This window comes from Lissotriton vulgaris, chromosome 11 (genome assembly GCF_964263255.1).
Source record: "Lissotriton vulgaris chromosome 11, aLisVul1.2, whole genome shotgun sequence".
NCBI lineage: Eukaryota > Metazoa > Chordata > Amphibia > Caudata > Salamandridae > Lissotriton > Lissotriton vulgaris.
In genome coordinates this window covers 409,995,381-410,572,096 of record NC_141699.1, presented here as the reverse complement: position 1 = coordinate 410,572,096, position 576,716 = coordinate 409,995,381, and the positions used below count along the sequence as shown (strand labels likewise).

Here is a 576,716-nt window from a genome sequence, read left to right as displayed (position 1 = left end):
ACTTGTGCAGGTGGGTGGGTCTCAAACTACTCCCTATGTGTCTCAGCCCTATTGTGGGAAGAACTTTGATCCTTTAAAGGCATGGTGTAACAACTATAAAAAGTTGTGACACTTAACTGTAGATACATCTTGCCCCCCCTAACAAAGCCCCTAAGGCACCCAGTCCAGCTACACCTGGGATGGCAAGTATACAGATAGGATCAACAGTGTGCCCAGAGCAAATCAGGATGCACACTGAAGCAGTTCTGGTTTCAGAAGGAGAAGTTGAGTTTGCCACTGTAGCTGTGTGGCCACCCAACTTAAAGAAGTATTTGCAATACCCCTGGGTTAATGGAACTAGGATAGAAGCTCTGAGGGATACAGGTGCCAATGTCACTATGGTGAGAAATATACTGGTTTCCCCTGAGCAATACTTGATTGGGAAGACTTTTCCAGTCACCAATGCTGACAGTGTTACCACTAATCATCCTATGGCTATGGTGACATTAGGCTGGGGAGGGGTTACTTGCCTGAAACAGGTAGTGGACTCTCAGACATTACCAGCTGACTGTCTGCTTGGCAATGACCTGGAACCCTCAACCTGGGTTGAGGTTGAAATGAAAACCCATGCAGCCATGCTGGGTATCCCTGAATTGGTGTGTGTGCGAACAAGAACACAGAGAAAAAAGGAGGGTGAACAAGTAGGTTTGGAGCATGAAAATATGGCACAACCAACCAAGAGAAATGGTAAGAAGACTGGGGAACCAGTTTCTGTACAGCAATCAACTCAGGACCCCTCTCCTCAGGGAGAGGAATTGGAAACCCTAGAGGGAACTGAGCCTATGGAGCTTGAGCCTTACCAGGTTGAACTCCTGGGCCCAGGGGGACCTTCTAGGGAAGAAGTCAAGTCAAGTCAAGTCAGAGAATTTATATAGCGCACTACCTACCCAGAGGGTCTCAAGGCGCTTAGAAATGGGAGGAGGATTACTTGTCAAATATCCACGTTTTAAGTTGCTTTCTGAATGCTAGGTGGTTCTGGGTGAGGCGAAGGTAAGCGGGGAGTGAGTTCCATGTTTTAGCAGCCAGGTAAGAGAATGATCTGCCTCCCATGGTGGTCTTGTTGATGCGAGGTACAGTGGCGAGGGCTTGGCTGGAAGAGCGAAGTTGGCGGGAGGGGGTGTAGAAGGATAGTCGTGAGTTGAGGCATTCTGGTCCGATGTCGTAGAGTGATTTGTGTGCGTGGGTTAGCAGTCGGAAGGTGATTCTCTTATTGACGGGTAGCCAGTGGAGGTCTTTCAGGTGACCAGAGATGTGTTTGTTGCGCGGGATGTCTAATATGATCCTGGCTGAGGCGTTTTGGATTCGTTGGAGTTTCTTCTGGAGTTTAGCGGACGTACCTGCGTAGAGGGTGTTTCCGTAGTCCAGACGGCTCGTGACTAGAGCATGGGTGACTGTTTTCCTTGTTTCGGTGGGGATCCAGCGAAATGTTTTTCTGAGCATGCGAAGAATGTTGAAGCAGGATGAGGTAACGGCGCTGACTTGTCTGTTCATTGAGAGTGAAGAATCCAGGATGACGCCTAGGTTCCGTGCGTGGTCTGTCGGGATGGGTGCTTTTCCAAGGGCTTCCGGCCACCAAGAGTCGTCCCATGCAGAGGGGGATGTACCTAAGATGAGGACTTCTGTTTTGTCTGAGTTCAGTTTCAGACGGCTTTGTTTCATCCATTCGGCAACTTCTTTCATTCCTTCGTGTAGGTTAGTTTTGGCGGTGCTGGGGTCATTGGTGAGAGAAAGGATTAGTTGAGTGTCATCCGCGTAAGAGATGATGTTGAGGTTGTGTTGGCGGGCGATGGCCGCGAGGGGGCTCATGTAGACGTTGAAGAGGGTGGGGCTGAGTGAGGATCCTTGAGGTACACCACAGATGACTTCAGTGGCCTCGGACTTGAATGGTGGGAGGCGGACTCTCTGGGTTCTTCCGGTGAGGAACGAGGTGATCCATTCAAGTGCTTTTCCTTGTATTCCGATGTTATTGAGGCGTTGTAACAGGGTGCTGTGACAAACTGTGTCGAATGCTGCCGAGAGGTCGAGGAGGATGAGGGCGACTGTGTCTCCATTGTCCAATAGAGTTCGAATGTCGTCTGTTGCTGCGATGAGGGCGGTCTCAGTGCTGTGTTTTGCTCGGAAGCCAGATTGTGAGGGGTCGAGGGATTTGTTGGCTTCGAGGAAAGCGGCGAGCTGGTTGTTGACGGCTTTCTCGATGACTTTGGCCGGGAATGGAAGGAGCGAAATGGGGCGGTAATTTTTGAGTTCGGTGGGGTCCGCTGTGGGTTTTTTCAGAAGGGCGGTGATTTCAGCGTGTTTCCAGCTTTCCGGGAAGGTGGCGGAGTTGAAGGAGCAGTTGATGACGTCTCGTAGGTGCGGTGCTATGACGGAGTCTGCTTTGTTGAAGATGTGATGAGGACATGGGTCTGTGGGGGAGCCTGAGTGGATGGAATTCATCAGGCGGATTGTGTCTTCAGTAGAGATTGGGTTCCAGTCGTTGAGAGTGTTCAGCAAATGGTTGGGTGGGTTGGTCTCCGGGTTGGTTGTCGAAGCTGTTGTGGATGTCTGCAATTTTGTTGTGGAAGAATGAGGCTAGGGAGTCGCAGAGGGCTTGAGAGGGGGTGATGTCGTTGGAGTTGGCTGAGGGGTTGGAGAATTCCTTGACGATGTTGAAGAGTTCCTTGCTTTTGTGGGCGTTGTTGTCAAGTCGATCCTTGAATGCTGTTTTCTTGGCCTTTCGGATTAGTTGGTGGTGAGTGCGGGTGGCGTTTTTGAAGGCGTCCTTGGTGCTAGTGGTTGGGTCTTTTTTCCAGGCCTTTTCAAGGGAGCGGCAGAGTTTCTTGGACTTCTTAAGATCATCGTTGAACCATGAGGCCTTCTTGTTGTCAGGTTTGCTTTGACGTTTTTTCAGTGGTGCTAAGGTGTCGGCGGTGTTGGATAACCATAGGGTGAAGTTGGCGGCGGCTTGGTCTGGGTTAGAAGAGTGGGCTGGGGTGTTTCGAAGGAGCGATGCGGAGATCTGGTCGGTGGTGATCTTGTTCCAGTTTCTTTGCAGAGTTGGTTGGAGGTGGTTAGTGGGTTTTGGCTTGTTGTAGGTGAAGTGAACGCAGCTGTGGTCAGTCCAGAGGAGATCCGTAGTGTGGCTGAAGGAGACATGATTGCTGGAGGTGAAGATGGGGTCGAGTGTGTGACCTGTGATGTGGGTGGGGGAAGTGACTAGTTGTTTAAGTCCGAGGTTGGCGAGGTTGTCCAAGAGGGTGGTGGTGTTGCGGTCGTTGATCTTTTCGAGGTGAAAGTTGAGGTCTTCCAGAAGGATGTATTCTTTGGAGGGGAGCGCGTGTGGAGTGATGAAGTCCGTGATGTCTTCACTGAATTTAGCGCGGGGTCCTGGTGGTCTGTAGAGGAGGGTGCCTCTGAGTGTGGTCTTGGGGTCGATGTGTATTTGGAAGTGGAGGTGTTCGGAGTTGGCGAGGTTGGTGTCAGAGCTGGTTGAGATGCGGATTGATTTCTTATGGACGATAGCGATGCCTCCTCCTGTGTGGCTAGTACGGTCTTTGCGTGTGATCTTATAGTCTTCCGGGATGGCGATGGTGATGTCTGGGGCGGAGGAAGTGTTCATCCATGTTTCCGTTAGGAAGGCGACGTCTGGAGAGATGGTGTCTAGTAGGTTCCATAGGTCAATGGCGTGCCTGTGCACCGAGCGGGTGTTGAGAAGGATGCATTGTAGGTGGTTGGGGTCGGGAATCTGTGGTGTGGTCGTAGCGGAGATGTTGTCGGTGCCGCTGAATTTGCAGGAGTAGCAAGAGAATGGTCCATGGGTGTGTCCAAGAGCGGCTTGGACGCAGGTGGGGGCGCGACCGGGGTTAAGGGCTAGGAGGGTGGCGGCATCGTAGGTAATACGGGAGGGCTGGGCAGCGCGAGGGGCAGGGGGTCTGGCGCTGGGCGCGGACCAGGCGCGGACGGGCGTAGATGGGCTTACCTTTGGCGCACCTTCGGCGCGGATTGGGCGCGGTCGCTGCGCGTGAACGCTGCGCGCTGATGCATTAGTCATATATGGATGGTGGAGGGGGCGGAGCGTGGGAGGGGGAGGTGGGAGGCGGGAGCGAAGGGTGAGGGACGGGCTGCAGGCACAACAAAATGGAAGGGGAGATAAACAACAGGACCGGGAAGTGCGAGCTGGCGCTGGGACACGGGCACAGTAACAGATTGAATAAAGTGAGAGCAATGCACACCTTTCTTAAATGCTATAAGCAAATCTGGCTAAACTATGCGTAAGATCACAGTTCACATGTACAACACACTACAAGCAGAGTAATGCTGAGCGCTACGCAGATAGAGCTAGTGCAGATCCAATTAGTTAAATAACAATGATGCCAGAGGTTTGGGAGCAGCGCTACGATATAGAGCTAGTGCAGATCCAATTAGTTAAATAACAATGATGCCAGAGGTTTGGGAGCAGCGCTACGATACCACAAGCAGCGCTATGAATCCAGGAGGGAGGGTGGAGCGGCCGCCTCACACGGAGTCAGGCAAGTCACAAAGGTTCAACAGCTGAGACGTCCCTGGTATCTCGTGGGTGGGAGGGGGAGGTGGGAGGCGGGAGCGAAGGGGGAGGGACGGGCTGCAGGCACAACAAAATGGAAGGGGAGATAAACAACAGGACCGGGAAGTGCGAGCTGGCGCTGGGACACGGGCACAGTAACAGATTGAATAAAGTGAGAGCAATGCACACCTTTCTTAAATGCTATAAGCAAATCTGGCTAAACTATGCGTAAGATCACAGTTCACATGTACAACACACTACAAGCAGAGTAATGCTGAGCGCTACGCAGATAGAGCTAGTGCAGATCCAATTAGTTAAATAACAATGATGCCAGAGGTTTGGGAGCAGCGCTACGATATAGAGCTAGTGCAGATCCAATTAGTTAAATAACAATGATGCCAGAGGTTTGGGAGCAGCGCTACGATACCACAAGCAGCGCTATGAATCCAGGAGGGAGGGTGGAGCGGCCGCCTCACACGGAGTCAGGCAAGTCACAAAGGTTCAACAGCTGAGACGTCCCTGGTATCTCGTGGGTGGGAGGGGGAGGTGGGAGGCGGGAGCGAAGGGGGAGGGACGGGCTGCAGGCACAACAAAATGGAAGGGGAGATAAACAACAGGACCGGGAAGTGCGAGCTGGCGCTGGGACACGGGCACAGTAACAGATTGAATAAAGTGAGAGCAATGCACACCTTTCTTAAATGCTATAAGCAAATCTGGCTAAACTATGCGTAAGATCACAGTTCACATGTACAACACACTACAAGCAGAGTAATGCTGAGCGCTACGCAGATAGAGCTAGTGCAGATCCAATTAGTTAAATAACAATGATGCCAGAGGTTTGGGAGCAGCGCTACGATATAGAGCTAGTGCAGATCCAATTAGTTCAATAACAATGATGCCAGAGGTTTGGGAGCAGCGCTACGATACCACAAGCAGCGCTATGAATCCAGGAGGGAGGGTGGAGCGGCCGCCTCACACGGAGTCAGGGTGCCAGGGTGCCAGGGTCAGCAAGACTGTACCACTCTTGAAAGCCTGAAGCGGCAAGCTGTTCCAGGAGCACAGGGAGATGTCAGTGGTACCCACAGAGCCTATTGGGAAGAGGGATTACTGTATGCTGAGGCAAGAAACCCCACTCATGGAGCCACCAGGAGAGTGGCAGTGCCATAGAAGTACAGGGAGTTCCTCCTAACTTTGGCTCAAGACATCCCCCAAGCTGGACATCTGGGGCAAACCAAAACTTGGGAAAAGCTAGTTAGTCACTTCTATTGGCCCCAGATGAACCAAAAGGTGAAGGAGTTTGTTAGCTCCTGTGTTACCTGTCAGGCCAGTGGCAAGACAGTTGGCCACCCAAAGGTCCCCTTCATACCACTGTCAGTGGTGGGGGTTCCCTTTGAAAGGGTAAATGTGGACACTGTGGGTCCACTTGAACCTCTCACAGCCTCAGGGAACAAATTCATTCTAGTAGTAGTGGATCATGCTACTACGTACCCTGAAACAATTCCACTTAGGACTACTACAGCACCTGCAGTAGCCAAAGCCCTCATTGGTGTCTTCACCAGGGTAGGGTTTCCTAAGGAGGTGGTTTCAGACAGAGGTTCCAATTTCATGTCTGCTTTCCTGAAACACATGTGGAAGGAGTGCAGAGTGCAGTACAAGTTTGCTACACTATACCATCCACAAACCAATGGCCTTGTTGAGAGATTCAACAAGACATTGAAAGGTATGATCATGGGACTCCCCGAAAAACTCAAGAGAATATGGGATGTCCTGTTGCCATGCCTGCTTTTTGCTTACAGGGAAGTGCCACAGAAGGGAGTAGGGGTTTCCCCTTTGAACTTATGTTTGGTCATCTGTGAGGGGACCACTCTGTCTTGTGAAAGAGGGTTGGGAGAGGCCTCTCCAAGAACCCAAGCAAAACATTGTGGACTTTGTACTTGGCCTAAGGTCCAGAATGGCTGAGTACATGGAAAAGGCATCCAAGAATCTTGAGGCCAGCCAGGAGCTTCAGAAGCACTGGTATGACCAAAAAGCTGCACTGGTTGAATTTCAACCTGGGCAACAGTTGTGGATTTTGGAGCCAGTGGCATCAAGGGCTCTCCAAGATAGATGGAGTGGCCCTGTCTCTATCCTAGAAAAGAAGATTGAGGTCACTTACTTAGTTGACCTGGTCAGAAGCAGGACACCCAAAAGGGTCATCCATGTGAACCACATTAAGCTCTACAATGACAGGGCTAACATCACTGTGCTGATGGTGACTGATGAGGAACAGGAAGCAGAGAGTGAACCTCTCCCTGATCTCCACTCTTACAACCTAAAAGATGGATCCGTAGATGGCGTTGTCTTCTCAGACACCCTCTCTGCCCAACAGCAGACTGACTGCAAGCAAGCCTTGCAACAGTATGCTAGTCTCTTTTCCCTGACCCCTGGTCTGTCAAACTGGTGTACCCATGATGTGGACACTGGTGACAGTAACCCTGTCAAATATAAGATCTATCGCCAGTCAGCCAAGTTAAGGAAAGCATCAAAGCTGAAGTCAGCAAGATGTTGGAGTTAGGGGTTATTGAACCCTCTGAGAGCCCCTAGGCTAGCCCAGTGGTTCTGGTCCCCAAGCCTCATCCACAGGGTGGAAAGAGAGAAATTAGGTGTTGTGTGAACTATAGAGGGCTCAACTCTGTCACCAAGACAGATGCTCACCCTATTCCAAGGACAGATGAACTGATAGACAAATTGGGGGCAGCCAACTTTCTCAGCACCTTTGACTTTACAGGGTACTGGCAGATTGGCATGGTCCCAGGAGCAAAAGAGAAAACAGCACTTTCCACACCTGATGGGCAGTTTACTGTAAAAGCCCGTCTACGCCCGTCCGTGCCTGGACCGTGCCCAGCGCCAGAACCCCTGGACCCCGCCAGAACCGGCCAACCCGACTGAGCTACGACGCCGCCACCCTCCACGCACTCAACACCGGCCGACATCCAGCCTGCTACCAAGCCACCCCGAAACGCACCCACGGAGCCTTCACCTGCCACGCCTGCTACTTCACCTGCACTCGGTCCTGCACCGCGCCATCCAAAAAAGCCGCCAACAACAACCACCTCAAGTGCATCCTGCTCAACACCCGCTCCATCAACAGGCACACCGCCGAACTATGGGACCTCCTGGACAAAACGGCACCAGACGTCGCCTTCTTCACGGAAACCTGGATGGACGCCTCCTCAGCACCTGACATCGCCATTGCCATCCCGGACGGCTACAAGATCATCCGGAGGGACCGCGTCAACCAGACCGGAGGAGGCATCGCCATCGCCCATAGAAACACTATCAGCATCACGACCAATACCGACGACACCCTCGCCACCGCAGAGCACCTACATTTCCAGATTCACACGACCACAAGACCACCCTCAGAGGAACCCTCATCTACAGACCCCCGGGACCACACTCACACTTCATCGAGGCCATCGCAGATTTCATCAGTCCACTCGCCCTCGCCTCCCCGACTACATCCTCCTAGGAGACCTCAATTTCCACCTGGAGAACGACCAGGACAACAACACCACCGCCCTACTAGAGAACCTCGCCAACCTCGGATTCAAGCAACTGGTCAACACCCCCACCAATTACGCCAGCCACACGCTCAACCCTGTCTTCTCCTCCAGCAACCACATCTCCTTTAGCCACACCACCGAGCTCCACTGGACCGACCACAGCTGCGTACACTTCAACTTCAGGAAAACAACGACCAACCACCGCCCTCAACAAACCCCCCGAAGATACTGGAGCAAGATCACCACCGACCAACTCACCACCTCCTTGCGCCTAAACCCTCCCACCAACACCACGGACCCCAACGAAGGAGCCCGCAACCTCACACAGTGGATCACCGACTGCGCCGACACCCTTGCTCCACTGAAAAACCCTCCCAGCAACCTCAACAGCAAGAAAGCCTCGTGGTTCACCAACAATCTCAAAGACTCCAAGAAATCCTGCCGTGACCTCGAGAAAACCTGGCGCCACAACCAGTCAACGGACAACATGACAGCCCTCAAGAACCCCACCCGCAAACACCACCAGCTGATCCGAACCACCAAAAGGTCATCCTTCAGAGAACGACTGGACAACAACAACCACAACAGCAAGGAACTCTTCAATGTCGTGAAAGAGCTCTCCAACCCCAACACCAGCAACAACGACATAATGCCTTCTCAAGACCTCTGTAACTCTCTGGCCACCTTTTTTCACCGTAAGATTGTCGACATACACGACAGCTTCGGCGCTCAGAACACGTACCCCACCACCGAACCTACACCCCCCACCACCACCATGTGCGCCTGGACTCAGGTCAGCACGGATGATACCACCCACACGATGAACACCATCCACTCGGGCTCACCAGCCGATCCCTGCCGACACCACATCTTCAACAAAGCCGACTCCATCATAGCACCCAAATTTCGGGACATCATCAACAACTCCTTCATACTCGCCACCTTCCCGGAGAGCTGGAAGCACGCAGAGATCAGCGCCCTCCTGAAGAAACCCACCGCAGACCCCTCAGACCTCAAGAACGTCCGCCCCATCTCGCTCCTCCCCTTCCCTGCAAAAGTCATAGAGAACAACAAACAGCTGACAGCCTTCCTGGAGATGAACGGCTCCCTCGACCCATCGCAGTCCGGATTCCGAGCGAACCACAGCACCGAGACCACCCTCATCGCGGCCACCGACGACATCCGGACCCTGGTGGACAACCGAGAAACTGCCGCCAACATCCTGCTCGACCTTTCGGCTGCGTTCGACACGGTCTGCCACCGCACCCTGACAACCCGCCTCCGCCACGCCTCGTCACCAGCCGTCTGGACTATGGGAACGCCCTCTATGCTGGGACCACCGCCAAACTACAGAAAAGACTCCAGCGCATCCAGAACGCCTCAGCACGACTCATCTTGGACATCCCCCAACACAGCCACATCTCCGCCCACCTGAGGGACCTGCACTGGCTCCCCATCAGCAAAAGGATCACGTTCAGACTCCTCACCCACACACACAAAGCTCTTCGCGACTTGGGCCCTGAATACCTCAACAACCGCCTCACGTTCTACACGCCAACCCGCCAGCTCCGCTTCGCCAGCCTCGCCCTCGCCACCATCCCACGGATCCGCAGAACCACCACCGGAGGAAGATCCTTCACCTACCTGGCGGCCAAGACCTGGAACACCCTCCCCACCAACCTACGACTCTCCTTCAGGAAGCAACTCAAGACCTGGCTTTTCGAGCAGTAGCAGTACCGTCCCCCCCCTCCCCCCCCCCCCAGCCCCTTGAGACCCTAGAGGGTGAGTAGCGCACTTTACAAACACTCTTGATTGATGGATTGATTTTGGGTTAAATAATGCCCCTGCCACCTTCCAGAGGTTGGTGAATCACGTCTTGACTGGGTTGGAGTCCTTTAATGCAGCTGATCTTGATGCTATTGCTGTCTTTAGCTCCACCTGGCACGATCAACTGATCCACCTTGGGAAGGTTTTATAAGCCCTGCAATCATCAGGCCTAACTATCAAGGCATCCAAATGCCAGATAGGGCACTGTGGTGTACTTGGGCCACCTGGTTGGTGGAGGCCAGGTACAGCCCTTACAGTCCAAGATCCAGGCCATCCTGGACTGGGCAGCTCCAACAACCCAGACCCAAGTCAGGGCATTCCTTAGCTTGGCTGGGTACTACAGGAGGTTTGTGAAGGGATATGGGTCCATTGTGACTCCCCTCACAGAACTCAACTCCAGGAAGATGTCCAAGAAAATCAACTGGACTGTTAGTTGCCAAAAGGCTTTTGACACCCTAAAAGAAGCCATGTGCTCAGCACCAATTCTAAAAGTACCAGATTAATGCAAGCAGCTCATAGTGCAAACTGATGCCTCTGAGCTGGGGATAAGAGCAGCCCTATCCTAGACCAATGATGAAGGACAAGACCAACCTGTTGCTTTTATAAGCAGGAGGCTTCTCCCCAGAGAGCAGTGTTGGAGTGGCATTGAGAGGGAGGCCTTTGCTGGGGTTTGGTCCCTGAAGAAGTTGAGGCCCTACTTGTTTGGAACTCACTTCCTGGTTCAAACTGACCACAGACCTCTCAGATGGCTAATGCAGATGAAAGGGGAAAATCCAAAACTACTAAGATGGTCCATCTCTCTACAGGGAATGGACTTTGAAGTGGAACACAGACCTGGGACTGCCCATGCTACATGCAGATGGACTTTCCAGGTTCTTCCACTTAGACAATGAAGACTCCCTAGGGCAAGGTTAGTCTCATCACCTTTCGTTTGGGGGGGGGGGGTGTGAGAAAGGGCCATCTTTCTTGTATGGTATACCCCCACTTTTTGCTGAATTGCTGATGTGCTTTGACTGAGTGTGCCCTGGGCTCCTGGCAATCAGGTACCCAGGGCCTGTGTTCCTTCCCTAAAACTGTGTTGCAACCTAAACCCAATTGGCATCTATGGCCACATTGTCATCCCCTGGTAAATGGTACCATAAGTACTCAGGGCATTGTGACCAGAGAAGACCCCTAATGGCTACATCACTTATTGTGCCACCCTTAGGGGCCTTATACCCTGACACACACACACTGGCTTTGCAGGCTGAGTGTCTTGGTGCAGAACAAAACAAGGAATCGTCATGGCACACATCCCTGTGTACCATGCCCACAAAACACACTGCCCTGGCATACATTAGTCACCCCTCTAGCTGGGTGCCCTATGCCAGTGATGTGGGCACAGGTGCATGATCCCTGTGCCCCTACAGTACCCAGGGCCATACCTGGGCACTGTAAGTGCAGTGATGCCATTAAGAGTATATGGTGCTGGTAGGTTGTCATTACGAACTCCACAGCACCATGATGGCTACACTGAAGACTGAGAAGTTTGGTACCAAACTTCTCAGCACATTAAACCCGCACTGATGCCAGTGTGGGATTTAATGCCAAATGCACGACAGAGGACATCTTAGAGATGCCCCCTGAAACATAACCAACTCCCAGTGTCCTGACTGCGTGGCTACCGAGGCTGCCACCACCATACATGTGATGGGATATAAATACGATAAATACATGTTGTTGGCCTAGTATATACAATATAACCTTATAGCCGCACATTAGCTTTGCGTTATTCACACTGTATTATTATAGTGAGGAACGATTCACTTTAGTATTGCCTATACCTATTGGTGTGACCGGAGCCATCTTGTTTCGTTTCTCCGTGTCAAGTACTGTTTTCCCTGAAATCACGTGATTAGGCACTCTGTACGAAGCCACGATGGCAGACTTAGCTGTTTGCTCCACTTGCTAGTTTGTAGCTCAGGGAAACCCAAGGTCACACCTGCCCTTCTTGTGGGATGCGCACATTCTAGCAGAGCCCGTTCCTGTACTCCCCGAGCTGTAGATAGAAAAGGGGGCACCTTACTGGCCTGCCCCCGGAATAGCTTAGTCCTGGCTACTAGCAATCAATTGTGCCTTATATGGGTCTTCCTGCTGGCTCACTGACAAGTTGTATCTTTCCTAGTAAGGTGACATCGTGCCGTGTGTGAAACGCATATATGCTTTGCCCTGTTTGCATGTAGGCAGTCTCCTCTGCGCACCTCAGAGGGTCGTGTAGACTGAGGCTCCCCTGTCAGGGCTTGTATCTGCAGAATAAATGATTGAGCCTTCTCCATTGCCGACTGACTTATTATTTATGAATAAGGTATATGGGCTATTGGTGAGTATAGTCCATTAGTATAATATTTTGGTTCCTTCAGTTGGCGACTCCGACCGGACTCCGCAATAGGGTCGTCCCCTCCTGTAAACAGAAGTAGAAGGGACAGGAAGGAGTTCTGGTCGAGTGGGTCGACAGAGAGAGAATCCTGATTTGAAACAGCCGTTTTGTGGTACAAAAACAAGAAATTCCACTCTCGAGCCCAGTATCCCTCCCAGCTGCTGAAGACCCTACGCCGGAGTCCTACGGGCTTAACCTAGGAGAAGAACAGACTGTGCCGGTCTGTCAAGGAGTCGGCAGTGGAGAACTCGCAATCGACCGGAGTGCACCAGGTGAGTGAATTTTGATTGTATTGTATGAGAAACACTTGGAAGAAGTGTCTCCTCTGTAGCGGTTAACTGCATTCTGAAGATGGCCGGGGAAGCTGGACCACAAGGGAATCTAAGGGTCTGACGTTGCGGCGAAGTGGCTGCGCGGGTAGATGCCTCACGGACTTGTTTGGTGAAAACTTGAGACAACACCTGGTGCCTTAGCGGTGTACTGAGTTACTCGCTCGGCCCTGGGAAGCAACTGGGTAAGCTAGGGTTCTGGAGCTTCACGCCCAGACGCCCAGCCCAACCAGAACAAGTCCATGGGATGGCCTGTAAGAGGGTTCGTGGTTCGCCTACCAAGTGATCTCAGAACATTCTAGCGACTGTTCCTTTTGTTGTTGAATTTTGTTGGTCTTTAATTCTGTTGAATCGGTTCCCCGAACAGGAGTCGACGGGCTCTGTTCGTTCTGAAGACATGTCATTTGCATAGAACAAATAACCTGTACTGAAATATTATTGCCTTGCGACACTTTACAGCACTTTACTTCGAGAAAGCAGAAGAATATGAGAGCGTGAGTGGTGAGAAGGACGCATCCGAATGTGAATGATTTCTGGAGTGTATGAATAGAACTGTGTAAACATTATAATAATGTCTTGTTTTAGTAAAATATGTTTTGGGTGCTGCTGTTGGAGAAATAAACGGCTGAAAGAAAGACAGCCTGCCCCTCCCGAGGGCAGCCCCAGTTTTGATATGTATGTAAAACACGGTCTTACACCGATTTTGTTTAATACAATTTGGAATAAGTATACCAAAGATAATTCCGATTTGCAATGGCCTCTAACGAGGTCGTTTGACGAGAAAAAGATTAATTACATCCAAAACAAACTGTTTACGAAGAAAAGCCGCCAGTCGATGTTTGACTCCTTGAATCTATGGTTGAAGGAGGCAAAACGACGACGGATAAGAGAAGGAAAATTGGGAAAGCTTAAATCAGGACAGACAGTCACCCAGAAAGCTATAGCTTATGATAAATGGAAGGTGGAAGAAAATATCGCACAAATGGATAGGCAGTTCCGTTTAGAAACTGACAAAAGTTATATGACTCGACCTGAGACCGGAGATGAAATAGAGGATTTATTAGAAGCACGACCACCTCCTCCTTATGCCCCACAGGGATTGTACCCAGCCATGCCTTTGTTACGGGCGGGTCAAATTGGAGCAGCATCAGCCGCGGGAGCACCAGTAACGGCTACCACGGCCCCTGCTGACGGATCAGTTTGTTACTTCCCCCTCCCACTCTCAGACCAACTACCTCTCCTTTGATATCCCTACAGCCGGACGTGGCTGTTCCCTCCCCTTCGCCCCCAGTATTTCTCTCCCCTCCGATTCAGACCGCCATAGATCCCCGATACACGGAGTGTCTAGATACCACGCCCAAACGCCTTAGACCGGACTTGAGTGATCAGCGAGTCTATACTAGGTCGTCGTTGGATACGGAAGAAAGAAAGGCTATAGTGATTCAGGCATCCCAGTGGATGCGGAAAACCATTTACACCTTGGAGGACATTTGGAGCACCATGAAAGATTTCGAACCGGTTGCACAGCAACTGGCTTTGGAGAATATGGCAATCCGATTGATTTCACTATGGGAGCAGTGTTTCGAGGAAGGTATACCTCCTCAGATATTGCGGGATATAAGAGATCGAGCTTTTAAATTTCAATTACAGGCTGATGAAGTATATCAAAACGTAGCAACTCTGGTGCATTATCGCGAACGAATGCACCTAAAGTGCGCTGATTGGGGAGCGCAGCACCCCATGAGAGAGGTGCACCCCCTCTTCTATCCTGAACTACCTGAATTAAGGGATGGCGGTGGCCAAGTAGCTAGGGCTCGTGTGGACGCCAGGCTTCAGGAACTATGGGTTTATACCCCTTGGAAACGAAGCGAGGTCCTCACTCTAAAAGCTCAGCTCCCCGATCCCCATAAGAATCCCACTGCTTACTATAAGGAACTGACTGAGGCTGCTAATTCAGCTATCATGACAATACCCGATATCGAGTTGTTCTTTGGTCTTTTGATACCAGTAGACATTTGGAGACAAATACATGACACGGACCATGCCCCCGAGTTGGGTGGGACATGGGACCAATTAAAAACCTGGGACAGGGAACGAAAGCCTGGAGACAAACCTAGAGATGAGGTACTAGCAGTACCAGCTAAGATTATTACTTATATGCAGACTCTCCTTCCTCCTAGAAAAGTTGATTGGGACAAATTAACCGCCTGTAGACAGAAAAAGGATGAAAGCGTGTCAGATTTCTTTACTAGGTTTGAGAAAGTCTTTATAGACTTTAGTGGGCAAGACCTATCCACGGAAGGTGGGATACGGTTGTTTGTGAATAGGTTTGTTACGAACTTACTCCCTGAAGTTATGTCTCGTCTCCAAGCAGCCGAGAGCACATGGACTACGGCTGCCCCGTCAGTAATTCTCAGTATGGCCCAATATTATGAACATCGAGAGAATGAAAGCAAAGAAAAGTCAGAAAAGAAGACTAAGGACTTGAAGACTAGGGTTCTGTTACAGCAAGTTAGCAGATGACAGAGCGCAGGACGGGGAGGGCGTGCCTCATTTCAGAGGGGTGCAATGGCAGGAGGTAGAGGAGGTCCCCCGAACATTGGTATAAATCAATGTTCCTATATCAAACAGGAAGGACATTGGAAGGCCGATTGCCCTCTGTGGCTGGCGAAGTATGGAGTAAATAGAGGATGAGGTAGGGGTCGGGGGAATATAGACCGAAATAGTATGAGACGAGAAGAAATGCAACATGAGGATTTTCTGAAAAATTATTTTGACAATCCCCAACCAGACAATACTACAACGAGAACTATAGGGATGATGGGTATGACGGACAGGATTATACATGAGACAGCCAAGGACAGAGCGGGGGCCACTTTAAAGTACCAGTTGACCAGGAGGGACCTTATGTACAAGGGGAACTGTTGGGAACATCGGGAACATTTCTAGTGGATACTGGGGCAATGAATAGCTCAGTTGCCCATACACTGGTCCCAAGGGCTGCTCTGTCTGGCCAAAATAACGTATCAGTGGGATTCTCTGGAATACCGGTGGTAAGCCCCGTTTCTAAACCTTTACCCTTCACTGTAGCTCCCATTTCTATACATTCACCTTTTCTGCTAACTTTGAATTGTGGAGAAAACCTTTTGGGTCTGGACATTTTGAAAAAGTTACATGCACAAATTTATTGTTCCCCCGATGGTGTCTATTTGACAATGCAGAAACCACCCCCGAATACAGCCCAATATTTTGCCAAAAATGAAAGCTTTCCCCCAGAATTCTCTACGATTCCTCAGACACTGTGGGCTACAGGAGATACTTATGTTGGACTGTTAAGAATAGCCCCTGTGTCAATAACCTTGAAACCTAATGTCCAGCTGCCCCGCATTCCGCAGTATAAAATTTCACCAGAAGGTGAACAGGCCATGTTACACATTATTCATGACCTCATTCAGAAGGGGGTGGCGGAAGAGACAGCTGCTAATGTTTGTAACAGTCCGATTTTATCGATTTTGAAGAAAACACCAATTGACGGTGCCCCGGATTATAAAATACATATCGTTTTGTAATTGACCTCCGAGAGGTCAACAAAATTGTTGTCCCGCAATATCCGGTGGTACCTGATATAACTGCTATTCTGACAATGATTCCCCTGTGGTAAATATTTAATTACCGTCCTAATTTCTATGCAGGTAAGTACTTAAAAATAAAATAACTCAATCGGAAAAGAAAGACGCAGAGTCCGTGGTGTTAGAGTTCTTAGGGGTTTTATTCCTTAAAAAGGAATGGTTCTCGAACCGGATATCGGGTTCCTGACACCACTGGGGTTCAGGAAGGGATAGAGCGTACTTTATTGTCAATACATAACTTTTATACTTAAAGCACATAATGGAAACCAATACAGTAGGCGTAACAGCTTGAGAGAAACAAGATAAGAGCACACACATGTTAGCAATACGTAATCAGAAGGCGTGAACTAGGCGTGAACTAGAAACGTCACATGAAAGTGTCACAAGTGGGTGGGTACATAGCAGAATCTTGCAATGTCAGCAGAAATCTGAGGTCTGGATGCGCGCGCAGCTGCATGACGTGTGATTGACGTGAAGTTGGAGGGTGCAGGGGACTTGACATTTACACTAGAGGAAAGAGACAGAAGTCTGGCATGTCAGATCAACTCGTTCCTATATCATATCTGATATCTGATGTTTGGGAACCATATTATCTAGAAGGAAAGGTCTCTTGGGCAGAGGCTATCCTGTACTTGACCGTGAACACGGGTATATGTGCCTACGTGTCTGAGTGTAAAGCGAGGGGGTCATGGGCCTACCATGGTAACGGGAGTCAGGAATTTACTTGTATGGAGACAGAAAGGCCGGGCCCTTTGCTCTGCAGCTGAGGGGTTGTTTATCTATTCTGCTAGACTGGAATGTGTTTTCGGGAAGCTGAGCTTGGCTATACTGATAATGCGAAGGTAAAATACTGTCTTTGGCAGGCAAGCAGGCCGAGCCAGGCTCCGCTCGCCTCGCAGGGAGTAGGACAGAGTTCACGGGGGGGGCATCCCACGCTGCAGTTTCAGGAGGCAGAGATGACTCTGAGAAAAGGCTCGATGACAGAAAACAGGGCCTAGCTCGCACAGAGCCAGAAATACGTGAAAGTGCACCATACAAAGACGGTGGCACGGCATACTTAGGAACGGAATATCCAACCCATTCAGGGTGGATCTGAAAGAGAACATGTTAACGTTGGACGCAAATGTATTTGCGTCTTCATAGCTGGCACAGGAGGGAAGTTACATGCACTTTAAGCTCGTACATGGAGACGGTGGGGTACACGTTAGGGAACATTTCTTGACCTTAAAATTTATATTTCCTCATTCCCTCCTTGTTCCCTACGGACCCTTCATGATATATCAATCTTCATTAATCCATTTATTTGTGTAGTTAGCATCATCTGCTCATCCTTTTTCACATGGGATTTAGAACGTTGACTTGAATGGGGAGTGCAGGATGTGGCGCACAAGCCGCAAATCGCTGGCCCACATTGTAAACATAGACAGCAACTGAATACTATAAGTAGTATTGTTCCAAGGAGTGACAGTATTTTCCATCCCCAAGCTGAAATAGTAGTCCAGAGCCACCCGGACCAAGTCCAAGTGCCTGGATTCTGATGTATCTGACTAGCTATCTTATGGAGACGTGTAATAGCCTTATACACGGACGGAGCATTATCTGGAATGAAAACACAGCAAGCTGACCCGAGGACCTTACAGGCTCCTCCTCGATCGGCTAGTATGACGTCAATAACAAGACGATTTTGAAGAACGACAAGTCTCATAGCAGACTGTTCCTCAGTCAAGTTACCTAGGGCGGAAGTAGTCTCTTTCACTACTGCTTCGAGAGTTCTGGTCAAGTGACGGATAGACTTACTATTAAAAACTGCACCTAAATAGGGAAAGAAACCTTTATTGAAATCTGTGTACTTTTCCCATGCTGTCTCAGTGTAGTCGACAATTGGGAGATCTCTTTTTGGTCTGTGAACTAGACGGGAATTTCTATGATAATCAGGTGGGGCTAGGAAAACAGGTGGCAGTAAGAATCCAATGTAACAAGTCCCATCCCAATCTAGAGGCAAACGTATGTATGCTGTCTGACCACAAATGAAATAGGAATGACGTGTAGCTTTGAATGTGGACTTGCCCTTATCACTAAATTCGACCACAGTAGTACATTTACTATGACCCAGGTGTACGGAACCATTCTTCCTGACACATAATTCACCTCTGACTGGTAGTACTGACATAGTGGGCAAGTCTGGCTCGGTTTCGGATTCAACATTCAGAATCATGAGGTTAAGTGTAAAATTTCCTAATCCATATACTTCATTTTCCAGATCAGTCCCTGTCCTTTTGGGAAGTCCCTCTTTGTCAGGATAACATATTTTATGCAAAACTGTGTTCAGGTTTCCCCATACCCAGTTACCCTGATAAACTACGGAATCTGAATCTAAGGAATTAATCAAACTAAACCAGGCGCCACATGAAGCATTGTGTGTGAACGGGTACGGGAAGAGGGGCAGAACTCCCCTATATTTCTGATAGGGAGGGAGTCGGCCACATATCCAACAATTAGTAGCGTTGCTGGCCTGATGAGAGTGATGTAACATACGAATGAATGTATTGTTGCGCAGCGCAAGTCGATAAGACAACTCGTGAGGGGGTAACTCACTAAAAGAATGCTCGGCAGTGTTATTAGAAGAAGAATGTACATGTGTAGCAATAGGAAAATAGATATGTAAAATTATACTTGTGGCAATAATCGTAAGACTTAAAGAAAACATAATCCATAAGGTAACAATACAGTAACTTTTGAGAGATTTGCAATATCGTTGCTTCTTGATCTGTTTCTCTCTATCTCTCTCTCTATTGGGGTCTAGGGGATACATGTCAGAAACTATTTAACCGATTCACCTAGGGGAGGACTTAAACAATTAAACTGTCTGACTTGCTAGACCGCAATTTTAATTTATACTCCTCTTGCGGAGTTTTCTCTACCATGGGAAGTTTAGAGTCACTAGAATCTGGGCAGTCCTTTGAGGGAGTGGAAGAGTCAGTCTCTGGCAACAGTTCATTAAATTTTTTAATATGACTCGTATGGATCCACCCCTTACGGCCCTCAACCTTGATTGCAGTCCTCGTGGTCAGAAGGACGAGCTTCGGCTCCTGCCAACGGGGCTCCAGCGGACTCCTCCTATCGAAATTTCGTATCAGGACAGTATCTCCGGGACGGACATCGTGTGGCTTCACATCAGTGTTGTCAGGAAAGGCTGCGGCAACCTGTGAACGACATGATTGGAGTGTAGACATCAAGGAGGCAAGGTAATCTGTCAGCATATTACAGTCAACATCGGTTATTTTCTTAGGCATGGGCGTCCCCCACATATTTGGTGGCCGCCCAAAGACCACCTCATACGGGGATAGTCCTGATCTCGAATGTGGGACCATTCTCATATAGAATAGTGCAACTGGCAGGGCGACTATCCAGTCGACCCCTTTCTCTTTACATATTTTTGCAAGACGCGTTTTCAGTGTCTGATTGTGCCTCTCTACAAGGCCAGCTGCCTCGGGATGTCGGACGCAATGGAATTTCCACTGATATCCTAGCAGGAGTGAAACCTGCTTCATGAGCTCGGATGAGAATGGCTGTCCGTTATCTGAGTACACGATACGAGGCAAGCCGTACCGTGGGAAGAATTCTCGAACCAGCTGCTTGGCAGTGGTCGGGGCAGTATAATCTGGGACTGGATATGCTTCAGTCCAACGGGAAAGTGCACAAACAACTACGAGGACGTACTTGAATCCTCGACAACGTTCCATCTGGATATAATCCATCTGGAGGACTTCAAAAGGGTGATCGGGAGGATGAAATCCACCTTGCTCTACAGGGACGCTTTTACCTGGATTGAACTGACAACAGATCATGCAAGTACGCACTTTCTGTTTTGCTGCTGCTCGTAAATGTTTGTTGAACCAGAGATTCTGTAAACTGTCTAACATAGCTTTTTCTCCCAGGTGTGCTGGACTATGTGCTGTATTTATTATGACTTGAACCATAGAGTCGGGGAGAAACCATGTAGATTTTCCCTTCGTCATCCATCCCTGATCTGTCTGGATCCCTCCTAGTTCAGTCCATTTCTTGATTTCATCTGGAGTAGCATGTGTCTGAATATCGATTACGTCTAGTGTGGGATCCCTAACTCTCATACAATGTGTCGGTACTATTGTCTTTGTCACATCAGTTGTCTGGGTGTGAGTCAATGCTGTATGTTTTGCTGTTTGGTCTGCCAGGTCGTTACCCTGGGAAATAGAGTCTGTAACTTTAGTATGTGCTTTACACTTCATGATGGATATGCCTGAAGGCAGATGTATTGCTTCTAACAGTGCTTGAATGAGAGGACCGTGTTGGATCTTGGCACCGTGAGAGGTCAGGAAACCTCGTTCTTGCCATAACACTCCGAAGTCGTGTACGACTCCGAAAGCATAACGTGAATCTGTGTATATGTTAACATTTCTGTTCTTGGCTAGTATACAGGCTCGGGTCAGAGCAATAAGCTCTGCTGCTTGAGCAGACAGTGTATCGATACGGTGTGTTTCTTTGACTTCAGTTTCAGTGGTCACTGCATACGCGGCCACTAATTCTCCTGTGCTTGTTCTCATACATGAACCGTCCACGTAAAGTGTCAGGTCTGGATTTGTCAGTGCAACATCTGTCAAGTCTCGTCGGGGCTTTGTTGCTGCATTAATGGTCTCTATACAATCATGCGGGGCTGAGTCTGTCATAATCGAGGGTAACAATGTTGCAGGATTTAGAATGTTACAGCGTCTGATTTCTATGTGTGGCTGGAATAGCGTCAATTCATAACCTGTCAGTCGTGCTATAGTCAGGTGTTGAGTCTGTGTTCGGTTTAGAAGGACTTCTACAGAATGTGGAACTTGTACTGTCAATGGATGTCCTAATACTATTGAGTCACTTTGTCTGATTGCTAGGGCTGTCGCTGCAACTGATTTTAAGCACGCAGGCAGAGCCTGGGCCACTGGATCCAACGTACTTGAAAAATAAGCACAAGGCTTATGTGAACCTGCTTGATCTTGAGTGAGGACAGACAACGCTGTACCGTCACGTTCTGTAACAAAAACTGTAAAAGGTTTGCTGTAACATGGTGTCGCTAAAACTGGTGCTTGACATAAAGCTTTCTTTAATTCCTCAAAAGCCTGTGTATGTTCCTGAGTCCAAGGGAGGGCAGTCGAAGTCGCTGCCTCCTGTGTTGTCAACTGTATCAGTGGTTTAGCTAGAAATGCATACTGAGGAATCCATTGTCTGCAGTACGAGGTGAGGCCTATAAAGGCCAACACTTCCTTTTGTGTCTTGGGTTGTGGTAACTGTGCAATTAACTGAACTCGATCAGGTGTGAGCTGTCTTCCCCGCTTGGACAGCAAGTGCCCAAGGTACACCACTTGCTGAACACAGAATTGTAGCTTCGAAGGAGACACCTTGTGTCCCTTGTCGGCCAGAAAATGTAAAACTGTCAGTGATGCTTGTTCACATTCGGGTTCACTTCGTGCGGTGATCAGCAGATCATCGACGTACTGTAGTAAGGCAGTGTTAACTGGCATTTGGATACAGTCGAGTTGTCTTTTCAGTGCTTGGCTATAGATGCTGGGGCTTTCTGTGAATCCTTGAGGTGCGCGTGAAAATTTGAAACTTCGGCCATTTAAACTGAATCCGAAGAGATATTGGCTCTCTGGATCAATGGGTACACTGAAGAAGGCGTTCTTGAGGTCAATTACAGTAAAGAACGTCGCTTCTGAATCAATAGCAGTCAATAAGGATGAGATGTCGGGAACCACAGGATACTGTGGAACAATGCATTTATTCAGTTCTCGTAAATCAATCACCAGCCGATATACTGGCGGTGCATTGGGATCAGTACGTTTAAGAATCGGAATGATAGGGGAATTACAGATATTGGAGTCGGTTTCTACGACCACTCCTTGGGCAATGAGCTCTTCAATGATTTCCAGTAAAGCCACTACAGCATCGGGTGGTAACTTGTATTGTCTGATTCGGGGTAAAACAACTCCTGATTTGAGTGTAACACGGTATGGTGTGATGTGCATACAACCTACATCGGTTGGGCCTTGTGCCCACAGGTGTTTCGGTACATTTTTCAATCTGACATCAAACTCTCGTAATACATAGTGACCCTTAAAGTCACGTAGAAAGAGTCTAACTCCCTCCGGGGAACAACATATCACTGCTCCTAGAGCCTTCAGTGTTTTGATACCTAGCAAGTTTTCTGGACATGATTTCGTGAGTAACAAGTCTGTAACACGTGATAATGGACCTACTGCTAGGGGGACGGGTTTCGATACTTCATTTACAATAGGCTGTCCTGAAAAACCAAGGGAAACATTCTGTGAGCCTGAGAGGGGTGCCCCTGGAACTTCATCATGACTGATCGTTGTGCGGCTTGCCCCTGTGTCAATTAAAAACTTTCTGTCTTTTCCCAATACTTGACTATGTACATAAGGACCCTCTTGATCTACAGGAATCTCAATAAGAGGCAAGCCAACCTCCCTCTCTAGGCTGTTTCATGTGTATCGCTGATAATCGGGATAATCAGATTGGGCATACTGGTACATCTGCTGTGAAACTTGCTGCGTCGCAGCAATGGGCTGTGGCTGTGATACTGCTACGGTCTGTGTTGTATGTGGTGGAGCATGCATAGGCTGTATATTCTGTGAAGTCTGTGGCTGGACCTGGTCTTGTCTAGGCTGACGCGGTCTTTCTTTAGTTTTACCTGTCGATATATTGTGTTTCAGGACTGGACATTCGTTTACGTAGTGACCTGGTTGTTTACAGTAGTTGCATGTCCCTTTAACAGGAGCTGCTGAATTACCTGTCTGGGTCACACCCTTTCTCTGACCGTCGGCTGGAACCGACTGGGCCACTAACATTTTCATTTTCGTGTCTTTCATACGTCTCTGTTCGTGATCCTGTTCTTCTCTAATTCTGTTCTGGTGATATTGTAACATTTGTAACATCTGGGATGGCGTATTTGCTTGCCATGTACTTTCGACTTTATATACACGGTTCTTAACTTGTGTCAGGGAATTCTCGACTAATTTTGTTACAAAAAGATGTGGGTATGACTCGCTACCTGGTTTCAGGCCACTATTAATAATGAAACATTTCTCGAATCTTGAATAGAAGTCACTAGTATCTTCATCGTGTTTCTGTTTACAGGCTGAGATTGATTCCCAGTCTTCCTTTTTAGTTGTCAATAATCTTGGCAAAACCTGTACTATTAAACCTGGTAATGCTTTAGCTTTGTCCCCAAGGCCTAGCCCTGGAGTACGACCTTTTTTCTCGTCTTCTATTTCAGTCCAAATAATCTTTTTATCTCCCACCTCCCATTCTTTTTCCTTGAGTTTCTCGTAAATGCCGGTGGGCAGCAGTACTTTTAACAATTTCATAATATCCGTATACGTGTAATCTCCCATGAGTAACATGTCCTTAAGTTCTCGGTGAAAACCTGCAGGGTCTTTATCGTGACAGGGTACTAGTTTCTTCATTTCTAACAATTCCAACTTTGTTAAAGGTGTGTACACAAACACACGTCTCAGGGTATTATCGTCATTCATAACTGGGTGTACTTCTCGTAAAGGATTCTGCCTGTCAAAATGAAACATTTTTCTTTCTGGGGGCGGAGCTGAAACATATTGTGGGCCTAAGAAAGCGTTATATCTGTGCCGTTGTTCTAAAATTATTTGAATTAACTTGGTACTTAGGCCTCTCCATCTATTCATAAGTAGTGCTTCTAATGTATCAGGTAAGGGACCTGGATCAGAATGTTGATGTCTGTATAACGTGATGAGGTGCTGAATCATGTACATACCAGCTAATTTCTGCTCGTCTGGGGAAAGGTTCAAAAATGTCTGTGCTACTGTATCATCATTGTATGTGTTAGGATTGTCAGCCCATAGTACTGCTGACCGGGCTAGTTCTTGTTCATCCATAGAATTGAGTACATGGTACCCCATTCGTTCTTGAAGATTTTTATCGGTATCCTGAAACATATATTCAGGAGAACTCTTTCTTGATACGCCAGAGAGAAAAACTCTCTTGCTTTCTGGACGAATGCCTTTCTTAAGGTAATTTCCCTTACCCACATACGCTATCATTTCTTTAGCCGTGTCAGATTCTTCACGTTCGTCCTCCTCGGAGGAGTCATTCCTGTCGATATCTTTTTCTTTTTCTTGTTCCTTTTCATGCATTTCTATTATGGCTTTTCTGATTCTTTTGTACATGCTTGCTATACAACTCTGTTTATCATGGTTTCCATCGGCTATATTTTGACCCCACTTGTTTAGTGCTTCCATCTCGTCCTTGTCTACTCCAGGCCTGTCTCGTTCTCTTATTAAGCAATTTATGAAGAAACGTAATATACAACCTTGAGTGTCAACTTTCTGGTGAGCTAGGGCCTCTTTAATACTTTCAGGATCTTCCCCAGTCTGGATAAAATGATATATTCTATCTAGGTGTTCAGTCATTCCTGGAAATAACACTAGGTAATCTGCAACCTTTCGTAAGCGTAGTGATGCTAACAACATTCTATCGTCTTTACCGGGTACTGGATCGTATCTGCAAATTGAAAGGGGTTCTTTAAGCATGTCGTAACTTGGTGTTCGGGGTGTACGTTGCTTTAATATGTCCCTAAGGTTTAATCTGTGTGTTTGTGGCGGGGTCTGGAAACCTCCTGTCGCACCTCCTGAGGCGGAGGCTTGAGCATTGTTTGTCTGTGGAGTCTGTATGTGTACTTGAACTTGTCTCTTACTAGGATCAGGCGCAAACGGATTTAGTGTATTAATCTTAGGTGTGGGAAGTGGTGGAGGAGCAGGTGGAACAGGCTGTCGAACGGGTGAACTTTGTTGCTGTAATGGCTGGACATTGTCTTGGAGTGGGTTGCCACCTCCGTCACCGTCAGTAGGCGGTACGTGGGCACGTGGATTGGTGTAAGCGGGAGCTACATCGTCTAGATAGGAAGCAAGGAATATGTCTTTGGTGGTCCTGTGACTTACTTTAGTTGGAACCAATGGTGGCGGCAGATCTTTCGGTATTTCTGAAGTGGCCTTAGGCAAACCCTCGGCCACAAAATACATGCCATTTGCAAGAGTGTTTCGCATGCGGTCTACTTGTTCTGCTTTTACTCGGATCCCTTCAGTAACTAATTCGTTTTCTCGGACTTCATCCGACTCTTCTCTATGTTTTTCCTCTTTTCGGAGTGCTTTTTCGGCACGTTTATGTGATTCTTTACGCCACAATTCTATGGCATCTTTCTGGGATTGTCTGGCTTTCTTTTTCCATAGCGCTTCTTCTACTCTCATGATGCACTCGGCATCCCATGTTCCTGTAACGGGCCACCTGTGTCTCTCCTCTAGGTGTTTGGTATAATCGGCCCATAAATCTAGGTACAGTATGGCATCTAAGCCATGCTTATGGTACATAAAATTACCAGGAGTGTCCCTAGGTGGGACAGGAATTTCTTCCTCTAGTATCCCTTTCCTAGTTCCTATCTGTCTTAATTTATTGAAAAACGGCATCTTGTTACTTGGTACTGGATACTCGATTCTTGTTACTTACTCTGAACACAGCTAGTTACACAAAAACACAGTAATGTACATCAAACAGTCACTCATACCACGACATTAATCACATGTAACATTTTGAACACATATGGACTACCCTTGATACTAGATGTACTGCTAAACAGTACAGATACACTGTCTAAAACAGCGCAGACCGTGTTTGTGTACCCAAACCCGTCTTTACCGGATACATAATAATGCACCCGTCTAGATGCGTCCCCAGCAATGGTACTCACCGGGAAGCACGGAACAGAAGGCCTCGGAAAACTCGACTGGACTGGACCGGACTGGACTCGACTCGACTCGATACGTGAACACTTCGGAACTGGTGGGCCTCTTGACACCTCGGACCTTGCTTCTTTCGGCTAGGCTCTGGTCGGGATCCTCCGCACTCCTCACCGCCTCGTCTGGGTGCTGATCGCAGTCTCCGTCACCTCCGTAGGAGAGAGGGAAATACAGGAAATCCTGCAGGTACGCGTAGTTGTCCGTCTTGGCTTATGGCAGGGGGCAAAGGTTGCAACGCACCAACCGGCGCGTGGGGTGGGGGAGGGGTCCCTGTTCGGGCGCCACTTTAATGTGGTAAATATTTAATTACCGTCCTAATTTCTATGCAGGTAAGTACTTAAAAATAAAATAACTCAATCGGAAAAGAAAGACGCAGAGTCCGTGGTGTTAGAGTTCTTAGGGGTTTTATTCCTTAAAAAGGAATGGTTCTCGAACCGGATATCGGGTTCCTGACACCACTGGGGTTCAGGAAGGGATAGAGCGTACTTTATTGTCAATACATAACTTTTATACTTAAAGCACATAATGGAAACCAATACAGTAGGCGTAACAGCTTGAGAGAAACAAGATAAGAGCAAACACGTGTTAGCAATACGTAATCAGAAGGCGTGAACTAGGCGTGAACTAGAAACGTCACATGAAAGTGTCACAAGTGGGTGGGTACATAGCAGAATCTTGCAATGTCAGCAGAAATCTGAGGTCTGGATGCGCGCGCAGCTGCATGACGTGTGATTGACGTGAAGTTGGAGGGTGCAGGGGACTTGACATTTACACTAGAGGAAAGAGACAGAAGTCTGGCATGTCAGATCAACTCGTTCCTATATCATATCTGATATCTGATGTTTGGGAACCATATTATCTAGAAGGAAAGGTCTCTTGGGCAGAGGCTATCCTGTACTTGACCGTGAATACGGGTATATGTGCCTACGTGTCTGAGTGTAAAGCGAGGGGGTCATGGGCCTACCATGGTAACGGGAGTCAGGAATTTACTTGTATGGAGACAGAAAGGCCGGGCCCTTTGCTCTGCAGCTGAGGGGTTGTTTATCTATTCTGCTAGACTGGAATGTGTTTTCGGGAAGCTGAGCTTGGCTATACTGATAATGCGAAGGTAAAATACTGTCTTTGGCAGGCAAGCAGGCCGAGCCAGGCTCCGCTCGCCTCGCAGGGAGTAGGACAGAGTTCACGGGGGGGCATCCCACGCTGCAGTTTCAGGAGGCAGAGATGACTCTGAGAAAAGGCTTGATGACAGAAAACAGGGCCTAGCTCGCACAGAGCCAGAAATACGTGAAAGTGCACCATACAAAGACGGTGGCACGGCATACTTAGGAACGGAATATCCAACCCATTCAGGGTGGATCTGAAAGAGAACATGTTAACGTTGGACGCAAATGTATTTGCGTCTTCATAGCTGGCACAGGAGGGAAGTTACATGCACTTTAAGCTCGTACATGGAGACGGTGGGGTACACGTTAGGGAACATTTCTTGACCATAAAATTTATATTTCCTCACCCCCTACAGCTCAGTATTTTTCAGTAATCGATTTAAAGAATGCTTTCTTTAGCATTCCGATTCATCCTGATAGCAGACATATCTTCGGATTCTCATTAGCTGGCCGAAGCTTTAGATATACAAGCGCCCCTCAAGGCTATACAGAGAGTCCTAGCATTTATAGCCAAGCCTTGAAAGCAGTCCTCGATGAATTAATTTTACCAGTGGGCAACACAATCCTCAGTATGTGGATGATATCTTGGTGGCCTCCGACACACAGGAAGGCTGCAAGGAGGCCTCGGTTAAATTATTGAAACATTTGGCTGAGAAAGGTAATAAAGTATCCCTTTCTAAATTCCAGTATTGTCGACAGGAAGTGACCTACCTTGGCCACTTACTGTCGAAAGCGGGGAGACGATTGACTCCGGAGCGAATATCTGTAATAACTAACATGTCTGTACCTCGTACTCAACGTGATGTTCGTGCTTTTCTTGGCATAACCTCTTACTGTCGCCAATGGATTCCTAACTATTCACTCCTCTCTAAACCCTTGTTGCATTTGACGACCAAAGATGTGCATGAACCCTTACCCTGGACGGATGAATGTCAAGAAGCCTTTGATTCTTTAAAGTCTGCTCTGTGTTCTGCACCAGTCTTGGGTACTCCAGATTACCGGAAGCCTTATGTGCACAAGGTGGACGGTTGTTCGCTTTCAGTATTAACACAGGGTTTTGGTGGAAAGCAGAGACCCTGTGCATTCTTTTCATCAGTTTTGGATAATGTTGCACGAGCTCTCCCGAGTTGCCTGAGGGCCATGGCTGCAGTAGCGGTGGCCAGCCGGCAATCAGAGGGAATCGTTTTGAATACAGACCTCACAGTCATGGTACCGCATACTGTGGATATCCTTTTGAACAGAACTAAGACCCAGCACCTAACGAGGGTGTGATGGGAGCACGGCCTCTTCAGCACGGATATCACGTCACCCCTCTCGATCACCACCACAATCCCCTGTTGCCCGGACTACCAAAACAACCCGGACTCCACCCCTTTCTTTTTCCCTACAGGAACCAGTACCAACGCGGGACACAACGGAAGTACATCCCCGCGACCCCGGAAGTCCCTCCCCCTTTCGGGAGGCGGATCACAGAAAAGGCGGAAGAACCAACAACACAGCGTTCAAGCAGGATGACTCGTGGCAGGAGACGGCGTGCGAAGAACCCCCGGAGAAGAGAGACGATCCGGAACCAGGAGACGAGGTCTGGACGGAGGACTGGTGGAGTCCAGAGGAGGACGCTGGAGAGCGGCCGCAACTCAAGGACGGAGTTGCGGCGGGCCAAGTGAGTACCAGTTCCGTGTGTGTGTAAATATTAGGCGTTACGAGAGTGTGTAAATAAGTAGTCTGTACATATCCCCGTGTATAAAATAGTTCCCTCCTCACGATTCACCGTGCACTGTGTATAGATTGTATATACGTGTGAGAGTGGCACTATCACGACTGTAGATAAATACCCTTGCACGTCCCGACACCAACGTCACCCTATTCCCTGACCACGCTATATCTCCACCCCTCTTACCTTCCCGTCCCTTTCCTCACAGTCGTTCTAGCCCCAACACTCCGGTGAAGGAACAGGATCTTGTCCTTAGATCCTCCGACAGAGCTAACGGCCATATTTTCTCTCTCCTTTTCCCCCCCTCCGAGGAACCACCGTCCGGGAGCTGAGCCTATTGACACCTCGAGGATTGGCCCGACTACCGTCAAGACCAACGGCTGTCCCTGGAAGACCACACCCGGACGACTCCCTACCTCGGAACCGGAAACCCCAACCCTTTTGGAACTCTCTACTTCCCTGTATTATACCATTGCACCTTTGTACAGTAATAAACACCGGCTACGAAATAGCCCACTACATACGGCCTCCACGCCTGTTATTCCGGTCTGCTACCCCCACCAGCCCACAAGTGGTGTCAGAAGTGGGATATACCGGAAGCATGGAGGCCGCGGTGCAAAAGCTAGCAGATTCCCAAGAACAACTCGGGAAGATGATGGAACTCTTCTTGAAGACGGCCGAAGAAGACCGTGGGCAATTGCACGATGTCTTGAAGGGGCAGGGAACCGCTCAGGACCAGGCTCTGGGGAAGCTCACAGATGTCTTAGGCCAACAACGACCCACCGCGTCACTTCCTTCAGTGGTCCTTCAGAAATATGTACCGGGCGAAGACCCGGATTTCTTTTTTACTAATTTCGAACGGCTGGCCCTAGCCGCTGCCTGGCCAGCCGACCGCTGGGGTCATTACCTGGGTCCGTTACTGACCGGTGAACTGCAGGCAGCCTTCCAACAAGCTAATGTACAGGGACTGACCCCTTATGCCGACATCAAGACCTGTATACTTGAAAGGTTGGGTATCGATGATGAGACCTATCGGGTACGGCTCCGCCAAGCAAAGGAAGGGCCACAGGAAACACCAAGAGCCCTCTCCTTCCGAACTAAAGATCTGGCGGACCGGTGGTTGAAGTCCGCAACCGCTACTAAAGAGGAAATACTTTCAAAAATTTATTTGGAGCAGTTCCTGGCTTCCCTCCATCCTGCCACTCAAAAGTGGGTCCGTCAGCACGCCCGGCTGACCCTAGAGAATGCCATCGAAATTGCCAGCGCGTACAGTTGCGCCCAGGACTTGCAGAAACCGAAGGAAGAACATGGTCACCGAACTCAGCCCCATGGCCAACCTCGAGGACCCCGTCCATTTCTAGCCAAGAAACCTGAGCCTCCTCCGTTGTTCCCTTATCCAGTGATGTCCAGACCACCACCACCACCTGGTCCCCAGTGTTACCATTGTGGGGGTTACGGGCACATAGCTCGGGTTTGTCCCCAAAAAGAAGAGCCGATGGAGGTGGGAATGGCCCGGAACTATGTATGTCTGTCCTCTGGTCCGTCTCCTCCCACTTTCCATCGCCCTGTACGAATTGATGGACATCAGGTGTCTGCCCTTGCAGACACTGGATGTAGACAGAGTGTGCTCAGACCTCAAGAGATACCCCACGCGATCGGACCCATAACCGGTACAGTGGCCATTCAGTGTGTGCACGGAGACACAAAAGTGTACCCTACGGCCGAAGTCAAAGTACAACACTCCCTGGATCCTGGAAGTACCCTGAATGTCGGACTGGTTCCTTCCCTGCCGGAACAGGTTATCTTGGGCAGCGATTATCCTGGACTTCCTCGCCTCCTCCAGGACACCACCACTAGCCTAGAGAAGTGGTGGTCTGAAGCTCCTTTTCCAGACAGCACTCCCGTAGTCGGAACAGACCCCATTCGGATGATCAAGACTAAAACCCAAAAGAAAAAGGAGAAAAGGAACTACTCGACAGCTTTCCCAGTACGTGTAGAAGAACATCCCTGGGAAGTCGACCAAGAATTTCGGGCTGCTCAACAGGAAGACCCTATTCTACAAGAAGCCTGGGGAAGGGCCCTGGACCAAGAAGATCCACTGCATGTAGGTCCCCACTTTTATAAAAAGGATGGTCTCTTATACAGAAAAGGAGGACCTCAACAACCGTCCCAGTTAATAGTTCCAGGACCCTTCCGCGACAAAGTATTGTTTCTGGCTCATAGCCATCTACTTGGGGGTCATTTCAGTGACGAAAAGACGAGTCAGGCTATCCTAGAAAAGTTTTACTGGCCAGGCATCCACCAGCAAGTCAAACAGTACTGTAGAGCCTGCCCCATTTGCCAGAAGAACAGCCGGTATCGCCCTCCTAGAGTCCCTCTACAACCCCTTCCTTTGATAGACATCCCCTTCAGTAGAGTAGGGATGGATATTATAGGTCCTATGCTCCCATCCCGAAGCGGTTGTCGGTACGCGTTAGTACTAGTGGATTACGCCACCCGCTTCCCTGAAGCCATCCCCCTCCGCCAGCCTACCAGTCAGAATATTGCTAAAGCCCTAATATCCATCTTTTCTCGGGTAGGCTTTCCCAGAGAAATCCTGACTGACCAGGGAACTCCCTTTGTATCCTCCCTCATGAAACAGGTATGCTCCCAACTAGGTGTGAAACAAATCAGAACATCCGCATACCACCCCCAAACGGATGGTCTGGTGGAGCGGTATAACGCCACCCTGAAAACTACCCTAAAGAAACTCTTGGCTTTGGAGAGTAAGAGGTGGGAGGAAATGCTACCGCTAGCCCTCTTTGCCATCCGCTGCAAAGTCCAAAGCAGCACAGGGTTTTCCCCTTATGAACTTCTGTATGGTAGACCCCCTCGGACCCTACTAGATATGGCCAAAGAGGCGTGGGAGGCGGAACCCAACCGAACCCGACCTCTGCCGGAGTACGTGCAAAACCTCAGAACCCACCTGGGGCAAATAAGGGACATTGTACGCCAGATTCTGGTAGCAGCCCAAGCTAAACAAAAGCAACAATATGACAAGGGTACCAAACCTCGTTCCTTTCTTCCCGGCCAGTTGGTCCTCCTCTTAATGCCCTCTTCCGACCACAAACTGTTAGGGCAGTGGCAAGGTCCCTTTCCGATTCTGAGACAGGTCACTCCCGTGACCTATGAAATCGAGCTCGACCCTGTCCGTCGAACCACCCAAATCTTCCATATGAATCTATTAAAGGAATGGGTCGGACCTCGTCCGGTCCTCCTGAACAACTGTCCAGAACCGGAACTCTCCTATGAAGTCTGTATAGACTCAGAACTCGGGGATCAACGGAAACAGGAACTTAGGGCCGCCCTTCAACCCTTACAACAGGTTTTCTCCTCCTCTCCTGGCCTCACCTCAGTAGTCGAACATGCCATCATCACGGAACCAGGGAAAACGGTCCGTCAGAGGCCTTACCGGCTACCTGAGGCTCGTAGACCCGTTATCAGAGAGGAGGTAGCCCAGATGCTCCACATGGGGATCATCGAGCCTTCCAGTAGCGATTGGAACTCGCCGATAGTATTAGTCCCCAAACCAGACGGCTCGGTCCGTTTTTGTATCGATTTCCGAGAAATCAACAAGATCTCCTCCTTCGATACATACCCTCTACCCCGGGTTGATGAAATGATCGAGCGTATCGGTAAAGCCAAATTCATCAGCACGTTAGACCTTTGTAAAGGTTATTGGCAGATTCCCTTACGTCCTGCCGACAAGAAGAAGACGGCCTTCTCCACCCCCGAAGGCCTATACCAATTTACGGTGATGCCCTTTGGGCTCCACGGGGCTCCAGCCACCTTTCAGCGAGCCATGAATTTGGTATTACAGCCCCATGTTTCTTACGCTGGGGCCTATCTGGATGACATTATCATCTATAGTGATGACTGGGACCAGCACTTATGTCATCTAGCTAAAGTAATACACTCTCTGGGGTCGTATGGGTTCACGATCAATCCCTTGAAAACCACCTTGGCTGCTCAGATGGTGAAATATTTGGGTTTCCTGTTGGGGGAAGGGCTGATCCGCCCTCAAAACAACAAAATTGCTGCTATCCACGCCATTCCTTTTCCCCAGACCCAAAAAGAGCTACGAGCCTTCCTAGGCCTTTTAGGGTATTACAGGCGCTTTATCCCCCGGTTTTCTCAGATCGCAGCCCCCCTCACAGACCTGTTAAAGAAAACCGTAAAAACCGAAGAAGCGCTGAGACAACCACACCCCTCCTTGTTGGATGCCTTCCAACGATTAAAAGACATCCTATTATCCAGTCCTGTTCTCATCAGTCCAGACTATTCAAAACCCTTTATACTCCAGACTGACGCTTCCGAACAGGGACTGGGAGCAGTTCTCTCTCAGAAAGATCACAATGGTGAGGAACGGCCCATCCTTTTCTTGAGTAGAAAACTGTTTCCCCGGGAGAGAAACTATGCTGTAGTTGAGAAGGAGGCCCTCGCCATCAAATGGGCGGTAGACAGTCTCCGCTACTATCTTGAAGGTAGAGAATTTATACTATACACTGACCATGCCCCTCTGGAATGGATGGCCCGTAACAAGGGACACAACGAAAGAGCCCTTCGTTGGTTCCTTTCCCTGCAACCCTTCAGGTTCAAGACTCTCCACAGGAAGGGCGCAGATCAAGCCAACGCTGACTATCTTTCTCGATATCCTTGCCAAATTACCCGATCAAGAAAGACAGCTAGGGGAAGGGGATGTGATGGGAGCACGGCCTCTTCAGCACGGATATCACGTCACCCCTCTCGATCACCACCACAATCCCCTGTTGCCCGGTCTACCAAAACAACCCGGACTCCACCCCTTTCTTTTTCCCTACAGGAACCAGTACCAACGCGGGACACAACGGAAGTACATCCCCGCGACCCCGGAAGTCCCTCCCCCTTTCGGGAGGCGGATCACACAAAAGCCGGAAGAACCAACAACACAGCGTTCAAGCAGGAAGACTCGTGGCAGGAGACGGCGTGCGAAGAACCCCCGGAGACGAGAGACGATCCGGAACCAGGAGACGAGGTCTGGACGGAGGACTGGTGGAGTCCAGAGGAGGACGCTGGAGAGCGGCCGCAACTCAAGGACGGAGTTGCGGCGGGCCAAGTGAGTACCAGTTCCGTGTGTGTGTAAATATTAGGCGTTACGAGAGTGTGTAAATAAGTAGTCTGTACATATCCCCGTGTATAAAATAGTTCCCTCCTCACGATTCACCGTGCACTGTGTATAGATTGTATATACGTGTGAGAGTGGCACTATCACGACTGTAGATAAATACCCTTGCACGTCCCGACACCAACGTCACCCTATTCCCTGTCCACGCTATATCTCCACCCCTCTTACCTTCCCGTCCCTTTCCTCACAGTCGTTCTAGCCCCAACACTCCGGTGAAGGAACAGGATCTTGTCCTTAGATCCACCGACAGAGCTAACGGCCATATTTTCTCTCTCCTTTTCCCGCCCTCCGAGGAACCACCGTCCGGGAGCTGAGCCTATTGACACCTCGAGGATTGGCCCGACTACCGTCAAGACCAACGGCTGTCCCTGGAAGACCACACCCGGATGACTCCCTACCTCGGAACCGGAAACCCCAACCCTTTTGGAACTCTCTACTTCCCTGTATTATACCATTGCACCTTTGTACAGTAATAAACACCGGCTACGAAATAGCCCACTACATACGGCCTCCACGCCTGTTATTCCGGTCTGCTACCCCCACCAGCCCACAGAGGGCTAGATTGACAGGGTACGAGCTGACCTTGTTTGCACCCCATATCACAATCAAGAGATGTGCCACTCTGAACCCAGCCACATTACTACCTCTCCCTTCAAATGATGAAAAGGACGACGTCCATGATTGTATATTTAGAATAGAAGAGGAAACAAAGGGACGCGTAGATCTTACTGACATCCCTTTATCTGAACCTCAAGGGGAGTTGTATGTGGATGGCTCTTGTTTTAAGTTACCAGATGACACTGTGACAGCTGCTTATGCTATCACGACATTAAAAACGGTGGTGGAGACCGCAAGGATTTCCCATCACTCAGCCCAGGCAGCTGAACTAATAGCTTAGTAAGAGCATGCGAATAGAGTGAAGGGCTAAGGGTGAACATTTATACTGACAGCCAGTACGCCTTTGGCGTAGCCCATAATTTTGGGAGGCTGTGGAGGGAAAGGGGTTTCTTTACCATGCATGGCCAGAAAATTCAACATGGTCCCTTACTTGACCGATTGTTATTTGCTTTGACATTACCAGAGAAAGTGGCCATCATTAAGTGCAGTGCCCATAAAAAAGTTGTTAATTCCACTGGAAAGGGTAATGCTTTTGCTGATTCAGTAGCGAAAGAAACAGCCCAGACTAGAATGAACCCCATGTTCCCTAGCACATGAGCCCGGTGGGTAGCAGAAACATCCCTGTTTGATAATACTATTAAAAGTGTGAGAGAACTACAGAAGGAAGCAACAATAGATGAAGTACAGAGATGGGAACAGGAAGTAGGAAACTAGACAACAACGATTGTTGGATAGACCTATCTGAAAAGCAGCATTGGTTACTGCCCAATGGATTAGTATATGCTGTAGTAACAATGGCCCATGGTCCAGCCCACATAGGCGCGAAAGGTATTTGTGCCGTGTTAGATCCAGTATGGAACAACCCAAGCATTTCCAAAACTGCAGCACATATAGTGAAATATTGCCCAGTGTGTTTACGCCACAATCCTGGAGGTAGAGAATCTGTTTTGAGTGGAAATTTTGCCCCACCGTCCTTGCCTTTTGAAGTAATACAAATTGATTACATCCAGATGGAAAGAGTGAATAACTTAAAATACGTATTAGTGGTGGTATGTGCTTTTAGCAAATGGGTTGAAGCCTACCCTACTAAGGATATCACTGCAGGTGCAACTGCTAAAGCCCTGGTTAAAGAATACCTGCTCCGATATTGTTTGCCCCGAGTCATCTGGTCCGACAACGGGCCTCATTTTAATGCATAGCTAGTACAGAGTGTTTGTAAAGGATTGCAGATAAAACAGAAGTTCCATGCCGCCAGACATCCTCAGTCGGCTGGATTAGTTGAAAAATATAATGGCACCCTGAAATTAAAAATGGCTAAAATCTGTGAAAGTACTGGATTAAATTGGCCAGATGCACTCCCATTGGCATTACTATCTCTAAGAACCACCCCTCACACTAGAACTGGATTGTCTCCTTACGAAGTGATCTTTGGCAGACCTGCCTATGTGTGGGGAGTCCCCAGACCTCGATCCTTTAGGGATATTGATTACCCTTTAATGACAGACCACCTGTATGCCTTGACTAAAGATTTGCGTTCTATTCATCAACAGGTATCGGACACATTGCAGCCACTACTGGAGGGTCCTCTACATCGATTGGAACCTGGCCAGTGGGTACTGGTGAAGATCTACCAGCGGAAATCGAGTTTGGAGCCCAGGTGGTCTGAGCCCTATCAGATCCTCCTGGCCACGAGAACGGCAGTGAAAGTGCATGGACAAAAGCACTAGATCCACGTCAGTCATCTAAAACGCCTGCCGCTGCCTTTGCCGGTTGATCTACAAAATCGAAAAGGAATTCCGAGCCAGGAAGGAGAGCTGATTCAAAGCTTTGTGCCTTTTTCAGACGCCCAAGAAGTAGGGCAGCCGAGTAAGGTATTGCCCACTGTTGAAAGTGAGACAGCCCAATCAGTGGAGGCAGTCATTTCCGGGGCACCCCAAGCTCTGCATGCACCAGATGTCCTTGCAGCAGAATTGTTTTCTGACCAGGAGCAACCTGGCCATTGTAAATACAACCTGCGGCCCCGAAAACAGCGCGGTACCCCAGTTTCCAATGGTAGGATCTAGACAGAGACTTGAGTTGAGGAACGTCGGATAGAATTACTGGGGTACTGAGCGAGACACTGGACTGAACCCGTTGAGAGCTTGGAACATTGTGTTAAATAGCTTTGTTCAGAAAGAAAGACTGAGCTAAAGGCTGCAGTAGTACTACTGGAATATAAAGTTTGTTCTTTTTGATGAACGATAGGAGTCTGCCTGTGAGGCTCTAACGGACACAGGGAGAAGATCCCTCAGTGGAAAGAAGAACCCTCTGGTGGTGTGCGTGCTTTGTGGATACAAAGATTAGAATTTGGACTTTTAGAGAGGATCCGAGATAGAATTTGGACTTATAGAGAGCATGTTTCCTTTTGCCCGATTTGTCATGGAGGATGAACGACCAATTGCCCCTCGACGATATATTGATAATACGCAATCATTTTCCGGATGGACCACCAGAGTGAAGGTGGCATTTGTTGCTTTTATTGTTGTAATTACAGTAATTTTAATGTGTGTATTTGTGTATCTAGAATTTCAGCACCCTGTACAGAAACTACTAGGAACTACCCCTGCCCCAGAAGAACATCTCTTTTATTCCTTACCTCCACATAAGGCTAGACACAGAGAAATGTATGCTAAAAATGTTTTTATTGAAATGTTACATCAGACCCATAGTACTACCAACAAGACGAATTGTTGGGTCTGTGGGCTACTCCTGTCAGTAATGCATCAGCATGAATTATTCATTTCTTTGCCCTTGTCCCACTTAGCTAGCTGTGAAGCCTAGTTTCAAATATTGTCATTGATGTATTCCCACTATATAGCTGAACCTAAGATATATACTGAAAGAGACTATGAGGCCATTCTGAAATATATAGAGCGCCACCAAGGATTTGATGCTGAAGGAAATGAAGGAGAGGGATCCTTAGACCCAAATGCTTGTATGAATATATACACTGAATATGTAAATACTATCTGGTTACAAGAGGAAATGCAAGATTTTGACCTTTTCAACTCCACCATGTATTTTCAGCATTTTAAAGAACGAAATGTCACCAATGACAAAGCTATGCCCATTCCCATTATAAATAGCACTTCCCCCTTTTGCATACAGGGACGAGGTCATATTAAGGTAGGACGCAGTAGATGTAATTATACTTACACCCTGCATACATTCAGTACTCCTCCTGTGATTACTCCCCCTAATGTATATTTTGTATGCAGTGAAAATGCATATACCTGGCTTCCCCGGGGATGGGCAGGGCGGTGTTACCTCTCATTCCGCTACCCCCCAGTTTATATTGCCCCATCTGATTATCATAAGACACATCAACTAGCTAGACGAGAGATAGAATCTAATAGAAGCATTAGGAGCTTTGATACTGATATTACTGAACAGACTGACACCTCTTTGCAACAGTTTGAAGATATTTCCAAAGGTCTCACTCCCTTTTGGGGACCAATTTTTAATAGTCGTAGTATACGACGCCTGTCGACAATAGTGGAAAATGTGGTTCAGATCACAGCTGGGATTCTGACCAATATTACTGTTGAGCTTCAGGCTACGAGGCTCGTTACGCTCCAGAACCGAATGGTTCTTGACGTCATGCTAGCAGACAGGGGTGGAGCCTGCCCCGTGATCTGCAGCTCTTGTTGTGTTTTCATTCCTGATTCGGCCCCTACCATAAACCTTGCTATTCGGAAACTACACTGATTAGCAAAGTGAAGCACATGTCGACAATGGTACTTGGTCCCTTAGTGGATGGTTCTGGGGTCTTTTATCTACCTGGGGTTGGAAGATATTCATGATTCTTGCTGGAGCCTTTGGATTCATATTTACTTGCTGCCTGTGTCTCCATTGTGGCCCGGCTTGCTGTTCTTTCTGTGCAGCTAGAATAACCTCCGCTTTGAAAATCTCTCGACAGGCTAAAGCCGACAAGCAAATGATCCACAAAGAGGTTTCAGATCTTATGCAGATTGATGAGGGAGTGTTTGTAGAATAAAACTAGTTATATTGGCTATATAGGCCAAAAGGGCCGTATGATGGGATATAAATACGATAAATACATGTTGTTGGCCTAGTATATACAATATAAACTTATAGCCGCACATTAGCTTTGCATTATTCACACTGTATTATTATAGTGAGGAACGATTCACTTTAGTATTGCCTATACCTATTGGTGTGACCGGAGCCATCTTGTTTCGTTTCTCTGTGTCAAGTACTGTTTTCCCTGAAATCACGTGATTAGGCACTCTGTACGAAGCCACGATGGCAGACTTAGCTGTCTGCTCCACTTGCTAGTTTGTAGCTCAGGGAAACCCAAGGTCACACTTGCCCTTCTTGTGGGATGCCACATTCTAGCAGAGCCCGTTCCTGTACTCCCCGAGCTGTAGATAGAAAGGGAGGCACCTTACTGACCTGCCCCCGGAATAGCTTAGGCCTGGCTACTAGCAATCAATTGTGCCTTATATGGGTCTTCCTGTTGGCTCACTGACAAGTTGTATCTTTCCTAGTAAGGTGGCATTGTCCTGTGTGTGAAACGTATATATGCTTTGCCCTGTTTGTATGTAGGCAGTCTCCTCTGCGCACCTCCGAGGGTCGTGTAGACTGAGGCTCCCCTGTCAGGGCTTGTATCTGCAGAATAAACGATTGAGCATTCTCCATTGCCGACTGACTTATTATTTATGAATAAGGTATATGGGCTATTGGTGAGTATAGTCCATTAGTATAATATTTTGTCACATGTTTCTGGAGCCCTGGGTCAAAATCCTGGCACTCTCGGGGGCCTGAAACAATGCACATCCTGGGACGAGGTGCCAAGCCTCCTCCCCCAGGATGGGCAGGGGAAGCTTCAAAGGCATGCCGCCTTTGTGAGCTTCTCAGGCCACTTGCTGGCTCCCACTGGTTCTGACCCCCACTCTGGTGGTAAGATAGGCGGGAAAAATAAAGGAAGGAAAGGGGGTGTGCCAGTCTCTGCCAACCCCACCCCTTAGGTGGGAGAGGTGAGGTGAGGAACAACTCCGGGCTACCGCCATCTTTAGGCTCAATTAGAGCTAGGCTCCTGTCCCCCTCCCACAGGAGAGTGGCAGGATAGGGGCCGTACTTACCCCAGTGAGGGACCCATTGGTCCCTGCCCTTGCCCTACTTGTAATGCCCCAAAATTTTGTATTTAGGGGCACCCTGAACCTTCCTTCCTCAGATCCCGATTTAAAACAAGAAAGAAGAACAAGAAACAAGAAGACCTGCAATGCAGCTTCTAATAAGCGGACGATACCAACTGACTTGGCCCCAGCCCTACCAGCCTGTTGATCCTTGAACCTGCTCCTGCTAAAACCCTGGCGTCTCGTGCGGACAGCAACCTCAAAAACCCTGGAGGACCTCCCTGCCTTGCTCATCTAAAGACTGGGACTCCCATGAGCAATGGTTCTGCTCAAACAGCAACGACCCCTGGTGCCAGCCAGGAACTGCGAATCAGCACACCCCTCACTCGCCGAGCCCAGCCCGTGCCTGAGAGGACAAAGACCCTGAGGACGTACCCCCGACGACTGTGACCAGGAATCCAGTTTCCAAGGACCCTCTTCGACGATCCTGACAACACCTGCAGCCTCACAACAAGGGACCCTTCCAACCACGACCAGCTGAGGGGAAGATTTCCCGACATCCAAAGACACCCCGTCGCCCCATGGCCCCCTCTGCCCAACTCCTGGGTGTCTACCTATCCTCCAAGATCCCAACTTACCGCTCCAAGTGGTAGTCGCACCTGAAGAATCTCTGTTCCCGAGCCTGCAGCCTTTGTTCAACTTCCAAGTCTCCCATTGAATAACATTAGGCGCCCGAAGGCCCAAAAGCACCCTGCACCCAGCCGCCCGAGTGCCGCTGGAAGTGCAGCAACTACCATACTCTATTTCCCCACCTGCCCTCTGTTAGTGACCAGGAGCTCAGCTCCCACAGCCGCGTAGTCTGCCTGCTAGCAACCACCAACCGAAGGCCCCCTATCCTCCAGAGGATAACATTGAGCCTACTCACTCTGCACCCGGCTGCCCCTGTGCCACTGAGGGTGTAACAACTGTACTTACCAGACCCTGGGAGACCCTTGAGTCTACCTCCAGAACCTTAACTCTGCCAGCCGAGTACTTACCCAAAGACCGATAACTTCATTTTCTCCATAGGGTAACATTGTCTGGGTTTCACGCAGAACTTCTTCTAAGTGTGGAGTTTTCAACTTTAAAATATTCAATAAAAATCACCCGATCAACGAATTCTGAATTACTCACCTGTTATCAGGAGAGTTCACAGTGCTGTATCTTTCAGCCAAGCACGGAACCTGAAAAGTAATTATAACCATGATTTACTGTTAACTCAATTTTCCTCCATAGGAATACATTGTCTGGTTTATACCAGAAAATCTTGTGTCCATTTTTCAAAACTTACAAATATTCCTTAAAAATCGCATGTATAACAAAAACTATTTATTTCAACTGTTTCTAGGAAATTCACCAGTGCTGACTCCAGGATCCAGCCTTGAGTAAGAAAAACTATCGTAAAGTGATTTTATTGCATTTACTTAAAAACGTCCATTGAGCTCAATGATAAATTGTGTTTAAACGTGTGTTGCATATGGCAACAACTGTAACCATTGCATTTAAAAGTCAACTGCTATTTGAAAGTATTAAATTTCACCATCTCATTCTGAGAAAGTATTTATGATACCTACTGTGGTTCTAAAATAAAGTAACTATATATTTTTATTTATAAAACAATTGGCATAGAGTTCCCCATCCTTTTTTTTCGGGGCAGGAAAACACTACCTTGGATTGTGTAATTCCAGATGATCATTGGCTCACCCATTTTAGGGAGATTTATGGTAATGAGGGCCTTGCTTCTCTGGAAGATGACAATATTCTCAAACAGTCTTTGTCTCCCATAACTTTTGAAGTGGCTGAAGTAGAAGGAGCAATCCTGGAAATGTAAAAAAACAAAGCCCCAGGCCCGGACGGGGTCCCGGCGGACCTATATAGGAATTTTCCTAAATTCTGGGCTAAGATTCTAACTAATGTTTATAATGCCTCAAGTTCAAATGTGTTTCCTGCATCTTGGGCTGCATCCGTTATAATCCCGGTCTTTAAAAAGGGGCAGAGAGGGGACCCTTCGTGCTACAGACCAATCTCTTTGATAGACTCAGCAGTAAAAATCCTGGGTAGAGTCATCTTGCATAAACTCATGGATTGGTTAGATAGCAGAGGGGTCCTCTCTAACCTTCAATAAGCCTTCCGGGAGAAGACCAGCACCCTAGATCAGTGCCTTAATCGACAGCTCCTGATAAGTAAATATACAGTGGCCAAAGAAGGGTCTCTTCATATGAGTTTTATGGACCTTTCCTCGGCCTTCGACCTGGTTAATCGGGCAAAACTTTGGACAATTTTGTTGGATAAAGGCATTGACCCACCATTGGCTAATTTGTTTGCTGTTTAACATCAGGGTCTTTTAGCGTCAGTCAGGGTTACACTGGATGGTAGATGCACCAGTCACTTTAGCTCTAAGAGGGGCGTCAGGCAAGGATGTATCCTGGCCCCCCTCCTTTTTAATTTATATATCAATGCCCTGGAGAAGATCCTAGGGGGGGGCCACCTTGGATGTACCGCATATAGGAGATTCAGTAATCCCGGTTCTCCTATATGCGGACGACGCAGTTTAACTGGCCTGTACTGGCCTTGGTCCCCAGAGGCTGTTGGACTCCTTTGGGGATTTCATGGGGTCCTTGGGCTTGAAAGTAAATATTAAGAAGTCACATGTCATGGTGGTTGGTAAACACTGTAGGAAATCGAAGTTAAAATCCTTTTTTTGTAATGGTGCCGAGGTAACTAAGGTGCCCGTTTTTACATATCTAGGGGTCCTCTTCGATGAAAGAGGTACCTGGGGCCCTCAACAGAAGCTTAAAAGTAATGCCGTAGCCAGGTCTACCTAAGCACTCATGGGTTTTGCTAAGCGTCTGGGGGCAAGACCAATGGAGGCCCTTTTGAAAATGTATAAATCTAAATGTTTGGCTATAGCTACATATGGTGCCTCTTTATGGGGTAACACGTCGCAGGAGAAGATCCAAGTTGCAGAAAACAAGTTTTTAAGATCTCTTCTTGCAGTACCCCAGTCTACCCCAACCTTTTCATTACATACGGAATTAGGGTTAGGATATGTTATGGATCAGTTGAAAGTTGCCCCACTGATCTGCTGGGTAAAGACTTGGTTAAATCCAGAAATCACATTGAATCATCTGATCCTAAGTGATTGTGTATCATCATCATCATTTTATTCTTTATTTCGGTTGACAACCTTAAAAGAAACAGTTTAGAATAATACATTACATTTCTTACATACTCTAGTACAATATTTAACAATATTTGACCGCCCGAGGAAAATTATAATTAAGGATGAATCACTATCAGCAACATTACCTCATAGTAAGATTAACATCCATGAATCGAGGAACAGTTAATAAATAAAGTTAAATAATTTAATGAGTTAATACATAGCTCTATAAAAACAAGGCACCAGGGTTAAAAAGAAGCACAACACTAATCACTACTATCAGACCAGTTCCCCTTGTCGCTATCCTAAATTTGGACAGTACACTCTAAACACACTAAAGGTTTAAAAAAACTAATTCCATTTCACGCCCCACTAATAATTATCAATCTAGTTGTATTTATCATTACATGTAGCACACCTATTTCAGCATACATTGCAATTGTAATAATTGGTTCGAGTACAATATAAAGTGCAAATCAAAGTGCATTTCAGTAGCTGTTCTTCGTAAATACCAGCTATCTATTTACATTTGGTAGCCATTCCTCTTTCTAACTATCGCTACCGATAGGAGGAAACGGCTCAAGCTAAATAATATTGGTCGTGAAGTGTCTCCTTTAAAGACTCTTTCTCCATCTTTAATATGGCGGAGGCCCAGAAGTTGACATATTGGTTTTAGCCATTTTTTTCTTGCATGTAAGTAAGCAGGGCATATAAATAGCACATGAGCCTCATCTTCCCTCAAGCCCATTTCACATAGTTCGCATAGGTCAGAGCCAAAACTGCCGCAGGGCCTTTGTTACAGTGCCATTTCGAGGTCCTATATTTTATTTGAAGGACACTGTAACAAAATTTTAGATATAATGATTTGGCCATAGGCGGGTAGATTTCATCCATAAAGCTTTCTAATTTCATATCCATTTTTAGTTCAAAAAACTTAAGTGTCAGTGTCCCCAATTTGGAATTTTCCAATAGGTAATCTCTTTTATATTCCCAATATCTGTTCTTAAGCAGTTTTTTTGAACTATGTGTAATTGAATCCGGGTCTGACCAAAAGCTACTTAACCCCAGTTTTGTGAACCACTTTTCAATGTAAGCCAGCCATGCTAAATGCGTGGAGTTTTTTATAGACATTATCTCTTTTAACGCCTTTCTGTAGTCAATTAGCTCGTCAGTGGACCACAGACAAACCCAGTATAGCAGAGGACGTAAAAGGGCATGGTCATCAGAACGGCGAAAGTTAACGTCACATAAAAGAGGGATAAGGAAGTCCCATAAAAGAGGGATAAGTGTATCTATGGGTAAAGCTAACAGGATCCCCTGGCTTGTGTACGTAAGATCAGTGTTCACAAAATTAGGGTGCCCCGAGATATACACTTCAAGGGAGGATGTAAGCTGGACAAAGACTAGTTTTTTAAATATGCTAACATTGGAACGTGAGGAGCAGGAGCTAAAGAAACCATGTGTAAAAGCCAATTATGTGTTATTAACTACTGCCTCACTTGAGCCGTATTTAAAAATAGTAACTAGACCTTTTCACCGCCAGCTTTTGATTAGATTTTGATTTAATTTAATTAATTTAACCCTTGGCGTTTTTTCTACTTGGAGCAAACCTGAAAATTCTAACCCATGCCACTCTGATAACTTTTCTACACAAGACACTTTGCACTTTGTTATGTTTTGTGAGTACTACTCTGACATGCGGAATTTTTTTTAGTACCTATTCTAAGAGAGGCGGGTTTTTTACAAGTTAGGCCCGCTCTTACTTATTTGCAGATGTTAGGTAGCACTCACGACATTTTCTGTGTTGCTAGTTTTCTGGTGGCTGCTGAACGGAACAAATCTAAAAGATCAGCCACCCACAACAACCTTGTCTGATTTTATCTGTAATTATGGGTCTTCATTGTATATTGTATATTGATTGTTATTATTGATTGTATCTATATGAAATGTTTTTTATCTTGTCTTGTATGATTTTAAGTAATCGAATAAAGTGTTCTGACTGCCTGACTGACTGCCATAGAGTTCAGTTCTTGAGTGTGTGAGACCATTTGCTGACTGAGTGTGTACAACAAATGCTTTACACTGTCCTCGGTTACTGCCTTACTGCTCGACCAAGCTACCACTTTAGAGAGTAAGGTTATATCGAACTTTAGCCTCTGCCATACCTCTGGGGACTGTCCACTCTGTGCACACTGTACCTTACTTTGGTCCAGTATTTACAGAGCCACTTTCTTACAGTAGTATCTGCCCAGTTTCTTTCAATCCCAAAAAGTAGATCAAGCACCAATGGGTAATGCCACCCCTTTGTTCAATCTGGAGGATATTTCTGACCAATATTGCTCAATGTAGGGTCAATGTCAATCATGTGGGTAAAATCCTATTGCTTCACATTGCATTCTGCATTTGACAATGTTCACCACCACAGGCTAATACAAAGACTTCACAATATCGGAATCTGTGAAAATGTGTTAATATGGATTGTTTCTTATCTCACAGACAGACAGATTGTAGTCTACCTACCCCCTTTCACATCACCTTCTCACACACAACCCTGTGGTGTTCCTCAGGGAACCATAATATTCCCTCTTATTCAAAATCTACCTAATCCCCTTACCAAATCTGATTAAATCCTACAACCTCACCTGTTACAACTTTACAGCTGTAAACACACAACACCCTGGAGTTTCCCAGGGGAGGTAACTAGAGGCTATGGGGTATTCAGGGTGAGCTGGCCTCCAACCAATAATGCACACACAAAGAAGCTACCCTGAATGAAAGAAAGTCAATTTGGAATGTGACCCGGAGTTACAAGGTACTAAAATGGGGGTGCCAGGCATCTCAATAAATGTGAAGGACTGTCCTTACACACCACCAGGTGTCATGCTTCATCATCGGCAGTCCTCGCTCTCTAGAAATCGCGCTTGGTAGAGAGTGGGCCTACACCTGGAGACAGAGAGGCACTCGTAAATTCTAAGGGAGGGCCTGTGAAAAAAGTGATCTTAAAAACCAATGTAAAAACCGAAATACATTTATTTGCTGGGCATTTGCTTGGTATTAAAAGTAGGCGCGGGGAATGGGGGAGCTAGTACCCCATCACCACAGTGGTCACTGTCGTCAACATGTTTCTGCCAAAGTGGTCCTTAGGGTCCGTGGCATTCATCAGGATGGAAAAGACTTGGGCTCCTTGTCAGGGGACAGACGACGAATTGACTACCGTTCCGAACTCCCCTAACGAGCCACCAGCTGTGGTGTCCCGTCACATACAGTCATGGAACGAGCCCTTTAAGGAACACCTCGAATGCCAGGAGGAGGAGCCCCGAGAGGACGGGCCTGTGACGTTGCCATTACCGGACCTATCACAACCGACACCGGGAAAGAGAAGAACCCGGGAAGCCATGACAGAGGTGAAAGCTGACGCGAGGGCAGCTGGAGAGGCGCTGGAGACCGGAGGACCGCTGCAGAACTCTTATTCAGGGAAGGAGAAAAGGAACACCTGCAGAGATGCCAACACCGACGCGAAGGAGATGCCAGGAGGCCAACGCGCCGCCCAGCCACTCTCCAGGAGGGGGGTGGTTATACAAGGTACATGCCAGGTTCCACGGGTTTGCTGCGTACGGGACGGGATTAGGAACGCTGTAGCGGGGAGGTCATTCCGTGACAGGTGGTGGAGGTATTTAGGTGACAGTTACCTTCCACTCCTTTCCCTACAACTGGAAGCGGTGTCTTCCCCAATATTGATATTGGCTTTCTTTTTTTTGTTTATTTCGGAACGAGCCAAGCAAGAGGCAGTACGCGGCTATGGGATTAAAAGAAACTGGGAGGCCCTACAGGAACGGAGGACTTCTATGCGACAGCCGCAACATTTGTTTAAAGACACCAAATAAAGGAATAAAATAATGCTTCAACCCTGTCGACCTGTCGTTATTCCCCTGTTTGGCGCACTGTTAGATCCCGCTGCGCGACACTCCTATCTTACCAAAAATGGTCAGATATTACCACTATGTAGGGCAGAGGTCTTCAAACTTTTCCAGGTTGAGCCCCCCCAGCTGAGTTCCCCCAGATGTTGGGCCCCCCCACCACCCGACCGAAACCTCGGGCATCCGGCACACCACATGATCGCCTGCAACGCGCAACACAACAAGAGTGCCTAGCAAATTGCAGGCCTGTGAGTGGGTGTGGCGAAACGACAGAGGCGTACCACACAGCTCAAAACACAATCCTCCAAGGCAAAGGAAGTCATCACAACCCTCCCCATCCATCATGTACACCTTGTCATCCACCAACTCCCCCACCCTTCATTCCTTCCCTCCATCTGTGCCCCATCCACATCCAAACCCCTTCAACCACTTGCAAACCCATCCACCATCCATCCCTCCATCCATCATCTCCCCATCCATCCCTACATCCACCCCCTCACCCATCCATCCATCATCCATCCATCCCTTCACCCAATCCATCCCCTCACCAATCCATCCACTCTTTCACCCATCCATCCACCCACTCATCCACCCAACCACTCACCCCTTCACCCAAGCTATCCTCCCACTCATCCATCCACTCCTTCATTGATCCATCCACTCCTCCATTCATCCATCCACTCTTCCACCCATCCATTCACTCCTCCACCCATCCATCCACTCACTCATCCATCCAACCACCCACCCTCTCAACCATCCAGCCATCCCCCACCCACTCATCCATCCACCCAGTCACTCATCCGTCCATCCACTCAACCCCCCACTCATCCATCCACCCATCCATCCCTCCCTCCCGCTCTCCACCCTCCCCCCACTCATGCATGCACTCTCTGACCCATCCATCTCCATGCTCCTCTCCTCACGCATCTATGCACACACCTGCCCATCCACTCTGCCAATCATTCATCCTTGTCCTCACTCATCCATCCATCCTCCCCCTCTCTCTCCATTTCCCCCTCACCCAGCCACCCATCCCTCCATCCACCCTTCACCCACTCATCCACTCATGCACTCATGAATCCATCCATTGACCTCTCACCCACCCCTTCACTCCTCCATCCATCCCCCGTCCATCCACCCTCCTCAATCACCCATCCATCCCCACATCCACCCTTTCACTCATCCATCCATCCATCCCTCCACCCATCCATCTACCCTTCCAACCATACACACATCCATCCACTCCCATCCATCACTCCACTCATGCATCCATCCTCTCTCCCACCATCCATCCACCCCTTCACCCATCCATCCATCCCCTCACTCATCCATCCATCCCCCCCTGCAAGTAATTCAGAATCGCCTGCAGGAGGAGCACTCTCTTCAAGATGTAGTTTTCAAAAGTGCTGTCAAAGGTGCTTCAACAGCTCTGCCGCCAAGGGAAGACTCTTTGTTGCAACCTCCAGACGCATGCAGAATACACGGGCATCTGTATGTCAACAAAGTAGCAGGGAACGTTCACATCACAGTTGGCAAGGCAATTCCACATCCACGAGGCCATGCACACCTGGCAGCACTCGTCAGTCACGAGACATACAACTTTTCTCATCGAATTGACCATATGTCATTTGGAGAGCCGATTCCTGGCATTATTAACACCCTTGATGGAACGGAAAAAATCGCCTCAGATCATAACCAGATGTTCCAGTATTTTATCACAATTGTGCCAACAAAACTCAGAACATTCAGAATCTCATCTGACACTCATCAGTTAGCAGTGACAGAAAGAGAACCTGTGATTGATCATGCATCAGGCAGCCATGGCGTATCAGGCATTGTCATGAAATATGACATTAGTTCACTAATGGTGACTGTGACAGAGTCTCATATGCCATTTTGGCAGTTCTTAGTGAGACTGTGTGGTATTATTGGTGGAATTTTCTCAACAACGGGCATGCTGCATGGAATGGCAGAATTTATTGTAGACATCGTCTGCTGTCGTTTCAAGCTAGGAGCTTACAAGCAACCGACTGTTCCTCTGCACCATGGAGACACAAATAACCACATACTTCTACTTGAAGAAAACAGTACGCATTGAATACACCTGGAACCATGTTCCAATTGTTGTGATGAAAGCCACATTTTATTTCAATAAAATACCAAAAACATTGTGCAGTATATTTCGGAAAATGAAAAAGTACAGGCTTTCCATTAGAAGATAAAGCACAGCAAATCAACCCATAACAAAAATAATCCTGTTGTGAAACAGACCTTTTAATGAAATTAATGCAAATGGTCACACTTTGAAAAAACTTGCATTTCACCTTAAGTTTTTCGATCAGTAGCAGAGGCAGCGTTAGGTTTGGGAAATGGTATTAGTCTCCATCCCTCAACCAGAATGTGCCTTTTACATTGTTCTTTCTTTCTATGTGTCTTCGTAAGAAATCAATTGAAAACATCACACGTCTATTTGTACCAAGGCTCAAGGAAGCACTGCCAATTCAAAAGCGAGAATTAAAAGGAGCTGAATAGACCAAGATCACACAAGGCCGACTAGTATGGAACTTGAAGCTTTCACCCTATTGGGCTATATCCTCAGTGACTTTGTCCTATATTTGCTGCATACAGTTGTTTCAAAGCGATTGTTGTTATAAACTGGAAACGCACTTTTGAGTTACTGAATATACGAGGATGCACACTGCACTAGAGAACGTTGCAGTGGTCGTATGAACATGTACATTTGTATTAAACGTATTGATATGTGAGTTGTGTGGGATATACCATCGGGAAGTGAAATATTTAAAATGGTTTGAAAAGGCTTTTTAACTGGCTGTACTAGCACATCGAAACAAATGATTTTTGTACCATCTTTGGAGTAAATATGACATCGAATTAAAGAATGTTGAGACTCCCGACCCCACCCCCTCCCCCTCACTCCCACCCCCCTTGAAAAGCAGGGGCCCTGGGCCAGAGCCCACCCCGCCCGTGCCTCAAACCCTCTCTAGGGAAACCTTCTCTCCCTTCTGGGAAGAGCTAACTCTCCCAGGAGGGGGCCAATTCACGGGACAGCTTCAGCTGCAGTGGGAGGCAAGGGGTCTCCTCTGCTAAAGCTGAAAGCGTGTCTGTTTGTTTGCTTTCCTTTTTAGCAGAGGAGACTCCTTGCCTCCCACTGCAGCCGAAGCCATCAACTCCATGAATTGGCCCCCTCCTGGGAGAATCACCCAGACAAAGGAACGGGCTACAGGGGAAGATCAGAGTGGAGCGCGCCCCCCCTGGGATGGTGCCGCGCCCCCCCAGGGGGGCGCGCCCCACAGTTTGAAGAACGCTGATGTAGGGTGACCTGTGTCATCTTCTAACTGAACTGTACTCTTTAAACCTGTAAAACAAATATGAGATTGCCATAACATAACAGGTGTATTTGTAAAGCGCACTTTCTCCCCAGCAACGGGGCATCTTGGCGCTGAAATAACAGATGTATATTGTTACCCAACTCTATGGTACTCATTTTATCAACCTCAAATGGATGAAAGGCTGAGTGGACCTGCCGGGATTTGAACCTGTGACCATGAATTCGAACACAGGCCCCTACAGTGCATGCATTAGTCCACTGAGCCACCAGACCCGGACATCAGAATGATGTCTGCACGCTATCCGGTCATAAGAGAAGAAAAAAAAGTATATAACATACATACAATGCATATACAATGATTATCGCATGTGGATGTGAAACGCGTGTCACTGCAAACATGAGACAAATAGTACATTTGCAATTTCTTGTGAGACAAGCTCACAATCTTAGCCCAAGAAAGGGTCCTAAATGCCCCATGGAAAGGTAGTAGGAGAGACCTCTGTAGTCACACTCCGAAAAGGGGTTTAAAATTAAATTTAAGGAGGTAAACAATCGCAGGTGCACGTCATTTGAATCCAAGGAACTGCAAAGTGAAGTATTCAAGAATCCTCATTCACACCACCAGTCACACCCTTACTGCCTCAAGGTGCATCTCTTGCCGTCTGCCTAGATGTGTGTGCTCCACTTCCCCGATGTTAATGTAGTGGAGCGAGACCGTAATCTTTTATAGGTCATCGTAATTGGCTTAATTGGCCCATTAAGTTTACAGTGACACGTGTTTCACATCCACATGCGATAATCATTGTATATCCATGGTATGTATGTTATATAAAAAAAAATCTTCTCTTATAACCGCATATCGTGCAGACATCATTCTGATGGCAATCTCATATTTGGTTTACAGGCTTTAAGAGTACCGTTCAGTTAGAGGATGAAACAGGTCACCCTTTATAGTGGTAATATCTGACAAACTTTGATAAGAATGGAGTCAAGACTTTTCTGTCCTGATGAATGCCACGGATCCTCAGGGTCACTTTTTCAGAAACATGTGGACGACAATGACCAAGTTGGTGATGGGGTACTTGCTCCCCCATTCCCTACACCTACTTTTAATATCAAGTAAATGCCGAGCGAATAAATGTATTTCAGGGTTTACATTGGTTTTTGAAATCACTTTTTTCATGGGCCCCCACTTAGAATTTAGAATGGCCTCCCTGCCTCCGGGTGTAGGCCCGCTCTCTACCAAACGCGGTTTCTAGAAAGTGAGGACTGCCGATGATGAAGCATGACACCTGGTGGTGTGTGAGGACAGTCCTTCACATTTTCTTAGATGCCTGGCACACCCACCTAGTACCTTGTAACTCCGGTCACATTCTGAATTTACTTTCTTTCATTCAGGGTATCTGCTTTGTGTGTGCACAACTATGCAGGTGACAGACAAACCTTTTTATAAAATGTATAGCCCCGAACAACTCTACAGTTCAAAACATAAAACTAACCCAAAAGAACGCATCACTCAAGTCCTGTAATCGTTCTACTGGTCCACTATCGCTAGAAAGGAAAGGTTAAATACACTCTGCATTGTACACATGGCCTACCAAGGAAAAGGACTGCTATACCTACAAGTTAAATTCAAGTAATACAAACTAAACAGAACACTGAACTCCAGCCTTGCACCATTTATCATCATACTACCTTAGTATAAGAAATCTGTAGGCTGTAAGCACTGCTTTCTCAGTACAAGACACCTAGTTCTGGAATTCCCTACAAGCCAGTACTAGAAGCACCCAGGACCATATTTCACTGGCTGCCAGGGCATGAGCGCATTGATTTCAAAGCGCTCCTGCATTACCTGAGTCCAGTATATCTACAAAAGAAATTCATCTGGTCCCCCGCACCCCTCCCCCCCCCCTTCCCCCCCCCCCCCCGGAGCCCTATGCTCTGCATCGGCACACAGTTTGGTCATCCCTAAATTTAGGAGAGCCCACTGGGGCTGTAGAAGCTTTGTTCTTGGCACGGTTTACTATTGGAATGCCATTACATTTGAAGTCCTGCGCATCTTTGTCTTCTTTTAGGAAGAATCTTAAGGCTTGGTTTAATCTTGATTAGACTGTTTTCTTCTTTCCATTTTGTTGTTCTGGTTAGCAGCATGATGCCTCAGGGCATATGTTTGTGTTTTATGAATCCTATTTCCATTCCATTCTATATACACTTCTGAAGACAGTTGAAAATGTGGCTGTTTCCTAGGTAACTACACCACCATCATCTGCAACTAATCCCACAAAACAGTTGCACCCTCAAGCTCAATCCTCAGTTTACAACCTACGAATTGCAAACAACCCGACCAGCAAACTGCTTACATTATGCAAATAAGCAAACAAGGGCTGACCAATGGCCATATATAGGTATGTACGTCCATATATAAGAGTTATAGCCCACAATAATACTAAAACCACAAACTGCACTGGTCATCAATCAATTCTAATTTACACCCAATAAATTCTCATAAGACATATCTGGCAAGAGGGTTGTCCGTTGCCAGCACTGCATAGCAACACATCACCAAATTAACAGGCATGTAATAACGGAAGAGATCTGTCACACATTACTGGAAATGTTGGAGGTCTATAATACAGTCCAGTAACTGCAAGTCCCAAATATCGACACAAGCTGACTGCTTCTATGCCTCTCACATTGACACTCAGATATTGGATCATCATATATAACGTCCATCCCAAAAGATCTCTCCACTTATCTCTCTCTCTCCCACATTCCAGCTCATGACAGAACTGTACACAAAATCTCACATTGAACAACCCAGTACAATAACCCGATAAGCACACTGTATCATATGCAATACCATTAAGGGGCTTGCAGAGCTGTTCAAAGCTACCAGCATGCTGAAAAAAAAGAAAACTGGGTATCTGTCTCTTACACTTCATCGTCTAATACAATGCGTTCCATACCATGATACCTGCACCTCAGTGGTTATCATGCATGACATTGAACACTTCCCACAAGCAATATCCTCCCAACCACAAACTCTACGTGATGTAGTGCGCAATTCATGTAGGCAAGTGCTTCAGCACCCCAAATAGGTGTACTAAGCGCTATATAAATGCTGCAATCCAATCCAATACAATATCACGCTGTGGCACAAAGCCATTCTAATCACAATGAATCAGAGAACGCACCACCCGCCTGAATCTCATTCCCAGAATTCAGTCCAAGATTTACACCTCTGAGTTTATAAGCGAGACGGATCTGTACAAGGAGCAGTCATTGGGCCCTTTCCCCGCCTTAGAATAGTATTTATCAGAGAGTCTTGAAGGTCAGGCGGGATCAGGCCTGCATCTAAGGCTTCCCTGTATGTTAATAATAATTGAGGTGGCTAGTATGGATGAGTACTTTTTAAGGAATTCCACAGGATACCCATTGGATATAGGCGCCTTACTACTCTTCACACCTGTGACTGCTTCCTGAATTTCTTCTATTGTCAGCGGAGTATCAAGTGCCCACTTTTGATCCAAGTCACGTACTATCAGACCATGTGCGATTGGGCTCGACTGTTCAGTAGCAGGGGTGTCCACACTGCGTAAAGGGAAGTATAAAACTCCCCAAATGCCCCTGCTATTTGTTAGGAGTATCACAATGCAAGCTTTAGGGCCATATGCATCAAAACATTTCCCCATAGACACAGAATGGGCTAAACCCTTTGATACATCTGGCCCATAATTTTGTGTTTACTGCGCCATAGCGCTTGACTTAATGGCATCCTTTTAACTAATCTTCCCACGTCTCTTTGACTAGCTCTCAAGAGAGGACTCTTAAGAGAGGATTGTGCTGCAGCTGGAATCCAACATTTCATTGAAGTGCAAGTAATACTTTCAGAAGCATCCAGAAACTTCTAGAAGCACCCAAAACATTTCAGAGTTTTCTGGAAGGTCATAGATTGTTCCAGAAGTAGGCGACCATTTTTGACTTACACAAAGCTTTAGGAAGGTCACAGATTGTTCCAGAACTGGGCGACCAGTGTGACCCAGCAGCAAGTATAAATACACGCCTTTTGCTGCAAGGTTCACCTGGCTTCACTCCAGCTGTGTGCGGAAGTCTCCGTTCTTGATCTTGTCACACATCCAGTTCCCGCCCTCTCCTGAGAATTCTACAAACCCATCAGCACCTATCTGCTGCCTCGTCCACCAGGTCCTACCTTCGTCCTATGCATGCCTTCCTGATGAATCCTCCTTCCACCACCTACAGGAGATAGAAAAAATAAGGGGCCGTTAGATGCACCTATGCAAGGGAAGAAGGCCGAATCGAGGTTAGTGCACTAATTCTTGTGCCTAAAGTTCTTGTAGTACTCTCACCTAACATTACTTCCAGCACAGGGTGGCAAGGTTCGTTCATGGACATTAGACTGGAGACTGTTAAAGTCCAAGTCAAGGCAATGGCTTGCCTTCGTTGAACTTTGTGGCCCTTCAAGTTGGACGCAACTAAGTAAGCATGGGCGAATTTTGCGGATCTCGCGTTCGCGAATTTTGCGGATTTACGAACTCGCAATCCGCAAAATCCGCGAATTCCCGCGAATTTGCGGATTTTTTTTTTTGTGTGTTCGCCCGTGTTTCTGCCAGTTCGCGAGGGTTTTTACAATTTCGCAATTTGCGAACTTACCTGTCGGGTCGCAAGTTTTGCGAACTTGTTGTTTCTACGTGTCCAGCCTGTTTGGGACACTCTTCTTCATCACTGCCACTCTCTGTCACCACTGCCACTCTCTGACTACTCATGCCACCCTCTGGCCCACCCATGCCACCCTCTGTTTCATCACCACACCCTCTGGTTGTCCAGTGTACATTATTTTCGGCAAAGCAAAGCACACCTTCCCTGCCTCAAGTGACCTGAATTAATTTGGGGCTGATTAATGTGTCACAGAATATTTTTTTAGCTGGCACCTGCTTCCTTAGTGCGCCCTGATTAGTGATCTTTTGCACTTGCTAAGTGCTTTCATTGTTGCAAAATTAGTTACAACACCTGCCCTGCCCCAACTGACAATAATGAATTAGGGGCTGATTAATGGATTTTAACTTCCAGCCTGGCTCCTGCTTGTCTCCCTTAGCTGTAATTCAGGACCTTTGTGGCATATGTGTAACTATTCTGAGGTTCAGAGCAGGGTCACATAATAGTTGCAACTGGCAACTGAACTCTGGAGGGGCCCCTCAGGAAGCACTACAGGAAATGGCTACTAATGATGAGCCTGAACTTTTGAACCTGGCAAGTAGTTTCAGTTTTGCTAAGATCGTATTTCTGCAATTTAGCACTTATTCGCGGGGCGCGAAGTTGTACTGGGAAGCCGCGAACTCACGCGAACAGTGCGAGCAGTGCGAGCAAAATCCGCTGCTCGCGGATTCGCGGATTTTGCGGGAGATTCGCGAATCTCGCGGATTGCGAATTTCCCGAAAATCCGCAAAATCCGCGAGCGAAACGGATTTTCCGCCCATACCTAGACGCAACATCTTCTTGAGAAGTTATTAAGAAGCAGCAACGAGGAATGGATAACCTGTGCCTCCAGTGACTCTTGCCATTTTCCTTTTTAGGTCGAAGGCCTAAAAGGCTGCGCTTGCGCAGTCTTAGGCCGGAGATTTAATGAGTCTGAGTAGCGGTGAATGTCCCGCCTCCGTGCCCCCTCTCTCCTTCATTGGCTGGCTTCCTAAACGGAGGCCAGCCATTGGAGGAGAGATGCGTCACTCCAAACAAGCTCCGTCCTTTTCGGATTTGGGGGCGTAATTTTTGATGTTCTTTAGACAGTGACGTCGTCCGTCACTCAGAACAGCAAAATACGCCCCCAATTCCGAAAAAATTTCAAAAGCTTGTGGTCGCCATTTTAAGTCTTCTTGTGATGAGGTAGGCTGCTGTCCTCGTTTCCCGCTGTCTTTTTCCCGCCCCCCCTCCCGCTGTCCGTCTCTGTTTCCGCCCTCCTCCCGCTGAATCGGTCGGCCGTTGTATTCTTTCCCTGCCGTGGTCTTTTTCCCGCCCCCCTCCCACTGTCCGTGTTTGTTCCCACCCTCCTCCCGCTGATTAGGTCGGCCGCTGTGGGATTCGGTAGCTGTTCCCGGCCCTTTTTTTTTTTTTTGTTGCTGCGTGCGGTTTTTCTCTTTGTTGCCTCCTTCTCCTTGTTTGTTACACGCTCCATATCAAGCGCTGTTGCTGTGGGAGGCATTTGGGTTGAGGGCTTGGAGTCACCCCTCGCTCTGCTGGGTGGCGGCCGAGAGCCTGCGCTGGGCCCGAGGAGCTCTGCCCACAGCCTGGCGAGTGCACCCGGAGCTCCGGCACCGCACACGGCTGAGGAGAAAGAGGAGGACCAGAGGAGCTCAAGGCCGAGGTGCAAGCTCCCCTCGCACGGCATCGAGTGTGTGCTGACAGCCCGCGCCCCTGCCGCCCACCCCGGGCTCTGCCCCTGCTCTGCGCGGTGACCTCCAGGTAAGCAGGTACGAGTCTCTGGGGCGGCTGTGGCACTGGCGGTGCAACCAGGAAGAGCGCGGGGACTGGCAGGCACCGGGAGGGATTCCTCTGCGCACAAGCACGGTGTGACCCTCGGTGCCCCCCTGTCACCGTCCCCACCTGCCGTGCCCTGCCTCTGTAACTCACTCTCAAACCCTGCTTTTCCGTCTTGTCCAGCTACCCACCTACCCACCTAATATCCTAAGAGTCCCGAGCCCTGGTCCCGCTCTTCCCCTGAATCCCCCCGCCCTCATAGACACCCCCGTGCCACGTTAGTGCCCGTGCACACAGGCGGCAGCTAGTTCAGTGCCTCGGAAGCGCGGCCGCTCGGGAAAGGTTGCTTTGTAGGGAACCTGAGGCCGGTGGGACATTTATTCCTATGGACACATCAGCTACACCTAGTTAAGCTAGGAACCCCTCGGTCGGGGTATTTGAGACAAAATGGTAGACATGTCAGAGAGGACTGGAGGTGTGCAGGTCCCCTCACACATCCAGGTACGGTGGACATTACAGTGGTGGGGAGCGGGGGTTTGCGGCCAGTAACATTACACGTTTATAGTCTCGATTATACGGCATGTTATGTGGCGTGATGCACGGGTAGTGTGGAGAGTACCCAAACATGTCCATCATCTCTGGTCGTGGCTGATTTGCAGTTTATTGTATACACAGCACCGTTGTCCTCCCGCTGTGTCCTGTTGTACTGTACTCTACTGTATTGTATAGTTATTTATAAATATGTGTGTAGACTGTTTACTATGTTAATGTGTAAGAGGGTTGTGTTGTGTATTGTGTCGTGCTATGCGCCATGAGAGGCCAGTGTGTGTGGGGCGCTGCTATGCACGTTTAAGAAGCGCATGTGTGCAAAAGTGTCATATTTGTGTGCCTGGTCTAAGGGAGTTGTGTGTGTGATTGTGAAGGGGTTGCTATGTGTCCGAAGGTGTGTGGGCATGGAATAGGTGTGACTGTGTAAGGGATTGTGCAGGTGTGAAGGAGTGTGCAGGTACGATTATGTAATGGGGATCGAGCTGTCCTGGGGTATATTGTGTGCACGGGCACTGTAGGTCTGCACATGCGAGGGGTGCAGGTTGAGTAACAGAGGTATGTGCGCTTCTAAGAGGGGGTGCATTGTGTTTAAGCGTGTACTATGTGTGCAAGTGCTGCAGTGCGTATCAGCATTCTAGGTGTAAATGTATAAAGGTGTAGTGTGTGAAACAGCACAGGGCGTGTAATCTGTAGATGTTTTTATGCATATGGTGCAGTGTGGGCTAATGGAAGTGTAGATATTCGTATTCACTGACACAACGTTTACTTCAAGTACGCTGCAAAGGTGGAACATGCTCACATGTATATGTCTGAGTGGATTGCGGTGTTAAGTGACTACATGGATGGCGTGGAGGTAAAAGGCTGTACTCCGTCAGACGTGTACCGTGTTCAGTGAATTAACGGATGTTGTATGAAAGAGGCCGCGGTCCCATCACACCTGTGCAGTGCTCGGTGAATGATTGATGTTGAGTGACAGGCCGGGGTCCCATTTCCAGCCCCTGGAGGGCTGAACTATGCACACACCGACATACGTGTATGCATTTCCTTTCACCATGTACAGCGTCGACGACTCCTCAGCAGACTCCTCGCGCCCCTATTCTGCCCGTTTGTTTGAAGCCCCCGATATAAGGAATCGCATACACAAGCAGGCGTGATTCTATCCCTGTTTGTATATTTTCTGCTGCACAGCTTTTCCCGCCCCCTCCCCCCGCCCCAACAACCAATAAGACAATGTCTCTTCAGAATACATTGTCATTAGTTTGCTGACTTTCAGTTTGAATTTGTATTTGTTGAACCTGTACTCGGTGTTTGTAGTACTTTGTGACAGGGGAATCGGGTTCAGGTCTTGGCGTCGGCTCAACATTCTGTGATTCTGAGCAAATCACTTAATCTCCTCGTGCCTACCAAAAAGCTGAATGTGTCCTTCTGTAATTTAACTGGTGCTCGTGTAAAGCGCTCCAATAATTTCGTGTCGAGTTCGCGTTATATAAAACTGCAAAAACCAAAAACAAAGTGTTGTGAGATAGGATAGGCGTGTTGGGGATAGATAACATGAAGAGTGAGTGTGTGTAATGGCGTATGTGCCCCATGAAGTCACTGGTGAGAGGTTGCCCCTCATAGACCCCTGGTTATGTGGGCATGCTGGTTCCCTGTTCCTCTGCCCTGGCATTTGGCACTGATCTCCCTCTGCCCAACCTGTTTGATGTCTACCCATATGAAGCATGACTGGGCAGAAATTGCATCGTTTATCAATGAAGAATTCACGGAAAGTGGTGCTAGAGGTGATAAATGACCCACCCAGTGCCCATCAGTCGTTGTGCCAACCAGAATATCCAGCTGCCACTCCATGTGCCCAGTGGCTCTAGTAGGGTGCACCTAGAACCTCTTTTCTGTGGTAGCGGGCCATGGCTGTTTTACAGTTAGTAATAATGCACATGACCTTTGTTGTCTTCCCTGTTTTCTTGCCCACACCTAAAACACTGATGCCCAGCTACACCCGCAGACATCTCTGGAGAAGACATCACTCAGTGCCAAACTTACCCCTAGATGTGGGCAACCTGATGCAGGCTGAACAGCAGAAAGCAAGCTGTGCTGAGCCCACAAAGGAAGGCAAACTGCAAGGAGAGCTGCTCTCCATTCCAACTTTAGATGTTGCCTTGCTGGCCATCTCTGCGCTCAAACTTGTGTCTTGAAAAAAAGAACAAAAACAATTTTTGTTGCGAAGCTTTTACAGCTCACCCCCCGCAGTTCCCTTCATTCCATCGAGGGGGAGTGGCAGGGCCGATACTGCCAAGCTTTCAGTGCCCGGCACTTCCGGTCAAAGGCTTCGCACCTGCACTTCTAAGCAGATCTGCTGCACTAGACCCATCACTTCTCAGCAGGTCTTGCATACTAGTACCTGCACTTCTCAGCTTCATTGGTATGCTAGCTCCTGCATTTCTCAGCAGATCTGTGTACTGTCACGAGCACTTCTCAGCAGACCTCGCATACTAGCAGCCGCACTTCTCATTGCATTTGCTTTCCCTCTTTCGCACGTAAGCACTTCTCAAAACAGGGCTGCTGCTCTTCTAATGGACGATGTAAAGTACATTCTAAGCAGGGTTGCTTCTCTTCTAATGGGACAGTGTAAACATAATTCTAAGCAGGGCTGCTACTCTTCTATCGGGACTGTGTAAACAAGCTCATAAGCAGGGCTGCTAGTCTTCTAATGGGACTGTGTAAACAAGCTTCTAAGCACGGCTGCTGCAGTAGTAGTTTATACAGGGCTTCAAGAGGTGCGGGGCTCGCCATTCGCAGACCTGTTAAAAATTAAAAACCAGCGCTGAAATACCGCCCTTCTTGACACTATGACTATAGTCATGTGACCCGAGTCTAGGCCTGGCCCAGAAGACTCTCTGAGGAGGCTGTGTGATGCTGCGGTGGCTCGAGCTCCTGCAGCTTTGAGAAGTAAGTGGGAGTCGTGGGGTGCTGCAATGAAGCCTGTGCGTGTGTGATTATGTAATTCCAAAAGAGAGCGCACTATCGGCAGATGTCACAGTGGGTGCCGGTCGGGTACAAAAATCACTGTAATTCACAGAAGTTTTGTAGTGTCCTGGCATGCCTGCATGTTGCTCTATTGCTAATTTATTATTTACCATGTTTGAAACTGTTCTTGTCTGCCTAATTGGGGTGAAAGGTGAAGTGGGCCTCTTTCGATTAGAACGTAGCATTTTCCCTTCCATTTCTGCTTTTGGCCATCTCTCTCCTCCAATCTCAACCATACCCATTCTTTTTATTATCTCTTTCCCTCTCACCTCCTTTTGTCTACCTCCTCCACTCTCCCTGCTCCCATTGTCGCTCTCCTCCTCTCTCTCCATTTTTTCTCTTCTTCCTTCGCTTTTTCCTTCTGATCCCTTTACCTCCACCTTTTTTGTGCTAAAAGAATGATAATACCTGTAATCAAGTGTGTGTATCCGTGCCTTCCTTTAAGTTCGCTGTGCTGGCTCTCCTGCCCCCTGGCTGTGCTTGCTCCCCTGCCCCCTGGCTGAGCTTGCTCCCCTGCACACTGGCTGTGCTTGCTCCCCTGCCCCCTCGCTCTGCTTGCTCTCCTGTGTGTGTGGCTCTGGGTGTTTGTGTGGGCTCTGGGTGTGTGTGTGGGCTCTGGGTGTGTGTGTGGGCTCTGGGTGTGTGTGTGGGCTCTGGGTGTGTGTGTGTGGGCTCTGGGTGTGTGTGTGTGGGCTCTGGGTGTGTGTGTGTGGGCTCTGGGTGTGTGCGGGGGGCTCTGGGTGTGTGTGTGTGGGGCTCTGGGTGTGTGTGTGTGGGGCTCTGGGTGTGTGTGTGTGGGGCTCTGGGTGTGTGTGTGGGGGGTCTCTGGGTGTGTGTGGTGGTCTCTGGGTGGGTGTGTGTGGCTCTGGGTGTGTGTCTCTGGGTGTGGGTGTGTGTCTCTGGGTGTGTGGGTGTGTGTGTCTCTGGGTGTGTGGGTGTGTGTGTCTCTGGGTGTGTGGGTGTGTGTGTGGCTCTGGGTGTGTGGGTGTGTGTGTGGGGCTCTGGGTGTGTGTGTGGGGCTCTGGGTGTGTGTGTGGTGGTCTCTGGGTGTGTGTGTGGTGGTCTCTGGGTGTGTGTGTGGTGGGCTCTGGGTGTGTGTGTGGGGCGTTGGTTGTGTGTGTGGGGCGTTGGTTGTGTGTGTGGGGCGTTGGGTGTGTGTGGGGGGGCGTTGGGTGTGTGTGGAGGCTCTGTGTGTGCGGCTCTGTATGTGTGTGTGGGTGGCTTTGTGTGTGTGGCTCTGTGTGGGTGTAAATGCAATAGGTCCTGCATTTGCGAGCGATTACGCTATTGGCATTGTAAATGACAATGCCATTTATTTAACGATTAAGCTATTGGCAATGTAAATGACAATGCCATTTATTTTTTGTAGGTGGCTCTATGTGTGGATAGCTTTTTTTGTAGGTGGCTCTATATGTGGGTGGCTCTGTTTGTGTGTGGGTGGCTCTGTGATAATGACTCTGGGTGGCTCTGTGTGGGTGGCTCTGTGTGGGTGGCTCTGTATATGTGTGGCTCTGTGTGGGTGTAAAGGCAATAGGTCATGCATTTGCGAGCGATTAAGCTATTGGCATTGTAAATGACAATGCCATTTGTTTATGATTTAAAAAAAAAGTCATGAGCAATGCCAATAGCTCTACCTTTAATAATGCCGAGACCATTGCATTGTAAATGCTTGTTTCTCTTTCGAACAAGTTACAGAAGGCTGAATTGTTGCACAAAGACTATATACGGTTGGGAACAAAGTGGAAAGGAGATACAGGTGGCGAAGGGCAATGCAAGCTATGGTGTGATTACCAATCTACTGTTTCTCATTTAGGTGCAAGCAATTAGAGATCTCTGGGTGCCTGGTCTTTTTGCAAGAGATGTAGATGATCCGCCATCTGGTCATCCCCGTTAAACCAAAGAAGACTGGAAACATAGCGACATTACCAGATGTGTCTCTTACAAGTTCTTTCTCTCTCTTATTCCAACACTCTTTCCCCCCAGAGTGACTACCAATCCTGTGGTGTCAGGTCTTGAGGTGTTGGGCCGGACCAGGGAAGAGTGGAGGACAGTTATCGCCCCTACAGAAGTTTAGAATACCAGGTGAGTCGCGAGCGCAGCACTATTGATGTGGATCAGTGACTATCCTACCATCACTCTGCCAAATCTGAGGTACCACCTAGACAGCAAGGTTGCGGGTTGCCAGCCAATAGAGCAATTTCCTCAATTTATCGCCCCATTCATAAAATCAATGCTAGGTGGCCAGTTAAGTCAGTTTCACCTCTCCCAGCCTAAGCTGTCTTTACTCTTCTATTGCAGATTTGAACAACTGAATGTCATAAACTTCACAAGAGTGAACCTCTTTATGTTTGAGTTCTTGCTTGTGCCACTTCAGTAATAGCTTTGTTTTCATTCCTCTTTTCTCCGATTAATAAGGATTTAATATGTGCACGGGTTACATTTTTAAGTGCTTCCCAAATGGTGAGCGCTGAGTCAACTGATCCTACATTGGCATCATAATTATCTGTTATCCTCTCCCTAAGCTTTTTTTTTTTTAACAATTTGGCCATTTTGCATCCACCATGTAAGTAAGTAATACTTTATTGTACAGTTAATAAAAACCATTACAAAAAGACCAACATCAATAAAAATCAAGTAAAAAAGTTAGGTTAAAAAAGATATTTGTAGCAGCCTAGGCAGTAGTTCTTGTGAAAAATTAAAAAGTGATAAAAAGATATTTAAGAGTAGATGTTTGTCCGCCACTAGATCACTTCTGCGATTCCTCCAGGGTAATTTCTAGTGGGTAAACCTTGACCCATTCCCTTTCCGGGTGCGTTGAAGACCACATTCCTGATAGGAAGCATCCTTATCGGAGGCAAGCCATTCCTTTTCCCCGGATGCCCGTGCATTTCGCTCCTCTGTCCATTTTTTATACCTATAGGTCAACTGTGCCTCTGTGTGGACCAAGTGTTGTTTTAACTGTAAGGGTGTAGAAGGTACGCTTTCATTGTCCATTCATTCTTTCTTTTTTTTGGTGATTCTGACTGCCACAGCTTTAATGTATTTTGCCAGTCGACAAGCCATTGGGGCTTTGTCAACTTAGAGGCATGCCAGGGCTGCTTACCTACATTGCCTGATCCCCTTTTTTTTGTTGAGTGGTGGTCTCATCTGGTTCCTGCATTATGTGTGGACCACATATTTATTGATTCTAGGGGTGTGGAGTGTACACTTTCTTTGCCCATTTATTCTTTCATTAAGGTGATTCTAGCTTCTAAGGCTTTGATGTATTTTACCAGTTGATAAGCCATTTGGACTTCGTCACCTGAAAAGCAAGCCAGGACTGCTTGCCTACAGGACCTGATCCCCTTTTTGTTGAATACTGGTCTCAGCAAATTCCTGCGTTCAGGCTGCAGCTCCTTGCAGGTAGTGATGAGGTGTAGGATATTTTCCTCGTCATTCCCGCACAGGAGACGCAGCCAGGGTGCCATGTGGTCTGCAGAGGGCAGTACTCCTAGCCGGTATTTTAGGAAGAGCTCTTTTGTTTTTTTTGTGAAACTGGTCAAAAGATACTATTGCGGTGCAAGTTTTCTTTAGGTGTTTACCATCAGCCATCCGTGAGCTCGCTCCGTCAGTGAGGCTTTGTCCTGTAAAAGAGATTCTTTCCTGACAACGTTATTTACTGCTTTTTTAAAGCCTGCCAGGTTTCCTTGAAGATCCCACAGTTGTTGCGTCCCCAGCTGCTTTATTGCATCCTCCAGAAAAAGCCTTGCTGGGCTGTTGTTTTTGGATTGAAGTTCTTTCCAGAGTAATGCATTAAGAGTATTCGCCTCTCCCCTGCTGATTTTGTACCAACTTTTAAGGTAGACTCCCTTGCGTGCCAGCTCTTCTTTTACTAGCCCAAATTCAAGTCGAATTTGCGCAGGTGAGGTGTACCGAGGAAGGCCAAAGATCGTGCGCATCGTTCTTGTTATTACTCCATTTACTGTTTCGGCATCCCTTCCTCTCATTGCTTCACTTCCATAGGTGATGGAAGGGATCAGCTTAGCTTGGATCAGCTTTATTAGTGGGGAGAGGTTTGGCCCAGCAATTTTGTTTCTCAGGTTTCTTAGTGTTACAGCTGCCATTAGGCCTCTCTTTTTATTTCCGCTCGTTGTGATATGAAGCTGCCCCTATGATCTATGATTACACCCAGTGTTAGACGGGGACCTGGAGGGTCGGCCGAGTACAGGGGGAGAAGCCTCCGGTGAGGGCCTTCTCCGGTAATCGTACAGACAAGTAACTCCCCCCCCCCCACAGATAGACACCACACAGAGATGAGTTCTGCACACTTTTATAGATATCTTTAGGCAAGGTGATAAACGGTACAGCAGGACCAGGATACGAGGATCCCGTCAATTCTAGTCTCTTTGGGGAAAAGGGTAGCGGGACAGTCTGAGTACCGGTCCGGTACAGGGGCAGCAGAGGTGGAGCTCACAATCCTCGAGCTGGAGGGTTCGCAAGGAGGGGCCGCGGCAGCGCCAGCAGGCCTCGTAGATGGTTCACGACGAGGAGGGCCGCGGCAGCGCCAGCAGGCCTTGAAGATGGTTCACGAAAGGATGAGCCGCGGCAGCGCCAGCAGGCCTTCAAAGGTGGTTTACGAAGAGGATGAGCAGCGGCAGCGCCAGCAGGTCTTCACGAATAGTTCACGATGAGAGTGAGCCGCGTCAGCGCCAGCAGGCCTTCAAAGGTGGTTTACGAAGAGGATGAGCCGCGGCAGCGCCAGCAGGCCTTCACGAATAGTTCACGATGAGAGTGAGCCGCGGCAGTGCCAGCAGGCCTTCACGAGGGGTCACGAAGAGGATGAGCCGCGGCAGCGCCAGCAGGCATTCAAAGGTGGTGCACGAAGAGGAGCCGCGGCAGCGCCAGCAGGCCTCCAAGGATGAGTTCGTCTAGGTGTCTCTCGACTCCAGGATACAACTGCCTTCCTGCTCTGGAGCTGCCCCAGTTATAGGTCTGGCGCCCTTTGATGTCTGGACCCTCGCACTTGGGGGTCGGGAGGTCCGGGATGAGGGAGTCCAGACACCCAGCTGGGGGGTGGAGCCAGCGCCCGGGGAGGCTGGGGGCGATCGACACCTGGCGGAGGGGAGCCATCGACACTCCTTCTCCCATTGACCTGCCAAGTGGTCTCTTCACCCCCTGGGCGGATGGTGGTTGCTCGATGTCGAGGCCTGGCTGGGCCTGAGGCCGAGGTCGACCCGAGGCCATGAGGCCTGGTCGTGTAGTGTTCAAGATGGCGGCTGGGCCGGAGACAAGGGTTCTGGAAGGGACCCGGCCAGCCGATACGGTGGTGTTCAGGAGCCAAGGTTCCGTCCAGGAAGGGCTGGGGGTTGCCCCGGCGGGTTGCAGGGGTGGTTCTTGTCCGGGGAACAGGAGGAGCAGGGGTCCGCGACCCGCCATGCGGGGAGGGGACGGCCCGGCCACGAGGCCTGTCCAACATGCGTCCCCCCCAGCTGAAGGCAGGGAGAGTCACCCTTCCTCTGGGGTACTCTCCTCGCCGAGGCGGAAGAAGCGGGACAGGCCGTCTGCGTTGGCGTGGTCTTGGCCGGGGCGGTGCTCCACAGTGAAATCCATCCCCTGCAGGGAGATGGACCAACGCAACAGCTTTGGGTTTTCTCCCCGCATCTGCATCAGCCATTGCAGGGGTCGGTGATCTGTTTGCACCCGGAAGTGGGTACCGAAGAGATAGGGCCGGAGCTTCTTGAGGGCCCACACTACGGCGAAGGCCTCCCGCTCGATGGTGCTCCAGCGCTGTTCTCGGGCCAGCAAGCGTCGGCTGATGAAGGCCACTGGCTGATTGACTCCCTCGGTGTTGAGTTGGGAGAGGACGGCCCCCACGCCATGATCGGAGGCGTCCGTCTGTTCAATGAATTCCCGGCTATAGTCGGGGGCCTGGAGCACGGGGGCGGTGCACATGGCGGATTTCAGGTTCTCAAAGGCCGCCTGACATTCAGGAGTCCAGTTGACTTTCTTGGGGTTCTTTTTGGACGTGAGTTCTGTGAGGGGCCCCACAATGCTGCCATAGTCTTTCACTCCCTCCACGGAGCCGTCTTTCTCGAGCGTTTTCAGGAGATCGGGGAGGGGCTCGGAGTCTTCTTCAGCCCCACTGTTGGTAGCCATCAGGAGGCTCAGTTCAGAGCGCACAAAGTGGGGCTTGAGTCTGTTGGCGTGGAGGACCCGTAGGGGGTTTCGGGGTGACTCCAGATCTACCAGGTAGGTGACGGGGCCCTTGCGCTCCACCACCTTGAAGGGTCCCATCCATTTGTCCTGGAGGGCGCAAGGTTCAACCGGGGACATCACTCAGACCTGTTGTCCCGGCTCGAACTCGATGGATGAGGCATTCTGATCATACCAGCGCTTCATATCCTCTTGGCTGGCTTCGAGGTTGGCCTTGGCAAGTTCCCTGAACCGCCGGGTCTGGTTACGGAGGGTCAAGAGGTACTTGTATACATCAGGGGGAGTCTTCTGAGGGGCCACCTCCCATCCTTCTTTGACCAGGCTGAGGGGGCCCCGGACGGGGTGTCCATACAAGAGTTCGAACGGACTGAAGCCCAGGGATTTCTGGGGGACCTCCCTGTAAGCGAACAGGAGGCACGGGAGCAGCACGTCCCATTGGCGACGTTGGGGTTCTTCCAGGCCCATGATCATTCCTTTGAGGGTGCGGTTAAATCGTTCTACTAGTCCGGGGGGTCGTGAATTTGTAGGTGACCCCGCACTGTTGCCATAGGGACTTCATGTACCTGGAGATAAAGTTCGTGCCCCTGTCACTGACGACTTCTCGGGGGAATCCCACCCGCGAGAAGATCCCCATCAGGGCTCGGCCCACCACGGGCGCCGTCATGGTCCGGAGAGGTATGGCCTCGGGATAGCGGGTGGCATGGTCCACCAGGACAAGGATGAACCGGTGTCCCTGTGCTGTCCGGGGCTCCAGGGGCCCCACAATGTCTATTCCCACCCGCTCAAAGGGAGTGGTGACGATGGGAAAGGGTTGCAGGGGGACTTTCAGTTTTCGGCCGCTTTTCCCGCTGGCCTGGCAGGTGGGGCAAGCCCGGCAGTGGTTCGCTACATCGTTCCGCATCTTCGGCCAATAGAAGTGGGTCACCAGGCGGCTGTACGTCTTGTCCTGCCCCAGGTGCCCGGCAAGCAGCACATCGTGTGCCAAGTTCAATAGGAAGTCTCTGAATCGGAGGGGGACCACCAGCACCCGGCTGGCTCCCAGCTCGGCAATCTTTTGCTCACTGTAGAGCAGCTCGTTGTCCCAGTAGATCCAGTGGGCCCCCGAGGCATCCCCCGTGCTCTGGGCTAGGGCTTGTTGTCGGAGTCCCTCGAGGGAGGGACACTCTCTTTGTTCCTGGCGGAACTGTTCCTGAGTGGGGCCACCTTCTTGGCGCCACTGGGCCAGCTCTGGGAGACCTTGGAGTTGATTCGGTTCCTCGTTGCCGGACCCTGGAGGACCAGGCTCAGGGGTGGCTTCTTCTGTGACGATCGGTGGAGGAGGTTCGGGCCACTCCTGTTCCTCTGGGCTGGAGATGGCGCGGGCGGCCATGGATCGGGTCGTTACACAGACCCATTCAGGGAGGCCAAGCATCCCCAGGTGCTCCCTCTGTTCAAAGGCTGACATGGGGGAGCTCTCGAGGTCGTTCCCCAGAAGGCAGTCCACCGGGGCATCGCAGCGGACAGTTACTTTTAGCATGCCGGACACCCCTCCCCACTCGAAGGGGATGCGGGCCATCTGGCACAGGCTTTCGGAGTTGTCTGCGGACCGCACTGGACTAAGTACATTGTGTAGGATCTGGTCAGGGGTCACCAGATGGCAGCGGACTGCAGTCACACTGGCCCCTGTGTCACGGAGGGCTTCAGCCCGGCGTCCATTGATGGTGACCCACTGGCTGTATTTCTGCGTGTTGGCGGGAATGGGCGCCCGCGGGACCATGTCCCTTTCTCCTAGACAGACCAAGGACATGGCGGCTGGTTCCCACTCGGGCTGGTACTGTTCGTACTCTTCGGCGTCTTCTTGGCCCGGCTCTTCTCCCAGGGCGGCGGCGGTGATCTGGCGGTTCATGGGGCTCTGATTCTTCGGGCAGTTGGGATCATTGGCGTAGTGGCCGGGTCGCTGGCATTTGTGGCAGGTAACGTTGGAGCGGAACCCTGGTCGCGTTGGAGGGCTTCCTCTTCCGGCCGGGGGTGGTGGGTTGCAAGTGGGGGCACCGTGACGGTGTCCCTGCCCCGGCCCTGGCCTCCTCCACCCCCTCGTGGCCGGTGGGGTCCTTGGGAGGCTCTGTTCTGTTCGTTGGGCCAGCTCCGAGGGACTCGGGTGCTCTCCCATCGGTCTGCTTCGATGGCGAGTTTCCGGGGTTCGGTCAGCTTACTATCAAGGAGGTGCTGTCTTAGTTCGACGAAGCAATTATTGGAGAGGTGTTCCCATACAATGAGGTTGAATAATTGCTCGTAGGTGGTGACCTGGCTGCCCTTGATCCACCCCTCGAAGGCTCCGCTAAAAAAGTTCACGTACTCCATCCAGGTTGTACCAGGGATTCGTTTGCAGTCTCGAAATCTCTGCCGGTACATCTCAGGCGTGAGCCCATAGCGAGTGAGGAGGGCGGCCTTCATGTGGTCGTAGGATGTCATCTGGTGATCGGGGAGTTGCAGCAGGGCGTCTCTTCCTTCGTTGACGAATTTTCCCCATAACCCGGCTCCCCAGTCGCTCCGCGGGATTCGGTGGGAGGTCATTGCTACCTCGTAGGCTTTAAACCATTGCTGGATATCATCGTTCCGGTAGTATTCCCTGACGACGTCCTTGGGGATGTGGACCTTAGGGTCCGTAGGGGCAGTGGGGCTCTGGTGCCCGGAGACGCCAAGGTCTTTGTTCTGCCGTCGAATTTCTAGTTCCTTCAAGTTGCGCTCGTGCTCGTACGCTAGTCTTTTTTCTCCCAGCTCCCTCTGGCTCTTTTTCTCTTCCCGTTCTTCCCTGAGCCGTAAGTGTTCGAGGGTTATTTTTTGTTCTGCCAATTTGAGTTCTCCATCTAAGCGGAGTCGAGCCAGCTCCAATTCGTGGAGCCGGCTTTTCTCCCGTTCTCGGGCCTCTTCGGACAAGAGGCCCGATCTTCTTTCGTCCACAGGGGTGGTACTTGCTTCGATGGTCTTGAGGCTTTGATTTTGGGGTGGGGATGCTTCCGTCTCCACCCAAGATTCTAAGGCGTGCTTGAAGTCATCTTTCGTGCTCAGTCCCGTGGTAGCAATGCCTAGCTCTATGCAGAATTGCTTTAGTTCTTTGTGGCTATACTCTTCCAGCTTTTCCATCTGAAATTTTTCTGTTGTTCCACTCTCCTTTGTCGTCATGGTGGCTGTGTGTCGTGGGGTGAGTTACTCTCTGTACGATTATGCGTTGGCTCGGATCGCGCCGCTGGCCACCAATGTTAGACGGGGACCTGGAGGGTCGGCCGAGTACAGGGGGAGAGGTCTCCGGTGAGGGCCTTCTCCGGTAATCGTACAGACAAGTAACTTCCCCCCCCCCCACAGATAGACACCACACAGAGATGAGTTCTGCACACTTTTATAGATATCTTTAGGCAAGGTGATAAACGGTACAGCAGGACCAGGATACGAGGATCCTGTCAATTCTAGTCTCTTTGGGGAAAAGGGTAGCGGGACAGTCTGAGTACCGGTCCGGTACAGGGGCAGCAGAGGTGGAGGTCACAATCCTCGAGCTGGAGGGTTCGCAAGGAGGGGCCGCGGCAGCGCCAGCAGGCCTCGTAGATGGTTCACGACGAGGAGGGCCGCGTCAGCAGGCCTTGAAGATGGTTCACGAAAGGATGAGCCGCGGCAGCGCCAGCAGGCCTTCAAAGGTGGTTTACTAAGAGGATGAGCCGCGGCAGCGCCAGCAGGCCTTCACAAATAGTTCACGATGAGAGTGAGCCGCGGCAGCGCCAGCAGGCCTTCAAAGGTGGTTTACGAAGAGGATGAGCCGCGGCAGCGCCAGCAGGCCTTCACGAATAGTTCACGATGAGAGTGAGCCGCGGCAACGCCAGCAGGCCTTTACGAGGGGTCACGAAGAGGATGAGCCGCGGCAGCGCCAGCAGGCCTTCAAAGGTGGTTCACAAAGAGGAGCCGCGGCAGCGCCAGTAGGCCTCCAAGGATGAGTTCGTCTAGGTGTCTCTCGACTCCAGGATACAACTGCCTTCCTGCTCTGGAGCTGCCCCAGTTATAGGTCTGGCGCCCTTTGATGTTCGGACCCTCGCACTTGGGGGTCGGGAGGTCTGGGATGAGGGAGTCCAGACACCCAGCAGGGGGGTGGAGCCAGCGCCCGGGGAGGCTGGGGGCGATCGACACCTGGCGGAGGGGAGCCATCGACACTCCTTCTCCCATTGACCTGCCAAGTGGTCTCTTCACCCCCTGGGCGGATGGTGGTGCCTCGATGTCGAGGCCTGGCTGGGCCCGAGGCCGAGGTCGACCCGAGGCCACGAGGCCTGGTCGTGTAGTGTTCAAGATGGCGGCTGGGCCGGAGACAAGGGTTCTGGAAGGGACCCGGGCCAGCCGATACGGTGGTGTTCAGGAGCCATGGTTCCATCGGGGAAGGGCTGGGGGTTGCCCCGGCGGGTTGCAGGGGTGGTTCTTGTCCGGGGAACAGGAGGAGCAGGGGTCCGCGACCCGCCATGCGGGGAGGGGACGGCCCGGCCACGAGGCCTGTCCAACACCCAGGTAGCGATATTTGTTTGTAACATCCAATTTCTTTTTGTCCATAAACCAGTTGCGTCTTGATTTGTGGTGGTTAAGGCACATGACTTTTGTTTTGTCATAGTTGATGTTGAGTTTATTTGATTTGGAATATTGCGAGGTGATGTCAAGGAGCCGCTGTAGGCCTGTCGGGGTCCGGCTAATTAGCACTAGGTCGTCCACATAGAATAGATTGGACAGCTGGAAACCCCCTAGCTTAGGAGCATGAGAGTTATTTTCATTTAGAATGGTTGATAGTTCGGCCATAAAAAGATTGAATAGGGTTGGCGCTAACACGCATCCTTGCTTTACTCCTGTGCTGGTTGGGATTTTCTTGGTTAGGAAATCTCCTGCTCCCAATTTAACCTGGACACAGGTATCACTGTGCAAAAGAATTATTTGGTTCAGCAGTGTTGATGGGATTTTCATTCCCTTTAATTTTTGCCACAGGAGTTTTCTGTTTACGCGATCGAAGGCGGAGCTGTAGTCGATATAGCACAGGTATAAAGATTGTTTTGTCTCCAGCGCTGTGTCAATCAAAAGTGATAGGCCTAATATATTGGTGGTCGTCCCCATATTTTTCCTAAAACCGGTTTGGTTGAGTGGAATTGCTAATTTTTTATCCGCCCATGATGTTAGCTCTTGGAGTAAGAGGCCAGCGTAATACTTTGCCTCGTTATCAAGCAAGGCTATGAGGCGATAGCTTCTTGGGTCACTTGGGTCTCCTTTTTTATATATTGGGGAGATAATTGCTCCTCTCCATGAGCGTGGGATTGTTGAAGTCCACCATATTTTTTCAAATGTTGGTTTAAGGACAGCGGCCCAGTATTCTGGCTCTTGTTTGAATACAATTGGCGGTATGCCATTTGGGCCAGGTGCTCCCTCTCTTCTCCCTTTTGAGATCCTATTGCATATTTGTACGTTCGTGATTAGTAGTTCATCTTCACTTACTGAGGTTTCTTTATTTGAGGGATTCTGTTCTTTGCAGCAGATTTTAGCGTTGCAAGATTCTGTCCACGGCTCTTGGGGATCGTTAAAATGTGTGCTGAAGTAAGTTGTCCAGGCCTCTTCCGTCACGTGCGATTCGATCCCCTGGCTTTGCACGTTAATCAAGCTGTTGATCTTTTGCCAGAATTGTGCGCTGCTGTTTGTTTTCGGGTCGTGTAAAAGTTTTCCCCAAAAGGCCTCGTCAGCATCTTTTTTTAGTTCCCATATTAGTTTCCTGCGCCTGCTTTTTAGCTGTCTCAACGCCTGGCAAGCAGTGGGATCTGTTTTTACCCTTCGCATAGTGTTATTAATCTGCGTCTTCAGCCTTTTTAGCCGGATATCATTCCTGAAATTGTGTTGGCTGTGGTGTTTCGCGTTGTTTCCCTTTCCATCTTTTTTTGTATATCTTTTTCCTTCTGCTTTGTCTCTCAGGTTTTTTGTGAATGCCTCCCAACATATGATTAAGTTTGGGAATGCAAGTTGTGCCTCTTCTAGTGTCTGCTTCGCTTGTATTAGGAGGTTTGTTGGGTCGTTGGTTTTGCCCTTTATTCGTCTTTCGTTTGTTGTAAACTCCGAGCCTAATTTGCTACCACCTGGGGGGCTTGGTATTACGGGTGCATCTATCGTAGTTTCCTGGGGGAGGTGATCACTATGGTCCATCGTGCAGATATGAAAATCCCTCACTCTTTCATACATGCTGCGTGTGATGAATTTGAAGTCAATTGTGGAGCTTGCCGTAGTGCTGTGGAATGTTGCTGATTGTGGTTGATCGCCTGGGAGTCTGCCATTCAGAGCTCTGAAGCCCAGCTCTTCCAACTTGGCCAACAGGCTCCTGGCTGTTTTCATGCTTCTACCTCCCGAGGTGGTGTCTTGATGGTTTTGCTCCCAGGAAAACGGGTCCTCCTCGTCGATGTTCTCAGGAGCTGCTATGCTGAGCATATTTAGGTTAAAATACCCTGTGATGATTATGCTATTTGTGTCCTCAGTTTCTATTAATTTTGCAAATTCTTCCTTCAACTGTTGTGCTCCCTTGATTTTCTCCCTGAGGTGCAAATAGAGGTTTATTAGAAATATATCCTCGTTTTTGTTCTGCTCACGGAGTGTGAGTCGCAGGGCTTGCATTGCATTTGGGGGCGCTAGTTTGTAAGCCAGTGGCACTACTTCAGCAATCAGTTGTATTGTGCTGTATGTGGCGAGTCCTCCTTTCATGTGTCCAAACGGGGAGCTCTGCGTATGAATGAATGAATGAATGAATGAATGAATGAATGAAAAAGATATTTGTACAGCGCACGCTCACCAGCAGCTTCTTGGCGCTTTGAGACTTACTGGCACAGACAACAGAGCAGAGGGAGTTTAGTCAAATGCCTGTACAAACAGCCACGTCTACAGGGCTCTCCTGAACACCTGGTAAGAGGTGATGTGGCGTAGGTAGGGCGGAAGAGAGTTCCACAATTGAGGGGCTTGTGATGCGAATCTTAGGCCCCCAGTTCTCTTGCGCTTGAACGCGCAGGGGGAGAGGAGACTGCGTAGACGGTAGGAAATTCAGATTAAATCCTGACAGTGCTTGAGGGGAGTCAGACCATGTTTCTTGCAGTGCGATGATGGTAAATTTTTTCAGGTAGTTGTTTAGATATGCATCCGAGAACTTGTCTCCTAGCCCATTGATGTTCCAAGAGCATAAGCTGACAGTGCTGAGTGTTTTTGCTGTTTTTGCATTGCTTTGTCATCGGTTTAACTCATTTGTATTTAGGGTCCTCGAGAGCCAGCTCCAGTTGTCCGCGGGGCGATTGTCGATGGCCGATGTTCTCTTGTATGGCTGTTCTCGATAGGCTAAAATCTCTGGTGTTTTGCTTCGTGCCCCTCTTAGAACTGTATTTTGATGTGGTTGTTCATTTATTCTTATCCTTTGTTGGCTGGCATATAGTAGAGGGTCGGGGCAACTTGGTTTATAAAAAGGTTGTAACTTTATTCCCCAGGAGTCGAACGTTGCTTTTTCTTTTAGTAGTCTCTCCGGGAATTCCGCTGTGGCCCATATTGTTTTAGTTGATTCTACTCCAAGTGTTCCCTCCGGTTCTGTGAATTCTACCGATTCCAAGTCGCTAGATGATATATTTTTGAGGCTATCAATGGTTTTCAATAGCCGCAGGATGTTCCCCCTGTTTAGGATATCCATTGGGCCCCTTGATTGATACTCTGGGTGGAACGTTATTGAGGTTGTGCCAGTTTGCCCCATGTCCTGTGCCCGGCTGTTATCGTCCTTGCTGGATTGATCTTTCACTTAGCCTTTATGTTCCTCTGTTCCTGCTGTGTGTCGTTTGTCTGTCGTTTTACTGCTATTCAACAGTTTTTGTCTGGGGGCACTTGGTGAAGTTATTGCACACTGTTCAGTGCTTGCACCAGGTTGTATATCTTCCTTTAGCTGGAGAGGATTTTTGAAGTGCCCTCGGTCTTTGGATGGAGTTTTTTCGATGTTTTCCTTATCAGTTAGTTTTAAGGCTTCTTGTGGGTTATACCCCCTATCAGTTGGGATTGTGACTTCTTGTATGTGTTGACCCCTTTCAATGTCATCTCTATTGGCCTTCTGCCTTACTTGTGATGACTTTGGTGCTGCTGTCTCCCTTTTGAGGGGTGGACTGGGTGTGGGACTTCTTTCTGGTTTCAGGTTTCTTTCGGGTTTTATTGCCCTTGTATGGTTTTTATTTTTGGGCGAATTGTATTCAGAGTCTGTTGCATCACTCGTCTCACTTGGCCTATCTTGTGATATATTGGCTGTCGCTTTCTCACTAGTAGAGCCCTTACACCAAGCTATTACTGCTGGTGTTTTCTTTGGTTTCTTCCCTTCCTTTTCTGTTTTCTTCCCATTTTTCCTTGTTGATGATGTTCAGTCTCTCCGTCTTTTTGGCAGATTTTTTTTTTGGTTGCACTGTACATTCTGTCAGTGGGGTTTGGAGTCCTTTATGCGTTTTTCTATTGTTGGCTGGTTCGTTTATTACGTTTACTTTTCCCCTTGGCGAGGACCGGTCTGGTGCTGTCCTTTGGTTCTCCTGGGTTGGAGGCAGGAGTCCAGCTTGCGAAATCAGTGTTGTTTCGTCTCTCATGTAAAGGGGGTTGCTGGGCCGGTTGACTTTTACTGCGTCCCTGGTTTCTGAGAGTAAGTTATCCATTGCTGTTGGTAGTGTTGCCAGTTTATCCACAATTGAGATGCACGAGCAGTTGGATTGCATTAGTTGGGTTTCGGCTTGCGCCCTTTTTACCAAGCCATTCAGCTCTGCTAGCTTGCCGTCAATATTGGCAACAAATATTGACAGGGAGTTGAAGACGGAGAGTTGTAAGTCCATCTTATCCGACTGGTATTGGATAGCGTTTACCGATAGTTGCATTGTATGCAGAAGGGAGGTCCAGATGTCTTCCTTTTCCTTTGGTGGTTCCTTAGTCAGGTTTTTGCTGGTGGCTTCTTCTAGTACATCCCTCTTGAAGGCTGCGGGATAAGATGCTGCCAGTTCTTCCCACTCTTCCGTGGTGGGGTACGTGGTTTCCATATCCGTTAGCCTGGGTGGTGTTAATGCCCTATTGTGTTGAGTATTAGATGCATATGGTTGGCTTACCAGTCCAGGTTCGGTCAGTTTAGGGGCGCGCCCTTGCTCTGCAGCTTCCTCTTGCTTCTCGAATTTGTTGTGTTTCCCGTGTTGAGGGTCATTGGGTTGGGGTGAGCGTAGACCCTGCACTCTTACTACCTGAGCAGTTGTAGTGTTTGGTTGCCCTGCTGTGCCTGCCCTTGTTATGGGTTCTCTCATCCCCTGTCCGCTAGTGTTGTCATTATGTGGTTGCAGGCAGGTATTTTTCCTTGTATTATTAGGCCAGCATACTTTGTAGGATCACTCTTCTGCATATCATCCTGCAAGGATAAGTCCAGAGCCCCCCGAATTTCAGCCATGTCTGGACCGCTCTGACCCTTGACACTTCCCGGTGGGCTTCCTGGGAGCCTTGCCTTCTCCTGTTGGTTGCTGAGCTTTCGGAGTATTCCTCCTCAGTACAATTGTGGTAGATATTGTGTCTTATTATGCCTTTTAAATTTGGGGGGGTTGTGGGGCTCCTTTCCCTGCTGGCTCGTAATGAAGTGTTGAAGATTGCAGTCAGGCTTGTGTCTTCCTCTTTGTCGGCTTGCTCGATTCCAATTATGGTTGTTTTTATTTTTATACTAGGGTCTCCCTGGTCCTGTCTGTCCTGTCTTTCCCCCTGAATGAGGGTCTGGGCCTGGGACTGCGCTGGTTGATCGCCTGACGGCCCCTTGCTCACCTCTCCTCTGTTTTTTCGAAGAGCCCACCTCTGCACTGTGCTCCGTTATTTTATGGTTCTCTTTGGTCTTCTCCTCCTCCTTCGACAATAGTTTTTCTTTGTGGGTGGAGACCTGTTGGTTCTGGTTGGTTGGAGCGGTGTGGGTAAATTGCTTGCGTTAGCTTTGTTTAAGTAGAGGGCCGTGCTGGGATCTTTGATGAAGGAAATTTTGTGTAGATTTTTGGTTGAATGCCCGGTTTGCTCCCTAATGGGCTATGTGAGCACTCACGCGCTTTGGAGCACCCGTGGCTGATGCGGAGAGGAAAGATCAGGGAGAGCTCGCCTTCGACATCTCCGTTGTTTCCCTTGTCCTTCCCGTTCCTGTTTCCTTTGTTGCTAATGTCCATTAGGTCTCCTTTGGGGTTATTCTTTGCTTTTCTTATATTTTTGGGGAGGTTCGTCTGTGCCATGTAGTTCCTTGGCTTCCCAGACCTCATTTTGCAGCTTCCCTTTCCTTTCTTTCCCCCCTTTTCTATGTCCTTTTATGTCCTTTGTCTCCTTTGTCTTCTCCCATTCAGTTGTCTTTGGTGTTGGTAGGGGATGTTTTTTCCGCTTGTTGCCCACTTGTTATCGCTTATAGATATATATCTTGTGCCTCTGTGCCTCTTGAATGTATTTTGTGGGATTAGGGAGCTCCCAGTGGTTAGGCTTTTTTCCCTTGAGCGTCCCTTGTGCGTCCCTCTCAGCCCAGCCTAGCTCACCTGCCCCTGTCTCCTGATTCCGTAGGGAGAGAAGGGAGAGAGAGGGAGAGAGGGGCTAGGGTTTTACAGTTCTGCTGTTGTGTTTAATGTTAATGTTGATGGTGGTGGTGGGAGAGGTTTTTTAGCGGGGGCAGCCACATAAGGAAGGAGTTGAGAGAGTTGAGAGACGCAGGTACGCAGAAAGCACACTCTCCCCGGCGCTCCCCGGCTCTCCTGACTCACCAGCCGGATCTGTTGCTGTGATGCAGTAAGGCAAGGTAGGGCAGTGTAGTGATCCAGAATCACGGTCAGCAGTCTAGTGCTTTGTAAGCCAGCACACTGAACACCCACCCACCACTGATGTCACTGGTCAGGTGACACAGCTTTAATAAAAGGGGCCGAGCGCACGTGCTCTGGGCCAGTTGTACCCAGTACCTGCCTGTGTCTGCGTCAGTCTCTCTAGCATGAGGGCCCAGGGCCCCCAACATTACATTGGCGACGAGGCGGTAACGCAATGCCACGCGTGCCGCAGCTGAACAATCCCCCGAAAGAAGAAGGGAAGTGCCCATGTGCAGGGCACCCCTCTGGGGAACCAGCGCCGGCCGCTGAGAGGCCTGCAGGGCGTAAGCCGAGCCCTGGGCCTGCCTGCAGACACGAAGGTGACCGGGAGCCTACCCCACACCTTTGAGCCCAGCCTGCAAGGCCCCCTGCGTGGGGTGAGGAAGAGCGGACCGACCGGAGCCCACCCGCGTCGGCCGCAACTGCGCCCCTGCCTGGGGTGAAGAGAGAGAGCCGTGCAGAGCCCACCTGCATCGGCCACCACCGCTCGGTGAAACCTCCGCGGAGCCCACCCGCGTGGAGGAGGAAGGCCCGTCGGCCAGAGGTGAGCCTGAACGTTGAAGCGACCCCCTCATGATTGAACATTTGCGGAGCCCACCCGCAATGAACTATGAACATTAACTGTGCCCCAGCAGTTGCCCGTAATTAAGCAAGGCTCGCGGAGCCCACCCGCGGCCTGCCTGCAGCGTCTGCTGTCCCCCGCCGCGTCGCGTGTGACGAGAGGCGGCTGCGGCGAGGGTGAATGACATTTAAGTGAAGCAGCGCCAGCGGAGCCCACCCGCGGCCTGCCTGGGGTGTCCCCTGTCCCCCGCCCAGCGCAGCGTGTGAGGAGTGAAGCCGCCGGGGTGGAAGTGAAAGTAAATCAAGCGGAGCCCACCCGCGATCGCAAGGAGCAGGGAAAGTGAAAGTACTGAAGCGGAGCCCACCCGCATTACCATGGCGCCTGGCCGGGCGCGATGTGGCCGAGAGTGAACAAAAAGAGAAGCAAGGCCAGCGGAGCCCACCCGCGGCCTACCTGCAGCGTCCCCCGCCACGTGTGTGAAGTGCGGCGGCGGGGGAATTAACTTGTACCAGAGAGCGCCCGCAGCATGTGAGGAGCTGCGGGGCGCCGACTAACAAAGCGGAGCCCACCCGCTGCTACAGTGAACACTGTCCCATATGTGAGCAGAGCCAGCGGAGCCCACCCGCGGCCTGCCGTCAGCGCCTCCTGTCCCCGCAGTCACCCGCACTGCCGCGCCGACTCCTGCCCCCCCCCACAGCGCATGAACTGAGAGGCGGCTGCGGGCGGGAGCAAAGAGGAAGAAACAGCGGTCAGCCGAGTGGAGCACCGGCACCCGCGCAGCCCGCTACAAAGGAAAGACTTGCTGCGGGAAAGTTGTGAAAGGCAGGAACACATGCGGCCGTTGAGAGCGGCGTTGGCACCCTGCCCCCTCAGTGAAGGGAACTGACTGCCCACAAAGAAAGGAGCCCACCTACGGAGGCCTCACACGGACCCCAGCAACACAGCACGGCCCTAGCAGGCTGCACTCACCATAAGTGGCTGGTCGTTTCTTTCTTCGTTTCCCCTCTGCCCCCAACGACGGCCGAGAGGCTGAGACAGCAAGCAGCAGGTATCAGGAAGAGGGCTCCGTCCAGGAAGATAAGTAAGCCGGCTGCAGTGAAGAAACTTCCGAGAAGGCAAAGTCAGGCAGGGAGAACAAGGAAACACTGCCATCTAGTGGGCTGCCTCCAGTATCGCAGGAGAATGACAATATATACAAGCATTGGACAAACCAAGTGCCATAGAAGACAGTGGATAAGCCACATCCACGTCTGCCAGTAGTGCTGCCGCCACCACCAGAAACCAGAAGGGCTCCACACAAAGGAACAAGCCAATGGGCCTACCAAGTACAGAACCCAATCCAAGACAAGTCTGCAGCAACGCAAGCCGAGGACGGCAACCACCACAGTCATTGTGAAATGACGGACTGCAGCGCAAGAAAGTGTTCAGGAGTCAGCACAGGAACGCGCCAGAAGCAAAGCATTGCGCAGGACTGCACAAGGACTGAAGGAACTCCACACCTCAGAATCAGAACAGCATTGCGTAGGACCGCGCAAGGAGTGAAGGAACTCCACGCCACCACGACTGAGTGACGCAGGGATCAGGTCCTCTGAGACCTGTCAGTAGGTCACAGCGAAGATGACTTGCCAAAAAGTCACCGCAAGACTGAGTGACGCAGGGATCGCGTCCTCTGAGACCTGTCAGTAGGTCACAGCGAAGATGACTTGCCAAAAAGTCACCGCCAGATGCGGACCCGTCGTCTGGTCTCCCGAAAGAAAAGGAGAAGATGACCAGTCAGTTGGTCACCCGGAGAGAAAAGGAGAAGATGACCAGTCAGTTGGTCACCCGGAGAGAAAAGGAGAAGATGACCAGTCAGTTTTACAGTTCTGCTGTTGTGTTTAATGTTAATGTTGATGGTGGTGGTGGGAGAGGTTTTTTAGCGGGGGCAGCCACATAAGGAAGGAGTTGAGAGAGTTGAGAGACGCAGGTACGCAGAAAGCACACTCTCCCCGGCGCTCCCCGGCTCTCCTGACTCACCAGCCGGATCTGTTGCTGTGATGCAGTAAGGCAAGGTAGGGCAGTGTAGTGATCCAGAATCACGGTCAGCAGTCTAGTGCTTTGTAAGCCAGCACACTGAACACCCACCCACCACTGATGTCACTGGTCAGGTGACACAGCTTTAATAAAAGGGGCCGAGCGCACGTGCTCTGGGCCAGTTGTACCCAGTACCTGCCTGTGTCTGCGTCAGTCTCTCTAGCATGAGGGCCCAGGGCCCCCAACATTACATTGGTGACGAGGCGGTAACGCAATGCCACGCGTGCCGCAGCTGAACAATCCCCCGAAAGAAGAAGGGAAGTGCCCATGTGCAGGGCACCCCTCTGGGGAACCAGCGCCGGCCGCTGAGAGGCCTGCAGGGCGTAAGCCGAGCCCTGGGCCTGCCTGCAGACACGAAGGTGACCGGGAGCCTACCCCACACCTTTGAGCCCAGCCTGCAAGGCCCCCTGCGTGGGGTGAGGAAGAGCGGACCGACCGGAGCCCACCCGCGTCGGCCGCGACTGCGCCCCTGCCTGGGGTGAAGAGAGAGAGCCGTGCAGAGCCCACCTGCATCGGCCACCACCGCTCGGTGAAACCTCCGCGGAGCCCACCCGCGTGGAGGAGGAAGGCCCGTCGGCCAGAGGTGAGCCTGAACGTTGAAGCGACCCCCTCATGATTGAACATTTGCGGAGCCCACCCGCAATGAACTATGAACATTAACTGTGCCCCAGCAGTTGCCCGTAATTAAGCAAGGCTCGCGGAGCCCACCCGCGGCCTGCCTGCAGCGTCTGCTGTCCCCCGCCGCGTCGCGTGTGACGAGAGGCGGCTGCGGCGAGGGTGAATGACATTTAAGTGAAGCAGCGCCAGCGGAGCCCACCCGCGGCCTGCCTGGGGTGTCCCCTGTCCCCCGCCCAGCGCAGCGTGTGAGGAGTGAAGCCGCCGGGGTGGAAGTGAAAGTAAATCAAGCAGAGCCCACCCGCGATCGCAAGGAGCAGGGAAAGTGAAAGTACTGAAGCGGAGCCCACCCGCATTACCATGTCGCCTGGCCGGGCGCGATGTGGCCGAGAGTGAACAAAAAGAGAAGCAAGGCCAGCGGAGCCCACCCGCGGCCTACCTGCAGCGTCCCCCGCCACGTGTGTGAAGTGCGGCGGCGGGGGAATTAACTTGTACCAGAGAGCGCCCGCAGCATGTGAGGAGCTGCGGGGCGCCGACTAACAAAGCGGAGCCCACCCGCTGCTACAGTGAACACTGTCCCATATGTGAGCAGAGCCAGCGGAGCCCACCCGCGGCCTGCCGTCAGCGCCTCCTGTCCCCGCAGTCACCCGCACTGCCGCGCCGACTCCTGCCCCCCCCCACAGCGCATGAACTGAGAGGCGGCTGCGGGCGGGAGCAAAGAGGAAGAAACAGCGGTCAGCCGAGTGGAGCACCGGCACCCGCGCAGCCCGCTACAAAGGAAAGACTTGCTGCGGGAAAGTTGTGAAAGGCAGGAACACATGCGGCCGTTGAGAGCGGCGTTGGCACCCTGCCCCCTCAGTGAAGGGAACTGACTGCCCACAAAGAAAGGAGCCCACCTACGGAGGCCTCACACGGACCCCAGCAACACAGCACGGCCCTAGCAGGCTGCACTCACCATAAGTGGCTGGTCGTTTCTTTCTTCGTTTCCCCTCTGCCCCCAACGACGGCCGAGAGGCTGAGACAGCAAGCAGCAGGTATCAGGAAGAGGGCTCCGTCCAGGAAGATAAGTAAGCCGGCTGCAGTGAAGAAACTTCCGAGAAGGCAAAGTCAGGCAGGGAGAACAAGGAAACACTGCCATCTAGTGGGCTGCCTCCAGTATCGCAGGAGAATGACAATATATACAAGCATTGGACAAACCAAGTGCCATAGAAGACAGTGGATAAGCCACATCCACGTCTGCCAGTAGTGCTGCCGCCACCACCAGAAACCAGAAGGGCTCCACACAAAGGAACAAGCCAATGGGCCTACCAAGTACAGAACCCAATCCAAGACAAGTCTGCAGCAACGCAAGCCGAGGACGGCAACCACCACAGTCATTGTGAAATGACGGACTGCAGCGCAAGAAAGTGTTCAGGAGTCAGCACAGGAACGCGCCAGAAGCAAAGCATTGCGCAGGACTGCGCAAGGACTGAAGGAACTCCACACCTCAGAATCAGAACAGCATTGCGTAGGACCGCGCAAGGAGTGAAGGAACTCCACGCCACCACGACTGAGTGACGCAGGGATCAGGTCCTCTGAGACCTGTCAGTAGGTCACAGCGAAGATGACTTGCCAAAAAGTCACCGCACGACTGAGTGACGCAGGGATCGCGTCCTCTGAGACCTGTCAGTAGGTCACAGCGAAGATGACTTGCCAAAAAGTCACCGCCAGATGCGGACCCGTCGTCTGGTCTCCCGAAAGAAAAGGAGAAGATGACCAGTCAGTTGGTCACCCGGAGAGAAAAGGAGAAGATGACCAGTCAGTTGGTCACCCGGAGAGAAAAGGAGAAGATGACCAGTCAGTTGGTCGCCCCGAAAGAAAAGGAGAAGAGGACCAGTCAGTTGGTCGCCCGGAAAGAAAAGGAGAAGATGACCAGTCAGTTGGTCACCCGGAGAGAAAAGGAGAAGATGACCAGTCAGTTGGTCGCCCCAAAAGAAAAGGAGAAGAGGACCAGTCAGTTGGTCGCCCGGAAAGAAAAGGAGAAGATGACCAGTCAGTTGGTCACCCGGAGAGAAAAGGAGAAGATGACTAGTCAGTTGGTCGCCCGGAAAGAAAAGGAGAAGATGACAGTCAGAACATCACGGTTGCGAAGACATGCCAGAAGATCAAAGGCATAGTAACTGAATAGATCAAGAAGAGGTCCATGGACGGGACCAAGAAGAGGTCTGATGATACCAACCCGAAGTAAAGAAGGAGCGACAGGAAGAAAGGTGCGATGCCTGGTTTGGCCATCGGAAGAAGGGTAGGACGCAACCAGGGAGATTCGTGTGGAGTGCACGCCACACGGAGATGGCCTGGGTGGTTGAAGAAAAGAAATGGGACAGACCACGTTGTGAAAGGAATGGAGGAGAAGAAGGGTAGTGAGTGCCACGGTGCCACTAGAAGATCACAAGAAGAGAAGAGATGTGACCAGCCAACTCACACAAACATCAGGAGAAGATGGCGACATGCACCTGAACACCGGAGTGCAGCGGAGAACAAGGCCTGGCATGAACACCGGCGGCACAAGTCAAAGATATCCACCTACAAGCCATCCATCAATGTGGCAATCGCAGAAGAGGGCAAATTTGGACTGTTGACAACAATCTACCTTTGGGGTTGAGCGGAAGATTGGATGGCGAGAGTGCTCACACATCCGGCTGAGGAACTGACCACTCCACACCAACCCGTGGCAGCCCAAGAAGCAAAGGCCTCAAGGGACTCTGGTGGCAGCAAGTCCCGCAAGAGAGACGGATCTACGACGGTGAGTCTGCAAGACCCACTGAGAGGGAAGCTTTGCGTGCAAGAAAAGAGTCAACAGCGTAACCTTCAGGTGGAACTAGGACACAACGGTGAAGATCGTGGAGCACCCCGCACACGGCCCGAAGGCTATGGTGGAGCAACATGACTGACAACACCAGTCCAGTGGAAGCCTGGCAAAGAGGTCCTCCCGGACATCTTGTGAGAGAAGAACACCGGCGAAGAGGGGCATCCTAGTGAGAGGGATGTATGCACCTACTCCTTTCATCTGCCCAGAAATACTTTGAAGCCTGCCCAGAGACATCACCAAGGACCAGGACTGAAGAGGAGAACCAAGCAGACAAACAACACTCGGATCACGTCACCCTTCTATCTAAACTACCAACTATCTCCAGTAGTGCCAAGCAAAGGCAAGACCGAGAACAATGTCCAAGCGGCGCAGATAGAAGATAGGACCCGCTGAACAACGGCAAACCATGCCACAGTGACTCATGAGTCCCGGATGCAGCAACTATACCATCTGCGACCTGCAATCCACCAAAGAGACTCACTTCAAATCATAGAGTCCAGTGCTACATTTGTATGTACATTTTCTATTCCACAGGTTGAACTTTATCGTGGGGTTTGCGAATTGTACTTTTTCTCCCACAGGTTGGACTCTCATTTGTTTTCATTTTCCCCCAAGTTTGGGAGGGATGTAGTGATCCAGAATCACGGTCAGCAGTCTAGTGCTTTGTAAGCCAGCACACTGAACACCCACCCACCCCTGATGTCACTGGTCAGCTGACACAGCTTTAATAAAAGGGGCAGAGCGCACGTGCTCTGGGCCAGTTGTACCCAGTACCTGCCTGTGTCTGCGTCAGTCTCTCTAGCATGAGGGCCCAGGGCCCCCAACATTACAGGCAGCTGGAGGCTGATGCGGGCAGAGGATGTGGGCAGCTCTCCAGCCCGAGCTCGCCGTCTACCACCTGCCGCCAGCCCCCCCAGCAGCTCCCCAGCAGCTCTGAGGCGCACGTCAAACACCGAGCGCCGGGTGTTGTAAGCTATGGCTACGGCAGAGCAGGCATGGGCAGGGGCTACGGCCACGTGGGAGGAGCCACAGGCCAAAGGCACTAGCACACACCCGCCCGTGCTCACCATCGCCGTCCTCGGCTCCTCTTGCAGATCTGATGCTCCGCAGACTCTGATCAGTGCTCGGGGCTTGGGGCTCACGCTTCAGGCTTCAGGCTGGGAGCTCGTCCTTCCTTCAGCTCCTCGCGACTCCTCACGTCCCTGCCTCGCCTCGCCTCACCTCACCGCCAGCTCCTAGCGCTCTCCCCTCCGTGCACGGCTCACGGCTCATGGCTCACTGCTCACTTCCGTACACTTCCGCCCACCACTGCTACGTAATGGCCCACCCTATAGATAAGTTCTACTGGCGAGTGGTCTGAGATACCCTGAGACATGGATGCAGGTTTCATTCACCCCCTTCGTCAAGTTGGGAGGAAGAGGAATGCAAGTGGCAAAAGGAAGCATATTGTCTGTCAGCCCAGTGCCACCTTTCTCACAAGTCAGTAAGGCAAAGGGACTGTGCCCAGGTTGCTAGAGATGTCATCCTAAGTGTCTTTCTGGCACTGAAAGAGTCAATAGCAGGGTCCATGATTACGTTGAAAGGACCACCATTAGCCAACCAGTAGGCAATGTTGTCAGATAGCTCGAGTCTAGCACATTGGGATGTATGTATACACTGACAAATGATCATAGCTGACCCTCCAAAGTGGCAGTTATTGTTATGAACCATCCCAAGCAGCGAGTATGGGAACTGGTAACGATTAGACGGAAGGACAATTAAATACTCTCCCCCTCCTGACCAAGGAATCCTTTACATCATTAATCCCCCTCGTAAAATCTGGCTCTCCCCTTGATACCTGTCCCGCTCACATACTTCGTCACATTTACACCTCTTGCCCTGATCCTCCCCTTCACTTTCTCAACAGCTCCCTATCTCAGGGGGTTGTCCCCAACCCTTTGAAATCAGCTATTATTTTACCTATTTTAAAAAAGCCTGGCGCGGACCCCTCGATCCCAGCCAACTATCGCCCCATTTCTCTCCTACCATTTTTGGCCAAGGTGCTCGAGCGCCATGTCACCAGGTCTCTGAGCACCTTTGTGGAGGAGAATGGGGTATTGGCTTCCCGTCAGGCTGGCTTTCGCCCCGCACACTCCATGGAGTCCGTAGTCCTTTCGGTCCTCGACAACCTCAGGGAGGGGAGGGATACCAATCAATCCCAGGCATTGGTCCTCCTCGATCTCTCTGCCGCCTTTGACACGGTGGATCATACCATCTTACTCTCCCGTGTCGCGGCGGCGGGGATCGGGGGCACGGCCCTGGTATGGTTATCCTCCTTCCTGAGGGACCGCACCCAGGCAGTTCGCCTGGGTGACTTCTCTGCGGACTTCCGGAAGGTTCAGTGCGGGGTCCCCCAAGGTTCCTCCCTCTCACCTCTTTTGTTCAACCTTTACATTTCCCCACTCATTTTTTCTTTAGAACAAATGGAGGTCGCCGTATATAACTATACGGATGACCTGTCTTCTTCTCCTGCCTCTATTTCTAATTTCCAGTCTACTATGATTTTTATCAGGGACTGGATGGATTTCAACCACCTGAAACTCAACCCTGATAAGACCGAGTTGGTGCTGACGGGTGGTTGTTCCAGTCCCTGGTCTTCACTTTTTTGGCCCCCTTCCCTTGGTCTCCCTCCGGTCCCCTCTACCTCTGTCAAAACCCTAGGTATTAAATTAAATTCCCATCTTACCCTTCACTCCCAGGTTAGTTCTGTGGTTTCTTCTTCCTTTCTTTCTCTTCGTACCATCCGCAAGGTCTCTCGATTTTTCACCTTTGAGGCCTTGAAACTGATCGTCCTTGCGATGGTCATCTCCCGCCTGGATTATGGCAACGCCCTATATGCAGGTATACCTGCATATAGTCTCAGGCGGTTGCAGATGATTCAAAACCAGACGGCTCGGTTGGTCTTTAACCTTCCCAAATCCTCACATGTCACTCCCCTCCTGAAAATCTTACATTGGCTCCCGGTTCGGGAACATGTCCAATTCAAGCTTGCGACTATCACCTACCAGGCTCGACTGGGCACCCCCCCCTGCCTTCATTTCCTCGGAGATTATCCCCTACTTGCCAGCCAGGGAGCTCCGATCCTCTTCTCAATTTCTGCTGACAGTCCCCCGGTTTCGCCGGAAAAAGTGGGGGGGTTCAAAATTTGCGACCCTTGCCCCAGCTCTCTGGAATTTATTACCCTTAGAGCTCAGATCCCTAACTTCATATTCCCAGTTTCGAAAGAAACTTAAAGCTTATTTTTTCAGTAAAATCTTCACTTAGTCCCTTGTCACCTGTCCCCCTCCCTCTGTCCCTTGTGGAGATCTGCCAGTTACAGCGCCATGAAACCGCTGGTGTAAGAGCGCAATATAAGAACTTTTAAACTCAAACTCAAGGAGCGTTGAATAAGGATAACTACACCTCTTACCCCACTTGCATACTAGCCGTATTTGTTAAGGAGAATTGTTTCCCCATAAAGGGTTTCCTGAAGTAGGAGGACATCTGGGCCTATTAGCTTTGTGTAATCATGGTTTGCCGCTCTTTTTCTTTTTGACACAATTTTTATTTTGTAAAGGAGAACCAGATTCAGACCCAGACAGAGTCACTTTCCCTGCTGGTCCACCAGTCATATAGATGAAATTGTGTTGGGCCGCTTTGGGTTAGATTTTTTAGAATGTTATGTCGATTTTTATGGTGCAGCTTTTCACCTTTGAGGGTATCCCAGAGTAGGAAAAGGAATGTCCTAATGTTTTGAAAAAGTTCATTCTAGTTCTTGGTGGCGATGAAGAAGGAGCACCCTCCTGACTTGCTTCTGTGGATGCGCGGGACCCGTGTGAGGGTGAGAGAGATAGAGCATAGAAGTCTGGAAGGTTGTAGAGCTAAAGTTGGTCATTGAGGTAAGCTGGCCCAGTGTTGTGTAGGACTTCATAGAAGACAATGAGCAGCATGAATTGGCAAAAGTTTTCTGGATGGGTAGCCGATGTTGTTTAGTGAGGTAGGAAGTGATGCAAACGCTTCTGGGGACGTCTAGGATGAGTCTGGTGATGGGGTTCTGGATGGTCTGGAGACTTTGTGTGAGTTGGTAGGAAATGCTGACGTACAGCCTATTGCTGTAGTTGAGTCTGCTGGTTATGAGGGCCGAGGTAACAGTGCATCTTGGGTGCATGGGGAGCCATTTGAAAACCTTGCGAAAAATTCTGAGAATGAGCCAGCAGGAAGCAGTGAGTGTGTCATCTAGGATGATGCAGAGGGGAGGGGGGATGGGAGGGGGGGGGGGGGGGGGGTTGTGGGACCTAGTTCGGATGGCCACCAAGAAGAGTCCTATGGGGAGCTTTTGTTTCGGAAGAAAAGGATCTCCATTTTGTTTGTGTTGCATTTAAGGCAATTCTCTCACATCCAGTTGGCCACGTTGGTCATGCAGGAGGTGAAGTTAGTCTTGGTGGTGTTGTTTGCATCAGTGAGAGAGATGATGAGGTGAGTGTCATGGGAGTAGGAGACACTGCTGATGCCACTGGCTCTTATGATGCGAGTGCCATTTCTATGTACACATTGAACAGGCTGGGCTAAGGGAGGCACCCTTGTGAACTCCACAGATGAGCTTCTTGTATTCGGAGGTGTAAGGGAGGGGAGGGGGATGTGAGAAGTTGGCCCGATATGCAACGTTCGCTATTCTAGCGACCGCTATGTATCGTTCCAACGACCCTTATGGTGTTTGGTTGTAAGTCAACCTATAGACCAGCTATCCTAGTAGCGTGGATACGAGCAGTCTAAGGCTAAAGACTCGAGAGGGCGCGTTAAGCCAGCTGTTTACCACACATGTACCCCTTGAACACCCAGTGAAAGGACACCACACAAGTGTTATGAAAATAAACAGTATATTTATTAAGAATCACAACAGCCCTGTACTCTTTATGAGGACAGGGTACTAAGCACAAACCAAATCTCTTTAGCAAATACTTCAAGTGCACAGTTTAAAATAAGTGTCCGGGACACGGAAAGGTTAAGGCAAGTCGGAAGCGAGGGACTCGGGACCCTAGAGTAAAGAGGCTATGCAGGCACCGAAATGCCGAGTTACCTAGCCACGAAGGCTGCGGCTGCACAAGTCTTACAGGCGTCGGGGTCTTCGCTGACGAGCCAGGAGCCGGAAGAAAAGGAGTTGCTGGCCGGCGACCAGTGATGAATAGTTCGTAGAGATCCAAGCCTGGATCAGAGATTGATGATACCTGAAAGCAGAGGGGACCAAGTTCGTACTACTAGCCAGTAGTCAGAGGGTACCAGGAAGGCACCGGTTGGCCGTCACCTCGACCAGGTGAGTGGGCGACGCTAGGCTCTGCAGTCTCACGGACCAGGAGGCGTTGTCGGCGACCACGGTGGAGGTGCGAGCTGTCCCACGAAGGATGATGCTGTCGGCGTCGCTGGGCCCAGGATGGGGCAACAAGCCTTGGCAGGTCTCAGGGCCACGTGGTGGGCCTAAGATGGCGTCTTGAGTGGACCAGGAGGGTCCGGGATGCTTCTTGCAAAGATGGAAGCAAGGGCCAGTCTGGAGCAACCAGACCAGCAGTGATGATTCTCGGATGTCGTCAAAGAAGGGCACAAGCCAGCGGCTAGTGACCAGACAACGTGCTGAGCAGCGAGCAGAAGGGCCCCACGCAGATCGTGGAGATGCTGGGAGACTGCACTTCGGTGCTGGAGCGGCTCAGGGTCGGGGCTTCTCGGACCCCAGAGCACTCACCAGAGAGTTATCTCGATGGTCGTGCTGGTTAAGAGCGTGCAGGTTCTGATGATGGCCGGTCCCTCGAGGTCTCGTCGCACCCACAGATCACAGCTGAGCTGATGACGTGGGTAGAGGTCAGAGGTGCCAGGGAAGCCGGTTCTCGTCGAGCTGGGCCGTCGGATTCCTTGAGGAAGGACTTACAGCAAACCGCAGAGTTCTTAGATGGTGCCCGCTGATGCAGGGTGACTACTCCTTAGTCACAAGGGAGAAATCTTGAGAAGAGTCTTGAAGTCCTTTCGTAGAAAGTATTCTTGATTCAAAGATGATCTAATTTGGAAGGGTCCCCGCTCCGGCCTTTATTCTAAAGAAAGGGGTGGGAACATGACTAGGTCCTGCCCTAAGGGTGGGACCAGGAAGGGGGGTAGTTACACCCCTCTCCCCTGTCGGACTTTCCCCAGGCCCGGGCTGTCGCCCCTGGAACTGGTTCTAACCGGCAGATGCGTAGTGAGCGCCGGGGTGCCACTCCGCAGTCACCTTCTCGCAAAAGCCCTACCTACCCAGAATACACAAACCCTGTCTGGGACGGTGCGAACACCGCCCTCGACAGGAAACCCTTTGTCCAAGCGCTCCTCGCTGGAAGGACTCCCAGCAGCAGGAGGTCAGACTCGTGTCTGTGGTGGCAGCATCCATTTTGTGGAGCTGAGGCTTTCGTTAACTTTAACCGGGGTTCACAGTTACGTACATGTCGTGTCCCTCTAGGAGGGCGGAATGCTAACCTCGTCGCCAGGGTTGGTGAGAGGGCAGCATCCCGATTCGTATGACACCTTACTCGACATGTCTTGATAACGCGACACCGAAGTTACCGATGTGGCACGCGTTATCATGGAACAGCCATTGGGTTCTTTGTCCGCAAGCTGCAGCCGGGCTCGGCTCGGGCCAGAGCACAGTTCACACGAGCCCACGCACTCTGCCTTCAGGATTGTCAAGGCCTGCCATAGGAGTGACTGATAGGAACTCGGGTGTCCATTGTGGTTAGATATAGGACTACTATATCTAAAGCAAAGGGTGATTACACGACTTCGCCCCAGCTGTCATGCAGCCAGTTGTGTCAAATTTAGGAGGCCAGCCAGGGGTGGCATAATATATGCTGCAGTCCCTGGCGGCCCTGGGTACACCTATGCCCTGCGTTACGGGGTCTGATAAGGTGGCCCAGTACCAATTGGTAAATGCACCTAGGGTACATCTCGTAATTTAGAAAGAGAACAGCCAGGCTGTGGGTCTGATTGGCAGGCCCACAGCCAGAGAAAGTCGTAAACCAGTGAAACAAAAGCAAAAAATCTGGGTGATCATAGGATTGCAGACCCTACTCTCCTACATGACCCCCCCCCAAACGTCGGAACAATTAGCTAACCTTGACCAGGTGAGTCTTCTTGTTCTAAGTGGAAATATCTGGAGAGCCCATCGGCATTGCCATGATCAGTACCAGGTCTATGTTCCACTGTAAAGTCCATCCCCTGTAGGGAAATGGACCACCTAAGCAGTTTGGGGTTTTCACCCTTCATCTGATTTAGCCACAAGAGGGGCTTATGGTCGGTCTGAATCTTGAAGTGAGTGCCAAACAAGCATGGCCTCAGCTTCTTCAGGGCCCAAACCACAGCAAAGGCCTCCCTCTCAATAGCTGACCAATTCTTCTCTCTAGGGGTCAGCCTTCTGCTTATAAAAGCAATGGGCTGGTCTTGACCATCAAAATTCAGTTGAGAAAGAACAGCTCCCACACCCAACTCAGAAGCATCTGTTTGGACAATGAATGGTTTGGAGTAGTCCGGACTCTTGAGGATAGGCGCCGTGCACATGGCCTGCTTTAGGTCATCGAATGCTTTTTGACAGCTCGCTGTCCACTGAACCTTTTTTGGCATTTTCTTACTTGTCAGTTCGTTTAATGGTGTCACAATTGAACCATAGTTCCTGACAAACTTCCTATAGTAACCAGTCAGGCCCAAGAAAGCTCGAACCTGAGTCTGGGTGGTTGGAGGAGCCCAGTCCCTGATTGACTGTATCTTGCTCTCCAGTGGCTGAACCTGGCCTCCACCTACAAGGTGGCCCAGGTAAGCATGGGCGAATTTTGCGGATCTCGCGTTCGCGAATTTTGCGGATTTGCGGATTCGCAATCCGCAAAATCCGCGAATTCCCGCGAATTTGCGGATTTTTTTTTTGTGTTCGCCCGTGTTTCTGCCAGTTCGCGAGGGTTTTTACAATTTCGCAATTTGCGAACTTACCTGTCGGGTCGCAAGTTTTGCGAATTTGTTGTTTCTACGTGTCCAGCCTGTTTGGGACACTCTTCTTCATCACTGCCACTCTCTGTCACCACTGCCACTCTCTGACTACTCATGCCACCCTCTGGCCCACCCATGCCACCCTCTGTTTCATCACCACACCCTCTGGTTGTCCAGTGTACATTATTTTCGGCAGAGCAAAGCACACCTTCCCTGCCTCAAGTGACCTGAATTAATTTGGGGCTGATTAATGTGTCACAGAATATTTTTTTAGCTGGCACCTGCTTCCTTAGTGCGCCCTGATTAGTGATCTTTTGCACTTGCTAAGTGCTTTCATTGTTGCAAAATTAGTTACAACACCTGCCCTGCCCCAACTGACAATAATGAATTAGGGGCTCATTAATGGATTTTAACTTCCAGCCTGGCTCCTGCTTGTTTCCCTTAGCTGTAATTCAGGACCTTTGTGGCATATGTGTAACTATTCTGAGGTTCAGAGCAGGGTCACATAATAGTTGCAACTGGCAACTGAACTCTGGAGGGGCCCCTCAGGAAGCACTACAGGAAATGGCTACTAATGATGAGCCTGAACTTTTGAACCTGGCAAGTAGTTTCAGTTTTGCTAAGATCGTATTTCTGCAATTTAGCACTTATTCGCGGGGCGCGAAGTTGTACTGGCAAGCCGCGAACTCACGCGAACAGTGCGAGCAGTGCGAGCAAAATCCGCTGCTCGCGGATTTGCGGATTTTGCGGGAGATTCGCGAATCTCGCGGATTGCGGATTTCCCGAAAATCCGCAAAATCCGCGAGCGAAACGGATTTTCCGCCCATACCTAGGCCCAGGTATACAACCTGTGTCTGCCCTATCTGGCACTTGGTGGCCTTGATAGTGAGACCTGCTGCTTGCAGCGCCTCTAACGTCTTCCGCAGGTGGACCAGGTGATCCTCCCAGGTGGAGCTAAAGACAGCAATATCTTCAAGATACGCCGCACAGAAGTCATCCAGCCCAGTAAGGACTTGATTCACCAACCGTTGGAAGGTGGCAGGTGCATTTTTCAGACCAAAGGGCATCACCACGAACTGATAATGCCCACCAGGGGTTGAAAATGCCGTTTTAGGCTTGGCGTCCTCAGCTAACCTGATTTGCCAATACCCAGCTGTCAGGTCAAACGTACTTAAGTAGTTGGCCGAAGCCAATCTATCGATAAGCTCGTCTGCCCTTGGTATTGGATGGGCGTCAGACTTAGTGACTGCATTGAGACCCCTGTAGTCTACGCAAAACCTCATCTCTCTCTTACCACCCTGGGTGTGAGGTTTCGGCACTAGAACTACGGGACTAGCCCAAGGGCTATCCGAGGGTTCAATGACTCCCAGCTCCAACATTTTCTGCACTTCATTCTTGATGCAGTCTCTAACGTGATCAGGCTGCCTGTAGATTTTACTCTTGACGGGCAGGCTGTCACCAGTGTCAACCTCATGGGTGCACCAATCGGTCCGACTGGGTGTTAGAGAAAACATATGCCTGAACGACTGAAGAACCTGTTTACAGTCGCTCTGTTGATGTTCGGAGAGGCTGCCACAAAAGACAACACCATCTACCGAGCCATCGTCAGGATTCTGAGTGAGCAGGTCGGGGAGAGGGTCACTCTCTTCTTCCTGTCCCTCATCTAGGGCCATGAGCAAACTCATGTCCTTCCTGTCGACATATGCTTTTAGCCTGTTGACATGAAGCACCCTGTGGGGGCTCCGGGGAGTTCCCAGGTCGACCAGGTAGGTGACCTCTCCCTTTTTCTCCAGGATGGTGTGGGGCCCGGACCATTTGTCCTTGAGTGCTGCTGGGGCCACTGGCTCCAACACCCACACCTTCTGTCCGGGCTGGTAAACAGTCAAGACAGCCTTTTGGTCATGCCAAGCTTTTTGGAGTTCTTGGCTGGCCTTAAGGTTTTCGGATGCCTTCTCCATGTATTCAGCCATCCGCGAGCGGAGGCCGAGCACATAGTCCACTATGTTGGTTGCAGGCTTTTTGAGAGGTCTCTCCCATCCTTCCTTCACCAAACACAGGGGTCCTCTTACAGGATGCCCGTACAAAAGTTCAAAAGGGCTGTAGCCAACCCCCTTCTGTGGGACTTCTCTGTAGGCGAACAAGAGGCAGGGGATCAGGACGTCCCATCTACGCCGAAGCTTTTCCGGTAGTCCATGAATCATCCCTTTTAGGGTCCTGTTGAATCTCTCAACAAGCCCATTGCATTGTGGATGATAGGGCGTGGTGAACTTGTAGTTGACACCACATTCCTTCCACATAGCAGTTAAGTAGCTCGACATAAAGTTTGCACCTCTGTCGGAGACGACCTCCTTAGGGAAGCCCACTCTGGAGAATACTCCAACTAGGGCTCTTGCCACAACAGGTGCTGTAGTGGTCCTAAGGGGAATAGCTTCAGGATACCTGGTGGCATGATCCACTACCACCAGTATAAACTTGTGCCCTGATGCTGTCGGTGGTTCCATGGGACCGACGATGTCGATCCCCACCCGTTCAAAGGGCACCCCCACCACAGGCATTGGTATAAGGGGGGCCTTTGTCGTGCCACCTGACTTACCACTGGCTTGGCAAGTGACACAGGAGCGGCAAAACTCCTTGGTATCTTCGTTCATGTGAGGCCAGTGAAAGTGCGAGACAAGCCTGTCCCACGTTTTCGTCTGGCCTAAGTGACCTGCTAAGGGAATCTCGTGGGCCAAGGTAAGTAGGAAACCACGCTGAGACAAGGGTACGACCAGCCTCCTGGTCATGCCAGGCTTGGGGTCTCTTGACTCAGTGTACAGGAGTCCATCTTCCCAGTATACCTTGTGGGTACCTGTGGCGTTCCCAGCAGCCTCAGCAGCAGCCTGCTGTCTGAGGGGTTCAAGAGAAGGGCAGTCTAACTGGTCCCTCCCCAGGTCTTCCCTTGAGGGTCCCCCTGAGCCCAAGAATTCAACTTGATCAAGTTCGAACTCCCGAGGCTCAGTTTCCCTCAATTCCTGGAGGTCAGCCTCCTCTGAGACTTGATCCTCGACCTGGGGCAAGGGAGAAGGCGCAGCCTTAACCCTACTGCTCTTTTTCTTGGGAGGTGTCTGGTCCGTTGTTCCAGGATCCAGCACCTGTTCAGTGGGGCATTTCCTGACCTGTGACCTAGTCACAGCGAACACATGTGCTGGCAAACCTAACATTTCCATGTGAGTCCGGTGCTCCACTTCTGACCATTGTGACGACTCCAAATCATTGCTCAACAAACAATCCACTGGGAGGTCTGGACTAACTACAACCTTCTTTTGGCCAGTTACCCCTCCCCAGGAGAAAGCTACAATTGCCATACTGTGATTGGTAGTGACATTGCTTGCATTGGTCACCAGGAATTCTGTACCTGGCATGATCTGTCCAGGGTCCACAAAGTTAGGCGTCACCATGGTGACGCTGGCACAAGTGTCCCTATAGGCCTGAGCCATCTTTCCATTTATGAAAGGCGTCTGTCGGTATTTGCCCAGCGTATTGGGGCTTACGTCAGGGGACACGTCCACGTCCCCTGTACTGACAAGGACAGCCTGAGTGAGTGTGCCAACTAAGTTGTCACGCCCCTCAGAACCCAGGGTTAACCCTACTAAACCCTTGGGAGGCGCACTACCACTGCTGACTGTACTAGGGGGCACAGGTGCCTTAGGGGCTGCAGTGGCAGGAGTCTGCCCTCCTCCTTTCTTGGTGCACTCACTAAACCAGTGAGATTTACTTTTACAGTACTGGCACCATCTTTTGGATTGGCCTTCTTTCTTCTTTTGGGGAGCCTGACCCCCACCCTCTTTGGGTTGTTGGGGACCTGTCGAAGACTTCTGGTCATTTTGTTCCCCCTTAGAATCTTTACCCTTCTGGTCTGCTTTCTTCTGACCACCTTGATTCTGGCCCTGGTTCTGTTTAACTCTCGTACGAACCCATTTGTCTGCCTTCTGTCCCAATTCTTGGGGAGAGGTCAGATCCGAGTCGACAAGATGCTGATGCAACAACTGGTTCTGACAATTGTTTAAAATTTGTTCTCTCATCATCAAATTGTACAATCCTTTGTAATCAGTAACCTTACTGCCCAGCAACCAGCCCTCAAAAGCCTTAGTGGCACAATCGACAAAATCAGACCAATCTTGAGACTGCGTTTTCTGGGTATCCCTGAATAGCACCCTGTACTGCTCAGTGGTTAGGCCGAACCCTTCAACGAGTGTATTCTTCAAGACTTGGTAATTGTTGGCATCCTCCACCCTTGTGGTGAGGAGCTTGTCTCTTCCTTTTCCTTCAAAGGAGAGCCACAAGATAGCTGCCCACTGACTCTGGGGAACACCCTGCACAGTGCAGGCCCTCTCCAAAGCAGTAATCCATTTGTGGATGTCGTCCCCTTGTTTAAAGGGGGGCACTATCTTCCCAAGGTGTTTCGTATCGAAACTCTTTTCCCTACTACTAGGTACATTGCTGCCACCAGTGGGGACTACCCCACTTAACTGTTGCTCTCTAGCAAAGGCAAGCTTCTCTTTGGCCAGGGCAAGTTCTTCCCTTTCGATCCGCAGATTAGCCGCCCTTTCCTTAGCTTCGTACACTCTCCTCTGAGGGGACGTCATCCCTCTTTGAGAAGAGTTGTGAGAGCCATTGGTTCGAAAGGATCTGTTAGAGCCTCTTGATAGAGACCTAACTCGTCCATTCCCAATGTTAAGCGCACCTGACAGTAGCGCCGGGGGTCCCCCAGTACCACTATCGTGTTTGCTTAAGTTGGACCGTGTTAGTCTGACGACTTCTACCTGTCCCTTATCTGCCTCATCCCCAGAGAGATCCTCATCCTCATCCTCCTCCCCATCTTCGTTCTCAGTTGCGAGGAGAATGAGGTCAGGATCGTCCCGGGTTCCCTCGAGGGGAGGCATGCCTCCTTCTGGATTAGAAGGGCTAAGAAGCTTCTCAGCCTTTCTGGCATCATAAGTCTCTAGGAGACCAATCAGAAAGGAGGTGGTGGGGTTAGCCCCTTGCTTAATTTTCCTAGAGGTACATACTTGTCGTAACTCATGGAAGTTAAGCGCAGTATATCTTGACGGGATGACCTGTGGAGGGTCAACTGACACAAGGGGAGACCCGGAGTTTCCACCTTTGTCCGACATACTGTTTCTAGTGTGGTGTAAGTGATGCACCTACCTACACTATGTGTTTACCTACTTTTCCCTCGCTAAGAGTTGTAGCCAAGGTGTGCTAAGCCTTGAGGAGCTACAACAGCTGGTTCAGTAGAACTCAGAGTATTCTAAGCTTTAGTTATATGTACTAACAGTACTTGTGCGATCTTTCAACAAGATATTCTTAGGATACGTGTGGTAAAACAACAGCAAGCTCAAATCCCAACCGCTGCTCACCAATGTGAGAAGTTGGCCCGATATGTAACGTTCGCTATTCTAGCGACCGCTATGTATCGTTCCAACGACCCTTATGGTGTTTGGTTGTAAGTCAACCTATAGACCAGCTATCCTAGTAGCGTGGATACGAGCAGTCTAAGGCTAAAGACTCGAGAGGGCGCGTTAAGCCAGCTGTTTACCACACATGTACCCCTTGAACACCCAGTGAAAGGACACCACACAAGTGTTATGAAAATAAACAGTATATTTATTAAGAATCACAACAGCCCTGTACTCTTTATGAGGACAGGGTACTAAGCACAAACCAAATCTCTTTAGCAAATACTTCAAGTGCACAGTTTAAAATAAGTGTCCGGGGACACGGAAAGGTTAAGGCAAGTCGGAAGCGAGGGACTCGGGACCCTAGAGTAAAGAGGCTATGCAGGCACCGAAATGCCGAGTTACCTAGCCACGAAGGCTGCGGCTGCACAAGTCTTACAGGCGTCGGGGTCTTCGCTGACGAGCCAGGAGCCGGAAGAAAAGGAGTTGCTGGCCGGCGACCAGTGATGAATAGTTCGTAGAGATCCAAGCCTGGATCAGAGATTGATGATACCTGAAAGCAGAGGGGACCAAGTTCGTACTACTAGCCAGTAGTCAGAGGGTACCAGGAAGGCACCGGTTGGCCGTCACCTCGACCAGGTGAGTGGGCGACGCTAGGCTCTGCAGTCTCACGGACCAGGAGGCGTTGTCGGCGACCACGGTGGAGGTGCGAGCTGTCCCACGAAGGATGATGCTGTCGGCGTCGCTGGGCCCAGGATGGGGCAACAAGCCTTGGCAGGTCTCAGGGCCACGTGGTGGGCCTAAGATGGCGTCTTGAGTGGACCAGGAGGGTCCGGGATGCTTCTTGCAAAGATGGAAGCAAGGGCCAGTCTGGAGCAACCAGACCAGCAGTGATGATTCTCGGATGTCGTCAAAGAAGGGCACAAGCCAGCGGCTAGTGACCAGACAACGTGCTGAGCAGCGAGCAGAAGGGCCCCACGCAGATCGTGGAGATGCTGGGAGACTGCACTTCGGTGCTGGAGCGGCTCAGGGTCGGGGCTTCTCGGACCCCAGAGCACTCACCAGAGAGTTATCTCGATGGTCGTGCTGGTTAAGAGCGTGCAGGTTCTGATGATGGCCGGTCCCTCGAGGTCTCGTCGCACCCACAGATCACAGCTGAGCTGATGACGTGGGTAGAGGTCAGAGGTGCCAGGGAAGCCGGTTCTCGTCGAGCTGGGCCGTCGGATTCCTTGAGGAAGGACTTACAGCAAACCGCAGAGTTCTTAGATGGTGCCCGCTGATGCAGGGTGACTACTCCTTAGTCACAAGGGAGAAATCTTGAGAAGAGTCTTGAAGTCCTTTCGTAGAAAGTATTCTTGATTCAAAGATGATCTAATTTGGAAGGGTCCCCGCTCCGGCCTTTATTCTAAAGAAAGGGGTGGGAACATGACTAGGTCCTGCCCTAAGGGTGGGACCAGGAAGGGGGGTAGTTACACCCCTCTCCCCTGTCGGACTTTCCCCAGGCCCGGGCTGTCGCCCCTGGAACTGGTTCTAACCGGCAGATGCGTAGTGAGCGCCGGGGTGCCACTCCGCAGTCACCTTCTCGCAAAAGCCCTACCTACCCAGAATACACAAACCCTGTCTGGGACGGTGCGAACACCGCCCTCGACAGGAAACCCTTTGTCCAAGCGCTCCTCGCTGGAAGGACTCCCAGCAGCAGGAGGTCAGACTCGTGTCTGTGGTGGCAGCATCCATTTTGTGGAGCTGAGGCTTTCGTTAACTTTAACCGGGGTTCACAGTTACGTACATGTCGTGTCCCTCTAGGAGGGCGGAATGCTAACCTCGTCGCCAGGGTTGGTGAGAGGGCAGCATCCCGATTCGTATGACACCTTACTCGACATGTCTTGATAACGCGACACCGAAGTTACCGATGTGGCACGCGTTATCATGGAACAGCCATTGGGTTCTTTGTCCGCAAGCTGCAGCCGGGCTCGGCTCGGGCCAGAGCACAGTTCACACGAGCCCACGCACTCTGCCTTCAGGATTGTCAAGGCCTGCCATAGGAGTGACTGATAGGAACTCGGGTGTCCATTGTGGTTAGATATAGGACTACTATATCTAAAGCAAAGGGTGATTACACGACTTCGCCCCAGCTGTCATGCAGCCAGTTGTGTCAAATTTAGGAGGCCAGCCAGGGGTGGCATAATATATGCTGCAGTCCCTGGCGGCCCTGGGTACACCTATGCCCTGCGTTACGGGGTCTGATAAGGTGGCCCAGTACCAATTGGTAAATGCACCTAGGGTACATCTCGTAATTTAGAAAGAGAACAGCCAGGCTGTGGGTCTGATTGGCAGGCCCACAGCCAGAGAAAGTCGTAAACCAGTGAAACAAAAGCAAAAAATCTGGGTGATCATAGGATTGCAGACCCTACTCTCCTACAGGGGAGTCTGACTTATCCAGTTCAGTTGGAGAGAAAGAAGGGAATCCATCTTAGAGCAGACCCTTGAGTCTGGTGATGAGGGTGCCATGGGAGATGGTGTTTAAGGCTGCTAAGAAGTCGAGCAGAATCAGAACAGCAGTTAAACTCTATCCATAATGGAACAAATGTTGTCTATTGCTCAGAGGTGGGCGGTTTCCATGCTGTGGTTGCTGTGGAACCCTGACTCGGTGGAGTCAAGGAGGTGGTGCTGCTCTAGATGGGTGTAGAGTTGAATGTTGCGCTCTCTCTCCAGGACTTTGGATGGAAAAGGAAGGAGCAAAATGGGTCTGTAGTTGCCGAGTTCTCTTGGGTTTTTGTAAAGTTTCTTCAGGAGAGCTGTGACTTCGGTGCATTTCCAGCTATCCGCGAATGTTCTGCTAAGGATGGAGGAGTTGATGATGGTGGTGAGGTTGGCGCTGATCAGCGTTCTTGCCAGGTTCTACATGTGGTGAGGACAGGGGTCTGTAGGGGACCCTGAATGGATGATCTGCATAATTTCAGCTGGGTCTTCTGTGGCAAGTGGGCTTCAGCTCGTTAAATGGTGGGCGTTCCTGATGGTGGTAGGAGGTTGTGTGAGGATGTCTTTTACAGTGGGTTTGGATGTGAAGTTGGTGTAGATCTTGAGTATTCTATTGTGGAAGAAACCTGAGAGGTCATCCCAGAGGTCCTGAGAGGGAGTAAAGGTGTTGATGGCTGGCGTTGGATTAATGAAATCTTTGATGATGTTGAAAAGTTCTTTGTCGGAGTTGGTACAGGATTCTATTCTTAGCACAGGGGCAGCTTTCTTGGCTTCTTTGATCTGATTTTGGTATCTTCTGAGTGCAGATCTGTAGGCCTCTCGCGAGGTGTTATCTCGGCTGGCTCTCTATCTTCTTTCGAGTTGTTTGCAATAGCACTTGGAGTCTCTTAGGTCTTCCATGTACCAGCATGCTTGAGCATGAGTTCTTGTTTGCCTGATTTTCTTCTGGGGAGCCAAGGTGTTGGCACAATCTGAGATCCAGGTGTTGAAAGTGGTTAGGCCATTCTGTAGGTCACCTTTAAAGTCAAACTGGTTGGATCTGAGGGCGTGTGTCTAGTCCACCTCCGCTATGTTGTTACAGTTGAGACTGTTGTTAATGGCTGGCTTTGGTTTACTGGTGTGGGGCGTGTTGATGTAGAAGTGTACGATGGAGTGGTCCATCTATATGAGTGGGGTGAGGTGGCTGAGGGTGATCTCGTTGATAGCCGTGAAAGATGGGTCCAGTGTGCGGCTAGCGGTGAGTCTGGCTTTGTACGAGCTGTGGGAGTCCAAAGTTGTTAATGTTCTCTAGGAGGGTGGTGGTGTTGTGGTCCGTTGCGTCATCAAGATGAATGTTGAGGTCACTGAGCAGTAAAAAGTTGTTGGATCTGAAGGGAGTGACGAAGTTGGTGAGGAGGTTAATGAAGGTGGTGCCTGGTCCTAGTGGTTGATAAGCAAGGGTGCCAGAGATGGACGTGGAGTGGCTGATATGTAGTCAGAAGTGCATGAGTTCCATGAATGCTTTGGGTTCATCCATTGCGATTGTACAGGTGATTATGAAACCTCCTCTGGGCTTGTGGTGCCTGTCTCCACAATCTTGAAGCCAAGAGGGATAACCTTGGCGATGGCTGGAGTGGATGATGGGTTGAGCCAGGTTTCGGTGAGAAAAAGAATGTCTGGGGAGTGTGTTTCGATGATCTCCCAGACCGCGTGAGCGTGATTGCAGAAAGGTCTGGTGTTGAGGAGAATGCATGTGATGCGGGGTGAGGTGTGTGTGGTGTCTGGAATTGGAGTGACGCTGCAAGAGAATCAGCAGCAAGTGCATTAGAAGGGTCCTACAGTGCGATGCGGTGTGGAGTGGAGAGAGCAGTTGTATCAGTGTCAGGTGTTGAGTGCTAGCAAGTAGGATGAAGTGTAGCGGTGGTGGTCGGATGGACCAGAGAGTACTTACAGAGTCCAGGTGTCTGTGTTCTGAGGCTGAGAATTTTCATTTATTGTTCAATGTACACTTTCTACCCGGGCGAATTAGGTCCATTCCTTTTGCTGCAGACCTTTGGCCCAGGGAAAGAGCCACCTTCCACTTCCCTGAGACCAGTGGTATTCTCTCATTTTTGAGGTGGGGTCAGGGTGATCTTCCCCCTATTTTGTTACACCACGGGCCATGGTTCAGCCTGTGACGCCTCCATCTTCATTACAGCGGGCTGTGGTCCAGCCTACAGGGCCTCCCTCCTCCTCTGGGGCATACCGCGGGTCCACGAGACAGCCCGGTGTTGCTCTCCTGGCGTCTATGGTGAGTCCTGCGACGTCTGCATATGTTCAGCCACACGCCGCAGTTCAGCCCGCGACTCCTCTATTCTCCTATTGGGTACGCCGCAGTTCCATGTGGCGGCCCATTGTTTCTCTGGCATCTCAGATATGCCGCAGTTCCAATTTTGGAGCTGCAGCTCCATGTACGACATTCTGTGGGGCCCTTAATATTGTACCTCACGCCTGGGGGCAGATGTGACAAACTCTCTAGCAGCCATTCTCATGCCTGGTGGGCATTTTTCTGCAGGTCTTTTTCCCATAATTCCGCAGCCTTGTTCCCAGAATGCTTTGGAAAGGGTTTTCTTGCACCATTCTAAGATGGTGACCTTTCTTATCTTTTCCAGTACTCCTTCCCTACGCAAGATGGTGACTGTTCACTTCCTGTCTATGAGTATATAAGATGCTGAATCTTTCATTTCCTTGCCTTGCAAAACTCCTCACTCCTGCTGGTTTGTCCTTGCTCCTGTTGGTTTATCTTCGCTCCTGTTGGAACTTCCTGTTCCTATTTGGATTTCATTTTGGGCCCTTTGTTCTAGTTGGAATTTTCCCTGTCTCCTGGTCTAATCCCTCCTTGCTGGTCATTTTTCCTTGCCTGGTTCCACTCCCTGGTTTTCTTCGGTTGTCTTCTTTTCGTCCCTGGAGTCTTCATTTCAGCTGCAGGGTTTTTTCCCTTTTGGGTCTTTCTGGAAGGCACTGTCTGCCCTGGGGGTAAATTGTTAGCAGCACTGTGCCTACTGGATATGGATCCTTGAATAGAACCATACGTATCTATGTCCAAGCTGTGAGAAAGTGCCCTCTTTCTGCATGGTATGCCCCAACGTTTTGCTGAATTGCTGAACGTCTTTGACCGAGTGTGCCCTTGGCTCCTGCTAATCAGGTACCCAGGGCCTATGTTCCTTCACTAAAATTGCATTGAAAACCCAATTGGCATCTCTGGCCACACGTCAGCCCCTGGTAAAAGGTACCACAGGTACCTAGGGCACTGTGACCAGAGAAGGCCTCTAAGGGCTGCAGCACTTAGTGTGCCACCCTTTGAGGTCCTGTACCCTGTCACTCACACACAGCCATTGCAGGCTGTGTGTCTTGGTGCATGTTAGACTTGGCATCTTTTGGCATGTTTCCCATGAGTTTTTTCTTTCTGACCTCCCGGTTTTGACTCTGTTTTTGCTGGCCTAACGTTTCTGCGCACTTTTCAGACTGCAGATCAGTGGTAAAGTATGTTATGGATTGATGTTTTTACGATTGGATATTTGATTTGCATGTGAGTCCCTAGTAAAGTGCAGTATGAGTGCCGGGGCTTGTGAATCAAATGCTACCCGTGGGCCTGCAGCATGGATTGTGGCACCCAAGCATGTGGCACAGAAAAAGGTATCTCAGACCTGCCATCGCAGAATCTGCGTGCAGTTGCGACTGCCATGTTGACGCGGCCCGTGCCCACACTGGCCCGTCACAGAACCTTCCCTTTTCTTACATGTCAGATGCCCCTAAGGTAGGCCAGAGGTACCCCTATGGGCAGGATGCATTGTATGTGAAAGGCAGGACATGCCCAAGTGTGTGTGTGGCATGTCCTGATAGTGAATACAGCCAAATTCGCTCTTCACTATTGTAAGGTCACTCCTTCCCCCGTAGGATGGATCGGGCCATTCGTTTATAACCTCTTATAAACCCAATGGGCCCGGGGAAGGAGGTAAGGGAATGAAGTTTAGTATGCCTGAACTCAGAATCTAAAGAGCAGCTTTTAGTGAGGGTGCCCTTTTCATTCTGAGTTCATAAAGGCCACTTTTAGAAAGTGGGTATTATTTTGCTCGGCCGTCCTGTGTGCCTCTGCTGGAATGTGGATTGCCTGTCTGGGTTTTGGAAGACAGAAGGCTGGGGAGCGGGTGTGGCTCCAGATAGTCTAGGTAGGTCAGGAAGGGGCTGAATAGACCTGGGCTGTGATGGGGGAAGATGGGGGAGATTTCCTTGCACCTCAAAGGGCCTGGCCTGCCTCTGAAAAATGCTGTCTCCACCTCCTGCCAAGAAATCACACCAGAGTAGGCCGGACTGGTTCTGGCCGGACACAGACACCCTCTACCTGAAAGATCAAAGGATTGTTGTGTACAAGTACTAGGGCCCAGACCGCTGAACTTTAGAACTCATCTGGACCAAGAAGACTGCCAAGAAGAAGAGCTGGAAAAGCTGCGAAAGTAAAACTGCTTTGCTGGGTGCTTTGCTGGGCTGACCTGCAGTGGCTGCTTCTGTCTTGGGCAGTGAAAGGCCTGAACTGGACTTTCTGCAACCTAATTTGTGAGTCTCTCTAAGGGCTTGAGGTAGAGTTTGCCCCCTGTTCACGAAGTCTCAGGAACCACAAAGACTTCAAGCTCTTCTGCCCGCAGCACTGGGGACTGTGTGTTTTGTGCTGCAAACAGAGGAAAAGCAAATCGACAAAGTCCATGACGCCGTTGCCGACTCCGTATCCTGAAGGCACCGCAGAGAGCACCGCCGCAATGCCGCACCGCAACCTTGGTCTCATAGACGACGCCTACCTCCACCGAGCCACTGCTTGCACCGTGACCTGTGGGCAATGCACTCGCACCACCTGGCTTCACGCCGAAGCTTTGGCACCGCAGGAGGCACCACCGCCACACCGCACCGCGACCCTGGTCTCACCAACAATGTCTGTTGATGCCGCCACCGAGCCGCTGCTCGCACCGCGACCTGTGGGCACTGCACTCTGCACCGCCGGGCTTCACGAGGGTGCCTTGGTCTCCCTGACGTTGCCGTGCCATAGTCTACGCTGCTGCTTGCACCATGGTTTTAGGGCACCGCTCGTAATTCACACGAAGCACCTGCAGCCTTGGCCTACTGACGCCGGTGCCATCGACTCCTGTTCATCAGTAGACGACAGTGCTTCAGCAACGATGACGACGCTGCTTGTACCGTTACCAGCTAGCATCGTGGCGAGCACCGCCTTCATCTCGCACCGCAACCCTGGTCTCACAGACAACACCATCTGACGGCGCCACAGATCCACTGCTCGCACTGTGACCTGAGGGCACCGCACCTCCACCCTTCGCATCTGACGCCTATCAGCGCCAGCGCTCCTGATTCCATCAGAGAGGAGTCCGACCTGCAACGTAGGTGACTTCAATGGTGTCCACGCCCTGCATTTCTCACAAGTACTGTTTGCGGGTCCTCCCGACACCGCAGCTGGACCGCGACCAGCCAGAATTGTTGGATTTGTTGTTCACGACGCCGTGATAGCCCCGGACGGAGCTATCGACATCAAGGAACTGTGTTTGAAACTTATTTTGATAACCGCAGATTTTTTAAAGTATAGTATTGTGGACTTTTATCGTATTTGGTCTTGTCTTAAAGTATATAAAAATATTGGCTATTTTTCTAAACTGGTGTGGTGTCCTTTTGTAGTACCTACATGATATCACTGTTGGTTATGTGCAAACGCTTTACACACTGCCTCTAGGATAAGCCTAGCTGCTCGCGCCAAGCTACCAAGGGTGTGAGCAGGGGTTATTTTAGGAGTGTAACTCCCTTATCCTGACTACAGTGGTGGTTTCTGCCCCACTTTGGCAAAAGTCTCAGAAATCCCATTTCTAACATTGGTTGTCAGCGGTGAGGATAGGACTTGCGTTTGCCCGTGACTCACAGTGATTGGGGTGCACTACTACCATATGGTAGACCATTACGTACCACATACTAGCCTGTTTTCTTTTTGGCCGATTTTTGCGATCTCGCCAGGTGAACTTTCTACTTCATCATGCTGGAATCAGTAGCATCATCCGTTGCACCCATGGAAATTGCCTTTAAGGAGGATAGGTTGGAGCTCTACACTGTTAGAGAATTTAAATCCGTTTGCAAACACCTAAAAGTCCAAGTCAGAGGCCTCACTAGGAAGGACGAGCTACAAAAGGTGCTGAGAGCCTGGGTAGCAGCCAGAAATGCCAGTGGGCTATATGGTGATCTTAGTGGAGCGGCGGAGGAGGCTAGTCCTAGGGTGGATGTGCTGTTGGGAGGGGGGAAACCTCCCGGCCAGGCAGCAGTGGCCTGTCCCCAGAGGAACTGGAGGACAGGCAGGAAGCAAGGAAGTTCGAGTTGAAAAAGCTCAGGATGGAAAGTGAGAGGGAAAACAAAAGAATAGCCATGGAAGAAAGGAAGATGATGTTAGACCATGAGCAAGGTCTTAAAGAGCTGGAGCTAAAGAGTAGGCCCAGCTCAGATGGTGGCAGCAACTCGTCAAGACAGGCAGACAGAATCGTGCACATCCCTAAGAATGTGGGCAAGGAATTCAATAAGGGGGATGACATACAAAGGGGGTTTCAGGGGTACGAGGCAGCATTCCACATTAATGGGGTCCCTGCGGAGAATTGGGGAGCAGGATTGTGGCCCCTCTTCCCTGAATAAGCGAGGGACACTTTAATAGCTTTGGGTAAGGGGTATCCCCTGACCTATCCAAACATGAAGGACTCCCTCCCCACTAAGTATGGTCTTACTCCTGAAAAGTACAGGGACCAGTTTAGGTCCAGTAAGAATTCTGATGCCAACACATGGTTTGGAGTGTGTGGATGTGTTTTGCCTATCATTGGATGGCTGGGTAAAAGGCAGTAATGTGACAGATTATCAGGGGCTCTACAATTTGATTGCATGGGAGCACCTGTCCAGTCTATGTTTTACAGATCTGCGCCAGCACCTAGTTGATAGTGAGCTGACTGACCCCAGGAAGCTTGCTATGGAGGCGGACCGCTGGGTGAGTAGCAGGGTCCACACGAAAGCTTTTGGGGGAGAATCAGCCAAAGGTGGGCAGGGTCCCCAGCAGAAAGGTGGGGGGGACAAGGGTAAAACACAGGAGTTCTTGAAAGGGCCCCAAAATAACACCCAGGGTAAAGGTTCCCTTCCCCCTGGAGATAGGAAGCAAGTGGTCCCAACCGGAAAGCCGGATGAGACCGGCCTCCACAGATGTTTTGCATGTGACCAGGTGGGGCACATTAAGGGGAGCCCAGGTGCTCACCGGTGGGCAGTCCAAAGTGTTGACTAGCAGAGCGCTTGGTGGGGGAGGAGGAGTACCCACAGGAGGATGGGGACCCTGCCGAAATGACCCTTGTCTTACTTGGGGACAGAGAGATGGTCCCAGGAAACCAGGTGCCCCCCAACACAAAGAAATACAGCACCTGGGTGACCATCAATGGGCAAAGGGTAGAGGCTCTCAGGGATACTGGAGCCAGTGTGACCTCAGTTGGTGTCACCTGGTCTCTGAGAAGCAGGTAGTCCCAGGAGCATTCCACCAAGGAACTGCAGTCGATAATTCAGAGCGCCAGTGTCTGGTGGCGCAGGTTCCCTTCGAGTGGGGGGGGGGGGCCTCAGGTCCTTTGAGAGTAGTTGTGAGCTCTTCTATGTCTGTCGATTGTCTGCTCGGTAACGACTTGGAAAAGTCCTTGTGGAAGGATGTTGAACTCAGGTCCCACTTGGAGATGCTTGGGTTGCAAGAGTGGGCATGTGTGTCCACTCGGTCCACGGCGGCCAGAGAGGGTGATCAGAGGGGGCGGAGCTTGAAACAGTAGCTCCGGTCCCTGCCAAGAGAAAGGGCCGGGGCACACGAAACCGGCCCCCGAAGTTCCCACGGCCCAGGAGGAGGCCGACCTTGAGGGGGACGCCCTGGTGCCTACAGGGGGACTGTAAGAAACTGGCTCTATATATACTGCACCAAAGTGAGGTACAGTGTGTATAGAGTCCAAGGGGCCCCAGAGGTTTGGCAGAGGCTAAAGTTAGATAGAACCCTACTCTCTAAAGTGGTAGCTTGGTCGAGCAGTAAGGCAGTATCAGAGGACAGTGTAAAGCATTTGATGTACACACTCAGTCAGGAAATGGTCTCACACACTCAAGAACTGAACACTAGGCCAATTGTTTTGTATAAAAAAATATACAGTTGTTTTATTTCTAGAACCAAGCAAGGCTGGTGCAGGTAAGCATAAAAATACTTTTAGTAGTAAATTACTTGTATGAACACAGTTCAAAATAGCAGTGTAATTTGTACTGGTTTTGGTTACAGTTTTAAGAAAGCAGTTTGCAGCACATTTCAGGTATAGTACATTCAATTGAATGGGCTTAAGTAAAATGCAGTTAATTACTTTTCAGATTACTTTTGCTAACACAGGACTTGCTCCTGGATTCAGTCATGGGACATTTCCTGAAAACAGGTGAGTAAATGCGTTTTGGTTAAAAGTACGATTTTTAAGGAATATTATTGTATTTCAAAAGTTGATAGAAACTGTTTCACATAGAATCACCAATGTTATCCTATGGGAGGCAATTCACTTAGCAGGTAAGTTAGGTTATCGTTACTTTTTCTTACTCAGTGCTGGATCCTGGATTCAGCACTGGGACATTTCCTGAAAACAGTTGAGAAAAGGTGTTTTGGTTATTCAGCTTATTTTTAAGGAATATTTGCAGTTTTCAAAAGTCGACACTTAGAAACTTTTTGGGAGAAAAAGTGTCAATGTTATCCTATGAGGAAAAATTAGTTATCGGTTTCAAGGTAAGTAATAGGTCTTTTGAGTTAGGGTCCTGGGGTTAGACTCAGGGGTCTTCCAGGGTCAGTGATGAACTGTTGTTGCACCCTCAGCGGCACTCGGGCAGCCAGGTGCAGAGTGATGAGGCCCAATGTTATCCAATAGGGTATAGGGGGACTCTGGTTGGTGGCGGCTGGCAAGCAGGCCACAGGGTTAGGGGAGCAAAGCTCCTAGGGTTAAGTTCAGTGCACGTTGGGGACCAAGTTAGCACCAAAGGGGCACCCTCAGCGGTGCTAAAGCAGCCGGGTGCAGGGTGCAGTTTTGAGGTTGAGTGCCCCGTTGACTTCAATGGGAATTCTCAGGGACAAAGAAACACTGCAGGCTCGGGGATGAGGATCTTCCAGGAGTGACCACCACTTCGAGGGCTAAGTTGGGATGTAGAGGGATTGTTAGGCACCGCTGGGTTGGGCACACAAGGCTGTGGGACGTCGGGTGCAGGGGTGCCTTTGGACGTCAGATTTTTTTACCCGCTCTGGTCGCGGTAGGGAGGGCCCTCTGGATTGAGGCTGCAGGCATCGTCTGGAGGTTTGAGGCAGGTCAGGGGTCGCCGTATTTTGGGTCAGGATCTTCAGGAAGAACTCCTTGTGGTGTTTGTTCACTCAAACACGGGCCGGGCTCGGCGGGTGCAGGGTGTGCTGGATTCGCGGTTCCTGGTTGGCACCAGAAGCTTCAGTTCAAACACGCCCAGTTTTCATGGGAGAAACAGCTTGAGAAGTGAATGCAGGCAGGTTCTCCAGAGTTTGTGAGGTTGCTGGCCGATGAACACGCCGGGATTTCGCAGGAGCAGGTTCGAGGGGAGACAGGCCTGTAGGGCTGGGGCCAAGTCAGTAGGCGTCGTCCTGTTGTTAGCTCTGCACGGCTTCTCGTCCTTCTTTTCTTGTTGATGCTGGATCTGAGAAAGGAAAGTTCAGGGTGCTCCTAAATACTAAATTCAGCGGCGTTACAGGTAGGTAAAAGTCAGGGACCAATGGGTCCCTTCCCTGGGGTGGGTGCACCCCCTATTCTGCCACTCTCCAGTGGGAGGGGGGAGGAGCCTGTCCCTGGTTGGCTGGGTCCCCCCATCCTCAAGATGGCGGGGACTCAAGGTTGTGCTTCACCTTACCTCCCCCACCCTAGGGGTGGACTTGGCAGGGGTGGGCACAACTCTCTTCCTCACTTCGTTTTTCCCGTCGAGTCTCCTGCCCAAAGTGGGAGGTAGAACCAGTGGGGACCAGTTGATGAGTACAGCAAGTGGTCTGGAGAGGCTCACAAAGGCAGCATGCCTTTGAAGCTTCTCTTCATAAACCCTGCCCATCCAGGGGGAGGAGGCTTGGCACCTCGTCCCAGGATGTGCATTGTTTCAGGCCCCCGAGAGCGGCAAGCTCTCTACCCAGGGGTCCAGAAACATGTCTGGGGTGGCAGCCTCTGCAGCCACTCAGTCAGGTCACTGGGAGTTGGTCCAGTTTCATGGGACATCTCTAAGATGCCCTCTGTCGTGCATTTTACTTTAAATCCCACACTGGCATCAGTGTGGGTTTAATGTGCTGAGAAGTTTGATACCAAAATTCTCAGTCTTCAGTGTAGCCATTATGGTGCTGTGAAGTTCGTAATGACAACCTCCCAGCACCATTTACTCTTAATGGCAGCATGGCCCTTGGTACTATAGGGGTACAGGGCTCATACATTGTACCCTCACCACTGGCATAGGGCACCCAGCTAGAGGGGTGACTGATATATGCCAGGGCAATGTTTTGTTGGCATGGCACACAGGAATCGTGAGGGATCTCTAAAGAGCCGGAGGGACGCGGTGACAGTGGCTTGAGCGTGACTGAGCCTCTGGGGACACATGATCATCAGACACGGGGTCCGTTTTAAATGGATGGTTGCTGGTACGCTTGACCTTAGCAACCACAAGGTATTTTGAGTGTGAAGACTTACATTTGAGAAACCCCTTGATTGCCCTGATAAAGTTGCTGGAATGTTGAGCAACGAAACATGTTGGCCCGGCATTTAAGTAAATATGGTACATAATTAACCATTTTTAACCTGCAGCACTGGAATAAAAATTGGAAAGCCAGCAAACCTTACCAACTTTCACATTTCTATTCACCTATGGACCTAATACATAGGTCCGTATATTCTTTTTGGGGGTCATAGCTGTGTGGGTGTGGTGATAAGCACACACATGAGTTATTCTTCACTATTAGCACACCTGATTTGGTTCTTTATCCAGCCTTTTAACACTGAGCTTCCCTGCTCGTTTATTCTTCACACTTCATAACAGAGGGAGAGAGTGACTGATGATGAGAAGTGGGTAAACTGGTGATTGTCAGCCAGGAACCCCCTCGGGTGTTGCTACCGTGAGGCACTCTTTCTCCACCAACAAGATTTTCATTGGTGAGGTTTTTGGCTGTTACAACGCATACATTTTATAAGTATATACACCTTGACCTAGAGGAGTAGTGTTTAGTTTACACACCCACGGGGTCCCCCATACACACCCACGGGGTCCCCCAAAATCTTTTTATATAATGAAAGCCCCGGGAGGTCATGTAGTTAGGTGTTTGATCTGGTAAGGCTCCATATTGTAGTGTGTTTCTCTGAGTGGAGGGCGGCCTTACTGTGTACCCCCTGACACTCCTTTTTGTTTGGACACAGGAATGTGTGACATGTCGACTCTTTGTTTTGTTCTGCACCAAGACACGCAGCATGCCAAGGCAGTGTGTGTGTCAGGGCACAGGGTCTCTAAGGGTGGCACAATAAGTGCTGCAGCCCTTTGGGGCCTTCTCTGGTCACAGTGCCCTGGGTACTTGACATAGATCGAGTTAAATTCATATACAGAATACCTACATAAAAGGAAAACTGACAAACTAAAAAAAGTTATTCGGTTTTTCTCCAAAGAGAATACCTACCCATATTTAACAGAACACTATTATACACAACAGGAGGGTATGATTTATGGCCAACAAGATTACAGACGATACAATAAAAAAGTGATAACATTCTCAGATACGTCTGATTCAGAAAATGAAAGTACATCTAATCAGTTTGAGAATAGAAATAGCCGATACACATCAAGACCATATCAAGCCCCTCAGCCTTTTTTAGGGAGGCGGAAGTTTAGCAGGAGCAATTGGAGGCCTCAACCTCAACCCAGATATCGAGGAAACCAGATGAATCAAAACCAGTTCCTGGTAACGCGCAATGCTCAATACTGACGAGAGTAGAAGAGATCCCAGTTTTCAACTTAAGTACTATGGAATTAACACCAGCCACTCACTCACTACTATGCAAACGAGTCATTTTTGTTCCTCATTCTGGTTTTAACAAATTTGAATTATTTAGTGATCTAACAGCATTTTTTCGTAAGATACAACTTAAATTGTTCTTTAGGGAACAATACACCGATTGCATGGAAGTGAATAAGTCAGGCCTTAAACCTAAGTCCAGCTTTACACCCACAGTAGAACAAGTACACCCAGAGGCTATCATATTTGAGCAAGTAGTCTATCAAAAAATTATTGCTGCAACCAGATATGTACCAAGAATCCCCTACAACATTGCAGTAGAAGAACATCAAGCCCTAGTGAACCTTAAAAACAACTCAGAGATCATAATTAAAAGTTGTGATAAGGGTGGAGGTATTGCAATTTTAAATACATCAGACTATGTGACGAAAATAAATGAGATGCTACAAGATCCTAATTTCTGTTTGAAAATCAATAGAAACCCTACTGAGAAAATAAAAACAAAAATTGTACGCATTACACATAGAGCACTGAGGGATGGGGATATATGTAAAAAGGAATTTGACTACCTTAATGTCCAGAACCCCAAAATGGCTTGTCTGTACGGTACCCAGAAAATCCATAAAAGTGAGACATATCCACCCTACAGACCGATTGTTTGCCCGATAGGTTCTGTCACAGAACCTTTATCCAAATATTTGGATGCCATTCTGCGCCCTCATGTTACCAAGGACCCCGGCGTATGTCCAAGATACAGGACACATAATCAACCTCATTGAAGATGCTACTTTTAATCCTCAACAGCAATGGCTTGTCACACTCGATGTAGAAAGCCTCTACAGTAATAGACCAATAGAGGGGGCAATACATGCAGTTGAATGGTTCATGGATCTCATGAACATTGATTTGTAACAAGAATTTTATCATCACATGCCTGAGGATAATACTCGAAGACAATGTGTTTGAATTTAATGGACAACTATATCAACAACCAAAGGGAATTAGTATGGGTGCATCTTGGTCACCAACTGTGGCGAATATTTACATGGCAAAATTTGAGTACACACATATCTACAATGAAATCGCACCATTTTTCGAGTTAGTGTGGAAGTGGTCGTGTTTCATTGATGATATTTTCTTTATGTGGCCAGACATCATAGAGAATCTACATGAGTTCCTTAGTTGGTTAAATCTGTGTGACTTTAATTTACACTTTACATCAGCCATGAGCATTGAGCATATTGTGATCCTGGACTTCACTATTAAACATATTGACGGAAAACTTATTGTAGACTTATTTACAAAACCCACAGCACGAAACACGCTCCTACACTACAATAGTTTTCACCCTAAATCACATATCAACAGTATCCCTTTTGGACAATTTCTATGGGTTCATAGACATTGTAGTAAAATTGCTGACTTCGACATACGAGCAAATTAAATGAGAAAAAAAGATTTGTGAAAGGATATCCACGTCGACTTGTGAGAGACTCTTACAAAAGCGCAAAGTTCTATGATTGACAGCGTCTTTTGACTGGAAATAAATAATAGGAAACTTCTTTGTTAGTATTTGTGACAAGACATTCTATGATGAATGCTAAGATCAGACAGATTATCTCTACAAGCTGGTCGATTCTGAATGCCGATAAAGATCCAGGAGAGAAAATCCCAAAACCTCTATTTGCCTATAGAAAGAATAAGAACTTGAAGGATCTAATTGTAAGATCAGGGACTCCCCTTGCCAAACAGCCAATACAGAAAAGTGTTGTAGGGAATAAGCCAATAGTAGGCAATTTTAAGTACGGTGGCTGTAAAATCTGCCCCTTGGCATTAGAACAGGAAAGCATAGAGTTAAATGGAAAAACTGTTAAAGTTAAACACATGACAAACTGCAAAACAAAAAATGCAATATACCTTTTACTCTGCCCTTGTGGTTTGGGGTATATTGGTGAGACTTCGCACAACTTCAACACTCGACTCACAGAGCATCGCTCTGCGATTCGTAGTAAAAAGATGTCAGCTCCCATGGTAGAGCATTTTGTCAGGATGAACCACACTGAAGATGACATTAAATGGTTCATCCTTGAACCAATTATACCTAGACATAATCAAAGTAGTGAACCAATAAGAAAAAAATGGGAAGTATATTGGATTTTTACACTGGATACCTTTAAAAGGGGTTTGAATCAGGAATTACTGTGGGCACAGGTACATGATAGCAACTAACAATAGGGTACTATGTTGACCAGTAAATGGTATGCAGTCCAGCTTGGATGAGGAGAGTAAAGGATCTTTAGAACTATGATGTGTAATCCAAGTAGAACTTGCATAACCCGACATCCACCTTGAGACTGTTATATATGATTTGGGCAAAAAGTAGCCCTCATGCTTAGCTAGGTGTGCCCGCTCTAGATTTTCTAGATTTTCTTTCCCTTCCTGTAGCATCCTTTTAGGTATACTATGCAATTTTTACCGCTCTAGGTAATAAAAACTTCTTTGCATTCATGTAGTTCATCCACACAGTAACTTCACATTGTGTAGATTTATTGACATGCATTTGCTGCATTGGTTTTAACATATAAGTAAAATAAAAACCCTGTATGTTGTAACATTTGGAAAATAAATGTAGATGCCATTTGTACGGTGCAGTTACGTCTTCCATCGGGGGAGTTGAGAATTTTCAGGATAGTAATACGAAATCTAGTCCCATGCTTATGCCCATACATATAAAATTCTCCTAGGCATAGGACATGTGATGCGACCCCGCGGTAACTGTGCGGCTGAACAAAATACATCCTTGAGACTATTGGTCATGTAGTCGCTATGGTAGTCAAGATTGAAATATGTTAAATGTAAAAAACTTAACTTTAAACTTTTTGCTACTCATGAGGCACAGATATGTAATATTACCATATTACGTATAACATTAGGATATTGGAGACCACCGCTAGGACTTGAAGCACGATATTCAGTCCTATATTAATGTTTATAAACACTTTTACTTCCGGGACAGGCGTATGTGACGCATTGTGTAATTTATTAAACGTTTAGATTAGGTGGGTCAAAAAGGTTTCACCCAGAGAATGAGAGTATATGTTACATTCATCTACTTGAATTTTGTTATTTTAGAAAGTATGTGCAATGAAAAGCAAAGTAGGCGCTTTAAATGATTTACTGTATAATGTTAAAGTGCTTGTCTAGTCAGTTACGACTACATCCACGAGTCGAGTGGTATTATTGTGACACATGGTATGATCATCAGAATTGTTGCTAGACTGATACTATCCTCACCCCATGAGATTGTGAGAATGAGCAATCTCTGTCTTGTAGGAGCCATAGGAATATGGCGCTTTGCCAAAATTAATGACATGAGAATGGAAGAATGAGTAATGTCTGTCTCGTAGGAGCCATAGGATTATGGCGTTCCTTGTAACTTAATTGCAGAATAGTAAATTATCCATTTTATGAAGGAGCAATATCGCCACATGTGTTGGGTAATTTGTGGCATATTAGGAATACATAGAAATCACCAAGAGCCTTCAATTCAGGTTTTAGGAATGTCATAGTATTTATCTACAGATGTCACTCTGGGCTCCCCCAAAAAGAACTTTTAGGTATATTGGGTCCGCTGAAGAGAATATATAGATATACCGCACCAGGTTTGGATTAGCTATATTAAATACCATGCCCATTGACATTAGCTACATATAGGTTAATTCTAATGTGTGGTTTTCTGAATAAAGCATAGTTATATGTGTGTTTTACTTTCAGAATTTTCATTATCACATATTTAAGAAGATTGCCAGCTGTATGGCCACACGTTCAGTTAACAGGAGGGGATGAGATCTAATCCTGATAGTACACCCTACTAACTTATTTAGAGCTCTAAAAATGTCAATCTTTGATTTTTGGATCCTTTAGATTCCTATCCTGAACCATTGTTCATCTTTTTACATCTCGGCATCGTTTTTAAATACTTCTAATTTGGATCAGACTAATATAAGGAATGATCTAAAATCGTAAATTCAAAGGAATTGGTAAGTAATGTCCTCTGTAAAAATGTATACAGGCACTAGGTAAATATAAATAAATATGTGACATACTTTTTGGAGCCTCTAATAATAGTTTTAATATTATCTTGACAGATGGCATCACTAACATAAAAAGAAGTACATCGGTTTTTCAACTCAACTAGACTTGCATCTAGCAGGTACTTGCTTTATTCCTGTATGGCAGGATAATCTTAATAGTTTTAGCACTTGACAAAAGTGGCCATTTTTGCTGTTGACTATATAAATTCCATACAATATAATATTTGTTTATACATTTTTCAGACACCACCTTTTGGTTGATTCATTTAGAACCACGGAGAATCACTTTAAAGACATTGGCCCTCATCATTATATTTGAGGTCCTGAATGGAAAATAGGTAAAAATCTGAAGGTGAAGAATCTGTAGTCTCTTTACTTTAATGACATTTTGGAGAATAAAACTGAGGCACCTGCAGGTCTCACTCTCTCTCTCTCTCACTCTTTCTTTCTTCTTCATCTTCTTTTTCATTCTTTTCTCTTTCATCGAAGTTCTTTTCAAGGTGAAGGCGATAAACACTAATGTCACTTGGCTATATCTCTCACTTTTGATTCACTGGTGATGAATTTTGATCTAAGACATTCACATCGGTTTATGTTTGTCGTGTTGGAAACTTCTTGTGGTGGTTTCAATGGTTGAAACAATGTAGATATTGTAGATATAGTGTATCATGTCCATGGACAGATATTGCATATTTAAATATTTGTATGTTAATTTTCTGTGGCTCTGTGAACTAAGAAGTTAGAAAGATAGAAGCTTAATAAGCTCATGTGTTTATCAAATAACAGAGATATAAGGCCTAGAACTGTGTTTTCATTTAGTTGGTTTTATTTATGATTTTATGTATTTTTTGTACCTTTTTAGATAAAGTTGAGACGGGTTCACCTGAAGAAGGTTTTAAAGCCGAAACGCGCGTCGTGTCCCTTTTCTTATCGACCGCCAACCTTTCAATCATACAATAAACCCTCCTTTAGGTTTTTAATATAAAAAAAGGAATTGTGTACAATATTGATTGTTATATGTTCATGACAACTAAACTGTGTGTTTTTCTGAAAAAATCACTATATATATATATATATATATATATATATATATATATATATATATATATATATATATATATATATATATATATATATATAAGAAAAGAAAAGTCAAAAGATTTAAAACAAAAATATATTTTTCTATTTCCATTTATAACTTTATTTCGATTTACATAGAAATCACAAAAGTTAAAACAACATATACATAACAATAAAAAAAGGATAGTTGGGCTACTCATTATGGTTGTCAAAAGACAGAACAGGAATTATACAATTTGTCCAGTTGAGCACCTGAAATGTCCATTATAAAAATGTTAATAAATATATATAAAACATTAAAACACAATCAAGGCAAAGACCTAAAATAGGGGCCCTGTAATACCAGAGAGAAGATAATGTCAATATAGGGTTGTACATAATAAATAATTCAAAATATAAAGAGCCTATCAAAAGTGGACCGATGCCGCTGGCTCTTCTCTTTCCAGCGGAGTACCCATACCCAACCGAGATACTTAGCTACTGCAATCACAACCGGTCCTGCTACTGACGATTTAAGGGTTCTGAGAGCCTCTATGCAGGACCTCGTGCCCAAATTGGCACAAGTGGTTTCAACCATCTAGCTCTAGGTTTGTTGTAAACGAGACAGAAGAAAAAGATGTGACCTAGTGTTTCAGTCATGTCCGGACAAAATGGGCAGTTGCTTGATTGTGAGTTACCCCACTTTGATATAAAGGTGTTAATCGGAGGTGTACCCACCCTAAACTGGTGGAATAGCTTCCTGTCATGGGTTGATAGGATTATATCCCAGTACCCATCATAATTTGGCTCCTGCTTAAAATCCAGGAAAACACCAGAGAGAGAGGAGCTAGGAGTGGCCACTATACGCTATTTTTAGATATGTGATGAAATATAGAAAGAAGAAAAAAAACAAATGAATAAAGAGAAATTATTTCATTTATAAAAACAGAAAGAGTGTCTTTAATAATTTTATCAATAGATAACTCTATCCAACACTGTTTTCATGTACCTTTAGGTCATACCTCTGTGTAAATGTCTAAATATATCTTGTGGTTAGCTTGTTGCTTACCCCCCTGGGTACCTAGGGTACCATTTACCAGGGGCTGACATGTGGCCAGAGATGCCAATTGGGTTTAGGCTTCAACACAGTTTTAGGGAAGGAACACAGGCCCTGGGTACCTGATTGGCAGGAGCCCAGGGCACACTAAGTCAAAGCACATCAGCAATTCAGCATAAAGTGGGGGCATACCATGCAAGAAAGAGGGCACTTTCTCACACAACCCTCCCGCCCCAAACGAAAGATAATGAGACTAACCTTGTCCTAGGAAGTCTTCATCGTCTAAGTGGAATAACCTGGAAAGTCCATTTGCATTGGCATGGGCAGTCCCAGGTCTGTGTTCTACTTCAAAGTCAATCAATCAATCAATCAATCAATCAGAACATTTGTAAAGCACGCTACTCACCGGTGGGGGTCTCAAGGCGCTGGGGGGGAGGGAGGGGGGGAATGCTGCTACTGCTCGAATAGCCAGGTCTTGAGTAGTCTTCTGAAGGTTAGCAGGTCCTGGGTCTGCCGTAGGAGGATCAGGAGGGTGTTCCAGGTCTTGGCGGTGAGGTGGGAGAACGATCTGCCGCCGGAGGTCGCTCTTCAGATGCGGGAGACAGTGGCTAGGGAGAGGTTGGCGGAGCAGAGCTGGCGGTTGGGGGTGTAGAAGGTGAGACGTCTGTTGAGGTATGCTGGTCCGGTGTCGTAGAGTGCCTTGTGTGCGTGGGTGAGGAGTTTGAAGGTGATCCTCTTGTTGATGGGGAGCCAGTGCAGGTCTTTCAGGTGGGGTGTGAAGTGACTGCAGCGGGGGATGTCGAGGACCAGGCGTGAAGATGCGTTCTGAATGCGTTGTAGTCGTTTCAGGAGTTTGGCCGAGGCTTCTGCGTTGAGGCTGTTTCTGTAGTCCAACCTGCTGCTGACGAGGGCCTGAGTGACCGTTCTTCTTGTTTCGGTCAACTGTAGATCTTGCGGAGCATGCGGAGGGTGAAGCAGGAGGACGAGACGGCGTTGACCTGCTTTGTCATGGAGAGAGTAGAGTCAAGGATGAACCCCAGGTTGCGTGCGTGGTCGGTGGGTGTCGGTGCTGTTCCCAGTGCGGTCGGCCACCAGGAGTTGTCCTAGGCCGAGGGGCTGGAGCAGAGGATGAGGACTTCTGTCTTGTCTGAGTTTCGCTTCAGGCGGCTGTTTTTCATCCACTCAGCGACTGCTTTCATTCCTTCGTGGAGGTTGGGTTTGGCGGTGAGGGGGTCCTTGGTGAGGGATAGGATCAGGTGGGTGTCATCGGCGTAGAGATGATGTTGAGGTCATGCAGTCGGGTGACGTGGGCGAGCAGTGCCATGTAGATGTTGAACAATGTCGGGCTAAGGGATGAGCCCTGGGATACGCCGCAGATTATCTTGGTGGCTTCGGAGCGGAAAGGAGGGAGGCAGACGTTCTGGGTTCTGCCGGAGAGGAAGGATGTGGTCCAGTCCAGAGACTTGTCTCGGATCCCTGCGTCATGGAGGCGTGTGCTTAGGGTGCGGTGGCAGACAGTGTCGAAGGCGGCTGACAGGTCCAGGAGAATGAGGGTCACAGTTTCGCCATTGTCCAGCAGGGCCCTGATGTCCTCGGTGGCAGCGATCAGGGCAGTGTCGGTGCTGTGGGTGCTGCAGAACCCGGACTGGGACGGGTCCAGGATGCTGTTCTCCTCGAGGTAAAGGGTCAGTTGTCTGTTGACAGTCTTCTTGATGACCTTTGCCGGGAACGAGAGCAGGGAGATGGGCAGGAAGTTCTTGAGGTCGTTAGGGTCAGTCTTGGGTTTTATGAGTAGGGCGTTGATCTTGGCGTGCTTCCAGCTCTCCGGGAAGGTTGCTGTTTCGAAGGAAATGTTGATGGCTTTCTGGAGCTGGGGTGCGATGGTGGTGCTGGCTTTGTTGAAGATGTGGTGTGGGTATGGGTCTGACGGAGATCCGGAGTGGATGGTATTCATGATTTTCATGGTGTCGTTGTCCCTTATGTTGGTCCAGGAGAGCAGGGGATCGGTGAGGATGGTGGCCGTGGGGATGGGGGTCTCAGTGGCTGTCGGGGTGGTCGTGACGTTGAAGCTGTTGTGGATGTCTGCGATCTTGCGATGGGAGAAGGTGGCAAGGGAGTCGCACAGGTCTTTCGAAGGTGGGATGTCGTTGATGTTGGAGCTGGGATTGGAGAGTTCCTTTACGATGTTGAAGAGCTCTTTGCTGTTGTGTGCGTTGTCGTCTAAGCGGTCTTTGAAGGAGGCCCTTTCGGCGGATCTGATGAGGTGATGGTGTTGGCGTATGGTGTTCTTGTAGGCTGAATAGTTGTCCAGTGTACGGTGCCATGTCTTCTCTAGTTTTCTGCAAGTTTGCTTGGAGGCCTGGAGGTCCTTGGCGAACCAGCTGGCTTTCTTGCTGGTGAGTCTGTTGGAGGGTTTCTTGATCGGACTGAGGGTGTTGGCGCAGTTGTCGATCCACTGTCTGAGGTTGCGGGTGGCGGTTTCAAGGTTGGTGGGGTCAGCGGATGGGCTCCGGGGCGAATGTGGTTGTTAGCTGGTCTTCAGTGACTTTGCTCCAGCAGTGGCGAGGGATCTGTTGGGTGCGGTGGTGCATTTCCGTAAGGTGAAGTGGATGCAGCGATTGCTGGGTCCAATGGCGTTCGGTGGAGTGGCTGAAGGAGACGCGGGCGCTTGCGGAGAAGATGGGGTCAAGCGTGTGGACGGCAGAGTAGGTGGGTGTTGTGACGATCTGTCTGAGTCCGAGGTTGGCGAGGATGTCGATCAAGGTGGTGGAGTTGGTGTCGTTATTGTTCTCGAGGTGGAAGTTCAGGTCCCTGAGGAGGATGTAGTCTGTGGAGGCGAGGGCGTGTGTACTGACGAAGTCGGCGATGGAGTCGCTGAACTGTGGCTGAGGTCCGGGGGTCTGTAGATGAGAGTTCCTCTGAGGGTGGTGTTGGGATTGGTGTGAATCTGGAAGTGCAGTTGTTCGGCGGTGTTGAGGGTGTCGTGGGTGTTGGTCGGGACTCTGAGGGTTTTCTTGTGGACGTTGGCGATTCCTCCTCCTGTACCTTTGGTGAGGTCCCTGCGGGTGATCTTGTAGCCGTCCGGGATGGCTATGGCGATGTCGGGTGCCGAGGAGGGGTTCATCCAGGTCTCCGTCAGGAAGGCGACGTCTGGAGAGGTGGAGTTGAGTAGGTCCCAGAGTTCAACTGTGTGTTTTCAGGCGGAGCGGGTGTTGAGAAGGATGCATCTGAGGTGGTTGCGTTCTTTCACGGTGGGTGGTTTGGCGGATCGGATGCTAGTGAAGCTGTAGTTACGGCAGGAGAAGGGTCCTTGGGTACGCTTTGGGGTGGCCAGGAAGCAGGTGTGTGATCGTCTGGTGTTGAGTGATTGGAGGGTGTTGGCATCGTAGCGGTGTCGGGTGTCGTGGTGTTCACGGGGGCCAGGGGTTCTGGCGCAGGGTGCGGTCCAGGTGCAGACGGGCGCAGACGGGCTTGCCTTAGGCACGGCCGCTGCGCGCGGCCGCCATAAGAAGGGGAGGTGGGAGGGAGGAGCAGCTGGGAGGAGGGAGTGGACGAATGGGCAAGCGGGGGCGGGACCGCATGTGACGCAGCGGCGTGAAGAACGGGGGCAGGAACGGCGAGGGAACAGAAGGCAAAAGGGGCACAGAATACAAGGGGAAAGGAGGAACAACAAAATAATTAAACAATATAAAAACAGAAGCAATAAAGTACAAAGCGGGGGCGGGGCCGCATGGGATGCAGCGGCGGGAAAAACGGGGGCAGGAATGATGAAGGAACAGAGGCAAAAAGGGGCATAGGGCACAGAGTACAAAGGGGAAAGGAGGAAAAATGAAACAATTAAACAATAAAAAACTGAAGCAATGCAGTACAAGCAAACCTACGGCCAACTACTGGCCACCAGGGAGGAGGCGCAGGTGGTAGCCTGCGGGTGGAGGAGGGCCTCGAACTCCTGGCAGTGGCAGCAGCAGGGAGCAAGGAACATGGGCACAACAGGTGGTGCTGTTGCGGCGTGGGGAGCGACCTGCCTGGAGCAGGGCCAAGGGTCGCTCTCCTCACCGCGCAGCGGCCGCAATAGGAAGGGGAGGTGGGAGGGAGGAGTAGCTGGGAGGTGGAAGTGAACGAATGGGCGAGCGGGTGCGGGCCACTGGGGACGCAGCGGCGCGAAGAACGGGGGCAGGAACGGCGAGGGAACAGAAGGCAAAAGCGGCACAGGGCACAGAATACAAGGGGAAAGGAGGAAAAACAAAATAATTAAACAATATAAAAACAGAAGCAATACAGTACAAAGCAGGGGGGCGAGGCTGCAGTGGACGCAGCAGTGAAAAAAACGGGGGCAGGAACAGCGAGGGTACTCGCGGCAGTGACAGCAGCAGCGAGCAAGGAACAAGGGCACAGCAGGTGGTGATGTTGCCGCGTGAGGAGTGACCTGCCTGGAGCAGGATCAAAGGTACCTGTAGGGAGATGGACCACCTGAGTAGTTTAGAATGTTCTCCTTTCATTTGCATTAGCCATATGAGAGGTCTAGGGTCAGTTTGAACCAGGAAGTGAGTACCAAACAGGTATGGCCTCAACTTCTTCAGGGACCAAACCACAGCAAAAGCCTCCCTCTCAATGGCACTCCAACGCTGCTCCCTGGGGAGGAGCCTTCTGCTTATAAAAGCAACAGGTTGGTTTTGGCCTTCGTCATTGGTCTGGGATAGGACCGCTCCTATCCCTAGCTCAGAGGCATAGAATAGAATAGATAGAATAGAATAGAATAGGCTCTTATATAACGCATGGCTACCCGGGGGCATCCGAGCTTCAGCAGGACTGCGATAGGGAGAGGAAAAGTGCTCAGAGGAAGAGCCAGGTTTTCAGCTGTTTCCGGAAGACCAGATGGTTGGGTTCTTTCCTGAGAGCAGGGGGGAGGGAGTTCCAAAGCTTGGAAGACTTATATGAGAAAATGCGACCCCCGATCTAGACCTTCTGATTCTAGGGACCGTTGCCAGATGGAGATCATCCGAGGGAAGACTTCTTAGGGCCTTGTAGGGTCTGACTAGATCCTTGATGAGGGGGGTAACAATTCCCTTCAAGGATTTGTGGGGGATTTGGGATTCATAGTGCAGGCATCAGTCTGCACTATGAACTGCTTGGCATAATCTGGAGTTTTTAGAATTGGTGCTGAGCACATTGCTTCTTTCTGGGTGTCAAAAGCCTTTTGGCAACTAACTGTACGGTTAACCTTCTTGGGCATTTTCTTGGAGGTGAGTTCAGCGACCACTGAGCCTGTAACCAGGCGAGGTCGCCCCCACACACTGCTGCTTCCTGCCTCGATTTCTGCCGCTCCTGCCTCGCTTTGCTGCTCCAGTCGCCGGACGCCCCAGCCACCGCTGAGCCGCCTACTTTCCTGCCGCTGCCTCCCTGCGGCCCGCCCCCCTCGAGCCCATTCGCCGCCCGCTCCCACCACCCAGATGCTTCTCCCTCCCGGCTCCTTACTTAAGGGGACCGCGGAGTGGTGCAGGGAGCGACCGCTGAGCCTGTAACCAGGCGAGGTCACCCCACACACCGCTGCATCCTGCCTCGATTTCTGCCGCTCCTGCCTCGCTTTGCTGCTCCAGTCGCTGGACGCCCCAGCCGCCGCTGAGCCACCTACTTTCCCGCCGCTGCCTCCCTGCGGCCCCGCCCCCCTCCAGCCCATTCGCCACCCCGCTCCCGCCACCCAGCTGCTCCTCCCTCCCGGCTCCTTACTTATGACGCCCACGCGTACGCGCAGCAGTCACGCGCAGCGGGCGCGCCAATTGTGCGCCGAAGGCACGCCAAAGGCAAGCCTGTCTGCGCCCGCCCGCGCCTGGACCGCCCCCAGTGCCAGAACCCCTGGCCCCCGCCGATGCAAGACCACCCGTCGGACCTACGACGCCGCCACCCTCCACGCACTCAACCCCGGCCGGAACCCCGCCTGTTACTGAGCCACCCTGAAACGCACCCACGGACCCTTCACCTGCAAAGCCTGCAAGTTCACCTGCCTCCGAACCTGCACCGCACCTGCCAAGCCGAGCACCAACAACAACCACCTCAAGTGCATCTTGCTCAACACCCGTTCCGTCCACAGACACGCCGTGGAACTCTGGAACCTCCTCCACACTACGTCACCAGACGTCGCCTTCCTCACGGAAACCTGGATAAACGCCTCCTCGGCCCCCGACATCGCCATCGCCATCCCGGACGGGTACAAAATCACCAGGAGGGACCGCGTCAACCAGACCGGAGGAGGCATCGCCATCGTACACAAGAACGCCATCCACATCACGACCAACTCCGAAGACACCCTCACCGCCGCCGAAAACCTCCACTTCCAGATACACACCGACCCCAAGACGACCCTCAGAGGCACCCTCATCAACAGACCCCCGGGACCACGCACACGATTCAGCGAAGACATCACAGACTTCATCAGCCTGCACGCCCTCCCCTCCGCTGACTACATCCTCCTAGGGGACTTCAACTTCCACCTGGTGAACAACAACGATACCAACACCACCACCCTGATGGATAACCTCGCCAACCTCGGACTCAAGCAACTGGTGAACACCCCCACCCACTACGCCGGCCACACGCTTGACCCCGTCTTCACCTCCAGCAAGCAAATCTCCTTCAGCCACTCCACCGGACTTCATTGGACGGACCACAGCTGTGTCCACTTCAGCTTCAGAAGAACCACGACCCACCACCACCCGCAACAGGTGTCCCGTAGGAGCTGGAGCAAGATCACTGCCAACCAGCTCACCACCTCCCTCAGCCAGAACCCTCCCGCCAGCACATCGGACCCCAACGAAGCAGCCAGCAACCTCACACAGTGGATCACCATCTGCGCAGACAACCTCGCACCACTGAAGATCCCCTCCCAGCAGACCCTGCAGCAAGAAAGCCTCCTGGTTCACCGACAAACTCAAGAACTCCAAGAAGAACTGCCGTACTCTCAAGAAAGCCTGGAGCAACAACCAGACCACAGACAACATGACTGCCCTCAAGCACCCCACCCACAAACACCACCAGCTGATCCGCACCACCAAGAAGACAGCATTCAAGGAACGACTAGACAACAACGCCCACAACAGCAAGGAACTCTTCAGCGTCGTCAAAGAGCTCTCCAACACCACCGCCGGAAACAACAACATCACCCCCTCGCAAGACCTCTGCGACTCACTCGCCTCGTTCTTTCATAGCAAGATCGCCGACATACACAACAGCTTCGACGCACAGACCACACACCCAACTGCCGAACCAACGCTCCCCACCACCACCCTCTGTGCCTGGACACCGGTCAGCACCAAAGACACCACCCGCGTGAAGAACACCACCCACTCCGGATCACCAACCGACCCCTGCCCCCACCACGTCCTCAACAAAGCCGACTCCATCATCGCACCCCAACTCCGGGACATCATCAACACCTCCTTCAACACCGCCACCTTCCCGGAAAGCTGGAAGCACGCCGAACTCAGCGCCCTCCTGAAAAGACCAACGGCGGACCCCACCGACCTCAAGAACTACCGTCCCATCTCGCTCCTCCCTTTTCCTGCCAAGGTCATCGAGAAGACCGTCAACAGACAGCTTGCCGCCTTCCTCGAGAGGAACGGATCCCTCGACCACTCGCAGTCCGGCTTCCGAGCCAAGCACAGCACCGAGACCGCCCTCATCGCAGCCACAGACGACATCAGATCCCTGCTCGACAACGGGGAAACAGCGGCCCTCATCCTCCTGGACCTCTCCGCAGCGTTCAACACTGTCTGCCACCGCACCCTAGTACAGCGCCTCAGCAACATCGGAATCCAAGAGAAGGCACTGGAATGGATCATCTCGTACCTCTCTGGAAGAACGCAGAGAGTCCGCCTCCCCCCGTTCAGATCCAAGGCCTCCGAAGTCATCTGCGGCGTACCACAAGGATCCTCACTCAGCCCCATTCTCTTTAATGTCTACATGAGCCCCTCGCAGCCATCGCACGCCAACACAACCTCAACATCATCTCCTATGCCGACGACACCCAGCTGATCCTCTCCCTCACAAACGACCCCGCCACCGCCAGAACCAGCCTACACGAAGGGATGAAAGACGTCACCGAGTGTATGGAGAACAGCCGCCTGAAACTGAACTCAGACAAGACGGAAGTCCTCATCCTGGGATCATCACCCTCTGCCTGGGACGACTCCTGGTGGCCCCCTGCCCTGGGCACTGCTCCCAAGCCAATGGACCACGCATGCAACCTGGGCTTCATCCTGGACTCCTCCCTCTCGATTACCAGACAAGTCAACGCCGTCTCGTCATCGTGCTTCAACACCCTGCGTATGCTACGAAAGATCTTCCGGTGGATCCCCACTGAAACCAGGAAGACAGTCACCCAGGAACTCGTCACCAGCCGACTGGACTACAGAAACACCCTCTATGCCGGAACCACAGCCAAACTTCAGAAACGACTCCAACGCATCCAGAACGCCTCCGCACGACTCATCCTGGGCATCCCCCGACACAGCCACATCTCCGGACACCTGAGAGACCTGCACTGGCTCCCCGTCAGCAAGAGGATCACGTTCAGACTCCTCACCCACGCACACAAGGCCCTCCACGACCTGGGACCCAAGTACCTCAACAACCGCCTGACCTTCTACACTCCCACCGGCCAGCTACGTTCCACCAGCCTCGCTCTCGGCGCCGTTCCACGCATCCGCAGAGCCACCACCGGAGGAAGATCCTTCTCCTACCTGGCAGCCAAGACATGGAACTCCCTCCCCATCCACCTCCGGCTGACCCGGGACCACCTTTCCTTCAGGAAGCTACTCAAGACCTGGCTCTTCGAGCAGTAGCAGACCCCCGCCCACCCCCAGCACCTTGAGACCCTCCGGGTGAGTAGCGCGCTATACAAATGCTATGATTGATTGATTGATTGTGAGGGGAGTCACAATGGACCCATATACCTTCACAAACCTCCTGTGGTACCCAGTCAAGCCAAGGAATGCCCTGACTTGGGTCTGGGTTGCTGGAGCTGCCCAGTCCAGGATGGTCTGGATCGTGGGCTGTAAGGGCTGTACCTGGCCTCCACCAACAAGGTGGCCTAAGTACACCACAGTGCCCTGCCCTAACTGGCATTTGGATGCCTTCATAGTTAGGCCTGCAGTTGTCAGGGCTTTTAAAACCTTCCCAAGGTGGATCAGGTGATCCTGCCAGGTGGAACTAAAGACAGCAATATCATCAAGATGAGCTGCACTAAAGGACTCCAACCAAACAAGGACTTGATTCACCAACCTCTGGAAGGTAGCAGAGGCAGTCTTTAAACCAAAGGGCATCACAGTGAAATGATAGTGCCCATCAGGTGTGGAGAATGCTGTTTTCTCTTTTGCTCCTGGGGCAATGTCAATCTGCCAGTACCCTGCAGTCAAGTCAAAGGTACTTATTATTATTATTATATTTCTTATATAGCGCCAGAATCGACCCCCGAAGGGGTATCTTCGCGCTTGCCTTGGGAACCCGTCCTGGTTTTTCCCTGTGAGATAGCCCCTACAGGGCATCCCCAAGGTGAAAGCCAGGCATCCCGTCGCGGGGGGGGGGGGCCGTTGTGGAGATTAAGCAAGCTTAATGCCCAGAGTTGCAGAGTGTGAACCCATGATTAGGTCAGGCACCGAAGCGAGAATTATCGAGTCCGTGGACATTTGAGCTCAACACCCCGCCGCGTCGGGAATTGAACCCTGGTCCCGGGTAGGACCTCTGCTTCAGGGTCTGCCTGCTCTAACCAGTGAGCCACACTTATGTGTCTTCCCCCAATTTGTCTATTAACTCATCTGCTCTTGGGATAGGGCGAGTACCTGTCTGGTTGACAAAGTTGAGCCCTCTATAGTCCATACAAAACCTAATTTCTCTCTTTCCACCCAGTGGACGTTGTTTGGGGACCAGAACCACTGGGCTGGCCCAGGGGTTCTCAGAGGGTTCAATAACATAACCCCTAACTGCAGCATCTTGCTGACCTCAGCTTGATGCTTTCCTTGACTCAGTCTGACTGTTGATAGATTTTGTTCTTGACAGGTGCACGGTCACCAGTGTCTACATCATGGGTACAACAGTTTGTCGGACCAGGGGCAGGGAAAAGAGACTAGCATACTGTTGCAAGACTTGCTTGCAGTCAGTCTGCTGTTGGGCAGAGAGGGCATCTGGAAAGACAATGCCATCTACTGACCCATCTTTTGGGCTGTAGGAGAGGAGATCAGGGAGAGGTTCACTCTCTGCTTCCTGTTCCTCATCAGTCACCATCAGCATGGTGATGTCAGCCCTGTCATTGTAGAGCTTGAGGTGGTTCACATGGATAACCCTTTCTGCTAACTAAGTGCCCTCACTCTTTTTCTCTAGGATAGGGTAAGGGCCACTCCATCTATCTTGGAGTGCCCTTGGTGCCACTGGCTCCAAACCCCACACCCGTTGCCCAGGTTGAAATTCAACCAGTGCAGCTTTTTGGTCATACCAGTGCTTATGAAGCTCCTGGCTGGCCTCAAGATTCTTGGATGCCTTTTCCATGTACTCAGCCATTCTGGACCTTATGCCAAGCACATAGTCCACAATGTTTTGCTTGGGTTCTCGGAGAGGCCTCTTACAACCCTCTTTCGCAAGACAGAATGGTCCCGTCACAGGATGACCAAATAGAAGTTCAAAGGGGGAAAACCTTACTCCCTTCTGTGGCACTTCTCTGTAAGCGAAAATCAGGCATGGCAACAGGACATCCCATCTCCTCTTGAGCTCTTCAGGGAGTCCCATGATCATGCCTTTCAATGTCTTGTTGAATCTCTCAACAAGGCCATTGGTTTGTGGATGATATGGTGTAGTAAACTTGTACTGCACATCACACTCCTTCCACATGTTTCAGGTAAGCAGACATGAAGTTAGAACCTCTGTCTGAAACCACCTCCTTAGGAAACCCTACCCTGGTGAAGACACCAATGAGGGCCTTGGCTACTACAGGAGCTGTAGTAGTCCTAAGTGGAATCGCTTCAGGGTACCTGGTAGCATAATCCACTACCACTAGAATGAATTTGTTCCCTGAGGCTGTGGGAGGTTCAAGGGGACCCACTATGTCCACACCTACCCTTTCAAAGGGAACCCCCACCACAGGCAGTGGTATCAGGGGAGCCTTTGGGTGGCCACCTGTCATGCCACTGGCCTGGCAGGTAACACAGGAGCGTATAAACTCAGTCACCTTTTGGTGCATCTGGGGCCAGTAAAAGTGGCTAACTAGCCTTTCCCAAGTCTTGGTTTGGCCCAGATGTTTACCTAGGGGGATGTCATGAGCTAAAGTTAGGAGGAACTCCCTGTACTTCTGCGGCACTACCATTCTCCTGGTGGCTCCAGGATTGGGGTTTCTTGCCTCAGTGTACAGTAATCCCTCTCCCCAATAAGCTCTGTGGGTACCACCGACATCTCCCTTTGCTTCTGAAACAGCTTGCTGCCTCAGGCTTTCAAGAGTGGGACAGTCGTACTGACCCTGGCACAGCTCTTCCCTAGTAGGTCCCCCTGGGCCCAAGAGTTCAACCTGGTAAGCTCCATATGCTCAGATCCCTCTGGGGTGTCCAAGTCTTCTCCCTGAGGAGAGGGGTCCTGATTTGTTTGCTATACAGAAGCTGGTCCCCCAGTTTTCTTACCTTTTCTCTTGGTGGGCTGGGCCATACTTTCAGGCTCCAGTCCTACTTTTTCACCCTGCCTTTTGCTCTGTGCTCTTGTATGCACACACCAATTCAGGGATACCCAGCATTGCTGCATGGGTGTTTAATTCAACCTCAGCCCAGGCTGAGGTTTCCAGGTCATTGCCAAGCAGACATGCAGCTGGTAGCTTTGAAGAAACCACTACCTGTTTCAGGCCATCAACCCCCCACCCCCACTCAGCCACCATAGCCATTGGATGATTAGTGGTAACACTGTCAGCATTGGTGACTGGGTAAGTATGCCCAATCAAATATTGCTCAGGGGAAACCAGTGTGTCTCTCACCATAGTGACACTGGCACATGCCGGAGGTCTTTCGTTGGATGCGGGGGACAGTGGCGAGGCTAGCGGAGCGGAGCTGGCTGGTGACGAGGGCCTGTGTCATAGTTTTTCTTCTTTCGGTCGGGATTCACTTGTAGATCCTGCGGAGCATGCAGAGGGTGTTGTAGCAGGAGGAGAAGACGGCGCTGACCTGTTTTTACATGGAGAGGGAGGAGTTGAGGATGAATCCGAGGTTGGGTGCGTGGTCGGTGGGTGTTGGTGCTGCTCCCAGCGTGTTCGGTCACCAGGATTCGTCCCAGGCTGAGGGGGTGGGTCAGAGGATGACGACCTCAGTCTTGTCCGAGTTCAGCTTCGGGCGGCTGCTCTTCATCCAGTCGGCGACGGCCTTCATTCCCTCGTGGAGGTTGGTTTTGGCAGTGTACGGGTCCTTGGTGAGGGAGAGGATGAGCTGGGTGTCGTCGGCGTAGGAGATGATGCTGATGTTGTGCCGGCGGGCCACTTGTGCGAGGGGGGCCATGTAGACGTTGAACGGGGTAGGGCTGAGGGATGAGGCCTGGGGGACGCCGCAGAGGATGTTGGTGGCTTCGGAGCAGAAGGGCGGGAGGCAGACGCTCTGGGTTCTGCCGGAGAGGAAGGACGTGGTCCAGGCAAGGGCCTTCTCTTGTATTCCAGCTTCTTTAGGGTACGTTGGCAGACTGTGTCAAAGGCTGCTGACAGGTCCAGGAGGATGAGTGCTGATGTCCATTGTCGGTCTTGCCAAACTTGCCAGGCAAGTGGCAAGAGTGGGAGGAAGGTCAAAGCTCCTCTCCAACCATTCTCTGTTGTTGGGACACCCTTCGAGAGGGTAGGGATGGACATTGTGGGGCCACTGGATCCCAAGACATCCATGGGCAACAGGTACATCCTGGTCTTGGTGGACCATGCCACCCGGTACCCACAGGCAATCCCTCTCAGGACAACGATGGTGCCAGTGGTGGGCCGGGCGTTATTGGGGATCTTTTCCTGCATGGGGTTCCCCAGAGAGGTGGTTTCTGACAAGGGGACCAATTTCATAACGAAGTATATGACCTCCCTGTGGAAGGAGTGTGGTCTTACTTACAAGTTCACCATCCCTTACCACCCCCATGGTAACGGTCTGGTAGAAAGGTTCAACCAGACCATGAATGGCAGGATCAAGGGTCTCACCGAACCCGTGAGGCGTAAGTGGGACGTCCTCTTACCATGCTTTCTCTTTGCATACCGGGAGGTACCCCAGAAGTCTCCTGGGTTCAGCCCCTTTGAGCTTCTGTACAGTCACCCAGTGCGAGGAACTCTAAGCTTGGTGAAGGAAGGCTGGGAGGCTGCACCCAGGAAGACGCTCCAGGATGTGTTTAGCTACATACTGGCCTTCTGAAACCAAACTGCCCACTCTCTCAGGCAAACCTCAAGCCTAGCCATGAAGAAATTAAGAAGTAGTATGATCAGAATGCTACTCTGGTCGAGTTTCAACCTGGGCAAAAAGTGTGGGTTATGGCCTCAGGGGGAACCTTGTGCCTTGCAGGACAAGTGGACTGGGCCCTTTGAGGTGGTGGAGCACAAAAGTGAAGTCACCTATCTGGTGGATTTACAGGATCCCCGGAACCCTTTACGGGTCCTCCACGTGAACCGCCTCAAGCCCCACTTCAAGAGGTCCGACGTGAGCATGCTCTTGGGAATGGTGAGGAAGCGGAGAGTGAGCCTCTCCCAGACCTGCGTTCTGCCCAAGAGGGGGATAGGTCGGTGGATGGACCCTAACCGCTGAGCAACAGAGCGAGTGTCGCCAGTTGCTGGGGCAGTTTGCCCTGCTGTTCTCCTTGACCCCAGGTATAACTCACTGGTCCATGATGTGGACACCAGTGACAGCCCCCCGGTGAAACATAAGATTTACCGGTTGGCTGACCGGGTCAAGGCCAGCATCAAAGAGGAGGTCCCGAAGATGTTGGCGTTAGGGGTGGTTGAGCAGTCCATGGGCCAGCCCCGTGGTCTTGGTCCCGAAGGCTACGGCACCCAGTGCCACCCCAGAACTGCAGTTCTGTGTGGACTACCGGGGGCTCAATGCCATCACTCAGACTGAGGCACACCCCATACCCCGAGCTGATGAGCTCATCGATCAGTTGGGAGCTGCCAAATTCCTTAGTATGTTTGATTTAACGTCAGTGTACTGGCAGATTGCTCTAACCAAGGGGGCCAAGGAAAGATCCGCGTTCTCAACCACGGAAGGACATTAACAGTTCCGTGTGATGCCCTTCGGGTTGAAGAATACCCCTGCCACCTTTCAGAGGTTGGTCAACCAGGTATTGGCCGGGCTGGAGAAATTCAGTGCTGCATACCTGGACGACATTGAGGTGTTCAGTTCCAGTTGGGACAAACACCCTACAGATCCTCAGGGAAGTGTTGAAGGCACTGCAGAAGGCAGGCCTCATGATTAAGGCCAGTAAGTGCCAGATCAGGCAGGGGTAGGTGGTATACTTGGGACACCAGGTAGGGCGCAGACAGGTGGCGCCCCAACAGCCCAAGATTGAAACCGTTCTGGCTTGGGAGCCCCCAAGACCCAGACGGAGGTGAGGCCCTTCTTGGGAGGTTTGTTAAGGGATATGGCACCATTGTTGCCCCCTTACCTAAGCAGTCTTCCAATAAGTAGTCAAAGAAAGTGATCTGGACTGAGTCCTGCCAGAAGGCTTTTGATGCCCTGAAGGCCGCCATGTGCATGGCACCCGTGCTCAAGGCACCTAACTTCTCCAAGGAATTTGTCGTGCAGACCGACGCCTCAGAGCATGGAGTGGGAGCGATGCTCTCACAACTAAACGAAGAGGGCCTAGACCAGCCTGTAGTCTTCCTGAACCGGAGACTACTTCCCCGGGAACAGAGGTGGAGGGCCATAGAAAGGGAAGCTTTCGCTGTGGTCTGGGTGCTGAAGAAGCTGAGACCATACCTGTTTGGGACTTACGTCTGAGTTCAGACCGACCACAGGCCCCTCAGATGGTTGATGCAAATGAGGGGTGAGAATAGAAAACTGCTGAGGTGGTCCATCTCCTAACAGGGAATGGACTTTACGGTGGAACACCGCCCTGGCACAGAACACGCCAATGCAGATGGTCTGTCCAGGTTCTTCCGCCTTAGTGAAGAGAACTCCCAGGAGGGTGGGTAGTTCTCTCTACTTTCAGCTGGAGGGGACATGTGTTAGACTTGGCATCTTTTGGCGTGTTTCCCCTGAGTTTTTGCTTTCTGACCTCCCGGTTTTGACTCAAGTTCAAATAAACTTTATTCGGTTTCACAACGGTAAACCATAAAAGTTACAGAAATAACATATACATAAAAACAGTGATACGTTAAAACAAAGTTTAAAAAAGTAAAACCCAATACACAATTTATAAATAGAACCCGATACCCAGCCTCCCAAATTAATCAGTAACCATAAAGTGCAATGTGCCAGGAGAAAATATCTCCCTATTATATTTACTTTATGGCGCAGACTGAGCCTTCACAGCTAATTGATCCTAGATAGATCATCAATTATCTAAACATCTATACAGGCCCTGGTTTTCACAGTAGATTTTAAAAACCACACAATAAAATTAGTACAGTCCTCATTCAACAGCTGGAGATACAGAAGGGCAGGACGAGCCTGAATAAAATTCATTCTTTTTAAAATGGGAACCAGGAAATGCCTTCGAGGGGTTTCATAAAACTTACATAAAAACATAAAATGCCGCAGATCTTGTGGCGATTGAACGTCGCAGCCACAGGAAACTATCACTTGACCTCTACTTCATCCCTTGGGCCTAGCTAACAGGAGGTGAAAAGGGTTCATCCGAAACCTGGTTAGTAAGAACCTCTCATGTATTGATAAAAACCCCATAAGATAAGGTTCCATTGTCGGGTTTGTTTTGAGCATTAAAAACATACGAACACTTGGTTTCAACAACTCCTGCTCATCCCTGTCCAATTTCCTTGAGGTTAAGAAGGCTACCCTAATTAATTCCACATCCTTCTTAACAATGGGTTTAGGCTTAAAAAATAAGTCAGCGCGCCCTACCCCTTCAAGGCTACTTTTAATGTAATTAAGCCAAGGAAGTCGGGATGCATTATGGAGGGACATACACTCTCTTAAAATTAGGTGGTTAAGAGATAACTCCTCATTCAGCCAGCACTTCAACTAAAAACACAAGATGGCGCAGAGCCAGGACATCACTTAAATAGGGGACCCCCAATTCCTCATGGGACGCTAGATTAGATATTCCACGCGGGACACACAACAGGCGCTTCAAAAAGTCATTCTCAGCCACCTGGAGGGAATCCGCAGCAATGTGTCCCCAAATTTCACTCACATAACTAGCTATGGCCAAGCTTTTGGCTTCATAAACTTTCAACATGGCTCCAATTGGTTTCTTCCCTATTTTTGAGGCGAAATTAAAATTTGCTGCATTCACTCAACCAGGTCCCCCCTTTTCCTCAAGATTAATTGCCCCCATTTCAAATGATCATCATAGAGAACCCCTAGATAGAAATAAACATTGGTGTGGGGGATTTTGGCTGGGCCAACACTAAATTGAAAACTTTTATTGGGTCGTTGCCCCACTTGCATTATATAAGATTTAGAAATATTTATTGTCAGGTCCCGATCCGTCAGAAATTTAGAGAGTGTCTTTAATAAGGATTGCATACCTAATGCAGTCCTAGATAAAGGATGGCATTGTCCGCATAAATCAAGAAGGGGATGCCACGCCGCCCTACACACGGGTAGTCTACCCCGGTGGCTCGTAGTGCAGTATCCAGATCGTTAATAAAGAGATTAAACAAAAATGGGGCCAAGATGCAACCTTGCAATACTCCCCTATTTGTCTCCAGGTCCATAGTGACCTGTAAATCCTGAGAAAACCTGACGTTAGCCATGGTTGACTTGTGCATATCCTCTAGAAAATTAACATACTGTTATCCGCCCCCATGGACTGCCACAGTTTAACCCTGTTTACACAGTCAAATGTGGAGGACAAGTCCATGAAGGCAAGTTAGACAGTGCCGGGCAGGCAACCGTATATTTGCTCAATAACATAACGGTTGAAATCCTGAGCAAAATCCAAACTGGACATCCGACAGGATCTTATGCTCCTCCGCCCAGATGGATAATCTCTGCAAGAGAATGCGTCCTAACGCCTTAACCACTGAGTCGAGGAGGGAGATTGGCCTATCACAGTATGTGCCATTCCTGTCACCCTTCTTAAAAACAGGGACTATGGTGGAAGTGGCCCAGGACTGAGGGCAACTGTTGTTTGTAGCTGTGTTAAACACAGCCACAAGTACCCAGCCCAGAAGGAAGGGTCGGACTTAAACAAGTCCGGAAAAATACCATCTAGACCCGGCTCTTTATTAGTGGATAGCCCTACAATGCCAGCCTCAACCTCACCTTGTTAAAAAATCATTGCAGGGACATTTATATCCCGACCTTCTTGGTGAATGTACTCCATGGGGCTCTCAAACATAGATTTTTAAATGGAGCACCAATTCCTCCTTAGTGATATGCAAATCTAAAGCCCCCCCACTTTTTGACCAAAAAGGGGGCGATTCACGATACTCCAAAACCTAGAGCTGTTCCTGAAAGTGCTTGGATCAATCAACTCCCTCCAAGCCTCCTCCTTCAAGGCACCCTTCCGTCTGACAAGGGCTGATTTATATTCTTTACGGCATACACGTACCTCGATGCGATTTCTTGGTTTGACTGACAGCTTCCCTTAACTTTTTCGCCGCCCAAGAGCAGTGAGAGTCAAACCATCTGGGGTCGGAAATAGCAGTTCTACCAGCCGTGGCATGTAGTATTTCACCAACTTTATGCGCTATGGATTTATACGCGCCAATCACTTCCCTGGGAGGAGAAACTGCAGAGGTGCATAGTGCTAGCTCAGGAGCACAAGACACATTTACTTCACTATAAAATGTATCTGGGGAGATCTGGGACCATTTAAGTCATCGTTTGCCATCAGTTGGTCTAAGTAAACCCCTGCTTGTTACCTCGCTAATTCATGCTAATAATGGGCCCTGCATATAGACACAATGTGTCACGGTCACCAGTTTATCCTCAGGATCGGGTTGAAGCTCTAAGGGGTCCACCTCTCAACAGCCCCAAGTCCAGATAGAATAAATCCTCTCGGACTAGTGGGATGGTCAAACGAGAGAAGGAAAGGTTAGGAACAGCAGGGAGGGAGACTTATGGACAAACAAACGAGAGAAAACTGTTTTACTGTAAGATCAAGATTCTTGCTATACTCCTACATCTCTTAAGGTTATACACAATGGATAATCATTATACCTGTAAATAAAATAATGCTGGTGGTGAATTGGGTGAGATATGAGGGTGATCACAAGGTACCAGGAAGTTTCTAACGTAAAGACATAACCGGTTCAGTATCCACATATATCACAGTTGACCAATTACCACACCCACCATATTGAGGCAGAGAGTCTTATTGCAATGCTCATACCTTCATAGGAACTGTGTTTGTCCCCAACCAAACTATGATAGTTGAGCCCTGGACACCCCCAACTGATCTTCCCTGTAAATGAAAGGACAATCCAGGATTAACTGTTTGGAAGAATCCGTATCCTGGTTCTCTAGAAAACAATCATAGTTGATCCATACAGTAATTTAGTAGTTCTCTTCCAACACCAATGATAAAGGGAAACACACTATCCAAAATAAGGATTCTCTTTGCGCCCCCACAGTGTTAATGCAGAATTGAGAGAAGCTTCCGCCAGCAATGAGAACACTAGAATGCCATACAATGAGCAATCGCGATATTGCCTCATAACGCGAGTGGTAGAAGTTCCAGAATGTATGCCATAGGAAAATGATAACAACACTCCCTCCCACATGAGAATTTCAGAGACCCGCGTCTCGCCAACGGGAGGAACAAGGAAACACTTTCAGGGAGACTCCGAAGCACCAAACCTCAATAGGAAACAAAAGAAGAAAAGCTGGTGCGAATCTGCACCCTTACCCGACCGTACTTCCTGGTGCAGCGGGAACAAACAGAATAATCGGCGTCTTCGTCCAGGCGCCATCCTCTCATATGCAAATCCGCCGACAGCACGTCTGAGAACGTGCTACGTCAGCGCGAGCGATTACAGTGTCCTGAATATATCGTCATTCCAAGGGAAGGGAGTTCAATGCTGTACCTGTGTTCACGGAGAGGGACTGACCTCCAAGCCGCATTCTACGGAATTTGGGAATCACCATCCGGCGTTGGGTGGCTGAGCGCAGAGACCTGCTGGGAGCATAGAAAGCAAAGAGCTTCCTAAGGTACATTGGTGCAAGACCATGCAGGGCTCTGTGGGCCATAGTGAGAGCTTTGAATTGCACTCTGTGGGCCACAGGAAGCCAGTGTAGATCTCGAAAATGCTGTCTTATGCTTGATCTTCTGGAGATGTTGAACAGAAGTCTAGCCGCGGCATTCTGTATGGTCTGCAATTTTTTTACCAGATAGCCCGGAATGCCAATGGCATATACTCCAGAATGTATGCCATAGGAAAATGATAACAACACTCCCTCCTGCATGAGACTTTCAGAGATCCGCGTCTCGCCAACGGGAGGAACAAGGAAACACTTTCCGGGAGACTCCGGAGCACCAAACCTCAATAGGAAACAAAAGAAGAAAATCTGGTGCGAATCTGCACCCTTACCTGACAGTACTTCCTGGTGCAGCGGGAACAAACAGAATAATCGGCGTCTTCCTCCAGGCGCCATATTCTCATATGCAAATCCGCCGACGGCACGTCTGAGAACGTGCTACGTCAGCGTGAGCGATTACAGTGCAAACGGAGTGACTGGAATTGTAGTTTTTTCCTCCGTCTAACTCCGTGACCATTGCCAGTGCAATCACGCTTGGTGAGCCCCGACATAAAGTGGGTTATGGTCACTATATTCACTCTCAAAAATATTAAAACCATAACATAAGGTTTGTAAGGACGAAGAAATTTAAATAAAATCTATAAATGACCCCCTACCACTCCCTTTAAAAGTTGGCACAGGAAATATAGTGTGCGGGGCAGTTAAGGACATCAGAGCCATCATATGCAATTCATTTATCAGATTATTCAGCGATTCCTCCTAGGCAAGATGTTCAAAATGAAACCCCTTCATATGGGGACAACCCAACTCAGATATTCAGGTTAACATTGGATTTCCACATGGATGGATGTTAAAATCACCAAAAACCATAAGGTTATGTAGAATAGAACCAAAAGACTGTCTAATAAATGTGCCCAGGATGGTGATGTTACAGGCACCATATGGGCAGGCCACAGAGTTGTAAAAATTAATAAGTCCTCATCTAGTGTCTCCCTTTTCGGTTATCAGTGCCAGTATTCTGGGGTTTGTGGTCGGCACAACCTGAATCTGACATTCGTTCGTCAGAGATATATATGTATATAACTAGACCTCCCTTGGGTCTTGTTATGTCATAGTAGTTTTATATCACGCCAACACTAAATTGAAAACTTTTATTGGGTCGTTGCCCCACTTGCATTATATAAGATTTAGAATTATTTATTGCCAGGTCCCGATCCATCAGAAATTTAGAGAGTGTCTTTAATAAGGATTGCATACCTAATGCAGTCCTAGATAAAGGATGGCATTGTCCGCATAAATCAAGAAGTGGATGCCACGCCGCCCTACACACGGGTAGTCTACCCCGGTGGCTCGTAGTGCAGTATCCAGATAGTTAATAAAGATATTAAACAAAAATGGGGCCAAGATGCAACCTTGCCGTACTCCCCTATTCGTCTCCAGGTCCCTAGTGACCTGTAAATCCTGAGAAAACCTGACGTTAGCCATGGTTGACTTGTGCATATCCTCTAGAAAATTAACATACTGTTATCCGCCCCCCATGGACTGCCACAGTTTGACCCTGGTTACACAGTCAAATGCGGAGGACAAGTCCATGAAGGCAAGTTAGACAGTGCCGGGCAGGCAACGGTATATTTGCTCATTAAACATAGATAAATTAAGACACTGCTCAACGGTTGAAATCCCGACCGAAATCCAAACTGGACTTCCGACAGGATTTTATGCTCCTCCGCCCAGATGGATAATCTCTGCAAGAGAATGCGTCCTAACGCCTTAACCACTGAGTCGAGGAGGGAGATTGGCCTATAACAGTAAGTGCCATTCCTGTCACCCTTCTTAAAAACAGGGACTATGGTGGAAGTGGCCCAGGACTGAGGGCAACTGTTCTTTGTAGCTGCGTTAAACACAGCCACAAGTACCCAGCCCAGAAGGAAGGGTCGGACTTAAACAAGTCCGGAAAAATACCATTTAGACCCGGCGCTTTATTAGTGGATAGCCCTACAATGCCAGCCTCAACCTCAACTTGCTCAAAAATCATTGCAGGGACATTTATATCCCGAACTTCTTGGTGAATGTGCTCCTAGGGGCTCTCAAACATAGATTTTTAAATGGAGCACCAATTCCTCCTTAGTGATATGCAAATCTATAGCCCCCCCCCCCCACTTTCTGACCAAAAAGCGGGCGATTCACGATACTCCAAAACCTAGAGCTGTTCCTGAAAGTGCTTGGATCAATCAACTCCCTCCAATCCTCCTCCGTCAAGGCACCCTTCCGTCTGACCAGGGCTGATTTATATATGATGGTATATCGGTTGCGGCAACCTTCCAAGAGGGAATGAGGGCAATAAGTTCCTGGATGTCATCAAACTGTCTTAAATTAAATTCTGAAAAAACAGAAGTGATGACATTCGGGAAACTGGAGCCGACCTGGTCCCCCCAATGGTGGCCACCGGAGATGGGAACGCCACCTCAACCGGTTGCCAAGGTCCGTAATCTGGGAGTCATATTCGACAACAAAATGACTTTCCACCAACATGCCAATTCCGTGGTTTCATCATCCTTTTACATCTTAAAGAGGATCAAAAAATTAATCCCATACTTACCTCCCCATGCGGGCAAAAATTTAATCAGTACCCTGGTCTTCTCTAGAACAGATTACTGTAACGCTCTCCTTCTGAATGCCCAGGAAAAGGTCCTCAACAGACTGCAGTTGGTCCAAAATGCCTCGGCCAGGACCTTACTAACCATCCCCAAGTTCACATCCATCTCCCCTTATATACGACAGTTGCACTGGCTCCCAGTGAGGAGCCGGACAAAATTTAAGGCTTTATGCATTGCTTATAAAGCCATCAACAACTTAGGCCCATTATTTCTAAAAAAAAGCCTTCTGCCAGCTTGAACATTCACAAACCTTACGCTCATCATCAGCTCATTTGCTGAAGGTCCCACGTACAAGAAGGGCCAACTGGGGAGACAGATGCTTTACCATCTCGACAGCCAGACTCTGGAACACGCTACCTCTCCATATCAAAACCGATCCCACACTCATCAACTTCAGGAAGAAATTCAAAACAGGGCTGTTCTCAGTATAAATTACCTTTTCCGCCACAGTGAGGATTCTGTTACGTTCAGCGCCGAGACACCCATCTGGGTATTCGCGCGCTCTAAAAATCGGATAAAATAAATAAATAAATAAATATTTTTTACGGCATACAAGTACCTCAATGCGATTTCTTGGTTTGACTGACAGAGCTTCCCTCAACTTTTTCGCCGCACAAGAGCAGTGAGAGTCAAACCATCTGGGGTCGGAAATAGCCGTTCTACCAGCCGGGGCACTTAGTATTTCACCAACTTTATGCGCTATCGATTCATACGCGCCAATCACTTCCCTGGGAGAAGAAACTGCAGAGGTGCATAGTGCTAGCTCAGGAGCACAAGACACATTTATTTCACTATAAAATGTATCTGGGGAGATCTGGGACCATTTAAGTCATCGTTTGCCATCAGTTGGTCTAAGTAAACCCCTGCTTGTTACCTCGCTAATTCATGCTAATAATGGGCCCTGCATATAGACACAATGTGTCACGGTCACAAGTTTATCCTCAGGATCGGGTTGAAGCTCTAAGGGGTCCACCTCTCAACAGCCCCAAGTCCAGATAGAATAAATCCTCTCGGACTAGTGGGATGGTCAAACGAGAGAAGGAACGTAAAGACATAACCGGTTCAGTATCCACATATATCACAGTTGACCAATTACCACACCCACCATATTGAGGCAGAGAGTCTTATTGCAATGCTCATACCTTCATAGGAACTGTGCTTGTCCCCTACCAAACTATGATAGTTGAGCCCTGGACACCCCCAACTGATCTTCCCTGAAAATGAAAGGACAATCCAGGATTAACTGTTTGGAAGAATCCGTATCCTGGTTCTCTAGAAAACAATCATAGTTGATCCATACAGTCATTTAGTAGTTCTCTTCCAACACCAATGATAAAGGGAAACACACTATTCAAAATAAGGATTCTCTTTGCGCCCCCACAGGGTTAATGCCGAATTGTGAGAAGCTTCCGCCAGCAATGAGAACACTAGAATGCCATACAATGAGCACTCACACTATTGCCTAATAACGCGAGTGGTAGAAGTTCCAGAATGTATGTCATAGGAAAATGATAACAACACTCCCGCATGAGACTTCAGAGATCCGCGTCTCGCCAACGGGAGGAACAAGGAAACACTTTCCGGGAGACTCTGAAGCACCAAACCTCAATAGGAAACAAAAGAAGAAAAGCTGGTGCGAATCTGCACCCTTACCCGACCGTACTTCCTGGTGCAGCGGGAACAAACAGAATAATCGGCGTCTTCGTCCAGGCGCAATCCTCTCATATGCAAATCCGCCGACAGCACGTCTGAGAACGTGCTACGTCAGCGCGAGCGATTACTGTGTCCTGAATATATCGTAATTCCAAGGGAAGGGAGTTCCATGCTGTAGCTGTTTTCACGGAGAGGGACTGACCTCCAAGCCGCATTCTACGGAATTTGGGAATCACCATCTGGCGTTGGGTGGCTGAGCGAAGAGACCTGCTGGGAGCATAGAAAGCAAAGCGTTTCCTAAGGTACATTGGTCCAAGACCATGCAGGGCTCTGTGGGCCAGAGTGAGGGCTTTGAATTGGACTCTGTGGGCCACAGGAAGCCAGTGTAGATCTCGAAAATGCTGTCTTACGCTTGATCTTCTGGAGATGTTGAACAGAAGTCTAGCCGCGGCATTCTGTATGGTCTGCAATTTTTTTACCAGATAGCCCGGAATGCCAATGGCATATATTCCAGAATGTATGCCATAGGAAAATGATAACAACACTCCCTCCCGCATGAGACTTTCAGAGATCCGCATCTCGCCAACGGGAGGAACAAAGAAACACTTTCCGGGAGATTCTGGAGCACCAAACCTCAATACGAAACAAAAGAAGAAAAGCTGGTGCGAATCTGCACCCTTACCTGACAGTACTTCTTGGTGCAGAGGGAACAAACAAAATAATCGGCGTCTTCCTCCAGGCGCCATCTTCTCATATGGAAATCCGGCAACGGCACGTCTGAGAACGTGCTAGGTCAGCGCGAGCGATTACAGTGCAAATGGAGTGACGGGAATTGTAGTTTTCTCCTCCATCTAACTCCGTGACCATTGCCAGTGCAATCACGCTTGGTGAGCCGCGACAGAAAGTGGGTTATGGTCACTATATTCACTCTCAACAATATTAAAACCATAAAATAAGGTTTGTAAGGAAGAAGAAATTTAAATAAAATCTATAAATGACCCCCTACCACTCCCCTTAAAAGTTGCCACAGGAAATATAGTGTGCGGGACAGTTAAGGACATCAGAGCCATCATATCCAATTCATTTAACAGATTATTCAGCGATTCCTCCTAGGCAAGCTGTTCAAAATGAAACCCCTTCATATGGGGACAATCCAACTCAGATATACAGGTTAACATTGGATTTCCACATGGATGGATGTTAAAATCATCAAAAACCATAAGGTTATGTAGAATAGAACCAAAAGACTGTCTAATAAATGTGCCCAGTGTGGTGATGTTACAGGCACCATATGGGCAGGCCACAAAGTTGTAAAAATTAATAAGTCCCCATCTAGTGTCTCCCTTTTTGGCTATCAGTGCCAGTATTCCTGGGTTTGTGGTCTGCACAACCTGAATCTGACATTCGTTCGTCAGAGATATTTAAATAACTAGACCTCCCTTGGGTCTTGTTATATTATAGTAGTTTTATATCGCGCACAATTACTCTTGAATATCCTGGTGTGCAAACGTACCGTGACCTGACGGAGCAAGGAGTTTAAACCACCTGGTTAAAGAGGAAAGTTTTAAGTTGTTTTTTAAACAGCCTAAAGTCCTGAATATATCGTAATTCCAAGGGAAGGGAGTTCAATGCTGTAGCTGTTTTCACGGAGAGGGACTGACCTCCAAGCCGCATTGTACGGAATCTGGGAATCACCATCCGGCGTTGGGTGGCTGAGCGCAGAGACCTGCTGGGAGCATAAAAAGCAAAGCGCTTCCTAAGGTACATTCTTATAGACCATGCAGGGCTCTGTGGGCCAGAGTGAGGGCTTTGAATCGCACTCTGTGGGCCACAGGAAGCCAGTGTAGATCTCGAACATGCTGTCTTATGCTTGATCTTCTGGAGATGTTGAACAGAAGTCTAGCCGCGGCATTCTGTATGGTCTGTAATTTTTTTACCAGATAGCCCGGAATGCCAATGGCATATACTCCAGAATGTATACCATAGGAAAATGATAACAACACTCCCTCCTGCATGAGACTTTCAGAGATCCGCGTCTCGCCAACGGGAGGAACAAGGAAACACTTTCCGGGAGACTCCGGAGCACCAAACCTCAATAGGAAACAAAAGAAGAAAATCTGGTGCGAATCTGCACCCTTACCTGACAGTACTTCCTGGTGCAGCGGGAACAAACAGAATAATCAGCGTCTTCCTCCAGGCGCCATCTTCTCATATGCAAATCAGCCGACGGCACGTCTGAGAACGTGCTACGTCAGCGCAAGTGATTACAGTGCAAACGGAGTGACTGGAATTGTAGTTTTTTCCTCCGTCTAACTCCGTGACCATTGCCAGTGCAATCACGCTTGGTGAGCCCCGACATTAAGTGGGTTATGGTCACTATATTCACTCTCAACAATATTAAAACCATAACATAAGGTTTGTAAGGAAGAAGAAATTTAAATAAAATCTATAAATGACCCCCTACCACTCCCTTTAAAAGTTGGCACAGGAAATATAGTGTGCGGGGCAGTTAAGGACATCAGGGCCATCATATCCAATTCATTTAACAGATTATTCAGCGATTCCTCCTGGGCAAGTCGTTCAAAATGAAACCCCTTCATACGGGGACAACCCAACTCAGATATACAGGTTAACACTGGATTTCCACATGGATGGATGTTAAAATCACCAAAAACCATAAGGTTATGTAGAATAGAACCAAAAGACTGTCTAATAAATGTGCCCAGGGTGGTGATGTTACAGGCACCATATGGGCAGGCCACAGAGTTGTAAAAATGAATAAGTCCTCATCTAGTGTCTCCCTTTTCGGTTATCAGTGCCAGTATTCCGGGGTTTGTGGTCGGCACAACCTGAATCTGACATTCGTTCGTCAGAGATATATATATATAACTAGACCTCCCTTGGGTCTTGTTATGTCATAGTAGTTTTTATATCGCGCACAATTACTTGTGAGTATCCTGGTGCGCAAAGTTACAGTGACCTGACGGAGCAAGGAGTGCAAACCAGCTGGTTAAAGAGGAAAGTTTTAAGTTGTTCTTTAAACAGCCTAGAGTCCTGAATATATCGTAATTCCAAGGGAAGGGCATGCTGTGGCTGTTTTCACGGAGAGGGACTGACCTCCAAGCTGCATTTTACGGAATCTGGAAATCACCATCTGGCATTGGGTGGCTGAGCGCAGAGACCTGCTGGGAGCATAGAAAGCAAAGCGCTTCCTAAGGTACATTGGTCCAAGACCATGCAGGGCTCTGTGGGCCGGAGTGACGGCTTTGAATTGCACTCTGTGGGCCACAGGATGCCGGTGTAGATCTCGAAGCTGCTGTCTTACGCTTGATCTTCTGGAGATGTTAAACAGAAGTCTAGCCGCGGCATTCTCTATGGTCTGCAATTTTTTTACCAAATAGCCTGGAATGCCAATGTACAGGGCACTGGCATAATCAATGTGAGAAAGAATAAGAGCCCGGGCGACCATTTCCTTAGCTGGCCTAGGAAGCAGGGGGAAGAAGAGTTTCTTGATTTGCACTGAACACCGAAGGTCTTCTCCAAACCATACCCCCAAGTTCTTTGCTGGGACACCCTCAGAGTTGGGTTGAGGGAAGTCAGGTGGCCACAGAGATTCTCTAAAAGCAGGCGGGAACTGACCATACAGAAGGACCTCCGACTTGTCCTCGTTGCACTTCAGTTGGGCAAGTGCAAGCCACTGAAACACCAACTCGAATAATTTCTGGGCAGTTTCGGTCGACAGGTCAGAGTCTTTCCAGGTAAATAGGAGCTGGGTGTCGTCAGGATAAGCTATTATTTTTGCTCCCAGCTCCTCTGCCAGAAAAATCAACGGAGTCAGGTAGATATTGAAAAGCAAAGGGCTCAAAGTAGAACCGTGTGGGACTCCCTTAGATAATTTCCTGGCAGCCGATGAGAATGGTGGCATCCAGACTTGCTTGGTGCGTTCTTCCAGAAAAGATTTCAGCCAATCCCAGGTGGGGCCAACAATGCCAATGTCTGAGAGTCGAGTAAGAAGTCATTGATGGGGCACCCTATCAAAGGCGGCAGAGAGATCAAGTAACACCAGAGCTGCTCTGCCGCCCTCGTCCAGACATTCCCTAATCGCCTCAGCCATTTCCACCAGGGCAGTCTCGGTGCTATATGACGCCCTAAAGCCGGATTGCGCCGGGTGAAGAACACCGTTTGCTTCCACATAGGCCTCAAGCTGTCGAAAAACCACCTTTTCGCAAACCTTAGACAGTGCCGGGAGGAGAGAGATGGGGCGATAGCGGGCAAGTTTAAGCGGATCCAAGGAGGGTTTTTTAAAAGTGGCAGAAGCTTACCCTGTTTCCAAGTCGGGGGTACAGTGGCAGTTTGTAGGGATAGATTAATATTCATGGTACCCTTTGGATAGACCACCTCAGCAACCCCAGCCAGAACTCTAGCTGGGCAAGGGTCAGTTGGAGAGCCCGACTTGAGAGATTTGAGAACGGCCAATGATTCAGACCCTGCTATGGGCATAAACTTCATAAATGGAGATGCTGAAGGGGTGGGGAATGAGGGGAAGAGGAAAAAGATCCCTTGACTCCTGGGTACCCATCCCAGGCTGTGTTGAATAGTCTGTATTTTTTCAATAAAGAAAGAAGACAGCTCCTCAAACCATTGCGATGAGGCTGAAAGGGCTGATTGTTCAGTGCAAGGAGTCAGAAACCTTCTAACAATGGAGAAAATCTCCTTGCTATTGTTGTTGGCCTCAGCAATCTGCTCCGCATAAAAACTACTCTTCGCCTCCCTAATGGCTGAAGAGTAGTTGCTCTGGGCTTTGCGAAGAGCAGTTTTGGTCAGGGGGCAATACTCCAGACGCCAGCGTTGTTCAAGTTTTTTACAACCCAATTTGAGCTCTCTAAGAGAGTCTGAGTACCAGGGTTTCGGTGGAAATAGTCCTGATTGTTTATTTGGCCGGAGTTTTGAGGCAGAGTCAGCCCCTTGACTGATTCAGGTGGTAAAACTCACTACCGCTCCTTCAAGACAATAGGCTGCCGGCGGGCGCGAGAGTAAAAGAGTCTAGCTGGTACAAAGAAAGCCTTGTAACCTTCCAAAAATAGATCACAATCCACCTACCATGTTTTGTGGAAACTAATTACAGGGAACTGCTTCACAAATTGCACCCATAATGGGTCTCGGAGCTTATTTGCCAACCCTGCAATGTTCCAAGATATAAAATGATTGGATATTTCACCTACACTCCTCCCAGCTACCTCTAATGGGAACTGATTGTGTGCAACAAACCCAATATCAGAGAGTGTAGGGGTCTTTAGTCAATCACACTCCTCCAACCCTGTTAAAGCAGAAAATCTGTTATTTAATTCCAGCGAAGGGCAGGTGCCATGCTGACCATCTGTTACAAATGATGAATAAATCATGGGAATAGGCTGTTGCCTAGGTGCTGGTCTGTTTGACCACCCACCTCGAGGAGCTGCCATAGGGACATTGGGATACATTTCCCTAGAAGGAACGGGTTTATAAAAGAAACCCAATGGAAAGGCCCTAATGGCAGATCCAGAATTAAAAAGAACACAGCAAGTGTCCCTATATAAGATCCTGCCCGCAGTATGGGGGTTATCAAAGTTTACAATAACACAGTCACCCGTGCCCATTTCATGCGAACTCCCAATCCAGCTCACCCTATGGGCCATAAGAAGGTTTTTTGCCATGTGGGCACCCAGAATGGTGTAATGTGTAAACCTATGGGTTAATTTATTTTTCAGCTGCCTGAAGTCCTCACTAACCCCTTGGGGGAGAGAAGGAACACTCCCAAAAAAAACTACGTAAGGATTAGATTCCGGTGGAAGATCTATCACTGGGAGACTAGTTAGCTGTATCTCACTTTTCTCCAACCTCCCAACTCTTGAGGGCACAGAAGAACCTGCTCTAGGGGGTGATTGTCCAGTACAGGCTGGGATGTCAACACAACTAAGCGTAATGTTATTGGAACTACTCTTATCTGGTGCCTGTCTGTTTGCAGTAGAGCTAACAGATAAGCCCCCCCGTACCTGTCCCCATGGTATTTGATGGACCTGCGCTAGACTTCAAGCTAGCTGCCGATACAGCGGGGTTTGCAGTTGCAGCTAACCATCTCCTCCATCTTTAATAGTTTGGCTTCTACAATACTTATTTTTTGCAGGATAGATTCCAGTAAGGTTGACATCATGGTTTCAAGCCTGCCCCAAAAGTTCCCCTCCTGTGTACTATCAGCGAGCTGCCCTGTCGCAATGTGAACCATGGGGTTAGGGGGGCCCTCATTAGGTTCACTTGCAATATTAGCGGGTAGTACTTTCTTCCCAGTTAGGTTTACTTCGTTTTAATATTACACACCTCTTCCTGTTTTTAGGGAGGGGTTCATTAATATGATCCGACCAAAGTTTGGATTTCTGCCCTCTGGTCGTAACTTTAGGTCTAACAGGACTAGATTCTAGGTCAGTAGATAATAAGGAGACAATATCTGTCACAGGGTCCAAAACAACCTGTGGAGACTGACTAATCCGGGATGGGGGTACTTAATTGTTCGTCACCACAAAAGATTCAGGGAGTGCTGGAGTCAAGGAAAGTCTACTCTGAGAGGGTAAGGGCTCAAGGGATAGCCTTTGCTCCAGTAAGCTTTATCTCGTTTATGAGGGCTGATTCTGCCCTCAATAGGAAAGCATCTAGGGTCCCTACCACACCCTTACCTGTGCTAGGTTTTCGGTTACTCATGTTCACAGTATATATATATATATATATATATATATATATACATATACACACTATTATGTTAGCCAAGCAATACAATACTGTTCCCAAAATGTCCCCGTGACCGGCCTCTTACGGTATCGGACGGGCCCGTCCTTTGCCCGGGTGCGTCCCATGCCGCGGGGGTCGAGGCATCGCTTCATAGCGCGATGGTCACGTGTCCCCCCACGACAGCTGATGGAAATTGAGACGATGCAGTGCTGTGCACCCTGGGACACTGAGTCCCACCAGGGTGTCACAGGGGCTGTGGTCCGTGCACCGGTGAGTCCCGCAGGCACAGAGTCAAAGAAATAGCCCACAGCTCAAACAGCTTCAGTTCCCGCAATGAAAGAAGCCAGAAACCGCGTCCTGCGCCGCGGGGGTCGAGGCATCGCTTTATAGCGTGATGGTCAAGCCTCCCCACGGCAGCTGATGGAAATTGGGACAATGCAGTGCTGTGCACCCTGGGACACCGAGTCCCACCAGGGTCTCGCAGGGGCTGTAGTCCGTACACCGGTAAGTCCCGCTGGTAGAGAGTCAAAGAAATAGCCCACAGCTCAAACAGCCTTAGTTCCCGCAATGAAAGAAGCCAGAAAGCGCGTCTTTTGACTGTTTATGCTGGCGTAACATGTCTGCACACTTTCGCACTGCTGATCAGTGGAAAAGTGCAGGTGCTCCTGTGGTAAAGTATGTTATGGATTGATGTTTTCACGATTGGATATTTGATTTGCATGTCAGTCCCTAGTAAAGTGCGCTACGGGTGCTGGGACTTGTGAATCAAATGCTACCCAGGGGCCTACAGCACGGATTGCGCCACCCACGCACGTAGCACGGAAAAAGTTATCTCAGACCTGCCATTGCAGAGTTGCGCGCAGTTGCGACTGCCATGTTGACGCGGCCCGTGCCCACACTGGCCCGTCGCGGATCCTTCCCTCTTCTTATATGTCAGACGCCCCTAAGGTAGGCCCAAGGTACCCCTATGGGCAGGGCACATTGTATGTGAAAGGCAGGACATGCCCAAGTGTGTGTGTGGTGTGTCCTGATAGTGAATACAGCCAAATTCGCTCTTCACTATTGTAAGGCCAACACTTCACCCGGAGGATGGATCGGGCCGTTCGTTTATAACCTCTTATAAACCCAACGGGCCCAGGTAAGGAGGTATGGAAATTAAGTTTAGTATGCCTGAACTCAGAATCTAAAGACGCAGCTTTTAGCGAGGGTGCCCTTTTCATTTTGAGTTCATAAAGGCCACTTTTAGAGAGTGGGTATTATTTTGCTCGGCCGTCCTGTGTGCCTCTGCTGGAATGTGGATTGCCTGTCTGGGTTTTGGATGGTAGAAAGCTGGGGAGCGGGTGTGGCTCCAGATAGTCTAGGTAGGCCAGGAAGGGGCTGAATAGACCTGGGCTGCCATAGGGGAAGAGGGGGGAGATTACCTTGCACCTCAAAGGGCTGGTCTGTGTCATGTTCCCCCGCTCACTGTATGGCTGGCACGCGGTGTGTCGCGTGCGCGCCCGCTTCCTTACTGCTGGAACATGTTGGGCAGGTTGGCAGTCTAGCCTTCCTGTGATGGAAGCAGCTGTTCCACCAGCTGATCGGCACTTCCGGGGAGGACCACATATCCGATGGCGGTTCTGCCCAAAACGGAGCTTCGTATTAACGTCCTGAGCTTCGTAGGAGCGCTGGAGCGCTAGCGAATGCTCTAACAGCAACTGGAGCTCTTAACCGGACCGCACAAGGGCGCCCACAGTCCCCTGACTCCGCGACTCATGCAGGTGCACGGAGCCGCTTTCCTTTTGATTTGTGAAGAGCGCTGGAGCGCATATTTTCCCAGCCTTCTGCGACTTGTGCAGGTGCACGATGCAGCTTTCCTTTGTTTTCTGCACAGCACAGGAGCGCTTGCTGCCCTAGCCTTCCGCGACTCGTGCAGATGTACGGAGCCGCTTTCCTTTGTTGTCCAAACAGCACAGGAGCGCATGCTGCCCCAGCCTTCCACGACTCGTGCAGGTGCACGGAGCTGCTGTCTTTTGTTTTTCCGCACAGTGCAGGAGCGCGTGCTGCTCCAGCCTTCCGCTACTCGTACAGGTGCACGGAGTCGCTTTCCTTTTATTTACGGACAGCGCAGGAGCGCTTACATCTTCCCCTGACTACTGTGACTCGTGCAGGTGCACAGAGTTTAATTTCCTTTGTTTCCTGGACAGCGCAGGAGCGCTGAATTTATTGGTCAGCCCTAGTACCGACAAAACTTCTCCACCTTCTGGCGCTGCACCCCAGGTGACTACATTGTTCTTGTGTCCATTGTCTGTTGTGCATGATTCCTGTCAGTAGCGTGAGTGTTATTCATCTGCTCCATCTCACAGGCGGTGTTTTCCGAGAGACGCTAAGAACACCCGAGGGCGTATCCATCAAGCCTCCTTATACGCTGTCCTCAACTCTGTTTGGCTGCATCTCCCAGTCCCCTCTTCGCCTGGTCAGTATTTAATCCTTTCTCGGGTGTGTAGAGAGCCGGTGGTGGTTGTTTCACAAGCAGAAGGTAAGCCTTGTGGGGTCACAACAGTCTGCCTCTGACAATGCCGTCTCCACTTCCTGCCAGGAAGTCACACCAGAGTAGGCCAGACTGGCTCTGGCTGAACACAGACACCCTCTGCCTGAAAGATCAAAGGATTTTGTGTACAAGTACTAGTGCCCTGATCCCTGAACTTTAGAACTCATCTGGAACAAGAAGACTGCCAAGAAGAAGAGCTGGCGAAGCTGCGAAAAGTAACGACTGCTTTGCTGGGTGCTTGGCTGGGCTGACCTGCAGTGGCTGCTTCTGTCTTGGGCAGTGAAAGGCCTGGACTGGACTTTCTGAAACCTAATTTGTGAGTCTCTCCAGGCTTGAGGTAGAGCGTGCCCCCTGTTCACGAAGTCCCAGGAACCACAAAGACTTCAAGCTCTTCTGCCCGCAGCACTGGGGACTGTGTGTTTGTGCTGCAAACAGAGGAAAAGCAACTCGCCGACGTCCACGATGCCCTTGCCGACTCTGTGTCCTGAAGGCACCGCAGAGGGCACCACCGCAATGCCACACCGCAACCTTGGTCTCACCAAGCCGCTGCTTGCATCGCGACCTGTGGGCACCGTACTCCGCAGCGCCACGCTTCACGCTGAAGCATTGGAACTGCAGAGGGCACCGCGACCCTGGTCTCACCGACGACGCCTGTTGATGCAGTCACTGAGCCGCTGTTCGCACTGCGACCTGTGGGCACCGCCAGGCTTCACGAGGACGCCTTGTCCTCCCTGCCGCCGCCACTCCACGCCGGAGTCTACACCGCTGCTTGCACCGTGGTGCGAGGGCACAACTTGTAAGTCACACGACGCACCGCCCTCATCCCGCACCGCAGCCTTGGCCTACCGACGCCGGTGCCATCGACTCCCGTTCGTCAGCCGACGACAGTGCTTCAGCAAAGACGACGACGCTGCTTGCACTGTGACCTGCTAGCACTGTGACGAGCACCGCCTTCCTCTCGCACCACAACCCTGGTCTCACCGAAGATTTCATCTGACGCCGCCACCGAGCTGCTGCTCGCACCGCGACCTGAGGGCACCGCACGCCGCCCTTCGCACCCGACGCCTTTTAGCGCTAGCGCTCCGGATTCCATCAGAGAAGAGCCCGACCTGCAACGCGAGTGACTTCAAGGGCCTCCACGCCCTGCATTTCTCACAGGTACTGTTTGCGGGTCTTCCCGACACCATAGTTGGCCCGCAACCCCACGACCAGCCAGAACTGTTGGATTTGTTGTTCACGGCACCGTGATAGCCCCGGACGGAGCTATCGACATCAAGGAACTATGTTTGAAATTTATTTTGATAACCGCAGATTTTTTTTAAGTATAGCATTATGGACTTTTATCGTATTTGGTCTTGTCTTAAAGTATATAAAAATATTGGCTATTTTACTAAACTGGTGTGGTGTCCTTTTGCAGTATATACACAATATTACTGTTGGTTATGTGCAAACGCTTTACACACTGCCTCTAGGATAAGCCTAGCTGCTGTGTCAAGCTACCATGGGGGTGAGCAGGGGTTATTTTAGTAGTGTAACTGCCTTATCCTGACTATAGAGGTGGTTTCTGCCTCGCTTTGGCGCAAGTCTCAGATAGCCAGAAATCCCATTTCTAACAGTGCAGAACAAAGTGAAGAGTCGACATGGCACACATCCCTGTGTGCCATGCCCACAAACCACTGCCCTGGCATAGATCAGTCACCCCTCTATCTGGGTGCTCTATGCCAGTAGTGAGGGTACAGGTGCATGAGCCCAGTACCCCTACAGTGCCCCAGTCCATTCCTAGGCATTGTAAGTACAGTGCTGCCATTAAGAGTATATGGTGCTGGGAGTTTGTCATTAAGAACTCCACAGCACCATAATGGCTACACTGAAAACTGAAAAGTTTGGTATCAAACTTCTCAGTACATTAAATTCACACTGATGCCAGTGCGGGGGCCTGAAACAATGTACATCCTGGGACGAGGTGCCAAGCCTCCTCCCCCAGGATTGGGAGGGTTCACGAACGGGAAGCTTCAAAGGTGTGCCGTCTTTGTGACCCTCCCCAGACCATTTGCAGCTTTCAGCAACTGGTCCCCACTGGTTCTACCCCACACTTTGGGCTAGAGAACCAGCGGGAAAAACAAATGAGGGAAAGAGGTCAGCCCCCTCTTCCAACTACACCCCTCAGGTGGGGGAGGCGAGGTGAAGCACAACTCTGAGTCCCCGCTAACTTGAGGATGGGGGACCCAACCAACCAGGCACAGGCCCCTGCCCCCCTCCCACTGGAGGTGGCACGATTGGAGGTGTACCCACCTCAGGGAAAGGACCCATTGGTCCCGGGCCTTTACCTACCTGTAACACCCCTAAATCTAGTACTTAGGGGGCACCCTAAACCTTGCTTCCTCAAATCCAGCCTGACAACAAGAAAAAAAGAAGAAGAAGGACCGAACAGCTGTGCAGCCAGCTAACAAGAAGAAGACGCCCACTGACTTGGCCCCAGCCCTACAGGCCAGGCTCCCCTGCGAAATCCCGGTCTGCCCTGCAGCCAGCAACCTCGAAAACCCCGGAGGACCTGCCTGCCTTCACTTCCAAAGACTGCTTCTCCCGTGAACACCAGATTTGTTCAACTGAAACCTCTGGCAGCACCCGGAAACCGCGAATCCATCCCACTCTGCACCCCCCGAACCCGGCCTGAGCGGAAAAACACCACAAGGCAGTCACCCCGGCGATCCTGACCAAAGACCCGGCGACCCCTGACCTGCCTCAAGCCTCCAGCCAACGCCTGCAGTCTAAATCCAAAAGGGCCTCCTAACCGCGACCAGGATCTAGTAAGATCCGACCCGAAAAGGCACCCCTGCACCCGACGCCCCACGGCCTTGTGTGCTCAAGCCAATGGTGCTTAACCAACCCTTAACTTCCCAACTTACCTCTCCAAGTGGTGGTCGTACCCAGAAGTCTTTTGTCTCCCTGCCTGCAGTGCTTTTGCAAACCGGAGGTTCTCCATTGAAAACAACAGGGCGCCCGACGTTGATGATGATCTCCAGATCACGCCTGGAAGGGTTAAGAACCGTTGAATCTTGCAGGATTTACAGGGCTTGGTGGGAGCTTCACAAAGTTGCCTCCACCCTTGAAGGTGGCTAAGCCATGCCCCCCTCCCCTCCCCTCCCCCAAGAAAAGCCCTCTGACTTAAAACATGGGTTTCGCAATCCATTCCGAATCGCAATTAGGAGGGCATGAAAGGAGCATCCTCTCCTAATTTAGTCAAAATGGTACCTGTCAACAATTGCAGTTGTAAACCATACATCAGTTACCAACACCTCAAAGGAGGTGGTAATAAATTTGCAAATGAGGTGTAGGCAGCCTCAAGGTACTCTGCGCCTGCAAACCCCTTGCCCCCTGTTGTTTCGTAGTTTCACAAATTTGAACATAAATTAAAAAATGCAACATTGGTTCCTATAAAAAAATGCATCATTGGTTCCTGGCTACTTTACAAAGTAAAGGTTGCCTGTTTGGGAATGCAAACTCAAGGTTGTTGCTTTGCTGTTACTATGAAGCTCTCACCCTGTGTTTGCAGGCAATCACAGAGTGGGGAGGGGGGCAAATAGAGAACTGCTTATTTAACATTCATTAAACAGGTAATTCTGCAGTCTTCTGCAACTAGAGATTTTATGATGCTATCTATTAGAACATAGGTTTCATTGCAACATTAAAAGATCCATCGCAAAAAGTCAGCGTGCAATTTACGACCACGATTTTGACACATTGGGCGTTAGGTTATCTGATACCGAACAAAAATGTTTCATGAATGGAATAAACGTGTGTGGGCATATTTATAAATGTGGGTGCCTGGAACAGCTAAACGACTGTCGTGAGCAAATCACAGTCAATCACTTTTCAATATATAGGGAAGTTAATACCTACGCTGGAGATAAATATTAAAATATTATACATAATACTCGATTGCCTCGTTGAAATTCGAAATGGACATTTGCGGTGGGGGGGGGCAACAGAAAAACTCCACTATTAATCACTATTCATTGACTTCGTAATTTATTTAATTTGCACGCGATCCGCACATTCAGCTGGCGTGTGCAGGGCGCCACGTCCCTTAGCCTGCCGCCTTGAGTAGGTTAATGTCTTAAAGTAGAACAGGAAAAGGAGTCCCAAACGTCGGCCAGCTTAAAGCCAGGCACAAAGTAACGATGACAACGGAGATTGGGGGTTGTTCTTATCGAAGACTCCATGTTCTGAAAATACTTAAAATCCAATCCTTAACAGTCAAACTAATTAATCTGTGTATTCCAGCACTTGTAGTAATGTTTCAGTTCATTTTCACCGATTGTCCTAACACGGCATAAAATCAATACATTGAAAGGGAAAACTGTCAAACTGTGCTTTGGTGATATCCAGAAGCTAGTAACGGTGAATCCAATAGGGGGCCTCTTTCTAGAAGCCACAACTAACTTTTCAGTAGTACGCACGTCAGAACTGGAGTTCCTTCTACGGTGGATAGAAGATTTGCAAAAGTATAGCTGCAACATCGAACGTGTCACAAGCGAAGAACTTCAGGGATTCTTATTGTGTCACCTTCGCAGAGCGGACGAGCCATCTACAGTAAGATATTACGTTTTGCCTAACTCCATGATGGCGCTAGCAGAGAAGCAATTATAAGGTGTTCTGCGCAGCCCATGACGTGACGCTCTTGGATGCCTGTTTCCGAACCACGGCGCACGCATGCGTAGTCTCCTTCCTCCCCTGCCCGCCATCTTGTGACGGTTGCCCCCCACCCCCCCCTTCTCTCTGTGTCTCGCCTGTGTGTGTGTGAGGGGAGCGCGAGCGCCGCTCATTGTCTTGGAGAAGCGCCGCGGCCTACTGAATCTGCCGCCGCCGCTTCACCTCAACGCCGCTGGGGCCGAACTCAAGGCCTGTGGGAGTTTCGGGTACACGTTACCGACTCCTCACCTCACGCCCGGGCAGTTCCCCTCAGCCACCCCGCCATGATGGACGACGAGCTGCCCAAGACCCTGTGAGTATCCTCTGCCACCCCCACCTCTCACAGTCCAGACGCCCAGGTGCGCGTCGCTATTCCCCGGGAGCAAAGAAACGTCCGCTTTTAAGTTTAGTTATAGCCTCATCCGACGACGAGTAAACCCCAACGTAAATTGAGGCAGTCAACACCACCGATGCCGACTACCGCACTCTCTCAAAAGGCCACACTGGCCCTGAAGTCAGCGGTCTGACACGTATGTTACCCATATAACTGAAAGGTAGTAACCCTGATCCGTATTTCTTACGTGTACTATTTGTTTTGCTGTACCCCTACCCCCAGGATTTGACGGCTAGCCAATTTTAAAGATCCATTCAGAACGATACATATGAAATGCTTTCCTTTAAATTGATTTGTTACATTTCGGAGGCATGCGTAGGTTGCTTTCATGTCAGCCAGTGTCGTTGCGTTTTACTTGCCTGATGCTGTAACACGAAAATTCACTGGGTCTACCACATTTATTTTATCTTGCCCCATTTTGGATACTTTGGGAGTTATCGTTCCCTTGTTTCGTATGGGGTAGTAGTACACGGCAGGCTTTTCTACACACTTTTTGACGTAAGTGACCTCGAATACGCAAAAAATACCCACAGCGTCTCCTGGGAATACTTATTAACTATCACTGTTCCATCTATAGAGTTCCATGATTTAAATCGCCAATCCCACTGTAGGTAAAGAGAACGGGAAGTGCAGCCAGATTTGTCTAGAGACGTGTTGTAGACACCTCCCGAAACAACTCCCGTGTCCACGAGACTGATTTGTGCAATGGGCGCTGTATCAAAAATAGTTGGTAGAATCCCACTTAAGTATATCAATATAGACAATTCTGCCTTTTCCAATTCACTCTGCAGCATGCATCGATTGACCTTTATCATCTGATCTTCACTAAAGAAGCCTTTATCTTATGTGTCAGGAAGGTGCTGATTGTAGAGCTAGTAGTGAACAAAGAAAATCATCTGAAGCCCCCCCCCCCCCCCCCCCCCCCCCCCCCTTAGCCATTTCTGTGCCAGAGCTGCTTGAACTTGTGCCTTGCAGTAATATGATATTGACGCAGTCTCTCTTGGGCTTCAATTTAATGTTACCTGCGCAATGCCAGTTGTTGAAGCCCTTGATGTTCCAGGTGTTTAAATATACCATAATAAGCATTCTCATCCAAACCACATATCGGATTAGCCAGTGGGAGCAAACGGATGCAATGCAGTTGTAGATCATGCCATGAGCCCGCACCATACAATCTGCCCTATCAGTGGGAAGACCATCCTGAATTGAATTGATGCACCTGATGCTGAAAATACAACAAATGGCGATTGATTGGAAGAATTCTTATTTCTTATCCACTGAAGTCTGTCAGATTCACATTCAAGTCCATGGTTTCTTGTCCACTCCAGTTGGACTCAGCACAAGCCATAACACTCCAAATGGCAAAATAAGCAACCAAAGATAGAGTTCAGCCATTTGAGCCTCATAGCTAGGCGAGGTGCAGCTTAGATTCTGTGGCAAAGTGAGTAATGGGCATGTATTGGAATAGTCTTGGCACGTGTGAATTAAGTGAGGCACCATGTGTTCTTTAAAGTAATCTTGTGTGGTAGAGTGAGATACAGCAAATATCAACACACTCTCAACTCAGTCCAACTCTGACTGATATAATGGCCTCAATTTTTAGTTGAACCAATATATATCAATTGTACATCGCTCTTACAAAAGGTGGGTGCAGCGGGCACACTGATGTCTCGCGAATATTGGATGTGTAAAAACTTGCATGTAAGGGGACATCTAGAGTGAACGTTTTTCAGCCACTCTTAGTGCGCTTATGATTATCTATTTAAGTCCCATGTTCTAGGAAAGCATTTTCCTTCTCCATGAAGCCTTTCCTAGACTCGTGCTGTCACTGGAGTTCAGAAAAATGACTGGACTCATGCTGAGACTAAACATGCAGACAAATATACACCTGGACCCCTCAATCTGCCAGTTGCCTTTCTGTCACTGCTCTATGGGCTGGATCACCTAGCACATCCATTTGGAGTTAATTAATGGATACGCCATTGGATCCATCTAAGTGAATATTATTCCAGTAATTTACATTTGCATCTTGAACGGCCTTCAAGATAAAGATGCTTCTTTTCACATTTAAAAAAATGTTTTTGCCCCATTCTATTAACTTATATGTGGATCTTTGATCTCAACTTCTTCCCCGTCATCCAGCCCCAGACATGTGTCCACATTACTGTTCAGTTTGGTGTGAGGGAGCCAGTTTTCAATGCAGTGCCCTCTTTCCTGGGATTTCGATCATAAGACATGGTTCAATAACTGCTCGACCTGCCCTAAATGGCAGTGTTCAATCAAGCCTCCCCGTTTCACAATTATTTTTTTTGTGTCTATTTGGTCCAACGAGGATGGCAACTCCAATTTCCAATAATATTGCTTACAGAAACCCAACAATAAAGTCCTTCGGTGATGGCCAGGAGACATTAGTCAGTTAATTGAAGTGAGGAAGATATTCTAACCAGAGAATTGATCAATTTCTATATTCTTGCCTCTTCTTTTAGTTTCCCAGCTTTCAAACTTTGTTACCGTAGTCAATAAACACATCAATTTCACAGCCAAAGCATGTCATCCCTGATATCGGAGCCTATAAAAATACATTAAAAACATATATTTTATTTACAATAAAACATTTAACCCATCCCTAAACATTAAAAACTAAATCATAGAGCGAGTTAACCTAATTAATTTTTTTACGTTTTTACATAGCCCATGAAAATCGCTATTTAACAATAACCTGTCATTTGTTTTTTCTTGATTCCATTGCCATATCTCTCAATATTCAAAGGCATATCCTTTTCATCATGTTCATCCAAATCCATTTTAAGCTGCTGATTAGCCAAATTTTAAATATCACCCTAATTATTTTATCGCGGATATACATTAATCTCTGTGAATCATTCATATAGCCTTTACAATACTCATTCAAATATGGCCACCATTCCCATTCTAAATCAACATGTTTGATTATTCCAACTTCCAACATTCCAAAAGTATATAGTCTCATATCACATTCTATCCACCGTATATCGATTCCCTCCTCAAAACAAATCAGACTTGTACACAACATTTTTTTATTCTCTTGCAAGTATTGTGAAGGCTTTACCAAGTACATCCATTCATTATACCAGTCTCCCATGTCCGTACCCTATCCAAATAGTCCATTCCTCATTTAACAATCACATTTAATTGTTCATATTATAAAATCATAAGATGACTGCAATCAAAGCAATCGCCCACCCAAACAATTACCGGGTCACAATGCATATTTTTTTTATCTGATTCATCTTCAGCAGTCCATCAGTAAATATTTCTCTTCCTCGTATAAAACTACCATTCCTCCCACAATCACTAACATTTGAAATTAAACCAAAATTGCTTCATTCACATAACAATTCCCCCCCCCCCCCCCCCCCCTCCATCTGGTTTCACCAAACTAGTTACAAATCACACAACACCCACATCACTCCACTTACCGATATTCATTCATTATTTGGCACTTCAGCGTACTCGCTCACTGAACCGGCAGCAACACTGTTATTTCTCCCACAGTGTAACCACAAAATCTGGGGCGAGGGAACCAGGGGCACTGGCGCTGGGAGTCTATCGTAAACTATATATCACAATGTAGCCGCTCCCAGTGGGGTGTCGCTAGTGCAGTTTGTTTGCGAGTGCAGGCATCTCACAAAAAGTGAAGGACTGGTCTCACACACTGCCTGGTGTCCAGCTTCATCATAGACGAGTCCTCGCCCTCTAAAAACTTGGTTTGATAGAGGGTGGGCATCCACCTGACGCAGGGATGCACTTCTAAACTAAGTGGGGGCCCGTGGGAAAAGATAGTGAGTTAAAAGGCCATTAAAAATGTCAGCTTAAATTTAATAGTGCTGGTATCAATATGGTAGTTTAAAACAAGGTGATCGGTGTAATGGGGATATTATTTTCCTTCCACCGCTGTCAATGAGGTCAACATGTTTCTGTCTGAAGGCCCAGTTGGGTCCGCGGCATTCTAGCTCAGTGCACTGGAGGTGCACTGAGCTAGGCATAGAGGCGGAGATCACGTCAAGTCACACATTCTCACCCAAGGGGGCCTACTGCCAGAACCTTCCTATGGGGTAAAGTTGTCCTCATTATTGGGCTTAAGAATTTAGCCATATCACGGTGGAGTGTGATCGACATCACCCCACTGAGTGGATATCCTCTCACCATAGCTTGATAAGAGTGGGGCCCGTTTTGTTTATCACGGTCCTGATGAATGCTACAGACCCAACTGGGCCTTCAGGCAGAAACATGTTGACCTCATTGACAGCGGTGGGGGGACAATAATATCCCCATCACACCGATCACCTTGTGATCACCTACCATATTGATGCCAGCACTATTCCAGCTAAGCTGACCTCTTTAATGGCCTTTTAACTCGCTACCTTTTCCCATGGGCCCCCACTTAGTTTAGAAATGCATCACAGTCGTCAGGTGTATGCCCGCCCTCTATCAAACCAAGTTTTTAGAGGGCGAGGAGTGGTCTATGATGAAGCATGACGCCAGGCGGTGTGTGAGACCAGTCCTTCACTTTTTGTGAGATGCCTGCACTCACAAACTAAAACTGCACTAGCACTAGCGACACCCCACTGGGAGCTGCTACATTGTGATACATATTTCTCCTACAGTGCCTTATATATACACACACAAGTCCTCCACGCAGGGCACAACCACCCTTTCCTCGATTCACCGGTTTAACATTCACTTCTCTTATTCAATCTTTGTGTGACTTTTCCTAAACTGCACATTACCTTGTTAACTTTCCTGGCTCCAAATCTTAGTAAAAACACACTATTTCCTATATTATTAAATACATCTTGACTATACCATATCACCGTTATAACCCATATTTTTATTTAGTCAGTTTGTTCTCAAACAAGGGTCTTCGTATTTCAAACAGCCTTTACTGCTATACCGCACGTCGTCGCCATATTGGAACACGTTAACTGTACTTGGACCACTGCTTCTCGTAATCGCTCCAGATATTCCTCCATCCAAATCCATTGCTATTTAGATAATCTCCACAGATTCCCTCATTAGCCAGGCAATGTCACCGATAATTATCTAAATTGTACTTTCCAATGAAAATCTGATTTTTACAGTGCCTTCTAATCCCTCCAAATATTCCACCATTTATCCAAATCCATTGCTATTTAGATAATCACCACTAATTTGCTCAGTAGACCGGCAGCATTGAAGAAAATTATCCAAATAGTGCTTTCAATTGAAAATCACTTACATCTATAGTCCTTTCTTAATGTTCACCGCTGTATTGGAACCGATAAATCATTCCTCACATATTATATTGTATGCCACTGACCTATTGGAACGATTAAACCCTTACATAAACCACTACATCCAAACACACACACAATATCCACACATTCGTACAACCATTCAAAATTATTGATGACTGGTTTAGTTTTGGATGTTAAAATAGGACACATTATTGGACTCTGGGGTTGCTGTCCATCTGTGACTAAATATTATTACTGTATAGGAGGTTTGATGGCAGTCGTTCCTCAGATTGTGTGCATCCCTTTTTCGAAATACACGATAGTCCTGTGCGGTGTAATGGTGCCACAACTACCAGTACGCTTGTTTGTTTTCTTGTGGTTGTTTAACTGTTGGTGATATTTATCCAGTATATATTTCTTTGAATTGGCCTGTCGCGTGTGGAAGCAACATATGTGGAGTATGGCAGGTGATGCAGGGCACTAAGGTCTGCGGCCTACTCACAAAGCACATATTGAACAGCAGACATTTGAGGCTACTCAATTGCAGCCAGACTATTGAGTGTAGTGAAAGTGATGAAAAGTATTGCTCTTGTAAGCAAGGCACTAGCCCAGTTAGGGCCCAAAAATATTTTTTTTAAAAACAGATAGTAACCGCATTGGCCTAAGCAAAATGCGTCCATATTATGAAACATATAGTAAATTACTTCCAGTATTGGGCGTGAGAATGTGGCAGGATTTCACTTTCAATCTGCCCCCAGTTTTGCAGGGTGCATTGTTGCAGACTAGTGTCTCTTAGTTGCCTGGCTCAGATGGCTACCAGACATCAATCAAGAGTGGGTCCTTGTTCATGCCACAAGGGAATCCATTGAGTTGAAGTTACTTGCTATTGTGACACCTCCAGCCAGTCATCCACCCTTTCCTGTGACCTAGAAGTATCTAACATATCGGCGTCTGCACCCACATCCATCTATATTTCGGATTGGCTTAACAAGATGCAGCAAAGGAAGGCTTAGATGGTCAGTAAGTTAAGTGCTGGGCCTATGTGCTGGATGTGTGGGTTGAGTGCAAGTATGATATTGGACCCCATATATCAGGGGATACAAATGAGTGGCACAGAAGAAACTGTAAAATCCAAGCCCAACCACTGCTGAGAATCAACCAAGCAGACAGTCGCAGCCAGAATAATCAGGAGTCTTTCAATCTGAAAATATACCCAAATAGTGTGGTCCGATCAAGGCTGTGCATCGGAAATTGACAGCTTCAGAATGTCCTGTTGCAGTAGTTTAAGAAATGAACACTTGAATCTGTTGTGCGGCGTGACAAATCACAATAATTCTCTTAAAATTTGTGCAAGTATTCCCATTTAATCAGTACAGGGATTTCGAATAAACTGTATACATACAGTGTACACTTCAATATATTCACTCAAGAGATTAAATCCTCAGCCAGTGATTATGAAGTGAGTAAAGAATTGCTGGTGAATACTAAAGCAAATATTATAAAATCATATATATATACACACGTGCAATTTTTTGAGAGGACAAATGTCTGGATACAGTGTAAATATTTTCGCCAGTCTCTTATTTCCTACTCGAAATGGATGGACCAAATATAATTCTCTGGGCCTGTAGCCTTAATTTTCAGTTTGGTTGAGAGATCATAATCATTTTGTGTGTAGGGCCATTTGGGCGTCTGTTTTCCTTGACCGAGCTGGTGATGTGTTTTGACCCTGGTGATTAGTGTTTTTTCAGGACAGAGTCCTGGAGCAGTGAATGTAGGGGGCGCATGCATGTAGTTTCTTTTTAGCTCTTCCTACCAAGAAGCATATATGACTGCTTCCCTTGGTTTCATAGAATCAAATGCACAAGTGGTTGTTCTTGGCTCAGTTCGCAAAGTAAAATGTAAATGTAGTGCTTATATAGCGGCGCACAAATCACCCCCGAAGGGGTCTCAGGGCGCTGTACACATACCTCTGTGGAACCCTTTCTGGCCTTTACCTGTGAGGAGGCCACTTGTGGGCACCCCAAGGTGAGGCCAGGCTTCCTAGCGTTGTTGGGGCCGTTGTGGAGATTAAGCAAGCTATTGCCCAGAGTTGCAGAGTGGGACCCATGATTAGAATAGGCACCGAGGTGAGAATGATCAGGTCCGGGAAATTGAGCTCAAGGCCCGCCGAGGCAGGAAGTGAACCCTGGTCCGGCCCAGACCTCTGCATCAGGGTCTTCCGCTCTAACCGTTGAGCCACACTTCTTCACGTCAAAGTCATAGGACTGGTACTAGTGGCAACTGCCACATTAGGGGGACCGTAGCCTCTGTCTCCCCTATGCCCCAATGTATATGGTCTGACATGACCGATGTGCAGATTTCAAAGTGAGAAATTTAGTTTCAAACAAATACTACCAAATCCAAGATTTTCTTATGGAGTTACGGGAGAACAACATTTACAATCTGCTCTGTACGTGAAGAGACCAACAGAAGAGGCTGTGTCCCATGGAATGAAGGTTTGTTGGCTATGGCATGTCCTTCATAACCAGTGGATTGTTGACAGCTCATATGTCCACCTACTGTTTTACACTAAGATTTTAAAAAAATGATGATCATGGTTGGTTCTTGCCTGGTGAGTCAATATATTCTTCTAGCTAGTTACGGTGGAACCATGGGAGGTTTGACACGCCACCCAACGCTGTTAAATCTGTGGTGTTTTAGCAGCTGTGTATACCTATATTGTTGCCAATAAATGAAGGCATTTTATGGCAGCCGTAATTGTAATACTTTTCATATCCAAATCAAGGGATAATGAAGTTAGTAGACTGGATATTGGGAGTTTTCAGGATACGTTTCCTAACCAATCTTGCGTTTAGTGTTCCTGTGTGGGTGTTTTCCTTTCATTTAAATCAACAATATAGAATTTTCAGAAGGCAGAGCATTTATAGAATAAATTGAATATATTTTAATTAAAAAAACGCAATAAAACAGGTCATAAATCTTTTGTGCTCCACTGCCTCCTGTTCTTCTGTTAACAAGAAACCGCATGAAATAAACTCTTGGTTCTCCTCCTATTTCTTTTGTGCTTTCTTAACAATCTATTTAATCTTCCCAACCTCCCTTGTCTGTAAAGACATCCAGAAATGATGTTTAAATGACTAACCCCCCCCCCCCTCCCAAACTACTGTTCTCACTTGTTTTCTTGTGAGTCTTCAGCATCTTTCGTGATACAATCAGTCTCTCATGAAATCTGGTCCCATATTGCCTCTAACAAGCATCTTAGTCTGTTGTCCCATTCCACTTCATCCTCACCCTGGTACCGTCTGGTGTTTGTCATATGGAACTGAGGCTAGTTTTGTAGCAGTTGTTAACCACTTCTGCTCTTTTTTTGTCTTGCCTAAAGAACCCTTTTACTTTGTTTTAGCTGATTGTTGTCCAAAGACCTCTAGAGGACCATACCGAAACTTAAGAGGGCTTAGGCCCTTGCTTACCATTGGTTGGCTTGCTTGTTTCTAGTGCTTGATTCTTATTCAGTGGCTTTCCTTTCGCTTCTTGTGTTGGGCTATCCTGGGAGAATAGCTTCTTTACCATTATTTCGATTGGGTGACTTGTATCCTTGCGCTGCTCAAATTCAGGGAACTACCTTTTAGGTCTTGTCTACCAGACCGTTCTAGATGTCTGTTGGCAAAAACACCTATTCTCAGTTTCCAGTGGGCACTGAGCACTCCACTGCTTACCATTGTTTAACTTTGTCTCTTTTGTTTGCTTACTTCTAATTTGTCAGCTTGTGTGGGCTTTGGTTCCTCTTCTTGTTTGTCCCTCTCTTGAAACATGGGCGAATCACTTGTGTACTGCCACTGCTTGCTTTGATGCACTTTTTTTTCGTTGCGCATTCCGTGAGGGTGCATCTGTGTTCAGAGGTCTCCCTGGTGCACTGCTTTCCACCCACACGCCCGCCCTCTGTGTTGTGCTCACTATTTTGTACCTCCACCATATTGCTCTCGCCTGCGTGCTTCACCTCAACAGTGCCGCGTTTGTGTCTAGTCCATGTGCCCCCCCACTTCTTCTCTCCACCTTTCTCTTTATCCTGTGTTGGTTCCCTCCTCCATATTAACGATTGGTTAAGACAGGGTGCAAAGGTGAGTCCTTTTGACTTTGCCAATGCTTATTTTCTTTTTCTTGCAGCACTTTAAAAGAGCAAGTGCATGTGTTTGCTCTTTTGTTTGCTCTTTTTCCCATCAAAGGCACGATCCCCGCACACTCGGTAGTGCTTCCTACATTCCCTCAACACCAGCTTGCCCATTGCTCAATAGCCCGTTTTTTTTTGCACCCCATTTCAGTTTTTTTGTTGCCACTCCCTGCTGCTCCCCCATCTTAACTTCTTCCACCTGCTCCTCATTTACTCCCCGTCCTTGTCTTGAGTTTCTTAGTGTGTATGTATGATAGTGTGTGTATATATATGTGTGTGTGTATATGTATATGTATGTGTGTATATATATGTATATATATATATATATATATGTGCGTGTGTATTCCTTGCTGTGGAGAAGATTGTTTGCAATATATGTAAGTGTGTATATGTATATATATATATATATATATATATATAACAATCCACCCCCCCCCCCCTCAAATGTGTTAACTGACCTGTAATCCCTAAAATGATTCATCAGTCTGCACAGCCTTGATGGAGTAAATGGTACTAAAATAGATACTCTAATATATGATTGTGTTTTTAATTGCTGGAGAAAATTGAGAAAGTTGCTAATGAAATTTAATGTGACCAATTCAAATCAACTTCATGTGTTTTAAGATAATTGTATTTAGTGACTATAATCAATCGAAGTACTTGTAAAATAATGTTTTACATTGTCAAATATATTATGATTGAAATTAATTTACCTTTAAGTAACCCCCCGATAAAATGACATACAAAACATTAAGTCTTTCCTCCGTATCCTTGATCATGTGACACTATTTAAAGGTCTTTCCAATGGCAGTGCGGGCATGTGAACAAGGACAGTGTTGAGGCCGAAACGCAACATAGCGGATGAATTGTGCAATAAAGATATTTGGTGTCTGCGCCCGGTCCATAAGGGTCTGAATGTAGAACACGTGAGGCAATCGAATATATATCTACTACTGGCGGTAGTTCTAGTTAGGACCTCGTTTACATAGGAAAAGCCATTTTTTACTTGCCTATAACTTTGGTGTCGTTTGACTAATCTTCGTGAAATTTCCCCCCAAAAGTGTCAAAGTAGGTTGTGTGTGCCATGGAAACTGTTTTTTGTAATTTTCACCCTGAGTGGGCTGGGAATACTCAGACATGAGTCCCAGGCTCTCCACATCACTGGAGTCAAGCTATCCAGGCTGAAGAAGGCTGATAGCCAGAAACCGGTCCTTGGATGCTTGATTCCGGTCTAGGAAAGACATGGCTTGGTAGGTCGGGCTGGACTGTACCCATGAGGCACAGGGTCAAGGCTGATTTGCATATAGCCATTGTCTGACCTAGGGTGGTGTGGAGTGAAAAAAAACGATGGATCTTTGTACTGGGGTGAATGTAAGACATTGTTCTGCATTCTGTCCATCAACTGTTTTTTGTAATTTTCACCCCGAGTGGGCTGGGTATGCTCAGACGTGAGTCCCAGGCTCTCCACATCACTGGAGTCAAGCTATCCAGGCTGAAGAAGGCTGATAGCCAGAAACCGGTCCTTGGATGCTTGATTCCGGTCTAGGAAAGACATGGCTTGGTAGTTCGGGCTGGACTGTTCCCATGAGGCACAAGGTCAAGGCTGATTTGCATATAGCCATTGTTTGACCTAGGGTGGTGTGGAGTGCAAAAAAACGATGGATTTAGGCCCAGATCTTTGTACTGGGGTGAATGTAAGACTTTGTTCTGCATTCTGTCCATCAACTGTGGTTTTTGTAATAAAAAGTTTGGGGGCGCTCTGTGCAGCCTAGTGCAAAGTAAGGGTGTATTTGTAATGTTAATTCGCATAGGAACGCGTTGTCGAACCTACAGCCCGAACCGCTGGACAAAATTACACTAAATTTGACAGGAAGGTAGATTATGTTTCGCACATTGTGCTTTTTGTTATTTGGTGCAGATCCGTTCAGTAGTTTTGGGGAAATTAAAACCAAACAATATAGTGATCTCTCTGGTCGTGGATATTTTGCGATGCTTGCAGAGTTTTCATGACAAGTTTGCGGTAGAACGCAAATGAGAGCGCCAGCGTGAATTTTGTGATTAGCTTACCGGAACAGAAAGTTGAGGCCACCATTTTATCGATCGGGGTGGTTCCCAGTGCTGAGAATTCCTGTGAAAGCTAACATAAGGGGTCAGGGTGGACGTACTCTGACTCCATGTTTGAGAAATCAGGAGGTTAGAGACACAAGTTGTGTCCAAAATAAAAAAAATGGATCGCAAGTGATATTTGTGACTATGACTTTGTCGCCTGCACGGCGTTCCGTGTCTCACTGCGGAGACATCGACTGACTGGCGCCTGCACGGCGTTCCGTGTCTCACTGCGGAGACATCGACTGACTGGCGAATGCAACCAATCATAGACCCATTGAGACACTGAAGAGCCCACTCATAGATGCACTGAGACCATCGTGCAGTTCGTTACAGAACCATTGACAGACTGCACGTCTCACATATCAACTCCAAATGCTTTTACAGTGAATGACAGACTTACTGATACAGTCATGCATGCAGTCACAGATTCCACTGAGTGAATTATAGACTGTCATAGAGGTAGTAAGGGGTAATTTGTTTGTGTTGGTTATAATCCATTTTGCAGTGTTAAATCTTGAATGTGGTGGTAGCTGAAATTCACTTGAAAAACCAAAGGTTACAGGGTGGGACATTATAGTTGGGAAATGGCATTAAAATACCTTAGAAATTCACTGAAAAAAAACAAAGGTTACAAGGGCGTTATAGTTAGGCTGACATTTCAGTTACCTGAGCTGACTAATTCAATCCCCCGCAATTCACTGCTTATGACCTCACATATTACATCACTCAAAATATGTGGTTGTCTGTCCAGAGTGAGTATATGTATTCGTGTATGTTTAAGTAACTGAGTTGCTGTGTGAGTAATTGTGTGAGCGAGTGAGTAGGTGTGTTTTCTAAAATTGGTGTTTCTTTCTTGGCTGGCTCCTTCCAGTGATCCTGTTTTAACCTCTTCTGCAGGTTCTTATTGTCCTCTTAGTGAATGGAGTGGCAGTTCCTTCTTTCATTTGTGCTATTTGTTTTTACAAGCACTCTGCACGAGGTGAGATGTTGCAAATCCAGGGTGCGTCATAACGTTGTTCTGTTCAGACTCTTTAGTTTCAAAGGGTTCATCCACTGAGGAAGGCCTAAAATGACCAAGATTCTTTCGACCGTAATTAATTAGTTCTGGATTTCACAATCTTTGCCACAAAATTGTACCATGGGTGAGACCTCCATGCATAATTTGTATGCTCCCCTTCCTTATCTGTTACATAATCATCTTTAACCCGTTTACTGCTTCGAACGTTCAGCGCCAGTGCTGAACGTTCGAAGAAACGTGTGCGGCTGCGTCGGCCTTTGGACGTGCGCAGCACCAGGGAGGTAGCTCGTGCGACGTCCAACGGCAGCAGCGATAGGGTTAAAGTCTCATTTGAGTCCTGGCTGGCTGCAAAATGCATTCTCTGATGAGGAACAAATACCTTTCTTAATGTGATCTAAGAATACCAAGAACATACGTTTTGTAGTATCCCCAGTTTGTTGCACACTTTACGGCACCTCATTAAATGCTTTTTTTCCAGTTTGCTTTCTTGAGTGGGGAAGCCCATCTCTATTTTGGGATGCAGTGTCACCAAAGGATATTTGAAAAGTTTTATTTGATGTCAGTTTCCTGCATTACAAGCCGAAATTCCCGCTTGTGATAAATAACACTGACGTTTGTGTTATGTTTTATTAAATGCATGTATTATTGTATGTGTTTCAGAGGTCTCGGATCATCACAGTCAACCTTGCTGTGGGCGAGATTTCAATTTTGAAGAATTTAATGTAATAAAGTAGCAAATGATAACTGAATTACTGGTCCTTTTTGTTTTCTGTTTGCTGTGGTTAAGTGGCATTGTTTTGTTATATTGGAGGAAATCCTCACATTCAGATGCTGGACACAGTTACAGGCTGTTGAAGTATCCCCTGGCAATTTTCGAGGAATTAGAATTAATAGTAGTTGAACAGGATGATTACTAAATGCACATATCTTAATACTGGGTTGGTAGCGATGGGTGAAAGTATCAAATTCAAGACCAATATTTCTCAAGGTTTTCTTACCTTCTGGGGAGCAATCCAAATAATGCAATGAACTTGCAGGAGTATCAGCCAAGTCGGGTATCATTACCTGACTTTTAATTTAGAGGATGCAACGTTTTTAACATGGGGTCATCTTTGATTCGAACTAGAAATACTGCCTTTAATATAGCTTCATTTGTAACTTACATTAGTTTGTATCGCACTCAGCAGTACACTTAATGTAGATTTTTGTCTGAATTCAGTTTAGATTCATCATTGTCTGTGTAACTCCTCTGTAGTAACCAGTTATATATAGAGTTCAGTTGAGTCCCTGATTGCAGTCGTCCCTTTTTATTATGGATGTACAACTTCTTCCACTCTTGCGGAGTACTGCAATGTAGCCAGGTTATATTCAAATAGTTGGGCAATCTAGAAAAGCTGCTTTTCCATTGTTGCATGATTCACAATTGCATGATTCGGAATTGGTCTATTTTAAACTGTTCCAAAACATACAGTCCCTAGTTCCAAATCTTATAGTATCTTATCAGTTAAGAAAAATTAGGGTTTGCCCAATTAGGAAATTTAATCAAGCCCCATGCTAAAGTTGAAATATGAGAAGCAATTTTTAGGTTTTGCCTAGCGATGCGCACAAAGTGCGCATGCGCTAAAAAACCTTATGAGTTTACAGTGGGGAACAGGGACCCGCCCCACTCTCCTATTGGCTAGCTCCATAAATGGAGGCTAGCCATTGGGAGACGGCTCTGTCCGTCAATCCCGGACCAGATTCGGGGGCGTTCCCGAGAATTTTTCGCTTTTGGCGACGTCAGTCTCGGGAACGCCCCCGAATCTGGGCCGGCATTGACGGCACCCGCCTTCCTGCTCGGGGCCCTGCTGTCTTGTAGGTTCATTGCCGTTCTACATTAAGGTAATATTAAGCAGCTGCCTGATCCTACCGCCACACACGGACGTTTCATTTCCCTCGTCCGCTTATCAGCTGGTCGTCGGACTCCAGTCTAGACTTTTCCCTTGCCCCTCTGTGCTGGGCAGGCGGCGTCTCCTGCTGTCTGGGCGGACATGTGCTGGTGTCTGCCGGGGAGGAGCCGGGAGAGGAGCAGCTGAGGAGTGTGGAGCGCCGGGACCCCCACAGCAATATATACGTCAAATTGAATTTAATTCATAGTTTTCATTTTAGCCCAGATACTGCTTGATCCTGAATGCCATTGTACAAAAACAATGGTCTCAGACTATTCCTTTTTGAATTGAATCAATCAATTGACTATTCAAAGTTCAACTCATTAAGTGGGCACATACATTATATTTCCCACGGTTCAGTCAATGTATAAGTTTATCAACAACCGCAACAAACAAATAGCAACAACAATAACTCAAAAGTTATGGGGCAATTTTAATTCATTAAATTTCTAGCTGTCTCATTTTTAAAGCATTTTTTAGTTGCCCAAAAAGAGGTGTGCAAAGAAATAGAGATGTAATGTGATTGAAAGAAAAGTTAAGAAAAGGACATAGAGTGATACAGTATTTACTATATTTTACAAAATTATATATACAAGGTATACATTTAGACAAAAATAAATTCCTCAAGGTCCTGGTGTGTAATGCAAAAACTGCACACAGTTCATCTTAAGCGGAGACACTGCTTCCACACTGTTATTTGCACTAAAATGTGTAAGCCAACATCCAGGACAAACTAGAGCGTCGACGTTTCGACTTGTCTTCAGGCCTTCAAGGTAATTTTAGACCGTGGCCATGCGAGTCTTCATCAGGACTGCAATTAAGGGCAACCAAGGGAGCAGCACCTGCCCCAATGGTGATTAGACCTTGAATTTGGTGTGGCTCTTAACTCTGGTGGTAAATTGATTACCTTAGAGTAAAAGGCGAAACTGGAGTTTAGGGTCCTCCAAGGGTATGACTTGAATTCCAAATTACAAAAGACCCAGTACTGTGTAGGAGATTGGTGTCTGCACAGTAGGTTTCAATCTGGTTGTATTCGAGGGTATAGTACTTCCAATTCAATGGATGTGGTGGGCGCCCACTTCGTGTCAGGCTACACGTGGTTTCATTCCACGCTGGTCAGTCTCAGTCCCCCATGGGTTTACTCGTTCGGTATACTCTGCGTCCTTTCGCTCGGTCCCACACCGCAAACACTGTTTGCTGTCATGCTTTATGATGTGTCTACAACTCCGTATCAGAAATGCTTCCTTGCGTTTACCTGCTCCTAATACATTATTCTGTAAATAAAGCCGCTCTGTCGCCTCATCCGTCAGGCAGGCGGCCGAGGAGCGCGCGCCCAAGGCTCTCCCAGCGAGGCCTTGGCTGCCTGGTATCAGCGCCTGAAGAAGAGCGCGCACCAAGAGCAGAGAGCCCAAACACGTGCTGCAGGGCAGGCCCATTCGTGGCAAGCATGTTTATTCTTAAAATAAATGCATGGCAACAGAAAATTTGCTTCTGATCTGCACTGCAGAAGGACCGGAAATATATTTGGAGTGTTTGCCAGTGCCTGGGCCACCACCCTTCAGCAGTCTGAAGAGGACATTTAAGGTCATTCAAATATTAAATACCTAATTTAGTGCTGCTGTAAGTCCATCTGCAAATACGCCCGTTAATTATTTTTGTGCTATGCATCATCGAGAGCCTTCTTCACCGGATTTACATAGCTTTGATAAATGCGGGAAATAACACGTTAATTTCAGCTACCTATACTAACCAAACATTCATTTCAGGAATTCTGTTGACGTTTCAAGGCCCTTGCACTTTGCTCTTTTGATGGAAGAAGTTATTTAAGAGGGTGAAGGTCACAGGAAATAATATGGAATTCACCATCTCTGGCATTAGGCAAGACCTTTTGTTTTTTATACAATTATGTATATACTTATAGGCGTATTGAGCCACTCCTCTTCATCCATTGGGCTGTACTTGTGTCATTAACTTTGTATTTCCTGCAAATGCAGCATGGGGCACCGTGTAAACCCTCCTCAGTCATTAGCATCACTGTGACTGACAGCTTTTTGCTCAATCACAAGGAGCACACTAGCACACAAGTAGGTCCCCAGGGATTACTATGGCAATGTATTATATTGTATTGTAATTGCATTTATATAGCGCTTACTACGCCTGATGAGGCGTCAAAGCGCTTTTTCAGCAAATAGCACGCTACTCCGGGTGCTTTTTAGTCCCAAAAAATATTCCAGTTTTAGCCAATTCTTTGTTTAATATATTTATAACGTTAAAAACCTTGACAGAACAATGTCGAAAGACCAATGGTGTAGCTAGACCTTTGGCCACCGGTGGCGGTCCCTGTGTTTGCCGCTCTTTGGTGGGCAAGAGTGGAGGGTGCCGGGAGAGGAGCAGCCGAGGAGTGTGGAGCGCCGGTACCCCCACAGCAGCCCTCTGACCTAGGGACCGCATTGCTCGTAATCTGGCTTGATCCTCCGACACCCATGGGTTGCGGCCGGGTCTTGGAGAGGAAATGCTGCTGGGATCTTCTTGCGGCAGGTCGAAGGATCCCAGGCATGTGTTGTGGGCGGGAATGGGAACAGGCGGGGAGGGGGTGCATTGATGAGTGCTGTCGTCATGCCCGAGCTCTGACCCTAGATTAAACGCCTGCATGAAAAGATGAATGGCAAGAATAGAGAGAGAGCCCGCCTTGAAAAGGTTCTGGAATCGCAGCATCGGTTTGTGCTTTTTCGTCTCAGTATGTTGTGATTAATGTTTACACACATTCTATGGGCATCTGCTTTTCTGCTCAGGGCGTGTGCTGTGCGACTCCGAGGCTCCTCTGTCATTTAGTCTGTTAGTAGAGGGCACTCCCATAGTATGTGTAGAGGGCACTGCTTAGTTTTGCGAGCCCACAGAGGCTCGAGAGCAGTTTCTTCTCCCCCCCCCCCCCTCCAAGTAGCCCCATTTGATTTCGAGTCCCGTGAGGCTACTGACCGCATTTCTCATTTTGAGCCCAGGGGGGCTCGGGCCGCGTTCTTTGTTAAAGAGCCCAGCGAGGCTCAAGGCTTAATCTTATTGGTTAAAGCCCTAAGAGGGCTCCGGGGGCCATTTGTAATTAGGAGCCCCGAGGCTCCAGGGCCACATCGTTGTATTGAGAGCCCAGGGAGGCTCTAGGGGGGCATTCATTTTGGCCAGAGCCGCGCTTCTCCCCTGCCTGTCCATGTTATGCTGCCCTCCTGAACGTCTCCCCCAAGAGTTGCTTTCTAATCCATGTGCTCCTCCCCACCCGCTCCATGACGTTCTTTCGCCTGTTGCTTCCCCCTAACCCCGACCTCCATGTTACTTTCCGCCACCCGCACCCTCTGTGTTGTTTCCCCACCCTCATCCTTTGCGATTCTTCATTCCACCTGCACACTACATGTTGTATCACCCTACATCGCTATCATGGGGTCTCCTGGCCCGCGACACAGTACCCCATCACCCAGCTCACCACTGCCATCCTCAGGAGAGTAAACGAGGCATCCAGCCTGTACCAGATGTTCGAGGTCCTAGGGGACGTGGTACTTCTGAGCCTTGTACACCTGATGTTACACAAAGAGCTTCTCCCACCCAAACCTACCCATTATCTACACACTCCCTCTCAGACTTCTTGCTGTGTACAACCCTTTTCACACTCCTCTTTTATCTGCAAAATCCCTCTCTCTCACTCCTACATCATCATCTCTCTCCCCAGTCTGTCACCTTTGAAGTCCTGTTTACACCTGTTGGTTACCTATGCGTTTCATCTCTAACAACAGTGTATAACTTGCACAGGGGGGCTCGCAGTGTGTGGGGGGCTCTGTGTGGCTGTGTGTGGGGGGGCTCTGTGTGGCTGTGTGTGGGGGCTCTGTGTGGCTGTGTGTGGGGGGCTCTGTGTGGCTGTGTGTGGGGGGCTCTGTGTGGCTGTGTGTGGGGGGTTGTGTGTGGGGGGTTCTGTGTGGCTGTGTGTGGGGGGCTCTGTGTGGCTGTGTGTGGGGGGCTCTGTGTGTGGGGGGCTCTGTGTGTGGGGGGCTCTGTGTGTGGGGGGGCTCTGTGTGTGGGGGGGCTCTGTGTGTGGGGGGCTCTGTGTGTGGGGGGCTCTGTGTGTGGGGGGCTCTGTGTGGGTGTGTGTGGGGGGCTCTGTGTGGGTGTGTGTGGGGGGCTCTGTGTGGGTGTGTGTGGGGGGCTCTGTGTGGGTGTGTGTGGGGGGCTCTGTGTGGGTGTGTGTGGGGGGCTCTGTGTGGGTGTGTGGGGGGCTCTGTGGGTGTGTGTGTGGGGGGCTCTGTGGGTGTGTGTGTGGGGGGCTCTGTGGGTGGGTGTGTGTGGAGGGCTCTGTGTGTGGGGGGCTCTGTGTGGGTGTGTGTGGAGGGCTCTGTGTGTGGGGGGCTCTGTGTGGGTGTGTGGGGGGCTCTGTGTGGGTGTGGGGGGCTCTGTGTGGGTGTGTGGGGGGCTCTGTGTGGGTGTGGGGGGCTCTGTGGGTGTGTGTGTGGGGGGCTCTGTGTGTGGGGGGCTCTGTGTGGGTGTGTGTGGAGGGCTCTGTGTGTGGGGGGCTCTGTGTGGGTGTGTGTGGAGGGCTCTGTGTGTGGGGGGCTCTGTGTGGGTGTGTGTGGAGGGCTCTGTGTGTGGGGGGCTCTGTGTGTGTGTGTGCGTGTGGAGGGCTCTGTGTGGGGGGCTCTGTGTGGGTGTGTGTGGGGGGCTCTGTGTGGGGGCTCTGTGGGTGCGTGGGGGCTCTGTGGGTGCGTGGGGGCTCTGTGGGTGCGTGGGGGCTCTGTGGGTGCGTGGGGGCTCTGTGGGCGTGGGGGCTCTGTGGGTGCGTGGGGGCTCTGTGGGTGCGTGGGGGCTCTGTGGGTGCGTGGGGGCTCTGTGGGTGCGTGGGGGCTCTGTGGGTGCGTGGGGGCTCTGTGGGTGCGTGGGGGCTCTGTGGGTGCGTGGGGGGCTCTGTGGGTGTGGGGGCTCTGTGGGTGTGGGGAGCTCTGTGGGTGTGGGGGGCTCTGTGGGTGTGGGGGGCTCTGTGTGTGTGTGGGGGGCTCTGTGTGTGTGTGGGGGGCTCTGTGTGTGTGTGGGGCTGTGTGTGTGGGGGGCTCTGTGTGGGTGTGTGGGGGGCTCTGTGTGTGTGTGTGGGGGGCTCTGTGTGTGTGTGTGTGTGGGGGGCTCTGTGTGGGTGTGTGGGGGGCTCTGTGTGTGTGTGTGTGGGGGGCTCTGTGTGGGTGTGTGGGGGGCTCTGTGTGGGTGTGTGGGGGGCTCTGTGTGTGTGGGTGGGGGCTCTGTGGGTGCGTGTGTGTGGGGGCTCTGTGGGTGCGTGTGTGTGGGGGCTCTGTGGGTGCGTGTGTGTGGGGGCTCTGTGGGTGCGTATGTGTGGGGGGCTCTGTGTGTGTGGGGGGCTCTGTGTGTGTGGGGGGCTCTGTGTGTGTGGGGGGCTCTGTGTGGGAGTGTGTGTGGGGGCTCTGTGTGGGTGCGTGTGTGGGGGCTCTGTGTGGGTGCGTGTGTGTGGGGGCTCTGTGTGGGTGCGTGTGTGGGGGCTCTGTGTGGGTGCGTGTGTGTGGGGGCTCTGTGTGGGTGCGTGTGTGGGGGCTCTGTGTGGGTGCGTGTGTGTGGGGGCTCTGTGGGTGCGTGTGTGTGGGGGGCTCTGTGTGGGGGGGCTCTGTGTGTGTGGGGGGCTCTGTGTGTGTGGGGGGCTCTGTGTGTGTGGGGGGCTCTGTGTGTGTGGGGGGCTCTGTGTGTGTGGGGGGCTCTGTGTGTGTGGGGGGCTCTGTGTGTGTGGGGGGCTCTGTGTGGGAGTGTGTGTGGGGGCTCTGTGTGGGTGCGTGTGTGTGGGGGGCTCTGTGTGTGTGGGGGGCTCTGTGTGTGTGGGGGGCTCTGTGTGTGTGGGGGGCTCTGTGTGTGTGGGGGGCTCTGTGTGTGTGGGGGGCTCTGTGTGTGTGGGGGGCTCTGTGTGTGTGGGGGGCTCTGTGTGGGTGTATGTGGGTGGGGCCCTGTGTGGGTGTGTGTGGGTGGGGCCCTGTGTGGGTGTGTGTGGGTGGGGCCCTGTGTGGGTGTGTGTGGGTGGGGCCCTGTGTGGGTGTGTGTGGGTGGGGCCCTGTGTGGGTGTGTGTGGGTGGGGCCCTGTGTGTGTTGGGGGGGGGGGGTCTCTCTGTGGGTGCCATTTGCGAGAGATTAAGTTATTGGCATTCTAAATGACAATGCCATTTATTTATCGGTTTTCAAAACGAACACATAAATAAAAAATTTGTCATTTACAATGCTAATAGCTCTAACTTTTCCAAAGGCAAAACCGTTGCATTGTAAATGCTTGTTTGTTTATAATTTCATGATCGAGAGCAATGTACACCCAAAAGTGGTGGCATAGTACCTAACACTGCTACACATAAGTAAGGCTCCCTGTTTTCCTTTTTTTACTCATTTTTAAAAATAAATACAAACGAAAACATTTATTTTGTTGTCTGTTTATTTTTAAATGTGGATAAAAACGGAAATTGGGTTGCTTTTTGAGTAATCCTAAATGCTGTCTGCCATGACAGCTAGTCCAATAGCTGTGTGGGTTGATAGGTAAGGGGGCTTAAAGAAAGTACGTACGTTTAGTAAAGAGATTTTAACAGCAATAGGTAGATATGCACAAGGTTGACACTAAAATGTGCATATTTTCTTATAAGTGCATTGATTTATTTTCTGCAGGTGTTTACAGTGTAGAAACCTAGTAGACATTCAAGCTTGAGTGTATATTTACTGGTTAAATAAATATGGAAATATACCAATTTTAACTTCATTTTTCCACAAAACCTTAAATAAATGTGGATAAATACAGACAGAAATGTAAAAAAATACCTTAAAACCGGGAGCCCTACACATATGTAGTTCCTTATGGGTTAAACATAATAAATCTGTATGTTTCTGGCTCAAATGGATAGCAAATTATTACAAATGGTGGTGCGACTCCCTTTTTATTTTTTGGTGTTGCTCAGTCTTTTTATTTATAAGTTTTTATCATAAGAAATGGTACAACAAAAGGCAACATGAAAGTTAGACAAGCATACCTCAACAATAGATTGCAGTGGAGCAGGAAATCGCACTTGCATCAGATAGCACTATGGGCTGATCCACAATACGTGAGGCGCTCTGCCTGGTCCCTGAGGTTTCAAAGAGTTTAAAACCGCAGGGACCAGGCTGAGCGCCTCACAGACCTGGGTATTTCCCAGGTCTCGACAGAGCGTTTATATTACAGGGATTGGGGCAGCACCCCCAAGTGAGGCAGCACGCCACTTTTGTTCATAGCATTGACTCACTTTGAAAAGTTTTTTCTTTAACTTGATTACCAAGGTGTGCAGGTCTACACAACCACAGAGCTGATCCACAATATGTCACGTCACACAATACAGAAGCGAAACCATAGTAAAGCAAAGGACAACTCCTGGTTGAAGTCTTTTGGCACAGTTGAAAAAGTGACTGTCTCACACGAGCAGATAATGTGATACTTTTAAAAAAGGCAAAGGAAGGACTACCTACCAGGAGCAGAGTCACAAAAGGGTTCAGTGAAATAACTAACGCTCGCAACCTTGGTGGAGTGAAGCAGGTAAACTCCAACCACGTCTGGTACTGGATCATGGGGCGATAAATCTTTTGGAACATGTTTGGAGTGTGTGAGAATGTTGATCCATCGCCATCACGCTTCAGACGAGTGAACCACTGGGCAAAGGAAGGGGCAGTAGGTTTTTTCCAAGTCCTCATAACAAGCTTTTTCGCTGCATGTAGCATATAACTAATGTCCAACGTGTGGCATCGCATCTAAGGCGAGAGGCCACACCTTAAGAATGACCACAGGGCAGGAAATGGATATCCTATGGTAGCTTTGGTATGACCTAGTACTTCTTTGTAGTAATGAGGGTACGTGACCACAATATGTCGCAAAAGTCCCCTTTCTCCAGACTGCAGCTCCAGCAGAGGGTAGATGCAGCGGGGAACATGGTGGTAAGGCAGGCCGGGTATGATACCATTGGTTAATGAGCTTGTAGGCTGTCTACTGAAGAGGATGGGTATGTCACACCAAAGAGTGTCCCATTGCTTAGGGGAGATGCCTTCTGTAGGAAATTTGGATCTGCTTCTTATGGTTACTCCCTCTTTTTGCTTGATGTTACGCTGTTTTTGACTAGTATGACTGCGATCCTGCTAATCAGGACCCCAATCTGTGCTTTCTCCATAAAATGTAATGTATGTACTTGGGTACACTCCAGACTGGACTCTGGGGTACCCTTGTAAGTCCCTAGTATATGCTACACATGTACCTAGGGCATAGGTACCCCAGAGGCCTCCTATGGGCTGAAGAATGTATTATGCCACCCAAGAGAAGCCATGCAAAATGGAACTACATGCCTGCCATTGCAGCCTATGTAAGCTGGGGCTTGCACCACTTAAGTTAGCTATAGGTTTACTATATCTATAGGTCACTACACTTAAAACCTATGTCACCCCTATAGCAGGCCTTGACAATCCTGAAGGCAGGGTGCTGGGTTTTACGTGAGAGTGCCCCTGCATGAGAAGAGCCCCTATGCAGCCTTTGGAGAACATTCTCCCGGGTTGTCTGTGACACAGCCAGACATAGAGGTAAAGGTGCATTATATGCTCGCGTAGAGGTGCATTATATGCTCACGTAAAATGCTATCTCAAAACTGGTGCAACAAAACCTGTTGTGTTTGGTATCAAACACCTTAAAATCATACCTCCACACCGGTAACCAGTGTGGGAGGTATGATTCCACCCTACAGAAGCAAGCTTTGTGGATTCACTGGTCTTTCCGGTACCAGCCTTCTCAACCCGGGCTGCCAACCAGCGACACATTTCTGCCCTCCTGCTGCTCAGCCAAGCTCGAGCGGGGGAAGGCAGGACAATAGGCATCCTGTCACAGGGAGGTGTGACCACCTCCCAGACAGGATTTAGTGTATTGGAGCTGGGTGGGTGTACTTCCAAAGTGCCTGAAAGTCTTCATCTGGGGCACATTTGGTGTCCCTGTACATAGTCCAGTTCTAATCAGTTCTCGGAGCCAGAGGCTCCTGCTCTGGGGCGAAACTGTACAAAGGACATGGGAGTATCCTACCTACTGTCCAGACCCCCTTACCCCCCAGGGAGGGTCCCCTGAATCTTTCCAACCCTCTCCAGTGGGTACAAAAGGGCTTACCTGGCTGTAGGACCCTAGATTCGACGTGGACAAGATTCTAATTAAGAAACCACTGCACTTTGCTGGACTTAGACTGCGCCCAACTTAGTCTCTCTTTCCGTCCAAAGCATTGTGTGGGCCCTTGCACCATACAGGCTCCGTGCAGGACCTGTGGAGCATCAAGTACATCTGAAGTATCTCCCTTGGGGTGAAGGAGTCACCCCCTGCATTCGCAGGCATCGTAACGCAACTGACCAGTCTGGTGATCCTGAGCTCCTGCGGACTCCGAAAGCTCCAGCAACACAGGAGGTGGGTTCCTATGTTTCTTGAGGTTGAGCTGCCCTCTCAGTGTTTGAGGCCAGTATAATTCGTGGGAACCCCATAACCCGAACCTCTGCACCACATACTTTTGCAATTGCATTTGCTTGTTGGTGTTCCCCAACTAAGTGCATTGGGCTTTTGATAGCCCCATCCTCTGCGCACATTTCGTACAAAGGACTCCTTGCACTCTGTGCCCTGCAAGCTGTGACTTTGTGAAACTGCTAGAGGTCCCCTTGTGACTCCTGTGCCATCGGCCCGTGGGTCCCCTCTGATTTCAGGTTCCTTCAAGAATCCATCTGTGGGTTCCACCGGACACTTCTTCGTTCCAGCAGTGGCATTTCTTTGACCACTCCCATTGAGAACGACGGTACGCACCCTGCTTCCCTCGAATATGTGACTCTGGTACTTGGGTATCCACGGGTGGGGAGGCTCTCAAACCATCTATGTTCTAAATTGTTTTTTTCGTAATCCACTGGAAAGGGTCCTTAAATACGAAAACTTCAACCGCGACTCTCCCATTGAATTGTACGTAGCACACAGTTGTGTTCTCGCACAGCACCTGTCCTCCTTGGGGTCCCTACTTACTCCTCTCTGGTGGTTCCTTGGGGTCCCAGCGATTCTATAACCTCTAGACATTGTCTTGACTTGAGTCGTGGTTCTTGTACCACTATTAGTATATGGTTTGGGCTCCCCCTGGAGCCCACTATGTATCAGTGCTAATTATGTTTGTTTCTGTGCTACAGTATTGTGCTTTGTGTTTATCGGCGTGTAGCAGATACTGTGCGGTATTTAAGGTGTGTTATAATAATAAATACATCTTTTTAGAACTACTGTGTGGTTCTCCTTTCATTTAGCAAATACATTAAGGTTGCATTCTGGTGAAACAAGCTGCTGAACATTCCTTCAAGACTAAGCCTGAAGGCTTCTCTCCGCAGCTACCACTTGGATAGCTTTCTAAGGTTATCTTTGACCTCTTAAACCACCACAAGGGTTGTTTGGACTGTTGCAAGGTGCCCACTTTAATTAGTGGACATCATATACCAGGACAACTTCTCACACCCTCAGTAGTGGTAGTTTCAATGACATTTCATAGGGAAGCGTGCAGGGGGGGTGTAGAATGCTGCTGTGTGTTGTGTTGGATATTGGCCTCCTGGAGCCATCAAAGCCTTCACCAACTTTAGGCTGATAACGCCTAGGTAATTGGAGGGGTATAGTGCCCAATGTCGCAATTGACATTATTGCTGTCTATTTCAGAGGGGTGCTAATCAGCCTTGCATTGTTCAAAAGACTTAATAGGGAGACCTGCAAAAAGGTCATGTTGCGTGTGACGGTCTCTGCCTCCCAGCTAGGAAAGGAATGGTGTATGAGCACAGGGGTAAAATTAGGATTGCATTTTTTTTTAGACGTGCTGGAGGTGGGAAGATGGTGAACACACTTAGAGATGCCACTGTGTCCCATAAGTCACGTACTGTTTTCGTGGGGTTAGCCCAGTATGCACTGCGCGGTCGAGCGCGTCTGTGCAACCAGGCTAGCTCCCACAATGGTTGACTGCCCAATCCATGTGGAACTAAGTGGTCTTACGCGCTCAAACTACCCATTTGGAGATACTGATGTGAGCCGATCATTAATATCAGAGGAGGTTAGGGCAGGCCAGACCTCCCCGGTCTGGCAGCAACATGAGAAGAGTTGGAGATCTGCAGGCGCTTTCCATTCCAGATGAATGAGCAGACGTTCTGTTTTTAGACTAAGGATATCTTCCTGGGGGATCAGAGTTTGTAGGGTTTGGAAGAGGTAGAGGGCCTGTGGGAGGAAGTTAATTTTCACACCCTTTATACGACCCAACCAAGAGATGGGAAGGGCCTTCCATCTCCAAAGACCTGCCGGAATGTTCTTCCGCAGTTGTGGCCTTTGGCCTGCATCCAGGAAGACAGAGCAGACATAGGGTTATATCCCAGCTACCAGATTGCACCAGAGGACCACTGAAACTGAGCTAAGCCGCTGGTAGGTCCGGTTGAGGTATAGTTCGATTTAGCGCGCAGGACTTGGCCATAATAATTTTGAAGCCAGACACCACCTCAAACTCAGCTGGGTCAGGAGGTGTTAGGGAGGGAGGCAGGAAGTCCTCTTCAAACTGGCTACGTTTGTGCTCCAGGCCGCCAAACTGTATACCCACAATGGCACTGTTACGACGAATAGTAATGGCTAACGGCTCCATCAAGGATGAACAACCGGGGCGACTGTTAACAACACAGTTTTGTGCCCCGAAAGAGAGCAATAGGTGCCATAGTTTGGCCGTTGATCCTGGTAGTAGCTGTGGAAGCGACATAAAAGGGCATAATCTTATGTCATCACCAGACCCAAGCCCACCATGCCTAAGACCCCTCTGAGAAAAGACCAATTGACTCTATCAAAGGCCTTCTCTGTATCAAGCAATAGATGGCATGCAGGGATATTGTGGTGGTATGATCTTTACACGAGGTTAGTTACCCGATGCACATTGTTCTCCCTCTGTCAATTATGAAGAAACCCCACCTGATCAGGGTCAATAAGTACTGGGAGTAATCGTTCCAGTCTGGTAGCCAGTATTTTCATGAAAAGCTTCGCGGTATTAAGGAGGGCTAGGGGGTGGTAAGAGGAACAGAGTGGGATCTTTTACTGGCTCACGTAGAAGGGATATCTCCGCGGTAGCTATAGTGGACGTGAGGCCTTTGGTCTGTGTGAAGGAGTTAAACCGCTTCAGCAGGTGATCCTGTATGTAAGGCAGAAATAAGTGGTAGAAGAGGACTGGGAACCTATCAAGGCTCCGTTTTCCCAAGGGAAATAACTTGTACAGCCCGCAAAGCTCTGCTAAAGTGAGCAGACTTCTAGGAGCTCCACATTTTGGAGATGGAGGGGTTCCCAGTCACAGGCACTAAGATGTTTATCTATAAAAGAAGGGGGTACAGCTTCACAAGCATATAAAATCTGGTAATACTCATAAAATGCCTGATTGTTCTGTTCAGAAACCGCTCACCCCTCGTCTCTCAACTTAACTTTGGCAATATGAGCTCTGACCTGTGCTTCTCTAAGCCTCCGTGCTATCAAGATGCCCACTTAGTTACCTCCCTCATAAAATTTCTGCTTCAGAGCTAAAAGGAAAGGTTCTCTATTGGTTCTATCAGACCTCATTTGATCATGGAGCATAGGTAATTGTCTTTTATTATGCCGAGTAGGAGTGAGCTGGTCCTGGCTTTCCAGAGCTTTTGCTGCCGCCACGTTCCCCATCCACCAAGCTTTCCTTCCTCTTGGAATAGCTGTTGTTGTGATTGTTTCCTAATGGTAGCTTTAATGCCATCCCAGAGGGTATGCCGTGGGGTATCGGTCATGGCGTTCAGTTAAAAATATTTACGAATGCCTCTACAAATCTCATTGACCTCTGCATTACCCTGAAAGAGCCTCAGTGGTAATCACCAGCATGGCGAACTTCTGCTGGATGAGGCGACGGCACCCCATACAAATTCTACATGCATGTGATTAGAGAGGGAGATATCCAAGATAGTCACCAAGATTCTGAAGAAGGGAGTGCTCACTCCCTTCTTGATGCCTTGTGCGTTTAGGGAAGTCAGTGTAGTGCCCTTCATCAGTGCCATCGGTGTTAGGAGTGGTAGCTGCTGAGTAGAGAGGGAACCAAGAGCAAGGAGGCATAGAAGGGCTTTACGTTGTGCCATCTGCCCTCCCCCGGTTCCCAGGGCGTAGTGATTGCATATACCCCAGAGAGCAGAGTGATCTAGCAAGCCAGTTTAGGGGATGAGTGGATTAGAGGCCCAATGAACATCAACAAGCACTTCTCATCCTGTGACGTGTGTAAGTCGCAGTCTTTAGAGGTATTTGACCAATAGAGGGAAAAAACAACTGATACAAACCAAAAGCAACGGGATAACAGGCCCAACAGTCACCTGCTTCCCACAGGAAATGGCACAAGTATGTCCAAATCACACTTGTGGAGTCACCCCCTGGGGTGTGAACCAAAAGGAGTTGGCCTTTAGGAGTAGTTCATGGACAGCTAGTGGTGTGTAAGCAGGCCCAGGCCCGTCAAAGATGCAGGTTGTGTTCGGGCCCCCAACAAGGGGCCATTGGGCAGTACCAGGAAGCGAGTGCACTAGGGGGAGCTGGCCGTAGATGGAGTTGTGAGGAATCTTTCTTCATGTGATGCTGGATGATGTCATGTTTTGTCTCCTGGAACTTTCTCTTTTTTTCTGCCTCTCCATGCATTGTGGTTGCACCATGGTCCAAACAAGGCACAGGTCCACTCATGCATCAACAATGAGCCTCAGCAGTTGTTTCGCCTCGGTCAGGGAGTGCAAGGCTCTCCGCTTCCAGGGCCAGACTGGGAACCGCAACCGGCCCTGGCAAAGTGCTCGGCCAGCCCCCCTTCCCACTCAGGGGGGTTGGAGGTGCCGCCGAGCTCTTTGCCGGGCCTGGTTTTCGGCCGATTTTGGTACAGGGCCGATTTTGCAGCTATGCTGCAAAAACGGCCCTGTAACAAAAACGGCCCCCAGGGACCCAAAACCCACCCCCACCCGTGCGGCGCACCGGGGGATTGCCCGGTGCCCGCTATGGCCAGTCCGGCCCTGTCCGCTTCCCATCCCAGGTGAACAGCAGTGGCAAAGAGTTGTCCCCCATTGGTATTGAATGTCCATTTCTCTGTTTTGTCAGTGATCGACTTAGTCTTGGCGATGAGGTAGTGACGGAAAGAGGTCCTGAAAACGTTGGATGGTGTGGCCACAGAGCACTAGCTCAGCATTGCTTCTGGAAGCATGTAGAATAGCTTATTTCTCTATGTAAAATGGGCACATGCCAAAATGTCATGGATTAGCGTTATAACTTCCAGTAGCCAATGCCACACGATCGGCCTCGTCTAGGACCGAAAGGGTAACCTCTTTATGTTATGTTAAAAGATTTCTAGAGTGCACAGCTGCCCCAGCCAAGGGGCGTCCCGGCGCTGTCAGACCTGAATCAAAAAAATTTCCACAGAGCTGCATGGGTGTAACAGTCAAGTCTTATACAGATGAGAACAGGAAAGTTTTAATAGCCTCCGAAAGGCAAACAGGTCATCCATGACCCGGAGATGTAACGGCAAGGAATTCCACAATTTAGCAGCTAAGTACCCAAAGGAGGATCCGCCAGCCCTGACACGAGTGAAGCGTGGCACAATCGCCAGGTGCTGTCCGCAGGAGCGCAGTGTTCGATGTGGCACATATGGACTCAGCAAACCACAGAGTAGCTTTGGGCTATTGGACTTCAGGATTTTGAACGACAAGCAAAGAGTTTTGAACTGAATTCACGAGCCGAAGCCAGTGAAGTCCTTGAATCGTAGCCTCAACTGAGCAGTGGCGAGGGAGACCCACTAGCGCTCTGGCAGTGGAATTCTGAATTCGTTGCAGGCGCCGAGTCTCTGCTTAGTTTGCTCCTAGAAGCAGGGAGCTAGCATAATCTAGGCGGAATAGTATTGTGGACTGCACAATAAGTTGCCGCACTGCCGGATCGAAGAATTTCAGAAGCGGTTTAAGGCCCCTTAGTAGGCCATCACAGGTGGCCGCAACCCTCTTAGTATGGGTCTGGAAGCTAAGAGTCGAATCCATCCAGACCCCAAGATTTTTTACCGCCCATTTAGGCGACGGCATAGGGCCAAGGGATGCTGGCCACCAGTCCTCGTTCCAATGAGTGGTATTCTTTCCAACCAGCAAAACCTCGGTCTTACTCGCGTTGAGCTAAAGACAATTCTGTCATCCATTGTGCCACAGCTGTCATACCCTCTCTGAATCTCGTGGCTGCTCCCGATGGTCCCTCAGCTAAGGTGATCACCAGCTGGGTATTGTCCGCGTAGGTCACCATTGTTAGATCCCATCTTTTAGCAACAGCAGCCAAAGGCTGTACATACAGATTGAACAGAGAGGGGCTCAATGCTGAGCCCTGTGGGACTGATGGAATGGAATTGTGACAGGAACGGAGGGGCCGACACCCGAAAAGATCTATCAGTTAAGAAAGACCTAAACCACTCCAGCGCCCTCCCAGTCACTAATGCTGCCTCCAGACGATTGAGGATGGCGTGTGATACCGTATCAAAGGCAGCGCTGAGGTCCAACAAGATTAGCGCTGCACTTTGACCGGCATCCAAAGCTGCCCACAGATGTTCAGTGGTGGCAAGCAGGGCGGTTTCCGTACCATGGCCTGGTCGAAAACCATTCTGGGATGGGTCCAGAATGTTGTGAGAGCTCTGGAATTGAGATAGGATGTTATTCACATGGGCTTCGCCTATCTTTGCTACCCAAGGTAGGAGGGAAATTGGTCTAAATTTCTCAGGTTTTAAGGGGTCTAGTGTAGGCTTCTTAATAATAGGAGACACCCAGGCCTCCTTCCAAGCAGCTGGCATAATAGCCCTCGTGAAGGAAAGGTTCAGAATTTGACGGATCGGCCGCTGGAGCAGCGTCAAAGAATCAATAAATTGAGGTGGCCTCATAGGGTCAGCCGGAGAACCAGATTTTATTTTGCCACTCAGTCGAATCGGGTCCTTCTCCGAAATAACCGGGATATCAGATAGTATAGGGCAAGACTCCTCTCTCATCGCTAAGGGGATGATATCGGGGACCACATGAGGAAAGGATTGGTAGATTTTGTGGACCTTTGCCACAAAATAGGTAGCGAGCTCTTGACAGTATTGTGAGGATACAACACTAGGCGAAGTATCTTTGCTACTCCTGAGCTCCTTAAAAATTTTGAATATAAATTTGGTCGGATTAGAACTCAGCTGTATTTCCTTAGCGTAATAGGCTGCCCGGGCAGCACTAACTGCTTTATGATAGATCTTGATTTTAGATATGTATATTCTTTTACCTTCTTCTACATAATCCCTTCTCCACTCGCGTTCTGCTTTTTTGCACGTCTTTCTCAGTAATCTCAAGGATTCATTGTACCATGGGCTGGAATTTGGCAGGAATCAAAGAGTCTAAGCCCTTTAGTAACCTGTCATGGAACATGCCGACTCCGGGTCAGTCATTCCTTCCAAGGGGTTGGATTTAAGAAATGCATGGAACTCGCTCAGTCTAAGCTTATGTCATGGAAGTCTCAAACTCCTATTCTCGCTATCACGCTTGAGTGGATCAGCAACAAGTAACCTGATCTCAATCAAAAAGTGGTCAGTCCAGACCATAGGCATCGCCAGGCTCAAGTCCGGGATGTTGGAAAAGACCGGGTCTAATGTGTGTCCTGCACTATGAGTAGCGCCAGATACCAATTGTTTCAGCTGTAGTGCACCTACATCCTCAACCAAGGTGCAGGTAGGAGTATTATCATGCACCACATCAAAATGAAGGTTGAGATCACCCAGGATGGTGAAGTTGGCAGACCCCACAACCAAGTCACTCAGTGTCCAATAGAGACTCGAACTTAGCAGCCGGCCCTGGGGGGCGATAAATAAACAGTCCAGAAAGGGCAAAGTGTGCACTGATGTCTACCTTAAAACGGGCGCATTCACATTCCATAATGTTCTCCTTCATGAAAGTACAAAGATACTGGGACTTGTGAATTATAGCACTACCCCCACCCCTGGAGTCTCTATTAATAGCATTAATCGAGTATCCCTTGGGGAGAGTGAGGTTGGGCATCGCTGTCATGTCATCTTTAAGCCATGTTTCGCAAACGAATAAAATATCCGGATTCTCCTCGAGAATAACATCGTGAATTTCCATATGATGCTTCACAAGTGATCTCACATTGAGTTGTAATATTAGTGCACTAGATGGGTAGTTTTCGTTCCCCCTTGAGCAAGCTTTGGGGCTAGAGTGCGAAACTTACACACAGAGCATGACAGTTCAATCTCCCCCATCTGAGAGGTGCATTTACTACATTCTCCAACATCGGTGTTAAATGACAGCAAGGCATCCCTCCCATAGCGAAGGGGTATTATGTTTAGGACAAGCGGTTTTGGCGAGTATCAGCCAGACCCCCAGAAGGAGCATGCGAGTCCAAGGGGGACCAGGCTTCCATATCTGCAGCCTCGGATTCAACAGGGTGCAGAACTGAGGTTCAGACAGGAGTCTATATTACAGGGGATGTTCAGATCTGTGGCGGGTAGCAGGACACAATGACTGGATGCTATGATCGCGGGAGCCCAGGCGCTAATGTGCCACACACCATTCTGGACTCCCGCCTCTGACCCCAAAAGGTTCCCAGCAGGCAATTTGAGCCTCTGTGGCTGCTCCCAAGGCCCCCTCTTTTCAAGACTGCAGTTTCTGCTGCTGGAGTCCCTAGCTCCGCAGGGCTCAAAGCTTAGTTTAGATACAGGTAACCGGCCCAGTGCTGAGAAGATTGGGAGCGGCAGAACTGCAAGGCTGGCAGTTACGATTGCGAAGCCCAGGCGCCAAAGTGCATTGAACCCTTCCGGGCTCCCTCTTCAGCCCCTCGCAGCACTCCTGGGGCTATAGGAGCAGCCTGCTATCGGGTAAGCAGGACCCAGTTCCACAAGATGGCGGCCTTGAGTTGGAGTGGCCCCACTCCAAAGTCTTCTGTTCTGGTGCCTGGGCATCGATCCTCCAGGAGCTCGGCCGGCTTGCACGTGGTACCGGATAGGGTCTGGCTCCTGGTTTCCTGGCTCCGTAGTCCTCGAGCCATATACGGCGGCGTCAGTACTGCGCCAGCAGGAGACTCCTCATCTGTGTCCTTAAGGTTGCAGCTCCTCCTATTCTCGGTCTCCCTCCTCAGTTCCTGGTGCCGCTGTGACACCTGGCTTCTCTGTTTGCGCTTGGTATTCCTTGGGCTTCCTGTTATAAAGACCTCCCTCTCATCTTCGACTTCGGTTGGTGCAAGTGGCGGTGTAACATGGGTCAGCCTCTGCTCCAGGAAGTAAGGAGGATTAAAGGGACCGGTACAGCCCTCCGCACAGTGCCCAAAGGGAGACTGTAAACAAAGCATAGGAGACACATATGGAGGGGAAAACCTCTTCGTTCTCCTCTTCCTCCTGGTCCCGGCCAGGCACATCGTGACCATACCTTAATGAGCAAGTATGCCCCTGTGCTGGTCTGTTTCAATACTGCCAGTACAAGTGACCAGGGAAGACATTTTAAAACATGTGCTGGACCCTGGTGAAAATGAGTTTCCCCAGCTACATGATGACTTCACTGAAAATAGGGATGTTGGGTATCAAACAGATCTCGTTTTGGTGAAACCACACTAATGCCAGTGTCTGATTTGTCAATGCGTGCACTCTAATGGTGTCCTGAAAACCAACCAGACTGATGTCCTTGCTGACTGGTTTCTGCCAGCCTGTCACCCGAAAAACTGTCCTGACCTCCTAGGGTGAGAGCATTTGCTCTTGGAGACCCAGAACAAAAGCCTGATTCAGAAAAGGGTGTAACACCCAATCCCACAGGATGACCTGCTGATTAGCTTGCCTCTCTTGGGCGGCAAGCCTCAAAGGACACCCACCTTAGAAATATGAATCTGGTTCCCTCTTACAGGAGAGGAAGTAGACCCCTTTTCACTCTTGGCACCTGGTCTGGCAGGAACATTTGCTAGTCAGGTAGGCGTGCCGCTTCTAGGCTAGTACCACTCCTAAGTGGGATACTGTGTGGTGGATACAAGTATTCATAAGTAGCCATTTTGTGATGGCATACTTAGGAATTCTGGAACATGGTTATGCCTACTTCCAGCAGGAAGTGGTCATATAGGGGAGCGTAGTGACCCAAAGGGTCAGTAGCCCATTGGCTACTACCCTACACCCCCCTAACACCCCTAAATGTAGTATTCAAGGGAGTCCTTGGCCCCCAAAGAAGCAAATCCTGACTTCATACGAAGAGCCACAAATTCAGAAGACTGAAGAGAGTATCTGACTTGGGCACAGCTCAGCCAACCTGTCTGCCTTATTTCACCTAAGCTGCGCTAAAGGTGATTCATCTTGCAGCAGTGGGCCTTCAGAACCTGGGAGGACTGCTTGCCTTCAGTAAAGACCAAGACCTCCTGTGAACAGTGGGTCTGTTCAGAAGAAACTCCAAAGAAAAGACACTTTAGCTTTCAGAACTGCCAAACTTAACACCTAAAGAAACCATTGCATCCGTTGCCTTCGGCCAGAGTGGAAGTGGACCACCGGTGCCAACAAGGTTCCATAGCCCTCCAGAGCTAGAGTCCATTGTGGTTTCACCCCTCGTGAACTCCCCTATGTAGCCTGCAGCCTCTGCATGCAGGACCCTGCGTCTGCTGTCTGCAAGAGAACCAGATGCTTAAAGACACCTCTGGATCAGTCCCGTCCAGGCCATGGAGAAGAGGACAGTAAAATAAAAGAGAATCCCTTGGTGGACCGGACTTTCTTACACTACAGTGTGCTCTTCACATCAAATGTAGCCCATGTTTTAGAATAACAATCTAATACTAACACCATAGATTGCAAGATAACTAGTTAATACAAATTCTTTATTTTTTTATTAAAAACATCTTCAGCATTACACCAATCAATCTTAAAAATACATTGTCATTAAAAACATATACTGATATTCCGCATTTGTGGACACCTGAATTACAAACGTCTAATAGAAATACTATGTTCCAAAACACAAGTTTTTTTAAATTAAACGGACAAAACAGTTGCCAAAACTCATAGACCTCACCACAAAAAAAGAGAGACAGAAAGGCAGACACTATTTTTTGTCATAAGAACCACACATCGGGGTTAGAGCTACTTCTTGTCCTTTCCTAGATATGCTCAAACATTCATAGCTACAGGATCGTCTGTTTCCCTTAATTGTGTGTACTAGAGCGTCGACACGTTTTGATGGTTTTAAAATTGATAAGCCATCTTTATCAAGACCTTTGTATATGTCTCTCTTGTAAAGGGCAATGGTTGGTTGCCGCTTTCATTTGTTTCCTTATTTCTTGTTAGGAGCTGTTTTCATTATTCTCCCTGATTCCATTTGATTGTTAACCATACGAGTTTCCTTTATATCAACACTAAAGTCTCCCCTTCTGCAGAAATGTTGCTTTTATTATGGATAGTCCGTTAAAATCAATTAAAATTCGGCTGGCATTTCACTTTAGTCTCTGGAATGTCTTATCAGTTCCACAATAGTTTCTATATTAAATCCTTCTTCTTGCACTACTCTCTCTCCAGAGTGGATGCTTTTATTGTCGAGAATCCGTTGGAATCGTTTAAAATCCGACTGTCATTTCACTATCTCATTTGCACCATGTCTTTTCAGTCCCGCAATAATTTATGAAATGAGAAATCCTTCTTGTTGCACTAATCGCTCTCCCTTCAGGGTTTTATCTTGGCCCAGAACGGAGGTGGAAGACTTCGGCGCCGGGTGGTTATGATCTTATAGCGTGCCATCTCCATCTGGGTTTTGCCAATTCTTACAGGTAAAACTTGCTTCTTCTTCTCACAGACAACCACGCCAACCTTTTCCAAAAACACTGTCGACCACACTACCCCCTAATTGAGCACTTTGGGATTGGATAGCAAGCCCCATCCACTCATAAGGGAACTCCTGGACACACTACACAGTATTTAAGATTCTTGATATATTGCAGAAAGAGCCAGGTTCCTACACTATTGACTTGCGGATTGGGTCTATTTCTAAACTTGCTTCTGAAACCCTTTAAGATCGGTGTATTAGTTTTGCCCTTTGACTTGTATTCAGCTAGCGCACTGATGCCTTTTGTAGAGGACAGGGACAGCATTGAAAAATTTGAGACTTTGTTGTTAATTTACCTTTAGATCAGCTTTAGCGGTTGTAGGTAGTTAGAACTGGTATAGGTGATTTAAGGCATAATTTACTTGGATTGCATGTTCTTGGATTACATTTTAAGGGAAGGAGATGTAACAAATGTGGGTTCAGTTGTATCCTTGTGTCTGTACCGCCATGTAATGATTTTGAGTGAATAAGTAGAAAGGTAAAGCGTTGAGGTGGCTTCTCACTAAAATCTGTGCACATTGTACCTCCGATTGATGCAAGTAAGCACCATGTAGTGTACTAATTTACCAACTAGATTTTCCCGCCACTGGAAATAAGTGACTGATAGTCTCAGCAGTAAGCTACCTGGTGTATGTACATATATACATTTAAGAGAAGAAATAAACCTGTGACAAATCCGTCCTGGTCATTGCAGTTGAATCCGAAATGGCGATTCAGGTTGTCACTTTTTGTTGACTATTGAGTGCCTCCCAATAGTGAATGCTTTCCACTTCTCTGTATACCGAGATGCTACCTGGTGGTTACCCATCATTCCAGATATTAGATGGTGTTTCTGCGCTTTGATTCTTAATCCTTCATCCCCCTTTCACTAAACCTATTTTGTAACTGGCACCTTCCCCTTACTCATAGAACTATTCATAAAGACATATTTAAGTGTGGAATTCAGTGGTAGACTTGCGTTTAAGCTGTTATACTTTGTCTAGTTTCGTAATTGTAATAATACCTTTTCATCTTTGGCTTTTTATACTCCTGCCTTACGTTGTGTTCTGATAATATAAATTGTACATAATAGAAATGTTAACTGTTAGAAACTAAAGAAACTAACTGGACTCTGGTAGCGCACGTCTTAATGAAAATGCATTTCTATCTTCATTTGCATTTAATATGGTTTGTTTTTAACCAGCTGTATGTTACGGGACGTTTAAAGGCTAGAAGGAACATTATTGCATCTGATTTTTCTCCGATTTTCTTTAAATTGAAAATTACATCTGTTAGTGTGTGATAGACTGCTTTTATACTGACTTTTTTTCTTGTTTTCGACAGGTATGTTGGGAATCTTTCAAGAGATGTGACGGAAGCTTTGATTCTCCAACTTTTCAGTCAGATAGGGCCATGCAAAAGCTGCAAAATGATAATGGACGTACGTACTCAAATGTTTTGTTGTTCCATAATGTCTTTATCTAAATAGCAATATTCATAAGCAAAAGCTTGCCTTTGAGGCACATCACACCACTACCTGTGCTATTTATGCCTGCTCTGCATTTGTGATAGTCTACATAATACTGGATCTTGTGTTCCAACACGGCAGTTAAAGTAGTTTGGTCTTCTGTTAGCACTCAAACTGAAGTTAAAGTCTGTGGTTGTAATCATTAGCATGCATGTTTGATTGCACTATCCTTTTGAAGTACATGAATGCAGTATCCAAGCCATGGCAGGTAGCCACTACGACTTGTGGTTTTGATACTGAAAGTTTGCATCTAGCCTGGTCACTGTTGTAGGGAATTCTGTTTGATAAAAAAAGATGAAGATGATTGGGAGTAAACGTCACATAGAGCTCTTCTCTCCTGTCGTATGCAACAGTTTCACATAACGTCTCGAGTTGGCGTCAATGCTAAGCTAAATTCTGTGGAAATGTTGCACAGTATCACTTAACCTTTAATTTGAGCTTCAGATAGGCTGCCATGCCAAGTGCCTTCACTGTGTAAGTAAAATGTAAATATTAACGCATACAGTGTAGCTGTAGTCGTCATAAAAAGTAGAAAACAAATATTGAAATGGAGACAAGTTGCACAAAAACCAGATCATGAAACGTTGCTAGAAACAAGCTCAATATTTCTTCTTAGTTATATCCTGAACCCTTACTATTCCTCCTTCTATGGTGTTGGAATCACATTTTTCAAGGTTGTGTGACCATTTGAGGCTATGAACAGTCACTACATGCAATGCTGGCAAAATAACCATTGTCGTTTTCCACTTGTTTCCTAGGGACACAATGGTTTGTTTCAGTTGGGTAGCCAGTTTTTCTTTTAGGCACTTGTTTGTGGTACCAAGGACTATCAGTTCAAGCTTTCTCATGTAGTTGGGGATAAAAACTCTTGATTTAGTATAACAGTAACTTATGTCCACATCAGTTTCCAGTCCGTGCTTTGCTCTCATAAAAAATAATGGACTTTATTAACAAGTACTTATATTTGTATGCTTAGTAAAAAATCATGGAACAAATTAGAAAAGTGATACCAAAATGGCAAACATTCAGTTGGGGGAACTGAAGATATGTGGTTTTTCAAGTTTAAAGTAAAAATGAAACCAAAAAGCGCAAAGTACCAATGATAGTCAATATTTGCAGTAGACTGGGACCTACCTGCAATTTGAATGTTAACGCGATAAAGCATGGGTCGGGTCCCTCAGGGGCAGCACATAGTCTTGCAGGGTATGGTGCTGAGGCTGCACGGTAGGGTTTAGTCCAGGTACACTAGCCAGCGCTCAGCTGGGCTGTTCCTAAAAATGACCTCTTGCAGCTCCTTTGTAGTTTTAATAGGAACTCCAGCAGGTCCAGTTCCCATGGCTCTTCTCAGGTCATAGGCAGTAAGTCCAGTCATCTCTAAATCATCGTCCTGTCCAGAAGTGTTCTAAAGTGGGTGCCTGGGGAGGCCATAGGCTGGCAGGAGCTAATGGGTGGTGGGAATGACACCAAGGCACGTCTTAACCAATAGGGAACAGTTTCCTGAAGCTAATACTACCTACTTTGAGCATTTTCGAGATGGCCGAAACATTCAGCCACACTAAGCCTGGGACGGAGTGTGTATGGCCCGTGTAGTATGGTAATCCTTACTTACCAGTTTGGCAATTTGGGCAGTCACTGTTCCCCCCCAGAGAAAAGCCGTTCATTTCAGGTGCAAGATTGTGGATACCCAATTATTTTTTGGGCATCCTGTAAGAAAGTGCCCTCTTTTTGCCAAACTTCTGATATACTTTGACTGAGTGTTCCCTGGTATATTGCCAAACAGGTATCCAGGGCCTATGTTCTTTACCTAAAACTGTATTAAGACAAAACCCAATTGGCACTCTTTGGCCACGTCAGCCTCTTGTAAATGGTACCATTGGTACCAAGGGCGAGGTGCCATGACTCCTCCCTCAGGATGGCCAGGGTCCACCAAGGAGAAGCTTCAAAGGCTTGCTGCCTTTGTGAGGTACCCCAGCCATTTGCTGCTTCCTGCAACTGCCCCCCACCGGTTCTGACCCCCACTTTGGCTGGGAGAATCAGTGAGAAAACCAAGTTAGGAAGGGGGGTGTGCCCACCCTTGCCAACCCCACTCCTCACGTGGTGGAGGCGTGGTGAATCTGAACACTCAGTCCCTGTCATCTTGCATATGGGGGACCAAGCCAACCAGAAACATTCATATGTCTCCCTCCAACTGGAGGGTTGTATAATAGGTGGTGTACCCACCCCAAGGAAGGGAGCCATTGGGCCTGACCTTTACTTACCTGTAACGCCCATAAATCTAGGATTTAGGGGCAACCCCGAACCTTGCATCCTCAGACAAGAACCGACCAGAAGAACAGAAGGACCAAAGAAGCCGTGCTGAGCAAAGAGGACACCCACTGACTAGGCCCAGCCCTGCTGGTCTGTCCCCACCTTGAACCTGCTGCAGTGAAATCCCGGAGTGTCCTGCAGCCAACCGCCCTCAAAAACATGAAGACTGCCCTGCCTTCCAAAACCAAGACTTTGTCTCCTGTGCGTACTGGATTTGCTCACTCACAGACTGGCCAATACCGGGAGTCTGCACCACTCTGCACACGATGCCAGAGTTTGAGTGGACCAACACCACAAGGAGGTCCCTCTGAGATCTGGTGATCTGACCTGCCTCGAATTGATGCCTGCAGTCCCTTTCAGGGGATCACCCTGACCGGAGCTGGTAAGAAAACCAGACGCCTAAAGACACCCCTGAGCCCGATGTCCCACGGCCTTGGGTGGCCCAACCAACTTTGTCCCAACTTACCTCTCCAACCGGCGGCCACTTCCAGAAGATCCCGAGCCTGCAGTGTTTGTTGCAACTGGAGAATCCCCATTGAAATCAACAGGGCACCTGACGATAAAACCAGGCCCTGCACCCAGCTGCCGCTGCAGGTGTACTTAAGGTGCTAACTCTGATCCCCCTTTGCCCTGAGCCTAACACCAGGATATTTGCTCCCACAACGTTGTGGCCTGCTCGTAAGAAGCTACCAACCGGAGGCTCCCTCTTGGTTAACGTTGAGCTTCAGCACACTGCACCCGGCCCTAGTGCTGCTGAGGGTGCTTTGAGTGTGCATCCTTGACCCTGGGGTAACCCTAGTTTCAATCCTGGAATACCACCAACTCCTTCAAATAACTACTTACCTGTAAACAGCCCAATTTCCTCCCATAGAATTGCATTGACTGCTTTTCTTGAAAATTGTTTTAAGTGTGGATTTGGTTTGTATGAAAACTTGAAAAACTGCAAATGTACTAAAAGTGAATTACTTACCTTTTGTCTAGGAGATGTCCCAGTGTGATATCTAGGCATATCACACTTATTAGCAAAAGTAACTTAAAAAGTAATCTAATAAGGAACGTACACAGGAATCTGTAAAGTAACTGAAAAGTAATTTCGAATAGACTTTGCTGTAATTCAGGCAACTGCATTTGAACCTGCCTTCAAACTGTAAATAACTGCATAATAATTTTCATTGTTTCAGTTCATTTCAGATAATTTATTGCGGTCATTAGACCATAAAAGTGCAAGTGCAATAAATTGGCGATACATACAAGCAACCGCCAGTGCCTAGACTCAAGGCCCCAGGGTCCTATATTACTTTTGCTGCCTAATAACTCGCACCCCAATAAATAAGCAAAATACATAAGACAAACAAGGTGCCAAATTAATAAAATGGACAGTTAATCTAGAGAGCTGATACATTTCAAATTGACAAAACACTAAATAAGCAGTCTATAAAAATTACATTAAAGAATCGAGCAAGTCCAATTGAAAATGGAGAAAAAGATTGTCAGCTTAGTCCTCTACATTAGCTTTCAGAAACGACTTGCGCACACCACACAGAGAGTAGGAAGCGTGATACCACAAATACAATTGGGATATAATGTTGTGTTTCAACAACCTAAATGACTCTACACAGTGATTGGTCCCCTGATTTCTACATACTTGGGTCCGCCAACGGCGTTTGGATTTTCTGTAACCAGGGCAGAAAAATAATGCATGCAGCACTAACTCCTGCATTTTTACAGGCTGAACAACCTAGCAAGAATGTACATGCCCATTTGTTAGAGAACTCACAGTGGGAGAACTCCTTGCCTAAATTGAATATACAGTTTCCTTGCTAGCGCGGGTTGTATCACGTCCAGGGCAGTCTCTAGGATATACTGGTCTTTTATGCTCAAAAACGCAACTGTTGACGTTCCTATTGTTGGGAACCCCTGAAAACAGGTGAGTTTGTCCTCCTTGTAACTCCAAACCAGTTCCTTTCTAGAGATTGTGTTACAGACTTCCTCAGGGTTGTGCCATAAGGTCGCTCTGCCCAACTTTAGAAATGAGTTCTGACATTTGCTAGCCACTGTAGTTTCCCAGTGCCCTGCAGGCCCAGGATCTCCTTTAACTCATCCCTATGCACAGCCAGTTACCTATATACGACGCCAAAAAGTTAGGGGTCTAAAAGCAATTTAGTCCGCAAATGGACTTACCTCCAAGTCCAAATGAAGAGGTGTAAGGTAAGAACTGAGGGGGAAGACCAATTAGCTGCTTAGTAAGTGTTCTTGGCCTTGGTGATATTTCTCAGATAACTATGCCCCCAGAGTTCAGCCCCATAGATTGTGGCACCCCTTGTCTGCACTTTGTAGATTTCCAAGAGTGGCCCAAGAGGTTTATGGAGGGTTCTTAAATAGCTTAATCAACCCTCCTGTGTTCTGCGCTAGCTTCAGACTTGTTTTATCGATTTGAGCGTATATTTGGTTTATAGTGGGAGTTTTTTTCCTTTTCAGCTACAGGCACTGTAGGGTTGGGGTCTGATGAAATTGCTAGGGTTTTGGCATGAGCCACAGTTTGTGGCAGTCCCATGAGTGGACTTATGAGAGCATCATTAGGTGACAGCCCCACAATGGTTTGGCCTACATAGCTTGCCCCAGCCTTGTCGAGTTGTATCTGGTGGCTTCTTCATTTTACCTAACGTATCGCTTGTAATTTACTTCCAACCATGGAATAAATTCGCCAAACAGCCCCCTACTTTGACAAGAGAAGAAGGATGAAAATTCATTGGAATCAATTATGTCCTTGACCTCTGAATTGCTGTCCACAAGTTTGATAAAAAGACAACAAAGTAGGCTTGGTCTTGGTATTAATTGTATCTGGAGCCGTGCCCTTGACTGAGATTCCGGTAGGAGTAGTGGCTGGTCGAGCAGCGCTTGCCTCTACTCGCCCCGCAGAAATCCAATAAGGAAAAGACCCTTTTTAGGGAAGTAGAGGTATTCACAAATTTCCCTAACTCCTTAATAAACTTCTCACCAAAAATCCCTCCTTGGGCCACCGCTCCTGACTTCTGCCAGATCCCCCAGCTTGGGGTCCACCTTAATTAGGAAAGAGTGCCTCGACTTGGTGGACAGATCGCAATTGGCATTCACACGTTGCTCCCTCCCTCTAGAGATACCAGAGGTCCCGAAGCCTTGGCGTCCTCTGCCATGTCTAGGATCCTGGTTCAGGAGCCTAGGGCGTCCAGAAGCTTCGCCTAGCATGCCCACCACGACCGGTCGATGGCCTTCTTTGGGCTCTTTGATGAACTTAGCCAAAATGGCCATTCTGGGGGTCCAGCTCTGATGTCCGGGCTACCTTGCTGTCTAAAGTTGGGCATGCTGCTTTTTAGGCAGTTATGTGCTTTTCCCCAGCAGGGTTCTGATCCGTCCTGCCACATTATTCACTACGTTTGTAGAGGGTACCCACTCGAAGGGACGAATACGTTCCTCAGTGTCCAGCATGTCCTGAAGCATTGCTATGGGCGGAGGGGCCAGTGGCCAAGGGTCTAGGAGAAAGGCGGCATGGGAAGAAAGGCTCGACTTGGTCATCAGTGTTGTTGTGTACATCACCATTGGTGGGATGGGGTAGATTGGATCTGATACTCCCTTTGCAGTATCCTCTGGTACGGGGGCAGGCTGGGCCTTGTTGACAGCATCCCTGAGGTGTGCAAAGGCATCATTGGCTACCCCTGTCTCCTGGGGGTTCTTGGCTGGTATGGGTTCGGTATCAAGTGGCTGTGTGAGGGGAGGGAGTGGGGGGGTTCTGGAGTTGCAGAACTCTGGACCTTGGCCAGTTTTGCGCATTCACACACAATTTGCTGTGACGATTGCTGCTCCATTGATGCCATGGCTTCTTCCATTGCCCGACTATATTGAGCCATCAGCAGCACCGTAAGATTTATCATCCCAAGGAAGGGTAGCTAAGCGATACTCCTCATACTTTGTATCTCCCTCGAATTCCATGGCGACTGACCATGTGGGAGGTAAATTGAGCGATGGTAGGTAATAATAGTGGAGTTTTGCAGTAATGACAATCCCAGAGCAAGGTCAAGCACCTTTAAACTTTGAGCTCAGTGCAAAGCGCTATCAGTTTAGGTGCTCGATGTCCAGCAGGTCAGTAGTGGGCAGATCCTCCTGTTCTTGAGGGTCTAAGCCCAGGAACACAACTCTCCAACTCTTTCTCCCACTGGGTATTATTGTCAGTCTGGAGTCACGAACAGGCCACCTGTGAGTGTGTTCCTTTTCCAGACTTCTCATCCTGCCACATAGCAATACAAACCCCAGTGGGGATGTAAGTCAACACATTCTATTGGCCCTTGTGACGGGGGCATCCAATCTGTTGAAAGATTAGGCTGACCGTGTGAGAAGGTGCTCTCTTCTTGCATGGTTACCTCCACTTTTTGCTGAACTGCTGATATACTTTGACTGAGTGTGTCCTGGGCTCCTCCTAATCAGGTACCCAGGGCCTATGTTCTTCCCCTTAAAACTGCATTGAAACCTAAACCCATTGGCATCTCTGGCCACATTTCAGCCCCTGGTAAATGGTACCACATGTACCCAGGGCACTGTGACCAGAGAAGGCCTATAAGTGCTGCAGCACTCATTGTGCCACCCTTGGAGGTCCTGTACCTTACACACACCCACACACACCCACACACACCCACACACACCCACACACACCCACACACACACTGCCTTTGCAGGCTGCATGTTTTGTTGCAGAACAGAGTGAAGAGTCAGCCACTACCCTGGCATAGATCAGTCACCCCTTAAGCTGGGTGCACTATACCAGTGGTGAGGGTACAGGTGCATGAGCCCTGTACCCTCACAGTGTCTAAGTCCATTCTTAGACGTTGTAAGTGCAGTGCTGCCATTAAGAGTATATGGTGCTGGGAGTTTGTCAGTACGAGCTCCACAGCACCATAATGGCTACACTGAAGACTGAGAAGTTTGGTATCAAACTTTGAAGCACATTAAACCCACACTAATGCCAGTGTGGGATTTAATGAAAAATGCACACAGAGGGCATCTTAGAGATGTCCCCTGAAAACTAACCTACCGCTAGTGTCCAGGCTGAGAGGCTGCTTTCAGCTGCCACCACCAGACATGTTTCTGGACCACTGGGTCGAGAGCCTACTGCTCTCTGGGCCTGAAACAATGCACATCCTGGGACGGTGCCAGACCTCCTCCCCCAGGACGGGCAGGGTTCATGAAGGGGAATCTTCAAAGGCTTGCTGCCTTTGTTTGCTTCCACAGGCCACTTGCTGCTTTCAGCAACTGGTCCCCACTGGTTCTGACCCCCACTTTGAGCGGGAGAACCGGCGGGAAAAACAAGTGGGGAAGAGGTGTGCCCACCTTTACCAACTCTACCCCTCAGGTGCGGGAGGCTAGGTGAAGCACAATTCTCAGTTCCTGCCATCTTGCAGATGGGTCTCACCCCAGGGAAGGGACCCATTGGTCCCAACATTTACGTACCTGTAACACCCTTAAATATAGTATTTATGGGCCCACCGGAAGCTTGCTTCCTCAGACCAGGAAAAAAACAATGATAAAAGAAGGTCAGATCAGCCGTGCCAACGCTAACAAGAGGAAGATGCCTACTGACTTGGCCCCAGCCCTACCGGCCTGTCTCCACCTCTAACCTGCTCCTGCGAAATCCCGGTGTGTCCTGCAGCCAGCTACCTCGAAAACCCTGGAGGACCTTCCTGCCTTCAACCACAAAGACTGTCTCCTGTGAACACCGGATTTGTTCATCTCCAACCTCTGGCTCCGGCCAGAAACCGTAAATCCACGCCACTCTGCACCTGCTGCCCACGGCCCAAGCTTGAGTGGGCAAACACCACGAGTAGGTCCCCATGGAGATCCTGAGCCGAGATCAGCGACCCCTGACTTGCCTCAAGCTTCTGGCTGATGCCTATAGCCTAAATCCGCAAGCCCCCGCGACCAGGAGCTGGTGAGATGAGATCCTAAAAGACACCCCTGTACCAGATGCCCCACGGCCTTGGGTGGCCAAACCGACGGTGCCTAACCAGCCCTCAACATCCCAACTTACCTTTCGAAGTGGTGGTTGCACCCAGAAGACCTTTGTCCCAAGCCTGCAGTGCCTTTGCAAACCGGAGGTTCCCCATTGCAAACAGGGCTCCCGATGTCGAACAACACCTGGCACCGGCCACCCTAGGATACACATTTGGTGCTACTTAGTTTCCCCATTTGCCGTGAGCTGAAGTCTAGTAGCTTTGCTTCCACAACCAAGTGGACTGCTCGTCAGCAGCCACCAACCGGAGGCCCCCTGACCCCTATTGGATAACATTTGGCCTCTGCACCCGGTCACCCTAGCGCCACTGAGTGTAACAAGAATGCCTCTCTAACCCTGGGGGACCATTGAGTCCAACCCCAGAACCTCAACTCCCACTACCGGATACATACCCTAAAACAGATAACACTATGTTCGAGGCATATGAGCTGTAGATCGTATACTTGTGCATAGATCGCCATGTGGTGTTGGCCTTGGATGTTTGCACTTTGTTTTTGGTCTTGGAAGAAGTCTTTGTAGTCATGAGGAAGGTGACCCCTCCTTAGGAAAATAGTGCGCATCGGCATCGACTTAATTTCCAGATTGTTTTTTCCACCATCAGGTTTGGATGTGATTTGCTGCGCTCCGGGTCAGTGTCTGTTTCTAACCCCCCTTCGCGCAATCCCTTTCCACTCGACTGTTTTGTCTCGTTCACGTATCCCTTTCGACGTGTGTCTTTTTAAATAAACTCCTTGACCGGTGACTTGGGCCTATCTGCGCCGACCACACCAGCAGTCAATGGAAAGGAGTCCTTTAAAATGCCCCGAGTGTGGTGCTAAATTCCCACACACAGATTTGCATGAGGTTTGTAATCTCTGCCTCTCCCTGGAGCACGAAGACCAGCACTGCAAGGCCTGTGCCTCGTTCAGGTCGAATAAAACCATCCGTAATCGTCTGGCTCGACGTCCCAAAGTGTCTTTTGGAAGCAGCACAATTCCGGACCTCTTCGGAGCAGATCCCAATGCCCAGCTGGAGCAACAAGGTGATAAAGAAGACCTCTCCGAGGCGGACTATTACGACGTCGAAGAGGAGACAGTCACCCTGGCTTAGTGGTCCGTGAGTACCAAAACCCCTCTCACAAAAACCAGACCCAAGGCTCCGGTAGCACCCTCGCGCTCAGGTGGACACCGGCAACATATCTCAGACGTCCCGCCCTTGTGTATGAAACCTAAAGACAAGCCTTCGGGCTCGAGCCAGCCTCCTGCTGGTGCCGAAAAGTCACCTTTGTCATTAAAGCACAAGACCAAAGATGTGCCACGCCCTTCTTCTTCGGTACCGAAGACAACCTCGGCGTCGAAACATACCAAGGACAAACATTCGGAACCGAAAAAGTCTTCAGAGGATAAGACCCCACAGAAAGCCTCATAGACTTGGTCCAAAGAACATTCTGACCCATAATCTTCGGCGCAGAAAAAATAAATTTTACCCACATAGTTTGTACTTGATTCTTCGGATCCAAAACAAAAAACTTTTTATTGACCCAGAGACTGGCCAAGTCGTCGCCAAGGCTCCAAAAAAGAAAATACTGGACACTTCAGAGGAGTCTGAAACATACCCTTGAAACGAAAGGAGATGAGTACGAAGACCTCTCCACCTCCTTCTCCAGCTGATCCACATCTTTTAATTTCTCCTCCTCACAACATACATTTTCATTTCAAATACTGGATGATGAGGATGATCATGCCGATGGGGGTGGAAATCTAAATCTTGATGGGGATGATGATGCACATACTATTTCACACGACGTAGACCCTTGGATGACTACAACACAGATCCAGACCCACATAATGACCCGGACCTCTATCCATCTAGGCCATCGCCACCAGATGACAATATTGGGTTTGCGCAACTAATCAATAGGGCTGCCCAATACCACGGGGTACAGTTACATTCTGATCCCTTAGAGGAAGATTTTTTTACTTGGAACCTTTGCACCCTCGCAAAAGTCCACCCACACCCTGCCAATGTTAAAAGGCATGTTCAAACATGCCCCAAACGTTTTTAAGGACCGTCAGAGCAAGGATTCTCAACACCAGGGTAGACTAAGTACAAGACAGCTCCCAATTACCCAGTTTACATTAAAGGTCAGGTCCCTTTGGATTTTCTTGTGGTGTCTAATACACGTAAGAGGGCAAACTCAGAGTACAGGTGACACCCCCCACTCCTGATGGAGTCCAAATGAATAGACACATCTGGTAAATGTATTGTGTCACAGGTTGCAAATCACTGGAGGATTGCCAATACCCAAGCTTTATTGGCCAGGTACGGTAGGGCTCACTATGATGAGCTTCAAAAGCTCATGCAACACCTTCCTGACCAGTACAAACAAAAAGCCAACGATCTTATACAAGAGGGGAAATTGATAACAAACAACTCAATTAAATGTGTGCTCAATGTGGCTGATACTGCATCTCGTGCCATTAACACTAGCATTTTGTTTTGCAGGCACGCTTAGCTTAGAGTCTCCGACTTCTAGTAGGAGGTGCAATCTGCTATTCTTAATCCGCCCTTTGATCAAGAGCATCTTTTCGGGCCCTCATTTGACACCTATTCAGAAAAGATACGGACACTGCTAAGTCCATGGGGGCCTTACAATTGCCTTCCCCTAGAGGTTCTTTTAATTGCTCCTTCTACAGAGCTGGCTCCAAAACTATTGGTTCAGAACATTCCTCTTCTTCCTATAAGAGCCCCACTCAAACGTCTTCCAGAAGATACTTTGGTGAGGCTACAGAGGCAACAATGGTAAGGGAAGAGGTCGCAGCAACAATAACCGCAACTCCTCAACCACCAAACAGTGACTTCCCTGCACTCCCCCCACCCCCAATTATCCCACTCCTGTCTGGAGATTTCTCTGTTTTGCAGCGTGAATCTTTCTAGATTCACAGTGCTGTGCATTATTCCACGGTCTAGTGGTTGGGTAAAAAATCGTAGTCTTTTCATTCTTTTCTGTTTTTCTTTTTTCATAGCCCCTTCATAGCACAGGTGGGCTTCGACGTCCCACTTTCTGGTGTTCGTCCTGTGACGTCGGCACGCTTCCTGCGGAAGCTCCCACCTTTGGGCTCCATCTTCACATTCTTTTTTCCGTTGTTGGGTCTGGATCGTCACAGATAGGTTCTAGAGTTTTTGGAGAAAAGAAGGGAAAAGCAGAAATCTACTGAAAAAGTTTGGAGAATACATCTAGGAACAAGACTACCGAGCCGGGACGACGAAGGAGGAGAACTTCGACGTTCAACGCAGAATGCGCACAAAGGAGGCCCCCTGAGCGCAGGAATGGACAAAACCCCGTTCAAATACTGCCGCAATTACCACCACAAGTACGCGCAGAAGGACCAGCACCCGGTTTGCAACCCCTGCCTGCCGGTTGACCACGAAAGCAAGGATTGCAACGCCTGCTCAGTCTTGATGCCGAAGACTCTCCGGATTAAAGAGTCAGAGGAAAGCCAACCACAGCATGCAAGGACAAGGCCAACCTCCGTCTCTTTTGGACTTAGGCCTCTCCAGTGAGGAAGAGGACAACATCGCAGAGGGACCAGATGACTTCACAGTCGTAGAGACCGATAAGAAGACTACAAAAGAGGTAGGAGAGACGTCCACCCCTAAAGCCCCGACACACTCGAAAGCCTGAATCTGACTCGAAAAACAGTCCAAGTCCACGAAGGGAGCACTGGTGCCGAAAATTTCGATGGCCGCAGCTGCACCCAAGGACAAACAGCCCACCAGATCCTTCGAAAAGGACTCTCAGTTGGCGAAAACACACAAACTGCCTAGGTCGTCGAAGCACGCCCCCCCCCGAAAAAGAGCACTTGACGCCGAAGGTAAAGAATCCGAAGGCCCCTTCGAAGTCGTCAACGTCGAAGAGATCGTCCGAAACACTCGACGCTGAACAGGCCACCGAGATGGAAAGGAAAAAGAGAAGGCTCGATGCCAAAATGGATAACATCCTGCAAAGGAAAAGATAATTTGAGCGGATGAAGAGGTACACCATCCCGTCTAAGCCGGCGACTACTATCGGCGGGGAGGAGTTCGGTGCCGAAGAGCTGCCGAAAACACCAGAGCCCCAGGAACACCAAGAGGGAGAGGGCCTACACTATTTTGAGGAATGCTAAGGAAACCAGCGCATGAGTTTGGACTCTGCATCCTCGGTGACGCAGGACCTGGATTGGCAGGACCTCGGCGCTGAAAGCCCGGAAGAGGCCGTGGAGACGTACCCTTCGAGGCCTTCGCCGCCAGATGACATTGGGATCTACAACATGGTCATCAGAACGCGGCAACCGCTTATGGAGTGAAGCTGGAGGAAGAAAAACCAAAAACCTGCTTCCTCCAAGAGACCCTGCTCCCCACTCAAACCAGGAGTCCAGGATGGGAATGGGAATGAAAAATCCCTCACTCCCCTGCTCGGCTTGGCCCAGCTGCTTGGGATCCCCTCCCCTCCCATACCCAAGACCGAGATTAAGAGCCTGGGTATTTGGCTGGAGCAAGATCTCTCCTTTAGGACCCAGGCTTCCAAACTAGCTGGTGTCTGTTTTGGCCTCCTCCGATCGGTGCGTAAAGTGCTGCAGCTGATTCCATTTCTATCTCTGAAGCTTTTAATCCAGGGACTGATCATATCCAGATTAGATTTCAGTAATGCAATCTACCTGGGTGCCCCTGAGATCACTCTGAACAAACTTCAACAAGTTCAGAATGCGGCGGCATGAATGCTTCATAACGACGGGGGCGTGGCTACGCACGCAGCGAGACTGGCTGCTCCCTAACAGAGCTCCGGCGAGAGCCCACACCTAGGGGGTCATTTCTCCGTGAAAAACCCCACCTGGCCGGCCCACACTCGCAGCGAGTGATCAGTGGGCACCATCAAAGCATCGGACCGAAGCTCTCGGTCCATCGAGCCCCGGGACCGCACCGGCACAAACGTGGTCATCGCAGCCGGAGGAGTGGAGGCGGGCTCGGCAGGGCCCGGCAGGCGAACCCGGTGTCGGAACCGGAAGTGAGGGCCGCGCGGAAGGGGCGCCCGGGAGACGCGGACTGCGGCGACGGCACTGGGTCCCACCACAGCGCATCGGCCCTAGGCGGACCACGAAGGGCAGTGACGACCCGACTGGCCATACCCGGGAAAAGTGAGGAAGCACGGCGCTAGGGGGCTGAGTCCGCCCGCTGGCCTCCTGCAGCCAAGACAGACACGAGGACGTGCCCATCCCCCTCCCGGCCTGCAGCGGGGGGACGGAGCACTACTGGGGGAAGTGGACCCGGGATCGGGCCCCCGACGGCGCCTGCTGCGACCCTAGACGGTGAGTGCTGCGCAGCGAGGAACACTGAGCGCAACACCTGCCTGGCTCACCCGGCGCCAAGAACTACCGGGCAGCCAAGAGACGCTCCCAGGGCGCCCAGCGGGCCGCATTTAGAGACACGAGGTGGCAGAGGGGCAGCGCCGGTGAGGGCCGCTGCCCAGCCAACAGGCTCCGCTGCTGACCACGTGCGCAGGCCTGAGGAGAGTGCCGACAGGGGGGAGCGCCAAGGGGAGACACAGCCTGACACTCGCGTCACCAATGCCAGCTGCTGGATACTGACGGACCCCGGCGCCTAGGAACCCCTGATTAGGCCCGACTGCCCGGGCCGCCCGCCGCAGCCACGAAGAGCCGGGCACACAGAATCACAGAGTCTGCTGGGAGAGTGGGGCATCGTGGGGTGAGGCTGTCAACCGCACGCAGCCCATATCACCGGAGCCCTTGGGAACACGGCGCTACTAGACACCCGGAAAAACAGGAGGTGGGCGTGGGGCTCAGAACTTGACCAGCAGCAAGAGGGGTACAACATAGCCCATTACCAGAGTCCTGAATAGGATAACGGCTGCCGCCGACACAAGTGACGCTCAGGACGGGGCGACCGCACAGGAGGCTCAGAGGTGACAGGCACCTGCCCTGGAAACGCCACGAACACACGGACCATCACCCCACCCGGATGTCTGGAGGAGCCGGGAAGCGCACAGGACAGGGGAGCACGTCCCAAAAGGGCAAAATGGACAAGCCGCAGAAACAAACAGACGCAGATCCGGTAACGGCCAGGCTGGACTCGGTACTGGCGGCCATGGAGCGCCTGGAAAGTTCCATCCAGTCTACCCGGACATCCCTGGAGGCGAAAATAGACGGAGTCGCCATAGATCTCACACACCTGAAAGAGGACCATAAGAAACTGGCCGAACGCACCAAAACCCTGGAAACCGCAGTAACGGCCATAGACCCTCGAGTCGCCCAATCGGACAAACATATTAAGGACCTCCTCAACAGAGTGGAATTCCTAGAGGACAGGGCAGAGGATGCAGAAGGGAGGGCGAGACGCAACAACGTCCGCATAGTAGGTTTGCCAGAAAAATGGGAAGGCAAGGATCCGACCGCCCATGTGGAGGCATGGCTACGAACCCTGTTACCCGAAGGCACCCTCTCGCCATATTTCGTGGTGGAACGGGCGCATAGAGTCCCGACCAGACCGCTCCACACAGGCTCAAACCCACGCCCTTTCCTGATCCGAATCCTGAACTACAGGGACCGGGACACTGTACTAAGAGAAACCCGAAAACTGGGCACCATCCAAGTTGAAAACGCGAACATAATGTTTTTCCCAGACTATACAATCCAGGTGCAACGCCAGAGGCAATCGTTCCTAATGGTAAAGCGGAGGCTACGCCAACTGGGGCTTACATATTCCCTCCTTTTCCCAGCGAAGCTCAGGGTGATAGCGAACGAGAAGACACACTTCTTTGACTCCTCGGAAGACGTGGAGACCTGGCTAGACAATGGGACGGACAAGAGCACGGGGAGGTCCGGGAATCCGGACAGACCTAGGAGACACAGAAGACCCAAGAGGAGACGAGGCGCCAGGTCACCCTCCCCCGCGGCCAGCGGCACCCAACATAGCGCGAGCCCACCGGAAGAAGACATACGCAGAGAACAACAGGAGGCCCTGCGGATGGTCTCGGAACTCAGCGGCTCCCCGACACGGCGTTCCCCGCCTGCCACCAGTCCTAGAACATCGCCGAGCGAAGATGAGGCGATATATGGTCTCCCGGATTCGCAACTCTCAGGCGGGCTGCCAGACATCACCCCACAAACATCGGATTTGTACGGCTAAAGTAGTGCCGTAACATAGGGCTATCGGCAAGGGAAGCATCGGCAAGGCGCTACCCGATGGCAACGGACACCGAACCTGCAGTACGTCATGGCGATGTCACACTGACAATAATCGACTGCGGGGCAGGCGCCCCAAGGAACCCTCGCCACGGGGGCCACCGCCAATTTGCAGGGTCCCAATGGGAGGGCAGAGGTTTACCGACTACAAGCTTGACCAGAGCAGTGGCCCCGTGTCTCTACAAATGTACTGTTTGATAGCCAATGGACTGGCCGGGTGGCCACACAGGCTAACGTACGCAACCCCCTGGGAGGGCGCTCACGCCTCCATGCTCAACAGATGCACACTGGCTGCTTGGACTGCGTGATGTATAGCGACCCCCCGGAATGGTTTGTTCGCACTGTTTGTAGAATGTTTGGACGGCTGCCCGTTTGGCACCCGACCCGATGGAGTTACCCCCAGTTAGTGTTTACCCCCCTTCTCCCTATTGTGAAACGCTGCATACATGGCTCGCAGGGGTGCTCGCTGGACTATTCTAAGGGCTGCTCGGACAAAGGAGGTGATACTCTGGCACTGGAAGCCGGAGGGCCCAATGGGAGGGTGCCTGGAGTGCGGGAGGGCACGGGTGGGACTGCCTTGTTGAATGTTAATGGCTGAAGTCAAGATGTGCACCTGGAATGTGCGCGGAATACACACGCCCGCGCGCAGGTACTTGATATATTCATACCTGAAGAGACACAAGGTACAGATAGCGCTCCTGCAGGAGACTCACCTAACAACACCAGAGGTACACACCCTGCGCAGGCGATGGCGAGGTCAGATCTATGCCACTGGGTTCTCCTCTTACGCCAGGGGGACACTGATATGGGTGCGACCAGGGCTCCCGTTTGAAGTTGAGGACTCACACATAGACAAGGAGGGGAGGCTGGTGGCGGTGAAGGGGCGCCTGGACGGACGCCCGCTGGTGGTGGCGTCACTGTATGCCCCTAACACAGACCAACAGAGGTTCCTGGAACTGGTGTCCACAACTCTGGCGCACTGGCACGGGATCCCTTGGATATTGGGGGGGGACTACAATAGTGTATTAGATGCCACACTGGACCGCTCATTCCCACCTCTACCCGGCGCACCAGTGGTGGGTGCTATGAAAGCTCTTATAGCATGGGCCTCCCACTGGAACCTACATGATGTGTGGCGCCACCGGAACCCAACGACCAGGATATACTCGTATTACTCAGGAGCTCATACCCTACACACCCGGTTAGATAGATTCATGCTCACAGATGATCTGCTCCCACTGGCGACGGAGGCGCTATACATGGGTAGGACACACTCAGACCATAACCCACATATGCTGACGATCTCCTGGGCACGCACACGCCCCCCAGTCCCCAACTGGAGGCTGCAGCCGGACCTCCTGCTAGACGCACCTTTCCGGGACTCAATGTTCGCACACATAGTACACTACTTCGAGGAAAATGCAGGCACGGCCACCTCTCTGCAGATGGAATGGGAGGCGTTCAAGGTGGTCATCAGGGGGCAATGCTTGGGCACGCAGGGGAACCTCAAACGCCAGGTGGAGAGGGACCTACACAGGGTGGAGGAGGAACTGAGTAGACACGAGCGGGACTCGGTGGGAGGACACATGACTGGACTTCACAAAGCGCAGGCGGCCCACGAAAAACTACTGGAGAGGCTCAGATGTCTGAACTTTGCGGCTCACGCGGCGCGCACTCACGACAGGGGGGACAAGCCCGGCAAGCTACTATCGTGGCTCATCGCCAGAGAAGATCGGACGCAGCCGGTCACAAAAGTACTAGGCGCGAATGGAGTGCCCTTACACACGCAGTCAGAGATACACGGAGCGTTCACCGCACACTACAAAGCACTGTATCGCTCATGCCTGCCCACACCCGCCCCGGACACGGAGGAGTATCTTAATCAGATACTGCTGCCGACACTCACAGATGCCCAACGCACTGTCCTGACGGCACCCATAGCTCCTGAGGAGCTCCGGGAAGTCATAGCGGCGCTCTCCAACGGAAAGTCCCCCGGCCCAGACGGACTCCCAGCGGAGTTTTATAAAGCATACCAAGACCTCCTGGTCCCTGAACTCGTAAAGATGTATGAGACAGCACTGGACGACTCCTCCCTGCCCCCATCTCTGAGTGAGGCTACACTGGTCTCCCTACTGAAACCGGGTAAGGACGGGGCACTCATGGGCTCATATAGGCCCCTTGCCCTCTTAAACACGGACTACAAAATACTAGCATCCATGCTGGCGAGGAGACTGGCCCAATACACACCTACCCTGGTCCACCCCGACCAGAACGGGTTCGTACCCACACGCGGCACGTCACATAACGTCCGCCGGCTATTCAGAGTGCAGGAGTACGCGAGAGACCCTTGGCCACTATCGGGTTGCATAGTATTGGACCTGGAAAAGGCATTCGACTCGGTGGAGTGGCCGTTTCTTAGGGCGGTTATGAAAAAGTTTGACCTGGGAGACACTTTTTTGGACATGGTGGGTCTCCTATATCAAACGCCTACAGTTAGAGTCCGGATGGGGGGCCTGCTATCGGAGGCCATACAGGTGAGGCGGGGCACGCGGCAAGGCTGCCCGTTATCACCTCTACTCTTCTCGTTGGCCATGGAGCCACTGGCGGAGATACTGCGGATGCAAGGCGCCGAGTGGGGCATCCCGTTGATAGACGGGGTACACGCGGTTTCCCTTTACGCCGACGACCTACTCCTCTACGTCAGGGACCTAACACGGATACCACCGGGACTAACCGACGCCCTCCGCGACTTCACAACGCATTCGGGACTGAGGGTCAATTGGGGTAAATCTGGGGTCTTCCCCTTCCACCCGGAAATGCAGGAAAGCGCGGTGCAACTAGGGAACACGACACTGACTTGGTACGCTGGCACTTTTAAGTATCTGGGCATCCACATATATAGAAACGCAGCAGACATACTGGATGGCAACCTGATTAGAGCCATAAACTCCTTACGGGCCCAGATCCAATTTTGGGGCACGCTCCCGCTCAATGTCCCGGCCAGAATCACCCTGACTAAAATGATAGTCCTGCCTAGACTACTGTACTATTTTTCGAATATACCGGTGTATGTCCCGGCTCGGGTCTTTAGAGACTTGGAGACACTTACGCGAACCCTGATCTGGAATGTGGGGAGACCGAGGGTGGCACTGAAGAAACTGTATGCCCCGACGGCCTCGGGGGGACTTGCGGTCCCGAACCCAGAGCATTACTACCTTGCCGCGCAACTCCAGTGGGTGGTGGCCTGGCTTGCGGGTAGGAACCTGAATGACACGGCCTCGACAGTCCCAGCCCTGACACAAGCAGAAGCCCTCGCACTATTCCACCCACTCAGAGGAGCGACACGCGAGACGCAGCTACACCTAGCGGTGGCACTGAGATGCTACAGGCGCGCACTGCGATTGACCAGGGAAACTGCCCCCTACGCGCCAGCCCTGCCGCTAGAGGGACTACCAAGACCTGGGGGAGTGGTGACAGCAGCGCACTTACATGACTGGGCGCAAGTGGGGCTTGAGACACTGGCGGACTTATATGACGACGGGGCCATGGTACGGTTCGAGGGACTGGTGGAGAATCCGGGGCTGCCGGCGGGACAATTCCTGATGCATGCATCAATGATGCGAGTCCTCACGGAACACTGGGGCGATATGTCTGTGGAACCCGAGACCCACCTCCTGATACAATACCTACACGTAATGGGGGCAGGGTCACATGTTGTGCACTGGCTGACGCAGGCACTGAGGTCCCACACAACGGCCTCCCTTCAGTCGCTCAGGGATAGATGGACCACTGACAGGGGGAGGGACTGGTCGGATAAAGAATGGGAAAGGATCCTCGAGGGGCCGCAACACGTCCCCCGCAATTCGAGGTTCAAAATCATACAGTTCTATATCGTGCATAGGGCATACTTGTCCCCGGACAAGGTTAACCGCTACTTTGACTTGAATACCTCCAAATGCCCGCGATGCGCGCTCCTAGACGCGGATCTCCTGCATATGTTATGGGCATGTCCCAAGCTCCGGACGTACTGGCACACCGTCACCGCGCTGTTGACAAAAGGGACTGCGCTGGGCCAACGACACGACTGGGACACCTGTGTACTGGGCCTCCTAACCAGGACCAAACATAACACAGCACATATGAGGTTCTGGGATCTGGGGTTGATAACCGCCAAGAGACTCATAACCCGCCATTGGAAGGCCGCGGAACCGCCCCTGCCGAAACATTGGTGCGCCTCTCTCGTCTACTGGGCGACCGCAGAAGGCACGGTGCTATGTAGGGAGGAAACAGCGGGGCGGAGGGCCATACCGATAGCTCAGGTATGGGAGGGCTTCCTGAGAGCATTCACCAGAGCTTGCCATGATAAAGGGATGCTGTAAAGAGATGGCTCCTCCCCAGAGGACAAGGGGGGGTCAGGCCCAAATCACAGACTGAGTACGAGAGAGGGGAGTATCGGGAGCCACACATATTTATGGACATGAAATAACACCCCAGCGACCCACTGCCCACCCACACGGCCTAACCCCCCCCCCCCCCCACTGTTCAGCGGAGCCCGCATATACCCTCGACCCCACAGGTGCGCCCACACCCGAGACCCAGAGCCACTATACACCGTTGATGCCTTTCTCCCCCGAGCACACCCAGGGCCAGCGCCCCGCAAGTCTACCACTCCCGAAGATGCCTAGGTAGAACAGTACTGCAGCACCCCCCCCCCCCCCCCCTTTACTCCGAGATCGGACTCTTCACACCCTCACCTACTCTCCTGTTTACCCCAGTTTGAATTGGTGGTGTTACCGGCACAGGACACCCCCCAGTTGTCTACGCCGGACCTACCTTACTCACCTACACCTCTCACTTTCGACACACGGCGACGACACACAGGACTGCAGCTCACATGCATGCCATGATTGCAAACTTCTGCCTCACGGAGGCGGACCACTAGACCCCCTAGCCGGCCACGGTTCATGTGCAGGTAGCTTGGAGCCGGGCCCGGCTGGTTATTCACACTACTGAGAGACAACTTGCTATGTCACCAACTAGTGGGTCGCGAGCACCGGGGGCACGGCTGGCCATCAGGCCGCCCGCCCTGACGGGTGAGGTCTGGCACCATAGTACGGCGAGCAGAGCGCATTACACTGTATAGAAGCAATGGAGCGAATGTTTGGTGAATGTAGGGACCGCCCCCTAGATAATGGAAGGTGTTTATTGACAGTGAGTGCATTTCTTGGTTTTCTAAAGTCGCCAACGTTCACATTGATGATGTAAGAACTATTCCAATTGTTGTTTCCCCTTTGATTTAAGCACACAAGAAACGTAATTGTATGCCACGTGTACCAATAAAACAGATTTTTAAAAAAAAATGAATGCTTCATAACATCCCCATGTCACGATCGGCCAAACCAGCATTGAGGGCGCTGCCTGGTTGCCAGCGCGAGAAAGGGTTACATTTAAATCTCTCTGCCTTGCACACAAAATCTTGCAAGGCAAAGGCCCTCCTGCCCTCCAAAAGATGGTGACCCCGTATAAAGCAAGTAGAACTCTACTCTCTGACCAACAACATTTAATTGTGGTCCCCAGGGTCAAAAAGGCCCGATCAGGAGGGACGAGATTCTCCGTAAATGTTGCAACGCTTTGGAACTCACTTCCCCTAGGTTTACGCTCGGAGCCATGTCTTTTACGTTTTCGTAAACAGCTGAAAACTTTTCTCTTCTGCTAAACTGCTATGCCTCTTCTCTGTCTTATTGTTACTCTGTTGGGGAAGCGCTGGGATGCTCCAGGGTAACCACGCGCTATACAAAACTGTTTAATAATAATAATAATAATTTCTCCCCATGCTACCAAGTGTCCTGGACCAGGGGAGAGAGGCATGTCTCAGAGAGGAAGAGGTCTGTACTCCCGGTTCTTCCTGGTTCGCAAGGACGACAAGAACGAGTTCAGGCCCATTCTGGACTTGCGACAGGCAAACAGATGGATTCGCAGCGAAAAGTTTTGCATGCTGTCGTTGCATCAGATTTATCCTCAGTTGCAACGGGGAGACTGGCTATGTGCTATAGACCTACAGGATGCGTACTTCCATGTGTCCATTGCACACAAACACAGGAAGTTCCTGCGGTTCCAAGTCGGCGCTAATCATTATCAATACACATTACTCCCATTTGGACTAAAGTCTGCGCCGAGAACATTCTCGAAGTGCATGGCGGTGGTAGCAGCACACCTACGGAAGAACAAGGTGTTGGTCTACCCGTACCTGGACGATTGGTTGATCAAGGCATCCTCCTTCTCAGAAGCGCAAGCACACTTCCAGAAGACGTGCCTTCTCTTGAACAAGCTGAGGTTGCACATCAGCATGTCCAAGTCTGTCCCGACTCCGGTCCAATGCATACAGTACTTGGGAGCCTCCATCAATACGCTGTCAGCAAGCGTGTCTCCTTCGGATGAGCGACGATTATCACTCCTTCGGAAGGCTCAGGCTCTTATGACCGCTCCATCTACAACAGTGAGGACGGTGTCTTCTCTACTGGGATCGAAGGCCTCTTGTATCTTCCTGACGCCACACGCACGGCTGCACATGAGACCGCTGCAGGAGTGCTTGGAAGACCAGTGGGATCAGAGGAAAGGATCTTGGGACGACAAGATATGACTGTCTCTGCATGCTCTTCAGTCTCTGAATTGGTGGTGTTCAGCGGAGAATCTCCTCAGAGGGGTTCCCTTCCACAAGGACATTCCCACGCAGACTGTCGTGACGGATGCTTCTCTCCAGGGGTGGGGAGCGCACTCCGAAAACCTACAGATTCAAGGAACGTGGTCCCCTATGGAGGCCACGTATCACATCAATTTCCTGGAACTCAGTCCTGCATACAATTGTGTTACCAAAAAGCTAATAAGACCTTAGGAGGTAAGCCTAAGGCTCATTCCACCAGGGGCAAAGCTGCCACGACAGCCTTGCTCCGTAACGTGCCGATTGCTGAAATCTGCAAGGCAGCCACTTGGAAGTCGGTTCATACCTTTGCTAAGCATTACTGTCTGGACACTGACGCCAGGGCAGATGCTCAGGTTGGACAGGCTTCACTGCGGAATTTGTTCGCACAATAGTGGTTAATTTCTTTTCTCCACCGCTGCTTTGGTGTGGGGATGGGCTTGCCATTCTATTCACTAGATTACAGTATCCCATTTAAGCCACATAATGGCAGCCTATGGGGCTTGTCTGTCCATGCCTTCCTCTCTATCATTCCAGAGTCTTTTACTGGTGGAGGCAAGTTTCTCTATGGTAGAAACTGGGCAGGCTGTTTTGTATGTGGTGGTGTTAGGTGGAATTTCTAGTTGAAGTACTGGACAGTGTAGCCTGTGGATATAGGCTGCATTATTTGTCTTTAAATTCTCTCTTAAGTTTCTTTGCAGTTTCTGCATGATTTGACAACTTAAGAGATTATTTTTGATTGCCGGGGTCCACGCACATTGGCGGGACTATTCACTAGATTATGACTATAACAGCGATACCCCTACTACAGAACAGGAGTTACAGGACAGAAACTACTCCTTCCCTCACAGTGATCCTGTCTGCTCCAACATGGGCCCGACGGCTATGGTTCGCAACCCTCTTGGAACTATCAGTAGTTCCTCATCAAAATCTATGCCTCTCACTCAAGCTTCCCACTCAGAATTATGGAGAGATACGGCATCCAGATACCAGTCAACTCAACCTTGGGATCTGGCACCTGAAATCTTAGTTTGTCTACCTCCATCTCCCGTCAGACTGCATCAACATCATTAAAGAGGCTAGACGTCCTACCACCAGAGCTTGCTATGCCACAAAGTGGCAAAGATTTGTAATTTACTGTACAAGTAACAAAATCAACCCACTAGATGCTTCTCCTCAAAACATCTGTTAACTTTTGCATCTACAACAATGTAACCTAGCGTATACTTCCATTAGACGACATCTTGCTGCAATAGCATCCTATCTCCAAAATAGACAACTCTTGTCTTTGTTTAGGATACCAGCTATCAAAGCATTTATGGAAGGACGTAAGAGGATAATTCTACCTAGAGTTCCACCCTCCCCAGCATGGAACTTAAATTTGGCCCTTACCATGGGTCCCCCAATTGAACATCTGCATAAATGCGAATTACATTTTCTCACCTGGAAAGTAGCTTTCCTGGTTGCAATCACCTCTCTCAGAAGAGTCCGTGAACTCCAGGCATTAACCATACATGAACCATTTCTGCAAGTCCATCATAAAAAAGTGGTTCTTAGGACTAACCCAAAATTTCTACATAACGTTGTCTGCTTTCCACCTTAACCAGTCTGCAGAACTCAGTGTTTTTCCCTCTTCCAGACTCGGTAGCAGAATTGGCTTTTCATGCTACATGTAAAAAGAGCGATACTTTACTACATTAAAAGAACAAAATCCTTTAAAAAGACCACTTTTTGTGGCTTTCTCCCCACCTCATAAGGCAATCCTATCTCACAAACCGCGATTGGAAGGTGGATTGTTAAATGCATCCCAATATGCTGAAGCCGAACGCACGTTAACCATTCCCCCTAGTGCTCACTCCACATGTAAACTAGGGACATCTATAGCATTCTTGGGGAACATTTCCCTAGATGACATCTTCAAAGCAGCAACTTGGTCTACACCACACACGTTCTCAAAACACTATTGTGTAGACGTGCAAGCTTAACAACAAGCTTGTGTGGGCCAGGCTGTATTAAGAACACTTTTTCAAACCACTGTTACACATACAGGTAGCCACCGCTAAGGAGGTAACTACTGTATAGTCTGTGCTAAAGTATACGATTTACAGATCATATCCCTCGAACGGAAATGCTCGTTCTAATATGCAGCTGTTCTTGACATGTAGAGCTGTAGATTCGTATACTCCCACCCGTCACCCCAGATACCTCTCTGTTTAAGTACTATCTTACTTGTATACATTACAAATTGACATCCTTTTCTATTTCTTACTAACTCCATCATACCCCTCCATGGTTAAACAATCTGGAGATGGAGTCAATGTCCATGTGCAATATCGTCCTAAGGAGGAGTCACTTACCTTGTGACTGCAAAGACTTCTTCCAAAACAATAAAACAAAGTGCAAACATCCGAGCCCAACACCAGATGGTGATCTATGCGCAAGTATACGAATCTACAGCTCTACATGCCAAGAAAAGATGCATACTGATAAGTAGCATTTTCCTTTTCTCCATAGGATAACTTTGACTGTTGTTCTTGGAGTGGAGTTTGAAAACCCAAAGAAATTCTTTAACATTGAACTAACTAACAAAAACGGGTTAACTTGCCTGTTTACAGGAAATGTCCCAGTGTAGTTTCCAGGTATGCTACAATGTGTAAGAAAAGTAATCTCAAAAGTAACTTTCCTGTAATCTTACTTCACCCCTTCGGTGCTGATGCCGGCTCCCGGTCATCATCAGTTACGGTGGGCGTGTGCTGATGATGGCCGGGAGCCGTCATGAACACGCCCACGATCAGAATGTGCCGCGCAGAATTCCGGCCGCAGCCAGGGGGTTAAAATCCTATACAAAGTATATGTACTATATTTAAAAAGCATTGCATTTTTCAGAAACAATGCTGGAAGTCAAAACAAAGTGCATATACAATTGCAATCCAAACTGTTACAATCTGTATATTTACTGCAAAGTACTTATCACTTACCACTGCAAGACTTGCTTGGTTCTAGGAAATTAAATAACTAAAAGATATATTTTCATACAAAAGCAATTGGTCTGAACTTCAGTCTTTGAGTGTGTGAATTAATTTGCTGACGGAGTGTGTTCAACAAATGTTCAACACTGTCCTCCGATACTGCCTTACTGCTCGACCACCCTACCACAAATAGAGAAGGAGGTGCTATCTAACTTTACCTCTGCCTACCTTTGGGGTTCTGATGGGCTTTACCTCACTTTGGTATAGTCGATGCAGAGCCAGGTTCCCACACATCGTGGTTAGCTTTGTCACGGTTTGAAAAAGCTCTTTTTGAGGAGTTTTTTGCTTTATCTTTTTTTTTTAAATTGGACGAATTTTCTTTAAGAATAAGAGATTTGTAAGTTGCCAGACAGAGCTTATGTTTAGTTTTCTGTGTCTCTTCATAATTAAGTCTCCAGATTTTTCCTGCCTACGACAGTCGTGTTTTTGTGCACTTTGTTCTCCTTTAACCCCTTCCATGCTGGGCCGATTTTCCTCGTGTGCTAGGCTTTTAAAGAATCAATGGCTTTATGACGGCCCCCAGCCGTCATCAGCACACGAGCACTGTAATGCATGACGGATGGGGGCCGTCATCAGCATGGAAGGGGTTAAACATGGGAGCTGGCATTTCTTAGCTTAGGTGGTGCTAGCAACTTTGTCACGCCATGCTATATATTGAGTGGCTGCAATGCTGGTATTGGTGGAAAGATCCGGAGATGAATTGTTGAGTTCTTCTACCAGCCTGTCGGGCTTTATGGTATGCCAAGCCCAAGGGATATTTGAGCCTGATTTGATTGATGGCCTGTTAAGAGTAGTATTATATCAGCTTAAAAAGAATTGCTTTATGGTCTGACCATGCAAGTGGGAGAATAATATCAATGTTAAGAGCTGCATTATTCGTAAATATTCTGCCTAGTGTATGTCCTGCGTGTGAGTAGGGCCACTCACCATTTGAGAAAAACCATAAAGGTTTGTAAAGACCAAAAGCATGTGAAGTATGAAACCCCAAAGGAATTTATAGTGGCAGACAAGTACAGAGAAGTCAAGCTTGACAATGGCCAGTAACTGTAGCAGATGCTGCAATTCGCATCAACTAGGTGGCCGTGCTTTGATATGCTGCGCTGCATAGCGTCCCCGGACTAACCGCCGAGCTCGCCTCCAATAAGGATTGCTGCGATGCACAATAGTAATAGCATTGGTAACACTGTTGAGTGGACATGAGTTTTTTTAAAATTTAAAGTTTGTGGAAGTTCCAGGGACGGTCAACACCCCATATTTGTCATTTTGAACTGAAAATGTATTTGTTTTACACATTTAAACTAAGAGCAGCTTCCTGTATTATCCCCTCTATGGAACTCAATACTGCATTGGAGAGGAAATAGAACAGGCTGTTCTGAGGGTGGTCTGCTTTTAAAAGGCTAAGCATTGCCATGGGCCAAGAGCTGAGCCAGACATTTTGGTTAATATCTAGTTTGTTTCTTTGTTGGCTTAACCAAATTAACTTGATACTAGTCTTGTGAGTTTCACTGGATATTTTTTAATTTTGTACGGGTTCTTTGGAGTTGACTGATAATATTTTGTCAAGTGTATAAGACAACTGTTGATGCTTTACTGACTGTCCTGTTTGTTAATGCAGACGGCAGGAAATGATCCATACTGTTTTGTGGAGTTCTACGAGCACCGACATGCAGCTGCATCGTTGGCTGCAATGAATGGCCGGAAGATCATGGGTAAGGTAAGCCATCCAGTCTAAAGAGTGAGGTGGAGAACCCTGTGAGAGGAGCTCAAGTCAGAGGATAAAATAGATTTTTTTTTTAAAAAGAGGACCAAGGAAGCTGGATTTTCTCTGGTAAGCAGCTGTGGTTGAAATGAGTGCAGCATGGTAAGTGGTTCTTTGCCCATAGCGCTGTATACAGAGAACAAACAAATGAAAACACAAACTAGGTAATTTTGTAGTCTCCTCTTAAGTGTTCTGACCTCTCTATAGTTCATAACCTCATTATTGTACTTTTGCATCAAAGTGATGGTGTTAACTCCTTAATTTTAAAGAAATGTTCTTTGTTGCAATGCTTATTCAATAGAAAAAAAAAACAGTATAAGATATGTGTGGAGTGCTCCTGACAGAATTTTTATTTCCACCTAATCTACATTTAGGATAGACAAATCAAATGTTTCCTGACAAGGATTCTAAAGTTCTTGGGCTGTTCTTAGGCATTTACTTTTTCAGTTCCAGCCTGTCCTCACTGGAAGCCATGGCGTGATCTGTTTCCACCCTCTGATTCTGTGAAAACAAACATTAGCTTTGTGCTATGTTGCCATGTCTAAATATAATTTAAATCTGAATGGCTACTGTGTTTTATCCCCCCCTTTTTTTTAAATCTACCATCTAGTTGGTTTGGTGGACTGTATGGCAATTTAATTTTAGTAGCGGTTTTCTCACAGAAAATAGTTGACACAGGTATTCGTACTAGCAGATGTAGTATAAACAGTTCAACTTGTTGAAATTGCACTTTGTCTTTGTGTGATCTATGCTTGCAGCACTACGTTCAATCCCCGTTCATTTATCACATACAAGGCATTCTGTTTGTGACTGTATGGATAGTGTGATCACCTCATGTTCATAAGGCACCTTTAGAGTTGCCTTGAATGTCTTTATGATCTAGGAATTAACTGTAGGGATTGCACTTCTCTCAAATTTGACCAGTAAGTAAACCAGGTAACTATTGCCGTGAGAAACATTATTGGAAATCATTATTTTGAGAGCTATTTTGATAAAGTAAAATGTTTTTAAGACCACCTATTTGAGATGAACCGCCATCTAAAAGCAAATTCACCTTCCCAGATAGCTCCAAATGTGTAATAGTTCACACTATTTTTGAGTGACTAATTAAACATTGTTGTCTGATTAAGAATTGTAGTTATTAAATTATGCTATAATTTGTACCTGGTTTTACACGGTAAGTCTGAGAGTAGGACAGACCAGTGGCTGAATGTTGGGAATGAGTTTGGAGGCTTACACGTTGCAAAGTAAATTGTGTGATGTTTTTTCTTTCCTTGAATATAACTATGGCAAATTGTTTGTAGGAGGTCAAAGTAAACTGGGCAACAACTCCCAGCAGCCAGAAGAAAGACACAAGCAGTAAGTTCATGTTATTATTTTTCTAAGATTTGAAATAATTGAACTAAATTTAAACAATCATTTCATGAGAATTAAATGTATTATCAGTAAAGCTTTGATAAGCCTAAGAATTTTTTTCATGTGTTTATGCTAATAAATTTAAGAACAAATTTAATCTTTATCATCAGGTAGTACCGTTGTCAGCACACTGCGTTCACAAGGTAATTGTCTTTTTAAACATACAAATGAAATCACAAAGGTGTTCACTAACCGGTTGCAACTAGATTGTGTGTATGGGGTAGGCCCTCCCTTTTTCCCCAGCGAGCATGGGTATCGTCCACATCAATTTTGCCGCCAGATGGCTTTGTTTAAAGCTGCTTGTAAAGACCCTTCCCTGCCATCCCCCAAACCCTGCCTGTTTGTTACTTACCTTGGCAGTGACCTCTTCCCTTGGAGATCCATTCTGTAATCTAGAGGGTAAGGTCTGCTTCCCTCTAATAATGTGATCTTCTTCTGGTGTGGACAATTTAGAAACTTGGAATTCCTCTATCCTGGTTGCCCCAAAGTATTTTCCTGATAATAAAGCAGCATTAAAAGATGCTATGCCCAATGCTGTTGGCTGTATTTGAATGATATTTTAAAAATTCTTCTGAACAGTGGCTAGCAATGCATAGCCCTTTAAACCAGACTCTGTTCTAGCAAGCTTTTTGGGTATTTGCAATTGCATTGTACATGTTTCATTTCCCTGTCTTTGTTCACTGGTGTATGCTCTGCTTTAGGTGGCACTTTTAATACCCTGTCCAGGCATTCACTCTTATGGACTGTTTTAGTTGGGGCTTATATTACATTTTGAAGGGTCAAAAGGAGCATTTGTAACAGACTGAATGACTAACCCTCACTCAATCTCGCTTTGGAACTTGGTTATGGTTTAGAATGCCACTGGTCTGTTTTATAGGCGATACCCATGTTAACTTGGTATCTGTGGGGTTTTATTTTTTTTGGTTTATAAACAAGGTCTCCTTGATTCAAATTAAAATGAATGGTACAGATGAGTGGGTGATTGGTTATAAGTTTCTATTAGATGTAAGTTATTATGTGTACTTAAGATTTGGGTGGTACAGCCTTATATGCACCAGGGCATTCAAATTGTAGTTTTCTTCATTGTGGAGTAATTGTCTAGGATATTACATGAAGTGACATTTTTCTCCTTTTCTTCCCTGCCCTCCTCTAAGATCACTTCCATGTCTTTGTTGGAGACCTAAGTCCAGAAATTTCAACAGAAGACATTAAAGCGGCTTTTGCACCATTTGGAAGAATATCGTAAGTTATTTCTTGAGAAGAAATAGTTGGATTTTTTTTATTTGTAGCAACTGAATATTCATTTTGCTAGCTTACATCTTGAGAAGACATTTTACAGTTAGATAAAAGAGCAAGGCATTGGTGGTATCACTTAGTATTTTGAATTATGCATTAGTTTGTAGATAGTGCACTGCCACATGAGCTTCTCTTGGTCTTAGTTGTTTTATAATGCATACCAAAAATTAAATACTTGGGCAGTCCCACAAAATGAACCCCTCAGAATGGGCTTAACATGTAAAAGAGTCATGTGTGTAAAGTAGGAGCTGGCTTTATAGTAGGGCTGGACAGTCACATGTTCTGAGAACTCAGGAAGGGCTTATTGATAGTGTGAATTGTTTCCATTAATCTCCGATGTTGACAACATGCAACCCCAGATCATGTTTACATAGTGTAGTGCTATTGGATTAAAAAATAACATGTAATTGCAGCTTTCTGTACTGTGAGATTCATTGCAGTGGGACAGTTATTAAATATACCTACGCACGTACAGTCTAAGTAAGCAGTGTTGCATCTTGGATTTTGTTGCTCTTTATAAAATGCTTGCTTAAAACCTACATACAATAAGTAAATGTTACAAAAGAAAATTTGAAGTTATTGTATTTTGGTTAGTAAATCTAGTTCGTCATTGCATGGCTTGGTAGTTTCCAAATAATGTTGGAAATATTTAAATGGTTGATATATTTCTTAGAGTAAAGTATTTTGTGCCTTGCCTTTAATTGCAGCTAGGGTATTCCTATCTGAGACTGTTAGACATTAGATTAGTCACAAATCCATTCGTGAAAGCACCAGGTTTCTCACATCTTAAGTGATTTTTTTCTATTCATGGGTCCTGCTTAGCATGCATAGCTTGAGTCCTAGTCATTCTCTTGATGTAAAACCTCCTTGAAACATATATGTTTAGCTTTCTATACGTTTTACTGTAATGGAACCAAATTTGCAAGTATGTTTTTTATCAGCAACTTGGAATACAAACCACAACCAGAATGTTCTTTTCGAAAGCACCTATTTGTAAGGTGAATTATAAAAAAAAAAAGACAAAATGATTAATAGTGTGGCAGCAGAATATTGTGATCTTCTCTCGGCTAGCTGTAAAGGACTGAAAATATGGTTTGCGGTTAACCCTGAAATATTCTTGGCTGGCAGCTTTATTGTTATTGGGGGGGATACATACAGGTTTTGCAGATTTAGATTTAAACCAACCATTCATTAAGCTACTGGGAATGCCACAATAAATCAGTTATAACTTGGAATATCTTAATAGTTCTACATCAGCTAAAATATCCTAATTTCCCCGTCTTTACTCTGTACTATTCTGGTATAGCTACACAAGTCATGAACAGTGTGGTTGTTGGAAGTTACAAAATAATTTGGAATATTTGCCTTCGCGGGAATGTCTGCAAACTTTTATTGCCTTCTTTTTAGTATGCCGTTTCACATCTTCCACTGTGCAAGTGTTCAACGAGTGCCTCTACATATGTGCGTGTGTGTATATATGTGTGTGTGTGTATATATGTGTGTGTGTGTGTATATATGTGTGTGTGTGTGTGTATGTATATATATATATATATATATATATATATATATATATGTATATATATGTATATGTATATGTGTGTGTGTGTGTGTGTGTGTGTGTGTGTGTATGTATATATATATATATATATACACACACACCTACTAGGGAGCCGCAGGCCAGCTAAACATGCATTTTGTACACGTTTCTTTGGGTGACTAATTCACAGTAGAATAAATTTGTATCCATTTATTCTTTGTTCTGACCAGTTAACAGTTTGTTTTCAAATGGTTTCCTAAAAGGAATACTAGCAGCTGATAAAAGCAAGAAACTTGCTAAATATATTAATTGCTGCCGTAGACTCCAGAAACATACGATCCTTCTGTCTCTGCCTTTAAGTATCCTCTAAGAGAAGTATTACTTGCACTACTTGGTATCACACAATGTGTTTACATTCAGGGTTTTATTGTAAATAATTTATCCACATTCTTCTTCGACGGGAGATGGAGCAGGGTCTCTTGCACCATGTCATTTGGAGCCCTGTGAGCCTTCCAGGTCACTCAGGACCATGAATTTGACACACTATCGTTTTTATTTATATTGTGTTTCAAGATTTGAATATAACGTTGAAGCCTCCTCTTATTTGTGTTGGCATGGTGAGCTACGTTGGAATAGTATCTGACAAAATGATTGTCATGTAATGTTTTGCGTCCATGGTAAAGGTCAGTAAAGTTTCATTGATTTGCAGGGATAACTGTGAAAAATGAAATAGTGAGGGAAGACCATTTGATTATTTCAGCAAACTTACCCATAACTGTTTAGGTCTCTCCTATTACATCCCGAAGGGATGATGGGCGAGATTTATAGTAAGCAGACCTAAAAAGTCTACCCACTGCGGATCGCATACAGTTCATGTGAGCCAGGTGCGTGCACATCATCGCCAACAACATCACACATCACACACCACCATTTGTCTGTGCCTCTGCATCAGACTTCAAAGGCTGCCGCTCCCCGCCCGCATCAGACTTGTTTTTTTTGCCGCCTGGGTCTTTGACCCACGTGACCTTAAGGAACTGCCTCATTCCTCGGTCTATTATCACTTCATTCTGGTACATGTGCCGCTTTCCGCGTTTGCCTCAGCTGGATGTTGCACACCCACTAGAGTCATTCTGGTCAGGCAGTCACTGCAGTGAACTCTTTGTGTTCTCTGCTTGGGACAGGGAGCCTTTCTCCGTTGTGTCCAGTGAGACTGCACACTTTTAGGGCCACATTTATCCTCAGAATGCCCGGAACTCCAAACCTCACATTCAATCTAGGTCATTCTTAAGCCCGCTATAGTCTATGGGTGTTTTCAATCCAACACAAGCAGCATCATAGTGTGCACAGTTTAGCATGGACTTCTCAAACAGTGCATGTGAGCCAGGTGCATGTACATCGCCAGCCACATCGCACACCACCATTTGTCTCACCTCGGCATCAGACTTCAAAGGAATCTGCCCACCCCCACCCCCCCTCCATACCGTCACCACTGGACTCGTGCTTTTACTTGCTCCCTTTCTCCTCCCACCCAGCATGTCTGTCTTGCTGCCCCCGCCCCACACCTCTCCCCACCGTCACCGCTGGTCTTCCCCCTTCTTCTATCCTTTATTTCCAATAAAACACTGCAGTCTGTCCCTCCCCATCTCCACTTCATTCATCACTCACTTTCCTCCCTTTTTCTACACTCTCCCGTCCTTCCTTCTGTGGTCTTCATTTTCTTCCTTGTTACTGTTAAATCCTATCCCGCTTTCTCCTCTTTGTTCCCCCCTCCTCCTGTCCTCCCTTGGTTGTGCCCAAAGAACCTCATGAAGTTTCTAATTGTCAGTTTGTCGGTTCCCCAAAGGCATTTCATGATGAGGCGCCATACTTATTATTTCTCAAGTTTTCACACTAATAAATCCTGATTAATTACTTGGCCTTGTAGCCTTTCACGTAACAGGCTAACTTTGGTGACAAGGACAAGATACATTCCTCCCCCCCTTCGAATACTGCCATCTTCGCACAGAGTATTGTGCCCTCTACGCATATGCTGAGCTTATCCCTGACCCACGTGACCTTCAGGAACTGCCTCATTCCTCGGTCTATTATCGCTTCATGTGCCGCTTTCCGCGTTTGCCTCGGCTGGATGTTGCACACCCAATAGACATTCCGGTCAGGCAGTCCCTGCAGTGAACTCTGTGTTCTCTGCTTGGGACAGAGGGCCTTTCTCCTTTGTTCCCATCAGACAGAGTTGCTCCACTCCACCTCCTGCAAGAGGCTACCACTGCAAGGCCAGTGAGATTGCGCACTTTTAGGGCCACATTTATCCTCAGAATGCCCGGAACTCCAAACCTCACATTCAATCCAGCAGGTAATTTTTAAGCCCGCTGTATTCTATGGGTGGGTGCAATCCAACACAAGCAGCATCATAGTGTGCACAGTTTAGCATTGACTTCTTAAACTGTGGGATTTTAGTACATATTACAAGTTCTTTTTACTGAACTATTTATTTAAAATATTTACTGTTGCCACATGTACTTTGCCGCTAACTCGCAGCCTACAGTTGCACTGTTAAGTCTTCCTGCATCTCTTATGTTCTTATCAGGTTTGAATCCTTGCTGTAATCAATTATTTTTAAGTCTGTGTCAGCCATGCGCCTGCCAATACTTACGCAAGCCCTTGCGCCCTGTCAGAGGCCCCCCCCCCCCAGCATGACTCACCCCACCCCGCCATCTTCCCTAGACAGGGGGCGTCTGCATATGACTGACTCTGCCCCGGAGTACTTGCTTTTCAGTTACACTGACCTTTCAGGAACGCTCCCAGCCTACGATACATATTTGTGAGAATTCATACTCCACATAATTACATGCCACATAATTACACTGCACTCAATGCAACATACACTCCAAATACCTCAGTGCCACATAATTATATGCTACATATTTACACTGCGCTCAACGCAACATACGCAAAATACCACTCCGTGCCACATAATTACAAGCCACATATTTACACTATCTATCGTCCTCTATCTAACGCCCTCACCCCAATCTATCCAACGCCCTCACCCCAATCTATCCAACGCCCTCACCCCAATCTATCCAACGCCCTCACCCCAATCTATCTAACGCCCTCACCCCAATCTATCTAACGCCCTCACCCCAATCTATCTAACGCCCTCACCCCAATCTATCTAACGCCCTCACCCCAATCTATCTAACGCCCTCACCCCAATCTATCTAACGCCCTCACCCCAATCTATCTAACGCCCTCACCCCAATCTATCTAACGCCCTCACCCCAATCTATCTAACGCCCTCACCCCAATCTATCTAACGCCCTCACCCCAATCTATCTAACGCCCTCACCCCAATCTATCTAACGCCCTCACCCCAATCTATCTAACGCCCTCACCCCAATCTATCTAACGCCCTCACCCCAATCTATCTAACGCCCTCACCCCAATCGATCTGTCGCCCTCACCCCAATCGATCTGTCGCCCTCACCCCAATCGATCTGTCGCCCTCACCCCAATCGATCTGTCGCCCTCACCCCAATCGATCTGTGGCCCTCACCCCAATCGATCTGTGGCCCTCACCCCAATCGATCTGTGGCCCTCACCCCAATCGATCTGTGGCCCTCACCCCAATCGATCTGTGGCCCTCACCCCAATCGATCTGTGGCCCTCACCCCAATCGATCTGTGGCCCTCACCCCAATCGATCTGTGGCCCTCACCCCAATCGATCTGTGGCCCTCACCCCAATCGATCTGTGGCCCTCACCCCAATCGATCTGTGGCCCTCACCCCAATCGATCTGTGGCCCTCACCCCAATCGATCTGTGGCCCTCACCCCAATCGATCTGTGGCCCTCACCCCAATCGATCTGTGGCCCTCACCCCAATCGATCTGTGGCCCTCACCCCAATCGATCTGTGGCCCTCACCCCAATCGATCTGTGGCCCTCACCCCAATCTAATCTATCTCCCTCACTCCTCTCTATCTATCGCCCCACCACATTATCACTTAGGGGCACCACAACATCACTATGTGCTACCACAGCATCACTGAACGCCACAGCATCACTCGTCGCTACCATTCAACAACTGGTTCAAATATGTTCTACAATGTTTCAAGCTTTATTACAAATGTCACAAAAATGTTAATATTTCACTTCTGCTCTTGGATTTCCGACACAATAAAATACACTGAACATAATCTTTGCAAAAGTTTAAGCTATTGCCATTATACATTACAATAACTTTCATTTAATTATTATTAAATAAAATGAAAAGCCATTGTTATTTGTAATATCAGTACATCGAAGTCACGTAAATACAACACATTCCGTTACAAATGCTATAGGTGTCACATTTGCGAAAGTTATAACTATTGGCATTGTAAATGACAAAGCTATCAATTTCGCTATTTTCAAAACCAACACATAGATATCAAAAAAAATTCATTTACAATACCAATAGCTCAAACTTTCCTAATGCGAGACCTATTGCATTGCAAATGCTTGTTTTATTATGGATTGCATCATACATTCTAGCTAGCCAGTGATAACTACTCTTGGACAAAATGACTTGTGAGAGCTCCAACAATAACTTGGTGACTAATAATAAAGCACTGGGCAGTAAAGTGTGGAAAACAAGTTCAACAATACATATAGTAGAGGCAGCTCAAAGTACTTGATTCTGTGAAAGGCAAAAAGGACTGGATGGACAATTCAAATTAATTTTGCATACAATCTATTGGTTCTCAGTGTGGGAGGAGCTTTGCACATTCAATCTATAGTTTTCATTGCTTTTCTCTCCTGATCATTGGATGCAAGTAGACATTTGTTGTGTTTGTGGTAAGTAAAGAGTAAGCGTTACTAATATTTTAGATGTTTGAAAGCAGGCATAATTGTCGGAGAAGAGCAATGTTTGTTTCTCAGGCAATTTGTGGTATATGTCCAATGTCACCCATCAACATGTAAATTATATCAGCCCTGCTGTACATAAAGGGAAAAAGGGGTGGAGTGTTGAGGGCCTTCAGAAATGTGTGAAGTCTGGTTTAACCAGGGGTTGTAGAGGTTTGGAGAACGACCTCACAGACTTGAGCAACAGAATTTGTATTTTTTTCTCCCCTTTAAGTTTTTTCTTCTCACCAAATTTTGGTACATCTTTCTCTTGCCATTTGCTTTTTAATGCTTTAAGGTGTCAAAATAAAGCATATTGAGCGTAAACACCCTCCTACCTTTGCTGTCGCCCCCATCTATGTTACCCTGACATTCACACCTGTTTTACTCTATATTAGTTAATTTTGATGTCTTGGATTACAACTACAAGAAAGTAGCAGTTCATATCAAGTCTCCGTCTTTTCCTGGTTTGAAACAATTTTCAAATCAAATGATGGCAGAGTAGAATCTTTGAAATAATTGTTCACTAAAACTTAACTTGCCCTTTTATCCATTGATCATGTAATGGGTCCTCAAGGAAATAGTTGCTTTGCTCTTAGCATTGGTAATGCAAGCCTTTCCACTCTTTGTTAGATCTTTCTTAATTGGAGTGCTTTTAATAATCTTCAAGGTACGGGTAAGCTGTCTGCCGTCTTTTTACAAATAACTTATGTCATGGCAAAGTAGTTTGCATTTTTATCATATGTTGTATTTGAATGCAATTAGTGGTCTTCAAAGAAACCCTTTTCTCATCTGGTTTCAAGAAAACATATGGTTTGTTTGTGTGTGATGTTACCTTTGCTAAATTGTGAGCAAATTGCCTGAGAAACTTATTTTTAAAACATTCCCGTTTTCCTCAATATATGGAATGAGCTTTTAATTGGGATTTTTTTTATTCGGTCACAAATAATGGGGCTCTGGTTATTTTGCAGAGTGTCTGAAGAATGGACAGCAATTCCCTGGCTAACTACAAGCTACACATCACAGTAGATAAATGTTGTAGTTTTTCTTACTATTTTTTTACTTCTATGAATCTGTATTTTTTCTCTTGTAGTTTCCATTCAGACCTGTATTATTCCTGTTTTTTTAAACAGTCTTTGAAAACTCTTCCTTAGTTGATAGTTTAAAAAGCCGTAAGTGTTTCAGTGTTACTTTTATTCCATACTGCAACCATTTCTGAAAATGTCCAATTTCTCAAAATTTACAGCTGCCCAGTCCAAAATGGGGGTAACGAATTGTCCTGAGAAATTAACAGAAAAGAATTCAGTTAACAGGCGACGTATGCCTTTTCATTCCTATTTTTTATATTTTTTCTATTTTATCTTTTTAATGAGAAGGTAGAATGTGTTCGCAAATAGCAAGTTGTATTATTGCATGGTTGAAGAGCCATTCTTTTATTATGCTAGATACCTGTAAGTGGCCGTGATTCTTTTGAATAGCTGCTTTGACCATGCTTATTGTTAACATTATATAAGAGCAGTGTGGGGGACTGAAAACCAACCATAGCAAAATTATGAATGTTCTGTACAAAATACAGATTGCATGTTTCCAAATATGTAATTTAAAAAAGTTGCTGCTACATAAACTCATAGTGAGCTTAAACAGTGAAACTGGCTTTAAACATTTTGCTGGTGATTCACATTAAAGGTGAGAGCAAAGTGCTGTTGTGTGTGTGTGTGTGTTTGTGTGTGAGTCCAATCACATTTTCATTGTTCTGCGGAGTATTGTGTGTTCTAGGCTAATGCTAACTTGTTTTCTTCAGCGATGCACGGGTAGTGAAAGATATGGCCACTGGGAAGTCCAAAGGATACGGCTTTGTCTCCTTCTTTAATAAATGGGTAAGTAGGTTTTTTAAAACTTGTTTATATGTGTACTTTGCAATGCTCTGACAGAAGAGCCAAGTTTGCTACTGTTGCCTAAATTTGCATTAACCTTGGGGCATCATATAGTTTTAACTGACTATATCCTTTGTTTAGGACTATGTGTTCTTGACATTTGCATTACATTATTATATGCTCTTCGATAATTTTAAACACATTGTGAGGACTTAGCTGTCTACATGCCTTTTACTCATTTCAAGCACTTGTGATTGTCGTTATGCTGATGGTGAATTGGTCACGCCTTGCATGTTGTTACTAGGTCCTTCCTTTTTTCTGATAGGTCACAAATTCCCCTTCACTTTTTCTCGTTGCCCTTTCTCGGTACTACACTTCCGGTTTACTCCATGGCCCATATGAAGTGAGCAGTCTAGTTTTTGTGCTCGACTTCCTGTTCTTAAGCCCATTTCCGGTAACTGCTCTTTCTCGGATCCTCTTTCCGACGAGACGAGTACCGGGGGAGTTCTGCTTCTACAGGTACGTGCCCACACAACGCGAAGGCACCTTTGCTATATGCACTTTTGAGAGACGGGGGCTGTTAATAATACTTTGTTTACCCTCCGTCCCCCACTCGCCAGGCTCCGCTATTGTCACGGACGTGCCCGCCCGACAACTACATAACCTGACGATTCCGCCATTACCATTTTACCCGCACTCCGGGTTGGAATTATCATTGGTGAGTCCACTTTGTTACTGAATTCTCAGGTTTTTTTTTTCACCCTTTTCACTTTATTTAACTTTAGTGCAAACGTGTGCTATTTTTAGCTCTGCACTGCCGGAATTTTTATTTCTCCAGTGTTAGGGGTGTCTTTCATAGATTCACATGCATGAATATTCCCCGTCGTCGAAGTGGGAGTCCCACGGTACATAAAATAGCAGTAACATATGCATGTATACATGAAAAATATCATAAATATACATACATATGTTATAAAATTGTAAATTTAGTACCATAGAACATAATAGCCCCATTGAAAAGCCTAAGGGAGAACTCACTTTAGTAGCAGATTAGTGTCATTATGTGTAGGTTCACATTCCAGCCAATCAGGCTGTAGCATGTGAGAAGTTGGCCTGATATGCAGTGCTCACTATTCTAGTGATCACTATGCATCAGTCCAAACAACCCTTATGGTGATTGGTTGTAAGTCAACCTTATAGACCAGCTATCCTAGTAGCGTGGATACGAGCAGTCTTCGGGCTAAACTCTAGAGGGCGTGTTAAGCCAGCTGTTATACCATCACATATACCCCTTGAACACCAAGTGAAAGGACACCACACAAGTGTTATGAAAATAAACAGTGTATTTATTTAGATCACAACAGCCCTGTACTCTTTATGAGGACAGGGTACTAAGCACACAACAAAACTCTTACGAAAATACTTCAAGGTGCACAATTTACACAAATGCCCGAGGGGCACGAAAAACCATATACTATGGAAGTGGAATGCGAAATTACTAGCAGGTAAGTACTGTACTAATAGGCTTTGGAATCGCTAGGATTACGTTACTGAACCTTCAGATTACTAGTAGGAGGCCTAAGGGACTCTGGTGCAGAGTGTGCACTCTCACGCGGGATGCGGGACAAAGTCTATGGGAGCTAGTAAAGGCAAAGTTAGTGTTCTCGGGCGAACCCGATAAGGTAGATCGAAAACGACAGTGGATCCTGACCCTTGGATAGTGAGGCTATGCTGGGGCACCGAAATGCCGAAGTTACCTAGCCCAGGGGCTGCAGCTGCATAGGTCTGAAAAGACGTCGGGAATCCTCGTAGACGAACCAGGAGCCTGAAGAAAGAAGTTGCTGGCAGGCGACCAGTGAAGATTGTTCGAGTGATCCAAGCCTGGATCGAAGATGGATGACACCTGAAAGCAGAGGGGACCAAGTTCGTGACCATTAGGCAGTAGTCAGATGGCACCAGGAGGGCACCGGATGGTAGTTATTTCGACCAGGTGAGTGGGCGACGCTGGGCTCTGCAGTCTCACGGACCAGGAGGCGTTGTCGGCGACCAGGATGGAGGTGCGAGCTGGCCAGTCTGGAGCAACCAGCAGCGGTGATGTCGTCGGGCGTCGTTAGGAAGGCCACAAGCCAGCGGGCTAGTAGCCAAACAACGCGGTGAGCAGCAAAAAGCAGAAGGGCCCCACGCAGATCTCGTGGATGCTGGGAGGCTGGACTTCGGTGCTGGAGCTGCTCAGGGTCTGGGCTTCTCGGACCCCAAAGCACTCACCAGAGGATCCCTCGGCGGTCGTGCTGGATAGAAGTCGTGCAGTTCTGATGATGGCCGGTCCCTCGAGGTCTCGTCGCACCTACGGTTCTCAGCTTAGCTGTAGAGGTAGGTAGAGGTCAGAGGTGCCAGGGAAGCCGGGTCTCGTCGTGCTGGTCGGTCGGATTCCTGAGGAAGGACGTGCAGCAAACCGCAGAGTTCTTAGATGGTGCCTGTGGATGCAGGGTGACTACTCCTTAGTCACAAGGCAGAAATCTTGAGAAGAGTCGAGAGTTACTTTCGTGGAAAGTAGTTTCTTGATTCAAAAATGATCTAATTTGGAAGGGTCCCCGCTCCTGCCTTAATCCTAAAGAAAGGGGTGGGTACGCGACTAGGTCCTGCCCTAGGGGTGGGACCAGGAAGGGGGGTGGTCACACCCCTCTCCCATGCCGGACTTTCCCCAGGCCAGGGGCTGGTGTGCCCCTGGAACTGGTTCTAGCGGCAGATGCGTAGTGAGCACCGGGGTGCCACTCTGCAGTCACCTTCCTGTAAAGCCCTGCCTACCCAGGATACACAAAACCCTGTCTGGGATGGTGCTAGCACCGCCCCTGACAGGAAACCCTTTGTCCAAGCTCTCCTCGCTGGAAGGACTCCCAGCAGCAGGAGGTCAGACTCGTGTCTGTGGTGGCAGCATCCATTTTGTGGAGCTGAGGCTTTAGTTAACTTTAACCGGGGTTCACAGTTACATACATGTCGTGTCCCTCTAGAAGGGTGGAATGCTAACCCCGTCGCCAGAATTGGCGAGGGGTTAGTATTCCAATTCGTATGACACCTTACTCGACATGTTTTGATAAAGCGATACTAAAGATAGCATTTAACCGCGAGGATTATAATGCACTTAAGAGTATATGGTATGCGTTATCATGGAACAGCTATTAGGACTTGGTTCCGCAAGCTGCAACCGGGCTCAGCTCATGCCAGAGCACCATTTCACACGATTCCAAGCACTCTGCCTTCAGGATTGTCAAGGCCTGCCATTGGAGTGACTGATAGGAATCTGTGTGTCCATTTTTAGGGTTAGATATAGGTATACTATATCTAAAGCAAAGGGTGATTACACCACCTTGCCCCAGCTGTCGTGCAGCCAGTTGTGTCAGATTTAGATGGCCATCCAGGGGTGGCATAATACATGCTTCAGCCCCTAGTAGGCCCTGGGTACACCTATGCCCTGAGTTACAGGGTCTGATAAGGTGGCCCAGTACCAATTGGAAATGTATGTAAGGTACATGGAATCCATTTTAGAGAGAGAGCAGTAGGCCTGGGGGTCCTGATTGGCAGGGCCCCAGGTCAACTAGGTCGGAAAACCAGCAAAACACCAGGCAAAAAGTTGGGGGCAACCATAGTCAGGTATCCACCTTCCTACAGTAGCCTCCTCTACAACCTTCTCCTCAGAAGACCAAGTCCTCAGATTTTCTACCGCATGTCGTGTGAAGGGAGTCTCTCTGAGCTCTGCTCAGTTTTCTTCAACTCTAGCTGTTTTCTTCAGAAAATGTCTTCAAATAGGAAATCTTTATTTAAAGCCTGCCCTTCTTGTGGTAAACTGCGCCTTTTCCATGAGGATCCACACAGTAAATGCATTTACTGTCTCTACCCAGACCACAAGGTGAAAAACTAAGTACTGTCGCACTTTTCCTTCCAAGACTCTGAAGGATAGAGAGGCCCGTCTCCTTCTGTGGCTACAGAAGTTGAAGACTTCAGAGTCTGTGGTTTCTGAGGTAGAAAGTTTGTCATCTGGTGTTTCAAAATCCTCTGAGAAGCGTGGGTCTGAAACTGAGGTTCCATCTCCTTTTCTGAAGAAAAGTAGACTGTTGAAGTCCTCCAGGATTGTTTCCCCACAGGATTCGCTTCAGGACACGTCTACGGGACCTGGTTCTCTGACATCTGCGCCCAAAGCCTTGCCTTCCACTTTTAAATCTGGCATTGGCTCGTCGACGCGTCTGTCGACGTCTTCAGCGACGACTAAGTCAGTGACTGTAGCCTCTATGTCGACGACGACATGTACTATGTCAACCAGTACTGCGTCGACGACGATCACCTCGTCGACGACAGCCCAGGAGGTGAGACCCATTACTTCTATTGTGAAGATCTCGTCGACGAGTGTCAAATCAAAACCGTCGACGAAGAAGTCATTGTCGACGCTTCCCTCGCCGTCGCGAACCCCGTCGACTAAGATCAAGTCATCTAATAGCTCGTCGACGGGCCCATCATCGTCGACTGCTGTCTAATCGACGGCGACTCCGTCGACGACCATCATATCATCATCGACAACTTCGTCGACGTCTACATCCTCGTCGACGAGTAAGGCTCCAATCTCGTCGACTGCTCCGTCGACTGACAAGAAATCTTAGTCTACGAAGAAAAAGCCTTCAATTTCAGCGTCGATTACATCTATGGTGACGCAGACGCCTCCGGTTGATTTTAAGACTGCCGCATTTACGTCAACGGGCTCGTTGACGTCTCAACAACCTTTGGCCACAGCTGCCACTTTTACAGTGGTTACTGCTTCTTCTTTGATGACAGTACCTCTCATTCAACTGAGTCCAGTGAGAAGTGGAACTCCTCTTCCAGACCAATTGTTTCAGGCTGGTGGGGAAGAATCCGGAAACGATTCAGAGGTAGAACTACTTTTCGGACAGGCATCTAGTCCATCTGATTTGCACATTAAGTGCCAGGAGTATAGTGATGAGGGTGACGAAGAGGATAACGTCGAAGATGGGAACAAATTATTTCCTGTTGAGGAATCAGAACCAGTTACTTCGGAGCCGGTTACGCAAATACCATTATCTTTGGTCATGAACCTGCAGCACATGCTAGATGACTATAACCGCAGGTTCCCTCCATCTACACCTGCCTCTCCCTCTCCAGCACCACAACTTCCTCCACAGCCTCAACTTCCTCAAGCACCTGCACCTGTTCGACCCACGTCACGGGGGGGTACTCGTCCTGACACCGACAACGAGGATCCTGATACTCGCAACACTGATGACAATGACGTCGATATGAATGAGTGGGACAATTACAGGGCTCAAACACCTTCCACTCCGCCCACCTCACCTCTAGCATCGCCTCAGGTAGACATTGCAAATTTCCTTAATTTGATGGTTCGTGCTGCAAAGCGTTTTCATCTCACTGTCGAAAAACAACAACATGAAAGTGAATGCTTCTTGTATGATTTTAAGGGCCTTTCACAAAGGCAATCCCACACAATACCAATCATTGACTTTATTTGGCAGGAGGACCTTAAGTTAATGGAACATCCAAATTCGGTACCTGCAGTTTTGCCCAGATTAGACAAATATAAGGCTCCGGCGTCTGCCCCGGACGGTTTGGTGTCACGACCGAAAGCAGATTCGGTTATAACTCAGGCAGCACAGAAAAGATCCCGCAATCCTGCTACACCGCTCACGTCTCCTCCTGATCAAGAAGGCCGCAAGTTGGACTCTATAGGCAAAAGATTTACAACAATGGCGGCTACTACTGTGAGGGCGGCTAATACCTTGGCTATTTTGGGCCGTTACGACCGCCAGATGTGGTCCGAGATTGCCACACTGATTCCTCAAATACCCGATGTCATCCGTGCAGAAGCGCAGGCCATTATACATCCGAAATTATTGAATGCGCGCTGGACATTTCCTCCACGGGCTTTCCTCAATTGGCTGGGGCTGCAGTCTTGAGGCGTCGAGGCTGGTTGAAGTCTACCACCTTCCTTCCAGAGGTACAAGCAAAAGTCCTGGACTTGCCGTACGACGGGGATTCGTTGTTTGGCAAGCATGTAGATGATGCCCTTGAGGCGATAAAAAAGGACACCGACACTGCAAAGCCCTTAGCTACCCTCCAGTACAAGAAACTGCCCTTTCGGGGGGCACGAGGTAGAGGAGGAGGTTCCTCCTACTTTTCGAGGATCAGGTCAATATCGTTCGTACAACGCCTACAACGATAACCGGCAGAGGGGTTCCTATCAATCCCAGAATCGTCAGTCCACCACCAGACCATACCAACGAAAAACAACATATAGAGGTGGCTCAAACAATAAAAACCAGTGACGGTCTCAGTTCCTTTCTTCTGCCGACTGTAAATCTTGGAGGTCGCATCTCGAAGTACATTTGCAAATGTCCGAAATCTCCTATGACCAATGGGTCCTGGACGTTATCTCCAAAGGACATACCCTGGAGTTTGCAAAATTCCCTCCCACTCGTCCACCTTCGGGGCCACCCTCTCCCCTATCTCAAAGAACTTTTGGCCCAGGAAATTGATGATCAAAAAAGGAGCCATCGAGGTAGTGCCGCAAGGTCAACGCGGCAAGGGGATTTATTCCCGGTTCTTCTTAGTCAAGAAAAAGTCGGGAGAATGGCGTCCAATTTTGGATTTACGGGCCCTGAACAAATTTATCATTTCGAAAACTTTTCAGATGTTAATTCAGAATTTGAAGCAGAGTTATCTCAATCCAGGGGAATTCTTTTCAACGATCGACCTCCAAGACGCATATTTCCATGTGCCAATTCACCCCAGACACAGGAAGTATCTACGCTTCACAGTCGGACAGCTGCACTTGCAATTCAAAGTCCTACCATTCAGCCTTTGATCAGCGCCGAGGGTCTTTACCAAGATCTTGGCCCCGGTAGCTGCCTTCCTGCGCCTGCAAGGCGTCCAATTTTATCCATACCTGGACGACTGCCTCATCAAGGCCAAGACTTTTCAACTGACGGAGCAGCACACTCACCTCTGCGTCTCCCTTTTCCAAACCTTGGGGCTTTCAATCAATTGCCAGAAGTCACACTTTCATCCGTCGCAAATGCGAGATTTTCTCGGAGCCTAGCTAGATTCTCGGCGGGGGAAAGTTTCTTTCACAAGAAAGACAGGACCGCATGGTAAAGATGGTGCAATTCCTACAGTCAAAACTGTACGTTTCTGTTTGAATGTTCAAATCATTCCTTGGCATGGCTTCCTAGTGCATCCAACTTATCACCAATTGCAGATTGCACATGAGGGCTCTACAGGAGGAATTAGACAAACAGTGGAAACAGGTGTCCGGGTCATTCGAGGACAAGGTCCTTCTAACACCTCGCATCCAGAAAGCGCTGGAGTGGTGGGCTCACCCTCCAAACATATCTACGGGCCGTTCATTCCAAGACGAAACTCCGACTCTGACAACAGATGCGTCTCTCGAGGGATGGGGAGCGCATCTCGACGGCATGTCTGTAAAAGGAAAGTGGACGGCAACCTAACGTACTTGGCATATCAATCGCCTGGAACTCTTGGAGATTTTCTTGGCCCTAAAGTCCTTCCAGAGGTTAGTGCAGGGACACACTCTGTTGGTGAGGACAGACAACACCACCAGCATGCACTACCTCAACAAGCAGGGCGGCACGAGGTCTCTCCTACTTTCACAACTGGGACAAATATGGGATTGGGCGATTCAACAACAAACTCATCTCACAGCCATCCATGTGCCGGGTGTGGCCAATGTTCTGGCGGACTCACTCAGCCGGGTGTCGTCAGACAATCACGAGTGGGAACTCAACCAACCAACCGTCTATTTCATCTTCCGGCGGTGGGGCCAGCCGCAGATGGATCTTTTCGCGACAGAAAAATGCCAACGCTTTGCAAGTTGGCATCCCCACAGAGAGTCGAGCGGAAATGCATTTTCGATGAATTGGTCTAACAACTTCATCTACGCTTTCCCTCCACTTCCTCTAATTCCTCGCCTGTTACATAGGATGAGGTTTCAACCTTGCCACATCATCCTGATTGCACCTAAATGGCCGAGGCGTCCATGGTTCACGGACCTGCTCCTATTTTCATAGTCCGACCCGATACCGCTTCATCCTCTACCTCACCTCCTCACGATGAAGCAGGGACAAATCTGGCATACCTCCAACTCCATGCCTGGAACCTGAATACAATGAATTTGCACGTCTAAATATCGACGAGGACTGCAGAGAGGTGTTAGCGCGCGCTCGATCCACCATTAAAACCTATCAATTAAAGTGGAAACGTTTCTGTGTCTGGTGCCGCACTAAAGATTTGGACCCCATGACTGATTTGGACCCCATGACTGCAAAACCTGAACAGATCTTGCCTTTCTTTTTATCCCTGGCGAGATCAGGACTTTCACACTCGACTCTTAAAGTGTTTCTGGCGGCGATTTCCCGGTTCTGTCATGATGGTTCTACATCTCTATGTTCCTCGAGAATCATTAAGCAATTTTACAAGGGCCTTTTTAGGATATTTCCACCTATCCGTCGCCCTCCACCAGCTTGGCGCTTAAATTTGGTCTTGTCTCAACTGCTTCTACCTCCATTTGATCCTATCCACTCTGCAAATCTAAAATTTCTCACATGGAAAGTTGCTCTCTTGCTCGCCTTGACATCCTTGAGGCGTGTCAGTGACATCCAGGCATTTACCATACAGCCTCCTTTTCTACAATTCTCCAATGAGGCTGTGACATTGCGAACTAATCCTAAATTCATCCCGAAGGTTCCCAGTGACTTTCATCTCAACGAACCCGTAATCCTGAAGACTTTCTTTCCTGCTCTGCAAACTCCAGCTGAGGGGTCATTACACTCATTGGATGTGAAACGTTGTCTCAAATTTTACATTCAGCGAACTGCAACTGTCAGAGTCAGATCCATTGTTTGTGGCGTATGGCCCAATTTGCAAAGGACAACCTGTTGCCAAACAGACCATAACCAGGTGGATATCCTCTACCATATCCTATTGCCACCAACTGGATGGGAAGCCCCTTCCTGCTCCAGTTCGTGCTCACTCAACTAGAGCGGTGTCTACGTCTGCTGCCCTTTTTGCGGGGGTACCCCTGAGGCAGATCTGCAGAGCTGCCACTTGGTGGAGCAGCCATACTTTTACAAAACACTACAGCCTGCAATCAAATCAAATCAAAAATAACTTTATTCGGTTTTTTAAGATGAAAAACCATAAAAGTTCATAGAAATACATTTTTATACATTGATTCAATTAAAAGAAACTGTTAAAAAGTCATATTTTTAAAATACAGTTTATAAAATCACAGTATTTTTAAAAAAATGAGTAAACTTTTACTGCCATTCCTTACGGTCTCTTCATTATTTAGTTATCAGAGATTAGACCGATGGCGTATGCAAAATTTCATGAAACGTACAATTGCTTTTGCTATCAGTTCATTTTCAAGATATTGTAACGCCAGGTAAGCTGGGCGACATTGGCGTAGGCCCCAATATTTTAGTATGGGCAACAGCCATTGTCTGCGGGGTGCCTCCAAAAAATTTACAAAATAGGACTGTATGTATCGTTGACTGTTGTGATTGGGAGTCGCAAGGGCACAACAACAATTTTGATGACCAATCATTCTGTGTGGGGAAAAAGACCATTAAATGGAACATATTGAACCTAAAGCGTGTCGGAAGTAATTTTTCAAATTGGGTCATATTATACATCAAATAAGGTTCGATAGATGGTACTGTTTGAACCAATAAACTTTGTTGTACAGAGGATTTATGGATTTCTTTTAGCAGACTTATTTGACGCAGATGTGAAAGACATATTTTCCTCAGTTCTAATTTGGAGATGCTGTTAAGAGACGATGGATCTATAAAATAATGGCTGTATCCCATGTCTTTTAAAAAGGCTTTTACATAGGCTGTCCATTTCATCCTCCCGTAGTGCTCAAGCGTCTGTATGTCTTGGATAATGAGTCTGGTTAGATGGCATTGTTCAGTGACCCAGATCCTGCGCCATAGCATTATAGGTTGAGTTCTTATAATATCCTCCAGATGGTCTATGCTCAGTTCTTCATGACAGGCGTATGTAGAGGAGTTTTTCGGCAGCCCTAGTATGGATCTTAAAAAGACGTTTTCTGTTTTTTGTAAGTCAGTCACATTTGCGTACCCCCATATTCCCCATATTCCTGCCCCATAAATAGCAGTACTGACACACTTTGCCTTGTAGATTTTTAACATTTCTAGAGGTGGTTTTTGAGCAAATGATCTCAAGGCCGTCGTTGCTTTTAGAAAAGATAGTTTCCTAGCAGTAATTGCGGCTTTCCACTTAAATTTGTCATCAATAACGATTCCCAAGTATTGGTAAGTGGATGTTCTTTCCAAAGCTTCTCCTTTCACAAATAGTCTTTTAGGTTTCAGGCTCTTTTTCCCCGCATGCATGGTAAAAGTTTTCTTAACATTTTAAAAACAAGTTCAGACTTAACATGAATTCACAATATCTATCCAGCTCTCGCTGCAGTTCCACTGAGGTTCTGGCCAAAATGACCGCGTCGTCGGCATATAGCAATGCGGGTATATGCCGACGACCAACCGAGGGGAGGTCTTTACTACCCTCAAGCATTGCTATCTCAAGGCCATTTGTGTAGAGGGTAAATAAAAAGGGGGCCAGAACGCATCCCTGTCTAACCCCCTTTTCCACTCCAAAGCTATCTGTCAGTTGGCCCTTTGTCCCGAAACGAACTCTGCCTGTTCTGGTATAGAGTTCTCGTAGGAAGTCTACGATAGGAGGGTCTACTCCCATTTTCAGCATGATCATCCACAGCCTTGAGTGTATGACACAATCAAAGGCTGCGGATAGATCTACATACACCATGTGAAAGACACTCCTTTTGGCCTCTAAATACTTTCCTGCCAGTAAGGACAGGTTTAATGCTTGATCTACAGTACTGAGACCCTCGCGGAATCCGTACTGTATATCTGATATAACGTTATTAGTAACTGCCCACTCCTGGAGTCTCTCGAGAATGATCCGACCAGCGACCTTCCCAAGAGAGTCCAGAAGAGAGAGAGGCCTGTAACAAGTTGGTGAGTTTCGGTCTCCCTCTTTAAAGATCAGGACAAGTACAGAGGTCTTCCATGATTTTATCAGGCCTACTTCTAGTGATGCATTTAATACATTTGTCAAGATCGGGGACCAAAGTTCTTCCTCGTATTTAAAAATATCAACGGGAACCCCGTCCGGCCCCGGGGCCTTGCCTAATTTTGAGGATCTTAATGCTTTCTGTACCTCATCATGCGTAAACTGCAGATTTAACGGATAGATAACTTGTTTCAATGAGTCCGTTGTTTCCATATTATATGATGATCCTAAACCAAAAACATTTGAATAATGATTTACCCATTCAGTGTTAGTAATTGCAACATCGATAGAGGGTATATCCTCCTTACCTGTAAGGTATGGTGACCTTACTATTTGCCAGAACTCAACACTATCTTTGAGTTCTGAGCTTTTCTTTAGACGCTCCCATAGATCGGTTTTTATCTCTTGTTTTCTATTTTTCATTGCTAAGGCATAATCACTTCTTAGAGCAGTAATTTCCTCCCTGTCTCTGTTTCCTGGCCAATGCTTTTTTCAGTTTTGTGTATGCTTTGGTGCATGCTGAATTAAACCAGCCTTTCTTTGCACTGTCTTTCTGTTTGCAAGATCTGGTTAGTGCCTTTTTAGGGCTCGCCTGCTGTACGCTTGCGCATAGCTGGCGAGCTATATTGCAGCTTAAACAGAGTTAAACCAACTGGGCGATTTCAGCACATCAAAGGCTGCTGCTCCCGGCCCCTATTCTTCCCTTCTTGCCTCTCCCCGCCCCCCTTCCCACCACAGCAATGCAGAGGGCTTGTTTATATTGCCGCCCCTAACCATCTCGCATGCTGCTCTTGAAACAATAACCATTGTTGGTCATGATATAATAAACGCTCTAATTATTTTATCAGGGCCACACAAAATTTTATAAAGTCTTTTGCTGGCATTTTCGTTTTATGCTGATTGCTATTTTACACCTTTCACATGCTGGCGATTTGCTTCAAAGATATACATTCATCCTGAATCCCGTTACTAGAGCTTTCTCCTCTTCTGCTATATATGGGTTTTAGTTGAATTTCATTGATCTCTTTTACTAATGATTTATAAAAAGTGCCACCCACCACACAGCTCCACCTACTCAGCTCCACCGATGCACCCACCACACAGTTCCACAGATGCACCCACCACACAGTTCCACAGATGCACCCACCACCCAGCTCCACAGATGCACCCACCACCCAGCTCCACAGATGCACCCAGCTCCACAGATGCACCCACCACCCAGCTCCACAGATGCACCCACCACCCAGCTCCACAGATGCACCCACCACCCAGCTCCACAGATGCACCCACCACCCAGCTCCACAGATGCACCCACCACCCAGCTCCACAGATGCACCCACCACCCAGCTCCACAGATGCACCCACCACCCAGCTCCACCGATGCACCCACCACACAGCTCCACAGATGCACCCACCACACAGCTCCACAGATGCACCCACCACACAGCTCCACCGATGCACCCACCACACAGCTCCACTGATGCACCCACCTCCACCGATGCACCCACCACACAGCTCCACCGACACAGCTCCACCGATGCACCCACCACACAGCTCCACTGATGACCCCACCACAGAGCTCCACAGATGCACCCAAGACACAGCTCCACCGAGGCACCCACCACACAGCTCGACCGAGGCACCCACCACACAGCTCCACCTATGCACCCACCACACAGCTCCACCGAGGCACCCACCACACAGCTCCACCGAGGCACCCACCACACAGCTCCACAGAGCCACCCACCACACAGCTCCACAGAGGCACCCACCACAGCTCCACCGAGGCACCCACCACACAGCTCCACCGAGGCACCCACCACACAGCTCCACCGAGGCACCCACCACACAGTTCCACCGATGCACCCACCACCCAGCTCCACCGATGCACCCACCACCCAGCTCCACCGAGGCACCCACCACACAGCTCCACCGAGGCACCCACCACACAGTTCCACCGATGCACCCACCACACAGTTCCACCGAGGCACCCACCACACAGCTCCACCGAGGCACCCACCACACAGCTCCACCGAGGCACCCACCACACAGCTCCACCGAGGCACCCACCACACAGCTCCACCGAGGCACCCACCACACAGCTCCACCCACCACACAGCTCCACCAAAACAGCTCCACTTACCCAGCTCCACCAATGCACCCACCACACAGCTCCACCGATGCACCCACCACACAGCTCCACCAAGGCACCCACCATACAGCTCCACCAAGGCACCCACCACACAGCTCCACCTACACAGCTCCACCAATGCACCCACCACACAGCTCCACTGACCCAGCTCCACCAATGCACCCACCACACAGCTCCACCGACCCAGCTCCACCAATGCACCCACCACACAGCTCCACCGAAGCACCCACCACACAGCTCCACCGAAGCACCCACCACACAGCTCCACCGAAGCACCCACCACACAGCTCCACCGAAGCACCCACCACACAGCTCCACCGAAGCACCCACCACACAGCTCCACCGATGCACCCACCACACAGCTCCACAGATGCACCCACCACACAGCTCCACAGATGCACCCAGCACACAGCTCCTCCGAGGCACCCACCACACAGCTCCTCCGAGGCACCCACCACACAGCTCCACAGATGCACCCACCACACAGCTCCACAGATGCACCCACACCCAGCTCCACAGATGCACCCACACCCAGCTCCACAGATGCACCCACCACCCAGCTCCACAGATGCACCCACCACCCAGCTCCACAGATGCACCCAGCTCCACAGATGCACCCACCACGCAGCTCCACAGATGCACCCACCACCCAGCTCCAGCCACCACACAGCTCCACTGATGCACCCACCACCCAGCTCCACCAATGCACCCACCACCCAGCTCCACCGATGCACCCACCACACAGCTCTACCGACACAGCTCCACTGATGCACCCACCACACAGCTCCACCGACACAGCTCCACTGATGCACCCACCACACAGCTCCACTGATGCACCCACCACACAGCTCCACTGATGCACCCACCACCCAGCTCCACCGATGCACCCACCACCCAGCTCCACCGATGCACCCACCACCCAGCTCCACCGATGCACCCACCACCCAGCTCCACCGATGCACCCACCACCCAGCTCCACCGATGCACCCACCACCCAGCTCCACCGAGGCACCCACCACACAGCTCCACCGAGGCACCCACCACACAGCTCCACCGAGGCACCCACCACACAGCTCCACTGATGCACCCACCACACAGCTCCACTGATGCACCCACCACACAGCTCCACTGATGCACCCACCACACAGCTCCACTGATGCACCCACCACACAGCTCCACTGATGCACCCACCACACAGCTCCACTGATGCACCCACCACACAGCTCCACTGATGCACCCACCACACAGCTCCACTGATGCAACCACCACACAGCTCCACTGATGCAACCACCACACAGCTCCACTGATGCAACTACCACACAGCTCCACTGATGCAACTACCACACAGCTCCACTGATGCAACCACCACACAGCTCCACTGATGCAACCACCACACAGCTCCTCCGACACAGCTCCAACGATGCACCCACCACAGAGCTCCACAGATGACCCCACCACACAGCTCCACTGATGCACCCAAGACACAGCTCCACCGAGGCACCTACCACACAGCTCCACCGAGGCACCTACCACACAGCTCCACCGAGGCACCTACCACACAGCTCCACCGAGGCACCTACCACACAGCTCCACCGAGGCACCTACCACACAGCTCCACCGAGGCACCTACCACACAGCTCCACCTATGCACCCACCACACATGCTCCACCTATGCACCCACCACACATGCTCCACCTATGCACCCACCACACAGCTCCACCGAGGCACCCACCACACAGCTCAACAGATGCACCCACCACACAGCTCCACCGACACAGCTCCACCGAGGCACCCACCACACAGCTCCGCCGAGGCACCCACCACACAGCTCTGCCGATGCACCCACCACACAGCTCTGCCGATGCACCCACCACACAGCTCTGCCGATGCACCCACCACACAGCTCTGCCGATGCACCCACCACACAGCTCTGCCGATGCACCCACCACACAGCTCTGCCGATGCACCCACCACACAGCTCTGCCGATGCACCCACCACACAGCTCTGCCGATGCACCCACCACACAGCTCTGCCGATGCACCCACCACACAGCTCTGCCGATGCACCCACCACACAGCTCTGCCCATGCACCCACCACACAGCTCTGCCCATGCACCCACCACACAGCTCTGCCCATGCACCCACCACACAGCTCTGCCCATGCATCTCTCAGCGCAACCACAGCATCTCTCAGCGCAACCACAGCATCTCTCAGCGCAACCACAGCACCTCTCAGCGCAACCACAGCACCTCTCAGCGCAACCACAGCACCTCTCAGCGCAACCACAGCACCTCTCAGCGCAACCACAGCACCTCTCAGCGCAACCACAGCACCTCTCAGCGCAACCACAGCACCTCTCAGCGCAACCACAGCATCTCTCAGCGCAACCACAGCATCTCTCAGCGCAACCACAGCATCTCTCGGCGCAACCACAGCATCTCTCGGCGCAACCACAGCATCTCTCAGCGCAACCACTGCATCTCTCAGCGCAACCACTGCATCTCTCAGCGCAACCACAGCATCTCTCAGCGCAACCACAGCATCTCTCAGCGCAACCACAGCATCACTGGTTCAAATATGTTCTTTCAATGTTTCAAGCTGTTTTCAAGCTTTCACGCTTTATTACAAATCACTTCTGTTCTTGAATTTTCGTCACAATAAAAACACTGAACATAATCTTCACAAAAGTTATTTACAAAAGTTTAAGCTATTGCCATTACAAATTAAATAAATTTAAGTATTAATTATTTTTAAAAATTAAAAGCCGTTGTTATTTGTAATATCAATACATCTAAGTCACGTAAATACAAAACATGTTGCATTACAAATGCTATAGGTGTCACATTTGCGAAAGTTATAACTATTGGCATTGTAAATGACAAAGCTATTAATTTAGCTATTTAAAAAAAAACACATAAATAAAAAAAAATTCATTTATAAGACCAATAGCTCAAACTTTCCTAATGCGAGCCCTATTGCATTTCCAATGCTTGTTTATCTTTTCTGTGATGGTATTGAAACTAGCTATTCTATTAGAACTTTTTGCCTCATAGTCTAGACAAAGGGATATCTCATTTTTACATGCTGTAACTACTCCTGAAGTGATCGCTTTTTTGTCAATATTTCCCCATTTTAGGGTATAGCCGTTAAAAGAACCCAGCTCTAGGTTTTGTTGATGTAGTAACGAAAATGTGTCAAGATCCTTTTGTTTTTTTTGTACTCTTAGGGCGATTACAATCGGGAAGTGATCACTTAAAGAGTTTTTGACTACTTCAAATGATTCTATGTTTGGGCCTTTATGTGCTGAAATCAAGACGTAGTCTATCAGACTCTTTAGTCCCCTACCATTAAAGGTTGGTGTAAAGGTGTGGGCTATGGGTTTGGGCGGACCGGAATAACCGGCGTGGAGGCCGTATATAGTGAGCTATGTCTTACCTGTTTTTATTGTCATACACAGAAGCAGGGTTTGTGGAAGTACGGGTAACAAAGGATTGAAGAGGGAAGGTCCTTGGATGCAGTCGTCAGGGAGGAATGATCCGGGATGAGTTCGCGTGGTACGTCTTCTTCGTCTAGGTCTGTGGATCCGGTGGCCCTCAGAGTTAAAGAGAGACAGAACAGGGCAATTAGTCCTCCTTGTTGGATTCTGAACATTGACACCAACACCCGGGTTGTGGTGGGAAAAAGGAGAGAGTGAGGAGGGTTCGGAAGGGGCGAAGATGGGAAAGAGTACTAGCGGGACGAAGAGGGTGAAAGCAGTGAGGGATCCGGTGTGGGGTTCTCTATGTACAGTGTCTCGGGGAGTGTTTCTATATACAGTGCTCCTAGGAGTGCTATACCGTGAGGGGATGATCTATATACACTACTATACAGTTCGACCTGGAATTCAGGAGACAGGGTACTCGCATGCCCCGCCGCAACTCTTCTCCGAGTTGCGGCCGCTCTCCAGCCACCTCCTGGGGACTCCACCAGTCCTCGCTCCAGATCTCTTCCTCCTCGCCTCCGGTCTTCGCTTCTCCTCTGCCTCCGCTATCTCCGTCCACCGCCTCCAGTTCTTGGTATGCTGTCTCCTGCCACGAGTCCGCCGTCAAGAACGCTCCTCCTTCTCCACGGCCTCCTTTTCCGGGTTCCGGGCCGGGATCATAGGCGGGACTTCCGGGGTCAGCGTCAGGTGCTTCCGGTCTTCCGTCACTCGTGATTGGTTCCTGCATGGAAAGAGAAAGGGGAGGAGACCGTGTTGCCAGGGACGCTGTTGGATCGTTATCGGAACCCAGAGAATCAGTACTGAGCCATCGCCCAAGGAGGTAGGGGAAGGTTCCAGACAGGTAGTCGGCATTTCCCTGCTCCACCCCTTTTCGATGTAGGGTTGTAAATCTGTAGGGTTGAAGGGTAAGGAACCATCGTAGAACACGGTCATTGTGTCCTTTGTTTCTCGCCATCCATTCTAGTGGCGCATGGTCCGTATATAAGGTGAATTCGTGTCCGTCCAGATAATATCGTAGGCTTTCTACTGCCCACTTAATAGCCAAGGCCTCTTTTTCGATTACCGCATAATTCAGCTCCCGGGGAAAGAGTTTCCAGCTAAGGTAGAGGATTGGTCTCTCGTTTCCGTCTGTCTTTCTGGGACAGCACAGCCCCTATACCCTGGTCTGAAGCATCCGTTTGAAGGATAAACGGCTTGGTGTAGTCGGGGCTAACAAGGACGGGTTCGGAAACAAGAGATTGCTTCAGTTGGCTGAAGGCTTGAAGCAACCCCGGGGTTGGATGGCGTAAGGCCTCTTCTGCCTTCGTGGACTTTTTGAGGAGATCGTTTAAGGGAGCAGCGGTCTGTGAGAGGCGGGGAATGAACCTCCTGTAGTAGCCCAGGAGACCCAGAAAAGCCCTTAATTCCTTCCGTGTCTGTGGAAAGGGGATGGACTGTATGGCATTTGTTTTGTGGTCTGATGACTCCCTCGCCCAGTAAAAACCCCAGATATTTCACAGTTTGGGCGGCCAGGGTGGTCTTGGAGGGATTAATGGTAAACCCATGGCTCCCCAGCGAGGAAATGACTTTCTGTAAATGATGTAGGTGTTGATCCCAATCGTCGCTATAGATGATAATGTCATCTAGGTATGCCCCTGCGTACTGGGAATGAGGTTGTAAGACCTGATTCATGGCCCTCTGAAAGGTGGCGGGAGCACCGTGAAGCCCAAAGGGCATTACCTTAAATTGAAACAGGCCATCGGGTGTTGAAAAGGTGGTTTTCTTTTTATCCTCCGCACGGAGGGGGATTTGCCAATAGCCCTTGCATAGGTCAAGGGTACTGATGTACTTGGCCTTGCCTATGCGTTCCACCATTTCATCCACCCGGGGTAACAGGTATGTGTCAAAACAGGAGATCTTGTTGACTTCCCGGAAGTCTATACAAAATCGTACCGAGCCATCAGGCTTCAGTACCAAAACAATAGGGGAATTCCAATTACTGATGGACGGTTCTATGATGCCCATTTTCAGCATCACGTCAGTCTCCTCTTTAATCACCGTCCGTCGAGCCTCTGGAACTCGATATGGCCGTTGTCTAACGGTTTTTCCAGGCTCAGTTAGAATAGCGTGTTCTATGACCGTGGTATGGCCTGGAAAGGAGGAAAATACCTGCTGTAGGGAGGTCAAGGCAGTACGAAGGTCTTCTCTTTGTGGTTCTCGCAAGTCGGGATCAAAACAGACCTCGTAAGGGAGGGGTGCTGGGGTAGTGAGACTGGACAGAACAGGCCGGGGTCCTTCCCATCTTTTTAGGAGATTTATATGGTAAATCTGTGTGACCCCTCGTTTAGGATCTAACTCTATTTCGTAGGTCACAGGGGTTACCTGTCGTAGGACCTCAAAAGGGCCCTGCCACTGACCCAGTAGTTTATGGTCTGAGGATGGCAGAAGGAGGAGTACCAGATCACCCGGGACGAAGGAACGGGGCTTAGTTCCTTTGTCGTATTGACGTTTCTGGGAGATCTGAGCCGTCAAAAGATTTTGACGCACGATTTCCCTTATTTGTCCCAAGTGTGTTTTTAAATTAGCAACATATTCCGGGAGGGGTTTGGTGCGGTCAGGCTCGGCCTCCCAGCCTTCTCTTGCCATGTCCAACAGGGTACGGGGAGCCCTCCCATATAATAGTTTGTAGGGGGAGAAACCAGTGCTGCTTTGGACCTTGCATTGGATTGCAAACAAGGCTAGGGGTAACATCTCTTCCCATCTTTTACTTTCTAGGGCCAACAGTTTCTTTAGAGTGGTTTTTAGGGTGGCATTGTAGCGTTCGACTAGTCCATCGGTCTGGGGGTGGTAAGCAGAGGTCCTTATCTGTTTTACACCAAGCTGAGAACATACTTGTTTCATGAGGGAGGAGACAAAGGGGGTCCCTTGATCAGTTAGGATCTCTCGGGGAAAACCTACACGTGAAAATATCGAGATAAGGGCTTTTGCAATGTTCTGGGTGGTAGGCTGGAGCAGGGGCACTGCCTCAGGAAAACGAGTGGCATAGTCGACCAAGACAAGGGCGTATCGACACCCACTTCTCGAAGGAAGCAGGGGACCTATGAGATCCATGCCGACTCGACTAAAGGGAACGTCTATGAGGGGCATAGGTTGGAGGGGTACTCGGGGAGGGCGATATCGGCTATTTTTCTGGCAGACGGGGCACTCCTGGCAGTATCGTTTTATCTGCTGATAGACCCCCGGCCAATAGAACCGGTCTAAGATGGATTGTCCCGTTTATACATCGCCGAAATGTCCCCCTAATAGGTGGCTGTGGGCCAGGAACAACACCTTCTCCTGAAAGGGGCCGGGGATTAACAACTGTGAGGCTTGCTGAGGTCCGCCCTTTCTGTACAATAGTCCATTCCGTTTATAGAAGTAGGGACCTACTTGAAGAGGGTCTTCATTATCCAGAGCCCGGTTCCAGGTGATCTGGGATCTTCCTGTTGAGCCGCCCGGAACTCCCTATCAGTTTCCCAGGGATGGTCATTCAGTTGTATGGGATATGCGGTAGTGTGATTTCTTTTCTCCTTCTTCTTTTGGCTCTTAGTTTTGTAGGGTTTAACAGGCATCTCCGTACTGGTAATGGTTTGGGGAAATGGTGCTTCTGCCCACCATTTCTCTAGTGAGAATGTTGTTTTCTGGAGGAGGTGAGGGAGTCCGCTGTAATCACTGCCCAGAATTACTTGTTCCGGTAAATTGGGTACCAAGCCTACGTTCAGTAGGCTTCCTTGGTCTGCATGATGTTGTATCCGTACCCTGGCGGTGGGATAACTCTTGGTGTCGCCGTGTACGCACTGGATGGCAACCGTACCGGTCACTGGTCCTATGCGGGTCGGAAGTTCCTGTGGGCGTAATACGCTTTGCCGGCAACCGGAATCGTCCAGAGCCCTTAATGGTTGTCCGTCAATCCTCACCGGACAGTGAAAGCGAGGGGGCTCCATCTCCGGGGTGTCACATACCAGGTTTCTAACCAGTCCTACCTCCATGGGTTCTTCTTTCTGCTGGCAAACTTTGGCGATATGACCGTAACCCCCACAATGATAGCACTGGGGTCCCGGGGGCGGTTGTCGGGGTAGGGAAAAAGGGGAACCGGTTCTGGTTTTCTGGGTAGGGACGGCCTTTGGGCTCGGATGTGATTGGGGTGATGGCTTCGGGGTGGGTGTTCTTCCTTTATCCTCTGAGTCTCCTGTGCACGACTGAAAGCACTGGCGATTTCCACCGCCGTCTCCAGCGTCAGGCGGGCGTGTTGGCGTACCCACTTCTGGGTGGAGGGGTGTAAGGAAGCCAAAAATTGTTCCAAATATATTTTCGCTAGAATATCTTCTTTGGAGAAGGTGGCGGGCTTCAGCCAGCGATTAGCCAAATCCTGAATACGGAACGAGAGAGCCCTGGGATTTTCCTGTGGCCCTTCCTTTGCTTGTCGGAGGCGTATCCTATATGTTTCCTCGTCGATTCCGAGACGCTCTAGAATACAGGCCTTTATATCATTATACAGGGTCTGTCCCTGGATGTTGGCCTGCTGGTAGGCCGCCTGTAACTCACCGGTAAGCAGGGGACCCAGATAGTGACCCCAACGGTCGAGTGGCCAAGCAGCAGCATGGGCCAGACGTTCAAAGTTTGTAAAGAAGAAGTCCGGGTCTTCCCCCGGAACATACTTTTGTAGTACTACCGACGGAAGGGAGGTGACGGGCCTCTGTTGTCCCAACACGTCGGTTAATTTTCCTAGGGCCTGGTCTTGCGCTGTGCCTTGGCCTTTCAGGACGTCATGTAACTGCCCCCGATCCTCTTCTGCAGTCTTGAGGAATTGTTCCATGAGCTTCCCCATCTGCTCCTGGGATTCAGCCAGCTTTTTTACTGCCGCCTCCATGCTTCCGGTGTATCCCACTTCTGACACCACCTGCGGGCTATGGGTTTGGGCGGACCGGAATAACAGGCGTGGAGGCCGTATATAGTGAGCTATGTCTTAGCTGTTTTTATTGTCATACACAGAAGTAGGGTTTGTGGAGGTACGGGTAACAAAGGATTGAAGAGGGAAGGTCCTTGGATGCAGTCGTCAGGGAGGAATGATCCGGGATGAGTTCGCGTGGTACGTCTTCTTCGTCTAGGTCTGTGGATCCGGTGGCCCTCTGAGTTAAAGAGAGACAGAACAGGGCAATTTGTCCTCCTTGTTGGATTCTGAACATTGACACCAACACCCGGGTTGTGGTGGGAAAAAGGAGAGAGTGAGGAGGGTTCGGAAGGGGCGAAGATGGGAAGGAGTACTAGCGGGACGGAAGAGGGTGAAAGCAGTGAGGGATCCGGTGTGGCGTTCTCTATGTACAGTGTCTCGGGGAGTGTTTCTATATACAGTGCTCCTAGGAGTGCTATACCGTGAGGGGATGATCTATATACACTACAGTTCGACCTGGAATTCAGGAGACAGGGTACTCACATGCCCCGCCGCAACTCTTCTCCGAGTTGCGGCCGCTCTCCAGCCACCTCCTGGGGACTCCACCAGTCCTCGCTCCAGATCTTTTCCTCCTCGCCTCCGGTCTTCGCTTCTCCTCTGCCTCCGCTATCTCCGTCCACCGCCTCCAGTTCTTGGTATGCTGTCTCCTGCCACGAGTCCGCCGTCAAGAACGCTCCTCCTTCTCCACGGCCTCCTTTTCCAGGTTCCGGGCAGGGATCATAGGCGGGACTTCCGGGGTCAGCGTCAGGTGCTTCCGTCACTCGTGATTGGTTCCTGCATGGAAAGAGAAAGGGGAGGAGACCGTGTTGCCAGGGACGCTGTTGGATCGTTATCGGAACCCAGAGAATCCGTTCTGAGCCATCCCCCAAGGGAGGTAGGGGAAGGTTCCGTTCCACAAAAGGGTACTTGGGAAGTTTTTAATTCGTTTGCAAATCCCAGTTCTAGTTCAGTTACAGCCTCATTCATTTTATCGCCTTCGTGTGAGTGAGTAAAGTGAGTTATCATATTACCATCCTCTTCCACAATCCCACATTTATCTGTATTATTATTCTGACATAAGTGGATATTAAAGTCGCCACCCCAAAGTATGGTGCATGTTTTATTAATGAATTTCTCTTTTAAGTCTTGTAGAGTTAGAGAAATCTCTTGAAGATTGGTCAGATCGTCTAGTTTCTTATTATTATATAAATTTACAATAATGTAAAACGTCTGTTTAGTTGTCTTTAGAATAACTATTTGGTAATTCTCGTTTAGTTTAACAGGGACGATCTCTTCGTGGTGTAAAGTATTGGCTATGTAGATAATTAAGCCACCGCTATTTCTTCCAGATGAAGATTTTTTTGCTGAGGAAAGAAAAGTCTTGTATCCCATTATATGTAGATGCTCAATGGCCCAAGTTTCCTGGAGGCAGATAAGACTGCTCGCGGTCACTTGGTTTATAAAGTTAGGATTTGTTATTTTAGCCAGCAAACCTGCTATGTTCCAGAAAGTTATATGTATTGAAGTAGTACTTCTGTTATGTCTGGGAGAAGTTATCTTAATTAATGAATTTCCCGGGAGTTCAAGACTAATTGTTGTTTGTACTAAATTAGTTTCATCATTTGATTTTGGGTATTTAGAGTATTCTCTACTGTAGGGTTTTGAATATCTATTTCCTGTGTATAGGAGGCACTATCTAACATCTGGCCTTCTGGATTTAATGTATAAGACACTGGTCCTTCGAGATGGATGTTTTTTTGTCAATCATTAAAATCAAGACTGGATAGTGCGGCAAACCTATTTTGTGTTGGAATACTATAAAGATTGCCAGGTGCGGCAGCAACTTGTTGCTAGCGAGGGTCCCTGTACTCTTTATGTGGCATTGTGGACAGGTAAGGATGAGGTGTGAAATGAGAATGCACCTGTGGTTGATGTCTTTGCATATGAGCGTTCGGATATGTGAATTTGGGATACTGCTGTAAAAAGGGGGAGTTGTTTTCGAGCATTAGATGATGCTCGAGAAAAGGAGTGGCTAAATTGGATTCCATTGTTGGTACATTAGTGATCAGATGTCTATAGAAGTACCCCAGCGGGAGTAAGGTGATATTAAATTCCCAAACCGAGGGAGGAGGGGCTCTAGCCAGAGTTTTCTCGGCCCATTGTGGATTCCTAAAGCTTATAGATAGTCGCCTTCGAATTTTTTCTTTAAAGGGCCTATCCATCCTACTCTCTGTACATTGTTTATTTCTCCTGTGCATTCTATCGGATAATTACAGTTTGCTATCAGCCAGTGTAAAATCTTATTTTTCAAAGATGAAAAAGTTTCCTCTTGATCATGTCTGAGTCTAGGAACATTTACCAAAATCAATACATAAGCACCACATTCAGGAGGAAGATTGATTCTTGAAGGGATCTGCCTTGAATTGTATGGTGGGCCATGTGTTGGCCGGGGTCTTTGAGAGTTTGTGGAAGTAGAAATCGAATGGTTGTGTCTCTTTTTTTTTTTTTTCTCCTGGGATGATAGTCGTCTTTCCTGGTGTAGTGATTACAGCCTGAGTGCTTGTAGTTGTATTCAAAATTGGGCCATTTCCTGTAGTAGGGTTGTTTATAGGCTTATCTCTGCTTACAAAAGGAGCTGGATTTGGTTGTGGTTTTGTTGTTCTATCTACAGATGATATGACTTTTTCTGTCTGTTTCATAGTGGTGGTTTTCCTGGTACTTGTTTTTCCCGCTGTATTAGTAGGTGCGATATCTCTAGAGGAAGTCTTTTTGTTAACAGTGATAAGTTCCTCAAGTTTCTTTTCAATTCGAGTCAATCTAGATTAGATTGGTGAGATGAAGATCGCCAGGAGATTGCCAATTCTTTCTATTAGTTGGTCATCTTTTATTTGTTTTACTGATGCGTCAAGGTTATTTGTATACTCCCGGACTTTTTCCTGCATGTCTTCAGTTGAAGCCTCGGGTTGTTTTGTTGTTCCACTGACTGTGGAATGTTTAGTTGTGGTTTTTCTAGATGAAGCTTTGGGTTTTTTATGTAATTTTGCAGCAGGAGGGATAGTTATTATTGGTTGTTGAGTCGGTTTACGAATTGCGCCCTTTTCAGTGGGTCTTACTAATATAGGACTATTCTCTTCTGTGTTTTCCGGAGTAAGATTTATATTTAGATCTGGTGTCTTTTCTAGATAGTTACTCGTATCGGAATCACAGTCAACCAGTGGATCTGTTGCTGATAAATTGATTTCATTACGAATAGTGTGCAGATCAGGCCGTATTTCTTGCGGACAGCCTGGTTGTGGCTCGTTGTGTTTAGCAGGAGTTTTTGCCAGCAAGATTTCGCCAAGGGAGGAGCGTTTAGTTAATAGTTCGTGTGAGACCCTACGCTTGGCAGCTTCTATGTCTTGTGAGACTCTTCTTTCAAGAAGGGAGATGCTTAAATCAATAGCGTCATGAGTTCTGGTAATAAAGTTGTCAATGGGGCCAATAATAGATGTACTATTTGCTGCAGCAGTTTTACTTCTACTTCCCCTGGTAGACATTGCAGTGTGATCGTAGCAAGGCTGAAATAGCATGCCCTGAGTAGAAATAAATAAATCAGGGGTCTCCCAGTAAGAGTAATGCAGCAGAGGCCTATGTCGAAAAAGGTGTTGTATTTCTGGGGTATAGTATACTAAGTCACAGGGGCGCTTTGTAGACACATACAAATTGTATTAAAGGTTTACTGAAAGTTTACCTGTTAAAACGTTGGGCAGAGATGTTAAGGAGGTGTACCCAACCCGATCTCCTCGTCGGGCCTCAGAGGGCCTGCCCTTTGCCCGGGCTTCGCCCGGCGTCCCGCGAGACGGGGGTGACGTTGAATTTATGCGCCTCCTGGCGCGCAAGGTAGCGGTATGCGCCGCTAGCGCTGCTGGGATTTGTGCTCCTTGTGCCACGCCCACACTCCACACAGCGGCCGGACCTCCAAGGTGGCTGAAGGGGTCGGGCGGGGGGCGGGCGGGCTGCGATGAAGCAAGATGCGGTGTCCCAGGTCAGAGGGATGGCAGCGCCTGTGCTGCAGTAAGGCTCGCAATGTTTATCATAGATTTAGTTTCACCCCCTCGACCGGGGTGACGTCGAATTTATGCGCCTCCTGGCGCGCAAGGTAGCGGTATGCGCCGCTAGCGCTGCTGAGATTTGTAGTCCTTGTGCCACGCCCACACCACACAGAGGCAGGACCTCCGAGGTGGCTGAGGGGGTCGGGCGGCGGGGGGCGGGCGGGCTGCGATGAATCAAGATGCGGTGTCCCAGGTCAGAGGGATGGCAGCGCCTGTGCTGCGGTAAGGCTCGCAATGTTTATCATAGATTTAGTTTCGCCTGCAATCAACAGACGCAGCGGATGCAGAAGTAGGTCAAGCGGTCCTGCGGAATCGTTTCCAATAAAGGTGAGCCTCTGTTGCTACCCGCCTCCAGTCATAAAGGTTTTTTTCTAATAATATTTTAATATTCATTGCATTTTGATTGATATGTTTACCTTACTTGCTTTTGGTATATCACCTTTATGACTTATGTGATGATTTACTGCTTTCTACTCTTATTCAAGCATGTGAATCTATGAAAGACACCCCTAATACTGGAGAAGAACAAAAGTTACTTACCTGTAAACTGTGGTTCTCCAGTATTGGTGTCTTTCATAGATTCTCATGCGCCCCTCCCATCCTCCCCTCAGAGGCTCTCTTCTCCTCAGGCACTTTTACTTATTTGTGCTACGAAAATCTGAAGACTTGGGCTTCTGAGGAGAAGGTTCTAGAGGAGGCTACAGCCTGATTGGCTGGAATGTGAACCTACACATAATGACACTAATATGCTACTAAAGTGAGTTCTCCCTTAGGCTTTTCAATGGGCCTATTATGTTGAAAGGTACTTTTAAAATTTACAATTTTATTACATTATATGTATGTATATTTTTATTTATATTTTTCATGTATACATGCATATGTTACTGCTATTTTATGTACCGTGGGACTCCCACTTCAACGACGGGGAATATTCAAGCTTGTGAATCTATGAAAGAAACCAATACTGGAGAACCACAGTTTACAGGGAAGTAACTTTTGTTCATCCACCTTATGCTCACTCCCGGTGTCCGTTCTCCCATATTCCCCTAGATACCCCTTCCACGCCTCCCAAGGTAAAACATGCTGCTCTTATTATCATACCCGTTGTTTTTATAAAATTTTTGACTTGCCGCCACCTCGCATCTTTAAGCACTTTCGTTTCCTCGCACCTGAAACACTACAGTTTTCCTTGGTCTCTACTTGAATTTAAAAGCCTTATTGGTTAGCATTTTCAGCTTTTTTTTTCTCACATTAGCAATGTTACTCTACTTGTACTTGATGTTGAACAGCCGATTTTAACTAGGTTATTACAGTGAAATATTACCAATTGCATGCCGCATCGTAGTTACACATTCTAGCTTAGCGATGTAGCATGAACTATATTATTTTTTTCTCACCATTTTCAGTGAAATAGACTGACCGCCTTCAACCACCTGTTGGTCTGACTATGCCTATTTCATCGATTTAGCCTCGCAGAATTAGCTGTTTTCGCCTAGATGCACTTTCGTTTTCTTCACTTAAACACATATTATGGGGCAAATGTAATAGTCAATACAATGCGCCTGGTGTCATTTTCGTTTCATTCAAGTTGTGCACTTGTTTTTCCTTTTTCTACCAATTCCTTGAGAGGCTTATCATTCCATATGCTCTCCAAGTGAATCCCACGTTTATGCTCTTCTGCTGCTTACTATGTTACCCCATTCCTTGAGAATTACTACGTTGTAGGACTTCGCTAATATTGTAATTGATTTCTGATGTTCGATGATGTCTCACTTGGCCTTACTTTTGTCAGATGTGCTTTAATTTGTTCTTAGAGGATAAGATAGGACCTCTCCAAACAGCCACCAGTGTTATTTGTCTTTGTCTTTATAGGTCTCTTTTGTTAAGTGTTTCACGCTTTTTTGGTTCTCTTGTAGTCACGCCACTTAAGTCTCCTCTAATGCCACCACGCATTGGCCTATGTGCTTTAGCCCCTTAAGCGCTGCCATCGGCCAACGGTTGTCGCGAGCACTACCTTGCTAGTGCTGCGCACGACTGTTGGCCGACGGGCCAGCGCTCGTTATTCGAACGTTCAGCGCTGGGTGCTGAACGTTCGAAGCAGCTAAGAGGCTAACAGTATTGTAAACATAATGTATTTTCTTATATTACCTTGTTCCCAGTCCTGAAGAGTCACCTGCACTGACCTGTTGACGAAACACATGTCGGCTGGCGTTGTTATTCCTATGAACATCTTCACATAACAAAACCTATAAGAAAACCACCTGTGTCGACAAAATTTACTACCAATTTTTGTATCAACTGTTGATATTAAGATGTGTGCCCAGGTTTCTGTCTTAACCTGTCGGACCATGTCCTGATCTCGGAGGGCACTGCGAGACTGCTGCAGTGGTTGCTTTCGGACTGCGATTGGGTCAGCGGCAGGTCCCTCTCCCTTCCCCAACCGGAGCACGTAGTTGTGACGGACGCGTCCCTCCAGGGCTGGGGAGGCCACATGGGAGAGGCGGAGATCAGAGGCCTCTGGTCTCCGGCGGAGTCCCGGCTCCATATCAACCTTTTGGAGCTGCGGGCGATTCGTCTAGCACTGAAGGCATTCCTCCCCTCTGTCCGGGGGAGTGTAGTGCAGGTGTTCACGGACAACACCGCCGCCATGTAGTACTGCAACAAACAGGGCGGGGTGGGGTCGTGGACCCTCTGCCAGGAGGCTCTGCGCCTCTGGAAGTGGCTGGAACATAAGGGCGGGACCCTGGTGGTTCAACACCTGGCAGGTTCTCTGAACGCCAGGGCGGACGAACTCAGCCGTCGGTGCTCGATGGATCACGAATGGCGTCTGAACTCGGACGTGGCGCAAGGCCTCTTTCTGCGATGGGGAGAGCCTTGGTTAGATCTATTCGCCACCGAAGAGAACGCGCAATGTCATTAGTTCTGCGCGTTGGAGTTTTCAAGGCGGCACTCGCTCGGAGACTCTTTTCGTCGCGAGTGGAGCTGCGGTCTGTTGTACGCCTTTCCGCCTATACCACTTCTGCCCAGAGTGCTGAAGAAGATAAGCGCGACCGGGCACAAGTCATTCTTGTGGCTCCGGACTGGGCACGAAAGTACTGGTATCCCGAGCTACTCAGTATGTCAGTCGATCCCCCGGTTCGTCTGCCTCTTCAGGAGGACCTTCTGTCGCAGTGGCAGGGGGCGGTCCTCCACCCGAACCTGTCCAGTCCCCACCTCCATGCTTGGAGATTGAGCGGCGACAGTTGAGGCCATTTGACTTGCCTCCTGAAGTCTGCAACATTATTCTGGCAGCCAGGCGTCCCTCCACAAAGACGGTATACGCCTGCAGGTGGAACAGATTTGTGGCATGGTGCACAGCAAAGGCTGTGGATCCCCTCGATTCCCCTCTCTCTGAGGTTTTCCTCTTTCTTCCCTCTCTTGCCCAGCAGGGCTCTGCTCTGGGCACTGTCAAGGGCTATCTTTCGGCTCTTTCAGCCTTTCTGAGGCTGCCTGGCCAACCTTCTTTGTTCAAGTCCCCTATCGTTAATCGATTCCTGAAGGGCATCACTCATACCTTTCCTCCTGTTCCCTTCGTGATGCCTCAGTGGGACTTGAACCTGGTTCTAACGTTTCTGATGTGCGCTCCCTTTGAGCCACTTCACAACTGTCCTCTTCGCCTTCTTTCTTTGAAGACTGCCTTCCTGGTAGCCATCACCTCTGCCAGGAGAGTGAGTGAGCTCCAGGCTCTGTCTTGTAAGCCTCCTTTCCTTTCTGTCCATCCGGACAAGGTTGTATTACGGACAAGGCCCTCCTTCCTTCCCAAGGTAGTCACGGCCTTCCACATTGGGCAATCCATCACGTTGCCCACCTTCTTTCCGCCTCCGCACCCCTCGAGAGAGGAGGAGCGGCTCCACCGTCTGGACCCAAAACGTGCGCTCTCATTTTATCTGAATCGCACACAACAGTTCCGGGTGGATGATCAACTCTTTGTTGGGTACGCGGGCGCTAAGAAAGGGAAAGCGGTGCACAAGCTGACCATTTCCCGATGGATTATCTTGTGCATCCAGGCGTGTTACTCCTTGGCTAAGAAGGAACCCCCTGTTGGGCTGAGGGCTCATTCCACTCGAGCCACGGCCACTACTACTGCCTTGGGCCGAGGTGTGCCCTTGCGGGACATTTGCCAGGCAGCTACGTGGGCCTCGCTGCACACGTTTGCAAGACACTATTGCCTAGACAGTCAAGTCCGGAGGGACGCCTACTTTGGCCGTTCCGTCCTCCAGGACTTTCTGGTGTGGTTCCCAGACCCACCACCACGGGGATGGTATTGCTGGGGTATCTATTCTAAGGTAAGGAATCTATCACTAACGTGTCTCTTTCAGATGCACAAGTTACTACTTGTGTAAAGATATATCTGTAAGAGACATTAGTTAGTGATAGATTCCTTACCGACCCACCCATCCTCCCCGTTCTGCGAACCGATATCTAGGGTTAAGGTCATCCCCTTTCAGGGCCCTAGTTTCTTGGCACCAGTGTTGGTTTTTGTCATGGCTCTGCGCTTCTGGCGCGGAAAAGCTGTGGCTAAGAATTGACGTCAGCACGCGGAGGCGGCGTCCAAGTACTCCGACGACGTCATCACGGCGCCCAGGACGCCGACGACGGACGCGGAGCCGCAGACGACGTCTACCGACGCGCAAGGGTACTGCTACGCAAAAGTTTCCGGATCCAGTCTGACGCCTGGGGATATTCTAAGGTAAGGAATCTATCACTAACTAACGTCTCTTACAGATATATCGTTACACAAGTAGTAACTTGTGCGTTAATTTCGGTGTAGGTATCTTACTTGTACTAAAAAATAAAGTCCCACTGTCCTTTAACCCCTTCCATGCTGATGACAGAACGGTTCCGTCATCAGCTACGGGTGAGCTGTGCTGATGACGGAACCGTTCCGTCATGAGCCCGTTAGAACCTTAGAACCCTCAGCACAGCGCGAAAATTCGCGCCGCGCTGAAGGGGTTAAAATTATTTTACTTCCCACCACTGTTGCTAGCGTTTTACAGATATTACTGGACATGCGTTTTGCCTATTCTCATTGATAATCAATAGGGAACACAAGTTTGCTTTAAAGAATTAATAACTTACTGCAGTTGATAGCAACGTGAGTAAGGGATTTTTGTTAAACAGTGTTATGTCTTCTATAATTTAGCTTCTTTGATACTCATTCTCCTTTGTTTAATTGAAAATAAACTAGTTCATGAAATACGTTTAGGAAAGTTTGTCAAAATGGCTGTTTTACATTAGTGATGAAAAACTGTTCTCAACACTTCAAGTTTTTGCCTTTGGGTACTTTTTCATTTGTATTGCACACCGTTCTTGTATGAAATATTCTTGAGGTTGAAGTACTCTGTTTCTGCATCTGTAATTGTGTTTTCTTGTTATGCATTTTAATGTTTTGTTTCTCTTCAGGATGCAGAAAATGCCATTCAGCAAATGGGAGGTCAGTGGCTTGGAGGCAGGCAAATTCGAACTAATTGGGCAACTCGGAAACCACCTGCTCCCAAAAGCACATATGAAAGTGAGTCTTCATGCTTCTAATAATGATCCCTTGCCAATGATCGCTTTTGTGTGTTTTACATAGGTGTATTGTAACTTGTTTGCAATATTCTGTCAGAATAAATGGTGGTCCACTTGCAAAAGCACTTAATCATTGAACACAGTCCTGTCTACTCTTGCCCTGAACCCATGGCAACCTTTAGAGCGCGCCATACCACCTGCTGCAGTCTTTTTCCAAACTCAGTCCCGCTTTACTGCCTGCCACTATTTCATTAGTGCTGTCAACAGTGTATATTATTTTCAGTCTTTCGTTTTCAGTACATCTGGGGTCTCCTACTTGGCTAACCAAATTGTCAAGCTGAGACTGCCGTGGGAGCTAATGTACTTAAGGGGTTGAAAATGTACCATACTGCATTTTTCATTTTATCTGGTCTTTGTGTTTTCTCCAGTAGACTAAAACAAAAAAAATTAAAATCCTACTCTGCTGGAGGTGAGCTCCATTTAAAACTCTGGCCAAAGCATAGTTGTACCCCATACACCAAAGTGGAGGCTGTTATCCTTTCATCCTAATTGCATGGTGGTAGCTGGCTATAAATCTTAGGTATAGTCCTGTTCACATGCACGTCAAGGTAGTGAGGGTCCGTGTTCACCCTCCACTTGGCCCTCACTTGTAAAATATTGTGCAAATAAAAAATGTTTTCCAGCTTCAAGAGTGTGTGGGTAGGTGTCCTAAAATGAAGTTTTTTCAATCCCTGAATCTGGGCTCCCTTCTGTGAATTATAGATTCTTTGCATACAGGTGTCTTAGAACGTGAGCACCGCTCAGCAAGCTACAAGTCCTGAGGCCGAGAAATTCAAATGAAGAAACCGTGCCATCCTCAAACCCTTGTCTAAATGTGCGCAAACGAGTGCTTGTGTAGAGTTCAATGAATTGTTGCTCTATGCGGAAACAAATAGTTTCTTACCTGTTGGTGTAGTTTTGTAGCTTGATGATCTTTCTGGATTCACTATGCTGTGCATCATTCCGCGGTCTTGTGGTTGGGTCCGGATTCGTAGTCTTTTTCTTTTTTTCGTATCCCAGGTGGGCGTCGACGTCCCACCTTTGGTGTATTTCCGGTGACGTCAGCACGCTTCCTGCGGAAGCTCCCACTCCTGGGCGCCATCTTCGGATTCTTTTTTCTCGTGTTAGTTTTGTTACCGAAGTTATGGCAATGTTCAACTAAAGTTTTTTCACCGCTTTAACCTTTAAGGCTTCTTTTCCAAGTATTGTCTTTGTTTCAACCACCTTATCTCTCCAGCCTCATCTTTCTGGCGGAGGTGGGTGGGTTCGCTAGTTATTCAAGAAAGATCATCAAGCTACAAAACTACACCGACAGGTAAGAAACTATTAGTTTTGCAGCGTGAATCTTTCTAGATTCACTATGCTGTGCATAGACTTTGTAGCGGTTTCTCATGTTTGTGGCGGCTAGGTGGAAGATGTGCGTTGGTTATTGAATATGTGTAGAAGCACCCTTTGTCCGACTTGTGCTTCCTTGTTTATCTGTATATCCACACAGTAGTGCTTTGTGAACGTGTGCACTGAAGCCCATGTTGCCGCCAGGCATATGTCCTGAATTGGTGTGTTAGCTTGGAAAGCTATTGTAGCTCCTTTTTTCCTGGTAGAGTGAGCACGTGTCACCTCTGTTAGTTCCTGCCCTGCCTGATTGTGGCAGAACTGTATTGTTTGGGCGATCCATTGCACAATTGTTCCTTTAGTTACTGGTTTTCCCATGAAACTGTTAGCGAAGGACACAAAGAACTGCTTTGTTTTCCTGTGCTCCTTCGTTCTCTCAATGTAGTGCATGACTGCCCTTCTGGCGTCCAGAGGGTGCAGTGCCCTTTCAGCTCTTGTTGCCTTTTTTTGGAAGAAACTCTGTATCTAAATAGTTTGATTAAAGTGGAACCTTGACACCACCTTTGGCATGAAGTGTGGGTCCGTTCTCATCACCACCCTATCGCTGTGCATCTGTATGTAGGGTTCCTGTAGTGTTAGTGCCTGCAGTTCGCTCACTCTGCGCAGTGAAGTGATTGCTACCAGGAAAGCTGTTTTCATGGTCAGCATTTCACGTTTGTTGCGGGCGCAACAAACGTGAAATGCCTAGTCTTCGCATCCAGGTTCGAATAAGTTTACCCCGGTTGGTGCCTTTGAAAGTCCGCATTTAAAATGTTATGCCCCAGTGGGATATATCCATATCTATATCTCTCAATCAGCATTCCAGGCTTGACTCACAGTTTTCCCTACAAGGCCAAACGTGTTTCGGGCAGCTTCATTTTTTATTTGTTTGCTCCAGGGTCCCCACGATTGGGCGGGGGACTATTCAGTGCTGAGAACTTTGAGTATCACCTTGGAAGACAACTAGGATTACAGGTAACTAATTTACCCTTCTGCATTTCATTCAGTATTAAACTGCTGTTAATCCCTAGGCCACTGTGAAACTAATGAATTGGTAATAGGCCTATTTGACAGTTTTCTTCTAATAACAAACCTTTTCATTCCAGCAAACACCAAGCAGTTATCTTACGACGATGTTGTTAATCAATCCAGTCCAAGCAACTGCACTGTGTACTGTGGTGGTGTTACGTCGGGACTGACGGGTACGTTTATTGAGAGATGTCTTTTTTTTAAGCACCCAATGAATTCAGTCTTTCTAACTGCTGCTCTCCGTATCACCTTTATTTCAGAACAACTTATGCGCCAGACGTTTTCACCATTTGGACAGATAATGGAAATAAGAGTTTTCCCTGACAAAGGCTATTCGTTTGTTCGGTATGATTTTTTTTAAAAAAATGTTTAAAATTACTTTGTTTTACACACATTTGTTAGTTTCAGTTCAAAACTTTTAAAGTAAAATTGTATTAGAGAAATCCATCAATCCACTTTATTCGATTAATTAAAATCATAAAAGTAGAATACAGAACCAACACAGACGATAAAAACATTTAAATAGAATAAATAAAAACAGTAACACTTATGAGATCATTGTATACAAATTTACAGAATTTTCAAAATTAAAAGTTCCCATACACCCAATCGATCTTATTCAAGCAAAATTCATGATCATGTTTTTCTCTTGAGCCTCACAACAGCCAGTAGTAAATACGCAATATAAAAAATGTTGCATGTGTTACTCCGCATCTGTAAATAGACTAACGCTTGTCTGACCTGTAAAAAGCCCCTTCTCAAAATAGGTATCAAAAATTTCCTGCGAATATCAGTATAAAAATGACAAAACATCATAAAATGTAAGGTTTCCTGGGGTGAAAAGAGTTCACACTGACCGGGATCTGCATCCTCAGGTTTACACCACCCCGGAAAATCCCCCAGTGAGAGATGGATCAAATTGAAGCGGACCCTAGTTTGGAGCCATCGATTGAAAGGCTTATTCACCAATATCAAATAGGGTTCAATAAGAATAGTTGTTTTTATCAAAAAAAATTCCTTGTATTAGAGAACTAATTTATGGTGCTTTAGAATAAGTTGAACACACTCTTAATTGACACCTGATTGTATAATTTTATTTCGGCACAACATACTTTTTAAGAAATGGGCACAGACAGAATTATGACCACATTGCCATGTTGATTTTTTGAAAATTTTAAGGAACTCTCCAGAGTGTGATAACATTAAAAACCCAATCCATTTGCTTATCTACTGTCCAGCTTGGAATCTTTGCTTGACACCATCCTAGTTAGAGATTTGAGCATGTGCTGATTAACCATCACTCAACTCCAAGCGACTTTTCAAAAAAAAAAAATGCTATTTTCAACTGTCACAATACATTACTATTTATGTAATGCATTTCCCTATCGAAAGGCTGCTTCAACCCTCGCCAATTTTGTGGTTTGCTTTCCAGGGTTTTAATCGGATTGTGAACTCTGAATAAAAAGGGTGTATCTGCTTTAGGAGTGGGGAAGGCAGGTGTATTAGACCGTGCACAACTATAAATGCCTCAAAAGGGATGTATGAAGACCACTGCCAGAGGGGAATATGTAGCTTTGACTGAGTGTACCCTTGATGGGAGTCATCTGGGATAAAGGGAATGGAAGAGCAGAGAGGGCAAGGAATGGAGGCATAAAACGTAATGTTCCTGCCACTAATTTTCTGCGCCCTTCGGCTCTTATCTGTTTGCGATTGAGGGTATTATCTATCTTGATGCTGAAGCATTTGACTTTGAGGAAATACTTGTTAAATGATGGTCAGCCAGTTGAATAAACCAAAAGACTGAAAGATTTTTGACGTTGAAAAACCTGTTTCATAGGTCATGTGTTTTGGGATAGCTGTCTTTAAAGGATTCTGGCCTGACTCGTTAAGATGCCATCTTTTTATGTAGAGTAAATCCTATGCACCAGTATCCCACCTTCATCTAGTCAAACTTTTTTTTTAATTCGTTTTTTAGCAACTACCCTAGCATTTTAATTGTAATGAGAACTCCAATTCATCCATCACAGGATAACATGGAGCACCGCCCTCCATTTTAAACTGCCTAGCTTTTGTGTGATGGTTCGCAGATCATGGTAGGGACTTCTGGTTTTCTGTATTGATAATCATTTAAAGTATTCTATTTACTTATCTGCCGTTAAGGTCCCTTTTATCTCTTTACAAATAAAGTACTGACTAGTCATTCAAGCTATTTATTGTGGGGAAATTTGGTGTATTATAGCCCTTTCGTCTGTCAATCCCTCAGCTCTACCCTGGGTAGTTGTGGCACTGAGCAGCCAGGCTTGCACAGAGGAACAAGTGTTAAAGCATTTAAACAGCACATAAACGTTAGGAGAAATCGACATGAGACAAGACATCTGACACTAATTTATGAAAATAGATAGTATTTGTATAAGAATATAGACACTAGAGTGAAATAGATCTGCAGGAGAGTTCCAGAGATATGGATTTTATAAGTAATAATCAAAGTATTTTTACTCAACTGAGAAGAGGCCATTGCAAATTCAACGAATGACACTACCCAAGTTTTCTTTGAAAATTTTGTAAGTGTCAAAGCAGTCAGGGAATAGTATTTGGAGCAAACAACTCTTCCAGGGGGACCAGCAAAAACATTGGAAACAGAAGAATCAATCCTCCAACAGTTCCAGGCACTTTATCCGTGTTGAAATGGATCCTATGGAGTTATCTTGATGCGCAAGGAATGAAAGATGCTGAAGATGCTCTATGAATGCTGTGGATGCGATGTGGTTGAAGGGGGTATTCTGCAGGGATTCCTTTGAAGATGGTGAGGGGGGTCCTGGTTGCAGGGACGACATCCCATGAGTTCCTTTCCAGTCTGGCCAAAGTCCATTCACCTTTGGACTAACAGTTGTGGTCACAGGCCAATCCTTCCTGGGTCAATAACTCACTTCTGAAGGTCCCAGCTGCTATCAGACAGCACTTTGGCCTCCTTGAAATGGGTGCAACTCTGTGCGTGGGGTCTTGGTCCCTGGTAATGCATGGCAGCTGTGTTTGTGGCTTGAAGACTTTAGGCTACCATCTTGCCCCAGCAGGCTTCTTCGACTGTTTTCTTCCCTGTGTTGCAGATCGATCAGTCAGCTGTCACTTGGAGTCTCCTGTCTTGACTGGGCTCTGGAGATATCTGCTTCTTGAGGACACAGCAGGCTCCATCCCGCTTTGCTAGCAACCATGTGCAGCCTTCAGTGCAGCAGCTTTGCTGTCCCCCTCAGTGCAGCAGTGCAGTGTTTCTGCCAGGCTAGTTGAAATCTGCATACTGGGTGCCAGCTGTGCCCTATTAATCTTCAGAAAAGGCCCTCTGGGCTGCGTTTGGTATCCAATAGGCAACCAGGTTCCCTCCCTCCTGGGAATTGGGACATTTGGCTATCCCAGGATACACCCTTCTGCCCTCTCCCAAAATGACGAGACCCCCTTCTCGACACTCCAAGCTCTTAGCTCACCCACAGAAGTGAGACTACCAAGGGGCTACATGCCCCTGTAAAACCCATTTAACAAATGGCTTCTCCTCTCCTACCCCAGTGCCAGCCGGACTGCGTAAACAATAGAGCACACCTCTTCTAAATGTTAAAAATTTGCCCTTCAAAGGTGACTTCTCCTTTTGAAGCTTGCCTTTTGGAATAACACCCCTGTGGCTTCCTGCAGGAGGGATGTAACCCATCCCGCGCATGCAGGCCTCCTTTGTGTTCTTTCCTGGGAATCGTTAGCCTAGCTCCCCAGGAGGACAAAAGCTGTCTGCAGACAAGCCCTGTGTATATCTGTAAACAGGTACTGGAAACCTTGGACCACTAAAGTGGCAACTTGTAAAGTTGAACTTTTCCTACCAGTGACATTAAATGCGATACACTCATTGAGTCAGATTTAATGCTCATATTCCTTTGAGACCAAACAACACCAACCTAACTTGTCCCATTGAGAGGTTAGCAGGGCTGGGGTGCTAGTCTAGTTCTGAAAGTAACAGGTTAGTATTAGATTCCTTACCTTAGAATATCCCCAGGCTTCAGACTGGATCTGGAAACTTTAGCGTAGCAGTACCCTTGCGCGTTGGTAGGCGTCGTCTGTGGCTCCGCGTCCGTCGTTTGCGTCGTTTGCGCCGGGATGAAGTTGCCGGAGTACTTAAATGCCGCCCTCGTGCGCTGACGTCAGATCCTATTTTTTCCACGCCAGCAAGCGTCGATCCGGAAAAAGTGGTACCCTTAGTCAATTTTTGACTAAACTTTTTCGATAATTTTTGAGCTTTCTTCGAAGTCTAACGTCTCTGGCGGTGCCGGTAGGGATGCCCGGGTTCAAGCCCTGCGTCGACTGCAACCGACTGTCTGTTACCGACCCCCCCCATCGCCGGTGTCTTCATTGCCTGGGGCCCGACCACGATGTCAAGTCATGCCCCGACTACCGGGCCTTGACGTCGAAGTCTAGGCGGGAGCGGTCCCGCAAGCGCCTCGAGCTCTGGCAGTCTGCCCCGGAGTCATCACGGCTCGGAGGATCGTCACCACTCCTCGAGCTCCCAAGTCCTCCGGTAAGAGGCACAAGAAGTCGAAGAAGCGACATCGCTCTTCCGAATCCCTCGGACGCTCGCGCGACGCGGCCGGGGGTTTGGGCGACACCGCCCACGAGGCTCCGCAGCCTGCTCCATACCCGCCGGTCCCTGGGCAGAACGCGACGCCGGAGGAGATCGACGCCTTCCTCACGGCCATGAAGTCGCTCACTCCTCCGTCTGGTTCCGCGGCGCCTTCGGGCCAAGCGACCCCGACTGGGAGCCTAAGCGGGCCGGGTGCTTCGGCCCCTTCAGGTGCTTCGGCCCCAGCGCCGTTGGCGACTTCGGTCCTGGCGCTGCAGGGCCCGGCTGGATCCGGGTCGTCGCCGGTCGACCTTACGACCTCGCCGGCCCCTAGGGTGTCGCCTCCGACGTCGTCCCGGGTGTCTCCCCCGGAGCGGCATCGCTAGAAGCCGCATTCGATGCCGATGGGAGATTTTTTTCTTCTATGATCCAGCCCCATCATTTGACCCGGAGTACCAGGAGATGGGTGGCGAGATGGATTGGGAGGGGTCTGAGGACCCTCTGGCACCTGAGTGCCAGTCTTATCAGGACTGGTCAGGTGAGCTAGGGGATGCCAGTGGTTTGGACACTTTGCCAGACACTGGTTTTGTCAACCCCTCCTACCGTGGCTACGGAGGAGGGAGCTGCCTATAGTGTGGTGTTGACGCGGGCGGCCAAGGCCCTATCCCTTGAACTCCCCGTCGCGGCCGTGAGGTCCTTATACCACAAGCAAGCTCTTGGAGCCTCTGTTGCCGTTTAATGAGGCCTTTTCTGACGTTCTTCTGGGCACCTTGTCCAGGCCCGCTACAGGTCCCCCTGTAGATAGGAACGTGGCCAGACTCCACCGCCCGGCTCCGGGCGACCCTTGCTTCCTGTCCACCCACCCCACTCCCGAGAGCCTGGTCATCCGGGCCTCTAACTCCCAAACCGCGTTCCCGACGGCTCCCCCCCCCCCCCCCCCCCCCCCCCCCCCCCCCCGATCGGGAATCCAAGAGGTACGAACAGTATGGCAGAAAGATGTTCTCCTCACTGAGTTTGGGGTTGCGGTTCGTTAACACCGCGTGCCTCTTGGGCCGTTATACCCACTCTGTGGGGCACGGTCACGGGTGTCCTGCCACAATGTCCGGAGGAGGCCCGGACTAAACTCGCCCAAGCTCTTGCGGAGGGTTGAGATGCGGCACGGTACTCCATCCAATGTGGGCTGGATACAACTGACTCGCTGGGTAGAGCGATGGCAACGACTGTGGCAATTAGTCTCCACGCTTGGCTGAGGTCCGCCAGCGGATGTCCAAAACACCCTTATGGACATGCCGTTTGGTGGCCGTCGCTTCTTTGGCGACAAGGCAGACCGTGCGCTTGAGCGCTTTAAGTATTCCAGGGCTACGGCCAAGTCCTTGGGCCTGTCGGCCCAGCGCTGCTTTTCGCCCCTTTCGTGGCCAAGGAAGGGGCGCCCCCACACGTCCTGCCAGCCACGGGCCGCAAACTAACATCCAGCGTGGTGGCGTTCGTGGAAACTGTGAGAAGGTGGCCTGATATGCAGTGCTCACTATTCTAGTGAACACTATGTATCAGTCCAGCAACCCTTATTGATGATTGGTTGTAAGTCAACCTTATAGACCAGCTATCCTAGTAGCATGGATACGAGCAGGCTAAGGCTAAAGACTCAAGAGGGCGTGTTAAGCCAGCTGTTTACCACACATATACCCCTTGAATACCCAGTGAAAGGACACCACACAAGTGTTATGAAAATAAACAAGATATTTATTAAGAATCACAACAGCCCTGTACTCTTTATGAGGACAGGGTACTAAGCACAAAACAAAACTCTTACGAAAATACTTAAGTTAGCACAGTATATACAAATGCCCGAGGGGCACGGAAAACCATATACTCTGAAAGTGGAATGCGAAATTACTAGCAGGTAAGTACAGTACTAATAGGCTTTGGAATCGCTAGATCTTGACTATAGAATCTTCAGATTACTTCTAGGAGACCCAGGGGACTCGGGTGCAGAGTGTGCACTCTCACGCGTGATGCGGGACAAAGTCTATGGTAGCTAGTAAAGATAAAGTTAGTGTTCTCGGGCGAACCCGACCTGGTAGGAGGAAAACGAAAGTGGATTCTGACCCTTGGATAGTGAGGCTATGCTGGGGCACCGAAATGCCGAAGTTACCTAGCCCAGGGGCTGCAGCTGCATAGGTCTCAAAAGACGTCGGGAATCCTCGTAGACTGACCAGGAGCCTGGAAGAAAGAAGTTGCTGGCAGGCGACCAGTGAAGAAAGTTCGATGGATCCAAGCCTGGATCGAAGGAAGATGACACCTGAAAGCAGAGGGGACCAAGTTCGAGACTACTAGCCAGTAGTCAGGTGGCACCAGGAGGGCACCGGATGGTAGTCACCTCGACTAGGTGAGTGGGTGACACTGTGCTCGCAGATCTCACGGACCAGGAGGCGTTGTCGGCGACCAGGATGGAGGAGCGAGCTGTCCCACGATGGATGAAGCTGTCGGCGTCGCTGGACCCAGGATTGGGCAACAAAGCCTTGGCAAAGTCAAGCCCACGCGGTGGACTCAAAATGGCGTCTGGAGTGGACCAGGAGGGTCCGGGGTGCCTCTCTTGAAGAAGGAAGCAAGGGCCAGTCTGGAGCAACCAGACCAGCAGCAGTGATGTCGTCTGGCGTCGTGCAGAAGGCCACAAGCCAGCCGGCTAGTAGCCACACAGCGCGGTGAGCAGGCAAAAGCAGAAGGGCCCCACGCAGATCATGGAGATGCTGGAGGGCTGATCTTCGGTGCTGGAGCTGCTCAGGGTTGGGGCTTCTCGGACCCCAAAGCACTCACCAGTGGAGCACACGGTGGGCTTGTTGCAAAGAAGTCGTGCAGTCTTGGCAATCGTCGGTCCCTCGAGGTCTCGTCGCACACAGTTCTCAGCTTTGCTGTAGAGGTGAGTAGAGGTCAGAGGTGCCAGGGAAGCCGGGTCTCGTCGAGCTGGGTCGTCGGATTTGTGAAGAAGGACTTGCAGCAGACCGCAGTGTTCTTAGGATGGTGCCCGCTTGATGCAGGGTGACTACTCCTTGCCACAAGGGAGAATCTTGAGGAAGGAAATCTTGATGTCTTTCGCAGAAAGTCGGGTCTTGATTCCAAAGATGATCTATTTTGAACAGGGGGCCCGCTCCTATCTTTATACTAAAAAAAGGGGGCTGACCCGGTGACTAGGTCCTGCCTATGGGTGGGACTAGGAGGGGGGTGGTTACACCCCTCTCCCATGCCGGACTTTCCCCAGGCCAGGGGCTGGTGTTGTAGGAGAGTAGGGTCTGCAATCCTATGATCACCCAGATTTTTTGCTTTTGTTTCACTGGTTTACGACTTTCTCTGGCTGTGGGCCTGCCAATCAGACCCACAGCCTGGCTGTTCTCTTTCTAAATTACCTCATGTACCCTAGGTGCATCTACCAATTGGTACTGGGCCACCTTATCAGACCCTGTAACTCAGGGCATAGGTGTACCCAGGGCTGCCAGGGGCTGCAGCATGTATTATGCCACCCCTGGCTGGCCTCCTAAATTTGACACAACTGGCTGCATGACAGCTGGGGCAAAGTCGTGTAATCACCCTTTGCTGTAGGTGTAGTATACCTATACCTAACCCTAAAATGGACACACAGATTCCTATCAGTCACTCCTATGGCAGGCCTTGACAATCCTGAAGGCAGAGTGCTTGGAATCGTGTGAGATGGTGCTCTGGCACGAGCTGAGCCTGTCTGCAGCTTGCGGAATCAAGTCCTAATAGCTGTTCCATGATATCGCATACCATATACTCTTAAGTGCATTATAATCCTCGCGGTTAAATGCTATCTTTGGTATTGCTTTATCAAAACATGTCGAGTAAGGTGTCATACGAATTGGAATACTAACCCCTCGCCAATTCTGGCGACGGGGTTAGCATTCCCCCCTTCTAGAGGGACACGACATGTATGTAACTGTGAACCCCGGTTAAAGTTAACTGAAGCCTCAGCTCCACAAAATGGATGCTGCCACCACAGACACGAGTCTGACCCCCTGCAGCTGGGAGTCCTTCCAGCGAGGGGAGCCTGGACAAAGGGTTTCCTGTCAGGGGCGGTGCTAGCACCGTCCCAGACATGGTTTTGTGTATCCTGGGTAGGCAGGGCTTTACAGGAAGGTGACTGCTGAGTGGCACCCCGGTGCTCACTACGCATAGGCCGGTCTGAACCAGTTCCAGGGGCACACCAGCCCCTGGCCTGGGGAAGTCCAGCATGGCTGAGGGGTGTAACCACCCCCCACCTAGTCCCACCCATAGGCAGGACCTAGTCACCGGGTCAGCCCCCTTTTTTAGTATAAAGATGGGAGCGGGCCCCCTGTTAAAATTAGATCATCTTTGGAATCAAGATACCACTTTCTTCGAAAGGACTTCACGATTTCTTCTTCAAGATTCTCCCTTGTGGCTAAGGAGTAGTCACCCTGCATCCGCAGGCACCATCCTAAAGAACACTGCGGTCTGCTGCAAGTCCTTCATCACGAATCCGACGACCCAGCTCGACGAGACCCGGCTTCCCTGGCACCTCTGACCTCTACTCACCTCTACAGCCCAGCTGAGAACCGTGAGTGCGACGAGACCTCAAGGGACCGACGATCGCCAAGACTGCACGACATCTTTACTGCAAGCCCACCGTGTCCTCCACTGGTGAGTGCTTTGGGGTCCGAGAAGCCCCGACCCTGCGCAGCTCCAGCACCCAAGATCAGCCCCCCTGCATCTCCACGATCTGCGTGGGGCCCTTCTGCTGTTTGCTGTGCACCGCGTTGTTTGGCTACTAGCCGGCTGGCTTGTGGCCCTCTGAACGACGCCCAACGACTTCACGACTGCTGGTCTGGTTGCTCCAGGCTGGCCTTTGCTTCCTTCTTCAAGAGAGGCACCCCGGACCCTCCTGGTCCCCTCCAGACGCCATTTTAGGTCCACCGCGTGGGCTTGAATTTGCCAAGGCTTTGTTGCCCAATCCTGGGTCCAGCGACGCCGACAGCTTCTATCTTCGTGGGACAGCTCGATCCTCCATCCTGGTCGCCGACAACGCCTCCTGGTCCGTGAGATCTTCGAGTCAAGCGTCACCCACTCACCTAGTCGAGGTGGCTACCATCCGGTGCCCTCCTGGTGCCCACTGACTACTGGCTAGTAGTCTCGAACTTGGTCCCCTCTGCTTTCAGGTGTCATCTATCTTCAAGATCCAGGCTTGGATCCGACTGAACTTTCTTCACTGGTCACCGGCCAGCATCTTTTCTTCCGGCTCCTGGTCCGTCTACGAGGATTCCCGACGTCTTTTCAGACCTATGCAGCTGCAGCCCCTGGGCTAGGTAACTTCGGCATTTCGGTGCCCCAGCATAGCCTCACTATCCAAGGGTCAGAATCTACTTTCGTTTTCTCCCTACCAGGTCGGGTTCGCCCGAGAACACTAACTTTCTAATTCCTAGCTACCATAGACTTTTGTCCCGCATCTCGCGTGAGAGTGCACACACTGCACCCGAGTCCCCTAGGCCTCCTAGACATAATCTAACGATTCCCTAGTCAAGTCCTAGCGATTCCAAAAGCTATTAGTACTGTACTTACCTGCTAGGAATTTCGCATTCCACTTTCAGAGTATATGGTTTTCCGTGCCCCTCGGGCATTTGTATATACTGTGCTAACTTAAGTATTTTTGTAAGAGTTTTGGTTTGTGCTTAGTACCCTGTCCTCATAAAGAGTACAGGGCTGTTGTGATCTTTAAATAAATAACTGTTTATTTTCATAACACTTGTGTGGTGTCCTTTCACTTGGTATTCAAGGGGTATATGTGTGGTAAACAGCTGGCTTAACACGCCCTCTCGAGTCTTTAGCCTTAGACTGCTCGTATCCACGCTACTAGGATAGCTGGTCTATAAGGTTGACTTACAACCAATCATCAATAAGGGTTGCTGGACTGATACATAGTGTTCACTAGAATAGTGAGCACTGCATATCAGGCCACCTTCTCACATTGGTGAGCAGCGGGTGGGATTTGAGCTTGCTGTTGTTTTACCACACGTATCCTAAGAATATCTTGTTGAAAGATCACATAAGTACTGTTAGGTACACATAACTAAAGCTTAGAATACTCTGAGTTCTACTGAACCAGCTGTTGTAGCTCCTCAAGGCGTAGCACACCTTGGCTGCAACTCTTAGCAAGGGATCAGTAGGTAAACACATAGTGTAGGTAGGTGCATCACTTACACCACACTAGAAACAGTATGTCGGACAAAGGAGGAAACACTGAGGTTCCCCTTGTGTCAGTTGACCCTCCACAGGTCATCCCTTCAAGATATACTGCGCTTAGCTTCCATGAGTTACGACAAGTGTGTACCTCTAGGAAGATTAAGCAGGGGTCTAACCCCACAACTGCCTTTCTGATTGGTCTCTTAGAGACTCATGATGCAAGGAGGGCTGGTAACCCAGACCCTTCTAATTCAGATGGCAACATGCCCTCCTTACAGGGTCCCTTTGATGCCCAGGACCATCCTCTTCAGGAAGCAGATGATGCTGATGATGAGGATGATGATTTGGTATCAGGGGATGAGGCAGAAAAGGAACAGGTAGAAGTCAGCAGACTAACCAGGTCCAACTTAAGCAGACATGAGATGGGCACTAGGGGACCCTTGGGGCCACTCTCAGGTCAGCTTAACATTGGGAATGGACGAGATAGATCTCTATCAAGAGGCTCTATCAGATCCCTTCATACCAATGGCTCTCAACGTTCCTCTCAAAGGGGAATGACATCTCCCCAGAGGAGAATGTATGAAGCTAAGGAAAAGGCAGCCAATCTGAGGATTGAAAGGGAAGAACTTGCCCTGGCCAAAGAGAGGCTTGCCTTTGCTAGAGAGCAACAATTGAGTGGGACAGTCCCCACTGGTGGCAGCATTGTACCTAGCAATAGGGAAAGGAGTTTTGATACAAAACACCTTGGTAAGATAGTGCCCCCCTTTAAACAAGGGGATGACATCCACAAATGGATTACTGCTTTGGAGAGGGCCTGCACTGTGCAAGGTGTTCCCCCAAGTCAGTGGGCAGCTATCTTGTGGCTCTCCTTTGAGGGTAAAGGAAGAGACAAGCTCCTCACCACAAGGGTGGAGGATGCTAATGATTACCAAGTCTTGAAAAATGCACTGGTTGATGGGTTTGGCCTAACCACTGAGCAGTACAGGGTGCTGTTCAGGGATACCCAGAAAACTCAGTCTCAAGATTGGGCTGACTTTGTAGATTGTGCCACTAAGGCTTTTGAGGGCTGGTTGCTGGGCAGTAAGGTTACTGATTATAAAGGATTGTACAATTTGATGATGAGAGAGCAAATTTTAAACAATTGTCAGAACCAGTTGTTGCATCAGCATCTTGTTGACTCAGATCTGACCTCTCCCCAAGAATTGGGAAAGAAGGCAGACAGATGGGTTAGAACAAGAGTTAAACAGAACCAGGGCCAGAATCAAGGTGGTCAGAAGAAAGCAGACCAGAAGGGTAAGGATTCGAAAGGGGAACAAAATGACCAGAAGTCTTCGACAGGTCCCCAACAACCCAAAGAGGGTGGGGGTCAGGCTCCCCAAAAGAAGAAAGAAGGCCAATCTAAAAGGTGGTGCCAATACTGCAAAAGTAAAACTCACTGGTTTAGTGAGTGCACCAAGAAAGGAGGAGGGCAGACTCCTGCCACTGCAGCCCCTAAGGCACCTGTGCCCCCTAGTACAGCCAGCAGTGGTAGTGCACCTCCCAAGGGTTTAGTAGGGTTAACCCTGGGTTCTGAGGGGAGTGACAACTTAGTTGGCACCCTCACTCAGGCTGTCCTTGTCAGTACAGGGGATATGGATATGTCCCCTGACATAAGTCCCAATACTTTGGGCAAATACAGACAGACACCTTTTATTAATGGAAAAATGGCTCAGGCCTATAGGGACACTTGTGCCAGTGTCACAATGGTGACACCTAGCTTTGTGGACCCTGGACAGATCATGCCAGGTACAGAATTCCTGGTGACCAATGCAAGCAATGTCACTACCAATCATAGTATGGCAATTGTAGCTTTCTCCTGGGGAGGGGTAACTGGCCACAAGAAGGTTGTAGTTAGTTCAGACCTCCCAGTGGATTGTTTGTTGGGCAATGATTTGGAGTCATCACAATGGTCAGAAGTGGAGCAGAGGACTCATCTGGAAATGTTAGGTTTGCCAGCACATGTGTTTGCTGTGACTAGGTCACAGGCCAGAAGATGCCCCACTGAACAGGTGCTGGATCCTGGAACAATGGACCAGACACCTTCCAAGAAAAAGAGCAGTAGGGTTAAGGCTGTGCCTTCCCCCTTGCCCCAGGTTGTGGATCAAGTCTCAGAGGAGGCTGACCTGCAGGAATTGAGGGAAACTGAGCCTAGAGAGTTTGAACTTGATCAAGTTGAATTCTTGGGTTCAGGGGGACCCTCAAGGGAAGACCTGGGGAAGGACCAGTTAGGCTGCCCTTCTCTTGAACCCCTCAGACAGCAGGCTGCTGCTGAGGCTGCTGGGAACGCCACAGGTACCCACAAGGTATACTGGGAAGATGGACTCCTGTACACTGAGTCAAGAGACCCCAAGCCTGGCATGACCAGGAGGCTGGTTGTACCCTTGTCTCAGAGAGGTTTCCTACTTACCTTGGCCCATGAGATTCCCTTAGCAGGACACTTAGGCCAGACAAAGACTTGGGACAGGCTTGTCTCACACTTTCACTGGCCTCACATGAATGAGGATACCAAGGAGTTTTGTCGCTCCTGTGTCACTTGCCAAGCCAGTGGTAAGTCAGGTGGCACAACAAAGGCCCCCCTTATACCAATGCCTGTGGTGGGGGTGCCCTTTGAAAGAGTGGGGATTGACATTGTTGGTCCAATGGAACCCCAGACAGCATCAGGGCACAAGTTTATACTGGTGGTAGTGGATCATGCCACCAGGTATCCTGAAGCTATTCCACTTAGGACCACCACAGCCCCTGTGGTGGCAAGGGCCCTAGTTGGAGTGTTCTCCAGAGTGGGCTTCCCTAAGGAGGTTGTCTCTGACAGAGGTGCAAACTTCATGTCAAGCTATTTAACTGCTATGTGGAAGGAGTGTGGTGTCAATTACAAATTCACTACACCCTATCACCCACAATGCAATGGGCTTGTTGAAAGGTTCAACAGGACCCTAAAAGGGATGATTCATGGACTACCTGAAACACTCAGGCGTAGATGGGATGTCCTGATGCCCTGCCTTCTGTTTGCTTACAGAGAGGTCCCACAAAAGGGGGTTGGCTACAGCCCTTTTGAACTTTTGTATGGGCATCCTGTGAGAGGCCCCTTGTGTTTGGTGAAGGAAGGATGGGAGAGACCTCTCAAAAAGCCTGCAACCAACATAATGGACTATGTACTTGGTCTCCGCTCCAGGATGGCTGAGTATATGGAGAAGGCATCAGAAAACCTTAAGGCCAGTCAAGAACTTCAAAAAGCTTGGCATGACCAAAAGGCTGTCCTGACTGTTTATCAGCCTGGACAGAAGGTGTGGGTGCTGGAGCCAGTGGCCCCAGCAGCACTCAAAGACAAATGGTCTGGGCCCCACACAATCCTTGAGCAAAAGGGAGAGGTCACCTACCTGGTGGACCTTGGAACTCCCAGGAGTCCCCATAGGGTACTCCATGTCAACAGGCTCAAAGCATATGTCGACAGGAAGGACATGAGCTTGCTCATGGCCATAGATGAGGGACAGGAGGAAGAGAGTGACCCTCTCCCAGACCTGCTCACTCAGAATCCTGATGATGGGTCAGTAGATGGTGTTGTCTTTTGTGGCAGCCTCTCTGAACATCAGCAGAAAGACTGTAAACAGGTTCTTCAGTCTTTCAGACGTATGTTCTCTCTGACACCCAGTCAGACCAATTGGTGCACCCATGAGGTTGACACTGGTGACAGCCTGCCAGTCAAGAGTAAAATCTACAGGCAGCCTGATCATGTTAGAGACTGCATAAAAACTGAAGTGCAGAAAATGTTGGAATTGGGAGTCATTGAACCCTCAGATAGCCCTTGGGCTAGTCCAGTAGTTCTAGTGCCAAAGCCTCACACCCAAGATGGTAAGAGAGAGATGAGGTTTTGCGTAGACTACAGGGGTCTCAATGCAGTCACTAAGACTGATGCCCATCCAATACCAAGGGCAGATGAACTTATAGATAGATTGGCTTCTGCCAACTACTTAAGTACATTTGACTTAACAGCTGGGTATTGGCAAATCAGGTTAGCTGAGGATGCCAAGCCCAAAACAGCATTTTCAACCCCTGGTGGGCATTATCAATTTGTGGTAATGCCCTTTGGTCTGAAAAATGCACCTGCCACCTTCCAAAGGTTGGTGAATCAAGTCCTTACTGGGCTGGATGACTTCTGTGCAGCATATCTAGATGATATTGCTGTCTTTAGCTCCACCTGGGAGGATCACCTGGTCCACCTGAGGAAAGTGTTAGAGGCCCTGCAAGCAGCAGGCCTCACTATCAAGGCCACCAAGTGCCAGATAGGGCAGACACAGGTTGTATACCTGGGCCACCTTGTAGGTGGAGGCCAGGTTCAGCCACTGGAGAGCAAAATACAGTCAATCAGGGACTGGGCTCCTCCAACCACCCAGACTCAGGTTCGAGCTTTCTTGGGCCTGACTGGATACTACAGAAAGTTTGTCAGGAACTATGGTTCCATTGTGACACCATTAAATGAACTGACAAGTAAGAAAATGCCAAAAAAGGTTCAGTGGACAGCAGGCTGTCAAAAAGCATTCGATGACCTAAAGCAGGCCATGTGCACAGCACCTATCCTTAAGAGTCCAGACTACTCCAAACCATTCATTGTCCAAACAGATGCTTCTGAGTTGGGTGTGGGAGCTGTTCTTTCTCAACTGAATTTTGATGGTCAGGATCAGCCCATTGCTTTTATAAGCAGAAGGCTGACCCCCAGAGAGAAGAATTGGTCAGCTATTGAGAGGGAGGCCTTTGCTGTGGTTTGGGCCCTGAAGAAGCTGAGGCCATACTTGTTTGGCACTCACTTCAAGATTCAGACCGACCATAAGCCCCTCTTGTGGCTAAATCAGATGAAGGGTGAAAACCCCAAACTGCTTAGGTGGTCCATTTCCCTACAGGGGATGGACTTTACAGTGGAACATAGACCTGGTACTGATCATGGCAATGCCGATGGGCTCTCCAGATATTTCCACTTAGAACAAGAAGACTCACCTGGTCAAGGTTAGCTTATTGTCCCAAAGTTTGGGGGGGGGTCATGTAGGAGAGTAGGGTCTGCAATCCTATGATCACCCAGATTTTTTGCTTTTGTTTCACTGGTTTACGACTTTCTCTGGCTGTGGGCCTGCCAATCAGACCCACAGCCTGGCTGTTCTCTTTCTAAATTACCTCATGTACCCTAGGTGCATCTACCAATTGGTACTGGGCCACCTTATCAGACCCTGTAACTCAGGGCATAGGTGTACCCAGGGCTGCCAGGGGCTGCAGCATGTATTATGCCACCCCTGGCTGGCCTCCTAAATTTGACACAACTGGCTGCATGACAGCTGGGGCAAAGTCGTGTAATCACCCTTTGCTGTAGGTGTAGTATACCTATACCTAACCCTAAAATGGACACACAGATTCCTATCAGTCACTCCTATGGCAGGCCTTGACAATCCTGAAGGCAGAGTGCTTGGAATCGTGTGAGATGGTGCTCTGGCACGAGCTGAGCCTGTCTGCAGCTTGCGGAATCAAGTCCTAATAGCTGTTCCATGATATCGCATACCATATACTCTTAAGTGCATTATAATCCTCGCGGTTAAATGCTATCTTTGGTATTGCTTTATCAAAACATGTCGAGTAAGGTGTCATACGAATTGGAATACTAACCCCTCGCCAATTCTGGCGACGGGGTTAGCATTCCCCCCTTCTAGAGGGACACGACATGTATGTAACTGTGAACCCCGGTTAAAGTTAACTGAAGCCTCAGCTCCACAAAATGGATGCTGCCACCACAGACACGAGTCTGACCCCCTGCAGCTGGGAGTCCTTCCAGCGAGGGGAGCCTGGACAAAGGGTTTCCTGTCAGGGGCGGTGCTAGCACCGTCCCAGACATGGTTTTGTGTATCCTGGGTAGGCAGGGCTTTACAGGAAGGTGACTGCTGAGTGGCACCCCGGTGCTCACTACGCATAGGCCGGTCTGAACCAGTTCCAGGGGCACACCAGCCCCTGGCCTGGGGAAGTCCAGCATGGCTGAGGGGTGTAACCACCCCCCACCTAGTCCCACCCATAGGCAGGACCTAGTCACCGGGTCAGCCCCCTTTTTTAGTATAAAGATGGGAGCGGGCCCCCTGTTAAAATTAGATCATCTTTGGAATCAAGATACCACTTTCTTCGAAAGGACTTCACGATTTCTTCTTCAAGATTCTCCCTTGTGGCTAAGGAGTAGTCACCCTGCATCCGCAGGCACCATCCTAAAGAACACTGCGGTCTGCTGCAAGTCCTTCATCACGAATCCGACGACCCAGCTCGACGAGACCCGGCTTCCCTGGCACCTCTGACCTCTACTCACCTCTACAGCCCAGCTGAGAACCGTGAGTGCGACGAGACCTCAAGGGACCGACGATCGCCAAGACTGCACGACATCTTTACTGCAAGCCCACCGTGTCCTCCACTGGTGAGTGCTTTGGGGTCCGAGAAGCCCCGACCCTGCGCAGCTCCAGCACCCAAGATCAGCCCCCCTGCATCTCCACGATCTGCGTGGGGCCCTTCTGCTGTTTGCTGTGCACCGCGTTGTTTGGCTACTAGCCGGCTGGCTTGTGGCCCTCTGAACGACGCCCAACGACTTCACGACTGCTGGTCTGGTTGCTCCAGGCTGGCCTTTGCTTCCTTCTTCAAGAGAGGCACCCCGGACCCTCCTGGTCCCCTCCAGACGCCATTTTAGGTCCACCGCGTGGGCTTGAATTTGCCAAGGCTTTGTTGCCCAATCCTGGGTCCAGCGACGCCGACAGCTTCTATCTTCGTGGGACAGCTCGATCCTCCATCCTGGTCGCCGACAACGCCTCCTGGTCCGTGAGATCTTCGAGTCAAGCGTCACCCACTCACCTAGTCGAGGTGGCTACCATCCGGTGCCCTCCTGGTGCCCACTGACTACTGGCTAGTAGTCTCGAACTTGGTCCCCTCTGCTTTCAGGTGTCATCTATCTTCAAGATCCAGGCTTGGATCCGACTGAACTTTCTTCACTGGTCACCGGCCAGCATCTTTTCTTCCGGCTCCTGGTCCGTCTACGAGGATTCCCGACGTCTTTTCAGACCTATGCAGCTGCAGCCCCTGGGCTAGGTAACTTCGGCATTTCGGTGCCCCAGCATAGCCTCACTATCCAAGGGTCAGAATCTACTTTCGTTTTCTCCCTACCAGGTCGGGTTCGCCCGAGAACACTAACTTTCTAATTCCTAGCTACCATAGACTTTTGTCCCGCATCTCGCGTGAGAGTGCACAAACTGCACCCGAGTCCCCTAGGCCTCCTAGACATAATCTAACGATTCCCTAGTCAAGTCCTAGCGATTCCAAAAGCTATTAGTACTGTACTTACCTGCTAGGAATTTCGCATTCCACTTTCAGAGTATATGGTTTTCCGTGCCCCTCGGGCATTTGTATATACTGTGCTAACTTAAGTATTTTTGTAAGAGTTTTGGTTTGTGCTTAGTACCCTGTCCTCATAAAGAGTACAGGGCTGTTGTGATCTTTAAATAAATAACTGTTTATTTTCATAACACTTGTGTGGTGTCCTTTCACTTGGTATTCAAGGGGTATATGTGTGGTAAACAGCTGGCTTAACACGCCCTCTCGAGTCTTTAGCCTTAGACTGCTCGTATCCACGCTACTAGGATAGCTGGTCTATAAGGTTGACTTACAACCAATCATCAATAAGGGTTGCTGGACTGATACATAGTGTTCACTAGAATAGTGAGCACTGCATATCAGGCCACCTTCTCACAGGTGTGCCCCTGGAACTGGTTCAGACCGGCCTATGCGTAGTGAGCACCGGGGTGCCACTCAGCAGTCACCTTCCTGTAAAGCCCTGCCTACCCAGGATACACAAAACCATGTCTGGGACGGTGCTAGCACCGCCCCTGACAGGAAACCCTTTGTCCAGGCTCCCCTCTCTGGAAGGACTCCCAGCTGCAGGGGGTCAGACTCGTGCCTGTGGTGGCAGCATCCATTTTGTGGAGCTGAGGCTTCGTTTAACTTTAACCGGGGTTCACAGTTACATACATGTCGTGTCCCTCTAGAAGGGTGGAATGCTAACCCCGTCGCCAGAATTGGCGAGGGGTTAGTATTCCAACTCGTATGACACCTTACTCGACATGTTTTGATAAAGCAATACCAAAGATAGCATTTAACCGCGAGGATTATAATGCACTTAAGAGTATATGGTATGCGATATCATGGAACAGCTATTAGGACTTGATTCCGCAAGCTGCAGACAGGCTCAGCTCATGCCAGAGCACCATCTCACACGATTCCAAGCACTCTGCCTTCAGGATTGTCAAGGCCTGCCATAGGAGTGACTGATAGGAATCTGTGTGTCCATTTTAGGGTTAGATATAGGTATACTATATCTACAGCAAAGGGTGATTACACGACTTTGCCCCAGCTGTCATGCAGCCAGTTGTGTCAAATTTAGGAAGCCAGCCAGGGGTGGCATAATACATGCTTCAGCCCCTGGTAGGCCCTGGGTACACCTATGCCCTGAGTTACAGGGTCTGATAAGGTGGCCCAGTACCAATTGGAAATGTACCTAAGGTACATGGAATCCATTTTACAGAGAGAGCAGTAGGTCTGGGGTCCTGATTGGCAGGGTCCCAGGTCGACTATGTCAAAAACCAGCTAAAACACAGGGCAAAAAGTTGGGGGCAACCATAGTCAGGAGGTACCTTCCTACAGAAACCGCCGTGGTGGTGCCCGGGGACAACGGCGAGGCCAGTCCACATCTACCCCTGCAGCGTCCGCCACAAAGCCCTCCTAGTCTGAGCTTTCAGGCCCACGTGACGCCAGTGGGGGCAGGGTTCGCCATCCCCTCCTCCCCTGGCGCAACATCACATTGGACAGGTGGGTGCTGCAAATCGTCCGAAGGGGCTACTCCCTCCCCTTCAAGGCGCCCCTCCAGCCATGCCACCGCAGTACCGCCAAGTGTCAGGGGATCACTTGAATCTTCTGCGAGAGGAAGTTGCAGCCCTCTTCGCCAAGGGGGCCATTGAGCGTGTTCCTGGGCCAGAAGTAGGGTGTGGTTGTTATTCCCACTAATTTCTCGTTCCCAAGAAGGGCAAAGGGGGCCTACGCCCTATCTTGGACTTGCGGAACGTCAACGGCTTCCTCCGGAAGGAGAGGTTAAGATGCTGACACTGTTGCAAATTTCCCCTATTTTCTTGCCAATAATCAAAAATTCCATTTGGGGAACCCCCTTCTATTATATACTGGCTCAGGTCTTAGCTGCCCTGGACCTGGGAGACTGGATGGTAGGACGCTTATTTCCACATCCCTGTCTGCCGGCCCACCGGCGCTACCTGCGGTTCACGGTAGGCCACAAGCACTTTCAGTATACCGTGCTCCCCTTCGGCCTTACCAGCGCCCCACGGGTGTTCACGAAAGTGATGGCTGTGGTCGCAGCTCATCTGCACAGGTTAGGAGTTTCAGTCTTCCCCTACCTCGACGACTGGTTGTTGAAGGCAGGCTCGCCCCAGACAGTCGTCAGCCACCTCCAGACTACGGCCGACCTCCACCTGCTGGGGTTCTCCATCAATGTGCCGAAGTCGCACCTGTGTCCCTCTCAGAAGCTCCTCTTCATCAGAGCGGTACTAGACTCTGCGCAGTTTTGGGTTTATCCTCCCGAACAGCGGGTTCGGGGATATTCAGGCTCTGATTCCGATCTTTCAGCCTTTATCCCGAGTCTCGGTCAGGTTGCCGCTGCTGCTTCTGGGCCTGTGATGGCCTCCTGCATCCTTCTGGTGCATCACGCCAGGTGGCGGATGCGGGCTCTGCAGTGGGACCTGAAGTTTCAGTGGGCCCAGCATCAGGGCAACTTGTCTGACCATGTCTTGATCTCGGAGGGCACTGCAAGACCGTTGCAGTGGTGGCTCACGGACCGCGATTGGGTCAGCGGCAGATCCCTCTCCCTACCCCAACCGGAGCACGTAGTTGTGATGGACATGTCCCTCCAGGACTGGGGAGGCCACATGGGAGAGGCGGAGATCAGAGGCCTCTGGTCTCCGGCGGAGTCCCAGCTCCATATCAACCTTCTGCAGCTGTGGGTGATCCGGCTTGCACTGAAGGCATTCCTCCCCTCTGTCTGGGGGAGTTTAGTGCAGGTGTTCATGGACAACACCACCGCCATGTGGTACTTCAAGAAACAGGGCGGGGTGGGTTAGTGGACCCTATGCCAGGAGGCTCTGTACCTCTGGCAGTGGCTGGAACATCAGGGCGTGACCCTGGTGGTTCAACACCTGGCAGGTTCTCTGAACACCAGGGCGGACGAACTCAGCCGCCGGTGCATGATGGATCACGAATGGCGTCTGAACTCGGACGTGGCGCAAGGTCTCTTTCTTCAGTGGGGAGAGCCTTGGTTAGATCTATTCGCCACCGACGAGAACGGGCAATGTCATCAGTTCTGCGCGTTGGAATTTCCAAGGCGGCACTTGCTCGGAGACACTTTTCATCGTGAGTGGAGTTGCGGTCTGTTGTACGCCTTTCCGCCTATACCACTTCTGCCCAGAGTGCTGAAGATCAGGCGCGACCGTGTCCAATTCATCCTTGTGGCTCCGGACTGGGCACAGAGGTTCTGGTATCCCGAGCTACTCTGCATGTCTGTCGATCCCCCGATTTCGTCTGCCCCTTCAGGAGGACCTTCGGTCGCATGAGCAGGGGACGGTCCTCCACCCGAACCTGTCCAGTCTCCACTTACATGCATGGAGATTGAGCGGCGCCAGTTGAGGCCATTTGACTTGCCTCCTGACTTCTGTAATGTCGTTCTGGCAGCCAGGCGTCCCTCCACAAAATCGGTATACGCCTGCAGGTGGAATAAATTTGTGGCATGGGACACAGCAAAGGCTGTGGATCCCCTTTCTGCCCCTCTTTCAGAGGTTCTCCTCTTTCTTCTTTCTCTTGTCCAGCAGGGCTCTGCTCTGGGCACTCTGAAGGGCTACCTCTCTGCCATTTCCGCCTTCTTAAGGCTACCTGAAAAGCCCTCTTTGTTCAAGTCCCCGGTTGTAAATAGGTTTTTGAAGGGCATCACTCATATGTTTCCTCCAGTTCCTTTCGTGATACCTCAGCGAGACTTGAACCTTGTTCTAACTTTTCTGATGTGTGGTCCCTTTGAGCCACTTCATAACTGTCCTTCGCCTCCTTACTCTGAAGACCACTTTCCTGGTTGCTATCACCTCTGCCAGGAGAGTGAGTGAGTGAGCTCCAGGCCCTTACTCCTAAGCCTCCTTTCCTTTCAGTCCATCCGGACAAAGTTGTGTTGCGAACGCAACCCTCTTTCCTGCCCAAGGTAGTCACAGCATTCCACATCGGGCAGTCCATCACTTTGCCCACCTTCTTTCCGCCTCCGCATCCCTCGCAAGAGGAAGAGAGTCTCCACTGTCTGGACCCAAAACGTGCGCTCTCATTCTATTTGGATCGCACACGCCAGTCCTGGGTGGATGACCAACTCTTTGTTGGTTACGTGGGCGCTAAGAAGGGACTGGAGGTGCGCAAACGAACCATTTCTTGATGGGTCGTCTTGTGCATCAAGGCATGTTACTCTTTGGGTCGAAAGGAGCATCCTGTGGGGCTTCGTACTCATTCCACATGGGCCACGGCGGCTACTACGGCCCTGGGCTGGGGAGTCTCCTTGCAGGACATCTGTCAGGCGGCTACGTGGGCCTCGCTGCACACGTTGCAATACACTACTGCCCGGACAGCCAAGTCTGGAGAGATGGCTTTTTCGGCCGTTCCGTTCCCCAGGACTTTCTGATGTGATCTTCGTTGGCAGACCCAACACCGGGGTTAGTATTGCTGGGGTATCTATTCTAAGGTAGGGAATCTAATACTAACCTGTTTCTTTCAGATGCACAAGTTACCTTTCGTAACGATATATCTGTAAGAAACAGTAGTTTGTATTTAGATTCCTTACCGCCCCATCTGTCGTCCCCATTCTGCGAACCGATGTCTAGGGTTAAGGTCATCCCCTTTCAGGGCCCTAGTTTCATGGCACCAGTGTTGGTTTTTTATCATCGCTCTGCGTTTCTGGCGCGGAAAAGCTGTGTATAAGAACTGACGTCAGCGCGCGAGGGCGGCGTGTAAGTACTCCGGCGACGTCATGCCGACCACTGACGCGGAGCCGCAGACGACGCTTACCTACACGCTAGTGTACTGCTGCGCAGAAAGTTTCCAGATCCAGTCTGACGCCTGGGGATATTTTAAGGTAAGGAATCTAATATGAACTACTGTTTATGTAGTAGGGGATCTCTGTGTATAGTCATAATCTAGTGAATAGTCCTGCCCATGTGCGTGGACCCCGGAGCAATCAAAAATCTTACGGTGTCGAAAAATGCAGAACTGCACAGACACTTAAGAGAGAATTAAAGACAGGTTATATATAGGGATTTGGTGGTAGTGTTTCTCTAGGAGAGAAAGGGTCCTCACATTATGTTAGTACAACTCTCACTTAAATATTTCTACGTGTAATGTCAATTTTATAAGTATATTTCTACGAGGTGCACTGTTGTCCTGTTATACACCCATCACCAGGGATGTCAAAACTAGCAAAGATTGCTAATATCAAGAACCAAGAAAAAACAAGTCAGTCAAGCACTCTCAAAATTATTTAGCATTTCAAACGATTGTTATTATCATTCACAAGTTCCAAAGTCAATAGAGCAAATTGTTCCATTGACAGTTATGCTTCACTTCAGTAAGTGTAAAGTTCATTTGCAGAAAGTAGATTTCCAAAATACGGATCCAAACGAGATGCTGGGCTTCAAATTCTTTATTTCATACACATTAAAGTTTTCCAGCTCACACCGCCGACACGTTTTTCGTCTCATAGAGACTTTTTCAAGGCAAAGGATTTTATGAAGCGGTGTTAATTTACCACGAGTCTTGCCTCCCAGTATAGGTATGGATGGAATCAAAAATCACGCAATCAATATGAGTCCGAATAGAATAATCCGGGGCGGGGGCGATCCTAACAATCCAGATCACTTAACCCGTCTTTCTACATACAGTGACGAGCACACTCATAAACTTGGGGTTCTCCGTCCATTGGGAAAAATCATCAATGGAGCCGGAGCAAGTGAAGACCTTCCTGGGGGCGGAGATCAACACCTTACAGGGCAAAGTGTTCCCCAGCGAGAAGAGAGCAAGGGCACTGGTCAAGGAAACTCTCCTATACCGGAAGGGGCAAGCTCGGACAGTGAGGACTGCGAGCAAGATCATGGGGATGATGGCATCGTGCATCCACCTAGTGCCGAACGTGCGGCTCCACATGAGACCCATGCAAGAATGGCTGCAGGAACAGTGGTCACAGGCTTCGGGCAGTTGGGAGGATCTTGTGGTGGTGACGCACGCAGTGCAGAAGGAGATGGCATGGTGGACCCTAGAGAACTTAAGAAGGGGACAGCCTCTTACACTCCAAACTCCGACAGTGACCATCACCACGGACGCATCCCTGAAGGGATGGGGCGCTCACGTGGAGGAACTCAAGGTGAGGGGCCTTTGGACACCAGCAGATGCGACAAAACACATCAACTACCTAGAGCTCAAGACAATCTTACTTGCACTGAAAGCCTTCCAGACAAGGCTGTACAGGCAGAGGGTGTTGCTACAGACGGACAACACCACGGCGATGTTCTACATAAACAAACAGGGTGGAACACAGTCGACAACGCTCTCGACGCTGGCGCAGGAGATATGGAGGTGGGCCATCCCTCTCCAGATAGACCTGCTAGCCATACACCTACCAGGGAAGGAGAACATTCAGGAAGACTGGCTGAGCAGACAGCCCTCGGCGTCCCACGAGTGGGAGCTCAATGCTCAGGAGACAAGGAGGCTGTTCAACAGGTGGGGAACACCATCAGTGGACCTGTTTGCAACACGCCAGAATGCTAAATGCCGAAACTTCGCATCCAGACAGCACGAAGAGGGGTCCCTTGGGAATGCCCTATGGATAGATTGGTCCGGGAAATTTGCATACGCTTTTCCCCCAATACCACTGATACACAGAGTACTGAACAAGTGCAGGGCGAGTACCATGACCCTGATACTGGTCGCGCCGCAGTGGGCGAGGCAGACCTGGTACTCTCAGATCATGGAGATGGCGCAGTGTGCGCCCCACAGATTCAGCAGGAGGAAGGACCTGCTCTCCATGCAGAACGGAGAGGTGCTGCACCCAGAACCAGAGAGCATGAGCCTAGTAGCATGGCTCCTGAGGACATCGAATTCGCACATTTGAAACTGCCAGAGAGCACCCTCAGGGTCCTTCGGGAGGCACGAAGGCCCAGCACAAGGAAGTGCTATGTCGCAAAGTGGAAAAGGTTCACGATGTGGTGCAGGAGGGAGAGACTTCACAATAAAATGAAGAAAGACTCCACGGTACTGAAGTACCTGACACACTTACTGGACAAAAAGCTCAGCTCGTCCTCCTTGAGAGTTCACCTGGCGGCTATAGTGGCATACACAAGGGGTGAGATGGGCAGAAGCTTCTTCACATCACAAGTTGTAAAGAGGTTCCTGGAAGGAGCAAAAAGGATTGCGCCACCCAAGCGGGTGCCACCACCGGCATGGAACTTAAACGTGGTCCTGATGGAACTCATGAAGGAGCCTTTCGAGCCACTTCACAAGGCCTCCTTGAAGATGCTAACTATGAAAACTGCTTTCCTGGTTGCAATTACGTCCTTGCGCAGAGTGAGCGAGCTGCAGGCGCTAACACTGCAGGAGCCCTACTTGCAAATACACAGTGACAGGGTGGTGATGAGGACGACCCACACTTCATGCCGAAGGTGGTGTCCAGGTTCCACATGAACCAGTCCATACAGATACCGAGTTTTTTCCAAAAACCAACCACTAGCGCAGAGCGAGCTCTGCATACCCTGGACGCCAGAAGGGCGGTCATGCATTACATCGAAAGGACAAAAGGACACAGGAAAACGAAACAGTTCTTCGTGTCGTTCGCCAACAGTTACATGGGCAAAGCAGTCACGAAGACCACTATTGCACGATGGATCGCGCAGACAATCCAACTCTGCCACAAAAGGGCAGGAGAAGAACTGGCAGAGGGGGCACGCGCCCACTCCACTAGGACAAAGGGGGCTACAATAGCCTTCCTGGCCAATACACCCATACAAGACATATGCCTGGCAGCAACATGGGCTTCGGTGCACACATTCACGAAGCACTATTGCGTGGATGTTCAGATGAACAAGGAAGCACAAGTCGGACAAAGGGTGCTCCAGCATATATTCAGAAACCAGAGCTCATCTTCCACCCAGCCACCACGGAAATGAGAAACCGCTACGAAATCTATGCACAGCATAGTGAATCCAGAAAGATTCACGCTGCAAAACGAATAGTTTCTTACCTGTCGGTGTAGTTTTGCAGCTTGAAGATCTTTCTGGATTCACTAGCGAACCCACCCACCTCCGCCAGAAAGATGAGGCTGGAGAGAGAAGAGGTGGTCCAAAAAAAAAAAAATGGAAGATGGGAGGAGAAGGAGTAACGGAATATAAGGACAAGTGGTAAAGAAATTATCACCTTAATAGAACATTGCCATGGCTTCGGAAAAGAAGGAAACACGGAAAAAAGAATCCGAAGATGGCGCCCAAGAGTGGGAGCTTCCGCAGGAAGCATGCCGACGTCACCGGAAATGCACCCGCGGAGGTGTGACTCCGACGCCCACAAGGGCTACACAAAAAAAAAAGGAAAAACAAAGAAAAGACTACGAATCCGGACCCAACCACAAGACCGCGGAATATGGACCCAACCACAAGACCGCGGAATATGCACAGCATAGTGAATCCAGAAAGATCTTCAAGCTGCAAAACTACACCGACAGGTAAGAAACTATTCGTTTCTTACACTGAGTGTGTACAACAAATGCTTAACACTGTCCTCTGATACTGCCTTACTGCTCAACCACACTACCACAAATAGAGAGTAAGGTTCTATCTAACTTTAACTCTGCCTACCTTTGGGGTTCCACTGGACTGTGCACACTATACCTCACTTTAGTATATTATATACAGAGCCAGCTTCCTACACTAAGCCCCTCCGCCTCTTAGACCAACTAAGCATTGACTCCTTATCCTTGCTATCTTGACGGTCCAGAGCTAAACAGGAGTAACTGCATAATGTTGGAACCAAGCAACATGAGTGGTAGAAGGTAGTTGCCATTCCAGCTATTGCCCCATAACCACTGACTGCCCAGGGCACCAAGCAAATACCACTCAGCCTGCATTCTGAAGAAGCTTTTAACCAATTTATATTGTTTGTACTTGTTTTGAGCTTTCTTTGTTAGGTGGAATTTGTTTTTTGGCTTTCGCTCTCACTGCCCCCTCCCATGTTGTGATATTGTGTATGCTTTTCTAAATCTGATTTTGACTAGATATATTCATGTTGCATCATTTGAGTGGGAAAGAATAACTAATCTTAATGCACGATCAGTGGTTTACTTTGTTGATTTGTTTTTGCTCAGGTTCAACTCCCATGAAAGTGCTGCACACGCCATTGTATCAGTCAATGGCACCACCATAGAAGGGCATGTTGTGAAGTGTTATTGGGGCAAAGAAACACCAGATATGCTAAATCCAGTTCAACAGGTAAATTGCATTACAAATTCAGCTGCATTAATATTTGAGCTTGGTTGCTTGCCTGCACTTTCGGTTTTAAACACTGTTTTTTTTATGCTGCAATGCAATTCATAAAAGGTGACTGCAAGGGTCACTCACTCGCTTCTGCATACTGTGGTATTGATATAAACCTTTTGAGAGAATTTATGAAGAATATACCCACTGCACTAAAAAAAGTCCTAGGACCAACACTTTCATGCATTTCTAATTGCCCTGTGAGGTTGTATGAGATGTATTTCTGCTTAAATTGTACCATCACAATAATTGAGTAATAAAAGACCAAGTGAAGGCCAGTGGGTACTGGTCTGATTTACATGGCAATAACATGATAGTTTGCTATTATATTGCAAAAGCAACACAACAAATTTGAATACATTGTGGATTTTGGTCATTCAGCAATATAAAGCAGACTACAGGAATGATGTAACGTAATATGGTTTGTAAAGCGCACATGTGCAGGTGGGACATCTCAGTGCTGAAGAAAAAGTTACTTCCCTTCAGTAACTCTTTCTGGTGGATATCTATTTTCCTCCAGATTCCCCATCTGTTGAATATTCTCTGATGCCAGACTGAATCAAGAAACTTCATGTGTCTGCCTTGCGGTCGGGAAGCACTATCTCATTGTCAGCACCAGAACTAACACCATGTTGACATCACTGGAGCTAGAGAACGCCCACTCAGACGCACACATTTCTAGTCTCTGCCCCTTTTTCTGTGTCCTTTGAGGCAGAAACGTGTAAACGACAATCAGTTTGAGGCAGTATAAAAGTTTTAAATTGGAACCTTTTTAATTTGGCCTGTGACCAAACATCTGAACAGGGAGCTGGGTGGATTTACTGTAGAATTTGTAGGTAGACTAGCCTCCAGAGCGTTTCTTACTTTTGGCAATAAGCTAGTCCTCTTGATGGGTATTTTTACCTGCAGATGCCTTACTGGTAGAATAGATTTCACAGCAGAGATCCTTCGCAGGTGATGGGTTTGAAGGAACAGTTAGGTGAGGAAATCTTGAAGTGCGCACACGCAAAATGGCAATCCTTCCCAATTTCTGAAGCCAAACAGTAAGGATGTGTTGAAATTATGGAAATATGCTTATTTTGCTGCACCAAAAATCTCAGACATGGAAACACCCATCAGTTGCTGATGGTAAAGACTTTGAACTGGTGGAAGGAGCACTGAGTCCCTCTGGCGGCTCCTTAATTTTAAGGTCGTACACATTTGTTCTTAGCATGTGTGGCTGGAGATGCACATGCTTAGCATTTTTCTGCCATCTGGAGTTTTTTTTTGGTTTTTTTTAGGACTTTTAGGTGGGGCTGTTTTGTGGGACGGGGGGGGGGACAAGCAGCAACATAGCTAAGCACTGCAGGTTAATAAAATAAAGTTTGGGGGGGGGCTATGAGCGTCCGTGCTGGCCGAGTCATAGCACTTTTTAGGTATTGCGCCTAGCGTTTCAGTGCGTAGCATTACACTCGTATCGCGGGACCTTTTGTACGGGCTTCAGAAAGCTAACCACACGCGTGTGGGTTTGCTTTAGAGGCTGTCATTGGTTTTAGCGTGCTTTAAAAAAAAAATACAGCACTCAATTGGGCATAGGCGGGCGCATGTCCCGCCTTTGCCACTCCCATTCCAGTCTGTGTCTAGCACGCGCAGTAGCGTGCGTACTCCTCACTGCCGCACACCCTCGCTCCTCTGTGGTGCACGCGCACCACTAGTTTCAATTCCCGGCCTTAATCCTCTGGTGCGCGAACACCACTGTTATTTTTTTTTCCCAGGCTCGGTTTGGGAATCTGGCCCGCAGGTGTCACTGGACGTGCAGTGAACCTTGATTCAGATTTGACAAGCAGTTTTCTGTCTGGCATTATTCAGGCAGATTTGCACGCCTTTAGGATCCTACTAAGACGTCCTAGGTGTGTTCTGTAGGTGATGAACTTTGCCCCGGTAGAGTGTCCGGGAAGCGCAGTGTCGCTGCTCTGGATTGCTTTGTGCCAGTGCCAGGCGTCGCTGGGTGTGAAGATGCTTTGGGGCTTATTTCATTGCCCGATGGTAATGGTGCACTATGGGCAGCGGCTCCGCCTGAGTGCACTCTGAAGGAGCACGTTAGCTCTCGCGATGACCTCCTTACTGCCGCGCCGTTATTGTTATATATTTCATTAAATGCCGTATTTTTCATCTTACTTTTGTAGTCTCACGTAATGCCGCAAGGAATGTTATTTAAAGAGGTGTGCAAAATGCGGGACAAATTCCTTTTCCTAATTATGCGAAATTTCATGAAATTTACACGTGAAATTACACGAACCGCCAACCAGGAATTTAGCGCTCTTGTTAGTGGAAAAACGCTATTTGTACTAAAGTAACGTCATAGTGTTCATGGACGTTGATCCCGTGTTACACAATAGTATTTTTCACCCCCCCAACAGTCTGAAAATTACAAGATGTGATGGAAAGGCATTATTTCGATGCCCGCGTGTTTCTATAGGGGTGCAGGGAACCTTGGCAGCCCCTTCCTGGCCACATCTCAAGCACCTGATGGCTGCACTGGGACGGCGGTGCTGGGCAACATTGCAAAGGCGCTGCCAAGCGTGTCACCACAACCTGTTCGGCGGAGCTAGGGGGGACGCCGCAGGCAGTGACATGTTAATGAGTGAGCGGGCACAACCGTGTATGTGTTCATCAGACTTTGATGGCTGACCAGATGGTGCTGTTTGCCAGTATGTGACTTTTCTTAACTCCCCCTCTCTCCTAGAAGTTGTTGCATGCATGTGGCTTCGCTTGGAGTGTATCAGAGGCACATGTGAAAATCTCCACCACTGAAACTTGGCTTAAGCACCTAACTGCACTCAATGTCCAACCTACCATCGTGGACTCAGCAAAATCTTTAGGCATAACACTTGACGCTAATCTCAACATGCAGCAGCGTTTCAGCAAGGCAACTAAGGGAGCTAATTTCCAAATCAATACCTTGAGGAAACTTAAACCTTTCCTCCCAACCAAGGACTTCCAAACTGCAGTACAAGCCCTAGTCATCCCTCGTATAGACTATGGTAGCGTCGCCCTCTGCGGACTCCCCCTATCTACAACTGCATACCTAAGAGCCTCTTTAAACGCTGTAGCGAGACTCATCACTGGATCAAAAAAACACTCACATATTTCCCCTGACTTAAAATCCCTGAACTGGCTGCCTTTTGAAGCCAGAATACATCGGAAAATTGCCTGCATGACACACAGGGCTGTACACCTCAACTCACCCGGCTACCTCACTCAGAAGCTGACAATATCTGGTGGCTCAAGAACCACTAGAAGGACAAAAAATCTTCTTCTGAAACCTCGAAGATTCCGGAAGGAAAAAACATATAAACGCTTCTTTTCAGGAATGGCACCCAGGATCTGGAATTCACTCCCTCCAGAAACCAGGCTTATCTCCTCCACTACAATTTTTAAAGAAAGCAGTAAAAGCTATCCTCCTGGCTAAATTCACCTGAACTTTTACTTTGGATCTGTTTGAGACTCTGCACCTATTTGTACTATTTGTTTATCTAATTGTTTATTTGTATTATTGGTTTATCTGATTGACTATGCTCCCTCATGTACCTACCCTATTTTGCTACTCATTTATTACCTACAACTATTCTGTGCTCAAAAGTCTGTTTATCACTCTCTTGTGCTTACCCCTTTTTAGGTCTCGCCTAGACGAAGCAAAAGCGAAGCTTTTGCGTCTAGGGCGAGACAGCTTATGTTACTTTTGGGGGAATGTGGACAGCAGAGTTCCACGCGCTTTTTCTGGCCGAGATTTAACCACGAGATCGCGCACGTCGCCGTGCCTCTCATTCCCATTCGCAAACAAAGCCACACTCACGCATGCGCACATACAGGCACACACACACTGCATACACACACCCCCCCTTAAACAGACACACGCGCACACAGACAGACGCATGCACAGACACACTCAAACAGACACACACGCGTACACCACCACCCTCAACCCCACTCACCGGGCTCCTCTCCCCTTACGCATGGGAAGGCACTGTGGAGCTCTGTGCCAGCACATATTGAGGAAGGCAGCGTGGTATAGACTCCCACAGCGGCATTGTAGGGAAATTCAAAGTTGCCTCCCCGTAAACACCGCCGCAGCCCGGGAACTTCGGGAGCCTCAGAAATCCCGAGCGCAGCTCCTCTGACGTCAGACGAGGAGCCGCGCTGGGATTGGTGCCGGTGGGGCCGTTGCCTGTAAACGGAAGACTCGTCGACGCCGGGCGGGAGGGGCTGCTTCGCTCCTCACCCGGGCAGCGCCTGCAAGGATCTAACACCCCGGAGACCCACGGAGCCTCGCACAAGGGCCTACAATCCCTGCCGCAGGTAACCATTCTGGGTGCAAATACTCGTTATTTGACAGCAACAGTGTGGTGCCTTAAGCACAGACACGATTGTCTTCACTGTTCTGTTTTAAAAGTTCTTAGATGTAATTGGAAGAGTGTGTTGCATAATGGCTAGAGAGGCTGACTTTGAAGCTGCGGAACTGGGTTAGAGTCCTGGCTGGAGGCTCAATATGCTGTTATTTTACACAAATAATTTAATCTCTCCATGCCTAAAAATTAATTTATCTGCATATAATGCAACTGGTGATCATGTAAAGCGCTCGGATACCTTTGGGTGGAGTTCGAGATATATAAAACTGCAAACAAATTAACAAATCTTGAGCAACGTTCAATGTTTCAGCTGTCCGGTCACCACAATTGTCCCAAAACGTCCAATATGCTCATCATAACCCCACTAATATATCTCAGTATTCAGGACATTTCTATATCATGGAGTAGTTGAAAGCTCTATACTGGTTCCAGTGGCTGGGGTGACAATGACAACGCACGTCTCAAGCAACCTGGAAGGACAGTAAGAGTTCACAAGGACTTTCTGATCACTGTGTCAAAATGGCACCATTGTTCATTCAAAAGACCACTGCATTCTGGGATTGGTAGTCTTCGTTTGCTCCAGTTGACCCGCATAGACTACGACACATGATAAAAACATGATTTTCAAAAACAAAGGTCAGGCCTGAAATTCCCGAGGCATGGAGCGACCCGGAAGTCCTATCTTTGGAGGCTTTGAACAGTAAGTATTTCCGATCAGTCAGCCCAATGAGCGCTCCTGCAGACTCCCCCTGTGCCTCTAATGGGGCGCCAGTAATAGTCATGCAAAGCTCTGAGTTGCACAACGCACCTTTGGTACCGGAAGTAAGAGCGTGCAGGATGGGTTGACCTGGGCAGAGAAAGCGAGTGGGAGCTTCTAATGAACTCTGAAAATAGAGCTAGTCAATTAACTGGGAAGTAAAGGTGAAAGTGTCTGGGCCAGAGGTCAGAGGGCAAGGCGTTTGGAGACAGTATTTGAAGACCTTTGGAAAGGGGATATAGCGAGTTGAACTTGTTGCTCTTATTTTACGTGGCACTGGGTGTGGTTCCTGTTTTCCTGGCATACCACAACCACTGATGCGTGCATGTCCACTCATAATCTCACCCTCCCACTGAGGGACACCATCTCACAAGGCACAGTTCGCTTTTTGTCAGAGGAACTGGAAAGTGAGACCCACCTTGAACTGTTCTCCCTAACCAACATGGAAGAACCATAAATAGACGACAAGCATTTTCAATGCAATAGGTCTCGCATTTAAGCGAGTTTGAGCTATTAGCATTGTAAATGGCAATGCTTTTATTTATGCTTTATTTTTCATAAATAAAAGGCATTGTCATTTACAATACCAAAAGCTCAAACGCGTAAATGCGAGACCTATTGCATTGCAAATGCTTGTTGGTGTAAAGCGCTCTGATATCTGCAAAGATCTTGTTCGCGCTATATAAAACTTTCAAAATAAATCAATACAACACATCTGAGCAGCGGATAGATGCGTTTTGCTGTTGTTTGGAACAGACTAGCATGTTTGAATCGAACATGTGGATCTGGCACCAGCAGCTCCGCTGTACTGACCAGCCATGGCGGGAAATAATTAAAGGCGGGGTATAATTAGGCCGCTTCTCGTCAGACCATTTTAATTAGAGGGAGTCTACAGCGCGGTGTCTTCGACTCCGTGGATTGTCTCGCAGCTCGTTGCAGTTGAGGTGGAGGTGCGGGAGCCAGGAATCCGCTTGCTGGACACACCCATGTCCACACACGCTTCCAGCCTGAATCTGTTCCTTTTGTGGGCAGGCTGCTCTCGCTCGTAATACTGGTCTGAGCCCAATCTGCAGCTTGCTCCCTTGTCCTAATAAATGTTGAGAAAGTGGCTCTATATATACTGGACCAAGATAAGGTACAGTGTGTATAGAGTTAACAAACCCCAGAGATATAACCGAAGTTAAAGCCAGGTGTGACCTTAATCTCTCTAAAGTGGTTGCTTGGTCGAGCAGTAAGGCATTACCAGAGAACAGTGTAAAGCATTTGTTGTACACAGTCAGCAAAAAGGTTTCACACACTCAGACTGAACTCCAGGCCAATTGTTTTTATATCAAAGATAGTTTTATTTTTAGAACCAACAGGTATCAAAATATACTGTTCTCAATATGAGAGGTCTCGGAAGAGTACTTTGCAGAAAGGCAATACATTTTGTAAACACAATAGGTACAGGGGTTGCAGTATGCCACACCATTCTAAACACAAATTCAGCATTGAGCTCAATGGATTTTTCTACATAAATACAGCTGATTACTTGGATAACATTGCAATATTTTCATTGAAAAGTTTCTAACGGGAGAAAATTCAAGTTGCAGTTAAAGTACAATCTTGCTACTTTTGTAATCCAGTACTAGGCTCCTAGGTCCAGCACTGGGGTCTCAACTTAAAACAGGTAAGTAATTACGTTTCAGTATTTGGTATGATTTTTAAAGAATATTTCAAGTTTTCAAAAGTAGACAGAAGAAATTTCACAGAAAAGCACACAATGTATTCCTATGGAGAAAATTCAAGTTACTAGTAAACCCGGCTAGGATTACTTTTGCGGCTAAGTACTGGGTTACAAGATGCAGTACTGTCTACTCTCCTGATCACAGGTGAGTCCTTCGGAATTCGGTTGATTTTATGGGAATATTTTAAGTTTTCAAAACTTCACATTTAGATTTTTCGAGTAAAACCAGTCAATGTTATCCAATGGCAGGCAGGTAAGTGAGTTATCGGTTTCCAGGTGAGTACTAGACTGGGGAAGTTGGGGTCCTGGGCATAGACTCGGGGGTCCCCCAGGGTCAGGTAGGTACAGTTGGTTCACCCTCAGCGGCACAGGGGCAGCGGGGTGCAGAGTTAGTTAGGCCCAGTGTTATCCAATGAGGGGCAGGGGGCCTCCGGTTGGTGTATGCTGGCTAGCAGGCCATGCGGCTGTTGGAGCTGGGCTCCTGGTCACTTGTTCAGAGCCAAGGGGGAAGTAGGATAGGACAAAGGTTGCACAGCCAGAGGCACTCGGGCGGCTGGGTACAGGGTGCTTTTGAGCCGTCGGGCGCTCAATGGTATTCAATAGGAAAAGTAAGAGTCTGCAGACTCTAGGATGGTGATTCTTCAGGTGCGACCACCACTTTGAGCAGTAAGTTGGGATCTTGGAGAAGAGGTAAGTACCCCGAAGGCAGGCACAGTGGGCTGCAGGGAGCCGGGTGCAGGGGTGTCTTTTGGTGTCTGGAATCTTACCCTCGGCTGGTCGCGGTTGGTGGGGTCCCTGGTTCCGAGGCTGCAGGCGTCGTCTGGTTCGTAGAGGAGGGTCTTTGGGCACTGGACTTCGGGTCCCAGTCGCCGGGGGGACGTCCTCGTAGTCTTGGATCACTCGGGCTGGGCTCGGCGGGTGCAGAGTGGACAGGTCTTGAGGTTCCTGGCTGGCACCAGGGGGTGATTGTTAAAGCAGAGCCTCTGGTTTTGCAGTGTGAATCTTTCTGGATTCACCATGCTGTGTATTATTCCGCGGTCTTGTGGTTGGGACCGGAATCGTAGTCTTTTCTTTCTTTTTTTTTTTTTTGTAGCCCAGGTAGGCGTTGACGTCCCACCTCATGGTGTATTTCCGGTGACGTAGGCATGCTTCCTGCGGAAGCACTCATTATCCAGTATTTGGGTGTCTTTCATAGATTCACATGCCTGAATCATTCCCCGTCGCCGAGACGGGAGCCTCCGGTACATGAAAAAGTAATGTCCTAAGGACATACATAGAGAATATAGGCCGAAGGGCCTCCCCTTATGGGGCCTTTCCACGTCCTTATGCAAAAGGACCGAACTCTCATCGTTAGCCAATCAGCTCCGACCTCCTTCCAGAACCTTCCCGGGAGGAGCCTCCGTCCCTCAGATTTTTCTACCGCACGTTGTGCTAGGGAGTCTCCAACCTGAGCTCTTCAGGTTTCCAAAATTCGAAGTCTCAAACTTCGCCGAAATTCACTTGTACGAAAAGGATTTCATCCTAGCATCGACTACATGTCGGAATCTAATAAGAAAACTTCGTCCATGGCGGACTCACAGAAGAAAGCCCTCCTAAGGGCCTGCTCCTCCTGCGGCAAGCAGCGGATTCAAGCGGAGGACAAGCACGACCTGTGCATATATTGCCTGTACCCTGACCACGTCACTGACAAGTGTAGGGTGTGTAGAGCCTTCCCAAAGAAGACGGTTAAGGAACGGGAAACTCGCCTTCGCGAATGGCTCGACAGGCTTAAGGTCCGAGACACTCTGGAATCTTCCGAGGGTAGTGTCTCCGCGACCTCCAAAGTCTCCAAGAAGAGACCCAGGGTGCAGTCCCCTGGAGAGACAGACACTCCTCCTAAGAAGGCGCACAGGAAGCCTTCGGAGGCACGCTCCACCACCTCCTCCGTGTCTGTTAAGGATGGCCAGAGGTTCAAGAAGCCCGCTCCATCTACTAAGCGGACCACCTCAGTCACGACCACTGTGTCGACTACTACGGCCTCATCGCCCTCCGCGGCGACCACGACGACCACCACTGCGTCCTCGGGCGCACCGGTCTCCTCGACCATTCCTCTGAAACCCTCGAAGGCCGCCTCTTCGTCACCTAAGAGGTCTAAATCGTCACCTAAGAGGTCTAAATCTTCAGGTACGCCTTCGCCGAAAACACCTCATAACGAAGGCTCGTCTCCCAAGACATCGAGGTCAAGTTCGTCTCCTAAACAGTCGAAGTCAAGTTCAAAAACCACACCTTCGACAAAGGCATCTCAAGTCCACGACCCTACCATCAGTAAGGCGGCGACACCCTTATCCCCGCAAAAATTGGTACCGTTAACCCTGACGGAGGTGCCCAAATCACCAACACACATGGCGGGAGCGCCATCTTCACGCACGTCGTCGGAAGAGACCCCGGCGCCATCTTGGAAGGAATCGAGATTGGTCGAAGTCTCTATTCACTCGAGTCCTACACCCTCGGTTCGCCCAACGGTGGAATTGGCACCCGAAGAAGAACAAGACACACTACAAAGTGAAGAGTCGGACGAAGAACAGGAGGTTCACGAAGACCACCAGGACGTCCAAGAGATCCGGGACGGAGTGACGTATCAAGGCAGCTCCCTGACCGTAGACACGGTGAAAACACCGATGATCTGTTTGCCACTGTCTCTGGTCAACGATTTGAAATCCCTGGTGCAGGACTATAAACGAAGGTTCCCGGACGCAGACAGCGGTGCCCAGGTACCGGTCACCCAACCGCAACCGTCGGCCTCGCACCCTTCCGCTCCCCCGGCCCGTCCTCGGAGCCAACTCCGACCGCAAACACAGGCGGAGGACTCATCGGAAAGCGAGGAGGACGACACGGACTTAGAGGAAGGCGAGGTGCAAGACGTCGCCTCGGACCACAGAGACGACGATGCCGATGCTGCGTCATCACACCATTCATCTGCCCCGGCATCCCCGAGACCGCGCCACTCTGAAACGGCGGACGTGGGAGGTTTCCACAAACTGGTGGACAGGGCTGCAAGGCGGTTTCACATGACGGTGGAATCCGCGGAAACGGAATGCTTCCTCCATGACTTCAAGGAGCACACACAGAAATCGACCAAGTCTATTCCTCTGATAGACTTTCTATGGGAACAGGGCAAGAAGCTGATGCTCACGCCTGCCTCGGTGCCGGCGGTGGTTCCGCGCCTGGACAAAAAATATAAGGCCCCGAACTCCGCTCCTGCCTGCCTGACCGGCCACCCCAAACCGGACTCGGTTGTCACTCAGGCGGCCCAAAAACAATCCCGGAACCCCTCCTCGCCGCTGTCCGCGCCCCCGGACAAGGAAGGAAGGAAGCTGGACACCATAGGCAAGAGGTTCTCCACCACATCCGCCATGTCCATCAAGGTGGCAAACTCCATCGCCCTCCTGGGCCGCTACAACCGCCAGCTATGGGAAGACATAGCTCCCTACCTGCAAGGCCTGCCGGCCACGGTCCAGGACGAGGTGAAAGCTCTTCTGGCGGAAGGACAAAACTCCGCGGCTGAAATTATCGACTGCGCCATCGACGCAGCCATGACGGGATTCCGCCAGTTGGCCGGGGCTGCCGTGCTCCGCCGCCAGGGCTGGCTCAAGGCGACGTCTTTTCGGCAGGAGGTCCAATCTAAGGTGCTGGATATGCCGTTCGATGGGCAATTCCTCTTTGGGGAGAAGATAGACGAGGCACTCCAGGCCATCAAAAAAGACACCGACACGGCGAGGGCTCTGGGCTCCCTCCAGTCCCGGAACCAATCCTTTCGGGGAGGCCGCTCCAGGGGTCAGTACTCCTACAGAGGTTCCTACCAAAATCGGTCGTCCTATTCCTATGGCAACAGGAACCAACCCCAGCAGAAACAACAGTCCCGACAGTCATCCTATGGGAGATCGTCCTTCAGAGGCAAATCCGCCAAGAAGGGCGCTGGCGGCCGCCAGTGACCACTTACTCCAGCCAGTCCCACCACCGTCTCAATCCTTTCGAATTGGGGGAAAACTGACCCACTTCCTCCACAATTGGCGAAAAATCACTACGGATCGGTGGGTACTACAAATAATTCAATTTGGACATTCCCTCGAACTGGTCAACACCCCTCCCAACACCCCTCCGCTGAGGCGTGCTCACAGACACCTGCACCTCCTTCTCCAGGAAGTCTCTGCCATGTTGGTCAAAGGAGCCATCGAAAAGGTCCCGGACTCCCAGAAGGGGAAGGGTTTTTATTCCCACTTCTTCCTGGTCCAACAGAAAGGGGACAAGTGGAGGCCGATCTTAGACCTCCGGGCGCTCAACGCCTTCCTGAGGAGTCAATCCTTCCGGATGGTCACAATCCAGGAGATCCTAGGAGCACTGGAAAAAGGCGACTCGATGGTCTCCCTGGACTTACAGGACGCCTACTACCATGTCCCCATACTCGTCAGGCACAGGAAATACCTAAGGTTCGAAATAGCGGGCAGACATTACCAGTTCAAGGTCTTGCCGTTTGGCCTCAAATCTGCCCCACGTATCTTCACGAAGTGCTTGGCGCCCGTGGCTGCCTTCCTGCGACAAAGGGGTCACCAGGTGTTCCCCTACCTGGACGACTGGCTGGTGAAGGCTCCTTCCCCGGAGGACGCGCTGGCTTCCTTCAACGCCTGCAGCGCTCTTTTCCAACAGCTGGGTCTGACGATCAACCTCAAAAAATCGTGCACTACTCCGTCAACGAGGATCACCTTCCTGGGGGCAACCCTGGACACGGAGCGTGCGAAGGCTTTCCCCTCAGAGGACAGGATCTGCAAAGTACTGTCTCTGGCCGCGGCGGTGGCCAAGAAGCCTCGCATCAAGGTCCGGACGTTCACCTCCTTGCTAGGGATGATGTCCTCATGCATTCTCCTCGTACCGCACTGCAGGCTCCGCATGCGCCCCCTACAGGAAGCGTTGGCGAGACAATGGAAACAGTGTTCAGGCTCATTCGACGACATTCTCACAATCACGCCGGCCATCATAAAGGCCCTGCTGTGGTGGAGAAACAGGACTCACCTGACGGCCGGATTGCCGTTCCTCCTGCCGCCGGCACCACTGGTCATCACGACCGATGCCTCACTGGAAGGCTGGGGCGCAGTACTGTTAGACCTTCGAGTCAGCGGCAAGTGGGACGCCCAGGAGACACAACTACACATCAACCTCCTGGAGCTGAGGGCAGTGTACCTGGCTCTACAGGCCTTCCTGCCACGCATCGGCTCTTCCCCTGTGCTCGTCAAAACAGACAACACCACGACGATGCACTACCTGAACAAACAAGGGGGAACGCGATCTCTCTCTCTCTCAAGAGAATCGCAAAAAATCTGGAACTGGTTGGTGGCGCACGGCCTCTCCCTCAAGGCGGAGTACGTTCCAGGGAAGGAGAACACTATCGCGGACGCCCTCAGCAGGCAGACCTCTCTCTCCCACGAATGGGAGCTCAACGGCGACACGGTGGCCCACGTCTTCTCACAATGGGGCACCCCGAGGATCGATCTCTTCGCGACGGCAGAGAACACCAAATGCCGAAGCTACGCAAGCTGGCATCCCCAACGGGGGTCGCTGGGAAATGCTTTTTCCATCGGCTGGTCCAGCGTGTTTGCGTACGCTTTTCCGCCGTTCCCGATGATACCGAGGCTCCTCCGGAAGATGAGGACAGAACCGTGCACGCTGATACTGATTGCTCCGTACTGGCCGAGACAACATTGGTTCTCGGATCTTCTTCGCCTATCCATCAGGCCCCCGATTCACCTGCGACAACTCCCGAACCTCTTGACAATGTCCGGAGGCCAGGTACACCACCCGAACCTCCGTTCGCTCAACTTATCGGCTTGGCTCCTGAGCACCGTGAGTTCGGGGAGCTAGACATACCGCAGGACTGCAGGGAGGTACTGGCCAAAGCGAGAGCGAGCAGCACGACCAAGACCTACTCGCTGAAATGGAAGAGGTTCTGCGTGTGGTGTTCGGAACAAGACTTACACCCGCTCCGGGTCACCCCAGTACAACTGCTACCGTACCTACTGCACCTGGCTCAATCGGGACTGGCTCACGCCTCCATTAAGGTTCATCTGGCTGCGATTTCTAGGTTCACCAGGACCCCATCGGGACCCTCCCTCTGGTCCAGTCGACTGGTAAAGCAATTTCTAAAAGGACTTTACAGATCCTTTCCGAGGCCTCGGAAAGTTCCTCCAACCTGGCAGTTGAACTTGGTGCTAAACCAATTAATGAAACACCCATTCGAGCCCATACACCGGGCATCGCTCAAGCATCTCTCCTGGAAAACGGCTCTCCTGCTAGCCCTGACGTCGGCCAGAAGGGTCAGCGAACTTCAGGCGCTGTCCATTCAGGAACCGTATCTCCAATTCAGGCACGACCGAGTGGTACTCAGGCCCAACCCTAGATTCATTCCTAAAGTGCCGTCAGACTTTCATCTGAACGAACCAATTGTCCTCAAGTCGTTCTTTCCGGACCCTTCCACGGCAGCGGAAAGGGCGCTGCATTCCCTGGACATTAAAAGGTGTCTCAAATTCTACTTGGACAGGACCAAAGACGTCAGGAAGTCTTCTCAACTCTTTGTAGCCTACAGCAACCCGCGCATGGGGTTGCCCTTGACAAAACAGAGCATCTCACGCTGGATTTCTTCAGCGATTGCTTTCTGCCATGATCAGGCCGGACGGCCTTTGACAGATCGAGTGGCTGCCCACTCGACCAGAGCGATGTCGACGTCAGCGGCGCTCTTCGCTGGAGTGACGATCCTGGACATCTGCCGAGCGGCGACATGGAAGTCCCCGCATACCTTTTCCAGGCACTACTGCCTGGACATCGAACTGCAGAGGGACGCTGCAGTGGGACAAGCGGTGCTGCGCCATCTCTTCCAATAAGGTGAGCCTTACCTCGTCCCGCCATCCAGGTATGCACATTCTTAATGGTTTTCTCTGCTATATGCATGAATATATATTACCATGTTTTCTCTCAGGTTGCCTGTACTTCTATAGGCCTACTGTATGTGAGAATGTGCCTTACCACTATGCATGTATAACTGCTGGCTACTCTGATTCAGGCATGTGAATCTATGAAAGACACCCAAATACTGGATAAGAAATGCGTTACTTACCTGTAACAGCAGTTATCCAGTATTGGTGTCTTTCATAGATTCACATGCAACCCTCCCGCCTCCCCGGTAAGGACTCACGTACCTCTAGGTCTACATTGCGACACCCTAGCTGGGTGCGTACGAAAATCTGAGGGACGGAGGCTCCTCCCGGGAAGGTTCTGGAAGGAGGTCGGAGCTGATTGGCTAACGATGAGAGTTCGGTCCTTTTGCATAAGGACGTGGAAAGGCCCCATAAGGGGAGGCCCTTCGGCCTATATTCTCTATGTATGTCCTTAGGACATTACTTTTTCATGTACCGGAGGCTCCCGTCTCGGCGACGGGGAATGATTCAGGCATGTGAATCTATGAAAGACACCAATACTGGATAACTGCTGTTACAGGTAAGTAACGCATTTCTTCTTGGGCGCCATCTTCAGATTCTTTTTTCCGCGGTTGGGTCTGGATCGTTCTCGAGAGGGCTCCAGAAATTTTTGGAGAAAAGAAGAAAAAACGCAGTTTTTTTGGACGGAAAACATTGGAGAAGACTTCGGGAGACTATATCATCGAGAAGATCGACGAAAGAGGGAAGAGAGTTCCAGAACTTCGATTTTCCATCGAGGAATGAGAGCGCAGGGAGCCCCCTGAACGCATGAGATGTACAAGACTCCTTACAAGTTCTGCACAAATTGCCACCACAAGTACGCACAGAAGTACCAGCACCCGTGTGCAACCTCTGCCGGTAGACCACGAGAGCAGCGCCTGCTCCGCCTTTACACCGAAAACTCTTCGAGTTCGAGCGAGACAGAGTAGCCAACGCCACGATGCAGGGCAAGGGCCAGCCTCCATCCCTACGAGACCTGGGTCTATCTTCAGACGAAGAAGACAACAACGCCGCCGACTAAGACAACTGCTACACTGTTGTAGAGACCGATATTACGAAGACTCCAAAGAAGGTAGGAGACTCTACGGCCCCTAAAGCCCCGAGAGACCAAGAGTCTCGAAAGATCGAGGGAAAATCCTCAAGCGCCGAAAGCTTCGGCACCCGCTCCTAAACCCAGGCCCAGCGGATCCTCTGAGGAGTCCCTGGCGGCGAGAGCTGAAGAACAGCTAAAGCCGTTAAAAAACGTTTCCGAAAAGGAACGTCCGACGCAGAGGGAGAAGAACCCGAAAAAGGCCCCAGCGCTGATGCCGAAGATAAGCTCGTCGCCGAAAACTTTGACGCCGAAAATTTGTTCTGCGCCGAAGAGATCGGCTGACCCATTAGACGCAGATCTGGCTCGAAGCAGAAACGGAAAACATCCTGCTACGAAAAAAAGGATTTTGACGCCAGGATGAAAGACTACATAATCCCGCCCAAGCTACAGGTACATGAGGTGGTCGAGGAGGAAGAGGAAGTCGAGGAACAGTCGGGGAATGTCAAAACATTCGACAAACCGGACGAAGACGAGGCCTTCGACTACTATGAGGACGACGACCGCAGGACGCTCCTGGGTTCGGCGACCTCGGAAAGCCAGGAGATAGACTGGCAGGATGTCGACAGTCCCGAAGAAAGAGTCGGCACTTATCCTTCGAGGCCTTCGCCGCCAGATGACATTGGCGTGTACAACACGGTCATCAGGAACGCAGGTGAAACTCGACGAAGAGCAGCAGAAGGCTGACTTTCTCCTCGAGACATTGCTCCCCACACAGACCAAGAGCCAGTACCTGCCAATGCTAGAACGTGTCATGGCACAAGGGAAGGAAGCCTTCAGGGAGCCGGCTACTTGCAAGGCAGTAACCCCAAGGACTGAAAAGAAGTACAAACATTCATCCAAGGACCCAGCCTATATCCAGGGCACGGTCTCAGCAGACTCAATCATTGCTGCCACAGCAAGGAAGAGGGCTAATGTGTCGACTACCTCAGGACTACCTCAGGACCACCTCCAGACAAGGAGAGCAAGAAAATGGACTTGGTAGGGAAAAAAATTGAAAGGAATTCTGCGATGCACTGGTGAATGGCCAATTCCAACGCACTACTAAACGGACATCAGTACCAAATCATGGAGGAACTGGGCAAGTTGATGAAAAACATGCCTCAGGAATTCAGAGAGCTGAAAACCTAGTCAAAGAGGGGAAGAATGTGGCAAACTCTTGCATCAAGACAGCTCTGGACGGAGAGGACACCTCCAGTAGGCTCATGATGATGGGCATCACTGAAAGAAAAGCCTGGCTCAGGGTGTCAGGCTTCAAGCCAGAGGTACAACACAGCATACTGAACAACCCGTTCAACGGACAGACCTTGTTCGGGGCCCCAGTAGACTAAAAGCTCAGCCAACTAAAGGACAATGAAACAGCAATCCATGGGGGCATTGCAGTTCAGAGGGTCCAAAAGGGGCACCCCATCACAAAGGCCCAACAGCAGGGGTGGGAACCAGCCAGGAACATCGCACCAGGCGTTCCAACAATCCCACCAAACGCAGCAAGGCCAGCAAAAGCAGTCCTGGCAATACCAGCAGAGGGGCCAGCCCTTTCGCGGGAGAGGCAATGGACGGGGCCAGAATAGGAGGGGAGGTCAGCAACCCCCCACCAAGTGACTTGGTCAGGCAACATGTGCCCACCCAAATAGGAACTCCCAGGGTGAGGCACGAGAACAGCACGCAGGGGTCAGGCGCACTAAGTTCCTGCGGGCATGTGAGACCAGTGGGAGGAAGACTGAAACATTAGTTCCAGGAGTGGAAGAAAATAACTTCAGACAAATGGGTTCTAAACATCATGCAGTTCGGATATTGCATAGAACTGGAAAAGACAGCAACAAGCAGAAAGCCAAAGAGAAGGCAACTAGCAAAGAAAGAGCTGCAGCTACTCCAAAAGGAAGTGGGAGAGCTCCTGCAAAAACAAGCCATAGAACCAGTACCTTACAGAGAAAGGAACAGAGGGGTGTATTCTACATACTTCCTGGTGCCAAAGGTAGACGAAACCATGAGACCCATCCTGGACCTAAGGTTCTTAAACAATTTCATAAGAACACAAAAGTTCAAAATGACATCCCTGCAAGAGGTGCTCCCTTAATTGCAAAAAGAAGACTTCATGGTCACCATAGACTTAAAGGATGCCTACCTTCACATACCAATGAACAGACGTCACAAACATCTACTCGGATTCGCCATAGGGGAACACCACTGTTCGAGGCATGTGGGCTGCTGAATTCATATCGGTGCATGGATCGCCGCCTAGTGTTGGGTCCGGATGATTGCACATTGTTGTCCTGGAAGAGTCTTCGAAGTATCACGAGATAGGTGGCTCCTCCCCCGGACTACAGTGCGCATGGGCATCCTCTCCATCCTCAGATTGTTTTTTTTCCGCCATTGGGTTCGGATGTGCTTTCCTTTACTCAAGTTCGGAAACTTTCTATAGGCCAAAAGGCCTTTGGGGTCGTCGGTATTGTTTCGATCAGTGCCGAGTTCTTGTTCCAGTTTTCTTGAGCAGGACGTCTAAGAGAGCCGCGTGGCCTTTTCGACACCGGAGGCCTTATCGTCGATGGAACGGAGCCAGTTCAAACGATGCCCCCTCTGTAACTCTAAGTACCCGCACATCGATGTACACCCTGTGTGCACAAGTGCTTATCACCGGAGCACGATGAGAACAACTGTCTAGCTTGTGCTCGATTCAGGTTGAAGACGCTTAGACTCCGCGCAGCGAAGCAAACTATGTTGAAGCCAGCCCCCGACCCGGTGAATATCTTTGACGATTAGGTCGTCGACACAGAGGATCCAGAACAGCAGTCGGATCCCGGTTCGGAGCATGACTTCAACTATTATGAAGAAGACTAAGACAACGTCAAATATGAAAACGTCGTTGAGGTAAGGGACGACGGATCCCCCATCGGAGCCGTTGATGACGACTCGAGCGATGAACCAGGCTCAACAGTGGGCACTGGGCCCGACACAGACACTCAAAGACTTCCAAAGACTCAGGCCGAGGCATCGCCAGAAGGCTTTAGCCGAGATCATGAAGAACATTCTATAGCCCCGCGTCAAGGCCCGGCTAAGAATATATCACATGAGCCATCAGTTCGACTACTCAAATCGAAACCGAAAGCCATCGAGTCATTAACGAACCCTAAAGTGATAAACAGTCTTCGGGTCAAAAAGCTCAAACCCATCTGTGTCGACGAAGAAAACAGGTGTTGACGACCCTGCGGTGTCAAAAGTAAAGTGTCGAACCGAAGATCGGTGCGCTGAAGTCTGCCATTAAAACCAAGCACGTCGAACCGAAGAAGTCGACGTCGATAGACAGTGACACAAACAAGGGACTAGAGTCTCGGAAGGTTGTCGATCCGAAGCATCAGGTCGACAGGCCTCAGCTTGTCAAAGGCCTCGAGTCGAGAGTCAAAAGCGCCTCGAAGGACCACATCGAGTCGAGGCAGAAGAGCGTGCCTCCGACGCCACAAGCACCGAAGTCTGCGCAGGGCCAAAAACTTATTGCTGAAAAGGCAAAGTCGGTCGGGCCTACATCGGCGCCGAAGAAGGTCAGTCTGTCTAAAGACGCTATGCCACCGATAACATTCGGACTACCACTGACTGCACGCCCCAAGGCGCTCGATCCAAAACCTGTGGTCTAAACACCCAAACAGGTGTCATTATGGAAAAACGAGTCATCCTCTAGAAGAGGACGTTATGTACCAAGAGCCCTCATATGATGACCAGTCGAAGTGACATATCGATTCCGAATCGGGTAGACTTACTATTTATCAAAGGAAAATCAGGTCGGAAAATCCTTTGGAATCCTACAAAATTCCACTCAAAGAGAAAATGGATTCTGCAACATCACCTGTCCTTTTTGAGACTGTGAGGTACCATGGCCAGGACACTTCGGCATATACACCCACTACTGAGGATATGGGGTATGATGATGATGAACAATATAATTACCCTGTGGACACTGATCAGGATGACCAAACTCAAGCCTGGACAGACCCTGCTGACCAGGGGGAATCACAAACTATTCCTGATACTCCCTCTTATCCTTTAAAAACTTCACCAATGGAAGATACAGCTGCGTTCAACGCTTTAATTGAAAGGGCAGCACTAAATCATGATGTGGACATGCATGCTGACCCAGTTGACGAGGACTTCCTGTTTGACACTTTCTCCACTTCAGAGAAATCTGTTAAAACGTTGCCAATGCTAAAGGGTGTCCTTAAACACGCAGGGGACATTTTAAAGGAAACCACTATAGCAAGGGTTATTAACCCCAGAATTGAAAGGAAATACAGACCGGCGCCTGTGGACCCTACATATATTAAGGGACAGCTGCCGTTAGACTCTTTGGTGGTCTCAAATGCTCATAAGCGCGCCAACTCACAAACTACTGGTGATGCTCCTCCTCTAGACAAAGAATCTAAAGTACTAGAAGCTTCTGGGAAAAGGGTGGCTGCTCAAACAGCTAATATCTTGAGGATTTCTAATACACAGGCCCTATTAGCCAGATATGATAGGGCACATTAATACACTCTAGAGCAACTGCTACAACATTTGCCTGAGGCCTACAAGGAGGGAGCAGAGATGCTAATCCAGGAGGGTAAACTCCTCTCAAACGCATCCATTAAGTGTGCGCTAGCTGCAGCAGACACTGCAGCCAGGGCCATCAACACAAGCGTCATGCTCAGGAGACATGCTTGGTTGCACATCTCTGGATTCAAACCTGAGATTCAGACCACATTACTAAAGCAGCCTGTGAACCCAGAATTTTTATTTGGTCTTGATGTGGACACAATCTTAGAAAAGTTTAAAAAAAGACTCAGCCAAGTCCATGGGTGCCTTGCAGTCCCAACAGTTTAGAGGAGGTTCCTTTCGTCGCTCCAGCAACAGAGGAGCTACACGAGGCAAGGCATCACAACAACTTCCATACAATAAAGGCAGCACGCAAACCACCTACAAAAAGAATAATAGATGTGGATATCGTGGCAACAGCAGCAAAGGCAGAGGACGAGGGAATAACACCAGATCCTCCGCCAATACTAAACAGTGACGCCTTGTCACTGCCCCCGGACCATTTAACACCTTCGGGGGGCGATTACAACAGTTCCTGCCAGTCTGGGAAAGCATTACCACAGACAGGTGGGTGAGACAACTTATTCAATACGGCTATTGTCTAGAGCTAACTTCCACTCCACCCAACATACCCCCAAGACACCGTCCTATGTCCGCAGAGCACATGGACTTATTGCAACAAGAAGTTGTCAGCATGCTGCAACAAGCATTTGCAATGCAATAGATCTCTCATTTATACAAGTTTGTGCTATTGGCATTGTAAATGACAATGCCTTTTATTTAAGTTTTGTTTTTTAAAACATAAATAAAAGGCACTGTCATTTACAATGCCAACAGCTCAAACTCTCGCAAATGCGAGACCTATTGCATTGTATATAGTGCAAGAAATAGCTCCAAGGGCTTCCAGGCACTAGAGGGTTTATCACGGCAGAAAGACCGGAGCAACACTAGTGAGAGAGTAGAGTCTTGAGGTTTTTCTTGAATTGAGCAGGGCAGAAAATATTCCTGATAGATAGAGAATTGCAAGATTGAGCTCGCAAAGGAGTAACAGAGCATCTGCCCGACAATGACTCTTCACCTGTGAATTAAGGACGTTAAAGGAGTGAACATTTACCCCGGAGGTAAATAGCACCCACATTAAGAAGGGCTCTATGGATAAGGCCGAGACTTGAAGATTGAGCACCACTGACAGGTTGCCAATGGAGCTCCGTGAAATGGGTGGGAGCAGAGCTCCTGATGCACAGATACAAGCCGGGCAGTGGTGGTTTGCGCAGATGTTGCTCATGGTGTGAACTTTTTGCAGTGGGTCAGGCAAGTTCAATAAGTGCTCTCTTACCTCCGTATTCAAATAAGACGATCGGTTTTGTGCCTTGCAGGGCTTTAAGTGGGCCGGGTCTTGCCAGTGCTCAGCACCGGCAGTTCTTTAAAACAGGTGCTGAGACGGGTCCCTATTGGGCTCTGCCTTTTTGCCCCCCCCTCCACCCACCTCCGCATGAAAAAAAAAGAATCTTACATTATAGCCAGGGTTGCTTTTAGTTCCCACTCCGGTCTCGATTCGGTTAATACAGTATAAGTATATTGTTCTCTTATGTGCCACCTTTTACTCGCAGTTTTCATATTTTGCTATATCTACACATGTGTAGCTTTCCCTTGTAAGTACTGGCTCCAGTAACTTTTGGGCTTTTTGCATTTGAATGGATTTTCTGGTTTTTTTTGTTGCTTCGATTACTCTGACATCATGTTGGGACAATTATGCTATCATTTTGTGTGCAACTGCGTTCGTGGCTCAGCGTTTCTACACAGACTCAACACAGAAAAGGCTTGAAAATAGAAGGTGCCCTTTCCATAAAGAAGGCCCATAGCCCTGTAGTAAGGCACTCTGAAACCTCCTAATACTTGTTGCATATGATCTAGGCATCCATGGCACTGTGCAAGGGGCCGCATAGAGATCCAGCCAGGGCTGCTGTTCAGGGTTGTAGAACTTGCCAGGTTCTGTGGCTCGAACCTATCCAGGTAGCTGGTACGTTTTTGTCGTGCACAGGTGTATGTGGTGCAATAATCCATAAATGGATGGGAGTGAGTCTTTGTGGATGTGCTGATTTGCATACCTGAATAACTGAACAACTGATTTCTAGCATGTTATAGTGCCCCAAAGGCTGCATAAGCTCTATGCATATGAAACACAATACACGTGCGCAGTGTGACTGCATGCTATGTGCGGCATATCGTCCGCCTGGGTTTTTAACATACTGGGTTCTTCTTGGCGTGTACTTTGTAAACTATGACTACAAATAGCACTTTTCATTTCTACTAGCCTATCATTCGAAGTGTTGTTGGTTCAAACCAGGACTGCTGAAGGTCACTGGCATGGCTTGTTAGTCGAGAAGCATCACTTTCAATACTGGTCCTATGTAGGGGTTTGTGATCACCATGCAAGGGCACAGAGGACGCAAAGTCCGGGTCCACAGTCAGACTGGTACATGTGTTTAGGGATCCATCCCCGTACCTGTGATTGATACCCCGCCTCTGTGTGAGACTGACCATGGCTCCCTCCTCCTGCCCTCAGGCCTCTGGTTGTGCTTCTAACACGCTGAACTCGTAGCCGTGACCCCGGCCGTGTCACGTGCTCACCTTCAGCCATCCCGACTTTGAGCCGCCAGCACTTTCCATACCGGGTCTGCAGTTTAAGTACAGTTCAACCGGTGCCCTCAACCACGTGGTGTATTTTTAAGTCTGGACTCACTGAGGGCGTAACATTATTTTTAAATTTGTTTATTTAATATTTTGCAATGAACAGAATAGAAACACAGGTACCAAAAAGATCAACATCACAATCCGCTTGTTCAGTAGGGGGTTGGTGGGGGAGGGGTTTGAAGAGGAGCAGAGAGAATGATTGTAGGAAGGTACATCCTGACTATGGTTGCCCCCAACTTTTTGCCCTGTGTTTTAGCTGGTTTTGGACATAGTCGACCTGGGACCCTGCCAATCAGGACCCCAGGCCTACTGCTCTCTTTAAAATGGATTCCATGTACCCTAGGTGCATTTCCAATTGGTACTGGGCCACCCTATCAGACCCTGTAACTCAGGGCATAGGTGTACCCAGGGCTGCCAGGGGCTGCAGCATGTATTATGCCACCCCTGGCTGGCCTCCTAAATTTGACACAACTGGCTGCATGACAGCTGGGGCAAAGTCGTGTAATCACCCTTTGCTGTAGGTGTAGTATACCTATACCTAACCCTAAAATGGACACACAGATTCCTATCAGTCACTCCTATGGCAGGCCTTGACAATCCTGAAGGCAGAGTGCTTGGAATCGTGTGAGATGGTGCTCTGGCATGAGCTGAGCCTGTCTGCAGCTTGCGGAACCAAGTCCTAATAGCTGTTCCATGATAACGCATACCATATACTCTTAAGTGCATTATAATCCTCGCGGTTAAATGCCAACTTTGGTATTGCTTTATCAAAACATGTCGAGTAAGGTGTCATACGAATTGGAATACTAACCCCTCGCCAATTCTGGCGACGGGGTTAACATTCCACCCTTCTAGAGGGACACGACATGTATGTAACTGTGAACCCCGGTTAAAGTTAACTAAAGCCTCAGCTCCACAAAATGGATGCTGCCACCACAGACACGAGTCTGACATCCTGCTGCTGGGAGTCCTTCCAGCGAGGGAGGCTTGGACAAAGGGTTTCCTGTCCGGGGCGGTGCTAGCACCATCCCAGACATGGTTTTGTGTATCCTGGGTAGGCAGGGCTTTTCAGGAAGGTGACTGCTGAGTGGCACCCCGGTGCTCACTACGCATAGGCCGGTCTGAACCAGTTCCAGGGGCACACCAGCCCCTGGCCTGGGGAAGTCTGGCATGGCAGAGGGGTGTAACCACCCCCCTCCTAGTCCCACCCATAGGCAGGACCTAGTCACCGGGTCAGCCCCCTTTTTTAGAATAAGGATGGGAGCGGGCCCCCTGTTCAAATTAGATCATCTTTGGAATCAAGACACGACTTTCTGCGAAAGGACTTCAAGATTTCTTCCTCAAGATTCTCCCTTGTGGCTAAGGAGTAGTCACCCTGCATCAAGCGGGCACCATCCTAAGAACACTGCGGTCTGCTGCAAGTCCTTCTTCACGAATCCGACGACCCAGCTCGACGAGACCCGGCTTCCCTGGCACCTCTGACCTCTACTCACCTCTACAGCAAAGCTGAGAACCGTGAGTGCGACGAGACCTCGAGGGACCGACGATCGCCAAGACTGCACGACTTCTTTGTACCAAGCCCACCGAGTCTTCCACTGGTGAGTGCTTCGGGGTCCGAGAAGCCCCAACCCTGCGCAGCACTAGCACCCAAGATCAGCCTCCCTGCATCTCCACGATCTGCGTGGGGCCCTTCTGCTGTTTGCTGTGCACCGCGTTGTTTGGCTACTAGCCGGCTGGCTTGTGGCCTTCTGAACGACGCCCGACGACATCACTGCTGCTGGTCTGGTTGCTCCAGACTGGCCCTTGCTTCCTTCTTCAAGAGAGGCACCCCGGACCCTCCTGGTCCACCCCAGACGCCATTTTAGGTCCACCGCGTGGGCTTGAATTTGCCAAGGCTTTGTTGCCCAATCCTGGGTCCAGCGACGCCGACAGCTTCTATCTTCGTGGGACAGCTCGATCCTCCTTCCTGGTCGCCGACAACGCCTCCTGGTCCATGAGATCTTCGAGCACAGCGTCACCCACTCGCCTTGTCGAGGTGGCTACCATCCGGTGCCCTCCTGGTGCCCACTGACTACTGGCTAGTAGTCTCGAACTTGGTCCCCTCTGCTTTCAGGTGTCATCTTCCATCGATCCAGGCTTGGATCCACCGAACTTTCTTCACTGGTCGCCTGCCAGCAACTTCTTTCTTCCAGGCTCCTGGTCCGTCAACGAGGATTCCCGACGTCCTTTGAGTCCTATGCAGCTGCAGCCCCTGGGCTAGGTAACTTCGGCATTTCGGTGCCCCAGCATAGCCTCAGTATCCAAGGGTCAGAATCTACTTTCGTTTTCCTCCTACCAGGTCGGGTTCGCCCGAGAACACTAACTTTGCAATTCCTAGCTACCATAGACTTTGTCCCGCATCTCGCGTGAGAGTGCACACACTGCACCCGAGTCCCCTGGGTCTCCTAGAAGTAATCTAACGATTCTATAGTCAAGTCCTAGCGATTCCCAAGCCTATTAGTACTGTACTTACCTGCTAGTAATTTCGCATTCCACTTTTCAAGTATATGGTTTTCCGTGCCCCTCGGGCATTTGTATATACTGTGCTAACTTAAGTATTTTTGTAAGAGTTTTGGTTTGTGCTTAGTACCCTGTCCTCATAAAGAGTACAGGGCTGTTGTGATTCTTAATAAATAACTGTTTATTTTCATAACACTTGTGTGGTGTCCTTTCACTTGGTGTTCAAGGGGTATATGTGGTATAACAGCTGGCTTAACACGCCCTCTCGAGTCTTTAGCCTTAGACTGCTCGTATCCACGCTACTAGGATAGCTGGTCTATAAGGTTGACTTACAACCAATCATCAATAAGGGTCGCTGGACTGATACATAGTGTTCACTAGAATAGTGAGCACTGCATATCAGGCCACCTTCTCACAATGATCATTCACGTTTTACAAGGCTGTCAGTTCGTACATTTCAGCCCATGAGATTGAGTCAACACCACATGCATCAGACGCCAGTTAACCATTAACAATTATCGCGGACCAGTGTACGACATAAATGTATTTCTATAGCACTTATGCTACCTTAAGGCCGTTTCAAGGCAGTCTGTTTTTGCGTCATGTACCACCAGATAATTCATATTTTTACGTGTAAGTGGGCCAGACTTCCACACTATCCACAGAATAAGATCAATTAACAACTCGGCTATACTCATAAATATTTATTGCAATTATTTCATTTCGCCGTACAGTCGAGTCTCGACTGTATATACTTTCTAAATGAGATGGCGGCTGGGGGGGGAGTAAATGTAAATGTATAGGCATTTATATAGCGCACTACTTACCCGTAGGGTCCCAAGGCGCTTCGACCGCTGTGAAACCCTTCCTGGCTTCCCTGAGAAATGGTCCCTTAATGGGTATCTCCAGGGTGAGACCAGGCATCCCCGGCGGTCTGGTGGGGCTGTTAGTGAAGATGAGGCAAGCTAATGCCCAGAGTTGCCAAGTGTGATCGCTGATCAGAGTGGGCACCGAGGCGAGAGAATTATCGAGTCCGCTGACCCTGGTCCAAAAACCTGCCGCGCCGGGAATCGAACCCTGGTCCCGGGCCGTCCTCTGCTCTCGGGTCTGCCGCCTCTAACCAGTGAGCCACACTACTTCACAGGAGGTGTGGTGTGGTGTGACTGTATGTGTGCACGTGCGTGTAGGTGCGCTCGTGTGTGTATGTGTGTGTGTGTGTCTCTCTGTGTGTGTCTGTGCGCACGTGCGTGTCAGCGAAGCTTTTATCTGCGCTGCGTGCCTCTCTGAAGACTCCCCCTGCATTCCAGAGCGGCACGCGATCCGGTCTGCCATGCCATTCTGTGGAGACAAGACCTGGCCGCACGCACAACGTTATCCTATGGGGAAACGCTGCGCGCGGCCAGGTCTTGTCTCCCTTCGTGATTCTCAGACTGCTGAGACGCCGACTAGTTCTCGTTCCAAGAGCCTGTACCACAAATAGTGCTGACGACAGACGCATCTCTCCTGGGCTGGGGAGCGCATGTCCTCCATTACACAGTGTAGGGACTATGGACGACACAGCAAAGGAAGATGCACATCAACCTGCTGGAACTGATGGCAATCTTCATGGCGATGAAGGCGTTCAAGGTACATTTTTGCAACAAAGTCGTGTTGATCCGGACGGACAACATGACTGCCATGTACTACATACAGAAGCAGGAAGGGACACACTCTCCACAGTTGTCACATCTAGCGCAAAGCATGTGGAAGTGGGCCATTCAGAGGAACATATTCCTCATAGCGGAACCAGATGGCGGATCTGCTCAGCAGACACAGCCACCAGATGCACGAGTGGGAGATACATCCCTCAGTGCTACAGCATTACTTCCAGCAGTGGGGTCACCCAGAGATAGACCTGTTCGCCACAAGGGAAAACGCAAAATGCCAAGCTTTGCCGCCAGGTTTCCACATCCGCAGTCTCAGGGCAATTGGATATGGATGAACTGGTCAGGCAGGTTTGCGTACGCTTTTCCCCTAGCCCCGCTCGTACCACTAGTGGCATGCAAACTGCGACAACACTCCATGACACTCATCCTAGTTGCTCCAACGTGGGCGAGGCAACTGTGGTACACCACGTTCTTAGAACTTTCCGTGGTTCCTCATCAAAGGCTGCGATTAACACCCAGTCTTTTAACGCAGAGCCATGGAGACATTCAGCACCCAGATCCGCAACAGTTGAACCTTGCCATCTGGCTCCTGAAGTCTTAGTTTGGTTACCTGAACTTGCCTCCTGACTCTATGAACATTTTCAAAGAGGCAAGAAGACCTACAACCAGAGCTTGCTATGCGGTCAAGTGGAAACGATTTGTTATTTATCGTACCAATAATTACATAAATCCGCTAGATGCATCTACTCAAAACATCATATGTTACCTGTTACATTTACATAGATGCAATCTAGCCTACAGTTCCATTCGTATACACTTAGCTGCGGTGGCAGCTTATCTTCAGAACAGGCAACACCTTTCACTCTTCAGAGTACCTGCTATTAAAGCTTTTATGGAAGGACTGAAACGAGTGGTTCCTCCAAGACACCCACCTTCACCTGTCTGGAACCTGAACGTGGTTCTAACCAGACTGATGGGACCACCTTTTGAACCTCTACACTTGTGTGAGATACAGTTTCTAACATGGAAAGTGGCTTTCTTAGTGGCGATTACATCGCTTAGAAGGGTTAGTGAGCTACAAGCCCTAACTATTCAGGAGCCATTCATACAAATTCATGCAAATAGGGTAGTACTGCGTCCGAACCCTAAATTTATGCCAAAGGTGGTATCCCAGTTTCACATCAATCAAACTATCGAACTGCCAGTGTTCTTCCCAAATCCAGAGGCAGAAAGAGCTCTACATACCCTGGACGTTAAAGGAGCTCTCCTGTACTATATAGACAGGACAAAACCTTTCAGAAAAACTAAACAACTGTTGGTTGCCTTTTCACCACAGCACAAAGGCAACCCCATTTCAAAATCAGGTATAGCCAGATGGATTGTTAAGTGCATACAAATTTGTTATCAGAAAGCTAAACGCACATTAACAGTTCCCCCAAGAGCGCATTCCACACGCAAGTTAGGGGCATCCATGCATTTCCTAGGAAACATTCCTCTAGAAGACATATGTAGAGCAGCCACATGGACTACCATACATACATTTACCAAACACTACTGCGTAGATGTACACTCCAAACAGCAAGCAGCTGTAGGACAGGCTGTACTCTGGACTCTTTTTCAGGCTGCTGCAGCTGGCACGGGCAATCACCGCTAGGGGGGAGACTGCTATACATTCTATGCACGGATATGAATTCAGCAGCCCACATGCCTCTAACGGAATATGCTACTTAGCAGTATGCATCTGTTCTTGGCATGTAGGGCTGCTGACATTCATATCGCCCTCCCTCCTCCCCGGTGCCTGTCGCGGCTGTAGCGCTCAGAATTATTCTTAGCATGGACATCACATACTGTATCATACTCCATCCCTGCCACAATGGCGAAAAACAATCTGAGGATGGAGAGGATGCCCATGCGCACTGAAGTCCGGGGGAGGAGCCACCTATCTCGTGATACTTCGACTCTTCCAGGACAACAATGTGCAATCAACTGGACCAAACACTAGGCGGCGATCTATGCACAGATATGAATGTCAGCAGCCCTACATGCCAAGAACCGATGCATACTGGTAAGTAGCATATTCCATCAGTTCACAACCCTAGCGTTCGGTCTAAAGTCGGCGCCAAGGGTCTTCACAAAGTGCCTAGCAACAGTCGCAGCACACCTAAGAAGAGTGGGAATACACGTATACCCTTACCTGGACGACTGGCTAATAAAAACAAGGTCATACCAGATATGCAAGGAGCATGCACAGAGAGTGACAAGAACACTGATGGACCTGGGATTCTCCATACACTGAGGGAAATCCTCAATGGAACCAGAACAAATAAAGATCTTCCTGGGAGCTTAGATAGACACCGTACAGACCAGGGTGTCCCCAAGCGAGAAGGTCAGTTGCACTGGTGAAGGAGACGAAACTCTATCAGAGGGGGCAAGCTCGGATAGTGAGAACAGCGAGCAAGATCATGGGCATGATGGCATCATCATTCACCTCGTGCCAAATGTGCGGCTGCACATGAGACCCTTGCAGGGGTGGTTACAAGGGCAATGGTCACAAGCAACAGGGCGTTGGGAGGATCTAGTGGTTGTAACTCACACAGTGCAGAAAGAAATGGCATGGTGGAACATGGAGAACCTGACAAGGGGAAAGCCTCTAACGCCGCCAACGGTGACCATCACCACAGATGCATCCCAGAAGGGATGGGGAGCTCACATGGAGAAACTCAGTGAGGGGTCTGTGGACACCAGCAGATGCGATAAAGCACATAAACTTCCTGGAGTTGAAGACCGTTTTCCTGGCTATAAAAGCCTTTCAGACAAAACTGTACAACCAGAGGGGGTTGATCCAGACTGACCACACTACAGCGATGTTCTACATCAACAAGCAGGGTGGAACACAATCGCCCACGCTCTCGAAGCTGGCGCAGGAGATATGGGCTTGGGCCATCCATCACAACATAGACCTGCTAGCCATTCGTCTGCCAGGAAAGGACAACGTAGAAGCAGATTGGCTCAGCAGACAGACATCGGCAACCCACGAATGGGAGCTCAATGCACAGGAGACAAAAAGGCTGTTAGACAGGTGGGGGACACAGTCAGTGGACCTATTTGCAACACTGTATAATGCCGAAGCTTCAAATCCAGGCGGCCCGGGGAGGGGTCCCTGGGGAATGCCCTATGGATAGACTGGTCGAGGACATTTGCTTACGCTTTTCCCCTGATATCACTGATTCACAAGGTCCTCAGCAAGTGCAGAGCGAGCAACATGACACTGATACTGGTCGCACCACAGTGGGCCAGGCAGACATGGTATTCGCAGATCATGGAGATGGCACAGAGCGCACCCCACAGATTCGGAAGGAGAAAGGACCTGCTCACCATGCAAAACGGGCAGGTGCTACACCCAGAGCCAGAGAGCCTGGTAGCGTGGCTCCTGAGGACATAGAATTTGTGCATCTGAAACAACCAGAGAGCACCCTGAGGGTACTTCGGGAGGCACGGAGGCCCAGCACGCGAAAGTGCTATGTATCAAAATTGAAGAAATTCACTCTATGGTGCAGGAGAGAGAAGCTGCATAATAAGATGCAAAGAGACTCAACTGTGCTTAGATACCTCACGCACCTACTAGACAAAAAACTAAGCTCATCCTCCTTGAGAGTTCACTTAGCAGCAATAGTCGCCTCCAAAGAGGGTGCCACCACCTGCATGGAACCTTAACCTGGTTCTAACAGAACGATGAAACATCCGTTCGAACCAATTCACAAAGCATCCCTAGAGAAGCTAACAATGAAAACAGCTTTCCTGGTAGCAATCACCTTGCTGCGCAGGGTAAGCGAACTGCAGGCATTAACGTTACAGGAACCCTACATCCAAATTCACAATGATAGGGTGGTAATGAGAACAGACCCACACTTCATGCCAAAGGTGGTGTCAGGGTTCCACATGAATCAAACTATACAAATACCAAGTTTCTTCCAGAAACCGACAACAAGCGCTGAACGAGCTCTTCACACCCTAGACGCCAGAAGGGCTGTCATGCACTACATTGAAAGGACAAATGATCACAGGAAAACAAAGCAATTCTTTGTTTCCTACGCAAAGAGCTTCATGGGAAAACCAGTAACTAAAGGAACAATTGCGAGATGGATCGCACAGACGGTACAATTCTGCCACAAACAGGCAGGGGAAGAACTGGCTGGGGGGGACACGGGCCCACTCTACCAGGAAAAAGGGAGCTATGATAGCTTTCCTGGCCAACACACCCATTCAGGACATATGCCTGGCGGCAACATGGGCTTCAGTACACACGTTCACGAAGCACTACTGCGTGGATATATAGATGAACAAGGAAGTACAAGTCGGACAAAAGGTGCTTCAACACATATTCAATAACCAAAGCTCATCTTCCACCCAGCCGCCACAAAAATGAGAAACCGCTACAAAGTCTATGCACAGCATAGTGAATCCAGAAAGATTCACGCTGCAAAACGAATAGTTTCTTACCTGTCGGTGTAGTTTTGCAGCTTGAAGATCTTTCTGGATTCACTAGCGAACCCACCCACCTCCGCCGGAAAGAAGAGGCTGGAGAGGAAGGGGGTTGAAAACATGGACAACTACTTGAACAAACAAGCCTTGAAGGTTAAAGAGGTGAATGACTTACTAGAACATTGCCATTACTTCGGTAACAGAACAAACACGAGAAAAAAGAATCCGAAGATGGCGCCCAAGAGTGGGTGCTTCCGCAGGAAGCGCGCCGACGTCACCGGAAATACACCAAGAGGTGGGACGTCGACGCCCACCTGGGCTACAATTTTTTTTTTTTAAAACAAAGAAAAGACTACGATTCCGGACCCAACCACAAGACCGCGGAATAATGCACAGCATAGTGAATCCAGAAAGATCTTCAAGCTGCAAAACTACACCGACAGGTAAGAAACTATTCGTTATGGGAGTCCCAGTCTTTAATAGGGTCAAGGCAGGCAGGTCCTCAGGGGGTCCTAAGGTTGCTGTTCGCAGGAGTTGCCGGGATTAAGCTAGAGCAGGTTCCAGGATCGACAGGCCGGTAGGGCTGGGGCCAAGTCAGTGGGTTTCGTCCTTGTTAGCAGCTGCATGGCGGGTCTTCTTCTTCTTCTTGATCTTCTTTCCTCTTTTCTTATCGGGATCTGAGGAAGGAATGTTCAGGGTGCCCCTAAAAACTCAATTTAGGGGCGTTACAGGTAGGGCAAGGGCAGAGACCAATAGGTCCCTGTCCTGGGGTGGGTACACCTCCTAGCCTGCTCCTCTCCTGTGGGAGGGGGGCAGGAGCCTAGGTGTGATTTGGCAGAGCTCCCCATCTTCAAGATGGCCGGAGCCTGGGGTCGTGCTTCACCTGGTCTCTCCCACCTGAGTGGTGGGGTTGGCATAGGCTCGCACCCCGCCCCCGCTTCCTGACGTAGGGTTTCCCGCCAGTCTTCCCGCCAGAGTGGGGGTTTGACTGGTGGGGGCCAGTTGCTGAGTACAGCAAATGGTCTGGTGAAGCTCAGAGGCGGCATGCCTTGAAGCTTTTCCCTGTCCATCCTGGAGGAGGAGACCTAGCACCTCGCCCAGGATGTGCATTGTTGCAGTCCCAGGAGAGCGGGTAGCACTCAACCCAGGGTCCAGCAACATGTCTGCTGTGTGGCAGCCTCTGCAGCGACTCAGACCACACGTGGATTGTAGGTTATGTTTTCAGGGGGCATCTCTAAGATGCCCTCTGGTGCATTTTACATTAAATCCCACACTGGCATCAGTGAGGGTTTAATGTGCTGAGAAGTTTGGTATCAAACTTGTCAGTCTTCAGTGCAGCCATTATGGTGCTGTGGAGTTCGTAATGACAACGTCCCAGCACCATATACTCTTAATGGCATCACTGCACTTAGTGTCCAGGAATGGCCCTGGGTAATGTAGGGGCACAGGGCTCATGCACCTGTACCTACACCACTGGCATAGGGCACCCAGCTAGAGGGGTGACTGATGTATGCCAGGGCAGTGGGTTCTGTGGGCATGGCACACAGGATGTGTGCCATGTTGACTCTGTTTAGTTCAGTACTTCGCCTCTCAGCCTGCAAAGGCAGTGTGTTGGTGTTGGTGTCGGGGAACAGGGCCCCTAAGGGTGGCACAATAAGTGCTGCAGCCTTTAGGGGTCTTTTCTGGTCACCATGCCCTGGGTACCAAGGGTACCATTTTCTAGGGGCTGATAGATGGCCAGAGATGCCAATTGGGTTTTAGGTTCAATACAGCTTTAGGGAAGGAACACTGGCCCTGGGTACCTGGTTGGCAGGAGCTCAGGGCACACTCAGTCAAGGCACATCAGCAGTTCAGCAAAAAGTGGGGTCATACCAATGCAAGAAAGATGGCACTTTCTCACAAATGTGTATTACAAATTAAGGCTATTCGATATCAATTGCACAACTGAATTTTTATGACACCAAGTTAGGTTATACTTTTAAAAAGTGTCCCTGGGGTTCTTCCGTACCAATTTTGTGCTGTAGTAACCCTCTCTCAAAACTTTCCTGTAACAAACAAGTACATCATAGTACTGCCACATGGCGTGTAGCCTCTGAAATAAGTGGGGTTTTCTTTAACTGGAATGCCAGAAGCTGCAGCACTGCAAGGTTCTCTTAACCACTTATGAGTTGTTATACTGGATTACTTTAAAAATGGGTACGGAATATAAACAAACATTGAAAAAGCCAATTGGTTCCCCTTTTTGAGGGGCAACGGCACTCTCTCCCAACGCTTTGTAAAATTTTTATAGCACAGGTGCTGGCATTTCCAATGCAATAGGTCTTGCATTTGCGAGAGTTTAATCTATTTGCATTATATATGACAACACCTTTTATCTGTTTTAAAAACAAAATATTAATAAAAAGCATTGTCATTTACAATGCCAATAGCTCAAACTCTTGCAAATGCGAGACCTATTGCATTGCAAATGCTTGTTTTGTTATGGCAGATGGAGGCAGGCCAACAGACAGCAGGCGCCAGGGCAGGAGGGGGCTAGGAAATCCATAGATAGCTGAAAGGGGCAGGCAACACCACAGATAGTGGGAGTTCAGTAGGCAACACTACAGGGAGTGGGGTGGAAGGGATGGGCAAAGAAACATAACATTAGGAACGGGAAAAGCAACAACCTAGGATGCAGGTAGGCCCAGCAATGCCAATGGCAGGCAACATTTTTTTTAAAAAGGACCTCCAGAAGTGCAAGCAGTAAAGGTGAAACTGGAAACTGGCACTTTCTGACCAAAGAGAAGTAAAGGAATAAGTAAAAATTAAGCCAACCAGTGATATTCAATGGGCGGGATCTAAGCCAGCTGTAAACTAACAAAATGTCTCTTAAGCTACAGCAAAGGCACCATCTCAAGCGTGGCCTAAAAATGGGTGAAGGAAATATGGTCTGAGATCAAGATGCATGTTTTGCAGCGTGAATCTTTCTGGATTCACTATGCTGTGCATTATTCCGCGGTCTATAGTGGTTGGGTCCAGAATCGTAGTCTTCTCTTTTTTTTTTTTTTTTTGTAGCCCAGGTGGGCGTCGACGTCCCACCCTTTGGTGTACTTCCTGTGATGGCGTGCTTCCTGCGGAAGCTCCCACCTTTGGGAGCCATCTTCGGATTCTTTTTTCCGCCATTTGGTCTGGATCGTCACCGAGAGGCTCCAGAGTTTTTGGAGGAAAGAGCGAAAACACAGATTTCTACACGAAAAAGATTGGAGGAGACATCGAGAAACAAGATCACTGAGCCGGGACGATTAAGGAGGAGATTTAACGGAGAATGCTCACACAAGAGGCCCCCTGAGCGCAGGAATGGACAAAACACCCTTTAAATTCTGCCGCAACTGCCACCACAAATAAACGCAGAAGGACCAGCACCCGGTTTGCAACCTCTGCCTACCGGTCAACCACGAGAGCAGCGCCTGTTCAGTCTTCACCCCGAAGACTCTCTGGGTTAGAGAGAGACAGAGAAGAGCCAACTACAACATGCAAGGCAAAGGCCAACCTCTGTCGCTTCGGGACCTGGACCTCTCCAGCGACGAAGAGGACAACATCGCTGAGGAACCAGATGACTACACGGTCGTAGAGACTGATAAGAAAACCTCAGAGGTAGGAGACACGTCGACCCCTAAACCCTCAGCAGACTCTCGAAAGCCTGAGTCACTCTCAAAAAACAGAGTCCACGAAAGGAGCACTGGCGCCGAAAATCTCGACGGCTGCATCAAAGGACAAAAAGCCCAGCGGATCCATAGGAAAGGACTCCCAGACAGCAAAAACAGGCGAAAAGCCAATGTTGTCGAAGCACGTCCCCGAAAAGGACCGCTCAACTCCGAAGGAAAAGGACCCAAAGGCTACGTCGACGTCTACGTCCAAGATCGTCCGAAACACTCCGAACAGGCTGCCGAAATGGAAAGAGAAAAAAAAGGCTCGAGGCTGAAATGGATAACATCCTGCAAAGGAAAAGAGATCGATTAAAAAGATTAAACGGTTCACGATTCTGTCGAAACCACCGACGACTATCTTCGAAATCGAAGAGGAGGAGTTCGACGCCGAAGGGCAGCCGAAAACTCCTGAGCCCCAGGAACACAGAGGAAGAGGGCCTATACTAAGACTAGGAAGGCAAGGAAGACCAGCAGACGAGTTTTAGCTCGGCATCCTCGATGACACAGGACCTGGATTGGCAGGACCTCTATGCCGAAAACCCAGAAGAGGCTGTGGAATCGTACCCTTCGAGGCCTTCGCCGTCAGATGACATTGGGGTCTACAACATGGTCGTTAAGAATGCGGCAACTGCTTATGGAGTCAAACTGGAGGAAGGCAAAACCAAAGGCCTGCTTCTTATAAGAGACCCTGCTCCCCACTCAAACAAGGAGTCGATTTCTCCCCATGATTCAAAATGTTCTGGACCAGGGGAAGGAGGCATTCAAAGACCCAGCGGCCTGCAGGTCTGTCACACCTAGGACAGAGAAGAAATACAAACACTCCTCTAAAGATCCCCCCCCCCCTACATTCAGGGACCCGTCACGGCTGACTCTTATTGCGGCAACAGCCAGGTAAAGGGCAAATGTTCCAACAACCTCAGGCAAACCACCAGACAAAGAAAGCAGGAGGATGGACCATACTGAAAGGAAGAAAGAGGAATGCAGCAGTACACAGGCGCATTGCAAACTCTAATGCCCTACTGAACAGACACTCATGCCAACACTGGGATGAGGTCAGACAGCTGCTCAAACACCTCCCTGAGCAATACCAACAAAGAGCGTCTCACCTGGTGGAGGAAGGCTGGAATATAAAATCAGCCTTGGATGGGGCTGACACATCCAGCAGGCTCATGATGATCGGGGTCACAGAAAGAAGGCAGGCCTGGCTGAGGATCTCGGGCTTCAAGCCGGAAGTACAAAACAACATTCTGAGCACCCCCTTCAATGGAGAAAGCCTGTTCCGGGCACCGGGGGATGAGAAACTCACCCAGCTCAAAAAAGAAAATGAGACTGCAAGGTCCATGGGGGCCTTGCAATTCCGAGGAATGAGAAGGGGTACCCCGGCACGGAGACAAAACGTAAGAGGGGGAAACCAGCCGGGAAAGTCTCATCAGACATTCCAGCAGACCTACCAGGGCGACGATCAAGCTCAGCAGGGCTAGCAAAAACAATCCTGGCAGTACCAGCCTCGAGGTCAGTCCTTTCGCGGGAGGGCAAATGGACGAGGGCAAACAAGAGGGGACGAGCAACCCACCTCAAAGTGACTGTCAAACCAAGCGTGCCCACCCACACGACACCTCTAAGGGTGGGGCACAGCAAGGTCTACAAAAGAGGGTTACACGGACTAAGCATCAACGAACATGTAACACCAGTAAGAGGCAGGCTAAAACATTTCTTCCAGGAATGGAAGAAAATAACTACAGACGAATGGATATTCAACATCATACGGTTTAGATACTGCATCGAACTGAAAAAGCCACCAAACAGAAAACCAAAAAGAAATGCGCACTCAACAAAAGAACTAGCGCTACCCCTAGAAGAAACACAAGAACTCCTCCAAAAGGAGGCCATCGAACCAGTACCATTCAGAGAAAGCAACAAGGGAATGAACTCAAACTATTTCCTAGTACCAAAAGTGGACGAAACGCTAAGACCCATCCTGGATCTAAGGTTTCTAAACCAATACATAAAGACGAAAAAATTCAAAATGACGTCCCTACAAGAGGTCATTCCTCAGATAAGGAACAGAGACTTCATGTCCACCACAGACCTCAAAGATGCCTACCTTCACATTCCCATGAACAGGCAGCACAAACCTCTACTATGATTTGCTATCAACAAAGCACACTACCAGTTCACAGCCCTAGCCGTCAAACTAAAATCCGCACCAAGGGTCTTCACCAAATGTCTCGCTGCCGTGGCAGCGCACCTACGGAGGGAAGGGATTCACGAATACCCTTACCTCGACGACTGGCTAATAAAAGCAAGTTCCCACAGGACATGCAAGAAACACGCACGGCGAGTCACAAACGCTGACAGATCTGGGATTCTCCATACACTGGGGGAAATCCTCAATGGAACCAGAGCAAGTAAAGATCTTCCTAGGCGCACAGATCAACACCATACAGAGCAAGGTGTTCCCCAGCGACAAGAGAACACTTGCCCTGCTGAAGGAGACACGCCACTACCAGAAGGGGCGAGCTCTGACAGTAAGGACAGCGAGCCAGAACATGGGGATGATGTCCTGCATACATCTGGTCCCCAATATGCGGCTCCACATGAGACCATTCCAGGAATGGCTGCAACAACAATATTCACAAGCTACAGGAAGTTGTGAAGATCTAGTGGTTGTAACGCAAGCAGTGCAGGAAGAGATAACGTGGTGGAACAAGGAGAACATAACAAAGAGGAAGCCTTAACCCGTTTACTGCGGCCCCGATTTTCCCGCAGTGCGGCACTTCCGCAAAACGGGTGGGGCCGCGTCGGCCATTGGCCGATGGCAGCACTGGGGAGGTAGTGCTGCCGACGGCAGCAAGGAAGGGGTGACTTGGCCCCAGCCCTACCGGCCTGTCGATCCTGGAACCTACTCCGGCGACTCCAGCGGACAGCAACCTTGGGACACCCAGAGGACCTGCCTGCCTTGACCCTCTTAAAGACTGGGACTCCCATCAGCAGAGGCTCTGCTGCAACAACACCCCTGGTGCCAGCCAGGAAGCTCCGGACCAGCCAACCTCTGCACCCGCAAGCCTGGCCAGTGCCAGAGTGATCCAAGACCACAAGGACCTCCCCCCCCCCCAGCGACTGGCACCCGAAGTCCAGTGCTCAAAGACCCTCCTCGACGAACCAAACGACGCCTGCAGACTCAGAACCAGGGTCCCCCTCCAACCGCGACCAGCTGAGGGTAAGCTTTCCCGACACCTAAAGACACCACTGCACCTGGCGCCCTACAGCCCCCTGTGCCTTCCTTTGGGGTACCTACCTGTGCTCAAAGATCCCAACTTACCTCTCGAAGTGATGGTCGCCCCTGAAGAGTCTCCTGCCCAAGCCTTAGTTCACTTGTGATCTTTCCCATTGAACAACATTGAGCACCCGATGGCTCAAAAGCACCCTCCACCCAGCTGCCAGAGTACTGCTGGCCGTGCCACCTTTGCCCTATCCTACTTTTTCAACTCAAAGATCCGGTTCTACGCTCCCAACAGAACCCTCCGCTCATCCACTCAGATTTTATTGGAAGTGCCTCGCTATCGGAGGAAGAAACTGGGAGGTGCGAGTTTCTCCATCCTTGCCCCCTGCTTCTGGAATGCTCTTCCTTTCTCAATCAGGTCCACTCCCACCTATATGGACTTTCGTAGAGCCCTGAAAACCCACCTCTTCTCTCTAGCTTTTTCTGGACAGTAACTCTCTACCTTTCCCTCTGTGCAATAATTTCTTGGCGCCATGAAACCGCTCGGTATAAGCGCGCTTAACAAATATTTTCAACTTCAACTATTTCCCCATTTGCCCTGAGGAAGTGACCAGGAGCTCAGCTCCCACATCCGCGTGGTCTGCTAGCCAGCAGCCACCAACCGGAGGCCCCCCTGCCCCTCATTGGATAACATTGGGCCTAACTACCTCTGCACCCGGCTGCCCCTGTGCCGCTGAGGGTGAACCAACTGTACCTACCTGACCCTCTGGGACCCCTGAGTCTATGCCCAGAACCTTAACTTAACCAGCCGCGTACTCACCTGGAAACCGGTAATTCACTTACCTGCCATTAGATAAAATTGACTGGTTTGACTTGAAAAATCTGCAAAGTGCCTACTTTTGAAAACTTGAAATATTCCTATAAAATCAACCGAATTCCGAAGTACTCACCTGTGATCCGGGGAGAAGCCAATACTGTACCTAGTAGCCCAGTATTGAACCACAAAAGTAATCCGAACCGGGTTTGCCCGTAAACTGTTTTTTCTCCATAGTAATCCATTGTCTGCTTTTCTATGAAATTTCTTCTGTCTACTTTTGAAAACTTGAAATATTCTTTAAAAAGCATATGAAATACTGAAACGTAATTACTTACCTGTTTTAAGTTGAGACCCCAGTGCTGGACCCAGGAGCCCAGTACTGGATTACAAAAGTACTGAGATCGTACTTTACCTGCAACCTGAATTTTCTCCCATTGGATAACATTGCCAGATTTCTGTTGAAAAGTTTCGAAGTGTGAACTTTTAAAATAGCTTTATATTCCTGAAAAATCACTGCAATACCTAAAACGTTTTTACTAAATTTGTTTCAGCTTAGACCCCAGGTGTGAATCTAGGGTCCAGTCCTGGAACTACTAAAGTAATCTACAAAGTAATCAACCGTGGTTATATAGGAAAACCCATTGAGCTCAATGCTAAATTTGTGTGCAGAATTGTTGCCTGCTGCAACCCCTGTACCTATTGTGTTTACAAAGTTTATTGCCTTTCTGCAAAGTACTCATCTGAGATCTCATATTGAGTACAGTATATTTTAATACCTGTTGGTTCTAGAAATAAAGCAACTATATCTTTGATATAAAATCACTTGGCCTGGAGTTCAGTCTTTGAGGGTGTGAAACCCTTTGCTGACTATGTACAACTAATGCTTTACACTGTCCTCTGGTACTGCCTTACTGCTCGACCAAGCTACCACTTTAGAGAGTAAGGTCACACCTGGCTTTAACCTCTGTTATACCGCTGGGGTTTGTGGACTCTATACACACTGTACCTTATTCTGGTCCATTATATATAGAGCCACTTTCTAACACCAGCTACATGATGGCTCCACTGAGAATAGGGATGTTTGGTATCAAACATCTCGTATTCACAATCCCACCCCGATTCCAGTGTTGTATTTGTGAGCACATGCACACAGAGGGCACCTTAGAAACCTACCAGCCTCTGGTGTGTTGACTGACTGGTCTCTACTAGCCTGTCACCCAATACAGATTTCTGACCTCCCAGGGTGAGTGTCTATTCCCAGGAGATCAGAAACAAAGCTTGTACTGGAAGAGGGCATTCACAACCCCTCCCTCATTAGATTTGCTGATTAGCATTCCAAGGCGGGGAAGCTTCAAAGAAGCCACTGTAGGAAGCTTGCTCTGTATCTACTATACCAAAGTGAGGTATAGTGTGCACAGTCCTGTTGATTAACAAATCCGTTGTTCAATGGAGGCAGTCTTTGTGGTTGAAGGCTGGCAGGTCCTCCGAGGTTTAAGATGTTGCTGGCTGCAGGACACACAAGGATTTGTCAGGTTCAGGATTGAGGAGGAGACAGGCCAGTAGGGCTGGGGCCAAGTCAGTGGGAGTCTTCCTCTTGTTAGCTTCTTCACGGCTGTTCGGTCCTTCTTGCAGGTTCTGGTCTGAGGAAGCAAGGTGTAGGGGTTCCCCTAAATACTAGATTTAGGGGCGTTACAGGTAGGTAAAAAGGTTGGGAACAATGGGTCCCTTCCCTGGGGTGGGTACACCCCCTATTATGCCACCCCGCCAGTGGTAAGGGGGCATAAGCCTTTACCTGGTTGATTGAGTGAACCCCCCCCACCCCCCCTCCAGGCCTTTGAAGCTTCCCCTTCGTGGACCCTGCCCATCTTGGGGGAGGATGCTTGGCACCTTGTCCCAGGATGTGCATTGTTTCAGGCCCCCAAGAGCAGCAGGCACTCTACCCAGGGGTCCAGAAACCGGTCTGGTTGTGGCAGCTGAAAGCAGCCACTTAGCCTGGACACTTGTGGCAGGTCGCTTTTCTGCCAGACTGGACCTTCGCACTTCCTTTCCTGCCACCACTTACTGTGGGGGCATTGTGGCTGCTGACATGCAGTTGTACTATGCAGCCTCTCACCTACACATACTAAATGACTGGTGGTGTGGCTGACAAGATGAACCTGCTTACGCCATGGAGAGATGGTTGTTAGGAGACCCCTCGCTTAACAAATATCTATACGGATGTCCGAACATTCACTCTTTTCCCCCGGCCGCTAAAGTGGTGCTGACATGGCGACAGTCCCATTGCCTTATAGGTTGGCAGAACAGTCTCACACTGTAAGAAAGTGGCTCTGTATATATTGGACAGTCCACAGTCCCCAGAGGTTTGGCAGAGGCTAAAGTTAGATATAACCTTACTCTCTAAAGTGGTAGCTTGGTCGAACAGTAAGGCCGTATCAGAGGAGTGTAAAGCATTTGTTGTATTACTTAAGTCAGCAAATGGTCTCACACACTCAAGAACTGAACTCTAGGCCAAATGTTTTGTATCAAAAGATATAGTTTTATTTTAGAACCTACAAGGTATCAAAATATACCTTCTCAGAATGAGTTACTGTAGTTAAATACTTTGCAAATAGGCAATAGACTTTTTAATTACAATAGTTAGTTTGTTGCTATAGGCAACACAATTTCAAACACAATGCAACATTGAGCTCAATGGTAATTAAATGCAATTAATTACTTGGTAGTTTACTTTTCTAACTACAGGACTGGATCCTAGATTCAGTCCTGGGACACGTCCTGTAAAAGCGTTTTGGTTACAGTTGTGATTTTTAAGGAATATTATTGCATTTTAAAAGTTGACACTTAGAAACTTTTTCACATAGAATCACCAATGTTATTCTATGGGAGGAAATTCACTTAGCAGGTAAGTAGTGTTTTGATTACTTTTTCTTACTCCGTGTTGGATCCTGGATCCAGCACTGGGGCATCTCCTGTAAACAGTTGAAAGAATGCATCTGAAAGAAACCCGTTAGTGGTAGATTCCTTACCTTAAAATATCCCCAGGCGTCAGACTGGATCCGGAAATTTTAGCGTAGCAATACCCCTGCGCGTCGTCCGCGGCTCCGCGTCCGTCGTTAGCGCTGGAATGACGTCGTCGGAGTACTTAGACGCCGCCCATGCGCGCTGACGTCAGTTCTTCTTTTTTCCGCGCCAGCTAGCGCAGATCCGGAGAAGCTCTACCCCTGGTCATTTTTTTACTAAACTTTTGATCTTTTTGATCTTTCTTTCCTCGAGTCTTCGACTCTATTGGTGCCGGTAGGGATGCCCGGGTTTAAACCCTGTTCGAAGTGCGACCGACTGATGTCGGTTACAGACCCCCATCGCCGGTGCCTGAAGTGTTTAGGCCTCGACCACGACGACCGCACCTGCTCCGACTGCCGGGCCCTGATGTCTAAAGCTAGGCGGGAGCGGTCCCGCAAGCGACTTGAGCTCCGGCAGTCAGCCCCGTGCCGTTCCAGGTCCCGGTTCGGTCCCACGGGAGGTCGAGGGACCGGTTGCGGGGTCGGAGTCATCGTAGCTCCGGAAGTGGACATCAGTCGTCAGGATCTAAGTCCTCAGGTAAGAGGCTTGAGTGGTCGGAGAGATGTCATCGTTCCTCCGACCCACCCAGACGCTCGCACGATGCGCCCGGGGGTTCGGGCGGCACCGCCCACGCGGCTCCGAGGAAGTCTCAAACGTCGCCGCTTGCCCCACACCCTCGGGTCCCTTTGCACGGCGCGACGCCGGAGGAGATCGAGCGGTACCTCATGGCCATGAGGTCCCTCACTCCTCAGTCGGGATCCGTGGAGCCTCCGGGCCCAACTGTCCCGGCTGGAGGCCCTAGCGGGTCGGGTGCTTCGGTCCCGACGCTGCCGGCGACTTCGGTCCCGGTGCCGCAGGACCTCACCGGATCCGCTTCCGGATCCGGGTCGTCGCCGGTCGACCTCACCGGCCCCACGGGTGTCGCCCCCGGCACCCACTGTGGACGACGTCCCCAATGTTCCCTTCGGTCCGACTCTGGCGCCGGGACGGCGCCGCTGGGCACCGCTTCCGACGGCCTTTGGAGATTTCCATGATGAGGCCCCGTCTGTTAATCCTGTTTTACAGGAGACGGGTGACGATGGAGATTGGGAGGGGGCTGAGGACCCTCTGGCACTGGAGTGCCAGTCTCAACAGGACTGGACATATGAGCTTGGGGAGGCCAGTGGTATTGACACTTCGCCAGAAACTGGATTTGTCTCCCCTCCAACCGTGGCTTCGGATGAGGGGTCTACTTACAGTGTAGTCTTGACTAGGGCGGCCAAGGCCTTAAACCTTGAGCTCCCCGTCGCGGCCGTAAGGACTAACCTCCTCACTGAGGTCCTCAAACCGCAGTCAAGCTCCAGCGAGCCTCTGCTGCCGTTCAATGAGGCCTCGTGTGACGTTCTTGTGGGCACTAGGTCCAAGTCCGCCACAGGTCCGCCTGTAGATAGGAACGTGGCCAGACGCTACCGCCCGGCCCCGGGCGACCCTTGCTTTTTGTCCACCCATCCCACCCCTGAGAGCCTGGTTATCCAGGCCTCCACTTCCCATACCGCATTCCCGTCGGCTCCGCCCGATCGGGAATCCAAGAGATATGAACAGTTCGGGAAGAAAGTGTTCTCGTCCCTAAGCTTAGGGCTGCGGTCTGTCAATACCGCCCGTCTCTTGGGCCGCTACACCCACAGCCTGTGGGACGCGGTCGCGGACGTGCTGCCACAATGTCCGGAGGAGGTCTGGGCTAAACTCGCCCAAACCCTTGTGGAGGGCCGAGATGCAGCGCGATTTTCCATCTGGTGTGGGCTGGATACCACGGACTCACTGGGCAGGGCGATGGCAACGACCGTGGCGGTTCAACGCCACGCCTGGTTGAGGTCCGCCAACTTTTCGGCCGATGTCCAGGCCACACTTCTGAACATGCCGTTCGATGCCGGTCGCCTCTTTGGCCACAAGGCAGACCATGCGCTTGAGTGTTTTTAGGACTCCAGGGCTACGGCCAAGTCCTTGGGCTTCTCGGCCACACGCCAGCAATCGGGTGCCTTTCGCTCCTTTCATGGCCTAGGAAGGGGCGCCCCCACACGTGCTGCCAGCCACGCACCGCAGAATGTTCAGCTGCGCAGTGGCGGCCGTGGAAACCGCTGTGGCGGCGGTCGGAGACAACGGCGAGGCCAGTCCACACCTGCCTCAAAACCTTCCTAGTCCGAGTTTTCAGGCCCATGTGATGCCTGTGGGAGGCAGGGTTCGCCATCACCTCTCCCACTGGCGCAGTCACGTCGGTCAGGTGGGTGCTGCAGATCGTCCGAAGGAGCTACTCCCGCCCCTTCGAGGCGACCCCTCCAGCCATGCCACTGCAATTCCACCGCGTGTCGGGGGATCACTTGCAACTTCTGCAAGAGGAAGTCACGGCCCTCTTGGCCAAGGGGGCCATCGAGCGCGTTCCTTGGCCAGAAGTAGGGTGTGGTTGTTACTCCCACTACTTTCTGGTACCCAAGAAGGGCAAAGGGGGCCTACGCCCTATCTTGGACCTACGGAACGTCAACGGCTTCCTCCAGTAGGAGAAGTTCAAGATGCTGACTTTGGCTCAGGTCTTAGCTACCCTGGAGACTGGCTGGTAGCGTTGGACTTGCAGGACGCTTATATTCATATCCCCGTCCTGCCGGCCCACCGGCGTTACCTGCGGTTCACGGTAGGCCATGAGCACTTTCAGTTTACCGTGCTCCCCTTCGGACTTACCAGCGCCCCACGGGTGATCACGAAGGTGATGGCGGTGGTCGCAGCTCATCTGCGCAGGTTAGGGGTGTCAGTCTTCCCCTACCTCGACGACTGGTTGTTGAAGGCAGGCTCGCCCCAGACAGACGTCAGCCACCTCCGGACTACGGCCGACCTCCTGCACTTGCTGGGGTTCTCCATCAACGTCCCGAAGTCGCACCTGTGTCCCTCTCAGAAGCCCCTCTTCATCGGAGCGGTTCTCGACTCAGCGCAGTTTCGGGTCTACCCACCCGAACAGCGGGTTCGGGATATACAGGCTCGGATTCCAATCTTTCAGCCTTTATCCAGTGTCTCGGTCAGGTTGACGCTGCGGCTTCTGGGGCTGATGGCCTCCTGCATCCTTCTGGTGCATCACGCCAGGTGGTGGATGCGGGCTCTGCAGTGGGACCTGAAGTTTCAGTGGGCCCAGCATCAGGGCAACTTGTCCGATCAGGTCTTGATCTCGGAGGGCACTGCGAGACAACTGCAGGGGTGGCTCACGGACAGCAGTTGGGTCAGTGGCAGATCCCTCTCCCTACCCCACCTGGAGCACGTGGTTGTGAAGGACGCGTCCCTCCAGGGCTGGGGAGGCCACATGGGAGAGGCGGAGATCAGAGGCCTCTGGTCTCCGGCGGAGTCCCGGCTCCATATCAACCTTTTGGAGCTGCGGGCGATTCGTCTAGCACTGAAGGCATTCCTCCCCTCTGTCCGGGGGAGTGTAGTGCAGGTGTTCACGGACAACACCACCGCCATGTGGTACTGCAACACACAGGGTGGGGTGGGGTCGTGGACCCTATAACAGAAGGCTCTGCGCCTCTGGCAGTGCCTGGAACATCAGGGCGTGACCCTGGTGGTTCAACACCTGGCAGGCTCTCTGAATGCCAGGGCGGACGAACTCAGCCGTCGGTGCATGATGGATCACGAATGGCGTCTGAACTCGGATGTGGCGCAAGGCCTCTTTCAGCAATGGGGAGAGCCTTGGTTAGATCTATTCGCCACAGAAGAGAACGCACAATGTCATCAGTTCTGCGCGTTGGAATTTCCAAGGCGGCATTTGCTCGGAGGCGGTTTTCGATGCGAGTGGAGTTGCGGTCTATTGTACGCCTTTCCGCCTATACCACTTTTGCCCAGAGTGCTGAAGATCAGGCGCGACCGGGCCCAGGTTATTCTTGTGGCTCTGGACTGGGCACGAAGATATTTGTATCCCGAGCTACTCAGCATGTCAGTCGATCCCCTGATTCGTCTGCCTCTTCGGGAGGACCTTCTGTCGCAGCAGCAGGGGACGGTTCTGCACCCGAACCTGTTGAGATTGAGCGGCGGCAGTTGAGGCCATTTGACTTGCCTCCCAAAGTCTGTGATCTCATTCTGGCATCCAGGCGTCCCTCCACTAAGTCGGTATACGCCTGCAGGTGGAACAGATTTGTGGCATGGTGCACAGCAAAGGCTGTGGACCCTCTCTCTGCACCCCTTTCTGAGGTTCTCCTCCTCCTTTCTCGTGCCCAGCAGGGCTCTGCTCTGGGCACTCTCAAGGGGTACCTTTCTGCCCTTTCCGCCTTCTTACGGCTACCTGATCAGCCTTCCTTATTCAAGTCCCCCATTGTAAATAGGTTTTTGAAGGGCATCACCCACATGTTCCCTTCGTGATGCCCCAGTGGGACTTGAATCTTGTACTTACTTACCTAATGTGTGCTCCCTTTGAGCCGCTCCATAACTGTCCTCTCCGTCTTCTCACTTTGAAGACTGCTTTCCTGGTGGCCATCACCTCTGCCAGGAGAGTGATTGAGCTCCAGGCTCTTTCTTCTACTCCTCCTTTCCTCTCTGTCCATCCGGACAAGGTTGTGTTGCAGACGAGACCCTCTTTCCTGCCCAAGGTTGTCACGGCCTTCCACATCGGGCACTCCATTACCATGCCCACCTCCTTTCCGCTTCCGCATCCCTCAAAAGAGGAAGAGAGGCTCCATCGTCTGGACCCAAAACGTGCGCTCTCTTATGATCTAGATCGCACACGCCAGTTCCGGGTGGATGACCAACTCTTTGTTGGTTACGTGGGCGCTAAGAAGGGAAAGGCGGTGCACAAGAGGACCACGCTGCCTTTCGGGCTCTCCTCAGCGCCGTGGATCATCTTGTCTATCCAGGCATGTTACTCCATGGCCAAAAAGGAGCCCCCTGTTGGATTGCGGGCTCATTCTACTCGGGCCACGGCGACTACAACTGCCCTGGGCCGGGGAGTGCCCTTGCAGGACATTTGCCAGGCAGCTACGTGGGCCTCGCTGCACACGTTTGCAAGACACTACTGCCTGGACAGCCAAGTCCGGAGGGATGGCTTCTTTGGCCGTTCCGTCCTCCAGGACTTTCTGGTGTGATTATTGGTTCGCAGACCCACCACCGGGGTTAGTATTGCTGGGGTATCTATTCTAAGATAAGGAATCTATCACTAACGTGTCTCTTTCAGATGCACAAGTTACTACTTGTGTAACGATATATCTGTAAGAGACATTAGTTAGTGATAGATTCCTTACCGACCCACCCATCCTCCCCGTTCTGCGAACAGATATCTAGGATTAAGGTCATCCCCTTTCAGGTCCCTAGTTTCATGGCACCAGTGTTGGTTCTATCATGGCTCTGCGTATCTGGCGCGGAAAAGCTGTGTATCAGAACTGACGTCAGCGCGCATGGGCGGCATCTTAAGTACTCGGACGACGTCATTCCGGCGCTAACGACGCAGACGACGGACGCGGAGCCGCGGACGACGCCTACCGACACGCAGTGGTATTGCTACGCAAAAATTTCCTGATCCAGTCTGACGCCTGGGGATATTCTAAGGTAAGGAATCTATCACTAACTAATGTCTTACAGATATATCGTTACACAAGTAGTAACTTGTGCGTTTAAGTCAAACGGGCTATTTTTAAGGAGTATTTGTCGTTTCTGAAAATCGACATTTAGGAACTTTTATTATTATTATTATTGCATTTATTGAGCGCACAGCTACCCGGAGGTTTCCCGGCGCTTGCCTTGGGAACCCGTCCTGGCTTTTCCCTGTGAGATAGCCCCTACAGGGCATCACCAAGGTGAAAGCCAGGCATCCCGCCGCAGGGGGCCGTTGTGGAGATTAAGCAAGCTTAATGCCCAGAGTTGCAGAGTGAGAACCCATGATTAGAGCAGGCACCGAAGCGAGAATTATCGAGTCCGTGGACATTTTGAGCTCAAGACCCTGCCGCGTCGGGAATTGAACCCTGGTCCCGGGTCTGACCTCAGCTTCCGGGTCTGCCTGCTCTACACCGTGAGCCACACTGATGAAAACCAGACAATGGGTTGCTCTGAGAATTTGCATAGCCTTCGTGCTGGTAAGTTCCAATTCTATTAAGGACTCGGAGGCGAGGATTATGCCTTCTTTCTACGCTTTATTTTTTACAGCAGCAAGAAAAACACACATCAAACTACTTTTCTCATCAACACTTGGGAAACCGGAAACTCAAACGTAAGTCCTTTATCAGTCTCTGTACTCTGGCAGCTCCCATCGTGCCCTGTTGCTGCTGCTTCCTCTTTCTTATCGCGAAGCCCAAGTACCGGCAATCTCACGCATCCTGTTTGGAACAGTCATTCCCTGCAAAAAAACAGTCAGATCCTGACCGTCTCTTCAGCATGTTGTAAGGTACGTAGAAGTACAATACAATAAAGAGCAACAGCATATATAACAGAAACTTCATGAATGAGTTACTTACATTGCATACGGGAGGGTCCACTTCTTGCAAGTCCCTGGGGGGGATAATCCTCGCCTCCGAGTCCTTAATAGAATTGGAACTTACCAGCACGAAGGCTAGGCAAATTCTCATTCTCTGGCAGGACCGGAGGCTTCGGATTATGCTGTTCAAAGCTTGTTGACAACCAGCTGAGCTACTTCCAACACTGGCATGAAATAGAACCTCTTGAATGTGGAATCTGAGGACCAATCGGCCGCTCTCATCAGATCCTCCAGACGAGCCCAGTGGGCAAAAGCTTTTGAGGTCATAGCCCCTCTTGCTGAATGAGCTCCAAATTGTTTGGTATCGATCCCCGCCTCCTGGATCACCCAACGCACTCATCTGCCTGCAAGATATCAGGCATAACAGCATCGCTAACTTAGCAGTTAGTTCTTTACGAGACAGAAATCTGTTCGGTTGCCATGAAAGGAACAAATTCAAAACCCTGTTCACGTCCCACAGGACGGAGTAACCTGGCTCGGGTGGCAGCGAGAGGCGAATCCCTCTCAAAAGCCTGCAAATCAAAGGGTGCTCTCCAATCTGAGAACCCAGCACCAGATCGTGCCCCGCCGAAATTGCAGATCTGAAGGTATTGATTGATCGGTAGGCCAGCCCCTCTTCCGCCAGATCGGCCAGGAAGTTAAGGACATGGACTACATCTGCCCCCACGGGATAGAAATCCAGTCGCACACACCAGCGACGCCATCTATGTCATGTAGATCGGTAACGCCTGGTTGTGCCATCCGCCCAGGCCTTGGAGAGCAGGTCCTCTGCTTTTCCCGAAAGGCCTGCGAGCGTCCAGCGACGCCGGAGATCCTCCAGGCCATCAGTCTCAGACAGCCTTCCTGGACTAACCAGTGGGGAACCCCGTCCGGATTGAGGAGAATGTGAGGAGAGTGGGTGAGTAGGGTTGGAAAATCCCAAGAAAGTTCCAGTAGAACCGGAATCCAAACTTGAGACCTCCACCATGGTGTAATAATCACCACCTGCGCCGACTGGCGACGCAGCAATGCTGACACTCGTGTTATCATTGAAAACGGGGGAAACTCATACCCCTGCTCGCCGGACCAGTCCTGGAGGAACGCATCTGTAGCCTCCGCAGACGGGTCTGTTCGCCAACTGAAATACCTCGGGTGTTAGTGGTCCAGGCGTGACACAAACAGGTCCACTGAGAAGGGACCCCACCGGTCCATCAACCTGGAGAACACCAGAGGATCCAGTTTCCATACGCTGGCATCCAAGAGGTGCCTGGAGTGCCAATCGGCCACCTCGTTCTGCCGACCCGGCAAATACTCCGCTGTGTCTGACACCTGATGATCCAGGCAGAAGTGCCAAAAGTCTCTCGCAAGGTCCGCTAGCATCTTGGATCTGGTGTCACCCAGATGGTTGATATATCGGACCGCTGACACGTTGTCCATCCGGAAAAGGATGCAGGACTGCACTCGGTCCTTGGTCCAACACTGGACCGCAAAGGACCCCGCCAGTAACTCCAAACAGTTGATATGCAAAGATTGCTCGAAAGCAGACCAGGCGCCACCTGTGGAGAAATCTCCGCATCTGGCTCCCCAGCCTAAACGACTGGCGTCAGACTCTATCACGATGTCTGGGGCGGAACCAAAAATTGCACGGCCATTCCAGGTCTCCATGTGCGTCAGCCACCATTTCATTTCGTCCCTCACGTCCTCCGACAACGGGATCAGCTGAGAGTACGTCTGCCCCTTCCTGAGATGATACGTCTTCAGACGCTGCATGGCCTGATAGTGAAGAGGGCCAGGAATGATGGCCTGAATGGAAGACGACAACAGGCCCACCAACCGTGCCAGGTGCCGTAATGAGATCAGAGGCTTCGCCAGGGTCTGGCGCAATTCGTGCCTGATCTTCGCCATCTTCCTGGCGGGAAGACTCAGGGTGGAAGACACAGAGTCTACGTTGAACCCGAGAAAGGTTGCGCACTGGACGGGAACCAGAAGGGACTTCTTCTCGTTGATAACGAAGCCCAAACCTTGAAGCAGGTTGACCGCGAATTGTAACTGAGACTCTAGACGCCTCGGACACTGGTCCATAAATAGCATGTCGTCCAGGTACACTATCGTTCTGATACCCCGAGCCCGCAAGGCCTCCACCACCGGGCGTAACACCTTTGTGAAGCACCACGGCGCTGAGGAGAGCCCGAAAGGCAGCGTGGTGAACTCGTAGACCTGACGTCCCACCTGAACTAGAGGAAACAACCGTGCGGAGGGAAAATTGGGACCGCCAAGTAAGCATCCTTTAAGTCAAGCCTGACCATCCAATCGGACGGGCGCAACACATCCCTCAGGAGATGAATCCCCTCTATCTTGAAATGGCGGTACACCAGCCATTCGTTGAAGTCCTTTGAATTGATAACCGGGCAACTGTCCCCGTCGACCTTGACGACCAAAAAGAGGTTGCTTAGGAAACCGCCCGGGTGTTCTCACGCGCAACAAATCGCCGCTTTGTGGAGGAGGACGGCGACCTCTTAACTCACCAAAGCTGCATCGCGCTACGAGAAAGTACTGGGGCGAGGACGTTGAAGCTGACACGGACAGCCATGGAACTCCAGCTGGAAGCCCTGAACCGTCTGCAGCACCCAGGCATCGCTGGTAAGGGAAACCCACGCTAGGAAAAACTGCGCTAGGCGCCCACCTACCCGCAAGCTCGCAGAGGGTAGCACACTCACCTCTTCCAACTCCTAGTTGCTGGCCTCTCGGGCCACCACGGCCATGGAACCTCTGACCTCTTGTGGGATAGAAATTGCTGAAACTGGCGTTGTCCTGAAACGGCCCGCGTCCGGAGCCTTGCCCCTGGTTGGAGCTGTTGCCTCAACCGAGCGAGGGGCCCCTGCCAAAAACACAAGGGGCAAAAACCTTTTTAATATTGGACTGAGACCGGTCCAGGGAAGTGAATGTGGCCACAAATTTACCGAGCTCCTTAATAAACGGGTCGCCAAATAGACCACCCTGCGCCAGCCTCGGACGAGGCGAGGTCACCTAACTTAGGATCAACTTTAAGAGCGACCTTCTCTCTGGAGAGTGGGCACAGTTGGCATTGCCGAGAAAAATAATGGCGCTTTGCGCCCAATTGGACAGAACCTCCGGGGAGATAAGGTCCCCTGACGTCTTGGCCTCCTCGCCATGTCTAGTATCTTTGTCATGGGACCCACTGCATCTAGCAGCTTGTCCTGGCACGTACGCCAGGACCTGTCTATACCCTTCCGAGGGCCCTTGACAAATTTGGCCATGAAGGTTGCCATTTTCGGGTCCATATCCGGAGTCATCACCACTTTACCCTCTAGGGAAGGCCGGGGGCACTCCGCTCTAAGGCGGCTACGGGCATCCTTAACACCAGGAACCCAGTCCGAGGACCGGGGGTGGACAATGTCATCCGGGTCCAACATGTCCGAAGGGCCCGCGGATGAGGAAGGCTGAGACGAAAGCCACGACCTAGATGAACAGGCCTCCTCCAAATCCGGAGAATCCTCATCATGCTGTGGCTCCGGGGACATAGTATGGAGTAGGTGGCGGCACCTCCGCAGGGAGGAATGGGGGTGGTTGGGACCCCTCAAGCGTCCTAAACGCACTCTTCACCTTCACAAAAGCCCCAGGGCCAACCCCCTCCGTACAAGGCCTCTTGGGGGGGGGGGGGGTGACGGGATGGGACCCAGGGCCGGCGCGGGTATAAGGGACGCAAGCTTCGCGTACGCCTCAGCCAACCGCGCCGAGGTGCTGTTCTAAGGGAATCATGGCTTGATCCACCGCCCTATAGTCGTCAACCGCCTGGTAAAAGTCGTCATCCCAGGGGAGGTAATTCAGAGGGTCTTCCTCTGGGTACTGGCCTGACTCCCCCTGCATACCGAGGTAAGTTAGGCTCAACAGGCTAAGGGAGGTAAGGCACAGTGAATGCTCAGGACCCCAACGGGTACTATGTGGGTCTGGGAAAACCCAGGGATATGGGTGGCACAAGGCACACAATTAAGGGACTAGCCCTGGGGACGCTGTAGCCCTCAAGATCGTGGGGCACCACCCTGTAAAGTGCCCCCCTTGCGCCACAACACCGGCGCTATTACGACCTCTCAGGGTGTCAACAGTGAAATACAACCCACTCTGGGCGTCTTGTCAACGAGGAGGTAAACCTAATTGCAACCCCTCAGGGTGTCAAAACCGGGTGATTAGGGCAATATTCACTAACTGGGGCAAGCGCGCCAAAAAGCGCTTCGAAAAAGCGTCCCTCAGTGCGCTGGCAGGAAGATGGAACACTGCCCCCTAGCAGCGAGAGAACCACACCGCGCTCATCTGGGCCTAGAAAATTGCGTGAGGAGAGCAAAAGCGTCCCACGATTGCAAGGGGGACCTGTAAGGGCTGAAACACACCAACGCTTGAAACAATGACAAAACGCTAACCTCAGCCCCCAAAACCCAGGAGAGATAAGCAAAAACCACTTAACTTGCTGCTGAGCAGCGAAGAAAGAGGAAGCAGCAGCAGGGCATGATGGGAGCTGCCAGAGTACAGAGACTGATAAAGGACTTATGTTGGAGTTTCCTGTTTCCCAAGTGTTCATTGGAAAAGTAGTTTGTGTGTTTTTCTTGCTGCTGTAAAAAATAAAGCGTAGAAAGAAGGCATAATCCGAAGCCTCCGGTCCTGCCATAGAATTCAAGTTACTGGTAAGTACGGTTAAAATTACTTTTCAGGGTCAGTGCTTGGCTAAAAGATGCAGTACTGTGTTCTCTTCTGATAACAGGTGAGTAAATCGGAATTCGTTTTTGGCTGATTTTAGATGAATATTTTAAAGTTCCAGAACTCCACACTTAATTTTTTTTTTAAGTGAAACCAGTCAATGTTATCCTATGGAAGGAAAGTGAGTTATTGGCTTTTAGGTAAGTACTCGACTGGAAGAGTTAAGGTTCTGATCATGCACCTGTGCTCACACCACAGGCATAGTGCACCCAGCTAGAGGGGTGACTGATGGATGCCAGGGCAGTGTGGTTGTGGGCATGGCACACAGGGATGTGTGCCATGTTGACTCTTTGTTTAGTTCTGCATCAAGACACTCAGCCTGCAAAGGCTGTGTGTGTGTGTGTGTGTGTGTGTGTGTGTGTGCGTGTGTGTCAGGGTACAGGGCCCCTAAAGGTGGCACAATAAGTGCTGCAGCCCTTAGGGTCTTCTCTGGTCGCAATGCTCTGGGTACCATTTACCAGGGGCTGACAGGTGACCAGAGATGCCAATTGGGTTTTAGTTTCAACACTGTTTTAGGACCTTCCTGCCTTCAAGCACAAAGACTTTGGGCCAGATGTATCAAAGAGTTTTACCCATTCTGTGTCTATGGGAAAATGTGTTCATACATATGGCCCTTAGTCTCCCGTGAACACTGGATTTATTCACCTGCACCTCCTGGCTCCGGCCGGACACCGCGGAGCCGCCCCACTCTGCACCTGCCGTCCACAGCCCGAGCTCAAGTGAGCAAACACGACGAGGAGGTCACTCGAGATCCGGCGACCTCTGACCTGCCTACAGCAGACGCATACAGCCTAAATCCAGAAGGCCCCCTTAACCTCGTCCAGGAGCTGGTACGAAGATCCGATCCCAAAAGACATCCCTGCACCCAACGCCCCATGGCCTTGTGTGCCCAAACCTGTGCCTAACCAACCCCTAACTTCCCAACTTACCTCTCGAAGTGGTGGTCTCACCCAGAAGACCTTTGTCTCCAAGCCTGCAGTGTCTTTCCAAACCGGAGGTTCTCTATTGCAAACAGGGCGTCCGACGTCGAAAGAGCACTCTGCACCCGGCCGCCCTAGTGCCGCTGAGGGTGTAACTAGAGTGCATCCTTGACCCCGGGGGACCCCTAAGTCTACCCCCAGAACCTCAACTCCCACTACCGAATACTTAACTCAAAACTGATAACACATTTTTCCTCCATAGGATAGCCGGTTCTTTTATGGCATAGGGTATGGACAACTGATGAATGTCATTTTAATCGTCTTATCCTGGGGGATGTTCTGAAATCGGAATGTGCCCATAGGGTGAAGTGGCTGAGTAATATTAAGACATTTCTTGTTAACATTGATCATTTTGACTACTTTGAGGACCCCCTGTCGATGTCCCAGATCCCAAGAAAAGCGCTGAAAAAGTTATGCATTACATATCTAGAAAATTGCAGGGGGAAAGAACGAGTTGACAAAAAAAAGTGATCTCTCATCAGCTAATATTAACTTCGCAGGTTATCCAACCTTACTTAACCCTACAGATGAAAGACCAAGAAAGATTCTTACTTACTCGTTTTAGATTTGGAATTTTATTTAGGTTATTGAGTTTCCCGGTTATTAATGACTGGTCGAGTGGCATTATTAAATGTCCATGCGATGACTTGTCTACCCAATCTGACATCCATATTTTATTTTTCTGTAAATTTTATTCAACTCAAAGAAAAAGGTGGATTATGCCCATATTAAGATATTTAAATTTAAGACCATGTCGACCTGCCTTTTTAGCAATCCAGAAGCTTGATATATTCTCTGTGGCATCTGTCTCTGCTTTTCTTAAAAATGTTTTTTACTCTCGAAAATCTATAATTATGTAATTCGTCATGATATATTGTGCCTATATTTATCTAAATGTCTTTTTTAACACTCATTGATTGTATACGTTTGTATCTGTACTTTTATGGTTATTTATGTGATATAACCGAATAAAGTCTTTTGAATTTGACTGTTCTTCTGTGAAAAGTGTTGAGTTTGAGAAACTAAATACATTCTTTAAAATTGCATAACCTAAAACAATTTTACTTACCTGTTTTCAGGAAATGCCCCTGAGTAATATCTAGGTATACTACTCTGTAAGCCTAGTAATCTCAAAAGTTAGTTACCTGCTATTTTACTAAAAAGCCTATTCAAGTATATCTATTGCATTTCTCTGCATTCATACTGTAAATCAAACCAAAGTGGATGTACAATTATCTTTCAAACTGTATTTCAATTGCATTACTACTGTAAATTATTTATTGGTTACCTGAGCCAGGCTTGCTCTGTTGTAGAAAATAAAATTACTAAAAGAATGTTTTTATATAAAAACAATTGTTTGAAGTTGTCTTTGAGTGTGTGTATTAATTTGATGACTGAGTGTGGACAACACAAATACAGAACACTGTCCTCTGATACTGCCTTACTGCTTGACCACTCTACCACAAACAGAGTAAGGTTCTATCTACCTTTACCTCTGCCTACCTCTGGGGTTCCACTGGACTCTGTGCACACTATACCTCACTTCTGTATAGTATATACAGATATGCAACCCATCTACAGTCGCCAGGAGACTCACTCGGAGACCACAGTGTGGAGCCAAGCACAGCACTGAAACCGCCCTCATCGCAGCAACAGACGACATTCGAACTCTACTGACAATGGTGACACAGTCGCCCTCATCCTCCTCGACCTCTCCGCAGCCTTCGACACGGTCTGTCATAGCACCCTTTTACAACGCCTCAGAAACGTCGGAATCCAAGGAAAAGCACTGGAATGGATCACCTCGTTCCTCACCGGAAGAACCCAGAGAGTCCGCCTCCCACCATTCAAGTCAGAGGCCACTGAAGTCATCTGCGGCGTACCACAAGGATCCTCACTCAGCCCCACCCTCTTCAACATATACATGAGCCCCCTTGCGGCCATCGCACGCCAACACAACCTCAACATCATCTCCTACGCCGACGACACTCAACTGATCCTATCACTCACCAGAGACCCTAACACTGCCAAAACCAACCTGCATGAAGGAATGAAAGAAGTAGCCGAATGGATGAAGCACAGCCGTCTGAAACTGAACTCAGACAAAACTGAAGTCCTCATCCTAGGCACCTCCCCCTCCGCCTGGGACGACTCCTGGTGGCCAGAGGCCCTCGGAATAGCACCCATCCCGACGGACCACGCATGGAACCTGGGTGTCATCCTGGATTCCTCACTCTCGAACAGACAAGTCAACGCAGTTTCTTCATCTTGCTTCAACATTCTTCGCATGCTCAAAAAAACATTTTGCTGGATACCCACCGAAACTAGAAAAAGTCACCCACGCTCTGGTCACGAGCCGACTGGACTACGGAAACACCCTCTACGCCGGTACCACCGCAAAACTCCAGAATAAACTCCAACGCATCCAGAACGCTTCAGCCAGGCTCATATTAGACATCCCGCGTAAAGAACACATCTCTGGTCACCTGAAAAACCCCCACTGGCTCCCCGTCAATAAGAGGATTACTTTCCGGCTCCTAACCCACGCACACAAAGCACTCTACGAAATTGGACCCGAATGCCTCAACACACGACTGTCCTTCTACACCCCCTCCCGCCAGCTACGATCCTCCAACCAAGCCCTTGCCACTGTACCTCGCATCAACAAAACCACCATGGGAGGTAGATCCTTCTCCTACCTGGCAGCTAAAACCTGGAACTCACTTCCCACTCACCTTTGCCTTACTCAGAACCACCTAGCATTCAGAAAGCAACTCAAAACGTGGATATTGGACAAGTAATTCCCCACCCTTCTTCAAGCGCCTTGAGACCCTCTGGGTATGTAGCGCGCTATATAAATGATCTGACTTGACTTGACTTATTCACATGCATGAAGAGACCTGAAGTCTCACCAAAAACCTGCATGATTTGGAGGATTCGGGGGCCTGTCCTGTGAGGTTCTGTCATGAAGAAAAGTACGTCGTCCGCATACAGGACTATTCGATCTGAAATTTCAGCGGACTACTCCATGCCCAGAATCTGAGCATCCAGCCGACCCCAGGTTGCCAGCGGCTCAATGGCCAAGGCGGACCATAATGAGGACAGAAGACAGACTTGTCCGGTGCACCGTAAGATTGGGAATGACACGCTGCCTGCTAAGTGCACTGATGGAGCCAGTCCCTGGTATAACATGCATATGTACGGTATGAATTGGGGACCGGAGTTCAGGCTTCCAGGAGAATTAATAAATGGGTCCAGCTGACAATCAACCCCACTGCCAATGTCAGCTGACATTGTTGGGCATCTGGGCGGTGAAGACTATCGACTGCAGCAATGGCATTATGGTTTCGCCTACACGTTTAGGAGGGAGATTGGTGGATGGGAGGTGTGGAGCTCTGGGGGTTGACCCAGCTTCTGGAACACAACAATTTCCATGTGTCTCCAATCTGAGGGCATGCAAGTGGTCTGGGCTGCCTCTTGCACTGCAGCTAACTAATGAGGGCCTAACTGCGCCATGAAGGCTTTGTAAAATTCACAGGGGAATCCATTATGGCAAGGTGCCTTCCCAGTGCGCAGGTCCGCCAGAGCAGCGGTCAGTTCTTCCAGGGTCAGAGGGGTGTCAAGAGATCGCCGGGCCTCCACAGAAGGGCCTTCGAAAGAATGCCATCAAAGAACTGTTCGATCACAGAGGCCTCAAGAACCTGGTGAGGTGCATATAAAGACTGATAATATGCTGCGAGCTATTGGCAAGCACCGCTGGGTCCGTCATCAGTACGTCGTCGGAATCACAAATTCCTGGAAGTGGAATGCACGCCTGCGCCTGTTTGCATAACCTGTAGAGGAGTATCCCAGACTTGTCACCCCATTGATAAATTCTACTGTGTAGCGTTCCATGCTCCCGCGTCCCATCCATCAGCTCATTGCGATATTGCTGCTGTGTCAGGCACAGCTGCTGACACACCGCAGCCCCATCCTCGCCCCGGGCACCACGCTTCAATGTCATGAGTTGCGCCTCCAGTTGAATGAGTGACTGGCTCCGCCGCTTGTGCTCTGCCGCAAAGAAACTGTCTACTCCCCTCATTGTGGGCTTCATTGCTTCCCACAGGATAAAAGCGGAAGACGCTGTTTCTGGCAGTGACATGTACCCTTGAGAGCGCTTTGTGGATATGTGTGCGATACACCAGACTTTGCAGGTGCCACACTGAGAGCTGCCATCTCAAAGGAGGTCGACTTGGACCTATCAAGAGTTGAATTGCCACAGGAGTGGTCCGAGAGACCTCGGAAGTATTACGCCATTGGCACCCTGTGCATAAAAGCGTGAGGAACAAATATGTAGTCTATCCTAGAATATTAGGAGTGTGTATGGGGGTAAAATGTGTAGCCGTCATATGTGGGGTTATGTACCCTCAGAGTCCACCCACCCCACCATCTCTGCCATGGTTCATAACTTGTACTCTGGGGATCTCGTGGTAATGCCAGTAGGGTGCCACGTGTCTGTTAGGGCTCATCACATCATTCCAGTCTCCAGCAACCACTGCAAGCCCATCGAATTCCCGCCAAGTGGTCTTAAAAGCGCTGGCCAAGGGGCAGAGACGCTGCCAAGCACTATATGCTGCCCAGCGATAATCACATGCACAAATATTTATCGATCTTGGATGTCCACCCACTTTTGCACCAGCGTAAACGCGACCCTACGGTGCATCAGGATAGCTACACCAATGTGAGCCCTGCATGAAGCCTGCATGGAATGTGTGTACCTACCTGTATCGGGCCAGACAGGGTTCATTTGTGCCCAGCATGTGTCTCTTGCAATAGGAGGACATCTGCACCAGTATGCTGGACTTGACGAGGAGTCAGATTGTCTTCGTCGTGGAGTATGTGGTTTCAGGGTCTGCTGTTCATCAGTCCATGTGAAGACTTTTTCCGGGGTGTCGAAGGAAATTGTTGGGGAATTTAAGACCACCTGCAGGCGGGCGGGATAGAGAAGCATATATGACACTTTAAGGACTCCAAGCCGGACCTTCATGGCGGTGAAGGACTGACTCTGCTGCTGAACCATGTTTGGGTAATCTGGTAAGATCATAAAATGGGAATCCTAATATAGGTCCGATTTAAGCCTCGCCTGCTGCAGATTGTCATCCCGGTCATGGAAATTAAGGATTCATGCAATCATGGAGCGTGGTCTAGCGCCTGGTGGAGGACGTTACTTCAGGGTCCTGTGTGCACATTCAACCACAAAACAAAGATAGTGCGTTTTCTGGGATCTAAGAGTTGAGCCATCGTGTGAGGCACTTTCCAGCGTCATCCCTCATGCAGTTCAGCCAGGGAGGCGACTTCATGTTGGAGCGTGGATATGGCACCTTCCACCCAGTTGTACCCCTCTCCCCTAAACGGGGCCTAGCCATTGTGCCTCCATGACCTAGCCATTGCGCCTCCGTGACCGGGAGCACGCTAATGGGTCCCTCACCCTTTTCTGCATTGCCTTCACAGGATCAATGACTTAGGGGATGCTGTCCTGGTCTGCCTGCGCATCTTCATGCCTCCTCTGCTCCTCTTAATCGGTGCCTCCGGCTGAGAGGGATCAGACCTCCGCTGGCCCTGCCCAGGCCTCTCCTGATGATGGCAGCACGTTTGTCTCCAGCAGAGCCTTCAGCAAACATGCAGGGCCGGGCGCGACACCACTGCAGCCCAGGGCCTTAGTACAACTCTGTGCTGCTGTGTACAACCGGGATGGAGGCACAACCCTTCCCCAGGTGTGGTCGACAGAACACGCTGGGCTTCCGCGTCACAAGCCGTGTAGTGCTCAATGGCGGTTTTACCCCAAATGCAGCCCCAGCGTCCCCTGGGGTACACTGGTGTCTAGTATGCACAGACTGCTGTCCCAGGAAGAACAGGTTAGATTCAGGAGGATTATGGAAGGTTAAGATGGGCCCACGGAGCTCACTCAAAGAGTGCCATAATGGGCCGCTTGGCCACATCTTTAGTAATTAGATTTTTTGTTTGGTGTGCACGTGTTTATTTTTTTCGAATTACTGTTTTAATGTTTGACATTTAAATCGTACCAATTTCTTGGGGGTCCCCGGCTTCCAGTAAGTGGCTCAATGAGGGGTCCTCCTAAGTTTGGTAGCCACTGATCCTCATTCTTCTCTAGCGAGAAACCTTTTGTGACTGAGCTCCTGGTCAGAGATGGTCCCATTATCCTGTCCTGCCTCCCATCGACACAGGGTTTTCTATAGTGTTGCGACTCCCCTATCCTGTTCCTTCTTCATCCCGGCGATGTGGGCAAAGAGGAGCAACCTAATCAGACTTAAAGGCCTCCCACTCAGTGGTGGCAGATTGAACCTATTGGGCATTCTACAAGAAATAGTGGTTTGTTGCTGTCTACAGAGACTCCCTGGTGTGCTAATTTGTGAGATCAAAGGAATCGAGCCGCCAACCCTGTGCAGTCCGCCGGCCCAGGGCCACCAGCTGCATGAACCTGGGGGCGTAGATGGAGAGGTCTCACACCATGCAACATGTGGCTCCAAACCGCCCTCTGTTGGTCCCTTGTGAATAAGTAATCTATACCGAGCCAGCTTCATAGAAGTATTGTCTATTCATGGGATTTTCCCCTGCCGCACCAGCACCAATCCCAGCTCCTTTACACAAGTGCGCATTACCTCATCTCCTAGCACCCTTCTGCCCCGGATGACCCTGTCCCAGTTGCCCCACATTGTAAGATGTAAATCCCTCCGATCAGTGATGTGGACACCGGGGGTACACTGGTGTCTAGTATGCACAGACTGCTGTCCCAGGAAGAACAGGTTAGATTCAGGAGGATTATGGAAGGTTAAGATGGGCCCACGGAGCTCACTCAAAGAGTGCCATAATGGGCCGCTTGGCCACATCTTTAGTAATTAGATTTTTTGTTTGGTGTGCACGTGTTTATTTTTTTCGAATTACTGTTTTAATGTTTGACATTTAAATCGTACCAATTTCTTGGGGGTCCCCGGCTTCCAGTAAGTGGCTCAATGAGGGGTCCTCCTAAGTTTGGTAGCCACTGATCCTCATTCTTCTCTAGCGAGAAACCTTTTGTGCCTGAGCTCCTGGTCAGAGATGGTCCCATTATCCTGTCCTGCCTCCCATCGACACAGGGTTTTCTATAGTGTTGCGACTCCCCTATCCTGTTCCTTCTTCATCCCGGCGATGTGGGCAAAGAGGAGCAACCTAATCAGACTTAAAGGCCTCCCACTCAGTGGTGGCAGATTGAACCTATTGGGCATTCTACAAGAAATAGTGGTTTGTTGCTGTCTACAGAGACTCCCTGGTGTGCTAATTTGTGAGATCAAAGGAATCGAGCCGCCAACCCTGTGCAGTCCGCCGGCCCAGGGCCACCAGCTGCATGAACCTGGGGGCGTAGATGGAGAGGTCTCACACCATGCAACATGTGGCTCCAAACCGCCCTCTGTTGGTCCCTTGTGAATAAGTAATCTATACCGAGCCAGCTTCATAGAAGTATTGTCTATTCATGGGATTTTCCCCTGCCGCACCAGCACCAATCCCAGCTCCTTTACACAAGTGCGCATTACCTCATCTCCTAGCACCCTTCTGCCCCGGATGACCCTGTCCCAGTTGCCCCACATTGTAAGATGTAAATCCCTCCGATCAGTGATGTGGACACCGGGGGTAACTGACCATCCAGTTCGGTTATCTAAAACTACCACCACACTGTATGAATATTCTCAGAGTCTAGAAAGCCTACTACTAGAACATGTTATGCAGAAAAATGGAAACGCTTTATCCATTGTAACCACATCAATCTACTTGAAGCTTCTGTACAAAAAAAAAATCTGTTGCATTTCCAGCAATCTGGGTTTGCTTACACATCCATTTGTTTTCACCTAGCAGCAGTAGCTGCATACTTGCAAAACAGACAACACATCTCTATTCAGAGTACCAGTGATCAAAGCCTTCATGGAAGGATTAACAAGCATTTACAATGCAATGGTTTCGCCTTTGGAAAAGTTAGAGCTATTGGCATTGCTCATGACATTTCTTTTTTTTTTTTTACTTATAAACAAACAACATTGTTATTTACATTGCCAACAGCTCTCGCAGCCCACACAGCTCTCGCAGCCCACACAGCTCTCGCAGCCCACACAGCTCTCGCAGCCCATACTCGGGGTGACAAATGCAAAATGAACTACTGATGGACAGAATGCAGAACAATGTCATGCATTCACCCCAGTACAGAGATCTGGGCCTAAATCCATCTTTTCTTTGCTCACCATGCCATTCCAGTTTGGACCCAGCCATATGCAAATCAGTCTTGACCCTGCCCCCAATGGGAACAGTCCAGCCATAAGTGCCAGGCCTGCACTGCTCGGCCTGGATTCAGCTTTGCTCCTTCTGGGATCAGAGAGTGGTCAGAAAGGTGTGGAGCCGATGCCTCAGAGAAGGATGGTGGCTTGTGTAAGGAGGGAACAGAGCAGAGCACTAGAAGTTTGTGTCTCTCACCTCACAGGCTGTGCGAGGAGCTGTTGGAGAAGCTGCACCTGGACATTGCCATGCTGAGTTCGATCTTCCGTAGTTTTGATTTGACGTTGGCTCATTGGCTCTGGGACTTTTGGATACACCCGGTTTATTTCAGAATTGTGCTGGAGGGTACACGTGGTTGCCATGTTCATGAAGTGTCTAGGATTTCCCCTAATCTCTAGATGCAAACCCGATACGTGTTACCTACACATACTAGGGGATGCTGCAGACGATAGAGCAGCCCTCAGTAATGGTACCTCTGGTGCGCCTTTAGGCGTGTCTGCACTACTCTCTTCGTTGTGCATGCAAGACCAGAAGATGCCACCATGAGCTAGTATAGGCACTGGCAGGTGCGTATTCCATATTCCTTAAACTTGGTTTTTAACCAACTCCGACGTGTCCTAGTATTCGTACATTTTGAATCTAGATTGAAGACTATTTGAAGGTACATTCTTTTCTTAATTTCTCTCTCACAAAACAACGCTCGCGCTTACACAATACTTCTGAAATACCACATATCTTTATTAATACCTTCAAATGGCTCTCCAACGCACTAGGTCCAGCTAAAATCAATATTTTATGTTTTTGGAGAACTAATGTTATACCAGCGCTTAATTCCTGGCTTGCAGATTTGTATGATGTGGCTCATTTTGAGAAAATGTCATATAAACTAAATGACAATTTACTTCGGTTTGATAATATATGGGGCCCTTCTTAGGTGTGTGGTGATTTTGACTCATTGTACTTCAGTGCCGATGGGTATGAATACAGGTTACGTCTGTTATATATTATTTGCATTTCATTTTCTCTTCCCTGTAATCATTCATTTAAAATTTAGAAATACAAAACAATGTGAAGTCACAACACTCTATGCTCAAAAACAATGCAAACGTCGCACAAAATACAGCCACAGTGCTGGCGAAGTTATTTGAAAGAGTACATCGCCCACACCAATATCCCGCATACTCACAGTGCACACGAACGCCACACCCCACATACACACAGTGCACACAACCCCACACCCTGCATACTCACGGTGCACTGAACCCCACCACCCGCATACACACTGTGCACACAAACGCCACACAACCCCACACTCCGCATACACAGTGCACAGAATCCCACACCCCGCATACTCACAGTGCACTGAACCCCACACCCTGCAAACACACAGTGCACATAACCCCACACTCTGCATACACACAGTGTACATAACCCCACACTCTGCATACACACAGTGTACATAACCCCACACTCTGCATACACACAGTGCACACAACCCCACACCCTGCATACTCACAGTGCACTGAACCCCCACACCCCGTATACACATTGTGCACACAACCCCACACTATGCATACTCACAGTGCACACAACCCCACATTTCGATACACACAGAGCACAACTCACTGTCAGTATACATGCTGTGTCGCAGGGTATTGGATCTGCCCATGTGCCCCCAATCTATGCACTCAGACTGGCCACAGTCTTTCTGTCTCTTTCTTTGCCCCTCTGCCGGTTGCCTCTCGCATTATCTACGTGTCTGTCGGCCTGCATGGCAGCTTCCTGCCCACCATCTTGCCGGTGTAACACTTTGCTAAGGGAAGGCCCCGGGCTGCAAGTATGACTTCAGGGGCCAAGTGATTTAGGGTTCTGCGTCACAGAAGCATTAATAACCCTGTTTGCAAGGAGCCTCAACAAAGACTGGCGCCCTGACCCCATGTACCTAAGTGAAGGTCTCATTAGCAAAACAATGCACAGCTGATCCGCTCTTTTCTTGTACTTTATAAATCGATGTTTCGCTAGCACCCCTTTGTACAAAAGTAGCCTGATTGTCACAAAAGTCCTACATGCTTTCTTGAGTTCAAGCAATGAGGAGGACACCTACTCATCCAGTTATCCCTGCACATCCATCTTAGACTACATCCGCTCGCATAATATGTGGTCGGCGGGCCATCTCATGTGCCTGATTGCCGCCAGTCCTGCTGCCTGTAATATTTAAAATACTTTGTCACTAAAATCGTAACAGGTGGCGCGGTGAACTTTAATGTCAAGACAGTCACCCGACCTTACCCACATGCTTAGGATGTCTCCCTGAACTGACCCCAATCTTGCAGATATAGTAACATTGCCCCAAAGACAAAATATGCCTTTAACACACAGTGAAGTAATCAAGAGTGTGCCCCAGGACGGAAGTGAAGGTGCCGGAGTCCGATGCGCACCAACGGAGACGCCGACACTGCAGGCAGCCGCGGGCACAGGATAAGCCTCTCCAAAACAGCCCCCACCGCTCCCACGGCTGCCCACAGCTCCCCGGGACCCCCGACACCTTACCTGTCAAGCTGGCTCACCCCCGGAGTACGCTGCCACTTCATCGCCGCCACGAGGTCCGGGATCGCGCCTCCGCCGCCGCAGGAAAGGAGGGAGGGATGATGAGTAGGAGGGACAAAGAGAGGCAGGGAGGGAGGCTGGGAGGGAGAGAGGAAGGAGGGAGGGAGAGAGAGGGGGAGACGAAGGGAGGGAAGAAAAGAGTTAGGGAGGGAGAGGAAGGGATGGAGAGAGAGTAAGAAAAAGAAAGAAGGAGGCTCTACACACAAGGGAAATGAAGAGACGGTCTCATGGTAGCCAAGAACAGTGGCCGCTAGCTGAGGAGTGAAGAGTCCGGATGCAGATACAGAGGTAGGAGAGAGGTGATCTGTCCCCTAGCCAAGTCCGATGCAGTACATCTAGGATCAGCTCCAATGAATGGAGCCCCGCGGCAGGCAAGCTGCGGCAGGAACCAGGCGGCATTCCGACCCCGAAGGCTCGTATTGGAGACCTGCGAAGAGGCAACTATGGCGGGACTGTGCCGCTGCCGTGTGATCCATGGAGGCTGCGGCCGACAAAGAGTGTCGTTAGCCCTGAGGATGCCGAGACCGACGACTCAAGGCCCCCTCTAAAGCAACTCGAGGCAGGGGTAGTCTGTTGTGGTAGACGCTGCTGTCAGGCAGAGGTAACCAAAGGCGGCCTGACGACGGAGTTGGGAGGCCCATCAATAAACCCCAGAGGTGATGAGAAGCACTGCGGCAAAAAGAGGGGTGCTCAACTGATGTCGGAGAGCGGAGCACACCGCAATGGAGCGGAGGGTGAGGAGGCGGAGACAGTGCGGAGGCGGATGACAACGGGGAGAAGGCCGCAAGTATAACAGGTGACGAACGTGCCCCTACCTCTACCGAACCCCGAGCAGACATCTCCCGCCGGCGCCGCCGCCGACCTGCTGAGGAGAGAGGACCTGAAATCCGGCGGGGGTCTGACCGGTCAGCACCACGGGCTACAATATGCAAAATTCCCTCGAACAGCAGAAGCGGCATCAAAGGAAGTCCTTCGGGTCTGGGGTGTAACTGCGGGGCAGGGGATTAAGGGAGGGGTTTATACTTTTCCGGTCTCCCTCTCCACACGGGAGACCGGCAACGAACCACCAGCAGGCTTCCCCCGGGCAGGGGGAAGCGGAAATGGCCGCCTCGAGGCCCCGCCCACGTCGCACCACTGCGTGCCTGGCTTCCTGCGCTGAGGGCCGCCAATGGCAGCGCGGCCCTTGGCAGGGAGGCGGGCGCAGCTCCTCTTGCTCGATCTCCGGGCCAGCGGCGGTGAAATCAACACGGAGCAATGCCGGGTGGGCACCGGCCTCCAATAATTAAATAAAAACGGGGTGGCACCCGTAAATAAAAATATAACAAGCGGGAGGGGGCGGGAAAGGGGGAGGAGAGACGCTGACGACGGAAGGCGGGTGCCGGCAATGCCGGACCAGACACGGGGGCGTTCCCGGCGTCGCGTGACGTCGGCAAAAGCCAAAGAATCTCGGGAACGCCCCCGTGTCTGGTCCGGCATTGACGGACGCCTCTCTGTTCCAATGGCTAGCCTCCATTTATGGAGCTAGCCAATGAAGCAGAGAGGCGGGTTAAAGTCACCCATACTAGAAACTACAGATTTCGCTGGAGGAGGAGCCTAACGGCTCCGCCCCCCAGCGAAACCTAAAAAGGGTGATAACACCAAGAGTTCCCCCTGCACCAGAGTGTATCTTAAACATAATCCTTACAAGGCTAATGGGACAACCTTTTTAGCCAATGCACAAATGTTAGTTCCTCTCATGGAAGGTTGCATTCCTCATAGCAATAACCTCACTAAGGAGAGTTGGTGAACTTCAGGCATTAACTAACTATACAAGAGCCTTTCTTTCAACTGCTCAAAGATGGGGTGGTTCTTCGAACCAATCCTAAATTTCTCCCTGAAGTAGTTTCTGCCTTTCATACAAATCAATCAGTTGAGTTACCGGTGTTCTTTCCTCAACCTGATTCTGTAGCAGAGCTAGCTCTACACACAGTTAGATTAGCTATACTATATTATGTAGAAAGAACCAAACATTTCGAAAAACAAAACCACTATTAGTTGTTTTTTCTCCACCACAGAAAGGCAATACCATATCTAAAATGTAATGTAAATCCCATATCTGATTGTAAAATGTATCTAAACATGGTATGCTGAAGCAAAAAACTTTAAAGATAACCCGCTAGAGCACATTCCATTTGCAAAATAGGGGCTACTATGACCTTTTTGGGGAATATTCCCCTAGCTGACGCCTGTAAGGCAGCAACATGGTCTACACTGCACACATTCACCAAACACTGTTGTGTAGATGTGTTTGCAAGACAACAAGCAAATGTAGGCCAAGCAGTACTTAAAACACAGTTTCAAACAACTACAACAACTACAGGGTAGCCACCACTTTGGGAGTATACTGCTATATATTCTATGCAAAGCATGTGCTCTACAGCTCACATGCCTCGAACGAAAAATGTTGCTTACCCAGTAAGCATCTGTTCTTGGCATGTAGAGCTGTAGATTCACATGCGCCCACCCGCCTCACCGGTCAACTGTAGTGGTTGTAGTTCTTAATCTACATTCATACACATGACCTCTCTATTCCATTCTTCCTAACTCCATTTCTTACCCTTTGCGGTAAAACAATCTTAACAGTGGAGTCGATGCCCATGCACATTATCTCCGAAAGGAGGAGTCCCCTACCTCGTGACTGGAAAGACTTCTTCGAAACTTTCAAACATCCGGACCCAACACTAGATGGCAGGAGTATGCACAGCATGTGAATCTACAGTTCTACATGCCAAGAACAGATGCTTACTGGGTAAGTAACATTTTCCTTTTAGTCACTCATGCGGTCATTCAAGACTGCCAGGCCAGTGGCTTTGCAGTTTGCCGGTTTAGAGGTGAAAAAAGGGAAGTGGTTTCCTATTGAAGCTCCGCAGATGTACACTTTTGTGTACCACAGTACTTGTGTTTTGATAAGAGTATGATTATTAATCTATTATAGGTATGTACTGCATTAAAACTCATGAGATATTAAAGTATGAGTGTACCTTTAGGCAGTGGCGGCCGACACAATTAAGAGGTGGAGGGGTGCGGGATGGGGAATTCAAAAAAATCACTTCCCATAACCTGCCGGCCACCTTTAGCCTCTCGTCACACCTCTGTGAACTTCTTTGCCCCAGTAGACACTGAGGCGGGGTCACAAGCTCCCACCCCATCCCTTGCGCTGCTCTCCTGCTTGAGAGCAGCGCGGAGATAGGTCTGAGTGTCTTTAGAAGACCCTCTGGTCAAGGAGTCTGTGGGGTTTGTCCAGCCCGGCTGCTAAATGCAGCCCTGTTGGAAAAACCTAAGTGTGAGCACTTAGAAGTGCACATAGTACCCCCCCACCCCCCATGCCCCGCCCCTCTGTACAAGCTGGCTCCGAGAGCTGGCAAGTGAAAAATAACCAATATAATTTTATTTTTCACTTGCTGATTTAGAGCCAGTGGGATGATGCGCCTCCGCCTTTGCGGAGGTGCCGCCCCTGCCTTTAGGTATGTTTTACAAAGGTAACAGTGAGAGGTAAAATGGAATCAGACTGTAGATATTTTGTGGGAGTTGAGCTGTTGGTCAAAGTTCTCATGAGTCCTCTCCCTACTGTCACCCTCACGAAAGACGTAGTGCAATTACATGTTTTATGGGACAATCTCTAACAGAAAAATGTGTTACAGGTATATTTTAGAGTTAACCTTTATTCTAGATTGGAATAGTGAAGTTTTGAATAATGTGGTGTTCTTTAAAGTAACTTTATGTGCAAATATTTTCATCCAGCAGAGTCAAATTGGCTATCCACAAGCCTACGGCCAGTGGGGACAGTGGTATGGAAACACTCAACAGATTGGTCAGTACATGCCTAATGGTTGGCAGGTGCCTGCCTATGGAATGTATGGACAAGCGTATCAGCAGCAGTTTAGGTATGTATCATGTAATTAAACCCTTTTTAAGAAGCAACTTGCCATGTTACTTGTTTATTTGTAAATCTACAGCCCTTTGACCTTTTTCCAGAAATGGTAGGGTGTTCACTTTTTGATGCACTTGTTTGAGTGACTTGTCTTTAAAATGATTACTTGAGAAAATTATAAACAAGTTGAAACTTTAACAATGGTAATGTTGTATGGGGAAAAGAGAAGCCAATATTCCCTATCTTAGTGTAATTAGCAATGATCTGTGTATACCAAACAAACTTAGTTCTTACCTCCTTCTTTCACAACTGGTTCGGGTAAGATACTTTTGTAAATTACACCTGTGCAAGGAATCCTCGCCAGGCCAACTCCATTCCTGTTTGTTTTCAACACTCATCCCAACTGCTTTCCTCTTAGCAGGACATAGAGAATGCTTTCTCCTGCGACCCCACCTTACTTTAGGCATTTACACCATTTGTGCTTTTTTTCCTTTCCCGATCATTGGCTACTTTGATGTCTGTTAACAGTGCAATATTTTCTAATGGATACATATAACCATAGACTTCTCACGTTGTGAATACTCTCAGATGTCTTGGGATTTTGCTTTTTGTTCAATTACCTGACGTGGCGCTAGGTGTCATCATATGGCTCCTGGTGTAGTCTGTCCTGCCCCGGTTGTGACATTGGGCCCTTATATTGCTTCTACCTCTGCATGCTGACATACACTCCTTTCATTCTGTGCAGTCTGTTCTGTATCTGGAGCTCATTCCCTCGCTTCCGTTAAGGCTGACCATTTTTCCCCACCTTTTGACCAGAGTGCAAGTGATCTGTCTCCACTAGAATTGACTGGTTTCAAACTCCTGGGCACGGCAAGGTATACTATATTGATACTATATTGATTAGAGTCTAGACATTGCCAACTGTTTGAGTAGAGCAGACAGGACCAGTGCGTTGCTTTGGCACCACACTTGGATCTACTCAGCAGGATTTTCCTTCAACGTAGAACAGTTATGGACATGTTATTGGATGGCACTCATCTCTTCAAAGACAAGGCGGACTTACCTCAGGAGAGCTTTAAGGAAAGCAAAGCAGCAGTGCGCTTCCTTGGATTAGCACCATCTGTACAACAATTTAGCCCCTTCCGGGCGTCCGAAGGGGATTCCAGCTAAAGAAGTGCCGTATATTGCCTCTGTAGGAAGGTGGATATCTGACTATGGTTGCCCCCAACTTTTGCCTAGTGTTTTGCTGGTTTTCGACATAGTTGGCCTGGGATCCTGCTATTCAGGACCCCAGGCTTCCTGCTCTCTGTTAAAATGGACTCTATGTACCTTAGGTACAGATCTAATTGGTATTGGGTCACTCTTGTAAGTCCTTGTACAGTGTACCATAGGTACCCAGGGCATAAGGGCACCCAAGGCCTACCAGGGGCTGCAGCATGTATTATGCCACCCCTGGCTGGCCATTCAAATCTAATACAACTGGCTGATCAATCAGCTGGGGCAAGGTGGTGTAATCACACTTTGCTTTAGATATAGTATACCTATATCTAACCCTAAAACGGAGACACATCCTCCTATGAGTCACTCCTATGGCAGGCCTTATCAATCCTGGAGGCTGAGTGCTTGTAATTATGTGAGATAGTGCTCTGGCATGAGCTGAGCCTGTCTGCAGCTTTCGGAACCAAGTCCTTTAGCTGTTTCCATGAGAACGCTATACCATATACTCTTAAGTGCACTATAATCCTCGCAGTTATTGCTAACTTTGGCATAGCATTATCAAAACATGTCGAGTAAGGTGTCATACAAATTGGAATACTTCCCCCTCGCCAATTCTGGCGACGGGGGTAGCATTCCACCCTTTTAGAGGGACACGACATGTATGTAACTGTGAACCTCTTTTAAAGTTAACTCGAGCCTCAGCATCACAAAATGGATGCTGCCACCACAGACACAAGTCTGACCTCCTGCTGCTGGGAGTCTTTCCAGCGAGGGAGGCTTGGACAAAGGGTTTCCTGCCCTGGGAGGTGCTAGCACCACCCCAGACAGGATTTTGTGTATTAGGTAGAACAGGCCTGAAAGGAATGAGACCTGCCCGGGGCACACAAGGTGCCCTGTGCATACACCGGCTCAAACCAGTCGGTGGGGCACTCCAGCCCCAGCTCTGGCGCGAAACCGGACAAAGGATAGGGGGAGCAACCACCCCCCTTCCTGGTCCCACCCATAGGAGGGACCCAGTCATAGTACAGCCCCCTTTAGGAGAATAAAGGTAGGAGCTGGTCCCATTCCAAATTAGATATCCTGATTTGAAACTCTACAAGAAGAAACTCTGGACTTCGACGTTCTGCTCCACAGGAGACTGAAGAAATCTCCCTTTTGGGCAAGGAGTGTCCACTCTTCAACTGCAGGCACCATCAAGCGTTCCAGCCGTTCACTCGGTCGTCTTCCCGAGTGGATCCAGACCTCAGAGCCCGACGAGTCCCGAACTCCCAGACCTCTCCGACCTCTACCTACATCTGCAGCACAGCTGAGATCCGTGGGTGCGACGAGACACGTGGGACCGGCCATCTTGGAGAAACTGCACTTTGCTTCCAGCACGACTTCAGTGGTATCCTTGACGAAGTGCTTTGGGGATTGAGAAGCCCCAGCCCCGAGCAGCTCCTGCACAGATCAGCCCTCCAGCATCCACGAGATCTGCGTAGGGCCCTTTTGCTTGATTGCTGCTTGACGCGTTGTCTGGTCACTTGCCGGCTGGCTAGTGGCCTCCTAGACGACGATCCTTGAAATCCACACCGCTGGTCTGGTTGCTCCAGACTGGCCCCTGCTTCCCTGCAAAGGAGAAGCCCCCCGGACACTCCTGGTCTGCACCAGACGCCTTTTCCACTCACCGCGTGGGTTGCCTTTGCGAAGGCCTGTTGACGCCGAATCCGGATCTAACACCGCTGACGGCGAGAGCCTGCGTGGGACAGCTCGTGCCTCCATCCTGGTCGTCGAAGACACCACCTGGTCCACGTGGCGGCAGAGTCAAGCGTCCACTCTTCACCTGATCGGACGACATCATCTGGTTCCTTCCTGGTTCCACTCCAGTCACTGGCTTGTGACTGTGAACATTGTCCCCTCTGCGTTCAGGTCTCGATCTTCCTTGATCCACCCTTGGATCACTCCGGACATCTTCCTTCTGGCCGCCTGCAGCATCTTTTCTTCCAGGCTCCATAGACTTCAACGCGGAAACCCGACACACTTTGACACCTATGCACCCACAGCCCTTGGGTGAGGTAACAAGAGCATTTTGGTGCTCAAGGGTAGATTGACTCTCCTAGTGTCCAGATTTCCAGTCGTTTTAGTCCTAGCTAGTTGGAACTGTCTAATACTTACCTTTTCGTAATTTGTACTGTCCATTGACTGTTACGCATCTCGAGTGTGAGTTCACACTCTGCACCCGCGTCTCGTGGGCCTCCTATTACTTACCTCAGGTCAGGATAGTGTAATCCTACAGCCTCTGGACAGCTCCATTCCTTCTATAGATTTCCTTCTACCATTTACTTAGTATATGGTTTGTCATGCCCCTAGGGCACCATTGTAATTTGTGCAACTTACCGTATTTTTCTTAAGAGTCTTGTCATGTGCTTAGCCCTCTGATCTCATAAAGAGTTCAGAGGTGTATGTTAGTTAATAAATATCTTGTTTATTTTCAGAACTACCTGTGTGGTGTCCTTTCATTTGGTATTCAAGGGGTTATATGTGGTAAAACAGCTGGTTTCACATGCCAAAAGAGTTTAGCCTAAGACTGCTTTGTCCATGCTACCATTAGGATAGCTGGTCTATAAGGTTGACTTACAACCAATCACCGTAAGGGTTGTTTGGACTGATACAAGGTGATCACTAGAATTAGTGAGCATCATATATCAGGCCAACTTCTCACAGCCTCCACAGCAGCAGGCCTTGCAAGCTTTTCGAAGCAGAGGTCGGGGTTCCAACCATCAGCGTCCAGGACCCCCATGTCATCAAACTACCCAAACCTCTGCCTCCCTTCCATAGTTACTGCAAAGCCGCTTTAATTTACCCTCAATGGCTCACGATTGCCCAGTGGGAGATGGTATCACCTTTTACCTCCCCAGGTGGAGAATCATCACATCAGACCAGTGGGTGCTCCAGATTGTTCAGAATGGTTACTCCATCCCGATTGTGACGAACCCTCCCAATATGACTTGCACACTGCAATGCCTCCAGAGAATCAGCTGCCCACTCTACAAGTAGAAGTTCTCTTGGCCAAGGGAGCCTTTGAGAGAGTGTCGGCATCAGAAGTCTGAACTGGTTGCTATTCCCGTTACTTTTTGGTGCCAAAGTATGGAGGCCTCAGTCCTATCCTCTATCTTCACCCTCTAAACTCTCTCCTCCAGATAAGTTCAGAACAAGCCCTGTACGCCTTCCTGCCTCTCCTGCCCAACGTTCTGAGGGTCATCCTACTGGTTCCAAATTGCGCAAGGAGTGTGTTGTACCCAGAACATCTGGTCATGAGTGTAGGAAGCTGGCTCTTTATATACTATAATAAAGGGAAGTATAGTGTATGCAGAGTCCAGTGGATCCCCCAAAGGTAGGCAAAGGTAAAAGTAGATAATACCTTACTATTTGTGGTAGTGTGGGTGAGCAGTAAGGCTTCATCAGAGGATAGTGTTAAGCATGTTTGAGGCATGCGAGATGTAGATCACATACTTTGCATAATCCTGCCATCTAGTGTGGGGCCTGGATGTTTGCAAGTTGTTTTTGTTCGAAGAAGTCTTTCCAGTTACTAGGTAGGTCACTCCTCCTTTCGGTGATAATGGGCATAGACTCCATTGTTAGATTATCTTTTTCCACCATAGGGTTTGGACGGGTTTTGTTGCGCTCCGCTTTGTAATCGATCCTCTGGTTCAGCCTCGGTGCGTACTTCTCTACCTCAACAGTATTGTTCTCGAATGCGCTTCTCTGCCTGCGGTTTTGATACAAACTCAAGGCTTCAATATTTCGGACCGAAGATCTGTTGGCGGCCTTCCGGCCCACCTGCGTCCGTTCAGCTCCTAATCGATGGAACGGACCTCATTTAAATTCTGTTCTCTGTGCCAGGAGAAATATCTGCAAAAAACACAGTTGATGGACAGAATGTAGAACAATGTGATACATTCACCCAAGTACAAGGATCTGGGCCTATATAGAAATATCTGTGCACACTCATCAGGTGTGTAATTTGTGCTTGTCCCTCTAGCACAAGAAGCAAGACTCCAACGTGTGCTGATCCTTCAGATCAAAGAAAACTGTGATTGTCGGGCTCGACGTCGAGAGCTGCAACGGTTGGATGTCACACCAGATCTCCGAACAAGAAGAGGTATCGGTGGCAGAAGAGCTGGCTTCGGCTGCGTCAGACTCCGGTTTAGAATCGCAGATCGACCTCGAAGACTGTGTCACATGGATAATGGTATGTGATTAGCGAAGACACTTTCCTCCCCCCTCCCCCCCCCCCCCCCCCCCCCCCCCCCCCCCCCCCCCCCCCCCCCCGGCTCCACATCAACCTTTTGGAGCTTTGGGCGATCCGACTTGCACGGAGAGCATTCCTTTCCTCTGTCCGGGAAGTGTAGTGCAGGTGTTCACAGACAACACCACCACCGCCATGTTATACTGTAACAATGGGGTGGGGTCGAGGACTCTGTCCAGAGGCTCTGCGTCTCTGGACATGGCTGGAACATCAAGGCATTACCTTGGTAGTTCAATACCTGGCAGGTTCTATGAACGCCAAGGCGTATGAACTCTGCTGCCGGTGCATGATAGATCACGAATGGCGTCTGAACTTGGATGTGGGGCATGGTCTCTTTCTGCAGTGGGGAGAGCCTTAGTTAGATCTATTCGCCAATGAAGAGAACGCGCAATGTCATCAGTTCTGCACGTTGGAATTTCCAAGGTGGCACTCGCTCGGCGATGTTTTTTGTCGCAAGTGGAATTGCTGTCTGTACGCCTTTCCGCCTATACCACTTCTGCCCAGAGTGCTGAAGAAGATTTGGCGCAACCGGGCCCAAGTCATTCTTGTGACTCCAGATTGGGCACGAAGATACTGGTATCCCAAGCTATTCAGCATGGCGATCGATCCCCCGATCCGACTGCCTCTTCTGTCGCAGCAGCAGGGGACGTTCCTCCACCCGAACCTTTCCAGCCTCCACCTCCATGCGTGGAGATTGAGCAGCGACAGTTGACCGCTTTCAATCTTCCTCCCGAAGTCTGTAATGTCATTCTGGCAGCCAGGCGTCCCTCCACAAAAACGGTATACGCCTGCAGATAGAACAAGTTTGTGGCATGGTGCACAGCGAAGGCTGTGGATCCCCTTTCTGCCCCTCTTTCCAAGGTTCTTTAGTTCCTTCTTTCTTTGGCCCAGCAGGTCTCTTCTCTGGGCACTATCAAAGGTTATCTTTCGGCCAGTTCTGTCTTTCTACGGCTTCCGGATCAGTCTTCTCTTTTTAAGTCACCGGTTGTTAACCGTTTTCTGAAAGGCGTTACGCATACGTTCCCTCTTGTGCCGTTCATCATGCCTCAATGGAACTTAAACCTTGTCTTGATGTTTCTGATGTGCACTCCCTTCGAGCCCCTTCATAATTTTCCTTTGAGTCTTCTCACCTTAAAGACTGCTTTCCTGGTTGCTATCACCTCTGCCAGAAGAGTGAGTGAGCTCCAGGCTTTCTTCTAAACTTCCTTTCCTTTCTGTTCATCCGGACAAGGTGGTTCTAAGGACCCGTCCTTCTTTCTTGCCAAAGGTTGTCACACCCTTCCACATCGGGCAGACCATCACTTTGCCCACCTTCTTTCTGCCTCCACATCCTAACAGAGAAGAGAGGCTCCACCGCCTGGACCCACAACGTGTGCTCTCCTGCTACCTGAGCCTCACACAATAGTTCCGTGTGAATAACCAGTTCTTTAATGGCTATGTGGGTGCCAAAAAAGGTCGGGCCGTGCACAAACGGACCACCTCTCGGTGAGTCGTTCTCTGCATTAAGGCCTGTTACTCGTTGGCTAAGAAGGAGCCTTCTGTGGTGCTTCTTGCCCATTCCACGAGGGCAACAGCAGCCACTACTGCCTTGGGACGTGGCGTTCCCTTGCAGGACATTTGTCAGGCAGCTACGTGGACCTCGCTGCACACGTTTACCAAAGTTCACTGCCTTGACAGTCAAGTCCGGAGAGACTGCTTCTTTGGCCGGTCTGTTCTCCATGACTTTCTGGTGTAATCTTATTTGCAGACCCACCACCGGGGTTGGTATTGCTGGGGTATCTTTTCTAAGGTAAGGAATCCATCACGTGTCTTTCAGATGCATAAGTTGCTACTTGTGTAACGATTTATCTGTAAGAGACATTAGTTAGTGATTCCTTACCGCCCCACCCATCCTCCTCGTTCTGCGAACTGATTACTAGGGTTAAGGACATCCCCTTTCAGGGCCCTAGTTTCTTGGCACCAGTAGTCTGTTTCATGCATTGCTCTGCGTTCCTGGCGCGGAAAGTCGTGCACAGAACTGACGTCGGCGCGCATGGTGGCATCTAAGTTGTCTCCGTGACGTCATCTTGGCGCATATGCCACCAGCGACGGACGCGAAGCCGCACAACGCCACCCACTGACACGCAGAGGTACTGCTAGCAAAACTTTCCGGATCCAGTCGGACGCCTGGGGATGTTCTAAGGTAAGGAATCTATCACTAACTAATGTCTTTTACAGATACATAGTTACACAAGTAGTAACTTGTGTGTTAAGGCGCACAATCGATTTTTTTTTAAGACCCTGTCCGTGCTAGAATTCTTACTCCTAGAGTAGACAAAAAATATAAATCTTCCCCCTCAGGACTTGGAAGCAATTGAAATGAATTTCCCTTCTTGGACTATCAGATGCGCTCTAGATGCAGCTGACACCCAGCTAGAGAAGTGAATACCAGCATCTTACTGAGACGTCATGCTTGGCTACGGATTTCAGGATTCAAGCCTGAAGTACAACAAACCATACTAAATATACCTTTTGATCAAAAGCACCTTTTTGGCCCTGAGGTCGATTTAGTGTTGGAAAAGATTAAAGACCCGAACGTGGCAAAATCGATGGGAGCGCTTCAATCGCCCTCAAATAAAGATTCTTTGTGGCGCTCTTTTTTCCAACTCTACAGGCCCTGAGCAGAAGACTTCCTCATACAAAGGCAATTCCCAATCCTCCTTTACAGAAGGATTTTTCAGAGGGGTATAAGGGAAATAGTCCCAGGGGCAGAGTTATTAACACCACACGTTGCACTTCCCCTTTCTCAAGCAAACCGTGACTTTTCAACACTTTCCGCCAACTATGCCACACCTGTCTGCGGAAGATCGCAAAACTTTATCCCCATTTGTAACTCAAACAACTGACAATTGGGTGCTTGGAATTATCCAACATGGCTATTGCTTGGAGCTTACCAACAATCCTCCAAACATTCCTTCTCGATCACACACAATGTCACCAGACCACCAGCACTTGCTTCAACAAGAAGTGCACTCTTTATTACACAAAGGCTATAGACGCAGTCCCACTTGAATACCATGGGTTAGGGGTCTGTTCCCTTTACTTTCTGATTCCCAAAAAGGACGGTTCTGTGAGACCTATTCTAGATGTCGGAGTTAAACAAATACATATTGTCGGACCATTTTCACTTGATCACTCTTCAAATACTTCCCCTGTTGCAGCAGGGCCACTTTGTCTACGCTAGATCTAAAGGACGCCTACTTGCATATTCCTACTCATCCGGCTCATCGCAAATAACTCAGATTTGTGATAGCAGGTAAACATTACCAGTTCAAGGTACTTCCATTTGAGGTCACCACGGCCCCCAGAGTTTTCACCAAATGTCTCGCTGTGGTAGCTGCTCATCTCAGGAGACAATGTATACATGTCTTTCCTTAACTGGCTTATCAAAGCAAGCACTTACCAGACCTGTATACTACACACTCTGGCAACAGTAAATCTGCTTCATCAGTTAAGCTTCACAATAAATGCACAGAAATCTCATCTGTGTCCAGCACAAGTGCAATCTAATCTGGGAACTTCCCTCAATACACTCAAAGCTCTAGCCACTCCCAATGTAGTCAGGATTCACAATATTCAGGCCACAATATTAGTTTCTGTAGTAGGGGATCTCTGTGTATAGTCATAATCTAGGGAATAGTTCCGCCTATGTGTGTGGACCCCGGAGCAATCAAAAATCTTAGTGTCGAAAAATGCAGAACTGCACAGACACTTAGAGAATTAAAGAGATAATGCAGCCTATAAAACCAGGCTACACTGTCCAGTACTTCAACTAGAAATTCCACCAAAAATCCACAAAACAGCAAAGCCTGTCCAGATTTCCCTTGCCTCAACAGCAAAACCCCTCTGGAATGATAGAGAGGAAGACCTGGACAGACAAACCCCATAGGCTGCCATTATGTGGCTCAGAACAGGATACTGTGCCTTTAAGAGAACTTTCCAGAACTTGACAGTATCCCAGAATGCACTGCAGGTCCCTTTTACTTTCAGTTCTTTTTTCCGGCTCCTGCAAGCAGGACCCTGGAGCATTGAGCTCTCCCTTTTCAAGGGTTTATTGGTGATTTTTCACTTTTGTTCAAGTCTTGGAGTGCTTTTCTAAAGTACTTTGGTGCCTTTCTTCTTATTTATCCTTTGGTGCACCCTGTTATTGTCAATATGCCTGCATTATTTGACAAATGTCCAGAGTGCTCCAGGAAGAAGGCCAAACCGGATCCCCATGAGAGGTGTATCCTCGGCCTTCCCTCTTCCCATGTTCCAGAGGAGTGTGTGATTTGTCAGGGCTTCTCTGGCAGGACCCTGAAGGACCAAAAGATGATCAGGGCCCCGGCCAAACCAAAGTCGCCCGCTCGAACCGGCGGATCGACCGAAGCCAAGGAGGTCACGATCACGCTCCCGACGGAGGGGGAGATCGAGGAGTCGACTTAGATCCTCCACCAGGTCAAGACGTCGCCATAGGAGGCGTGGATCGAGGTCCCGCACAGACTCGACCAGGACCTACTCACCGACCTTGTCTGAATCCCCAGGGACAAGGGTGTCTCCAGTGGACGACATCAGCACGTTCCAGGATGTTCTCCTGAGGGGGGCAGTGAAATTGGGAATCACGGTGACGGCTCCAACACCCACGACGTCAGTGATATTTGAGACGCTTCACAAGAAGCATTTGTCTCGCCCTCTACTGCCGCTAGTACCTGGTTTGGTAGAGCCTGCGGAGGAGCTGTTCCTCACGCCAGCGGTGGCGAAGGCCGCTCCCTCCCGACTTCTGAAGAAGTACAGGGCCCTAGATTCGGACCCGGCTTTTCGGCGGATAGACCCGGTTCCGGACTCTGTTATGTGACGCGGGGCCAGGAAGCTACATTCTACCTCCCAGTCTTCAACCGTACGGCCCGATAAGGAGAGCCGATGGATCGACTTAGCTGGTAGGAAGGCTTGTGGGACGGCATCCACGGCCATGAAGGCATCCAGCGATGCGGCGTTGCTAGGGTGGTATGACCGTGCCCTGTGGGAATCCCTTCAACAGTTCACGAAACTCCTGCCAAGAGATAAGAGGGAGGACTTCCAGGAGATACTCAAAGAGGGGATGCTGGTTTCAAACCAGATTGATCATCAACAAAAAGTGAGCAACCCAAAATACCCTTGAGGGCTTGCGTAAATATGAAGACGGGTAAAGGTGCCTTCAAGGGAATTTATTTCAAAAGTGTTTCTGATTTAAAAAAAAAAAAAATGATTTAAAGGATAGATAAATATACCTTGTCAACAATCAATTGTGCAAAATAATTCTTTGATTAGATATGAAACCTCTATTTGGTCAAAACATATAAACAACAAGTCATTTGAAAAGATAAATTCATATACAGATAAGTGAAAATACATAAAATACTTGGGCCTGTGGGTACACACACAAATAAAGACTGTCTTGTTTGATTCATTTTGATTTGGGATAGGTGTTCTTGGGTTCTGTTGAGTCGCCAATTAATTTATTTGTGTGTGTACCCACAGGCCTAAGTATTTTATGTATTTTCACTTATCTGTATATGAATTTATCTTTTCAAATGACTTTTTGATAAAACTATATCTTTTGAATACACCTTTGTGTCTGTTTATATGTTGTTTATATGTTTTGACCTAAGAGGTTTCATATGTAATCAAAGAATTATTTTGCACAATTGATTGTTGACAAGGTATATTTATCTATCCTTTAAATCATTTTTTGAATCAGAAACACTTTTGAAATAAATTCCCTTGAAGGCACCTTTACCCTTCTTCGGTTTCAAACCAGGTCATCAGCGCGGCTGCGGATGTATCTCTCTTTGCTGCCCATGGGTACTGTCATGGGATCAACCAGCGGCGCCATGCTTGGCTCAGGCTCACATCACTCAAGCCAGAGGCCCAGCTGCGGGTGGCCAATCTGCCCTTCTCGGGGGGGGGGGGGGGGGGAAACCCTGTTCAGCAAGCATGCCGAAGATCAGATGGCCCGCATGAAGGCGGAGGCAAAGACCCTGACAGCTGTGTGCTTGGAGAAGCCCAAAGAAAAGAGAGCCTACCGCCCGTTCCAGGGACTGTTCGGCGCACAGGGAAGAGGACGAGGGCAGACTTCGGGACAGCAGCAGCAACAACAGCAGCAGTTCCGGAGACCCTTCCAGAAGCGCCCGAAGGGTAGAGGGGGACAGTCCTCTACAGCGAACAACGGCCCGGCTGGATCTCGACCCTGAGCGGTTACTTCCCCTACATCCGTTACCCGCTCCGATGGGGGGAAGCGTTCAACTTTTTCTGGCCGAGTGGAGAAAAATTACTCGGGACAAGTGGGTGCTGAATATTGTTTGCAATGGATACAGTCTTCGGTTCACCAGCCAGCCTCCATCAATTCCTCCGGTCAGCTCGCAGTTTCAACTGCGCGAGCTCCAGGTGGAGGCCGATATCCTGTTAAGGAAAAGGGAGATAGAAGACGTACCTCTGTCTCAAAGAGGAAGAGGTCTGTACTCCCGGTTCTTCCTGGTTCGCAAGAAGGACAAGAACGAGTTCAGGCCCATTCTGGACTTGCGACAGGCAAACAAGTGGATTCGCAGAGAAAAGTTTCGCATGCTTTTGTTGTGTCAGCCAGTTTCCCTGTTGCAACAGAGGATAAATCTATGTGCAATAGACCTACAGGATGCGTACTTACATGTGCCCATTGTACACAAACACAGGAAGTTCCTGCGATTCCAAGTCGGCGCCAATCATTATCAGTACACGGTACTGCCATTCGGACTGAAGTCTGCGCCCAGAACATTCTCGAAGTGCATGGCAGTGGTAGCAGCGCACCTAAGGAAGAACAAGGTGTTTGTCTACCCGTATCTGGATGATTGGTTGATCAAGGCCTCCTTCTTGGAAGCTCAAGCACACTTCCAGAAGACGTGCGTTCTCTTGAACAAGCTGGGGTTGCACATCAACATGTCCAAGTCTGTCCTGACTCCGGTCCAGTGCATTCAGTACTTTGGAGCCATCATCAATACGCTGTCGGCAAGCGTGTCTCCTTCGGAGGAGCGGCGATTATCACTTCTTCGGAAGGCTCAGGCTCTTATGACCACTCCATCTACAACAGTGAGGACGGTGTCTTCTCTACTGGGATTGATGGCCTCTTGTATCTTCCTCACGCCACACGCACGACTGCACATGAGACCGTTGCAGGAGTGCTTTGAGGATCAGTGGGATCAGAGGAAAGGGTCTTGGGACGGCTGTCTCTGCATGCTCTCAGTCTCTGAAGTGGTGGTGTTCAGCGGAGAATCTCCTCAGAGGGATTCCCTTCTACAAGGACATTCCCACTCAGACTATCATGACGGATGCTTCTCTCCACGGCTGGGGGGGCGCATTCCGGAGACATACAGACTCAAGGAACGTGGTCCCCGACGGAGTCCACTTATCACATCAATTTCCTGTAACTCAGAGCTGTTCACTTGGCACTGAAGGCCTTTCATCCGTCCTTCCAGACCAACTCTGCTTGTACAGACGGACAATACGACCACAATGTATTACCTCAACAAGCAGGGGGGCTCGAGATCACGCACTCTGTCGCAGGAGGCGCAAGCGATCTGGCGATGGCTTCTGGCCAGAGGACTGACGATAATGGCTGCCCATCTACCAGGTGTGCAGAATGTTCAGGCGGATGCACTGAGCCGACTGATTCAGGAAAACCATGAATGGGTCATAACCGACGAAGTACTAGGAGAAGTCTTCGCAAGGCGGGGGACTCCAGACGTAGATCTGTTCGCCACCGCCGAAAACAGCAAATGCCGAGACTTCGCCTCCAGGTACTACCAGCAGGGGACGCTGGGAAATGCTATATGGATCAACTGGTCGAACAGCTTTCTGTACGCTTTTCCACCCATTCCCAGGATTCCGGCAGTGCTCCTCAAGCTGTCCCAGTCCAGGGCGCGGATGATCCTGATTGCCCCGGAATGGCCCAGGCAGTGGTGGTTCACGGACCTGCTTCACCGGTCTCTCCTTCCTCACATACGGTTGCCGTGCAGGCCGGACCTTCTCACGAAGTTCAGGGGGCAGATGTTGCACCCCAACCTCTCGTCTTTGAGTTTGGCGGCATGGCTCCTGAGATCGAGTAGATTCAAATGGCCATACTGCACTAAGATTGCATGGACATACTGAAGGAGGCTAAGCGACCTTCCACTCGGACTTCCTATGCTTACAAGTGGAAGAGGTTCTGTATCTGGTGCAAGTCCAAGAACAATGACCAGACAACGTGCAAGGAAGACGTCACCCTTCCTTACCTTCTGTATTTGGCGCAGTCTGGCCTTAATGTTCATTCCATTAAGGTTCATCTTGCTGCATTGACTGCCTACACGAAATGCTTTTCACAGACTTCCTTCTTCCAGATCCCTGTGATCAAAGATTGTTTGGAAGGCTTAAAGAAAGTATTCCATCTTGTCAGGCTTCCTTCGCCTTCATGGGAATTGAATGTGGTGCTGTCCAGGTTTATGAAGGAGCCTTTTGAACCAATTCATAAGGCTTCGTTGCATCACCTGTCCTGGAAGGCGGCGTTCCTCGTGGCCATTACATCGGCCCGCAGGTTGAGTGAAATTCAGGCGTTGTGTTGCCAAGAACCTTATACTGTATTTCATGCTGCTAAGGTTGTTATGCGTACTCGCCCTAAATTTCTTCCCAAGGTTATTTCTGATTTTCATGTCAACCAGACCATAACTTTGGCTACGTTTTTTTAGAATCCTTCATCTCCAGCAGAAAAGTCTTTGCATTCCCTGGATGTTAGGAGGGTGTCGAGATTTTATCTGGATAAGACCAAAGATATTCGTAGGTCAGACCAATTGTTTATCAATTATGGATCAGTCAGGACGGGGCTTGCTACCTCTAAACAGTCCATCTCTAGGTGGATTGTGTCCTGCATACAACTGTTACCAAAAGGCTAATTAGACCTTCGGGGGTAAACCTAAGGCTCATTCCACCAGGGGCAAAGTGGCCACAACGGCTTTGCTCCGTAATGTTCCAATTGCAGAAATCTGCTAGGCGGCCACTTGGAAGTCGGTCCATACCTTTGCTAAGCATTACTGCCTAGACACTTGATGCCAGGGCAGACGCTCAGGTTGGGCAGGCTTCGCTGCGAAATCTGTTCGCACAATAGTGGTGTTAATTCTTGTTCTCCACCGCCGCTTTGGTGTGGGGATGGGCTTGCCATTCTATTCACTAGATTATGACTATACACAGAGATCCCCTACTACAGGAGTAGTTTCTGTCCTGTAACTCCAGTTCTGTAGTAGGGGTATCTCTGTTATAGTCATAAGCGCCCGCCCTCCTCCCCGGTGGAGAGAGATATTCATGTAAGGAATGCTACAGGTCTGGCGTGTTACGCCTTCAAAAAGAACTGAAAGTAAAAGAGACCTGCAGTGCATTCTGGGATACTGTGAAGTTCTGGAAAGTTCTCTTAAAGGCACAGTATCCTGTTCTGAGCCACATAATGGCAGCCTATGGGGCTTGTCTGTCCAGGTCTTCCTCTCTATCATTCCAGAGGGGTTTTGCTGTTGAGGCAAGGGAAATCTGGACAGACTTTGCTGTTTGTGGATTTTTGGTGGAATTTCTAGTTGAAGTACTGGACAGTGTAGCCTGGTTTTATAGGCTGCATTATCTGTCTTTAATTCTCTCTTAAGTGTCTGTGCAGTTCTGCATTTTTCGACACTTTAAGAGATTATTTTTGATTGCTCCGGGGTCCACGCACATGGGCGGGACTATTCACTAGATTATGACTATAACAGAGACACCCCTACTACAGAACTGGAGTTACACGACAGAAACTACTCCTTCCCCCCCATTCAGTCAATACCAGCCAGAGTCTTCATGCAGCTGTTGGGAATTATGGCATCCTGCATTGCAATCGTACCTCATTGAAGGCTTCACATGCTTCCCCTGCAGGAGCGTCTAGCACGTCATTGGAATCAATCACAGGGTCTATTAACTGATCTAGTGTTGGTAGACCGTTGCACCTATCACTCTCTGCAGTGGTGGAACCTTCAAAACATAGGAAAGGGGCGGCCCTTCATAGACCCAAATACACAGATTGTATTGACGGGGGACGCATCTCTTAACTGGTTAGGGTGGTCATCTTCAACATCACAGGGGCTGTGTTCAAACAGTCGGAAACATCTAAACATCAACTACCTAGAACTGCTAGCAGTGTTTCTAGCACTCAAAGCTTTTCTCACCCAACTTCCAGGCAAGAGGGTCTTAGTCCGCACAGACAACATGGCAGCCATGTATTACGTACAACAGGGAGAAACACACACTCGCCAGCTGTGGCGACTTGCGCAAAGCAATTGTAATTGAGCGATTCACCACAAAATGTATCTCCTAGCAGAGCACCTTCCAGGAGTAGACAATCAGATTGCAGACCTATTCAGCAGACACAGGCTGCAAATCCACGAGTGAGAACTTCTTACCGAAGTTCTTCTTCCCTACTTTAAAAAAATGGGGATTTCCACAGATAGATCGGTTTGCTACAGCGCACAATGCAAAATGCCAAACTTTGCATCCAAGTTCCCACACCAAGCTTCCAAAGGCAATGTTCTATGGATGAATTGGTCGGGGATATTTGCTTACACTTTTCCGCCACTCCCACTAATTCCGTTACTGGTTCGGAAGCTCAGGCAAATGTCCCTCACGCTGATCTTAGTAGCCCCCACTTGGGCACACCAACCTTGGTACACTACCCTGTTAAAACTCAGTGGTTCCACATCAAAAGTTACATCATACCCTCTCTCCTCACTCAGATCCCTGGAGAAATCACACATCCAAATCCCAAAGAACTGAACCTAGCGATTTGACTACTGAAGTCAGTTTCGTTATTTACAATTACCACCAGACTGTATGAATATTCTTAAAGAAGCTAGAAAGCCTACTACTAAAGTGTGTTATGCTGCGAAATGGAAACTGTTTGTTTTGCAGCATGAATCTTTCTGGATTCACTATGCTGTGCATTATTCCGCGGTCTAGTGGTTGGGTCCAGAATCGTAGTCTTTTCTCTTTTTTTGCATAGCCCAGTTGGGCATCGACATCCCACCTTTTGGTGTCCTTCCTGTGACGTCGGCACGCTTCCTGCGGAAGCTCCCACCCTTGGGCGCCATCTTCGGATTCTTTTTTTCTTTTTGTGTTGACGTCGACGCCCACCTGAGCTACAGAAAAAGAAGACTACGATTCCGGACCCAACCACTAGACCGCGGAATAATGCACAGGATAGTGAATCCAGAAAGATCTTCAAGCTGCAAAACTACACAGACAGAAACTATTAGTTGTCTATTGTAACAACCATATCGATCCACTTAATGCTTCAGTACAGAACATAATTTGTTATCTGTTGCATATTCAGCAATGTGGATTAGACGCAAGCAAATGTAGGCCATGCAGTACTTGAAACACAATTTCTAACTACAGCCACTACAAGTTAGCCACGACTTTGGGAGATTACTGCTATATAGTCTATGCAAAGGATGTGATCTACAGCTCACATGCCTTGACTGGAAAATGTTACTTACCCAGTAAGCTTCTGTTCTTGGCATGTAGAGCTGTAGATTCACATGCGCCCACCCGGTCACCTGTAGTAGTTGTAGTTCTTATACTACATTCATACACATGGACATCTTTATTCTACACTTCCTAACTCCATTTCTCACCCTGTGCGGGAAAACAATCCAACAATGGAGTCTATGCCCATACGCATTATCCGAGAAAGGAGGAGTCCCCTACCTTGTGATTGCAGAGACTTCTTCGAACAAAAACTTGCAAACATCCAGACCCAACACTAGATGGCAAGAGTATGCAAAGCATGTGAATCTACAGCTCTACATGACAAGAACAGATGCTTACTGGGTAAGTAAAATTGTCCTTATTGTACACACACTGGCCAGAAATTGTCACACACTCAGACTGAACTCAGACTTAATTTGTTTGTATAAAAATAGTATTTAGTTGTATTTTATTTTCTAGAACCAAGCCAGGCCTGGTGCAGTTAAGTCTAATAATACTTTGTAAGAATTATGCAGTGATGCAGTGAAATAGTTTGAATGCACTTGGATTGGTTACAGGTAAGTCATTTGTTTATAAAACAGTTTGAGTTACTTTTCAGTTACTTTTTCTACTCCGTGTGATATGCCTAGATATCACACTGGGACATTTACTAAACAAAAGGTAAGTAAAAACTCCAAACTTAAAACAATTTTCACAGGAAAGCAGTCAATGCAATTCTATGGGAGAAAACAATGATATCAACTTAATGGTACTTAGGTTTGAGAGTTGGTTTTCTGGGGTTATAACAAGCCCTCCCCCCCCCCCGCCCCCCCGCCCCCCCCCCCCAGGTCAAGGATGCACACTCAAAGCCAAACTTGGTGCAAGTAAGTGAAATAATGCTTTGCAAGTTGTTATGCAGTGAATTACAGTTGAATGCAGGCTCAAATGCAGTTGGTTGTGTTGTAGGTCAACAGTTCGAAATTACTTGTCAGTTCCTTTACAGATTACTGTGCACTGTACTTCTTAGATTACATTTCAAGTTACTTTTGCTAACCAGTGCGATATGCCTAGTTATCACACTGGGACATCTAGAAAAAGGTAAGTAATACATTTTTTGTATATTTGCAGTTTTTCAAGTTTTCATACAAATTAACTCCACGCTTGGAAGATTTTTAAAAATAAAGCAGTCAATGCAATCCTAAGGGAGGAAATTAAGTTATCGATTTGCAGGTAAGTACTTTTTTGTGGGAGTTGGTATTCTGGGGTTAGCACCAGGGTTCCGGCAGAGTGAATGATGCACTCTTCAAGCACCCTCATTGTCACTAGGGCGGCCGGGTAAAGAGTGCTGAGGCCCGATGTTATCTAATGGGGGATAGGGGGCCTCCGGTTGGTGGCTGCGCATGAGCGGCCACAATGTTGTGGGAGCAAAGCTCCTAGACTTAGGGTCAGGGCACAGGTGGGGGGTCAGATTTAGCACACAAGGTGCACCCACAGCAGCACAGGGGTGGCAGGGTGCTGTTTTGGTGTCTCGTGTCCGGTTTTCAATGGGGATTCTCCAGTTGTAACAAACACTGCAGGCTCGGGCCGAAGATCTTCTAGAGGCGACCAGCGGTTGGAGAGGTAAGTTGGGATGTCTTGGGATGCCAGGCCAAATCTGGTTGGGCCAACCAAAGCCGTGGGACGTCTGGTGCAGGGGTGTATTTTGCAGTATAGTTTTCCTTATCTCCGGTCAGTTGGGGGATCCTCCAGAAAGAGGCTGGAGGAGTCTGTTGGAGGCTTGAGGTAGGTCAGGGATCACCAGATCCCTTGTCAGGATACCGGAGAGACCTCCTCATGGTGTTGGGCTACTCGAACTCTGGCTGAAGGCGTAGGGCGTAGAGTGGTGCAGGCTTGCGGATTTGGCCTGGGCTAGAGTCTGTTCGTGAGCAAAGTCGGTGCTCACAGGAGACAGTCTGGTTGGGGAAGGCAGGTCCGGTCCTCCGGGTTCTTGGGTGCTGCTGGCTGCAGGACACAGGTATTTCGCTGGAGCAGGTAGAGTTAGGGCTGTGGCCAAGTCAGTTGGTGTCGTCGTCCTCTCCTTTCTGCACGGCTTCTTCGGTCCTTCTTGATTCTGGTTGTCTGAGGCATGGTTCAGGGTTGCCCCTAAATACTAAATTTAGGGGCATTACAGGTAGGTACAGATCTGATAGACTACAAGCTGCAGATTCATTCACGTAGAATTATCCCCAGGCGTGAGACTGGATCCGGAAACTTTTTGGCACAGTATCCCTGCACGCCAGGGGCGGGTGACATCACGCGACCATGTGTCGTCTGCGTACGTGACGTCATCTAGGTCACATAAGCCCCACCCACCGCCTACGTACGTTTTTTCTTTTTCCACGTGCAACGCAGATCCGGTTTTGCTGCAATCCTGTTTTGGGTCCTTCTTTTTTTCACCAATTTTCTTTACTGGTGAGACAGTGTGCGAATGCCTTCGAGCTTCATACTTGCACGTTGTGTTGGCGTCTTATGTCGGCGACTGACCCTTCTCTCATTTGTATGTGGTGTTTGGGGAGGATCACAGCACCACTGATTGGGAGGCGTGTCAACAGTTGAAGCCGAAGTTGCTGCAGGAGCGCCACATGAAACTTGTATCGGCGCGTCTCTCCAGGTCTACCTCCTCCCCTCTTTCAGCTTCGGCACACTGTTTCAGATACGACAGTGGTCGTCGTCCTCGCCCTTCCCCGATGTCGCGAGAGCGTCGCTCCCCAGTGGGTAAGTGTCGCAGTTGGTCCCCGGGGGCTGGTGTTCGGCCTTCCAGGGGCTTGGTCTCTGCGGGTGATGCGGCCCGAGTTTCGTCCTCCTATCCACGTTTCCCGGTGAGGGGGCATCGAGAGTCCAGGTGGAGACATACGCGATGGCTTTGCAGGCCTCGCTGGCATCAGTGGATCTCTTGCCTCGCGTGGGGCCCTCCATCCACGGTACCGGTTTTGGCCCCGGCGCAGACTGGTTCGGAGCCAGGCTTGGAGGATGTGGCGCTGATGGGGTGTGGCCCCTCTGCGGTCCCTCCTTCAGGCCATGGCGCCTCTGCCTCGCCGCAAATTCCCGCGGGAGCCCCTGTGGTGTCGTGGGAGGTTGCCGGTGCTCGAGTGGCATCCCCGAGCCACGCTCTGCCCTCTGGGCAGGCGAAGCTCTCATCCAAGGCTGAGCTGACGCTGTCCAGGCGCCAGTGTCTGCTTCGGGCAGCGCCACAAGGGTCGGTGACCTCTCCTCGTCCCGCTTTGGGCCGAGGTGGTGTAGGGACTTCTCGCCCCTCTCTGGGCCCATCTCGTTCCTCCCTGCGGGCAGCTACCTCATCGGAGGGTAAATGGGAGGTTGAGTCGTCCCTGGTGCCACCACATGGGTCGCCAGACCACCTCCACAACATTCTGGGCCGAGGCTGGCAGAGAACTTCAGGTCACTCCCCTGGTCCCTCTCGTCCCTCCACGCAGGCAGCTGCCTCTGCGGAGGTAGTCGTGTCCGTTTCGGCGACGCCCTTTTGCCACTTCGGCTCCGGCCCCACTCCTGTGCGTGGTGATTTGGAGGAGCCCTATCCAGACTCCTTGGCACCGGATGGTGCTGGCGTCCTACCCCAGGGTGCGTGCTCCATGCGGAGGTCGTGCAGCGGATTAGTCTTCGGACGCTCCCTCTTCTCCAGAGGCTGACTGCTTTTTGGTGTACTCTTCCCCGGAGACTGGCCGCTACGTGGTGTCTTTTTCACTGGCGTCGAAGGATGGCTCCCCACCCTTTGAGGCAGAGATGCTCCTCTGTGGAGCGACAGGTACCCCATTCTTCGGTGACTTCTGGCATTCAGGTCTGGCCCTTGCCCATCCGGCTTCGGGGACGGCTGTCTTAGTCTACAGTAATCACCCACATTGGAGCTGATTTCTTCTCCACAAGGCCCTAGGGAGGCAGGTGACTTTGCGCACGCCGAGTCCACGGCTGTGGGCATTCTGCGTATGGGGGACCCCATTGCTCTTTTTCAGGCTGACCATCTCTTCGAGGTTTTCCACCAGGGCTCTGGTGGGAGGGAGATCTTACTCTCCTTTGAAGGTTTGCTCCTTTCTTTCCTGGAGGGAGGTTGGAGGCGCCCTGCCTCAGATCTGGTACCTCAACACCTTCTGCACAGTCACCTTCCGGCACCACGTGACCCGGCGTGCCTCTCCCTCCACCCCTCTGCTGCCAACCCACTCTTGAGGACCGCTTTTCCTTCCCTGCCGCCACTGTTGACTCTGCAGTACCGGGAGGCCTGCTGGCTGGACTCTTGGGGGCGCAACATGTTTGCCTCGACCAGCACGGCCCTGCGGGCACTTAACACCTTGCGTGTATTGGCGAGGGCCTCCTCTTGTCTGTGTGACTCGGCTGAGTCTGTGTTCAGCGGCTTCCCAGGAGACTGTTCAGGTGGACTTACGGAATCATGCTTTGGATGGCCGAGAGCTAGCAGCGTTTTTTTTCTCCGCTCCGCTCTGGACATCTCGGAGGTGTTAGGCCGGGCTATGGCTTCCTCAGTAGCCCTCCGTCGCCATGCTTGGCTTCGGGACGGCGTGTTCCCTGAGAATATTCAGGAGCGGCTCATAGACATACCGTTTTATGGCAGCCTGTTGTTCCAAACTCCGGCGACTCTGCCATCCAGAGGTTCCTGGCGGGGCTCCGTCCTCCTCCTACTCCTCCTCCCACTTGGTCTCCTCCCCCTCCCCAGTGACTGCTGAGCGGGATTTCGACCTTTTGGTTGCCCTTGCTGTAGGTGGTGTTTGCTGGCCATTGAGTCCTCCTTGCTGGGTCTTTGGCATTGTTGGCTGCTGGACGGCCTTTGTTGCCTGTGTGTGTGTTTTTGCTGGAAATTGTTGCACAGACTTGGCCCTGAGATTTGGCCTTCTGTTTTTCTTTGGGCTGATGTCAAGCCTTCTGCTGGGCTGTTTTTTCCCGTGGCGCTTTTGCTTTCTCCTCTGCTGCGGAAGTTCTTCCAAAGAGGGTTCCCGTGTTTTGGGACGTACCGTAACCTATGTGGGGTAGTAGTAGCTATTATATAGCTCTGTTCTGCTGGGGAGTGCTGGTTGCCTTCGGGTGCCAGTTCTCCATGGCTTTCTGTATGTTGCTATTGCTTCTTGAGGTTGTGTGCGCGGCCCTTGTAGTGGTAGGTCCGACCATTCCTCTCCTTCCTGCTCTTGCGCTGAGAGCTGGGTTGCTTCAGTGCCCTTCATGCTTCTAAAGGATTATGGTTATAGCTGCCGTTCTGGCTGAACTGCTGGGTGGGCTTGCCTCTTCTTTGGCAGCCCGGTTGCCCTGGGGGTGAAGTTGGGTGTTTCGGCCTCTCCTGCCTTGTCCTTGGTTCCACTGTTGTGAATGTATGGGCCTCCACTCTTCCTTCTCCTCCTACATCCCTTCTGGGGCTGCTGGAGTTTGACTTGTGGGGGTCCTCCTGCCTGATAGGGACGAGGTAGCCCCCCTGGTCTACAGGGCTGGTCCCCTGTGGGCCTTCTGTCCTATCCAGACTGGTGGGGTCCTTTCGAAGACCCTCCTTCCCTGTGGGTATTGCTAGGGTATCTATTCTACGTGAAGGAATCTGCGGCTAGTAGTCTCTATCAGATGTATGAGTTACTTACCTTCAGTAATGATGTATCTGGTAGACGATTCTAGCTGCAGATTCCTTCACGGCCTGTCCTTCCTCCCCGTTCTGTGAGGACCCCATGGCTGGTCCTTGGTACTCACCTCCTGGTGGGGGGCCATGCACTCTGTGTGTACCTTCCTTTGCTCTTGGCAGTGGCTCAGTCTGGTTGCTGTTCTTCTCTCTGTGGTTCTGGGAAGGTGGGGCTTCTGGTGTTCCTATGCCCCGCTGCTACAGCTGCTCCAGGTCGGGAGGTTTCCTCCCATCTTTCCCTTCCTTCCTCTTGCTGCTAGGGGCCTGGCCCCTCGGCCACCTCTGGGTTGGGGCTCTCTGGTCGTGCCTTACCCTTGTTTCTTGGGGGGTGGATGCCCTCTAGGCTGGGATGGGTGGAAGTTAGTTTTTCCTGCCTGTTGGGGCTGTCTCCCTTTCCTTGTTTCAGGGGGTGGTTGTAGGCACTCTACATGTGACATGCCTTTTTTTTTATTTGGTGGCTCTGCGTTGTGGTGCGGAAAAGTTCTCAGAAGAAAACTGACGTAGGTGCGCCGGGGTGGGGCTTATGTGACCTCGCTGACGTCACGTACGCGGAGTTTCCAGATCCAGTCTCGCGCCTGGGGATAATTCTACATGAAGGAATCTGCGCCGAGAATCGTCTCTACCAGATACATCGTTTTGCAGCGTGAATCTTTATGGATTCACTATGCTGTGCATTATTCCGCGGTCTAGTGGTTGGGTCCTGAATCGTAGTCTTTTCTGGTTTTTTTCATAGCCCAGGTGGGCGTCTACATCCCACCTTTTGGTGTCCTTCCGTGACGTCGGCACGCTTCCTGCGGAAGCTCCCACCCTTGGGTGCCTTCTTCAGATAAATGTTTCCGCCGTTGGGTCTGGATCGTTCCAGAGAGGCTCCAGAGATTTGGATGGGAAAAGACACAGATGAGCCGAATTTTGCAGGAAAAGACTGAAGACTGAGAAGACTAAGAAGAACATCTAGAAGCCGGTACGACGAAGGAGAACTTCGACGTCCAACGGAGAATGCGCATACAGGGGGCCCCCTGAGCACGAGAGATGGACAACACCCCTTTGAAATTCTGCCGTAACTGCCACCACAAGTACGTGCAGGAGGACCAGCACTCGGGTTTGCAACCTCTGCTTACCGGTCGACCACGAGAGCAAGGACTGCAACGCTTGCTCGGCCTTCACACCAAAGACTCTCCGCGTCAGAGAGCGACAGAGAATTGCCAACTACACCATGCAGGCGAAGGGCCAACCACCATCCCTTCGAGACCTGGGACTCTCGACCGACGACAACGTCGCCGGAGAAGACGGCTACATGGTCGTAGAGACCGATAAGAAAACTTCTAAAGAGGTAGGAGAGTCGTCGACCCCAAAAGCCCCGACAGACCATCGGAGGTCTGAATCAGACTCTCGAAAAACTGAGTCTAAGTTCTCGAAGGGAGCACTGGCGCGGAAAACCTTGTCGGCCGCAGCTGCATCCAAGGACGGAGAGCCCAGCGGGTCCTTCGAGAAGGACTCCCATGCGGCGAAGACTGGCGAAAAGCCACGGTCGTCTAAGCACGTCCTCGAAGGAACATCCGACTTCGAATGAGAAACCCACCAAGGACGCCTCGACGTCCACAAAGGAAACTAGGCCCATTTCGACGTCGAAATACTCAGGAAAGAGACCACCCGAACAGTCCGACGCCGAACTGGAAAGAAAGAAAAACCGGCTCGAGGCCAAAATGGATAGCATTCTACAAAGAAAGAAGTTGTTTGACGGAATCGTGAACTGTTTGAGGCGTTCGTCTAACACCAACGGTTATCGTCGAAGTAGAAGAGGAGGAGGATTTTGAGGCCGCAGAAAAGCCCCGCAACTCTAGAACATCAAGAGGATGAAGAGTTCTACTATGAGGAGGAGGAGGGTGACAACGATTAAAGGACGTGCCTCGGGTCTGCATCCTCTGGGACGCAGGACCTGGAATGGCAGGACCTTGACACCGAAAGTCCAGAAGAAGGCTTAGACACGTACCCTTCGAGGCCTTTTCCGCCAGATGTCATTGGGGCGTACAATATGGTGATCAATAACGCTGCAACGGCGTTTGGAGTCAAACTTGACGAAGAAAAAAAAGTCTGACTTTCTATTGGAGACTCTACTCTCCACGCAGACGAGGAGCCAGTATCTCCCAATGCTTGAAAGTGTCATGGCTCAGGGGAAGGAGTCGTTTAAGGAACTGGCGACATGCGGGTCCGTGACGCTGAGGGTGGAGAAGAAATACAAACACTCCACGAAAGATCCCCCGTACCTCAGAGGGACAGTCCTGGTGGACTCTATTATCACGGCGACCGCAAGGAAGAGGGCAAATGTGCTGACTACATCAGGGCCACCGCCAGACACCATGGAACATGTAACACCAGTAGGAAGCAGGCTAAGTCACTTCAGAGAATGGAAGAAGATAACGGACAAGTGGATACTGAACGTCATACAGTTTGGATACTGAATAGAACTGGAAAGGACACCGCCAAACAGAAAACCAAAAAAGAGAGCGCAGTCAAGAAAAGAACTGGAGCTGCTGCAAAGGGAAGTGGAGGAACTGCTCCAAAAGGAGGCCATCGAACCAGTACCATACCGGGAAAGAAACCAGGGAGTGTACCCCACCTACTTCCTGGTACCAAAGGTGGACGAAATACTAAGGCCCATCCTGGACCTCAGCTTCCTGAACAAATACATAAAAACACAAAAGTTCAAAATGACGTCTCTACAGGAGGTCATTCCCCAGATAGTGGACGGAGATTTCATGGCCACCATAGACATCAAAGACGCCTACCTGCACATCCCGATGAACAGGTGGCACAAACATCTGCTCAGATTTACCATCAACAAACCACACTACCTGTTCACAGCCCTAGCGTTCGGACTAAAATCCGCACCAAGGGTCTTCACCAGTGCCTCGCGGCAGTGGCAGCGCACCTGAGAAGGGAAGGGATCCATGTATACCCTTACTTGGACGACTGGCTAATAAAGGCAAATTCACACAGGACATGCAAAGAACATGCCCAACGCATGACAAAGACATTGATGAACCTGGTATTCTCCATTCACTTGGGGAAATCCTCTATGGGACCAGAGCAAGTGAAGGTCTTCCTGGGCGCTCAGATAAACACCGTACAGAGCAAGGTGTTCCCCAGGGACAAGAGGACACAGGCGCTACTGAAGTAGACTAGCCTCTAAAAGAAGGGGCGAGCTCTGACAGGGAAGACAGCGAGCAAGGTCATGGGCATGATGGCCTCATGATACATCTTGTACCAAATGTACGCCTCCACATGAGACCATTCCAAGAATGGCTGCAAGAAAAATGGTCACAAGCGACAGTGAGTTGGGAAGATCTAGTGGTTGTAATGCACGCAGTGCAGGAGATGTTGTGGTGGAACATGAGGAACTTAACAAGGGGAAAGCCTCTAACACCACCGACCCCAACGGTGCCCATCACCACAGACTCATCCCAGAAGGGATGGGGAGTGCACATGAGCAAGCTCAGGGTGAGGGGTCTGTGGACTCCAGTGGATGCGGTCAAACACATCAACTACCTGGAACTGAAGACCGTGTTCCTCGCGCTGAAAGCCTTCCAGAAACAATTGTGCAGCCAGAGAGTGTTGATCCAGACGGGCACACAACGACTATGTTTTACATCAACAAGCAGGGAGGAGCGCAATCTCCACCGCTATCGAACCTAGAGCAGGAGATATGGAGATGGGCCATCCCACTAAAGATAGACCTGCTATCCATACACCAACCAGGGAAAGACTATGTGGAGACAGACTGGCTCAGCAGACAGACATCGGCATCCCACTAGTGGGAGCTCAATGCACAGGAAATGCTAAGGCTTTTCAGAAGGTGGGGAACACCGACTGTAGACCTATTTGCAACACACCAGAATGCAAAATGCCAACGCTTCGCCTCCAGGCAACCAGGGGAAGGTTCCCTGGGGAATGCCCTATGGATCAGCTGGTCGAGGACATTTGCTTACGCTTTTCTCCCGATAACCCTGATACACTGGGTACTCAACAAGTGCAGGACCAGCAACATGACGCTGATCCTGGTGGCACCCCAATGGGCCAGGGAGACATGGTACTCACAGATAATGGAAATGTCACAAGGTGCACCCCACAAGTTCGGGAGAAGAAAAGACCTACTGTTCATGAAAAACGGAGAGGTACTACACCCAGAACCAGAGAGCCTCAGCCTAGCAGCATGGCTCCTGAAGACAGAGTTTGCGCACCTGAGATTACCGGAGAGCACCCTGCGGGTACTGCGAGAGGCAAAGAGGCCTAGCACACGAAAGTGCTATTTGGCGAAATGGAGAAGGTTCACAGAATGGTGCAGCAAGAAGAAGCTTCACAGAAAGAGGACAAGGGATTCAACAGTGCTAAGGTACCTCACGCACCTGCTGAAAGCAAAACTAAGCTCATCCTCGCTGAGAGCACACCTGGCAGCAATTGTGGCCTACACAAGAGGAGAGACTGGAAAGAGTTTCTTTACATCACAGATAGTAAAGAGATTCATGGAAGGGGCAAAAAGGATCGCGCCTCCTAAGAGGAAGCCGCCACCAGCATGGTACCCTAATCTAGTCCTGACAGAGCTCATGAAGGCGCCTTTTGAACCGATTCATAAGGCTGCCCTACAAATGCTGACAATGAAAACAGCCTTCTTGGTGGCTATCACCTCCCTGTGCAGGGTGAGCGAACTACAGGCGTTAACGCTACAAGAACCCCACATCCAAATTCACACTGATAGGGTGGTGATGAGAACGGACCCACACTTCATGCCAAAGGTGGTGTCTAGATTCCACATCAACCAGACAGTTCAAATACCAAGTTTCTTTCAAAAGCCAACCACAAGCACAGAGAGGGCGCTCCACACTCTGGAGACTAGAAGGGCAGTAATGCACTACATAGAAAGAACAAAGGAACACAGGAAGACGAAACAGTTCTTTATGTCCTTCGCAAACAGCTTCCTGGGTAGACCAGTAACAAAGGGGACCATCGCACAATGGATCGCACAAACTATTCAATATTGCCACAAACAAGCAGACCAAGAGCTAGCAGAGGGGCCGTGTGCCTACTCAACTAGGAAAAAGGGAGCAACGATAGCCTTCCTGGCTAACACACCCATTCAAGACATTTGCCTGGCGGCAACATGGGCATCGGTGCACACGTTCACTAAGCAGTACTGTTTGGATATACAAATGAACAAGGAAGCACAAGTAGGACAGAAAGTGCTTCAACATATATTCAACAGCCAACGGTCATCTTCCACCCTGCCACCACAAAAATAACAAACCGCTACAAAGTCTATGCACAGCATAGTGAATACAGAAAGATTCACGCTGCAAAACGAATAGTTTCTTACCTGTCGGTGTAGTTTTGCATCTTGAAGATCTTTCTGGATTCACTAGCGAACCCCCCCACCTCTGCCAGAAAGATGAGGCTGGAGAATCAGGTGGTAGAAGACCAGCTCAACACTGAAACAGATAATTGAACGACAAAGCGGATTAAAAAACTTACTTGAACATTGCCAAGGATTTGCAAAAACACAAAACGAGAAAAAAAGAATCTGAAGATGGCGCCCAAGGGTGGGAGCTTCCGCAGGAAGTGTGCCGACGTCACGGAAGGATACCAAAAGGTGGGACGTCGACGCCCACCTGGGCTACGAGAAAAAAAAAAAAGAGACTATGATTCCGGACCCAACCACTAGACCGCGGAATAATGCACCGCATAGTGAATCCAGAAAGATCTTCAAGCTGCAAAACTACACCGACAGGTAAACTATTTGTTACCGAAGGTAAGTAACTCTTACTTCAGTGGCTGTGGTTCCTAATATTAGAGTTGATTCAGCAACTAAACTTGAGCACACTGAGCATCCAGCACTAAAAATAGTAAAACTTCAGAGAATCCAAAACCCTACAACCCAAATATAGGTCCCACGTTTTACAGCCTTGTTGCAGATTAGGGTTCTTTTGTGAATAGAGGCACAGTAGGACACGGATTATTTGCAGAAAAAACAAAATCCCAAAATCTTTTGTTTTTCATTGGGGTGCGAATTTCCCAATTAATCAGTGTGCTGTCTCCTTGGATATCTTAACTTCGAGGGCCACCCCCTTAGAATCTTACCAATCGGTCAAGATTTCACGTAATGGGGTCCATCCACTTACAGGATCAGCCAGAGCCGGTCAGTTTCCATCTTGGATTTCGGACTATTTACCACTCTAAATGGAACTTCCTGAACTAAGGGATTTGGAGAGATTGTTTACATGCTTTAAGAAGCAGGGTGATACAACCCCTTCAGACTCAACATTAAAATTTAAAGTCAGACAGTCTGTTTACATTGTAAATGAGAGATGAAAGGGGGGAATGCGGCCATACAGCCCCGCTTAACTACTGGCAGATTCAAACTTGCAGGCTCACCAACTAAGAATGCAGCATATCCTGCAGCTTCATGACCCAAGTCATTCTGACCTATGGTCTTCGTATTTCCTTCCTTCCTTCTCTTGCTAGCTGACCTACTGTGATCTTGTGGACTATTTGGTTGTCTCAGGCTGATGAGGCATCCCAACGTGCAGATTCCCACTGGGCCTTTAACATGTCTTCCTGGGATCTAGTGTTCCCCCTAGCTAGGGCACAAGTGGTGCTTCATACAATTTTGTTTTTATTGTGGCCCTAGATTACCTCCACAAAGCTTCTCAAGAGCTAAGGTTTCTGACGAGTTCCATGGGAAAGCTCGGACTCCAGTTTAGCTCCAGGAAACTCAGCTCTACATTCTGCGTATGGCTGGCAGCCTTAGCTGATCAAAGGTACCACCTTATTCAAAGACTGTTTTTGTGCAGGCATGGAGCAGTGCGTCTAATCTTTGTGCCCTAGTTTCATCGCCTTCTGAAGTAAAGTGCCATGAGTCAGACCAGCCCCAGCCAGTAATGATAAAGTTGCAGATTTCGTTTTTAAACCTGGACACTCTTGTCAGAAGACGTTGGTTTCTAAGTGATAAATGGCACTGGAAGAAAGATGACTTTCACTAGTGCAGAAGAGAGTTACTCTAACTAAAGAATGGGGTTGGAAGCCTCCCAATGCAATAGTTGAGGCCCCTGTTGTGGAGGTGAGCTCTAAATATAGAGATTTTTTGTCTGCCTTGCCTACCATAGATTAAAAGCAAGACTACAAGGAACCCAGTCTTGAGTGCACAAACTCAATCTATCCCACTTTATATCACTGTTCTTTTGTTGCAGCAACACGTCCACAACATATGTAAGTGCGTACCTACAAAGGAGTATAGGCAAGAACCCCAATTTTAAGGCCTAGTTGGACGAACTTTACACAGTCTGTAGGCAATGCCCTCCCAGTGATACAGCTAAAAAGGAACTGTGCCTCTGGATGAGAATTGTGTTGCCACGACTGATAGCCTTCTAATAGCCTCAAATGAAGGGGCTACCTACCCTTCCATTGATCAGAGAGTCACTTTCTTTGGGTCCGGTCAGTAGAGCTACTCTTCAACAAAGAGTTGTGGAAAAAATGTAGACCTTCCTCCAGTGTGCTCAGATTGTTGGGAAAACGTGAATATGCAAAGGGCAGGGTGGTGTAGCGTTTCCAAGCCATGCAGAAGAACATGCAACACATTCTCATAGAGAGATACTGACTTGCTGGCATTGCTTTGCATTCTGAGGCAGTGTGGTATTTGAATTCTGTAAAGGAGCTATGTCAAATTCCTTGAAAAGCGTAATATTTCTGCATGCCATTCCTGTTAGTTTATTTTTCTTGGAGAGCAATTAAAGGGATCCTTTTAGCGAAATGCATATTGTGATGTAAATTCTTAAGTTTAAGTGGGACTACTTTAAAACCATTCCATTCTGATTTGTTTTAATCTACTTTAAAGTGAATGTTGGGTGCCTCTACACAGAATATGTGCTAAATGTTACTGATGTTTTATTTTGCCAGTCAAACTCCGCCCTCCTCAACAGCATGGATAGGTGCAAATTACGGCGTTCAACCAACCCAAGGCCAGAATGGAAGCATGATGGCAAATCAAACTGGATACCGAATGGCAGGCTTCCAAACTCAATGAGAAAGGACTCTGCAAAACTAGAATCAGTGGCTTTAGGCTGCAAAGGAGTGTTGTAAAGCCTTTTGTTTACTTAGAGAAAGTATCAATCAAGTCACTGCAAATGTCGGATACAATGTATTTATTTAAAAACAATTTCATTTTTTTAATCATGAAATTACTTTGTCATCTACATTGTTAAAAGAAAAGGAACTAAGATGCTGCATTTCTGCCAATTTTTGCCTTCTTTTCTTCTTTTGATATGTAACATTTAAGGTCCTTGTTTGAAATAAAAAAACAATGCAGGGATGACTGCCACTTTGTAAAAACTGAATGCTGGCAGCAAATTGCACAACAATGTTTAAACATATTTCCCTCTCCCTTCTGATGTAGCGCGGTTTTAGTTTACATTCCTTCTGATTTGAAATTGTGTATTATAAGGATTTGTTGTACAAAAACCTAAAATTGTGCAAATGCTGAAGGTACTTGGTTTTTTTGTATAATCTTCAGTGTGCACAACCTGTAAAGAAAAAATTGCATATTGTAAAAAAACTCTTCCACCTACACTTTTGTTGTTATGACAGGTTTCTCGAGGGTTCTCTTTTTCATTTTGTATCTAGACATTTTTCAAAACAAATTGTCTTGCCTTATTGTTATTAAAATTTTGTCGCTCCATGGAAAAGATGTGACACTTAGCGTTTTAACCAATACACATGGATCCGTTCTTGGAATCATTTGTGTTCTGCAAAAGGTGCCTAGAAAAAAATAAATCCCTGTTGGATTTCCTCTGAAGGATTTTTATCTTTAGTGAGAATTTTTTTGTGATAACCACATGGGAAGCAAAAAAGTTTTTTTGCTAAAAAGTATCTTTAGAAATTGTAAATTAACGTTTATAGTTTCTTCTATCCTTCAAATTTTATTCCCTTTAGTTTTATAGAAATAGATTTTAGCAATTGTTTGCAGCGTTCAAGGACAATTTCAGTTTATTTTGCTGGAAAGGTTGCAAATAGACAGTTAACTGCATAGAACATGTGCTTGCTGGCAAGGCAAGCATCTTCAGTTTTGAAGACTTTGGTTTTTTCGTTTGTTACAAAAAATGGTTTTCATTGTTCAAGTAGCTTCCTCTTGTCAAGTTCAGTCTGATATGTACATATTAGTTTGTGGGACTGGGAATTTTTCATCCTTTGATAGGGCTTTTAGTGCTGAAAATGTAGGATGCATTTTACAGCAGTTGTGTCAAAATGACAACCCCAGTTGCGTATATTTTTGGAGACCAAAAAACTGCATTCTACCTCCTTTGCTTTTCCTGCTTTGACCAAGAAAAAACATTGATAGCTTTGTAAGCATGATTTTGTTTTTCATTCACGTGCATTATAGTGCTGGTTACAATTTTTGGCTTTGACAGTGTTGAGATTTTCTTTTCTTCATTGAGGTGTATAATATTTAGTAATAAAGCTGGGTAAAAATAAGATAAAGGCCAGTATATACATTTATAGAAAATAACTCATTCCTTGAACTAAAGTGTAGCAAAATAGCAAGATTACCACCTAGAAATGGCAAACAATTTGCTAGTATCTAGAAGTGATAATTTAATCATTCTTTCAATGCCATTCTTCTGTTTTAGATATTGGGTTACATTCTGAATATACTTTGATCTAGTCAAAAATAGTGGCTTATTGGCATTTCCATACACCTCATTAAAAATAAAATGTAGTCATGTAAATTAAAATACCACCAAAATGACACTGTAGACCAGTTGTATTCTCACACTACCACTTAGTTGATCATTCAGCTTTTTTTTTATTCGTACATTAATCTCTTGCAGTAACAAATTATTTTTCTAAGCATATGAAGTATAGCAGCTTGAAAAATTAGTATGCGGGTACTTTAATTCACAGGTTTACAAAAAGGGTGTTTTGAGGCCTTTACCTTTTAGTAGGTTATTCTCTCATGATCTAATTGGATGGCCTCAAGCTTTACACTTTGCAAGACTGTTTGCCTTTCATAAGAAAATGCAATGTGAGTGAGCATTTTTCCCTCACTATCTTTTTGGCACAGATAATCCAGTAGAACGTGCATTGATACCTCTGTGTTAAGTGAATCCTTGTTCAGCCTTTTTAATTTATAATCCAAGACAGTGTTTCAGATCCTTGGTGAGATTGTATTTCAGTGTAATACCAACAAGCGATTTAACAGAATTTCTAGTCCGAAGCAAAACGAGCTGTGTACAGACTGTAGCAAAATTGCTTACCTAATTGTAGATGACAAATTTAAATAGTAATAAGTTGTTTGGAATCATTTGAGATTCTTAAAATTAATAGGTACACCATTCATATCCTCTTTAAAGTCGTTTAGTACATAATTCCCCCATCCTGTTTTCCCAAATGCTGCTCCTTTGTTGTTTTATTCCCATTGAAGAATTGTAATACCAAAATATATATATTCATGTATACTGATAATTGCAGATCCCTTTGATGTCCTAAATTGACTTCATCTTTGCTGTTAAAAATTACAATAAGTATACCTGTACTTGGTGAGAACCTTTGTTACAAAGAAAATATAATTGAGGGTTCCCAAAGAATCTCGTGATTATAGTTTGTGGGAGTTCTATGCAGACTTCTGCTTTTTATCTTCACAGACTGGGTAATATGAGGTTTTTTTGGGGGGGGGGGGGGGGGGTGTCCCAAATCACTGTGGTGATCAGCAAGAGCCCTAGAGCCTCAGGCAGTTGCCTTTCAATCTTTCAAACTTAAATAAATTGGTCCCACAATTAAAACACATGGACTGAGTAAGGTTTTATTTGATATGCTGAAATAATTAGGTTAGACTTGTGTGTAACGCATGGGAAACAGGTTAGGCTTTGCAGAGTTAAATACTTTAATGCAGTCAGATAATTCCTGTTGCTGGTAAAGTGTTTTTTTTTTTGTAAGTGCAATGGTCCATAAGTTACTTTTTCCTACAAGGACTATTGATCATTATTCTTCACGGTAGTGTTCCTCAGATCCAAGTGGGTACATGTTTTGAATTATCGTTGCATTTCAGGTGTATATATTGGAGCCCTTCGTGGTGTGCATATAATTTTATTTTTCTCTGCCCCAGTAGAGCCGCATTATAACTCCAATTTTGAAACTATTGTTAATAAAACATGACTTGTGTACTGTGTATAGATAAACAATTTATTGCCCTATTTAAAGAAACAAGATTACCTTCACACACTTATTGCAGATAGCTATTCTGCTATTACATATTTTTGTTTTAAACCATTCACCACTGGTGTGCTTGTTAATGCTGAACTGTTTTTGAATTTTGCGCTGACCATGCGCACATATTGCAAAGGCTCCTCCCTTGGTCCTTATTAAACAATGCCATAATATTTATGTACATTTTCAGGGTTCACGGAGTACATGTTTTTGACATGTCAGTTGTTTAAGGAATGGATTAACTGCCATGAGAAGAGCTGTGATAATTTCAGTCTTAACTCTGATCCTATTTACAGTAAATTCAGTTTGATCAGGATCTTGCTGCCATATTTTGATGCACATTTCTTGGCTATTTGAGAAGCAAAGCAGAATTATGCAACCACATCATCAGAAAATGTGAATCCCACTATAGGCATAGTGACTTGGTGTACCAGTCTAGTGTATTTTATTTGTAGTGTCCATACACTGCCAACTTATCCCTCTAACCACCAGAGGCGCATTGTACGCAGCAGTGTGATTGCAGGGTTACAAAGCCACACAAGGACATTGGTAAGCAAAGGATAGAAATGATAAGGATGCTAGTTTTTAGGTCTCGCACCTGCGATGCAGCGCGAAGCGCTGTCTCAATGCGAGACCTATAGTCGTCGACTCTGCTTTCAAGGGCTTGCAAGGAAGACAGGAGATGGGCACGCGCAGGCTGCAGATCGGATCGGTGAACGTGCACTTTCACCACGTACACTCACGTGCTGTGCCTGTCTCCCTTGCAAGCCTCTTCAGTTCCTTTCTCTTTCCCTCCCCCAACCCCCCCCCCTCAGATTGAGAAGGGCTCACACACCCCACCACCCCCCAGCGCCCAGATCTGTCCCATCTGCAGGGGTCGCAGCTCTCCTTACCTGTGTAGGTCTCGCACGTCTGCTACTCCTGAGGCTCCGGCTCCCTCTCGGCTGCCCGCGTGCCCTCCGCACAACTCCTTGCTCTGCCAATAACTCTTTGCCCGCCCGTCTTGCCCTTCAGCACCGTCCAAGCTCAGGCGGCCGCGCTGCTGACATCAGCCGTGCGTGAGCTCTTCTCCCACACCGGGCCACTAGAGGGCGCGTGCCAGCAACAACAGCTGAAGGCAGAGCGAGCTCCCGTTGGTTTGTCATTAACTACTTATCTCTCCAAATGTTGTGCTTTGTTTGAATTCTGAAGAGATGTTTACACTTTTGCTGCACGAGGACTTTCTTTAACTTTAATTAGCCGTTAAAAAATGTTTGCCTGTTAGCTCTGTTAAGAAAACAGCAGCCAAGTGCTCCTAATGACCAGGGTGCGGCATGTGAAGTTCAGTAGGGGCGCTTGCGTCTACAGGGCCGTACTATATAGAAATATTACTGGATAATGATTGATTCGTCTTACCTTATACTGGTCCTATCCCCCACAGCCCTTGCTGCACACTTCCTCTTTGGTGCCATTCTGCGCTGCCTCTGTGCCCGCCTGCTCTAAATTTGTAGGCCTCTGATGCAGCCGCATCTCTACCAACAGTGGGGCCTAGGAAAGCCTCGAGCTTGTGATGTCTCGCGGTCGCAGCTATCACAGCCCAGTCAGTCAGTCCAACACGGCTTTTGCTGAACAATGGTGGATGAAAAACTGGAGTGAGAGTGCACAACTGCAAACCTGATGGAAATGACGCGCAATAACAAAATGCACATGCGTGTTCACAGGTAGCAGAGGAGAGGTATGTGTGGATTTTGTCAGTCCAATCAGTTTTGGATTGGGAAAGCCCAGAATGCAAAAGCGCAGTTTCCTAAAAAAAGGACAGGCTGAAGGTGTCATGCATTGGGGAGGGATAGGGAACCGTTTTGGTTCTGAATGTTCGAGGAATGTGGGCTGCTGAATTCATATCTGTGCATAGATCGCCACCTAGTGTTGGGTCCGGATGATTGCACATTGTTGTCCTGGAAGAGTCTTCGAAGTATCACGAGATAGGTGGCTCCTCCCCTGGACTACAGTGCGCATGGGCATCGCCTCCATCCCCAGATTGTTTTTTTCCGCCATTGGGTTCGGATGTGTTTCGGTTCCCTCTGTCGGAACCGATAGTTGTTCAACTTCTACTCGAGACCAAAAGGTCTTTAGGCTGGACGTCGGTATAGTTGCGTACGGGTTTCTTTCTGACTCTCAGCTCCGATCTCTTGCTGCCCTTCCACGTGCTTTCGGCGCGGTCGGGCCTGTACTACACTCTTGCTATGGAGCGAACTCCGTTTAAGAAGTGCCCGTTGTGTCACTCTAAATACTCGCACCTCGACGTGCACCCGGTGTGCAATACCTGCTTGTCGCCGGATCACCGCGAGGACACCTGCATGGCGTGTTCGAAATTCAGGAGCAAGAAGACTTTAAAGATTCGTCGGGCCAATAGGCTCCAGGCTAGGTTATCGGCCACGGCGCCCCCGCCTGACGACATTTTCCAAGAATATGTCGAGGGGGAAGACGACGTGCAAGGTTCGGACTCTAATCCCGCATCCGAGGGAGAGGCCTACGACGCGGGTGAGGAGAACTTTGACGAAGTCACCGACGAGGTAGGGGACGACTATCAGGCTTTTACCACGATGGGAGATAGCTCAGAGGAAGAGCATCCCCAACCTGACTCAGGGGTTGTTCCCCTTCATACGACCCAGGTCGAGGGATCGCCTTCGGGCCTTACCCAAGATCTAACTATGAGTCCTCCGGGCCCGGTCACGGACACTTATGAACCATCACTTATGTCGAAGAAAACGAAAGTGAAGCCAACTGGTCACGCATCCTCGGATGCGAAACCGAAAGTGAAAGTGGCGCAGGTGAAGAAGGTTCTGGAGGTGTCAACTTCCAAGAAAACCAAAATGGCCGACTTGAAGAGCCACGCCAAAATGGCCGACCCGAAGCCCTCGGGGTCGGCGCCGAAGGCGAAGTCCTCCGACGCGGCTGCGTCGGCGCCGAAAGGGGTCGCGGACCCGAAGACTGCTTCGAAGAAGCGTCAGGGCGACGACGCGCATAGGCAGGGGGCGTCGGCCCCGAAGACGGTGCCTGCCGGCGCACAGGCTCTCGAAGATGAGGGGTCGCTCGAACCGGCCCAGCCCTCTCCGGCCTGGACAAAGAAGGTAGCGGAATCCTTGCAGCGGATTCGAAAGGCCAGTGTGGTTCCCGCACAGGACACCAGTGCGCCTAAGCCGACGCCTAAGCCTGCGAGGGAGCAAACGCCTATCTGTTTCACCCTGCCGCCCAAGTCGGCGCCGAAGGCCTTCGCACCGAAACAGGGCGGACCCTCGAGGGAGGTGTTAACGCCGAAGGCTGCCTTGGCGGTGTCGAAGCTGCGTCTCCAGCCGCTTGCGGAAGAGGAACGTCGGGCGGTAATAATCGACGCCAACACCGGAAAACTGTCGCTCCTCAAACGGAAGATCACGACGGAGCCGACGTTGGAACCCTTTAAGATTCCTCTCAAAAACAAAAGGGACTCCGAGGACTCTCCGGCTTTGGTGGAACCTGTGTCCCCGCAAACCCTAGGACACTCGCCGACGCATTCCGCTGCAGCCGATGCGGACGAGGAAGGTGACGAGTACAACTATCCGGCGTACTCGGATCCGGAGGAGGGGCACGTACCGTGGTCCGCCGGAGGCGACACGGAGGACCCGCAGTCGGCTCAGGACACTCAACTTTTCGCGGCCAAGACGTCCCCGTCTGAGGACTTGGCGGCCTTCAATGCTCTGATAGAGAGAGCTGCTGCTAACCACGACGTAGAGCTGCACTCGGACCCCGTGGATGTGGACTTCTTGTTCGACACCTTCTCGGTAGCCGAAAAGTCTGTCAAAACACTACTGATGCTTAAGGGGGTGCTGAAACATGCAACGGAGGTTTTCAAGGAGCCCACCCGAGCGCGTGTGGTCAACCCTCGCATCGACAGGAAATATAAGGCAGCGCCCACGGATCCTACATATATCAAGGGACACTTGCCATTGGACTCCTTGGTTGTTTCCAACGCTCGGAAGAGGGCGAACTCTCAAACTACTGGTGACGCTCCTCCCCCAGACAAAGAGTCCAAGATCTTTGAGGCCTCAGGCAAACGAATTGCTGCACAGGCAGCTAATATCTGGAGAATATCTAACACCCAAGCATTACTTGCACGTTATGATAGGGCCCATTATGACACATTAGAGGCCATACTGCAACACTTGCCTGACCAATACAAGGAGGCGGGAGAGATGCTCATTCAGGAGGGTAAACTCATTACGAATGCATCCATCAAATGTGCACTGGATGTGGCAGACACAGCCTCCAGGGCTATCAATACCAGTGTGCTGCTTAGACGCCATGCCTGGCTTAGAATTTCGGGGTTCAAACCCGACATCCAAACTACGATCCTCAATCAAACAGTGAATCCTGACCACCTGTTTGGCCCTGAGGTGGATGCCACACTGGAGAAAATGAAAAAAGATACGGAAACTGCCAAGTCTATGGGGGCTCTACAAAGTCAGCAGTTTCGGAGTGGTTCCTTTCGCCGCTCAAACTCCAGAGGCACCTCAAGGGGACAGGCGTCCCAGTCAACCCAATATTACAAAAGTAACACCCAAGCCTCGTATAACAACAAGGGTCGAGGTGGTTACAGAGGCAATAATGTCAAGGGCAGGGGACGTGGAAACAATAGTTCCAGGTCCACCACCACCAACAACCAGTGACGTCTTGTCACTGCCCCCCCGACCATGCAACACCGGTCGGGGGGAGACTCCAGCAGTTCCTGCCGGCGTGGAGGACCATCACCACGGACAGGTGGGTGAGGTCTATTATCCAGTACGGGTACTGTCTAGAGCTTACGTCCATTCCACCGGACATACCCCCAAGGAGCCGTCCTATGTCAGGCGAGCACTTGACCTTGTTGCAGCAAGAAGTTCTAGTCATGCTGCAAAAAGGGGCGATAGAGCTCGTTCCATTGCAAGAGCGGAGAACAGGGGTTTACTCCCTGTATTTTCTGATTCCCAAGAAGGACGGATCACTCAGGCCGATCCTGGACCTCAGGCCCCTGAACTGGTACATCCTCTTGGAGCACTTCCATATGCTCACGTTGCAGCAGGTGCTTCCCCTGCTTCAACAGGGGGACTTCCTGGCTACGCTGGATCTGAAAGATGCCTATTTTCATATCCCCCTGCATCCTTCCCACAGGAAGTATCTCAGATTCACGATCCTAGACCAGCATTACCAGTTCAAGGTTCTGCCGTTCGGGGTCACCACGGCACCGAGAGTGTTTACCAAGTGCCTAGCGACTGTGGCAGCGCATCTCCGTCGCCAGCACGTCCACCCCTACCTGGACGACTGGCTCATTCAAGCAAGAACAGCAGTGCGTCGACCACGTGTCACGCACCATTCATCTCCTGCACGATCTGGGATTCTCTCTGAACTACCCAAAGTCCCATCTCCAGCCCGCCCACGTGCGACAGTACCTGGGCGCGACAATCAACACTCTGGCAGCCACCGCGCAGCCAAATTCAGTGAGAATCGCCAGTATCCAGGCGCTGATCCAACGATTCAGACCCCAACACTCGCTTCCAGCGAAGGTGTTCATGCAGTTGATAGGCATGATGGCCTCCTGCATCTCCATTGTCCCGCACGCGAGACTACATATGCGTCCGCTTCAGGAGTGCCTTGCACGTCAGTGGACTCAGGCTCATGGGCAACTGACAGACCTAGTGTTGGTGAGCGGTCGGGCATACAACTCTCTGCATTGGTGGAATCCACACAACCTTTGCAAGGGCCGACCATTCCAAGAGCCTGTCCCACAGATTATCCTGACGACGGACGCCTCTCTCCAGGGATGGGGAGCGCATGTACTCCATTACACTGTGCAGGGACTATGGACACTACAGCAAAGGAAAATGCACATCAATGTGTTGGAACTGATGGCAATCTTCATGGTCTTGAAGGCGTTCAAAGTACATCTGTGCAACAAAGTCGTGTTGATCCGGACGGACAACATGACGGCCATGTACTACATCCAGAAGCAGGGAGGCACACACTCTCCACAGCTGTCTCATCTGGCTCAGAGCATGTGGAAGTGGGCCATTCAGAGGAACATCTTCCTCATGGCAGAGCATCTCCCGGGCAAGGACAATCAAGTGGCGGATCTGCTCAGCAGGCACAGCCATCAGATGCACGAGTGGGAGATACATCCATCAGTACTCCAACCGTACTTCCAAAGGTGGGGTCATCCAGAGATAGACCTGTTCGCCACAAAGGAGAACGCAAAATGCCAAAGCTTCGCCGCCAGGTTCCCACACCCGCAATCACAGGGCAATGCGATGTGGATGAACTGGTCAGGCAAATTTGCGTACGCTTTTCCCCCAGCACCTCTGATACCGCTGGTGGCACGCAAGCTCAGGCAGCACTCGATGACTCTCATCCTGGTTGCTCCAACGTGGGCTCGCCAACCGTGGTACACCACGTTTCTGGAACTCTCCGTGGTACCGCATCAAAGGCTTCATCTCACTCCCAGCCTTCTGACGCAGAGCCATGGCGACATTCAGCACCCAGATCCGCAACAGCTCAACCTGGCGATCTGGCTCCTGAAGTCCTAGAGTTTGGCTACCTCAATCTACCTCCCGATTGCATGAACATCATTCGGGAGGCAAGGAAGCCCACTACTAGAGCCTGTTATGCGGCTAAATGGAAGAGGTTTGTCATCTACTGTGTTAACCACGATATTGACCCGCTAGATGCTTCCATTCAAAACATCATTTGCTACCTGTTCCACCTGTACCAATGCAATCTGGCATACTCTTCCATCCGCATTCACCTGTCTGCTATGGCAGCATACCTCCAGAATAGGCAGCACCTGTCACTCTTTAAGGTCCCTGCTATCAAGGCCTTTCTGGAAGGACTCAAAAGGGTCATTCCACCAAGGACCCCTCCAGCTCCAGAATGGAACCTCAACGTAGTTCTTACGAGGCTGATGGGTCCTCCCTTTGAGCCACTGCACTCTTGTGAGCTTCAGTTTCTGACTTGGAAGGTTGCGTTCTTAGTAGCAATTACATCGCTACGGAGGGTTAGCGAGCTGCAGGCGCTCACCATCCAAGAACCTTACTTCCAGGTACATGCTAATAGGGTGGTGCTCCGCACTAACCCTAAATTCCTACCCAAAGTGGTATCCCAATTCCACTTAAACCAGACAATGGAATTGCCGGTGTTTTGTCAAAACCCGGAGACACTGGCGGAGCGCATGCTCCACACCCTTGATGTTAAGAGGGCCTTGATGTATTATGTAGACAGGACAAAAGATTTTCGCAAAACCAAGCAGCTTTTTGTTGCTTTTGCCACACACCACAAGGGAAACGCTATCTCAAAAGCAGGGATTGCTAGGTGGATAGTAAAGTGCATTCAGATCTGTTACGCTAAAGCTAAACGCACCCTCACTATCCCACCGAGGGCCCACTCCACCAGGAAGTTGGGTGCCTCTATGGCTTTCCTAGGTAACATTCCCTTAGAAGATATCTGTAGAGCAGCCACATGGTCTACCACACATACTTTCACCAAGCACTACTGTGTAGACGTGCATTCCAAACAGCAGGCAGCTGTTGGTCAAGCTGTTCTAAAAACACTTTTTCAGACTGCTGCAGCTGGCACGGGCGGCCGCCGATAATGGAGGGACTGCTATGTATTCTATGCACAGATATGAATTCAGCAGCCCACATGCCTCGAACTGCAAATGCTACTTACCAGTATGCATCTGTTCTTGGCATGTAGGGCTGCTGACATTCATATCGCCCACCCTCCTCCCCGGCGCCTGTAGCAGCTGCAGTATTCATTCATATATATATACATATGCTCATAGCATGGTCATCACTCACATGCTTCACTCCATCTCTGCCAATGGCTAAAAACAATCTGGGGATGGAGGCGATGCCCATGCGCACTGTAGTCCAGGGGAGGAGCCACCTATCTCGTGATACTTCGAAGACTCTTCCAGGACAACAATGTGCAATCATCCGGACCCAACACTAGGTGGCGATCTATGCACAGATATGAATGTCAGCAGCCCTACATGCCAAGAACAGATGCATACTGGTAAGTAGCATTTGCAATCTGCTTCTAGAATAGTGTGTATATGAATCTCTGATGTCACTCTCAGCAGCCTGAGGTAAGAATGTCTGCCACTGAGAAGGGGGTATCAAAAAATTTAAACTAGGAGCATTCGCCTCTCGAGCTGGAAGTGTCGACCCCCGACGAGGTCTACAACTTGAAATGGGAGCGCCCGCCGACAATTTTTTTTTGCACAGGTAAATTAATTATTTCTCGAAGTCCTGCCCTTGGCCCGCCTTAGCACAAATTTAAACCAGGAGCTTTAGGGTGGGCTTGGGTTTTAATAAATTGACACTAACTGGAGGTGGGACAGGAAAGGGCGGAGAGCCGAATTTCGATGTCATTTCAGAGTCCAATTTTGCCCTTTACGTTATTTCAAGCAAATCATTTGTAAATCCACATGGAATCTGGTTTTTGAATACATGAATAGGGAAACGAGTCTCCAAATTTGTAGTCTCCCACCTGCATCGGGAAGGTTGGCATGTATGGAAAATGCCAAACTGGACCGCTGCAGAAAAGAATCTTTTTTTTTGTTCAACTCAAACTTGCTCCAGGGCAGACTGTTTTAAATGAATGGTGGATGCTCACACATATTGATAAAGCCATCAATTTAAATTGCGCGTACGCTGTACATTTCTCAGGGAGTTCCGATGACATCTGTAAGTCCTCTCACGAAATGTCCCTCGTCAAATATATTTTGAGTGGCAGGCATTGCATTAATAGGTGTTGTTGCAGTATTTTCATGCCTAGACAGGCAAAACAAAAAACAAGAATTCATGAAGGTATGTTATTTCCCCTTGAACAGTGAATTAGGCACCAGAACCAGTAAGAGAACTTGTGGTATGAATTTGCTGTTCTTTGGACTGCTTTACTGCAACTCATCCCGAAGGGCCCAAATTTATTCAGTAACCCATCTACGAACTAGGGCAGAGGTCACACACACATCAAAGCTAAACTGATACATTTTATCTCAGTACATTCCACGTGACTGTGCTAAATGCTTATTTATCTTTACATGTGGTAATACCGTCAGGTAAACACTTTTACTTTACTAGAGCCAGTATAACACCCAAATACAGCAGCAATAAGCAACTAAACGATGACCATTCAACGGTTGGGAAGGGCCTTCCACTATGTTAGGAACATGGGCGGCCATGTTTTTAGTAACTTTAGATCCGTTTGAGCTAGGACTAGAATAAATTGTTTTATCAAAATATAAAGATTATGCAGGTGATGGTGGATTATGTGGCAATTTGCAGAGCCATAACTATGGGGAAAACGTTACTTCTGCACAATCACATAATTCTATTGGCCCTTGATATTCGCGATGGTGATACACACGGGATGTTCACCTTTCCAGGTGACAACACCACGTGCCATATAGTTTTGAAAAGTGTCCAAGTGCTTTTTTTTTTAAAACGCAATACGAAATATAATATAAGTGATAGCAAAATAAATTATTAAGTGTTGGGAATGGCACCATATCAGTAAATGTTTGTTTTGTGATGAAGCATGCCTTAGCTTTTTATTGTTCTAAAGTTCAATATAAGTGTATGCATACACGCTTATTACTTTCTATGTACAAACAGGCTTGTGCCTTCGGAGACACTTTGAATGGCCTAGTCACTGAGTGTTCAGCGTCTGAGCCAGCCACCATTTCGTCTGCTCATTTGCTGATTCCAGAGGAGACTGGTGCGGAAGATAACAAGGTCTCGAGACTAGGTTAGAGGTAATGAATGACACTGTGCCTGGGTCGTGCTATCAACTGCCGGACATTTGAGCAGCAAACTCCCTGTCCTTCGCCTGTGCTGTCCCTTTCTGGAACTTTCTCAGAATAAAATTTTTATAAGGACTTTTTCGCCAGTCGAACGCGAAGCGCTCTGAAACTGCAGGTTTCTTTTGTTATATTTGGGTCTCTTGAATGAATGTGTAACTTGATTCATTATTTTATCGTGGTGTTTTCTCTTTAGAATATTTGCCTCTCTGTGTTCCATTGTTAATCTGTTTAACTCCCTTGTGAACTGTAGGGGTCTGGGAGTTGAGCTGCCAGGATTGTTTTGTTTTCAACTAACACGCTCTATCGAGATCTGGCGTCAGGACCATCAATGCGCGAGGTGCGAGCGGATTTACAGGGCGGAGGGGCGGGGACACAAAAAGAAACCGGATTGTGGGTTTGTGTTGCCACAAGAGGGGCGAGCACGCAGGAGTGCACAACTCTTATTGTTTGCCAGACAGGGGAGCCTGATTTAGACTGTCAGTCTTGACTTTTTGGATGAAGAGTTTACACAATGGGGATTTAGGAGTTGCATGTAACATAGATCGGGACCAATAAAGGCAAACCATATGTAGCTGCCACCCCACCTAGACCCCAAACAGTGCGGTAAATGGGCTGGCACACTATACCGGTGTGTGCTGATTTCCTCCCGTTTAGGACCTGCACTTCTCCTTGCTCTGGGAGGGTGTACCCGTAACCTGGAATTTGTAGCTGGAGCTGGAACCGGGTTGGAGAGAAGTGATTCTAACAATGGGACTGTGAGAGCAAAGCCTGTCTGTGCCAGTCTCTGACTGCTGAATGCCAGTATGCTCACCCGACTGAGCCAAAATCATTCAGTAGAGGCTTATTTTCATAATGAAAGGATGGTTCACTTATAAGGACATTGCAGGCCCTGCACCACATTATGACTGACAGCACAGGGACCAATCACTGTATATTTGTAAGGTAGGGCATGCTGTCTTCAACGTAAGTTGAACCAGAACAAAAAAAAACAGAATTTGCAAGGCAATAGGTCTCGCATTTATGCAAGTTTGAGCTATTGACATTGCAAATGACAATGCCTTTTATGTTTTAAAAACAAAAATCATTGTCATTATTAAAGAAGAACCAAAGTTCTGCTTCAGCCAATCCGCATCAGTCACTTTCTAGAACCCTCCAGAGAGGTCAGCACCTCAGATTTGTTTTACTGCGCGTTGTGCTAAGGGATTCTCCTCTAAGCTCTGTTCAGTTTTCTTTTCTAAAGGACATTTTCAGGATTTCCTGTCAAGAAAGTACTTTAATTTCATTATATTGATATTAATAGTGGATTTACTTATTTATTGGTGGATTGCTAAATCTAACTGGACTATGGCTGATTAGGTGAAGAAGGCTCTCTGTAGAGAATGGGCCACTTTTAACCCCTTAAGTGCTGCCTCGGTGCATTGGCCGACGGCAGCACTACCTCCCCAGTGCTGCGCACGACCATTGAACGTCCATTCAGCACTAGTTCTAATGGACAGCACAGCACTGGGGAGGAATGTTTAATAGCAGCTATGGGGTTAAGAAAAGGCTTTATGTAGAGGAACCCTCATAAAAACTGCATTTATTATTTGTACCCTTCTCATAAGGCTACAGACTGCAAGATTTGTCATACATTGTCTCACAAACCCCTTAGGGATCGAGAAGGAAATCTTTTGATCTGGCTTCAGAAATTAAAAACTAGGTCTGATCCTGTATCAGACTCAGTGAACAGTCAACCTCCTCAAAAACTTCTAAATCTCCTTGAAAAAAAAAAGGGTGCCAGGGACCCTTCACTATCCGATTAAAGAAACAGTCAAAAAATGCACCAAGAGGTCCTCTCACAAATCTTCCTCTGAGTGCAGTACAGGGAAAAAAACCAGCTACCTAAGACTGTTTCTGAGCCACATACACCTCCAGCTCAAATTAAATTGACATTTAAAAGACCCTCTTCTGATAAGCCATCAGCGAGTTCTCATGTGAGGGAGTGTTAAAACCATTTCGTCGTCGAGAGGCTGCACTGCAGGCACGTTGACAACTTGTTGTATGGCTCTCATATTGTCGGCGACATCCTTGACATAGTCGACGCTGGGTCAATTTTGTCGACCAATCCTCTGAGAAGGGGCCATCGTCTACGAAGCACTCTTCGTCGATGATATAGATGTTAGCACAGTCTAGTAAAGAACAGCCAATGAGACTACAGCGGTCGACGAGGCAGTTTTCGTCATCGAGCATGCCTCAGACAATATTACGGTCTACGAAGGAGCAATCACCGGCGTCAACCGAGATCCCTACCGTCGACGGTACCGCAACTGTCGTTGAAGTCACGACCGAGGCGTAGACATCAACGCAGTAGTCGACAATTGTGAAGAAAATTAAACAGGGAAAAACACAGGACGTGGAAATTACACCAAAGCACACTATGCACAGTAGAATTGCACCTTTATTACCAACTCATCTACTGGAAGTGGATGATGAAGATCAGAACAAGATAGTGGTCCATTTGGGGATGCTTATAGTCCATCAGAACTAAACGTCAAGTATCAGCCATATGATGACGAGAAGGTTGATCAGCAATACTATGATCAAGCCTGTTTCATGCGGCCTGCACAAGGACATCCACATCCTCCTAAAGAAAGGTTACAATGCACTCTGCATTCTTATCTAATTTGCAGTTCATGCTACAAGATTACAGGCAACGCTTTCCATGGTCAGGGGCCAGCCAATAGACCTCCAAGATCTCAGGTGACATTCCTTGTACTACTAAATACTCATGTTGTATTATTGGTCCAGAGACCCCCACTTCAGATGAGGGGGAATTTCATGACACTGCCTCGGAATGGGACGATTACCTCTCCTGCCTCACCAACGCACCCTGCGGTAGATTCCCCACCAGAGGATATTGGGGGATTTCACAACTTGTTGGAGTGTGCAGTGAAAAGGTTTGCTATACCTATGCTATCCAAACAAGCTGACTGCTTTTTATAGGATTTTAAAGAGCCTTTGCTTTTTATATGATTTTAAAGAGCCTTTAAAGTCATTCAGAGCTAATCCAATAATAGATTACATCTGGGATGAAGGTATTAAGATCATGAAAAACCCAGCTTCGGTGCCAGTGCTACTGCCACGTCTTGATAAAAAGTATAAAAACCGCAGATGCACCAGCGTGCCTCACAGGTCACTCAAAACCAGACTCTGTGGTAGTGCATGCTGCCCAATGATGGTCCCAAAATCCTGTGGCGCCATAATCTGCACACTAGGACGGAAAAGGCAGACGTCTGGATTCCATTGGCAAACGGATGTCTGTACTAACGATTAAAGCTGTAAATTCCCTTGCGATTCTAGGGTGCTACGATTGCCAAATGTGGTCGGACATTCCCTCATATATCGACCAGCTGCCGGATGATGTGAAGGAAGAAGCAAAAAAGATTCTGCATGAAGGTAAGAGGGCATTCAAATAGATAATTGATGTAGCTATGGATGCCACGGTGACAGGATTTAGGCAACTGTCTGGAGCTGCAGTATTGTGCAGACAGGAATGGTTCAAAATAAGATATTGGGCCCTCCATATGATGGGGAAGCTCTTTACAGCAGTCATATAGAAGCGGCCCCAAAACAATCAAGGCAGACACAAACTGCCACCAGGGTTTTGACATTTTACAAAAATCTAATTGGCCAATGGATAAAATGGTACAAAAATCTACTTGTCCTGGGAAGAAATCTGCTTGCCCTACCTAGTCCATAAATCACTGTGATGGGTCTGCACGGAGAGAACCTGCACGGCAATCGGTGCTACATACTCTGCAATATATACTTCAAATGCAAGTCCAATTGTGCAGTGCATGGGCCTACACCCTTAAATTCAACTGTTGTACTGGCTGAATGTACAGCTTGTGTGCAGATGTCAGTGTGCACTGCACTCAATTATTAACCAGTATGCATGTGACACATTTTCAAATAGTACCTAAAGGCAGAGTGCAGGCTGGTAATTGACTACATTTCTTGAAGCGTATTTGGCATAGACTGCCAGAATAATGAACATGTAGGGCAAAAGGGCGTTCTGTAGTAGGGGATATCTGTGTATAGTCATAATCTAGTGATTAGTCCCGCCCATGTGCTTGGACCCAGGAGCAATCAAAAATAATCTCTTAAATCAGGGGTCCCCAAACCTGTCCTGGAGGGCTGGATCCATGCCAGATTTGGAGACCCCTGTCTTAAATCGTCTTCCTTGCAATCCTGCATAGACACTTCAGAGAAAATTAAAGACAATAATGCAGCCTGTACCTACAAGGCTACACTGTCCAGTACTTCAACTAGAAGTTCCCAGGATATTTTACCAACATCACATTTACCATAATGTGTCAAGTTCCATCCATAGAGAAACTTCCCCTTCACAAAAACCTTGGAATAATAGAGGAAGAGATAGACAGACAAGCCTCCATAGGCTGCCATTCTGTGTCTGGAAAAGGGATACCGTGCCTATTAAGGAACTCTCCAGAGACCCTCTGTATCCCAGCATGCACAGCCAAGTCCTTTTACTTACAGTTCTTTCTTCCGGCTCCTGCTAGCAGGACCCTGGAGCATTGAGCTCTCCCTTTTTGGGTTTAAATCAAATTTTTTTTTTTTTTTTTTTTCCAAGTGTTTAGAGTGCTCCACTCAACGTCTACCTATTCCTTCCATTTGCTGGAGTTTTTTTGCCACCTTTTCCGTCGAAACTGACTGCATTGTTCGACAGATGCCCTGAGTGTGCCAGGAAGAAGGCCAAATTTGAGTGTATCCTCGGTCTCCCTTCATCCCATGTCCCTGAGGATTGTGAAATCTGTGAGTCCTTTTCCAAGAGAGAGAGGGAGAAGCTCCGGCTCCAAGGCCTGGAGCTGAGGAAACTTCAGGATAACGGTGGGTCTGGGCATGGGAGGGCTGGATCTGAGTCCTCTGCCCGTGCTGAGGCCTCTGGGGGTGCTCCCCAGTCAAGAGAAGGTCAGGAAAGGGCACATTTCGTCGGCGTCGAGAGGGTTGACCACCGTGTGCTCCCCGTTGACCCAGGGCTCTGGGTTGAAGCGGCTTCGCCGTTTGACGTCGAGGGGTCTGACGTCGAGACCTCGGATGAGGTCGACGTTTAGAACTACATCAACGTCGAGGCGTCATTGACGTCGTGATGGTTCCAGGCACCGGCGCTCGCCGGTGAGGCGACACCGCCGCTCGCCGTCTACTCTGCATTTGACGTCGAGGAGCAGGCACTCGACGTTGAGGAAAAGGAAATCGCTGTCGAGGGATTTGTAGACGTCGAGGCATTCGACGTCTAGGAAGAGGTCGACGTCTAGAAAGGAGAAGTCAACCTCCAGGAGGCGATCCAGGGCAAGGACGGCGTCCCCAGGCTCGGTGGTTAGCCTGTCCTCTGCTTCCACCAACCCCCGGTCGCGGCGGCGCCGGTGCTCGTCCAGTAGAAGGCCACTGCTTCCTCCACGGTTAGTCTCGCTGCTGCGCTTCCGATCGCCACCTAAGGGGATGCCACAGTCGAAGACTCCGGCTCTACCTCTGCAGCATCCACCCCCGACCAGGCCGGTGGATCGTCCTAGAACCTCGGAGGTCCAGATCACGATCCAGGTCCCGATCCAAGCGAAGACGCCGTTCTAGGGGTGACTGTCGTTCATCTACAAGGTTCCGGCGGCGTCACAGACGAGATCGGTCGAGATCCCGTCATACGGATTCGTCCAGTGCTCGGGGGTATTCGCCCATTCTGTCAGATTCACCCCACACAAGAGTGTCACCAGTGGATGAGGTGTTATTGAGAGGGGCAGCGAAGCTGGGTATTACCCTGACGGTACCCACACCTACGTCGGTGATCTTCGAGACCCTCCATAAGCGGCAACTGTCACAACCACTGTTGCCCTTAGTGCTGGGGCTGGAGGAACTGACGATGGAACTTTTCCTGCCGCCGGCGTCCACAAGATCTGCCCCTTCCAGGCTGCAGAAGAAATACAGACTCCGATCCGGCATTTCTCAGGTGTGACCCTGTCCCAGATTCGGTGATCGTTAAGGCTGCCAGGAAACAAAACGCTACTGCTCCATCGTCCACGGTACCCCCTGATAAAGAGAGTAAGCAGATGGATTCTGCGGGTCGTAAGGTCTGCGATACGGCTGCTACGTCTATGAAAGCCGCTAGTGCCACGGCTGTCCTAGGGTGATATGACTGATCGTTGTGGGATTCCCTACAGCAGTTTCTGGAGCATCTCCCTCGGGACAAGAGGGAGGATTTTCAAGAGATCATCAACGAGGGCATGATGGTGTCTAATCAGGTGATCAGTGCCGCGGCGGATTCCTCGCTCTTTGCTGCCCATGGCTACTGCCACGGGATAAATTTGAGCTGTCATGCCTGGTTGCGCCTGACGTCGCTGAAACCAGAGGCCCAGCAGAGGGTCGCCAAACTGCCGTTCGCTGGAGCGACATTGTTTGGAAAACACGCTGATGAGGAGATGGCCCGCAAGAAGGCGGAGGCTGAAACCCTGACGGCCGTCTGGTTAGAGAAGCCAAAGAAGCAGAAGAAATATTTCTGCCCCTTCCAGAGGCGTTTTGGTGCCCAGGGCATAGGGCAAGGTCGTCAAACTGGCGAGCAGAAACATCAGCAGCAGCACCAGAGGCGACCTTTCCAGAAGAGACAGAGGGGCAGAGGCGGCCAGCAGTCTTCCTCGACACCCAAAGGCCCGGCCGGGTCTAGGCCCTGAGGTGCTACTGCCCCCTCGTCCGTTACCCGCTCCGGTGGGGGGAAGCATCCAACATTACTTGGCAGAGTGGAGAAAAATTACTCAGGACAAGTGGGTGCTGAATATTGTTTGCAATGGATAGTCTTTGTTTCACCAGCCCGCCTCCAGCAATTCCACCGGTTTGCTCGCAGTTCTGACTGCGCGAGCTCCTGGCGGAGGCCGATACCCTGTTAAGAAAAAGGGCGATAGAAGATGTCCCTCTGTCTCAAAGGGGAAAGCACCTGTACTCAAATTTCTTCCTGGTACAGAAGAAGGACAAGAATGAGTTCAGGCCCATTCTGGATTTGCTACAAGCAAAAAATTGGATTCTCAGGGAAAAGTTTTGCATGCTGTCTTTGCACCAGATCTATCCTCAGCTGCAAAGGGGAGACTGACTCTGTGCAATAGATCTGCAAGATGCGTACTTCCATGTGCCCATTGCATGGAAACACCGGAAGTTCCTAAGATTTCTAGTCTGCACCAATCACTATCAGTACACCGAACTACCGTTTGGACATAAGTCTGCACCCAGGACGTTTTCCAAATGCATGGCAGTGGTGGCAGCGCACCTGAGAAAGAACAAGGTGTTGGTCTACCTGTAACTGGACAACTGGTTGATCAAAGCCTCCACCCTCCAGGAAGCGCAACTTCAACAAGACGGCTGTTCTGTTGAGCCAGCTGGGGTTGCACATAAACATGTCCAAGTCTGTCCCGATTCCTGTACAGTGCCTACAGTACTTGGGAGCCTCCATCAATACGCTGTCAGCAAGCGTGTCTCCTTCGGAGGAGAGACGCCTATTGATCCTTTGGAAGGCTCAGACTCTCATAGCTGCTCCATCTACAACAGTGAGGACAATATCTTTTCTACTGGGGTCGATGGCCTCTTGCATCTTCCTCACTCCACATGCGCGCCTCCACATGAGACCGCTGCAGGAATGCTTGGAGGATCAGTGGGACCAGAGGAAAGGGTGCTGGGACGACAGGATCCAGTTGTCTCGTCACGCCCAACAGTCCCTGAGATGTTGGTGCTCAGCAGAGAATCTCCTCAGAGGGGTTCCTTTCCATAAGGACATCCCCGCTCAAACTATTGTGACGGATGTGTCTCTCCAGGGCTGGGGAGCGCATTCAGACCATCTACAGATCCAGGGAACAGTGTCTCCGGCGGTTCCTGGAACTCAGAGCTGTTCACTTGGCACTGAAGGCCTTTCATCCGTCCTTCCAGGACAACTACTTGCTTGTGCAGACGGACAATACGACCACAATGTATTATCTCAACAAGCAGGGGGGCTCAAGATCGCGCTCATTGTCACAGGAAGCGCAGGCGATCTGGCACTGGCTGCTAGCCAGAGGACTGACGATAACGGCAACTCATCTGCCAGGTGTGCAGAATGTTCAAGAGGACGCCCTCAGCAGGTTGATCCAAGAAAACCACAAGTGGGTCATAAACGACGAGGTGCTCGACGAAATCTTCGCCATGTGGGGCACTCCAGATGTAGATATGTTCGCCACCGCCAAAAACAGAAAATGCTGCGACTTCTCCTCGAGGTATTACCAGCCGGGGACTCTGGGGACTGCGTTATGGATCAGCTGGTCGAACAGCTTTCTGTACGCTTTTCCACCAATTCCCCTGATTCCGGCTGTGCTCATAAAGCTCTCCCAGTCCAGGGCGTGGATGATCCTCATCGCTCCGGAATGGCCCAGACAGTGGTGGTTCACGGACCTGCTTCACCGGTTGCTCCTACCTCACCGGCGGCTGCCGTGTTGGCCGGACCTTCTCATGAAGTTCGGGGGGGCGGGGGAGCAGATCGTGCACTCCAACCTCTCATCGTTGAGTTTGGCGGCATGGCTCCTTAGAGAGTGCAATATGGCCGTTTGAATCTCCCTGAGGATTGCATGGACATGTTGAAGGAGGCTAAGAGGCCTTCCACTAGGGCTTCTTACGCTTACAAGTGGAAGAGATTCTGCATCTGGTGCACGTCTAAGAACTATGATCCGACGATTTGCAAGGAAGATGTCTTCCTTCCATACCTTCTGCATTTAGCTCAGACTGGACTTAATTTCTCTTCCATTAAGGTTCACCTCGCAGCATTGACTGCATACAGGAAATGTCCTTCGCAGACGTCATTCTTCCAGATTCCTGTGATAAAGGATTTTTCGGAAGAATTGAAGGTGTTCCCTCCTGTTCGGCTTTCTTCGCCTTCGTGGGAGCTGAACGTGGTGGTGTCCAGGTTGATGAAGGAACCTTTTGAGCCTATTCACAAGGCTTCACTGCAGCACCTGTCGTGGAAGGCAGCGTTCCTCGTGGCCATTACATCGCCCCGCAGGGTGAGTGAAATTCAGGCATTGTGTTGCCAGGAACCTTATACTATGTTTCATGCTGCTAAGGTTATGTGTACTCATCCGAAGTTTCTTCCTAAAGTGATCTCTGATTTTCATGTTAATCAGACTATAACTTTAACAACGTTTTTTCAGAACACTTCCACTCCAGCGGAGCGTTCTCTTCATTCCCTGGATATCAGGAGGGTGTTGAAATTCTATCTGGATAAGACCAAGGATATTTGTAGGTCCGACCACTTGTTTATCAACTATGGGTCGGTCAGGACTGGTCTGGCTACATCTAAACAGTCCATCTCCAGGTGGATTGTGTCATGTATCCAACAATGTTATCAGAAAGCGAACAAGACCTTAGGGGGTAAGCCTAAGGCTCATTCTACCAGAGGCAAAGCAGCTACAACAGCTTTGCTCTGCAATGTTCCCATTGCAGAGATCTGCACGGGGTGGCCACTTGGAATTCGGTCTACACCTTTGCTAAGCATTACTGTCTGGACTCTGATGCCAGGGCAGATGCTCAGGTTGGGCAGGCTTCGTTGTGAAATCTGTTTGCACAGTTGTGGTGTTGTCTGTCTTTTCTCCACCGCAGGGTTTGTTTTTGGGATGGGCTTGCCATTCTATTCACTAGATTATGACTATACACAGAGATCCCCTACTACAGAAGGAGTAGTTTCTTAACTGTAACTCCAGTTTTGTAGTAGGGGTATCTCTGTTATAGCCATAAGCGTCCGCCCTGCTCCCCGGTGGAGAAAATGGTACTGTAAATGTACACTACAGGCCTTGCTTTATGCACCGTCAAAAAGAACTGAAAGTATAAGGACTTGGCTGTGCATGCTGGGATACCGAGGGTTTCTGGAGAGTTCCTTAAAGGCACGGTATCCCTTTTCCAGACACACAATGGCAGCCTATGGAGGCTTGTCTGTCCATCCATCTCTTCCTCTCTATCATTCCAAGGTTTTTGTGAATGGGAAGTTTCTCTATGGATGGGACTTGACACATTATGGTAAATGTGATGTTGGGAAAATATCCTTGGCATTTCTAGTTGAAGTACTGGACAGTGTAGCCTTGTAGGTACAGGCTGCATTATTGTCTTTAATTTTCTCTCAAGTGTCTATGCAGGATTGCAAGGAAGATGACTTAAGAGATTATTTTTGATTGCTCCCGGGTCCATGCACATGGGCTGGTCTATTCACTAGATTATGACTAACAGAGATACCCCTACTACAGAACTGGAGTTGCAGGTAAGAAACTACTCCTTCTCCAACTCTTTGCTGTCCGGTTTCAAAAATACTTGCATGTGATCATGCTCTGATAAATGTGTGGATGGGAATAACCACTTCTCTGCAGAGCTTATGAACTATTCATGTGGCAGCAATAATCACTTAGCAGAGGTGTTTAGTTCACTGAAGCAGTATCCACAAGTACGAATACACAAAAGAAAGTAATGGGCAGTTAAATCAATCTCTCCTTTTACGCTCCTGTGCAGTTGTGGTGTGATTATATTATATTATGCACTCACTGCTACCTCGCCACATTCTTCTACCACACAAGGCGCATATGTAACACTGGCAGTAGCAGTACAAGGTTCTCTTGTGCAGAGTATTGGTTAGTAATGGCACCAGCAGAGTAAGCTTCCCTAACAGGGTGAAGGGGTGCAGATCAGCAATAGATGTGCAAGTTTGTCTCTCTGAGATATGTAAAGAACTCACTTTTTTTCTTTAAAATACAAGTTCTCTGCCACTTGTTTCTCGCCTTCCAATGTCCCCAGCCCCCCACTGCCCACCGAAATGTGTTATCTTCCGGGAAATCCTGGAATTCTGTTGCAGTATGTATATATGAGTATTGGGAAGCCTGGTGATACGGTTTTAACTTTGCAGCATCTTGTGCAATCAGTTACTTTATTTCAGAAGCTGAGCAACCTGAGGGTCCAAGGGATGATGCTTGGATATTTGAAAATGGGCACATGCATAAAGAAGTCACACAGGGGGGGTGCGCAAGCAGTATGGCTGCACTGATGTGAGGCTCCTGCTCTCTGGGACCGTTATTCTGAATTTATCCTGGGTAATTGAGCATTAAATATGCAAAAAAAATTGTGCAAAACGCAGAGCTGCCTTACAGGAACAATCGGTGTGAAGCTGGACTGGATCGGTGGCTGGCAGCCGCCGCGACAAGTGTCTGAATCTGAGGCTGTGTCGCCTGCCAAAATTGGGAGGAGCTTTAAATCGCCTGCTGCGGCTAGGACAGACCGGGGACTCCCACGAGGCAACTAGGTCGTACGGCCGGCACCCGGCAGAGAAAGAACGTGCCTGGTCGAAGAGCGTGGTGCATCGAGTGACAGCCTGAATACACAACTCTGAGCCGGTAGGAGATATTGAGGGAATCGGCGATACCCGGGGAGGCAGTGTAAGCTTCACTGAGACCGCTATGAGGGAGACTTTGCTGGGCGGATAGTTCGGCTTCACTCCCATAACTGGCCCTGACTCATCGCACTAGACAGGAAGACACGCATTGAGCATACTTGAAACACACGCCGAGGGCGGTATACTTTTGGAATTATGGGTAAACCAGACACTCAGCAGCCCAAACTAAATTTTGACGCGGCAAAGAGAGGAAGCAAATCTACACCTGACGATCAGGAGATGGTGGAGCGCGCCGGTGGAGGGGCTGCCTCGCAGACACCGGACATGGTGAATATTCTGCAAGAGATGCGTCAGGGCTTCCCAGCGGTGGCGGACAAAGTAAACCGGATGTCATCCAGGATGGATGCCATTGCACACAAGCTAGATGGCCACAAAGATCGCATTAAAGAGGCGGAACGACGAATATCTGAAACAGACTATGTCATTGCCATGCATACAACGCAACTTAATAGAATGGATAAGCTCTTACAAGTAATAGCAGCCAAGAATGAGGACTTGGAAGTGCGCAGTCTGCGCAATAACATCCACGTTGTAGGAAGGTAGATACCTGACTATGGTTACCCCCAACTTTTTTGCCTGGTGTTTTGCTGGTTTTCCGACTTAGTTGACATGGGGCCCTGCCAATCAGGACCCCAGGCCTACTGCTCTCTCTCTAAAATGGATTCCATGTACCTTAGGTACATTTCCAATTGGCACTGGGCCACCTTATCAGACCCTGTCACTCAGGGCATAGGTGTACCCAGGGCCTACTAGGGGCTGAAGCATGTATTATGCCACCCCTGGATGGCCATCTAAATCTGACACAACTGGCTGCACGACAGCTGGGGCAAGGTGGTGTAATCACCCCTTGCTTTAGATATAGTATACCTATATCTAACCCTAAAAATGGACACACAGATTCCTATCAGTCACTCCTTTGGCAGGCCTTGACAATCCTGAAGGCAGAGTGCTTGGAATCGTGTGAAATGGTGCTCTGGCATGAGCTGAGCCCGTTTGCAGCTTGCGGAACCAAGTCCTAATAGCTGTTCCATGATAACGCATACCATATACTCTTAAGTGCATTATAATCCTCGCGGTTAAATGCTATCTCTGGTATTGCTTTATCAAAACATGTCGAGTAAGGTGTCATACGAATTGGAATACTAACCCCTCGCCAATTCTGGCGACGGGGTTAGCATTCCACCCTTCTAGAGGGACAGGACATGTATGTAACTGTGAACCCCGGTTAAAGTTAACTGAAGCCTCAGCTCCACAAAATGGATGCTGCCACCACAGACACGAGTCTGACCTCCTGCTGCTGGGAGTCCTTCCAGCGAGGAGAGCTTGGACAAAGGGTTTCCTGTCAGGGGCGGTGCTAGCACCATCCCAGACAGGGTTTTGTGTATCCTGGGTAGGCAGGGCTTTACAGGAAGGTGACTGCAGAGTGGCACCCCGGTGCTCACTACGCATCTGCTGGCTAGAACCAGTTCCAGGGGCACACCAGCCCCTGGCCTGGGGAAAGTCCGGCATGGGAGAGGGGTGTAACCACCCCCCTTCCTGGTCCCACCCCTAGGGCAGGACCTAGTCGCGTACCCACCCCTTTCTTTAGGATAAAGGCAGGAGCGGGGACCCTTCCAAATGAGATCATCTTTGAATCAAGAAACTACTTTCTACGAAAGGAACTCTCAACTTCTTCTCAAGATTTCTCCCTTGTGGCTAAGGAGTAGTCACCCTGCATCCGCAGGCACCATCTAAGAACTCTGCGGTTTGCTGCAGGTCCTTCCTCAGGAATCCGACCGACCAGCACGACGAGACCCAGCTTCCCTGGCACCTCTGACCTCTACCTACCTCTACAGCTAAGCTGAGAACCGTAGGTGCGGCGAGACCTCGAGGGACCGGCCATCATCAGAACTGCATGACTTCTATCCAGCACGACCGCCGAGGGATCCTCTGGTGAGTGCTTTGGGGTCCGAGAAGCCCGACCCTGAGCAGCTCCCGCACCGAAGTCCAGCCTCCCAGCATCTCCACGATCTGCGTGGGGCCCTTCTGCTTTTTGCTGCTCACCGCGTTGTTTGGCTACTAGCCAGCTGGCTTGTGGCCTTCCTAACCACGCCCGACGACATCACCACTGCTGGTCTGGTTGCTCCAGACTGGCCCTTGCTCCCTTCCAAAAGAGGAGCACTCCGGACCCTCCTGGTCCACACCAGACGCCATTTTAGGTCCACTGCGTGGGCTTGAATTTGCCAAGACTTGTTGCCCCAATCCTGGGTCCAGCGACGTCGACAGCATCATCCATCGTGGGACAGCTCGCACCTCCATCCTGGTCGCCGACAACGCCTCCTGGTCCGTGAGACTGCAGAGCCCAGCGTCGCCCACTCACCTGGTCGAGGTGACTACCATCCGGTGCCCTCCTGGTGCCATCTGACTACTGGCTAGTGGTCACGAACTTGGTCCCCTCTGCTTTCAGGTGTCATCCATCTTCGATCCAGGCTTGGATCACTCGAACAATCTTCACTGGTCACCTGCCAGCAACTTATTTCTTCAGGCTCCTGGTTCGTCTACGAGGATTCCCGACGTCTTTTGAGACCTATGCAGCTGCAGCCCCTGGGCTAGGTAACTTCGGCATTTCGGTGCCCCAGCATAGCCTCACTATCCAAGGGTCAGGATCCACTGTCGTTTTCGATCTACCTAGTCGGGTTCGCCCGAGAACACTAACTTTGTGAAATCTAGCTACCATAGACTTTGTCCCGCATCCCGCGTGAGAGTGCACACTCTGCACCTGAGTCCCCTAGGCCTCCTACTAGTAATCTGAAGGTTCAGTAACGTAGTCCTAGCGATTCCAAAGCCTATTAGTACAGTACTTACCTGCTAGTAATTTCGCATTCCACTTCCATAGTATATGGTTTTTCGTGCCCCTCGGGCATTTGTGTAAATTGTGCAACTTGAAGTATTTTCATAAGAGTTTTGTTGTGTGCTTAGTACCCTGTCCTCATAAAGAGTACAGGGCTGTTGTGATCTAAATAAATACACTGTTTATTTTCATAACACTTGTGTGGTGTCCTTTCACTTGGTGTTCAAGGGGTATATGTGATGGTATAACAGCTGGCTTAACACGCCCTCTAGAGTTTAGCCCGAAGACTGCTCGTATCCACGCTACTAGGATAGCTGGTCTATAAGGTTGACTTACAACCAATCACCATAAGGGTTGTTTGGACTGATACAAAGTGCTCACTAGAATAGTGAACATTATATATCAGGCCAACTTCTCACACACGTCATAGGCATACCAGAATCGACGAAAACTGGTGGAATGGAGGATTATATTGAGAAATTATTGCTGGAGGCCATAGGAAAGGATGCATTCTCCTCGCAGTTCATAGTAGAACGGGCGCACAAGGCCCTCGGACCGCGTCTGGTGCCTGGTAACCCTCTGTGAGCTATAATCGCCAGACTACTAAACTATAGGGACCGGGACGTGGCCCTAAAGGCAGCGAGGAACAAGCAGACGCTGACGTATGATGGTAAGACCTTCTCCATATACCCAGACTTCACGCCCATAGTACAGGAGGAGAGACGCAAGTTTGTGGAGGTCAAGCGGAAATTACGTGCGGCACAGATTGATTATGTGCTCCTGTATCCGGCGAAGCTCAGGGTGACGCAGCAAGGAAAACAACGATTCTTCACGTCTCCTCAACAAGCAGAGGACTTCCTTCGAACATTGAAGCGGGCGAACCGAGGTGGAGGTACCCAGGAGGCTTCACAGCGGCCTGGTCGCGTTGAGGACAATGAGGACTTGGAATAACTATCAGGAATTTAATTAGTAGATTCTGGAGTGAACTATTGCAGACTGGTATGATGCGATGATCACCCGGGCTGGGGTGAGGTGAGATCTTTCCATTGCGGCTCAATTGCTTAAATGTTAATGTAGTTCCAGGCCCCGCGATCCCCCCCCCCCCCCCCCCCCCAACACAGGGCCTGACGCGCCGTCGAGGGAAGCTTGTGAGGAGCGGGGAAGTTGCGCAGCTATCTAGACCGGTCCCCCAATGGGTATTCCCCCATTGCTGTACGTTTCACAATTTGTGAGGGGGGGTGTAACGTGGTGTCTGTTACAGATGGCAGGGAGGAAGGGTGGCTACTGGATTCTGGCAAGATTGGGTTGCTTCAATGGGTGGGTGGAGGTAGGTTGCGAAGTTTTGGTTGGACGCAAGTTTGGGAAGGGATTGTTTGGGTGGGTTGTTTGGTGCACATGGTTGTCAATATGCATGGATTTATTTTATTTTTGCAGGAGGTGGTCAATTGGTCTTTGCTGTTTCATTGTTTTGAGGGTGGCACAGAACTAGATAATTTATGTGTAACATTTTTAGAGGCGGGGCGGTGCTCTTGGGCAGACAGTTGCAGGGATGTTGATTTACCTAGCCAATTACCATTATTACATGGAATGTAAGGGGGCTGGGAGACCCGCATCAGAAACGTCATATACTATCCTACCTTGATAGACACCAGATACATGTGGCAATGTTTCAAGAAACATATTTTAACCTAAAACAAAATACTACCTTTGCCTGTAAATGGGCAGATCACAGGATCTTTTATTCCTACTCCTCGTATGCGAGAGGCGTGGCGATACTGGTCAAAAAGCGCACGCCATTCACACTGGCGGGAGCTGCATGGGACACCAGGGGAGGTACTGTCTGGCTTGGGGCCTGACTCAGTTACTCTGGCCTGCTGCTATGGTCTGAATATGGATGTTTTTTGTGGAAGTATGGGCAAAAATCATAGACATCAGATCCAACCACATCATATGGGGCGGTGACTTTAACATTGCACACAATCCAGACGTTGATAGATCTCACTCTGCCCCTCATCATTACACAAAGGCCCGTGCGACGCTCCACTCCACACTCACGGAATACAATTTGATAGATCAGTGGAGGCATTTACATCCCAACGACCTAGAAGGCACCCACTTTACCGCACATGCGGCGTTGTGGGCACGCCTAGATTATATATTCCTTACTGTGGGGCTTTGCCAAGCGATTTCACAAGTGCAACATCTGGCCAGGACCTACTCGGGTAAGGCTCACGCTGTCCTTGACAGATTACGGCCCTCCACGGGGTAGCTGGAGATTGTAGCCTACCATTTTGCTTGACACTGTGTTCCAGGAAGAGCTTAGGGGCGAAATACAGGATTTTTTTCTACGTAATAAAGATTTGGTTAACAGTGTGGAGACGATCTGGGAGGCGTTCAAAGTAACGCTGAGAGGCTTTTGCATAGAGAAGGGCACTGGCGTACTCAAAGATATTATGCATACACTACATACCCTTGAGACCAAACTTAAATCATTAGAGGGGAAGCTGTCTGCAGGACCAGATGGCGCAACACAATCACAGTTTCGGACAAAGCTCACAGAATAAATAGATGCGGCTCGTAGGGAGGCCAGATTCCGAGGGAGGTACTGGAGGGCCTGCTGATAAGGTGAGGGGGAGAGACCGGGAAAGCACTGGCTGAAACGATTACACGGTCCAGGGGCTCTAATGTGGTCCTGGAGTTGGAGGGGCTGGACGGCCTGGTATACAGGGACACCACGAATATACTAAATGCCTTCACTGCACACTACGCCGCACTGTATACAACTACGCGGAAAGAGGAGCTGGATCTGGATGCTTACTTGGGTGATGTGACACTGGGGTGGCTGAGCGATGAACAGCGGCAATTTCTGTGTGCCCCGTTCGAACTTGAAGTCAGGGAGGCAATCATGCATATGCAGTCTGGGAAGGCAACAGGTTCGGATGGCATCCCTGTGGAGTTTTTATAAAACTTACATAGACATGATGGCCCCCTACTGCGCGAGGTGTATGAGGACGCACTAGAGGTGGGGCATCTTCCTCCCTCCATGAGGGAAGCAATCCTCATCTCCGTTTTAAAACCAGGGAAGATGCCGCAACATTGTGATTCTTACAGACCCCTGTCACTGCTTAATTGTGATGTAAAGATCCTTGCTAAGCTCATCGCTACTTGTATCAGTCTACTCATGGAAGATTTAATACAGCCTGACCAGTCGGGCTTCGAGCTCGGACGGGTGACATCTCACAACTTGAGAACCCTTCTTCCGATCTTGAATAATGTCTCCTCGGAGCTCCCCCTTGTGGCGTTTTTTGGGATGCCACAAAGGCCTTTGATTCCATTGGATGGGATTATGTGTTTGGGGTAATGTTACGCATGGGATTCCACCCACCCCCACCCCCACTTTCTTTTCTTGGATTAAATTATTGTACTGCTCGCCAGTAGCCAGAGTGGTGAATAATGGTAGAGTCTCCGAGGGGTACTCGATAACAAGGGGAACTAGACAGGGCTGCCCGCTGTCACCCCTGCTTTTTGCAATAGCTATGGAGCTGCTGGCAGCTAAACTAAGACCACACCATCGAGACAGCACTGCAGTGTAATATGAGGCAGATGATATCCCGCTTTACATACAAGACCCCCAACAGAACTTGAACCCCATCCTTCGAGAACTGATAGTATTCGGGAAGCTCTCGGGGTTCAGATAAACTGGGGTAAGTCTTGTATTTTTCCCCTTACTGATGCGACGACTTGCTTTCCCCTGGACAACCCGATGGCATGGTGCGAGGATGAACTGAAATATCTGGGCATCCGTATAACGAGAGATAGGGATGAACTGATGCATCTTAATTATGGGACCACTATGGTTCCTATTGCGGATAACATCTCCTGATGGATCACCCTTCCTCTCTCCATGGCTGGGCGCGCGTCTCTGATTAAGATGGTGATACTGCCCCAGTTACTTTATTTGTTCGTCAATATACCCTTTCAGCCGGGAGCGTTTTTCTTTAAACCACTATGATCAGAACTGATACGATTAGTGCGGGGGTGGGGGGGATACGAGGCTACAGTGGAATGTACTAACTAGGCAATATTCACAGGGGGGATTTGGCGTTCCTAACTTTGAACTATACTATTAAAGCGTACAGGTGCATTACGCTTACTTCTGGGTACACCAGCCACGATATATGCCTCAGGTTGCGGCAGAGCATTGGCTTGCTCTTCCAATACCCATTGATGGTGCAGTATATACCCCGCTTCCCAGTCGAGACAAGAGTTGCACCATAGCTGCTTGGGAACATATAAGTAAGATGAGGGATGCTCCTATGCTCTATTTGCCGCTTGTGTATCATCCCGCCATGCCTCTCCTCCAGGAGGTAATCTTCCACAAGTTTAAGGATCGCACATTTATATAAAGACCTGAGGTGACATATATCATGAGGGGAAATTTTGCACACTAACACATATATTTCAGGGTATACAGCAGACACCACCAGATACCTTCAATTACTCTCGCCTCCGACAAGGGATTCATTAGATTACTCCGGATTTCCCTTCGGAGCCACCGGCTCTTGCACCACTAAAGTTGGCACTCCAAGGCGAAGCAGCCAAACATCTGGTGTCGACAATATACAGAATAGTACATACGCAGAGGGTGGAACCGGCCGCATTGGCAAGGGCAAAATGGGACCACGAACTAGGTGCAGCTCTGACGGACAGGCAGTGGGAATTCTGTTAGCAGCAGACTGAACGAGTCTCGGCCAGTTGTAGACTTAGGATTATTCACTATAAATTCCTGCATAGATTGTATTATAACCCAGCCCGTATGCACAGACAGATACAACTTGAGGGACAACGACTCATGTGATAGATGCCATGCTCCTGGAGCTGACTTCCTGCAGCTGGCTTGGGAATGTACGGAGGTGTTTGAGTATTGGAGTCGATTTTTAAAGCACTGTCCATGATGATAAATGTCTGGATTGACATGTCACCGCTGATGGCTCTGCTGGGGTATATTGAGCAGTTACGGGTGGAGCATCGCAGATTTGTGGCCTTGGCATTGCTCCTGGCTAAGAGGAGTGTAGCATGCCGATGGGGAAGGGGCAGGGCACCCAAATTTAAGGTATGGATTGATGACTTAATTTATTGTCAGGAACAGCTGGAGATTTATACGGAACTTTTGCCTGCAGCATCCAGGCCCAGGTATATATGGGCACCGCTGCAGTCTTATCTACTGTCGCACTCCCGGGTAGAACCCCCCCCCCCCCCCCCCCCCCACCCCCCCGCAGAGTGACGAGCCCACTTATGAGCAATAAATCCTTGCACCCGCGCCTTGTCTTCCTGGGCTCAGACATACATGTTGATGTTATATTTTTTTTAGGTTATACTCCCTGGTGATGGTCGGGCACTGCACGCCCCACTAATTAATGTCCTCATGTGTTGCACTGAGTATTTGTTTGTTTCTATATCTGTACTATTCTAGAGTCACTTGACCTACTGTACTCTTGCTGACTATTGTAATGAGAAGTGTTCATTTTGAAGCCAACAAGCGATTGTAATACTGTAAAATATTACGATGTCCAAATGTATATGACTACATGTGTACCATGTTTGAGTTTTTTCAAAAAATCAATATAAAGAATAAAGAATAAAAAAAACTAAGACCGGCACACAGGAATAACACCCATTGGCAAAGAAATACAAACTTTTGTCTACATAGGACAGATAATCACACAGGCTGAAGAGTCATTTTTCCTTAGATCTGGTATGGGCACGTTTTTACTGCTGGTGTAACTGTGCAACAAAAATGCAACACTACACGGGTTGCATAAAACTCTGAGGCAGGAACATTGTATATTTTCACCCAGTTGTGAATAAAATAGGATTGCGAGACCCACAAATTAATATTTTGATAATTTCTGCTTTATATTTAGCTCGCTTCTTCAATTTTTGCCATTTTATATTGTTGCAAATGAAATATGGTCCCCCCACTGGTGATAGGTCCCGTGTGATTTATATACAGAGCCACTCTAATTATGAGATTCTGCAGCTGAGGCATTTTCCACATAATTTGCCATATAATCCAACACATGCTGCCTAAACTGCATATTTTAACAAAAAAATGTTGATACTAGCTCAAACAGATCAAAAGTTACTAAAAAGGGGGTAATATTCCTGCCACACAGTGAAAAGCCCATCACAAGTAGTGACTGTTCTCTTTTACATTGCTGTATTTGGGTCTTAATCTGAAAGTAGTGATGCAAAACATTTATACAGTGTTAAGTGTACAGATGTAACAATAATGAAGTAATACTATCAACGAAAATATGCTGCATTATGCTACATAATTCTCATTTTTGTGGCCACACACTTTAGTCAAACCTGCAACGTAATTGTCGTTCATTACAATGGCTCTGCTTATTTAGCACAAACTGCCAGAGAACTGCATGGTGAGGGCGTTTTACAATAGGTACAGGGCCGAGAAATGCAACCACATAAAGGTACAGGCTAACAGAAAGGAGCACTAAATGTGGAGAAAAAAACTGTTTCTTGACAGGAATAAGCCTATAGAAATTGACACAGACGTGAGGCTTTTCCTCTGCAGGAGTGGCAAGATTGAAATGTTAAGTGTGGGCACTAATTAAGAGTGAAGGGGGAGGTAACGGAATCAGGAGCAGGCAAAAAAAAAGTCTGGGGGGGAGGGTATTGGTGAAGGCGACCCCATCTTGGGCAAAAATGTGGACATTGCAACGTTTCAGACGCCAAGAGAGGCTCACATCTCAGTGAACAGTGTGAAATAAGCTGCACACATAGCATTGCCTGGATTACGAAGATACTTTCTGCCTTCCGCATTATGCTACGTTTCCTTTATTCAACTTTAGCTTGATTTGTTTAATACCAGGAAAACAATGCAATTAAAAAAAATTCTATTAACAGCGCACGCATAATCTTGCAAGGCTGCATTTTCTGTAAATATGCCAGGTGTTAAAAGTATTATCGTTTGCTCCATGGCCGCAAATGTGACCTCGTCCATAAAAGCAGAGACAAAGTCAATGTCTCACTATAGTAAACTTCCTTTCATCGTGTTTTCACTACTGATCAACAATGTACTGGTTCCATTGCTAGATTGCAAAAGGAGAGGTTCCTGACTTATTGTAAATTAACATGCCAAACATTTGACCCTGCCCCCACGCTCACTGAAACCAGACCATCGCGTGCAGAAACAGTTACCATTGTTTTCTTGAAGCTCGGACCCCTGCAAACCCCATTATCAGACGGACTCACCAGCTGGGGAGGCATACAGTGTGTCAGAGACGCTGACTTGTTGCTCCTGGTTCCAGGAGAGCAGCCTGCCTTGGACGGATCCCACCGGACAGGGCGATCGAGCCACGCAGCAATCAGCGGTAGAGAGGCGACCAGGCCACTCGGCCCACATCGCTGGGACCTGGCAGGCGTAAAAGTGTTTCCTGCCTCTGGGCCTGCCCTTGCACGTTTGGCAGCTGGGTTCCAAGAGCAGGTGGGCTGCACCAGTGGGGAATACGCGCTTGAACACTGCTGTTCAGCGCAAGACTCCCCCAGCCAATTACTGGCTAGATAGAGCCCAGTCATGGGCTTTCAGCCAGTCAATGGCCTCCAAAAGCTTTCTGACCGCACTGCTAATTGGCTGTGAGCTCCAGAATACCCAAAGCTCATATATTTTCAGTGATTTAATGTCTACTTGTCCATTGGAGAAAATAAACAAAAAATCTTCTTGCCCATTATAAAGATCTACTTGGTTCGGTCGTCTGGCGATATGATCTCCCCACCCCTGCTGCCAAGTCATTGGGGACGCTGCAATTCAGGAAAGTTCCTTTTCGAGGTTCTAGGGGAAGAGGACAGCCATCCTACAGAATGGGTATCAGCAATACTGCTACCCAGTATAGTCTTTGACATCTCAATCATACCGAACTCAGTACCAACAGAGGCAGCCACCTCAGTCATCCTACATCAGAACAAATGGGTCGAAAACGCCACGAGCTGGCAAGGATATTCCACAGGCTTCGGCTCCATCCCTTCCGTCCTCACATTTATGTCTAACTCATCCCAGTGCCTAGGAGACAAAATCTCCCTCTACCAATGGCAGTCCAATACTACGGACCAGTGAGTCCTTCGCCTAGTACAATTTGGACATGCACTAGAGCAGGGGTCTCCAAACCGGCCCTGGAGGGCCGGATCCATGCCAGATTTTTAAAATTACTACATGTATCTCAATGGGGATATCCAAAAAATCTGGAATGGATCCGACCCTCCAGGACCGATTTGGAGACCCATGCACTAGAGTTTATCCAGGAACCACCTACAACCCCTCCTCAAATCTCTGCCCCATCTCAAAGCACTTCAGCAGGAGATCTGAAAGATTCTTCAAAAAGGATCAATAGAAAAGGTCTCATTACCCAGCAGGGGAACAGGTTTCTATTACTGTTTCTTCTTGGTCAAGAAGTTTAAGCATTGGAGAGAGATTTTGGACTTCCTATACCTAAATCTATACTTGAGGAAGCAATTGTTCCAAATGATAACATTGCAGGAGGTGCTGAAGCTCCTAAATCGGCGTGATTTCATGACAACTTTAGACCTCCATGATGCCTACTTCCACATTCCTATTTATCCAAAACGTAGAAAATACCTCAGATTTGTGGTAGCCGGATGCCACTACCAATTAAAAATACTTCCCTTTGGCCTGAAGTCGGCTCCCAGGATTTTTACCAAGTGCCTGGCTCCAGTTACAGCGTTTCTTAGACAACAGCAACATAGTCTTCCCATACCTGGATGACTGACTGATCAAGGCTCTGTCCGAGACAGTAGCAAAAAAGTCCACAAAAGCATGCACTACTCTCTTCGAAAATGGATTTTTTTTGGTTGATCGTAAGACCCAATCAAATTCCGTCTCAAAAGATTGTCTTCCTAGGAGCTCATTTGGACACAGTCTCCTTAAAAGTGAGTCCTGCGGAAGAACGTCAACAGCGACTTCTCAGTCTGGCAAATTCCATCAGAAGAAAAGTCTTTTTCAGTCCGACTTTACAAATCCCTTTTGGGAATGATGTTGTCATGCATACCACTGGTTCCTTTCTGCTGTCTCAGGATGTGCTCAATTCAAGAAGAGCTGGAGAAGAAGTGGGTACAATCAACAGGATCCTTCGACATCAGTGTAACTCAATGCCTGGTGAAAGCCTTAGGGTGGTGAATAGAGAACCATCCGTCAGTGGACTATTCTTGCAACAAGTAGCAGCACCACTAGTGGTTACAACGGATGCCTCCGTAGACGGATGGGAAGCTTACCTCCAGGAACTCCAAGTAAGTGGCAAGTGGACTTACTCAACCCTACACAAACGTGCTGGAACTGAAAGCGGTGCATCTAGCCTTACAGGCATTACTTCCCAGAATTCAATAATCTGTGCTTGTCCGGATGGACAATACCAATATGATGTACTATATAAACACGCCAGGCGGCACAAAATTTCGTCATCTCTCCAGAGAGGCTCAGGTCTTATGGGAGTGGGCCATAACTCGCGGAATCAGCTTACCAGCAGAGCATGTCCCGGGACGTCAACACGATTGCAGACACTCTAAGCAGGTTGACAATACCGTGTCCCGAATGGGAGATTCACTACCAATCGCTGCAGGACATATGTCTGATCTGGGGCAGGCCGGACTTGGACCTGTTCGCAGCTCACCAGAACCGCAAATGCCCGTACTATGCAAGGTGGCATCCCCAACAGGGGTCATGGGGGAATACCTTTTCGATTGTATGGTCTGGCATCTTTGCCTATGCCTTTCCTCCCATTCCTCTTCTCCCAAGAGTTCTGAGGAAGATAAGGACCGAACCATGCAAGTTGATACTCATCCCTCCGGTGTGGCCACGTCAGCACTTGTATACAGAACTGCTGCTTCTATCGCAGGTTCCACACCTTCGACTTCCAGTATTACCCAATCTTCTGACCAGGGCCAGATCCTTCACCCAGAGCTCAAGAACCTGCATTTGTCGGCATTGTTCCTGAATACAATAAGTTCGAACACCTGGGAATTTCAAGTGAGTGTAGAGACGTAATAGCCAAGGCGTGGGCGGAGAGTACCATCAAGACTTACCGCCTCAAATGGAAGCGCTTCTGCATCTGGTGTCATCAAGAAGGCATACACCCACTGACCTCTCCAGAGTGAGTCTTATGTTACCTCTTACAACTACCAAAATCGGGTTTGGCTCATTGTTCGATGAAGGTTAAATTAGCGGCCGTTTCCTGATCTAGAAGATCACCTTCCTCCCCACCATTGTGGTCCTCTAGAGTTAAAAGAGAATTCCTCAAAGGACTGTTTCAGATGTTTCCTCCGGTAAGGCAATGTGGCAGTTGAACACTGTCCTCTTGCAATTATTGAACCAATTCACACAGTTGATATTAAAGCTCTGTCTTGCAAATTGGCTTTGCTCCTTGCCTTGACATCTTCCAGAAGGGTCCGTGAGATTCAGGCCTTTGTAACAGAGGAACCCTTTTTGCAATTCAAAACGGACGGAGTTCTGCTCTGCACAAATCAGAAGTTCATTCCCAAGGTTCCCTCTGATTTCCACCTAAACGAACCGGTGGTACTAAAAACGTTCTTTCCGAATCCAATGACATCGGCAGACAGGGCTCTGCATTCACTGGATGTCAGGCGTTGCTTAAAATTTTATCTATATAGCACACAAGCTTTACGCAAGACATCTCAATTATTTGTCGCATACAGTGCACCAAGCAAATGTTCCCAGCCCTCCAGAGTATATCTAGATGGATTGCAAGTGCCATAAACTTTTGTCATCACAAAGCAGGAAGACCTCTATCTGCAAGTGTCCGAGCCCATTCCACAAGGGTGGTGTCGACGTCTGTAGCTTTATTTGCAGGAATGTCTCTTCCAGAGATTTACGGGGCTGCAACGCGGAGGAGTAGACCCACATTCACCCAGCACTACTGCCTGGACTCATCAATACTAAATGACACAGCAGTGGTCCAAGCAGTACTTCGTTATATGTTCCACTAAGGTTAGCCACCCCTGTCTACCCTCCTACCTCTTCTGTTATGTTATGTTATGCGTTTGTTGAGCGCGACAGCTGCCCCAGCAACGGGGCGCCCCGGCGCTAAGAACCATAGCACAACCTACTGGAAGGAGAGGGAGAGTAGAAGCTTACAGATGTGGGAAGAGGTGAGTTTTTATTGCTTTGCGAAAGGCGGACAGGTTATCAAGGCAGCGGATGTGCAGGGGTAGGGAGTTCCAGAGTTTCGCTCCCAATAGTCTAAAGGAGCGACCCCCGATACGGCAGAGTTTCGTGCGGGGAACCACTACTAAGTGTTGACCCATGGAACGAAGGTTGCGTTGAGGGGTATAGGGTGTTAGAAGCGGACGGAGGAGTTCGGGGCCTTCAGTTTTAAGTATTTTGAACGCAGTGGTAAGGGCCTTAAATTTAATGCGGGCTTCCACAGGAAGCCAATGGAGTCTCTGAATGGTGGTTCTAGCAGAGCACCTACTAGGAAGGCCGACTATTGCCCTAGCCGCTGAGTTCTGAATTCGTTGGAACCTGGTTGTCTCGGCTTTATTAGCGCCTAACAATAAGACGCTCGCATAGTCCAACCGGACAAGGATGGTAGATTGGACAATGAGCTGCCGCGTTTTGGGGTCAAAGAAGCCTAGAATGGGATTAAGGCTTCTCAGCAGTCCGATGCAAGTAGCTGCTACTCTTTTAGTGTGAGTTTGGTAGTTCAGCGCGGAGTCCAGCCATACTCCTAAGTTTTTAACCAGAGGTTTGGGAGGAGGGATGGGGCCCAGCAAGGGAGGCCACCAGTGGTCATTCCAATAACTGGGGTTCTTGCCCAGAAATAGTACCTCGGTTTTCCCTGCATTTAGTTGTAAGCAGTTTGTCGTCATCCACATTTCCACCTGTTTAGCTTTTACAAAGCTGCAGATTACATGAATTTTTGTATTAATGATTTTGTTATTTTATTCTCGTATTTTATTTGCTTACAGGTCAAACAAGTTACTTACCTGTAACTATAGTTCTTCAGTATTGGAAGCTTTCATAGATTCACATGCCTCAACCAATCAGCATCAGTTACCCCTAGAACCCTCCTGAGAGGTGGTCAGCACCTCAGATTTTCGAGCACAAGTGCTAACACAATCATGCCCATAGAAAAGAGATGAGACCCCCCCCAGGGAGAAGGGTGGGTCACATGTGAATCTATGAAAGCTTCCAATACTGAAGAACTATAGTTACAGGTAAGTAACTTGTTTCCTACTCCAGTATTGGAACTTTCATAGATTCACATGCGACCTACCCTTCTCCCTGGGGGGAGTCTCATCTCTTTTCTATGGTCATGATTGTGTTAGCACTTGTGCTCGAACATCTGAGGTGCTGACCACCTCTCCGGAGGGTTCTAGGGGTAACTAATGCTGATTGGTTGAGGCAGAACTTTAGTTCTTCTTTAATAATGGCCATGATAGGCTAATAAACTAAGAGGCCTAGGCCTTTTGTAGTCTATACCTATCAGTGTAAGTCTATTAGTACTATTTTAAATACCGGGGACTCCCATCATGATGCCGGGAAATGATTCAAGCATGTGAATCTATGAAAGTTTGCAATACTGGGGAACTATACTTACAGGTAACTAACTTGTTTTTTAGTTCATCTAAGGACTGTGGGTGGACAGATGTCCATTACAGACCCACATTTAATTGGTTTGTGGTGTTTAGAATCGGACAATAATTCCTGTTCCTGTCACTCATGCATGCATCCTAAAGCCGTCAAGGAGCGAGAGGCCAGCTGCTACTGGCCAGAGGCTGTGATGTCAGGCAGAGTCAATGGCAGTCAAGGTTCCAGTCCAGAGCCTTCTTGCAAACCTCAGGAACAAAGAAAAAGAAGCACCTGAAGCACAAGAAACGTGAAGGAGGCACTTCTCCCACAGATACTTAATCCTTGGAGCCGGAGTTAGTCATGCTGGAGCACACTGGTCTGGCTCCTGGTGGCTATGCACTTTTCTCAGATGGACTGACCTTCAAGCAGACTCCACTGATGCCATCACCTCCCATCCCGGATCCAGTAGGGTTACCCTCGCCATCTCTACCCTAGTTCCAAACACCAGGTATGGATCCACCTGCATTTATGCATGCAGTGTTTGGGATGTTCATCGGGGCATCATGCCCTTAGGGCACATGCCTGGGACTAGGAGCCCAATTAGGTCTCTGTTCATACTTATCGCCGCATATGGCTGTGGACCAGACACCATGTGGCTTAGGAAGGCTAAACGCCCAGCCTTCACGCCAGTGCTTAGTTGCACTGCTCCACCTCTGGCATTGTGCCTGGCGGTGCCAACTAAGCCACCAATGCTGCCACCGCCTCCATAGTCACCCTCTGAGCCATCACCACTACATCACCTCCCATAAAGCCTCCTACAAAAACAAAATGCACAATGGAGACAAAAAAGAGTCATTGAAGAGGATGAGCATAGATATTAATGACCTCTGACCCTCTTTATCTATATGGCTGTGATGATGCAGAAAAACTCTACAATGTGGGGCAGGTTTATCTAACGGGGGAACCTCATCAGTGGTCATAAGCTGTGGATATTCCCGCCCATGTGCGGGAACCCTGGATATATATATATATATATATATATATATATATATATATATATATATATATATATATATATATATATATATATATCCTACTGGCGGTTGCCAGTAGGTAGTTATAGTTAGGACCTAGTTTCCATAGGAAATCTGCAACATTCTATTTGGATTAACTTTGGCCCCGGTGGACGAATCTTTGTGAATTTCTCAAAGAAGATGGCTCGGTCCGCTGCGCTCCTTCCCTGAAAGTTTTGGGGGGATTCGTCAAGTGGGGGCTGAGATAAAAGGGGGTCCCAAAACGTGTTTTCCCCATGTTATTTTCCATAGGACGTTTAGACACGGCTGCAGCTCGAACGGCTGAATGGATTTATAAGAAATTTGGCAAAAAGGTAGAGTCCGGCTCGCTGATTCCGCTTTTCTTTGAATGGTGTAAATCCGATCAGTAGTTGCTGAGAAAATTAAAGTTGAACTCAATTATATATCTGTAAGCGCGCACGGGTGCGCGCACTAATGCGGCTGTGCGCGAGCGGAATTTTGGTTTGCTGTTTGACGTCTGTCAACGTTCGATTCGGAGGAAATCGGGAAGTGTTGACCGCCATTTTGTTAGTGTGAGTGAATATATTGTACAGAACAAAGGGTTGGAACATGTAAAGGAGACAAGGTAGAGATTGTCTGGCCACGTAGGTTTTCTCAGGGGGTGTAGAAAGGCCCTTGAACGCGAAAAGAATTTTTTTTTTTTAAATAAAAGTTGCGGGGTGCGCGCACTCTGTCGCGCACACCTATTTACAAGACTATGAAAAACTATAGTGTAGAGCATGGAAAAGGAGCAGGGTGGAGAGTGTTTGATCTGGTAGGTTTCCTCAGGGGTTTATTAAGGTCACAGAAAGTCTAAAAGTAGCTTTTTTTTTGCAAAAATGTAGCGGGGTGCGCGCACCCGCTCGCGCACGAAGAACAAAAATTAAAGGAAAGATGGAGATAAGTTTGAGTGTTTAGATATAAGGTGGCTCTTAAAAGAGCCCTTGTGTTAATTGAGTTTTTTCTGCACTTATAAGTAAGTACCGATGCAGTCTCATGTTACAGAGGAAGATTCTGTTTCCCTCATCCGTGAAATGAACACCATCTCTCCTATAGATGCCTTGCATGTTGTAACGCAAGTTGTTGTGGTATATAGAACCCATGCTATAATCTCTGAGGAAAGCAGAAACCGATTTATTTACATGTTTCCTTGCTTTCTTAATCTGTGGACAATGTTGATTGGACCAATTCCATTTCTGTCTTTGGCATATATTGGAATACACCAAGACAGTTCGAGGAAAAAGTGTCATCAATTGCCGAAAGGTGTCCTTTAGAAGCATTTCTAGACCTACCCCAGACAATGTGCCTAGATCGTTCCCACCACAGTGCACAATTATAAGGTCAGGTTCTGGGAGATGCATAAAAGTTTTCACCAATGGTATCAATTGGTGACATCTCAATCCTCTCTGGCCAATCCACGAAATCTGCACATTTGGTAAATCAAGGTTGGAAATTCGTCTGTTTGCTGCATATTTTTCACTCCAGTGAATATAGCTGTGTACTAAAAGCCAAACCTTCATTTTCAAGGCAGATGCAGTAGTACTCCGATGGGTTCTGGAAGAGGAATCTTAGTTAAAAGCTGAAAGTCCGGATAAAAAAGTGGATGAGGCTTGGTGTGGTTGAAAAACTAAAAATGATTGGTTGATTCTAATACCTCAAGATTGAAGACTACGTTGCATGTTAATGTTTATGTAAAACGAAAAGTACTATTGGGTGTCAAAAAAAATGACATGTAACAAAGGAGTGGATAGGAAGGTGTTTTTGGAGGGAAATCAGCCTTCTTGGTTTGATGTAGAATATTGAGATATGAACTTTTGACCTGTGCCTTCAGCCAGGTGCAGGATGAGGTGTTACCATGGTAACAGCCAGAGAAGACAGAGGGTGAAGGGTGACCTTTATGTGACTTTGAAAATATTGAAAGGGACAACCAACTGAAATATTAATTTGATTTTAAAATTGTGCGGGAACAAATATGATTGGTTGAAGAGACATATATGAGTCTGTATTGACAGGATATCTGTGCCATTGAATTTTGGTTGCAGTGATAGAAGCATTATTGAGAGTTCCGTCAAACGGATATCTGTTTTGGGACTGTCACTGTTCTACATCTTACAAATCATTGGTAAAGGTAAGTCTGTAACTGTTTCTTTTGTCATGTACCGTAAAATGTGGTTTAGTCAGTATAATTGGTTCATTTCCCTCACAGTCTCTGAGTAACCTAATTTTTGACTGACAATGTCTTGTATTTTTAAAACTATTTTTCCATTTCGTTTTATCACTCTTTAACAACATTATTTGTTTGCAATTATTAGTTTAAAATTTTGAATAATAAATTTCATTAAGCTGAATGGTCTTCAGTCATGTTCTTATGTAATCTTTTACTGTTAGTTCTTTTAATTCACCGTCAGTCAGAGACGAAACTGGAACGAAATTTGGGGGGGCAAATTAAAAAAAATTTGTTAGGCGTACATGAATGTTTAATTAGTAGGCAGAGTAAAGCTGCAGGGGCTCTTAGAAGGGGTAAAACAACTGCAAGGCCTAATTAACATTCAAATGGTTGTTTACAGAGATGTAAAATGTTCAGGTGCGGCTGTGTGTGTATCTGGAATATATATGCTACCTTGGGCTGCCACACCAGACGGGAGGGGGGTGGGGGCCTGAAGTCCTGTGAATTTAATGGGGGTTGCGTGCCTTTTCTTCACATTCTTTCAAGTGTAAATTATAGTTTTGTATATAATTTTGGTGTACTGAAAAAAATGGAATATAAAATATGTTTAAAATACACAGTAATTATTTGTGTGATTTTGAAGCGTTTCCATATAATCAGAGAAGTTGGTTTTGAGATGAAAAAATGGTATTAGCAGAGACACAGATAATGCAGATAGAGAGAGAAATGGTACATTACATGTGATACCGTCGTCAAAAAGTGCTAATGCTTAAGGTATTCATAAACTTTCTGTCAGACGACAGAATTACAGTGTGGTTTGTGGCCGCGGGCTGCACTGGTGGGGGTGGGGTGAGAGGGGGAGGGGGCCGAGTAAAATAAAATGAAAACTTGTGACCATGAGGTTGTAGACAGGTTCGTGCAGTACATGCCTTTATACATTGAGGTAGCAGACGGAGTATACATAGATCTTTCTCCCTCCTGCCTTCTGAGTCCATCTTTATCTCCCTCCTGCTTTCCGTCTCCGTTGTCCTGTGTTATCTTACTGTGTGTGTGTGTCTGTCTGTGTCTGCCTCCAGTCCGGGCTGAGGAAGTTTGCTCTGCAGGCACACACAGATAGTCGCATCAAAGTACTTGGCAGGTTTTCAAAAAACTATTTATATAATTGAGATGCTTTTTTGAAGCGGTAGTGAATGTCTACTTTCACAATTAACTCTTGGTTGGCTCCACAGAGCAGAGGGTATGTCGTATTTGACTTCTTAGCGCCTTCGCTTTTCCACTCTGTTCTCTGGTGGCTGGCGGAGAAGTGTTTGTTATAGTGGAGATGAAAGCGTGATAAGTAGTGAAATACGACATAGCATCTGGTCTATAGAAGCGGGGGAGCAGTGATTATCAGTGTGAGTGAAGCGCAACTGCGGCGGTGCTTGGTAACAGTAATAAATTATTTTCTTACCAGAGGTACGATTGTTTGCATGGTCCGCGACCCGCTAAGAAAGGCTTGACGGGTCATCACAGGCCTGCGGGTTGTAGTATGAGTAACTCAGGTCGACAAAAGAAAACATGAACTTAGTACAGCTGAGGTTACGTGGAACACATGAATACTCTTTCAGTATACAATCATTTCAGTTCAGAATATGGATTAAAAGACAGAACGTGTATATTTGAAAGTTTATTCAGTAATGCAATGATTTCAAGGGAAGTTTCTTATCTAATACGAGTACAGATATTGTAAGAAACAAAGTAATCGGCATAGTCACTAGTCCATAGAATACAAACGGTGCAAGCATAGTATGATGTAAAATGAATACGGTTTAGCAAAATTTATTCTACACCGTTCTGAGGAAGTATATTACATTTTATTAAATCTAAGAAGGTGTCTTGACTTTAAGTTTAGCAACCAAACATGAAAATGCTAGTGGTTAGACATCACCTCATTAACAATCAGCTCTCTGCATGCGAAGCACTATCAACTTTGTGTTATGCTATTGCGTAAGGAAAAATAAACGTGCCAAAAGCGACAAGTTGGCTGGAGCTGCATGTATGTTATCTGTTGGAACGTTCGAAAATCAGTGTTGAGAACAACTACTGTATTGACATATCTTTTGAAGGTTTCAGTACTCGATCTGAGATACAGCTCGAAAAGCAAGGCTAATATTAGTGTAAGAACATATTTATCTCGTATGAATTGAAAATATTTCAGTACATGGAAAACTAAAGCCGCAGAGGTGTGTGAGGCGCAAATAAGCAGCTGAAAGGGAAAATGGCGTTTAAACTTCTAAAAAACTCATGCTAACTTTACACATTAATCAGGGCACATGTAGCATATATTACCCTGCTTTGCTCCGAGTACGTTTCAAAGAACATAAGATAAGATATGCAACTGAATTGTTGAAATTAGAGTTCAATAAAAAGTTTAGTTTGAAATCGAGTAGGTGAGGAAATAAAATGTAGTCCACATAAAACACGAAAATCTGACCAGCACGAAATTGTAATGTCCACTGTTAGTAAAGCCAATATGTCTGTTCATATAAAAAAAGAAGTCCAAGAAAACGTGAAAAAGAGGGAAAAAAAAATGTAGAAGTCAATGGCTTGCATAAGAGTCATCCAACAACTGAGTAGGTGAAATAAGCAGCTACCGCTTCTAAAAGGAAGTCACTGTTATCATCCGAAAACAAGTCAGCCATCCAATTGAAAAGAACATACATGCTCTTGAATTACCGGAGCCTCTAGTACCATCCGAGGACAACTCGGTGACTTTTCTATGTAGCTGTGTGCCAAGAAATCTTGCGCTGCTGCAAATATATTCCAATGACCCAGAACTCCATGTATCGCAGCAAAGGCCATAATCCCTCCGTCGAAACAAAGCTGTTCATGATCAATTAACAGATTCATGAGATGATTGTAATTCACTATAGGAGATACCAAGTTGCAGAGACATAAGTCCAGGGCCCACATGAAATCACAGTTCAGGCAATGAAATACAGGCTGCACACAGGTGAAATAGGAAAATCGAAATGATAATGCATATGATGCACTCAAAGTTGCAAGTTGCAGATTTGCCATAGTACTCAAGCATCCTCTGGCGAAATAGTTCTAAGTGCTCCGGCTCGTTTGCGAAGACAGGACGGACATCCATTTTGTAATAAACAAAATAGGAACACAAAAGCAGCAGCCACTGGTAGTAGAAGAGGAAGTCCAGAAAAATAGGTCGGCGACTATGGAGTGAAGAGTAGCAGAATGACTTCAAATCATTTCTGGCAAAGAAGTCACTAAACCATTGCTTAGTAGTTATAAAAAAAATAGTCCTGCCCTGAAGTGGAGGATGCGTTATAGATTATGGGAGTCACCTCAGCAAATTGTAAAGGAAGGTCACTATTTCATAAGGTATGCACTTCTCTGTGAATGTTAGCTAAGTGAAAGAGATATGTTTGTGAACAGATGGTAGGGTAAGTTGTTTTTGTGACAGTAAGGCTCTTGTTCATGTCTTGTGATTGAACTTTGAATTCAAGGCAGGAATTCGCGGCCAGATGGAAACATCAAAGTTCCCATGCGGGGGTGGATAAACTACATTCTTACAGGGAAGCATATGCAGAGTGACTATTACAGCGTAAGCTTTGTCGTTTAAAATCTCATAACAATTCTCATTGCATGAAAAAAAATAACCACTGTTGAAGAATAAGGAAAAAGTCGGCATTATAGCAGGCACTGGTGTATCTTTGAAAAGACATGCAACATTACAGCGCTTCTAGTTAAATAAGTCATGTAATTGAAAGTGCCTGGATGTGAACGACTAATTACATGTTTCAGTACACTCATCTCTATACAGATATAGGGGCAGATTAACATGCTCCGTGCGGCACTTTTGCTTCACTTGTCCCATGTTAAAAGTGACGTTTAAGTGGCGTAAGGGGCTTGTAAATCTGCCTGACATTTTTTTGCCGTCTCCAAGGCATTTGTAAGTGAAAGGGAGCGACTTGGTTTTATGCCAGTAGGAGGTACTGAGCCGCTCGAATCTATTTATGTGAAAAAATGTATAGAATTTGAACACTGAAAAAACGCGAAAGATACACTAATTAATTCGTGCATTAGCCATGTTGCAGCTGCGGCTTCTGATACTAAAAAGGGAAAAGTGTCTAGGCGTTGAATGTGGAACACAGAAAAAAAGCGTGTGTCATGGAAAACAAACGTGGTTTGAAAGTGAAATGTAAAGGTTTAAAGAGAGAGGAGACATTAAGATAGTTTCAGGGCTTTAAGTTGGCCGGGTCTCTTCGGGTCTCAGCACAGGCAGTTTCTTAAAGGTAGGCTTGCTGTCTATCGGGCTCCACTTTTGAGCCCTGTCATAGGCAGACTGTTTACTTAACTTGTGCAGCTATGAATCTGTGTCAAAGGTATTAGTACTCAGTTGCTGTAGGTATGATGTTACTTGTTGTACCATACCTACATGCAATAATATGGAGGGCAAAATTTACAGTGTGGTTTGTGGCGGAGAGCTGCACTGGTGGGTGAGAGGTCAGAGGGGAAAGGGTTGGGGCTGAAGGGAAACAAAGAGTTGTGACTATGAGGTTATGCAGAAGTTCCTGCAACAGATACGTTCATGCACTAAGTTAGTGGAGTCAGTATACATATACCTGTGTTGCTGCTTTCCTTTTCTCAACATACTGTTTTTGTGCTGCTTACTTCATATATTTTAGTGTGTCTGGCTCGCCCTCTGTATCTCTGTCTATTGTGCAGTTTTTCTCCATGTTGCCTATCCTCTGATTTCTACTGTTCCTGTCTCATACATTTTCTCTCTATGCAGTTCTTGTTCTCCCTCACTCTGTGTCCTATTCTTTCTGTTTGTCTTGCTCTCTCTCTCTCTTTGTTGTCCTTTTTACTATATTTTTTTCCCTTTTGTCATTCTTTTCCTTTCTGGCCTGAAACTACACTTACCTTTCCTCTCCCTTGTGATATCTCTCTCCTCCTCGTGCTCGTTTTGTATCTCTCTCTGTCTCCTGCTCTCAGTCTTCCTCCTGCATTGTCTGTATGGTGGTGTATATCTCTCTCCCTCCTATTCACCCTTCTTCTCTCCATCTCTCTCTCTCTTCTGCTCTGCCTGTCCATCTCTATGTTCCTCCTGCTCTCTCTCTTCCTATTGTACTGTTTTCCAGCTGTCCTCTTTGTCCCTGTGTCTCCTGCCGTTTGTCTCCTTTGTGCTCTGTCTGTTATTTCTACTCTGTGACTCCCTCTCCATGTTCATCTTTTTCTTTATTGTGCCTTCCCTCTCTTTCTTGACTTTGCTCCTGTTATTTTTCTGTCTCTCCATTTGTGCTTTGAATGCTGGTCTGTCTCTGCATGTTCCTCTCCCTGCTACTCTCTCTCTCTTGTAGTCTGTATCTCTCCTGTCCTGTGTCTCTTTTCTACTCTATATTTAATATTTTATTTAATATTTAGTTATTTGATGTGTTGAAAAAACAATTATTGAACTTAGTTAGGCATTAGGATATCTAATGGTAGAGAATCTTAGGGAATTTATCTGTTGCTACAATGGGTGTATGTTGTGTAATAAATATGTCTGTAATATGTTAATTAAATTTCAGTATTTCTCTTTTTTATAGTGTTTGGTGCTGAACAGCAACAACCTGTCTTCTACGTTATCGAATTTTCAGCAATCACATTCTTTTTTTCAGGTGAGTTGGTATTTTTGAAAGGCAATTTTTTTGGGTGCAGATTAAAATAATAAGCAAGATTTTTTAGAATATTTGCAAAGTTTCTCTTTGGTGGATATTTTATCTTCTATTTTTGCCATGTCTGTATCTGCTTGCACTAGATATGTATTTTGACATACTTTTCCACTGTCTGTTGACACTATCTTTTTATGAGCCTGGTATACGTGTTCTTTTCGATGCAGTTCTGGTTCATCTATCCTTTGACTATAAGAGTTTGCTGTTTCCATGGAATAATTCTTGCTAAGTCTTCATTATTTCTCTAACTCATGCTGTATCAATTGTGTGCAGTCTTTTGTCTTTATTTACAGAGGTGTATTATGATATGGCTCTTGGTGTGATGGGCATCTTTTCTGCATATCTGTGACTGTACTATCTGTCTGCACTGTTTTACATACATTTGCAGAGCTTTATTATGATGTGGTTCCTCATGGTTAGCATGACATTTTGCACATGCTATGAAATTCACATGCTGAGTATGCTGTTGAAACATAAAAGCAACTGTCTCTGTGGGAAGTCGTAATCTGTTAAGTGAATGTTATGGTTTGTACAATGTGAGCCTCCCCTTCAGACTGTATATAGTTTGAATAGCAGTTTGTAGTGGTGAACTCAGAAAATGGATCCCTAAAAATCAATTATAAAGTCTATCAATAGTTGTGATATCCAGAAAACCTAAAAACAAATTTCACAGTAAGATGTCTTTTTACAGCAGTAATTATTTAATGAAATAAAAAGGAATAGTGTTAATGTCTAGGCTCATAGTGTCAATTTGTTTTCAAACAAGAGGAAGGTGCTATCTTAATATATGTAGTTAATGAGTTATAAAGTATAAAAATGTATGTAGTTTAAAAATTAGTAAAGGTAGTTTTAAGTTATCTATTGATGAAAAAGATATAATTTAGTCTTTATATTTTTTTAAAAGGATACAGAAGACACAAAAAAGATTACAAAAATGGAGAATTACTCTGAGAAAAGTAAATTAAATTTTGAAATCGCTAATGAACTAATCGAGGAATTACTAGATGGAGTTTTTGAGGAGGAAATTGATACTGAAAATGAGGACTTTATGGACAATACATTCAACAGTGCTTATTTAGAGATGGTGGAAGGGGAAGAGCAGAGTTTGGAGGATGAGAATTTTGAATCTGAAGAAGTACCCGATGAAATTATGCTACAAGTCCTTTTAGAATATGAATTTTTAAATAAATAAAATTATTTTTGATACTAAAGCATTCTTGAAGACAGTTTTCTTGTACTATTCGTCGTTGATCTGCTTTCTGAGAGTGACAATACATGTTCTCATGAAGTGTATAAGAGATTATAGTAAAAAAAATTAAAAGCACTAGGATCACCGACAGTGCTTCAAAAACAGTGTACTGTTTTTATGCCTTAAAAATTAGAATCAGAAAATACGTCTATAATGTTGACACAGCTATGGACTGTCATAAATTTAGAACCATAGCTAGGAAATTCGAAGGTCCCCCTACTGGGAGGGGAACAGACCGATGCACAGCATGCGGACCGTAGTCTTATTCAATAAACATATTCATCAAGAGTCTGAATGTTTGGTTTCCAGATTTTTTATTCTTCACGTGGTGAATATTCTTTTATATTCTTATTCATAGTGATGTTATAAACCAAAAGCGTGTCACTACGCAATCAATAATTCAATCATTTTGATCCTCAACAAAAGATTCCCGATGCATTTCGGGCAAAAGCCCTTTCTCAAGGGAAATGCTCCAACCGCAATATGCAGAGCATCTCAAACCAGGAAGATAGACTCTAATGCGTCATTCACTACAGGATTCCCTACTCTGTTCAGAGACTGTTTCTTTGTCTTTATTCTACTTATAAAATGAACCTGTGGTTATAATTTGTATGTTATATGCTAGTAGCGGTCTATAATATTTGTTATCTTTGTTCTTTACAGATTGTCATTTTTATCAGAAACATAAATTAGTATGCCGACCAGAAATAAAAAAAGAAAGCTGTATAAACGGACATACCATTTGAAGAGGAAAGAATTAGAAGAATTATCAAATCAACAAAGGACGGATAAAAAGAAGAGTGCTCCTGGTAAGAAAAGCAAGGATTTCTTTAAAAAGTTATGTCAAAGGAAAAATGCAAAGGATAATCTTCAAAAGGAAAAACCGTTATCAGTATCTACAAGGAGAAATGCCAGAAAAAAGCAAAATGTTTCTCAAATCAGCAGTGAGGAAAATATGTACAGTAAAAGACGTACTAATCAGTTTGCGGAAATCAGGAAGCATATGTTTTATAACAGAGTAGTTTCGAATTTATTAAAAAAGGAAAAGGTTTCTAAAAGAAAATCTGCTTTTTATAAGAAGAAAAAATATATAGAGGATGTTGTTGAGCGCGCATTTGAGACAAAAAGTAAATTATTTATTTTAGTAATTAATAGAATAAATACACTAAATAAGGCATCAGAGTTTTAAAAGCTAAGAGTAAATGGAAGAGACACATAAATAGAAGTAATTTTTGCTAAGTGTTTTCTGGGAAATGGATGCATACTTTAACTTCTGAGCCATTTTTTAATGAAGAGAGTTACTTTCAAAGTAACGATTTGTTGCATGCAGTTGACACCAGTGGTCGAGCATATGAGGTGAAGGATGGTTGTGCTATTGAGAAAGAGAAAGTTGTGGTTAGAAATGCAGAAGAGGTGATAGCTGGAGAAGTTTTAGAGGGACGTCCTAATGTTCCTGTTTACAGGTGGAATTGTAGTAGCATTTGCAGTGTACAACAGAATTCAATTGATTTTTTTCGCAATTTCTTACGTAAGTACACTAAGGAAAGTCTTAAAAAAAGAATTGTAATGTTGCAAGAATTAGACCATTGCAGAGTGCGAGAAAAAATAGGTCTGCAAGGCCATTCTCTGGCTTGTCTTTCTAAAAAAATATGCCAGAGTGTGTTTCATCACTTCAGGATGTTAGCAGTGCATCATACGAAAATGAGAAAATTAGTGAGAAAGTTGTATTATGCAAAAAGTCCAGCACTTAAACTTAAACAGTTAAATAGTGCTCTTTTGCATGGATGTGAATTAGATGTTAAGAAGATTTGTGCAGAAATTGAGGTAAGTTATTTTGGTCCAGATGAAGACAATGTAGAAACTGATATAGTTATAGAAGGAAATGTGTTAGAAAATGTCGAAAATTTTAATACTGAAAATTTTGAACAGGAAATAACAAAGTTTAAGGTCATTGCAGGTGAAAAACCAAATTTTCCTTGTGTGTGTTGTCGACGCATTCATTACAAAAGTCAAACTAGGTTAGTTGATTTATATTTAAAAAGTGAAGATGAAAATAATAGCCAGTGGAAAGATTTTGCGACTTATTTGTTGGTAGAAATCTATTTTGATTTGGGTTTTGAGCAACGTATTTGTAAGTATTGTTATAATAAATTAAATGAAAATAGAGTGCCTGCTAGAGCTGTACATAATAATCTTGAGTTGATAAATATTCCATCGGAACTGATGGATTTAAATACTTATGAGACTATTCTGATTAAATGTGTACATCATTTTCAGGCTATTGTTCGTATGGAGCCTAAGACTGGCAAATTAAATCCTTCAGATTTACAAAGAGAATTAAAGGGTAGAGTTGTATATTTGCCACTTGCTTAAAAAAAAAATATGGAGACAATTGGTGTTGAAAATGTAGAAGAGGAACCTCTAGTTATTCTAGTTAATGGTGTACCTACAAAGCGTAAGAAAATCTGGCAAGATTTAGTGGATGTTAGAAAAATCAAAAAGGCAACGTTGTATTTAGTCAAAAACAATAAATACTATAAAAATTTATACGTAGAAGAAGAAGAAGTGAAGAAGAGGACAATGATGTGTCTATTGGACAAATTGAAAAAGTTGACTTATCCAGAAGTGAAGAAATGTATGAACATTACAGTGTTCATCCACTGCATTCCAAAGAAGCAATAGGGAATGCTATTGAATTATTTCAGATGAAAAAAGCAAAAGGAAGTCCTATTAGTGTATGGGAAGAAAGTTTGGAAGGTCGTTGTTTCCCACAGTTATTCCCTACAGGTGAAGGTACACGATATGATGATCGACCTATGCAGATTCCTGCATCTGAGTACCGGACAACAAGATTATATGCAGAAGATCCGAGATTTCGTCAATGTATTCCATATTTGTTTCATCTTCTGTTTGAGAGTGACTTATCTGGTCTTTCTTATGCAGTAAACCATATCTTAAAAAGTGGAGTGCATCTGCAAAATATTTCAGCAAAGGAATTTATGGATAAAGTGCAACAGAAAGATAGTGTTTTGGATTCACACCTAGTTAATTTAATGGCATGTCAGCGTGGTACTAATGAGTATTGGTACCGTCGTCATGGATATTTGAAATGCATGCTTAGAAACTTAGGAGCACCTACATGGTTTTTAACTCTAAGCTGTGCAGAGTATGCTTGGGAAGATTTACTTGAATTTCTTCGGGAGGCGAATGCAAACATGGAAAATATAAACTACAAGACACCTGGAGAACTGTGTTCGTTGGATCCGGTTAATGTTTGCAGATATTTTAAACATAGATTTGAAGCTATGATGTCTTTTATTACAAACAAGAAAAATCCACCTCTTGGTGAAGTTCTGGATTTCTTTTGGAGAAAAGAATATCAAGCAAGATGTGCTCCTCATATTCATATGCTATTATGGATCAAGGATGCTCCCAAATTTGGAACAGACTCGGATGAGACTGTACTGTCTTTTATTGAACAATATGCCACTTGTGACATACCTAATAGTACAACTGATAAGGACTTAAGAGGAAAAGTGTTACGCTTTCAAAGTCATCGTTGTGGAAAATATTGTCGGCGAAAATTCAAATCAAAGAATAAATTCTACACCAAATGTCGTTTTGGATTTGCACGACCGGTACTTTCAAAAGGAAGAGTCAACAATTTTATGTCATCTTTGCGACATAACATCACAAGAAGGTCACCTAAAATACCTACAATTTAAGAAGAGGTGAAGAGTCCAAATATATAAATGACTATAACCCAGTCATTTTGTCCATGTGGAATGCTAACATGGATATACAATATGTTGCAGACAACTCTATTGCTGTGGCTCAATATGTAACGTCTTACATCACGAAATCTGAAAAGACGGAACTGAAGGAGATGTGGGAAGACATTTCTCATGAAAAGAGCCTAAGCAAGAAATTGTATACGTACAGTTTGAAGATGTTATCTCATTGAGAAATTGGAGCATATGAAGGTTGTGATCGCTTATCATTAGCAAGTCTTTATGCAAAATCAAGAACTATCCTGTGGGTGAGTTTGGGTCTTGCAGAAACACGAAACTGTGTTCTGAAACCTGTGCAAGAAATTGAATATTTAGCACAGAAAGAACCAAACAGTACAGACATTCTAAAAACAAATATGCTGGATACATACTATCCAAATAGAAGTACTCTGCTTGAAAACATTTGTCTGTATGAAATACTTCAAAACTATAGTTTTAAAAGGAATATTACAGAGAATATTGATAAAGGTGTACACGCTGTAATTTGACATGAAGGATGTTTGGTGAAACAAAGAAAAGGACACTTGATTAATCACCGAAACCTGAGTTGCGAAACACCTGACAAAAGAGAATTTTACTATTTAGCTCTTTTGCAAATCTTTAAACCATGGCGTACAGAAGAGGAACTACTTGGTGACTTTAATAGTTATGAAGATTAATTTAACACATCTAAAAGTAGTATAGAATGTCCTGTTTTCAGTAATTATCTCCAAATGTTGAATGACGAAATAGAGCAAGAAGCAACACTTGCAGCGGAGATTGCTAGAGACAGTTCACAAGGTAGTCAAAGTTCGGCTTCGTTAAGTCAAGATCCACTGGGACAACCAATTATCCAAAATGAAGCAGCCACTGCCATGGATGAGGTGGAAAGAGCAATGCAGCAAGGTCAAGAGGAAGTAATAAACTTAGAAGAATTGGAGAAGCAACTTAATCTTGAGCAAAGACAGATATATGATGAAGTGACAGAGCACATTGAGCATGGCTTTCGTCATGAGAAAAAAGAATTGTCATGTATGTCATTTGAACCTATTCGACTATATGTAAGTGGAGAAGCTGGAACTGGTAAAAGTTTCCTAATTAAAGGAAATACTACATATCTACATCAAAGAACTCAGTCAACACTGTCTCGTGTTGTTACTGCTCCAACTGGATTGGCAGCACATAATATTAAAGGTATTACTTTACATCGTTTACTGATGCTGCCAGTTGAACATGAAAATAAATTACAATATCACAAGCTATCTGGAGAAGCTTGTTGTGAAGTTTCTAGAGTCCTTAAAAAAATGAAACTTCTCATTATTGATGAGGTAAGCATGGTATCCAATTTAATGCTTGCTTTTGTGCATTTAAGAATGCAACAGATACTTAAAACAGAGTATGATGTGTTATTTGGAGGCAAACATGTCATAGTTTTTGGAGATCTACTGCAGGTAACTCCTGTGAAAGGACAACCTGTATTTGAAACTGTTACGCATGAAGAGACCAGAAAGTGCCTGGGCAGTATTGGAAATGTTAATATATGGTCACATTTCAAATATACTGAACTGATTCAAAATATGCAACAGGCAAAGGATACTAAATATGGAAATATTCTTCAAGATATAAGGATTGGAAAACTAACTGAAGATGCGAAAGAAACTCTACGAACAAGATTACTTTCCAAGCTGTTTCCTAATGAAGATAATGTACCTGAGAAAATATATAGTAAAGAGGTAGCAGATAAGTCAGTCATATGCTTGATGCCAACTCTCAAAGAATGTTCGGTTTTCAATGAAAAAATGTTGAAGTTAGAAAATCAAGAAATTAAGAAACTGGAAGCTAAAGATAGAATAGAGCATGAAGGTAGTACTATTGTTTTGTCTGAAAAGTTGAAGTTAAAATTGGATTCTCTTCAGAAATCTATATCTAAAACTACTGGCTTAGAAAAAAAAATCTGTATGTATGTTTAAATTGTCTGATTATTTTACGGAGAAATTTACATGTACAAAGAGGTTTGGTGAATGGAGCAATGGGTAATGTTGTTGGTTTTGTCAATTACCCAAATAGAGATGAGATTGAATTTTTAAGAATCAAATTTGATGGAATTGAGTAAATTCAACAATTCAGTCGCTGTTCAACTCGTTTTTTGCTTGTGAAAGACTTATATGTCCGTCGGAAGCAATTTCCAATTTGTTTGGCATATGCAGTGACTATTCACAAATCTCAAGGTTTAAGTGTAGATTGGGCTTTGGTAAATATTGGAACCACTGTATTCAAAGAGGGTATGGCATATGTTGCTTTATCTCGAGTTAGAACTTTATGTGGACTTTATCTAATTGATTTTGATGAGACAAAGATTAGTGCAGATTTAAATTGTGTGGAGTATAATAGGGTATGAAGAGAATATGCTCCAAGTTTACCTCAATATCCTTTAATTCAAAAGTGTATGGTTGGTCAGAAAAGGAGAAATGAGGAAAAATGTACAGAAGTAGTAGAGAAACGAAGAAAAAAAGATGTAGCTGTTATTGGTAGCAGTAAGAAAAAGGTTAGTATTTAAGAGATTGTTGGATTTAAGTTTGAAAACAGGTCTGGTGTCAACTGCTATGCAAATGTAGTGGTTAATGTTGTTTTTTTTCTAAAAAATTTACAGCAACAGATTGTACAAAATCGGGAGCAAACATTTTGTTGTTCGTTAAATTCTGTATTTGAAAAATGTAGCAGTGGTAATAGTGAAGTAGCAAGTGTTTCAGAACTAAGGAATGTTTTAGACATATGTGCAGGACTAAATCAATTTTCTCAGAATATTCAGCAAGATTTTCAGGAATTTATTATGTATATGCTTACAGTTTTGGAAGATGAAGGTGTAGATATTGATAGTCTTTTTGGCCTTTCTTATAAATGGGAACATAATTGCGATAATGGTTCATTTTCAAGTAGTACTGATATACACACTGAAAGATTTATATATTTAACATTACCAGACTGTAAAGCAGTGTCCTTTAATAAACTAGCTAAAGATGCGCATCAGAACATGGTCTGCTCTCAATGTAACTCTGAAATGCTATCAACATTATTTATCCACAGATATGGACAATATGTAATTTTAATGTTTCAACGATGCAGAGCTGATGGAAGTAAATTGTCAACTTTAATTAAAATTTTTGTGGCTTCTCAAATATCTATTTCTAGAAGAACATTTGTAACTGTAGCCATTATTTTTCATGAAGGGCCTTCAACATCATCAGGACATTACACAGCTTATTTAAAGTCTCCAACAGGCTGGACGCTCTGTAATGATAGTCAATTGAGTTTTAAGAAACGTTTGCCTTTTGACTTAACTAATTCTTATCTGCTATTTTTGCAACCCAAATTTCAGTAAAATTACTTGGTGTAGGAAGATTAATACTGTAAAGATATGAAACTCTGTTGTTTAGAAATATCAAGTGACTGAGGGTGTGCAAAACTAGAAATAAAATTTGTATTTGGCATAGTGATAGCATCAGGTACAAGTTTACTTAATGTTTGATGGTACAGAACACGTTGGAATTTTTACTCGAAAGGTTGAGAAAAGAATGGATAAGACTACGATTAAGTAATTTGAGAAAATAACTACTCAACTCGTACTATTTGGCCACACGGAAAAATATGAGACAACAAAATGTGTACTTGAGATAAATGTTTTTAGAACATACTTGGACGGAAGTTTGTTGAGAGGTATTTAAAAAATAACGAGTTAACTCATACTATTTGGCCACGCGGAAAGGTATGAGAGAAGAAAATGTGTACTTAAGATAAATGTTTTAAGAACATACTTGCACGGAGCTTTGTTGAGACGTATTTAAAAGTAAGTGGTATGGTTTAATTAGTTTGTAACTGTGGAAGATGTACTGTGCTTACTCAAGAAATTGCGAATTAGAGAAAAACATTTAAGACATGTTTTTTTCAGGTATTTATATTATGTATAGAGATCTTGTACGGGATTTTTAAACACAATCATTTAGATTGTGGTTTTTTTCCCCGCTGTTACATGATGATTACTATTGAAATCACTGTTCATAGTGAAAATCAATATATTTTGTGGACAGCAAAAATAAACCATGTAATATGTTGTCTAAGTTATTTTGTTACATTGGATTTAGAAATATGTATTATAACAGATTTTTTTATTGTCTTCCACAGATATTACATTTATAAGGTAAGTACAACTATTAACATCCGAGAGTTTCCTCTGCCTCTCTCTTATCCTTATTCCTTTCATCCCCTTACTTTGTCAGTGCTGTTCAGTCACGCTTATTCCCTTTAACTCATCCACATTTTGCGTTGTTTAATTTTCTATCCTGTTTCTCTTACATCTTTTCTGTCACTGTTTCATTCAGTCTATCTATCTCTTCAGTTTGTTTCTGCCGTTGTCTCATGGTGACTCACCTTTATTGACCCTGTATCACCTTTGTTTCTTGAATCTTAATTCCTTTGTCTTACCGTAGCTTAATATTTGTTTCCTTACTCTGCTTTCATTAATTATGCTCAATTCCTAAACTTAAATCTATAGTTTACTTCCCTTACCCTATTTCATTTCTATGTATCTGTCTCTTACAGTCCTTGTCTGTTTCTACCCCGTTCATCTTCTGTTACTCACCCTTTTTCACTCTGTTTCTTGCTGTTCTTCCTTTATTTTATCTATCTCCTTAAGACATTCCCGTACTCTTAGTCCGTTTCTTTAAGAGACTGTTTATTTCGTGTACTATCACTGATCATACTCTCATTTTCTCTCACTTTACTTTCGTTTAGACAGTCATTCCTTCAGTGCTATTATCTCTTTCAATTAATTATCTTACTCATTGATTTATATGCTACACATTCTGTCTCTGTCTCACTCTCCCTCAGTCTTTTTTTCTTTCACTTTCTGTTTCATTCACTTCTACTTTGTTTTGTTTTATGAAATGTACATTATAACCTTATTTTTACTTTTCTTCCACAGATACTATGTTTTTTAAAGAAATTTAGTTTTACTTTGTTACTATTTCTTAGGTAAGTATAAAAAATAAAGAAACTTTTCCATCACTGTGTTATTTCTTTGTATATCCTGGTGATACCATTGTCATGTTTTATGTGAGCACGTCCACGCAGGATTGGGTGCACTGTCATAAGGAGCGCCTTAAAAGTGATTTTATGAAATCAGCGACATTTCACTGAGTCAGTTCACCAACGCTGATATATGAAAACATTGGAGGTAAATGATGTGTGTTAAAGAACTTTGGTTCATCAAGGAGGACAAGGGGAACCCATTTAATCACTCGGGACCATGGGCGGCAAGTATTTTTCAAAACAACAAGTGGTCCTGAGCATACAAGAATAAGGAATAATGATATATATAGATCACAATGGAATTCTATATAGTTCAAGATTCCTTGACCAGCCGGCCAAGGAATATTTATTATTCAATAAGTTTATAATCACAGAAATACAACAAATAACCCAAGGAGTAAGGGTTATACTGGGGCACAGTCCTGTGCCATGCAGAGAGAAGAAAGGCAAAGGGGTAAAGGTAAAGGTAAGTGAGGGAAGTTATCAGGCAAACAAGGTGAGCTAGCAGGTCACTGGTATTAGATATACAATTAGCAGTGTATCCTGGAGTCATTCACACACCAAATAGTATCATAAAAGTACATGTATGAATTACTCTAAGGTCGACGTTTCGATCCCCAGCTCAAGTATCACGGGATCATCATCCGGACAAGAAAAATGATTTTGCCTGAACACAATTATTTATAACACCTTAGTGAATGAATCGTTCTTCCAATTGCGGTTGGGGTGGACTTCTGTAGAGGCGCCAGTTTGGATTTAATGGTAAAATCCAATCTTGTAGGTTGTGTGACACCGGAATAACGGGTCATGGAGTTATTCGGTTAGGGGCGTCTGTACCTCTGCATTTATTTGCGCGGTGTGGCGAGGAGGAAGCATAATTTTGATGCTTTTAACAAGGATGCACTCTAATATATCTGCTTGGAGCCCAATACGCTGGCCAACCTGAAGTCTTCAGGGCAGGGGTCTCCGTCCTCCGGTGTCTCGGGATAGCGCCGAGTGAGGAGGTGCGCGGCCAGGCAAATAACTAATCCGCGGTGGGAGAGGGCAATTCTCTGGAGACGCTGGGCACCGGGGCTGTTCTCAATGGAAAGCTAAATGCAGAGGTACAGACGCCCCTAACTGAATAATTCCATGACCCGTTATTCCGGTGTCACACAACCTACAAGATTGGATTTTACCAGTGACCTGCTAGCTCACCTTGTTTGCCTGATAACTTCCCTCACTTACCTTTACCTTTACCCCTTTGCCTTTCTTCTCTCTGCATGGCACAGGACTGTGCCCCAGTATAACCCTTACTCCTTGGGTTATTTGTTGTATTTCTCTGATTATAAACTTATTGAATAATAAATATTCCTTGGCCGGCTGGTCAAGGAATCTTGAACTATATAGAATTCCATTGTGATCTATATATATCATTATTCCTTATTCTTGTATGCTCAGGACCACTTGTTGTTTTTAAAGAACTTTGGGGCATATAATCAAGGGGGTTTATCTCCGCTTTTTTGGTTTTAAAAAACAAAAAAGCAGAGATAAATTTATCTCGCTATTACCTAGCTGTTGCAAACACCAGTTAGCGACATCTAGTAGGAGATAGCGACCATCTTGGGCCCCACTTTGCTTGTCAGTGATATTTATCAGTAATGATATGCAAAGTTGGCATGCCAAGATGTTAGCGACTGGAAACAGTCGGTGACATTGCTATCTCCAATTACACACTTTTGGAGATATTTGCGCTAAGCGTGAATATCTCCAAAAGCTAACACCTGCGCCTGAGCAGTTCTTACCTATGTTACTCAATGGTAGGTGGATAACATGACTAAGAGCAGTAGCTCGATAATGCATGAATATCGCTGACTTCACAGCAATAATCATGCATTTCGACTGATTTTTATCCCTTAACACAGTGGTTCCCAAACTTTTTTGACCTGTGGCTCCCTTGACCTAATCGGCAGTTGGCCGTGGCTCCCCACCATTTTTTTTACCGGTGGGTGGGTGGTATGTACCTCCTGTTATCTTCCTTAAAGTAATTGGGACCCATTCTTTCACTTATCCAACCATCTGTTCACGCATTCTGCCTTCCACTGTCTCATCCATCCACCCTTTTACTTCACTCATCTATTTCATTTGTCCATGTACCCCCATTCACTAACTTATCAATGCTTACATTCACCGTTTCACTCATCCATCCATTCACCATTTCACGTATCAATTAATCCATCCACCCATTCACTTGCTCATCATCTACCCTTTCATACATCCATTCATCTATCCTTTCACACACCCATGCACCAATTCACTCACCCATCAGGTGCCCTTTCAGTCTTCTTTCCATCCTTTAACACACCCATCCATCCTTTTACCCATCCATCCACCGTTCGTCCCATACATCCATCTATTTACCTTTTCTCTCATCCATACTTCCACTCATTCGCTTATCTATCCATCCTTTCTTTCATTATCTACCCATTCGCCTTTTATTCATCCATTCATGCTTTCAGTAATACATCCAACCATTCGGAGATTCCATACTTATTTACTCACCCACCTTTCCACATTATGAGCTGAGCTTTTGTCTGCAGAGTTGCAGGGAGAAGAGGCCTATCAAGAACGAACTACAGCAAGGGGTGGGGTGCGGGGGGAGACTTCACTATGCCCTTGCACATAGGCAGACTGAAAACGTATAAGTCATGAGTCACACATGATCTACAGTACCAGGATGTGAGGTTAATGTTAAATGGTGTTGTTTCCAGGGCTTTAAGAGGTGTTTAAAAAATGGGGGCGTCTCTTCAAAGGGAGTGTTGGATGTAATTCAGAGGGCAGTTTAAAACACGTAGGCTAAAAATCTGCGCTTAGCATAGTGTTGCGCCCGACTGGTGTTATGTTGTTTCTGTCATTCAATGCAGATATATAATATAGCAAGTATTTTTTCACGAACAACAAGCCATGACTATGGGCTTTGTCAATGGTTGCTAGTTTCTTAAAATAAAAAAGCAGCAACCATGGCATTGTTGAATATAATATTGTAAATACTTATGTTCAAGAAAGATGAGACAGTAAAAGAACGTTAACCTGTTCTTTTAAACTTATTTCACAGGCTTCTTTAAAGGAAGTGTTCTATAACATTGTAGCGTGGGCTTTTTACTTTTTTATACCTAACACAATCCCTTCTGTACGCTGTAGCAGGAGGAGCGCCACATGCTTGAACATCCTTGACTGCCCAATTCTCATTCAGTAAGTGGCAATGAGCCCGACACAGAACTTCAAGGGGCGGGAGGGGCTGCTCCTGTGCTCCTGGAGGAGTGCGAGGTCGCTCCAGCAGTGGGAGTGAGGCCTCTCAGAGGGGAGCAGCGCTGCTCCCTGTGATGGCCACAATTACAGATAACAGGGTAGGGATGTCCGTGGAATTTACGGACGGTTAGTCACCCTAGACTGTGCGCGGCGCCCCTGGCACCTCATTACGGCGCACAGGGGAGCCGCGGTGCACAGTTTGGGAATCACAGACTTAGGAGATAAACCTTCATAATAGCAAGGCTCCTAAGCGATAAAAATCGCCGCTGCTCGGCGTTAAAAATATCGCCGCTATTGGCGGAATTTTCCGCAGTGTTAGTTAGTTAATATCAATGCAAACACATATGTGATAGTAAATCCTGTAACAGCCGGCGGTACTTAACATTAGCGCGTGAAAACAAGCGTTGTTTTCATGTACTAATGTGTGCCTTGTAATTAGGGGACGGGGTGGATTCAGTTTTATTTTCCACACCCCCTTGTTAACGCTGCTGAATGCTTGATTAGAGCAGGCTTTGGCAGTCCTACGATAAACAAGTTTATTCCACCTCTTTTTCTCGCAATGCCTGTTTTCGTGATAGGGTCTTTTCCCCTCCAACCACATTTTGCATGTGCTTTGACGTACGCGCACTTTGCATGTCATTAACTTACTGTGCGGCACATATGCAAAGTGGTCTTACGGCAGGCGTTGTAATGCCGTTTTCAATAAGGTGCTGGGGAATATTTTCAAGGATAGGCAAAACATTAACGCCGCTTTTATCAGCAGAAAACTGCAGAAATAGCGGCGATAACGGCCTTGATAATATGCTCTATGAACTGCAATCGAACCTAATGTTAGATATAAAGACTACTAACATAGGTTTCGGTTGCAATTCGTAGAACATACTATGAGAAGGCTATTATCGTCATTTTATCGGCAGTGTCCTGTCGATGAAACCAATGATAATGTATTACGTCTCCTTCATAATATGCCCCAAGTATCGTCGCTTTATTGCATAATTGTCCTGAAAAAAAGTGTCGATACTTCAGCTTGTGAATAGAGCTCTTTTTGGTACAATGAGTTAGTTCTGAAAAGAACTTTTTTTTTTGACAAGTTTTATATTGTTTTTGATTTTTAAAACTGGAACAGAAATTTTGAACTGTAAAACTGTGAAACAGGATCAAAATGAAATGAAAAAAATCATCTTCTGTTGAAGCATTGATGATTATTAATTCTTTTTTCAATAAGAGTGAGGCTCTGCTCTCCGTACAGAATAATTTCTCCACACAAGTTGCATTTCATATGCACCTTTGAGAAATATGGTCTCAAGTCCATCTGTGCACTGGATGGAGATGCAGGTCGTCCACCAGAAGATGTGCTGGCCACAGCTGATGGTAGTTGTGTTGCCAGAGCTCTTGTAGATGCCTGTGCAAATTTCTCAGAATGCACTTGTCTCACATGCCTCATCATCGTATGTATTGAAAAGGAATACTTTTTCGAAGGATTTCCTCTTGAAAGAACTGCGTTACATATTGTGCAAGTAACTATGGGTGCATTCACTTTTTTTTCTTCCTTAGGAAAAGTAAAAAATTGCCAGATGAAAGATTCCTTCCTTTTTGGTTAAGGTCGCCGATAATTTTCTTCAGATTCAGAAGATGAATTCTGTGCGGCAGCCATTTCACCAAAGTCTTCGGAAAGATGTAAAACGTTCTTCTCCCTTGAGAGTAAAAAAGATAGTGAGGGAAGTGGGTGGGATTCATGAAAATTCCAGAACAGAAACTACTAAGAACCAATTGGAAATGTTGTTTTCGAGTCACATGACTTGACATGCACGAATTAGGACGTGTACGCGGTGACAGCACCCGGTCACCTACGTCATTTGGAAGTATCGGTCTAATTTACTGAAGTTTCAAAACGTGAAAAGGAGGAAAGCTAAACACACCCTGATCGTGTACATCTTCTCAGGGGGATCCAAGCACAAAATTGTTAAAGTATAAAACCTTTTATGTTTTTGAAAAAATACCAGGGTGCATGCACCCGGTAGCGCACGAAAGTTTAAAAAGGCGTTCGGCTCTATTTAGTGAAAAGTTTCAAAACGTTAAAAATAAGGCAAGGTAGAGACTCCCTAATCCACTAGAGCTTTACAAGAAGTCCCTAAACAACTCTGCCAGTCAAGAAAACAGTTTTTCCGATAAAAACATTTGCTGAAATTCATTGATAAAACTATAGGTTGCAATCACGATATAGTTAATAATTAGCATTTAAAAAACCTATGAAATTCACTGAAAAAACCATAGGTTTTAAACCCGTTATAGTTAGGAAGTAACATTCAAAAAACCTATGAAATTCACTGAAAAACCCATAGGTTTTAAACACGTTATAGTTAGGAAGTTGCATTTAAAAAACCTATGAAATTCACTGAAAAAACCATAGGTTTTACACATGTTATAGTTAGGAAGTAGCATTTCTGTAGTAGGGGGATCTCTGTGTATAGTCATAATCTAGTGAATAGTCCCGCCCATGTGCGTGGACCCCGGAGCAATCAAAAATTATCTCTTAAAGTGTCGAAAAAATGCAGAACTGCACAGACACTTAAGAGAGAATTTAAAGACATATAATGCAGCCTATAAACAGGCTACACTGTCCAGTACTTCAACTAGAAATTCCACCAAAAATCCACAAAACAGCAAAGCCTGTCCAGATTTCCCTTGCTTTCAGCAAAAACCCCTCTGGAATGATAGAGAGGAAGACATGGACAGACAAGCCCCATAGGCTGCCATTATGTGGCTCAGAACAGGATACTGTGCCTTTAAGAGAACTTTCCAGAACTTCACAGTATCCCAGAATGCCCTGCAGGTCCCTCTTACTTTCAGTTCTTTTTTCCGGCTCCTGCTAGCAGGACCCTGGAGCATTGAGCTCTCCCTTTTGGGACTTATTTGGTGTTTTGTCACTATTTTTCACAGATTTAGTACTTTATTGTATTGTGGGACTTTTCTTCTTGGTTTTCTCACTCTGTTTTTTGTCGAATATGCCTGCCTTATTCGACAAATGCCCGGAGTGCTCCAGGAAAAAGGCCAGGTCGGACCACCATGAGGTGTGTATCCTCTGCCTTCCAGCTTCTCATGTTCCAGAGGAGTGTTATCTGCCAAGGCTTCTCTGGAAGGACTCTGAGGGAAAGGAAGAAGATCAGACTTCAGGGTCTCGAGGAAAGAAGACTGAAGGCTCAAGGTGGGTCTGGAGGGGCTTCTTCTGCCCATGATGAGGCCCCTGGGGGGCTCCCCAGGGGCAGGAAGACCAGCAAACGTCACCATTCTCCGCCTGGGTCCATTGCGCCCACTACGGCGTCGAGAGGAATGACTGCGGTCTGTTCCCCATCGTCGGAGACGAAACGACGAGGCTCGGCGTTGAGGGATGTTACCAGACCTTCGAAGTCTCCGGTGTCTGTTTCATCGTCATCCTTATCGGCGTCGACGTCGAGCGATCGGCGTCGACGAGCCAGGCGTCAGAGCTCGCTGTCGAGGCGATACCGCCGTTCGCCGTCGGCGAAGAGGAGGCGGGCGTCGTCGGTGATTCCCTCGCCGTCAAGATCGCCGTCGAAGCCCAGGTCGCCGTCGAGGCACAGGAGGTCACCGTCGAGGCGCATGAGGTCGCCGTCGAGGCGCATGAGGTCGCCGTCGAGGCACCGAGGTTCGATGTCGAGGCATCGAGGTTCGACGTCGAGGCATCGAGGTTTGACGTTGAGGCACTGAGGTTCGACGTCGAGGCGCAAAAGGTCTCCGTCGAGGCACAGAAGGTCGCCGTCGAGGCGCCGAAGGCGTTCGACGCCAAGGAAGAGACGCTCGACGTCCCGGGGCCGACGCTCATCGTATGGTCGCCGTTCTTCGACGCCGAAAAGAGGTGGAAGTAGACCTGACGCCGTGGGAGGTTCGCCTACGTCCCAGGCTGGAAAAGAAGGGGGTTCGCCGCGCTCGGTGTATTCCGAGGTGTATACCCCGTCGGGGAAGGTGACTCCCCCTCCTGCGTTACCGAGTGGTCCCCCTCTGAGGACACCTACTCCGCCTCCGTTGCCTCCACCGCAGCCTGAATCAGGGTTGCCCTAGAAGCCACCTCTGGTTCCGCCTAGGTCGACTTCGTTGCCTAAGCTTCCGACGCCTCCAAAGGGTACGCCTAGACCTAAGGCTCCGTCCAAACCCAAGTCACCTGTTCCGGTGGACCCAGTTGATCGTCGTCGGCCGAGGAGGTCCCGTTCACGCTCCGGAAGGAGAGGAAGATCAAGGAGTCGTCATAGATCCTCCACCAGATCAAGGCGTCGCCATAGGAGGAGGGTGTCTAGGTCCCGCACGGACTCTTACAGGACCCATACTTCCTACTCGCCGACCTTATCGGACTCTCCTGAGACCAGGATCTCTCCAGTGGACGACATTGCCACGTTCCAGGAAGTTCTCCTGAGGGGGGCTGCGAAGTTAGGTATCACGGTGACCGCTCCAACACCTAAGACGTCCATGATATTCGAGACGCTTCACAAGAAGCACTTGTCTCGCCCTCTTCTGCCTCTGGTGCCTGGATTGAAGGAACCTGCGGAGGAGCTGTTCCTCACGCCAGCGGTGGTGAAGGCCGCTCCGTCCCGGCTTCTGAAGAAGTACAGGGCCCCAGATTCGGACCCTGCATTCCTGAGAATGGATCCGGTACCGGATTCGGTGATTGTGACGGCGGCCAGGAAATTCCATTCTACCTCCCCGTCATCCACTGTGCCGCCAGATAAGGAGAGTCGATGGATCGACTCAGCAGGAAGGAAAGCGTGTGGGACCGCTTCCGCAGCCATGAAAGCTGCCAGCGATACAGCTCTGCTAGACCGTTACGACCGGGCGCTGTGGGACTCCCTTCAACAGTTCGTGGAACTGCTACCGAGAGACAAGAGGGAGGACTTCCAGGAGATCCTCAAGGAAGGGATGCTGGTTTCAAACCAGGTGATCAGTGCAGCGGCGGACACCTCCCTGTTGGCCGCACATGGTTACTGCCATGGAATCAATCAGCGGCCTGGCTACGGCTCATGTCACTGAAGCCGGAGGCCCAGCAGCGAGTGGCCAATCTGCCGTTTTCCGGAGAGACCCTATTCGGTAAACACGCAGATGATGAGATGGCTCGCATGTAGGCGGAGGCAGAGACCCTGACGGAGGTGGGCTTGGAGAAGCCCAAAGAGAAGAAATCCTTCAGGCCTTTCCAGAGGAGCTACGGCGCGCAGGGAAGAGGACGGGGCAGTCTTCGGGACAGCAACAGCAGCAACAACAGCAGCAGTTCCGGAGACCCTTCCAGAAACGTCAGAAGGGTAGAGGGGGACAACAGTCCTCTACCGCGAACAAGGGCCCGGCCGGGTCTCGACCCTGAGCGGTTACTTCCCCTTCATCCGTTACCCGCTCCGGTGGCGGGAAGCGTTCAATTTTTTCTGGCAGAGTGGAGAAAAATTACTTAGGACAAGTGGGTGCTGAATATTGTTTGCAATGGATACTGTCTTCGGTTCATCAGCCCTCCTCCAGCGATCCCTCCGGTTAGCTCGCAGTATCAGCTGCGCGAGCTCCAGGCGGAGGCCGATATCCTGTTAAGGAAAAGGGCGATAGAAGATGTACCTCTGTCTCAAAGAGGAAGAGGTCTGTACTCCCGGTTCTTTCTGGTTCGCAAGAAGGACAAGAACGAGTTCAGGCCCATTCTGGACTTGCGGCAGGCAAACAAGAGGATTCGCAGAGAAAAGTTTTGCATGCTGTCGTTGCATCAGATTTATCCTCAGTTGCAACAGGGGGATGGGCTTTGTGCCATAGACCTACAGGATGCGTACTTCCACGTGCCCATCGCGTACAAACACAGGAAGTTTCTGCGATTTCAAGTCGGCACCAACCACTATCAATACACAGTGCTGCCATTCGGGCTGAAATCTGCGCCCAGGACAGTCTCAAAGTGCATGGCAGTGGTAGCGGCACACCTCAGGAAGAACAAGGTGTTTGTCTACCCGTACCTGGACGATTGGTTGATCAAGGCCTCCTCTTTCTCGGAAGCTCAAGCAGACTTCCAGAAGACGTGCGTTCTCTTGAACAAGTTGGGGTTGCACATCAACATGTCCAAGTCTGTCCCGATCCCGGTCCAGTGCATTCAATACTTGGGAGCCACCATCAATACGCTGTCAGCAAGCGTGTCTCCTTCGGAGGAGCGACGGCGATAGATCCTTCGGAAGGCTCAGGCTCTTATGACCGCTCCATCTACAACAGTGAGGACGGTGTCTTCTCTACTGGGGTCCATGGCCTCTTGTATCTTCCTCACTCCTCATGCACGACTACACATGAGACCTCTGCAGGAGTGCTTGGAGGACCAATGGGACCAGAGGGAAGGATCTCGGGACGACAAGATACGACTGTCTCTGCATGCTCTTCAGTCTCTGAAGTGGTGGTGTTCAGCGGAGAATCTCCTCAGAGGGGTTCCCTTCCACAAGGACATTCCTTCTTAGACTATCGTGACGGATGCTTCTCTCCAAGGCTGGGGAGCGCATTCGGGAGACTTACAGATTCAAGGAAAGTGGTCTCAGATGGAGTCCACGTATCACATCAATTTCCTGGAACTCAGAGCTGTTCACTTGGCACTGAAGGCCTTTCATCCGTCCCTCCAGACCAACTCTCTGCTTGTACAGACGGACAATACGACCACGATGTATTACCTCAACAAGCAGGGGGGGTTGAGATCGCGCACCCTGTCTCGGGAGGCGCAGACGATCTGGCGCTGGCTTCTGGCCAGAGGATTGACGATAACGGCTACCCATCTACCAGGTGTGCAGAATGTTCAGGCAGACGCACTGAGCAGACTGATTCAGGAAAACCACGAATGGGTCATAAACGACGATGTACTAGGAGAAGTCTTCGGAAGGTGGGGGACTCCAGACGTAGATCTGTTCACCACCTCCGAAAACAGCAAATGCCGAGACTTCGCCTCCAGATACTACCAGCAAGGGACGCTGGGGAATGCACTCTGGATCAACTGGTCGAACTGCTTTGTTTACGCTTTTCCGCCCATTCCCCTGATTCCAGCGGTGCTCCTCAAGCTGTCCCGGTCCAGGGCACGGATGATCCTGATTGCCCCGGAATGGCCCAGACAGTGGTGGTTCATGGACCTTCTGCACCGGTCTCCCCTTCCACAAATACGGTTGCCGTGCAGGCCGGACCTTCTCACGAGGTTCGGGGGCAGATGTTGCACCCCAACCTCTCGTCCTTGAGTTTGGCGGCATGGCTCCTGAGATAGTGCAATATGACCATTTGAATCTACCCGAAGATTGCATGGACATACTGAAGGAGTCTAAGAGACCTTCCACTCGGACTTCCTATGCTTACAAGTGGAAGAGGTTTTGTATCTGGTGTGTGTCCAGGAACTTTGACCCTACGACGTGCAAGGAAGATGTCATCCTTCCTTACCTTCTGCATTTGGTGCGGCCTGGCCTTAATGTTCATTCCATTAAGGTTCATCTCGCTGCATTGACTGCCTACAGGAAATGCCCTTCACAGACTTCCTTCTTCCAGATCCCTGTGATCAAAGACTTTTTGGAAGGCTTGAAGAAAGTGTTCCCTCCTGTCAGGCTTCCTTCGCCTTCATGGGAATTGAATGTGGTGCTGTCCAGTTTGATGAAGGAGCCTTTTGAACCCATTCATAAGGCTTCGTTGCAGCACCTGTCCTGGAAGGCGGCGTTCCTCGTGGCCATTACATCGGCCCGCAGAGTGAGTGAAATTTAGGCGTTGTGTTGTAATGAACCTTATACTGTATTTCATGCTGCTAAGGTTGTTATGCGTACTCACCCTAAATTTCTTCCCAAGGTTATTTCTGACTTTCATGTCAACCAGACTATAACTTTGCCTACATTTTTTCAGAACCCTTCATCTCCAGCGGAAAGGTCTCTACATTCCCTGGATGTTAGGAGGGTGTTGAAATTTTATCTGGCTAAGACCAAAGGTATTCGTAGGCCAGACCAATTGTTTATCAATTATGGATCGGTCAGGACGGGTCTTGCGACCTCTAAGCAGTCCATCTCTAGGTGGATTGTGTCCTGCATACAACTGTGTTACCAGAAAGCTAATAAGACCTTAGGAGGTAAGCCTAAGGCTCATTCCACCAGGGGCAAAGCTGCCACGACAGCCTTGCTCCGTAATGTGCCGATTGCAGAAATTTGAAAGGCCGCCACTTGGAAGTCGGTTCATACCTTTACTAAGCATTACTGTCTGGACACTGATGCCAGGGCGGATGCTCAGGTTGGACAGCCTTCGCTGCGGAATTTGTTCGCGCAATAGTGGTGTTGGTTTCTTTTCTCCCCCTTTGGTGTGGGGATGGGCTTGCCATTCTATTCACTAGATTATGACTATACACAGAGATCCCCTACTACAGAAGGAGTAGTTTCTTTTCTGTAACTCCAGTTCTGTAGTATGGGTATCTCTGTTATAGTCATAAGCGCCGGCCCTCCTCCCCGGTGGAGACAGATATTCATGAAAGGAATGCTACAGGTCTGGCGTGTTACGCCTTCAAAAAGAACTGAAAGTAAGAGGGACCTGCAGGGCATTCTGGGATACTGTGAAGTTCTGGAAAGTTCTCTTAAAGGCACAGTATCCTGTTCTGAGCCACATAATGGCAGCCTATGGGGCTTGTCTGTCCATGTCTTCCTCTCTGTTAGACGGACCGGGAGGGTCGGCCGAGATTACGGGGAGAGGTCTCCAGGGAGAGCCGTCTCCAACGACTGTACAGACAAGTAACTTCCCCCCCACAGACGGACACCACGCAAGATTGAAGGTTAACGAAACTTTATATGCAATTCTTAGGTTACGTTGGTATGATACAAGGAGGTCTGGACTCAGGGGTCCCCTCGGTTCTGATCTCTGGCTGAGGAAAGGGGTAGCGGGACAGTCTTAGTTACCAATGAGTACAAAATAGCTCTCAATCCTCGAGCTCGGCGTTCTAGATGATCGGGCCGTGGAGGAGCCAAGCAGGTCCCGAGATGGATGAAGGAAGGACGACGGTCCGCGGCGGAGCCTGCAGGTCCCGGTGAAAGATGACGGTTACAACGGTCCGCGGCCACGCCAGCAGATCCCGACGACGATGAAGGATGAAGGTTACGACGGCTGTGGCAGCGCCAACAGGCAGGACGATGGTGCACAGGACAGAGCTACGGCAGCGCCAGTAGTCCGTCCAGGATGAGTTCCTCTTTACGTCTCTCGACTCCAAGATACAACTGCCTTCCTGCTCTGGAGCTGCCCCAGTTATAGGGCTGTCGTGCTTTGATGTCCGGACCCTCGCACTTGGAGGTCGGGAGGTCCGGGATGAGGGAGTCCAGACACCCAGCAGGGGGGTGGAGCCAGTGCCCGGGGAGGCGATGGGCGAGCGGCACTGGGCGGGGGAGAGCCATCGGCACCTCTTTCTCCCATTGACTTGCCAAGTAGCCCGCTCACCTCCTGGGTGGAGGGTGGTGCCGGAATGTCTGAGGCTGGGCTAGGCCCAGGGTTGAGGTCGATCGGGGGCCAGGCGGCCTCGTGGTGAAGTGTCCAAGATGGCGGCCCGGGCTGGGCGCGTGGGCCGGCAGTGGATCGGACCCACGAGGTTAACATGTTCGAGGGCAGGGGTCCCTGAGAGGACGGAGGACGTGCAATGGTGGTGTGTGGTACTTGCGTGACTGGGCTCGGGCCTGGTTGAGCCGGGGGAGAGCGGCCCTCCATGTGGCCTGTCCAACATGCGTCCCCCCCAGCTGAAGGCGGGGAGAGTTACCCATCCTCTTGGGGACTCTCCTCGTCGAGGCGGAAAAACCGGGACAGGCCATCCGCGTTGGCGTGGTCTGACCCAGGCCGGTGTTCGACTGTGAAGTCCATACCTTGCAAGGAGATGGACCAGCGTAGCAATTTTGGGTTTTCCCCCCGCATATGCATCAACCACTGCAGGGGTCGGTGGTCAGTCTGTACCCGAAAGTGGGTGCCAAAAAGGTAGGGCCGGAGCTTCTTGAGGGCCCATACCACAGCGAAGGCTTCCCTCTCTATGGTGCTCCAGCGTTGCTCCCGTGGTAGGAGTCTCCGGCTGATGAAGGCCACCGGTTGATCAAGGCCTTCGGTGTTCACTTGAGACAGGACCGCCCCAATGCCCTGGTCGGAGGCGTCCGTCTGGACGACGAACTCCCGGCTGTAGTCTGGGGCCTGGAGCACAGGAGCGGAACACATGGCGGCCTTCAACTGTTCGAATGCCGCTTGACACTCTGGGGTCCAGTTCACCTTCTTGGGCTGATTCTTTGACGTGAGTTCGGTGAGAGGCCCCACTATGGTACCATAGTCTTTCACGAACCTTCGGTAGTAGCCCGTGAGGCCCAGGAAGGCTCGTACCTCGGTTTGGGTGATAGGGGGCTGCCAGTTCTGGATGGCGGCAATTTTCAGCTGTAGAGGGGCCACTAGGCCGCTTCCCACCTGGTGTCCGAGGTAGGTCACAGACCCTTGTCCAATTTGACACTTGCTGGCCTTGATCGTGAGACCAGCTCGCTGAAGGGCTTGCAGCACTGCTCGGAGGTGGTGGAGGTGCTCGGTCCAATGGTGGCTGTACACAGCGATGTCGTCTAGGTAGGCGGCGCTGAACTCTTCGAGCCCCGCCAGGACCTGATTGACGAGCCGTTGGAAAGTCGCTGGGGCATTTTTCATGCCGAAGGGCATGACCGTAAAATGATAGTGGCCATCGGGGGTGGAGAAGGCGGAACGTTCTTGTGCTCGGGGTGTGAGGCCGATCTGCCAATAACCTGCTGTCAGGTCGAAGATGCTGAGGTAGCGGGCAGCTCCCATTCGGTCGACCAGTTCATCTGCCCGGGGGATGGGATGTGCGTCCGTTCTGGTGACTTCATTCAGGCCCCGGTAGTCGACGCAGAACCGGAGTTCTGGTGTGGTTCCGGGGGCGGCCGCCTTGGGGACCAGTACGACCGGGCTGGCCCATGGACTGTCTGAGGGCTCGATGACCCCGAGCGTGAGCATCTTAGCTACTTCCGCCTGGATGCAGGCCCGTACCCGATCAGGTACGCGGTAGGCCCGGTGGCGGATAGGAGGGCTGTCTCCGGTGTCTACATCGTGCACACACCAGGAAGTGACACCTGGGGTGAGGGAGAACAGACTGGCGAACCGTGACAGGAGGGCTTGGCACTCTTGGCGTTGTTCTCTGGTGAGGGTCTCCGAGAGTCGGACCCCATCCACGGAGCCGTCTTGCTCCTGGGTCCGCAAGAGGTCAGGGAGAGGCTCGGAGTCGTCTTCAACCCCATTGTCTGTGGCCATCAGTAGGCTGAGTTCTGTTCGTGCAAAGTGGGGTTTCAGTCTGTTGGTGTGGAGGACTCGGAGTGGGTTCCGGGAGGACTCCATATCGATCAGATAGGTGGCAGGACCCTTGCGCTCGATTACCTTGAAGGGTCCCGTCCATTTGTCTTGGAGAGCGCATGGCTCCGTGGGGGACATTACCCATACCTGTTGCCCCGGCTCGAATTCAATGGATGAGGCGTTCTGGTCATACCATTTCTTCATGTCCTCTTGACTGGCCTCTAGGTTGGCTTTTGCTAGGTCTCTGAACCGCCGGGACTGGTTGCGGAGGGTGAGGAGGTACCGGAAGACATCTGGAGGGCTCTTGGCCGGGGGCATCTCCCAGCCTTCTTTGATCAGGCTGAGCGGCCCCCGCACTGGGTGCCCATATAGCAGTTCGAATGGGCTGAAGCCTAGGGACTTCTGTGGGACCTCCCGGTAGGCGAAGAGGAGGCACGGCAGCAGCACATCCCACTGGCGACGGAGGGGCTCTTCCAATCCCCCGATCATCCCTTTTAGCGTGCGATTGAACCGCTCAACAAGTCCGTTTCCTTGGGGGTGATAGGGGGTCGTGAAGCGGTAGGTGACCCCACACTGTTGCCAGAGGGACTTCATGTATTTAGAGATAAAGTTCGTGCCTCTGTCGCTGACGACTTCTCGGGGGAACCCCACACGGGAGAAGATCCCCATCAGGGCCCGGCCGACCACTGGGGCTGTCACGGTCCGGAGAGGAATAGCCTCAGGGTAGCGGGTGGCGTGGTCCACTAGTACCAGAATGAAGCGATGGCCTTGTCTTGTACGCGGGTCCAGGGGTCCCACAATGTCTATTCCGACCCTCTCAAATGGGGTCGTGACTACTGGAAAGGGTTGCAGGGGGGCCTTTAGTTTGCGGCCGCTCTTTCCACTGGCTTGGCACGTGGGGCAAGATCGGCAATGCTGGTGCACATCGTTTCTCATTTTGGGCCAGAAGAAGTGGGTCACTAGGCGACTGTAGGTTTTATCCTGTCCCAGGTGCCCTGCCAGGGGGACATCGTGGGCCAGGTTCAGCAGGAAGTCTCTAAAGCGGAGGGGCACTACTAGTACTCGGTTGGCCCCCAGCTCGGCGATTCGTTGCTCGCTGTACAACAGATCATTGTCCCAGTAGACCCAATGAGTTCCGGAGGTATCCCCTGCGCTTTGGGCGAGCGCTTGTTGGCGGAGTCCCTCGAGGGAGGGACAGGTCTTCTGTTCCTGGCGGAATTGTTCTTGTGTGGGTCCCCCCTCTTGAGCCCACTGGTCAAGGTTAGCGAGGTCGGAAGGTTGAGCAAGTTCGAGGGGGGTGTCATGGTCGGGGGTCTCGGCTGGGGCGACCGGAGGCGGTGGCGCCGGCCATTCTGGTTCTTCCGGGTGAGGGTTGGCACGGGCGGCCATGGACCGGGTGGTGACGCACGCCCAGTCCGGGACGCCCAACATCCCCAAGTGTTCTTTTCGCTCCACGGCTGCCCACGGGGAGCTCTCCAGGTCATTTCCGAGGAGGCAGTCCACGGGGGCGTCGTCTCGGACCGTTACCTTCAACATGCCGGAGACCCCTCCCCACTCAAAGGGGACGCAGGCCATCCGACACAGACTTTCCGAGTTGTCGGCTGATCGCACAGGGCAGAGAATGTTCGGTAGATATTGTTCTGGGGTCACCAGATGACAGCGGACGGCTGTCACACTGGCCCCGGTGTCCCGAAGGGCTTCGGCCCGTTGTCCATTGATGCTCACCCATTGGCTGTACTTCTGGGTGTTAGCGGGTAGGGGGACCCGCGGGACCATGTCTCTTCCCCCTAAGCACGCGAGAGTCATGGCGGCTGGCTCCCACTCTTGATACTCTTGCTCGTCTGTTTCTTGTTCCTCGGAGATCTTTTCTTCCCCTAGTGCCGCGGCGGCCACATGGCGGGGTTTCGGACTCTGATACTGCGGGCAGCTTGGGTCGTTTGCATAGTGGCCGACTCGTTGGCATCGGTGACATGTAACATTGGCTCTATACCCTGGTCGCGCCGGGGTGCTGCCCCGGTTGGCCGGGGGGGTGGTGCTGGTAGCGGGGGCGGCCGGAGTGTTGTCTCTTCCTCGTCCTTGGCCCCCTCCTCCTCCTCTGGGTCGGTGGTGACCATTGTTGTTCCTGTTCTGCTCGTAGGACCCATTCCGGCCCACTCTGGTGATCTCCCACCGGTCAGCTTCGGCTGCGAGCTGCCGGGGATCGGTTAACTTGCTGTCGAGGAGGTGTTGGCGTAGTTCAATGAAGCAATTGTTGGACAGATGCTCCCATACCATCAGATTGAACAGCTGCTCGTAGGTCGTGACGTTGTTCCCTCTGATCCAGCCTTCGAAAGCTCGGCTAAAGTACGTTACATAGTCCACCCAAGTTGTACCCGGGATGCGTGTGCAGTCTCGGAACCTCTGACGGTACATCTCGGGCGTGAGGCCATAGCGGGTGAGGAGGGCCGCTTTCATATGGTCGTAGGAGGTCATCTGGTGGTCTGGGAGCTGTAACAGGGTATCGCGGCCCTCATTGAGGAATTTGCCCCATAGGCCGGCTCCCCAATCGTTTCTATCGATCCGGTGCGCAGTCATAGCGATTTCATAGGCCTTAAACCATTGCTGGATGTCGTCTTCTCGAAAATATTCTCGGACAACATCCTTGGGGATGTGTACTTTTTTCTCCGTGGTCCCTGGGGTGTGTGGTCTCTCGGGCACCCCTAACTCTTTATTCTGCTTGCGCAGGTTGATCTCGGCTAGGTTCCGTTCGTGCTCGTACGCTAGTTTCTTTTCCTCGAGCTCCCTTTGCCTCTGTTTCTCCTCTCTTTCTTCTCGGAGACGTAGGTGCTCTAAGTTTATTTTTTGTTCGGCCAACTTGAGTTCTACGTCCATCTTGAGTCGGGCCATTTCTAGTTCGTGTAGTCGGGTTTTTTCTCTTTCTTGGATCTCGTCTTGCGAGAGACTGGTTCTTTGCCCTTCAGGGGCCGTGTTGGTCTTTTTCGCGGTGCTTTGCTCAGGGGCTTCGACATCCCCGGTCTCTGCCCAAGATTCTAGGGCATGCTTAAAATCGTCCTTGGTGCTTAGTCCGGTGGTAGCGATACCTAGTTCGATGCAGAACTGCTTTAGTTCACGATGGCTGTACTCCTCTAGTTTTTCCATTTGGAACTTCTCAGTTGATCCGCTCTCTTTAGTTGACATTGTGGTTCGTTGTGGGGTGAGCTACTCTCTGTACGTTATGCGGTGATTCGGATCGCGCCGCTGGCCACCAATGTTAGACGGACCGGGAGGGTCGGCCGAGATTACGGGGAGAGGTCTCCAGGGAGAGCCGTCTCCAACGACTGTACAGACAAGTAACTTCCCCCCCACAGACGGACACCACGCAAGATTGAAGGTTAACGAAACTTTATATGCAATTCTTAGGTTACGTTGGTATGATACAAGGAGGTCTGGACTCAGGGGTCCCCTCGGTTCTGATCTCTGGCTGAGGAAAGGGGTAGCGGGACAGTCTTAGTTACCAATGAGTACAAAATAGCTCTCAATCCTCGAGCTCGGCGTTCTAGATGATCGGGCCGTGGAGGAGCCAAGCAGGTCCCGAGATGGATGAAGGAAGGACGACGGTCCGCGGCGGAGCCTGCAGGTCCCGGTGAAAGATGACGGTTACAACGGTCCGCGGCCACGCCAGCAGATCCCGACGACGATGAAGGATGAAGGTTACGACGGCTGTGGCAGCGCCAACAGGCAGGACGATGGTGCACAGGACAGAGCTACGGCAGCGCCAGTAGTCCGTCCAGGATGAGTTCCTCTTTACGTCTCTCGACTCCAAGATACAACTGCCTTCCTGCTCTGGAGCTGCCCCAGTTATAGGGCTGGCGTGCTTTGATGTCCGGACCCTCGCACTTGGAGGTCGGGAGGTCCGGGATGAGGGAGTCCAGACACCCAGCAGGGGGGTGGAGCCAGTGCCCGGGGAGGCGATGGGCGAGCGGCACTGGGCGGGGGAGAGCCATCGGCACCTCTTTCTCCCATTGACTTGCCAAGTAGCCCGCTCACCTCCTGGGTGGAGGGTGGTGCCGGAATGTCTGAGGCTGGGCTAGGCCCAGGGTTGAGGTCGATCGGGGGCCAGGCGGCCTCGTGGTGAAGTGTCCAAGATGGCGGCCCGGGCTGGGCGCGTGGGCCGGCAGTGGATCGGACCCACGAGGTTAACATGTTCGAGGGCAGGGGTCCCTGAGAGGACGGAGGACGTGCAATGGTGGTGTGTGGTACTTGCGTGACTGGGCTCGGGCCTGGTTGAGCCGGGGGAGAGCGGCCCTCCATGTGGCCTGTCCAACACTCTCTATCATTCCAGAGGAGTTTTTGCTGAAAGCAAGGGAAATCTGGACAGGCGTTGCTGTTTTGTGGATTTTTGGTGAAATTTCTAGTTGAAGTACTGGACAGTGTAGCCTGTTCATAGGCTGCATTATATGTCTTTAAATTCTCTCTTAAGTGTCTGTGCTGTTCTGCATTTTTTCCACACTTTAAGAGATTATTTTTGATTGCTCCGGGGTCCACGAACATGGGCGGGACTATTCACTAGATTAGGACTATAACAGAGATACCCCTACTACAGAACTGGAGTTACAGAAAATAAACTACTCCTTACAAAACCTATGAAATTCACTGAAAAAACCATAGGTTTGACACATGTTATAGTTAGCTGGACATTTCACTGATATAAAACCATTGAAATTCCCCCGTTATAGTTACTTCAGCTAACTATAACTCGCTCGCCCGCAATGCACTGCTGATGACTTCACATATTACATCACTCATGACATGGTCAGTGACATCACTCATGACATCACTGATAACATCTAAAATGACATCACGTATAACATCATTTTTGTAGAAGAGTGACAGACCTTTACTCACCCTAATATAATCTTTATTACACACACTCAAAAATAGTAAATAACATTTTAAATACAATAAGCATACCAATGCCACTTAGAATACACCTATTAAGTAATTTGAAAATATATATACACAACCACTTATTCATGAACACACATATATAGTCACTCATATATTAAATACAGTGATTCATATATGTACTCAGTCATCATATGTTCTTATACATTGATACATCCAAATCATCCTGTTACACACCGACACTCAACCATAGAGTTACTCACACATAACTTATATGTATTACTTTAAAAGATATGTACTTACCGCCTGATTCATCAAGCTAAATTGCACTCGCAAAGGGCAAGATTCTCAGAATCTTGCCTTTTGCGAGTGCAATTTTTGCATTTGGGATTCATCATCCCAAATGCAAATTTCGCTATTTAACGATTCGCACATTTGCGAAGAATTGAATTTAAGGAATCTCTATTTAAAATTCCTTAAATGCAATTCATGAAGCATTTTAAAATTGCGAAATGGCAATTTTGGGCCGCTATTTACCGAGAGGTCAGACCTCTCGGTAAATAGCAAAAACTTAGAAACATGCATTTAAATGCATTTTTCTAAGTTGCATGTTACACACACACATGTTCTTTAGACATGTGTGTGCGCAACACCAATGGAGATTACATTTCAGGGGCGCTACAGGGTGTCCTTTGGACATCCCTGCACCCTTGAAATAGAATCCTTATTTGCGATTAGCTAATTGCTAATCGCAAATAAGGAATAACTCCCCATGCATTCCTATGGGCCTGTAGGCCCATAGGAATGCATGGGGAGTTATTCCTTATTAGCGATTAGCAATTAGCTAATCGCAAATAAGGAACATGTAGGAATCGCAATAATTATTGCAATTCCTACATGAATCCCGTTTTGCAAGTCCTTAATAGCGATTCGTTATGAATCGCTATTAGGGGCTCGCAAAACGGGAGAATGATGAATCAGGCTGTTAGTCATAAAAGGACTATTAAAAACGTAATTCATTCATTTACACATTAATATATACATTCATACAGAAAAGAAATAGTAACCTATATGTCTACTACCCACATAGTTATTCACTCATACAGTGTAGGACATATGCTGCCTCCAACATATAGGAACAGTATGTCACTCATTCATGATTGTATGCAGTATGTAAGATCTCTTAATGTAGCATATTAACACTTAGACCCTCAGACACTCTTACTAATAATCAAAGAATCAATAACCTATATAGACATAATGTATCAGTCATATAGCTACTCATCAACACATGCAGCCACTTAAACAGAACCTGACAGACTGACACAGATATGTATATATTTAAACATTACTCACTAACCCATGTACTCATTAAGATATACTTAATTAGTCAGTTATACAACCTATTTTTCACCAAAAAAGCAACTGTTTATACACTTATATGCTCAATTCTTCTTCAACCAACCTTCAGATCTACATATATAAAATATATGTAATTTTCAGAACTAACCCATTTAATAGATGATGTCATGAGTGATGTAATATGTGAAGTCATCAGCAGTGCATTGCGGGCGCGTGAGTTATAGTTAGCTGAAGTAACTATAACGGGGGAATTTCAATGGTTTTATATCAGTGAAATGTCCAGCTAACTATAACATGTGTCAAACCTATGGTTTTTTCAGTGAATTTCATAGGTTTTGTAAATGCTACTTCCTAACTATAACGTGTGTAAAACCTATGGTTTTTTCAGTGAATATATATATATATATATATATATATATATATATATATATATATATGTGTCTATATATATATATATATTACCTACTGGCGGTCGCCAGTAGGTAGTTATAGTTAGGATTTTTTTCAATGCAAAATCTCAACATTCTATTGGGAATAACTTTGGCGCCGGTTGAGGAATCTGCCTGAAAATTTCCTCAAATTTGCCTCGCGGCGCTCCGGTCCTTCCCTGAAAGTTTGGGGGGATTCGTCAAGCGGGGGCCGAGATAAAAAGGGGGTCCCAAAACGTGTTTTCCCCATGTTAATTTCCATAGGGCGGTCGACCTCACTTTTAGCCCGAACGGCTGAATGGATTTCCACCAAACTTGGCAAAATTGTAGGGACTGATAGCCCGATGTGCCTTTGCTATGTCTCAAGATATATGCTCCAGTGGTTTTTACGAAAATCAACTTTGAAAAAATATATATTGGGCTATATATATGTTAGAGCCCAAATGTAGCCCAATGTAGCCCAAAGATGGCCACCAGAGACAAAAAAAAACAAATGTAGCCCAAATATCAGCCAGATGTAGCCCAACTATAGCCCAATGACAGAATGTCCCAGAGTGTTCTAAAGAACAACTAGAGCGCTAACAGTCTTACTTATGATAAAAGTATGGCACACCTGAAGTCATCTTGATTGGAATAAAGTGTTAACACTTAAAACATTTAATTTGCAAAGGAACAAAATGAGGGGGTTCATTTTGCCATAGAAATTATGATTAGTGCTGAAGAAAGAAAAATTAGGGCACATTTTGAGTGACTTCTCAAATCCTCTTATATTTCATTAAAAAAATTCTGATATGCAGTCTCCCAAGATGGCCACCAGAGACAAAAGAGCCCAAATGTAGCCCAAATATCAGCCAGATGTAGCCCAACTATAGCCCAATGTCAGAATGTCCCACAGTGTTCTAAAGAACAACTAGAACGCTAACAGTCTTACTTATGACAAAAGTATGGCACACCTGAAGTCATCTTGATTGGAATAAAGTGGTAACACTTAATACATTTAATTTGAAAAGGAACAAAATGAGGGGTTTCATTTTGCCATAGAAATTTTATATATATATATATATATATATATATATATATATTACCTACTGGCGGTCGCCAGTAGGTAGTTATAGTTAGGATTTTTTTCAATGTTAAATCTCAAAATTCTATTTGGAATAACTTTGGCTTCAGTTGACGAATCTGCCTGAAAATTACCTCAAAATGGCCCCGCGGCGCCCCGGTCCTTCCCTGAAAGTTTGGGGGGGATTCGTCAAGCGGGGGCCGAGATAAAAGGGGGGTCCCAAAACGCGTTTTCTCCATGTTAATTTCCATAGGGCGGTCGATTTCACTTTTAGCCCGAACGGCTGAATGGATTTCCACCAAATTTGGCAAAATTGTAGGAACTGGTAGCCCGATGTGCCTTTGCTATGTCTCGAGATATGTGCTCCTGTAGATTTTGAGTAATTTAGGTTCAAAAAAATATATATATCTATAGGCGCGCCCCGGGGAGCACTCCGGGCGCGTCACGTGAGGTGCGCACGGAAAGCTGATTGGTTCTCGGGTGTCTGTAAACATTCGAAACAGTCCGGAGCGGCCGCCATCTTGTGTCTCGGTAAAATCGAGACACAAGTGGTGGCTAAAACAAAGGGGGAAATGACCATAAGTCGTCAGGGATAGACCTCCTCTAACCCCCTAGGTTTGATGTGGGGGCAATAAAAGGGACCAGCGGGGCATTTAAAATATATATTTTTTTTCGTTTTGCGCGTGGGGAGCGCTCGTTGCGCTCCCCGGTACGCGCACCGGGGAGCGTACTATGAGGAAAAAAGAATGACAGAGTTTTTAAAAAAGGAAGCCTTTTTTTAGAAATTGGAGGTAGTTCTAAAAAGAACTTTTTTTTTTCTTCTTTTTGTTGTTTTATAATTTTTTTGTGTTTTTTGAACATTTTGTACTTTTTTTGGCTTTTCAAAACAGTTTTCTATTTTTTTTGTATTTTTTTAGGGGGAGAAACAAAAAAAAGGGGATTGAAACTGGCTCAACTGGAGCAAAAAAACAAAAAACCCAAAAAATTAGTTCTTTTTGGGGCACTTGTGATTGTCACCTGCAAGGACGATTAGCTTTATGCTCTGTTCACCATAGGCGATAAGCTTGCCACATGCAGTACAATCTTGGCTGAATACAAGGCATCATCTCTGATGTTTCTGGTCCCGATGAAGAGGGTTCGTTTCTTTGGGAGGTGGTCCTTGAAGAATGGGGAAGGTTACTGGCCAGTTCCCTGAGCTCTGCACGAGAACAGTTGTTAGGGTGCTTTCTGGTCATATGATGAATCATGGTATAGTTACCAAATGAATATTTTTTGTTTGGGTTGCCCCTTGAGAGTTCTTCATTGCAGATTAGGCAAGTTACCTTGGCCGCATTCACTTTTTTCTTGCCCTCTGGGAGTGAAAAAAACTCCCATACAATGTGTGGCTTGGGCTTGTATGGGGTATTTTCTTCAGGCAGCCATCTTCTCCTCCCCTCCTCCTCTTCCTCTTCCTCTTCCTCCTCCTCCTCTTCTTGACCACCAATATAATCTGGAGCTGGTCCTGTTGGTGGTGGTGGTGGGGCAGATGCACCAGCTGCTGCTGCTACTGAAGCCATTATTAAGATCAAAAAGGTACAGAGATGTACAAACAGGTCTTCCTCAGTCAAAGGACAAAGTCAGAATAAGGAAAAAAGGTGGGGTCTTTCATCATTTGGAAAAAAAACTGTCCTGAACCAATGAGAAGTGTTATTTTCAGGTCACAAGACCAGGGGCTTCATCATTATGAAACCAAAACTGTTATGAACCAATGAAAAGTGTTATTTACAAGTCACATGACCCGACGCGCTTATGCTACGCGCCGAGGGGCGCGCCCCAGGACGCGTAGCGTGAGCGCGTCGGATGTTTACGTTGCGCGATCGTATTCGCTCGAGTACTTCCGGGTGCGCTTACGCCGTGCGTATCACGCGGACGCGGCTACGCGATACGTCACGATCATGTTTTCATTCGCGATATTGGCGCTCACGGGACGCTTCCCGGAGCGCGCCCCAGGGCGCTTTATAGTAGTACGCTCTCCGGGGCGCTCCCCGGGGCGCGCTCCGGGAGCGCTCCAAAAATAAAAAAATTTTTTTAAAAAAAATGGGATAATTGTAGGGACAGGTAGCCCTATTCTGAAGTGGTTTTTAAAAAAATTAACTTTTGAAAAATATGTATTGTGCTACATTGGGCTTAATATATGTTAGAGCCAAAATGTAGCCCAAATGTAGCCCAATGTAGCCCAAAGATGGCCACCAGAGACAAAATAAAAATATATCCCAAATATCAGCCAGATGTAGCCAAACTGTAGCCCAATGACAGAATGTATCAGAGTGTTCTAAACAACCAGAGCGCTAACAGTCTTACTTATAAAGTGAGACTTATAGTTAGGAATTAGTATTAAGAAAACCTATAAAATTCACTGAAAAAAACATAGGTTTCACACCAGTTAAATTTAGGAATTAGCATTTAAAAAACCTATGAAATTCACTGAAAAAACCATAGGTTTCACACCAGTTATAGTTAGGAATTAGCATTTAAAAAACCTATTAAATTCACTAAAAAAACCATAGGTTTCACATCAGTTATAGTTAGCTGGAAATTTTACTGTCATAAAACCATTGAAATTCCACGTTATAGTTAGTTGGACTCACTATAACTTGCGCGTGTAATGCACTGCTGATGACGTCACATATTACATCACTCATGACATGGTCAGTGACATCACTCATGACTTCACTGATGACATCATCCTTGTGACAGAGTGACAGACCTCCTTTCACTGTAATGTAACCCATGAAAAACATATTGAAAAATATAAATTAAAACATTTTAAAAAATGGAGATACCCATACCAGTTACAACAACCAATTCAATAATTCCACCATCTATATACACATTTACACATTCATCAACAGTTCCATATAGTCACTCATACATATACTCACTCATCATATGTAGTGATACATCTATACATCCTGTTACACACCGACAGTCATCCAAAAGTTACTCACACATGCAAATAAACTATTGAACATCCATTTATTTGCATATACAGCTATACACACACTACCACCTTACTTCTAAGGAAACTTACACATACTTACTCTCTTAAACAATCACTTATAGAAACACATACTTATTTAAACAGGAACTCTTACAATCTCTCACTCTCTCATATACTCACTTATATACATCAATACTCACATATACTAGATAAAAACATATCTTGTTACTGATAAAGACAATAGTGAGACAGTCATTCACTCACTAACACACACATATCACACTCATCCACCCATACAGTCCTGCACATCTGCTGTCTTCTAAACACATACAAACAGTGAGTCAGTCACCAACCCATGCAGCCACTTATACACAAAGTGAAACACTGATACATATATTACAATATTTAAAAGTTACTTGCTAATATATGTATTCACTAAAATACACTTAATAAGGCAGTTAACCAATCAATTCTTTTTTAAAAAAACATCCATTTACACACTTATTTAACCATTTATTCTTCCATCGTCCTTTACAAATACATATATAAAACATATTTATTTTTCAGAAAGACACACATTCACTGGATGGTGTCATCAGTGATGTCATGAGTGATGTCACTGACCATGTCATGAGTGATGTAATATGTGACGTCATCAGCAGTGCATTACACGCCCAAGTTATAGTGAGTCCAACTAACTATAATGTGGAATTTCAATGGTTTTATGACAGTAAAATTTCCAGCTAACTATAACTGATGTGAAACCTATGGTTTTTTTAGTGAATATATATATATATATATATATATATATATATATATATATATATATATATATTCACTGAAAAAACATAGGTTTCACACCAGTTATAGTTAGGAATTAGCATTTAAAAAACCTATTAAATTCACTGAAAAAACCATAAGTTTCACACCAGTTATAGTTAGGTTGAAATTTTACTCGCATAAAACTATTGAAATTCCCACGTTATAGTTAGTTGGACTCACTATACCTTCCGCGTGCAATGCACTGCTGATGACGTCACATATTACATCACTCATGACATGGTCAGTGACATCACTCATGACATCTCAAATGACATCACTGATGACATCATCCAGTGAATGTGTATCTTTCTGAAAAATAAATATTTTTTATATATGTATATCTAAAGGTTGATGGAAGAATAAATGGGTAAATAAATGTCTAAATGGATGTTTTTTTGTGTAAAATTGATTGGTTAACTGACTTATTAAATGTATCTTAATGAATACATATATTAGCGAGTAATGTTTAAATATTTAAATATCTGTATCTGTGTCTCACTTTGTGTATAAGTGGCTGCATTGGTTGGTGAGTAGCTACATGAGTGTGTATATGGGTTATTAGTTGTTTTTTTGAGTATCAGTATCAGTGTCTGTATGGTTCGGTGGGGGATATTACTTAGAGCACAGATGCATGAATGAGTGACTCACTATTTGTATGTATTTTGAAGACAGCATGTGTGCAAGACTGTATGGGTGGATGATTGTATGTATGGGTGGGTTAGTGAGTATGTGTTTTTATAATTGATTGTTTAAGAGAGTAAATATGTTTCCGTTTCTGTAGAAGTATGTGTTGTGGTGTGTATATAGCAGTATAATCAAGTAAATGGTTTTTTGATAGTTTATTTGCATGTGTGAATTTGTGTGTGAGTAACTATATGGATGAGTATTAGTGTGTAACCGGATGTATAGGTGTATGAATACATATGATGAGTAAGTACATGCATGAGTGACTATATAGAACTGTTGGTGAATGAGTGGATGTGCATGTAGATGTTGGAATTACCTAATAAGTTGTTGTAATTGGTATTGGTTTCTCCTTTTTTTTTAAATGTTAGTTTCTATTTTTGAATGTGTGTGTCAAAGGTTATTTTATGCTGATAGGAGGTCTGCCACTTTGTCACAAGGATGTTGTCATCAGTGATGTCATTTGAGATGTCATCAGTGATGTCATGAGTGATGTCACTGACCATGTCATGAGTGATGTAATATGTTATGTCATCAGCAGTGCATTGAACGCGCAAGTTATAGTGAGTCCAACTAACTATAACGTGGGAATTTCAATGGTTTTATGCGAGTAAAATTTCCACCTAACTATAACTGGTGTGAAACCTATGGTTTTTTCAGTGAATTTAATAGGTTTTTTAAATTATTCTGACTTTGTCCTTTGACTGAGGAAGACCTGTTTGGAGATCTTTGAGTAATATTTTGTACTTTAAAATGGCTACAGTAGCAGCAGCAGCTGGAGCATCTGCACCACCACCACCACCAATAGGACCACCACAACATCACATTGGTGGTCAAGAAGAAGAGGAGGAGGAGGAGGAGGAGGAGGAGGAGGAGGAGGAGGAGGAGGAGGAGGAGGAGGAGGAGGAGGAGGAGGAGGGGAGGAGGTGGCTGCCAGAAGACAATACCCCATACAGGCCAAAGCAGCACATTGTATGGGAGTTTTTTCCCCATCCCAGAGGACAAGAAGAAAGTGAATGCGCCAAAGGTGACTTGCCAAATCTGTGGCATTGAACTTTCAAGGGGGAACCCTAATAAGAAATATTCATTTGGTAATAACACCATGATTCGGCACATGCAGCGCACGCATCCCAACAACTATGCTGCGGCAGAGGTGAGAGAACTGGCCAGCAACCCTCCCCAATCTTCACCCAGCACCTCCAAACGAAAGCAACCCACTCCATCAGGACCAGAAACAAGGGAGATGGTCCCAAACATTCAACAAAAGTTTGGGCAATACAAGGTCTCTTGTATTTTTTGTGGTAAGACCATCACCTATGGTGAGCAAAGCATAACGCTCATCAACTGTGCTGGTGAAAACCACAAATGCCCCAAAAAGCCATAATTTTTTATGATTTTTTTTGCTCCAGTTGAGCCGTTTTCAATTCCCTGTTTTTTGTTTCTCCCCATAAAAATAACAAAAAAATATAAAATAGTTCATAAAAGCCAAAAAAAGAACAAAATGTTCAAAAAACATTAAAAAATATAAAACAACAAAAAGAAGAAAAAAAACAGTTCTTTTTAGAACTACCTCCAATTTATAAAAAAAGGCTACATTTTTTTAAAACTCTATCATTCTTTTATCCCCATGGTACGCTCCCCGGTACGCTCCACGGTGCGCGTACCGGGCGCTCCCCCCACGCAAATCAAAAAAATATATTTTTTTTTTTTGTCCTGCGGGGTCCTTAAATAGCCCCCACATCAAACCTAGAGGGTCAAGGGGGGTCTACTCTGCCCCCTTATGGTAATTTCCCCCTTTGTTTTTGCCACCTCTTGTGTCTCGATCCTACCGAGACACAAGATGGCGGCCGCTCCAGACTGTTTGGAATGTTGACAGACACCCGAGAGCCAATCAGCTTTCCGCGCGCAAACTCGCGTAGAGCACTGGTTAGCGCCCCGGTGCGCGTACCGGGGCGCGCTTATAGTTATATATATTTTTTTTAACATAAATTACTCAAAATCCACTGGAGCACATATCTTGAGACATAGCAAAGGCACATCGGGCTACCAGTCCCTACAGTTTTGCCAAGTTTGGTGGAAATCCATTCAGCCGTTCGGGCTAAAAGTGAGGTCGACTGCCCTATGGAAATTAACATGGGGAAAACACGTTTTAGGACCCCCCTTTTTTCTCGCCCCCCGCTTGACAAATCCCCCCCAAACTTTCAGGGAAGGGCCGGGGCGCCTCGAGGCAAATTTGAGGAAATTTTCAGGCAGATTCCTCAACCGGCGCCAAAGTTATTCATAATAGAATGTTGAGATTTTCTATTGAAAATAATCCTAACTATAACTACCTACTGGTGACCGCCAGTAGGTAATATATATATATATATATATCCAGCTCAGTAGGGTGTCCGACAAGTTAGGCAGCACTCAGACGCAAGGAGCTTTTCCCCAAAAGCTTTATTAAGTACAGCAGTCACGTGAAGCCAATCATTAAAAGCAGCGGTCAGCACCCGGATGCATTTCAAACGTATTCTTCCTCAGAGGGTGATTATAGGACAAAGCACAACAATGCTACACCTTCTCATGCATTTTTAAATCCTATCGTGAGTCCTGATTAAAGCAGTCATGTTTGCCGGGGCTCATTCTGAGTCTCAATTTGCAGAATATTGTTAGCGCTACCATCAGATGATTTAATTATGAACTACACCTCCCAGCAGCCAACTTGAACTCTTATTCAAAGTTGTCCAATCAGGACTCACGATAGGATTTAAAAATGCATGGGAAGGTGTGGTATTGTTGCGCTTTTTCCTATAATTACCCTCTGAGGAAAAAGAAGTTCGATGGTGATCGATGATAATTGCGTCCGAGAGGCGTTTGGCGGTTTTGATTATGAGGACCAGCCAGTCTCTTGTGCAGTGCCAAGCAATCTGAGCCCAGTCCTTCCTAAATGTGGCATCATCTAGGAAGATCCTGGGTGCGTTGATGACTAGCAGGCCTTTAGGTGCGCTGTTTGTTCATAGGTATTGGGTTAAGATCACTCCATGTAGAATGGTCCTGATCTTGTTCCTTTTCTTTTCTGTGAGTGCGTCCCAGTCGGTGGTTTGAGCTATGGTCTGGGCGATGTTGATGTCCAGTGTGAATGGGGGATCGGCGAGGAGTTCGCTGATCTCAGTTTCAGAGAACGTGAGGCTCGGGTTTTCGGCCATGTTCTAGACAGTCTCTCACAGCTGTGCGCTGCCGAGGATATGTTGTAATCAAAAAGAGAGAGGAGAACTAGGGGGCATATTATCAAGCCTGTGCGCTAAAATTATCGCCGCTTTATCGGCCGAAAACGGCCGATAAAGCGGCGATTATGGGCTTGATAATATGCTCTGTGGAATTCCAATCGAAGCCCATGTTAGATGTCTTCACATCTAACATGTGCTTCGATTGGAATTCCATAGAGCATATTATCAAGCCCATAATCGCCGCTTTATCGGCCGTTTTCGGCCGATAAAGCGGCGATAATTTTAGCGCACAGGCTTGATAATATGCCCCCTGATCCCTACCTATGCTTCACGTACACCAGCAGCAACCACCACGTATTACAAACCTACGGCTAGAAATTCACTACTGGCCTTTGAAAGTTTCCACCCTCGACCACTAAGGGAGAACCTGCCCTATGGCCAATTTCTATGCATAAGGCGCAATTGCAGCAATAAGGAGGACTACAGCACACAGGCCACAGACCTTTTCCACAGACTACAACAACGGGGCTATACAATAAGGATCATCGGCAGGACCAAGAAACGGGCAAAAAAACAAAATAGAGACGTCCTCCTGGAAACACCGACCCGTCAAGAAACAGCAACACAATTGACCTGTGTCACCACATACAATCCCATCTCCAATACAGTGGCCAAAATCATCAAGAAAAATTGGAGAATCATCAACACGGGCAAACGAGACTGGTACCTGCCCCTCTTCGCCTATAAAAAAATCGAACAGCCTACGTGATCAACTCATCTCTACACGGCCTAGAACCACGGAAACCACCATCAACCCTACACTACATCAAATGTGGAACCTCCCAAAGGTCACAGGTCACTACCCCTATGGCGATTGCAGCATTTGCCATCTCACAACACATACCAAAATCCTCAGTCTGGAAACCGGAAAAACATGGCACCAACGCAAGCTCACAAACTGCAATTCAACGAACCTAGTGTACCTGATTGAGTGCCCATTCCAGCTCCGATATGTGGGGATGACCGCGAGAAAAGTACGCACCAGAATCACTGAACACAGAAGTACGATTCGGTGCAAGAAGACTATCAGCAAACTCACAGACCACTTCCTTAGGCTTGGACATACCACCAATGACCTCAGATGGAAAGTCATCGAACAGATCCCTGTCCACCCTACAGATAACGAGAAGCAGCTACTGTCCAAAGAACAACGCTGGATCTACAGAATGTCAACCCACATGGAGGGACTGAATGATAATATTCTGTGGAACAGCTTCAGCAGATGAGGCCCCCCCTTCTGTCAACACCTAACACATAATTTCCACTCTCCCAGTGCCATCTCACCAACAGGGCACGCGCAGGGCCAGGGATGACCATGTCCTGTTACATGTCCCAACACCTAACGTCCTCAGTGCGACGTACTGGCTCTAACACCTAGGTTGTGACCAACCCACTCACAGTTCCTTCTCAAAATGCGCTAAACCATCAATCTGTGGGACGACACCAGATCCCGCCCACTGATGCCCCCCGAACCTTACTCCACTCGGCAGGGCACCTAAACCCCACGGCCCGCCTGGACTCACTACACTGTGCCAGGGCATACACTTACACGAGACCATTATGACACTGTGATGTCCCTTCCCTGACGAGCACACGAACCCCCAATGTGTAATCCCCCTGCACATCCTCATGAGACCCCACACAGTGGTTTCATCACCTCTATTCATGGCAGCGCCAATATGCAGCAACATCCCTGCACATCAGCGCCCGTTAACTCCTTAGCCCCGCCTAGTTGCTGCTTTAAACATAAATAGAGAGGGCGCCCCCCCCATCATAGTGCACAGATGGAGCGCGACTCCCCCATATGGATTAGCACTCTCCAAGATGACCGCACATTTGCACGCGCTTGTAAACAATCTAGACATTCAATTTCACCATGAAAATCCATAGAGAGAGCGCTACAAACACCTGCATGCGAGTCTTTTTTCTATTTCCTTTACTACAGGCATCTCCTCGAGACAACAGGAAGCTGAACACGCCATGTTACACGTGCCCAGGCCAGAACACCTGACACAGCTAACAATCAACACCTGGCGCTTTCTACTGGTATTTAAGCGCTCTCTACAATGAAGCTCACTTCTCACGGAGGTTCTTGCTGGCCCAGCGACATTGTGCAGTGAGTACCTGAACTCGACTTTGTTAACGGTACAGCCACCATTCATGCTGCCTCTGGCCATGTCGTTACCTTGTTGGGTCCAGGCTACCCCCTCCCCCAACAGCCTTTTTCCTTTTCCTTCCCCAATTTAGAGTGCACATGGTCCTGGCCCCCGGCTGAGTTGTTCCCTAAAATCAGGTGTAAGCAACTCCATTTTAATGGTTTTATTCCTTCATCACTGTTTACGCCAACTCTGGCTACGGTACTTAGGCATAATTTCACATAGAATATCGCATATTGTGAGACCGGCCACACTTTCACTGCCCGCCACTGACGCCAACACTACCGCCTTGTCCATGGTTACCTCTAGGCACCCAGCGCGGCCTCAATGAATGCTTCTAGCCCGCTATAAGGAGCCTTTACTTAAATGTTATGTCTATCCTTTTTTACCCCCCACAGGTACAACTCGAGAGGAAACAAGTCTTGCACATATAAGCACCGTAGCATGTGCTTTACACACAGGGCACTGACAAACTCATACTAACCCCTGTAACACCCAACACATATAAGGTCCTGACGAAAGCCAGTAGAAGAAAAGGCATGGCTGAAACTAGTTGACCGCACAGGACGTCGGAGGCCATAAGCCTACCGTGCACGTCCGATAGCCTTTGTTTTTATTGACTGCCTGGGGCCCACCATTAAAACTTTGTCTTTGGGACACCCAGGACAGTATTTTAAACCTCACTCCGAGCACACTCCAAATCTATATTTCTGTAGTAGGGGATCTCTGTGCATAGTCATAATCTAGGGAATAGTCCCGCCCATGTGCGTGGACCCCGGCAATCAAAAATAATCTCTTAAGTTGTGAAATCATGCAGAAACTGCAAAGACACTTAAGAAAGAATTTAAAGACAAATAATGCAGCCTATATCCACAGGCTACACTGTCCAGTACTTCAACTAGAAATTCCACCAAACAACACCACACACAACCCAGCCTGCCCAGTTTCTACCATAGAGAAACTTGCCTCTACCAGTAAAAGACTCTGGAATGATAGAAAGGAAGGCATGGACAGACAAGCCTCATAGGCTGCCATTATGTGGCTTAAATGGGATACTGTGCCTTTAAGAGAACTTTCGAGAACTTTATCCCAGAATGCACAGCAGGTCCCTTTTACTTTCAGTTCTTTTTTCCGGCTCCTGCTAACAGGACCCTGGCATTGAGCTCTCCCTTTTTTCAAGGGTTTATTGGATTTTTTATGCACTTTGTGATTTTAAAGTGTTTCTACTTTTGTCTTGGTGCTTTCCCTTCACTCCGGTGTGTTTGTTCAGGTGTTTTAGGCTCTAAAATTCCTGCTATTATCGACAAATGCCCTGTCTGTGGGAGGAAGAAGGCCAAGACTGATCCACACAAGGTCTGCATCATCTGCCTTCCTGAAGCACATGTCCCTGAAGAGTGTGACATCTGCAAGAACCTTTCTGCAAGAACTCTGAGGGAAAGGCTGAAGATTAGGCTTCAAGGCCTGGAGGACAGACGACTGCAGGCTGCAAGTGGGTCTGGGCAGACCGGGAAGGCTCCCTCTGCCTCTGCTGAGGCCTCCGGGGGGCTCCCCAGAGACAGGAAGACCAGCAAACGGTCCCGGTCTCCGTCGGCGTTGATTGCATCGACGACGACGTCGAGAGGGATGACGACGGTGTGTTCCCCATCTCCCCGGGGCTCCGGGTCGAGACGGCGTGAGGATTCGACGTCGAAGAGCCTGGAGAGGCCGCCGTCGAGACCACCGTCGACTGCATCTTCATCGTCGTCGTCGACGTCAGCGTCGGACTATCGACGTCGAAGAAGGAGCGACTGGCGTCAGCGCTCGCCGTCGAGGCGATAGCGCCGGTCGCCGTCGAGATGACGAAGGGCGTTGAGGGGATCCTCGACATCGAGGACCTCGAGAAGGAGGAGTCGACGCTCGTCATCGAGAATGGAACGGTCAACGTTGCGGAGGCAGCGTTCGGCGTCGAGGAAGAAGAGGTCGACGTCGCGGAGGCGGCGTTCGGCGTTGAGGAAGAAGAGGTCGGCGTCGCGGAGGCGGCGTTCGACGCCAGAGACGCGGAGGCGACGTTCGACGGCGGAAAAGCGACGCTCAGCTTCGAGAAGGAAGAGATCGGCGTCTAGGAGACGCTCCAACTCTCCTAAACGGCGCAGGAGGAGTTCTGGCGCCAGAAGTCAGGCTGGATCTAGTGGAGGGCGCAGGAGAAAGGGATCGCCTGCTGAAGGGGCTGGGTCGCAGTCCCCTTCCCCGAAGAAGTCACCGGGCTCGGTGTACTTGGTGGTATATACATCACCTCGGCCTAAGTCGCCTCCTCCTCCTGTACCTAAGGAAGACCCTCCCACCAACCCTTCACTTCCACGTGGGCGACCACTTCCACCGCATGGGCCCGCCCCTCGGTCGGAGATACCCCCTGTCTCTCCGCCAAGGTCAGCGACACTACCTCCTCTTCCTACACCACCTAAGGGGACTCCTAGACCAAGGCCCCAGGAGGAACCGCGGAAGACGCCCCCACGGAAACCTGCGGAGCGTCCACGTGCCGGGAGATCACGCTCTCGCTCCAGGAGGAAGGAGCGTTCGCACCACAGATCTTCCACGCGGTCAAGACACCGCCATAGGAGGCACAGATCTCGCTGTCGCACGAGGTCCTCAGGGACCAGGGACTACTCTCCGACTTTGTCGGGATCGCCGGACACGAGGGTGTCGCCGGTTGATGACCTGGTGGCGTTCCATGTTGTCCTTTTGAGAGGCACTGCCAAATTGGGCATATCCTTGATGGTGCCCACGCCTAAGACATCAGCCATTTTCGAGACACTGCACCAGAAACACCTGTCTCGTCCACTACTTCCTCTGGTGCCGGGCCTGGAGGAACCGGTCATGGACCTTTTCCTCACCCCTGCGGCCCCATCGAGATTGCAGAAAAAATACTGGGCTCCCGATTCGGACCCGGCTTTTCTAAGGGTGGAACCTCCTCCGGATTCTGTGATTGTGACGGCGGCCCGCAAACAACATGCCACCACCCCGTCATCCACGGTCCCCCCTGTCAAAGAGTCTAGATGAATGGATTCAGCTGGAAGGAAAGTATGTGGAACATTGGCGACCTCTATGAAGGCTGCGAGTGCCACAGCTTTGTTGGGGCGCTACGACCGCGCCCTCCGGGACTCCCTCCAGCAGTTTGCAGAACACTTGCCTCACGAGAAGCGGGAAGGCTTCCAGGAAGTGCTAAACGAGGGGATGCTGGTAGCGGATCAAATTATCAGCGCTGCGGCAGATTCATCCCTCTTAGCGGCACATGGCTTTTGCCATGGAATTAACCAGCGACGTCATGCCTGGCTCCGCCTTACGTCACTGAAACCAGACGCACAGCAAAGGGTAGCCAACCTTCCATTCTCGGGCGAAACCCTATTTGGGAAACATGCGGATGACGAAATGGCCCGCATGAAGGCGGAGGCCGAAACACTCACGGCTGTGGGTCTAGAGAAGCCCAAAGAAGCGAAGAAATGGTACCGCCCATTCCAACGGCGGTTCGGTGGGCAGGGCAGAGGACGTGGCTAAGCTTCGGGACAGTCGCAGCAACATCAACAGTTCCGTAAGCCGTTCTAGAAACGCCCTAAGGGCAGAGGAGGCCAACAGTCGGCACCAGCGACCAAAGGCCCGGCCGGGTCTAGGCCCTGAGCACTTACTTCCCCCAGGTCTGTTACCCACTCAGGTAGGGGGAAGCATTCAATTTTTTCTGGCAGAATGGAGAAAAATTACTCAGGACAAGTGGGTGCTGAATATTGTTTAAAATGGATACAGCCTTCGGTTCACCAGCCCGCCTCCAGCAATTCCACCGGTCAGCTCGCAGTTTCAGCTGCGCGAGCTTCAGGCGGAGGCAGATATCCTGTTAAGGAAAAGGGCGATAGAAGACGTACCTCTGTCTCAGAGAGGAAGAGGTCTGTACTCCCGGTTCTTCCGCGTTCGCAAGAAGGACAAGAACGAGTTCAGGCCTATTCTGGACTTGCGACAGGCAAACAGATGGATTTGCAGGGAAAAGTTTTGCATGCTGTTGTTGCATCAGATTTATCCTCAGTTGCAACAGGGAGACTGGCTATGTGCTATAGACCTACAGGATGCGTACTTCCATGTCCCCATTGCACACAAACACAGGAAGTTCCTGTGGTTCCAAGTCGGCGCCAATCATTATCAATACACAGTACTCCCATTCAGACTAAAGTCTGTGCAGAGAACGTTCGCGAAGTGCATGGCGGTGGTAGCAGCACACCTGAGGAAGAACAAGATGTTTGTCTACCCGTACCTGGACGATTGGTTGATAAAGGCATCCTCCTTCTCGGAAGCTCGAGCACACTTCCAGAAGACGTGGTGTTCTCCTGAACAAACTGGGGTTGCATATCAACATGTCCAAGTCTGTCCCGACTCCGGTCCAATGCATACAGTACTTGGGAGCCTCCATCAATACGCTGTCAGCAAGCGTGTCTCCTTCGGAAGAGCGACGATTATAACTCCTTCCGAAGGCTCAGGCTCTTATGACAGCTCCATCTACAACAGTGAGGACGGTGTCTTCTCTACTGGGATCGATGGCCTCTTGTATCTTCCTGACGCCACACGCACGGCTGCACATGAGACCGCTGCAGGAGTGCTTGGAAGACCAGTGGGATCAGAGGAAAGGATCTTGGGACTACAAGATGCGACTGTCTCTGCATGTTCTTCAGTCTCTGAAGTGGTGGTGTTCAGCAGAGAATCTCCTCAGAGGGGTTCCCTTCCACAAGGACATTCCCACGCAGACTATCGTGACGGGTGCGTCTCTCCACGGCTGGGGAGCGCACTCCAGAAACCTACAGATTCAAGGAACGTGCTCCCCAATGGAGACCACGTATCACATCAATTTCCTGGAACTCAGAGCTGTTCACTTGGCACTGAAGGCCTTTCATTGGTCCTTCCGGACCAACTCTCTGCTTGTACAGACGAACAATACGACCACGATGTATTACCTCAACAAGCAGGGGGGTTCGAGATCACGCACTCTGTCACAAGAGGCGCAGGCGATCTGGCACTGGCTTCTGGCCAGAGGACTGACGATAACAGCTACCCATCTGCCAGGTGTGCAGAATGTTCAGGCGGACGCACTGAGCAGACTGATTCAGGAAAACCACGAATGGGTCATAAACGACGAAGTACTAGGAGAAGTCTTCGCAAGGTAGGGGACTCCAGACATAGATCTGTTCGCCACCGCCGAAAACAGCAAATGCAGAGACTTCGCCTCTAGGTACTACCAGCAGGGGACGCTGGGGAATGCGCTATGGATCGACTGGTCGAACAGCTTTCTGTACGCTTTTCCACCCATTCCCCTGATTCCGGCGGTACTCATCAAGCTGGCCCGGTCCAGGGCTCGGATGAGTCTCATTGCCCCGGAATGGCCCAGACAGTGGTGGTTCACGGAACTGCTTCACCAGTCTCTCCTTCCTCACATACGGCTGCCGTGCAGGCCGGACCTTCTCACGAAGTTCGGGGGGCAGATGTTGCACCCCAACCTCTCATTTTTGAGTTTGGCGGCATGGCTCCTGAGATAGTGCAATATGGCCATCTGAATCTGCCCGAAGATTGCATGGACATACTGAAGGAGTCTAAGAGACCTTCCACTCGGACTTCCTATGCTTACAAGTGGAAGAGGTTCTGTATCTGGTGCCAGTCTAAGAACTGTGACCCGATGACGTGCAAGGAAGACGTCATCCTTCCCTACCTTCTACATTTGGCGCAGTCTGGGCTTAATGTTCATTCCATTAAGGTTCATCTCGCTGCATTGACTGCCTACAGGAAATGCCCTTCACAGACTTCCTTTTTCCAGATCCCTGTGATCAAAGATTTTTTGGAAGGCTTGAAGAAAGTGTTCCCTCCTGTCAGGCTTCCTTCGCCTTCATGGGAATTGAATGTGGTGCTGTCCAGATTGATGAAGGAGCCTTTTGAACCTATTCATAAGGCTTTGTTGCAGCACCTGGCCTGGAAGGCGGCGTTCCTCATGGCCATTACATCGGTCCGCAGGGTGAGTGAAATTCAGGCGTTTTGTTGCCAAGAACCTTATACTGTATTTTATGCTGCTAAGGTTGTTATGCGTACTCACCCTAAATTTCTTCCCAAGGTTATTTCTGATTTTCATTTCAACCAGACCATAACGTTACCTACGTTCTTTCAGAATCCTTATCTCCAGCGGAAAGGTCTCTACATTCCCTGGATGTTAGAAGGGAGTTGAAATTTTATCTGGATAAAACCAAAGATATTCGTAGGTCAGACCAATTATTTGTCAATTATGGATCAGTCAGGACAGGTCTTGCTACGTCCAAGCAGTCCATCTCTAGGTGGATTGTGTCCTGCATACAGTTGTGTTACCAAAAAGCTAATAAGACCTTAGGGGGTAAACCTAAGGCTCATTCCACCAGGGGAAAAGCTGCCACGACAGCTTTACTCCATAATGTTCCGATTGCAGAGATCTGCAAGGCGGCCACTTGGAAGTCGGTTCATACCTTTGCTAAGCATTACTGTCTGGACACTGATGCCAAAGCAGATGCTCAGGTTGGGCAGGTTTCGCTGCGGAATTTGTTCGCACAATAGTGGTGTTAATTTCTTTTCTCCACCGCCGCTTTGGTGTGGGGATGGGCTTGCCATTCTATTCACTAGATTATGACTATACACAGAGATCCCCTACTACAGAAGGAGTAGTTTCTGTCCTGTAACTCCAGTTCTGTGTTAGGGGTATCTCTGTTATAGTCATAAGCCCCCGCCCTCCTACCCTGTGGAGATAATGATTCATGTAAGGAATGCGACAGGTCTGGCGTGCTACGCCTTCAAAAGAACTGAAAGTAAAAGGGACCTGCTGTGCATTCTGGGATACAGGGAGAAAGTTCTGGAAAGTTCTCTTAAAGGCACAGTATCCTATTTAAGCCACATAATGGCAGCCTATGAGGCTTGTCTGTCCATGCCTTCCTTTCTATCACTCCAGAGTCTTTTACTGGTAGAGGCAAGTTTCTCTATGGTAGAAACTGGGCAGGCTGGGTTGTGTGTGGTGGTGTTTGGTGGAATTTCTAGGTGAAGTACTGGACAGTGTAGCCTGTGGATATAGGCTGCATTATTTGTCTTTAAATTCTCTCTTAAGTGTCTTTGCAGTTTCTGCATGATTTCACAACTTAAGAGATTATTTTTGATTGCCGGGGTCCACGCACATGGGCGGGACTATTCCCTAGATTGACTATAACAGAGATACCCCTATTACAGAACTGGAGTTACAGGACAGAAACTACTCCTTAATAGCATCCATCGTAATTGTACATGGAAAACAAGGTACATACGAACTCAATGCCCTGGTATTAATCATTTCCGACTTCACCACATCCAGCATTTCTCAACAATTCTCATCTTAGACAAAAGGCACATTTGCCTTCAACATATTAGTTAGATTCTTCGTTTTTGAAGCCTAACCAGGAATAAACCAGTCATAAAATGTGGAGAGCCCTATGAATGAGCCAGTGGCATAACGAAAGTTGACGGGCCCCCTGCAAAGTACATGGAGGGGGTCCCCTTCGGACTCACAGTGCCATCTCACCAACAGGGCACGCGCAGGGCCAGGGATGACCATGCCCTGTTACATGTCCCAACACCTTACGTTCTCAGTGCGACGTACTGGCTCTAACACCTAGGTTGTGACCAACCCACTCACAGTTCCTTCTCAAAATGCGCTAAACCATCACTCTGTGGGACGACACCAGATCCCGCCCACTGATGCCCCCCGAACCTTACTCCACCCGGCAGGGCACCTAAACCCCACGGCCCGCCTGGACTCACTACACTGTGCCAGGGCATACACCCACACGAGACCATTATGACTCCGTGATGTCCCTTCCCTGACGAGCACGCGAACCCCCAATGTGTAATCCCCCTGCACATCCTCATGAGACCCCACACAGTGGGTTCATCACCTCTATTCATGGCAGCGCCAATATGCAGCAACATCCCTGCACATCAGCGCACGTTAACTCCTTAGCTCCGCCTAGTTGCCGCTTTATACATAAATAGAGAGGGCGCCCCCCCATCATAGTGCACAGAGGGAGCGCGACTCCCCCATATGGATTAGCACTCTCCAAGATGACCGCACATTTGCACGCGCTTATAAACAATCTAGACATTCAATTGCACCATGAAAATACATAGAGAGCGCTACAAACACCTGCATGCGAGTCTTTTTTCTATTTCCTCTACTACAGGCATCTCCTCGAGACAACAGGAAGCTGAACACGTCCTGTTACACGTGCCCAGGCCAGAACACCTGACACAGCTAACAAGCAACACCTGGCGCTTTCTACTGGTATTTAAGCGCTCTCTACAATGAAGCTCACTTCTCACAGAGGTTCATTGCTGGCCCAGCGACATCGTGCAGTAAGTACCTGAACTCGACTTTGTTAACGGTACAGCCATCATTCATGCTGCCTCTGGCCGTTCTGAGTGTGCATCCTTTCACCGTTAACTTGTTGGGTCCAGACTACCCCCCTCAACAGCCTTTTTCCTTTTCTTCCCCCAATATAGAGTGCACATGGTCCTGGCCCCCGGCTGAGCTCCATGCTGAGTTGTTCCCTAAAATCAGGTGTAAGCAACTCCATTTTAATGGTTTTATTCCTTCATCACTGTTTACGCCAACTCTGGCTACGGTACTTAGGCCTAATTTCACATAGAATATCGCATATTGTGAGACCGGCCACACTTTAACTGCCCGCCACTGACGCCAACACTACCGCGTTGTCCATGGTCACCTCTAGGCACCCAGCGCGGCCTCAATGAATGCTTCTAGCCCGCTATAAGGAGCCTTTACTTAAATGTTATGTCTGTCCTTTTTTACGCCCCACAGGTACAACTCGAGAGGAAACAACTTTTGCACATATAAGCACCGTAGCGTGTGCTTTACACACAGGGCACTGACAAACTCATACTAACCCCTGTAACACCCAACACATATAAGGTCCTGACGAAAGCCAGTAGAAGAAAAGGCATGGCTGAAACTAGTTGACCGCACAGGACGTCGGAGGCCATAAGCCTACCGTGCACGTCCGATAGCCTTTGTTTGTATTGACTGCCTGGGGCCCACCATTAAAACAGTCTTTGGGACACCCAGGACAGTATTTTAAACCTCGCTCAGAGCACACTCCAAATCTATATTTAATAGCATCCATCGTAATTGTACATGGAAAACAAGGTACATACGAACTCAATGCCCTAGTATTAGTCATTTCCGACTTCACCACATCCAGCATTTCTCAACAATTCTCATCTTAGACAAAAGGCACATTTGCCTTCAACATATTGGTTAGATTAATCGTTTTTGAAGCCTAACCAGGAATAAACCAGTCATAAAATGTGGAGAGCCCTATGAATGAGCCAGTGGCATAACGAAAGTTGACGGGCCCCCTGCAAAGTACATGGAGGGGGCCCCCCTTCGGACTCACTCAGGAGCTTTCAGGCCAGGGTACAGTGCTGCCAGGCCCCCTGGAGCTCCCCCCCCCCCCCTCCCAACTGTTGGTGGTAAAAGTTGCACTTAAAATATTTTTCCTTTCATTCAGTCGTTCATTCATTTATTCATTCATTCATATTTGTTTCTGAGCATCTGGAACAAAGGCTAGCTGTCACACAAACAAGTCATAGGAAATAGATGTGAGCCAATGTATAGTGGTGAGTGGGACAGCTCTCCTCCTTTGTTAAAGAGATAAAAAGAACATTGTCAATGTCTTAGCAAAAGGCGCTCTACTCGCCAGTCCTAGCATCACTGAATTTAAGAGTCCCACGCTGAATTATCACCCCAGCATCTCTAAGCCAGGGCTTATTTACAAGGAGTACCACTTTAACTAAAACACAATAGTCCTTGTGCCCCTGAAATTCTTCACCTGTCGAAAGGAGAGCATCAATAGGCTATGAATTCTTGGATGACCCCCGCTTGGTCAAATAATGAGTGCTGAAATAGAGGAGGAAGCAGATCTATTCAAATGTAAAGTTGGTATGGTTACCGGGCCTTTGAGAACCAGAATGGAGTCCTCACTTCAGTAAATAAATATCCAAATCACCAAAAACATGTTTATATTTACAACTAATTCCTAATGAAAGCATCTGGTCACAGACTCCTTTCACCAAATATATACTAGTACATCCAGGGGTTTAGGTGAATTGCAAAGTAATTGACGTTGAATGAGGATGAAATCCAAAGTAATTTAAGTTCAATAGATACTAGGGGCCCGATGTAGGTGGCCAATACCGGTCGGAAACGGCCGAATTCGGCCGTTTCCGACCGGTATTTGGCCTTTTGAGATGTAGGGGACCTTTTTTTGTCCGATTCGGTATTTTACCAATTCGGTAAAATTACCAAATTTGAAAAATACCGAATCGGTAAGTTTACCGAGTTTTAAAATTCGGGATGTAGGTGGGACTACTTTCAGTCCCACAGGCCCTTCAGATTCGGTATTTTAACACCCAATCCAATTGGGTGTTAAAATACAGAATCCAGGTGTGCATGCACATGTGTGCATGCACACCTATGCCATGTGACAGGCAGACATGCCCTTAGGGCATGTCTGTGTGCCACATGGCACACAAGCCAGTATTGGGGGTGCTAGAGGGTGTCAAAGTGACACCCCCTGCACCCTTGCAGAAATCGGTAATTACCGAATCGGTAAATACCGATTCGGTAATGCACATTGATTCCTATGGGCTTCAAGGCCCATAGGAATCAATGGGGGATACCGATTCGGTATTTACAGAATCGGTAAATACCGAATCTTACAGATTCGGTATTTACCGATTCTGAAATACCCACATCTCCCCCCCTCCAATTTACCTCTTCTTAAATACCGAATCGGTATGATTCGGTATGTAAGAAGTGGTAAATTGGAGTTTACCTACATCGGGCCCTTGAAGTTTAAAATGCTGAAAAACGCTAGAGTGTAATATCCTTTGCCTGGAGTTCTGAAAGTATCTGGGTTTGCATTCTGACCAGAACTGGGCCAGCATACCCTATCATTTTTCGGATCATAAAACGCTAGAATGTTGACCCTCCTGGGAAGAAGGCAACACTACAGCTAGTAATTGGCTAAATGCTTCAAGGCACAGGCCCATGATATAGAGATCTTTCTCCAACGGAGATGACTGAAGCTTGTGGAAAGAGAAAACTCCTCCCTGGCACCAAGCCTTAGAGCTGCACATGCAGGAAAGCAGAAAGGGGAGTGGAGCAGACCCCTGTAACCCTCAGCTCTACAGAGACAATAGTGCCATTAGGAGAGAGAGGTCTACAATCAACGCGACACTCCTCTGGCAACATAACTATTCTTAGATCATTACTATACAAAGCCTCAATAAAATCACTGTGCTGAACCTTCTTGGAATACTTACTGTGGTAGAGGAGGCCACGCCGATGGCTCATGGGTGCTGCATAAATGCTAGTAATAGCTTAGCATGACATGATGCCACTATACTAGGACAAACCCCGAACAAGCAATAGGTAAAAAAAAGTACATTCCACAGGGGAAATCACTGCACAACCACTGGGCAAAATTATAACAGAACTATAACTGGGGCGAAATAGTGAACAGGGCACTAAAGATGGGCAACTTATGATAGTCAATCCATGCATCGATTTGGTGGTTAAATGATGTTACTGTGGGATTAAAATAATCAATATTCTTCATGACATCAGTTGCTAAAATGCATTCAAATCTTACTGTAACTCTGCTATTGTAACCTGCAGGGGTGGCACCAGCTAAACGTCATATTGAAATTGTAATATTATTCATGGAATACATTAAAGGGTATTCTCACCTTGAATGGTAAATCCATACATACCATGACTTATTAATAGAACTGGTAAATATAAAATGTATCACTAATAATTACTCTCCAGTGGAAAATTTTGTATTTAAACTATTCAATGGAATGAGAAATAGCCATATTTTTTCCTGTAAGAGATCAAATATTACAAAATGGCTGCGATGAGAGGATCATCAGCATCATTTTGCTCGTAACACACAAGCTATGTTCACAATGAGGTTAATTGCTCTTTAGAAGGACATAACATGAGAGATCCTCAAGAGTACATCTCTAAAAGTTCCATCAAATGTGAGATATCATTAAGGGAACAAAACTATCCTGGCTCTCTATAGAATCATCTCCCTGCCAACCCTAAAATGTTGAAAATATTGTGAAATACTATTAGTATAAAGATCAAAGAAATATCTTAGTGGCATCATTATGACTAGCATCCTAATGCCAATATAGACTCGGAACTTTGAGTCAGGAGATAAAACCGCATTTAATATTACCACACCATGTAATACTGAATGTGATATAGGGGTAAATCCGTTAGATAAAATGGGATAGACTTCAGAACTGCATACAGACATCGACCTTGTATCAACAATTTCCGCATTATTACTTATTCCAGATAGGAAACTTTAAAAATCACTTAAAGGTGAAGTAATGCCAGTCATATCACTAATCCCGAATTGATAATTACCATGCCTTTTTAATGGGCCACTTAAAGTGAGGGTTTATGTGCCTTCCCATAACAATCTTTTCAATAAACAGTTCCTTAGTTGTTGTATTTATGTTTGATGTAATTTTGGAAATGATCATATATTGATAAAATAAATTACTACTACAGTTTCTTGTCAATGTTTAGACTGTTTTGTATTGTTATATATCTGGACTGAAAGGGAGTTATTCAGTCTACACTTTGCTCTTTTCTCCATAGGTGCCTATATTGCATGTATTCTTGGTAGATGCGCCCGCTGGCAGCACATAAAAGCTCTTGCAACATACTTTAAAAGTCACTTAATATTGAAATAAAGCAAGTCATATCGCTAATCCCGAATGGATAATTATCACACCTTTTTAATGGGCCACTTAAACTGAGGGTTCATGTGCCTTCCCATAGCAATCTCTTCAATAAACAGTTCCTTAGTTTTTGTATTCGTTTGATGTAATTTTGGAAATGATCATATATTGATCAAATACATTACTATTACAGTTTCTTGTCAATGTTTAGACTGTTTTGTATTGTCATATATCTGGACTGAAAGGGAGTCATTCAGTCTGCACTTTCCTCTTTTCTCCATAGGTGCCTATATTGCATGTATTCTTAATAGATGCGCCCTCTGGCAGCACATAAAAGCTCTTACAACATACCTCCTGCTCTTTTACATTTCTACCTATATCTCCCGAGATAGTTTGGTTGATTGTTGGGATGTTTTAATGAGAGCAGTCTCTCTGATATATATTTGTGTTTTTTTTCAGCTCACAGACTGCTAATGCAGTCTTGAAGATTACTGGGTCATGTTAATTATAGCAGTGGTCACTGTAGTGCGGTTAGCACTCTAGCAGACGCACGTACGCATCCACGCATACGCAGGCCAGGCGTGGCCTGCGGGGTCCAATAAAAGAAGGACGCGCGCTCGGGCACGTCACTTCCGAATGAGACGAGTGTGTGGTTTACTGGCTGATGCTCCGCGCTTCCACCCCTGCGCACGTGGCCATGCTGGTCGCTTAGGCCTACCCACACACCCTCACTACATTGGCGACGAGTGGAGGGATCCTGACCCTCGCTCCCTTCATCGGGTGGTACCACCTGCACCAACCCGCGGTGCCCACCGCGAGGACGCCCCAGCGTGCCATCATCCCGGTGGGTCCATGGCACCTGACACACGCCGAGGTGTATCCAGACACCGCAACGCCGCTCGACCCGCCAATATTCGGGTACCGCCGCCATGGTGGACGAGGCAGCAGCACCGGTCATCAACATCCCGTTCCAGCACGCCGCTGCTGGAGTGCTGCCGCCCTTCAGTGAAGCGAGTGACCCATCTACAGCATCACCCCGGTGGAAGGTGTGGCTAGAGAGGCTGGAAAACTACTTCGTCGTCACCAGAGAAACGGACGACGCGGTGAAACGATCGCTGCTTCTTCACTACGCGGGAGACGAAGTCTTCCGACTCTTCAAACACCTACCCAATTCGGCGGGGGTAACCACGTATGCTGCTGCGGTCACCGCCCTGAACAACCACTTTGACCCTCAACTGAATGTAGACTTTGAGGTCTTCAAGCTGGGACAAGCCCGCCAACGGGAGGGCGAATCCATGGATCAATTCCACACGCGGGTCCGGGAACTGGCCAGTTCCACGGACGAAGACCAGCCCAAGGCCATCAGGCGCCAACTGATACAAGGATGTCGGGACAAAACACTGAGGGGCCACATCCTAAGAAAGCCCGGGATCTCGCTCGAGGACATCCTTGTCCTGGCCAGAGCTCATGAACTGTCAGATGCCAGGGCCACGGCCATGGAGCAAGCACTACACAAGATTCCCGCCAAACCGGAAACGACCAGGAGTGAGCGGGCTGACGCGGTACGGGCACGACCACGTGGCCCAGGAAGAAAAGGAGTCCGGCGAGACGCACCACAGGGCCGGTGTGGATACTGTGGACACGAACCCCATGCGGCCAGAGACTGTCCTGCCCAAGGCCAAGTCTGCGGGAACTGCGGAATCCCAAATCACTTTGCAGCGGTTTGCCGCCGGAGGAACAAACCCCCAACCTCGCAGAAATCATGGACAACCACCAAAGCGGTCCGCCAACTATCCATAGCAGAATCACCCCCGGGGAGGACAGATAAATTCCTGCCAACGTCACAGGCGGAATCGGACTCTGAGGACGAGGAGGAGGCGTATGTAGTCTCTTTCGCCAGGGAACTAAAGATCAGACGACGGCCGCAACCGACATGTGTGATCCATGTAGGTGAGAGCGAAGTGAAGGCCGTCATTGACACAGGGGCCACCGTCAACGTCATGGGCCTACAAGAATTCAACAAGCTGCGCCCTCGCCCGGAAGTCCTAAATTCCAAGACCAAGATATTTGCGTATGGCGCCGACACCCCACTCCCTCTGAAAGGGAAAATAGTCATACCCATACGGGCTGACGAAGTGGAAGTAACCGCAACGATCCACATCATTGATCGAGAGGCTGACACGCTAATAAGCAGCCACACGGCGGAGGACCTGAAGCTCATTGCCTTTGCCAACCACATACGGAACCATCAGGTAGAAGAACTCCTGGAGCGCTTCCCCGAGCTGTTCAAGGGTCTCGGGTGCATCAAATGCGCACCGATAAAACTGCACATCGACAAAACCGTCACCCCTACCGCCCTCCGCCATCGGAGGATCCCATTCCACCTGCGGCCACTGGTGGAGAAGGAACTGGCGAAGCTCGAGAAATTGGGGGTCATCGAAAAGGTAACCGGGCCCACCCCGTGGGTGTCGCCCATGGTCATCGTCGAAAAGCCCAAACAGCCGGGCGAGGTCCGGCTATGCATAAATATGAGACTGCCGAACGCGGCAATCAAGCGGGAGAGGCATCTGACCCCGACGATGGATGACATCATAGCAGATGTGAATGGCTCGAAGTGGTTTTCCAAGGTCGACCTCAATGCAGGATACCACCAACTACCACTCGCTGAAGAATGCCGGTTCATAACCACGTTCAGCACCCACCTGGGCCTCCGGAGGTACAAGCGCCTCAACTTCGGAATATCCTCGGCCGCTGAGGTGTTTCAGAACACCATCCGGGAGCTGCTTTCGGGACTGCCGGGAGTCATCAATGTGAGCGACGATATCCTTATTCATTCCGCCACAGCCTCTGAACACTACAAGCACCTGCGGGATGTGCTGAAGAGACTAAGTGCACATGGAGCAACACTCCACAAGGAGAAATGCCAACTCTTTCAGCCCTCGATTGAGTTCTTCGGCTATGTGTTCAACCAGGAGGGAGTCCAGATCGACTCGCGGAAGTCGAAGTCCATCAAAGATGCCCCAGCGCCACAATCGCCCACGGAAGTGAGGAGCTTCCTCGGAATGGCCACGTATTGCGGCCGTTTCATCCCAGGCCTGGCCACACGCAGCGAGCCTCTCCGAGCATTGACGAAGGCAGATGCCGCCTGGACCTGGGGTCCCAAAGAACAGGATGCCTTCCGGAGCATAAAAGAGGCACTGCTTGAGAACGCCACCCTCTCATACTTCGATCCAACCAAGCGGACCGAGGTAGTCGTGGATGCCAGCCCCGTAGGACTTGGGGCAGTCCTGACACAAGAACATGAACCAGGGAAATGGACAGCCTTAGCATTCGCGAGCAAAGCCCTAACTCCCACTGAGGCCCGATATGCTCAGATAGAACGCGAAGCTTTGGCCATCAAATGGGCCTGTGGACACTTTCACCTTTACTTGCACGGACAATCGTTTGTCATGGTCACAGATCATCAACCCTTGGTGCCACTCTTCAAGGGCACTGCTCCCCATCCACCGCCACGCATCGAAAGATGGGTGATCCAGCTCCAAACTTATGACACGGAGGTCATCTACAGACCCGGAGCCAAAAATCCAGCCGACTATCTATCACGGCACCCACTACCCCGAGGACCGGCAGCCACGGATGAGGAGTGCGATGGCTATGTTCATTGGGTGGCTCTCACATCCTGCCCCCAGTGTATGACTCTAGATGAAATCAAGGAGGCAGCAACAGAAGACCTCCCCTACATGCGGTCACTACAGGCGGTGCAGGAAGGAACCTGGACGGATTACCTCCGGCCCCCCACGAGTTGGACGGCGGCGGACAAGTCAACCCTCACAAAGTATTGGCAGATCCGCCATGAGCTCAGCGCCACGGAGGAGGGCATACTCTTAAGAGGGACGCGCCTAGTGATACCAAGGCGACTCAGACATCGGGCCACCCAACTCGCCCACGGGGGTCACCAAGGGGTCACCAAGATGAAGGCGCGCATGCACGAAAAGGTGTGGTTCCCCGCACTCGAAAGCACCGTGGACGAGTATGTCAAGAACTGCATGTCCAGTCAGTTAACCAGCGACCCGGAACGGCCAGTCCCCATCATCACGGAGGAAGCCTGCACAGCTCCATGGGAAAAGGTCAGTGTGGATTTTGGAAGCTTTCCCAGTGAGGGACATACTCTGGTAGTCATAGACTCTTATTCCAAATACCCCCTCGTGGAGAAAATACCATCCACAGCCTTTGCCCACGTGGGGCCAGCACTCGAAAAGATGTTCTCCCTATTTGGCCTGCCCGGTGAACTCAAAAGCGACAACGGCCCGCCCTTCCAGGGAGCGGAGTTTGCCACCTTCATGACAACGCGAGGCATTACCCATCGACGCATCACTCCCCAGTGGCCACAAGCCAACGGGGAGGTGGAGAGATTTATGCGAACACTTAACAAAATGTTCAGGATTGCAGTAGTCGAAGAGGCCGACCCCGAACAGAGACTGCACGAATTCCTGAGGGAATACCGCGGGACGCCCCATTGCACCACGCTGAGGAGTCCGTGGTCGTTAATGTTTCAAGGCCAACGTAGGGATATCCTCCCCGTGCCACCGGGACCAAGGCTGGAAGACAAAGAAACGAATGAGATGCAGGAGCTCGCACAAAGACGTCGGTGCATGAACAACATGCGTACGAGCCACCGCCGCAGGGCCACTCCAAGGCAACTGCACCGAGGGGACCGAGTTGTTATCAAAAATCGACGCCCCGGAGGGAAGTTTCGGACCTTCTATGAACCAGGGCTGTGGACAGTCACCAACACGAAGGGCACGATGGTGACCGCCAACAAAGAGGGAGAAGAAGTGTCAAGAAACTCGTCCTGGTTTAAAATAGTCACTCCGGCCGGCAATGCAAGCGCCGAAGCCCAGGTGGAAACCTCTGAAACACCCGGAGCTACAGCACCAGAAACGGCGAGTAGCTCGTCGGCAGACGTTGGGGGCCCAACACCGGAACTTGAAGCAACAACACACTCAACCCCTGTCCGGAGTCAGGCCCACCATGGGGATCGAGGCTCGGGCCGCACACCCCGTTACAGTCTGAGGCCCAACCCTCGCCCCAACCAGAGACTCAATGACTATGTCTGCCACCTACGCTCCTGAACCCAGCACGCAAGTACCACTCCATCATTGTGTACTCTTTTCATGAACAGTTTTGTTGAACATTTTGAAATTGTCGAGAGTTGGGTAGAGATGTAGTGCGGTTAGCACTCTAGCAGACGCACGTACGCATCCACGCATCCGCAGGCCAGGCGTGGCCTGCGGGGTCCAATAAAAGAAGGACGCGCGCTCGGGCACGTCACTTCCGAATGAGACGAGTGTGTGGTTTACTGGCTGATGCTCCGCGCTTCCACCCCTGCGCACGTGGCCATGCTGGTCGCTTAGGCCTACCCACACACCCTCACTACAGTCACGAGCCGCCAGAATTAAGTTTGCAAACTGGGGTTATCTGGTCATTTCCTGTTATCCTGATCTTGCCCTAAGTCGCCGTGTATAACAATTCCACCACCCAAAGGTTTTGGGTATTTTGGGATTCACAATGATATGTGCTTTTTTCTAACCAGAAATGTATGAATCTTTCCACACGGCTCTGCAACTTTGGTTTAAATCGAGGTATTGCAGATTCATACTAACTGGATGTATACACTACAAAGGCTGTGATGAAAGAGGATGCTCAGACAGTGTAACAGTCTATTTTGCCCCCTCCCCCCCATGAATTCCCTCAATGCCACTCCAACAGTGCATCTCATCTCTCCATAGCCGCTCTCTGACATACATTTCATTTTGTTGTAGTGCTCAATTTTAGTAGAAACATCAATCACCAGAGTTCTCTAGACATTTTTGTCGATGCCTAAAAAGTGCTGGATGCACTAGGAAGTTCACATCCCAACAGTTCTTTCTAAACATAGCGCCCCCGCACCACCAAAGTCAGGGCCAGGTGCGGATGCATCAGTCACCCCCCCCCCCCCCACAAGCCGGCTCTGAAGGTAAGAGCATCTCAACAACATGACTATCTAGACGTCATCAATCCGTCGTTCTGAAAATAAGCTACTGTGTTAGCAAAGAAAAATTTAGCGCTACCATGATCTGTCAATTAACACAAATCTAAATATTGCTTAAGAGCTTTGCAAACATTTTAAGAACCCTGCAATTTCGACTAGACTGTCCATTCACATAAATAAGAGGCCTGAGAGGAGAACTTTCAAAATGTCTGCCTTTTATGATTTGTGTTAATACCGATATTCACACAACGGACATTTAACAGTGGGAACTTGACCTTTACTATCTACACACTCGCTCCCAAATAATAATATTATCGTTACTAACAGAAATTACCATTTGTGTAAGGCAGCCAACAAATGAAACACCTTTTATCCTTATCGATAGTTCTTGACGTTCCCCAAATGAATGGAATCCAATGGAATCAATCGATAACATTTCACACACATGTCCGCAGCTGGTGCGTTTACTGACTGAGGTACCTTCAATTGAATGAAGTATGTTACCTGCAGGTTTCACATATCTTTCTATAGCAATTCATGTGCACTTCAGATCAGTGAAAAATATTGAGAACAGATGAGTAAAGCAAGTAGTAGAAAGGCGTTTTCATTAATCTTTGGAAAATCTATCCCCTGGCCGTCTTTTTATGGGCTAGAGGCACTGGTAGGGAAACCGACTCTGAGGTGTTTGTTTTATATTCATATGCCCAATAGGAGGTTTAGGACTTGTCAGTGATGGGCAAACTTACAGAGTACATTTTCAATACATTCCAGTTTCATGCTGTGACTTGTCGCTTTACAGTACATCTCTCAGCCAGGCGCGCAAATTTTAACAAAAGTTGAGGGGTTCTCCCTGCCAGGTACACAGAGAGGCCTCCCGCTCCGGATATGTGCCCACATGCATCAAGCATTTTTGGAATCGCAAACGGTGCGATTCCTTAAAATCGGCCGTTTGCGATTCCAAAAATGCTTTTTGGGATGCATCATTGCTTTTTCTTTAAAATCGCTAATTTTGCGATTTTCTAAAATGCGATTGCATTTAAGGAATCGCAATTTTGCGATTCCTTAAATGCAATGCATCATTCTTTAAAAAATTGCGATCTTGAAGATTGCAAGTGCAATTTACCACGAGGTTGAACCTCGCAGTAAATTGCGAAAAATGTTTAAAATGGTCAAATTCACATTTTAAACAATGTCATGTTACAGACACACATGTCCTTAGGACATGTGTGTGTGAAACATCCATTTAAAAAAACATTTCAGGGGTGCAGGGGGGGTCCTTTGGACCCCCCCCTGCACCCATGGAATGCATCAACATTATGCGAATTCAAAATTGCGAATTCGCAATTTCCATTGATTCCTATGGGCCTTTTGGCCCATAGGAATCAATGGGAATAGCGAATTCGCAATTTTGAATTCGCATAATTTTTGCGATTCGGTAAAAATTGCGATTTTTACCGCATCACAAAAATTATGCACTTTCTGTGATGCACCCCGTTTTGCGAATCCATATTTGCGATTCGGTAAAAATCGCAAATTTGGAAACGCAAAACGGGAGTTTGATGCATGTGGGGGATGATCCGGAGCTCTCAGGCCTGAGTTCTGTGATGAGGGGCTCGCTGCAGCTTTGGCCCCCCCGCGCTACGGGGGCCTTTGTTATGCCTCTCGAATGAGCGCAACTCATCCTTAGTTTTGGACCTTCAACCACTGCCTTAACAAGACAAGGCCTTGGGACAACGTCATCCCTGAAACACTATTACCCAGTAATTCAGTTCGTTTTTTCCCAAAAGTCACATTTCTTCTTTTTCACACCAGCTCCTTTATCAGCAAAAATCTGCAGAAAAGATCCCAGCACCTTGTCATGTTACTCCAAATGCTTCTCATTAATCAAGACATCATCCTGAAAAACAAGGACACCACTTTTCTTACCCAGCAGCTGTTGTATGATACAGTGAAAAACAGAGGCTGCGGATGCCAAGCCAAATGGCATCTGACAGAAATGAAACGTGCCAAACGGCGAATTAAAAGCAGTATAATGCCTGGAAGAATCCTCTAGAGCTACCTGATGGTAGGTAGACGCTAGATCAATTTTAGAAAACCATTCTGCCCCACCGAGTTTTTCGAACAAATTGCGAATTCTTAGTAAGGGATTGGAATTCACCCAGATTTCTTTGTTCAAACTTCTAAGGCCGCATGTCACCATTGCGTTTATTCCCTACTACCAAAGGTGACAACCATAAACTAGACTATATTGGTTCAATTACACCTTTACTTTATAGCTTGACCAACTCCTCCTGCAGATCATCTCGTAGACTGAACACTACACACCGTATTTTATGTTTAACTGGGATGGCTGCCTGTTTTACTTTTATCATGTGTTTAAACCCTGCTATTTTTCCTTGGCCAGATGAAAAAACTGTTGGAAATTCAACCTCCATAGAATTGGATGCCAAAAACTCTTTAACAACAAGAACTTGCTCACTAGTTCCAGGTTTTAGTACCAACCCAAAAAGTCCCTGAATGAACCATGGTAATGATGCCCTTCACTGCTACTTATATTTTGCCTTGATTTCTGTGTCCCTTGAACTCTAACATGTCTCCAATAAAGCCCTCCAAATCAAATTTCCTGCCTTCATATGAAACTGGAGCTTTATCAGGGGGAATAAACTTCCTATCACCCCACGTTGTATGGAACAACTCCGACATGAACATGGTAATTCTCCCACCCGAGTCAACCAACAGATGCAATATTCCCCCCCCCCCCTTTGACATCAATGTATGAACCTATACACATGTTGGGATCACCACTAACCACCTCATCTTCCAACACCACCAGAATCACATCCCGAAACTCTCATCAAATGCTGGTTCTTGACATTCTCAGAAACATACTCTACCACCACACGTCCCACTTTGGAAACATTTGCCTGAGCACTTTGGCAAACCTTTGCAAAGTGCCCCATTTTAGCACACTTGTGGCACGTAATGTTCTTAGTAGGCACCCCTTACCTCCTCTTCCAAGAGTGTTGTTGCCGCACCTCAAAATGTTCAAGCATTTCAAGAGGTTTTTCTTGCTATATTTCACATCCTGTGGAACTTGTACTTTGAACTACATTAACTCTCTTATTTACTGGCGTGGAAACACTCAATTCCTTCAAAGATAATTTTGCCAACTCTACACTTTTTGCCACCTTAATGACTTTATCTAATGATGGGTCACCCATTGTTGGTAACGTTTACTGAATGTGTTTGTCACAATAATGACCAATAAACGATCCCTGATAAAGTGTCTGTGTACGCTCCAAATTGACACATTAAACTCAGATTTCTTATGGCACTTATTTACGCATCCACGTTCTCACATTGTGTTTGCCCTCTTTTAAAAAACTTGTGATGGAGTACCAATATGTTAGGTTTAATATCAAGCCTTGCTTCCAATTTTTTTTTTACTACTTCTAGATACTCATCAAGATCATCTTTCCCGACTACAGGTACTTCCAGTAGGTGTTTGTAAATTTCCCTACCCTCAAATCCTAGCGAATGTAAGAGTAAAAATGTATTTCCCTCTGTTCTGAATTGTGATGCACCAACGGCTCCCTAATACGTTCCAAATGCATCAAACCACTGTTTCCATAGAATTGTAGAATTCACGGGTGATTGCAGAAATGGTAGAGGGGGACTTGAAGATTGCATTTCAGACTCTTTATAAACTACTTTAGACTTAGAGTAAAACCCAACTAAATATATACTTTGTCTTATAAACACAAAATATGGTCAATGTGACATACACTTACTTTACAGTATAAGCACACTAACAATATCTACCAATTTAAACATCAGATGCGCCTATCGTTTAAACTGAACTGACTTAGTTGTTAGACACAGGGAAATTAAAGAGCTATACACCTGTGTTTATGAGGTGTGCATGGAAAAGTGGAAAAGGGTGTGCGTGCCGCTGAGCTTAGACACGCTTTCAAATTGAATGGTGTGCATGCTATCTATGTGATGATGAGAAAAAAAATAATGTAAGAGCATGTGGAGACAGATGTGTGTGACAGTGATTTGGAAAAAAGTGGAGAGGTGCACCACCCAGGTTATCTGTTTGAAGTAACAATGCGTAGTCAAGTTCCTTTGGTGAAAAGTTACATTCTTTATTCAAATATTCAAAATTTGTGCAAAGAGTCTCAGCTAACGCGTTTCGTTCAGCAGAGTGAACTTCGTCAGGGCTAAAATAAGGTGTAACATAGATAATATAAATATACACGAAAAACGAACATGAATAAAATAAATATGCATGAGGAGCTAGGTGAGCACAGGAAAAACAGAGACAATTGAATGCACGCAACGCCAATTTAAGAAAAAGCACATAAAGCAACGTTTTCGAAAAATAACATTAAAAAGGTGGCTAACAACAACTACATTAAAGACTAACAATTATGTACACACTCAACATGATAAATAAATTAAAAAACAAGACACTACGAAGGATGACAAGAACATCATAACATTTTCCGGGCAAGTAGGATATTTGTGCGACAAAAACACAACAATATTACATTAAAAAAGACAATTTGGCACATGCGACACATAAGTTTGAACCTTGGCTGCATGGGGAAATCTACACCACAGACAAGGTCGGGCATATATACAAATGAGAATTCTAGAGCTATCTGTGGGGAAAAATATATCTCAATCCCATATTCTCCTCCACACTATCTCAGACCTCCTGAGCTAACCGCTCTGACCAAGCTACTTGCTCTGTGCTCCTGAACACCCCTCCCCTTACAGATCTATTAAAACTTGACCCCGAGCCCTACATTGACCTCATTGACACGTCATGGGTTAACAGCTGTGGAAAGCCTCTGAATCTTGCAGGTTGGCTTAAACTTGCTTTCTGGTCCCTTGTGCCCATATATTGCTCTATGTTCTGGGCCTGCATGGCACTTCTATTTGTATATGTACAACCGTATTTGGCCTTGGCCACATCTTATGAGTTTACTGATGACTGCACTTTCTGCCCTATATATTCTGCTGTGACTATTCATGGGGGGCAGAAGAAGCTTGTTCCAAGACATGACACTGCGTCTGCATTCTGCCTTGGCATGCCAATAAACGGACAAAGGTGCAAGAACATTTCCTGTGTTTGGGAGGCAGCTGTGGTTTATTTGCTTTGCGTCTTCGTCTTCGCTCTGAGGAGGAGGGTTGGAGGATTTATTACCCAGCTTAATGGATTTATTACCCAACAGAAGTGGTGTTAGAAGTGGGATCATTGAAGGACTGTAAAGTCACCAGTTGGTAAGTAGGCTGTAAAGCTAAAATATCTTGCTGACGTGACCTTTCAGTGTTTCAAATGCTCAGTTAGAACATAGTATTTTTTTAAACAAAAAAAAAAAAGAGAGAGAGGAGGTAGTAACCGGTGTGAGAAGTTGGCCTGATATGCAGTGCTCACTATTCTAGTAATCACTATGTATCAGTCCAAACGACCCTTATTGATGATTGGTTGTAAGTCAACCTTATAGACCAGCTATCCTAGTAGCATGGACAAGAGCTGTCTTTAGGCTAAACTCTAGAGGGCGTGTTACGCCAGCTGTAATACCATCACATATACCCCTTGAACCCCAAGTGAAAGGACACCACAAAAGTTGTTATGAAAATAAAAGGATATTTATTTAGAACACAACAGCCCTGGACTCTTTATGAGGACAGGGCGCTAAGCACAACACAAATGCCCGAGGGGCACGGAAAACCATATACTACAAAAGTGGAATGCGAAATTACTATCAGGTAAGTACTACTCTCAAAGACTTTAGAAACGCTAGGCCTACAATGCTGAACCCTTGGATTAGAAGCAGGAGGCCTAGGGACATCGTGTACAGAGTGGGAACTCTCACGCGTGATGCGGGACACAGTCTATGGATACTAGTAAATGCAAAAGTTAGTATTTTCGGGCAAACCCGACTAGGCAGGTCAAAAACGAAAGTGGATCTAGACACTTAAAGAGTTGGTCTACGCTGGAGCACCGTGGTACTCGGTTTACCTAGCCCAGGGGCTGCGGCTGCATAGGGTTCAAGTGTCGTCGGGTTTCTTCGTCAACGAACCAGGAGCCTGAAGTGGAAGTTGCTGGCAGGCGACCAGTGAAGATGTTCCGGGCCGATCCAAGGACTGGATCAGCTGAAGAGGGTACCTGTAAGCAGAGGGGACCAAGTTCTGAATCACTAGCCAGTGATTAGATGGGCACCAGGATGGCACCGGATGAAGTCACCTCGACCAGGTGAGTGGGGGACGCTGGGCTCTGCAGTCTCTCGGACCAGGAGGCGTTGTCGGCGACCAGGATGGAGGTGCGAGCTGTCCCACGAAGGTATCTGCTGTCGGCGATGCTGGACCCAGGATTGGGGCAACAACTCTTGGCAAATGCAAGCCCACGCGGTGGACTCAAAATGGCGTCTGGAGTGGACCAGGAGGGTCCGGGGTGCTCCTCTGTTGGAGGGGAGCAAGGGCCAGTCTGGAGCAACCAGACCAGCAATGGAAGTGTCGTAGTTCGTCGTCAAGAGGGCTACAAGCCAGCAGGCAAGTGGCCGGACAACGCGGTGAGCAGCAAAGAGCAGAAGGGCCCCACGCAGATCTCGTGGATGCTGGGGGGCTGGACTTCGGTGCTGGAGCTGCTCAGGGTTAGGGCTTCTCAAACCCCAAAGCACTCACTCGAGGATCCCTCGGCGGTCATGCTGGATAAGCTTAGTGCAGTTCTGAAGATGGCCGGTCACTCGAGGTCTCGTCACACCCACGAATCTCAGCTGGGCTGATGATGTAGGTAGAGGTCAGAGGTGCCAGGGAAGCCGGGTCTCGTTGTGCTGGTCGGTCTGGTTCCGGAGGAAGGACGTGCAGCAAACCGCAGGTTACTTAGTTGGTGCCCGCAGATGCAGGGTGACTACTCCTTAGTCACAAGGGAGAAATTGTAGGAAGAATTCTTGAGTTCCTTTCGTAGAAAGTAGTTTCAGGATTCAAAGATGATCTAATTTGGAAGGGTCCCCGCTCCCACCTTTATTCTAAAGAAAGGGGCTGGTACGGGACTAGGTCCTGCCCATGGGTGGGACCAGGAAGGGGGGTGGTTACACCCCTCTCCCATGCCGGACTTTTTCCAGCTCAGGGGCTGGTGTGCCCCTGGAACTGGTTCAAACTGGCAGATGCACAGTGAGCACCGGGGTGCCACTTGCAGTCACCTTCCTATTCAGCCCTGCCTACCTAGGATACACAAAACCCTGTCTGGGATGGTGCTAGCACCGCCCCTGACAGGAAACCCTTTGTCCAAGCTCCCCTCACTGGAAGGACTCCCAGCTGCAGGGGTCAGACTTGTGTCTGTGGTGGCAGCATCCATTTTGTGATGCTGAGGCTCGAGTTAACTTTAACCGGAGTTCACAGTTACATACATGTCGTGTCCCTCTAGAAGGGTGGAATGCTAACCCCGTCGCCAGAATTGGCAATGGGGGATAGTATTCCAATTCGTATGACACCTTACTCGACATGTTTTGATAAAGCGATACCAAAGATAGCAAATATCCGCGAGGATTATAATGCACTTAAGAGTATATGGTACGCGTTATCATAGAACAGCTATTAGGACTTGGTTCCGCAAGCTGCAGACGGGCTCAGCTCATGCCAGAGCACCATCTCACATAATTCAAAGCACTCTGCCTTCAGGATTGTTAAGGCCTGCCATAGGAGTGACTGATAGGAATACATGTGTCCATTTTAGGGTTAGATATAGGTATACTATATCTACAGCAAAGGGTGATTACACCACTTTGCCCCAGCTGTCGTGCAGCCAGTTGTGTCAGATTTAGATGGCCAGCCAGGGGTGGCATAATACATGCTGCAGCCCCTGGTAGGCCCTGGGTACACCTATGCCCTGAGTTACAGGGTCTGATAAGGTGGCCCAGTACCAATTGGTAAATGCACCTAAGGTACACGTGTCAATTTAGTGAGAGAACAGCAAGGCTGTGGGTCTGATTAGCAGGCCCACAGCCAGAGAAGTCGTAAACCAGTGAAGCAAAAAGCAAAAATCTGGGGTGATCATAGGATTGCAGACCCTACTCTCCTACATGACCCCCCCCCAAAACTTTGGGACAATAAACTAACCTTGACCAGGTGAGTCTTCTTGCTCTAAGTGGAAATACCTGGAAAGCCCATCTGCATTGCCATGATCAGTGCCAGGTCTATGCTCCACTGTAAAATCCATCCCCTGTAGGGAAATTGACCACCTAAGCAGTTTGGGGTTTTCACCCTTCATCTGATTTAGCCACAAGAGGGGCTTATGGTCGGTCTGAATCTTGAAATGAGTGCCAAACAAGGTATGGCCTCAGTTTCTTCAGGGCCCAAACCACAGCAAAGGCCTCCCTCTCAATAGCTGACCAATTTTTCTCTCTGGGGGTCAGACTTCTGCTAATAAAAGCAATGGGCTGGTCATGACCATCAAAATTCAGCTGAGATAGAACAGCTCCCACACCCAACTCAGAAGCATCTGTTTGGACAATGAATGGTTTGGAGTAGTCTGGACTCTTTAGGATAGGTGCTGTGCACATGGCCTGCTTTAGGTCATCGAATGCCTTGTGACAGCCTGCTGTCCACTGAACTTTCTTTGGCATCTTTTTGCTTGTCAGGTCCTTAAGTGGAGTCACAATTGATCCATAATTTCTGACAAATTTCCTGTAATAACCAGTCAGGCCCAAGAAAGGTCGAACCTGAGTCTGGGTTGTTGGAGGAGCCCAGTCCTTGATGGACTGTATCTTGCTCTCCAGTGGCTGAACCTGGCCTCCACCTACAAGGTGGCCCAGGTATACAACCTGTGTCTGCCCGATCTGGCACTTTGTGGCCTTGATAGTGAGACCTGCTGCTTGCAGTGCCTCTAACACTTTCCTCAGGTGGACCAGGTGATCCTCCCAGGTGGAACTAAAGACAGCTATATCATCAAGATATGCTGCACAGAAGTCATCCAGCCCAGTGAGAACTTGATTCACCAGCCTTTGGAAGGTGGCAGGTGCATTTTTCAAACCAAAGGGCATTACCACAAACTGATAATGCCTACCAGGGGTAGAAAATGCTGTCTTGGGCTTGGCTTCCTCAGCTAACCTGATTTGCCAATACCCAGATGTCAGGTCAAATGTACTTAAGTAGTTGGCAGAAGCCAATCTATCTATCAGTTCATCTGCCCTTGGTATTGGGTGGGCATCAGTCTTAGTGACTGCATTGAGGCCTCTGTAGTCTACGCAAAACCTCATCTCTTTCTTACCACCCTGGGTGTGAGGCTTTGGCACTAGAACTACTGGACTAGCCCAAGGGCTATCTGAGGGCTCAATGACTCCCAGCTCCAACATTTTCTGCACCTCTGTCTTGATGCAGTCTCTGACATGATCAGGCTGTCTGTAGATTTTACTCTTGACTGGCAGACTGTCACCAGTGTCAACCTCATGGGTACACCAATTGGTTTGACTGGGTGTCAGAGAGAACATATGTCTAAAGGATTGAAGAACTTGTTTGCAATCCTTTTGCTGATGTTCAGAGAGGCTGCCACAAAAGACAACACCATCTACTGACCCAACATCAGGGTTCTGAGTGAGCAGGTCTGGGAGAGGGTCACTCTCCTCCTCCTGTCCCTCATCTGTGGCCATGAGCAAGCTCATGTCCTTCCTGTCGACATATGCCTTGAGCCTGTTCACATGGAGCACCCTGAGGGGGCTCCTGGGAGTTCCAAGGTCCACCAGGTAGGTGACCTCTCCCTTTTGCTCAATGATTGTGTGGGGCCCAGACCATTTGTCTTTGAGTGCTGCTGGGGCCACTGGCTCCAACACCCACACCTTCTGTCCAGGCTTGTACACAGTCAGGACAGCCTTTTGGTCATGCCAAGCTTTTTGGAGTTCTTGGCTTGCCTCAAGGTTTTTAGAAGCCTTTTCCATATACTCAGCCATCCTGGAGCAGAGACCAAGTACATAGTCCACTATGTTGGTTGCAGGCTTTTTGAGAGGTTTCTCTCATCCTTCCTTCACCAAACACAGGGGTCCTCTTACAGGATGTCCATACAAAAGTTCAAAAGGGCTGTAGCCAACCCCCTTCTGTGGGACTTCTCTATAAGCAAACAAAAGGCAGGGTATCAGGACATCCCATCTACGCCTGAGCTTTTCAGGTAGTCCATGAATCATCCCTTTTAGGGTCCTGTTGAACCTTTCAACAAGCCCATTGCATTGTGGATGATAGGGTGTAGTGACCTTGTAGTTGACACCACATTCCTTCCACATAGCAGTCAGATATCCTGACATGAGGTTTGCACCTCTGTCAGAGACAACCTCCTTAGGGAAGCCCACTCTGGAGAACACTCCAACTAGGGCTCTTGCCACAACAGGTGCTGTAGTGGTCCTAAGGGGAATAGCTTCAGGATACCTGGTGGCATGGTCCACCACCACCAGTATAAACTTGTGCCCTGATGCTGTCTGGGGTTCCATTGGACCAACAATGTCAATCCCCACTCTTTCAAAGGGTACCCCCACCACAGGCATTGGTATAAGGGGGGCCTTTGTTGTGCCACCTGACTTACCACTGGCTTGGCAAGTGACACAGGAGCGACAAAACTCCTTGGTATCTTCATTCATGTGAGGCCAGTGAAAGTGTGAGACAAACCTGTCCCAAGTCTTTGTCTGGCCTAAGTGTCTCATGGGCCAAGGTAAGAAGGAAACCTCTCTGTGACAAGGGGATGACCAGCCTCCTGGTTGCACCAGGTTTGGGGTCTCTTGCTTCAGAGTACAGGAGTCCATCATTCCAGTATACCTTGTGGGTACCTGTGGCGTTCCCTGCAGCCTCAGCAGCAGCCTGCTGTCTGAGGGTTTCAAGAGAAGGGCAGTCTAACTGTGCCTTCCCCAGGTCTTCTCTGGAGGGTCCCCCTGAACCCAAAAACTCAACCTGATCAGGTTCAAGTTCTTTAGGCTCAGTTTCCCTCAGCTCTTTGAGGTCAGCCTCCTCTGAGACCTGATCCTCAACCTGGGGCAAGGGGGAAGGCAATGCCTTAACCCTACTGCTCTTCTTCTTGGTAGGTGTCTGGTCCATTGTTCCAGGATCCAGCACCTGTTCAGTGGGGCATCTTCTGGCCTGTGACCTAGTCACAGCAAGCACATGTGCTGGCAAGCCTAACATTTCCATGTGAGTCCTCTGCTCCAGTTCTGACCATAGTGATGACTCCAAATCATTGCCCAACAAACATTCAACTGGGAGGTCTGAACTAACCACAACTTTCTTTTGGCCACTTACCCCTCCCCAGGAGAAAGCCACAATTGCCATACTATGGTGGGTAGTGACATTGCTGGCATTGGTCACTAGGTAGTCTGTACCTAGTATGATCTGTCCAGGGTCCACAAAGTTAGGTGTCACCATTGTGACACTGGCACAAGTGTCCCTATAGGCCTGAACCATCTTTCCATTTATAAAAGGTGTCTGCCTGTATTTGCCCAAAGTATTGGGACTTGCATCAGGGTATATATCCATATCCCCTGTACAGACAAGGACAGCCTGAGTGAGTGTGCCAACTAAGTTGTCATACCCCTCAGATCCCAAGGTTAACCCAACTAATCCCTTGGGAGGTGCACTACCACTGCTGACTGTACTAGGGGGTGCAGGTGCCTTAGGGGCTGCAGTGGTAGGAGTTTGCCCTCCTTTCTTGGTGCACTCACTAAACCAGTGAGTTTTACTTTTACAGTATTGGCATCACCTTTTAGACTGGCCTTCTTGAGTCTTCTTTTTCTGCTGTGAAGCCTGACCCCCACCATCTTTGGTTTGTTGGGGGCCTGTCGAAACTTCTGGTCCTTTTGCTCATTCTTATTGTTACCCTTCTGGTCTGCTTTCTTCTGACCACCCTGGTTCTGGCCCTGGTTCTGCTTAACCCTTGTTCTGACCCATCTGTCTGCCTTCTTTCCCAATTCTTGGGGAGAGTTCAGATCCGAGTCAACAAGGTGCTGATGCAACAACTGGTTCTGACAATTGTTTAAAATCTGTTCCCTCTTATCAGATTGTACAATCCTGTGTAATCAGTAACCTTACTGCCCAGCAACCAGCCCTCCAAAGCCTTAGTGGCACAATCCACAAAGTCAGACCAATCCTGAGACAGAGTTTTCTGGGTATCCCTGAACAGCAACTTGTACTGCTCAGTGGTTAAGCCAAACCCATCTATCAGTGTGTTTTTCAGGACCTGGTAATAGTTAGCATCCTCAGCTCTAGTAGTGAGGAGCTTATCTCTACCTTTGCCTTCAAAGGAGAGCCACAAGACAACTGCCCACTGACTCTGGGGGAGGCACTGGACAGTGCAGGCCCTCTCCAAAGCAGTCATCCATTTGTGGATATCATCCCCTTGTTTAAAGGGGGGCACTATCTTACTCAGGTGTCTAGTGTCTAAACTCCTGTCCTTTTCTCTAGGTAAAATGCTGCCACCAGTGGGGTCTGCCCCACTCAATTTCTGCTCTCTAGCAAAGGCAAGTCTCTCTTTGGCCAGGGCAAGTTCTTCCCTTTCAATCCTCAGATTGACTTCCCTCATCTTGGCCTCATGCTCTCTCCTCTGAGGGGATGTCATCCCTCTGTGAGAAGAGGTCTGAGAGCCATTGGTTCGAATGGATCTGTTAGAGCCTCTGGACAGAGACCTAACTCGTCCATTCCCAATGTTAAGCCTGCCTGAAAGTGGCCCTGGGGCTCCCCCAAGTCCATTCTCATGCCTGCTTAAGTTGGTCCTAGTGAGTCTACTGACTTCTACCGGACCTTTGTCTGCCTCATCCCCTGACACTTCCTGATCCTCCTCCTCTCCTTCACTAACTGTTCCATTGAGATGGAGGTCAGGGTCCCCAAGGGTTCCCTCTAAGGGGGCCATGTTCCCATCTGGATTAGAAGGGTCTGTATTAGAAGCCCTTCTGGCATCATAAGTCTCTAAGAGACCAATCAGGAATGGGATTGTAGGGTTAGAACCCTGTTTTAGCTTCCTGGAGGTACACACTTGTCTCATCTCCTGGAAGCTAAGAGCTGCATGTCTTCAAGTGACCTGTGGAGGGTCCACTGACACAAGGGGGGCCTCTGAGTTCCCTCCTTTGTCCGACATGCTTTTCTAGTGAGGTGTAAGTGGTGCACTTACCTACACTATTTGTTTGCCTACAGATCCCTTGCTAAGAGTTGTAGTCAGGGTGTGCTAGGCCCTGTTGAACTACAAAAGCTGGTTCAGTAGACTCAGAGTATTCTAAGCTAAGTTATATGTACCTGGGTACTTATGTGATCTTTCACAATGATATTCTTAGGATACGTGTGGTAAAACAACAGCAAGCTCAAATCCCAACCGCTGCTCACCAATGTGAGAAGTTGGCCTGATATGCAGTGCTCACTATTCTAGTGATCACTATGTATCAGTCCAAACAACCCTTATTGATGATTGGTTGTAAGTCAACCTTATAGACCAGCTATCCTAGTAGCATGGACATGAGCAGTCTTTAGGCTAAACTCTAGAGGGCGTGTTAAGCCAGCTGTTATGTATTAGTGTGATAAGAGGAGCACTCACAATTTTATTATTTACTTGAATCTTGTTAATTTCTATTTATGCAGTTTAGAACTAAAGCGTGCAGCTGAGGTAGCACGTCTGTCCTACAACGTGCCTAACTTTAGACAACCTTATCTTAAGTGTGTAGACACTTAACCGTAGCGCACTGTTGCTGTATAGCGGAACCCGCTAAAAATTATTTAGACACACTTCAATACGTTTTCAAAATTTTTAGTGTTTTTTAACTGAGTATTTTCAAAGCATTATAATTTTTCACAGCATTATAATTTTACACGTAACACAATTTTGTCATTTGTCAAACACAACACGTTTTTTCTAACAAAACATTTCAAAACTTCAAAATCAGTTTCTCATAACATGTTCTCTGTATATGCCCAATGCATTTCGAGCTGTGTGCAGCTCTTCTTCGGGGGCCTGAAAAGATAAAATATGAAATGCAATACAATCACTCATATGTCTTCAGATACAAGAAAAGGTACTTAAATGAAGTATAGAAAGAGCGATACCGCATTATCAACTAAAACCTTCACCAACACCTCAGTGCATAAGTGAAAATAATGCCAGAACAAAAACTTACTACAGTCACGCTCCACAAGAGCTATATCCTTCTGTGAAAACAAAGCACACAACCATATGTTTTCAGATCCCATTCAGTTACGAGGTGGGATATATTGGTTTGGTTGTGTGCTTTGTTTTCACAGAAGGATATAGCTCTTGTGGAGCGCGACTGTAGTACGTTTTTGTTCTGGCATTATTTTCACTTATGCACTGAGGTGTTGGTGAAGGTTTTAGTTGATAATGCGGTATCGCTCTTTCTATACTTCATTTAAGTACCTTTTCTTGTATCTGAAGACATATGAGTGATTGTATTGCATTTCATATTTTATCTTTTCAGGCCCCCGAAGAAGAGCTGCACACAGCTCGAAATGCATTGGGCATATACAGAGAACATGTTATGAGAAACTGATTTTGAAGTTTTGAAATGTTTTGTTAGAAAAAACGTGTTGTGTTTGACAAATGACAAAATTGTGTTACGTGTAAAATTATAATGCTGTGAAAAATTATAATGCTTTGAAAATACTCAGTTAAAAAACACTAAAAATTTTGAAAACGTATTGAAGTGTGTCTAAATAATTTTTAGCGGGTTCCGCTATACAGCAACAGTGCGCTAAGGTTAAGTGTCTACACACTTACGATAAGGTTGTCTAAAGTTAGGCACGTTGTAGGGCAGACGTGCTACCTCAGCTGCACGCTTTAGTTCTAAACTGCATAAATAGAAATTAACAAGATTCAAGTAAAGAATAAAATTGTGAGTGCTCCTCTTATCACACTAATACATTTTGAGAATCTGTCTACACGGAGTGAGCACCATGGCTTATGACCAAATCTCAAGCATGACAGAAAACAGGGCAAAAACATTAGCTTACACGTCTGAACAAGCAGACAGTATTTATACTTTGATTCAAGATGTTAAATCTTCAAATGTGCAAGGCAATACTATCATTCAACAATTAAAGCAACTTGAATTCCTTGCTAAACGTGAGGTAAATCAAAAGTTACACGCATCTACCCTGGTGCAGTACCACAGGGTCAAAAGGATTCCACGTGGCCTAAGGATGTCCATAAAACCAATGTTGCACAGATTTCACCTGAACAAGGAGTTTATGGAGAAGTGGTTCTCAATTCTAAATAAATGTTCGTTGGACCTGATCCTTCTATTGATTGAAGAGTTGGCAAAAGTTATCCATGAACTTTCAAATGAAATTGATGAAATAAAACACAATTTAGAGTCCCGGATGGATAAGACTGATTGGGATAAATCACTGGAGGATTTAAACTCGAAGCTAGAAAGATACCAAAAGGAGCTTCAAGAGGGTAAACTGAGGAAGTTCAAACGTGACACTTTGGACTACAAATTGAATGAAGTGTACACGTGGGCTGAAGTTTATGCCCAACGTAGAACATTCCAGAAGAAAAAGACCGTGGTAACCTCAGAAGAAAGTTTAGTATCTGAAAGTGAATTGAGCACAAACAGGCCGGCAGCAGAAACCCAAATGGCAGAAACAAGCTCTGGTCATACATCAACTGATACTACCAAAACTACCACCACAAGCCAGCCTTTTTTATCCCAGGGAGGGGATGCAAGCCAACCACCAGGGAAACAACAAAAAAAACAATCAAAACAAGGAGAGGAGGTAGAAGGAGTCCGAACAAGAAGCACGAGGTAAACTTGGTTTTAAATATTTCTAAAACAGAATTGACCAATGATGAAATGAGAATAATGAACAAAGGATTAGGATTTGTTCCAACATATGACACCAACAAATTGGAAAATGAAATTGCGTTCTATAAGTTCATGAGGGTTCTCAAACTGAGACACTTTTTTACGAATGTGGTACCTGAACAAACAGCCAAAGAAGAACCAGAATTCTTAGAGTTTAAACCAAAATCTAAATTTCAAGCCCCAGTATCTCACAAGATCTTGGATGCTTTTGAAAACTCTGTCCTCAACGAAATGGAGAGTTTGAACCTCAAGAAGTCTAAAAGGAAAAATATCTCTATTTATGATAGATCCATCATAAAGGGCCTTCAGGAAAATCAACATATTCATATACAAAAAGCTGACAAAGGAGGTGCCATAGTTATTATGGATAAATCAATGTACCACAAGAAAGTGAATGAACACGTAGAAGATACGATGACGTACCTAAAATTGGAGAGAGATCCTACAGATGAACTGCAACTAACTCTCAATGAAATTCTCACCAAAGCGTTTGATTTAGGCCATATAACCATTGCGACTAAACAATTTCTCACAGTGTCAAATCCAAGGAGACCATCTCTCTATATGCTCCCCAAGGTGCATAAGAATCTCTTAGACCCCCCCATGCGTCCAATTGTGACCGGGTGTGGCACTATTTTTGAACCACTCGGTCAGTATATTGATACATTTTTGCAACCATTCGTCCAACAATGGTCATCTTACACCAAAGACACCAATGATTTTCTTTTGACGTTAAAAAATGTCACCATGACTAGTCCCACATTATTGTGTACTATTGACGTCAAGTCACTGTACACTTCTATTCCCCACCTAGCTGGATTGGAAGCCGTGGAATGGGCTTTGCTGCAACAAAATCCGATAAGAGCCAACAAAGTGTTTATTTTAGAACTTTTACACTTCTGTCTACACCACAGTTATTTTCAATGGTCTTCTGAGTTCTTTCTCCAACAGCATGGAACATCCATGGGATTTGCCAGGGCACCGGCATATGCCAATACTTTTATGGCGAAATTTGAGGCAGATCACATCTATAACAACAAACTATGGAATGATCATGCAACCCTGTACAGGAGGTTTATTGACGACATTTTTCTTATGTGGACAGGAACCAGACAAAGTTTGGAATTGGAGATACAAAGGTTAAATCAATGTTCAGAGCACATCGAATTCACTTACGCTATAAGTGATAAAGAACTCCCTTTTTTGGATGTCCTAGTTAACATCGATGATGTAAATATTCATACCACCATATACAGAAAACAGATGGATGTCAATAACTCATTACTGTATCAAAGTTTCCACACCCAACATCTTAAAGACAATCTGCCGGTATCACAATATATGAGAATCAAGAGGATCTGTTCTAAGGAGGATGAATGTAAAAAGAACCTAGACTTGCAACACCAACGCTATAAAGAAAGAGGATACCCTGAGGAGGTGTTGAAGAAAGCTGAAGATCGCATTGAAACTTACAGCAGAGAGAACTTGCTGATTCAAAAACCAAAAAAACTTCAAGATAGACAAGTGTTTGTATCTAAATTTTCAACTACATCAAAAAAACTTAAAACCACCATATATAAACACTGGGATCTCCTAAAAAATGAAGTTGATTTTAATGGGATATTCAACAACAAACCTATCTTTGCATACAAAAGATCGAAAAACTTAAAAGAACTATTAATGACCCCAACCAGGGCGATTGAAGAACCAAACAGAGGCATGAAAAAATGTCAAAACTGTGTACATTGCTCTAACGTGATCGTAGGTAATTCGTTGAATCATCCGCAAACTGGCAGAGAAATCAAGTTACATTACAATGGTGATTGCAATTCAAAGAATTTGATTTATTACATTAAATGCCCTTGTGGCAAAATTAACACGGGTAAAACGGAAAGAAAACTCAAAACAAGGGTCTCAGAACACAAAAGTACGATCAGAAATAAAAACACCAAAAGTAACTTAGCTAAACATTGGAACGACAACAATCACAGCATAGCTCAGATAAGGTTCTCCATCCTAGAGGTAGTTAAAATTCAAGAGGGGTTGATCTCACCAGATCCCTCCTCCAGAGAGAAATCCACTGGATTAAATTTCTAGCGTCACAAGAACCCAAGGGTCTTAATGAAAAAGTTGATTTTTCATGTTTTTTATGATTCCCCTTGACACTGTTCTGTATCCGAGTATGATGACTGTAACTGGAATACACATTTAGTAATTGTAAATAATGTCTTCCTTTTCTAGGTACATTACTGCATTTCTTTCTACCTTTCTTTTCACATTTCTTCATTCACGTTTGTCAGCCTTTATTTTTGCCATTCCAAGATGGCGCGGGTTATTATTATTAGGTTAGAGTCATGAGTCCGCTTTCTATGTTGTTGGATAGACTGCCGTGTATAGGAGCCGGTGTGGCTAGTTTCCGCTCATTCACTGTGTCCCAGAGTGTAGTGATAGTGAGAGCGATAGAGAGCTGTTCGGTGAACACGCAGAGTTGGTATATTAAGGTGAGCATGCAGCGTTGCAGCAGTTGTGTTTATAGTATACGGCAGGGTTATTTTCCCCGACTGACAGGTCATGGTCTCTCCGTTATTTTCAGACAGTAAAATTGAAGCGCTGGGTACACGGAAGTGTAACTTGAACACTGGTGGTGTCCAAGGTAAGGGAGGTTGTAGTTTCTTGAGCTCTTGTTTATGTTTTCAGATCCCCATTCAGTTACGAGGTGGGATATATTGGTTTGGTTGTGTGCTTTGTTTTCACAGAAGGATATAGCTCTTGTGGAGCGCGACTGTAGTAAGTTTTTGTTCTGGCATTATTTTCACTTATGCACTGAGGTGTTGGTGAAGGTTTTAGTTGATAATGCGGTATCGCTCTTTCTATACTTCATTTAAGTACCTTTTCTTGTATCTGAAGACATATGAGTGATTGTATTGCATTTCATATTTTATCTTTTCAGGCCCCCGAAGAAGAGCTGCACACAGCTCGAAATGCATTGGGCATATACAGAGAACATGTTATGAGAAACTGATTTTGAAGTTTTGAAATGTTTTGTTAGAAAAAACGTGTTGTGTTTGACAAATGACAAAATTGTGTTACGTGTAAAATTATAATGCTGTGAAAAATTATAATGCTTTGAAAATACTCAGTTAAAAAACACAAAAAATTTTGAAAACGTATTGAAGTGTGTCTAAATAATTTTTAGCGGGTTCCGCTATACAGCAACAGTGCGCTAAGGTTAAGTGTCTACACACTTAAGATAAGGAAGCCAGCTGTTATACCATCACATATACCCCTTGAACACCAAGTGAAAGGACACCACACAAGTTGTTATGAAAATAAAAGGATATTTATTTAGAACACAACAGCCCTGGACTCTTTATGAGGACAGGGCGCTAAGCACAATACAAAACTCTTAAAGAATTTCTGAAAGTCGCACAATTTACACAAGTGCCCCAGGGGCACGGAAAACCATATACTACAAAAGTGGAATGCGAAATTACTAGCAGGTAAGTACTACTCTCAAAGACTTTAGAAAACCATATACTACAAAAGTGGAATGCGAAATTACTAGCAGGTAAGTACTACTCTCAAAGACTTTAGAAACGCTAGGCCTACAATGCTGAATCCTTGGAGTAGAAGCAGGAGGCCTAGGGACGTCGTGTGCAGAGTGGGAACTCTCACGCGTGATGCGGGACAAAGTCTATGGATACTAGTAAATGCAAATGGTAGTGTTCTCGGGCGAACCCGACTAGGTAGGTCAAAAACGAAAGTGGATCTAGACACTTAGAGAGTTGGTCTATGCTGTAGCACCATGGTACTCGGTTTACCTAGCCCAGGGGCTGCGGCTGCATAGGGTTCAAGTGTCGTCGGGTTTCTTCGTCGACGAACCAGGAGCCTAAAGTGGAAGTTGCTGGCAGGCGACCAGTGAAGATGTTCCGGGCCGATCCAAGGACTGGATCAGCTGAAGAGGGTACCTGTAAGCAGAGGGGACCAAGTTCTGAATCACTAGCCAGTGATTAGATGGGCACCAGGATGGCACCGGATGAAGTCACCTCGACCAGGTGAGTGGGCGACGCTGGGCTCTGCAGTCTCTCGGACCAGGAGGCGTAGTCGGCGACCAGGATGGAGGTGCGAGCTGTCCCACAAAGGTATCTGCTGTTGGCGATGCTGGACCCAGGATTGGGGCAACAACTCTTGGCAAATGCAAGTCCATGCGGTGGACTCAAAATGGCGTCTGGAGTGGACCAGGAGGGTCCGGGGTGCTCCTCTGTTGGAGGGGAGCAAGGGCCAGTCTGGAGCAACCAGACCAGCGATGGAAGTGTCGTAGTTCGTCGTCAAGAGGGCTACAAGCCAGCAGGCAAGTGGCCGGACAACGCGGTGAGCAGCAAAGAGCAGAAGGGCCCCACGCAGATTTCGTGGATGCTGGGGGGCTGGACTTCGGTGCTGGAGCTGCTCAGGGTTAGGGCTTCTCAAACCCCAAAGCACTCACTCGAGGATCACTCGGCGGTCGTGCTGGATAAGCGTAGTGCAGTTCTGAAGATGGCCGGTCACTTGAGGTCTCGTCACACCCACGAATCTCAGCTGGGCTGATGATGTAGGTAGAGGTCAGAGGTGCCAGGGAAGCCGGGTCTCGTTGTGCTGGTTGGTCTGGTTCCAGAGTAAGGACGTGCAGCAAACCGCTGGTTACTTAGTTGGTGCCCGCAGATGCAGGGTGACTACTCCTTAGTCACAAGGGAGAAATCTTAGGAAGAAGTCTTGAGTTCCTTTCATAGACAGTAGTTTCAGGATTCAAAGATGATCTAATTTGGAAGGGTCCCCGCTCCCACCTTTATTCTAAAGAAAGGGGCTGGTACGGGACTAGGTCCTGCCCATGGGTGGGACCAGGAAGGGGGGTGGTTACACCCCTCTCCCATGCCGGACTTTCCCCAGCTCAGGGGCTGGTGTGCCCCTGGAACTGGTTCAAACTGGCAGATGCACAGTGAGCACCGGGGTGCCACTTGCAGTCACCTTCCTATTCAGCCCTGCCTACCTAGGAAACACAAAAACCTGTCTGGGATGGTGCTAGCAGCGCCCCTGACAGGAAACCCTTTGTCCAAGCTCCCCTCTCTGGAAGAACTCCCAGCTGCAGGGGTCAGACTTGTGTTTGTGGTGGCAGCATCCATTTTGTGATGCTGAGGCTCGAGTTAACTTTAACCGGGGTTCACAGTTACATACATGTTGTGTCCCTCTAGAAGGGTGGAATGCTAACCCCGTCGCCAGAATTGGCGAGGGGTTAGTATTCCAATTTGTATGACACCTTACTCGACATGTTTTGATAAAGCGATACCAAAGATAGCAAATAACCGCAAGGATTATAATGCACTTAAGAGTATATGGTACGCGTTATCATAGAACAGCTATTAGGACTTGGTTCCGCAAGCTGCAGACGGGCTCAGCTCATGCCAGAGCACCATCTCACATAATTCCAAGCACTCTGCCTTCAGGATTGTTAAGGCCTGCCATAGGAGTGACTGATAGGAATACATGTGTCCATTTTAGGGTTAGATATAGGTATACTATATCTACAGCAAAGGGTGATTACACCACTTTGCCCCAGCTGTCGTGCAGCCAGTTGTGTCAGATTTAGATTGCCAGCCAGGGGTGGCATAATACATGCTGCAGCCCCTGGTAGGCCCTGGGTACACCTATGCCCTGAGATACAGGGTCTGATAAGGTGGCCCAGTACCAATTGGTAAATGCACCTAAGGTACACGTGTCAATTTAGTGAGAGAACAGCAAGGCTGTGGGTCTGATTAGCAGGCCCACAGCCAGAGAAGTCGTAAACCAGTGAAGCAAAAAGCAAAAATCTGGGGTGATCATAGGATTGCAGACCCTACTCTCCTACAACCGGCATCTAATGTAACTAGGGGACTGTAGAGAAACATTGATTGATTTTTTTTTTCATCATTGATTGAAGTCTTTTCCATCAAGTGACTGAAATTTTTATCATCATTGAACTATTTCTCTGTATCAACACCTTGGAGTTGATATGCGGCAGGGGTCTACGGTACTCCATACCCACAGGAGAGCCTAGACACGACAATAATTTATGACCCAAGAGTAGAGGGTTGAAAAGATACAAACAGCCCTCCCAGAGTGTAGCGAGGGAAGCGGTGACCATTGGCTGGCTGCAGGACACAAGGAAATGTTTTTCAATTTTGCACTGTCCTGTCATTGATCAATGACTGTATTTAATTATGTTTAGAGTCTTTAAAATGTATTGTCCTGCTATGTTTATTTGAAAATGCTTCTTTGAGTGATAGCAAAACAAATTGCATCAGAGAAGTCAAATTGTTTTATGTGGTGTCTGAGTGTTCCACAACTGTATATTTTTTCTCTCAAGTCTTTCTATCCAAATCTTAACAAAATTTTACTTCCAGGAGACATATTTGTTTATCTTTCGGGGTTTAAAAAATTGTGAGTGAAGGGCACAATGGGTTCTGACAATTCTAAAGGAGCTATGGAGGTGGTAAGGCCTCGCATGGTGAAAAAGACAAAGAAATTATTTAAAGAACTGTCATTAGAGAAGGATTTTAAATTACCAGCAGATAGCCCTGCAGCTCAGGTTGTGAAAGATACAAATTGTTTAGAATATGTAACTCCTTTTTGCTCGCTAGTATGGACGTGGAAAGGGAATGAAGGGCTGTGGCCTAGATTTGGTTCTCTTGAGATAGATGATATTGAACGTTTGACAGAAAGAATACACTTAAAAGGTGACCACTCATGGGATTCACATTATGTAAAAGATTGTTTACAGCAGTGGCTTTCAATTGCAAAAAATAAAGCTCTCCTTTCAAAAAAGAAAGGCCAGGGGAATGCCTCCACTGAATATAAAGACTGTTCTGCAATAGCAATGGTGAATAGTGAGTGCAAAAAGCCTACTAAAAAAGAGCTAGAATTAGCAAAAGATTGGCCCGCATCTTATAGCCATTGTTTATTGGAATTAAGTAACGATGTGCAAACAGAACAGCATTTGTTGTCACTATGGCAAAAGTGTGGGTTTTCAAAAATTGAAGCAGAACTTGTTAAGGAAATACCAAATGCCACTACTTCTAGAAGGGCTGCTGCTCTGCTATGTATTTGGACGCACCGCCAAGTAAATATTGATATAAATATGTTGAAAAAACTGTTTATCGCCTCCAAGCCTCAAGGCCTTTTTGTCAAACTGGGGGAACTAACAGACAATGAGCAAATGACTAGTAGCGCATTGACTGAGGAGGAGATTTTGTTGCTTACTGAGGAAGAAAGGAAAAGACAGAGAGTAGATGCAAATAGTGAATTTAATTCCTGGGTCTCTCATAGAGCCAGCAATGAGGACAGCCACCAAACAGTGGGACAAAACACCCAGTCTGCAGGGCCTGTTTCTCCTGCACCTCAATTCTCATCCCCTCTTCCAGTACCTTCAATTTACCCATCACTTTCAGGCCCCTACAAACATTGTGAAAGACATAACACACCTGAACAGCACTGGCTTCACAACCAAGCTTAGCACGTGTACCTTATTTCCACATATCCCTGGAAGGTGATTTAACTAGGGTACCTGACATACCAACTAACAACAGAGATGGCAATTGTATAACACCAGTCTTGAATGGGCACTTATCCTTAGGAGGGGACATGCTACATGCTTTTGAATCCCCAGCCCAACCTTCCAATTTTCTGATACATATACAGTCACAAACACGGTCCCTAAAGGGAAAGGGTGAGAAATCATATACTGATGACATATTATTGAACACTAAACTAACTGCACCAAAAATAGTGTTGGGGGGGACAGCCATGCTAAAACCATGGACCCCCTTGGAGCAACCCAAATGACTAAGGACGCACCTGACCCACTGACTGCCAGTGTAAAATATTATGAGTGGCTTCATAAAATATGTATTGCCTATACCCCCCTCCCTCGAGATGTAATAATGCTATTAAAAATAGGATATGGGAGCAGATGGTCTTTAGTAAAAAGTGCATTCCAAATTCCACAGGAAAGGGATTGGACCATACTGACTAATAATATGGATGTCACAGAAAATAGATTGATTAATTGGTTAGAGTCTATCAGGGACACAATAAATGGCCTAGCAGTTAAACATGGTGATTTTTCTCAAGTCACTGCCACGTTGCAGAAGCCAGGTGAGTCAGTGGCTGATTACATCTTAAGGTACAATGAAGCATGGGATAACAGTGCAGGGGTACCACGCACCACAGAGGATAAGGTATTGGCTACGCAAACCCTTATGAATGGATTGCTAGCTTCTGTGGCCCACAGTTGTAAACTACACCACCCTGATTGGTCCACTAAAGGATATCACGAGTTGTGCACGCTTCTCATAACTATGGAAAGAGATGGTATTTTTAAGGTAAGGAAGGACATCGCTAAAAATGACAAAGGAATGATGTTGCAGCAAATACAAAGAGAAGAGGAGCCAGAGGGAATGTACTATCAGGGGGCACAGCAAAGACAGGATAACGGACAAGGATACCAGAGGAGAGACAAGAGTGGGGATCGGTGCTATAATTGCCAAAGGTATGGGCACTGGGCACGCAATTGTAGAAATAATAGAGGTAGAAGGCACTGGAATGAGAGAAGTGACCAGTATAATAGAAATGATAGAAACAGGAATGAAAGGTCAGACAGAAATGAGACCCAGCCATCTGCACCACCCATGCCCAGAGACATGAAGCAGACCCAGCACTCCCTGAGGAATCCTTTCCAGGAGCAACATGGATCAGCATAGGACAATGCGGAGAGAGAGATGGGACAAACTACAGCAACCAGAGCCCAGTGCTTTATGATGAAGGTATCAGAGACACCAGAGGAGAATCCCATGTTTCAAATTAAGGTAGGAGATAAAGAGATCGATATCCTAATAGACAGTGGTGCAACCCTATCCGCAGTAAGAAACAAGTTGGGTCCTGGTAGTGGTGAAACAGTTACTACTACAGCAGTAAATGGAATGATGATGCATGAAGAATTGTCAGAACCCCTACCAGTTTCTGTTAATGACCTCACAATGACCCATCAGTTTGTGCTGTCACCAGATGCACCCATCAATTTGCTGGGGATAGACCTCCACTGTAAATTGCATGCAACATTATATTTTTCACAAAATGGGATTTTCTTACAAGTACCTGAGGACAGGTTAGAATTGGCTAATAGAGCACTTACTGCTTGCAAATTAAGTGAGGACTCTGTGTTATGTGCATCCCCTGTCTTCTCTCTCTCCCCAACACGTTACCAATGGACTCCATTACATGGAGGTTTTTATGAAAACATGTTCCAAGAACTGTTTAAATACAGCCCTGACATTGAGAGTGAATTGGTCACTCATTTAGTGCAGTTGACATTAGTACCTGACGCCATACACTGTACTGCAGAATTTTTCACAGGAGCAGTGCCTGAATGGTACGCCTACAGGGCAGATAAACATTTGCACTGGACAATGGAGTTGTTTGAACACACATTATATGTAGGAAAAGAAGGGTGTGCAGTGAGCATTGAACTAGGACCACAGGAAATGAGATTATTTCAAGTGACAGATTCTGAACCACATGTATCCATAGCTGTAGCACCAGGTTACTACCCTAAGGATTTGGGCCCAATGGTCAAACGCCTTCAGGACTTACCTAGAACTAAGGATTTTACATTTCCTTTAGGAATGGTGTCTGTGTTAGGAGATGGAGAAGGATGGTGTTGGACGTTGCGTATGAACAGAAAGGACAGGACTGCAGTTTTTGACAAACTTGAAGGGAATATGGCTTTACAGCTGACTAAAAACAAAATCCTAGAGCAAGTGAACTCAAAGGTCTGGGCAAAACACAAAAATGAGGCAGGATTATTGAAAACATGCCCTCCCCATGAAGTGACACTTAAAGAGAATGCTGAATTACCTTATGTCCGTCAGTACAGGCTGTCACCTCAGGCAGAGGAGGGAATAAAACCTGTGATTGAATCTCTCTTGCAACAAGGTATCATTAAAAAGACATCCAGCCCCTGTAATAGTCCTATCATTCCATTACCCAAGGGCAATACTGGGCAGTACAGGTTCATACAGGACTTACGACAGATAAACAACATTGTGGTTCCCTTAGCACCTGTTGTGCCTGACACCAATACCATATTATCTTCTATACCTGTAGAGGCAGTGTACTTTTCAGTCATTGATCTCTCCTCTGCATTTTTCAGTATTAGAGTCCATCTAGAGAGCGAGTACCTCTTTGCTTTCACAGTGAAAGATACCCAATATACTTTCAGAAGACTGGCAGAAAGGCTATACTGAGAGTCCCACGGTCTATGCACAGGCAGTAAAGAGAGACCTGGATAGCCTACACCTGGAAGGAGGTAGTATCATCTTGCAGTACGCGGATGATTTACTCGTGGCATCCCCATCACTTGAAGCCTGTGAAAAAGACACTGTAGCGCTGCTGAATCACCTCCAGGAGAGAGGACACAAAGCTTCATTGTCAAAATTCCAGTGGTGCCAAAAAGAGTTGACTTACCTGGGTTATGTGGTATCCAAAGGAACACGCCGCATATCACCTGACAGGATAAAAATGATTCAGGGCATGCAGCCTCCATCCACCAAGAAAGGAATGCAGTCATTCCTGGGGATGATGAACTACTGCCGCCAGTGGATCCCTGAGTACAGATCCTATGATGCCGTCCTGCGACAAAGTACACTACAAGATGCTCCCAACAACATTGTATGGACTAATGAACTTGCAATCTGTTTTAAGAAACTGAAAGAGACTTTGTGTACTGCGCCAGCCCTGGGGCTGCCTGATTACAAACTGCCTTTCCATCTCTATGTGTCAGAGCAAAATGGCATTGCAAATGGTGTGCTGACACAGCAGCATGGCTCAGGAAAAAGACCTGTGGCATACTACTCCGTGACTTTGCCTGCAGCAGTAACTGGGCATCCAGCTTGTTTGAGAGCAGTGGCGCCAGCAGCTGTGATGGTAGAGAGGACAGCTCCAATTGTGTTGGACTACCCTTGTATTGTTTATGTGCCACATTCGGTACAGTTGTTGTTGTCATCTGCAGCAACACAACATTTTTCGGCGGCCAGGCAAACAGGTTAGGAGGTCACGCTGTTGTATAACACCAATATCACCATTAAAAGATGCCCACCTGTTAATTTTGCAACATTATTACCTCCACTAGGTGATTCAGATGAGACCCCTGACCATGACTGTGTTGAAGTTGTAGAGACATGCACCACACCCAGACCAGATTTGCAGCAAACACCATTGGAAAAAACTGACTAGGAGTGGTACACTGACGGTTCCTCCAGCAGACTAACAGACACTGATTACAGAGCAGGGTATGCTATAACAACAGTAGACACCATAATTGAAAGTGCAGCCCTCCCACCTGGCACATCTGCCCAGCAAGCCGAGCTGTATGCTGTAACAAGAGCATGCATCCTAGCGGAGGGGAAAGATGTTAATATTTACACTGACTCTCGTTATGCCTTTGGAGTTGTACACGATTTTGGCCAGCTGTGGCAGTATCGTGGTTTCATAACAGCAGCAGGACGCCCCATTCAAAATGGCCCCTTAGTAAAGAATTTGCTACAGGCAATACTACTGCCCAACAGAGTAGCAGTAATAAAATGTGAGGCACATACAGGAGCGAATACTGAGATAGCCAGAGGTAACGCGATGGCTGACACAGCAGCAAAAAAGAGCATGTTACAGCCAGTACAGATGGTGCCTTCAATGACAAAAAGTATTCCAAAAATACAGCTGATTCAGAGACAATTGTTGCTAGCTGATGTGAAAGAAGCACAATGGTCTGCACCTCCAGAGGAAGAAAGAGCGTGGAGTGATGCTGGATGTGAGCCAAATGATGAGGGATTGTGGGTACACCAGGATGGGAGGCCTGTGGCCCCACGCAGTATGTTCCTGCCCCTTACAAGGCTTGTCCATGGACCCACTCACATGGCTCAAGGAGGGATGAATGCTTTGATTAGACAAGAATGGTTTGCACCAGGGATAACAGCTTTCACTGCACAATTCTGCTCCCAATGTCTTGTCTGTGCTCAACATGCTAAAGGTCGGTCCCCCGCTATTCATGATCACTTGCCAGTACCAGAGGGTCCCTTTACCAACCTTCAAATAGACTTCGCCTACATGCCCCCAGTGAATGGATTCAAATATTTGCTGGTATGTGTGGATCAGTTTTCAAAATGGGTGGAGGCGTTTGCCACTAGGAAGAATGATGCAGCAACTGTTGTGCGATGCTTGATGAATGATATAATACCCCGATTTGGGGTCCCCCAGAGCATAAACAGTGACAGAGGGGGTGAATTTGTTGCTGCCATTGTGGAAAAGATGTGTGAGTGTTTGGGAATAGAGTGGAAACTGCATGCCCCTTACCACCCACAAAGTTCAGGGCAGGTGGAGAGAATGAACTCCACAATAAAACATAAATTAGCCAAAACAACTGATGCAACAGGCCTGAAATGGCCAGAGGCGCTGCCTTTAGTGCTGCATGCCATAAGAGCAACACCATCTAGAACAACTCTCTTGTCCCCCCATGAGGTATTGATGGGGCGGCCTATGTCGGTGGGGTTGAGGTTGCCTCTCACAGCATCCCAAGCAGCACTGCTGTGGACGGAAGAGCAGATTTCTGACTATGCTGTACAATTATCAGTGGTATTGAGGCATTACCATCTCCAGGTGAAGGAAGCTTTGCCCCATCCTTCCTTAAAACAAACACACCCTTTTAAACCTGGCGACATGGTCATGGTGAGAAAAATAAAAAATGTTTCTCTTACTTCTATGTGGACTGGACCCCACATTGTGCTCCTGGTTACCAGAACATCACTAAAGGTGGAGGGACGTCCCGAGTGGCTGCACGGAACAAGATGCAGAGCTGCACCAACAACGCCTGAGGCAGAGTCATCTTTAACAGATGAGCAACGGCCACAAGTGGAGCAGCGCGAAACACAGGACAAGGGGGAGACAGACCAGACCTTTCCTAACAACAACACTGAGGGTCCTTCATCAAGTGTCCCAGGAACGGTGACACCAACTGATGCTGTTGAGTGAAGCACGCAGGGAAGGTCCGGGAAACCGCCCCTGAACAAGACGACTACGGACCAGGAGGAGAAGCAGATGACAGCACACCACAAGAACTTTCATTATTAACACTTACAGAAAGTACGGTACCCTGGAACTGAGACAGAAAGGCACTGCCTAACAACATTTAAAATTCTGAAAGGAACATTTACCACTGTCCAGAAAATGCATTGCATTATGCGAACAATATTTTTAAGTACCTTAATTATGTGTGTGCTACCTGTACTGCAACAACCTGCTGACCCTCCCATCATTGCAGTACATGATAACGTTGCCCAGGCTTTAGGTCTTCAAAATTGCTGGATTTGTAGAGAGTTATCCAGACACCAAAGCGACCCTATTGGCCTTTATGAAACGCCTGTGCCTATACAAAATTATGCGCAAGGAATAGGATGCCTCATATCCAATGTAACCTGGGATTGTGGAGAAGGAAGGATTGGATGGTACCCACGTTGTACCATACTGACAAATATTCAAGCCCAATATCAAGTGTCTCCTACAGTAAAATACAAAGACAAGGAAAAAGCATTTCCTGTATGTTTAAAGCATCATGTTTAAGGATATAACCCAGCTTCGCGATACTTAGGACATTTAAAAAAATAGCCAGTGTCCTAACATATTAGAATTTGATAATATCATAGGGAATTGGAACATAAAAGACAGACAGTTAGTAAGTAGGAACTGGACAGCTAAGGTACGAGGAAAACAAGTAAACTATACTTTGCATTACTGGAACATCACTGTAGATAGAGAGACACTATTAATAACACCTGATGGTCTTCTATATGATCCATTCCTTGAGCAAAAGAATAAGCACGCTAGGGCACCGAATGTGATTTCTAAAATATTAGAATACCCTTATGGTCAGATCGCTGCTCGTACATGGCACCATGGGCAAATGTTACCCTTATAAATTCTTCATGGATTGATTAAAAATGGTGTGATCAATTCCAAAACACTTTCCCTGAAGGGGTAGGCCTTCCACTCAGTAAATATCACACATTAGACACACAGTTACAGGGCGGAATGTATTTTGTTTGTGGCACTAAAGCATACAAGGTGCTTCCCCGCCACTGGGAAGGCATGTGTGCTATATCTTACCTTACACCAAACATTTCAGTTGTGCCACACATTGCAGCCCATGAGCCACTAAATTTGGGGAGTTTTGCTCATAGATATAAAAGAGATATACATGCATCTATTCTGGAAACTAGACAAGGACTATTCTTTGAACTAATGCGTAAATTTATTCCTAGATATGGGGTATATGATTTAGAATTGGCTCTAGTTAATATGTCTGCTGAGCTAGCTGTAGCATTCAATGCAACAAGAGATGCACTTCAACAGTTGCAGATGGAAATTAAATCAGTAGCTGCCATGACTATTCATCATCGAATTGCACTTGACCTCCTGACACTACAACAAGGAGGACTGTGCGTTTTATTAAATTCCTCTTGCTGTTATTTTTTAAACAAAAGTGGGAACATAGCAAGGGATGTGGCACAAATTAAGAATGCAGTTCAAATATTCCATGGAGCAGCAAAAATTACAGATTCTGATGACTGGTCCTGGCTATGGTCATGGCTACCAACAGGATGGTTAAAGCACTTACTGTTAGCGCTTCTGGGTATCTTTTTAACAATAGTGATATTTTTGTGTTGTCTTCAGTGTTGCTGCTCCATGGTACAGCAATGGTGTAGTAAAAGCATCCATTCAATTTCCGCAGTAAAAACTCTACCTCCTACAGAACAGTAGCTAGCCTACAAATATCTCCAAATAAAACAGGATGTAGAGAAAGCACATAAAGAAACATTTCAATTAATGGCTATAGAGATATAATATAAAAGCATTAAGTATTAGTATATAATTTTATCTATGTAGAAAAATAAATACCTCTTGGATGGTTCTATGCCAATATATGCATGTTATTTAAAGACTGTGTGATGCTAGTCAAAGATAAGTACTTTTTTGATATTTCTACCATATGTATGTATTCATATTTTTCTTACAATGGTATTTGATATTGCTATCAAAAAGGAGGTATATTGTGGGGAAAAATATATCTCAATCCCATATTCTCCTCCACACTATCTAAGACCTCCTGAGCTAACCGCTCTGACCAAGCTACTTGCTCCGTGCTCCTGAACACCCCTCCCCTTACAGATCTATTAAAACTTGACCCCGAGCCCTACATTGACCTCATTGACACGTCATGGGTTAACTGCTGTGAAAAGCCTCTGAATCTTGCAGGTTGGCTTAAACTTGCTTTCTGGTCCCTTGTGCCCATATATTGCTCTATGTTCTGGGCCTGCATGGCACTTCTATTTGTATATGTACAACCGTATTTGGCCTTGGCCACATCTTATGAGTTTACTGATGACTGCACTTTCTGCCCTATATATTCTGCTGTGACTATTCATGGGGGGGGGGGGGAGGGGCAGAAGAAGCTTGTTCTAAGACGTGACACTGCGTCTGCATTCTACCTTGGCATGCCAATAAACGGACAAAGGTGCAAGAACATTTCCTGTGTTTTGGGAGGCAGCTGTGGTTTATTTGCTTTGTGTCTTCGTCTTCGCTCTGAGGAGGAGGGTTGGAGGATTTATTACCCAGCTTAATGGATTTATTACCCAACACTATCTGTCACATTTTTATAAGGGTAGCAATATCTGGATCCCCTGTGTATAAAAAATATAATACAATCAAACAACTGGGTTGTGTTAAAAAACTGTTTAGCTGAGCCCACTGTTTGGCCAAGTTTCACCCATGATCCAATGTTCCAGCAAAGGTAACCTCTAAATGTGTCAGTGGATTCTTGTGGGAACTGGACTCTACCGTATGTGAACTGTGAATGATAATAGGGCCCTTGGCATGTCTGTAACCCATGTTTAATAAAACAAGAGCAACTGTGCCCATGCGAAAAAATTCATGTACCTTCAAGGTTGTCAAAGTTGGAAATAGGGAATAGTGTGGTAAAAAAAAATATTAAAACGAAATCAGGTTTACCAGAATCAGTAAGACAAGTACAATGCTACAGCGAATAAGTTCAGGGCCTGTGCAACAAGTATATGACAAGAAAGAGTGCACAAGTGAAGCACATGACAAAGCACAGTACCCAAGGAGTCGAAGGTAACAAGAACGTGTGAGAGCACGTACCATGTGTGATGAGAAGGATCAACTTCAATATATTCAAACGCTTGTAGTCCTGTGTCGCTGAAGTAGCAGTAGAGAAAAATGCAGAAAATCCGATAATAAGCGGGTGCCTCCTTGATAAGGGCCCCACGTGTGATGCTGGTAAGAAAGAAATGATCAATAATAAAACATTGCTGGGGTGACAGTGGACATGGAACAGAATGATTGCAGCGGGTCAGGTGGGGCTGTGGTCATGGGATAGGCGGGTATGCGTCAGGGTAGTAGGCACCTAGATACGAGGTCATGCCGCTGCGGTAAACCGCGCTATGGAGAAGGGAATCGCGGACTAAGTGAGGGATTAGTAAATGTCACAAGCAGGGAATCGCGGACGAACTCCGATCAAACCAAAAGAAATATAAATATAAAAGCCAAAAGCTGTGGGCGGGTGTGGGGCCTTTCCTCAGAACAGAGCTGCATATCATATGAAGGCTGCCACCCTAGAACGGGAACTAAATGGCGTCCCGAGTGTGGACGCACATGGGTTAAAAATGGGTGAAAAGTTAAAAGAATAGGTGAGAGGTTGCGTAGCAGAATGGCTGTATAGAATACGGGGGAGACCATTGAATGCCATACAAAAGTAGGAGCCGGTATGGCACTTGGGAAACAGTATCCGCAGTGGTGAGACTAAACAATGCTATCCACGCATAAAAGTAGGTACGGCAAGGCATGCAGAGGCAAAGCATAATAAGTGCAATGGAAAACTCGCACTTAGGCAACCTAAATACGGGATACAACACGCCGATGGGAGTCCTGGTGAACGAGCGTTTGCTTACCTGGAGCCGTTCGGTATCCAAGCTCCTTCCTTGCACCGCCTCTGGATGGAAATGGAATCCATTCGTGGCAATGTGGGCCCGTATATAAGGACGAAAAAGGAAAGAGTAAAGTGTGTTGCAAGGACGAAAAACGAAGGAGAGACTCAAAAAGGGCGTGACCTGTCATAGTGAGTCTCGATCGGCTGGTCAGCCTGCGTGCATTGGAATGCTCGGCATGCCGTACGAGCGCCTGCGGCATCCGCAGTAACCATGGGAACCAACTTTTGCGAAATGGAGATGGAGAGGCTTGTGGTGTTTGAGGTTGCTGCCGGAATGTGTATACAAACATTAAGAATAAGTGAAGTCTGCACGCGGGTCCCCTATGATCGAACCTATGATCGAAGCCAATAAGATTACAAAGGCAGTAAACGAAAAAGTACGTGAAGGACAGATGTAGTATACACGCTTGACATCCATGCTCCCCAAACAAAAAGGAAGTAAGGGAAATCCGCATGCGTTTCCGCTCTGTAAAATGCCAATAAAGAAGAGAAATGCGAGAAAAACAAAAACAAAAATGTGTGCTGAAGAACCAATGAAAAAGATAACCAAGTGCTGCTCATGATTCCAAAGCGCATTAGAACCACAGCAGAATCTGTAGGGCACGAAGGGGACATGGGGTTCCTGAGAGAGAGCATCAACGAATTATGATGGGCAAAAAGTGAATCGTCCAAAAGGATGTGGAAATCCCGATATGTAAGTACACCGTCCCTGGTGAGGACCAGATGGAGTATGTACTGATGCTGCACATGTTTCCAAAATAAAAACTAAACAAGCATTTGCAATGCAATAGGTCTCGCATTAGGAAAGTTTGAGCTATTGGTCTTGTACATGACAATTTTTTTTATTTATGTGTTGGTTTTGAAAATAGCTAAATTAATAGCTTTGTCATTTACAATGCCAATAGTTATAACTTTCGCAAATGTGACACCTATAGCATTTGTAATGCAACATGTTTTGTATTTACGTGACTTAGATGTAATGATATTACAAATTACAATGGCTTTTAATTTTTTTAAATAATTATTACTTAAATAAAACTGATTTTAATTTATAATGGCAATAGCTTAAACTTTTGTAAATAACTTTTGTGAAGATTATGTTCAGTGTATTTTATAGTGAAGAAAATCCAAGAACAGAAGTGAAATATTAACATTTTTTTGTGACATTTGTAATAAAGCTTGAAACATTGAGAGAAGATATTTGAACCAGTTGTTGTTGTTGAATGGTTGCGCAGATTGATGCTGAGGTGGCGCTAAGTGGTGCTGTGGTGGTGCTGAGTGATGCTGTGGTGATGCTGAGTGGTGCTGTGGTGGTGCTGAGTGATACTGGGATGGTGCTGAGTGATGCTGTGGTGGTGCTGAGTGATGCTGTGGTGGTGCTGAGTGGTGCTGTGGTGGTGCTGAGTGATGCTGTGGTGGTGCTGAGGGATGCTGTGGTGGTGCTGAGTGGTGCTGTGGTGGTGCTGAGTGATGCTGTGGTGGTGCTGTGTGATGCTGTGGTGGTGCTGAGTGATGCTGTGGTGGTGCTGAGTGATGCTGTGGTGGTGGTGCTGAATGGTGCTGTGGTGGTGCAGTGAGTGCAGTGTAATTATGTGGCATGTAATTATGTGGCGCTGAGTGTTATTTAGAGTGTATGTTGCATTGAGTGCAGTGTAATTATGTGGAGTGTAATTATGTGGCACTGAGTGGTATTTGAAGTGTATGTTGCATTGAGTTCTGTGTAATTATGTGGCGTGTAATTATGTGGCACTGAGTGGTATTTGGAGTGTATGTTGCATTGAGTGCAGTGTAATTATGTGGCGTGTAATTATGTGGCTCTGAGTGGTATTTGGAGTGTATTTTCCATTGAGTGCAGTGTAATTATGTGGCGTGTAATTATGTGGCACTGAGTGGGATTTGGAGTGTATGTTGCATTGAGTGCAGTGGAATTATCTGGCGTGTAATTATGTGGCACTGGGTGGGATTTGGAGTGTATGTTGCATTGAGTGCTGTGTAATTATGTGGCATGTAATTATGTGGCATTGAGTGGGATTTGGAGTGTATGTTGCATTGAGTGCAGTGTAATTATGTGGCGTGTAATTATGTGGCACTGAGTGGGATTTGGAGTGTATGTTGCATTGAGTGCAGTGTAATTATGTGGAGTGTAATTATGTGGCGTGGAGTGGTATTTGGAGTGTATGTTGCTTTGAGCGCAGTGCAATTATGTAGCATATAATTATGTGGCACTGAGTGGTAGTGTATGTTGTATTCAGTAGAGTGTAATTGTGTGGCGTGTAATTATGTGGCAATGAGTGGTATTTGGAGTGTATGTTCCATTGAGTGCAGTGTAATTACATGGCGTGTAATTATGTGGCTCTGAGTGGTATTTAGAGTGTATTTTCCATTGAGTGCAGTGTAATTATGTGGCGTGTGATTATGTGGCACTGAGTAGGATTTAGAGTGTATGTTGCCTTGAGTGCAGTGTAATTATGTGGCGTGTAATTATGTGGCACTGGGTGGGATTTGGGGTGTATGTTGCATTGAGTGCAGTGTAATTATGTGGCACTGAGTGGTATTTGGAGTGTATGTTGCATTGAGTGCAGTGTAATTATGTGGCGTGTAATTATGTGGCTCTGAGTGGTATTTGGAGTGTATTTTCCATTGAGTGCAGTGTAATTATGTGGCACTGCGTGGGATTTGGAGTGTATGTTGCATTGAGTGCAGTGTAATTATGTGGCGTGTAATTATGTGGTACTGAGTGGGATTTGGAGTGTATGTTGCATTGAGTGCAGTGTAAATATGTGGAGTGCAATTATGTGGCGCTGAGTGGTATTTGGAGTGTATGTTGCGTTGAGCGCAGTGTAATTATGTAGCATATAATTATGTGGCACTGAGAGGTATTGTGTTTAGTGTATGTTGTATTCAGTAGAGTGTAATGTGTGGCGTGTAATTATGTAACACTGAGAGGGTATTTGGAGTGTATGTTCCATTGAGTGCAGTGTAATTATGTGGCGTGTAATTATGTGGCACTGAGTGGGATTTGGAGTGTATGTTGCATTGAGTGCAGTTTAATTATGTGGAGTGTAATTATGTGGCGTGGAGTGGTATTTGGAGTGTATGTTGCATTGAGTGCAGTGTAAATATGTGGCATGTAATTATGTGGCACTGAGTGGGATTCGGAGTGTATGTTGCATTGAGTGCAGTGTAATCATGTGGCGTGTAATTATGTGGCACTGAGTGGGATTTGGAGTGTATGTTGCATTGAGTGCAGTGTAATTATGTTGCATGTAATTATGTGGCACTGACTGGTATTTGGAGTGTATTTTCCATTGAGTGCAGTGTAATTATGTGGCACTGAGTGGGATTTGGAGTGTATGTTGCATTGAGTGCAGTGTAATTATGTGGCGTGTAATTATGTGGCACTGAGTGGTATTTGGAGCGTATGTTGCATTGAGTGCAGTGTAAATATGTGGCGTGTAATTATGTGGCACTGAGTGGGATTTGGAGTGTATGTTGCATTGAGTGCAGTGTAATCATGTGGCATGTAATTATGTGGCACTGAGTGGGATTTGGAGTGTATGTTGCATTGAGTGCAGTGTAATTATGTTGCATGCAATTATGTGGCACTGAGTGGTATATGGAGTGTATTTTCCATTGAGTGCAGTGTAATTATGTGGCACTGAGTGGGATTTGGAGTGTATGTTGCATTGAGTGCAGTGTAATTATGTGGCGTGTAATTATGTGGCACTGAGTGGTATTTGGAGCGTATGTTGCATTGAGTGCAGTGTAAATATGTGGCGTGTAATTATGTGGCACTGAGTGGTATTTGGAGTGTATGTTGCATTGAGTGCAGTGTAATTATGTGGAGTGTAATTATGTGGCGCTGAGTTGTATTCGGAGTGTATGTTGCATTGAGTGCAGTGTAATTATATGGCCTGTAATTATGTGGCACTGAGTGGTATTTGGAGTGTATGTTGCATTGGGTGCAGTGTAATTATGTGAGTGTAATTATGTGGCACTCAGTGGTATTTGGAGTGTATGTTGCATTGAGTGCAGTCTTATTATGTGGAGTGTAATTATGTGGCACTGAGTGGTATTTGGAGTGTATGTTGCATTGAGTTCTGTGTAATTATGTGGCGTGTAATTATGTGGCACTGAATGGTATTTGGAGTGTATGTTGCATTGAGTGCAGTGTAATTATGTTGCATATAACTATGTGGCACTGAGCGGTATTTGGAGTGTATGTTGCATTGAGTGCTGTGTAATTATGTGGCGTGTAATTATGTGGCACTGAGTGGGATTTGGAGTGTATGTTGCATTGAGTGCAGTGTAATTATGTGGCGTGTAATTATGTGGCACTGAGTGGGATTTGGAGTGTATGTTGCACTGAGTGCAGTGTAATTATGTGGCGTGTAATTATGTAGCACTGGGTGGGATTTGGAGTGTATGTTGCATTGAGTGCAGTGTAATTATGTGGCGTGTAATTATGTGGCCCTGAGTGGTATTTGGAGTGTATGTTGCATTGAGTGCAGTGTAATTATGTGGCGTGTATTTATGTGGCTCTGAGTGGTATTTGGAGTGTATTTTCCATTGAGTGCAGTGTAATTATGTGGCGTGTAATTATGTGGCACTGAATGGGATTTGGAGTGTATGTTGCATTGAGTGCAGTGTAATTATGTGGCGTGTAATTATGTGGCACTGAGTGGGATTTGGAGTGTATGTTGCATTGAGTGCAGTGTAATTATGTGGAGTGTAATTATGTGGCGCGTACTGGTGTTTGGAGTGTATGTTGCGTTGAGCGCAGTGTAATTATGTAGCATATAATTATGTGGCACTAAGTGGTATTGTGTGTAGTGTATGTTGTATTCAGTAGAGTGTAATTGTGTGGCGTGTAATTATGTGGCACTGAGTGGTATTTGGAGTGTATGTTCCGTTGAGTGCATTGTAATTATGTGGCGTGTAATTATGTGGCACTGAGTGGGATTTGGAGTGTATGTTGCATTGAGTGCTGTGTAATTATGTGGCGTGTAATTATGTGGCACTGAGTGGGATTTGGAGTGTATGTTGCATTGAGTGCAGTGTAATTATGTGGCGTGTAATTATGTGACTCTGAGTGGTATTTGGAGTGTATTTTCCATTGAGTGCAGTGTAATTATGTGGGACTGAGTGGGATTTGGAGTGTATGTTGCATTGAGTGCAGTGTAATTATGTGAGTGTAATTATGTGGCACTGAGTGGTATTTGGAGTGTATGTTGCGTTGAGCGCAGTGTAAAAACCAAACATATGATGTGTTACAAAGTTGCCTACAGAAAGAAAATTGCCTCTGGATTTTGTTAAAAAAAAAATCACACACTGTCTGGGCACATTTGCATTTCGTATTAGGTTTCCTTTAAAAATAATATAAATGCAAGAGCAGATTTTCTAACTGTTTGTCTTTAAACAACATGCAATCCCCAATTGTACGATTTCTGTGATCTTTCTTAGGCAGGCTGACTCAAAAAAATATTTTTTAAAAGCTGCTGCCTAATAATAGCCCAGGCACCTATTTTGTCACAAATTAAGCACAGGAAAAGCGGCTGAAAGTAACCAGCACTGCACGAAGCAGCTGTAGCTAAGCCACAAACAACAAGGAATGGCAGCTGGCTGTGTGCACGTGCATTGGGTGATAAGTTGCTTTCAAAAACAATATACACGCAAGTGTTTATTGTCTGACGTTTTTATGTACATTAACACACAGTCAAAAAACGGCAAGTGACTGCATCTGGCTGGGCACATATGATAAGGCTTATATGCGGGTAAAAAAGGCTGGTATGGCCTGGAAAGGACACGCACGGATTCCAAAGGCCGCCTAAGAAACTCTTTTATGACAGAAATGGTGAAAGCGTCTGTAGCTCCTTTCAAAGTAAAATAAACACAAGTGCTAAAAGTCTCAGCTTTTTCACTCTAAACAACACGTCCTCCGGAATAATATGATTTCTGTGCTGTTTCTTAGGCAGGTTAACAGAAAAATATTTCAATAAAAGCTGCCACATAATCAAAGCCCCGGCACCTATCCCGTCACAAATTAAGCTTTATAAAAGCAGCTGTAACCCGCACTGTAAAAGCGGCACTAGCTAAGCCAACAAAAAACAAGAAGGGGGAGCAGCAGGCTGTGCAGTGAATAATTAGGGGAGGAGAAATGCCGGCCCGAGGCAGATCGCACCCTGGGAGAAGCTTGTGGGAGGGAGGCTGGGCTGCCTTTGATGTGGTGATGGGAGGCAGGCAGGAAGGCGACTGGTGGCATTGACGGAGGGGAGAGAGAGGGGAGGGAGAGAGAGAGAGGAGAGCAGGCAGAGGGGGAGATGGGGAGAGGGAGAAAAAGGAGAGCATGGGTAAGGTAAAGAGAGGGAGAGAGGAGAGGTCAAAAGAGAGAGCACGAAATAATTAGGGAGTAGTATGGGATGACAGCGAGGGCGAGGGCAGGAGACCAAGGTCAAAAGAGAGAGCACGAAATAAGTAGGGAGAGAAAGGGCGCAGTGAGGAAACGCCCTAAGAAAGACCTTTATAGAGTGTAGCTACAAGATGACCACATGCCTTCAGGGTACCGAGTTTCCTTTTACAAGTCATGCCATTATATATATAACAAGTGAAACAATGTTATTTTTAAAATACATATTGTGAATTAAATAATGAAGATGGAGGTACCACAAACTTAAATTGTAAGTGAGACATAAGGAGGACCAACGTAAGATTGTGACCCAATATGCATATGTAATAATGGACTAAAGCTAGTTCAAATGTTTCCTGCATGGTTTGGTAAAGCAATGCTGTCTTTCCATGGGATATGTTTGAAGTTTGGGCAACGACGGTCTGCGGCCAGGGGAGATGTCCTCGGGGTTTGGGCTGCCAGCACAGTAGGAGATTGGAGCAGGGGGGGGCAGGGAGCAGAGCCTTTGAAGAGCGTTTTTTTTTTTAGGCCAGCTTTGAATGCGAGTCACGGCCTGGCGGCCGTGAAGTGTGAAGCAGTGGGCGGGGAAGCACAGGAGCAAATGGTAAGGGGAGGAGAAATGCTGCTGGCAGGCGGAAGGCTCGGGCAAGCTTGTGCACGAGGTTGATGCTCTCGGCATTGAGGGGCACATTTCTTTGAAGCGTCTGGTCTGATGCAGCGTGTGTTCACGTGATTTCACGGGAACTGTTGAAAATCCGCTTTTTGAGAGCCTTTTGAGAGCCTCTTGGTTTAGCGGTGGTTTAGCGGCATTAGACTCACATATTAATTCCTGCGGAATGGAATAGGCGAGACCTAAAAACAGAAGTATATAGTGAAAACAGATAAGACATACACGGATGATAACCATAATTCCAAAACAATGTACAATACAATATACATGGGGTACAGTGGGGCGGTCTTGGGAAAAGACATCAAACGTAAATAAGTAGGCGATATTGTGTATGCTCCACAAGGATGTCAAAGTGGCAAAGTGCAAGCATACCATCCCTAGTTGGGGTGCTGGCTGGGGAGATGACGGAGCATGATGAGGATGTGAGATGCCAATATCGATGCCATGGAGCAAATGCGTAAGATCCCTATGGTGTGGGTCTACTTGCATGGAGAACAGGAAATGTATGGTCACCCCTTGCAGGATTAAGTATGTACCACAAGAATGGTATGCATGGTCCCAGTGTGCAGATGTACTCGTCAGTCCCAGGAGATTGTAAAGGATACAGAGAAATAACTGGGTTAGCAGGGCCCATGTGTTATTACGTCAAAAAGTAGTGGAACCCATGGTCCGTGTTGTGCCCTCTATGGACCGACCTTAATCTGCATATCCATTTAGACTCAGTTTATCTCAGTATGAGGTCACAATTGCCACCCTGCTGGTTAGTGGGGATATGATTGAGTCCACAGAATGTAAAGGACTTGTTCCCCGCATGTACCCTGTTGTAGTGTTCCGTTATGGGGTAGAGTGTGTCATTGTTAATGAGTGCACAACGATGTTCCTGGATTCGTGTCTTGAGATATCGCACCGTACTATCCACGTATACCATCCCACAAGGACATTCCAAAGTGTACACTACGTATTTGGTGTTACAGTTGATGAAATGTCTAATGTGGTGTACCCTGTCGGTGTTGTAGCAGAATTCCTTACATTTGTTACGGCCAAAGGTACTTACATTATATGTGGTACATGTGTAGAAACCCGTGGATGGACTTGGTAACCAGGTGTTGGTAGCTTTTTGTGTAGTGACATAGCTTGGGCACAATGTACTCCTGAGCGTGCGTCCCCTTCGATATACAAACGAAGGTTTTGTGCTAATGAGTGGACGTAATCTGGGAATCTCAAGAAGTAAGTGCCAATGCTTTCTGAACGCCTTGAAGATGCTGTCGCTATGTGCAGTGTAGTTAGTAAAAAAAGACACCCTGTTGTAGTTTTTGCAATTGGCCTGTGAGCTGTCTGGTGCAATAGTTCTAGCTTGTTTGAAGGTTTGAGATCTGGGGAGCTTCAGGGCCCTGCTTTCTGCTCTGTTCAAGGTTGTAGGATTGTAAGCCCTGTGCGAAAAATGTTGCTTAATATCAGTGATATTCTCCCTGATTCTGTTCTCTTCACTACATATATGCCGAGTTCTGACCATCTCTCCGTATGGTATGTTAGAGATGACAGAGCTGACATGAGCGCTAGAGGCATGCAAGATGCTGTTGCAAGCTGTTTGTTTCCAGAAAAGAGTGCTGTGTATTTGGCCCTCTTTGATATAAAAACGTATATCCAGGAAGTCAATACTGTTCTTGCATTGTGACATGGTGAGTTGTACATTGTAGGTGTTATCATTCAGGTATGTAAGATATTCTCCCAGCTGGGTTTCCGAGCCGGACCATAGACAGATGATGTCGTCTATGTACCTCCCCCAGAACACGATGTGTTTTGTCCAGGGGGAGGCACGCTTGCTCCAGGCATGCTCCCTCTCATACCAGCCCATGAAGAGGCCAGCATCAGAGGGAGCAAACCTGGAACCCATAGCGGTCCCCTGGAGTTGGTGGTACCACCTTTCATCATTTCCATGATCATGAGATTGTATGAATAGCGGTCCGCCCCCTCCCTGTCAAGGTAGTGGCGGGTTGCCATCATGCCGACCTCCTTGCGGATACAAGTGTACAGTCCCACTATATCTAATGTGCCGAACATTAGTTCGTCCGACCACGTAAAATCGTCAAACTTAATCAGGATGTCCTTACTATCTTTTAAGTAAGAGGGGAGGTTGGTGACATGCCTCTGCAATGTGAGATCCACAAATTCAGATAGTCTTTCTGTGGGTGAACCCACCCCGGAAATGATGGGTCTACCGGGGGGGGGGGAAGTCACCTCCCTTGTGCAGCTTGGGCAAGATGTAAATGCAGGAGTAGCGTGTCTGGTGAATATATAAATATTTATATTCATTCTCAGTGAGGAGACATTTGTTCCTCCACTCAGTTAGTCGCCCAATGGTGGTGGTATGTAGCGCGCTCATAGGGTTAAAGTTGATGAGCTCATAACACTGGTGATCCCCCAGTTGCTCAATTTCCCCCATGTAGTCCCTGGTGTCCATGACAACTACATCCCCCCCCCCTTGTCTGCCTCTCTTATTACAATATTGTCATCTTTCTGCAGTCTGTTAAAGGCTTCTCTCTCTCTGTTAGATTGTGATGGTGACGTGTATGGGTATTGATAGTGTCCAACTTATGTAGCTCACTAGTAATCATGTCTAGAAATTTGTCAATGTTCGGGTGATATCCGCCCTGTGGTACAAAATTTGACTTGCATCTGAGGCCAGTGTCACGTTACAGTTTTCAGTGATATCTAAGTCATTCAAAATGGTTTGTATATCAGGCATTTCATCATTCGCAATTGATAATAATGTTTGCACTTGTCTTATATCTTCAATAGTTCTATCAACCGTGCAGGCATTAGACACATTTTGGACAACAGTGGGTATTTGCTGTGAAAAGAACTTCTTTAATTTTAACATGCGAACACATTTGTATAAATTAACATGTACATCCACCAAATCCCCATATTGTGTTGGACAAAACCCCAGTCCCTTTTTCAATACATTGCATTCATCAGAAACTAATTCTCTATGGGACAGGTTGATGATTTCTAAGTCAAGTTTTGTTTTCTGGATTGTTTTAGGACTAACAAAATCCCCCGTGGTGGAAACTGTCATCCTATCATGTAGGACCGTGGCCCCTAGTTCTTCTTCGGGCGAAGCTGCATGTTGTGACTGTCTGTTCTTCCTCTTGTTTCTCCCTCCTCTCCTTGTTTTTTGGGGCCCCTTTTCTGTTGTCTGTCTCCCACTCTTAATCTTTCCAACTCCTTCTGGAAGTTGGTCGCCCCTTCTCCTAAAGGGACCTCAGTGTGTGGGGTAGTGGAGGTGGTGCTTTCGTTGGATGCTAATGAAGTGCGAATGGTGGATCTATTCTCCAAGCTCTCTTCTCTAGCTCTCTTTCTATCCTCCATGTTATTAGTATTGTCATATTTCTAAGCGAAGGTGTATATCCTACCATCTCTATAATCCTTGTCATCTCTCTTAATTTTGTGCATTTTCTTGTCCCTCAAATACTGCTGATGTTCCTCTATAACCTTGTTAAGAATCGCATAGTTTTTCTCCTCTAGGTCCTTACACTCCATGGCCTCAATTAGTTTTTCTAATACATCAATTTACTCATGTAGCTTCTGACCCTTTTCGCTAGCATGTTTGATTAGTATTTTCATCATGGTATGGGAGGACCTCTCTAGGTTTTGCTCCCATTCCCATAACAGTTCTCCACTCAGGTCCTCAAAAGTAGGAAAGATGAGGCTTCTTAACCCCCTGGGGACTTTGTTGTTGTCAATGTATTGCTGTAGAGTTACACCGTCCCACCAGCGGGAAAGTTCTTGTTTTTTGATCCTTTAAAGTTTTAAAAAACATGATCGCAGTCCTGTACTTACTTTGATTTTCAGTTCTTGTTGCAGCAGCTGCTGCACTGAATCCTTTGCCAAATAAATCCTGTGCACGCTTCTCTCTTTGATCAATGAGTTTGGGCATATTTGTCAAGAGTGGAGGGATGTGCAGAAGAGTGCAGGCCGGTCCAGGAAAGTCTGTGATGGGCAGTGGTCAACAGCAGACTCCAGTGGCCGCACCTCTTTGCTATGTTCCCATTGCAAATCATTACTAATACATTCATGAACAGTGTGCACTGACAGCTCCTGCACCTGCCGTTGTGAGGTGCAAACTGCCAAGCAGATAATCAGGAATTTGGAAAAAAGTGGAGCGGTGCACCACCCAGGTTATCTGTTTGAAGTAACAATGCGTAGTCAAGTTCCTTTGGTGAAAAGTTAAATTCTTTATTCAAATATTCAAAAGTTATGCAAAGAGTCTCAGCCAACGCGTTTCGTTCAGCAGAGTGAACTTCGTTAGGGCTGAAAGAAGGTGTAACATAGATAATATAAATATAGACAAAAAACTAACATGAATAAAATAAATATTCATGAGGAGCTAGGTGAGCACAGGACAAACAGAGACAATTGAATGCATGCAATGCCAATTTAAGAAAAAGCACACAACGTTTTCGAAAAATAACATTAAAAAGGTGGCTAACAACAACAGCTACATTACAGACTAAAAATTATGTACACACTCGACATGATAAATAAATTAAAAAACAAGTCACTATAAAGGATGACCAGACCATCATAACATTTACCGGGCAAGTTGGATATTTGTGCGACAAAAACACAACAATATTACATGTGTGTGACAGTGCTTCGACATGCTTCCTAATAGAATGGTGTGTGTATAACTGTGATTTAGCTGCTTGCTCTTATGGTGAGAGGTGTACTTCTCACTGGTTTTAGCCATGCTTTACAAAACACGAACCACATTGGAGCATAATCAAAACCTCTAGACTCAGACACTTAATTGTTGATTCATCCGTTGCATTCGAATCGGAGTTGAAAGCCCTACACATGCAGCTTTAAAACGCTGCCATATAAGGTTTAGGGCTGTTACAACTGTGTAGCATGGACCAAACTCAGACACGTAAGGTTGCAGGCGTTTTACACTACCACAGATACCAGCAAGCGAAATGCCTTTTCCCAAAATGGTGATGTAAGAACTAGGCTTGGGCTGTAAATTCCGTTCCGCTCGCGGAATTTGGGTAATTTTGTGTTCCGCAGAGAACGCGAAATTGCCAAAAATTACGCAATCTGCGGCTTCGCGGAATTTTTTGCTTGCTCGCGCTTTCAAAATATGTGTTTGTGAGATATTTCTTGCCGAGCACGCAAACAATGTTCGTGAACAAGAAAAAAGCATCGCGAAAGGGCAAAACAAGCAATTCCGCGTGTTAGCAGACCTTTTGCGTGCTCGCTGAGATTTTTTACTGTTTCGCAGAATTTTGAGTAGCGCAACTAAGCAAATTCTGCCCACCCCTAGTATGAACCTGTAATGCTGTCAACGATAGTAAGCTGCATCGGAAAGGCAGGCTTCGGGAAAGCCTTTTGTGCCTAATAATATTTGCGTCAAACTGAGCTCCGCCTCTCATCCTGCCCCAGAATCGTCGGTCAGCCCTTGAAGTATACCACTCAAATGGTGCACCAACGCCGGGTGTTGAACGATTGAGAACTTAGCCCACAGCCTCACAGAAGTCATCACGCTAGAACTGCACAATTGTCATCATCTCTGTAGTAATGCTTGACCACAGCCTCACAGAAGCTGTCTGTGAGGAAGTGTTCCCCGACCCCCCTACTTACTATATATCCGACCGACGGCTCCCTCAGCTGGCTCCCGATTCCACTGCAAGACCTGTAAAAAGAAAGAAAGGTCAATCAGTATAAACAAACTACTAACAAGGGACTATCGTTTTCTTGGACAGAGAGGTAGAGTCCCTGGGGGCCGCAACCAATACCTGGATCCTGGAGGCGAAGAAAGGGACATCGAGGCAGGAAGGAAGGCAAGTGAGGAGAGGACGGAAAACCGGAGGATCCAAAAAGCAGGACACCAGACGGGACTGCCGACCAGAGGGAGGAAGACACCAATCCTGACGAGGCCCCTGACTTGTGGAGTGAAGATTGGTGAACCCCCACGGAGGGAGTAGATGAGTGGGCACAACTCAGGAGAGTTGTGGCTTGGCCGGTATGTTGCAGTGGGGAGGACATAGGGAATGTATTGAGGAAGCTAGAGGGAACACTATGCAGGGAGCACAATACTGTTAGCTTTAGTGTGCGGCATGTCATTGAGGGAAAATCTCCTGGCAATCCCTTTGGTTCTCCGGATCCATGAAAATGGTTGGAAGCCCTATGTATAGTGAAAAACTGCCACCATTTCCAATAGCAAAATAGTAAATTAAGACGGGGAATCAAAAAGTAACACACCGGATAAGGATTACCTATATGTTAGAAGAGATAATCTTAAGGGAAAAGAAAGCATGCTTTATTTTCCCAGGCCCTTTACTTCCTTAGATAGTGTTGGCAAGAATGTTGCCCCACAATTAAGCACCAAACTGTAGGGTATGGTGATGGTTCAGGAGAGGTATTTCCAGAACTTCTACTTACTGCCTCTCTCTCTTTGTTTTGAGCCTTCAGGTGGTGCTCTCTTGAAGGACGGACAGATAGTCTGAAAGAAGAACAGAATAAAGGGGAAGTTCTGTGAGATCAGACTGAGCTCTACTAGACCCAGAGGGTCAAGCTATAATGTTCTCTGTGTGATAAGAACAATAAAAAAGTCATCATGGGAAATATATACAGCCTCCTCGCCAATTTATCCCACCAGCACTCCCACAGTTGGTGTCAGAAGTGGGATCCAGGGAAATGGAGGCTATAAGTCAAGTCAAGTCTTGCTTTATTCGTGATAAACACATAAAAGCATTTATATACATAGAAATCCGTTAAAAAACTTGATTTGTGTTTCTTAAAAATAGAACTATTGACTTTTTAAAAATACATCAATTGAATCATGGGTTAAAAATGTTAAAATATAAAAAACTTAAAATGCAGATGTTTTTATAGCACGTCATTTACAATAGTCTGCTTATAAGTTTTTTTTCGAATGGACCATGACCACCCCTGGCATTTAGCAGTGGCTATTAATATAGGCAATGATGAATTAGTGCGAATAATTCTTAAGGCTACCGCACTACTTGTCGTTCCTAGATTTTTACACATGTGAGTTAGCCAAATACGTCTGGGTTCCACGTATGATTTACATACAAATAAAAAATGTCCGATAGTTTCATTATGCACTCCACAAGATGGACACATTTTAGTTGATAGGCCGCCCCACCTGCCAGTCAGAGATCTCAATGGGATGGCACCTGCTCTGATCTGGAAGAGCAACCTCCTGTCCCTTGGGTTAGCGATAACATCCCAATACAGTTCAAAATTCGGGAGGGACTTTACTTCCAAGAATCTTCCCGCCATAGACTCTGGGTTGGTTTCATTCCAGATTCGTGCTGCCACCCTGTCCCAATAGATCATTTTGAGGACTTGTTTTTTTGGGAAAGAAGCACTCTCTGGGTTTTCCCATAATAGATGTAAACCAAGAGCGCCCAACATGTTTATAAGTTCTTTTAACCAACCTATTTTGTGAAAAACATCAGCTCTGATAACATCCTTAAACCCCTCAGCGTAATGTAAAAGTTCAGGTGTTGTCCAGAGTCTGCGCCAGTAGAATACTGGACGCAACCTTGCAAGGTCAACAACCGACTTCCTGCCCAGATCAAACTTAAGTGGTAACAAAGGAGACCCTTTAGGAAGACCAGTAATGAGTCTAAAAAACTTGTTTTCCGCAGTCTGTAATGGTTGCAAGTTCTCGTAACACCATAGCTCTGCACCATAGAGGGTTGATCCGAGTGCTTTAGCCTCGTACACCTGTATTGCTGGATTAACCCGTTTTGTTAGGGATTTTCTATGTTCAGAGCCCAATGCACCGGCTATTTGCTTATGTCTCACGGTTGCAATGTCAATGTGCTTGGTCCATCTTAGGTCATTAGATACGTGGATTCCCAAATATGTAAAAGCGTTTACCACCTCCAGATGTCAATCAATCAATCAATCAATCAATCAAAGCATTTTTATAGCGCACTACTCACCCAGAGGGTCTCAAGGTGCTAGGGAGGGGGGGGTCTGCTACTGCTCGAACAGCCAGGTCTTGAGCTGCTTCCTGAAGGCAAGGTGGTCCTGGGTCAGGCGGAGGTGGGTCGGGAGGGAGTTCCAAGTCTTGGTGGCCAGGTAGGAGAAGGACCTTCCTCCTGTGGTGGCTCTTCTGATGCGGGGGACGGCGGCGAGGGCGTGGCCGGTCGATCGAAGCTGGCGTGTGGGAGCGTAGAAGTTGAGGCGGCTGTTGAGGTATCCTGGGCCTTGGTTGTGAAGGGCTTTGTGTGCGTGGGTGAGGAGATGGAAGGTGATTCTCTTGTTGATCAGGAGCCAGTGCAGATCTCTCATGTGTCCGGTGATGTGGCTGCGACGGGGGATGTCCAGGATGAGTCGTGCTGAGGCGTTCTGAATCCGCTGGAGTCTCTTCTGGAGTTTAGCGGTGGTTCCGGCGTAGAGGGAGTTGCCGTAGTCCAGACGGCTGGTGACGATGGCCTGGGTGACCGTCTTCCTGGTCTCGGTGGGGATCCACCGGAAGATCTTACATAGCATGCGCAGGATCTTGAAGCACGACGAGGAGACGGCGTTGACTTGTCTGGTCATGGAGAGGGAGGAGTCCAGGATGAAGCCCAGGTTGCGTGCGTGGTCTGTTGGTTTGGGTGCGCTGCCCAGGGCGGGGGGCCTCCAAGAGTCGTCCCAGGTGGAGGGTGAAGATCCCAGGATGAGGACTTCCGTCTTGTCCGAGTTCAGTTTCAGGCGGCTGTTCATCATCCACTTGGCTACGTCTGTCATCCCTTCGTGTAGGTTGGCTCTGGCGGTGGCAGGGTCGTTGGTGAGGGAGAGAATCAGCTGGGTGTCGTCGGCGTAGGAGATGATGTTGAAGTTGTGCTGGCGTGCGATGGCTGCGAGGGGGCTCATGTAGACGTTGAAGAGGGTTGGGCTGAGCGAGGAGCCTTGAGGAATGCCGCCGTTGACTTTGGTGGCTTCTGATCTGAACGGGGGGAGGCGGACTCTCTGTGTCCTTCCGGTGAGGAACAAAATGATCCATTCCAGTGCCTTCTCCTGGATTCCGACGTTGCTGAGGCGCTGCACTAGGGTACGGTGGCAGACAGTGTTGAAGGCCGCGGAGAGGTCTAGGAGGATGAGGGCAGCTGTTTCTTCGTTGTCGAGCAGGGCTCAGATGTCGTCGGTGGCTGCGATCAGGGCGGTCTCGGTGCTGTGGTTGGCCCGGAAGCCAGACTGCGAGAGGTCGAGGGATCCGTTCATCTTGAGGAAGGTGGCTAGCTGCTTGTTGACGGTCTTCTCGATGACTTTTGCAGGAAACGGGAGCAGCGAGATGGGGCGGTAGTTCTTGAGGACGGTGGGGTCGGCTGATGGCTTCTTTAGAAGAGCGCTGAGTTCGGCGTGCTTCCAGCTCTCCGGGAAGGTAGCGGTGTCGAAGGAGGTGTTGATGATGTCCCACAGGTGGGGTGCGATGACCTCGTCGGCCTTGTTGAAGACGTGGTGGGGGCAGGGGTCAGTCGGAGATCCGGAGTGGATGGAGTTCATCGTGCGGACGGTGTCTTCGGTGCTGATCGGGGTCCAGGCGCAGAGGGAGGTGGTGGGGGGCGGTGGTTCAGTCGTGGCGTGCGTCGGTTGAGTGCTGAAGCTGCTGTGTATGTCAGCAATCTTGTTGTGGATGTAGGAGGCAAGGGAGTTGCAGAGGTCTTGTGAAGGGGTGATGTCGTTGTTTCCGGCGTTGGGGTTGGAGAGCTCTTTAACGATGTTGAAGAGTTCCTTGCTGTTGTGGGCGTTGTTGTCCAGTCGTTCCTTGAATGCAGTTTTCTTGGTGGCGTGGATCAGTTGGTGGTGTTTTCGGGTGGCGGGTTTGAGGGCAGTCATGTTGTTCGGTGTTGGGTCTCTGCGCCAGGCTTTCTCGAGGGCTCGGCAGTTCTTCTTGGAGCTCTTGAGTTCGTCGGTGAACCATGGGGCTTTCTTGTTGCCGGGTCTGCTAGGCGGGGTCTTCAGAGGGGCGAGGTCGTCTGCGCAGTTGTTGATCCACTTCGCGAGGTTGGTGGCCGCCTGGCTTGGGTTCGTTGCGCTGGTGGGAGGGTTCATGCTCAGGGAGGTGGCGAGCTGGTCCGCTGTAATCTTGTTCCAGCTTCTGCGTGCAACCTGTTGCTGGTGGTGGTGGATCGTGGTCCTTCTAAAGCTGAAGTGGACCCAGCTGTGGTCCGCCCAGTGGAGTCCGGTGGCGTGGCTGAAGGAGATGTCCTTGCTGGAGGAGAAGACAGGGGCAAGCGTGTGGCCGGCGTAGTGGGTGGGGGTGGTCACCAGTTGCTTAAGTCCGAGGTTGGCGAGGTTGTCCAGCAGGGTGGTGGTCTTGCAGTCGTTGTTTTTCTCAAGGTGGAAGTTGAGGTCCCCGAGGAGGATGTAGTCAGCGGAGAGGAGGGCAAGTCAGCGATGTCTTCGCTGAATTGTGTGCGTGGTCCCGGGGGTCTGTAGATGAGGGTGCCTCTGAGGGTGATCTTGGGGTTGATGTGAATATGGAAGTGCAGGTGTTCGGCGGGTGCGAGGGTGTCATCGGTGTTGGTCGTGATGCGGATGGTGTTCCTGTGGATGATGGCGATGCCTCCTCCTGTCTGGTTGACGCGGTCCCTCCGGATGATCTTGTAGCCGTCCGGGATGGCGATGGCGATGTCGGGCGCTGAGGAGGCATTCATCCAGGTTTCCGTGAGGAAGGCGTCGTCTGGGGCTGTGGTGTCGAGCAGGTTCCAGAGCTCGACGGCGTGTCTGTGCATGGAGTGGGTGTTGAGCAGGATGCATTTGAGGTGGTTGCTGCTGGTGCTTGGCTTGGTCGGCGCTGGTGTAGTGCAAATCCGGATTTAGGTGAACTTGCAGGAGTGGCAGCAGAAGGGTCCGTGGGTGCGTCTCGGGGTGGCTCGATAGCAGCCCGGGATTCGACCGGCGTTGAGTGCGTGGAGTTCGGTGGCGTCGTAGGTCCTGCGGGTGGGCTGGTGTCGGCGGGAGCCAGGGGTCCTGGACCTGGGCACGGTCCAGGCGCGGACGGGGGCAGACGGGCATACCTTTGGCGCACGTAGGGCGCGCCCGCTGCGCGTGACCGCTGCACGTTTGCCACATGTGGAGAGTGGGGGAAGCGGAGCGAGGGAGGGTTAGCTGGGAGGTAGGAGCGGGGAGGGCACAGAAAAGAAGAGGGCTTGGCCGTGTGAATGGGGAGCGGGGCGGGGAGGGCACAGGGGGTACAACCATGTGAAAAACAAAATACTAAATACAATCAAGAAAATACAGGAGTCACAAAACAAACAGCAGTACAAAGTACAAAACCGGGCAACAGAATACTACCGGGTACGGCGTAGCCGACACAGGGGGGAGAGCGCTCTCAATGTGCGAGCGTTGCCTAGCAGCAGTTCAGGTCGCAGAGGAAGGCGGGCCTGCGGGGCAGAGGGCAGAGCGAGGCTGCGAGCAGCAGTGAGGGGAGAGGGCACCGGCACAGCTGGTGGCCGTGCGGCGCGGGAGTGTCCTGCGAGCAGGTCACGCTGATCTGCGCCGCACGGTCACTACATATGGACCAGTGGGAGGGAGGGGCAGCTGGGAGGCGGGAGCAGGGAGGGCACAGAAAAGAAGAGGGCGTGGCCGCGTGAACGGCGGCGGGAAGCGGGGAGCGGGGCGGGGAGGAAACAGGGGGTACAACCACGCGAAAAACAAAATACTAAATACAATCAAGAAAATACAGGAGTCACAAAACAAACAGCAGTACAAAGTACAAAACCGGGCAACAGAATACTACCGGGTACGGCGGAGCCGACACAGGGGGGAGAGCGCTCTCAATGTGCGAGCGTTGCCTAGCAGCAGTTCAGACCGCAGAGGAAGGCGGGCCTGCGGGGCAGAGGGCAGAGCAAGGCTGCGAGCAGCAGCGAGGGGAGAGGGCACCGGCACAGCTGGTGGCCGTGCAGCGCGGGAGTGTCCTGCGAGCAGGTCACGCTGATCTGCACCGCGCGGTCACTATATATGGACCAGTGGGAGGGAGGGGCAGCTGGGAGGCGGGAGCGGGGAGGGCACAGAAAAGAAGAGGGCGTGGCCGCGTGAATGGCGGCGGGAAGCGGGGAGCGGGGCGGGGAGGGCACAGGGGGTACAACCACGCGAAAAACAAAATACTAAATACAATCAAGAAAATACAGGAGTCACAAAACAAACAGCAGTACAAAGTACAAAACCGGGCAACAGAATACTACCGGGTACGGCGGAGCCGACACAGGGGGGAGAGCGCTCTCAATGTGCGAGCGTTGCCTAGCAGCAGTTCAGACCGCAGAGGAAGGTGGGCCTGCGGGGCAGAGGGCAGAGCAAGGCTGCGAGCAGCAGCGAGGGGAGAGGGCACCGGCACAGCTGGTGGCCGTGCAGCGCGGGAGTGTCCTGCGAGCAGGTCACGCTGATCTGCACCGCGCGGTCACTATATATGGACCAGTGGGAGGGAGGGGCAGCTGGGAGGCGGGAGCGGGGAGGGCACAGAAAAGAAGAGGGCGTGGCCGCGTGAACGGCGGCGGGAAGCGGGGAGCGGGGTGGGGAGGGCACAGGGGGTACAACCACGGGAAAAACAAAATACTAAATACAATCAAGAAAATACAGGAGTCACAAAACAAACAGCAGTACAAAGTACAAAACCGGACAACAGAATACTACCGGGTACGGCGGAGCCGACACAGGGGGGAGAGCGCTCTCAATGTGCGAGCGTTGCCTAGCAGCAGTTCAGGCCGCAGAGGAAGGCGGGCCTGCGGGGCAGAGGGCAGAGCGAGGCTGCGAGCAGCAGCGAGGGGAGAGGGCACCGGCACAGCTGGTGGCCGTGCAGCGCGGGAGTGTCCTGCGAGCAGGTCACGCTGATCTGCGCCGCGCGGTCACTATATATGGACCAGTGGGAGGGAGGGGCAGCTGGGAGGCGGGAGCGGGAGGGCACAGAAAAGAAGAGGGCGTGGCCGCGTGAACGGCGGCGTGAAGCGGGAAGCGGGGAGCGGGGCGGGGAGGGCACAGGGGGTACAACCATGCGAAAAACGAAATACTGAATAAAATCAAGAAAATACAGGAGTCACAAAACAAACAGCAGTACAGCTGGTGGCCGTGCTCGCGGGAGTGTCCTGCGAGCATTGTCTGCCATTCATAACAGTTCGGGGGCTGTGGATACGACGAGGATTAAAAACCATCAGTTTCGTTTTGGCCACATATATCTCCAAGCCATGGTCCTTGCAGAATTGTTCAAAAATAGATAAAGCGTGCTGTAAACCACTTGGGGTTTTAGATAAAATCAAAGTGTCATCTGCAAACATTAAAATTGGTATTTTGGATCCAGCCAACGAAGGAGCGTCCACATTTGCAGCCAGCATCCGGGCAACAACACCATTAATATATAGCGTGAACAATGTAGGAGCCATTGAGCAGCCTTGGCGAACACCCCGCTCGACAGGGAATTCTGGGGTAAGCATTCCATATCCTCCCCACTGGATCTTCGCAAAATTTGCCTCATGGAGCCTAATTAACAATGGCAGATCAACAGGGAGGCCCAGGCTCCTCAACACCTGCCACAGCTTGGCCCTTGGGACCAAGTCAAAGACAGCCTGCAAGTCAACAAAAGCTGCATACAGGTTGCCCTTGCCCAGCACCACGGTTTTCCACTGAAGCAAAGTGAAGCGGAAGACCTGATCCATCGTGCTGACCAGTTTTCGAAAACCAGCCTGGAATTGTGACAAAGCGTTATTTTCCTCAGCCAACTCCAAAAGTATGTTTACAACCACCCTGCCAATCACCTTTTGTATGGTGTCAATTAGGCTTATGGGCCTGTAGTTTCCTGGCAGAGATCTGTCACCTTTTTTAAAGACAGGGTTAATAACTGCCCCTTTCCATGACGCCGGAATATTGGCACCTTGGGCGTCTGCATTAAGGAGGAGAAGAATATATTTGCTCCAGCGTTCTTTATCACTAATGAAAAGATCCGCTGAAATACCGTCCAATCCCGGGGCTCTACCACTTGCAACTGTACTCAGGGCCATCATAACTCTCTTTTGTTGAATAGGTTGCCTTTGCAGTGGGAAGGGCCAAGGTCGTCCAAAGAAGTGTTAAGCAGGTGGGCGGCGTACTGGGGTTTAAAATATTCTACCCAGTCCTCTTGGGATACATTGTTATAAGGTGACTCCGCTACACCCCCTTTACCTCACTTTATGATGTTTCAAAATAACCTAGAGTCTTTTTTGTCCCTTGCCTCCCTTAGCTCTTGCCAATGAAGCTCATCCCACAGTTTCTTAGCCTTGACTATACTTTTTTTATAATCTAAGCGGGCACGACGGATAGAGGCCAAATCCCTCCCTTTGATCGCAGCTCCTAGAGCCACTCTAGAGGCCCTACACTCAAAATTGTACCACCTAGCCTGTTTTGGTTTGCTCTCATTACTTCTCTTTTGTGGTTTTTGAAAGTGAACCTTAATGTTTGAAAAAAGATTTTCATGAATTGTAGTCGCTAAGTCACTGCCTGTGTCTATTAGATTTAATTGCTCTAGGGATATAACTGCTTCATCGACCTGGGCATTAATAATGTCGATAGTCTGCTGGCTAGTTTTGACATTTGTCCATTTTAGTTGGCGCATGTCATTTAGTTGGGACAACCAAGGGTACTTCATCTACTGTATCTATCATTGCAGCACTAGTTGAGGACCACCACTTGTGCTCCACACACAGTGGATTATGGTCACTTTCTATTCTGGATCTAACCTTCATGTCAACCACTGACCCCCAAAGATTTAAGCTACATAGGACGTAATCTATTCTGCTCCTATGCCTTCCATTGTGGAATGTGTAAGCCCCTGCCTTGTCGCTTGGGGTCCTCCCATTCATTGCCCTCAGACTGTTTTCATAACAAATGGCATTTAAAGCAATGATATCCTTCATCCAGCGAGTGATTGGCTTCAGATTTAATTTGGAACGCGCCATTGCCTGTCCTCGTCATCTCCAGAAAAGTCGTGTTGGATATCCAGCGGCTCGAAAGTCCTGCTTAAATTGCCCTCTATCACAACACTATTTTCCAGGGAATGGGTCTCAAGAAGGGAGCCCAAAGCCGCACAAACTTCTGACCTCCCTTTCTTGTTACCTCTGGCATAGATGTTATATATATAGAGCATGCCCGCAGGACCCAGATTTATTCTGATAAGTTGGATATCTCTACTTCTAGTGTCGACTACTTTGATGGTCAGCATTAAACGCTGCCGCACCCAAATAGTAAGGCCACCCATTGGTCAACCATTAGGGCCCTTAAGTGCTGGAATGTAGTAGTTCAAATATCCCTCAGAAAAAGGGGGTTCACAAAGCCAGGTCTCCTGGAAGATACACAGATCAAAGGTGTTTATAAAATATTTCCAGTCTTGGGATTCCTGCTTATTTCCTAGCCCCGCTAAATTCCACAAGACTAATTTGCCTGTGTCTACCCCAGTGGCCTCGGTGATTCTGCTAGTAATGGGTAAAGTAGATTTTTCAGACACCCCAATAACGTTTTTGCACATAGTTGTATTGTGCGGATCAGCAGATAGAATCAACCCGCTATTTGTCCCAGATTTTAGCTTAATTTTTCGACGATGGCTGGCACCCATTAACGGAACACCCACTGGCGAGGGTAGCCCCATACTTCCCTCTTTATTCACAGTCTGCCCATTAATTTCTATCCCTGCAGCCTTATTTATTGGACGTCAATCATTATTGTCCAATCCAGAGCAGTTGCTTTCGCACGCTCTTCCCATGGACCTTGGAGTTTGCGGCTGAAGCTGGGGGGAAGATTTCCTTAGCTGGATCAAGGATGGTGCAGGGGCGCTAGTTCTAAATTCTAGGGCAAAAAGATTTTCAGCCAGTGATGCATGTTTCAAGGTTAGTTCGATAGAGTCATATTTATGATATGGGGTGCTAATTCTTTTAGCCACTAAGATATCCTCACTTATTACTGAGCGACATCCTCTAACATGCCGCAGCCAATGAATGGCTTTGTTTGTTAAGGAGTCCGGTAGCTCAGCTCTACTGGTGGTCAATTTGGGGACGTTAGTCATATATATTTTGTTACCAGAGTAGCCTTTATGAATTGCACTGGTCCCTATACCCTCCTGTCTACTAGCACCCAAATTTGTATCCTGCTCTATTGATCTCAAGGGTATGGGTCGCTCTACTGGTGTTGAATCGGGCTTTTGACGAATTGCCGGGCCTTTCCTTGTTACATCAACATGACCAGGGGTGGGTCCTTCTTTCATAATTATCTTTCTAGTATGACAAGCCTTACTAGGGTCGACTGTGGATGGTACAAGTAGGTTATTACAGTTGTCCATGGCTGGAGCTCGCTGGACCTTAGTTTTTAGTGGATAAGGGCCTTGCTGGCTAATTAAAGCATTTGGTTGTGTTTTTCTCTCTCCTGAGTGCTCAGCCCAAACTAGTGTTGTTAGGTTTTGTACTAGGGATTTTAATGAATCAATTTCGTCACGAAGAAGTATTATAAGGTTTATTAAGTTGTTAACTTCTTCAGTGACCACTACACCCCCAGTACTGTTGTTAATTAACCTAGTGGCTAGCCTATCTATCTGCTCTCCAACAGGGACAAATCCTGTATCTAGTAGCGTCTGGTGGTCAGGGGGCCCGCTATGAATGTCAGCCAGGACCGTAAACCTATTGTGGCAGGGTATCTGGGGGACAGTAATAGTTAACGAGCCCTCGCCCATAGTGCTAACAGCTAGATACTGATCTATGTCTTTCGGGGCCTCACTCTGAATAATTAGACAATCCCCATTGTCTGCCTGGTTATTGGTTTTTTGTTTTCTCTTTGCACGGAACATAGCTGGTATGGTGGGTAAGTCATTAGTAGTATCTATTACCCTTATTGCGTCCCCACCCTTTTCACTTGCAATCTCCCCATTACCCTGGCCGTGGTCAGTTTCTAAAATCTCTCTACAATCGTCGACAATGTCATTGATTCGGTCCATAAAACTTTCTACTGGGTGGCTAGAAGGCTTTCTCGTTTTTTTTCCCTTCCGTTGTTTAGGGGGTTTACTATCTCCTCCCCCACCTCCATGGATTTGCGTTTCCCCATCTGTCCAGTAGGCGCGCTGCTATCCTTAGCACAATACAGGTCTTTGAGATACACTCAATCTGCGAATTTGCTCGGGCCTGCACTCACCTTGTTTTGTCTTTATGCGCCTTCTTTGCACAAGGTCCCCAAATGTCAGATGTTAATGATGTGGCCCTGCCCTGCCTCTTCCTACCAAAGACGTCCGTAGACGGCCCACCCTTTGTCCGGGCTTCGTCCGGCTCGTCCCGCTCGCGTCCCGCTCCGCGGGAGCCGGATATGGTACTTTACGCTGGTAGGCTGGGGGCGGTCCTCCTCGCAGGTGATTAGCACGCACGGGCTCCTGGTCCTTGGAGTCCTGTGCGGCGTGTGCTGGATGATTATGACCCCCTCCGCGACAATTCCGCTTGATGAAGAGCCCCTCCAGGGGTTACAGCAGCTCTCTGTGCAAGATGCACGATGCGGGACCCGCGCCAGCGGGTCCGGCGAGGTCTCCTAAAGCGCCGGTGGGCTGGGGGCGGTCCTCCTCGCAGGTGATTAGCACGCACGGGCTCCTGGTCCTTGGAGTCCTGTGCGGCGTGTGCTGGATGATTATGACCCCCTCCGCGGCAATTCCGCTTGATGAAGAGCCCCTCCAGGGGTTACAGCAGCTCTCTGTGCAAGATGCACGATGCGGGACCCGCGCCAGCGATCCGGCGAGGTCTCTTAAAGCGCCGGTGGGCTGGGGGCGGTCCTCCTCGCAGGTGATTAGCACGCACGGGCTCCTGGTCCTTGGAGTCCCGTGCGGCATGTGCTGGATGATTATGACCCCCTCCGCGGGAATTCCGCTTGATGAAGAGCCCCTCCAGGGGTTACAGAAGCTCTATGTGCAAGATGCGCGATGCGGGGCCCGGCGAGGTCTCTTAAAGCGCCGGTGGGCTGGGGGCGGTCCTCCTTGCAGGTGATTAGCGCGCACGGGCTCCTGGTCCTTGGAGTCCCGTGCGGCATGTGCTGGATGATTATGACCCCCTCTGCGGCAATTCCGCTTGATGAAGAGCCCCTCCAGGGGTTACAGCAGCTCTCTGTGTAAGATGCGCGATGCGGGGCCCGGCGAGGTCTCTTAAAGCGCCGGTGGGCTGGGGGCGGTCCTCCTCGCAGGTGATTAGCGCGCACGGGCTCCTGGTCCTTGGAGTCCCGTGCGGCATGTGCTGGATGATTATGACCCCCTCTGCGGCAATTCCGCTTCATGAAGAGCCCCTTCAGGGGTTACAGCAGCTCTCTGTGCAAGATGTACGATGCGGTCAAGCTATAATGTTCTCTGTGTGATAAGAACAATAAAAAAAGTCATCATAGGAAATATATACAGCCTCCTCACCATTTTATCCCACCAGCACTCCCACAGTTGGTGTCAGAAGTGGGATCCAGTGAAATGGAGGCTATAATGCTCCATGTGTGATGAGAACAATATACAAATCATCATTAAGAAATATATACAGCCTCCTTGCCTATTTATCCGCCCAGTCCTCCCATACCGTCACGCTAGCTCTACGCAATTCTCCTCACCTCTGTAATGCTGCTTGTCCATTACGTATACCATTTAAAACTGGCACACGGAAACTCCGGACAGGAAATGCGTGCCATTGATTATGCAATGTTGAATGGGAACTTTGCAGTGGCTCTAATCAACTTGTCGCCAAAATAAGTTGTAATACACATGACCAGGACCATCAGGTAAGTTGAGTACTTGTAGTTGTATTCTTCCTAGTCCTGTCCAAGAGCCATTGTTGCATAGTCGCCTCTGGACCACCCAAAGTGACAATCCTGGAATGCTCCAAAAGTGACCACCACAGCAGAACTCTCAGAAATAAAAATTGCATTGCCTCACAACATCGAGGCTGATCAACACAATTAGGTACAGCGGTTACCAAAGATACTATTTCGAGATAAACAGTATAGACTATTGAGTACTGTAACCACTTAGCAAACACTTTAGAAGTGAAACGAGGGACACATTCTACCTGGAAGAAAGGAGCAACACTAGAGTTCATGGCTAATGCCTCCCTACAAGACATTTCCGAAGAAGCAACATGGTCATCAAAGCACATGTTCAGAAGGCAATATTGTGTACACATAGGGGCGCACAAGGAGGCAGCAGTGGGACAATCACCGTAGAAGTAGTGCCCTCCCCCTGGGTAGTGTCCCATTGAGGCACCTTAAGACGTTTGAAACCCAAAAGCAACTCCAAGGCTCCGGTCAGACATAAAATATTTGATTCATTTGAGGTCATCTTAAAAAGCAAATTTATTCATGGAGATTATAAGCCCTGAACCCCTACAGTGTCTAAGTCTATTTTTAAGACGTTGTAAGTGCAGTAAAACCATAAAGAGTATATAGTCTGGGAGTTTGTCATTACGAACTCCCCAGCACCATAATGGCTTTACTGAAATCTGGGAAGTTTGGTAACAAATTTCTCTGCACATTAAACCCATACTGATGCCAGTGTGGGATTTAATGAAAAATGCACTCTGAGGGCATCTTAGAGATGCCCCCTGAAAAACGACCTAACTTTAGTGTCCTGGGTGACTGGCTGCTCACCAGCTGCCAAACCCAGACATGTTTCTGGGCCCCTGGGACGAGATTCTCCCACTCTCGGGTCTGGAAACAAAGCACATCCTGGGCAGGGGTGCCAAGCCTCTTCCCCCAGGCTGGGCATGGTTCACGAAGGGGAAGCTTCAAAGGCTTGCTGCCTTTATGAGCTGACCCAGCCATTTGCTGCTCCCAGCAATGGCCCCCACCGGTTCGTACCCCCACTTTGGGCGGGAGAATTGGCAGGACAACTAAGATAGGAGGAGAGGTGTGCCTTACTTTGCCAACCCCACCCCTCAGGTGGGGGAGGCGAGGTGAAGCACAACTCTCAGTCCCTGCCATCTTGAAGATGGGGGACCCAGCCAACCAGAGTGAGGCTTATGCCCCCTGCTACTGCAGGGTGGCATAATAGGAGGTGTACCCTCCCCAAGGAAGAGAGAGGACCGAAGAGATGTGCTGAAGGAAGAAGAGGAGGACATCAACTGACGTGGCCCCAGCCCTACCGGCCTGTCCCAGTCTTGACCAACTCCAGCAGAATCCTGGTGTGTCTTGCAGCCAGCAGGCCCCCAGAACCCTGAGAACCTGCCCAGCCATCACTGAAAATACTTTGTCTCCCGTAAGCACCGGATTTGTTCACCAACATATTCTGGCTCCGGCCATATCTGCGAGTCTGCACCACTCTGCACCCGACTCCCACGGCCTGAGTTTGAGTGGCCCAACACTACAAGGAGGTGTCCCTGGCGATCCTGACCTGGAATCTGGTGATTCCTGACCTACCTCATGTCTCCCATCGACGCCTGCAGTCCCTTTCTGGAGGATCCCACTAACCGCGACCAGAGCCGGTAAGTGAAACCAGATGCCAAAAGACAGCCCTGCACCCGAAGCCTCATGGCCTTCGGTGGCCCAAACAACTGTGTCCTGATATCCCAACTTACGTCTCAAACCAGTGGTCACCTCCATAAGATCTTCGTGCCCGAGCCTGCAGTGTTTGTTGAAACTGGAGAATCCCTATTAAAAACAGTGCACCAGATGCCAAAACAGCACTTTGCGACCGGATAACCCTGTGCCTTTTTGAGTGCACTTTGTGGGTTAACTTGAACTCCCCCTTTGCCCTGAGCTTAACTCCTGGAGCTTTGCTCCCTCAACCTTACTGCTTGCTCGTGAGCAGCCACCAACCGGAGGGCCCCTATTCCCCATTGGATAACATTGGGCCTCAGCACTCTGCACCTGCCCGCCCTACTGCCGCTGAGGGTGCTCTCGGAGTGCATCCTTGACCCTAGGGGGAACCCTTGTTCTACCCCCAGAAACCCAACTCCCAAAACCAAGTACTCACCTGTAAACCGATAACTTAATTTCTTCCCATAGGATTATATTGACTGCTTTTCTGTGAAAAAAGCTGTGTGGAGTTGGAAGTTCTATGAAAATTCATACAAGTGTGTTTTGATAACAAACTGCATTACTTTCCTTCCTCCAGGGAATGTCCCAGTCTGGTATATAGGTATACCACACTGAGTAAGAAAAGTAATCTGAAAAGTAATCCAACAATCACTCACAAAGTAACTATATAATAATTTTAGCTGTTTATGAACATTTGACTTACCTTTCACCAAACCAATTGCATTCAACTGTATTATTGCAAAGTACTTTTACACTTACCTGTGCCTGACCTTACTTGGTTCTAGAAATAAAATATAACTAAATATTTGTATACACAACAAATTGATCAGAGTCCAGTCTGAGTGTGTGAAATCGTTTTTTGCCTGAGTGTATGCAATAAATGCTTAACACTACCCTCTGATAAAGCCTTATTGCTAGCCAACACTATCAGAAATAGAGAGTAAGGTATTATCTACTTTTACCTCCGTAAGCCTCTGGGGATCCACTGGACTCTGCATAGTATATCTTATTTTGGTATAGTATATACAGAGCCAGCTTCCTACATTGGTGGATCAGTGGTGGGGTCTACATCTTTGCATTTGTTGGACTGACTTGGCCAACACCTGATCACACGGCAGAACTCCTAAATTGTCTTTAGCATTCTGATATTGTTCAATTGACAATTTTTTCAAATTCATAAAAGTCTTGTTAGGGCCTTGGATAAGTCCCTTTAGAATATTATAAAAATAAAAACTCACTCTAGTTGGGGGTAATAGGGTTTATATTCTTTTCTAGAATGTCTCTTAATAATTAGAATCCAACTGTTAGTGAAAACTTACCAAATGTCATAGAGAACATGGTTGAGGAGCTCGACCTCACCCCTTACCTCCACCTGGAATTCAGGGAGTTAAGGTCTCTATGTAAAATTAAAAACATTACCATGGGGTCCCATCCCTCCAAACAAAAGCTCTAGGAGCTGTTGGCAGGGTATGCTAAGGACCACCCATCTGAGCATGGTAAAGACCTCTTAGATGGGGGAGGGGATGGATGGGATGAGGATAACGTCCAACCTAACTCACTTACTAGGAAGAGCAGGGTCCCTGAGTTCCTGATTCCAAGAATACTGCTCACAGCACCTATATCCCACGCAGGTGGGTCAGGTACTTCTGAGCCCCTTGAGGACAGCCTCAATGAGGAGACCAACCTTTTAGTAATGTTGGCCAAAAGATTAGACCTAGGCACCAGGCTCTAGAAAAAGAGAGAGCAGAGATGGGCCTCACACCCATTAATGGTGGCAGCAACTAAAATAGCAAGGAAGGAGAGCAATCTTATGATCCTAAAATTCCCAAAGGGATTGTCCCCAAATTTGAGGAGGGTGATGACATCACCAAATGGTTCACAGCCTTTGAGTGGGCTTGTGAAATAAGGAAAGTGAAGAAGTCACGCTGGAGGGCTCTCCTTTGGGAACTGGTAACTGCAGGGACAGACTCCTGACCCTTGCTGGGTCTTATGACCTCATGAAGAACACTCTGATGAGGGCTTTGTGCTCACAAATGAGGAATATTCAGATGCAAGGGGGCTCACAAAACCAAAGCCAGTCCTGGGTTGACTTCATTGACTACTCAGTTAGGACACTAGATGGATGGTTAACTGGAAATATTGTGCATAATTTCAATGGACTTTACAATCTTTTTATGAAAGAAAATATTTTGAGTAGTTGCACTAATGAGAAGTTGCATCAACATCTGGTAGACCTAGGTCTAATTTCGCCACAAGAATTGGGAAAGAAGGCACACAACTTGGTCAAGACTAGGGTAACAAAACAGCCACTAGGGGTGACCAGAAGAAAGGAGTTACCAAACCTCCCCAGGGGAAAGGGGGTGAGAACCCCAAAGACGAAAACCAAGAGTCTTCAAAAGGGCCCTAAAAACCTTTTTAGAGTTGTGGGACCCAAAACTCTTCCCAGTCCAATGATAAGTACAAAGGGTAAAACTTTGATTCCCAGAAGGCCTGGTGTTGGGACACTTAACCGGAGATGCTGATTGTCCTAACAAGAAGGCCCCTGGTCCTCCTCCAGTACTGATGTATCCAATCTCCTGATGGGATCAACAGTGTGTGCCCAGAGCAAATCAGAGTCTACACTGAAGCAGTTCTAATCACTGAGGGTGAAGTTGAGTTGGTACTTTAGCGGTGTGGCCTCCCAACTTAAAGACGTATTTGAAATACCCCTGGATAAATGGGACTAGGATTGAAGCCCTGACGGATACAGGTGCCAGTGTGACAGTGAGAGACCCATTGGTTTCCCCAGAGCAATATCTGATTGAAAAGTCATATCCAGTCACCAACGCTGACAGTGTTACTACTTACCACGCCATGGCTGTGGTGACTTGGTAACATTACACTGGTGGGGAGGCGGGGGGTTTACTGGGCTGGACAGGTAGTGGTCTCTTGCAGGAAAGAGACCCTTTTTGCATGGTTGCCCCCTCACTTTTTGCCGGATGTTGATGCTCTTTGACTAAGTGTGCCCTGGGTTCCTGCCAACGAGGTTCTTTCCTAAATCTGTACTGTTGCACACCCAAATTGTCAACTCTCTGGCTACATGTAAGTCCCTTGTAAAAGGTACCCTGGGTACCAAGGGTACTGTGACCAGGGAAGGCCTGCAGCACATATAGTGGAACTCCTAGAGGCCCTGTACTCTAATACACACACACTGCCATTGCATGCTGCATGTTTTGGTGCAGAACAAAGTTAAGAGTCGAAACGGCACACACCTCTGTGTGCCATGCCTACAACCCTCTGACTATGACATAGGTCAGCTACCCCTCTAGCTGGGAGCACTATGCCACTGGTGAGGGTATAGGTGCATGATCCCTGTACCCCTTCAGTATCTAAGTCCATTCTTAGACATTGCAAGTGTAGAAAAGCCATAAAGAGAATATGGTCTAGGAGTTTGTCATTACGAACTCCACAGCACCATAATGGCTTTACTGAAAACTGGGAAGTTTATTATAAAATTTGTCAGTACATTAAACCCAGACTGATGCCAGTGTGGAATTGAATGAAAAATGCACTCAGAGGGCATCTTAGAGATGCTCCCTGAAAAGCGACCTGACGCTAGTGTCTTGGCTGACTGGTGGCTCACCAGCTGCCACCCCAGACAAGTTTCTGGATCCCTGAGTCGAGAGCCACCCGCTCTCTGGGTCCTGAAACGAAGCACATTCTGGGCAGAGGTGCCAAGCCGTCTACCCCAGGATGGGCAGGGTCCACGAAGGAGAAGCTTCAAATGCTTGCCACCTTTATGAGCTGCCCCGCTATTTGCTGCTCCCAGCAACTGACACCCTCAGGTTTGGACCCCCACTTTGGGTGGGAGAATTGGCAGGAAAACAAAGACAGGAGAAGAGGTATGCCCACCTTTGCCAACCCAGCCCCTCAGGTAAGGGAAGCGAGGTGAAGCACAACTCCCAGTCCCCGCCATCTTGAAGATGGAGGGACTCAGTGACCCAGAGTAAGGCTTTTGTCCCCATCCCACTGGAGGGCGGTATAATAGGGGCTGGACCCACCCAAGGAATGGACCCTTGGCCCCAACCTGTACCTACCTGAAACGCCCTTAAATCTAGTATTAATGGGCAACCCTTAAACCTTGCCTCCTCAGACAAGAAGAAAGAAGTAGAAGGACCGAATAGCCATGCTGAAGGCAGAAGAGGAGGACACCAACTGAACTGGCCTCAGCCCTACTGGCCAGCTCCAGAGGAATCCCGGCGTGTCCAGTAGCCCCCCAGGACTCTGAGGGCCTGCCCTGCCTTCGCCAACCAGACTTTGTCTCCCTTGAGCATCGGATTTTCTCACCAACAGGCTCTTGCGAAATTCATGAGTTTTCACTTGATGCCCAGGGGCCGAGTTCGAGTGGCCCGGCACCACAAGGAGGTCTCCACGGGGATCCTGACCGGGGATCCGGCCATCCCTGAACTGCCTCAAATCTCCCGACGACACCTGCAGCCCCTATCTGAAAGAGACACGTTAGTGATAGATTCCTTACCTTAGGATATCCCCAGGCGTCAGGCTGGAGCTGGAAAATGTTTCTTAGCAGTACCCCTGCGCGTCAGTAGGTGGCGTCCTGAGGCTCCGAGTCCGTCACTGGCATTGTCAGCACCAAGATTACGTCACGGAGGGTACTTAGCCGCCACCCATGCATGCTGACGTCAGTTCTTTCTTTTTCTACGCCAGCAAGCGCAGATCCGGATTGATCATGTACCTGAGTCACTTTTTGACTACTTTTTGAGACTTTTGACTCCCCCCTTTTTTCTCCTGGTGCACGTAGGGATGCCAGGCTTCAAGTCTTGTGGGTCGTGCCGCAGTAACATGTCGGTGGCGGACCCGCTCGATGTGTGCCTCTACTGCCTGGAGACCGACCACGACTCCCGGGGCTGCCGAGAATTTTGTACCATGGCACGAAGGCTTTGCGGGAGCTGCGTCGGAATTTGCTGGAGGTCCGGCATTCCTTTCATCGCCGCTCTGGGTCTAGGGGTCATTCCCAAGACAGCACGCGGGACCAGAGCCGTCGCTCTTTGCCTCCGGATTCCAGTAAGCAACGCCATAAAAAGAAGTCGAAGAAGCGTGTTCGCTATCAGACATCCCCCGTCGCTCCCCGGAGGCAGACGAGTGGGACATGTGGCTCCTCTGGAGCCTGGGAGTCCCGCAGCCTACCCGCTATACCAGAGTCCGTCAGCGACTCCCAAACAGATGCAAGAGTTTCTTGCTGCCATGGACCGCCATTTTAGGCCCTAGGCTCCTGCCAGCGTGCCTTCGGGTCCCACGGTCCCGTGTCCAGATCGTGCTGGCCCTGGCACCACAGGATGGATCCTGCGCTGCTGGCTCTGGCCCCGGCGCAACGAGGTGAAGCACTGCTGGCTCCGGCCCCGCCCTCGGTTCCACCCCCCGGCGCTGCACTGGGTACCGTTTATCCCACCCCTGACCTGGTTCCCGGACCATTTTGTTCCGGCCTGGGACCCGAATTGGGAGGCGGCCCCTGTCCGGACCCGCCCTTCGGCATTTTCAGCACCGTTCCCGACGCTGTTCGTCCCTTCTCTGGCTCTGGCTCTGTGACAGGTCAGAGGGCCCCCTTGCCTGGCAATGTGACTCCGAGCAAGATTGGGTGGATGACCTGGAAGACGCGGGCGAGCTTGATGTTTCTTCTGACCGGGGGTTTGCCTCTCCTCCGCCTACTATGGAGGAGGGTGCTTCCTACACCGTGGTGCTGCGGAGGCTCTTAATCTCGACCTCCCTCCGGTAGCCCTCAAGACCAACCTCCTCACGGAGGTGCTCCAGATGGCCTCTGCATCGTCGGAGCCACTGCTCCCTTTCAATGAGGCCCTTACCGAAGTCCTCTTGGGCACTTGGTTGCGGCCGGCCACGAGGGCGCCAGTGGATAAAAATTTCACCAGGCTTCATCGTCCGGCGCCTGGTGATCCTGCCTTCCTGACCACTCACCCTATGCCTGAGAACCTGGTCATTCAGGCCTCGACATCGCAGAGTGACTTTCCCATGGCTCTGCCGGGTAAGGACTCTAAATGGCTGGAACAATTTGGCAAGAGGTTGTTCTCCTCTGCCAGCTTGGGGCTGTGGTCAGTTAATACCGCCTGCTTGTTGGGCCGTTACTCCCACGCAGTGTGGGATTCTGTGGCTCAGGTCTTGCCTCAGTGTTCTGAGGAGGTCCAGGCTGTCCTTTCCCAGGCGATTGCTGAAGGTAAAGATGCAGCTAAGTTTGCCATCAGGCATGGTTTGGACACCGCTCATTCGTTGGGCAGGGCTATTTGCACAACTGTGGCATTGCAAGGCGACGCTATCCCTTGGGTGGGGGGGGGTCAGAGGGATCTACGGATTCACAAACACTTTTGATCACAAAGTGATACCCTACTGCACGCCATCAATTCAATAAAAGATTTATCTCAGATAAAAACCCATCTGATAAACGGAGTGCATTAACCAGCCCAAATACAATCAGTAATAAGACATTTGCTTAGTTCCACTCCCTCTTCAAACTCTCCTTCACAGTCAAAAGATACCGTGAGGCAATCTATTCACAGCATGTGAATCTAAAACAAGTTTTTCAGTTTGAAGCTCTTCTAGATTTACAGGTGACCATCCCACCTCCACAATGAACGATGGTCGTGGAAGAAAGGAAAAACATCTAAAATGACAGTCACATTAGGGGGGAGTGTGGGTTTATACATGACAACACAGTTAGGCATACAGGGTCTTCCTATGCCAATGCCCGCCTAAAAGTGGAAAAGGTTTTGGAATCCATCACTTCCCAATCAAATTGCTAGATGGTTAAAAATGCACACCATGTGAATCTAGCAGAGCTAAAGCCTTAAAACCCTACGTAGAGGTACATAACTGGACATTATCTAAAGATGAATGCCAGATCCGCCAGGGCAGATAACCCTTTGCTGCCCAGCATGGTAAATGTACTCCCTCTGCCAAAAACAGACCTTTGTGATCTGAAAGGATACTCCCCTGGAAACTCTGTCTCATCTGCTACCTCTGTTTTGGCCTGCTGAATCATCTTATGATGGTTACTTTCTTCCCACCCTGGTCTGCAGACATTTTCTGTGCCAAGGTGTGAGAGGCTGGCGTAGTATATGGTGCTCACTTATGAAAGTGTAGCACCCTGCACTAATCCAGACAACCCTTAAGGTGATTTTAGTGGTCTTAGACAACCTCAGAAAGCTCTCCAAGTGGTACCTGTGGAGAGCAGCCTTCAGGCTTAGTCCAGAAGAAGTGTAAAGCAGCTTCTGTAGTAGGGGATCTCTGTGTATAGTCATAATCTAGTGAATAGTCCCGCTCATGAGCGTGGACCCTGGAGCAATTAAAAATAATCTCTTAAGGTGTCTAAAAATGCAGTCCTGCACAGACACTTAAGAGAGAATTTAAAGACAGATAATGCAGCCTATATCCACAGGCTACACTGTCCAGTACTTCAACTAGACATTCCACCAAAACCACAGACAGCACAGCTTGCCTAGTTTTCTTCATAGAGAAAAACTCCCCCTTTTACCAACAAAGCCTCTGGAATGATAGAGAGGAAGGAGAGGGCAGACAAGCCCCATAGGCTGCCATTATGTGGCTCAAAAAGGGATACCGTGCCTTTAAGAAAACTTTCCAGAACTTTCTCAATATCCCAGAATGCCCAGCAGGTCCCATTTACTTACAGTTCTTTTTTCCGGCTCCTGCTAGCAGGACCCTGGAGCATTGAGCTCTCCTTTTTTTGGGTTTATTGTAAGAATGTTGTACTTTTAAAGTGTGTGAGTGTTTACACTCGACGTGTTTTGGTGCCCTCTTCCTTTTCTAGTATTCTGAGCACTTCTTTTTTGTCAAAAATGCCAGCATTGTTTGATAAATGCCCAGAGTGCTCTATGAAGAAGGCCAAGTCGGACCCACATCCTGTGTGTATCCTGTGCCTCCCTTCTACTCATCTACCTGAGAAGTGTGAGATTTGCCAGACCTTCTCCTCCAGGACCCTGAGAGACAGAAAGAAGATCAGGCTCCAAGGACTGGAAGAAAGAAGGCTGCAGAGTCAGGGTGGGTCTGGGCATGCTGGATCTGCTTCCTCTGCCCATGCTGAGGCCTCTGGGGGGCTCCCCAGCGTCAAGAAGGCCAAAAAGGGTCGCCGTTCTCCGTCGACGTCGATGGCATCGACGACGGCGTCGAGAGGCATGACGGCGATCTGCTCCCCGTCTCCCCAGGGCTCTGGGTCGAGGCGTCGTCGACGTTCGTCGTCGAGGGGACTGACGAGACCGCCGTCGAGGTCGCCGCCGAAGACGTCATCATCGTCGTCATCTTCGACGTCGTCGTCGACACTTCGACATCGTGAGGATTCCAGACGGCGTCGGTGCTCGACGTCGATTCGTCGTTCGGCGTCGAGAAGGAGATGATCACATTCGACGTCAAGGCGCAGATCATCAGTGTCGAGGCGGCGAAGCCCGTCGTTGAGGCATAGGTTGTCGACGATGTTCGTCAGTGTCGAGGAGGCGTTCTTCGACGCCGAAGAGACGCTCTTCGACGCCGAAGAGGCGCTCGGCACCTAAGAGGAAGAGATCATCCTCCAGGAGGCGTTCTAGAGCCAGGAGTCCTTCCAGATACTCTGGGGCACGACGGCGACGGCGGTCACCGACAGGGGGCTCTGCCTCTTGATCGCCTACACCAAGGAAGAAGATGAGGGAGTCACAGGGCTCGGTGTACTCTGTGGTGTACTCGCCCCCCAAGCCAAAGTCACCGACTCCTCCTCCTCCGCTGCCTAAGGAGCCGCCGCTGCGCACTCCTTCGCCACCTCCTCCTCCTGTTCCTTCACATGGACCGCCACGGGCTCCAAGGTCGGTCTCACTGACCCTCCCTACGCCACCTAAGGGGGCACCTCGGCCGAGGTCCCCGGTCAGGCCACCACCGCAAGCACCCCCGGAACGCCCAAAGCCTAGAAGACCTAGATCTCGCTCCGGACGGAGAGGCAGATCCAGGAGTCGACGTCGTTCATCGACGAGATCCCGACCACACCGCAGGAGGGGTCGATCTAGGTACACCACGGATTCGTCCAGCACGGGGAACTATTCGCCAACTCCCCTCAGATGAGGGTATCCCCTGTGGGCGACGTGGTCTCCTTTCAGGAAGTCTTGTTGAGGGGTGCGAGCAACCTGGGCATCCAACTGACCGTGCCCACGCCTACGACCTCCGTAATATTTGAGACTCTCCACAAGAAGCACCTATCTAGGCCTCTGTTGCCCTTGGTGCCTGGATTAGTGGAACCCGCCATAGAGCTCTTCCTCACTCCGGCGGTGACGAAGGCAGCCCCCTCCAGGCTGCAAAAGAAATACAAAGCTCCTGATGCGGACCCGGCTTTCCTCCGAGTGGACCCAGTTTCGGATTCAGTCATTGTGACCGCGGCGAGGAAGCAACACGCCACCACCCCATCCTCAAGTGTGCCTCCGGACAAGGAGAGTCGCTGGTTGGACTCAGCGGGCAGGAAGGTATGTGGGACGGCCGCTACCTCCATGAAGGCTGCCAGTGCATCTGCGCTGTTGGGGCTCTATGATCGGGCGCTGTCGGAGTCCCTCCAACAATTCGCCGACCTCCCCCCCCCCCGGGAGAAGGAGGATTTTATGGAAATCCTAAATGAGGGATTGCTGGTGTCGAACCAGCTGATCAGCGCAGCTGCGGACTCTTCGCTCTTGGCAGCCCACAGGTACTGCCATGGAGTGAATCAGCGGCGCCACGCTTGGCTCAGATTGACATCACTGAAGCCTGAAGCCCAGCAGAGGGTGGCCAACCTGTCCTTCTCGGGCGAGACCCAATTCGGGAAACACGCTGACGATGAGATGGCCCGCATGAAGGCGGAGGCTGAGACTCTGACGGCTGTGGGCTTGGAGAAGCCCAAGGACCAGAAGAAGAACTACCGCCTGTTCCAGAGATGGTACGGTACGCAGGGCAGAGGGCGAGGTCAACAGTCTGGACAGCAACAACAGCAGCAGCAGTTCCAGAGGAAGCCCTTTCAGAAACGTCAGAGGGGCAGGGGTGGTCAGCAGTCTGCCACCGCGACCAAAGGCCCAGCCGGGTCTAGGCCCTGAGCGATAACTTCACCGTCATCCGTTACCCACTCCGGTGGGGGAAAGCGTTCAATATTTTCTGGCAGAGTGGAGAAAAATTACTCAGGACAAGTGGGTGCTGAATATTATTTGCAATGAATACAGTCTTCGGTTCACCAGCCTGCCTCCAGCAAGTCCACCGGTTTTCTCGCAGTTTCAGCTGCGCGAGCTCCAGGCGTAGGCCGATACCCTGTTAAGGAAAAGGGCGATAGAAGACGTCCCCTTGTCTCAAAGGGGAAAAGGTCTGTACTCACGATTCTTTCTGGTCCGAAAAAAGGACAAGAACGAGTTCAGGCCTATTCTGGATTTGCGGCAAGCAAACAAGTGGATTCGCAGAGAAAAATTTTGCATGCTGTCTTTGCACCAGATTTACCCTCAACTGCAAAGAGGAGACTGGCTGTGTGCGATAGACCTACAGGATGCATACTTCCACGTGCCCATTGCACAGAAACACCGGAAGCTCCTGCGATTCCAAGTCGGCGCCAATCACTATCAATACACAGTGTTACAGTTCAGGCTGAAGTCGGCGCCCAGGACCTTTTCCAAATGCATGGCAGTTGTAGCGGCACACCTGAGAAAGAACAAGGTGTTTGTCTACCCATACCTGGACGATTGGTTGATCAAGGCATCCTCCTTCTCGGAAGCTCAAGCGCACTTCCAGAAGACGTCTGTTCTCTTGAACAAACTGGGGTTGCACATCAACATGTCTAAGTCCGTCCCGACTCTGGTCCAATGCCTACAGTACTTGGGAGCCTCCATCAATACACTGTCAGCAGGCGTGTCTCCTTCCAAGGAAAGACGTTTATCACTCCTTCGGAAGGCTCAGGCTCTTATGACCGCTCCATCTACGACAGTGAGGACAGTGTCTTCTCTACTGGGGTCGATGGCCTCTTGTATCTTCCTCACGCCACACGCATGACTACACATGAGACCGCTGCAGGAGTGTCTGGAGGATCAGTGGGACCAGAGGAGATGAAACTGGGACGACAGGAAACGACTGTCTCTGCATGCTCTACAGTCTCTGAAATGGTGGTGTTCAGCGGAGATTCTCCTCAAGGGGGTTCCCTTCCACAAGGACATTCCCACTCAGACTATTTTGACGGATGCTTCTCTCCACGGCTGAGGAGCGCATTCCGAGGAGTTACAGATCCAGGGAACGTGGTTCCAGACGGAGTCCACGTATCACCTCAATTTTCTGGAACTCAGAGCTGTTCACTTGGCACTGAAGGCCTTTCATCCGTCCTTCCAGACCAACTCTCTGCTTGTACAGATGGACAATACGACCACGATGTATTACCTCAACTAGCAGGGGGGCTCAAGATCGCGCACCCTGTCCCAGGAGGCGCAGGCGATCTGGCACCGGCTTCTTGCCAGAGGACTGACGATAACGGCTACTCATCTACCAGGTGTGCAGAATGTTCAGGCGGACGCACTGAGCAGACTGATCCAGGAAAACCACAAATGGGTCATCAACGACGAAGTACTCTGAGACGTTTTCGCCAGGTGGGGCACTCCAAACGTGGATCTGTTCGCCACCACCGAAAACAGCACATGCCGAGACTTCGCATCCAGGTACTACCAGCAGGGAACGCGGGGGAATGCGTTATGGATCGACTGGTCGAACAGCTTTCTGTATGCTTTTCCACCCATTCCCCTGATTCCGGCGGTGCTCATCAAGCTGGCTCAGTCCAGGGAGCGGATGATACTGATTGCCCCGAAATGGCCCAGGCAGTGGTGGTTCACGGACCTGCTTTACCTGTCTCTCCTTCCTCACATTCGGCTGCCGTGCCGGGCAGATGGTGCACCCCAATCTCTCGTCTTTGAGTTTGGCGGCATGGCTCCTGAGATAGTGCAATATGGCCATTTGAATCTCCTTGCAGAGTGTATGGACATACTGAAGGAAGCCAAGAGACTGTCCACTAGCACTTCTTATGCGTACAAGTGGAAGAGATTTTGCATCTGGTGCAAGTCCAAGAACTATGATCCAACGACATGTAAGGAAGATGTCATCCTTCCGTACCTTTTGCATTTGGCACAGTCTGGCCTTAATGTTCATTCCATTAAGGTTCATCTCACTGCGCTGACTCCCTACAGGAAATGCCCTTCACAGACCTCCTTCTTCCAGATCCCTGTGATCAAAGATTTTTTGGAAGGCTTGAAGAAAGTGTTTCCTCCCGTACGACTTCCCTCGCCTTCATGGGAATTGAATGTGGTGCTGTCCAGATTGATGAAGGAACCTTTTGAACCTATTCATAAGGCTTTGTTGCAGCACCTGTCCTGGAAGGCGGCGTTCCTCGTGGCCATTACATCGGCCCGCAGGGTGAGTGAAATTCAGGCGTTGTGTTGCCAAGAACCTTATACTGTATTTCATGCTGCTAAGGTGGTTATGCGTACTCACCCTAAATTTCTTCCTAAGGTTATTTCTGATTTCCATGTTAACCAGACCATAACTTTACCTACTTTTTTTCAGAATTCTTCCTCTCCAGCGGAAAGGTCTCTACATTCCCTGGATGTCAGGAGGGTGTTGAAATTTTATCTGGAAAAAACCAAGGATATTCGTAGGTCGGACCAATTGTCTATCAATTATGGGTCAGTCAGGACAGGTCTTGCTACCTCAAAACAGTCCATTTCGAGGTGGATCGTGTCCTGTATACAGTTGTGTTATCAAAAGGCTAATAAGACCTTAGGGGGTAAACCTAAGGCTCATTCCACCAGGGGCAAAGCTGCCACGACGGCTTTGCTCCGTAATGTTCCCATTGCAGAAATCTGCAGGGCGGCCACTTGGAAGTCGGTCCATACCTTTGCTAAGCATTACTGTCTGGACTCTGATGCCAGGGCAGACGCTCAGGTTGGGCAGGCTTCGCTGCGAAATCTGTTCGCACAGTAGTGGTGTTGTACTTCTTTTCTCCACCGCTGCTTTGGTGTGGGGATGGGCTTGCCATTCTATTCACTAGATTATGACTATACACAGAGATGAGATCCCCCTACCACAGAAGGAGTAGTTTCTGTCCTGTAACTCCAGTTCTGTAGTAGGGGTATCTCTGTTATAGTCATAAGTGCCCGCCCTCCTCCCCGGTGGATTAAGATGTTCATGTTCGGAATGCTACAGGTCTAGCGTTATACACCTTCAAAAATAACTGAAAGTAAATGACCCTGAGATGGAGGGCGGAAGGCTTAACCCTCATAAAAAAAAAAGTTGAAAAAAAGTGTTGGGAAGCTGTGCATTTTAAACATCCTGTAACTTTGGCCAAATCACGTAATCTTCGTGTGCCTGTGATTAGGGGATGAGTCCTTGTGTAATGTAACGGGAACTCATTTAAAGTGCTTCAATGCCTTTGGGACAAGTATGATGCTATAAAAAACATAAGGAAAACGAAACAGTAGCAGCAGCAGCATTTTAGGGCAGGCACAACGTAGGCATTAATGTATTGTCCATAGCATTTATTAATTGCAGTGGAAGTGGCCTGCATTTCAGCCACAGTAAGAGTAGCTTCTCCACTCATGTGATTAACTGTTTCTCACTTCACTTTAAAAAACACTAACTTTCAATAAACACTTTCCAGATATTCTGAGGTAAGGGGAAATGAACTGCATGTTAAAGAAATACACTTTCTTGAACTTAGATGGCACGCTTATATTCTAGCATGATGTTTGCTGAATGATTTACATTCCAAATATGTTCAAAGCTTGTGTAGTGGCTATTGGAGACAGAGTGAGCTTGACTTGTCTCTCTCTGTTAATGTCTTGGCACGCCCACTTGTCTTCCCAGGTGCTCCTTCTGCTAAGTTACTATATTCATATATTCATATATACATGTTAGGAAATTGAAAGCTGGGCAGAACAGCAAATAAGAGTGCAAGCCTTTCCAAGTTATACCGTTTACATATGGTGCTGTTAGAACTAGTGGAAGTTAGGGGGATTAATGGCTCTGTTAGGCTGTTATCCTGTTGGTGCTCATCTTAGAACATCATGCACTTTTTTTGCGATTTCACCATGAAACGACTACAAAAACCTAACTGATGTGTGACATTCAGTATTGGAATTAGGAAACATTTATGCCGAAAGCACATAAATTGGTAGCCAAGGCATGTGAACAGAAAGGGTTTGCAGTCAAAAGGAAAGGAGTCATGAAAAACAGAGTCTTATTGTCAACTTACATTTACTTTTATTAAACACTGCTGTAAATGAATTGGCAACAACAACAAATGTGGCAGTAAATGTGTTGAGCTTACATGGTCACAAAGGCTGCATTATAAAACGTGCCAGCAAATCCCAGCCATAATAATAACGGAAAGA

At 48.3% G+C, this 576,716-nt stretch overlaps 1 protein-coding gene across 4 annotated transcripts; it reads left to right on the top strand.

The window, feature by feature from the left end:
* The first annotated feature begins 155,567 nt into the window (after positions 1–155,567).
* On the top strand, positions 155,568–394,748 carry TIA1 (TIA1 cytotoxic granule associated RNA binding protein). 4 transcript variants are annotated; one of them, XM_086943466.1, is made up of 13 exons: positions 155,568–155,868; positions 192,661–192,757; positions 219,747–219,845; positions 221,195–221,249; positions 221,417–221,449; positions 222,461–222,548; positions 230,822–230,897; positions 262,165–262,273; positions 264,789–264,884; positions 264,972–265,056; positions 292,032–292,155; positions 360,713–360,855; positions 391,484–394,748. In XM_086943466.1, exons 1-13 carry the CDS (start codon positions 155,840–155,842, stop codon positions 391,608–391,610), a joined length of 1,161 nt encoding a protein of 386 aa, XP_086799592.1. In that variant the 5' UTR covers positions 155,568–155,839; the 3' UTR covers positions 391,611–394,748. The 4 variants fall into 4 exon arrangements, with proteins under 4 accessions (XP_086799592.1, XP_086799594.1, XP_086799593.1 ...); XM_086943467.1 differs by having other exon boundaries at positions 155,613–155,868; positions 360,716–360,855; XM_086943468.1 differs by lacking the exon at positions 221,417–221,449 and having other exon boundaries at positions 155,606–155,868.
* The last annotated feature ends 181,968 nt before the right edge of the window (positions 394,749–576,716 follow it).

Excerpts from the sequence above, each read along its gene's own strand:
- TIA1 (XM_086943466.1), top strand. The coding sequence starts at position 155,840 with ATGATGGACGACGAGCTGCCCAAGACCCT. Across the intron at positions 219,846-221,194 it reads GCCGGAAGATCATGGGTAAG|GAGGTCAAAGTAAACTGGGC; the intron begins GTAAGCCATCCA and ends AATTGTTTGTAG. Across the intron at positions 230,898-262,164 it reads TCTCCTTCTTTAATAAATGG|GATGCAGAAAATGCCATTCA; the intron begins GTAAGTAGGTTT and ends GTTTCTCTTCAG.